We start from the raw sequence: 576,716 nt of genomic DNA, 5'->3' as shown, positions 1-576,716 counted from the left end.
ACTTAGAAGAGGTGTTCAAGGCCTGAAGTTATTTATTTATACCTATTCATCTTTTTATCATCCATTATCTATCTATCTACATATCTGTCTGTCTATCATCATCATATCTATCTATCTATCCATCATCATATATTATCTACATATCATCTATGTACTCATGTATTTATCTATGTGTCTACCAATATATCTATGTCTGTCTATCTATCTATCTATCTATCTATCTATCTATCTATCTATCTATCTATCTATCTATCTATCTGTTATCTGTCTATCATCTACCTATCTGTCTGCCATCTATGTATGTATGTATGTATCATCTATTTGTCTATTCATATACGTATGTGTATATGTATCTATCTATCTATCTATCTATCTATCTATCTATCTATCATCTATCTATGTATATATTTTGTATGTATGTATGTATTATGTAGGTATGTTGGCATGCATATATCTGTCTATATGTTTGTCTATCATCTATCTATCTTTAGTGGGGAGAGACTTCATTTTAGCTCACAATTTCAGGTTGTAGCCCATTATTGCAAGGAAGTCCAGGTGTCAGGAACAAGAAACACTAGATGCGCCAGAATGACAGTTAAGAACAGAGGGAAGTGAATGCGAACTCTCTCTCTCTCTCTACTCTTTCACAACGCAGTATAAGGAATGAAAATACCTTTTTTAGCCTGGATAGGTCAAGGCATGAATTTTGATCTCCTTAAAATCTCCTATGATCTTTGCTGTTGTGAGAATTCCCAGTACTTAGATGATTCAGACATTTATTTCACTTGAAGATTTGAGTCTGCATGGTGAATATAAAATAGCCTTCCACGTCCTTGGTCCTGAATGTGCAAATGCAACCACACAAAAAAGTGTCACCTGCCTCCCAACCTATGATGTTTAGCTATAAGGATGGGTCTACTAAACATGTATAGATCCCCCCTTATCATTGTTCCCTAAACAGTGTGGCATAACAACCACCATTTTCACAGCAGGAAGACTGTACTAGTTATTACAAATAGCACTCATATGCTTAAGGAGGCTATTTATAGAATATGTACAGATACTATTTGACTTCATTTAGGGACATGAACACACTTGGAACTTGGAATCCAAAGGTGGTCCTAGCACCTCCACAGCTTCTGAGGCACCATTGTCAGGACACTTTCCCATACTAAATGCCATTTGTGCCCATGGCTGACTGCCATGTGCAGAGAATAAGAAATCCCAGTGCCTTGGTAGTCTCCATAGTATGGAAAGACAACTGACCAATGCTTGCCTTTCTTGTTGCTTAGAAGGAAAAACCACACCACACTGTAAATGAGAAAAATTGAGGATTGAAGTACACCTTTTACCTGGCTCAGGGATGTGAAGATCTCTTGCTAGACCTGGATTAGGGAAAGTACAGCATCCAAGTAGGATATACCAGCTGTCCCCCGCCCCCGCAACCAAGGTCAGATGACGGAGAGGCGGGGGCTGAGCAGAACTTTCTAGCATTGCCGCTTTTCAAGCAAGAGCTGTATCAGTTGCTTCTTTGATTGCTGGCACCTCTGATTTAACATTCTTTGGAATTCCACAACTCCCCCTGCATTAAAATTTTTAGCCAGCCTATGATTGGAAGTGTAAAAGGTTATTTCCTAAAGTGAGTTTTTTTTTCTGGTTATTCAATTGTGAATATCCTATCTTACTATCATATTTTTATTCCAGTGAAAGACCAAGAGTGGCACCAATGAGCTTGGACTAAAGCATGTCGTTTGCCAGGTTGGAAAAACAAAATCATGTACAAGTTAGTTTTAAGACATTCAACTGTAATAAAGATATGACCATGATGCTGTGTGAAGATGTCACAACTGAGATGCCAGCTTGTAGGACAATGCTAATTATTTTTATTTTTTCTGTTAACACAATTTTTCTTGTAGGGAACAGTTTTCCTAAGTACAGGGTGGGAAAAGCCAATAATTTGTGTCCAATTGAGCTTTAAAAACCATCTTTCATTGTCTAATCAATAAATAATTAGTCAATTAACATACTTATGTACAAGCATGTATAACACATACTCCCCCCACCCCAGCTCTGCTGACAGAACAAATGCCATATTTATAAAGAGGTTCATAGAAACTCACAGACCTGTGACTGGGCAAGGGCTAATGCAGTGGCCTCTGTCAATGCCAATACTCCCATTTTTTGCCTATGAATCCAGCCTGCCAATCTAGCTTTAATAATATCCTTACATGGGAAGCTATTACCTTTAGCATATAACTTAAGCTTAATTTCCACTGGTTTATCAATTTTTCTCAGTGAGGTTTTTACTATATCTAGATACAAGTTGTATTGATAAATATTGTAGCAGTTGTTAGGATTATCTTAATAAGACAGATAAATACTAGATTAATACAAGCATTTTTAGAAACAACTCAATAAGTTCCAGAAAGATGTTGATATATATATATTTGCAACACAGATACAGGAAACTACACAGTAATCCTAAGAATTAGGTGGTGGAGAAAGTAAGTACTGACATTTCAACACAAATGTCAGTCATGAGCTCTGCTCCTATTGGCTGTTTGAACACACTTAAAAAAAATGGATAATCTTCTGAAGTAATAGAACTAGCCTTTATTTTTGCCATTCATTTCAAGACATACAAAATCAATATGTATTCTAAAGTGCTCTGTCAACAAATAATACATATACACATACTTATACATACCACATACACACACACACACACACGCGCGCATACATACAAAGAACAAGGAGCTCTTTGGCTTTTTTTCTACCCTGCTTTGAATGGAAGCTTTCACATCTTTCACAGAAGAACACCATCTTGCACTTGTGTGGCACTCCCCAAAGTCCCCTGCCCTTAGATCCCTAGAAATAGGTAAATTTTTACCCATTGTTTCCTTTGGAGAACACCCTAGTAGAAGATCATTATGGTCATGTCGACTTCTGGGTCCTGAAGATTGGGTAGACGCCAGGTACCCAAGACTCACATTAACAGCTGATCTCCTCACTACCTCCCCAGTGCCTAGGAAGAGCTACTGTTTACTGGTCATGCTCCTGCTGTGAAGGGGACAATTGGACTCGCACTCTACCTCTCCCTTCTACCTTTTCACACCCCTCTACCCTCTGTATGCTTCAAGCTAAGCCACTGTCTCATGTGGGTGATGCCAGGCCAGGCAGGCAGTACTGGCTTCTCTATTCTTGACTGGGTTCAGATACTCAGAGGCAGATCAGAGGGCAGATTGACTTTGGGTCTTATTCCAGGAGATGATACCATTTGCCACTGTTGTCCTTCGGGGATTGGGATGAAGGAGTCACTGATTTAGGCATTCTCGGAGACTTTACACTGTCCAAGGATCATCACAGTTTCTCAGGTTCTTTACCTTCAGTTTCTTGTAATGGAGTTGGGAGCTCTGCACTTTCAACTCCATGACTGGTTGAAGGTCTCCTAAGTGGGGACCTAGGAAGAAAAAGTGGCGAACAAAGCTATAAATCCAACATCAGTGTTTCTCCATGCTAGAAAGATAATAAGGCAGGCAGGGCTAGAGTTGTGTACAGTTTCGATTGTTGTCTTCTTTTAGATGGGTAGGAAAAGCTTAAGACACACTTGATATTGGTGCCTAGCTGATTGACTCCTATGTTGAGATCGTATTGGGCTGCATCACTTTCAGTGAGGTAAGTTAAACGCATTGCCTAAACAAGATACATTTGTCTTAAATGGAACTTCTCTCATGCCGTATACATTTATATCCCCAGGAACTTAAAAAAAAAGAGAAAGGAAAAAATTAAGGCTATGCTTATATGAGAAGTACAACACAGTCATACCGTTTAACCAAGATGCATCTTCCCATGATATGATAGCACAGTGTCAAAGGCCAATGCAGAGCACAGCAGAAGCACCCGGAGCTCAGGCACTCACAGCGTATGGTACTGCTCAGTGATGGAGTGCTTCCAAGAACAGTTTTGACATACTTTGCACATTTGCACACACTGTTGCTGGCCCAGTTGAAGCTTTTGTGCAAATTAGGAAAACATGCTCCTTGCCTAGTTATGACCCAGGCTCATGCTTAGTCACAGGGCTTGCTCAGCTAAGGGGAGCTGTGTTTCAGGTTCCCCTGGGCGGGATTTGGTATCTGCTACTGTAAAAACAGTCTTCAGCCATCAATGACAATAATTGGAGCAGTAATAATAATAATTCCTCACAGTAGCTGCAGAAATTCTACCTAATTAATTTGTAAGAGCATCATGAGGGGGAATAGGACCATGATTTTGATCCTTATTTCAAAGTCCTAAGGAAAGAGCACAAACCCAGTGACTTCTCTAAGGCCACACCAATCCCAGGTGATAAGATAAAAGCCTCCCGATCCTTGGGTTCATTCTTAGTAATTCAGTGAGCATCATCTAGACCAAAGATGTGTATCCATCCATTCATTTCGTTGCGAGTTATTCCCAATTGCGTGTTTTCAAGGGGCAGGAATTTGCTCCCTCCCCCGCATCCTACAAACCTATCGTAGCGTTTGACATACACTAAGTGTGCAATGAATGTTTGTCACACAGGAGGCAGCAAGCATTGACTGTTCTGCTCCTGTCATTACAAACGTGTTCTGCTAATACATTTGGCTGCAAATGATGACTATTCGGCTTTGCCATCCCTTTTCTGCTGCCAAAACCATGGGCGTGGCTGGCCTCATACAGCTTCATTGGTTGTGCCACGAAAGACAGTAGATCCTGGTTCCACTGGCCAAGGTTCCCTGGAAAAGGCAGGTGAAAAGCCACCCAGGTAAATGGATGGAGGTCTGAGAGCCTGCTTGGAAGGTGATGAATCTACCATCCTGCCGCCTTTGGAAGGCTGGTGTTATTGAAGGCGTGAAATGTTAGAGGCAGGTATCTGAGAAAGTGGGCTCCACTTATGGAAGATGAATGATCATTGAGGTTTGCTGTAGCATTTCCTTCCACTCATTGCCTGAGAGTTTACCCATCATATCTGTCAGGTTTTGCTAAAAACAGAAAAATCATCCTGGAGGATTTAGAAGAGTAAAAGCGCCTCCCCCCACCCCCTGCCATTTACTGGTTTATTAATGACATTCACTTGGAATTCCTGTAGTCTCAAAGAGGAGACAGCTTCACTGAGCTCCAAGTGTCCTCAGAAATGTGACTTCCTCTAAGATGATGGGTAAAGCATCAGAACTCATTAGCCAATGGGAGCAGTCGATCCTCCTAAAAAAAAACTGAGGGTTTTTCTTTTTCTTTTTCTTTTTTTTGTGAATAACTCTCAGTCAGAAGAATGAAAATTGTCCTGGGTTTATCTTCCATAGGTCTAAAAATATGGGGAGTCAGTGAGTTACACTTATGTGGCTCATAATAATGTCCTAATTGAACGATCTATGAACGGCATTATGCAGGGGAATTCGGAGCAAGCACAGCTGAATGTTCTTCTCCTGGGATCTTTTCTTTCTCACAATTCAATGTCATTACGAGGGATTCTCCTCTATTTTATACGTAATCAGGACTTGTAAAGTCTCAATATAAACAACATTTTTATTTGATCAGAGTTCATTATGAGAAGCAAGTACTGTATAGAAAAATGTCTGAAATTACTCTGTGGACCAGAAGTCGGAATTTCTTCAGTGGAAGGGAAAAATGGCTGCCATGCCAAGCATGCATACCTTTGCAATCTGGCCCATTTCCTTATGTGGCCTTGCACGGGCTTATAAACCACAGGAATCAATTTCTTTTAAAAACACGTTTTTCAGAAACTTATTACGCACTTTAGAGATATATTATATACCTTCAGCAGCAAAAGAAGAAAAATTACAGGTGCAAAAGCAGCCCATTTTTCTAGCGGCTGAAAATGATGCTGTGTACTAGTCACAGGGGAACAGTAAAAATTACACTCCGACAGCAACAGGGCAGAAGCCCACAAAGGCACAGCCGAGCGAGTGGCATGGCCAGGGAGTGTGCTAATAAATCAAGATAATTCTCTGCCTGCCTTGAACTTAGACCCGGCTACAATTCACTGGTACAGCAGCAAAAAAGAAAAAAAAAAGTCTGTTAGTGGAATTCAGCTTCACTGGGGGGACGTGATTAGTCACTGGACAGATTGAGCCTCGATTGCATCTAAATGGTCCACTTTATGAACCATTTATCTTCTGCTCAGACCATTTTCATTACACCAAAAACTGATGCTGAGCCACCAGCTGTAAGATACAGCCTGGTGAAAATTAATAACCTTTTTTCCCCCCTTCTGCAGGACTCCTGCATATGTGAGCAGGAGCATTTATCCCTGTTTTGTTGCTATTTGCATCCCAGCATCCCTGGCAGTCTTTCAATTTTCTCAAGTCTCTTAGCCTTTGCCCCCTGTTTCGCTTTTGCAACACAAACAATCCATCCTGTGCATTTAAAATTCTCTTAGCGCCCTGACATCACGATATAGCCTTAGAGCAGGGAGCAGTTTACACAGAAAGGGCTCTTATTAATTCCTCTGTCCTGCCTTCCTGCTAAAATATAGGGATCTTGAGATTACTGCTGGGTCCCTTAAAGACCATTTAGAGCTGTGCAATTTAAAAAAGGAGACCTTTATTAATACCTGCTTAGGCTACTGACTGCGGGGAGGGCAAAGGAGGTCTGGCTGTGATGGAAGATAGTCTCTTAGTGAAACAGAGTCATGTGACCAATAATTCAAGGCAGCCTATTGAGCCTCTCATAGCCACTGAGATATATGCTGATATGATTACAATAACATACAATGAAATTATGGAGTATTAATGGTGCTTAACCACTGTCAGGCATTAAGCAGAATTAACATGAGTCTTTTTTTTCTGGGCAGACATAGTTTTGATAGGGCTGATTAAGGATTTGGCTATCTAAGGAAACTCATTATAGTATTAATTAGGACACAATGAGCCCAAACTGTGTTGTTTTGGCGTATTTTGCATGGGGCCACGTGTTTGGTGGGATGCTTGGAGCTCCTTGCATCAGCCCTGGAGTTCTTGGACGCCATACAAGTTTTGTTTTCCCTAACAGATTCTGTAGCATCTTCCCTCTTCCCTCTTCCTCTTTTGGAGCATGCCAAAACTGATTTTGGTAAGTAGTTTTATTGATCCCTAATGAAGGCTAGCTTGTTGCTAGAAATGCTAATAAGTTTTCAGAAAAAACGTTTCATGTCCGTGGGTGCATCTTGTGACATTTGAAAAATTCTTCAGTTTTTTTTTTTAGAAAAAAATTGTAAAGTTTAGGCATTTGATGGAACTGCTGCCTCATTTCCGTGTGTAATTGTGACTATATTGGGTTTTTTAGGGTCTCCCTTTGACATAACTTATGGGAAGGCAGTTGGGGGGGAAATAATCACTACTTCTATTAAAAAAAAAGACACTCTTTTCCCATTACAGTTAGCATTTAATAAGGAGAGAGATGGTTCTGGAACCATGAATTGATGTTCTCTGCCAGAGAGGCTGCTCAACAAGGTAATTTTAGGAAGTATCTTTTGAGATGTGGCTTGCTTGGTGGCAGAGACCACCAAGATAACAACAGTTACAGGACAGACTATCTCTGGGCTCAGCATGGGTTCAGAGAGCCCTTCTTGGGCAGTTAGAGTCCTTCACCTATGATCTTCATGTTCACACACTGCAGTTGTAATGAGCCCTGGCTAAGCTATGAGTTCTGTGATGGCCAAATGGAACTGGTGGGCTGTGTCCATCCGTTCTTCTGCTTTAGACCTGACTACTGTGGCCATCTGGGTGTGCATGACCTGTTTTCCTGACAGCTACTCAATGAACCATATGTACTCAAGGCACACTGTAGGCTTTGGATGCTCAATGACACTGACCACGACTAGAACCATGCATGTAGTAACCATTCTTAGCTGTCTCCCTTCACAAACTTCCGATCAAAAAGGCTTCATGGCCAAACAAGCCCAGCCGGAAGAATGCTGAGTCTTAACATCTCAGAAACTGAAGGAGAGCTGGACCATTGTAATAAAATGCACCAGGTTGCTTGCCCCAGATGCCTCTCTTGTGCCTGAATTCAACTCTTTGTTCAGAAGTCAACAGGGCAAAGACAGCTGCTTATCTCCTTCCCACAATATGCTAGCTGAACCTGTCTCCAGTGAGCCAATGCAAATGGCTCTCCTGGAGAAGAGTAAAGTTAGAGCATTGAACTTGGAGATGTGAACTAGGCATGGTCACTGACCTTGCTTTGTTGTGCTGGTAATTTTCCTTAAAGAAAGGTGATGAAACATGGGATGATTCTGAAGAACATACAGCAGCGAGTAATCTTGCCATCTGGGGGAAAGTTTCATTGCATGTTTGCATCTGTGTTGTGACAGTTCGTAGTCATGATGTGTATATGTAAACCCACAATGTGGGCACCCTGGAGGTGTCAGGGAATTGTACTTCCCCTGTCATTTTCTTTGCTCCTCTGACCAGCAGAGGATCAGCCTATGCTAGAAGCAGTTGAATGAAGGTAAGTGATAGCCAGAACCTTCATAGTTAGACGTAGAAAAGGCACTGAGAAAAGGGCCAAAGCAGCTACAATACAGGAAACCCTCAATTTCACAGAGTCCCCATTAAGGTGATATTGGCTTTAAGGTGATGTGAAAGTGATATTCATTCAGCAGAGATTAAATTTGACTGACTCTGTATTTGAGTCTTTTCCTGGAATAATACACATGGTCAGATTTCCCTTGGCAGTGCTCAGTAGTGGTAGGCAGTCCCAATTTCCATTCTGCCACTCAACCACGAGGGAGGGGGCATCCAATACTCTGCAGTGTTGCCAAGCTTAGATGCCCAGTGTGTAGGTACAGTGAATTCATTCTCTAATTAGAGCATGTTCAACTAACGATGATTTTGTTGGGATGTAATCATTGTACATTAAAGAGCATCTTTATAAGCAAATTAAAGTAAAGCACAAGGCGTGGGTTGTCTGGCATGGAGTGGATAGAGAGCAAATGAAGATGTAAGGAGCATCCTCCTCCTTCTAGATGCATCAAGGTGTTCCCTCTGTCTGTCTGCAGAAGGATATGTTGGCAGTAGAGTCCAGTGACCACAGTCTGCAAGGACTGGGCTGTCTGGTGTAGACTGTTACTCAGCATCCTGCTGCAGGCATGGCTGGATCAACACAGAAGCTTCAAGAAAAAAAATTATTTGCTGGGAAACTGCTGGGGATTGCGAAAAGCACTTAAAAGAGACATTTCCTTCGCTTCTGGAAGGGTGTAATTTTACATCCTTCATATAAGGATAGGTTAAGGGCCTCTAACAAACTGTTATTTATATAAATCAATTTGAGAAGGCGATGGCTGAAGCCATTCTTGGAAATTGTGCATGAGTTAGTGGTGGCACTGGGAGATTACGATGGTCAGCAAATCACAGCTTGCCTGTAACAGGAATCGGCCAAGAAGCTCAGTAGACAAACGCCACTCTGCTCCATGCTTATTGAGGCTTTTACATCTGGGAACAGGGCACTGGGATGGAGATATGCAAGGTGGAAAACAACCAATCAGGTATAGTTAGGCACCTCAAAGGGATGAGTACACCCAGAGCATCACGGATCACTATGCAACTTCAAAAGACCTATGATTTAAGTGGAGGGGCCAGGGCAGAGCAGAAACGAATGGATACTCAACAAGCAGGGCCATGGTGGGATTTCAGAAGCCATGCCTGGGATGAGGAAGCATCCGTTACAATAACCAAGGAGAGAACACCACAGGCAAAAGATCGGTCTATGGCTTCAGAATGGCTGGCCTGGGACTGAGTCACGAGTGTAGCTGGGCATTCAGGCTGGAGATGGAAGGAAGGCTTGAAGAACATGTTTGAGAGGGTGCTAGCGGCCGTGACGAGTTCTAACATGTAGAAAGGGATGGACAGACTGGTGTGTCAGGAAGCCCCTGGGAGATGAGTATGGTGTGGGTGGCAACAGGGAAGAAGCGTGGCTGTATTCTGTAACTCCTTGATGCTTCCAGGTCTTTAATTTTAGATGCTTGAGAAGTATCTTTCAAAGTTGTCCCATCAGCTCATTTGCCTCCGTAACCTCTTTCCTCATCCACTGAAGATTTCAATGCTACTCACAGCCTCCTTTCAATCCTTATATCTCCTATGGTTCTGGGGACCTCAGTAGTTATGACATTTAATGTCTTTCATCAATGCAAGCTCAACACATCTTGATCTTCAATCCTCTGTAGGCAGCAGGGCACTCTGACTGCCCTCAGAACCGGCTCTGCCTCTGACAACCTAAACCTTCATTGACGCTTACTGGGCAACCCCTGCTCTGCCCCTTCTTATCCCTTCTCACTGTCTTTCACTTGCTCTTTGAACATTGCCCCGTGTTTCCACCCATGGCCTCCCATGGCCTCCTAGGGCTTCATTTCCTGTTCAATTCAGCCAGACTTCATGGTTCATTACTCTGACCTCCTCTGTGTCACCCCCCCCCCCATTTTCTCGCTTCCTCTCCCAGCTCTGCATCCCAGGCAGCTCTTGATGAATTCCTTGACTTTCTGTTCCTCCTGAGTGGCAGACCATTTCTGCGGCAAGCAGCACAAGTTTACTTTGTTGGGCACCTGGCTTCCGTTCTTTCAGTGGTCCCCTTCATAAAACGGTCACACTTTCAGGAATTTTCTTCTACTTTACTAGCAGAATTTGAGGCTTAGCTAAGTGGACCAACTTCTTTTCCATAGTGATCTTCACTACTCAGGTACACACTTCTTCCTTTGTCTTCCCTTTTTATTCTTTCTGTCTCTACCTTTTACTAGCATTGAGTTCCCCAGGTACTAAAGGTGTCAGATCATTGAATTCCCTAGAAGCTATAATTTCTTTTTTATCTCCAATCTGTCTTCCAGAGGCTTCGTTCCCTTGCTGGCTTCCCTGATGGTATTCTCTACTCCAGCTCTTTGAGGTCCTCAAGTACTCCTTGGTCTCCTCTGCTACTTCTATTTTACCATCACTTTGCAAGCCTAGATGAGTCTCCCGTCTTTCCTTTACTTGTTTTCTCTCCTTGCTTTTCCAGGGGCATCTCAGCTCTTCTTCAGGATGTCTACCCAAGTAGCAGTAGCTTTCATACTTAAAAACAATAGCTTTCATATTTAAAAGTGTGACTCTTGAGCTCCAGGGAGGTGTATTAAATTATCCCACTGATTTTCAGCCTTCTAGTTGGAACCCCATGAGAAGCTCTGAGATCCATAGTCTGGTTTATGAGTCTTTGGAAGGAGGGATGGATCTGTGTTTTTCATGGTTCTTTAGGTGGTAATGGACACAATGACGTGTGAAAGACCCGATTGTGAGATGAACTTTTTCCAGTGACGTCTAGTTCTTTCCCCATGGATACAATTTAGTATTTTGTATCTTGTTTAATGTTCCTCTTTCTACTGGGTCACCTCCAATGAGAAAACTGACCCTAAGTTTAGATTACTTCTTACCAAATCTGCCAATGAGTTCTAATTCTTAAATATCTATTATTTTTCCTTTTCTCTCCATATCAATACCACCCACTAAGTACTAACACTTCCCTGAGTAGTCACAGTGGACTCCATATTGAATCATTATCCACTTTGCCTGCACCATGCCACATCTATGTTGCTAAGGGGATGGCTATAACCTCTGCTCTACAAATCTTCCTCCCCAAACCTTCTAGTGGCTCTACAGTGCTGACAGAATGGCATTGGCAAATATTAAATTTCAGCATTAGGCCCAGGGGTTTGCCTCTATCTCTATCACCTGCCTTCTGCCTTCCCTCTGCAGGAGTCAGATGCCAGCTGACATGGTCTAATGGGCAAGAATTAGTGATGCAGACAGGCCATTGTCTGGAAATAAGACACCTGCGGTCATAGTCTAATTTTAGCCAAAATGTTCGTGGACCCAAATTATCCTTATCAAAATATTAGATACTCAAAGCTAGGAAATAGAGACTCGAAAGATGACAAGGGAGTGTGGACAAGGAGTACAAGCAAGCAAGGAAGTGATTAAACATTGCTGCTAAAATGCAAATATCCAGTGAGTGGATACTTGAATTAACGAGAGGGGGAAGTTCATCTAGGAGCTAGTTAGCAGCCGAATAAAGCAAGAGTAAAAACTCGAATTTTCATCGCCAGCAAAGTGATACTAACATAGATATTATTTAGGGAATTTTCTTGAGAGTTGGTCTGTGCATGACTGAATCTCTTGGAATTTTTATTTGTCAGTAAGGATATTGGACTTTAAAGGACGATGCTGTCCAAGGTTAATATGGGCGTGGGGTCAACTGAAAAGTGTGCCCCTTGATAAAGCACATACTAGCATAGTCTCCACAGGCTCTCATTGACCCACAGCCCACAGAGATCTCTAGGGATAATGACAAGTTTGAGGTGAACCCATGGTGCCCAAGAAAGGGAGGACTTGAATTTCTTTTCTTTCCTTTTTTTTTTTTTAAACTTAAGCATCGTGTCTGGAAGACCATAGATCACATACTTGATCTGCAGTTCTAGAGTAGAGCAGTGTCTACTTAGGAGGTAATTGAAAAGCCAACAGTGAAGGAAAGGGAAAAATAATAAATCGTATTTGAGCATCCTGACTGTCTAGGTGGGAAAAGCGATTTTGCTTTCTAAAATGGGGGGAATCCTAGGAGGACCTGCTGACCAGCGGCCATTTCTCACATCCATTTACCTTCGGCATCAACCAACTTGGCACCGGGCATCTGTACACATCCTGAAATTCTTTTAACCTTTCAAACGCTTGAGAAATTAAGATTTATATAAAAGTTCAGAAAATTATATATTATTTAGCATGCGGGTAGCTTTCAGTGTATGATGACACCCACTGTATTTAGTATGCCTGCAACTTAATCTGGAAAACTGAAAGCTTTAAGTTTGATCATCAGTATCAAGAAAATAAAGACACCTGTGGCAATTCACTTTTAAACATCGAAGTGCTAAGCGTTTGGAGGATGCTGGCTAGAAAGACAAGGGATAAACCCAGGAGGAAAAACCTATGCTTTCCCCTCTCAAAATGGGACAGTGAGCGTGGGAGAGTGATTGACATTAAAACATAGGCTACAGGTCAGAGTTTAACAAAGAGAGTAGTGCATGTTTGCTTATTACACTGTGTCTCCTTTAGGTTTGTAAACCGCAACAGCTTTTCCTTGGAGATCGCGGCAGCATTTATTTCGAATCAATGTTGGAAATTAAATGGTAACCCTCAAGGGGAGGGCGGCGCCTGCCGAACTATGGCTCCCTATTAGACATCTCCTTCCATGTTTCTGCTCAGTACTCCATCCAGGGTTGGAAATTAATTAAAAGATATCCTTTCTCTAATCTTTAGATAATTAGCTTCAAAGACTTTCTTCAAAATGTTGTAATAACTTTATCTTTTATGTGTGAATTCAGAGCCGTTCCTATCCAGACACTAATAATCCAGCAGTAGTTTGCAGTTAAAGGGCAAGAGGGTGTTGTCTGTCATTTGAGTGCCTGCGTTTCAACTGGAAAGGAGAGGTGTTTATTGAAAAGTGTTCGTAGACTCACAGGCAGGATGAAAGCATGGGCAGAGCCCCACATAGATTCCTAAAACTGGGATGTGGACAGGATCACATTAGTTCTGTTTGCAGCTAAGGAAGAGAAAGCCAGATCCAAGATGAGATGCGAATGTCTGGAATTATAAAAACTACAGATACCAGACCAAACTTTTCAATTTGTTTTCTGACTGAGTTCAAAGAGACAAAATCAGGAAAATGGCTTCCACGATAAGAAGAAGTTCACATAGGTATAGGATCAGAGTTTGCAAGACAGACTTTTTTTTTTTATGTTTAAATCTTCAGCCCCCTCCCCCCCAAAAAACTTTTAAGAAAGTTATTTCTTTTGTTTTTTGAGGTTAAATTAAAATTATATTTTTTCCTACTTTTCCTCTCTCCAAACCCTTCCACTTATCCCTCCTTGTTATCTTTCAAATAGATAGCCTTTTTTTCACTTACTGTTGCTATGTACAAATATGTGTGTCTATGTGTATATATATGAACACACACACTTCCTAACTATATAAGACACTTCCTAACTATATAAGTCCATACTCTGTCTGTATAATGATGCTTGTATGTATATATGTAGGTTTTCGGGGATAGCCATTTGGTACTGTACAATCATTTGGAGAAGTTCCTCCTCCCTGGGGATGACTATTTCTACAGATCTCAGCATTCCTTAGTTGTCTGTAGTTCTTTGTTACTGTTTTTCAGAGACCCTAGCAGAAATGGCCCCAAATTCTTAGGTATTCTTCCCCTGAGAGTCAGGAACTCATTTTCTTCCTTTCAAATCCATGTGGGTTTGATTGACAATTTAAAGGGAGCATAAATGATACCTTAGGGTGCTCCAGGCCAAGTTCTGAGGGGATGTAGAACTTCTGCCAGTCTCTAAGCATGCTTATTTCTTATTATGTCTGGAATGTGAGGTTATCCTGATGTCCCTGTGCTGTGACAAGCCCATGTTGGTATGGAGCTTGGCAGGAGAGGCTTCTAGATTGTCCTTCTTCAGCTTTGTCGAACCCTGGGGGACCCCACCTCGCTGATCTTGCCTACTCCAAGCTGTGAGAGGCAGTAACTCCGTGGTGGCGCATGCTTCTAAGTTCTATGGGTGTTTGTAACTTAAACAGAAGGCACTTTGAAAACTTTGAAAAGTTTGTCTTGGGAGGAGCAGTGTGAAGTGTCTGTATCTGGAAAGTAAGGCTATGAGGACCAATGTTGGGTTGATTGGAACAGCTAGTAAATCACTGGTCAAAACACCCAGGGTTCTTGGATGAGATGCTGGCAACTCAAGGCTCGTCTGTGCTTTGCTCCAACAGCACTTGATTTGTCCTCTCAAATCTCAGGCCATTATTCTTCTTGGTTTATTTTCATTTCCCTAAAAACCAATTTGCAATTAAATCCTATAGAACCAGTCCTAGTAAGTGAAAAACAGTCTTCTTCTTCTTCTTCTTCTTCTTCTTCTTCTTCTTCTTCTTCTTCTTCTTCTTCTTCTTCTTCTTCTTCTTCTTCTTCTTCTTCTTCTTCTTCCTCTTCCTCCTGCTCCTCCTCCTCCTTCTTCTTCTCTTCCTCCTCCTCCTGCTCCTCCTCCTCCTTCTTCTTCTTCTCTTCCTCCTCCTCCTTCTCCTCCTCCTCCTTTTCATCCTTCTTGTTATTAGTTTTACATCTACTGAATAAGAAGCAAATCTCTTCTTACTAACATGATACTCACCTGGATATTGCTATGGGGAGGCAGAAGCATGCAATGAGGAGGGCTTCTTCCAGACTTAGAGAGACTTACAGAATAGGAGGGACAGAGTTAATGAAGGAAGCAAATCGATTGTGCCCAGGTCAAAGCCCGAATCCAGAGAAATACATATATAGCTATGTAAGTTTTGGTACTTGGTTTGTTTATACCAGGGGTTTCATTTTAGAATTGAATATCTTTTCCAAAATCATCACATCACCTTTCCTATAATTGCCTCTGTGGAAGAAGACCATGGGTCCTTTTTAGTTTCCTTCCCAAACTGCTATCTAAGGATGCACTTCTAAAAGTCACTTTCAGAATTCTCAAGTCCAGAAGAGCTGATAAGGGTCGATCAGTTCTTCCTCCTTACATAGTCTACCTGCTTATTCATTGATTGATTGATTGATTCAGCTTGCTCAGTTGTATGTGTGTGGTGTATGCATTTTTACATTTTGCTATGCTGTCTTTCCCACATTTTTTTGTGGTAGCGCTTTCAGTGAAATTGGAGCCCACTGATTGGCTAGGTTCCCTGGTTAGTGAGCTGTGGCATCTCTTTGCCTCTTTCCGGACTCAGCCCACACTCCTGCTCCCCGTCCCTTCCTCACCCCAATGCTGGCGTTACCGGCTGGTATTGCTGTGTCTGGCTTTTGCATCAGTGTCGAGAATCTGAACTCAGACCACCATCCTTGCACTAGTACTTTACCCACTAAGCCCTCTTCCCAGCCTCTGTGTGATGCCTTTGACTTTAAAGCCAATCATCATTTCTTCCCAGAAATCTTTGCAAGTTCCTGCAAGCCAAGCACCATGGTGGATCCAGAAAAAGAAGAAAATTAGAAAGCTCAGAAACTAATGGGAGGTGAGGAGAATAAACAAATAATTACAATTCCAGATAGTAAATGCTTTGGTGAAATTAGAGACAACTGCTAAGGTTACAGAGCTCATGAAGAACTACAGTAGACTCTGCAGGCATTAAAGTGACATTTACACATACAGATTTGATTGATGACAAAGATGGCATCCCAAGTCAAGCAGAAAAGAATTAATAGAAGATATCCAGACAATTAAATACCTTTTGGGAGAAAAATAATATTGGTGCCTCAACTCGGCTTGAATTAATGAATAAATTCTAGAAGACTAAAAGCAGTAAAATTGGGAAAACTTACAGTGAACTTTGAATAGCAGAGGAAGAGCTTAAAATATGAATAGGATCACTTCATAGTTGAATAAGATTCCATTGTGTGCATGCACCAAATTCCATTATCCATTCATCTCTCTAGGCAGACTTCCCTTCTTTGCTACTGTGAACAGTGCAGCAATAAACAGAGATGTGCAGGTATCTCTCTGTAGAGTATGGAGACCTTAGGGTGTATGCCAGGAGTGGTACAATGGGTCATATGGTAGTTATCTTTTTAAGTTTTGAATAAGCATTCAAACTGATATTTCTTATGGCTTTACTACTAATTTACACTACCACCAGCAATGAATAATAAATGTATTAATCAGGATTTTCTAAAGGAAAGTGTAGAATTATTTCACACACATATACATAATTTATTTGAGTTACAGGTTATGGCCCCAGCAGTCCAACAAAGGCTATCTCATGATAGAGAGGCCACGAGCTGTGTAGTTGTTCAGTCCATGAGGCTGGATGTCTTAGCAGTTCCCATCTGGCACTGGAGTCCTGGAGATTACTTGGGAGCTGTTGGTCTCCAGTCTACATTAGCATTCTGAAGATGCTGGTTCTGCTACTACCTTAGCAAGAATGTATAAAGATGAACTTGCCAGCAAGACTAAAAACAGTTTCTTTCCTAATATGTTCTTTCATGCAGAGTGTCACCATAAAATGTGGCCAAAAATTAGGATGGATCTTCCTTCTTCAAATAACCCAGTTAATGATATCCCTCACAGGAGTGGCCAGCAGTTTTGGATTTTGCTGATTCCAGATGTAGTTGAGTTGACAGCCGGGATTAGCCATGACACTAAGGAAAAGATTAATGAATTTAGTTACTTGATGATGGGAAAAAATATCGCAAAATATATGTCAAGAAAAGACAGCCTGATGGACAATACTTTTAACAAATGTAAAGAGTAAATTTTAATGTTTCTATATATGAAGAGCTCATTTGAATCAATAAAAATGATGAAGACATCAGTAGATAATTGGTGAAGGAAATGGAAAGACAGAGGATGTCTGTAAACAATGAAAACGGCTCCATTTTCATCAGCAGTTTTGAGACTACACTGGCAATGACTAAATAACTTTCAAGGTAAGTTTATTTTACTTCTAACAATCATATATGTAACAGTTGCCATTTTAATCACTTTTTGGTGGGCATATTCCAATAGAGTTGAATAGTTTACTTTATTGGGAGATAGGCTTACAGTGTTTCTTCACCATGCAAAACTCATATTCCATACCCACTGACAGCTCCCTATCCTTCCTCTCAAGCCTGTAGCCGCCATTATTCTACCTGGTGTTTTACCTTGTTGAGACAGAATCTCATAACGTCCGAACTCCTGATGCAGCCAATGAGGAACTGAATTATGGGTACTTCTGCTTCCCCCTTCCAGGTGGAATATCTCTTAGCATAATATTACCAGGGTCTGTCCGTGTAAGAGCTAATGAGAAGATTTTCTTCTCCTTGAAGTCTGAATGATTCTCCACTCACTTTTCCTACTACTCTTCTTATCCAGTCTTCAGAATGGGCCATTTGTGTTGTTCTGTTTCCTGTCTAATGAAATATGTGTTGCTAGAGACATGAATGTGCAAATATGTCTTCAGGGTCTTATCTTCAATTCTTCAGTTCCTTCAGAAGCAAAACTGAAAGTTGGATTGTTAGATCATAAAAAGACTCATTCTTCAGTTTCATTTTTGGCCTTGTTGTCTCAGAGCCTCATCTTCCATGCGTTCTGTGGGTGAGTCTGGAGAAATTCAGATATATGTGCAAAATGATGCAGATGGTGGTACTAAGCAGCTCTGTAGAAATAACACAAATAAACACAATTGATCAAAAATAGTAGTTTCCATGGTGGAACATTGTGCTGCTTATTGGAAAAGAAAAACATTTAGATGTATTTTCAATGTTATAGAAATGATGTTGATATATTCAGCAAAACTCAATAAACATGATACCACTTATCTAAATATTTATAGAAAGTATGCCTAAAACTTTGCCATTCTTATTAATTCATGAACGTGTTAGTGAGTTTTGTTTCTTCACATTAATATGTGACATACTTTCAAAATTTCCAAATTATTTACAATACTTTAATTGTTATAAAAATACAAAGTTAAGACATCATATTCTCAAGTAGCTTTTATGGGTGCTGAACAAGCTTAGGGCAATCATTTACTTAGCAAACATTCATTTACTTCTAGTCTATATGGAGCGCTGTTCCAAGTGCTTACAGGGTGTTGTAAAGCAAATGAGACCCCTGCCAATTGGGGCTTGCACTTGGCAGAGGGAGACAAGTCAATTAAATAATATGTTACATGATGATGGATGCTATGGCTAAAGTCAAAGCAAAGCAGGATTTGAAGAAACAAAAATAAGAAAGGGCAGGGGTAGGGGTGACACGAGGTGAGGGGAGTGGAGAGGTTTACTGAAGTCACGTGGGTGCATCGGCATCATTAGGACCGTGATGAATGAGCAGAGATTAGTCATGAAGAAATCTGGGGTGTATCGGGGAGGGGGGATTACTCTACGCAGAATCTGCCAGAGAAAATACTCTGGGGCAGGTGATGCCCGGGAGCACGAGAAGAAAGGCTCTCAGGAGCAGTGCAGAATGAGTGATGGAAAGGGTGGTAGACAGTGTCCAAGGGATTGTCTGGTGAGGCATAGGTGACTGGGCAGACTCTCAGGATTGTTGGCAGTCATTCTGATGCACTCAGCTGACAATGGCTAATCTTGACATGTTTTGACTTAACCACATGGTGAAAGCATGTCCTGCCCTACTGGTATTCCACACTTTCACTTGCAATACAATTTTCAATAAACCCCAGAGTCACTCGTGTCTATTTTAAAATAAGCTAGGCATTAGGAGGTTTTGTCTAACTATAGGTGAATGTATGACTTCTAAGCACATTTAAAGCGGACCAGGCCAAACTAGAATGTTTGGTAGCTTGGTTTTAATGTTTTCAAAGTGAAAGTGTTTTTAGCTTGCAATGGATTTATGAGCACATGGCCCCATAGAAATGAAGGCAGGAGGCAAAAATTTGCTCTTCACTTTGAGTAAAGGAGGAGGTATGCAAAGGTTTGGCTCAATTTAAGCTCCAAAAGTCTTCTTGAAGTAGACATGAATGCAGCATCCTGGTACCCATCTTATTGTGTGGCCAATATAGTGATGGAAAAGAATGTGGTGGTTCTGCCCATGGCGGGAGTGAGTCAGCCTTAGGAAGCCATGTCTGGTTTTAGAGATAGGGCTTGAAAACATACCCAGGCTGGCCTCAAACATGTCATCCCACTGCCTCTGCTTCTGAATGTTGGGATTACAACACACACTACTACATGTGGAACAAATTCTAAATACATCTTGACAGTGAGACTAGCAGAATTCCAAGTGGCTTGGAAGTCAGCACGAGAGGAAATGAAATGTCAGTGGAGACTATTTTTGCCATGCTGAGGGCAGTCGATGACAACAGTGACAAACAAGGGTAGGGATAGGTAAGGCAAATGCTTCTAAGAATGATCAAGGGGTGAGTGTGGAAGGGAATAGAGAAAGGACTGAGAAGAACTGGGAATTGAAAATACCAGTGTGGTGTTCTAGAATCAGAGAGGCATGTTAAATTTTTTTATCTTTATTTTTAATTATGTGTATTGTGTATTCAAGTATGTGTTTGTTCATGCGAGTACCATCCCTGGAGAGGCCAGAAGAGGGTGCCAGATTTCCTAGAGTTGTGGGTTGCCCAATGTGGGTGCTGGAAACCAAATTCAGGTCCTATGCTAGAGCAGTATGTGCTCTCAACCCCTGAACCAACTATCTCTCTAACTTTTCTTTTGGTCTTTTTCTTTTTTGAGAAAGGATCTCACTGTATAGTCCTGGTTGGCCCAGAACTTACTCATGTAGACCAGGCTGTCCTCACACTCAAGAGATCTGCCAAATGCTGGAATTTTAAGCACATATCCCACTACCCCTGGACCCAGGGAGACATCTTCATCCAGAAGGAACATGTGATCCTGTTAGGTATAGAACAGTCCACCCACCATTTGGATCTAAAGGTCTACAAAGGAGCTGTGCTGGGGGTTAATTGAGCCTTCTGATCACTCTGGCTTTCTCTTTATATTGGAGGTAGTCATAGCTGGGATCATAGCAATGGCAGCCACAGAGACAGACATCCTAGTTACCGCACTGAGAAATGTATCAACACGTCTTTATAATGAAAGGGGTATTTCTTTGGTTTCAAATAGATTTTGAAAACAAACAAAGAAACCAGAGAGCAAGTACAATAGCAAGGTAAAAGGCTAGTTTCCACGCTTCAACCTATAGCTGCCAGGAGAGGCATGTGCCACCACCCTCTGAATGATACCAAACGTCCCCCAGAAGATGGGATACGGCTCATGTTTTCATTGCTAGGAAATGGAGCATGGCATAGGCCACAGGTATCTCCTTCATCACTAATTGACACACAAGGATGAAGGATGCCAACCACTCAGCCTAAGAAAAGCCAGGAGTTTCTCATACTTAATAAAAACGATAAGATCTTTATTGCTTATTGGTTTAAAACAAATTTGCTAATCTGATGTGATAAGAACTATGGAGAGACGAATATAATGTATCAATGTCTCCGATATAATTGATGACTAGAATTTGCACATCATGTCAGCGTGACTGACGGTCTTTATGTAGTTTTCTGTAGTCATGACATCAGCAGCACATGGGCACGAATCATGGTCCCTTTTGTCTTACACAGACAGTTTTGGGTCTTATGACACTACTTTAACATATTGATGGCCATGTTTTGTTTCCTAAATTGAAGGGGCCACTTCTTTTCCAACTGTGAAGTTTATGTCTAACTGAGTGGTACAAAACATTTGTCGATCACTCTGGCTGAACTTACGGACTTTGAATTATTTTGGACACCTAGGACACTGATGTGGCTGTGAGGTACTTGCAGATAGATGTAAGATAGAAAGACCATTTAAGGTCTTCAGAACAAGAAGTTGACTGAGTAGCACATAGTGATACGTGTTACATTTAGTGTGTTAAAATCTTGCACTGATTCCTTTGACTGCCGTAGTCTGGGGAGGTGGATGGAAGGGAATTGCGTGCTGGTAGAACACATGCTTACAGAGAGGCCATTCCTCAGAACAGAAGACAAGTTCCAAAGAGGCAGCTGTATTGCCTTTCAGACCAATTTCCCACGAGTATTTAAATCAGAAATCACAATGGAAGTACAGGCAAAAATCTATTTGTCTCTGCATTTTATTTTACAGTTGTGGCATATGCTGCGATATGGCTTAAGAAGGATACTCAGCTCCCTCTTACTTCTTCAATAGCTTCCATTTTCTCCCCCAAGAAGGCGCATGAGACTTTCAAACACGTGAAAGCTAAAAGGGTGCTGTGCATGTAAGCGAAGCCGTCCTGCAGCTTCCTCGGCAGCTGATGAGAAAGCTGGACCAAAAGCAAGGTACTGACTTTGCGTCCTTCCCACAGGCAGGTGTCTTGCTTTCTTTAACATCTTTAGGTTCCAGTATGAATGAGTGATGGGTGATTGGGCTCCAGTAATTTTTGGTGTTTCCCTGGCACAGCCAACCCCTTTTGGGCAGATTATAATTTGATAATGCATCTTTAGAGCTAGCTACCTCCCCCCTGTATTCTATGACTCAGATGGGCACCCTGTGTTATCCACGGGTTCAGCATCACCTGCTGAGAGAGCTACGTGTTTCTGGCTTGTATTCACCTACTTTGACTCTGGAAAAGAATAAGGATTCTGAAATATAACCAAAATTCATGTTTCCTTGCATTTTCAAACTACATTTCAGCGATTTAGTGAAGGAAAATGTTCTGCTTTGTAAAACAAAAGTTAATGATTTCAGGAACGTGCAAGTTGAGAGGGGAATTTGGTCTGCACGAAGTTCTGGTGCTGCTGTCCATTTTAATGAAGGATTTGACAGATTTTTAAATCACTGTAAGCATCCCTTGCTGTCTCCCATGTAGTACTTTGACCTCAGCAATAAGGAATTAGATTCTAAGAAGCTTCAAATGATTTCGTTGAGATTATAAAGTCATTAAATACCAAAATACAGGGCTCTAGATCAACAAGTTTTCTTCCTTGAATGTGTAATATACACCATAGAAATGTGTATATCCACGTGGTTACATTTTCTATTATTAAAGAGGCAGACTGTAAGCAAATATCTCTTCATTCCCTCATGCGGTCTCACCCTAGTAAGTATTGGCCTGTCCCTTGTCTCATTCAAGATGCAAGTGTTGGTGCTGTGCTTGAATCTGAAATGTCTCCTGTATGACAGTGTGACTGTTGAGAAAGGTTGAGGAACCCGGAGGAGCTAAGCCTTACTGGAGGAAGTGGGCCATTGTGGGCAGCCCTTGATGACTCAGTCAACCTGGCTTCTTGACCACTCTTTTCCTGACTGACCATGTGGTGTGCCCAGATTAGCCTGCAGTTCCTGCAACCATGCCTTTCCCGCTATGATAGACAGTATCTTCTCCAGCCTTAAGCCAGAATAAATTAATCCATCATTAAATTATTTTTTCAGCTATTTTGTCACAAGAAAAGCAGAAAAACTGGTAGCCCAAGGAGGAATTGTTGCTGTGAGAGCCCCAGCTGTGTGGTTCTTAGGCCTTCGGAACTAGTTTATAGGTAGAGTATGGAAAATTTTGAAACGTTGGGCTAGAAAAATTGCCAAAAGCCACAAGCAGAACTTAAGAGGCTGTTATTGTGGGAGTGTGGAAGACCAGAAGGCTGGAAGACATGATAATGTGGGAGCTAAACTCATGGGGTTTCAGAGGGGAACAAGGGCTTCATTGGTTACTAGGTTGTAAGTCATTCATAGGATATTCTGGCAAAGAGTCTGGCTGTATTCTGACCATGTACCGAGAACTTGAGGCTGAACTGATGAGTCATGGACTAATGGGCTCGGCAAAGGAAATTCCAAGGCGAGCCAGGACTCAAGGTGGTGTGGGGCTCAGCACCCTTTCCTGGTCTACAGTGAAAACAGCAACACGTGGGGGCAGAAAGAGGTAAAGGAATTTGTTAACCGATAAGAGAGCTCAAGCATTTCCAAATTGCAGCCCCAGTGTGTGTTGAAAAGAGGCTCTCACTGTTAAAAGAGAAGTTTCCTCAGTTCCAGGACAATAGGTCCTCTTCGGGTAAGAGCTTCCTTCCATCAGAGGCTCAATGTATAAAAATGAACATTCTTTTAAGAAGACAGACAGAGTCTCAATTCAGAACGCTGGGAGAAAGAAAATGTCTGGGGAAGTGTTTTCCCAGGGTTAACACACTGAAGCTGCAGGAGCTGTAACCCACTGGAGCCAATATCCACCCCAAACCGGGAGCAGCACTTGACAGCCTTGTCTATGCGGTGCCGATTTTGTAGGCATGAAAGATGCAAGGCTGAAAGGGTTATGGGATCTTGCTCTTTGCATCCTGAGTCGGTCATGAGCTTATGGTGCTGGAAGTAGAATGTGGTTTGAATGAGAATTAAGCCCACCTGTGCTCATGTGCCTGCATACTTGCCGCTCAGCTGATGGCAATGTTTGGGATGGTTGTAGAACCTGCACTGGGTGGAGCTTTTGCTAGAAACAGTGGCTCAGAGGGTATGGGTAGACCTTGATGTTTTATAGCCTGGCTCTGCCTCTTGGTTACTGCTTATTCCTGAAGACTGCCAGTGAAGTGTAATCAGCCTGCCTTCTAGTCCTTCCATGTCCCCTCAGATCGTAAGCCAGAGTAAATTCTTCCTTAAATTGTTTCATGTCAGGCATTTTTTTCTCTTATAGAGCCACAACCACTTCCCTTCATTCTCATGCACTTTTCAATTTCTGCATGCTACTTTCCGCTTTTCTAGTTCTACTTATGCCTTAGTTACATCTCTCTTGCTATGATAAACACCATCACCAAAGAAACTTATGGAAGAGTTTATTGTGGCTTGTAGTTTCAGAGGGTTGGAGTCTAGGACCATCATAGCAAAGAACAGAGAAGGAATTAGGCAAGCTTGGCCCTGGACCAGTAGCTGAGAGCTCACATTATTATCCATAAGCAGGAGGCAGAAAGCACTAGCTGTAAATGGTTTGGATATATATATATGATATGGTTTTATGATATATATATGATATGGATAAATGGTTTTATATATATGATAAAACTGTTGGAAATGGCACACTATTTTAATACCGTTAGCTGCTTGCACTTTCTTCCTCTCTCATCTACAGAGCCAGGGGACAGCCTGACCCCGGGAAAGGAATTTCAGAGGATGATTGATACAATCATTTCAGTCTGAAGTTGGGGTCACCTTCCCAGTGAGCTCAGACAGCAAATGACAGTTTGCCAAGTTAATTTATATTGTACAAAGCAATCAGGAGAAAAGTGAGTTGGAATCCATTGCATGCATGTAAATGCTTGTGGGTGTGGCAGCTCACCTGTAATTTCAGAACATCCCCAGAATCTAAACGTTAGATAGACTAGTCATGTTGACGAGCCTTGTGTTCAATTACAAACCTTGTCTCAATGAATAAGATGGAAAGCAATCAAGGCAGATTACTGACATTTGTCTCAGGCCTCTACATAGAAATACTCACTTCTGTGCACTCTGGAGCACACACGTATGAACATGCATAACACATACACAGTCAAGACATTACAAGATTGCACTTTGAAAACCAAGGTAAAGCAAGACATAGATTCTCTCCAACAGCCTCCTTTGAAAATCCTTCTCCACTGAGCTGAGCTATTTTCCCTTTAGCCCAGCAAAACTGATTAAGGATTTGGTCTCTAGACCCATAAGAGAATGAACTTATATTGTTTTAAGTCTCTGAAGTTGAGATAATATGTTACAGCCTCAATAGGAGCTGTTTAGTTCTGGTCTTGCTCTTCCAATTGGCAATCCCCCCCCCCCCTTTAAAAGATATGTTAGTGCTTATGCCAATCATTAATTTTTCTTGTTTTTTTTATTTTTCTATTTGCCTGACTGCCACTTGTATGTATCTGTTGTGTCTTTGTAGCACTGGTTGTACATGTTCTAGTTGTCATACAGGCTCTAGGACTCAGCCGCTTAGGCTGGAGAAGTGATCAAAATCTCCTTTCTGTCCCCATCTACCCCACATTTGAACAACACCTCCACATTCAGATAGAATCAAAATCAAACAGTATGATGTTTTCTCTTGCTTTCAAAAGTTATTCGGAAAATGCAAAGAGAAGGAAAACCTACAAATTTCCCATAGTTTTGTTTTACTGTATTTTTGTTCCCAATACTCCAAGAGTCTTTATTTTTTCTCTTTATTTTATTTTAAGGACCTTTCTTCAGTCACCGTTCCTTGAGAATTTGGCTAATAAAGTTTTCTTCACTCAAAATTATCTGAGGTTAGCTGTGATATTGCGTGAATGTAGTTTCACCTGCTTGAGTGAATCTTTTGGACCCACACATTTGATCCCATCTGGGAACAACATAATGAGATGTAACAACAACAACAACAACAAAAAACCCAAAGTTTTGATTTCTCTTTTGTTTCTCGAGGATGTTTTTGGTGGTTGGAATGAGATGTCCCCCATAAGTCTTTGGCATTTGAATACCTGGTTCCTGCTTGGTGCCTGGGGAGGATTAGGAGGTTTGGTCTTGCTGAAGGAAGTGTGACACTGTATGGTAGGAACTGAGGTTCCAAAAGGCTTGGTGCCATTTCAAGTTAGTTCTCTCCGATTGCTTGAAGTTCAAGATGTAAGTTCTCCATGGCTGCCCAGCTACCTCCACTCTGCCATTATAGACTCTAAATTTCTGAAACCGTAAGACCAAAGTAAAGTATTTCTTCTATAAGTTGCCTTAGTCATAGTGTTGTATAATAGCAATAGAAAAATAATTAAGACATATTTTTTCCTAGGTATAGAATTCTGAGTTAACCGATCTTTCAGGATTTGAAATCACTCATAACACTTCTTTCTGGTTTACTGAAAAGTTTGATGCATCCACAGTGGTTTTTTCTCTTAATGTTAGCATACTATTTCTCCCTTATGGTTCATTTTAATTTATTTAATCCTTACAAATTTAATTATGACTTGTTCTGATATGCAATAATTTGGGTTTGTCCTGTGTCTTAGACAGTGTTCTACTGCTGTAAAGAGACACCATGACCCCAGCAAGTCTTATAAAGGGAAACGTTTAACTACTAGGGCATGTTTATAGTTTTAGAGGTTTAGTCTACTATTGTGCGCTCTCTCCACATCACGGTGGGAGACTCTGCGTAGAAGTTCAGTGAATTAACATCCACTGAGACAGACCTGAATCAACAACGGGATGGAGCAGTAGTTGTGTTTGTCACCAACTTCTTCACCCTGCTGCTTTGGGACAACTCTGAGACAAATGATTTTGTAGAATTTTCCTCCTGAATGAAGTTTCACTTGTTCACAGTGATAGGAGGCTGGGATGCACATGTTACGGATTCATTCCCCTTGTCTGTTTCATTTTCTCATTCCTCAGCTATGCTTTTTATACCCCCAAAACACGTGTCCTGTGTCTTCTTACCTCAGCATCTGCTGTGCCTCCTTGACTGCATGCAGCTAGCCTTCAGGTAAGGTTCTTGTTGAGCTCTGAGCAGATCACAACCTGGGTGGCTTTATATCTTTGTTGGAACCATGCCTAGCCTTTCAACCATGTGATATCGCAGTTCCAAGTTAAAGTTAGAAGTGTCTGGATCATGGCTGTTTTGCTAGTGTGCTGTGTGGCTGTGGGACCTACCCATGGCCATTCCGACTCTCCACATGCTCATTTTCCAAATGAATGTAGTAATGCCCACCTCTTAGTCTGAGAGGCTTAATGAGATAATGAATTTAAAGTGCCTCTAGTAATTGCTCAATTTCTGCACATATTAGCCAAAGCTGCCACCATCACTTGGGCCACATCTACCTTTGCTTTAACTCCACAAATGCCCATCTTTCTCAGCCTCCACCAGCCTTGCTCCCTCTGGCTCTCCCCCTCGGCCTTCCTTTCCGCTCTCCTCACTGTCCTTGTTTGATCACACAGCCTCTATTTCTCCTGCATTCAGCTCTGAGAGTTCCCTTCCTCCAGGCTTTCTTATCTCTTTGGTCTTGAAACCTATATTTTCATCTCACACTGTGATTCTTAATGCTATGTGTACAAATAGGGCCTTGCTATGCCCACAACCCAAACATATTTTTCTGTTTTTCTGTTCCTACTTTTATTAAAGGCAGAAGCAAGTATATGAACGTCAAAATTAGAAATTCTGAGACCGATTTTTAATTTCTTCTTTTTAAATATATAGTCCCTATTTACTAAGTTACCAGATTTTGTAATTTCTATTTTACATGTCAGTGTTGTCTATCTGAAGCGTCCAGCCTATTAATGAACTCTTTTCAGTATGAAGGCTTTACTGAATGCTGGTGAGGTGAGTTTTTCTTGTGCCACCTTGCCATAGCTCCCTTTCCTCACAGGCTGGTTATGGGATGTCTTGTCTGGGTTAGTGCTTAAAAGAGAACCTCCCCCGCCACCAACACACACACTGTGGAGAAGGCTAACATAGACTATCTGTGTTGATATTTAGAAGCATGATAAATAAAAATAAATACCATTTGTTTAAAGATGATATAGTATGAAATTAATAAATATATGCATAATAGTTACTTCTAGATTGCTTGTATGCATGCATTTGCAGTACATCTTTATACATAACTTATACCCATCCACTAATGCAGAAAACTAGTATTGTTATGGTTTAACTATGAAATATCCTTTACAAGTTCATGTGTTGAAGGTTTTTGAAGGTAGGTTCCAGTGATGAAGTGTTGCGTCCGCCTCGGCCAGCAAGGAAGACGCAACACCGGAGTTCTTGCTAAGCAGTTTATTCAGGATCTTATTCACAGCTTCTCTCTCTCTCTCTCTCTCTCTCTCTCTCTCTCTCTCTCTCTCTCTCTCTCTCTCTCTCCCAGCCTTTAATTAGGCCTGGGCCGCCAACCCCAGATTGCCAGATGGGCACTGCCCATAGGTCCACGCATATGCAAGCAGCTGACGATCATTGCGTGATAATAGCATAAGTCAGGCCTAGTTGATATTAGGAGTTGATTATCACAGAGAGCACTTGCTTTCGGGATCGCGGAGGGCAGGAGCCAGCACCATCAGGTGCGACTCCACGCAGCTCTCTACACATCGTCATCGGGTGCCACTCCACGCGGCTCTCTACAGTGAAGACATTTGGCAGCAGGACTTACCTTGAAGAAGCATCACTTGGGACCTTTGAAATTCATACCTGCTCTCTCCTTTTTCTTCCCTCTCTGCTTCTCGGTTACCATGAGACGGGTGGTCTTTGCCACATGCTTGCACTGCCATCAGGTTCTGCCTTAACAGGGGCCCAGAATCAACTGAACCAACCACTATGGACCAGAGGCTCCAAAATCACAAGTCAAAATAAATTCGTCCTCGCTTAGGTGTCTCATCAGGAGTGACAAAAGTTTTGTGTATGCTGTGCGTGTTAGGGTTGGGTCCCTACTTAGTTGCACGGAGCTTTAAACACCTCTGCACTCTCCTGGGTGATAAGCATGTATGTATGCTAATGAAACAAGCCCTGTTGGCAAGTCTCTACTTCCCCTATAGCTTGCAGATGAGGGCTAGTCACTAGAAAGGCCAGGGCTGGATTTGAGCATGAGGCTTCCAGTTTTGCATTCCAACTTCAGAGAGGTGAAGGAGGATGAAGACAGGGCTCAGTCACCAGTGACAAGGACATGCCAATCACGTCTGCATTTTCACCCCAGTTAGGAAGTTGAGGGAGCTCCTGTGTGTTGGAATTTCCTACATGGAGGGTATGAAATCCTTCCCTTTCCTCTTCCCCAGTTCCCTGACCTATGTCTGTCTTCTTGTTTCTTCCTGCTCCTTGTTCTCTCTAACAATCCCTATTGGTAAATGAAGAGTTCTCTGTGAGTTGTTCTAGAACATTAATGAATCTGGAGAGAGGTTATGTGGTCACAAGTAAGTGACAGTGGTCCTAGGGCTTATTACTGCACCCTGTAGTAGAGCAGGCTTATGGGTTTGGGCTTTCAGCTGAGGCACACAGATAGACTGTCTGGGTAGACAGTATCAGGATTGAGTTTCAAAATATCAGTTGGTGTCATTGAATTCCTGTGGAAAAATGGCAAGTTCTTGTTTTCTGGAAATTGCTATACACTTGGCACCAGAAGAAAGATTTTACAGTTGGTTAATGAGTTTTGTTAGAAAGAGATGATAAACTTTAAATAAAAAAGCTAAGTAAAGCAAGCGACAGCTACTTAAATAGACGGATTTGGGGAGAAAAGGAAGAATACTGCTACAAACAGAGAAAGCATCAATTATTTAAAGTCTCTATGAACGAGGAAACAAAAGAGAGATGATAAGACAGCATTGATATACAATCTGAGATAAAGAAGATAACACATACAAAGCTATTCAGGAAAATATTCCACCGTAGCAGAATGCAGAGGAGTTAAGAAGAAGGTGCTGTTGGAGAAGAGTTGTTAGTCTTCTGATGAATGAACTTGAGAAAGTGTCTCAGAGAACAGAGGTGAGGGACATGCCCAGGGAAAGGGTATCATGCCCAGAGAGGCAAGGCCACAGTGAGCTGATTCAGGCAGCAGAACTGAAAAAGACAGAATGACTAGAAGACTGTGGTAGAATCACGATTCCACTGGAAGATGAAGGAAATGTCTTTGTCACTCAGAAGAGATAAATGCACACTCCTTCTGCAACAAATCAAATGATTGAAAACAGATATGTGATAGTAAGGTCATAGAAACTAGAGAAAAATACACGTGAGGAAATTCAAATTGCAGAAATCAACAAAATGCAAATTGAAATAAATAACAGGATACAACTTACCACAGACTTAAAAGAATGGAAAAAACTCAGCATTTTCCATATGTAGAAAATATATGTTCCTTCCTAACTCTACATGGTACTTATGAGTTGGTATATTTAAGGGAATAAAATACTCATAAGTGGGTAAGTATGTATATACACCTAAACTCAATACTCTTAAAGTACACTTTTCAATTCAGAAACTTAAATTTTACATCTTTCTTTTCCCAAGGAAAAGCTTTGTATAATCCAGTTTATTTATAAATACCATTATCCCCTTACTCTTCTTAGAAATCATTTTCAGTGTTTGGCTTTTTTTCCTTTTTAAAGTTTTAGTTCTAGAGTGGAGGAGAATTTACTTCTGCATTCTGAGGGTTCAGGTTCAGTAGTTGAGTCTATTGTGCAAAGCTCTCAGTAGGGAGGGAAGCTGGATAAACTTACACTTGCTTCCTGCATTGGAGCCTCACATGAAAGAAGAGTGCCCAACCCTGTGAGACCTAGAAGCACCCCTCCTCATAGGGCAGATGGGAGAGAAGTGTTCAGGCGATTGCAGAAGGTGAATTCTAGAAAATATGAAAGGAACCTCAGAACCCAGGTAACAGCTGTGACCAGACTAGTATGCTGAGTGTAGGGTGGACCCCCATCACCACCTTCTTCCAAGGGCAGCTCAACAAAGCCCCAGTGTCCCCGATCCCTGGTTCCCACTCTTTCAGTTCAAAACATCAGTAACAAGTGTGCCAGCAGGTTTTGGGGTGTCATTTCCTGAACACTCTTAACACTGATGCAATTCTGGATGCCATTTTCCCCTCCATTATCGTTTCAAAGTTGAAAATTCTCCTCCCTACAGCTCAGTGATTCATAATTTCCAAATAGTACATGATGTTCATTGGACCGAGAAAACAAATTTAGATACAGTATTTAAAAGCAATATGGAAACCTACTATTTTGTAACCAAATATAAAGATATAAAAGACTTTGAAGGAAGAGATCTCGCATGGAATTAGCTGCTCTCAGAAGCCCACCTCTTAAACAAAAACACTAGGGATGATAAACTTCTCTAGAACAACTTTATGACACATTACTCAGAGAGGGTCCAAAGGTTTTCCAACCAATGTAGGCTCTGGGGATTCCTCCTGTTTGCCCACTATAACTAAATAATAAAGCCCTATTGCTGAAGATGTCATATACCTAGGATGAATGATAGAGCATAAATGAACTGTAACTGAGCTAGAAACGTCCTCTCTACTGACTAGTTCCCGTAGTCCCGGAGGATGCTATGCAGGCTGCTGGAGGAGCAAAGGTATCAACAGTCTTGGCTGGTTGTGCAGCCTATGTTTAATGAGTCCAACCTGCCCATCAAGATGTGCCCACTTGTGCAATAATGGCCCAACAGCTATAGGTGTATACAACTGTTCTTTTATTGATCTTCAAGGAGGAAAACCATGACTGGTACTGTAATTCTTGTCAAACACACATGGCAGGGGAGATCACAGGCCATAGTGGAGGAATTAAATACCGTTGTTTAACCAACTTGAAATACTGTCACGTTGCCTTCTAAATACCTATTTTTGTGCCCATAGATGGGCACCGCTTGATGCCGTATTCAGAAAGCCTCTCTTTCTCAGTGAATGACAGAGACTGTAGAATCTCATCATCACGAAAGGTGTGAGGATAGGGGACAAATGGGTTCTCAGCCCTACATTGACATTTATACTATCCCTCCTAAGGCTCAGGGACCTCTGGGAAAGGAGTGGAAAGAATGTAAGAGCCTAAAGAGAGAGCTGGGAAATGTCCCTGCAATCAGGGACTCTCAGGAGCTGCGGCTGCCTGCGCTGATGGTTTCAGGGAGTCAGGTATTCATTGCCTCTGGTTATGTACCCACCAGTGACTCCACTGGGCTCCGACGAAGACTGCCAATTCAGTGGTTATACAGATGGGCTTGCTTCAACTAAAGGAACCATAAAACAAAACTAAAAGCCATGAGCTTGGAAAAGCGGTAGGTAGGAAAGAGTGGGAGAGTGGAGTTAATAGGGATGGAAGGAAAAAAGAGATCACCTGGGGAGAGAAGAATTAATTGTATGAAGTTATCAAATAACAGGATTGTTTTATCAGTGAAAATAGAAGGAAGCACACACAGAGAAGCACACAGACATACCCAGACACACACACAGACATGCATGCACACACACATATTATACCAGAAAAAAACCAAAACTCTTCTGAAATATAAACTCTGTTTGAACAAAAAAGGACATCAGGAAGTGACCTTGGTTTTAATTTGATTTAAAAAAAAACAAAATGAATTAAATTGAGTTCAATGATAAACCATGCTTTGCAACTTAATTGGACATTACAGGACCAGAGAGTGCCTAGATTAGGAAAGTGAGCGTGACGTCTTCTCTCAGCTCCTTGATGCTACATGGGTACACTCTCAGGAAGGTCTTCCACCCAGAGGAAAATGCAGGGGAAAGTGAGCCTGGTAACCTTAGGCACCTGGAACCGCAAGATTTTGTGGGACACTAATAATCTTGGGAGTGAACAGCGGAGATGTGCTTTGTGGCATGTTCCAGGCACAAACGCTGCAGCGTGCAGGGGTGCTAGGTCCCTGACAGTGTCATATTAATTTATGGCAAGTAAACAGCCATTACCAGGATTCATAAAAGGGATAATTAATGGTATTGTTAGCTTTTAAAAAATAGAAAATAAATGGCCACTTACTAGTGGTTTTGAAATGCTAATGAATTACTATGGGATCACTTCCAGTGAGTCACGTTGATCCCCTGAAGCCCGTTCTGCAAATGCAGTATAGAATTCTCCTGGCTGTTGCTCCTAAGTTGACCTTTCTAGCATTTTCTAAAGGGAAATGGGAAGCTGTCCATTGAAGCCCTTGGTGGTTGTCTCAGGTGGGGGATCTTCCTGGCAGGGCAAGATGAGCAGAAATTCCTGTTAGGGCATGACTTGCTAGTATTTCTAATTAAAAAACTAAATAATAAAAATAACAATAGTAATTATTATTTTGTGTGTGTAGGTGTGCATCAACCACATTTTGAGTGTGGAGTTCAGGGAAGCACTTATAGGAGCTGGCTTCTCACCTTGCACTGGGGGTTCAGGGCATGGAACACAGAGGCTCAGGTTTGTGAGGCAGGGACTTTTACCTCTGGTCCATCTCAATGGCCTGATGAGCTGGCATTTTTGAAAAGGTATATTTCATATTGAAGAACAGGGAAGAGACTGGTCTACAAATTGGGTGTGGCATGGGAATTAAGAAACAAGACGATAGTGGGCTGTGGAGATAGCTCAGTTGGGAAAGTGCTCGTCTTGAAGGCATGGACGCCTGATTTCTCCAGAATCTATGTACAACAACAACAACAACAGCAAAAATAACAAAAACCTGTGGTGCAAGCACACATCATTCCAGCATTGGAGAAGCCGTTTGATTTTGAGGCAAACTCCCAAGACTCATGTTCTAGTGTGAGACCCTGTCTCAAAACAGTATGTTATGTGTGAGTCCTGCAGAAGGATACCAAGGTTGACCTCTGACTTCCACATAGACATGGACGTGTATGTGGACACCACCTCCACTAAATGTAATAAAACAAAATAGTGGACAACAAGAAATCAGCCTTCGTAAACTACATGTCAGAGTCAGGACATCACCTTCCCCACCACTGCTAAGTAAATCCTTTTGCTTCTGCTTAGGACACTTTGCGAAAGGCCACATGAGGAACTTTTGTTCCATGGGGTCCAAAGCTCTGTTATCTTCCAAATTCCTCATCCCTAAGCAGTCTTGAACATTTTGTCTTTTGGTTCCAATTCTCCTATATTCACTATGCATATCCATACTTCAAAAAAGAGAAAGATCCCTCTGCTCTTCCCTCCCCCTCCTCAGCTGCCCTCCAGGGCAGAGACAAACGGAGAACTCTGTCCCTGTTCCTCCAGGAGCTAAGACCAGCGATGAGCATACGGGCTCACCATGCCACCCAGTCACTCAGTCTTGCAGCCTTGCCCTGGTCAATGGTGATGAGGACAGCTCTTGGGGACTCGGTAGAGACAGCAGCTCCCTGTATCACATCTTGGTGACTAGGAAACAGTGCAGCCCAGTTTAGCCCTGTGGTTAGAGACTTCTCAAAAATTGGCTCAAATGCTCCCCGCATGCCTGTCTCTTTCCCTGTGTGGAAATATTTGCCCTCAATTCACAGATTTTAAGAATTAGAGCTGTTATGTAACCCTTTCTGCTAATGTCAAAGACTCACTCTTTAGCACTGAGGAAATCCCAGGTAAAAAGCCTTGTCTCCAACCTCCTCCAGTCCAGGAAAACCATTACAAAAAAGCATAAAGTGCTCCATGCAAAACAAACAGATGAATGAAAGAACTGCCAGCCAGCCAGCCAACCAATCAACCAACCAACCAACCATCCAAACAACCAGTCAAACAACCAGCAGCCAACCAACCAACCAACCAACCAACCAACCAACCAACCAACCAACCAACCAAACAGCTCAGCCCAGGGAACAGCCACATTTGGGGAAATATGATTAAAGCATTTTGTTTACTAAGGCCCAGTAGTGTAGAGGTCCCCGCACTACCTGACTCCCCAACCCCCTTCTAAATTAGTGGCGGCTCTCTGCCTGGGAGCACAGAGGGTACCAGGAACCCCTGGGACACTTCTCCTACTTCCACAGCTAATGGAAACGCTGCTCTAATTGTACTTGAGTCTTTAGAGGAAGACCCTCAGCAATCCATGCTTTTGAGGATTTATAGGCGGCGCTCACCAACAGCACGATTATACATTTGAAATGTGAACAGTTCAGTGGCAATTGGCTTCATTTTTCACTCTGGCTTTAGAACTCATCCCTCTCCTGACTTTGAAGTGCAGAGAACTCTCTCAGTCACCAGCCATTCTGGAAGGCAAAATGTTAATCAGGAGAATTTATTTTCTGTGCTAATGAATGTTTTCCTTAGAGATTTTTTTTTAAAAAATACATTTTAGACAGAACTTTAAACAAAGGTATAAATCAAGTCAGATAGAGGAGAAATTTCCTCAGAGAACAATGTCTTCATCTATAAGATGCTTCGGGTCTCTGAGATGCTCCAAGAGGGTGCAGCTTCTACAGACAGGAGAGATGGCCACTGAGACAAGAAGTCAAAGATCCTCTTCCTCTAAAGGGATTTATTCCAGTGATGGGAAGGACAAGCAGTAGGGGCTGGCTGTGTGGCTGAGGGACTGAGTACTCACCTAGCATGCAAGGCCCTGGGTTCCATCCCCAGCAATGAAGATGAAAAAATAAGGGCAATTAACAATAACAAGGTAAAGAATTAACAAGACAATCGTGGCACCTTTCAAAAGGTTTCCGACCAGCATTCTGCCATTGCATATGAATAAGCGAGAGCCGTTTCTCCGGGGCTCTGATCAGCAGATTTGATATATGGATTGCGATCAATTTTTTCTTATGGCAAATCTATATGTTATTCTCTGTCTTCATTTGGTGCTATTTGCTGAGTGGCTGTTACTCGGGGGCAGAGGTCGCTCTCTGCCAGTGGAGGCAGCTGGGTAATCTTTTAGTCTTCATAAGAAGAGTGCGAGATATTAAATCACACTTGACGTACCTGAGGCCCAGCAACTTCATCCATATTTTATCTGCTGTAAATTTAATACCACAGCACTTTTTAGGGTGATGTATTTATTAACTGGCTGGGGATGAGCAGTACAGAAATTCAGTTTGTTCAGGAAAATAAAATGAAGACAGTCTGACAAGTTTGAGAAGTAAGCACAATGGCTATTTATTACTTTTTAAACACACGGTGTGGTGAAATGTCTTTAGCAGTGTTTGTTCAATAAATGCAGAATGCTTTCTAAATCATCTCAGCTTGATTTTTTTCCTTTGAATTTTAATAAAATCTTCTTCTCTTAAGGCAGTTTGCTTCCCCCCACCCCCTGCCTCCAGAGACTTGGTTTCCAGCTCACTTAGTGCTCTTGGGAAGAACCAAAGCTTTGTTCTGTGTGAGCTGCCATGCACAACTAGGAGAAACTGAGTCACAACCAGCCTTGAGGGATATAAAAACGGGAAACATTTTTATGGTTAGAATCATTACGAGAACTGCCCTCAGTTTCTTTGAAGCATAGGTATAGACAAGATATTTAAGAAGGCAGTTTGACAGCATGATCATTTAGCACAACAGTAGTAGGACCCAGCAAGGCATAGGCCATTGTCAGCTGTGAGCTTTTGCCCAGGTTTATAGTGGCAGACATGAATCCCCACGTGTGAACTCAGCCCTAAATAGGATACCTTGTCAGTTCCCTCCCCTCAAGTCTCAGGGATCTATGTGAAAACAGACATCAGAGGTGGTGGATGACACCCAGGGAATTTACCTTCTGGACACAACAGGGCCGATGCCCATCTGAACCCCCAGAGACTGTGACAGTGTGCCCAAGAGGGACACAAGTTCAAGCCAGAAAAAGTCCCAGCACCAAGAAAGAAAAGTGGGCACTATTACTCATTGTTAACTCAGAAGCTTTTTGCAGTTGGTACCTGTCAGGAGAGGGACAATCAGTTTTCTTCAGTGTAAGACACTGGGTATAGTAACTATACTCAGGGACTGGCTCCATGCTCAAGAATAGCTGGCCAACACAAAATGGATTTTTGTATACTTCTTTTATTTGCTTGCTTTTTTCCTTTTTGTTTGGTTGTATTTTGATTTTCGTAGGGGATTGAGACAGAGAAAGAACATGGAATTTGGCGAGCATGTTGGGAGAATATAGGAGGAGATGAGGGATTGGAAAGAATAGGATAAAATATATTGCATAAAAATATTTTTAAAGTCAATAAAATAAAAACAAATCTATTAGCTATGTATGAGCAAACATTCTGGAGGCAGGGGCAGGAGGATCTTTGTGAGTCTGAGGTCATGATGGCTTTATATAGTGAGTTCTAGGCCAGCCAGAGCTGTATAGTGAGACCCTGTCTCAAAAACAAAGAAGTCCAACAAACTAAAGTGAGGCGTGGACACAAGGTATGACTCAGAGAATGCTTGCTCTTGAGGCTCTAGGCTGTCCTTGCATTTCAAAAATCAAGAAGACAGAAAACCAAAAAAAAAAAAAAAAATCAAATCAAAGCTTTCTTTGGGATGTGGTGGCACATACCTTTAAAATTCTGGGACTTTGTAGCTTGTGGTAGTAAGACCAGGAGTTCAAGTCCATCCAGAACTACAGTGCCAGATTTTTCTCTCAAAAACTAAGCAATAAATAGGGGTTAATGGAGACTTAGCAGGTAGAAGTGCTTGTAGGCAAGCCTCTGGTCCTGAGTTCAATCACCAGAGCCTACATAAGGTCCAGAGGAGAAAATTATCTGACTGCTACATGTGGACTGTGGTATGGACTTGTGTACACACACACACACACACACACATACACACACACACACACACACACGTAATTAATAGAAATTTAAAAGCTGGCTTCAAAATTCAAAAAGGAGAGAGAACCTCTTTGTTTCTTTGTCTTTCTCCCCTTTGATAATCCTTGTATTTCACAGCATTTATCCTGAAAAATTTGCATTTCCTCAACAAATGCCAGGCTGCTGATGAGATGCCCACACCAGCCCTCTTCCTTTTTGACTGCCTGGTGACTTAAGATCTCAGCTGTGTGTGGAGGAAGGAGATGGGTCCTCCTGCATTTATTTACGTTGTCTTCTCAAGAAATTTTCTCTTCCTTCCTTTTCTGGAAATTCCAGGGTTGCGAACCTTGACTGAGTTTAGGGTTCTGTATGTTTTTGCCAAGTGGGGACAGCATTTTTCTGGCCATCACAGGTCTCTTCTTATATTCACTAGCTCTGCTCTTGGACACACAAGCTGATCAACACCAGAACTGACATTTCTAATGACATCATAAGGCCCTGCTCCTTCTCTGCCCAGAAGGTTCAAGGGTCTGTATTATACGCAGTGGGACTAGAGAATACTTCTCAAAGTGTGTAGCTTACAACAGCAGCCCCTGGGCATTGTTGGCATCATGCTCTCATCTCCACCCAGGGCGTGGAATCAGCTCTGTGGTAGACTTAGCACCCCTTGTTTCTACAAATGCTCCTGGTACTCCAGCTGCCTGCTCAAGTTTGGGAATTGCTGGATTCCAGTCCCCATGAACTGCAAACAGATGCTGCATCTGTGATCTCTGCCTGCTCAGTCGGGCCCCGCTGACACAGAGCAGACTTCTGGAAGGATCTACCACATCACAATCCTCTGGGAGCAAATCCATATTTGATTGACTTTAGAAATACCACTCTGGTCAAACAAATGCTTTCCGATGCCAAGTTCAAATTCTGTTTCATATTACTCAGTATTTTTGAAATCATCTCTTCAAGTGACTTTTTGGAAGTTAACTCTTGCTTTCCTTAGAATGAGTCAGTCAAGGAAATGAGCATGCATTTTGGGAAAGCAAATGGGTATCAGGAATTCCCCATCCCTACCCTGTTAGGTGTATGGGTGTTTTGCTGGCATGCATACATGGCATGTATGTATGTACATACAAGTGTGTATGTATCTAGTACCATTGGAGGACAGAAGAAAGTGTCAGAGCCCCCAGGATTGGGGAAAATGGCTGTGAGCTTCCATGTGGGTGCTACAAATTGAATCCCAGTCCTTTGGATGAGCTGCAGTTCTCTTAATCAATGGATGAGCCATCTAGGTAGGTCTCAAGAGGTCTTTTTAACAGTTGACTTTGACAACTTTGAAATTCTGTGGTGGCATGCTGGCTTCTCTTTCTTTAGTATTCATAAGACATTCTTCTTCTAAATAAGATCTGTATTTCGGGAAATGGTGTTGGGATCCAACTGGGTGTTCACTGTTTTCTTTTGCCACGGAATCTTCAAAACTGAACATAATGTACAAGTGAGGGAATGCTTCAAACATTTCTTTTAGACAGAAATATTCACCCATCTTTCCCTCCCAAGTATCGTCTTCTAATGTACTTTAGTTCACGCCCTGGTATTTTTCTTTTTCATGGTGTAGGGGAAAATGTGATGGTTTCTGTACCTAAAGAGACAGACAGACTAAGCAGAGAAACCACATTTGAGAGTGAGCAACAGAGCAAATACTTATGAGCTATTATTTATAGACAATTTACACTAATATAGATTCTTGTATATTGATACAAATTCAAGGTATATTTTTATATTGAATATGCTCATATTTCTGTTTACAATATTTTACACCTATGCAAAATAATTTTGTCATATTGTATGCAAGCATATTTCTACCTTTGCTTAAGATATTTTGAATATTGATGCAATTTTAGGATATATTTATCATATGGCATTATGCATTTCTGCCTCTGATCAAGACTTATACAATGTTTACATTTTGAGGGCATTGTCCTCATTTGTTGCTACCCTTATGAATTGTAATGTAACTGTTTTTTGGAGATAGAAGTTGGTCCAAATGGCTGTGACCCACAGGTTGAGAACCACTGATATAAACCCAGCCTAACAAGAGAAACCACAGCACATTTGATGGTTGTCTTTATGTGACCAGAGAGTCTTTAGACCCATATACCCAGACTGAATCACCTTTTAATGCTTAGGCTAAGAAAGAATGGGCCACCCATGTGGAAATGTGGTACCCATGGGCTACCCTGTGGAAATGTGATGCTTAGATTCTTTCTGGCTCCTCTCTATTTCTTCCCTGAGTGTGGGGCAGAACACCCGATGACTCCTGTGCTAGAGAGCATCTTCAGGGCAACTGTGAGACAGTTGATGTTGGTGCTCCCCAAATACCAATTATCTTCTGGTGGCTGCCTGGATAGCCTCTCATCCTTCGATAGAAATAGGAGCCGCAGACAGCAGCACAGACTCTGACTGTAGCAGGGCCATGGGCCCAGACATGGCTCATGCCTACAGTTTGGGATTAGAGGACACCATGGCCCCAGGGGCAGTGCAGGCCACTCAGTTCTGTATGTCTCTGTGGCAGCTTGACCCTCTAAGACCAATGTGATTTCAGGTATTGGCCTGGACTCTGGGCCTCTGCACAGTCCTCTGAGGCAAAAGGAGCCATGGATGTCAACTTGGAGCCCAGGTACAGCGAAGCCATGGATCTAGACATGGCCTGAACCAGATAGCACCGTGGTCCTGGGTGGTGGCACAGGAATCCCTGTGGAGGCACACCCTTGGACAACAACTTAGTCCCAGGTGGTGGTGCAGACTGTGGGCATCCACAGGTGGTAACGAGCAATGGACAGCAGCACAAACTCACACAGCTGCATCAGGACCATGGACTAAGTAATGGCCCTTGGTAGCAGCCCAGGCCCAGGTACCACCATGAGCTTTGTTGGCAAGCAGGTCATCGATCTCAACCTGTTCCTCATTGGTCTTGCTTCTTCTGATATGCCTCTTTCCCCAGCAATGAAACATGAATCAATCTCTCTCTCTCTCTCTCTCTCTCTCTCTCTCTCTCTCTCTCTCTCTCTCTCTCTCTGTGTGTGTGTGTGTGTCTTTTTGTCTCTCTCCCATTTTGCCACCATGTACTAATGAGCTCTTGTTACTAAGGTGGTGTCCCATGTATTTTGATGGGACTGAACAAGTGCTAAGTATGTTTCCACTGGGGTCTATTATTCTTTTTAGCAGCCTTTGCTGCTGTTTTTTATTCTGAAAGCTTTCATTGTGTAGCAGTAGTAGTAGTTTGTTGTTGTTGTTGTTGTTGTTGTTGGTGGTGGTGGTGTGTGTGTGTGTGTGTGTGTGTGTGTATGTATGTGTGCATATGAGGAGGCCAAAGGACAACTTTGGTGAGACAGTTCTCTCTTCTACCTGTAGGTCTTGGGAAATCGAACTCAGGTTATCAAACTTATAAACAAGATCCATTACCCATGGCGGCATCTAGCCAGTTCCCTGGACCTTTAAATGTACATGTATTAGCCCATCTTCATAAATACTTACTATGTATTTATGTACATACAAAAATATTCATACTCATGCGATAATTAAATGTAAATAGTTTATATGCCATACATGTGATCCATGAGCTACACACAGAGAGACACACAATGTAGTCAGAACTGTAATAGAATATAACAAAAGCCAACATTAAATCGATTCCATTACTCGGCTGGTTAATATTTTTGTCAATTTGACACAAGCAAGGGTCATCTGGAAAGAGGAAACCTCAAACGAGAAAATGCCTCTAGCTGGTTAGTCTGTAGGAAAGTCTGTGGGGGTATTGTCTTGATGATTGATGTGGGAGAGCCCAGTCCATTGTGAGCGGTGTCACTCCTAGGCAGGTTGTCTTGTGGTGCACAAGAAAGTAGATTGAGTAGGCCCTGTAGAACAAGCCAGTAAGCTGTATTCTTCTATGGTCTCTGCTTCAGCTCCTGCCTCAGGTTCCTGCTGGACTTCTTTGTTACCTGGGATATGCAAGCCAAGTTGAAACCTTTCCTCCCCCAGTAGCTTTTTAATCACTGTCTTTTTCATAGCACTAGAAACCCTAAGACAGATACAGAGTGAGATTAGATACTATTTGGAAAACATTGTTTGACTATACCTGTGAATACTCCAATCTGATACACAAACACTGTTATAAAGAGTTGAATATTTACAACTGGTGGCTTTTTATTAGTGAGGCTTTCTTGGCAGCCCTTTGATTTTAATAGAATAAATCTCTGAGATAAATATAATACGTTATTAAGTATTTAACATATATACAATTTCAAAATGAGAACTTAGTACATGGCTAGGCAGTGTTTGTGCTTAAAGCTTGGAGAATGTTCAGATGCCACATCTTCTCATCCATTTTTGTATTAATTAGCCTTCAGGAAATTAATACAAATCCCTCTTTTATTTTATCTCAAAAATGACACCAATTAAAAGACATATCTATTAAAGTATTAGAAAAATTAAATGAGTTACTATGGTATAAACACCAAAGGCTAAAGGAAACCTTACTTTTATATATTAATATAATTGCATTTAATGCATGTCTATTCATTATAATGTGTAGTGCTTTGGTTGTAGAGGAATCTAAAATAAGTTTTATGTATTTTTTTTCTGTGTTTCTGTTTTAAGGAAAAGGTCACTGGCTTATGCTGATATATATTATATTTAGGGATGAGTTCATGGAAAGGGATGCCATCTGGGCTTGCTCCAAGTATTTATTGTCTGTGTCCTGAGAGGAGGGACGTAAAAGGAAAAGTCAAAAGACTGTTAACTCAGGGTTTTAGAAGGGTAGGGAAGCATCCAGAACCTAACCCTTTCCAAACTCAGGGACCTTCATCAAGTTTCCTCACTTTGCAAAATAGTCCATCATGAACTGACTCCCTAGGTCCTTTCTGCTACAGCCTGCTCTGTCTCTCACATACTGCTGAGTTGGAAGTTGTTGGGAGCAGTGAGACCCCAGATCCTGAATTTCTTGTAATCCCCTGATCTGAGTGCCCACAGCTGCTCTGAGCACGAGACCTTCAGGAGTTCCTGACGGCAGGAGAGTGGTTTCTGGTGGGTTTGGCTGGGGCGTGGCTATCTCTATATAATCTGTCCCTGAACACAATAATGGGGGCATTCTTGGGGAATTCAAGGATGACCGTGTAGCTGTCTCTCTGTCTGTGTGTGTCTGTTAACCTCCAGCCCCTTGCCCGAAGCTCGCAAACTGGGTGCCAGCGCACTGAGCGCAGACACGGGGTGGGGTGGGGTGGGGGGCGTGGTGCGCGGCAGGAAGTGCTCTTTATGTGTGACTGAACTGGGAGGTTGTACTTTTAGGAGAAAATTTAGGTGAAATGAGGCAAAAAGAGTGGGACCTTAATATCGTAGGCCTGGTGTCCTTATGGGACAAGGAAGAGAGATTGGGCCCAGAAAGGAAAGTCTAAGTGAGGACTCAGATGAGGCCAGGCATAAGCTAGGCAGAACGACCCCACCAGAAATGGATCATGTGGATTCCCGACTTCGTCATTCCAAACTGTGAGAAAACATGTTTCTGATGTTTAGGCTCTGTAGCCTGTGGTATTTTGTTACAGTAGCTGGAGCAAAGAAACCTAGGTATGGAATTTTGAGGTGGTTGCAAGGGAACAGAAAGCAGAGATCTCACAACTTCCCTCTTCTATTTCCCTGATGGTCACAGCTCCATGACACGAGAAGCTTTCAGGGAGGAGGGAACTGGTCCAGAAACAGGTCTGGAACCACCTTCTGGGGAAAATGGCTGCCGTGTTGAATAGGGACTCAGCAGCCTTTGTCCTAACGTCATCCTCTGGCCCACGACTAGCATCAAGGCTTTAGGGAAAGGAAATTGCCTTTCCTTCCTGAAACCTGACACACGTGAATTTTCCCCCTTACAGCTCTTAGAGTAGCCACTTGTGCTGGGTCCACAGGAATCTATGGATATGATCTTTGGAAATGGGGACTTTGCACTTGCAATCTAGCTAAGTCATATGAGGGTATTTCTTGATCCAACAGACCCAGTATTTCTATGAGAATAGGGAAATTTAGGCATGGCTTCACAGGACACTGCTCTTTGAAGGTGGGGACAGAAACTGGGATGCCACACTTGGTGACCGAGGAACACTAAGCATTGCTGGGAACCACAGGAAGCTGAGGAAAGCCAGATTGGGCTCTGCCTCAGGTCCCAGAGGGAACAGGATCTTGGCCACTGATTTAATTTCAGACCCCAGACCCATGGGGGAGTAAGGTGCTGCTGATTTTAAAACAGTGATAATTTGACCCCAGGGAATTAGTATAATACCTCAGATTTAAATAAACTACAAATGGAAATAACATAGATAGGGGATGATGGACACAATTTGATATCAATCAAACATTGCAATAATCCCCGCAAAATACACAATGACCTGTAATTTAGAAAGGTATCAGTGAAATGAGAAAATATGTATGTAGTTACTCTTTTTATATATGACCCCACAGCTGCTACAGGGCTGCTCACCACTTGGCAGGCAATGATGTGAACATGGAAGTTGTGCGTTTCAGGCATCGTAAGAGGCGTGTCTGTAACGCTCCTAAGGTGTGGGATAGCTGGAGTTCTCTCCATCGGTCGAACTCGAGGAGTCCAGTTCCTGTGTGTGACTAACTGGTGTAGCTGGTGTGCATACACCACACACACACACACACACACACACACACACACCTATGCTTCACTTTTCTGTGAATGCTGGGAATTTGAACTTAGGTCCTCCTGCTTCCACAGCAGATGCCTTTTAACTACTGGGGTGTCTAATTAGTCCCTTCCCCAACAAAAGAATTTTAATAATACAATCAAAATGTCAAGATCTCCCAAGCTCTCTGAAACTCAACACAACGACAGGTAATGTGGTATAAGCTAGAGCTACAGGGGAGGGGAGGGAAAAGAAAGGGACACAGCTCCTGCATGGAGCAGAAGCAGAAGTGACTAGGAGACAGGAGGAGGGCAGAATGGCCCTGGGAACTGAAGTGATTTCATGAGTACCCAGACCAACCAGGAGTGGCCAGGAACTAAAAAAGGATTGACACACAGACACAAATCTAGAAAAGCTGTTGTCAGATGATGTGTGCACACACGGATGCCATGTACCTACATCCACCTGAGTCCTCCGTGTATTTATCATGCACACAAAGGGGGTCCTGGAGGAGGAGGAAGCTGCAGTTAGTTTTGTTTGTTTGTTTTTGTTTTTTTGTACATACTGACCAATCGTCTATAAACACTCCTCCTTGGACCACAGAAAGGAGGCTTTGCCAATTTTCACCTTACCCATATAGGAAAAGGCTTTGCCAATTTCCCGTGGGTAGGAGGCCTTGGTTCTTGCCATGGCTATGCCTATGTCAACAATACATTTTCACTCAGGGCTTTGCTCGCTCAACACATCTTCCACTCCCTCCCTACACTTGAGAATGAGAAGCAAAGTTCACATGTATTCATCCTATTTCAGAGAGATGTCTCTTGCCAACATTAGATAAGAATGATATTAAAGGGGCCGGGAGGTGGTGGCACACGCTTTTAATCCCAGCACTCAGGAGGTAGAGGAAGGTGGAGCTCTGTGAGTTTGAGGCCAGCCTGGTCTATAAGAGCTAGTTCCAGAAAAGGCATCAAACCTACACAGAGGAACCCTTCCTCAAAAAACCAAAAATAAAGAGATAGATAAATAAATAAACAAACAAACAAACAAATAAATAAATAATATTAAAGGTAGGAGAGGCTTCAAGGAAATTCTACCTTGGGTACTTTTTCTGAGAACTTCCAGAGGGTTTTCAATTTTGCATTTGATGGGATGCTTTTCAAATACTAAAGCATTTGCATATGCATAACGAGATACTTGGTTGATGTGAGCCAAATTTTAACATGAAATTTATTGGTGAGTCATACCCTTGTTATACACACAGCCTAAAGGCAATTCCTGTGATATTTTTGATAACTTTGTTCATGAAGTTTTTATGATTACTGTTCCTACTTGTGATATTATAGCAGGGATCTCAATAATCTTCAGATCTGCCAATTTCAAGTGCTATAGTTTGAATTAGGAAAGTTCAAGGTTGTCAAAATTCCCCAAGTCCCAGGAGCAGCATTCCATGGAAAATGTTGGTGTGAAGGCAAGAATGAGAGTTTTAATTTCTTTAGAAACCATACTCAGCAGAAGCAGTGGGCTGGCTTTGGAGAATGCATGAGGAATAGACAGTTTTATATCTGTCTGGCTGGGGACGGGTCTTTTTCTACTTTCAACGGTGTTCTCATCTAAAGAAGCGATCATGATGGTGATGCTCATGGTACACGTCAAGGAACAGAGAGCAGAGCTGGTAGCTGAGGTCTGAAGGAGAAATGCAGACTCCATGAGTCCCTTGGTCATCTTCACTGTGCACTATGTTATGGACCACCTGATACCCAACCCTTTATTTTCTGTGTCTGTGAGCAACTGGGTACCACCTTGTTACTGAATACAGTCTGTCAGTCAGAGGACTGGAGATCTGTATTTCTACAAGCTGTCCAACTCCCCTTCCTCTGGTGTCCTCTCCCTCTCCCTCTCCTACCCCCTCTCCTTATTGGCAGAAGTTTGAGAATCCATGAGCTACTCTCACTCTCTCGTGCATGGGATAGAGGGGCCCCGGAGCCTACCTTTGGGTGCTCCCTGGATTGGATCCGTGTCTCGTCTCATGAAACGGCAGGTGTCAGACATCTGTTGAAGTCATTCTGGTTTTCATACAGGAGGATTTGCGTAGGGGAACCGGGAGGTGAGAGGGAAGCAGGACCAAAGAGAGCGGCGAAGAGGAGAGACATCTAAGATGAGAGAGGCAGATGAAGCAGAGCAGGACATGAATGCACACTTGAAGCTGCAGGAGAGGAAGGGTCCAGGGCGGGATACAAAAAAGAGGGAGGAGATCAAAGGCGCCAGCCCCGTGGCTCCCCCTGTGTTCTTGTGATCGCCCACCATCCTGACACTGTCTAGCTCCTTTACTTAATCGAGCATTGTGAGGGTGCAGAAAAGTTCGCACGCCAAAGTCAAGGTGGAGGGGGCAACAGTCATGCATAAGTGATTTATACTCTTTTACTTTGAAAAATGGCTTGAAAAAAATCCTTCCCCCCTTGACTCAAATAGCAAAGGAGAAACGCAGTTCCGACTGGCAGCCTTTTAATTCCTTTTATAATTCAACTTGAATTTGTGAATCAGAGTCTCTTGTCCATGTTGAAAAACCTCCTCAGGTGATTTTGATGTGCACCCCCACTTAATAATCCCCAGCTAGAGCGTCTCAAGGGTCCTTTTAAACTCTGACAATCGATTTTTTTTTTACCTAGTTTTCACAGAACAAATGTCACAGGTGCGTGGGGAGGAATTTCATCTTGCTTTGGATCTGAAATAGAAGGTTCCGAGCCTTTCTTAACATGTAGGCTGCAGATTCCTTCCCACGGTGCCTGAGATGCAGTTTACCCTGCATGTGGCCTATTTCCAGGTTTCGAGTGGGTTCGGGAATGTCTCTAGAGGAAACGCTGTGCATTTGAAACAGGACAGGGTGGGCATACTGGTACTAGTTCTGCGGACACTAAGACTTGAGTGCCCAGTTCCCCACGGAGCCTGGTGTCCAGAGGAACTGAGAATTACTGCACAGGTTATAATAGGCCCCAGACAGGGAGAACAGTAGAAAAGTCAGCACCAGCGAAGCCTGAACCTCGTAGCTTTTGATCAGTGGGCTGAACTGACACACTCCAGGCCAGGCGCATGTAGGGCAGCCCTGCCTGGCTGAGAGGACCACACAGGAAAGAACACAAAGCCAAAGCTGGGCTTGGAGCAGTGGCTGGAGAGGGAGGGACTGCTGGAGAGTTTGTGGTGAAGCTGCACCGAGGGAGTGCCCTGGGTCTCAGCAGCCCCATGCTCCTCCTGCTAAGGACCTAGAGGAGGTGGCTTTCTGTTTTCCTTTGGGACTACAATTAGTGGCTCCTTATCAGTCTTTTTCAGCTCAGCCCACGTTTGTATTTCCTAGTAATCTTTGCAGTTTTCTTTTTTCCTTCAGATTTTGAACTGACACGATTTATGGCATTTTCACATGTTCATAAAATAATGATCAGGTCAGGGTAACTGGCACATCTGTCTACTTCTTGGGGACATAAGTTTGCCCTGACAGCTTCTTTGAGATACACAGTCGAGCTCTGTCATACGTGTGTCACACGAGGGATGTGTGGTGATGTGTGTGGATGTTGTGTGAGAAGTGTGTGAGTTTATGAGTGTGTGCACTGTGTAAGGAGCATACCTACTCACGTGTGTGTTCTGGGTTTGTGTGTGTGTGTGTCATGTGAGGTGTGGGAAAGAGGTTACAAGGGGGGATATGAGTTTATGTGTTATGTGAAGTATAATGGGTATTATACTGGGGTACTTTATGTGTGTCCTGTGAGGTGTGAGGAGGTTGTATGTGTGTCATGCCAGGTGTATGTATGTGTGTGTGTTATATGAGATGTTTGTGTGTACATGTGTGCCATGCGTGGTATTGTGTGTGTCATGTAAGGTGGATGTTGGAGTTTGAGTGTGTGTTCTGTGTGGGGAGTCTGTGCGGGTTTATATGTGCTTCATGAGATGTGTGTATGTTTGTGTGTTTCATGTGAGGTGTGTGTTCTCTGTGTGGGTCTATGTGTGTGATGTGAGGTGTCTATGTGGGGTTGTGTGTGAGTGTGTGTGTATGTCATGCATAATGTGTGTGGTTCTGTGTGTGTGTCAGGTGTGGGGAGTATTATGTGCATGTCCTGTGAGGTGTGTGTTCTCTGTGTGGGTCTATGTGTGTGATGTGAGGTTGTGAGAGAGAGAGAGAGAGACACGAGGGGGACTTCTAGGGATGCAGAAGGTTTACAGCAGGAAATATAAACATTAAAGACAGAAATCAGAGGTGTAAACTGCAGCGTGTTCTTCATCTACTTACGTCTGCCCCGTGTGCTCTTTGAATCAAAACAACCTCCTCTTCTTAGGTGTACAGTGGTGTCCGGCTCCTTCTAGATGCTAGGGAGGGGTGAGGATGGGCAGAGGCATCCTCACAAATGAGTACCATGGGTAATTGAAAGACCTTATTACATCATTGCTTTTGACCCCTTGCTCATCAAAGCTTCAATGGAAGCTACCAACATGTGGCAAAATGGACTTACTTGAGCCTATAATCTATTTTTCTTGCTTTTCCTTTTGTGGAGGAACTAATGAGGGCCAAATTGCCCCAATGGTAGGCAAAGACATCGTTTGAAAGAATGTAAGAGCCTGTACTACTGTGAGCTCCTGAATGACCAGGACGCATGCTAAGATTTGTTATTTTCAAGAAATGGTCACAGTGAGTGATGTATGGGGCATGGCTTATATTGCCCATTCTGACACTGTGTGCATGCATTGGATGATGTTTTACTGTTGGTGCTGTAGAGACATCATGATCCAAGACAGCCCTCAAGACTGATGTCCACTGACATCGACAAATTCATACTGACGTGTTAACTAACTGTGGAACTTCTGCCTACGGTGTGCCATGAAAGGCTTCTTTGCCCCAGGGTTCAATAATGTTTCAACCCAGGCTTTTTCCAAACCAGTATCCTCACCTACCTCAGGGCTTCTCTTGATTTCTGGGCCTGTGCAATTTTCTCTGACTCACATTAGCTCTGTGATGTTTATTTTCCCATACCAGAAGCTTGGCAGTTTCCCCTGATTCTTAGGGTGATGTAGAAGAAGATGAAGAATTAGAAGGAGCTAGAATGATAGGGGCTAGAAAGGTGGCGCAGTGTTTAGGGGTGTTCATTGCTCTTTCAGAGGACACAAGTTGGTTCCCAGCACTCGTATTAAGCAGCTAACAACTGCCTGTAACTTCACACAGGTGGGTCTTATGCCTCTCACCTCTGCAGGAATTGCTCTCATATTAACATACCCTGCTTCCAATACATATAGTTAAAAATAAAACAATTCTTTACAAAGTGTGTCTCATCACACCAGCCCCTTGGCAGGCACTGGAACTTTCCCATGAGCTCCCTCACATTTTACAGATTTTTTTTTCTTGATTTTCTTTTTTTCTTCTTCTCCTTTTTTTTTTTTTTTTTTTTTTTTTTAGAACTAGAAAACATAAGCCTCAAATTAGTTTAAAATGAAGTGGCTATGTACATTGTTTCCTCTTTTTTCCTTCTGTAAGACATTTCTAGGAGAAAAAAAAAGCTGATGGTAAATCAATTAGCTTCTTGAAGATGGTAACATTTAAGGGATTCAACCAGTTCTAGGGCACCTTTTGTGTAAGATCTTAGCCGAGCCCATCAGGGACATCCAATAGGAGACAATAAGGGGTATCAAAGTTTTGACATAGGCATTTTCATAAACAAGTGGTAATCTAGCAGGATCTATAGCTGGAAGGTAAATAAACACCTGATGCTGGGGTCCAAGAGAAACAGGAAGGATGAGCTGGGGAAGGAGCAGCAGAAGCGCACTCAAGAGCGCCATCTGTGTCGGGAAGTAGAGCCCCAAGGCTGCCTTCCAGCATTAGCTGTCTATCTTGCAGACATGTCAGTTGAGGTTTGTGACACTGAATAGTGCCTGGAAGTGCCCGCAAAGAACAGGACCCATCTGTCCAGAGGAGACTGGTGAAGGGATTGGGGTTGCTTCTCAGCTGATTTGCTAGGACCCCTGTGCCAGGAGCAGTGCCATAAGCCAGACATGAAGGCCAGAAGAAGCGTGTTAATCTTTAGATGCACAGTCCTCTCTACAGACAAGAGCCTCTCTCCTTTTGGCAGGTCCACCTGAGAAGCTGAGCATGTAAACACACTGGCTATTTTTGTTAAGCAGAGCTTAACTCTTTCTGAAACAGTCATTTATTTGTGAAGACGATTTTATGTTAATTTAATTATAAGAAAATTGAAAAGTGTAATACATTGTTAAGCCCTTAAGGCCGGTTAATCTATTTGGATTGTAACAAATATAATTTTTATTAGCTCAGCCTATTTGGATGGTAACGAGTCTAACCTTTCCGTAGACATTACAGACCCTGAGTTATGGTCCATTTTTATGTAAAACCAGCCTTGAGTGGAATAAGAGAATGTTCTTTTATCTGTCACTGTGTTATAGAATCATTATATTAATGAGAGGAGAATCGAGCCATTCCTATTATCTTAGAAGCCTGTGTCTTCTCTAGGTGTGATTGAAAAAAGGCACGCAGGTAGTTATTAGAAAAATGATCAGCCTTACACAGAGGTAGGATATTTTGAAACCTCCCTTGGGTAAAATATGTTGATTATTAAAGGGAAGATTAATAATTTTCCAGCCAATCAGGTGATCTATCCAGAACCCACTAATCTTGGGCATAGTTGAGTCCTGGACCTGAGAGGGTAAGGAAGGTCTCCTCGGTCTCCTTCTTTCCCTCCTCCTCCTCTTCTTTCCCTCTCTCCCTCCTTCTCTTTCTCTCCCTCCCCTTTCTTTATTCTCTTTCCCTTCCTCTTCTTCCTCTTCCTCTTTTCCTTTTTCTTCCTTCCTGACTCTAGTTTACCTGAATCCATGGTCCTCGACAAGTTAAAAAAAGCTCTTCTCTTGTCTTGTGCTCTAATTTCTTTAGGGTAGGCTGTCTGTAGAGCAGGTTAATCTTAAACATGCAATTCTTCTGCCTTAGTGTCTCTGGTCCTGGTATTATTATAGATGTTGTTACTGAATGTGGGTTAATAAACATTTTAACTGATGCATCAAGAATCATGGTATTACCATTACTCTTCCAAGTCTCCATACAACTCTGTATCTTTGGGCCAATTTAAAGGAAGAAGAAACTGAGACATGTAGGCCGCTCAATGAGGCTGAGCCACAATCCTGTGGAGTATGTTAATAGTCCATTACTGTAACAAGATAATAAGGCAATCAAGTTAAAAAGAAGAAAATTTTAACATGGGCTCATAACTTGGGTGATTTCAGCTCATGGTTCAATGGTCCTGCCGCTTCTGGACCTGTGTTGAGGTTGCGCATTGTGATGAAGTGTGAGGTGGAGGAGGCTGCTTACCTGCTGTCATCCTCAGAGTGGAAAACAGCAATAGCAAACGCTAGATTTCTATGACCCTCTTCAAAGTCATGACCCAGTGACCTAAGAATTCCCATTAAACTTCAGTCCTTAATAGTTCCACTCCCTGACACTAGCTGAAACCAAGGAAAGGGTCAGCCTGTAAATACATGGAACTCGGGAAGGTATCCGAGATCTTTCAAAGTTTGAAACTATAAAGTACCCGCTTTGAGCAGCTCTCAGGACTCAGCAACCACACTAGTGCCCATCTTCCATTGTTATCATCCAAATGAAGTGGGCATCATGATTTGGGGAAAAGGAAACATTTCACATGCTCCAGTGCCCGTATGGCACCCGTTGCATCTTCTAGACTTCCTTTCAATATCAAATTTTCAGACTCTGCTAAAAATAGTTTTAACATGTAAACAACTTTAATAATTAGTACAAATTTGGGGTAAAATGCCAGTCCACGAATCCAGGACGTTTCATAGAGTGCTCACCGAGCGTCAGGTTGAAGTTCAGTGTTTGAAACATTAGACGAGGAGACGGCAGTTCCAGAAGTTGAGAAACATTTAACATGAAAGTGAGCTTCTGTAAAATCACTCCTTGGGTCACCAGGACATGCTATCATGCTGAACTTTTGCCACAACTTCCGAAGACAGATGGGCCATTCTGTGCCTATTGACGCAAAGTCAAATGCGACACCCAATGCAATGCTCACATATGTTAGATGCAGAATCAAATATGCTTGGATTTCTTGTGACTCTGGTTACTAGAATAAGTTATAGAATGATGGTCCCAATGACCGGAGTTTATTTCTTGAAGTTCACAGGCTGGCCACTTTAGTTCTTGGTAAGAGGATCTACTTCCTAACTGATCCACAGCTGAATGGGCCATGACCCCACAGGCTCATGTGTTTGGGACCAGCCTATGGCTTTTAGACAAATGTGAGAGCTTGAGGTTTTGACTTGATGAAAGGATGAATCCTCTGATGGAATCATAATATAATAGCTTTATTGGGAAGTGATGGAAGAAGGATGTGTACAGATTTGGAAGAAATGGATCAATATAGCCATGTCCTTGAAGACTGTATCTTACTCTGGTACCTTCCTCCATTTTATTACTGGCTTTCTGGCTGCTATGAGGTGAGTGGCTTCTACTATATGCTCTTGGCACCATGATGTTCTCCTTTGCCACAGGACTGGAAGACACAGAGCCAACGACTATGGTCTAAAATATCTGCACATGGGAGCTAAAATGAACAACTCCTCTCACTAATATTTAAGCAGGCATATTGTCACAAGGGACTTTCGAGAGCTCCACTCTGAACACTGTGTAGGCAGCCAATGGGAAGTCAGAGTCTCAAAGCAGATGGTCAGTGGGTACAAATTTACTACGTGGTTGCATGAAGTCTGAAAGGAACACTAACTGACCAAAAGATTCCTACAAACACAAGGGGGACTATCTTGCTTCAGGTGGGCTGTGAGGGACTTGGATAAGGCTTTGGGCAAACAGCTATTGACAATGGAAATTCTGATCAATCCAATTTTGCCCCCCTCATTTTTTGGGGTAACCCCAAGTATGAGAAATGGCAAAAAGTTTTAGCTATCCAGTTTTCCCACCACCACTGGATGATCAGACCTTATCTCTGAGACATATACAGTGATGACAAGGTGTGTAATTCAGCATGTCAAGATCATGGCAGGTGAGAAGTGTCCCCTCTCTCTGTGTTTTATTTCCATGTCAAGGCTTCCTATTCTTCTATAGCTATTTAGGGACACAGCACGGTGGATTGCTGCAGCCTACAGCCATCGGCTGCACTGTAAGAGCAGGACAAACATGTTCTCTTGCTGTGTGTCCAAAGTCTTTCCTTTTTTCTCTGTCTCTCTGTCCCAGTCCCTGGTGACTTTGATTCCCCTTTGCTCTTCTATGAAACAAACTGATTAGTTTCATAAATGAATGGGACTATATGGTCCTTGTATTTTTGTGCTTGACTTATTTTATTTAACATCATGTAGTTAAGTCTAGGTGTTGGTGTTTCATTCTTTTCAAAGCTAAGCCACATTTTAGGGTGTATATGTACCACATTGCCTGTCCACTCATGCACTGATGGGCATCGGGATGACCCTATTTCTCAGCCCTATTTAGAGAGCTATGATAAGCGCTGGAGTCTAAAAGCCTCTTCACTGTCCATGCTTCTATCTCTGTAGGATTGCTGGAGCATATGACTGCACTATTTCCAGTTTATTAATGGACACACAGGTTTTTATTTGTGGTTTGTTTCACTTCTATTCTGTGTTCAACAATTTTATCATCATAAACCTCTAGGCAGGTGTGTGTGTGTGTGTATTAGTCCCATTCAAACACAGGAAGCAGAAGTACCTGGCCTCAGTGGCTTCTTCAAGCTATGGATGGCGGACTAAACTGAGGTTTTACACTATTTCCCAATCATCAAGCTTTTAGGTCACTTTGCTTCTAGAATCTTCTCTAGAAATATTCAGATTTATCCTGGAGAATATAATTTTTCCTCTTTATTGTTCTGGATAACGAAGCAATACAAAGATCATTCTCATCATCTATCTGGTGCTCTTTATCATCAGGTTCTATATCCATGTATTTAGTCAAGCTTGGGTGGGAAATAAAACAACATAAGTCATTTCTGAGGTGCACTGTATATAATTAGACCTACAGTGGGTGCTTTTATATTGAACAGGTGCAGATTTTAGTCTTCCCATTATTCCCTAAGTAAAACAGCACAATAATTATTTATGTAGCTCTTAACATTCGTGCTAGGTGTTAGAAGTCATCTAGAGAAGGTTTAAAATATGGTAAAGTCTGTGGGTTAGTTATATGCACAAACCTTGCTATTTTATGGAAGGGATTTGAATATCCATGTATTTTTATGAGGCAGAGGTGTCTGAGAAGTGTTCTCCCGCAGACGGGTAATTACAGCCATCCTGTTTAAGGTAGAGAGACATAAATACTTCACAAAATAAATGTTTTGATTTTTCAACCACTGATTTATGGTTATACGATTCCTTTACTGAATCTCCAAGACGTCTGTACACAGAGTAATGAACCTGTCCATGAACATGGGCAACCTCAGGAGGCTGGAGTCTTCCCATGAACACGGCACACGCAGGGGCAAAACATGTTCGCGAACACGGGCAATATGAGAGCACTATCTGTACGTTGGTGGTGTCTGGGAGAGACCTGTTGAGTCCAGAGCATTAACACTTTGGTTTTACAAGTGACGTGATATCTGGCCCACCCAGTGAGCCCCGCAGTGCCTGGGTTGTGTTCTGTTTTCCACTGTATCATCTCTTAGTCATTTCTTTTTCAAATCAAGCTGCACTTGAGGAAGTGTTTCAGCCTGGACCCAATTCCATAATTTTTTTATTTTATTTTATATTAATTAATTTATTTAATTATTAAAGACTTCTGCCTCTTCCCCGCCACCACCTCCCATTCCCTCCCCCTCCCCCAATCAAGTCTTCCTCCCTCCTCAGCCCAAAGAGCAAGCAGGTTTCTCTGCCCTGTGGGAGGTCCAAGGACCACCCACCTCTATCCAGGTCTATTAAGGTGAGCATCCAAACTACCTGGGCTCCCACAAAGCCATTACGTACAACTCTGGGTGCTTATAGAAGTGAATTAAGAAAAGCAACATGTTCTGCACCCTCATAAATCTAAGAATTTTCAAAACATATTTCATAAGACCTTTTGCAGTTTTAGATAAAAATGAGCAACTGTCTTAATAATCTGGGGTTTGCAACGATGCCTTAGAAGTGCCATGTCTCACACAGACCAGCTATGAATGACAACGAGAGCCACAGAAAGGACGGTTGTGATTCCCTTGCAGGTTTGTCTAAAGACTGAGAAGACTATGGCAGTGTGATTCTTTTCAATTTGCATAAAGTATAAGGATGGAGACATCTCTAATTAATGAATTGTTTTCTACTAGTCACATATTTTGAAGTAATTTTGACAATGACACTCTCTTAAAAGCAGATAGTGACTGTGAAATATTCAACAAAAACAGCAGTTGAATCGTTTATATGCATGGGCTATTTCCAGGCTAGCTCCAATGGATGCCCCAGCTGGATATGTTGCAAAGATTTCCCTATATGCTCTATTATCACTGCCACACAGCAGCATGCTTGATCTGTCCTTCCAGGAAATATACTTAATCCCTATTTTCTATCACTGAGTCTTGCATTTTGGGGCCATTATCAAGTTAAATAAGAATTGTTTAGCATAAACATCGGGGTACAGGAAAACTGCTGGGTAACTAAGGGCAGAGAGTGCACACACTGCAGATATAGTAGACATGCTAAACACAGGCACAACTCTCATCCCCATCGGGAAGGAAGGAGCCATGACAGAAGCTTACCATGCTCCTCATCACAGTACTCAATTGAAGATTTTTAATTGGTTCATTTCCAGCATCTTCTATTCAATATTTTTAGGCAATGATTGCTTTCAGGTAACTGGAAACATACAATGTGAAACGGCAAACAGGGACTCTCAGGTTCACATCCATCCATTCTCTTCCATGTAATAATGACAGCAACATATTAGGAAGCATTCCTAAGACTAGTTAGTACTCCATAGCGCACAGCTTGAGAGTGTCCGTGACAAAGATTGATCTGTCACCATGCCTAGGTAGGCCTCTCAGATATTTGGATATTTATGGGCAAGTGCCTTTCTTGAATGAGATTAGCACTTAAGTTGGTGGACTCTGGGTGAAGCTAATTGCTCTGGGTGAAACTTACCTAGTCAAGGGAACAAAACTGTCATCTCTAAAAAGAGTCTGGCCCACAGATGCTGGGCACCTCCTTGCTGGGTCTGTAGAGCTGGGTGTTTCCATGCGTCTGTGATGGTGGAAACAGATACGTGAAGTAAATCTCTTTCTGCGCCTTCTAGTCATGTGTTTAAGGGCAGATAAGCCAAAAGTAAATTAGGAAGAACCCAAGGAGAGGGTTGAAAGGCAAAGCAAATATGTAGGAAGTCAGTTTTCCCGGGGCCAAGGAGTCCTTATATTCACATTTCTTTTTGATAATAATAGAATTATATTTGGCTACTGTGAAACAACTCTGTAACTCGTCTGCTGCTGAAATTGTCTACTGTCTGCCTCATAATGAACAGAAAGGGTTGTCAGTCTGTGTGTGTGTGTGTGCATGTATGTGTGTGCGCATTCATGTGTGCAGGTCTGTTATGTGTGTGTGGAGAGAGAGAAAGTGCAAGAGAGGATATAGAGATAAAGTTTTAAAATAAACACAGAAGGGAAGCAGTGGGGAAGAGGGAAATGAGGAAAAGTATTAAGTTTCATATTTCCAACTTGAAAATTGTTAAGGGAAGTATCAGCATTCTTCAAAGGAGAAAGAACACAAACTTGAAAGGGGTAGGATATGAAAAAGAGGGGCCAAGGGCCAGGAGCAGAGCAGGAAGCCAGCAGATGCAAGCCCTGGGGATGGAGGATAAACAGTGCAGCAGGGCCCAGGCAGGGAAAGTGTCACCGCTTCTGTGCTCCTGAGGACCAGGCAACCCTCAGTGGGTTCCCAGACTCTTGAGAGCTGCCTGTGGGAAGCAAGATAAGCAAGGAGGCACTTTCTAGGGCATCCACAAAGAGCACCGATTTGAGGGAAGCTTGAGGGAGAGACGGAATAAAGACATTAAGAATTTGGATGAAAAGGGGCACACGGCACTGACAATCAATCAGCGTCTTGAGTAACTGCATGAGCAACCTAAGCGCAGTCAGACAACTACCCTGGTAGGATATTTGGGGATAAGACCAAGTCTGCAAAAAGACTTTGCTTAAAGGGCGTGTTTTTTGGAATTGTGGCTAGAATCAGAGGAGAAAATCCTGCTTAAGCTGGAGGTGATAGACAGGAGGCATTGGATATGAGGATGCAGAGGCCTTTCCAGTAGTCCTGCCTGCGACAGAGGGCATGTCCAGGCTCACTGGCAGTCGCAGGACCAGCGATTAGTATTCCTGTGTATAGGAAAGGCAAACACGTGGAGTGCAGGCATGAATTTCAAAAGGCTAAACGCTGTCTCAAGGGTGGCTTAACATTGGAAGGAGGAATATGCTAGCCTCTTCTACACTTACTGATATGTAAACATTTTAAAATACCCTTTCTTTGTACATTTTTAAAAAAAAAATTAAAAGAGGGAGGGAGGGAGGAGCAGGGAAGAGGAAAGAGGGAGAAGAAATGAAGAGAAAGAAAGAAAGAGGTGAGAATAGTTTGGAGAGAAGAAAGACAGGGGAGGAGAAGAAAAAGAGGGGGGAAAGACAGAGGTAGAGAGGGGGAACCAGAGTGAGAGACAGGGAGACTCTCTTCACAGGGTGGGTCCTATGGTAATGGTAATTTTTCTCAGTGAGAACGGTGGGGATGCAGGTGAGCAGCAGTGTGCACATATCGCCCCTGGAGACTTTTTTCCTTCTCATTAAAGGTCTTGTGAAGGGACTTGGTTCAGTGTGTGCTGTGTGTTTGCTTCAGGGGCTGGTGAAGGGAGAGGTTTCCTGCCTGCTTCAGACCCACCGGGCCACTCTCCAGGCTTGTAGAGTGCTTCGATTTTAATTAAAGCGTTTAAATGCTGGCAGGTCAGTATTGTTAGGATGGGCGCCTGATTAATTGGTTGCTCCTTTGTTCCAGCTGTAAATGGGATGTCATGAGGGTACCGGCTAGAATCCAAACAATCGCCCCGTAGATTGCGGACTCGAGGACCGTCAGCCTCAGTCACTGGAAATGCGAGGTAGCCTAGAAACCAAGCTTTGCCCTGGCCATCAGTGACCTCATCGAAAGGTGATCCGGGTCAAAGCTGCTGCCCAGTGATGGATGAGAGACCAGTATCATTCCACGGGCAAGCCCCACAGCCTTATGTATAGGAATGCTTCTCCAGGTAAGGGATTCCGCTCGCAGCCAGCCAAATTAATAAATGCGCAAATTAAAAAGGACGTCAGAGCACTAAAGAAACATCTGCTAACCAAAGTCAAAAAGTGATGCTGATGATGACAAATTGGGGCAGACAAAAGAGATTTCTGCTTGAGGCAAATTTCCACCCAGCTGTGTCCTTCCTGGAGGAGCAGTCAGTCACTTGGGAGATCCCTCTACTGCAGGGACATTCAAGACGATAGGTTTTAGTGTCCAGGTGACTGGCTATTTCGGCCGCCGGCCCATAGGAAATGTGCTAGCAGGGCCTGGAAGCTGTCCCATTCTCGTAGTTCAGGGTACCCCAGCTTGGAATCCCTAACATGGGGTCGGATGAAGTCTGGCTGAGAGCTGTGCTGCCAATCCACCTGCTTTCTACTCACTGAATCTACATCCTCCCCTCACTCACCTGTCCTTACAGAATAAAATGTCTCTGAATACTTCCACATATGTCTTGGGGACAGAATTGATTCTTCCTGGGCTTTCTGCCCGACTCTGGCTTGCTGAACAATAGCATCCTTCTTGGGAGGCATAGGATGCTGGACTAACAGTGCTCCTTGCAGGGCAGTAGGGAAATGTGTCTTGGAGGATTTATCTGTACTGTCTCCCATGGTGATCTATCAGGGTTTAACTGCACCCAGGGAGCCATATATCACACAGAACAGTAGTGATGGACAAACCCTCTAGGAAAAGTCAAAATATACACTTTGGAGAAGAACCAGGGGCTTCTGATAACACATACACACTGTTTTCTGTTTGCCAGCTTTCCTCTTTGTTCCCTTGTGCAACAATTTTGAAAGCTGACTATGGGATGCATAGGTGCTGTGGGATATTTGTACCCTGTGCAAAGCTGAGTTGCTGTGATTGGTGTAATAGAAAACTAAATGGCCAGTAGCTAGGCAGGAGTTGTGAGACTTCTGGAAACAGAAAGGACTCTGGGAAGAAAGGAGGAGTTACCAGGCAGACATGGACAGGAGACAGGAGCTGCAAGATAGAAGAGAGGTGATGCCAGCCATGCTAGAACATAGATTAAGAAATATAGGTTAATTTAAGTTATAAGAGCTAGTTGAGACAAGCCTAAGCTAAAGACCAATCTTGCATAATTAATAATAAGTCTCCAGGTATTATTTGAGGTCTGATGGTCCAAAGATAGTCTGACAAGAAAGCTTCCTATACATAGGTTTGCTTTTATGGAGCAACCCATAAAGAACCCTTCAATTTTAAGCAGTAGCAAGGCATTTTAGTAGCAGAGCTGCTTGTAGTTAAGCACTTCAGTTAAACACTTTGTGAAGTAACCCACAAAGAACTCTTCAACTTTAAACAGAGCAAGGCATCGCAGTAGCAGGGCATCTTGTAGTTAAGCATGTCTGCCCCCCAAGGTCTTCCCCAGGAAAGACCTATTGAGAAACAACTTACTAATGAGCAAGTGCAACCATGCCTTAACTCCCTACATCCAGCTGGCTGTGATGCTCTGCTGTTTAAGAAGCAGGTGAGGCTAGTACTGATCTTCAAATTCACACCTCTCACCTGGGAACATAAAGGCAATGAGGTCACTGTGATGCAGTTATACCTGGATGTTTATTCCTTAGAAGATGAATTTTGCTTTTTCTATTTTGTTTTTTTCTGAAACAGGGTCTACAGACAAATTTGATCTCACTCAGACTTCTACGCAGTTGAGGGTGACCTCGAACTTCTGACCCTCGTTTCATCACTTCCTGAATTCAAATGTTAGGATTACAAGCATGAACTACCATGCCCAGCTTTGTGAGGCCAGGGATTAAACCCAGGGTCTCATGTATGCAAGGCAAGTACTCTGACAATGGAGCTGAAACCCCAACTCCCAAGATGAGCCCTGTTCATCCCCTTTCTAATAACTGCTCTCTAGTGATGGGATTACTACTTATGAAGCAAGAAGAGGGCAAATGAGACAGAGTGGTGATTAAATACTTGTGATTTTGTCTTTGTTGGATTTCTCATTGCCAAAGAAAGTCACTGCCAAATGGGTCACCGTCTCTGTAAAAAAGAACAAAATATGAAATTAAATTAGCCTGAAATAAAAGCATGAAACTTCTGTAACTGTACTACAGGCATCTCCTACAGTAGCCTGCATCTTCAGTTCATTAAAACACACATTAATAAGGATATCGGCCTGTTATTGGAGAAGTGGAGCTGCTGCCTACATAGAGCTTTCACCCTGATGTTCTAGCATCTTTGGTGTAGGAAGGTACTCTGCACACTACCAAAAGATAAATAGAAATGTTAACTCAGCCACAAACTCTTTGATATATAATGGTGTCTTGTCATCCCTACAAGATATGCTAGGGCAACTGTGGTGCAAAGCTTGTGGGAGCTACCAACCAATATCTGTTTTGACTTAAGGCCCAGTCCACGAGAGAGAACCCATACCCAACATTGCTTGGGTGACCAAGAATCAGAGCCTAGATAGCTAAGGTCCGGGGGTAATTTTATTTTATATACACACCACCACACACACATTCTCTCTCTCTCTCTCTCTCTCTCTCTCTCTCTCTCGAATTCTTTGTCCTCTGTTTGTTTGTCTTGTTCAATTCCAATGTGATAGTTGGTTCTATAATATATCCTATTTTATTATAGTACTGGGTGGTTTTGTGTGCCAACATTACACAACTAGACTCATCAGAAAAGAAGGAGCCTCAGCTGAGGAAATGCTTCCTTGAAATCCAGCTGTAAGGCATTTTATCATTTAGTGATCAATGGGAGAGGACCCAGCCCTTGGTGAGTGGTGCCATCCCGGGGGCTGCTGGTGCTGGGTTCGGTAAGAAAGCAGATTGAGCAAGCCATGGGAAGCAAGCCAGTAAGCAGCTCCCTTCCTTGGCCTCTGCATCAGTTCCTGCCTCCGGGATCCTGCCCTGTTTGTCTTCCTGTCCTGGCTTTCTCCAGTGATGAACAGCAATGAGGATGTGTAAGCTATGGTGTTTCATTACATCAATAGAAACCCTAACTAAGACAATTCTTTATCCCTTGGAAGCCTGCTCATTTTCTAATGAGAGAAAGAGAGTAATTGGATCTGGATGGGAGGAGAAATTGAAGTAGAGGGAGGGGAAGTACAATCAAGATATATTATGTGAGAAAAGAATCTTCTTTCAATTAAAAAATGTTATCAACATGTTAAAAACACAACCACTTAGAGCTGTCCTCCAATCTAGCTGTCCAATGGACCCAGCCCCCTAAGATCACGTGGACACACAGCAGTACTTGCTGGTAGGAACAACATGGTAGAACTTCCTAAGACTTTAGAAGATATCAGCTCTCCACTCAAATATTTCCTTCTGTAGACAGTCCTAGTCTCCATAACATTATATAGTTGGAGAAAAATACTTTTCCTGCCTTTATAAATACACACCATGGATATTTTCAGGGCATTTGAGAAATAAATCCATTAAATATATGACATTTAGGGAGCCGCTGTACTGATGTGCTTCATTTGAAACCAATGTGATCAATTTTATCCCATTGTTTACCCCACCTATTTTGGGCATGTGTCCCCTAACATTTCCTATTCCCGATCACCTTAAGTCTTCTTCTGATTTGAGAGGAGAAAACAGGACATGCAAAGGCCTGTCAAGATTCCTCACAGGTCCAGAAAATTAACTCCTTCCAAACCAGCGCACAGAAATTTGCCAAGGCTCGAATGAGCAGCCAGACTTTCAGATGCTTGTGAAAGGCCGCCTTGCAGTCTTTCAAAATCCCCTCCACCCCAGCCTTACCATAATGCAGGCAATTCTTCCATCTCAGATGACAGAGCAGCGAAAGGCGCCAGCATTTTCAGTAGGAAACGTCAGAGTGGCCTTTATATAGTGTGGGCCATACTGAAACTGTATTTGATTTTTAAAATACACTGTGCATAAGTAACGTTGAGTATTCATCCATGTGTAGAAATTAATTCAGGGGCTCACTGGCTCAGTTCTACCTGCTAAATCACAGCAACCTCTGTGGGAGCACGAGCTGCTCAATTCCCGGCGTTCCTTGTAGGGATGTAGAGGACCATGTCACAGAGGATTTATCTGTGCTGTCTCTCTGGGTGAGCAATCAGGGTTGAACTGCACCCAGGGAGCCTTGTACTGCACAGAATACTTGTGATTGACAACCTACTAGAAAATACAAAATATACATCTTCGACTTGTTCCTTTTGTGGAGAATATCAAAATATCACAGAACTGACAAGCAGTCATGGCTGGTCCATCTCGTCACATCTGTCTCCCATTTCACAGAGCTCTTGCCTCCATTTTCAGGGAGGATCCGTGGAGAGATTCTGAGTGGTTTCTTGATCACCTCTGTCACATCGGATGATTTGCTTCTGTCTTGCTCTAGAAACTTCCCTAGGACTCCTAGGGAAACTTCCTCTTGCAAAAATGCTGAAAAGTAGTGGGCCTTGCATGGCTACTGCTAAGTGATATTTATTGTAAGGTGACTATCCCATCAAAAGGCATTTGTGCTGATTGGCTCTGGGCCATTGCTGGCCAGTCAGAAAACCAGGTTTTGGATGGCTCCGAGAACAGTTGCTCAGATGTGGGTCGGTAACTGTATAACCTTCCATCATACCGATTGGTTTCGAAATCCATTTTGTCCACTGTAAATTAAATGATTATGTAAGGTTAAAAGGAAGGGATGATGTTCAATAAATGAATCCCACGTTGGATAAATGCCTTAGGAGAGCTGAGCTACACACCAACTACGGTGTCTAATGCAAACCACGGACTCTTTTTAGGAGGGAAAAGTGCACAGTATTCCACAAATAAAAGGCTCATAGTTCATAACTGAGGAACGAAAGGGAACAGAGAGCGCAAAATTATCAGATGGGAGATAGTAGGAAGGTATGATTGAAAGACCAGAAGATTAGGGAATGTGGAGAAATGTCATGATTACTTCCGGGCACGTGAAAAGTCTTTACTAGGGTTGCATACTTTCATACTTTTGCCAGAAGTAGTATATTGGTCACCTTTTGGTTACTAGATAAAAATAGCTGAGGGTGTATACATTATGAAGACAAGAAGTTCATTTAGCTCACAGCTAAGGAGGCTGGAAGTCTAAGCAGATTAGGGCTATCTCTACTGGGTCTTTTAGTATATTACAAGGTGATGGAGGTCACCTCAATTGAGACTTTGTGGATGTGGGAGAGGTCACAGATCAGGGAGGAAGCCAGAGAGCCACACTCGTCCCCTGAGAACTGTGTTAATTCTTTCCATGGGCTCTTGATGTCCAAAGATCTAACAACCTCCCATTAACCCCCACCTCTTAGAGACCAATTTGTGACACATGGACCTCAGCCATGTGATGAGCCTTGGGGTGTGATACAGGGACTCATGTGGCTCTGAGAAGGCCCTGGGGGCACGTGAATCCTTCCTCAATGTGCCAACCAGCCCCTTTCTGTCCTTGTCTTCTCTCTGGGCTTGGCTAGCTGGAATGATGAGGCCATTGTCAGAATCAGCTACAAACAGTTTCTGTATCCAAACCCTGTCTGAGGAAATCAGGGCCTCTGTGGTGAGCCACCATCTAATTTTTAGATATTCCCGTGCAGGAATGTGTCCTCACCCATGTCTCCAGGCGCTGGGAGTAATGGTGATTTATTAGTCCAGGAGAATTCCACTAATGGGCGCTAATGGTGGATTGTAGAAGTTTGCAAATTAGGGAGTACATGGGTAAACAATTAGAATCAGGGGTCCTGCTCTGGAAAATGTCCCCATTCTACTTATTTTGACAGGAAGGTATTTAATGTTGTTTATAATTGTTCATGATAATTCTTCATCAACTGTGGCTGGCATTGAACTTCTTTAGAAGGGGAATTTGTGAGGATTCTTGGTATAATGCTGAGAGATCATTTGGGCAGCAGAGTGAGATATCAGGTGGGGAAGTACCTTGTGAAGCCGTGGGCTGGAGGAAGGAGACTGGCAGAAGGCAGGCCGATAGGGGATTGCGATAGTGAGCTTCCTTAAGAACAACTGATTCTTCAATATGAAATGCTTAAAACAACAGAACTCTGATTTCCATTGAGGATTTCAGAGAATTGAATGCTTTATGCATGCTGTTGTGAATGATTTAAGGTATCAGGTAAGGTGATAATCTGCTTTTCTATTGCTGTGTGAAAATATCATGACCAAGGGAACTTATAGAAGAAAGGCCTTATGGTTCTAGCGAGGAAAGAGTACATGGTAGCAGAGCAGAAGCATGGTAGTTGGAACAAGAAGCCAGGAGTTCACACTAACAATCTTTGAAAAACCTGAATGGAAAGCTTATATTGTAGGTGATTCCCCAAATGTCTATGTACACACATTTAAAAGGAGTTTAGATGGAGCAACCCTCTAATAGGAGACAATGCTTCATCAGATATGATGGGTCATCAAACAAAAATCCCAGAGCTAGGTGTGGGTTATCACCATTCTAATTGTTGGTCAATGGGATCCAATAGATACCCCAAACAACACAGTTTATAGTCATTACTCTTGATTATGCTGCAGAACTTAGTAGTAAGACCTTATTGTCAAAGACACCATATTCCTCCGTCATAAAACACAAAGAAACCAAGCTAGTATTGACCTGAAAGCTTGGGCCCTACTGGCTAGCTTTCATAATGCTAGAGGTTTCTATACTTGCTACTTGGGAAGAAAAGTCATTAGCCATCTTACACAGCTGTGAACCCAATAAGCTATCATAACTAGCCAGATAATACATGCCCATAGGTGCAATAGTGGCACAGGTGTTTTGAGAGTAACCAATGGCTTTCTGGTTGCATTTAATGTCCACTCCACAAACAGAATTCATGCTTGATACTGTTAACTGGACCAAGAACCTGTGGCTGGGTAGGTCCTAGGTCCTAGGGGAGAACATACTGCTGTTATTCTGATAAGAGGACATCTATTAAATTATTTATTAAGTAACCATCTTTATATCCATAGACTAGTTCAGTTTTCAATGCTCATCAGAGAAGTTTCTCTTTGTAATAGGTGGTGATTAATATAAAGACTCTCAAAGACCAATACGAGGAGAACAAGGTACCAAAGAGTGATCATCCCTAAATGGGACTCTTGAGACTCAGGGTTCACTGAAGAAGAGGAATAGAAAGTTTGTAATGGGCAGAGGTAGTGAGGACCACTATGGACAGTGTTTTCTGGACAACACAGGGCCATTGCACAGATGAACTCCCAGTGACTGTGTCTACATACATACACACAGCTTGTACATGATCAAGACAGTCAAAATTACACGGTGGATGGAGGAGAGGCACACAGAGTTTCACACTTGACTGAAAAGCTATTAACAATTGGTGACTCCTGGGGACAAAAGAGTCAGTTTTCTTTTGATGTGGTCCCTAATAATAGACTGCCCATACTCCAGTGGGGAGCCTTACACCCATAAATGTGCTAACAGTGCTAAGTGAGCTCAGTGGGTTTAAAAAAGGAACACAAGAAATTCAAAGGTAAATGGTGTGGATAGGCAGGGGTGGGGCAAGAAGAACTAGATGGTAGGGAATAGGGATAAATTTGATCAAGACAAACTATATTTATGCATAAAATTACTCAAAAAATTTAAAAATTTAAATCTTGAAATTGTGGGAATGTGATAATCTTTAAAATATGCCTTAAGTATTACAGAGTGTTTCTATGTGCCCCCCCCCTTTTTAGTAAGAATTTAAGTAAGGCATTAATGTTCACTATTTTGTCTTCTTACTACTCTTAGCTTCTCACAGATTAAAGATTTGGAGCAAGTTATACCTGCCAAAAGTTCTGTTACCTTCTTAGGTGCATGAATCTTTGGGTAGTCCTTTCCACCAATCCCAGGGCAGGGCGTGCTGGAAAACATCTGTTCTGTCTTGTGATCTTCAAGGAAATCTGGGTTGAGATTTCTCACCACTCTCTTCATGCATCTTTGTAAACTTCCATATATAGACCTCAAAGATGCTATTTCAGCTACTTTGTAGTGTCTAAGAAATTTTAAGGTTGCCCTCTTTACCTTTGGGGAGGTGTTCCAAGACCCGAGTAGACACTCAAGGCAATAGAGAGTCTTGGAGTCTCTACTGTTGCCATGCTCTTTCCTAAACAGACACGCTATGTTCTTTAATCTATAAATTAGACACACTATGAGATTAATGATAACTTATAACAAATAGAAAAGTTACAGCAATATGATTAAAATGTTTAAAACTAATTATTTCTAAAATTGATGTTTATTATTTTCAGACTAGTTCAGAGTATGGGTACATGAATCTCTGAAATGCAATTTCCATATGTAAGAGACTGTCATGTTCTTATCTGCTTATGATCCCTACTTAAGTAGAACTTCACTTAGGCACACTCATGTGTTATTAAAAATTGTACCATTTTGGGGGGCTGGAGGTATAGCGTGTTTGAAAGAATGTTTGTATAGTGCAAATGAAGCCCTGTGTTTGGTCCCCAGCACTGCGTAAACCATCGCATGAAAATATATGCTTACATACACACACACAAACACATACATTGTGCCATTGTCACCTAAGATGTGGTCTTGGTTGGGTTTATTAGATTTTCAGTGATTTAAAAAGCATAATTTAGTGAAACTCAATGATTTCATTTTTTAATGAATTCCACACATATAATATATAGTCATACATATATAATACATTACATATATAAATGTATAATAAATATAATAAAATAATACAATATAGATTTATATTTCTTTTCTATGTATTCACATACATATGTCACCTGAAATTGAAATTCCTTCATCTGTAGCATCAGGACTCACAGCCAATATGTTCTAACCATAGAAATCAAGTCATAGAGACTGTGAGAGTCCAGGCTTCTTCTGCTTGCCTGATCCCTTCCAGTTTTGTAGGGCAGGGTTCAACTTTTTTCTGTTTCTTTTTAAAATTTCAGCAGTTTTCTTTGATATATTTTTAGAAATGTTTTAAATTGAAAAAGAGTTATACCACTTCCCCATCCCTTTACTTCTTCCAGCCCCTCCTTTTTACCCTCTTCAAACCTCTCCTATGCCCCCTCCACTCTCAAATTAATGGGCTATTTTCTCTGATTATAGTATATATATACATATGTATACATACACATATTGTTTATATATATATACACACACATATATATATAATGCACAAATGTATATAAATAGAATATGATGAGCCTTTGTATTGTTTCAAGGCTGACCATTCTTTGTTGGATAGCCAATAAGGGGATTTGTCCCTGGGAGAGGTTTATTCTCCTTCCAGGAGTCAATAATTGCATGTAGTTCTTTGTCTAGGACTGGGACCACTTGAAAATTTCCTTTTTTTAATGTTAACACATCCACTGATATTGCTATTGTTCTGGTCTTGTTTATGCAACCTTTTGGGGAGAAACCATTTCACAGCACACTTCCCAGTGTTTTGGCTCTTACCATCTTTCTACTCCCTCTCCCACAATGTTCTCTGAGCCACAGATGCAGGAGCTATGATCCAGATGTATTTGTTGGGGCTAAGCTCCCCACAATCTAGCTGTTTTAATTATCTTTACACACCAAAGAGATTAATTAAATCTTAGAGACTTCCCATGGCCACAGGGCATGTTGCTGGGTGAAAGTTTAAGGCTTCCGAACACAGACAGCTGCAAGACCCACAGTCTTCTTCGTGAGCTCCCAGAGCTCCACTTGCAAAAAAAAAAAAAAAAAAAAAAATTCTTTCTAGCAAATGTATTTTCTGGATTTATGGACATTTCCCACTCTGTAAGGTGCTGGTGTAATACTAGTTTTCTGCAGCAGGGCTTCTTCACAGCTTCAGCTATCTCTGAGATTTCCCACACTCCCTGGCAGCCAGTGTCTCCTTAGGATTTCTGAGGCATCAGGGATCAGGGCCTCTAGAAATTTTATTTCTGACAAAATCCAACATGATTTCATGATAAAAGTTCTAGACAGAAGAGAGCTATAGTGAAGACGCTTCAACATAATAAAGGTTACATAGGACAAACCTACAACCAACATCATCCTAAGTGGTAAAAATCTCGAAATAGTTTCATTAAAATCAAGAACCAGATGAGGCTGTCCACTATGCCGACAATTTTTCAGTATAGTGCTTGAATCTCTAGCTAGACCAGAGAAGAAAATAAAGGGATACAAATAGAAAGTAAGAGTCAGATGATCCCTATTTGCAGATCACATGCTATTATACAAAAGAGATACCAAAAATTCTGCTGGAAAATTTCTGGAAATGGTTGCTTTCAGCACATACAAGTATACAAGATCAACTTATAAACATCAATACTTTTTCTATACATCAACAACTAAAACATGGAAAAATAAATCATGGAAACACTTCTATTCTGAATAACCTCAAAAAAAAAAAAGTCTAGGAGTAAACATAACCAAGGAGGTGAAAGTTCTTATCATGAAAACTTGAAATCTCTGAAGACATAACTTGAGAAGATTCTAGAAGACAGAAAGACCTCATGTACTCATGGGTTGGTAAAGCTAACATTTTGAAAATGGCCATTTTACTGATTCAATGTAATCCCAATCAAAGTTCCTATAACTTTTTTTCACATAAACAGGAAAATATACTAACATCCATGAGTATGGAATGAAGAAGTGCGAGTTATTAGATGGATGACGGGCGGCAGTGACAGGAATGGGAGATACAGGACATCAGTGTGCCTGTGATCTTCGGAAGTTGGCTGTTACTGGCATATTTGGGGTTGGGGAGCTAGTGGTAGGTAGGATGTGGGTAACTGATTCATTGTTGCTTTGGGCATTTTCCATTCAGAAGCCATAGTTCAAAGCAGAATTGTGCCTGTATAAATGTGTTCTAGGCCACACTTCTGTGATATTGAACATTATTTCGAGATAAAAATAATTTACTGGTTTTAATTTGCTGTCCACTTAAAGGTCAGGCATCACCAAAGAACTCAGTTTTCTAAGTAACCTCTTTTGGATTTTCACAGCTCTTACCATGGATCACAGAAGTTGTACCAGACCTATGAAGACATTGCTGCATCTTGCCATCTTCTAATGTGTTCTCAAGGTCCATTTCTTTTTATTAAAAGTCATCTACTTCTCAGAAGGAAAACTTCTTCCTCATCTCCCTCTATTTCAATGGCATCTAAGCCCTGGCTTCTAATCACCTCCAGTTGCAGTTTTCGGTGAGTTCTCATGTGCACACTGATGAAAACCTCTTTTGCTCAGCTACTGTTTGTTGCTTTAATTTTGCAGATCTCATGTACTGAATCTTAGAAGGGAAGGGAAAGTATTTCCCCCCTAATTACATCATTACCTAAGAAGAAAGTGAACGCCAAGACTAGAACCTTCTCCAGAGATGTTTGGATAAACTCAGAGAAAAGGGATTCTACAGGGAGGAGACTTAGGATGGAGTGGAGCATGAAGGATTTTAGAATGCAGGCGAAGAAGACAGAAACAAATCACAGTGCATTTGGAAACATTAACTACATTTTCTGCTTGTTGCAGGATGCCAACCTTGTAAACCACCATCTCATTTAACCCTGGCATCAAGAGGCAACCAATGTGTGTCCTTACAGTGCAAGCTGAGCTACTGAGAGATGGCAGTGGAGGTGATTTAGCCTCGCGAGAAGGAGCTAAGGTCATCTCCTTGTCATAGCCCCACCTCTGCATGCAGTGTGTCCTGTCATCCAATCCAGAATGGTCTGAAAGCTGAACACTTACTTTCTATGAGATCTGCTATATTCTGAATCAGGAATCTTCAAAGCAGATGATGGGACAAACTTAGTCCACCTCTTGCCTTTGTAAATAAAGTTTTATTAGCACATATTCATATTCATTCACTTTTTGTATTGTTCCACTCCCAATATAAGGAAGTGGAAAAGGTGTTGGGAAGAAACACAAGCCTGGTAATTTTCCCTTGGCCCTTTGCTGAAAGAGAGTGCTTACTCTATCTTGAACAATGAGGGTGTAGACAAATACAGCAGGTTAGGAATTCTAACTCAGTCTCACGTAAAATTCTTGTTTTACAATGAAAGGTAGACCTCCAGAGAAGCTGAGGTGCAGCTCGTCCATGATTCCCATCTTCGGGGAGGTATCACAGCTATTCCATATGGCTCTTACCTGGACCTATTTTTCACCCTCATTCTTTTCAGTGGTTTGGAAGAAAGGGAAGATGGCTAAGGAGAATTTGGAGATACTCAGGGAGCAGCTCACACAGACTCTGTGGAGAGTAGAGTCTGCTAAAACCTTTGCACCTGTCAAGAACGCAGGGAATGTGATTAGGCTGTGGGTACAGAGTCAGAAAAGATGACTGGGCATTGTGACTGGAAGACAACAGACTGTCTCTAAGGACTAGGGATTCAGCACCCCACGAACACCAGATAATTTGTCCCCCATCCATTAGCCAGGACCCCGGGGGCCCCAAGGAAGGACATCTGTTTCTATCCTTTTTGTCATGTCTGGCAGAGGCATAGGGGCATCCCTTGGGCTGGCAGCCTCCCTGGTGTTGGTAGCTCAGCGGGTGTTTGAGGTGGCAGTCCTGCTGGGGCACATCTGTCCCTCTCTGACACTCCTACTGCTAATTCCTCCCTCTTGTGATAAATGCAAATTGAGCTGCTGCGTCCAGACACGTCGGCCTCATTAGCAGGTGCACTGCGATTGGCCCAGTCGATACTTCTGTTCTAACCTCCTTCACCCAGGGGTCGCTCCTTCTTCAGCCCAGCTTCGGCGGAAGTAGAGTCATGGAGCTCAACAAAGACAGGTCTTCCTAGCAAAAGAAAGGCCAATGTTTCCCAAGGTCATCCTCTTTCTAGCAGGCCAGCGCCTTCTGGCCCCATACGGAGCAAAGCCTGACCAGAAAGGACCCCTGTCCTGAGGGAAACTTATGGCCCTTTCTGTGCCTTCCCAGGGCAGAGCAGTTCCCTGCTTGTCAGCCCTGTAGACAGAAAACAAGGAACTGTGCATTTTTAATATGCTTAAATGCATGGAAGTTATTTAGAAGCTTAGTTTGAGGAATGGTATCATCAAATTATCATATTTTTTGTTTTTTGTTTTTTTCCTTCAGTCAAATGAATCTATACCCCCGAGTAACTTTCTCTCTTGGACTGGAAATTTAACAGCACAAAATGAGTCTGAATTTTCTCAAATAGTTGACGAGGACATTGGGACATGGAAAGTCAGGAACCCAGTTAAAGATGGTGTTCTTGTAAGCAGAAAATCCCCCACAGTCCCAGGACACTGGAGGTTTGGGTGTTCTAGCTGCACTAAAGCCCTTTAAAGATGGTAATACCAACAATGTGCTCATTTCATGAACAGAGATTGGCTTTAAATATATGATGCCAAGGGGTTAAACAAATTATTATTTGATACCAATATGTGATTTCTACTCTGTATTGTTTTTCTTTGTAAAAAATTATTTTACTTGTTTTGTGTATGTTTTCTTGAGGAAGGACAATTTTGAATTTTTGTCTTAAAATTCTGCTTTTCAGGAAAAAGATTGAATTTAACTAACCTTCCAGAACTTCTGTGCATTCTGCTTTGGTTTTGTCCAACTTCTACAACATAACCAATGAGAAAATTAATTTAGCAACGAAGCACACAATTTTCCTATGGTTAGCTTTGTGCTCTTGGCCTCTAACTTTATTTTTCTTTTCAGTGGGATCTCTCTGTTCCTAAGCTTGTCTGGAGCGAGTAGAAGCTAGCAATCCTCCTGTCTCATTTTTTGCATAGCTGGAACTGCAGGTATCATTTCAACACCCAGTCTACTTTGTGCTTATTCTCATTCTATCCAATGACAAAAAAAAATTGATATAGTGTTTGATTGATGTAGTGATATACCAGGGGTGCAGGGGTGCAGGTGTTTGCCCCAGGACTGTGTGGGTCTCTTGCTCATGACCCTAGAAATTATAATGTAAAACAGTCACTCTGGTTTTGGTAATGGCTTCTTTTTATGGATAAGATTAAATATTCTTCATCTTTTAATTGTAGTGCAAGCCTAATAGGGTTATTGTTTATATTTTTCCTGAGCGGTTGCTTGTTCCTTGAAAATCAGGCCACTGTGTAGTTTTCTTCTAAAAGGTTCCACAGTACCTGCTACCTGCTTGTCCTGGGAGACCAGAGCTAAGTGGGAAGATAGAGCAGTCTGGAAGAGACCGGAGCGAGGCGTAGAGCACCATGGTCAGGGAGCCACAGACAGCCAAAAGATTGACAACTGTCTGGCGCAGTTCACCCGGCCACATGGGTTGTGCAGTCCTCTAGCCATCGGCTCTGTCTTTGCTAACAGTTCCCCAAACAAAAGAATCCATCACTTCTTCCTTTTTTAAAATAATGTATTCTTCTTAGCATGGGGCTGGGAGCCTGGCTGGCCTTCATGTACATGTGAGGCAAGCATTCTACCTGAGGACACTTCACCACCTTTTTGTCCTTAAAAGCCCTTGACATCGTGGGGTGGTGGTTGGGGTGGCAGCACCTGCCCTCCCTGGTGAGGGCTCTCTCTAGTTGTCTGCTCAGCCCTCTATCCCCTCTGGTTATGCCAGGACTCATCGTATGCCTTGGAAATTGGCTATAGCTTTTTCCTCCTACCGTTCATTCTCTCTCTATGTTATGAATTAAGTCATAAACCTCTAGGACTTCGAAGCATTTGGGGTTCGCTGGGGCAGGTCTCTGCTTTGGACTAGTCAAAGCACAAAAATGAAAAGCTATCCACCAGGATTCTTCGGGTATAGGGGTAGGTCTCTAATCCTCTTTCCTGCAGCCCAATGTCTACTTGGAGTGCCACCACTTCAGGGTAGTCCCTGCAGATGACAGAAAATGGTACGGGGGCGGCCTGGGACTGAGGGCCTGGCCAGAGATCTGGGGTGGAGATGTGGAGCCTTTCAGCTGTGGCTCGCATGCTCTGGAAGACCACTTTCTCTCCCAGGTGAGAAGAGTTCATTTCCTTTCTCCAAGGGAAAGATGTGGGGGTGGGGACTGTGTCCCAAGAAGTCACTCGCTTCCCTCTGCTTGCACAGCTGGCTCGTACGAAGATCCTACAGCAGTGCGGAAAGCCATGTTCACCAAGAATGCCACAGATTCAACTCATCAGACCAAATGGAACACTCTTACCACCCCTTCTCACCACCGGCACCCGCCACAGAATGCTGGGCCCAGAGCCCAGGCCAAGTTTTAGCCCAGTTTTCTCCCTTGAGGTCGAAGGACTGACTACCTTTTCTTAAACCCTTAATTTTATATAACCCAGTTTCTTGGACGTCTTTCAGAGGAGCTGGGCTGAGGTACATGCTCTTGGAAAGAGAGCCGTGTTGGGTGGATTAGCACAGGGAGGGGAGTGTGTGCTGTTAAGTTATTTCAGGTGCTCCGCTCACAGTTCAGCGAGTCCTTCAGCATGTGAGAGCGGCGCATGGATCTTGGTACAGACTCTGGAAACAGCCTGTCACTTGAGGTTAGTCTGCTAACGTGTGGGCTCTGGCAGGATTCAACCCTTGCCGAGACCGCAAACTTGAAGCTCTGTGAGGAGGTAATGCAGGTGTGAAGGGGCAGGGTATGTGATCACAGGTGACGGTGGTCACAAGGGGATTGTGTGTTGCGAGCCCTGCAGCACCAGGCTTTTGGATGAAGTCTGCTCTGTCATGGAGAGGAAGGGTTGCAGGAGTCCCTCAGTCCAACCTACTCATTTATAGGGCAAGCAATGGAGCCTCTGGGTCCCAGCAGGACCTTTTCAGCATCTGCTTGCTTGGCCATCACACAGAACATCGGATCCTGAGCCTCAGGCTTCAGCTAGGATCCTTTCTGTTTCTGCTGCAGGGTTCTTCAGGGGCAGACACCACTGTGCATCCTTTTAGATGTACATCACTCTTCCTTTCTTCTCATGTTCAAACCTACTCAAGGTCCTACTCTTACAAGTGTGACTAGAACATTTTCTATTCCCATGGTTGGTACAGAGATGAAAGGTGTTAACATGGGTTCAGCAAACAAAACAGACTGATGATTGGAACCAGCAGAGACTACTGTGTCCACGCCACCTATTCCTCATGTAGGGCTTGCAACACAACAATGGTAAGGGGATGTCTCCTACAGGGGCCTTGTCAGCCACAGGCATCTACATTTCCAAAGCCATCTTAGTTTTTTATTCCCACCTCCTTTTTGACACTATGTAGCCCTACATGACCTGGAATTCACTTTATTGTCTAGGCTGGCCTCAAACTCGCAGAGATCCACCGAACTCTAGAGACAATACAAGATGGTTGCGGGTTCCTGTCCTAAAACAAAAACAAACAAATGAAAAACATATGTATTGTCTCTACATCCCCTCACCATTTTGTCTCATTTCTAAAAAATTCTCATTCTTAGTCAAAATATTATTCCTCTTACTAAAAGAAAAGCTGAAAATTTCATGAAAGTATCTAAAATAGGAAGAACAATTTACATCATTATGTGGTCAGTGTCACTTGTCTGTGCTTCCAAGCAGAAGCATGTAGTTCTCCAGGTCTTTAAGTCTTTGGAAGAAACCGTCATTGCCTTCGTCAATTTAACATGGTAACATTGAGGTGCCAGAAGAAGAATGTTTGGGGCAGGTGCACTCACCATTGCCCACCTAGGAGCACTGGCACGTGGATAAACTAATTGTTATAGCTTTCCTAATTCCACAGGATTTGTGTTTCTGACAAGTTACTGGGTCTACTGTTCTGCCTGCTTCTCCTATAGCAGTCTGTCTTAGGTTGTTCTGGGTGCTTAAACAAAAAGTAGCTTTGTGGGTTACTGACAACCACTTGTACATCTGCCTGTTCTAGAGCAAGGATCTAGCTGGGAAGGAAATAGTCACAGACGACCCCAAGTCCTAGAGTCCTCAGAGTGGAGAGGATAGCAAAAGTTCCCTGGGGCTCATACAAAGGCACCCTCCTCATTGAAAGAGGCTCAGCCACTATGACCCAATTGCCTCTGCAGGGTCCCACATTCAAATGTTAACACTTTGAGGTCCCAGCTTGGGACAGGTAATTGACTGTTGATTGTTGGTCCAATAGAGGGAGGTGTCCTTTTCATTGCCATCTACCTTCTGACACGAGACAGCGTCAGATGGTGTGTGCTCAAATAGCGTCCATTGCTGATGTTGAGTGTGATCTTGTTCTGGGTTCAATATGCAGTGATCATCAGGGAAGAAACCATATTTTAATGATTTTTCTTACAGGAAATGGTACGCATTAATGCCAAGAACCGTTTTAAAGTGGTCTTGTAGTCATAGTACCAAACTGACCCATCATGACTCTTTAGACATCTCTCTTGCCTCTGTAGTTTTCATTTTTCCTTTCCCAGATGGACGTCTCTTCCTTCCTTCCTTCCTTCCTTCCTTCCTTCCTTCCTTCCTTCCTTCCTTCCTTCCTTCCTTCCTTCCTTCCTTCTCCTTCTCCTCCTCCTCCTCCTCCTCCTCCTCCTCCTCCTCCCTCCCTCCCTCCCTTCCTTTCTTCCTTCCTTCTTTCTGCTTCACCTCTTTCATAATTGAAAGGGAAGCCCTGAGTAGCTGAGGGACAAAAAGTCCCTAGTTCATTGTTCCTTCCTGGCTGTGAGGTATGTGAACAATTCTTTATTTAGCTGCATTTACAATAGTAGAGAAGATTGTAGAGTCAGTTTGAGAGAGTGCCATGATAGCTGGAGAGAAAGGTAAATCAGTGCTGTGGAAATTTTATTCACAAAAATAGACATATTTCAAATTTTAATGAGGAAATACATTTGTATTCCTAAGTTCAAAGCTAAATAGAGGGTAGAAGTAACAATATTTGCGGGTTTTATATTTATTAAAGTCAGGATAGACAGGGGTAATAGCATAACTCAATATTTATGATTCAGTTGCTTCCACATAAATATGAAAATGAGACAGTTATCATCAGAACTATTTGTTGTTCATATTTGCTTTCAAATTTTAATGAACACAAATGCTACTTACGTGGTAAAGTTCAATACTCAAAAATATGGCTCATTTGTCCATTAATGAATCTAACTGTGAAACTGTCATGGAAAAAATAAGTTTTTAAAATCTAAATAATGATTTAGGAAGATAGGAGACTCTAGAGATGATGGAACACACATGTAATCGCAGCACTTGGGGGGTGGAGGAAGGGGAATCAGGAGTTCAAAGCAATCCTCAGCAACTTGAAGACAATCTGGGTTACATAAAACTGTAGCTCTAGACACCAATACACCCCTCCCCCAAGCAGAGGGGAAGGACTTGTTCCTAGAATTATGGAGTAGATAGATACACATCTCCTGGTTCTTCATATAAATACACCTAAAAACTAGGGACATCATATTCTAAAAACAAGATACAAGTACTCAGCAAGGTGGAGAGAGAATCAGACTGGTTCAGGCCTGTGGGAATGGAGAAATGACACACTGGTGAGAATCTTAGGATTTCTGTGGCTTCATATTTTTTTAAATGATATTATGGAGTTTAGTAACTTGGGGACTTCCCTTTTATAGGCTCAGGAAAAGACAAAGGACCAGCAAAACCTAGTCTAGCTCCATAGAAAACTTCTGGATAATAAATATTAATATTAAAAACACACATTCAGGCAAACTGTGGTTGTACATCTCCTGTTGGCAGTGATGGCTGTATTACAGGGTATGACAAGGTTCCCACTCATCATACAGGTTTGGTTGCAGTGGACAAGATCCAGGACCCTGGTGATAATGAATAACCCCACACCCCAGGTGGTGATGCCCCACTCTTGGTGAGTCTTGACTTTCTATATCCTGAACCTCGCAGTGAGGAAGCACTTTCACCCACTTCTAGAGGGTACTCCGATTGGCTAGCGGAGTATCAGGACTTTGACCCCATTCAGCAATGTGCCTTCTCCAGCCCTAGCGCTGTTACCAGCACTATAAGAAGTAGGCAATAGCCATCTCTCTCTTCCTAGCAGATGGTGGCAAGGCAGTTTAGTGGCAGATCTCCCAGCAATGAAATGATCTCATTGGAGATTTCAAGGAGGAGGAGAGCAGTGAGTGTTGACTCATACATACCAGCAACAATGGGGTCAGGTTCCCCTTTGCTCACCAGAACAGTGCCAGAGGAAGTCTGCAGAAACACAAGCTTTGAATCAGAGAGTCTTATTAACATATTATTCAAAAAATTTAGCTGAAGATTAGTTATTGCACATATCAGAAAAACTGAAAGAGAAAAGAAAATCATCATTCAAGAAGATGATACATATGGAAGAATTACAGGACAAAGGTGTGAAAGCCATCAGATAAAAATGCTTTGACAGAGAGCCACAAACATGCTAGAAATAAAGGGGAAAATATCATAATGTAAAATATGTATACAATGTATATAATAAGTATATATTGTATAAAAGAATGAAGATACAGGTAAGAACTAAACATTGTTTTAGAACTAGCAATTATAATAACCAGTAAAAAAAACTCCAAGAGGTTTTAAAAATAGCATGGTGAGATTCTTACCTAGTAAGCACAGTGCTCTTGACCTAACAGAACCATGTGCACACACAAAGCTAAATAAGACAATGAAAGAAGTGTCCCGCTACAATGCATACAAAACAACAGCAAACAAATAGGAAGCCTGTAACTTAATGAGTAGAACCAGTAGGTGATAAGGAAGATAGAGGAGTAATAACACTCATCTGTTCACCAATAGATGTAATTTAAACTGATGAACAGAGAGAAAAAATGGTGATCAGTGAGTAGGAAGTGAGGGTCAGGCTGAGGATATAAAAAGTGTTAGTTTTGGAATCTAATAAAGAGTACTCTCGTGCCTTTGAAGTAGCCAGAACATGGGACACTATTTTGATTAATTATAAATGTAAATATTTAAAACTTTTTAGATTAACCATGGATGTAATGATATCTAAAGGAACCAGTGAAAATTATTCAAAGATATTTATTCAAAATACTGGTTGATTAAAATGGAACTTCAAAGAATTGTTATTGTCACCCTAGGAAAATAGGCAAATAGAAAAATAAAGAAGCAGGGGAAAAACAAAACATACCATAGCGATTAGAGATTTACTGAGTAAAGAGTATATTAAATGTAAGTGACCTGAATGTGAAATTAAGAAAACAAAGTTTGGCATACTGAATCAAATATAACCTAGTTATGTTTTTTTTTTTTTCCATGACATGGCACCATTACTTGGTATGATGGGGAGAGATGAACTAAAAGGGTGTGGGAGATATATTATGCAAATTTTATTCAATAGAAAGAAGAGCTAGATAGCTGTCTTAATTTTCAGTTGCTGTGACAAAGCACCATGACCAAGGAAACTTGAAAAAGAAATCATTAAATTTGGGGTTCATGGTTCTAGGGTTAGAGTCCATAGCCATCCTGGTGGCAAGCATGGCAGCCAGCAGACAGGTATGGAGCTGCAGCAGGAGCTGAGAGCTCACATCTTAATCCATAAGACCAAGGTAGAGAGAGATAACTGGAAATGGTTTGGGCTTTGGAAACTTCAAAGCCCATCCTGAGCAACACAACTCCTCCAATGAGGTTATACTTTCAAATCTTTCCCAAATAGTTATACCATTTGGGAACCAAACAGTTGAATACATAAGCCTATAGAAGGCATTCTCATTCAAACCACCACAATATCAAAATAACATGATAAATATATTTCTATGCTTTTACCAGGGTGTGTGGAGGAATACTTTACAATGATTAAAATGATTCAGTATTACTTTACCAATTCCAAGTTGTATCAAATACTTATATATAAAAACCTGTGAAACACACATACTAAATAATTTATGGAGACCTCACAACCTGCTCTGGACAACTGATATAACTAGGGGGAACAAAACCACAAAGAAAAGCAAAATGCTAATGATGTCATCAATCGCATGATTCAGTGGATAGATGTTGAAATATATGTGACTTTTTTTAGGAATACAAGAAGAAACTCTACTCACCCCAGAGAGGGCACCAATGACAGAACAAAGAAACTGTTCCACTAAAGTCCAGTATGGTGAAGCAATGAGTTTATCATAGTTACTTCATGGACTATGGGTTTAGAGGTTGCTTACAGGATCAAGGATTAAAACTTCCACGTTCACATGGGTGATGATTCACAACTGCACACCTGGGACTCCCTTTATAAGCAGATCAACAGGTCAGAGAGTCTCTTCTCCCTGATAGATCTTACTCTTTCTATAACCTTGGGGTAGGGGGCTTAGGGTGTTGTATGTTTCAGGACCATCCTGAGCCTTATAAGTTTTCTTTGGCTCCCAAGATTTAAGAATTCCCTTTCCAAGTTGGAATGTTTAAATCCAGAGAAAATTGTAGGAGACAGTACACAGGACACAGCTTATACCCATTTTTCAAGTGTTTCTGACATATAGATCAAGAATACCAGACCATGAAACAAACCTCAAAATTAGGAAATAATTGAAAACCATAAAGATTATGGTTTTTTTCCTCAAATCAAATTCCAAACCAATAACAGAAAAAAAACCTCAAAAGTCTAGAAACTAGATGGAGTTTAATTTCCAAGTAATCTCTGGACCAGAAAAGGATTCTCTACATAAAAATCATCAGAGAGAGAGAGAGAGAGAGAGAGAGAGAGAGAGAGAGAGAGAGAGAGAGAGAGAATAAACTACAACTTGTATGATCCAGTTAAAGTAGTACAGGGGTTAAATCTATAGGTGTACCAGAATAAATAACAAGAGAAAATGTGTCAGGTCTAGAGATGACATCACCAAGTGGTATTTTTTTTTTTAAAGGAGTAGCACAAACCCAAAACAAGCAATAAAGAAATTATAAAAATGTGTGCTGAAAGGGAAAATAGAAGAGGAGTGTGTGAAACTTGAAAGATCAATGCTGGTTCTTTTAAGGACCTGAGCAAGTTGCAGTACAAGAAGGTCCCTTATGAGCTTTCTGAAAAATCCAGCTTGAAAGACTCTAAGAAAATGTAAAACTTTAAGAAAAATCTAAAGTCATTTCTGATGACTCTCAGTACTTCCCCACCTCCCCTTAAAACCAAGGACATAACAGCTATGTATGCACGTACTGAGATGTTGGAAACTTTCCATCTCCCTGAATAGGGGCATGATAACCCTTAGGTTATGACTCAGTTACTGATGTTTTGACTTAGTCCCTGGGAAGGGGCAAAGTGATCTTCAGAAGTTTCCCTTTACCTCATCTGATCTGGCAATCACTCTCCAGCTAATTATTGGTAATAGCCTTTTTGAATAAGCCAATCCAATAAGTTGAAAAACAACCTACAGGTTCCCCCCTCCCTTGTCTCTGTGGCTTTTTGCTTTAAAAGATGGGCTGTAACAGCTGTGGATGTCCTTCATATCCCGAACCTGAAGGACCCTGTCATGACAGAATAAAAATCCTCTTGCTTTTGCATCAATTTGTGGTTATGTGAGTGGTGTCTGGAGCAACTCTTCCCTGATGTTTGGGCATCTAGTCCAACAAGCTCACTCTAGAAGAGTTCATCAACACCCCCTGAGCTATTTCATATTGAGTACCTTGTCCTCTGCAAATGGGGGCATTTTCCTTCCTTTCAGATCTGTGTGAGTCTCCTCCACCATGTTCCTGCTCTGTGTTGTAGAGCAGCAGTGAGACGAGGCTTTCCCTTCTCATCTCTAACCTTCCAGGAGGGCAACTGACCTTCTATGCCTGAGTAATTTGTTAAGTGTGGATCTTTTACAGGTAAGAAGTCACTATCCCTGTCTCCTCAGGGTTTGTCATACACATGATGGTAGATGTGCCAATTGTTCTGTTCTGCTTGGAGTGCATACCTTGTCTTTCGGGTACTAAATGACCCATGAATCCCTGGAATAAAACAGCTGTGGAGTTTGTGCTGTTAAAATTCAGTATTAAAAAAAAAATACCCAAGGGCTAGAGAAATGGCTCAGAGGTTAAGAGCATTGGCTGCTCTTCCAGAGGTCCTGAGTTCTATTCCTAGCAACCACATGGTGGCTCACAACCATCTGTAATGAGATCTGGCGCCCTCTTCTGGTCTGCAGGGATACGTGCAGACAGAATATTGTATACATAATAAATAAATAAATATTTAAAAAAAAATACCCAAGTCACCAGAGGGTACGATAAAGTATGAGGAGTCATTTGACCAAAGAGAACAAAAATTGGCAAATAAACACGTGAAAACATGGCCAGTCAAACAACTTGTTGGAGAAACATAAACCATGATTCCAGAGATCTTGTCACACACAGAGAACAACTGAAACACAAATCATGAACATAGCAAATGCTCCTCAGATGAAAATGAGCTCAAGGGCTGTGCATTTCGGTTTCACAGAAGTACAGCTACCAAACCCTTGTCTTGAATGGTGCTTGTCCGATTGTGATCCATGACAGTCAGCTCAAACACCAGAGAAAATCAACTTAACAGGAGGAAATAGTTGTTTGGGCTTTTGGTTTGAGAGGTTCCAGTCTATGGTTACTTGACTGTACTGCTTTTGGACCTGACGCGGGAAAGAAGTACCATGGGGTCAAGCACTCACTTCATCAGGGCAAGGAAGCAGAAGGAGACACATAGTAAGGGTGGGAGCTTCAGAAACCCTTTCAACATTGTTCCATGACCTAGTCTCCTTCCTTCAGGCCCCACTACCTGAAGACACCATCCATAGAGCTGTAGACTGGGCACCAAGCCTTTAGCAGGCAGCATTGGTGAACAGTTTCTGATAGTATCCATATATATGTCAATTGTCTGAGATTAGGGCCATTTCCCTATCAAAAAAAAAAAAAAAAAAAAAGAAGGGTTTTCCTAGAACATCACGTGTTCACATCCATGCCACACCTTTGCCGATCCAAATGGGACTTGGGCTGTATGCCCAATTTATCAATGTTTGAAACCGTCAATAGATTTTCCTCCCTGATCAAATAAAATTAGCACCCAAGGCTGCTGTTACAGAAAGCAAGTAAGGGGGCCAGAAGGATGACACAGCACTCAGTGTAACTAACCACAGTTAGAAAAATCTCTATTGACAAAAGGGACCACCAGGCTGCCAGTGATGCCTACAGCTTCTGGGAGGGAAGTTAACCCTGTACGCTCTCGCCTGTGCAAACTTAAAAAAAAATTATTGCGTTATCAAGGTCATGTCATTCTTGGGAAGCTATCTGTGCCACCGAGAGAGATATGGCATCTTTAAATTACGCGCAATGTAGATAAAGAGCTGGGGCTCTGCCAAGGTAAAAGTTGTAAAACCGGATTGATTTTTGCAGCCCCTCTCTAAGGGCTCCCCAGAGCCAGGATGCAATGTTGAAGTATAATAATTGATAGCCTGAAAAAAAATATTTCTGAGAATTGTGTAGAGGTAGTGTAGAGCCCTGCCTGAGATTAAGCGAGCCTCTGCTTCAGTGAACCCCAGGACCAAAGTGACCCAGAGCCCGGGGCAGCTTCTGATGTGAGCCCCTGGCTGCTCTCCTCCTTGCTTCCCCTACCTCCTCCATCCTGCTCTGCCATCTCCGCCTTCACTGCCAAGGCAGAGAAAATGCTCTTTGCCTTCAAATAGGGGCATTTGTTAAAAGCTGTTGTGGAGAAGTAATTATCCGACAATCAGACCTGGATGTATGGGGAAAATCGTACTGGTTAATATCACCTTGGCCATCCCAGGGGGCAGAGGGGTCCATGCTAATCTGACCCCTTCTCAGCCTTGACTTGGTGGGCTGACCACCCCAAGCTGTGAGTGTGTGTCGAAATTGCTTAGGATTCAATTGAACACATTAAAATTTAAAAAGGATTTAACTGAAATTTTTCAATAGCTTCTGCGAAGGGGGATAATTTATTAGCTCAGAGTAAATTAAAATCTCAAGCAGGGGTAAAGACTTCAGAGATTGCTTTAATACATTTTATATGCTTTCAAAAGAAATGTTCTTTTAAATGGTCCAAAAATCAGCTAATTTTGTCCTATTTAGCAAATTACCTCCTAAGGCCACAATGTTGAAAAACTTAACAATTATTTTTTTTTCTTAAAGCGAAAAATAGACGAGGGGGTTAAAAAAAATCATGCAACTTCCACAGGAAACAACCATACCTAAATTGCTGAGCCTTTTATGTGACACAGTCAGGATACGTATTTTTTTCTTTTTTAATTCAAAAATCAGTGAAACCTTGGCGCTCCCTTCTGCCAGGCCACATGGAGACCCTTTCTCTGCTCGGTGATTGCCGGTGAGGAGGGTGGGAGGTTAATGGGGAGGCGCTGAGGTGAAATCCCAGGGCAGCCGGATAATTTATACCTTTACTTCAGGCGGTGTTCACTTGTGGAGCGCAGAGGCCAGCGAGCTGAGTCGGACCTGTTGCCCCGCTCGGCTCACAGGCTGTCCTCAGCCCTCCAGAAGATTGCTAGCTTTGAATCAGCTGTGTGATGAAAGCCATCTTCCCAGCTCCAGGTGACAGGCAAGGCTGAAGAGGACTGGTTCTTTTCTCTCTTACTTCACTCTGCTATTTTTTTTTAAAGACATCTCTTTTCTGGGGGGGCACATCCACTGTGGAACTCAGGATGGAAAACACAGGTAATCTTGGGGGGGTATATTTGATATGGTGTGGTTATGATCCTTTCTAAGCCCAATTAGAAACAATCTATGTATTATAAAAACAACGATACATCCATGAGCTTAAGGACGAGGAAATAGACAACGAAAGAAAGAAAAAAAGATTAAGCATGAACTGGCCAGCCTGAGAAGCTTGCTTGATCTTTTCATTTCCATCCATCTATCTATCTATCTATCTATCTATCTATCTATCTATCTATCTATCTATCTATCTATCTATCATCTATCTATCTATCATCTATCTATCTATCATCTATCTATCTATCTATCTATCTATCTATCTATCTATCTATCTATCATCTATCTATCTATCTATCCATCCACCCACCCAAGCATCCATCCATCCATCCATCCATCCATCCATCCATCCATCCATCCACCCATCAGTTAATTAGTTAATGTGGTAGTGGTGGTAAATGGTATGAGAACCTGTGCACTTAAGTAGTATTCATGTGTGCATAGGCCAAATTGACTTGGGATGTCATTCTTCAATCCCTCTCTATTTATCAGTCTCTCCTCAGTGAACCTGAAGCTTGTTTATTTACCTAGGTTATCAATTAGCTTTGTGGCTTCTCTCATTCATTTTTACCCCTCTAGTCCTGAGGTTACAGGTGTCTGTCGTCATGATAACCTTTTTACAAGGCTTCTGAGGATGGCAACTGAGGTCTTCTTAATTGTGTAGCAAACGTCTTACCCACTGAGCTATCTACCCAGCTCAAAACTTGTTCTTCTGTGATGTGGGAGGTCCTTCTGTATATGTGTTGCATTTATTGGCTAATGAATAACTCTGAATTGGCCTATGGCAGGGCAGAATACACACTCACACACACACACATATATGGAGAGAGAGAGAGAGGGAAAGAGAGAGAGAGAGAGAGAGAGAGAGAGAGAGAGAGAGAGAGAGAGAGAGAGAGAGAGAAGGCAGAGTCAAAGAGACACCATGTAGCTGCAGAAGAAGAAGGACCTGGACCCTTACCTGTAAGCCACAGCCACAAAGTGATACACAGATTAATAGAAATGGGTTAAATTAAGATGTAAGAGCTATCTAGAAATATAGAGTCAGTGTTATAATTCATATAGTTCCTGTGTGATTATTACAGTCTGGGTGGCCAGGAAATGAATGAGCAGTCTCTGTTTACACTTCTGTTTTTTGTTTTCAAATCAAGAATGAATTTTGATGGCTAAGTCTCTATTCAGATTTAGATTCCATGTGAAAATCAGCCTCATGGAGTAGGTCATGACAACATCCTCCAGACGGATAGAACATTCATAGCCCTACCATGCCATTCTAAAGGGTCCTGGTTCATCTCAGGGTATATCAGAAAGGTAAGGGGGTGACTCAGATCACAGAATTGCTAACCAACATGGTGTCTTTTGTTCCAGTGAGAGCCAGTACAAATGATTCTTAAGATTTTCGTATTTGGTTAACTTGAATAGTGTTTGAAACTTTGAACTTTTCCTGGAGAGGAATGTAAATGACGAATATCTCAAACAGAATAAACTCCTGTTAATAGTTTGACACTTAGAGTGCTAGAAGTCTTGTTCCTGAAGACTATTCAATTCTCTACTTTCAAAGTCAGAGCTTGCTTAAAACACTGGCAGTAACCTTGGTGTGTGTGTGTGTATGCACACACATGCATATGTGTGAGTGTGCATGTATATGTGTGCAAGTTTGTGTAGGCTAGAAGCCAACCTTGGAAGTTATTTCTCAGGTACTGACCACCTTTATGTTGAGAAAAGGTCTTTCCATGGCTGTGAACTCTCCAAATAAGCTAAACCAAAAATCCTCCTGCCGCCCTGTCACTGCCCCTGGAATTAGAAGCCAGAGCCACCACATCTTCTGTTTTCCCATTGTCTGGGAACTGAGTTCAGCTCCCCACGTTTGCTTGGCGAGCATTTATAGACTGAGCCATCTCCCCAAGCAGTCTTGATACATTCTTACTCTTATTTTTCTAGTTTATGAAAATCTATTATCTTTAAAGTATGTTTCTTTCTTTTAGATTTATTCTTTTTAACTTATTAAATTGAATACTTAGAGCAATAACTTTTTATAATTACTGATTTATTTTGACAATTTTAGACTTTTTGCTGTTTTCTTTTGCTTATTTTCTCCTTTCTTTGATTTTTCTAGTTTGGTGACATTTCTCTGTTTCATACCTTTCCTTTTTAGACTGGAATGAAATTTAAGCATTTTCATTTTGATTTTTATAAAGGTTACACTCCAGGTGGGTTTACTATGGGAAACTCAGAAAGAGTAAACTTCTAGCCTCTCCATGCATGGCCCCCCTCCAACCTTCACACCTAGCTCAGTTATTTAGTGAGATGTGAACATTTTAAGGTGATTTCATTTTTCCTTAAAGAGGAAATAATACATGTTCTATAAATCGTATAAGCTTCATATCCCAGAAAACCTGACCTTGTAATTCTGTTAAATGTTAACAAGCACATTGAATATGGTAGAGTTTAAATTCACTTAGAGTGACACTTTTCTACTCTTGACCAGAAGAATAGAATCATTTAGCTTCTACTGTTTTCTGCCTTCTTCCTATTAACAGGCATTTTGAATTTTTACTTTAACTTCTACAACATAGCTCTTTATCTTTAATAATGCAGTTTAGATTCATTTTATTTACTTATATAAATGCCTTTTTTATTCCTTGAAAATTCTATGCCATTTATACAACATATTTGATCATATTTATTCATTACATTTACTTCTAACTCCTATTCTGTCTCTCTCCCAACTTCATGACTTCTTTCTTTCTTTCTTTCTTTCTTTCTTTCTTTCTTTCTTTCTTTCTTTCTTTCTTTCTTTCTTTCTTTCTTTCTTAATAGTAGCCCTGAGTTCTATTAGTGCTGCCCATATGTGTGTGGGTGTGGAACCATACATGAGGCATGGGCAGTACTACCAGTGGCCCTGTCTGGTGCAAAGGAAGATGGATTTCTTTCCCCCAGTAGACATAAACTCTCCACACCCTCTCTACTTTTTCTGTGAATTAGATATCTGGGGCCCTTCTTCCATCAATCCTAGAATTTTGACTCTGCTTCTCAAAGACATGGGTTATTAATGAGGTATTTTAAAATCATTGATTCTTCTTGTTATTAACATTTTCCATTTGAATTCATTTGAATGTATTCTTTAGTGTTTATTTATTGCATGACCGACTTAGTCTATAGTAATCTCTAAATATTGACCAGAAAATATTCTCATTTTGCTCCCATGTACAGGTGGTAGTTCAGAGGGGCATAGACTGACTCTTTAGTCTACTTTCTTTTGGCTCCTTTAGACTAGACTAGAACCCCACAGTTGGTATCTTTGTGTTTCCCTTGCTTCTCTCTCTCTCTTTCTCTCCCTCCCTCCCTCCCTCCCTCCCTCCCTCCCTCCCTCCCTCCCTCCCTCCCTCTCTCTCTCTTTCTTTCTTTCTTTCTTTCTTTCTTTCTTTCTTTCTATTTTAAGACATTCTGCTTTGAAGCTTCTTAACTTTAATCTTGTGGGCGTTGGTGTGGAATTATTTTTATTTGTTTTATTTAGAAGCATCTTGCTTTATTCAGTTTTGGAAAACTATCAATGAATTTATGTTCAAACATTCTTTTTATTCTTGATTTTGTTAATTTGATGGAACCTTCACTAGAGGGTTAGGGGACATTATTTTACTTTAACTATTTTGAATGTTTTATCTCTTTGTATATGTGTGTTATATTCTGAGTGATTTACTCAAGTTATTTTCTCAATTCACCAATTCTTTCCTTGACCATTCTGAAGCTCACTAAGTAGATCAGGCTGTCTTTTAACTCATAGAAATCCATCAGTCTCTACCTCCCAAGTACTGTGATTAAAGGTATGCCCTCAATGAGTGGTACAATCCAATATTTTGCACATATTGAAGTCTATAGTTTTCCTAAGTCAATGCCTAGAGTTGGGCAAGAAATTTGTTATTCTGCAAAGCTTTCCTTCTTCCTTCACAAAGTTGGGGATAATGGATGTGGTTGATGGAGAGCTGCCATGGGGTTCAAAAGAGATGACTGACATAGGTGACTGCTTTTATCAAAGACATGAAACACACATGTGCAGCATGATTAATAAAAACCAAGAGACAAAAATTGAGGTTCAACCTGAAGGTCAGAAAATCAAAACAGCCAGCCACTGACTCTTACCTCTACCTCAGTCTAAAATCCTGCCTCCAGGAATCTCAGAATGAGACTGTGTCTGAGAGTTGTTTTGTCCCTTCTCTCTAGTTCTGGGATTAAAGGTGTGCACCACCACTGCCTGGTTTCTATGGCAAAGCAGTTTGACTACTGAGATCAAGGATGTGTGTCACCACTGCCTGGTCTGTAAGGCTGATCAGCTGTTTTACTCTCTGAACTTCAGGCAAGCTTTATTTATTAAAATACAAATAAAGTATCTCTACATACATGTTTTCATATGGATATCAAACATTAAAATATTACAAGTGTTTTCTTGAGCACTTCATGGCAACATCTAAGTTAATGCCAACCAAGTTCTAGGATAGAGTGGTCTCGGTACACAAGTAAGCCTTTTTGTTCATGGAGAGCCCCAGAGAGAGGGAAGGAAATTTGCTCAGATTAACTTGAGTAGTATGGTTACAGAAGGACTAAGATAATTTACCTACCAAGTCCATTCTGTAAGTAGAGAGAGATGATGATGACAAGCAATGTTTTGCATGTATTAAGCAAGTAACATGCCCCAGGTAATTCTCTAAAGACTTCTCTAAATTAGCTAGCTTTATCATCCTCAAAAGCCCAGGAGTCAGCTTGTGCTTCTATACTGAATTTGACAGTCAAAGAATGGAAACCGAGGCAGGGGTTACAATCCACACAGCAGGTGTATGTGGTTTGGATTTCAAACCTTTGCACCAGGTTTTGTAACTCACTCCCATCTCATAAATTGTCCTTAGTGTTGGAGAAGGATGCAAGTCGATTGAGCTGTGTGCACTGCTGGTCCATTTTGGACAGAGCTGGGTTTGAGCTGAAATCATGCTGATGGGAGTAGGAGAGATGCAACAACATCAATCAAGAAGAACAATTTTGTATGTAAATCACATTTTGTTTTAACTAAGAGGCTAGGAAGAATTTCCCTTAGTCCTACTATAATTTTGTTTACTTTTAACCAAATATTTTCCAGTTTAGTATTTCTTACCCTTGTTTGTGTCAGAGGCAGGGTTTTGCCTCATTCTCTTGAGGGCAGATATTATAGGTATGTGCCACTGCACTCTACATTGGTTAAAAAATTCACAAAGACATGCAGTGGTTGTTCTCTGTTTAGTGAGAAGCAAGCAGTGCGGAGCCTTGCACCACTGCTCTGTCTGGCACCATCTCATCTTGTGACACATTTTTCAAAGATGTAAAATGAGGGGACAGTTGCACAAGGTGGTCATGGGAGTGAGTGTTTTGAATGCTGCCCTGCTCCTCATTAGCCACCAGGGGCTCCCGGAAGGGTGGATTTCCAGACATGACTGATTTGCAGAGATCCAGCCAAATTCTTTATACATCCTACCTCCCCTCCCAGAGATACATTTTGTGGACAGGTGGCTCATAGTGGGAATAGTCTGTGGACATGAATGAGACAAATACTAAGTGGCCCACATGGGCACTGAACCCCTAACCTTCGCCTCATTACCATGGAGCTCCGACCATCTGAGCTTCCCCACCACCAACTAACGATGCATTCCATGGAGGCCTGACCACATCAATCACACTTCCCAAAGCAAAACTCCCCACTCTGGAGGAGAGAAGAACCATCAGCACAGAGTGCATCGCGAGGGAACACGATTCACGTTGATGGACAGCTGACATGATGCTCTTTCCTACGGGCCATTCATTCTTTAGCAGCAGATTTTCAGAGAACTGGAAGTTGCTTAGGAGTTTGCATAGTTCCCTCACATTATTTATCTTTTATTCTGGGAGATGGGAGGTAGACACTCCATAGCACGCATGTGGAGCTCGGGGAAAATGTGCGTTGGTTTTCCTCTTTACCATGTGGGTCCTGAGTCAGGTGCCTTACACACTGAAATACCTTTCCATCCCTTAAGTCACAATTTTAAGAAAGTGTTTGTTTCTTATTCTGTGCTCTTACCAGCATAGCAGCAACTTGCGATATCAATAACTCAAGCCCTGAGCTTCACTGAGGGAGCTTAGATGTCACCTTCCTCCTCCTCATTTTGTTCCTCCTTATTCTTTGTAAATAGTTTTAATTTTCTTTAATTTTTTTTTTTTGCACATATGCAGTGCATTACATCTATCTACCTGCCCGGTTTAGTTTGATGTCAACTTGGCACAAGTTAGAGTCATTAGAGAGGAAGGAGCCTCAATTGAGAAAATGCCACTAGAAAGTCCAGCTATAAGGCATTTTCTTATTTAGATATCAATAAAGAGGGCCCAGTGTATTGTGGGCGGTGCCGTCCCTAGGCTGGTGGTCCTGGGTTCTTATAAGAAAGCAGGCTGAACAAGCCATGGGAAGCAAGCCAGTAAGTAGCACCCCTGCATGGCCTCTGCATCAGCTCCTGCCTTCAGGTTCTTCCTTTGTTTGAGTTCATATCAATAGTTACCCTGCTTTGCTTAGAAAAGCCAAAACTAACTCCTCCTCTGCCCCTTACTGAATTTCCTTTCTCACTTTCTTCCCTTTCTTTTCCCAGTATTTAGGGACCATTATTCTTCTAGTTTCTTAGCAAATCTGACTCATTTTGAAGGATTAATTACATCTCAGAAACCAATGGAAACAGGAGCAGAAATACCACCATGGAAACCCTGGGAGAGGTCAGACATAAACATCAAACTCTGAAACCTGTGAACAAAGAAAATTTATAACATTTCACAGGAAGTGACTTTTAATGACAGTGAAATATGAGGGGGATAAGTTAAAATTTCTAGAATCATCCTTAAGACATATTATAGAGACTGAATCCCTTTGGTGGTCACTGTTGTGAAAAGGTGTATGAAATATTTTTTTAAAAAATGAATCTATGCAGTTATGAAAGTCTGGGACTCTGAACATGTAGCATGTTCTTTCAGATATGGCAGTAAGCATAGAATTCTCTAGCAGAGAATATTGGAATGGAAACACAGTTCTTTTTAAAATGGAGGGTGGATGGGGCTTCTGAGACGATCTTAGATGAGTCAGCAGTTACTGTGTGTACCGATTATGGCCATTCACAACCATCTGTAACTCCACTTTCCAGGGATCCAATGCTCTCTGCTGGCCCTCCTCTCCCAGGTACCAGGCACACATGTGGTGTCTATACATACACATAGACAACCAGTCATGCACATAAAATAAAAGGAAAGAAATACTAAAATTAAAATGGAGGTTGGAGGAAATCTCCGCGGGAGGGAACCATTCGTAAGGCTTCTTGAGCAGCAGTGTGCACCAGCCATGCTGTGAGAAAGCCTAACTAGCTGCAGTGAGGGAGGAAAATGCTTTGGGTGGCTTGGGGATTCTGCAAGGGAGAAGGAAGGCCAGAAATTCTTCAGTTGTATTTCCTGCAACTGAATGAGACATCTTGAGGCAGAAACCCAGACTGTGGGTCATACATGTGACCTTCCCTAGTTCCCGACGCACAGGAACTGAGACAAGTTACAGTTTTGAGTGGATGGTACATAGCCTGAGATAGCCAGAACATTAGTTTAAATTCAGCACTATTTTATATACTGAATCCGGTGGTTGGAAGACAGAACCATCCCTGTTTTTATGACGTTTCCCAAATCAGCTGCAAACCATGAACGTGAAGAGAGTTTGTACAAACGCCCACCAAGAACACAGAAGGAATGACCAGGAATGCTCATAGGAAGAAATACCAAGGGTCAGATAGGTCTGAACTTTCCTTGATACTTTGAAGTTGAAAGAAAGAGGAAAGTATTTTCTATGCCAGCTCAGCTTTGTGCCTTTTGTATTTTCTTGTTGCCAGATCGGGGGTGAACTGAGGAAGGGGAAGGCATTAGGAAGGTGAAACAAGGAAGCATAAATGAGAATTCCTGGAAAGAAACAAAAGACTGACTCACTGATCGGAGCAGCAGTGATGTGGAGAGGCTGGAATCCTGCAGGTTCAGATCATAATACTTTATCTTATTCTAATTTTAGTTCCCTAAATAGCCATTCCTCAGTGCCAGTCAACACATCCTGTGATTAGCAGAAATCCACCCATTGGAATCTATTAACTTACCAGACAAGTCGCTTCCATTAACCCCAAAGCTAAAGAGAGTGTCTGAGGGTTACAGAAGAGAATCCCCCATCTTGTTGTAACCACTTCTCTGATGTATCGTCATTGTCTTTTAAAGTTGCCTTAATTTATGACTTTCTTTGCCCTGCTTTTAAACTCCATGAAGCAGTTTCTAAGTAGCAATTTAGAACCTGGGATAACGTAGCTCCATGATTCCCCAGCCATGGTAACACACTTGGCTCCAGAATAAACTATCTTTTATTCCCTTTGAAGTGAGAGCCACTGGTTTTTGGTGTGCGTGTGTTTGTCCACAGAAGAAGGAAACTTCAATGCTTCCAGGAATCAAAGATGGTTAGACACAAGCGATCTCCTAGAGGTGAGTTGGACTGAGTTGTAAGAACCTGCCTTTGGGGGGTTTCTCAGAGGTCATGCTTCCTTCCCAGTGTGTATTGTCAATCAGTGGGCAGAACCATCCCTCCTGAAGGGACTCTGGCTTGAACAAAGGGTGAAATAAGTGTCCAACTCTCCCAACTCGCCACATGTGATTGTCTGTAGTGTTTTAATACTGCTGCTGTGCCTGCTTAGAAACTCCTTGTGGAATTAGGTAATGATACAGGCTTACAGACAGTTTCAATTTAGCATTTCTTTTCTCAGCTTTGCAAGGAGAAATGTCGCACGCCTCGCTGTGGAGAGAGCATCCTGATCTGAATGTGGCTGAGAGAGAAAACTTACCGAGCTGCAGACCACTAATCCTTAAGCAGGCTCCCAGAACCCCAGCACCCATTACAGAATGCTAGGGGTTTCAGAGTAGAAGGAACGAGCAAATTGCACCAAACACATGATACGCTGGGCCATGAAATGCACCTCCATTTCTCTAGACTCCTGCCATGCGAAGGGAATGAGTTTTACAGGATAAACACAACGAATGCAAAGGAAGAAAGGGTGTAAACTTAAATTGAGTCTGTACTCCAGAAGTGGACAGTAAGCATAGTGACCAGTCCCACTGGAGACGCGTGCCGCTGTGGTAAGCTCAGGAATGGTATGGGCAGATCTCTGACACTAGTGAATATCTATTAGTAAACTGGGATAATTCTGAATATTCAAGGTTCTTCTGAATGGAATGACCCAATCACAATGCCAGCAGACCCACTGTGACGCAAAATAATCTGTGTGTGGGAATGAGAGACAGAACCAGCAGAGCTTTGCATCCCAGTCTGGTGTGGCAGATAGATCTGATTTGGATCTGCTAGCTCCTCTCTGGAGGGGTTTCTTTCTCAGAGTAGGAGTGAGGCTGACAGACAGTGAGAGGCGCCTCACCCACAGGTGAAATATCCCGCTCCTCCTGGCAAGTTAGAGCAGCTCATCATGTCTTACAGCAAATCCATTTCAGAGCATTTGTTCATCGGCATGGAGCAACCCCATAGGTCACCGTTTCAAATTCGGCTTTGTAATAAGTGAAGAGCATTATCGCACCTGGGAGAGACTTCAGGTGACCCTGCGTGGCCTCATATAAAATGAGGCTTCAGTCTCAGCTTGTTTCTTCATACCGAAATGTCTGCCTTGCTCAGAGGAAGCCCACAGTGAGCAGAAGGTAATGGGAGATGCTCACACCAGGTCCAGCCTTGTCCTCATGAAGATGATCGGAATATGTCTTGCCTGGTCACAGGGATGGAAAGCCACAGGCATTGAAGTAATCACCAGAGCCCCCCTCACCAGCATAAAATTCAAACTGGAGAGAGAGAGAGAGAGAGAGAGAGAGAGAGAGAGAGAGAGAGAGAGAGAGAGAGAGAGGCGTGAGTGAGTGAGTGAGTGAGTGAGTGAGTGAGTGAGAGATTCAAATTAGTAACCAAACATGGCTCTGTTTCCTAATGCTCATTCAGACAGAGGTTTGTTGGCTGGAAATTATTGAAATGAGGCAGATGTCAGGGGATGCTGCAAACACAGCTCCTTCCAGCAGCAGTGGCTGTGTGCCTGTGGTTGCAGTATCCCCGTTAGACACTCCTGCTACGGTGGAGGGGCCTGAGGTACCTGCTGGGGAAATTGTATTCTTTGTGCCCGAGATGAGCAAATCTCAGTACTTAGTTTTCAACTGTTGTCTTCAAGAAAGTCTAGGCTCTTGTTAGCCACTCCAGGCAGGAGGAGGGAGGGAGGGAGGGAGGGAGGGAGACAGACAGACAGAGAGAGAGAGAGAGAGAGAGAGAGAGAGAGAGAGAGAGAGAGAGAGATCTGCCTCTTCAAGTAAGAGCAGGGATCTCCACCTCCACTATATGGATTGCAAGGAGCATCCAAGTATTAACTGGGGCTGGTTTTATTCTCAGTCCTGCACATACAGGCATTCATGAGGTGAGGAACATACATGCCCATAGGTGAGGTTCTGGGGGTTTTGTGTTGGGAATGTGGGTCCCAACCCCAGGGTTCCAGATTCTGAAAGAGACTGGAAGAGGGGTGGGAGATAAACAGAGGTCTTTCTTCAAATCCGGATGCATGAAACTGCTTTGCAAGATTTTGTTGGCTCCAAGGACTGCAGCATAAGCTGGTAAAGGACTCAGCAGCAGCAGGATTGAGGCAGGAGGATAAGAGTGCCTCATCTGGAGGTGACCGAAGTAGACAGGAACTGTGAGCATAGGACCTAGCCACTAAACCACCACAGAGGACCTAAGACGGGTGTTGAAACCAGAGGTTTCTTGAGCAGAAAAATCCCATTATGTTTCACCAAGATATCTGACCACACACAGCTAAGAGCTTCATAGGACATCATTGCCTTCTAAGGTGCTCTGGACAGAATTAGCGCACCTTCCCATTGCGGCACTGTCACCCAATAGGAGATGATATATCTCTTGTAGAGTGTGAGCCAAAGTGAATGAGACCAGGATAGGATGGAGAAGCAGGAAGACTTTGCAAACCCTGTCCTTAAGACTTAATGTTTTACCCTAGTTATTAAATCCCAGTTCCCTATGGTAACATACAGAAGAGAAACCACTTATCCAGCGTAGCACCTGATTTACTCTCCTCTCACATACTCTGCAGAGAGTGCTAGTTAAAAGTCCCGTGTTCTGCCGGGCGGTGGTGGCGCACGCCTTTAATCCCAGCACTCCGGAGGCAGAGGCAGGCGGATCTCTGTGAGTTCGAGGCCAGCCTGGTCTACAAAGGGAGTTCCAGGACAGGCTCCAAAGCTACAGAGAAACCCTGTCTCGAAAAAAAAAAAAAAGTCCTGTGTTCTCTTCCTGCCCTCGTCAGCAAAGGAAAAAGAAACAACGTCACACATAATTTCATATATGTTTTTAAGACATCAGTTATTCAGTGTAAAATGTTTAAGTACAATATAAGAAATACAAAAGCATATATATTTATGCTTTTGAATTTGCAGAACAATGCTTAATCACTTTTCAGGATCCATTATGAGGAAAGAGCACCTTCACAGCTCTGGTTTGTTACTCATCTTAAGAGTTTGCTGTTTATCACTCTGTTCTCATTCCTTTTGATTTACTCCCAGCTCTCTCAGATGTAAAGAACATACTTGAAGTTCAACGCACAAGGACTTTTGTTATCAGTTATGGTAAACGGGCAGAATTTACCAATAGACCTGTTCAGTAACTTCTCCAGACAGATTTACGAAGCTAGGTCGGAAGGTTCCAGTGGCAGCCATGGGGCCATCCACAAGTCATTTGCAAGAATCCTGCCGCTGGAAAATGGCTACATTCATTTTACTTTCTTAGAGAAGTATGCACAGGATTTTTTTAAAAACGTAATTGGGTAAGAGTTAAGCACGTAAAGTGTTTTATCTAGCCACTACCCTAAATTGCCTATATGTTGGAAATTTTATTTAATTGTGAATGATCTCTAAACAATGCATAGGATATCCACTTAGTGTGCCTAGAAGCTTGCACTTCACAAAAATGCCTGAATTAGCAACATGCCAGAAGAACTTCATACCATGTACTATGTTTATAAATTCACGCACCGTCTTAATTCTCTGGCCTGGTTCTATGAGTTTTCTATCTATCAGCACTAAGGCCAGGTGCTCAGACAGCACTTCGTTACAAAACAGATTAGAATTTGGGGTTCAGTCATCAAAGTTGTGATAAACAACGCTGGGCATTAATGCGGAAAGCAGATTGAGCTTTTTAATGGGACATCAAATAAGAGTTTATTAGCATCTATTAGGTTCAACCCGAATCTGAGGAAGTCGCATTAATGAGCATCATATATCAGTCTGTCTGTTATTAGATACCAGTATCCCTTAAAACCAGCAAGCCATACAGTACTTCATACTTTTTACCTTTATCTTCAGAATTAGCTGACATTCTATCCTGTTACACTGGCCTTACTATTAGTAATAGTGAACCAATTTATAAACCCATTAGTGACACTTTTTCCAGAAGATAAAAACAGTCAAAATTATCTGGCAGCAATTAATCTTAATGGCTGTATGCAGTAAACAGCAATGGGCTAATTCCAGTTCTGTCAGCCCCATCAAACAATCCCGCATTAGGCAGCTTTTCAGTGATCCATTAAGCATATTCAGAACAACAACAAATTCAATGCTGAAGGCATATGCACTAAACATTACAACAGTGATCTTCTGAAGCCATCATTATCTCTTAAATAGTACTTCCCCCATGTATTATCATTATGCTGTACATTAGAAATACTTTGATTAAACTCCCTTAATTCATAACAGACAGCTGCAGACCATTTATGCAGTTAATCTCAACACAACAGCTATTGAGGAAATATAACAAATGAAGGCTGTAAACTGGAAGTCATTACTATGAAAGATGCGGGTTTTCTAGGCCTCCTAGAGCAGAGTGCAGCAACATGGTCTTTGGGCCTCCAATAATGGGGATGAGGCCATTAATGACCTTCTACTCTCCTGGACCATATGCCCCAGGAAACTGGTGCTGGAGGTTGGGCATGTGATTCCATTAGGCTGTGCCATGTTCCCTGCATATTGACCGGTTCGAGGATCTTCATGGAGGAGAACCAAAGCCATGCTTAACTTGAGTTTCTCAGCTTCTCCATACAAAGTCAAGGTTTTGGTTGAGTACAATCAATCTCATTGATTTTACTGAGTCCTTACTCTAAGGCCCATAGGAGCGCCACTGTGTGTCACTGGCAATAGCTTGGGGTTTCTCTTCCAACAGGCAGTGCCTCTGTGCACTTCATCCTGTGCACTTGAGATCACAGAGTTCACAGAAAAAAAGAAAGGGGGAAAAACTCTACTAAATTTCCTTTAGAAACCTTCTTGTCAATGTGCTATTTTTATACCAATTCAGAATTTATTTTATTTCTCTGCATAGTAGCAATATTCTCCTTCAAATTCACATGGCCATTTCCAGTTTTACATTTTGCAAAATCAAATGTACTTGGGCAGAATCTGATGAACAAGAAATCGGTATCAATTTCCCTGCTACTACATCTCCTCGGCCCTTTCCTTTACAGGTAGAGACCACAAACATGCCATGAATAGGCTCTATGTGCTGAAAGCCTTGCCTCCTTCAGCGATCATTTCAAAGCCCTCACCACAGACACCGTGTCTACCTTCTGATGAACTGGCCAAGTAATTAAAACATAAATTTAAAGCCCCCTCGGCCAACTCTGACAGTACTTGGTGCTTTCAGGGTTAGTTTAAATGAATTAAATATGGCCTCAAAATGGAAGGCCACATCATTGTGGAGCGATAAGGCCCAGCATTCAGAGGGAAAGACCAAATTCTGGGGTGGTTTAAATGGACCATCTGAAGAATTTGCCACATGGTCATGTATCCATGAACACCCAATTATTCCTGTGTATGGCTCTCCGTTTTCTTCAGTGACCTCTGGTGCAACATGGACCCTCCTTTCCCTTTTCCCCATCCTCAGAATGCAATGTCTTTTAGCAGGGACAGCCTTGGAGAGCTTTTCTTATTTTTTTTCCATTTTTTCTCCTAAGTCTGTTTGAAAAGCACAGAGGCAGTGATTGTGTGTAGCGTCCCTCATTTTTGAAGCATTGCACAGGGACATGGCTGGTCATTTCCATACCCCTGAGTCCTGGTGTCGCCTTTGAATACCGGTACAGTTTTGTAATAGGCAGGATTTTCACCCATTTTTGATAGCTCTTACCATGTCAAACTCAGCAATTGAGTTAAAGAGCCCCGTGCTTTGGAGGCACACAGAGTTTGAGTGTGCATGGCCCCCGTTAGACATTCAAGCATCTGTGCACATAGCGAATGCTCTGAGGAGCTGGTGGGAAAGGAAACCTGTTCAACTGTGATCAGCTCAGCATGCCCAAACGTAGCTGGCTCTGTCTCAGCTTCCTTTTTTACTAGAATAAATGTTGTTTCATATAAGGGCAGCGTGGATTTTTTTCTCCACTCCAGAGCATATTTTAGGGAATGTTTTTCTAAATTCCTGTTTGTGATATTTTGGCCTCAAGATTAATGTGTGGCAGCGGAGAACAGTTTGCAAATTATTATTACCTTTTTTTTTAAATTTTGGTTAGTAAGCATTGGTTTAGCTTGAAGATATGACGGACCTGTGGCTGATGGCGAATGTGGTGAGGTTTGGTATCCACAAGCTTGTTTGACCTGGATTCCTGATGCTCCGTCCAAGAACCCAGGTTAACAGACTCCCTATGGAAAGGTTCATGAGGGGACAGAGAAGGTTTGCCTCATCTTAGTAATTATAGCTTTGCACCTGATGCTAAACATGTAGCAAATTGAAAAAAAAATGTGATAATTACCTTGTCTCTGCAGGGGTATCTTTAGTTCCACCACAATTCCAGCTTTTGAGCTCTACCTACATACGTTGACATAGGCCTGTACCTGTCCTCAGTCCGGGAACTCCAGACAGCAAGCCTGTCAGATGGCAAATGTTGTGTGCTAATCTGAAGTAATCGGAAGCATGTTTTGAAATGCTTCTTTGGGAGCTCAGTATATCTTGCCCCAAAGGGCCACATTACACAAATGTGTATCCATGATTAATATGAATGCAGATCACATTCTCGACCTGTCCTGTACAGCCCTCTTCACCCCACTGCAGCTCTGGGAACAGAATGCTATGGACGCTACAAAAAGTAGACAAATGATCAGTATGACTGACAGGTTGGTGAGCCACATCAACCGAGGGGTAAAAGCTGATAAGATTGATTTAGAAATCCTTGGAAAGGCTTGATCTAAAACATTGATGCTCAAGGAAATACACACAGCTTAATTGAGGCTGTAGAGCAAGACTTCTGTGCCTGCCTGCAGGCACATGCCTATGAGTTGCTACTCATGGAGCCTTCTCCTTACATAACAGTCAACAACCTGCCAAATTCCTCTCCTCCCCGTCACAGCCTGCATCAGAAAGAAGGACTCCTGGAAGAGAAAGGAAAGACCCCCCCCACACACACACACACCATGGAAAGTCTGCTCTCCCTTGGTGGATTCCATTGCATCAACCTTTAACATAGAGAATTTGCAGAGGGAAAATGAAAATCAGATAAGAGGAGAAAGAAAGAGATAACTTCCTGTGAATTCTTGGTGGGAAATGACAACAATAAGATCAAAGACAATTTTAGTGTATATATGTGAGGGAGACAGACAGAGGGGGGAACGGAGGGAGAAAGGGAAACGGGCAAGACAAGGTGAGGAGAAGGAAGAGGTAAGAGGATGAGGGGCAGGAAGAGGAGGTGGCAGGCCTTTGGCTGGTATTAGGGCATCTGAGTTCTAAAATACAGGAAAACCTCGGGGACCTCACACCTGTACCATAGCCTTCTGAAGCCAAATGGTTAAAAGAAGGTGTCTATCTTGGTGACCCAGTTATCTTGAGTTGTACACAGACCCATTAGTCCCCAGTGTCTTGTACCATGGCTCCTGAGACTAGGTTTCTAGTCACTGGGATGCGTTCTCTGACTCTCCAGTGATCTGAAGCATGGGCAATGGAACACCAAATCATTTAATTCTTCTCAGGCTAGCTCATGTCCCTTGTACCACATACTGCTTGTACCCCTGGGGCTATGTTCCCCACCTTTCCCCTTGCTCCTTTTCTTTCCTACAAGACTGTCAGTGCTCAATGAGCCTCTCTCTGTTCTGTGTTTCTAAGGAGCCTGTAAATCTCACTACCATCCACTCAGTGTTACCCATCAACCCTGGTCACTGTGCTCAGGAACCTTAAGAAAAGCCAGCACAGTCTCCATGGAACTCTCTGGAGTTCCACACCTGAGCAAGCTGACTATTCCTGGTATGGTCCATCCTCAGCTGAAGTCTCTTCTTCATCCTCCCTCACTGCCTCGCTCCAGATCTGCTCACCTCCTGGCTGTGTCTTAAACTGTGTGATCCCCTCCCTGCTTTCCTAGCACAGCCTCATGCTGGTCTGTATACTAAGTGTTTGTATCACCTGTGGTCTGTCACATATCAAGCAAAGAATTGGTACTCAGCAATTCTAATTCAGCCTCAGTGAATGGCTCGGAGCACATTTCTATGGAATGAGTGAACAGAAGATGATATAGACCTGCTTAGCAGAGCAGCTGATGGGAAACCTTGTTAACCAATTATCTTTAAGAGGTGGATCCAAGTTAAGGCCTGGCTTTCTGGTCCGGGAGTAAAATGGGTACATGGCCCAGGTGCGTTCTCTCTCTGTGATTCCCGTGGGGCACAGCTGAGCTTGTACTTCTCGTTCCTGTTTTGTGAGTTTTCCCCTTATAATAAATAAAAATAAAATTGTTTTATCCTTTAGCTAGCCTGGTTATTTCCCGAATTGAGCTAACTTTTACAGTTGGCGCCCAACAATATATAGATCTGGCTTTGGAGTTGGCCAATTGCTCTGTACTTCTCTAAATCCAAACGTGTTTTTAAAAAGAACATTCAAAGTTTCTGTCTCATATCGGGAGCCATCTGGTATGGGACAGAAGGAAGACTCTAGGTAAAATTTTACTTTCTCCATGTCTATTTTGTCTGTATCGTACTCTTTATTGATTGTATGTCTATATAAATAATGTTTAAGTTTCCCACAATAAACAATAGAATATTTTTACAGATCCTTTTCCTGCAATAATCTTCGAAGTTTCCAGGAAGAAAATATGGGGCCCCATAGCAACAACTCCACCTGGTTGAGATGATATCATAATACTGATAGTGCCGCTATAAGACTTTTTTTTTTGGGGGGGGGTGGGGAGTACCAGCTGTTGAAATGGTGTACCTTCTCATGACATTCTGGCCAGAACTGCAAATTAGAACTTTGGGAAAAACCTCATTGACTGCTCAAAAGTCATTTGCAACTATACTAGACAGTAATCTTGAAACTTAGCCATCACTTTACTTTTTCAGGATCCCCTAAAGACAACATCACCCCATGATAGCAGGAAACAATTCTAGAGGACAACATTTCCTCTCCCAAAAAGTTTTCCTCAGGGTTGGGAACACCATTTAGCAGTAGTTGATTATTATTTGTATAAGGTAGAGGGTTTAGTGTAACAACTATGTAGGTTCAAAAAGAAAAAAAGGATAATAATAGTGGGTAATAGAGTGAATACTTGTGAGCTATTATTATTAGATAATTTACATTGGTATAGTTTTTGTATATTGATACAAGTTGAAATTATATTTGTTATTTCTGATACAATATTTGTACACCTATGCAAAGTTTTTCTGTCAGATTGTATATATTCATGTTTCTACCTCTGTTTAGGACATTTTGTATATCAATACAATGTTTAAAATATATTTTCATATTGCATTATATATTATTCTTACCTCTGGTCAAGATACTTATACATTGTTTACATTTTGAGGTCATTGTCCTCATTTGCTGCACATTGTTTACAGGTTATTAAATATTCTGACTTGAACTCTTACTCCTTAAGTTATACAGGTATTAAATATTGTAGGTCAATAGTTGTTCATGTTTCTTATATATATAGTCAGATTAATTAGGTTCTTTACATACATAGAGATTGTATTCTTCCTAAACAGGTAATCATCAACCACTTCAAAGATCTCTAGAACATGGCATTTAAATGACTTAGAATTCTGTTGACATGAGACATAATTGCTTTTGACAGCACCAATCCTGAGAGAATGTTGAGCACCTAAGACACTCCACTTGGCGTTTGTTTTCTTCTTGGCATAATTGGCCTTTGGGCAAGGAACTGCCCATGCCTTGACCAGTAAAAAAAGTACATGGTATCTGGACTGCATAAGCAGGACACAAGGAAAAGGACTGCCAAACCTTGTCAGGACAGGGTAAGACACTTTTGAAAAATTTCCTGCCTCTGAAAATGGTCTGTCAGTTATGCTTGGCCTTAGCCGAAGTTGGGTGCTTCAATGTTGCAAATGAGACTTTGGGTGATTGCTTGGGTAACCAATTGTCTCCATCATATACTGCTGGCTTTGGAAGCTGCTTGATTGCACTTCCTGCCTAGTCAAGTAATATTGTCTCCCTTCTCAGGCCTTCGATGAGGTTGAAGATTAAGTAGTTGTAGTTACCTTCCTCTCATGATTTAGCCAAGTTTATTTTCAATGCAAGATTTAAGCTCTTTGAAATAGAATGCTTATTAAAACATTTATCATGTGTTCCTTGCTTAATATTGCTTATGTTGTTTGTAATTTTATACTTGATATCTGTTCCTTTTGTATATAGTTTTGTATTGGGTTTGGATCACTGTTTTTTAGACAAAAGGGGGAGGTGATGGGGAAACCTTGTTAGCCAATTATCTTTAAGCTAAGGTGTTGCTTTCTGGGACTAGGAGTAAAATGGGTGAATGACCCAGGTGCTTTCTCTGTGTGTGATTCTCAGGGGGCACAGCTGAGCTTGGACTTCTCATTCCTGTTTCATGAGTTTTCCCCTCATAATAAATAGAAATATAATAGTTTTACTTTTTGGCTAGCATGGTTATTTCCCAAGTCAAGCTAATTTCTACAAGCACACACTCTTGTTCTGGCCTAGTGGGGGAATTGCAGAGTTCATGTTCACAGACACTCACTACAAAATCCTGGTGTGCTAATACAAGTCTGTATAATACAAGCTTGTAATCCCAGCATTTGGGAGACTGTGGTAGAAGCTGTGAAAATCTGAGGTTAGCCTGTATACACACACACACACACACACACACACACACACACACACACACGAGAGTCAGGGGAAGGAGAGGGAATGTATAGTGAAATATGAGATGGTGTTATCTTTCATGTTCACAAATGTGCATAGATTTTAGAGTGAGCACTTACAGGACATTCATCTTTTAAAAACATGGACTATCTTCCTGCCACTGGTCCCAGCTTTACAGTGTGTCTGCACGTGTTAAGTGACTGCTGCTCTGCTTCCTACTCTTCTCTCCATTTCTTACCCTTGGTTGCTTTCCCCTCATGCTCTGGTCTGGACCTGATGCCATTTGGTTTGTGTTTGAATGCATGATGGACTCTCCCTATTGGGCATTCCAGGGTAGCTGTTCATCTCTGCTAAGCTGGAATCCTGTCACTGAAACTCTGCATCCTCATTGCCAGAATGTCCTAAAGTTGGGGCAACTGGGTGTGGGGTGTCCAAGAGTGCTGAAGGATTTAGTTTACTAAGGGCTCCATGGGAAGGATTTATTCTAAAAGAGGGGGGTAATCATTCCCCCATGGCAAGGCACATTACCAATTTCTCCTAAGGAGGTAGAGTGGCTGGTTCACCAAAGGAAAATAAAGGAACTCAGCCAAGCTCCCCACACACCTCCCTCCCAAGGCCAAGTGCCTCCTGAGCCTTCCTCTGGGTCATTAAGACAGTGGCTCAGCCCATGGCAGGCCCAGCACAGAGTCCACCCTATAAATGCTGTTGACCAGCTTACTCCTCAACTCCTCTCAATGGGCCTTTCATTCCTGGGAAAGCTAGCAAATTCTCTTAAATAGCAATGTAATGTTGAATGTTTTTTCAAAGTCTTTGCCTGAAAACTTAGTGAGGAAAATTGGTGCACTAGTCTCAGACTATTAAAAATGATTTTTCTTAAAAAAAAATTGTAATGACTTTGGGAACACACGAGCTTTCTACATTCATGCGGCATCAGGTACCCATAGCCTCTGCCTCCAACTGGGATTTATTGATGGGCTGAGTCAAACGAGTTCAACAAATATTTAGTAAGTGCACGAGACATTTAAGGTACAGTACTAGGAGTTTAGGAAATGAATGAGGATGGAGCATGGGCCTTGTTTTCAAGGAATTCAGAGTAGGGTGCCGAGCAATGGGATGTGATAGGAATTGTGGATTGTGAGTTTTAAGATAGAAATTTTCATTTCTTCTTATTAGATGCTTTTCTTTCAGCTGAGATGAATTCTCATTCTTTCATTCAAATGTCAATCCTGTGGCTTTTAAGCAAGCTACACTTTGTCTGTTGGTGCAGTACAAACTTAAATCTTGGTCTACTCTTTCCTCAATAAATATTCACTTAATGGCTAATTGCTATGTGCCAGGAATTGGATCCAAGACTTACTGAGATGCTAGAGAACAGAAGTTCAGTACATACATACATCTTAATACGCACACATACATATATGTGTGGGCTGTAATTGCATAGAAACACATAACTATGTGTAGTTGGCTCTTGGAATCTGTGGGTCTTTAAAAGTAAATTTAAAAAACTGCAGAACAAAAATATTTTTTAAAAACTTGCATCTGTGGTGCCTACATAAAGGCCTTCCCCCTTCATTATTCCCTAATTAAAATGGTATAATCATTATTTATATAATTTTTGGATATTATAAATAGTATAGAGATTGTTTAAAAGATATAGCAAGGATATGAATCAACTCCTTATTATTATGTGTGAGTGTGTGTATCTGAATATTCATGTATACACATATATTTTACATATGTGACCATGCATGTATATATGTATATGTATACTTGAATTTATTTCTATATATGTATATATACATGTATATATGTATATGTATATATAAATGTGCTGTGGGATAATAGTCTTCTACCCTGTAAAGATTTATCAATTGTATTGCATTAATAAAATGATGATTGGCCAGTAGCCAGGCAGGAAGTACAGGTGGGGCAACCAGAACAGGAGAATTCTGGGAAGAGGAAAGGTTGAGTTTGCAGTTGTCACCCAGACACAGAGGAAGCAAGATGAGAAGGCCTCACGTGGCTAACACAGACAGGAATTATGGGTTAATGTAAGTTATAAGAATTAATAAGAAGCCTGAGCTAATAGGCCAACCAGTTTAGAATTAATGTAAACCTTTGCGTGTTTCTTTGGGACTGAAAGGCTGCAGGACCTGGCAGGACAGACACCTCTGTCAACATAAATGCATCCAAGCATTTGTAAAGAATGCAGTCATACAGCTTCTCCTTGTTAGGAACTGATAAGAGCTGTGGGGAGAAATCAGGCAGGTCAGAGGCTGCAAGAAGGAGGCCTTTCCTGACATGGGGTGTGTTTTTCAGGCAGCTTGTTGAGGGGAACCTTAACAGTGTCTGGGGGCAAAAACACCTAGTGCACAATGTCTGGCAGGTACAGATGCCCAAAGCAGGATGAAGTAGGTGCAGCAGAAGAGCAGCCAAAAGGCCCACATGTCTGAGGCAACATGGCTGAAGGGGTGAGTGATCGATAGGAGGTAAAGTCTAAAGATGAGAGGGGTTTATCCGCCAATGCTAGTAAACTTGTCCACATACAAACTGGGGAGATTTTTGAGCAGAGAAGCAACCTAATTTGACCTTCATGTACAAAGGCCACTTTGAGTCTGGAGAGATGGCTCAGTGGTTAAGAGTGTAGACACAGCTGTTGTAGAAGACTCCAGTTCAATACCCAAAACTCATATCAAGATAGCAACTGCTTGTAACTCAAGTTCCAAGGGGCATTTGATGAGATTGGCTTCTTTATCTACCTGCACTCACCTGAACACACACACCCCAAAATATATAAATAAAAGCAGCCTTTAACTTTTAAAATTACCTCTACGGCCACTCTGAAGAAAATGTTTTATGTTCCTCATTGAGAAAATGAATACATGTCTTAAATGTCTGCTCCATTATTTCAGTTGTAGACCAGAACGGAATTATACAAACACACTCTCCCTTTGCTATTTTCAAGTGGACTTCCAATAATTTGTCATTCCTATCAAAGGGAGATTCCTACCTAGAAGACTAAACTCAGTAGAAGTACAAACCCCTGAGGGCCTCTCCCCCAACTCGTGGTATTGCTGTGTTGTTGACTCTGGATTCATTTACTCTCCCATGTTCTAGATTTAAGGTAAGACACGGCATGTGATGGGCAAGATGTTGAGTCCTCACATTCCTTTAGACCCTCAGACTCCCTTCCAGTTATCAGTGGCACAGTGGCGGCTGACAAGCTATCTGTTACCCTTCCTTGACATTGCCCTTGATTGAGAGAGCTTCTTACCTCCACCACACCTTTCCTGAGGGCACCCCACATCAATTCCTGGGTGATGCAGGGAGATCTGGTTTAATACCAACTTAATGCCACTTCAAAGAAAGGCCCATTCCAACTTCAGGGCTCTCAGGGTTAGTTGAGACTGAGTTGAGATGCCCAGCAGCCTGGCTTCTCCCTGTGTCTTGGCTTGTTCTACTGCCCTCCTCCCCTCTGCACTAGATGTCTCCACAGATCTTTCCTTCAACCTCCTGCTCCGTAACTGTCTCTGTCTGTTTCCTGGGAACACGGTTTGAGACCACTATTGTGTAAGAAAATAAAGCACCTTTGATGTCCTACATGAACCCAGGGCTCTTGCCTGTGTATTGAAGAGGCTCATTTTCCTATAAAACCCAGGGGAACTGCAGGCCAGCAGCGTCTCTACAGATGTTCCCATTGCAGCCTCCATTTAGGTTTATTTGAAGAGAAATGTCCTTTTGGATGCCCCCAAAAGTATAAGGGGAAAGTGGGCCATCTAGCAGTGTTGTTGGGAAGCACAAACTAGTGCTCTGGGAGAGGCTCCTTTAGAGATGGAAAGCAAAACTAACACATTCTCAATGAGCAACCCTGCAATTCTTAATGCCACAGCAATGTTCTATGTGCTGGGCGTTTTATCATAACATGTTACGTCTTTTCTTGAAGTGCTCTGAGAGCAGTTTTTTTTCTTTGTGAGTATTTTACATATGAATCAGCTTTGCTAACATCCAAAATTTGGGGAATGAATTTGTCCCAGTAAACACGTGTGCTTGGAGGCCATTAGACTGAGGTGTCTGGTATTTTAATGGGAAGGTAGGAGAAAAGCTCCTAATATTAGTCGGGCATCTGTGTATATACCATGATATGTCCACAGTACATCTGAACGCCTTATTTTAGAGCAGTCAATGTAGGCATTCACAATAGGTGGGAAGCTGTCTTGGTTCTATTCACAGCTCCCTGGGAGCTGCTTAGGCAGAAGCTAACAGATGCGGGCTTGGGAGACCCAAAGCGACCCAGATCTTCATCTTCCCTTCCTCAGCTTGGTAGTCTCCAGCCAGTCACTTGGCTTTGAGAGACTCAGATGACTCTGACTTAGGGATGGAGATCATAGAACCCAATTTCCAGGGTTGTTCTGAGACATTCACATGGATCAGAGGCTGGAAATAGCAGCCTGCTCATGACCAACTGTATACAAATGTTGTTAAAGTGGATATCCCCCAGAAATCAAGGCACACGTGACATATTTCGAGGTTCTTTCTTCCTCAAACACCAGGTTCAAGTCCTGTGGACTTTGTTCCTCCCAAGTGATAGTGTTACTTGGATGACTGTGAACCAAACAAAGGGGGAAGCCTTTTGAATATGGGCTTCTGTCCAGTAGTGGTATACTTGGATGTTTCAGCTGTTTCTAGATATTGTAGCTTTGGGGAACACTGTATGCTGCACATTTTTTTCCTCGTGCCCGTAAAATGGACACAGAATAGTGAACTACTCATGTCTGTGCAAGCTGTTCCCTGTGACAGGTAGATTGCATGGTGTCCAGAGACCTCCCATCTGAGGGTGAAAAGGATTATGGGAGGGAGGAGTAGCTATAGCTGCCCTCACGTAGTGCTCCTTCCCAGGGGACTGTGTTCTCTAGGCTTCAGTGTTGACTGATCTGTCTCTCCAGTTGAGCCTTCCTGATGTATCCTATAAATAGGTCTTGATTTGCAGATAGACAAAGCAGGGGAATAATGCTCTTTGTCTCCCCAGACTGGTATGGCTGGGAAGGAGATATCAACTCTGCAATCCTCATGGTTGGAACCAGGGTCTGACACAGAGACCTGGTGTTATTTCTCATAGTGAGGGTGGAGTAGGGTGGAGTAGGGACACAGACCAGCAGAGCCAGGCTCCTGGCTCACTGCAGATACTCACGTTGTGTTACTGGCGGTGATAAGGCATTGGTAGAACAGGACGGAGGACACTTCTGAGGTGTCTGTCCACAGGAGCCATCCAGCACAGACTTCCCTCTGGGCCAAGAGTCTCTCTAAAACAGGTTTCTCCGGTTGCGTTAGAGTCTTCCTTCCATTTGTGTAACAAACATAAAAAAATAAGGAATTTGTTTGACTTCTTATAGCAAATCACATATTGAGTAAAATATATTGAGTAAAGCTTTAGAAGAGTTTCTGATTCCAGACAGCCTACAGCTTTGTTCTCTGAAGTGGGTAAAAAAAAAAAGTTCATCAAATTGTTATCCTTTAGTACAAAGTATTCTTCCAATATGTGAGTGGTTCATTACATTTTGTCCATTTTATTTAAATCTTATTATTAAAATTTATTAACATCAAGAAATGAGTGACCTTTTGGAGATCTAGGACGCATGCCTACAAGAAGATTCTATTGCAGACTGTGGAGAAAACGATCTTTACAACCACAGCTGAAGAGACAAAAAACAGTTACAGGTAAGGAGTATTTGCCCTTAATTGCTTTCAGCTTACATCACTATGAAAAGTTTTCCTGTAAGTTAGGTAGCAGCCAGGTGAATCCCAGCACACGTACGACTGTCACCATTAGCCTGTCTTCGTTGTTCCTGAACTAAGTTCACTGCTGTGATGCTCACAGTGTGTGAGGAAACCTAATGCATGGCCATATTATTTTCTGTTTCTATCCAAGATTCAAACCAAATACTAAATTATACTTTCTTCCATCTTCAAAATGAAAAAAAAAAATCTTTAAACAACCCCTCCCACCCCACCCCCATGCCACCTCTCTCTTGATTTCCCAGAAATCAGGATGAATCCATGCAACAAATAGGGGACCTTCTGGAAAGTTGTGTTCTGAAAGCAAAGTCTCTCTCTCTCAAGACAAATCCATTCCTGTGTTTTGTTTTATTTCAAGCTACAGAGCTTGCTTCAACCCTGTTTACATTCCGATGAAGTATTTTAGCAATTCATAGCTAATTTATCAATGACCGTGCAGCTGCAGACTGTGCAGCTTAAAAAAAAAATCTACCTCACCCTTCATGTTTACACAGGCTCTGAAAGCCTGGTGTAGCGCAGGATGCGAGCCCCCAGAGTCATTAGGAAGGTCCACCAGAGCGCCAGCCTGCGATGGTGGAGGGATGTTTGCATTATAGCCCAACACATCATTAAGAACACAATTGTTATTTAATGTGGCACAATCATCTTTCTACCCTTCGCGAAACCCACTTAAGTAATTACCTTCTTAGCTCATTGGGTTTGGGAACTGCCTGCTTAGAAAGGGTTATATCTAAGGAAATATTAAAAACCTGCCTCACACAATTGCCCCTTTTAAGGTGGGTTGTATTTATTAACATATTCAAGACGAAGATTTTTTTTTTTCGCCTGCCCTGAAACAGTGAAAGAACTCCAAGTAAACCAATGCTCTGGACATGGTAACCAAAGGCTCCATTGCTTCAGCCATCCTATGAATGAATGAATGAATGAATGAATGAATGAATGATTGAATGAATGAATGAATGATTGAATAGAAAGCCAATACCTGCACGATGCTGAGGCTGTAGCTTCAACTGGACATCTGTTGAGGCCAATTAATTTCTTTTATTAAGAACAAAATGCTACTTTAAAATTTGTTCGGGTGCTGCGCGGTGGTGGCGCACGCCTTTAATCCCAGCACTTGGGAGGCAGAGGCAGGCGGATTTCTGTGAGTTCGAGGCCAGCCTGGTCTACAAGAGCTAGTTCCAGGACAGGAACCAAAAAAGCTACGGAGAAACCCTGTCTCGAAAATCAAAAAAAAAAAAAAAAAAATTTGCTCCGGCTTTCTCTTTTCAAGACAAGAACAACTCTGTGACAAAAAAAAAATTGCACTTTTATAAAACTCAGATAACCCACGGAGCTGCCGTGGGCCCACTAACTAGTACAGTTCTGAGCACCCACGTTGATTTGTTCAAATATTAACGTGGAAGAGTTAAAGTAGGCACAGAACTTGTTTACAGAGAGCATTTAAATCTCTCTCTCTCTCTCTCTCTCTCTCTCTCTCTCTCTCTCTCTCTCTCTCTCTCTGACGTGTCCAGGATGAGACTGCAGAGATTTTGAATCACTGAAGGAGAGCAGCGCTCAGGCATAGAATTGAAAATCACTCGAAAACGCACATCTGCGCTTTAAACTTTAGGCTTCCTCTCCAAACACACCGTGCAATTGTGTTTACTATAAATACAGCGAGGTAAGTCTGAAACACCTTTATCTTATTTGGCCGCTCTGTGTCTGAGCCTCTTTGTTTGAACAGAAATGTCAGCTGTATTTTACTTTATTATATAAAAAAGTTTCGGAATTTAATTAGGGGTCAAGTACCAGCAGTAGATAAATGCAACAGCTAAAGCGTATTTCTGATCACTCTGAAGTCTGCAATCATGAAAATTATTATCATTGAGTAAAACTGGTCTCAATGATGGTGACTGGGAGATGGATTCTGTGTTACTCAGCCGTCATTTACATAATAATGGGTTCCAGTTCTCATCAGCACCTTTTGTTTGTACAGTGCTTACTGCTACAGTAAATTGTCAAAATGTCATTCCTCTCCAATCAGCCAGAAAATATCAACAGTAAACAAGGCACAGGAAGAAATTCTCTGATTTGAAGTGCAGCCTCAGAAGAGGGGCGCTGAAGTTTCCTTGATCGCTCGAAACGTGTTATTGTGGTGTTCCCCATAATACAGCCACCCAGTGACTGAAAATCACTTCTCTCCCCTGTCACCTCCACCCAACCCCTTTAATGAGGAAATATCACTCTGCCACTGAGGTCGCTGGAACCCTCAGGACCTTCTCTGGCCACGAATAGATTTAGGCATGTCTCTGTCATTGCCACACGGTTCCCTCTTCCTGAGATCAGCCTTTCCCAGTTTTAGCAGGGCATGACAGATTCAAGGGAGCCCGGGGCCTTCTGCAGTCTTCCTGTCCATGTCTAGGTTTGACCCTTGGCAAGAGTCTTTGCAGAAAATGAGGAGCTGTGTGTGAATTTGGCCCAGGACCTGGCTGTCATCGAATGGGGGCAGACACAGAAAGGCTCCCATCAATAGGCCAAGAGAAACCTCTCTCGTCTCAGCTGTAGAGCAAGGTCGAGAGCTGGACACTTGTCTCGGGTGGCAGCAATATCATCCACCCTCTGTCTTTCTAGTTGGTTGCTAGTGAATTCAGAGGCCAAGGACCAAAACCCAGAGCCACAAATTTGGGGTGTTGGGTCCCTGTGTCTGACTTCAGAATTATTATTATTTTTTCTTAACTTATTTTTCTGTCCCTAAATGCAGCCTCTGCAGGATCAGGAGAGGATGAGGGTGAATTACTGTAGCAAACACCGCCTAACCGTTATAGTTACCAAGTATGTTAAAATTAAAGACTTCACATTGTGTTTGAAATAAAAATGAATATAGTGGCACCCTGCCAAGAGTCCCAGAAACCACTCTTGTGTGGAATTGAAACATTTGGCTCATATAATACTTACTTTATTTTTATGAAATGACACGTTATATAAATGTATGTTTAAAATAGGCACAACATTTTTTTCCCAGTAAATTTCTTTGTATTCTGGCTTATACAGCTACACATAGTTATGACATAGCTAAACAGAACCAAAAAAATAAGTTTTTCTAATTTTTTTAAAGCAATACATCCTCTCAAATATTTCAAAATATAGCAGCCATATAGTGAGGCTACATGAAGCAAAGCTCTCGGGGTGTGTGTGGGGGAATAAAAAATAAATAAAAAACCAGGGGTTTTAGTTAGAATCTATTGAAATGAAGTGTTGACATCAGGAATATTCTGTGGTCCTTTCCTTTTCTTCCCATGCGCTTTTTTTTGCTTGGCTACTTTTAATTTTCCACCCCTCCCTCACTGTGCTTTGCAAATCCAACATTGTCCAAACCCTTTCGATTAAGAAGCTCGGCTGAGCGGAAGTGCTGCAATGTTGCGGTGACGCTCTGTAAACGGGGGGGGGGGGGGGGGGCAAGAAGCCCGGCAGTGCAGAGAAATAGGGCTGATCAGAGGTAATTGCCCTGACACCTCATGCAGTACACAGAATTAACTCCTAGGACTTTGGACCGAATGAAGAAGTTGATGTCTCTCGTCGTGAATGCATCAGTGGCTGAACCCATTACCAGTTTAAACGGAGATGGGAATTTCCCATACACATTTTTCCCCCTCTGGGTTGGCAATGTAGAGTGGTGTGTAGGAAATGAGAAAGTAATTCCGGATGCCGCCGCGACAGCGATGTGTGTTTTTATTAAGAGTTTTACTTTCTGATTCTATAGTCTTTCTGTGATATGTAAGTAAAAGTGGAGGGCCCTGGCAACCATTGTCTGGAAAATCAGGAGTTCCTCGTCTTAAAGAGGGGGGTTAGTGTGTCACCCCAAGTGATGAGAGTATTCGATGGCCGATGTCTAGCGAGGAAAGTACTGGAAAACACAGAGCAGAGGGGGGAGCGCTGCTCAAAAGGCAACTAGTTAGCAGCTGCCACCATGACCTTTAACTGCCTCCATGGTAACTGGGCTAAAGATGGAGTTCCATCTTATTATTCTCACACCCACAATGTTAAGCTTGTGAATCCCATTGCAATTTAATGACTGAAATCAGAAGGGAGATCTGTGTTCATTGGACCAGTGCCCATACCCTCTTAGCTAATGAGCGCAATAAACATTTTCATGCCAGGAAGCCAGTGCGTGTGGAAATATCATGACATACAGAAATGTATACCCAAACACAAAGAAATGGTCAGGAAAGTCAGCCTTTTACATGTATTTGCATATTCCAGCGTTCAAAGCCAAGCATCTTTTAAGAAAAGGAATAAAAATAATAATAATAAAAGGCTGCTAGACGATTAAAACCTGGGGCATACCACAAAGCTGATTGTGGATGAGCGTTCTGAAGAGGTATGAACCTCGAGCCAATGACTGTGGCCGCTTCTTCTATTGTTTTTCTTAATGAATCTTTTTATGTATTACTGTACGCATCCTTTGCTACGGCTCTCATGTGCTGGCGCCTTTCCCCTACCTACACGCACTGCATCCGCTGTGGTACTTCCAGCGGAGTGAAACACTGTGCGCAAGCAGGACCCACTTACTGGGTACCAATGAAGACGCTTTATTGTCCGTTTGCCTTCAGTGCTGTTTGGCTTACAGTTTCTCAACAATGAATGGCGATAGTCTTCCGTCATTGCCATGGCAGCTGGACCTCACGGGGTTTTGTAGAATGTGTATGTTTTTAAGGTCTCAGGAGAGAAAGATGATGCTGAGCCAACGAGTACTGACCATTGCGTCTGGTGCACACGGCCATTTGGAATGAAGGTTGGAGACAGTCTAAACGAAGACACGCAGATTTAAGTTTAGAATGAAAAGCAGGGAATTTCAGAGATTTAAGCACCATCACCATGTCACAGGAAGTTTTAATTGTAATGTTTTGGTCCTCACACTCCCAATAGTTCTTCTCGCGAGACTTTTTCTAGCCATGTTAAGCTCACGGGTGTCAATGGGCAGCTTGCATCAGAAGATGGGCAGGTATCCTTGAAGTCCATCAGATTTGGTCTAAGGCTCAAACTCAGACAGGTACTCTGCAAACCTCCACAGAATGTACTCTGCAAAAAAGTTCCAGTCTTTCCTTTGCTTTATCTCCATAGTTCTAAAACACCCACTGACATTATTTTGGTTCAGTTGTTTTCTGAGATCAGACGAGGGCCTAATATATTTCCTCATTATGAGCAATATGTGCGTCCCTTATGGAAATGCTCTATCTAACTGGTTTGCCAGCAGAAGCTGCCTGTCCTTAAAGCTACAAAGGTCAGAGAGAAAGCAATTTGGGTGCTTCTTATCTTTAAAACAATGTCACCCTTCTATTATTACCAGAGAGTTTGGGGAGGGTTCAAAGAAAGGGAAAAAAAAAAAGACAAAAGAATTGAGAACTCTGAGAATTGAATAATCACACCTGTTTATTTGACTTCTGAAAGGGCAGGATGTGCCGCCATCGCTTAATAAAAGATATTCCGTCAATTTAGACAATTATACCAGAGATTAAGAATGTCAGGAAGCTGTTGAGATCTCCTAGGTGACATTAAAAAAAAATAATACGCTGTAGATCACATCATACATTAAATGACAACTGCCAATTTTTAAAAAAGAGTACTCAGAAATCTTTCCTGAATGGCAGTTTTGAAGTTGAAACACTTTGTTCTTCACAGTCAAGTTCATTGACGTGAAACCACTGCTCCTTGACTCGGGGAAGAAGACTAATAAGAGCTGTTCTGTTTATTGGCGTGAAAGTGGATTGTAAGATCCAGTGTTTACAGCCGGCCCACATCTTTGCTTAATTAAAGCACACATAGAAAATGTTTTGCTAGCACATTGCTTGCTTTGAAATAGCTAAATATGACTTACATTTAAATATTTACCATCCCCTTGCCTTGGCTTTCTTGAATAGGTTCAGAACAATTGGATGTTCTATCTTTAGTCTAGGAAAAACTTATCACAGACTGTGTCATTTAGGGTGTAACCATAGCCCCCACCTGGAAGATAATTAGGGCTGCTGGTAACCTGGCCAGTCCCAGCACTGTGGAGAGCCAGAGGGAGTAGGTAAGTGCCCCTTTCATTCATAACTCCATTTCCTTAGCACGCACCAGCAGTGTCTGCTCGTCTCATCCATACAAGCATCTACAGCCTCAGAGTGGTGTCATAGGAGTCACCACAGAGCCAGGGAAATGGGAAGTCACCTAATCACCTTTGTACAAACTAGCTGTACCTGTCAGACCTGGCTAGACTGATGCTGCATGGTCTCCCAGGGGAACCTCATCTCAATGAAGGTCCCTTGTTAGTTTGTTGGTCTACCTGGAAAGTCCTCGTGACCCAGTGATGACACAGGAAGCGGGTTAGCCTACAACCCAGGCACTAGTGATGAGATCTGGAGATCCAGAAAGCAAATGAGATGTCATCAACCAGAGTCTGCAGACTCTGTCATTTCTAGGGAATCTTGCTTTGGTCACTCGCCCCTGATTTACATCATGTCCCTGCTATGGCTTGATGTGTCCTATTAAAGTCCATTCACTGAAATCTAATTTCCATAGTTGTGTATCAATTGTATTGGAAGCTGGAGACTTTCAGAGACAACTGGGATTTCATAAAGGTGGAATCTACATGGCGACACCAACGTCTTTGTAAGTACAGGGGGAAGACCTGAGGTGGTGAGCTCGTTTGGGCTTTCCGTACAAATCACCTCTGCCATACTAGGACATTGCAAGAGAAGCCCTCACCAGATGTCAAGCAGATACTGTCATCATGTTCTTGAGCTTTCCAGCTTCGAAAACCACAAGACAGAAATACTTCTGTACTTTATAAAGTACCCAGTTAGATGTATTTTGCTTTGACAACAGAACCCCGACAAAGACAGCTTCCCAAGCCCGCCTTCTGCTCCAACCCTCTGTGGCACCATCTAGTTCTTGTCCTAGCTTCTTGATTTGACCCTCTGTTCTGTCAGAGGCCACAGCCACAAACACTTCTGGATTATTTGCCACAGCGTGCGAAAGGATGTCTGACACTCTCTACTTTTCAAGATCTGGCACCTTCCACAATGCCCCTTCCCTTATGTAGAAGAAATGAAATGCCCACCATTGTCTTCAGCAACATACTATTCTTTGATCAACAAGAACCATAGGGATTTTTATAGCTTTTCCCTGGGCAGCTCCTAAGTTGTCTCATTTAGCTCATATAACAATCATATGTGGAAAGCAATCCCAGGAGGTTAAATAAGTTGCCAGAGATAAGAAGTAAGAAGTCATGTAGGTCAGAAAGACCAACAATGGCGGCAGAAGGATTGCCCTTGGTGGCAGTTCTGTGGTATGGATGTCATGGTTTAAGGACTCATAACTCATTCTGCAGTGTTTGGAGATGGTGGGTAAGAGGTTATTTCTGATGTTCTATTAAAGATCCCAGATTTGGCCTTGTCCTGTGGTCAGATTGAGGACTATCTTAAATGTTACCATAGAGCCTTCATCAACTGATGGAAACAGAGGCAGAGACCCACAGTGAAACACCGTGCTGAGCTCCCAAAGTCCAGTTGAAGAGTGGGAGGAATGAGAATATGATCAGAGCTCAAGACCATGATGGGTACACCCACTGAAACAGCTTACTTGAGCTAATACGAGCTCACCAACTCCAGCCAGACAGGGAAGGAACCAGCATAGGACCAAGAAAGACCCTCTGAATGTGGGTGACAGTTGAATTGTTGGTGCAGGCTGCAGGGCCATTGGCAGTGATGCAGGATTTATTCTTACTGCTTGTACTGTCTTTTTGGGAACCTATTCTCTTTGGATGGACACTTTGCTTCATCTGGATATAGTGGAGAAGACCTTGGTCCTTCCTCGAAGCAATGTGCCTTGCCCTCTCTGAAAGTGAATGGGGGGTGGGGTGGGAGGGAAAATGGAGGGAATGGGAGGAGGGGAGGGAGTGGGAACTGGGATTGGTAGGTAAAATGGAAAATGATAGATTTTTTTTCTAAAAAAATAAAATAAAAGTGAGAAAAAAAATAAACATCCTGGATCTTCATGAGTTTGGCTATTGAGGGGCGTGAGATGGAACATGCAGAGTAGTGACCAACCTCCTTGGAGAATGTCTTCACACACCTACTGCTCCATATGAGGATCCTTCAACGCTCATGACAAAGCATCGGCAACAGGTCTGTGAATGGAGTCTCCTTGTGCGTGCCCACCTTGGTATGTACCTGTGAGGGACACTTTGTACTGCTCACCTAACACGCATCTCCATGCCCCCATCCCCCACTGCAGAGACAATCAAAAGTGAATCCACCTACTCAGCTGACACATTTTAGAGACAAACCATGTTGCGAGATGTCATCAACAGAAAGAGAATCTATATCAGCAAAGGACAGACAGGTTTTTTTTTATGTGCGAGAATTTCTATTTATACACCCCCATATCCCTTTCTGTCTTCTCAGAGGGCACCTGAGACAAAACACCAAAACACAGTTTTGTTCTTGAGATCAGCTCAAAAACAGCACATAATTTTATTTTTTATAAAACTAAAAACAATAAAGTACTAAAGTAAAAAATATTAAAGTAGTTGGTTATTCCTATCATTTTATTTGTGTGGTGTGTTTTGAGGGTACATGGGTCATTACACACCTGTAGAGGGCAGAAGGTGCCTTTGTAGAGTCTGGTTTTTCCTGACACCTTTATCTGTCATCCAAAGATTGAACTTGGGTCCCTGGGGTTGTACCATAGGCATTTTGCTGACCCACATTTGACTCCGCCCACCTCTATTTTTGAGCACTTAAAAATTAATTTATGTGTATGTATGTGTTCCTGCTTGTCAGTAGGTGTGCAAAATGCATACAAGTATTCTCAGGAGACAGAGGGGTGTTGGATCTCAAAGTAGGTGCTAGGAACAGAATAGAGGTTCTCTGTAAGAGCTGCAAGTGTTCTTAATCACTTAGCCATCTATATCAATGTATTTCAAAACCACTATAGAGGCTCAGTTTATATGGGACTTCATTGTGCCTGTCTGGGTTATGTGAGGATTAAGACCAATCCCAGATACAGCCAGGCCTCTTTCTCAAAAACACAAAACTTTCCAGAAGTTATTGTTTCAGTTCTGGTTCCCTGAAGATCTCCCCATTTATTCTGGCCTTGCAGAATGCTTGGGGGAGGAAGGCTGATAAACAGAGAAAAGCAATTTCTAAAACATATCAGTTCTCAGACTCTGATGAAGAAATGAGAGCTCCATGTTTGAGATGTGGCACATGACAAGCTAACAGGGCCGATCCGGGGGAGCACAAAGACGAATGAGAAGAAACAAAAGAGATCCGAAAAGTCACGGAATCGTTTTATGGGGATAAGTCAATAATGCCCAGGAACTGAGCAAACACACAAACCATAGGACCCTGTTCTTGGGGTAATAAATAAGGCAATTTGCATGCACTGGTGGTTCAAAATGGAATTGTATGGAAAGCAAACCAAACAATAATTCAAAATGAAAAATCATCCCATCCTCAAATAAAAACACAACTCTCCTTATCAAGTAGCAGAGAGCACCAGCAGTTCCTGGCAGCAGAAGGATGCCACTATAGCAGACGTTCAATTTAAGATACAAAAGGATTCATACATGAAGAGCAAGAGATTTGCTTCTGTAGCCAAGAGCACATCCCAGAATGCTACGTCAAGCATCAGGCACATTTGGTACTCCTGACATCATCCCTACTAGTTCCATGATAGAAGGCCAAAAGGCAAAGTAAGACAGAGAAAGCAAAGTATTACAGACTAGACTATTGATGGCAGTCTCAGGAATCACAACACTGCCTATTGCTATTTGAAACAGGTTTCATACAATGAAATTTGAAGTTGTGTTTCGTTCTCCTCTCTGACATATTTGGAACTGTGATGACTCAGGGATTCTCTCAGTGTATACTGCTAATGAATGCTTTTATTTGTTTTTGCCTTAGCATGCGGAGTAACCAGATCAGTCAGGTAAGTCTGATTATTCCATTCTGCATAGAAACAGAAACATACAGACAGGGAGGAAAAACACATCAGATTAGCTGCACTCTAGAACCAGATGATGGCAGACAGTTTGTGCTGACACCTTAATTAGGACAAGCTTTCAGCTGGCCACTCTTTTCGAAGATGGCAATTGTTTGGGCTCAGAGATGCTCTGCCGTCCTTCCGCTGTTTTCCCTGTGATTCCAAAGGTAGTTTAAGATGGAAAGAATTTGGTGTGGTCCACAGAAAAGGCAGTTTAGATTTATTTTGTGTGACTGAAATATAAATAATAAGAACTAGAGTTTGATTTCTACTTTCTCTCTCCTTGTTGTGTGTGTGTGTGTGTGTGTGTGAGAGAGAGAGAGAGAGAGAGAGAGAGAGAGAGAGAGAGAGAGAGCTGGAGCTCATTGATTAGGTAGGATGTCTGGCCAGTGAACCTCCAGCTCCTGTTGTCTCCACCTCTAACACTAGAGTGATAAGCATACACCATCTTTTCTGAGTTCAGACATCGGTACTAGAGATCAGCTCAGGTCGTCATGATTGCAAAACCAGCACTTAACCTAGCTATCTCCCCAGCTAATCAATGAGTTCTACATTTCTATTGTTTCCCCAAATACATTCTGGTAGGGTTTTGCACTTGCATATGGGTTGTTGGAATTCAACTATATGAGTTCTGCAAATTTCAAGGGAAAATAGTTTGAGGTGAGTCACCCCTGTGTAACTTGGTGCATAATGGAGTACCAAGGAATGACGAGTGTATTCCAATGACTTCCCTCAGGCCCTGTCACTCCAGAGTCTGCACAGCTCTCCTCACAGGGGAATCTATTACCAAGATATAGGAAATACAGCTACTGGGCTTAGACTTTAACTCTAAGTGGATATTGACTCAGAAACCACACCAGTTCTGGAGGAATTTCTTTGGAATTGGTACCATTCTTTACTCTGTATAAAGTAAAGGGTAAAAAATGCTTTCTGTTTTCTTGCTATTCTTTTGAGCTGAAATGCTACCCGCTATGCGTGATGTGACTACACCTTATATACATGCCCACCATGCCAATAAGTTTGTTCATGACTTGGGTTCATGTCATTGCACCCCTTCCATGAGGGGGTGTTCAATCTATTAACAAATCCATGTTATCATGTTGCATTTTTCATCACTGTTTTTATTCCTAAAATTATAATGGTCATGTAAGTGTTTGTGTGTGTGTATGCGTACGTGTGTGTATGTGTTTAAAGATGATTAAATGCTGTTATGATATCATGAAGTCTCTGAACTATCTACTTTCTTGATTTATAAAATACATTAATGTTGATTAACTTGTCAAGAATGATGTTAACTGTTTTAATCTCTCCGTTTTCAGTTGCCTTTCCCTGTGCTATGGAGCATACTGGGCCTGAGTTATACGTTAAAACCAAATACTTGTAAATTAAATATAATGAAGATTTTAGTTCTTAGCACCAATCTTATTGCAAGTGCACAAAAGTTACACGTGGCTCGTAGGTACCAATATGAGAGAACTAAGAGAAAGCTCCACAGCTTTGCTTCTTTCCAAGAAGTTCTGTGTTTGCGATTTGAAATGCAGGCCAATTTCCCAATACAATTGCATCATGAAGTTGATTTCCCCTTCACGATGAAGTTGATTTATTGCTATGAGATAGGGCTTAGGCATTGCTGTAGCAACAGAATATCTGAGAACAGATGATTTGTAAAGAAAAGAAGTTCTCTAGTTTATGGTTCTGAAAGTCCCAAAGCAAGGAATCAGAGTAACTACAGCTTCTGCCGTGGACCACGCATGGGTCAGCTCACAAGGAGACAAGGAAGTGGCTACATGTAGGCAGGACTGGGCAGTCAAGGTTGCCCCCTGCTAGGACCACCTAAATCAGTGTAGTCTCAGAGAGAGAGAGCGTGCTTTCCGGGAAGGCAACCCCTCTTATTATCTAAGGTAACCCCTCTTATGATCTCATCACCTTTGAAGGCCTCACCTGATCCCGCCTCCCACTGCTGCATCATTGAGAGTAAATTTCAACATGAGTTCTGGCTGGAGCACTCAAATGGCTGCACGTTAATCAAGAAAATGGCCACAGATGTGCCAATAGGCCAGTCTGATGGAGGCAGTTCTCAGTTGAGGGTCTCTCTTCCTAGGGGATGCCAGTTTGTATCAAGTTGACCAAAGCTAACCAACACAGTTGTTCATGTGCTGGACCATAAAGACATTTCAAATTTCAAAATCTGTCCTTTAATACAACATGCTCTTCGAAAATAGCAAGAGAATAAATTTTCTGAGAATGAGGTTTTGTATTTTTGAAGGATATGCTAGACTATTTAGAAAGTGTTAGCTAAACTATCTTCAGTGTCTCTGTGGAAATTCCGTAACAGCGAAAACCTGGGAATACAGCACAGGAGCCTTTAAAATTTCTACAACACAATCATAAAACATCCAGTTAAATTAACATTCCTCTCCTACAAAATACTTCCTTTTTATGGATTCTGGATAACCAATACATGGATATTAGATAACCGATTAGGGAGATCATCCCTGAGAGAGACCAGTGCTCCCTCTCTTGCAGTAGTCTGGGCTATAGTTCTTTGTCTAGGAGTGGGTTGCCATGAGATTTCTCCCGTTCTGCATTGGCATTTCTATTGGCATTGTCATCGTTCAGGACTTGTTTATGCAATCATTTCAAAGAGACACGGTCTCGTATAAGACTTCCTGCTCTTCTGACCCTTCAAATCTTTCCATCCCTTCCTCTGTGATGTTCCCTGAACCCTAAGTACAGTAGCGGTGTTGGACACGTATCCACTGGTCCCAGGCTCCCCATGATCCATTCAAGTTTGCATTGTGTCCAGTTGTAGGTTTCTACAGTGGTTTTCATTTACTGTGAAGAGAAACTTCTTTGATAGTGTGGGAGGGTTACCTTCATCTATGAGCCACAAGGATTAGAATTCTTACTACATTAGAATGTAGTAAGGATTTATACTGGTGTAGTAAATGCTGCAAAACACTTAAAGGGAAATTCATTATGATTCTCCATCAGTTTTACACAAGTTTGAAGAGGAATGAACACTTTCAAGTTCATTTTATGAGGCCAGTATTACCCCATTAACAAGGCTAGGCAAGAACTGCAGAAGCTACAGACCAGTTTCCCCGGTGAACCCAGGTGTAATTGTCCCCAATAAAATACTAGCAAAACAAACTCAATACTGCTCTAAAAGCCTTGCTCATCATCACCAACTGGGATTTATTCCTGGAAGATAACAATGAAGCACTATTTTCAACAAATAAATATATCACAAAGCATTGACATATAGGATCATCTTATAAGAGGCGAAAAAGCATTTATTAAAATTCAACATCCCGTTTTGATTTAAATAAACTCTGCAATTAAATATAGAAGGAATACACTTTGACACAATAAAAGGCATGGCAGTAAGCCCACAGCTAGCATTGTATTTGGTGACGAAAAATTGAGCTTTCTCTAATATTTGGAGCAAGAAGTGTGTTGGACGGATGACTTTGGGAGAGAGATTGTTACTGGATGGGATGTTAATGTGAGCCAGGCCATTGCTTTTTCGAGAATAGGGAAGCCATTAATCTCCTCAGAAATAGTTAGCATTCTCAGGTAATTAAAAAAACTAATATGAAAATGTTATGAAAAACAAATGGGAATTGTGGTTAGAAGTAAATGAAGAGAGGATGCTCACCATTAGCAAAGCTAACTTCCAACATGCCAACGCCTGTGATGAATGCCACGGGGAAACCCATCCACTGCATGGAGGGTTAGCATTGGAAGAGTGAGCATATAATAAACAAATCTTCTGCTTATGAGAAACAAATCCAATCAGACATATTAAAAAACAAAGTAGGAATAAATCTAGTGAGTTCCAAGCGCTAGCACAGAAATATTTAATGTTGGGTAAATGGTTAATATGCTTAAAATAGCATTTCTGAGGCAATGTCATTGTGGCTAGGAAGGGGAACAATGTAATTTTAATGATAGAAAATACTATACAGGTGAGCATGCATATTTATTTATTTGCTTAGTATTGGAGATGGAACCTGGTGATCTGTAAGTACCAGAAAAGTGGTCTGCCCTTAAGTCAAATGCCCCATCCACATACATGTAATTTTAGAAGGGAGAATAACCTTGAAGGATAGAGAGGGATAGATATAACCCCCACCACCTCCCCACAGTTTTATCCTGGACATTAGAAATTTTATAAACATTTTCTTCTTGCAATCCGGATAATTTGAGGTTATATTTCTGAGTCAAGAGAAGTGAATTTCTTTCCAACCACATTTTTTTATTGTTGTTATAGTTTGTCTATTCTGGCTTCTAGACAAAGTGGAGAAATTTAGAAAAACATACCCCCAAAGCAATTAAAAATGAGACAAATGCATAAACTAGGGAAAGAGCAGGGCATTAATGTCCAGGGCATTGATGTCAGATCACAATTGGCCAGCGTATATGCTGTTCCTTTGCTTGGTGAAGGTCTACCACCCAACCTTGGAGACCTCGGGTATTCTAAAATTGTCAGTAGGCACCTATTTCCTCAAAGCACATACACATCTCAAAGAGGAATACTTTTTTTTTTTCATATTCCTGCAATGGAAAAGAAATTCAAGTACAGGGCTGAAAGTATATCCGCTCAAAGACCTGGGATGTTAGCTCAATTTTTATTGGAAAAGGTGTCTGAAAAATGTTCACCCATCTCAAGAAAAATTGGAGCTGTAGTCTTGTCTGGGACTTCAGAGAATTCTGGCTGTGGAACAAAGGAGAGATTTGTTGAAAAGTATTAGATCTACATATAAAGATACCTGGGTGTGACTTAAAAAAATACATTCAAATATAAGTAGTTGTCACTTCCAACCAAGAGTACTACAGAAAATATGCCAAACATAAATAGAAGTTGGATACATGTTCATCATAGTTTAAAGGTAAATATGCAATTTTTTTTTAGTCAGAGACCCATGTGGCCTTTTTTCAAACAGGGGTTTGTCTTAGGTTTTTTTTTTTTTTTTTTTTTTTTTTATGGGCTTCTCTAGTAGAATATATGAGACTGAGTGATATGTAAGAATAGAGATTTAGAAAAAATAGAGATTTATGTCTACAGTTATGGATGCTCAAGAGCAAGGAGCACATATCTGGAGAAAACCATGTATGAAGGAGGATATTTGACTGTGGCATCTCATGGTAGAAGGCGAGATGGCCAAGCACACATGAAAGCATGCCATCTAAACCACAATGTCAAGCCTACCTGGTGTGTGTGTGTGTGTGTGCAGGTATGCATTCATATGTAAGCATGTAGATGCAAAGACTAGAGGTTGATGTTTGTAGTCTTTTCTGTTGATCCCTCTTACTGGGTTTCTCAGTGAACCTGGAGTTTGGCAATTCAGCCAGACTGGCTGGCCAGGAAGCCCGTAGATATGCTTATTTCTTCCACTCAGTGTAGGGGTTCCAAAGATGCACCACCATGATTGCCTTTGTTTTTAAGTGGATGTTAGATCCTAACTCAGATTCTTGTTTGCCCGACAATTTAGCTATCTCCCTAGGCCCACAGTGGTTTTGTAATCAGGGCACTAATCACCTGGATCTAAGGGCTGTAGTTTTTCCCTCCAACACTGTTTCACCGGAGTTGTTTTCAGCACATGCTGTCCTTAGCTGGGGACACAGGTGAAGCTTAGACTTGTTCCGTGTATTTTATCCTGTCTGGTACTGGAATTTACAAAGCGGCTTGCAGTGGAATTTTTCTAGTTCTCCGGTGAATCTTGATTAAATAAAAGGATGGTAGCTGGCTAGTGGAAGTCTCGTCTCTGCATTCCTACACTTGTTTTCACACCCACGTCTTAAATATTTGCTGCGGATTCCTATCCCGTTCTGTCTTGAGCTGCTTTTCCCTTCCCTAAGCTCCCCTCTAGATACTCCCAGAAGGACCCCAGCTACCACTGGTGAGACTGGCGGTGCTCAGGGCCAATGCAGACACCATTCATCCATCGGCAGGCACCGCAGCGGCCGGTGCCAGACCACTACTTCCCAGTCCCAGGTAAAAATATTTTCTTTACCATGACAACCCTAGACGAAGAGTAGAAAACCCAAACACAGTTAGCTTTCCACACAGCTATTTCATTTGAAATATATTAATATGAAGCACAAAGGTGTTTTTGATGGTGTCATTTTCAATTACAGCGCGTTTCATATAGAAAAACACAGGCTTTAGCATAGCCCGCTGCACCTCTAGAATTCTTGAAAGATATGTCTTTATGATTCCTTATGGCTAATGACATGTTTGGCTAACAACAATTAATGCCATTTATTGGAGCATCTCATTTATGTAGTCCTTTTGGGGGGTACGGGGAGAAGAGAAAGAAATTTACATTTGCTTGGAACAAACGAAGCAGTGAAAATATTTGATGTAAAATATACATGTGTGCGATTCAGATGCTTTGGGTTTAGGATTACTGGGAAATTACTATATTTTTAAAAATCTTGAACTCAATAAAAGACTTTGTGGGATACTGTAGGAAGCACACGTACATTTGCATTTTGACCTTGTGGTCTATTCCCACACTTTACTGGCTATTTGAATGTTTGTGTTTTTTTCAAGGTAGCCTCCTGGGACTAACCTTTTTTTATTATTATTATTTTTAATTAAAAAAAAAAAAACCTGCAGCATCTACAAATAGCTTTGTGGTGCTACATAAGGCGAAAAAGGAAGTGCTTCTCCACAGCACACAGTGGAGAATTTTGAACTTTGAATATAAAGGGCTTTAAAATCGCATTTTGCTTTCAATAGTAAAATTAAAAGGAAGACACAAACCACAGAAGAAACAAGCAGATGTTGCTCCGACAGCGGAATTCCTTAGGGAATCCACTACAGTTCTCATGAAGGCAAGGAGTAACTGGGCTGCAGAAGTAGCGAGATTTGGCTGCTATCTACGGAGTCCTTAGGAAGGGCAGGAAGTATCCAAGACACACTGTACCCAGTGTGCGCCGCCATTGGTTTTCGCCGAAATCCCCGCTGCAGATCATTCTGTATAACTTAATTAGCGAAGTTAAAATGAAGATGAGACTCCAGTGTGTTTAGACGAAACAATTTCTGCGAGAGGACTCTTCATTAGAACATTTAATAATGCAGCAACTCCTGCTTATCAAACAGCTCACAGAAGAAAAAAAAAACACACATTTTTTTTTCCAATTAATAAAACGATTCAATCTAAAATATTTATCCTGTTCTGGAAAATCCCAGGTACCCCTGCTACGGCTGCCTGCTCAGGCCAGCTCTGGCTGCGTCCTGATTTGCACTGCTGTTTGCAGTCTCTACAGTGCTGGGCTAGGGTTAGTGACCACAACGCTTATTGAGCTCCTACTGTGTGCCAAGCACTATTGTAAGCACTTGGAAAACTTGGAAAGGGACAAAGGAGCCATGTCACCGTGAGGCTCCTCATTTTCGTCAGATAATAAATAAAGATGTAATTGATTTACTTCAGCCATCACCACAATCAAGTCTAAAACTCCATTTACCCGGGGAAGAAACTCTTCAAGTCCTTTATCACCTCAGTCTTATTGTCCCCCTGGTCCTAGACAGCCATTAATCTATTCTCTACCTTTATAGATTTATCTGTATTAGACATGTCGTTAGAATACAATGTACAATATATGGCTTTGGTAACAGCCTTTTCATGTTAACATGTTTTAAATATTCATCTACACCATACCATATGCCAATACTTCCTTCTTTCGAGTGATGAAAGATAATCTGTTGTGTGAATTTTATTTACCTATCATCAAGTGATGCCCATTTTTGTTGCTACCCTCTTATCTTATTAAGATTGCTCTGAACAGTAATGTATGAATATTTGAGTGAATATATGTTTTAATTTTTATTAGCATATAGTACTTACGTATAGTGGGTTTCATTGTGATGTTTTTATATGTATGCATTTGTTTGTATTTTACCTCTGTTATGCTTCCCTGTCTCTCATCTCCCTTCCTTTCCCTAACCAGTCTCCTCTGTCCTCTTATGTTTTATTTCTTAAGTGACTGAACGAACTTCATTAGTGTTGCTTATAGTGTATAAATGGGGAATCGTTTACAGGAACTGGGGACCTTACTTGTAGCTATCTCACCAAAGAAAATCTCCCTGTAAAAGCACAACAGCTTATGAATCTTCAGGAAGAGCAGAGACTCACAAACCCCTAACCCATCTTTTACTAGATTCTGACAGGCAGAATCTCGTGCATGTAATTACAACTGCTACACACTCAAGAGTGCATGACTGGAAATCAGTGTTCTGTGTCATCCTTTAATTTTCCTCCTGAACTTACATTCCTTCTGTCTCTTAGTTTATGATCTTCCCTCAGTCTTGAAGCAAGCGGCTTGATGTTCCACTTATGCCTGAGCATTCAATTGTAAGTTATTCTCAGCGTTTGGCCTGTTATGAGTCTCTGCAGTCAGTTGCCACTGACCACTGCCAAAAGAAGCTTCTCTGACCAAACCTAACAGCAACACTACTCTATGGCCATAGTTATTCAGAAAGTTGTATCATTATACCAATTTAGCAAAGTAACAGCCATAGCTACCCTGATAGGACCTTAGACATTCCCAGCCATAGGATTTTAACCAAATTTGTAGTACAAGACATAAATTTCCTCCTGCGGCATGTGCATCAAAACCAAATGGAAAATGGTTGGTTTCTTCTATGATAGATGTGCCACTATTACATCAGTAGATGTATCCTCCCTTGTTTGTTCGTAGTACTGCACTCAGGGTCCATAGCTGAGTATGACTGTTAATAACAGCTCTTCCCCAGCCTACGTAGAATGCTCAAGGACTATGACAGCTATTCTCCAGGAAGGAAAATTCTAGGCCAGTTCTGGCTTGATTTCTTTATGTCCTGTGACTAGATCATGGGGTGTCTTCAGCAATTACATCTTACCAGATCTTTATGGTGGCCAATGTATAATAGAAGCAATTGCCTATATCATTTTGGGGGCCTTAGAGTTTTCTCTGTCTAACAACTTTAGAGGTATCCAGTCCTGATGCTGGATTTTCATTTAATATGATCCATAGCTGCTTAGATCATTTTTATCTGCCCATGCAAGCTATCCCCATTCAAACTTCCTTTAATTGTTTAAAATTAACATACCAACTATCTGATTTTTAAAATGACTTTTCACATAGGACTTGCTGATGTATATAGTAACTTGGCTTCCTCTTCTAAGGAACTGCCAAGTTATTTTGCAGAGTTGTTGAGTCCATGCACACTCTTCTAGCAGTGTATGACACATCCAGCCTCTCCATGTTCTTTGAGCAGCAGCCACTTATTTCCCTATTCATTGTAACCACGGTAATGGGTGTGACTGTGTCTCCCTGTGGTGACAGGGACATTTATCCCCTAGTGACAGCTGGTGCAGAGCACCCTTTCTGGACCTGTTTCCACCTGTGTTTCCTTCCTTTTGCCTACTTTTAGGTGTGCTATTTATGTTTTTATTATCCACTTCTAAGAGTTCTTTATTTCCTATATATTCTGGATATGCCTCTTATCAGATAAATGATTTATGAATGTTTCTTATGCTTTCTTTCTCTTTTTATGATGAAATCCTTTGAAACAGTTTTTGAAGAATCTATCTATCTATCTATCTATCTATCTATCTATCTATCTATCTATCTATTTTTAGTTGCTGTCTTAGGAGTGTTACATTGCAGAACCTACCATCAAATCAAAGGTCACAAAGGTTTACGTCTGCATTTTCTTTTTTTAAAAGTCTTTTGATTTAAACTGCCCAACTTTGTGTTTGACCCAGTTTGAGTTAATTTATGTTTATAGTGTGAAGTAGAGGTCATGTGTTACATCGAGTAGGGAATTCATTCCCCCAAGGAGAGATACATTTCCTTTTTAGTAAAAGTGTTTTCTGAAAAACAATGTTCATTTGTCAAAAATTAGTTATGTTGTACTGGGCATATTTTCTCTGAGTCAAATAACAACTTTTAGCTTTTAAGGAGGCTTATTTGCCTAATAATAGGTGAAAACAATTAGTATAACAGACTTGAGTCACTTATGAACTGCAGGGGAGTGCTTTATTAAGATGTCAGGATAGACTTCTTAGTTAAATGCCTGGAAAAAGGTACAAAGGACCCAGCACTATGGTGGAGGATGGCAGGTTCCAGGTATATCAATGCCAGGGCTCCTAGGTGGGTGAGCCAAGAGGATGCCAGTATAACTGGAAGAAGAAGAATCTTGCTTTGAGAACAGAGAGGCCCTGGGGAGTTGTCACTTAGAATGGTCTAGTTTTCACTAGATGAGCTGGCATGAGGTTGGAAGATTGGGGAGTGGTGAGCAGAGGCACCCAGTGATTCAGCTTAGGCTTTAAGAGGTCACATGGGTAAAGAGTGGAGGACAGTCAGATAAAAGGCAGTAATTCAAGCCATCGAAGAAGGAGATTGGATTCAAAGTCATAGTAATGAGGATGGTCACAGACTGAGTGTATTGGAAGTTATAATCAGTAAGCATGAGGCATGAGCAAAAAAGGGAAATCCAGGACCGTAGCTAATGGTGTGTGCTGTCATTGACTAAGATGAGGAGAACCTGAGAGTGTTTATCCTGGGAAAGTGGGAGTTCTCCAAGGGATTATGCAGATTCCTACTAGATGTGGGAGTGGCAATGTTAACCAGGTAAAGTGGTAGCTCAGTGTAATTTGTGAAGGAAAAGGTTAGCTATCTCAGGGTGGGGACAGACAGCATGGAGTAGTGTTGGCAGCATCGGGACTGGGTGAGGTCAGCAAGGCCAAAGTGGGCACAGGAAAGGCAGCAGGTATAGAAAGTGTTTTTGGGTTTTAAGAGAAAAAAAAAAGACAGGTTGGTTAGGGACTCAGTGAGCTATGAGAATGCAGACACAGTGGCACAGTGATTGCAGAGGAATAAAGAGTTGTGGAGACAGAAAGAAAGGTGACATGTGTCACAAAGACTTGACAACAACCACTCAGGGACCAGGAGTTGTTTTAGAGATACAGCCCTGAAGAAAAGAGGCCTGAATCAAACCTTTGCAGGATGACAATCTCAAGGAAGAGGTAGCCCACACCATAACTGAAGGACATTATCAGCTTTGAAGGTAGGCTGGGGACTAAGGGGTCTTTGGACAGCAGGCAGACTGCAGTTAGTGGGATCAAAAAGAAAGCTACCAAGGTGGCACTTTAGCAATGTGAGGAAGGAAGGGAGGGCCTTCTGATCTCTAGGAAAACAATATGCTGCACGGGTAGCCCCATGTTTGGTCTCCATGGTCACATTTGTGGAAAACAGGAAGTGGACTCACGCCCAAGCAGCCTGAGTGATGAGAATATATTAGTAGGAAGAGGTGAGATTAAGCTACAACAAGATATTCACCCTGAGGACTTGGTGTTTTTCCTCTGGATTTGGGAGGGAGCCATCCCAGTGGAAGGTATGGACTACACACCCTGTTATCTTGCTGGGCAGTGGGTGGGTCATGATGTGGACGTAATTTGAAGATGAAGCGTTATAGGATGTGAAGTGCTGACTGCTTTTTCATGGTTCCTGGCTCAGAGCTGGCTTTTCTCTTATTGTGTCAAAATGAATTCTGAATAATAAAGATGAAACACAGTTTTTAAATATTGAGGTGTTTGTGGCTCCAGAAACAAAACAGACTTCAGAAATCCCTCTCCCTCCCTCTCCTTCTCTCTGCATTTTCCTTCCCCTCTTCCTCCGTCCTTCTCTTTCTCCCTCTCTCCCCCTATCCATTTCATTGCTCCCCACTCACTCATCCTCATTTCCACACTCCCCAAGGCAGAATTATTAGAATCTATGAATCTATCTATCTATCTATCTATCTATCTATCTATCTATCTATCTATCTATCTATCTATCTATCTTTGTTTTTTCAAGACAGGGTTTTTCTGAATAGCTTTGGTGCTCTGGAATTAGCTCTTTATAGACCAAGCTGGCCTTGAACTCACAGAGATCCACCTGCATATGCCTCCCAAGTGCTAGGATTGAAGAGCTGCACCATCACCACCTGGCACTCGAATTTCTCTTTAAGAGCAAGTCATGGAAACTGATTTTCCTCTAATTGCCTGCCTTGGAGCTGGTGCCGAGATTCTCTGATTTATCTGGTCTGATAGCAGATCATAAAAATCTTTGCTCAGGATAGCTAGTAAAGGAGGCAAGGCATTTTTCTTGGGGTGTGGCCTTTGCTAGGTTGCCCATGTTCCAGTGGATGTCCTTACATCCCCAAATATACAGCTGGAACTCAGAGGCATATGGGAGGGTTTGGAGAGAGGAAAGAGAAGGGATAAAATTATGCAATTTCTCAATTACACAATACTCTCAAAAATTAAAAGAAATCATTTTTTAAAAGGGGAACAAAAACTTGGGAAGGAGACTTGGAGGTAGGACTCCCCAGGAGTTGGAAGGAGGGAGTGGAAGCAAGGTATGACCAGGGTGGAAGAGATCTGACTTTATTCTTCTCCAGGTGGTCGTCCAGTTTCCCCTGCATCATTTTTTGATGGTACTGTGTTTTCTCCATTGGGACTTTGTAATCTTTATCAAATGGCTATAGTTGTATATGCTCATTAATCTACATATATGTTTTTGTATATTACGTTGTTTTATCATGATAGCCTTGTTTGTGTTGTTTATAATTGTTTTCAGTTTTTAAATTAAAATGTAAGTATATCACTTCCCCCTTTCCTTTCCTGCATCCAACCCCTCCTATACACAACCCTTTCTCTTTCTCAAGGTCATGACTTTTTAAATTATTGATATACACACATAATATATACATACATGTATAAAAATACAATATAAAATATGTAACTGCAATCCTATCAGTCCACATAGTGTTACATATAAGACTTTTTAAATATACTTTTCCTAACACTGTTAGAAGACACAATGTCATAGAAGACCTCTGTTCTTCTAGAGTTTACAGTCTTTTCAATTCCCTTCTGTAATGATCTCTGAGCCTTAGATGAAGGAGTTGTAGTCTAGATGTGTCAATTGAGACTGGGCACCATTCTCTGCATGTTTTGGTGGCTGTGGTTTTCCATCCGTTGAAAAAAAGTTTTCTGTCTGTTGAGACATGAGAGCTGCAGTTCAGAATGTAGTTACAATTACACGGGTTTAGTAGGTTCTCCTCCAAGATTCATGGCCTACTAGCTAGGTTTCCAGTACAAGTGTGAGTCACCTCTTGTTGAGTGAGTCTTATGCCCCATTAGTAATCTGTCTGTTACCACCAAGCTATGTGTCCCTCTATTGCATCTTAAGGTTCATTGTGTCCTGCTGACTATAACTGGTAGGACTTTTAGCTGTTGCTCTCCTTTGAACATTTTCAGGAAATCTTTTGGTATCATAAAACTCAGGGAGAGGGTTTTAGGTCAGAAGGAGTCCAGATTCTCTGAGTCCTATGTTTAAAGGACATAGTGTCTTCAGCAATAGGGACTTTCCTTCAAACTCTGGGATAGGAGACAACTAAGGGTAACAGCAATAGCCTATGATGCTTTATAAGTCTGTTGGATTCCCCTGACCAACAACTCAAAATGGTGTTTCTCATACCTGATACTGGAGTTTTTGTTGGATAGTATATGACTTTTGGAGACAGCATTGTCTGCCCAGGTAGGGAAATTTCATTTAAACTGTTTATGTATATGTTTACACAATTTTAGACAAATAGATATTAGTATCTGGTAAGACATTCCTGTTATTTAACATCCTCCCTTTCTCCTGTGTTACTTCTCTCCCACTCCTTAGTTAAGCTCCCTCCCATGTATACCTTAGAATCATTTCTACTTAGCTGTTTGCTCTCCAATGCTTACCCATCCCCAACACTCCCATGGTCCCTTTGACTTTCCTTGTTTCTGCTGTTACTCCAAGTTACATACTCACATCTGAAGATTTGGAGTGTGGAGCACGGGTGGGAGAAAGCATGCAATATCTGTCTTTCTGGATCTCAGTTAACTCACTCAATATAGTCTTTTCTAATTCGACCTGTTTACCTACAACCTTCAGGATTTGGGTTTTGATGACCGAGTAGTACTCTATAGTGTCTATGCAACATAATTGCATCCATTGAAGGACATTTAGGTTGTTTCCATTTCCTAGCAATGGAGAATAGAGCAACAGGAACATGGCTGAGCAAGTGTCTGTCGAGTGGGATGTCAAGCCCTTGGTATAGGTATAGAGAGTGGTATAGGGTTCATATGGGAGATTTAGTTTCAGCTTCTGGAAGATTCTCCACACCGACTTCCTAAGAGGCTGTACTATTTGCAACGCCACCGGCAGTGAATGAATGGTCACGTTCTCCATCGCTTTCCGGCTTTTTTTTTTTTTCTGATCTCTGCCTTTTTGCCTGGGGTAAGATGAAATCTTAAAATTGTTTTAAATTGTATTTCCCTAACTGCTAGGGGGGATGAAAATTCTTTAAAATATCTCTTAACCATTTCTATTTCTTCTTTTGAGCATCTCTGCCCAACCTCATAGCTAGTTTCGAATGCATAATTTAATGTTTTTTGATTCTTTGCTCTTTGAGTTCTTTGTGCATTCTGGATATTAAACTTCTACCAGATGTATAGCTAACAAAGATTCTCATTTATGGGCTTCCTCTTCACCTAATTAATTGTTTTCTTAACCTGTGAAGAAGCATATTAGCTTCATGAAGCCCCACTTACTGTACTTCATTCTTTGGCAGATGGAGTCCTATTCGTAAAGTCCTTACTTACACCTATATCATACGGAGTGTTCCCTGCTTTTTTCTAGTAGTTTCAGTTTCCAGATCTTGTCTTTGGTCCACTCGTGTTTAATTTTTGTGCAAGGTGATAAGTACAGGTATATTTCCATTCTTCTGCATGTGAACATCTAATTTCTCCAGCACTATTTCTTGCATCATTGTCAAATATTAATGGCTGCAGTTATTTGTACTTATGTTTGGGTCTTATATTGTCTTACATCTAAAACAATGGAAATACCAGTACTATGCTGTTGGTTTGTGTGTGTTTTCATTATCGTATTGCTTTTATTACCATGGCTTTTTAATGTATCTTGAAACCTGGAATGGCAATCTCTCAAGCATTATTCTTTTAGTTCAGGATTGTTTTGGCTACTTGGGATCGTTTTTGTGTCCCACATAAATTTTAGGATAGTTATTTTCTATGTTTTGAATATGGAGTATTGACTGGGATTATACTGAACCTGTAAGTGGCTTTTGGTTAAATGGCCATTTTTGCAATATTAATTCTACTAAGCCGAAAATATGTATTTTCCATTTTTTCATGTCTTTATGTCTTTCTTCAAAGATTTTAAGTTTCCACTGTAGAGATCCTTTATCTTTTAGGCAAAGTTTGTCCCTTGATACTTTATTTCCCTTGAGGCTATTGTGAGCGAGGGTGTCCATGATCTTTCTCTGAATATTTGATATTAGTGCACAGAAAAGTTACATATTTGTACAAGTTGCTTCTGTGTCCTGCCACTTTGTGGAAGTTTTTGGTCATTTCTAAAGGGTTTCAGGTAGGATTTTGAGGGCCTCTTATGTATAATATTACATCATCTGCGAATAGGGAAACTTTGACTTCCTCTTTCCTTACTTGTATAACTTTAATGTCCTTCTGACTTTTGCTCCAGATATTTCTTTGAGCACACTATTAAAAAGGAGTGAAGATAGTGGGCATACCTGTCTTGCTCCTATTTTCTGTGTGGTTGCCTCAAAGTTTTTCCACCATTTAGAATGATGTTGGTTGTGGATTTTTCATAGATAGTCTTTGTTGGCTTGAGGTATATTCCCTATAGTCCTATTATCTTGAAAATGTGTTGGATTTTGTCAAATGTGTTTTCTGCATCTTTTTAAAAAATGATCATGGTATTGTTCTTTTTCTCTTCACTCATGTGATTTATTTTATTTATTGACTTGTGATTGTGACCTATCCCCTGCATCTCTGGGATAAGACAAACTTGGTTATGGTAGATAATCTGTTTGATATACATGTCTATATTTGGTTTGTAAGTGTTTTATTGAGGATATTTGATTCCATGTTGATTAAGGATATTGGCCTGTAGTTTTCTTTTGTTGTGTTTTTTACTTGGTTTTGGTATCAGAGTAATACTGGCTTGAAAGAAGGACTTTGTAAGTGTTCCCTTTTATTTTAAGAAGTTTCCTTTTGAAAAATAAGGAGGATGGACTGTAAATTTCCTTTGAAAGTCAGGAAAAATTCTCCTGTGAACCCATCTGGGCCTGGACTTTTTAGAATTTGAAGATGTTTTATTAATCTTTTTTCTTTGTGTTTGTTATGAATATGTATGTGTTGATAACTTCTTGGATTGATATTTTTATAGTTTATATTAATCTAAAAATAATTTATTTCTTTTTGACATTTTAATTTAATGGCATGTAGGCATCCTCTTATGATATTTTGAATCTCTTTGGTGTTTGTTGTGAGGTTTCCATGCTTATTTCTGATTCAGTTAATTAGGGTCATCTTTTTCTTTCTTTTGGCCAAGTCTTGTCAATCCTATCTTCTCAAAGAACCAGCCCTCAAACTAGTTTGCTTTGTTTATATTTCATTGTTTGCTTTGTTTATATTTCATTAATTCCTGCCCTGACTATTTATTGGCATTTACTAGATTTCTTTTTAGTTTGTTGTTGTTTTTCCAAATGTGTGAGGTGCACCATTAAGTCATTTACTTGTCTTCATTCTAATCTTTTAACATAGGCATTCAGAGTTGGAAAATTTCATGGCAGAACTGCCTTTTATGTATCCTAGAAGTTCTTCTGTGTTGTGTTTTCATATTCATTTAATTCAAGGTAAGTTTTATTTCTTTATTGATTTCTTCTTTGACTCATCATTCAGAAATAAATAATTTAATCTCCATGAGTTTGCATAATTACTATATTTGTTATTTTCAATTTCCAGTTTTATTGTATTAAAGTCAGAGAGGACATGTATAGTTATTTTTATCTTTGAGTTTGTTAAGAGTTGTTTTGTTTCCAAGGACGTGATCTATTCTAGAAAGTCTTCTATGTACTACTGACTAGCATTTTTTTGGAGTTTGGATGGAATGTTTTGGAGATATTTGTTAAGCCCATTTGAACATTATATAATGTGCTTTAATTTTGATGTTTCTTGCTTAGTTTTTGTCCTGATGACATCTATGATGAAGAAAGTTGGATAATAAAATCACCTACTACTGATGGGTTGATGTTAATTTGTATCTTTAATTCCAGGAGTACACTTTTTATGAAATTGGGTCTTCCAAAAGTTTGGCACACATGGTTAGGATTGTGTTGTCTTGGATGTTTCTTTGATTAGAATAAAATGTCCCTTTTTATTTTTTTCTGATTAGATTTAGTTTGAGGATTTTGATTGTTTTTGTTTTTAGGTATCAGAAAACAATGCCTGACTGCTTTCTGGTTCCATTTCATTGGAATATTTGTTCAGTCTTTCACTCTAAGTGGTGTCTATCTTTAAAGCTGAGTTTCCTGTAGACAGAAGATAGATGGATATTGTTTTGTGGCCCATTTAGCCAGCCTGTATCTTTTAATTGGAGGATTGAAACCAGGGGTTTTAAAGCTATTATTAAAAGTTGTATGTTGATGGCAATCATTGTATTGTTGCTTTTATATCAGTAGCACGTTGTGCTTCAGTTATAACTATGACTTTTTGTTTTCTTTCTACAGTTTCTTTCCTATATCATTTATTCTTCTCTTCAGCCTAAAGTTTTCCTTCCTGTATTTTGTTCAGACTTGATCTTCTGGATAGACATTTTTAAAAAGACTGTTTCTATTGTGGGAGCTTTTATTTTTCTTCAACTGTAGCAAATCATTTTATTTGGTACCTTAGTCAAGCTTGGCAATTGTGGTCTTTTAGAACTTGAAATACATTGTTTGAGTCTCTCAAAATTTCTACTCATAAATCAGTTCGTTCATAATATTTTTCCTTTGTATGTGACTTTTGTGTTTCTCTTGCATCTTTCAATATCCTTTCTTTGTTCTCTATACTCAGCGTTTTAACAATGGTGTACTGTGAGGAATTTCTTACCTGGTCTTGTCTGTTTAGTGTTCTGTGTGTTTTTTCTATATGGATGATTGTTCCTTTCTTTAGTTTTCTTCAATGATCTGGTCTATGACATTGATCAGGGTTTCTTCTTCTTTTTATGCCTATAATTTAAAAGTTTGGTCTTTTCTAGCTTTCCATATTTCCTGCATGTCCCCCTCTTTCATCTATATTTTACATTCATATTGTTTGCCTGCTTGGTCTGTTTACTCTTCTTCACATCCATGTCCTGATACTCTGTCTTCTGCCTGATTCATTGTATTTGTTTTCAAAGATTCCCCTTGATTTTTCTAGTTGGGTTTTTTGAGTTTTACAATCCCACCTTTATTTCAGCTTGAGTGCCCTTCAATGTTCCTAACTCTTTAACAAACTCAGTTTTTAAATCCTTTCTCCCAGCATTCAGTTCTGTCTTCCCCGCCTACCTAAGTTGCTTTATCAACTAGGCCAAAGGTAATTTCTTTATTCATTAACCAATGAAAGTAACACATGAACAGAAGGACCTCCTACACCAATTCTCCTTTAGTAAAACAGTAGCCTTTAGTTTTCCTGTAGTACCACAGCTTGTCTAGTCTCAGGTTCTTGACCACTTGGTTAGTGTCAGTCATGGGCTTTAATCCCATTCAGTTAGTGGCTGACTTCTTCCACAACTCTTCTGCCGCTATTGTACCAGTGTGTCATGCAGGCCAATCTCTGCTGTAGACCACAGTGTTGGTAGCTGGTCTGGTGTCTACCTTTCTCTTCTGGGTGTGTGCAGAGTCTCATCCAGCAAACAAACACTTTTCAGCAGGGGCGGGGTGCAGGCTCTAGGTAGTCACCACCTTGACTTCTCCATGTTCAGCGAGTGATACTTGTTGTTCTTGCAAAGGACCAGAGTACAGTTCCCAACTCTATCACATGGTTCACAATTGCCTGCAACTCCAGCTCCAGGCATTCTGCTGTTCCCTTCTGGCTTCCCCAGGCACAAACAGTTACGCATACCCACATAGAGACTTACAAACACAACACATAATTGCTGGATGCTCTTGGAGTAGATGACCCAGATCTGGCTTTTGCATGCCTCCCAGCAATCTTTACCTTTGTAATTTGTGGAAGACATTGAATAGCTGTTGAATGAATGAATATATCCATGAGCAGATGAAATCATAACTGCCTGTACACTCTCAGCACTCAGAAATGCTGTCTTTGAACTGAACTTTTTGGCATTTTTAACAGCCACCACAAGATACAACTTCTCCCCATGTTTCATTGAAGTAGATGCCATGACTGCTGGCTCATTTGGCATTTTCCCCCATCACTTGTCAAGAAGCCATAGAAACTGGAAAGAGGGCACAAGGCTGTACCCCAGGAGCCCTGGTAAGGTATTGGATGAACAAAAGAGTCCCTTCTCTGAATATTTTAAAATATACTGAGACAGGGTCTTATTGTCTAACTCAAGCTGGCCTCGATTGGTGGGGATCCTCTCACTCACTCTGAGGCTGAGTTTGAGATGACAGACCTGTGCCCCTACATACCCTGCTGTGGTCTTTCACTCTTGTTTCAAGCATTAAACTTTTTTTTTTTTTGCAGAGTTCAGCTTAGAACTGATAGAAAAGCCACAGGCTTAATTTTCAGATGGTGTGCTTTCCCTCCCATTCACAATGTCAGTTATTTGAGGCAAATATAGCCTAAAACTATTAAGTGGAAAATTCAGATATAAAGAATTTGCAAGCATTCAAATATATTGACAGGATGGTGTTATCTCCCTGTGTCCTACTCAGGAAGTATACCTTTGTTCAGCACAGCTATAATGGATAGCTTCTGCTCACTGGTTACTTGGTAGCTGTTAAGTAGCTATCCGTAAAATGGTAGGGTGTTGATGTGCTTGTGTGCATGTAATCTTTAAATCACTCCACAAAAGCACAATGTAGCAATGCTCAAAATTCAGGCATGCTACAGAGAGCTGTGATGTATTCGATAGAAGTGAAAAATCTGAAGTTAATACAGGTTTGTGTGTGTGGAAACTATCATAGTGTATATGGGAATACATACTGCCCATTGCTTCAGATATCCACCCAGGTCCTCAGAGTCCATTCCAGTGGATTAGATAGGGGTTTTTAATACAACCTCATCAAGTTCCTTTAGGACCATTCAAGCACAGATCTCTTCCCTTATAATGTGGGTAGTGAACTAAAGCTAGGATCCTGTGGTAAAGGACAGAGTTTGGGACAGACTGCCCTCATAGATGGCCTCTTGTCTTTGATGTCACATCCTGTTTCCAATGCCACACCACTAACATCTTATGGCATAAGAAAATGTGGCTATCTAAGTCTTTGCCAGGACTACCAGGTCAATGAAACATCCTTGTGTTCTAGGGTGTCTCCACCACCTTGCCTGAACCAGGGCATCCTCCAGCAACTGCAGCTCAGGGTCACTTTAGCAATTGGAAACAGTGACCAAGCAGCAAATTGTTGGCAGGGGACATCCAGACAGAAGGTAGCTTAAATTGATGGCTCTGTGGAGGCCAAGGGAATTTGAAAGAGAATTGGCCTGAGTTTTTGTTTGGCCAAATCACCTTTATAAAGAATTGAGATGCCCAAAGAAGGTCCAAATTCTAGACCACACTTAAAAATCTGTAATCAGGGATTCTAAAGGAAACCTGGGCTCCCTGGAGGGGAAAAATTAGTGTACTTATATGAAAGTCTTCCTCAGTTTAGGATTCTTGAGTCTCCATAAGCAGCACTATTTTCTGACAGTCCAAGGAACTCATTACCGGGCCTTTGCTCAAGTGTTAGACAGAGTCAAAGATCTCATGTATAATTTACATAGCTTTAGACTGTGTTTGATTTTCTGCCCCTTAGCAGGATGACGTTCTGTCCTGATAAACCCACTGTCAAAGGTAAAGATTAGTGGAAAGTGTAACGCTCCTGACCTACCAAGCTCCATAGACACACACCATAGCTCACTGGAGGGTGACTTGTTTCCCCCTCAGGATGGCAAGGCTGAATGAGAGCCAAGGCTCACTGCCGCTGCTCAGTATTGCGAAAAGGGATCAACTCCGCTTAGCAAAGCTTCCAAATTCAAAATTGGAATGCAGCGTCTTGGTTTGCTTTCTGTTGCCGTGGTAAACACCACAGGGAGGGGATTGTTATTTGGTTTACTTGTCCTACTCACAATCCATCACAGAAGGAGGCCAAGGTAGGAACTTGGAGGCAGGAACTGAAGCAGAGACCATGGAGGAGTGCATTTTCCTGACTGCTCTTTATGCCTTGCTCACTTTGCCTTCTTATGCACCCCAGGGCCACCTACCTAGGAATGGAATGACATTGCCCACAGTGGGGTGAGCCACCCCTCACCCCACATTAATTATGAGTCAAGAAAAGGAATACCTCACAGATTTGCTTATGGCCACTTTGATGGAGGTCATTCCTAAACTGATGTTCTTCCTTTCCAGATGAGTCTAACTTGTATCAAGTTGACAATAAAAAGCAACATCAACAACAAAACAACCAGCACACATGGAATCTACTGAGTGCTTATGAACTCTACAATATGTAACAATGAAGGGTAAATCAAACTATCTTAAGATAGCAGCCTTGGGAAGTATTGTGTGTGACCTCATTGGTTGTTATGTCCACCCGAGGTACAGTTGTTTGTTTCCCAGATATCCAGATGACAGGATATAATTGTCACTATCACCATCCCCCGTTGCTCTTGCTTCCAGTTCACCTTTATCACAGTCTACATAATTTCAGGTTTCTCACATTGCCTGTGGGATGAAGGCAACTTCCTTGGACTGGGTCCTTGCTTACTTTCTCCTCTTTTGGTCCTGTTTCCTTAATTACCCTGAAGCTGTCCTTGGCTCTGGCTCTACTGAACTGCTGCTAGTCATGCATACTGTTGACTGAGGTTTCTGTCCTACCAGGTTCCCGTAGTCGTTAAATCCCAAAGAAATCACACAGAAGTCTATATTAATTATAAACTGATTGGCCTATTATCTCAGGCTTCTTATTAACTCTTATAACTTATATTAGCTCATAATACTTGTCTGTGTTAGTTACGTGGCTTGGTGCCTTTTTTGGTGAGGCAGTCACATATTGCTTGCTCTGTGCCTGGCTTGCTCTCTATCTGGGTGACAACTGCAGGCTGAAGCTTCCCTCTACCCAGAATTCTCATTGCCCCACCTCTACTTCCTGCTTGGTAACCCCACCTATACTTCCTGCCTGGCTACTGGCCAATCAGAATTTATTTAAAATATAAGTGACAGGGTACAGACCATTTTTCCACAGCACCCCCCATTGTTTTAAACAAGAACTCTGAATCAAATTTCCTTTGTTTAGCTTTTCTACTGACAATTATCTGTAACAACTTGTTACCAACATTCTAAACAAAGGTAAACATCCATAATCCATTTTTTTGGGGGGGAATGTGGGTGTAGTTTTCCAGGCTACTTCCTGCTGATTGGGGGCACTGATAATCTTATGGGGATCTAAAGAAAATTTAGGATTATGGTTAGATCCTGACTGAAGTATCCTGTGATGTTTGATCATCTCAGGCAGCAATCTTTGAACTGTTCTGGATGTAGAACTCAGATATCTGGGCCATTCCTCCTTAATATTAGAGATTTCTCAGGGGGTCTTTCTTGGTCACAACTGATTTTTCTTAATGCAGAATGAATCCACAGTCCCTCATTTCCTGTGGAAACAAAAGCAAAACTTCTTTCCCAAAGTAATGTATCTTTTGACTTGAAAATATATATATTGATTAAGCTAGCAGCATTTATAACCAAATGTCTTTTAGCAGCTTTTGCTCCTTCACCAATCATCAAACAATTTAAAGACAAAACAATAACATACAGTATCCAGACTCTCTGTGTATTTTTCATCTTTACGAGGCTTTATTTTAACCTCTATTTCTTTTAGTTTTATTTTTAATTTTTCTGAGACAGGGTTTCTCTGTGTATCTTTGACTGTCCTGGAATTCACTCTTGTAGACCAGATTGTCCTTGAACTCACAGAGATCTGCCTACTTCTGCCTCCCAAGTGTTGGGATTAAAGGAGTGTGCCACCACACCTTGAAATCTCAGAGATCTGCCTACCTCTGCCTCCCAAGTGTTGGGATTAAATGTGTGTGCCATCACACCCCAATACTCTCTTTTTTTCTTTTAAGGACTTTATCCCTTTTTTTTCTACATACATTTTTAAACACACTGTAAACTGTTTAGAGACTTTTTTGTCTGAAACTATCTTTACTGTGTATCTCTTTTTCTGACCACATGAATCTTTAATTTGCTAAATAATACAGCTAGGATTAAAGCTGTGGCTTTCACGGCTGGATCCAGCCTATTCCTAGCTTTCTGAGATTCTAGCCTCATGGCAGAGGTACTGGCTGGAGCCATGTTTATTGCCATAACTCTATGGTGTTTCAAGGTCCCTGCCACCACCAAGAAACATGCTTTCAGCAATTCATAAACACCATTTAAGTGTTTTGTGGCAGGGCCTCTCAAAAGAGCTGCAAAATTTTTGCAGTAAAAGCTGAAGTCAGGAGGCCTCTCTTAAATGAGACACATTTGCCTCTAACAAACAGAGCCCACCTGAGAAAATGCTGCTATCAATAAGCCGTGCTTAACTCTATTCTTTTCTGTCTAGAATAGCTCTTTCAGGCTTTAGGTGGATGCAGTGGTCCACAAATTGGGTACCATTTGTTGACTGAGGTTTCTGTCCCACCCGGTCCTGGAGCCATTAATTCCCAAATATAAATTATAAGAGTTAATAAGAAGCCTGAGCTAATAGGCCAATTAGTTTATAATTAATGTAGACATCTGTGTGATTTCTTTACTTAACAACTTCCTGAACCAGGCAGGACAAAAACCTTAGTTAACAGTGTACATCTCAGAAGCTGCTTCTTTCATCATAGTGGTACCCTCTATTCTCATGTTGCCCATTCTCCCCAAATCCTCATCTCTGCTTCTGGCTAAATGCTGCTGATGCTTCCCTCTGCCAGGATCCCTCTCATCAGCATCAGCATCCTTCCACAAACCCATCACTGCCCCGAAATGCTTCTCTGGCCATAGGCTGTTCTTAACCACCTCACCCTTTGTATTGTCTGCTGTCCTGCTATCGTCATGTCAGTCCACATGTTCCCAGGACCTAGCTTATTGCAGAGGTGCGCAACATATATACTAATGATAGTGATGATGATAAATAAAACACCAGTAACTTCGGCTCCCATAAGACTTGCAAAGTATCTCTGCTTTGCTATAAACATTTAAGAATGAACCCCATTCTGCATTAGAAAAGTATGAACCAGCCCTAGTATTGCCATTAATTCTTCAGGAAATCATCTCTATTCCTGGAGATTCACTTAATCTATTTATAAAATAAGAACTGTGATGTCCAGTGAGATAGCTAATTGCTCATTACCAAATGTCCTGACTTGAGGACTCCACACAGTGGATGAAGAAAATTGACTTCCACAAGTTCTCTGACTTCACATATGCACCACAGTACAAGTGTACACACACACACACACACACACACAAATGTGACTTGAAATAAGAACAGTAACATTTTATCACAAGGTAGCTGTGATTTCTCAAGGCTCACCATCCTCCCATGCATATTACCGTGGAGCTCACAGAACACTCTTAGGGATAATATTGCATGGCATTCCATGTGTCATTCCATGCATTGCACTGCACACCTGAAGTGCATGGGCCAAGTCATCTCTTCTACATACAGCCTGCTCACACCTCTGTTTGCTCGCCCATCAGTCTACTCCCAGCTGGATCTGTGTAGACACTGGTGGGAAGCAACGCGGACGTCTTGTACACCAACCATTACTTCAGAAATTTCCAGGTAAAGTGAGGATAGAGTGTGGTCTGTTGCTTTCTTAGGCTACATTGCTAACTGAAATCAAAGGCCTGTGAAGACAGTGAGGGAAGGAGTGAAGGAGGAGAAGGGAGGGCAGAAGTGTGAAAGTTTTGCTTGCACAAGAGCCTGCACAGTAGGTTTGCTTACTTAGGAACCCACACAGTGGGTCTACTTGTTCAAGGAGCTTTGTCTGTGCTTGCAGTTTTTCTCCCAGGACTTCTGCCAAAGAACTGGCAGGCGTTTCTTATAAACGGAGTATCATTTCCAGATTGGCAGGGAGACTATTTCATTTTGTTTAGAAATAAACACCTTAGAATCTGAACATACTAGTAATTTTCATATTCCACCACGGTTTCAACAGCCAGGCATACAATGAAGGGAAAAAAGTCGGGAGGCACTCGGTAAGCATGTTGCTTGTACTTATTAGTTTCCATTTTATGTCTTCGCCTGGAGAGAAGGAACTTTTCCTTCGCTTTTCCAGTGTAGGAAAAATAAAGGAGAAACATTTCCACCTTCCTTCTGGGTTGGACAGGCGTGATGTATGTGGGCAGAGTTTGGGAAATGGCCCTGAGAACGACGGTAGCGGGCGATGCCTGTGTGGGATTCAGACTGGGAAGGACCAGGTGTGGACAGGAGGTAAACCAGATTCTTAAATCATCAGCTTAGAAGTGACGCTGCAGCTGGCTCTTTTCATTTGCATTTCGGTCTCTCCCTGAGTTTTTTTTTTTCTTTAATAGCTGCCAAGGCAGGAGGGGAAAGTGGGGTTTTTCATGGCCACCCTAAACCGCCAGACCAAAATACGAGTCAGAAAATCAAATACTGAAAAAGTGACTTCGCACTAGCAACACATTCAATGAGGCCCAAAAGTGGCCAGAGTGCTGGCTAAGAACTCTGAGAACCAGTCTGGAATAGCAGATGTGGGTCTTCAGAATGATTGTTTCTTAAATATTCTTTAGCTTCACTCTGAGCTGTCCTCCAAAGTCCTGTGGGTTAGAAGGTAGGGTCCCTAGATCCTTGATGCTAGAGGGTTTCAGATCTGTGAAGGCACACCTTTCAAGATGATTTCTCATTTTTTTGGTTTCTGGCTCTACCATCTGCTGCCCTCCTGTGATGTGTTACGCCCACCAAAATAGCAGGGTTAACCCACCATGGACTAGAACCTGAAAATAATCTTTTCTTTTCTATTAAAGGTGATTGTCTCAAGCATTTTATCATAGCGACAGGAAGCTGATTGATGCATTCCTCTTTTGAAGACAGGAAACGTGGTTAGTCTGAGGAACATAGGGATTTTCCAAATCTTCACTTATGGATTTTAGAAGTGCTTGGAGACCTTTGCCATGGCCCTGGGTGAGGACAGCCATGCCTGGGCTAGTCTACAAGCTTAGTCTGGCCCAGGCAGAGGAAAATGCGAGTTCCTTTCAGGACGGTATGTTTTATTATTAGACAAGCTCTGCCTTTTTCTTTCTGAGGTGAGAGCTGGCCAGGTGGTGGAAGGCAGCTGTTCGCTGCTCTTAGATATTCTGCCAGGACAGGAGGCTAGCTGGGGAGTCCTGCCAGGCATTCTTCCTTCTCAATCGGTTGTGGGGGACAGGGGGGACAATGAGAAAGCTCCCTTCCAGCCCACGTCTCCTGCTTCTTCCCAAGTATTGCCTTCCCTTGTATAACAATAAAATCTCTCACTCCTTCAAACCAGAATTTGCAAGCTACCTGTGTGGAATAAAAATATTCAGGGCGCCTAAGGCTAAAGGATGCACAAATATGAGTGAGACATAAATTTTATTCAGATATTCTTTCTCTCCTCAGTAACTGGCCTATTGCCAACCACACCCATGTCTTTCAGTAACAGTTACCTGTTATGTGTAAGTGACACACGGAGAAATATAGTCATGTGGGAGGTAGCCACAAAAGTGTATCCAGTCATTTTAGAGTTCACAACACACACGCCATTTCACAAAACTTCACTGTTATATTGATAACTGGAGTAACCTCTCTATTGGTATGAACACAATGTTTTTTTTTTAAGAATTCATATTTTGAAGGTTACTTTCAAATCTATTTCTAATAGCATTTCATTTGTATTTTAATAAATAAAGTTTGCCTAAGGATCAGAAAAGTAAAGGGGCCACACTGGCCAGCCTTACAGACCGGGCAGCAATGACACACACCTTTAATCCCAGTAGCCACACTAATTTGGCATAGAAACCAGATGGTAGTGGTGCACGCTCTTAATCCTATAATTAGAGCGGATTAGAAAACAGGAGGAGACAGCTCTCACTCACAGTCTCATTCTGAGATTCCTGGAGGCAGGATCACCATTTAGTACTGAGGTAGAGGTAGGAGCCAGTGGCTGGCTGCTTTGCTTTTCTGACCTTCAGGTTGAACCCCAATTTCTGTCTCTGAGATTTTACTAATCATGCTTCACTGGTGTTCCCAAACATGGAAACCAGACCATTCTCCTCAGCCTTCTCTCTGAGTTTCAAGGTCCGCCTGGACGAGATCACAGGAGCCCAGTGTTCCATGAGTCAACTAGGAAGAGTGTCCAGGCGATAAAACAGTGGGTGGTCCCTGAGACTATAAAAGGAAGGTCACGTTGCGTTTGAGATCACAAAGAAAATTCCTTGGGAAATAAACTTTTCTGAGTGATATGAGAGCTACCAGCCAGAGGAGTCAAAGAGATAGCCCTGTCACCCCAGCATCAATGGGAAATTCAACGCCATTGACACTGCCATTGGCAGTGCTCCTGGTGATTGACATACCTTGCTATCTCAGAAGAACCGCGCAGAAATGTCATTTCCAAAGTTAAATAGCTGGAATCTTTATGGCCAAGGGATGGTGGCAGGTGGCGGACCACACACAGCAGGGGCTGCCTTGGCATTTAGCTCAGTTACACCAACACACTGAACAGAGATACATGAAAAGAAAGAGAAAGAAAGAAACGTGCGAGCGATTTCTTTGCTCCGAGAACTGAAACCACACTGCACGCAAGGCAGCCACCAGAAGGAAAAGGCCTTTTTACATCTCACCCGAATTTGCAGCCTATCTTTAAAGACGGGAGGAGGCGAGTTTTCTGGAGATTCACTGATGTGAGGAGAAGGCAGATGAGGAGCCACCTTCCTTTTCTCAGTGACCGAGGAATAATGACTACCCGGGCTTGTAACACTTTCCAGTGAGGAGAGTAGAGGAGCATGGAGAAAGAACTCTCTAATGAGTCACATCGCAGCACAGGCTGGCCCATTTCCCTGCTTGTTTTGTGAGATATTAGGAGACTCAGACCAGAGCAGTGTTCAGAGGCAACCAAGAGCCAGCATTCTCAGGATCTGGAGAAGAGATTTGTTCTTTGAACTTTGCATTCTGTTAGCTGAAGAATTTATCAGCAAAAAAAAGGGGGTGTTTTTAAAGATTGATTTTTGGTTTTCAACATGTGCATATCATATATAATATACAGATCAATATTTTGGACTAATAAAATACTGTATGTTTTTGAGGAATAAGAACCATTGCACCCAGGTGCCAATGTGAGATACATGGAAACAAGCTTTAGAAAAGGATGTGTGTATGTATGATATTGGGGTTAGTACTATTTTTAAAAAGAAAAGTTACATTAAAGAGTGTGTGTGGGGACCAAGGGAGTACATAGCTCAGAGGCAAGCATAGCCTGTCTGAGGCTGCAGGTCTGATCCCCAGCACTACAAGAAGAAAATAAGAATAGATACTTTGGTGTGTTGTAGTTTCCTTGAGACATTAGCTTGGCTTCGAGATTGGAGTCTCTTCACAGATATCAAGGGGAGTCAGACATTCCCAAGAGGCTGTGACTATTTCCTCGTCTCTCCCTTGTGGTGTGTCCTGCTAGAGAAAGTTATGCTGGGTAGCCAGGAATTGCTTGGATCCTAATTGTAACACTGCTTTATCTTACGTACATTGACACTCTTCAACCGCTAGGTAAAATTCAAAGTTATTTATGGCTGCCCAGAATATTTCTCCCCAACTCGGCCCTTGAAAACATTCATTTTATGATGCGTGCAGATTCTGTGGTGGGGAGCTCAGAGGGATACAAGGGCTGCCTGTCTGTTCTGTGTAGTCAGAGGCTGTGGCTGGGTGGGCTTGGAACTCTTTATATTTTTGGTTATAACTCTCGGTAATTTAAAAGGCGATTTCACATTTTATTTTTGCATAAAAGGAGCGTAAGGAGTCTGCATGTGTGTGTGTGCATACAAATATTGTTTGTAAGCTCCAAACTGCAACTACTAATCGTAAAATTAAGAGCCATGGTTGACTGTAGAGACTTCACCATTTTCTGAGGCTGTGGAATAGAATTGTTGAACCCTGAAATGAGTCAATACAGAGTTCCATCTGGAATGGTTGATGGAGGAAGGGTAGAAAGACTCGGGGCTCTGCATTTTTATCTTGACTTCATTTAAATGTTGCCCCTTTTGAACATTGCTCCACTGCTGTTGGGAATACAAACTGGAACAGCCATTTTGGAAATCAGAATGGCAGTTTCTCAGAAAGTTGGGAATCAATCTACCTCAAGACCTAGCAATACCACTTTGGGGCATCTATCCAAAGGATGCTCAATCATACCACAAGGATGTATGCTCAACTATGTTCATAGCAGCATTGTTTGTAATAGCCAGAACCTGGAACAACCTAGATGTCCCTCACCCAAAGAACTGATAAAGAAAATGTGGTACATTTATACAGTGGAGTATTACTCAGTGGTAAAAATTAATAACATTTTGAAATTTGCAGGCAAATGGAACTAGAAAAATAACATCCTGAGTGCAATGAGCCAGACCCAAAAAGACAAACACAATATGTACTCACTCATAAGTGGATATTAGATGTAATGAAAAGGATAACCAGGCTTCACTCCAGAAGCCCTGAGAAGCTAGGTAACAAGAAGGACCCTAAAAGAGATATGTATGGATGCCCCAGGGAAGAGGAAATAGAGAAGATCTCCTGAATGAATTGGGAATGGGGACAGGAGGAAGGGGTGAAGGGGAGCAGGGAGGAGAATATGAGGGAAGGAGGTGGCTGAGTTGGGGTAGGGACAGAGAGGGAGATCAAGGAAAAAGATATTTTGGTAGAATGAGTTATTATAGGGTTAGGGAGAAATCTGGTGCTAGGGAAATTCCCAGGAACCCACAAGGATGACCCCAGCTAAAACTTCTAGCAATAGTGGAGAGGTACATGAACTGGCCTTCTCCTGTAATCAGATTGATGACTACCCTAATTGTCATCATAGAACCTTGAGCCAGTAATTGGGAAGCAGATGCAGAGATCCACAGCCAAGCACTGGGCTGAGTTCTCCGAGTCAAGTTTAAGAGAGGGAGGAGTGATTATATCAGCAAAAGGGTCAAGATCATGATGGGAAAACCCACAGAGAAAGCTGACCTGAGCTAGTGGGAGCTCACTGAATCTAGACTGATAGTTGGGGAGCCTGCATAGGACCAAACTAGGCCTTCTTAATGTGGGTGACCGTTCTGTGACTTGGGCAGTGTGTGAACCCACTGGCAGTGGGACCAGAATTTATCCCTAGTGCATGAACTGTCTTTTTTGGAGCCAAATTCCTGTGGAGAGATACCTTGCTCAGCCCTGATACAGGAGGAAGAAGATTGGTTCTGTCTCAACTTGATATGTCAGACTTTTGTTGATTTCCAATGGGAGGGCTTATGCTTTCTGAGGAGTGGATACAGGGTTGGGTGGGGGGAAGTTAAGGAGAAGGAAGAGAAGGGGAGGGAGGAGGAATTGTGGTTAATATGTTAAATAAAAAAAACTTTTAAATAAATAAAAAATTAAAAAAAAACAACAAAAGATGAATTATCACCCTTTCTGAATACTGAGAATATCACTGAGAACAAGTTATTTCTTCTTTATTTTTAATATTTTTATTTTTATTTATTCTTTGAGAATTTCACAGCTATATGTCCTATATTTTGATCAAAATCCCCAGGCATCCTGCCTTCAGCTCTTCCTAGAGCCTTTCCCAATCCATCTCCTTTCCTCATTCCCAACTCCACCTCTTTACCCTACAGAGTCTCATTAGAGCCCAACATGTGCGCATGCGTGTGGGGCCATCCATTGCAAGATGGGCCCCTACCAACAGGCATGTCCCCATAGACAGTTTGGTCTTCTTTCCCCAGCAGCCATCAATTGGCAACAGCTCTTCTGCTAGGGTTGGGGGGTCTCATGAGTCCCCCTCCTATCCACAGTGGAATGCTGACTGCTTGCAGTTGAGTGGGTCACAACCTCAAAGGCCACATTGTGCTCAGAAAATACTGATCCTCAGCAGGCCCTTTCTTCTCTTTGCACAAAAACAATTTATAAAAGAGTAACAATTTTTTATCATAAATTTTAGAGAAAAATCATACCTCATCGTTTTATAATTATTTTCATCCCTCCCCCCTTTTTAGCTACATCTGTGATTGTTAGATATACTTAACACATGCTTTTCTGGGTATTGCCATTTTTCTTTGACAGATGGCAAAGAGAATCCATTATGTAGAGCACAGGCTTCAACACTTTGTAAAGTTCATTTAAATCATGACTTATGAGACACAAACACCTTTTGTACTCAATTTGCACAAAGCTTCAGTTCAGAGACGGGAAGCTTCTGGCAGTGTGGAAAGCAACAATGACGACCGTCTATTTCAGGAGATGGGCAGCAGGGCTGAAGGTGGGAATCCACGGGCAGTGCTCAGGAAGCGCTTGGAGAACGATGCCTCTCATCATCATTATCGTCCTCATGTTTCATCTGTTTCTTCATCTGTCACTAAAATGTTTGTATTTTTCTCTTGCCACCTTGAAAGACCAGGAACCAAAGGTTTATACATTCAAAGAGGTGAATAGCAGCACACTACAGTCTTCTTCCAAAAGCACTCCCAGGCTCTGAAATCCAACAACTCTGTCCTGGGTCTGCTCTGTGGGACTCACTACTAGTGATATTTGTCAATTCACATTATGTATTACATCTTGAAGATTCAAGGTTTCACCCTGCACAATGGCCCTTTAGCATTTATGCCAATAATTATGATAAAGGCTTGAATATCCTTTTCCAACCCATTGAGCTATTAGCATGTAATGGCTGTGGAGAGAGGAATAGCCGGGTTTCCTTAGAAGTGCAGTCTCCGGTGTAGACCACTCTCCAGCAAAAGCCACACACCCAAGACTATATGGACAGCAGAAACTGTACTTGTTGTGAAGAAGAAAAAAAAAAGACACCAAGTTGGGTAGCAAAGGGGAATCTAGGAGATCTAGAAGGAAGTCAGAAAGGGGTAAATATGATCCAAAGGCATTGTGGGACATTCTCAAAGGACTAATAAAAATGAGATGTGTGTGCGTGTGTATGTGTGTGTGTGAGGGGGGGCAGAGAGAGAGAGAGAGAGAGAGAGAGAGAGAGAGAGAGAGAGAGAAAGAGAGAGAGAGAGAGAGAGAATGACATCCGGGGAGGGTTAGTCTGTCCAGAGGGAAAAATATAACCAAGACCAACTCCAGTATGATCCAGGCACTAGATGTTTCTGGAAATGATATTAACTTATTCATGTTTGAGAACCAAAAAACTCATCCCCATAAATGACTACATAATTCATAATCCCTAACGTATGAAGTTCAGGAAGAGCAGAAACCATGATGATAGGAAAGTGATTAGTGGCTACTTGGGGTAATTGGAAGAAGGATTTGGTGACACCAAAGGATGTTCAGCCCAATTGAGCCATGTACATGTTCTCACATGTTTGTCAAAAGTCACACAATCAGAAGTACCAAGAGCAGTATTTAACACAAACTTGGGGCACTGGCTTCCATCTTTGTGGGGGTGGTGGTGGTTGTGTATACATACGTGTCTGCACAGGCATGCATGCATATGTGTGCAAGTGTGTACACAGCAGGCATGGGAAATCCTTGTGCCTTTTGCTCAATTTTGCTGTGAGCTCAAAGCAATCGTTAAAAATGAAAACTAGACACTAAAGAAAGGTACACCAAGTGAGTTTCTTTAGCCTCTAATATGGAAACTGAAGCTTACCACTCAGCACAAGAGTTTTGTTTGAAGAAGCCTGGTAAGAAACCAAGGGTTCAGCTCGTGGAATGATTCCAGAAAGGACAACCCTGCTGAGAGGGCTGGGAGGGCCGCACAGAGAAAGGCAATTAATCTCCCTCTCCAGGTGATGCTTGCAGTTTAGGATGCAATAAAATGCTAGTCTAGGAGAAGATAGCCAAGAAAAACCGAACTGCCCTGGCTATGCTATGCTAAGAGGCACTCATGAATAGACCTTGCTTGGTAACCCCGTTTGACTTGATGCGGACATACCTTGTCTGGATCCTGGGTTTGGGGCATCCCGCCTTTCACAGAAAGAGCTACCTTATGAGGGGGAACTTTTCATAAAAGGTTGAGAAAATGTTTAGAGAACTGGACACATCCAAACCTCAGAAAAGAAACCCAGAGGGACACATAATATCTATTTTACTCATGTAAAGAGGTTTTATAAAGAGGAAAGGGGCAATTATTCTCCCAAGTCAGTGGGGATAAAACAAGAAGTAGTGGGGTTAGATTACTAAGGCAGATCTAGGTTAAATGTTAGGAAGAATTTAACACCAGCAGATGATGGAGATGACTAGGGGCAAAGCATGGGATTGAGAAGGCACCTTCTCTAGAGATGGCTGATGTTGGATTTAATGCCTTGATTAAGTGGGGTATAAATCAAGTCTTCTCTGATGACTGCAGCCTGATGTGTCACTTGATTTTTTTTTTCTCTCCACGTTCCTTGCTTTGGGGATCCGTGTGGATGAAAATAGATCTATATGGCTGAGAGTTTCCTATTGTACATCTTTACATCGTAATGTCAAGAGGAGAAATGCATCTTAAGCACATGTCAAAATACATTTATTACATCTGTTATTAGAGAGTTCAGTGTACTGCGTCATGACTCGTGGCACGCACAGCTTCCATCAGACTCTGAAGTGTTTTGCAGAAACATAACGCTTGGTAGTGTCTAAACAAGCACATGACAAGAACATGGAAACATGCTCTCTAGGAAAGCATGGTGATTCTCTCTCTCCCTCCCTCTCTCTCTCTCTCTCTCTCTCTCTCTCTCTCTCTATCTCTATCTCTCTCTCTTTCCTTCCCTCCCTTCTCCCTTACCCCCTCTTTCTCTTCCTATTTCAGTTAGGCTGTAGAAAACCCTTCACACCTGGAACTAGCCAAGATCCAATCCCAAACACTTACCCCCTACTGAAGCTTATTAGAATTTTATCTACCTAAAGATTGGACAAACTCACCTCATTATTTCTCTACTCTCTCATTGGCCACCACTTTTGTAGCCCTTGATACATCCTTCCATCGAGCCATTAGTCGAAGCTGCAGTAATGGCAGTTTCATAATGACTCATTTAGCTCTCTTCACTGGAGGCACCCTGCATATCACCTCAGCAGCACCCCAAATCCATCTAGAAACCCACAGACCTGACTGGTGCCATTCCAGAAAGAACTCATTTCGGAATCTCGGGTGGTGTGTCACAATCTTCTAACTTCCTGTGATCGTGATTCACATAAATCAACCCTCTAACGTGAAAGCAGCAAAATGATCTGAAAAGCTCCTGTAATGCTGCTATCTATTTGTATTTTCCACGATGTTTCAGCCTGGTCATTAACTAAGGTTAGTGAGAGTAAGTCATTAGAGAGGCAAGGACGTTCCTGCTATACAGATCATAGTAGGATAGCTTTTTGAAAAATAGCCTATTTTAAAACCATCCTGAAATTCCAGACAGGTAGTACGAAGGCAAACTTGTGTCCACAGCTCTGGGCTTCCTGCTTCCATTCCCTCGCACTCAGATGCAGACACAGTCTTGTCTCTTTAGGGGACTTCGACCTGTTTTCTACTCCCCAAACAGATTCCCTACACTCAAAGGATTTCAGAGGAAAAGACTGGACTTACAGAAATTTAGCTGAGGGCCACAGGCCAGAAGTAGGATAGTTTTATATTTAAAGGAACACACACACTGAGAGATGCTCTTGCAATGTCATGTGAACCACAGTGATCACAAGCACAAAAGAAGACAGAAGCTTATTTCCAGGTGTCAAAGTGGGGCTTCAACTCTTTTGGAAGATTACTGTGGGCCAAGCTTAGAAAGAGAACATCTCGGGTCATAGGGAGGGAAATGTGCATGTATCTTTCTACTGATCATTTCTTTCAAGGGTTTTAGTGTACATAATTAATTTTTATATATGTTACCATATTACTTAATTTGCATAATTAATTTTTTGTTGAATTTCATTATGAATTTTTTCTATTGAAAAACTGCATAAGTGTGGTGGGGAAGTGTGACATGAAACTATTGCTTAAATATTTTTTGTCCCTAACAAAACTTATGCTGAGGCTTGGTCCTCTATGTCATCGTGGGGCCTTTAGGAGGTTTGAGTTAGGAGTCCGTTCTCACAAAAGAATGAATACTGTCCCCACAAGGATGCCTGGGTTGTCTTGAGCACAGGTTTTGGGAAACTGCTTAGTCTGCTCAGTCCTCTTCATTCTTCCGGGAGTACCTCCTGCCCTCTCATGTGCTTCTATGAGTCAGAGCAGCTTGAGGTCCTTGACAGAACCCAGGAAGATGCAGACACCATGCCTTTGGATTTCCCAGTCTGCTGAACTGTGAGACAAACTGTCTAGTCTTGACTAGTCTGCTCTGTAGTAGAGAAAGGACTGGGGCTCCTATCATGAAGAGCCCCGTGAAAGGAGCTTGGAGAACTGGGCCTTTGTATTGGCTAGACCAGGAGTTTTGCAATTTCATATGAAAATAAAAAGTCTGGTTGTTCTAGTCCTGTTTGTACCATGCCACCCCTGGGGGCCTCTGTCTCTGTGTCGGAATGTTGCTATTTTTATACGGTTTGGGTAATTTTTCCTAGCTCTGGTTATTTTTCTTTCGATAACAAAGCATCTTCCTTGGATTATTTTTTGTTTGTTTATTGTTCATTCATCTTTTTGCTTCCTACCTGTGTTTGTAAAGTCATGAGCCTCATTGACGCCTCTAATTGTAGGTAAACGTCTGAATCACCGTGCAAGCTTCAGGCTGTTATTATTCAGGTAGTGCATGAACCTCAATATGTGGGAGGCTTCCAGAGAATCCTGGGGCACAGACTTGTGAGGAGTAGCGGGGGCATTCTCGGGGCACTGGATACTGAGGTCTGATCAAGGAGGGTCCCAGCTCAGAGCTCTTTCTGGCCCCTCTGAGTTTGCTGTGTGACATTTAGGAAGAATAAAGTGTGAGTTGAAGGTTTAGGTGCAGAAACAAGGGTACCTGTGGTCCTGGTGTGTGCATTAGCCAGCCTTAAAGCAGACAAAGACTATTGTGTAGTTATGGCTTATTTTCTGCTAGGCGAAAAACTTAGTAAGCATTTTTGACACATGGATGAAGTATGCCTGTATAGCAGCTGGAATGACACAATAGACCCTAATAGCTGTGGCAGGTTTTTTAGACTCTTCTGCACAATGCAGTCCTCCCTCATTCTCCATAAGATTTGCTTACGAACCATCACTGTGGGTGATGTTCCCATTTGGCTACTTTAGTAAGGAAAATACAAGGGCCGAGCAACTTCTAAGGCTCCAGCCCTTAAAGGATGCACTTTGTTCTTCCCACATGTCTGTGTCTCTCAAGATCCAAATGCCAGACACACAAGAGAGATTTCTCCCTAGTTCATGTGAGAAAATTATTTAGGGGACAAAAATATCAGACCTCTGAATTCTGCGCGCCAACTTCAATCGGCGCCCCTCTGTGGACAGGAAAGGTGCTGAGGCACGGAAAAGGCCGTGCACAGCTGCATGTAAATATGAATTAACACCGTGGCGTTTTGACGCTCGGAGAGGCACATTTCCCTGCTGTGTATCTATCTGGCTTGTACATTTGTAAAGGTGCTCGAGGAAGCGCCAGCACATCCCCTAGATTCTTGCGTATTTGCTGTTCTCCTAGCCCGGGTTTTTTGGGTCCAGGGATATGAAAGTTAGATAGGCACATGTGCGTAAGATGTTGATTGTTTGTAAATAAAGTGAAAATTGAACGTGCCATTTCTCTGTCAGCCCTGACGGAGATGCTTGATGTCAGGGTGTGTTTCTCTGCAAGGGACCGTCTTTGTGTTTCCCTCACAGCATCTTTTTGCTTTTAGTGCTGCTGGGGAGGTGGGGGGAGAGGAAGAGGCAAGAGGGAATGCCTGGTGTGAAACTGGAGAACTGCAGCATCCCGATGGCAACTTTCTTCTCCAGCACAATTTAGTCACAAGCCACAGGAACATTACTTTAAATGGATCCATAACTGAGTTATAAGAGAAAAAAAATAGCTTTTTTTTTGTTCTTCCATGGCAAAAATCACAACTTCAGCTTGGATTTCAGGATGGATATTTTCACTGTCAGTCCCGGGGACTTAAAAGTAAAGTGGAAATCAATCTCAGATGGATTATCTGTGTGATATAAACATGTGGGTATAAAATGTATAGAGACTACATATGGCAGGCCCATCTGACATAAACAAGCAGGGCTGAGAAATATACATACATGCCATGATTGATTTGTTAGCTTCATGTGTGAATAGAGCGGAAAGCTCGGGCTGAAGCATGACCTGCGATAAGCAAATGCACATAAATACACAATAAACCCAGATCGCACGAGAATAACATCAATTAGAACAATCACGACAACTTCTAGTCATCACGAGGTATTGTTTCAGATTCCTCTTCAAACAGGAAAAGCTTTCAATCGTTCTTAACTCCACTGCTCACTGATTTTACATTTGCGGGTGCCGCAACACAGCAAAGCCTTTGTCCCTCATTGGTATTCCACTGAGGACGTAGCCTTGCAAAGCCAGGAAGGAAAGTTTTCCCTTCTGTGGCTTTCTGCTGGAAGAGACAGGTTGAGCAGTGCCTATCCGGATGAGCCTTCTTCTCTTTCATTATTGAAAATTCATAGTTTTGTAATCCCATCTCCACGAACTCCAGAGCACAAAGTCTAAATAGTATCACTTTTAAACAATTATCATGATGTCTACCAGCTGAAGAATGAATGCATACCCACCGTTCGTATCTTAGTAAATCAATTTCCACACCTTGGCAGTCTACCTAAACTGAACAGAAATTCCTATGGTCATTTTCAAATGCACCAGGGTAAAGGGTGACCGGAAATCCACTTTCCTGAGCTGTGGGATTGTGTCGTTCGCCAGTGTTCTTCACACTTGGAACATGAAGAAAATGGTTTTCTGGTCCTGTGTCCAGGGAACCTGGTTCTTGTGGCACCTTTCTCCTGACTTTTCCTTCCTCACTGTGGCTACAGAGGTGGGGACCTCTGCTCTACTAGCCATGTTGCCGCATACAGGGACACTGCTGGCTTCTGTCCTATCTTTACTTTTCTGGGGTGCTTCCCACTGGACCTCGTTAGGCCTGAGGTATAAATGAGGAAGTTCCTGCATCTGCCTCCCTCCCAAGGCTGCTGGCTTGGCTACAGAAGTGTACTGACGGGGTCTTCTCTGTCACACATCTTTGCCTCAGGATGCTAAGTATAAAAACAGAGACTGCATGGTTGAAACCATTCCAGACTGTTCTAGTCTTTGCTTCCACCCCAAAGTCCAGGCATGTGACAAATACTGGGAGCCGTGGTCATAGGGGATGTGTCACCACACGGAAGTTATAACTGGTCATTAGATCATAGACAAATCCAGTAAACATGTGGCCTCTTATTACTGAAAGTAAATATGGATGCCCTCTTGTTTCTCAGTACTCCTGGCTCCACGGCACCTCCAGCCATACCATCAGCCATTACATCCCAGGGTCACTGTCCACTCATTGTTATTTTCTCTCTACAATTTGCTTTTAAATCTTACCCAGTTTGGTTTCCTGTGATTTTTCTTTGACTAATCTGTACACTCTGATTGAATGTTGATGTGCATGTAACTTTTGGTGGGGGCTAAATCCTCATATACCTTACCCCCATGTTTGAAGCTCGAGAGCTGATATTTAAACTAAGCTTTTATAAAAGATGTGGTTAAATAATTTCTTATGGTACTATAGGCATAACAACACAACTAAACAGGGTTGTATTCCGACTTGTGACTCAGAATTAGCTGATTATCTGTCCTAAGCTCGGAGTGACAGTGCTAATGATTCCACACATCAGCCACAGATGTGTCCTTTCTTATTCTCATTGGGCCCCTTCCACATGTTCTCAGCCCATGCCACAGCAAGACAAGAGGCTTCCCTAGGGATTGTACAATTCCCACATCTAGTTTGCTCATCTATCAGGCAAGGAAGGAGCTGGATTCGGTTATGAAGCATAAGCTCCCCTCTGACTTCAGCCATCTGACTGTGGCCAGTCAGGGTTACCATGTGCATTGTATAGAGCAGAGGATTTGCGTGAGTAGAATTCTATCCAAGTGACTGATTTCATTCTAGAGGGAAACACTGGGGGGTCTATTTCTTGACCAAAGATGTTAACATTAAAAGGCAACAGCCACCCAGAGCTCATCAGCTCTTGCTGAACGGACTGAGAAGTTTGAAGTGAGATGTAAGCACCTCACATCCAGTAGGAGAACATTGCTCTGGGTCCAGTACTCAAAGTGGAGGATGTGGGTTTCCAGTGGGTTTATAGGGAAAGACCAAATTAATCTCTGTCATAACTGTGGTCAGATTTGCCAGAAAGAAATTTCTTGCAGTGAGGTGAGGTCATGGAAAACATAGATAATTATGGAAAGATGGGTAGATTGCATACAAAACAAGGAAGATGGAAGATGAAACTAGGTACCCAAATACAGACAGGGCTCTGGGACAGCATCATTCAGCCATGGATGGAGACACTGTGTTGTCACAGAGTCTGGGGAACTGCAAGGGACAATCATGGGTCAGGACCACTGAACTATGGAAAGCCATAAGGTGGATGGGCTCCTACCTTTCCTGTTGGAACAATAGCATGAGCTTCTTGGTACCTGCCTCTTGCAGGGGCTATGGAAGAGGAAGTGGTAGCCTGGGGTAAATGTCAAAGAGGAATGGATACTAACTTTGTACATCTCTAGTGATAATGGGAATAATGAAATTATACCGAGAATCAATAAGGAATCTTAGCTAAAAATTTTATTTTGCAAAGTCATAAAGAGAAAATATGTAATCATTTCGTTGCAACGATTACACAAATAAGCCTTTTAGTCTGTAGAATTTACAAGCCAAAGTTCTCCACAAACTATTCATTTGCAGTACTGGGAATCTTCTCTGATGACCTACTGAGGGAGAAATAAGAATGAAATCAGCTGTCTGTAATGCTTTCCAGCATAACCAGGTTTTCAGTGCCTGGGTTGGCTACAGAGGTATCTCTAGATGGGGTTCTTGGGAAACAGATGGGAACCTGCGTGCATATAATACATAGTGAGGGCTTCCTAAGTGAATGGGAGACAGACCTGGGAAAAAGAGGAGAGATGAATCCTTGTTGGATTATGAGGTTGAATTCATGTGTATTTTACTCACCATGGTGTTCATATATAATAAATAGATAATACATGTCAGCAAAAAAGGAGTATTGAATTTCATATACTTAAATAGTCATCATCAACTAAGCTATAATCAGAAATCACGCAAGTAGCATGAATTCAAGAAATTTATCCCACTACTTGAGGGAAAACAACCAATAAGGCTTTTGAATGCAGATACCTCAGCTCACTTCCACTTTCTGCCTTCATCCTATTTTGGTTTTAAAACATAAATGCTACAAACATTGTGATTCTTTGCTTACACAAATCACTGGTGTTCTATGGGACCTGGTTCCTCATCTGAGAATAAAGGAGTTTGGCAAATGCTATCTAAATCTCCTTGGAAATTTTACTATGATTGCATTATTTGGTGCATGCCATTATAGAATGATTTTACTATGATTGCATTATTTGGTGCATGACATTGTAGAATGATTTAATGATAGAAAATACATTTTCAGTTATAACAAGGGTTTTTCAAACTCCTACTTTTTAGTTCAAAACCCTAGAATAAATTAAGCTTCAGTTACAAGCATGAAAAGAAGACCATGGACTATTTTATTTAGGTGATGTTTACAGAAAGTTATTTTAAATGACTCAAATAAGTATAGTCATTTCTAAAAAAAAAATTTTTTTTCCAAGGGAACCCTTGTCTGCCCCATTTTGACCCGAATTCATAAGAATATCAGAATAAAAAAAGCACTTTTGATACAGCTACTATTTTGAAAGTTAATTATACCAGTCTATCCAAGTCCTAGATACCTTAACTTTGTAAACTGTACAGGTCATAAGTCAGTAATATTCTTAACATGCATTTACACCCCCTGAAAGACCTTGAAAATCATAGAAAATGGAATCAATGAAATGATTCTGGAGAAATTGAAATATATAAAATCACATCAACAGTTGTAGTTGGGATGGTTCACACTACTATGGGATTTATTCACCTTTAGGGTACAGCATTCTGTGTTTATAAAAGCTTTTTCCTGAAGAAGCTGAGCAAATAAATACTTCCTAAATATTAATTTAACACATGAAGATTAATAAGTCAGGTCTACATTCAGGATATAAAATCCATTTTCTTAGGTTGTTCTTTTTTTTCTTTTCTTTTTGTTTTTGTTTTTTTGGGGGGGCAGGGGGAACACAGTTTCTCTGTAGCTTTGGAGTCTGTCCTGGAACTAACTCTGTAGACCAGGTTAATCTTGAACTCACAGAGATCTGCCTGTCTCTGCCTCCTGAGTGCTGGGATGAAAGACGTGCACCACCACTGCCTGATTTCTTAGGTTGTTCTTATATTCAGTTCATATACATTAAGATACATGTTATTTAAGTGTCATAGTTTGAGAAATTGATGTTTTTAAGTAAATGCTCAAGATATAGTTTGCCAGTTTAGAAGCTACCTTATAGTTTCCTTTCCACGCTGTATGTTATATCAAATCTCAAGAATTAGTGCCTGCTGGGAAAAGAGCAACCTTGACCTCAGACGCTAATTAAGATGAGCAAAAGACAGAAACAACAGCAATGAAAACAAACAAGCAGAATACCAAGAAGTAAGGTGCAGACAGTTATTGTTCTGGAAATTAAAATTGCATTAGACAACTCTTCAACAACTCAAGTCATGTGGGATTCCCCTCTGTATGCTGTAAATATGTTTTATTACCATTGGTTAATAAAGAAACTGCTTTGGTTTTGGCAGGGCAGAACATAGAAGGGTGGGAAATCCAAAGGAAGATAGAAAAGGAAAGAAGAAAGAGTTAGAGAGACGCCATGTACGTGCTGAAGAAAGATGTCAGAACCTTTCTGGTAAGCCACAGCCTCATGCAGATACACAGATTAATAGAAATGGGTTAATTTAAGATATAAGATCTAGGTAGGAATACACCTAAGCCGTTGGACAAGCAGTGTTGTAATTAATATAGTTTCTGTGTGATTATCTGGGTCTGGGCGACTAGGAAGCACAGGTGAGATCTCTTTAAACTCAGGTTAAGTGTTTGCTGCTGAGCAGCCTAAAAAAGACATGAGTAAGACACTCTCACACTCTGTTCCACGGGGAGACCTATGCTTCAGAGGAAGGCAGATAGAAAACTTGAAGTTCATTGTCCCAATTCTGAGGCGCTAGAGCAGGTTACAAACCCAGAATCTGTTTTTCCTTCAGATGTAAAACATCATTTAAATTCCTTGGGCTGAAGATCAGAGACCGAGACCTCAGCCATTGGAGCCCAGGGTGGGACAAACATTCTGGGTATGAGAATGCGTTGGTAGAAATACATTACGCCAAGGTCACGTGTGACTTAATGGAATCTCATAGGTGTAACTAGCTGTATAGCTCAGTGGTAGAGTGTTTCCCTGGCATATAGTAAAAAAAACCTAAGTTCAATCTCCAGTAGTGAAAAAGAGAGAGGGGAAGTGGGAGGGGGAATAGTAGCACAGTTAAAACAAGATCATCACACCTGAAATTATGAAAACTTAACCAAGTGAATTATTGTTCACTTTATCCAAAGAGAAGGAAACAAATGGAAACCATAAATAAAAATCAAATGTCATAGTGGCAAAAATGGACCAAATACATCACTCAGGGAATGAAAAGGACAAAGGTTTGTGTTTCTTGATACTGTCAGGAAGTGTGCATTTGAATAGGTAAAATGGCAAATAACAAAATTGAGAGGTACTTTAAAATATTACTGACCTGTTGTAATATGAGCGGCAGGGCTGTGTCCCCGGCACCCAGCCACCCGCATGGCTAGCTTATGCCCCGAAATAATTACATGGAAACTATTTTTTTAATCACTGTCTGGCCCATTAATTTCAGCCTCTTATTGGCTAGCTCTTACATATTGATCTAACCCATTTCTAATATTCTGTGTAGTACCACGAGCTGGCTTACCAGAAAAGATCTTAACCTGCGTCTGTCTGGAGTGGGAGAATCATGGCGACTCCTGACTCGGCTTCTTTCTCCCAGCATTTTGTTCTGTCTACTCCGCCTACCTAATTTTCTGTCCTATTAAAGGGGCCAAGGCAGTTTCTTTATTACTTAACCAATGAAACAACAGATAGAAAGATGACCCACCTCCATCACTGACCTATTTGCCAGAGAACATAATGCTTTTGAAAGTTTATCCTAGAATTACGGGCTACATATCACATGACTGGAGAGCTTTGGAGACTCAGGGAACAGTTGAATAAGAATTCACAGAAGGGAGAGCAGTAGACATATCTTTATGTCTTTAGCAGGTCAGATCAGACAGATTTAATGATAATGAAAATGTCCGAATCACCCAGTGGTGTGTAATAGAAATTATATTACATATTCCTCATGCCTGGTGAGAATGTAACATGGTTGGCTATCGATGCCAATCCAAAAATAAAAATAGGCACTGTAATTTTTTAAAAAATATTTCCAACATTATACTATCTGCAAGAAACTCACTTCAGACACAAAAGCATATATATGCAAGGGTAAAGTGACTGAGTTGTGAAAGATAGTAATTTGAATAATATGAAAAAACGATTTTGACTACAATAATGAAAGGTAAAATAGACTTCAGGGCAAAGAGAAAATTGCCTGATAATTATTGTGGGATTCCCCTCTGTATTCTGTAAATGTTTTATTACCATTGGTTAATAAAGATACTTTGGCCTATATCAGGGCCTAATAAAGCTAGGAGTGTTCAACTAAATTGAATGCAGGGAGAAAAGAAGCAGAGTCAGTGAGGTGCCACATAGCTCCTGAAGGAGAAAGACACTGGAATCTTGCCGATAGGCAACAGCCTTGTGGTGCTGCATAGACTAATAGAAATGAGGTCATTTAAGATATAAGAACTAGCTAGGAATACGCCTAAGTTATTGGCCATTGTAATTAATATAGTTTTTGTATGATTATTCAGGTCTAGGTGGCCAGAAAATGAAAAAACAGTCTCCGTTCACAGATAATAAAAGGATCCAGGGCCGGGCGGTGGTGGCGCACGCCTTTAATCCCAGCACTCGGGAGGCAGAGGCAGGCGGATCTCTGGGAGTTCGAGGCCAGCCTGGTCTACAAGAGCTAGTTCCGGGACGGGCACCAAAGCTACAGAGAAACCCTGTCTCGAAAAACCAAAAAAAAAAAAAAAAAAAGGATCCAGGATCTGGAGAAATGGCTCAGTGGTTTAGAGTGCTTGTGGAGGTTGAGGATTGTAATTCAGATCCAAGCACCTGGGTAACAAGCCAGATGGGGTCCTGTACATGCCTATATATAACCCTAGCACTGAGGGAGTGGAGCCAGACTCCTGGGGCTTACTGGCTGCCACCATTATTGAAAAGCTAGACGTTCCAGATTCAGAGGGAGACCCTGAATGAAGGGAATAAGGTTGGAGAATAATAAGACCGTATGTGAAACATAGATCTGATCTCCACACTCAAGCACAATTACCCGCAGCATACCTTCACAGACATATGCACAAATACTGCACACATATATAAATCACTCACATGCATACACATGCACATATACAAAAAAATTGAAAGGATCCATGCACAAATAAGATATAACACCAGACACATACGCACCAGTTACATGCAAGTTCACTCACAAGTCAGAACTGACAGGGTTACAAAAAGAAGATAAATAATACATAACTGTAATTTCAGACTTCAAAAGCTCTCTCAATCATCAAAAAGTATTCCTGGATACAGAAAAAATTAATTAACAGTATAAACTGGAAAGAACCCAAAGACTTTTTCAAGAGATCAGTCAGGTTCTGGGTCACAAACAAGTCTATTGTTTTGAAAATGAAATTATGCAGCTATGTTCTCTGACCTATAATTCTCCACCATCCTGGAGATTACCCAGCATATCTGTTCATGAATATAGTTTTAAAAGAAATGAAATTAAAGCTTCATTAAAGAAATTAAAAAATTAAAGCTTTCAAAATTTGCGAGGCATCAGTAAATAGTATTGGAAGAAATATACACAACACTAAATTCTTGCATTAGAAAAGAAAAAAAACAGATTAGTAGAATAATCAGGAAAAAAGAAGACATGTAGGAAACCTCAGGAGAGAAGGGAATAAGATCACGAAGCAAAAGCAAATGAAATTAGCACAGAAAGTGAGAAGAAAAATGAACTAAGAAACTACGTACTGGAAACCCAACAAAAATAAGGCACAGACATCACTGATACCAGGAGGTAAACGAGTGACGCTGAGAAAGAATCTGTAGTCACCAAGAAGGAAGGAAGGGGTCTGAGGTACAGTATAGTTCAATGGTAGAGGTCTTGCCTAGCATGGGCAGTCCCCAAGTTCAGTCCCTGGCATTAAAAACAGAAACAAAAAGAGAAAAAAGAAAGAGATAGAAAAACGAGAAAGAAGAAACATAAAGACACAGACTGTAATATGTTATTCTGATGATGTCAATGGTGAAAAAAAGTACTAACTCCTCAAAACTACAAATGAAAATCAACAAAAATAAAGTAGTCATAAAGTTCTAAATGTTTTGCATTGGTAGATTAAAAATCTCTCAGTAAAGAAGTCTACGGTACCACACGATTTTGCTGGGAACCCAACAAAGTATTCAGAACAAAAGGAATACCAATTGACTGTCTTTTTCAGAAGTCAAGTAGGAGTTCCACAGTACAATCTCTTCTTTAAGTTGGTATCAGCACTTAATATCAGGTACAGAGGATCAAAAGTTAACAGACCACATCTCTCAGGAACTCAGTCATTTAGAGCCACAACAAAACATTAATGACTGGAACTCAGAAATGCATTCAAAGAATTATGTACCATGACCAAACGGCATTCCTTCCAGATGTACAAAGCTGATTCGACATACAGTAAGCAATCAATGCAATCCACCACATCAATAAGTTGAAAGAAAAAGAATGATATGGTTATATTGGTTAATGCAGGCAATCACTTGACAAATACCAGTATTAGTCATGATGAAAACTCAGAAAATGGGCAAGAAGGGCAGCTTCAATTTTGTAAGGATGGACTCTGAAATAACTGATAGCTGTCCTTATGCAGAATGCAAAAGTTTGAATTTTTCCTCCCAGGGTCAGAAATAAGGAGAGTTGACTTGCATCAGTGCTAATGCACATGATGCTGAAAGTCCTAGCCAGGCAATAAAGAATATAAATGCATCTAAGTGGAACAAGACTCCCTCTTTCTAGCTGACATAATTCTCTAAATAACAAAAATAATTTCAGCAGAATTTTCAGGAATAGCAAACAGGCTCAGAAAGTTTCTAGCATACAAAGTCAACATAGAAAAGCCAGTCATATTCTTATGAAATAGTAACAAATGAGTAGAATCCTTAAAATTACAATATGTAATTATTATAAAGAAAATGAAGTGGCTATGGGTCTAACATAGCATATATAAAGTTTCAAAGCTGAAGATTATTCATTGCTGGTGAACTAAATCAAAGTCCTAACTAAATGAAGACATACGCAGTATTTCATGGAACGGAAGACCTGACCTGTTAGATATTAATTCTTTGCAATTTGTTCGGTTGGCTTAAAGTAATCCATATCGAACTCTGGCAGTGGTTTCTACAAACATAGATGATTTTAATTTATATGGAAACTCAAGGCCCTAAACTAAAGGAAATTCTTTAGAAGAACAAAATGGGAGAATATTGCTAAAGTAATTGCAGCCAATAAGGTATCAATCAATACAGAGAAAGACACATAACAAAATAAAGAAGCCATAGAAAGCTCAATGCATGTATACCTGAAAGAATTTTTATTGTTATTGTTTTTACTTCAGAATTTTTTTCAAACAATACATTTGGATCATTTTCTCCCCCCTCCCAACTTTTCCCAGATTTCCCCCACTTTCCTCCCCACCCAACTTCATATGCTCTCTCTCGCTCTCTGTCTCAAACATAAAACAAATCAAACATGAAAATTAAAACAAAAAAATCCAAGAAGACAGAAAACTCTAAAACTAAACAAAATGAAACAAAAAGCTCTCCCGCTCCCGACATGTACACAAAGCATAAAACATGAAATTTGTTTTTGATTGGCCAGCTACCTGGGACTTGTTCTGGTTTATTGTTGATATATCCTGTGATAATCCATGGCGGAGGCAGGGAATGGATGGTGGGATGGAGGAATGATTTCCCTTTTGCTAGTAACTGTTTTGCAAAGATGTAGGAAAATAGTTCGGGGGAAAGATTGACGTTTTATAAAATGCTGGTGACATGGTGTGCAAAATGATAGGACATTCACCCACGTTTTTGACCTTACATGAAAATCAAGTCAAAAAGAGCCATGAGCCTAAACAAGGTACAAGGAAAACCTTCCACATCTGAGACTCAGAAGAGTTCTTGGACACCACGTCAGAGCCACAATGTAAATTCGAATGCCTCAGAAACAAAACTCACAGTGGGCAAAGAAACACCATTGGGAAGACACGAGGATGAGCCACAGATTGGGCTGTAATATTTGCAGACAATGTAATTGGGAAATTGTTAAAGTAAGTAAGTAAATAAATAAATGGAAATAAAAGAAGAAACAGTTCAGTGAAGAGGATGCAGACGGGAGATAAGCTGGAGGAGTTGCTTGGTATCGCCAGTCATTCGGGAGACCCAGATGTAAACCATGAGGAGGTAATTCCACACACCTGGAGGAATGTCTCAAATCAAAACCAGCAGTATCACCAAATACCAGGGAAGGCACAGAAGAAATAGATCCATCCTGTGCTGGTGTGATCATGAATGAAAGGAAGGTGTCTGCCCATCGTAAGCGTAAGCCTAACCATGTAGAGTTATATGATCCGGCTTGTGTGTTTAGACATTTGAACACCAAAAAAAAAAAAAATTAATGTGTTTACAGAAAACAAAAAAATCAAAACACAAAAACTTGCGTCTAAAATGCTGCAGCAGTTTTAATCATTGTAGCTGCAAACTGGAGACAACCTGTCTATCCTTTGACAGGGGTGTGGCTTAATGAATTGTGGTACATCCATCCTAGAAAATTCCATTTGGTAACAAAAAAGAACAAGCTTTTGTTACCTGCAGCAATGTGAATGGATTTGAATGGGGAAAAAAATTCCAATCTCAGAAGGGTTAGCTAATTTATGATTCCGTTTGTAGAACATTTTTTGAAAATGAAATGGCAAAAACCATTGCATCAGGGAACAGAATACTGGTGTGGCTGGCAAAGTTGCCCCAGCGACCTTCAAGGTGAGCTGTTCTCTCCTTGAGTGGCCACAGCATGTGACTCTACACTTGTAGTTAAATTATGTAAAACAACCGCAAATGAGTGTTCACCATCTTAAAAAAAATCTGAAAAAGCTTGACCAGTTGTTTCAATTTATGGTTCCTGCATGTCTTAGACCAGTGGTTCTCAACCTTCCTAATGCTAGGGACCTTTAGTCCAGTTTCTAATGTTGTGGTGACCTACAACCATAAAATAATTTTATTGCTACTTCATAACTGTAATTTTACTACTATTGCCAATTGTAATGTAACATCTGATATGTAGGCTATCTGATATGTGACCTCTGTGGAAGGGTCATTTGACCTACAAATGGGTCACAACCCACAAGCTGACAACTGCTCTGTACTACTGATCTGAAAGGCTACATTGAGAAAAACTGGGTGAATATTTTTGCTACTGTCTTGTGTAATTTCTCATAATTTGGCCTGAATCTACAGTGTTCGCCAGGTTTTCAAAGGTTAAAATGCAGTTTTGGAAATGTTTTGTAGTAATTTGTGGGTGTTCTCTATTGACATGTTATTAGTTGATGTCCCATAATGGGATATCTGTTACGTTCTAGATGCATCAAAGCAATGAAACATTTATAAAATAGTGTTGGAACAATTAGATATCTTAGCTACAACAATGAACTTAGAGTTCATCAAAATTAAAAAACTCCTGCTCCTTAAAGACATACTGAGTAGGGATAAACTCTCAGAATTGGCAGAAAATATCTCTGAAGTATGTGAAAATATTTCTGAAGTATGTATTATAAAAAAGGCTTGTATCCCAAAATAGTTTTTATAATATTAATTTTCATTTATACTTAGAAACTCAAGCACTTTAAAATGTGTTTCTCACAGACCCTTTCATGCAAAGACCTTCATTCAAGAGCCAGCTACCAAGAAGCAGGATCTCTGTTTTCATGAAGGTGGTTGCAGTTAAACAACCCATGAAGATGCCAGCTAGGACTCCCATTTGGCTGACAGAAAGGTGACCTCACACAATTACTCCGGGGATCATTGTCAGCTTTCTTCAAAGAGGCAAGCAGCATTTGTTTTCTGATACAGACTTACTGGTTGGAATTTATGTATAAAAGAACAGTAGAAACATATGCACACACAAAAGCTTTTACATCGAAATCCATTCAGGTTTATCCCTGGTAGCCCCAAACTGGAAACAGCCTGAATATTCACGCACTGCTTCCACGAATAAATTGTTGTCTGATCATGCAATGAGACACTACCTGGGAGTAAGAAGTAATGGACTCTCAGACCATGCGATGCTAGGGATGATTCTCACGCAGTTCTGTGCATCGTCAATGTCTTGTTATATCAAGTCATGCCTAGAGCCAATATGCTGACAACATCTTTTTTACATTCAAATTCTTGCTCTACTGATGAGAGTCAGGCTTGTCTTTTCTAGTCTGAAAATGCTCTCTTCTGAACAAATTCTTTTCTCTAACACTGCCCAGTTCCTCTAAACTGGATTTTTCTCTCTCCTCAACACATAAACCCCCGAAAACATCCTTGCTCATGGACGTTGGTTGTACTTTCATTGTTAGCAAAACAAACATATTGGTTCATTACCCTTCAAAAATATCCATGCTAGCTTTCTGATGAGGAATAGCTTTGCTTGCATTAATGTGTGTGTACGCGTGCACTTTTTTTTTCATGATCTTTGGTTGATTTGTGCTGTGGTATTGCTGTTGATTTAACCTTTTCTTTAACAAACATTAAAATAATCTATGTCCCAGTAACTGTTCTGAATTGTTGGGGCAGCAAGTGGTCCTGGGGTGAAAAGAAAAAGGGCATCCTCCTTCTCCTTATCCTCTTCCTCCTCCTCGTTAGCAGGAGCAGCAGCAGCAGGACCCTGTGAGGGTAGTCTGTGTGGGTGGTCTAGCGCAGGACAGAGGGATACACGGTTCTCCAATGTTCTACTTTGTAACCTCGCAGTGGTGGGTACCATCAGCTGATACCAGAGACAAAATATCTAGAAAATGGTAAGTAAATTTTTATATACATACCAAGAAAACCCACCCCAAATATATCTTTGTATATAGAAGTAGAATTCAAAGACAGAAGGGTACCTTGGACTTTGACGTTTGTGTCATGTCCTCTGAAATAAGACTCTGGTTGGGGCCTGCCTGGATGCTGGGAATCCTGGTTCCCGTATCAAAGACACTAACAGGACTGACTACCTTGCCTAGATAGAGGAAGGCACTGGTGAAATTTCTTGAATATTTTAAAGTTTTTAAAAAATTAATTTTTATTTATACATTTGTGTATTTGAATGAGTTTATGTATTCCCCATGCATGCAGGAGCCTGTGGAGTAGAAGACATCAGATTTTCCAGAACTGGAGTGAGAGGGGTTTGTGAGTCACTGTGTGATTGCTGGGAACCCAACCCCAGTCCTCTCCAACAGCAGCAAGTCCTCTTAAGTACTGTGCCCTCTCTCTCACCCTTCTTGAAACTCTTTCCAAACATGCAGCAGAACTATAGTGTGGAAATTCTTCTTGTGCCCCAAAATAAAGAGGCCAATTGAATAATATGTTAATAGGCTGGGCGGACATAGTTAAACCACCAGTAATTACATTCCAATATAGGTAGTCACCAGCCACTAGAACTGTAATTCTGAGGACGATATTCTGAATGTCTATCTCTGAGCAGTATCACCGAAGAACAGTTGCCCCAATAAAGTTACCAGGCAGACAAAACTAACAAGTGCAGGGAAGCATAAGGAAAAGAGGAAGACAGACAGACAAACTTTGACAAAAGAGACATGAAAGATCATCATGGTGCCACAGAAGGCTGAGCCAAGACACTGGGTGGCCAAGAAAGAGAATTGGTGTTTCTTTTAATGGAGAAGGTGCCTCGGTGCTGTCTTTTCTGTGGTCAGCTCTCAAGAAACTCTTAGAAGCTCTTGGTGGAGCTACACTCTCTTCTTAAGTGTCTGCTGTGATTTTCATATTTGAGACACTTCTGTCTGCCGGATATTCTTGCGACATTATGAGGTAGAGATCTAATTTTAACTTTTGATACCTTTTGATATCTATTCTTCCTAGGTGTTCATTGACAAGTCTATCGTTTCTTTCCTTATTTGGTTTCTCAGCTCAGACAGAGCTGCTTTAAATGGAGCTCATGGGCTTGTGCGTGTGTATGTGTGCGTTGCGTGCATGTGTGACTGCAAATACTCATTTGTGTGTATGTACATAGATGCTCATCTCTCACTAGTTAATATCACCAATATGTGATGAATATCTTCAAGTAGCAAATATAAGCTATGTGCAGGAAAGAAAATTCACTACCGCATCTAAAGAAAGGTGTTGCCCTCTGTGGGAAGAACGTGCCTTTAGGTTCAGGTGGACTGAGATTATCACCATGTTAAGTGTGAGAAACCAAATCTGCTTTATTAGACTAATACAGAAAGCGGAGCAGACATCATCAGATCACTGTGAGAATAGCTGTCATTATACTGATATAGGCGTGTGTGTGTGTATTTCCACTCAACAAACATGTCCACAGTGCTTCTCATTGTACTATGAACTTGAGTCTCGTCGTTGCTGCCTAGTTTTGAGACCTTAGCTTCAGGGATTCTGAGCTTACCCTCACTCATACAACAAGAAGGCAGTGGTTGCCAAGCCAAAGTGCTGTCCTGGACCACAGCCTCTGCAGCGCAGACACTATCAGCTACATGACATGCTTATGGATACATCACCACTGTTAACCTGAGGTTTTGCTTCTTTTACTTTTGGTTCCTAGGGAACAACCACATTCTAAAATAGTAAATGGGAAACTCCTGAACTAATGTATACATTTTTAACTGTGTGCCATTTCAAGAAGCAGAGCAAAATCTAGCACCACCCAATCGCATCCAGGACATAAACCATCCTTTTGAACTGTGTACCCACAGAGTATACCTCATCAACCCACTATTTGCTTAGTACCTATGTGTCATCATATCTGAATCACAGTGTTTGTGTATTTTTGCTGTGTAATCATTTTTTTCAGTTAATAGTGACACCAAACAACAAACGAGTCATGGAAGCCCTTATTAACTTCTTATTGTGTCTAACTGGAAATACTGGATATTATAGATGTATAAGCATAGAAAAAACTCACAAAGTGTAAGGTTTGACTCCAACCATACTTTGATCCATTTACTGGAGATTTGGGGACACATTTTTCATGAATAAGGTATAACTGTGTATATATGTAAAAAAAAATATATAATATATATATATATAATTGAAATTGAGTGGGGCAAAATCTAGCACCACCCAATCCAATCCAGGAAATAAAGCATTTCTTTGTTCTGTGTATCCACAAGGTGTACTTCATCAACCCATTATATATATATATATATATATATATATATATGTGTGTGTGTGTGTGTGTGTGTGTATACATATGTACATATATATTGTGTATATTGTCATGATTGACACAACTCATAAATTAAATATGAATTTAAAAAAATATTAGACTCATCCTTTGAAAATTTTCTCTCTCTCTCTCTCTCTCTCTCTCTCTCTCTCTGTCTCTCTCTCCCTCTCTCAGCCACTGATGCCAAGGCGCAGGGAAGGCAGACTAAAGCCCTGCTTCTTTGGAGCTGGTTTTGTGAGCCACACTAATTATCTTGCCACATCGCGATGAGAGCATCCCCTGTGCCGACCACTGACCACTGTATCCATTTGGCAGTTTGGGGCCTTCTTTTTTGCCTACAATGACAATCAAGAAATGAATGAGAGTCTGCAGTTTGCCACCCTCCTGTCGCCCAGGAGTGAGCAAGTGGGGGTCTAGTAAGAAGTGGTTTGTAGGGACACGAGTTTGAGTTGGAACACCCTAGGTTTGCATTCCCTTTTATCCATTAGCGTCTGCCTAGTGCAGAGCCCGGCTTCAGTTTTCCCATCTACAGAACAAGGATGGGAGTAGGCACCTCAAAGCACTGTGGAGAGCATTCACTGACATGCAAGATCGGACATGGGGCGAGGACACAGTAATGATGGGTACTACAGGCACCAGGAAGTTTCCGTCCGACTACACTGAGAAAGATCCTCTTTCCTCGCTTAATGCTGTATTCTGTAGTCTGGTTTCATGTGTTTGCATGAAACAACAACGTCCTGGGTTAAAATATCGTCTTGCACTGGGCTATCAAAGCCCGAAAACATACTGTTTTGAACCTTTAAATATGGTGATTTTAAAGGGTTTATTTTCTACGGAACTCCACTAGCAACGCAACACAGAACAAGTTTAATCCATGGAACGACAATACTAGTTTTCAATTTCAGTATTTGACCACTAATTTGTGTTTTTTTTTTTTTTGAGCAAATCGTAACTAATGCATTCCAGCCCCCACCCCCACCCCAATCTCATAAAGAGCAGGGTTTATTTTTAGAAAGTCCGTAAGAAAAGAAACAATAGACTTATAAAAGGACTGGACTAAATCTCCTGCTGGATAAGCCTAGTGCAGTGCTTGGAGGGAATCCATTGTTCAAGGGTTAATTTACAGAACAAAGTTTGAATTTCCCCACATAACCACCCATGGGAACCGCTGTGGTATTTTTTTTTCCCTCCCTAAAATAATCACACAGCAAAAGGAAGTCAAAAAGGGACAGGGAAAGGTGAAGTCGATGCTCAACTAACGTTTTTGTTTCAAAAGTAGAACGAGCAGAGATTTCCGCCTGCAGCTTGTTTGAAAAGCTCAAACTTTGAGCCGGCTGCCAAGGCTCGCAGCCGAAACTGTCAAGCCTGATGTCTCCCCTGCGTTCCCTGCTCCCAGTTTCCATGAAAATCCAGGAGACGCTGGGTAAGGGAAGACTGTGGAACCTTCAAATAATCACTCTTTCAATTTGCCCCGTGTTGATTTCCACAGGAAACAAAAGTGGGAACTGTAGCCGGCAGCGAGCAACTGTCTCGTTAGAACCCTCCCTTGTCGGTCTAGCTGGGGCTGGGGCTGAAAGCGGTGAGGGTTTTTTTTTTTTCTTTTTTTCTTTTCCTTTTTTTTCTTTCTTTTTTACTTTTTTTTTTTTTCAAAGTTTCTTTGGCTTCTGAGGTTCATTCTGGAAAGCAATAAAAAAAACGAATGGAAAGAAAGTGAAAAATTACTTCTAACGTCAAGTGCTTTACACACCTTCGGATTTAGTTTTTCATGCAAAAGACTTCTCATTTCTCTACCTAGTGGTTTATGCATGAGGACGGAAGCCCATTTTATAAAGGGGGAAAGATGGATCAAACACAGAAGAAACTGCATTCACCAGAGCTGCCTTGGAAATGAATCTCCTGTACAGCCCCTTCCTCTGTAACCAGAGGGAGCAGCAGCTCAGCTTCCTGGCCTGCACCCTTCCTAGCTTGCCTATTCCAGGTTACAAAAGCTGGAGCGATTTCCACAGGGGCAGTATAGGGGCGACTGCGGGGACACACAGCCTGCTGGGTGACTTAAATAGTTTGTAAACCTGTCACTTGAGGAAGAATCGTATTTAAAACCTTACCGTCGGACAGGACGTCTAGCACGACATACTTGTTTAATATAAAGAAGCCTGGGAATCTGGGTGGATTCGGGAAGGGAAGGTTTTTGTTAAGGTGAGTTAAATGATATTAATTCCAGCGAAATGGTATAGGAGTCTCACCTTACACGAAAAAATTATCAGAGTAGGGTAACTGACAATCAACACACAGAAGTGGCCCTCACTGACAGCATCACGTTCCTTTTGTCAAAAGAGCTCTACTGCATTTAAGAGGAGAGAAAACATCCCGCTTCACAATATGAAAGGGGAGCACATTAGAAAGGGACCCATGGAAGAGAGGATTGGCTGTGCCTAGTTTGACACCGGTTAAGCGCAGAGCAATGCATCAGATACAGGCTCACACCAGAGTAGCTCGTCATATGTCCGGTCCCAGCCCGTTATCAGGCCATCTGCAGAGCTCACAGTTTCGCTTTCCTTTCTGTTTCCACCTGCAGCAGCGGCAGCAGACTGGACCTCAGCAGACTGGACCTCAGCAGAGGGACCTGGGGTTTCTTCCCAACTCGACCATAAAAGCACATTATAATTTTTGCATTTAATTTCCCTTTTAACAACTTTGGCATTTTTATGCCTAAAAACAGGACTCTTCAACTTTATTCCCTTTTCCTATCACCTGGGTGCATTGGCGTTCAGATATCTTGCTTTAAAAAAAATAAATAAAAATAAAAATAAAGAAGAGGCCAGTTTTTCCATAAATGCAGATTGGTCTCTCTGTGAGATCTAAAACTTTGAGAGATGTCGAGGCTTGAGGTTGGAGCAAAACTGAATATTACTATTGAAATGTGAGAAAAACTCTGCAGAGCAGAAACTCGAGACTTGAAGGAGCGAGCACAGAATGATCGTAAAGGACAATGACTGCTTATGTGTCTGAAGCCCGATGCACCTTTCAGTGTCTGCTAAACAATTTGTGCCTAAGTAGAGCCACAGCAATGCAAACAGGGCTCTGCCCACCTCCTCCTCCCCTCATCACTCATTAGTGCTGTGCCATGAGTTCTTTATGGGGCATCCATGAGGAGGGTACTCCGCTAACAGCTTAATCCCACTCCACCCAGCCCCTTTCACTAGGATCTGCCTCTCTCCTTTTCCCTACTTGGGATAATGTCTAATAATAATAATGAAAAAAAGAGTGTGCTAACAGACAGGACTAAAAAGACAACAAACCTCTCCCTGCCCAACTTCAAAAAATTACAGACAGAAATGGTGAGGCACCAGAATGGCCATAGAGAGGACGGAATGATGGACGAGGGAGGACTGCCCATCGCCCACCCCCTGCCATTAGCAACACAACGCCTGATGACCCAAGAGAGGCTGCCTGGGAGAGAAAAACTACACAAACACCCAATATTTTATTAAACAGCCCATTTTAGAACTTAAATCATTAAACCGCATCTCCACGGACTCTTCAGCAGGACTGTCTGAGAACAATAATGGATTGTCTGCAAACTTTCATCTTGGCTACTTTCTGCCTCCAGAGTTGGGCTGTTTAATTATTAAAGTGTGGTATTAATGAATCATGCAATCCTGGAAAGAAAACTAGTTTTATCATCGCACATGAAAGGCAAAATTTTACATACGGGGTATACTTGTATACATAGTACAGAAGTACTTGCCTCCATCTTCTAAGCAGCTAGCAGCCCCAGCTTCCCTGCTTCCCTCATTTACAGCTGCTCGCTCTGCAAGAATGCACAGAAGTAAATTTATCTGAAATGGCCACTATTGTTCTTGATTCTGATTTGATTCCAAAAAAGCCAAATAATAGAAAGCACTTTGAACGTCTATTTTGTGCACCTGTTGTGCACATGATGAAGCCGCGATGATTTCCATTGACGTCAGATCCCTTGACATGCCTTTCATGGACCACGGGGGTTGCTTGGCTTGACAAAAATCCAGGATGCTAGAAACCGCTGCTTTCCTTACTTTATTGACAAAATGGCAATGGCAAATGCTATTGAATGATAGGATGACTCTGCGTGGAGACAGGGGCACACAAACCTAACTGCCAGGGCCATTTAGCTCCCGTGACTATATTTTGAATAGCTTGAAGGCACTCGATAACAACATAAGATGTTGGTATTTGTTAATAATGCCTCTTCCGCAGCAAGCCCTAAGATATCTGTATGTTCACCTTATCTCTTGCTGCTTTTGGCCTTAGAATCTTGGAGGTCTGAACTGTTTCTCAGCTCAACTGTGTGTAGGGGGTATTGCTTTGTTTTGTTTTTCTTTTGCTGATCCAGAAGGCCTGGGATAATGCACCTGCCACTTATAACCTGAGTACCATCACCCGAATTTGCATTTCACAGTATGGCCCTGACAGATTCTTCTTCCTACTTGTTTCCTAACAGATTGCTTCACCTGGGTCTCCTTGTCCAATGACGTCATAGCTCCAAGAGGATGCACTTGCAAAGAGATGTCGTCATGTTCTTTTGGTGACGTTACTTCTATCTACACCTGAACAGTAGCAGGGACATGTGGGATCTGTGATTAGAGAAGGTTCAAGTCCCCTTAGCTGCCTTTGGGATTTATTAATGAAAATCATGCGATGATTGAAGCCCAATAACTGTCCCTCATACCAAGTGTAAATGATAAATGTCCAAATGTGAAAGCATTACAGACTTTGGGTAATTCTTTAAGATAAAATATTCTGGTCTCCAATAGCAGCATAAATGAAAGATGCCGCTTTCAAAGTCAATTCCCCAAGGCTTGGACTAGGGAGGAAATTTTCAGAATAACTCAGGCTCTGTCCTGATGAGTGTACCCATGCACCCTTCTCTGTCCTTAACAGAAAATCTGTCAGTTTCTGGCTTAACTTCTATGGAAGACCCGGACCCTGCTAAGAAATGAGTCTGCTCTCTATGACTAGCTCTGGAGGCTAGGATTCCTATGTATTCTGTTGAAATCGGGTGACTGAAGCAGAACCAGGCAATGTATAAGAAAAACAATGCCAGCTAAGGCCACTTTCTGACCTGGGGCCTATGCACTGACAGACCCATGCTTGGCTTAATACCCTGCTGTCAGGTCTTAAGCTCTTTCTTCTTTGTGGAACAAAGTGACCTAGTTTGGTTTCTACTGCTTCGATAAAACACACCAAGCAAAAGTAGCGTAGAGGGGAGTTTATTTCATCTTTCAACTCCCAGATCATATTGAGGGAAGTCAAGGCAGGGACTCAAGGCAGGAAGTTGGTGTGAGGGACTGAAGAAGACATGGACCACTGCTTTCTGACTTGCTCCTCATGACTGGCTCACCTGGCTTTCTTTCACAATTCAGGTCCACCTGTTCAGGGGTGGTACCACTCCCAGTGGGCTGGACCCTCGGCATGAATGATCAGTCAAGAAAGTGCCCTACAGACTTGCTGGGATGAGACACCATGACCAAAAAGCAAGTTGGGGAGGAAAGGGTTTATTTGACTTATGCTTCCAAGCCACTGTTCATCACTGAAGGAAGTCAGGATAGGAATTTAAATAAGGCAGGAACCTGGAAACAGGAACTGATGCAGAGGCCATGGAGGAGAGCTGCTTACTGGCTTTCTGAACCTACCTTTTTATAGAACCCAGGGTAAGCAGCCCAGGCATGGCATCGCCCACCATGGGCTGGGCCCTTCCCTATTGATCACTAATTGATAAAATGCCTCACATCTGGATCTCATGGGGGCTCTTCCTCAGCTAAGGCTCCCTCCTCTCTGATGACTCTAGCTTGTGTCAAGTCAACACCCCAAGCCAGCCAGTACCCTTGTCTACAGGTTCAACTAATGGAGTAATTTTATCAACTGAGGTTCACTCTTTCCACATGATCCCAGCTTTGAGTCAAGTTGAAAAATAACAATAACCTAAAAAGCAAAAAGTAAACCGTCAACTAACGAGTCCACCAGGGATCCAAAGATTTTATTTCAAACTGGGCTTAGACTTCGCTGCTGATCCTAACTGAAGGTATGCTTAAAAGTTGGGGGACTGATTTATAAATATAAAAAATAAAAACTTCCTCATTTTTTATGGGGGATGTCATCAAAGTATACAATCTTTTTGGGTTTCATTTGCGGACTGGATTTTCTAGACTTCCCACGTGTTTTCTTTCTTCCTTCGGCCCTCTTTTTTTTTTTTTTTTTTTTTTTTTTTCCTTCATCTGGTCAGGAAAGAATAGGGAAACAATATGAAACGTGAGTAAGGGAGAGTCTCTGGCCTTCAACATTCCTCAGCTTCTCGACCCTTTGGCTTTGAAATATTATTTCAAATTCAGCCTCATTAATCAGAAGTGGAGGGTGGATTGTAACTAAGTTAGCCAGTCAAAGCTTGACACCAGCTTGAAGTTACTTTGTTTCACTCCCATGCCTGCATCTTAGTGGCTCAGGACCTTTGGAAATGACAGTCACCTTTTCCTTTCTGCATCTGCAAAACAGTGGTGCCCACACCTGGTCTGAGCATGGGGAACTAGGCACACATGAGAACACTCTGGAGTCAACCCTGGGACTTTGCAGAGTTTTCATGCAGGCTCCCAAGGCTCCAACCTGGAGCAGAGTTCTGTCCCCACACTCAGTACCTAAGAACACAGAAGTAGGTACCCTACCTTTGTCATTGTAAAGACCTTGGGCTCATCCTTCATGAACGGCTGTTTTCTGGGCACTGTATACCACTTCATAGTCACCAATGAAGAGCAAAGAAAGATCCTGGAACCTTTAGAGACCTCTTCATCTGCACCTGAACTTACACTTTCATCTTTTAAAGCTTTATCAGTTAACTTTGGGCACACGGTCCCAGAACAAGTTCAAACTTACACCAGCTACAGCCAGGAGGATTTGTGGAAGGCATCAGGGGATCAATGGAAGAAGTTAGAATGCGAGGACCCTCTGCCTCATCAATCATGTCCTCCAAAACAGATACCAGGCATGGCTCCAGGTACCAAAACAGAATTGCAGGGGAAGGATATCTAAACTCTGATTTCAAGGATGCTGTCATAATTTTTTTATGGAATATGAACATTTTACTTCCATTTGAAAGCCCACTTTTACATATGACAGAAATAATGTTAAATGGCCATAGTTGCCAAAGGTCTCTTATTATGATAAAGGCTATTGTGTGAATTTTATTGTTTCATAGCTTCAACTATTAGTTAATGAAACTAAGCTATCATGGAATTGACTTGTCTTTTGGTAATGCAAAATTAAGTGTTTCTTAAATGATCAAATACATGAAGGTATTTAAAATTATATTTACATAGAATGTAAATAATTATCATTATCACTGTAGACATAAGTTTCAATGTTCAGGTTTAAGGTGAGAATTATCCCCTTAATCTAAATGTAAGAAGCAAAAATTGCCAGAATTTTTTTTTGCCATGTTTTTCTGAGTAAATCTGAATGAAAGTCCTCCGAGGCACTGCTCATTCAGCAGAGAAACCTTTGGCTTGTATTTCAGATGAACAGCAAGCAGTCAGTGCCCAATATCTGGAATGTGACTTTGGGGTTCTCTGACTGGTGGCTGGAGGGTTTCTCAGACTGTGAACAAGCACCTAGAAGAGCAGATTCTTGATCAAATGCGTTCATATTCAGGAAGGCAGCTCCCTGACATCCTTGCGGAGACAGTGCAACTCATTGGAGAGCTGCCCTTTCTGCCCAGCCTGGTCCCTTTGATTTTCTCCCGGGCCTGTGAGGTAGAAAATGTGTTGCCTGTCTGGATGCATTCTGGATATGGCCAAGTCAGATCTTTGGGTGTTGGGGACAGCCAAAGTCAGGACACTGCTCACCACCAACCAGTTCAGTTCCCAGCGGAGGTGGCAGTTTCCCTCACAATACCTTCTCCAAGCAACAGCATGTGAACAGTCTCTCAGTCAGTAAGTTCTGAGACTAGGTTGCACGAACGTTGGCTTGGGGCTGTAGCTCATTAGGAGTACAACCTGCCTGACATGTGCAAGGCCTTGGATTTAATCCGAGGCAACAGGAAAGGGGGAAGGGCAAAGGATAGCCGCACATAGTCTGGCATTAAAATCCACACATCCTTGTGTTCTTGAAGAATTGTTCATCACATAAGGAGAGAAAACAGTCAGACTTTAATAGAAATTATTAATTTCATGTGTGGAATTTGTTTGGGAGGAATATTTTTACTGCCTTCGTCAGAATACAGAAATGTGGTATTATGAAGAATGTTAAACTCAGACACACAAAGTGTTCCTCAAAGAAAAAAAATGAGAGGGAACTGAGAACAGCACATGAAAATATAAGATGCCCAAAACACAGTGTTCTAATCTCTTTTAGCTACACAAACACACATGCACACGTTCAGAGAGGCATGCTTGGATATACATACACATATTCAGATTTAGACACACATTTAGACACACACATATATATACACACACACATACTTAGAGACACACAGATAAGCTTACACAAACTCAGAGACACACAGATACATATACACACTCAGGCATACACACAGAAATTTATACAAACATATATATATATATGTATATATATATATACCCACATGCTCAAAGAGAAGCACACACAGTCAGCTATACACATGCACTCATAGACACACACACGTATGTATATATAAATACACATACACGCATACACACTCAGAGTCAGAGACACATCCACAAAATAGATAGGCACACACTCAAAGACATATACACAGATAGATATACACACATATATACATGTATACACACAGGCACACATATTCAGACACAAACAGATTCACACATATTCATATACACACACAGTGAGATACACTCAGATCTACATACACACATTCAAAGGCATATGCAAATGTAAGTACACAAAGAGACTTACATACACACAGACACACACACACACACAAATTTTCAGAACAGAGACTGAGCACTGCATAGTACCGAATCCTTTTGCCTCTAATTCCTGTCTCTGAAGGCCGGGATGATGGCTATAGCCCCCAACCATGAGAAAGGTAGAAATATACAGGGACAAAGAAGAGTACCTGATGTCATCGTCATAGTGGAGACATGACCTGCTCATTACAGATGTTCAGAACAGGACCTCTGCTGCACCCACACATGCTTCAGACTCTCCTGCGTTACTTCCATAAACGAGTACCCTAGAAGCTGAATGTCTAATTATCACCCATCACTGGCCCTCACTCTCCCCTCCATCCAGCAAGTAGCCTAGAGCTGAATCTTTGCCCACTGTCCAAATTCTTTTGTTCTAAGAGAAAAGCTAAGATGGTAATTTGCATAGAAAGGCTTACTGATTTCTTGTCTGGAGGATGGGAAGTCCAAGAGTATGGTAGTGACCAGGGCCTTTGCTGCTTCAGTGCATGAAGGGAATTGGAGGGAGGACAAATAGGTGTGCAGGAAAGACAATGCAGTAACATGTGGGAACACAGAGGCTCACCCAGTCTCGTGAGGACAGGAACTCAGTCTCGCTCATAGACCCAATCACCTCTCGAAGGTCCCACTGCCAGCACAGTGACACCTAAATTTCAACAATGATTCTGAATAGAGACACATTATCACAAGGTGTGTGTTATGTCACACTGTATGTCTTTGGGTTTTCATTAATCTAGGTATGTTTATTTAACCCAGAACATTCCAAAAAGAGACCAATATCACCTTCATATAATACGTGTTTTTATTTTGTGGTGAGTGGCAGAATCCCTATGGTTAAAATCAGCAGATAAAACCAACTTCACACTGACATGCTAACTTACATAGACATTAAGTAAAAGACCTTTTTCTCTGAAATCCTCCCTTAGGTGACAAGATGAGATCCCACAGACAAAGAGAAATGACCATATTTCACATTTTTACGAATGTCTACTTTGTTTGGCTGCTGGCACATGGCAGAATGCTTATCACTTGCTGATCAAATCTGTTCCCCTTCTCCTTCTAGCTTTCTTTCTTATCGTCCATTCTTTCCATCTGTTTGCCTTTTAGGAAAGAGAGACTATGCACACCCACCATGCCCCAATAACCATGTTATTAAAATGTCACTTGCCTGGTTGCTTTAATTTTTACTGTACTGGAAAGCAGAGTGCTGCCTGACACAAGATATTGGTTTCTACGAATCTCAGAAAAATGTCGGCATCCAGGTGGAAAACATATATCTTGGGAAGGTGTTTCTTGCCAACAAAACTGTCTCTTTGGAGCTTTCATCAAAGTGTTCAGAGTCTGCCCCAGATGAGAAGCAGAAGAAATATTTCCAGATGATCCCATGATCATCTGGGCAAATCCTGAGCTATGTGGAGCAGACCCGAATGCCTTTTCTTTTTCCCTCTTCTATCCCCAGGTCGAATGGAAGTTTGAGCCTATAAAGGCAACCAAGGTGAACTCACTCATTCACACAACAGGGTAGATGGCTCGCCACGGGGTGCCCTTGATGGTGCTCTGTCCACTCTAATTTTAAACATCCAAGCAATGGGAGTCCCACCACTTCCCTCGCAAGATTACCCTACAGTCTAATAGACCTCGGCATTAAGAAGATTTTCAATTGGTAATTGGTAATCAACCTAAATTTCCCTTTTCTTAATTTCATGCCATTACTCCAAAGCCTATCCCCTTGTTCCACCTAGTTCCTCACCCTCATTAGTGTTTATCCTCTCCAAATACTAATAGATAGCTGGCAAAAACAGCTCTCTCAATCATCTTGTAGCTAGACCACAGATAGATTTTTTTTTAAAAAAATTTTAAGTCAGTTCTCACATACACACTGTTTTTTGAAAACTCTTCCTTAATATTAAAAGATTTAAGTATTTTTCTCAATACACAAAACCAAAAAGAAGTCTAGAAATGGTGATCACAGCAGTTTGTAATGGGCTAGAGGGGAAGCAATGCATCCTTAATGTGGGCAAGTGATAATGGAATAGTTAGAGTCACCTTCTGCTGCCCTTCAGACACGAACAAACCCTTGAACAGTTTGGGTAAGTTTTTGTCAAATATAGTCTATTTTATATTCATTCTTCTACTACACAGATATATGTAGTGCTATATCATATTAAATACCATATACATAATAGTTGTATTATACTATACAGTATATGCAGTATTACTAAAACTTATATTGTCTCATGGTTATACAAAACATTGCAAGGTGGTCTTCTCATTGACATAAGCCTCAGTTTAGGTTTTATTTATAACATAAATAGTTCTTTTAAAAGTTTAGACCATTTCATGAACTTAGTTTATTGGTAGAGTCAGAAATATCAGCAGTTTAGTTGAAAACCTTCACAAGGTTTTGTTTCAGAAATTAATATGTTCATTCAGCTGCCTTCAATAGTCCCAAGCTTTCTGTTTTGTGGCCATTATGGCCTTCGTGTTGATAAATTTAGATTCTTTTAGTAGTGGATTGAGTCTGTCTGGATCCTTTAGTGATGTGACATTTGGTTCTTTTGCCTGTTGTCATGAGTTTTAAGTCAGTTTTCTTGACTTAAGAGTCATGAGTTTAAGTCAGGTTAGACCTCCATCTAACCTGATGCATGCTTTGTAAGACTAACCAAGTCAGAGGAGCAAGGCAGCCTTGGGCATCTGGAACATTTCATTCTATAACAGTGGTTCTCAACCTTTCTAATGCTGTGACCCTTTAATACAGTTCCTCAAAAAGTGGTGACCCCCATCTATTACATTATTTCATTGCTACTTCATAACTGTAATTCTGCCACTGTTATGAATTTTAATGTAAACACCTGATATGTAGGAGTCTGATATGCAACCCCTGTCAACGTGCTGTAACATGGCAGCCTTTGGCTCCAAGGTAGTGGCATTCTGGTATTTATTTCATCTTCTAGAAATTTCTGATGGAAATCTTGAAAATTTGCAACCATTATCAGATTCAACGACCCTTCAGTCTTAGTGCATAAGCAAAGCCTAAGTGAGCATTCATTCTTCCTATCTTTATTTTCTTTCCTTAGCCCAAGTGGTAGAAGGTCTAGAATGTTACAGCAATTTCTAGGAATTTCTTGTTCACATGTTTTTGGCATCGCAACACCCTTTTACGTAGAAAACAAGTGAAATAAACTTTCGCCAACTTTAGCATAAGGGAGGGAATTGGCTGAGATATGTATTGGCATTTCAATGAACATAACATGAGTTGACCAAACAGGTCTATGGAAGGAGAAGAAAGCTGGCCGGCTTCTAGCTTCCTGGACCAAATGTAAAATGCCTGCGTCTTCTGCAATGTCACTATTCATTTTACATTTACCCTCTGTTCCAACAGTTCCAGCAAGGCAGCTTCTATGTTTATGCTATAAATTCTCAAGAGAGAGACGTTGGCTCTATTTGGGCTCCATTGAGCCTGGTGCAGAAGTTAGGCCATGGATTTAGAGGGCAGACATTGGCGATAGTTGGGCCCACTTTTGTGTGCTAACTATTCCTTTCAGAGAAGGGGAACCCACTGAGAGAAATCTGTACAGCAGACACATCTGATTCTCTGGATTTAAAGTATATTACAGGGAGCTATTGAGAAGTTTAACTTGTCTTATACTATCAATTTTTATTCAATGTGCCTTTTCCAATTGTTTGTGTCTGAGATTGACATATACAGTCTGTAACATTTTTTTTTTTTTTTTGAGTCATTGAGCAAAGACATGGAGGTGAAAACCTGGGATCTTTCAGATGTAGCTGACCTTCAAAATCTCAGTAACAATAGTACTTGTGCAGAAGATGAAATATAATTGACTGTATGTGTTTTGGTTGCAGCCCATCTCGGCTTCTTCCCAAGCTCTCAATCAGTCATGAGTGCAGATAGGGGAGAGAAATTAATTAAATGTCCAATCAAGTTTTGATCTGTCATGCCTGATAATTTCAACCGTCTTTCTCAGTTGGTGTTCATCCTTCCATTTGGATAAAATGCCCAAGCTCATGTTTTCTTCCTACATTCTTTTCATTCGTTAGGATAATGTGTGTGGGGAAAGGTATGTGCAGCTATGGATCCTAGTGACTATGCGAACAAATGGGGATTCCTCTATTTACATAGTGTCCTTGTGCCATTTTCAAATCTTGTCACTCAATCTTCTTTCTTAAAAAAAACAAAAAAGGTTTAAAAGATAATTTTACTTTATGTATGTGGGTGTTTTGCCCACATGCACATCTGTGCACCACATTCATTCTTGGTGTCTGAGGAGGCCGGAAGAGGGCATTGGATCCCCTGGAACCAGAATTATGAAAAGACTGTGAGCCATCATGTGAGTGCTGGAGACTGAACCCAAGTCCTCTGGGAGAGGAGCCAGTGTATCTAGGTAAGCTCAATGGTCACTCATGAAATTACTCAAAATGAAGGCCATTGTTCAAAAGTGGTGTGTGGGGGTGGGGGTGGTGGGGGAGGAGGCATTCCAAACCCTGTCCTTATTACACCAACTAGCAACTCCCTGGAGCAGCTGCTTGGAAAGACTCCGCCCCCTGAGAAAGCCTGCCCTGCCATTGGCAGCTCCTCCCACCGAGATGCCAGGGCAACGCCTACCAGCTGTTTAAGACCTGCTCCAAAGATGCATTTGCTTTGGTGTTCTGTCTCCTGTTTTCCTGAGAGTCCCCTGGGGTGCTCTGCTTTGCATTGCCCTGTTTATTACAACTGGATTTTTTTTTTTTTCAATTCGGTTGGATTCGGCTTATTGCATCAGTGGCAGAGGAACCCAGCCACGGGGAATCAAACATCTAACAGTAAGAATCTGACCTTTTATTTGGGCTTGGACACACTGACAATGGAAAACCAGGCTACTAATCCTACACACCTAGTGCCCCCTCCCCTCAGTCACCCAAACTGTGGGAAGTTGCTGAGGTCGCCTAATTGTAAGAAAGTATCTGGATGCTTCTTCATAGACCAAATGGATATAGGATGTTGCCTCTTATTATTAAATACTTCTACATATTGTAGTTCTTTTTCAGAATAAAATCGTTATGGTGGTCATAATAAATGATCCCTTTATTGAATATAATTACTTGTTAAGATAGTGTGGATTGCTTCATTCTAAAACCCAGTGATACTTTGAGGAATATGGCTAAAGAGTTTGATTTTTTTCCAGTGGTACCTCACCAGAGCCCAGGACCTCAATTCTAGTTGTCATTGTTTTTAGTCTTTGACTTTTAGTGGCTTCACCTATGGAAATACAAAATGAATTCTATGTAACTATTATAGGTTTTTTAAAAAAAATCAGTTTATCTTTAGTTTCCATGATGGGCTGTTTTCTTTGTCACCGGGCAGTAGTCACAACATATAAGTCAACTGAACATCTATTGTGATTGTCATGGTGATTCCTCCAGAGAATGTTGTAATTCTCCTTCTCCACCTAGGACTTTTCTTTGGCTACACCTGGACTCAGAACGCACAGGTTCTTATGATTTCGATGTCCTCTTTAGGTAGTTTGAGCATACTATGGCAAGCAATTTCCTCGGGGAGCACACAGCTCTGTGGACAAGTCTAGGTGGTCTCTGGAGCTCACAGAGGAGGATCTGAGACTTTTAAAGCCCCCCCCCCCCCCACACACACAAATGTTGACCCTCAGGTGGTATGAAGAGAGGAACTGGGGAGTGCATGCCCTTTCTCTCCTCTCATTTAGATCGTTCTGCATTGTTGATTCACTTGTTTCTTCACCGAACTTGACTATCGCTGTCTCCAAGATGGACAGTGCATTCGAGGGATTCTCTTAAATTCTCTGCCTTTGGCCAGAGTGTATGTGAAACTCTTGTTAGTTGTCCTTCCCTTGCATTGAAACAGACCCAGATAATAAGATGTGCAAGGCTAGATGATACTCATCGTAAAACAAATAGGCACCAAATTTACCTACCACCAGGGACTCCATTACGGTTGGTGTCAACATTGCTTTCAGTGAGTGTGTTTAGTGCTTGCGGACATACAGAAGTACCATGTTTACGGAGCATGCGAACTCAGGCGGTGACATGCTTCAGGCATGGCAGATACCAAAAGGAAGAATTCATCATCCCATCCCAGGAGAACACACTGCTTCTTTACTGAGTTCTCTCATGCCCCCCAAAACTCAAGGTTGCCCAAATCATACTGTAATAATTTTTTCTTGCAGATGGAGTCCAAATGAGCACATAATTAATAATATTCTGTTGCTTAGTACTAACTGTTGGTGTATATTACATATTCACTGAACCAGAGTTTAGATTGTACACTAGATACAGTTAGCAACTTTTATCCTCACTATAATCTTGTCGACTCTAACTATATGAACAATTCAGTCTCTATATTCATATGTACATCATTTTAAAATATTTATACACTTATGTATAATCAATATATATATAATAGAGTATACTCAAAACTTTTGATTCCATATCTTACATTTATATTTTTATATTTTCAATATTCATATTTAAATTCTGATTTTTAAGAAGGCATTCTTACTTAATAGTTGTTAATTTAAAGAAAATGTATTTAGCACTTAACATATCTTACTTCTTCAAGCGTCCACTTGGTACCAAAAATCCCTAAAATTCTAATAAGTGGCCCTTAGAAACACATGAGTTGAACAAAAATCAAATTTGTATTACATTGTCATTAGCATCTATAAAATAACCATGTCGCTCCCAGAGTCAGGCTACAGCAAAAAGACACTCGTTACAGATAGGTACCACCCATTTTTTGAGCTAAACATTCAGGTCAGGCCTAGCAGTACCATGTTCTTCATACATGGTGACACCTACACCAAGGGACATCTGCCTTCACAGTCACATGGCAGTCTCTCCAACATGCTCAGCGTCTACTTTGTTCTTCAATTTGTTTTACATGAGAACATAGTAGGGAGCCTGGGAACACATGACTGAGCTGTTGGGGTGTCTCCTCCCCACCCCAGGCTCCTGATAAGTGGAGGTAGAACTCAAACCTGGAGGGGCTACAGCACGAACACCATGTGCTGCAAGAGCAAAGAGCTCACCCTTGAATGTCAGCAACACATCAGAAAGTGCCCTTGGGCAGAAGGCTGCAATATTTGGATTTCTAAAAGTTAATTTGTGACCCTGTATGAAGCTATGTGATGGGATCTATTGTGCTCGCTTTGGGGAAGGGAGCAAAGTCCCTGTGAGGCCATTTAGTATTTCTACCCATTCATCCTTCTCCTAGGTGGAGTTACTTATGCAGAACTCCTGAGTCTGAATGAAGTTACTCCCCGCTCTCCTCTTAGGCAATTTATTTTTCATTTACTCTATATCCATCTTAACCAGTTTGCTATAATCTAATTTAGATTAATGATATGCCAATATGTAAACCAGAGAGAAACACATCTTTCCCTAAAGGCGCCTTATGAATTGGTCAAGGGCAGTGACAGTTCCAAGGAGACCTTCGGACCTGAAAACTGAGTTCCCTGGGCTGCCATCCCCCTGGCACTGTGCCATTGTGTCGCAGGCCTCTGAGAACATCACAGCAGGTTGTCCCTTGATCGCCAATCCATGCTTCCAAAGGTGGGACAAGTTTGAGAGGAACTTTGACACCAGCGGCCTCTCCTGAGATGTCTCCAAGTGAAGGTCATTGTTCAAAAGAGAGCCACATTGAGCAGCAACGCAGGAGAGCACCGCAATGCATGAGGGGGGGGGGATCCAAAATGGTAAACAACCCAGTCCCCTCGGAAGACAGTCTTTATTTTATATTCTCCCTCTTTCTCTAAGATGGGCGATTGCTTTTCTGCCAAGGCGACTCAGAAGGGCCATGAAAGCTAAAAAGTCCTTCAAAGATGTTCAACGCATCTTCACATTTACAATAAAATCCAGCATGACAATTTTTTTTTTCCCAGGGAAATCTCTGGAGCGTCAGAGCAGCTCTTAAACAATTTCCCTTTCAGCCGGTATTTTAGTATTCAACACCCTGAGAAACATGGAGAGCCAACGTGGCGAGAAAAACAAAATAAAACAAAAAACAAAATAGAGACAGAGGACTAAAAAAAATAAAAAAACAAACCCCCCAAAACAAAGCCTAATAACAACAAAGACAGTGGGGGGTGGGGTGGGGGGCGCAAACAGCCACAGGAGCAATTAAACATATGCCAAAGTCAACAATTGGTGCGGGTTAGCCACCGCTTCTGCCCTGCAGGTAGAAGGCACACAGCACTCAGCTTGAGAGCAAATGGAGAGAGAGAGAGAGAGAGAGAGAGAGAGAGAGAGAGAGAGAAGCAGGAAGTGGGAGAGCCAGGAGCACAGGCGATCCTGAGCCTCCAGACACACCACCAGCCATGCAAAGCGCCACATACCTTTCTGGCTTGCTGGTTCTGTCGACTGAGACAAAGCAGTCCCATTCGCAGCGGGAGGCCAAATCAAAATGAAATTTTATTTAGTCTGCACTGTCCCCAGATTGGGTTTCAGAATGACTGCTTTAGGAGATAGCATGGATGTGGCTGATGCATGCTTTGCATATGAAACTGCAGTAGGAAAAGAAATCTACATAATCAAAAAAATCTGTGCTCTCTGTGTGTGTGTGACAAAAAGCCTGGACTCCAGTGATTTCGCTGCTGTGCAGTCTTCAGGCAGGTCCTTTCAAGGTGAAATACACTTTTAGAGATCCTTAAGTGATATTATCGATACATATTAATAAATCTATATGCCTTTAGTTTATGAGAATATGTTGCTTCCTGGATACAATTGCGGCACCTTGAAATAATTGATTTCTGTATATTTGTGAGCGTATCAAAATTTGTATGAGAAAAAGAAATTGAATTTTCCAACATGTGCAGATTTTTTTTGAGGGGGGATGGAGGGCTTGTTCTGACAATTACTGTACCCTCTGAGCCTTGATAAAATAAATTAAAAGCTTAGTTTTAGCAGCAGTGAAACGGGTACTAAGAGCCTCTTTGATTTTTCCCTGGAAAGACACTTAAATAATTCATATTCAGAGACTATTTGTAAATAAGGGGAGAAAGTCTTTTTTAAAGAGCTTTAGATGTTAGCAATAATATTTTTAAATGAAGTAAGAAGATCTGAACTGGGCAGAGAACACCCATTGTGGAACCCGTGGGTATCTGTTCATCATACACAGACCGTTTCCAGGAACGGGAAAAGATACAGAGGTCCTGTGAAATAGGAGGGCAGAATGGGACTTATTATTAAATATGCATCGTTATTAAAAATACTTATTAGACTTTCATTTCTGTAGATCAGCTCCTGAAGGGTGAGAGCTGTCAATTGTTTTCTTGAAAGATAAAACGAAAATAAATTTGAAAGAAAGAAGATCTGTCTTACAAAATGGAAGTAAATAAAATATTGAAAACTCAAGACAGCCTTTCCCCCTGTACAGTGCTCTGAAACGCGTGGACAGTCACTGTTCTGTGTTTTAATAGTCCTGGTGACCTGAGAAGTATGTCATCTGCCCTCCAGCTCTGAGGGAGTCTCCAAGTCATGACCCACAGCTGCACAGAAACTTATCTCCACAGTGAGATCCAAATGCCTTAAACAATATGCTCTCCCCCCATCCTGGCAGCACTAGCAGCCACTAGCAGAAGAAATGGGGAGACTCACACCCTTTAGTGAAACAGCCCAGATTCATCTCTCCTATTTGGGTTTGCATGTAATTTTCTTCGAAAAGCTTTCCCCTGTGCCAGCGTAGATTGGCAACCAGTCAATAATAATGTTTACCAATGTAAAGGTCTCCTTCAATTGATCATTTTGCATTAGGTACCATGGCATCCTGTGTTTTGGCTGAGCATGCCACCAGCGTAATTAAAGCCTAAAATGCAGCAGGGAGCAAGTGGGATTTGTTCCCTTTATGCCCCTGAACTATTGCATGCAGGTCTCTCTATAACTAGGGCAGTACGTTGGCTTCCTTGAGGCTTGGGAGCTAGACTGACCCTCTTTGGCTCGCCTTGCTGCTATAACCACTAAGATGTTCATTAAGCGAGAGTTTTTGCCTGAGTATTGTTTTTACTGTCAGGGCACCGCGTTTCTGAGGAAGAGAAAGATGTGACTCCTTAGCAGATCTCCTCTCCCCCAAATTCAGTGCACCTGGCACTCGCTGTCTACCTAATAAGCATCCGTGAATATGCAAATGTTCGGTATCTCAGTAACCTCATTAATTTATTCCTCAGGCAATCATTGAATGCGAACCAGTCCTGTGCCACTAGTCCTGGAACTGGTGCGATCAGGGCTCCTAGAAGCAGCTAAAGGCTCTGGCTGCATATTGAAATACTGTTTCATCTTTATTCTGTCCTTTGGCACTCCAATTCAGACAAAGAATCTTACCTTCCTCTACTAGCTGACAGCCAAAAGCAGAAGTGAAAAAAGAAAGAAAGAAAGAAAGAAAGAAAGAAAGAAAGAAAGAAAGAAAGAAAGAAAGAAAGAAAAAAGAGGGGGTAACAGAATAAGAAGAAAAAAGGAAGCCTAGGGTTAATAATAAAGATCTTGCCTTTACCGCCAAATACTAACCAGAGGTGATTCATGGCTTGAACAGAACCTCCACTGCAAACCAGCCTCCGACAGCCCAAGTTGTCTCATTTTGTTATTTATTGGGAGCTGGGTGGGGGGTGGGACTGAGGGCGACCTGCTTTCCATGCACTGAACAATCTTCCACTTTGCCCACATTAAAAGCCCTGAATAATGTTTATAAAATGTTAGGGAATCCCGGTAGGTTTCCTATTTAACAAGCCATGTATGACAAATCACAGTGTAATGTACTACGTTCTTAATCTTTAATTAGAATGTGAATATCTGCTAGAAACGCTGTTAACTTTGACACGTTAAATCTTCTGGTTAAAGTGTCTTACAGGAAGAGAAAAGATGAAACACTGTAACAATCTCCCCTTCTCTCCATTCACCCAGACGGTTGGGGAAAGATGATAACATCTTGTAATACCTGCTCTGTAGTAATTAATCGCTGTGGTATTTAGGACCATTCAAGTAGACAAATATGACAGAGACAGGGACAATTAGAAACCTCGTTCAAGCTACATTAACTTTTCCAGCTATTACAGCAGAGCAGCTCAAGTTTGCTTGTAAAAGCTGCAGAGGGATTGCTATGCATTAGCCGTGCGATTATTAATGAAAGAAAAGGAGAATTGTGTTTATTGTAGTTTGAAAATTGCAAATAAATTTCAATTATCTGCTATGTCATTTTGTTAAACATGCACTCTGGAAATGCCTTTGTATTCTAAATCATGAGCTACTTAGAACAAACTAATACCAGAACCCCTCGAGGTGGGGGGGCAGGAAGGCAGTATTTTTGCAACAGTCGACTTTCTTTAAAAGGGAAATTGGAGATGGGCGAAACGACTTGAATGGGTTATTCAGGTGGGAAGGTCTGTAGTGTCTTGGCGTGGATTCGGCCACCGTGGAGCAACAGAGTTTGAGTCAGGTGTCACTAGCAGACATCAGGGCAATCAGAACTGTGGTGCTAAAAGAAACCTAAGAAGTCCTCCCTCCTTCAGGAGCCACCTCAAAACATTTATAAGAAATCAGTTATGATAAATAAATAACGCACACTACCTCTCTTCATTCTAGTGGCAAAGCCAGTCTTGGGGAAAAAATGAAAATCTACCAGAGGTTCTATTCAATGTAGAGGGGACAGGAAGTCAATATTTCTGGTGGATGGCTCATACCTACTGCCTTTCTTGAGGATGGCTGCCAGTCACTTCGAAAGACAAACTTGATATTGAAACACGCACAGGCACACTCACACACAGGAAGCAGAAATAAGCACGCCTGTATTTCTGTTGCCTTTCACAGAGCCGGCGGACTCATGCGGTAGTCACCCACCCCTGGGTCCCCCACCAATACTATATCATACAGTGCCTTGCCAAGGACTGGTGAGTTATCCCATGGCCCAACAAATGTCCCTTGTCTAAACTTTGAAGCCACCCTGCCACATCTCCACCTTCGCTGAGCTCATGTGCCACATGTACCCAGTTTATTATTCGATATGACTGGCCATCAGGAGCTGAACATGAAAAAATAATTCTGGTGTTCCCTGGAGCTGGGAATCTGATCCAATTGTCTTCTGTAAATCAAAGAAAGACCAGCTTAGCATGGCACAAATCTGCATCCCCACCCCAGAATCTGTTGTCACACACACAAAAAAAAACCCGCTCAGTGCCCAGGAACAATCTCTCCTCTCAGCCGCGCCGCGATGATGTCAGCTTTCTGATTACAAACTGCTTATTTATGCTTCAACAGCTGCCAAGAGCAGCGAATAAGTGGCTAAAAGAGTGTCTAGACCAGGCTTTCAGGCCGCTATTGTCTGGAGGTTGTTACCTGGTTGACAGCGATGGGTCCAGCTGCCTGGTGTGAAAGGCAGCAGAGATGGCGAGACTGTGATTGACAGCTGGGCCCTCTGGGTCAGCCCAATGGCCCCGTGTCTTTTTATTCCTGGCTCCAAAGGGAAAGCCAGAGTCCTGCCTGGAGGTTGGAGGTGAAAAGAAATGTTGAAGGGTAATGAAAAATCTTTTGGCCAAATTTGTGATCATGAACACTTACCCTGGGGAATCAAAGCCAGTCCAAGTAGTCATGGGGTAAACCCGGAATGGGCACCTGGAGCCCAGGGAGGGCTTCATGGCTGATGATGCCCCCAGGCCTTGTCGTGATGGGGGAGGGTACCTAGGCGCACACAAGCTCACTTTCTTGCCTTTTTTGTTGTTGTTGTTGTTGTTGCTTTAGACTTTTTCTTTTCCCCCCTCATTTGTTCTCGGGTGAGGGATAGAGCACCCCTAATCTCGTCTCCGGTTACCTTTTAAACTCTCCATCCGGGTAGTCAGATGAGAGTTCAAAAGCCCTCTTTTTCAGTGTTCTTGGTAAAAGGTTGACAGACTATGAAACAGCCCAACATTTGGGGAAAACCAAGAAGCTTTGCGGTCTGATGTAAATGCTTAATTAGAATTCCCCACCTTTGGATATTTTTCCCCCGGCTTATTTCCAGACGTAACCTCCATAGGAGATTCTAAGTGCAGCTTTAAATGTTCCAAAAGGCTGCCTTGTACCCTGCATCTCTATATCCACAGTCCTTGATTTACACCGATCATCATGGCCTCGATCTTGCTCCTCTCCTTGCCCCCATTTCATGGTTTAGGGTTCCTGGGACAGGAAGCAGGCTGTTTCATGTGATCACAGATGGGTGCGCCCTTGAATACAGAAGTCAGCATGAAGTGGCGAGTTCTGGGCCTCCTCTTGGCCAGCCCTTGTTCCATTACTTACTCCTTGTGAGGAGCTGCAACATAGATTGTTTTTTTTTTTTTTTTTTTTGTTCCGAGAGGAACAATTAAAAAGTCTAGCGGCCAGCGAAGAAGCAAGCCACGCTCATGTTTTCTCATTCTTCTTTTTATTTGCTTTCCTGAAGTATTAAAAACGTGGCTCTCTGATATGGATCATGATAGCAGTGATCTAGGATGCAAACAGGGTAAATACAATTGTTCTCTACTCTTAAAAAAATGGCTGCACTTAAAAAAAAATAACAATACCAAAGATGGGGAATGAGTCTTCCTCTGCGTGAAAAATACCATCGACTTGAAATTATGGCACCCATCCTGAGCCAGCACACTTGAATGAGATGCGGGGAACACCTGAGGAATCAAAGCTTAATTTGTGTATACAGTTGGCTTTCTCTGTAATATCTGATTCAGACTCCGTAACGAAAATGAAATCATGTTAAATTAACTGTAAAAAATAAGTTGATTTAATTAAGCCCAGAAAGACTTAATAGATATAATAAAATGTTAAAAAGTCAAATGATGTGGTTACATTTCAGTTAACACTGCTCAACAAATGTACTAAATTTATTCCTTTCAATAATGATGTGTTTTGAACGTTTAATTAGATAAATAATGTCTAATCACTTCAGCAGATCTGAACTGGAAGGGTTTCTTGTCATCAAAGGTGATTCATACTTCATATGCCTTCCTTCTGAGGGAAAGCACAGCCCATGAACTTCGGCTCTTCTCAAAGAGATGGGCAGAAAGTAAGGTAAAGGCTCCCTTTCACGGTTCATTAAAATGCAGGGTTTACTAAACAAACCTCTATTTACAATAACAGGAGTGTTATTCGGAATAGACTTCTACTTGTTTGCCCTTTTTCGAGCATCACAGACTCTAAGTAGCTGATAAGAAAAGGTATTCAATGTGAGATGTCCTATAATTCATCATAATACCGTTTCCTTTAATAACTACTTTGCTCAAGTGATTGGCATGATTACAAGAAAATTACTTCAAATTATTCATCTCTTATCTTTCCTGTAAGATGTCCTAAGTTGGATGATAGTTAGCATAATGGGCCCTATTAATTGCTAATGTGGAAAGTCCTTCAAATTTGGGTAGAGTTTGTAGCCCAAATAAAGAAAATACTAAATACTGTCGGATTCAAAGCTCCACCACGCGCTGCTTAAGATGGTGCCACCCACTGTCTACTAGATGGAATGTCAAGGACATTTAATTCTTCATTTGGAGTTTGCTAAGATGAACCTAGCCTGTACAGGAAAAGCAGACATGCAAAGAGAATTTATGTGTATACATACACACGTGAGTGCACACACACACATGCACACAGACAAATGCACATACGCACATACATTTAAGAGCACACACTCAATACCCCAAAGTATTGATGCCTTTTGAAATGTAGAAATGATTAACATAAAATTATCACTTCAAGCTTATGGTGTTAATTCATCCATACCATTCTGGAAAGAAAGAATTCTTGGTAGATAATCTTTCCATTACTAATACTGCCTTCAGCAACATATTCGGGGACATGTATGTATGCAACTATTTCCTTTTGAGCCATTATAGTGCATAAAATTATGCTAAACCTTGGCAGTTTTGAATTTATATATAGTTTAGTGCTCTAAAAACATGTGTTATGTCTTCTCTTAAATTGGGGGAGAAGAAGTACATAGCAAAACCCCAATTATAATTTTCTTTTGTATGAATCTGTGCATTTGTTCCAATTTGGTTACATTCATTTCTATACAAAAAGTATTTGCCTTTTCATGCTGCTTAATTTCTATTTCAAAAAGTATATATAAATATTTATAATACATATAAATATATATTTGTATATAATTATATATTTAATATATATAATTTAGGTTATTGTTGTGAACCAACACTGAGAATGCAAAATCACATATATTGAGTCATAACAATGTTAGCATTGGAAAGGGCAGTCCCTTTGTGGGTGAATAGTAACGTTCAGTGGGAGCGATTAAAAAATCCTTGAAACTTTGTATCTTTTCTCTCCATGTGTAAACATTCTAAGCTGTTTTCAGTTGGATTTGTAGCAGATATACAAACATACCCCCATGCATGTAAAGTTCAGCATAAAAATAGAAAAATGCCATGTGACCCATATACTCAAAAATCTTGAAAGCAACAGTACTGGAGAGCCGCTTCTCTGCTGGTAAGAGCCTCCCTGCACACTCTCCATGCCTGGCTCGTTAGGAGACTGTCCATCTAGCTAACTTCCAGTCCTGCTCACAACCTGCCGATGGAGTGCTTTCCATGCAGAGCCTGCAAACATTCCTTTATGCTGGGGACTCTTTTCTTTCGTCTTGTTTTTCTGCTCACCTGGCTAAGCCTGTAGTTTTAGGATCTGTCTTTTTTCCATCCATTAACTTATCTCTGTGTGTATCTGCCTTCCGTCTGTCCCTCGGATTTGAATTGTTAACATCACTTCTTTCGAACTCTTTAGGTGAGTTCGTTGCTCATCTTTCTCTTGGCAAGGTGCTTTGGGACAATAGCCTTTTATCCTGTCATTTGTATTATTTTTAATAAAATGCTGATTGTCCAGTAGCCAGGCAGGAAGTAGAGGCGGGGCAATAAGAATCCTGGGAAGAGAGAAGCACAGTCTGTAGCGATGACCCAGTCTCAGAAGAAGCAAGATGTGACTGCCTAGCTGAAAAATGTACCAAGTCACGTGGCTAACATAGACAAGAAATATGGGCTAATATAAGCTATAAGAATTAGTTAATAAGAAGAGCCTGAGATACTGGGCCAATCACTTTATGATTAATGTAGTCCTCTGTGTGATTTCTTTGGGACTGAATGGCTCATGGCTGTGGGACCAGGCAGAACAGAAACCTTGGTCAACAGCAAGGGACAACCTAGAATTTAAAATATAACCCAGCTATCACTTCCCACTCCAATGCACAGTGCATCTACATAGCAAACTCACTCCCTGGAATTGGTGTGTTCGGACCTGTGGTATTTAGGAAATTTATTCCTGGGACTCATAGATGAGTCTGGATTACTTCTATTTTAAAATATGTGACTGAAGTTAAAGTGTACAAACTTTCGAAAGGAAACTAACTACTTGTGTCTCAAGATAGTTTCACTAAGTATTGGTGACAATGACTAGGAAATGTATAGAAAAGGGAGAAATGACTTCATCTTGCACTTTGTACAAAGCATCAGGCAATGTAACTTTAAGATTATTGAAAAGTGAGCTTTTCTTTCTTTTTTCTTTTCCTTTTCTTTTCCCTTCTTTTTCTGTTTATCTTCTTTTTGAGCCTATTCTGAAGGATCTTATGTAGTGAAACTTGGAATTTTGTGCTTACTTGCAAGCAGTTGAAACCTTCTATTTAAAATTCAGGAAAGTGATCTTGTTTGGGTGGCTTTCTCATGTGCGAGTTGCATAGTCTGGAACTTGGCCCTTCTCCGGAATAAATTAAACTCCAAAGGCCATGCAAGCCTTGCTTAGTCATGAGTGTCCCTGGAAAACTGCTTAGTCACTCTCTACCTCCGTTACTTCTTTTGCAAACGATGTTTCTGATCCAAACTATTTTTAAAACTTCCACTTACATGCTTCGGAGAAAAGACAGAGCATGTTACTAAATCTAACTGCTTTAGAATGCAGGGGCCTGAAGAAAAACCGACTAGAAGGAAAGACGGGGACTTTGTTCTTTGAAGGTCACTTTCAATTATTTCCTTGGAAATTTTTGTTCATGTTTTTTATCAATTAAAATACTCATGGATATAATATGAGATGGTTTAAGGTCAAAGTAGTGGCTGAGACCAAGGCTCTGAGAGCTCCACTCGGAGGTGGGGTTGGAGTCGCCCTCCCCTCTGAGGAATCTCTTCACTCGGCATCGCATCCTTCACCCATGACTTCTGCTTCTGGAAGGGTCACGAGGATTTTAAATGGAAAACAAGGTATACATTAACAAAGAAATGTGAAGCTGTAGAATCATTTTGATTTTTTTAAAGAACGAAATTCTTTTTGATTCCATTGACCAATAGTAATTAGACATGCCCTGCATCTGTGGCACTGACCCATCTAGAAAGATTGATTTAATATTTGAAGGGATAGGTGTTTGTAATGTGAAAAGTCCCCCTTTTCTCCTTATGTCTGCAATTGTATGGCATCATTTTATCATAGAGTTATTTGATATGTAAGTTTTATTGTTACATAAATATAAAGCATGGTTTTAGATATAAAGAAGAACAAAACTGGGGGTGGGGCAGAAGAATAGATTAATGGGTATAGGCTCTTGTCACCAGGTAAAGGAAGCCCCCAAATCCAAATTCAGTTCCTGGAGCAGAGAGCTGACTGCCCAAAGGTGTCCTCTGACCTCTACACATGTACTATGATGCATGCCCATGTATGTGCAACAAACATACACAAAAATAATAAACAATTTAAGTATGAATTTAGATGCCTCCTTAGTGCAGTATCATGTCTGTCTCATCATAAAAAGAGTGAATATTATTTTCTTATTGCACTAAAAACACGCAGAAATTATGTTTAAAAAGACATGTGTAACTTCTGGACGTTGCTTTGGCACAAGCCTTTAATCCCAGGACTGGGGAGGCAGAGGCAGGCAGATCTCTGAGTTTGAAGCCAGTTTGGTCTACAGAGTGAGTTCTAGACTTCCATGGCTACAAAGAGAAACCCTGTGTCAAAAGAAAAAAAAAGACTGTGGTTAAAATATTTTTGCTGCTCAGATGAAGAATATGGTCTGTAGAATATGAACAAAACAGTTGTCTTTCTTTTAGAATTATCCGAAGGCTTCTTTAAAATAACCTTTGAAAATGTATGTGTGTGTGTTTGTGTGTGTGTGTGTGTGTCTGTGTGTCTGTATGGGAGTTGGGGAAAAGAGAGAGGCACATGTGCTGTACCTTGCCTGGGGAAAGCAGAGGATAAGCAGTGTTGTGGGCGATTAGTCTTTGCACTATACCTATTTTGGTCCTCATTTGCTACTACAGATGGCAGTTTAGCTAGTCTGTGAGCATCAAGGGATTCTCCTGTATCCTCTTCCCATCTCCCTGCAGGAGACCAGGTTGACCAGGGGGCCGAGGATCTGAATTCAGGCCCTTAAGGTTTCATGTCAAGCCCTTTACCACCTGAGCCATCTTCCAAGTTGTTCTGAAATAATCTTTGGAAGGTCTCTGGCATGAAGAACAAAGGACAATGTTGATTCTACATCCGAACATCTCCAACCATCTCAGCTGGGATATCTTTAACATAGTTGCTTTCTAATGTCTGTCAAGCTACTGCTATCTGCCTGTGGGGAGAAGAGCATCCAGTGAAGAAGCATTTAACCCTTGAAAAAACCACCATGTCCTGATCAACAGCTTGCAGCATCATTCTCTCTTGCGAAGCATACCATTAATATTGCAAAGAACATGACTAGAAGACAAAGAAAAGCGAGGAATTATAAAAAGCAGACAGAGCTATGAAATAGCATGATCTCCCATGGCAGTCTTATTTCTTCAACCATGATAATAAACTTCTTTCTACTTGAAGAAGTCATATTGAAAACAATTACTCTTGCACACATGCACACACGCATGCATGCATGCACACACACATACACGCAGACAAGTGAAAGCTTTTACAGTAGTAGGATACAGATACATAATATGAATTAAAATAGAGTTTCAATATAATGGGGTTAATTAGACACTTTACGAGGTACCCTTATAAGACCTTACTAGACCTCACTAGACATCCTTACTAGATACTTACTAACTAGACCTTTACTAAACACCAGAGATCTAGCAAATTAAAAGGCAAGTGCCAGGAATGAACACTTCTTTCAGAATTGGCCATTGAGGGTCCATAGATTCCCAAACAGTACAGTCTATTGTCGGTGCTCCTGGTTACCCACCAGAACTCGACAAGACCTTATTGTTGAAGATACTACATTCTCGAGTCATAGAACACGGAGAAATCAAGTTGAAACTAACCTAGATCCTCATCCCTATTGGCTTGCTTTTATAGTGCTGGAGAAAAGTCATCATCAATCTTACCCAGTTGTGAGACTACAAGCAACAGTAATGAGTGGTCAAGAAACACACACCTACACTGGTGCAATAGTGGCATGAGCATCATGGGAGAAAGCAACCACTCTCTGAGTAGACTTAAAGCATCTCCACAAGATGAAACCAGTACCTGGCATCATTATCGGACCAAGAACCTGTGGCTAGGCAAGTCAGATCATATGCTGTAGGTTAGAATATTCTATTATTTTGCTAAATATTCACAGACTTATATCAACTCTTAATGATTTATCATCACACTCATAGATGAATGCATCTCTTCACCATCATCAGTGAAGTTTCACTTAAAGTAAATGGCAACTAACTCAGAGACCCAGAACTGGCTAAAATGCAAAAGAATAAGCAACTACAGAATAATCAGCCACGAATGGAAGACATAGGCTAGAGCCATTCTTTCCAAGGGTCAGGCAGGGGTTTCTCAGAAGAAGAAGAAGAGAGCAGGAGCCAGAGGGTGGTGCATGACATTAAGGAAACAGTGGTTTTTGGATCAGCGCAGCTGCATCTATGAACTCACAGCAGTGGTGACAGCAGGCTTAAGACCTGTGGGAGCTCAAGCCAAGCCAAGTTCCGTAGTGGAGAAGGGGCTTGGATAACCCTGAAGCGCCAGTCAGTTGTTTTCTGGGAAAGAGAGCGTCATTTTTCTCTAGGAATGTGTGTATAGCCTCTGGTAAGTGAGACACACTTCAGTGGATAACTGCACCATGGAGAGTATTTGGACAGTGCAGAGTGGCCTTGATGGCTCAAAAACCATGAAACCAAGTTGCATGAATGAGGAAGGGAGGTGGTAGATCTGGGAAGAGTTGGGGAATAGAGAGAATATGATCAAAACATTGCATGAAACTCTCAAAAATTAATAATTTTAATAAAGAAAAAGGCTTCCCCAAAGAACTCAGTATTTTATACGTGAATAGGAGTCTCTTTTCAAACAGCAAGAAAAATCTATGCAAATAATTTCTCTTCATCAGTTTCCAGTGATTTTATTATCAAGTTTCCATCTTTCATTAATTTATCAGTTAACTCTTTCAGATCAACTGTCTTGTAAGTATACTAAACACCTAATAGACTTTCCTTGTGATTTCCTTCACTGTGATGTGACATGGTCCTTCACTATGCAGCAATTCAGTTAAATGCAAGGTGTTTAAAGTGACCAAATTTGGAAGTCATATCTATATCCAATTTAATGAATAGTCTTCAAATAAACCAAAATGATAAATCAAGTGTAAATCAATATTTGTGCTGTTAATTGATTAGATAAGGAGGGAGGGATATGAACTTGCCACATGAAATCTGTAAATCACGCAGTGTTGTTTTCCACCACTCATGCAGTCAATAAGCCAACATATATTTAATTCCAATAATTGGCACCCATACCTTGATTTCCAGAGCTAGTAGAAGCACTTCCGCTTTTCCCCCCATTTTCATGTGGCATGTGACTTGTGAAAGAGATTATAACTTCAAAGAGTTTTTATAATAGAATGCAATAAGAATAAAAACCGAGCTATGTCTTTGGAGCTATGGAAACACAGAAGAGGGAGCCTTCTGAGCATTCCTGGAAGGTCTTTAGCTTCAACGTCACAAGAGCGCCGTCATCTCGGTGGAGACCTCCAATTGTCGCACACCGCACCCCGTGTTTGCGCTCTGTGCGCTATCACCCAGTTCGCGAGCTTCGGGCAAGGGGGCTGGAGGTTAAAATACACAAACGCACACAGACAGAGAGACAGCGGACACGGGTCATCCTTGAATTCCCAAGAATGCCCCCTTTATTGTGTTCAGGGGCAGATTATATAGAGATAGCCACGCCCTAGCCAAACCCACCAGAAACTACTCTCCTGCCATCAGGAACTCCTGAAGGTCTCGTGCTCAGAGCAGCTGTAGGCACTCAGATCAGGGGAAAACAAGTTGTTTACAAGAAATTCAGGATCTGGGGTCTCATTGCTCCCAACACAAGAGCAAGTCTCCTGGCAGACATACGGAAGGTGCGAGTACCAGTTTTCAGTTATGTTCAGAGAGACTGGCCTAAGAGTGCCATCTGCAAGTGGCCCCTGGCTGCAAATGATCATTTTGATTAAGAAAATCATACCCAGCATCTTGTGCTCTGTCAAAGACCAAAGGATCAAAGAACAGAAATCCACACAAGAGTGTCAAAGGCATCAGGGAGTTAATATCCAGGTTACAAAGACTAGGCAGTGGCTGGAGAGATATGGGTGAGGGGTACCTCATAGTGAGCTCAGGGGTGGTGTCTACACTCTCAGAGCACTGTTTCTTTCCCCATGGAGGCTCCAAAGGGACTATTTGGTGGAAGATCTGCCTCTAAGGTGCTGTAGGAGTCTGATCTAGAACATTGCACTGGTGGTTCAACTGGGTGTTTCTTCCATGTAGATAGAACCTCACCCATTGATGTTGTTTGTTGCTGCTGACTCATCCCCTACTCTGTTGTAAGTGGGGCAGTTGTGTGGAGACTGTGGGCTATGGGAGCCTGCATAATGGGCAACCTACATGTACAGTGGGATGATTCAAGCCTCTGCATCCCCCTGTGGCATTAAACTCTGCTCCCCTGCCCACTTGTATCTCTCTGGATGGATCTCTGGATCCACCTGGTCCTTACAGAACCTTCTTCCATTTTTCTTTCTAAAAATTTGTATAGGAAGCTGGGAAGAGAAGCAGATGCTTGGAAAACCAATGGATTTCGACACTAACCGTAAGAAACAGGAAGGAAGTTGGGAGAGGCCCCTGGAGGACGCTGGTTGTAGGTAGAGAAAAGACCACAGATATGAGAAAGCCCTGACTCCTCAGATGCTACCCTTAGCTATCTCTGATCTAGCTAAGTGTAGTATGTCGTCAGATACTCAGAGCTGCTTTTGGACCATGGTAATATGGCCCAGGATTGAAGTAGCCTGAGGTTTGGAAGCAGAGATTCTGCTTTTGCAGGTACCACTAAATCTTAATGGTCTCAGAGATTGGAGAACCGGGTGGAAAAGACACCATCAATAGTACACTGTAAGGTAATGCGAAACACAGTAGATGAAGAAGATACTAAGCAATTGTATGACGTCACATGTCCGTATCTTCTTGGTAGTTTGATTGGTTAAAGTTCTTGTCCCTTTTGTGTAAATCATGTGCATTAAGTGATACATCAGGTTTTTGGATTCTTAAAACATAATCTTTATCCAGGCAGTGGTGGTGCAAGCCTGTAATCTTAGCACTTTGGAGGCACAAATAGGCAGATCTCTATGTGTTTGAGGCCAACCTGGTTTACAAAGTGAATTCCAGGAGAATCAGAGCAGTTACACAGAGAAACTCTGTCTTGAAAAACAAAAACAAAACAACAAGAATAACTATGTAAGTCTCTCTCTCTCTCTCTCTCTCTCTCTCTCTCTATATATATATATATATATATATATGTATGTATGTATGTATTTAGTTTAGCTGTCAATTTGGCCATATCATGTCATCAAAAGGGTATGGCATATATGAAAATTATTTATAAACATTTCAATTTAATTATTTGGTAAAGTTATAAAACGCTTTGAGATCATTATTTATCAAAATGTCCATTATTTTTTGAAGAGCAATACCCACTGTCTTGAAAAATAGCCATTAACAATAAAACAAGTAGACTAAAGAGATATGGAAGTACACCATAGACTTACAAGCTATTTTAGAATGAAATGCTTTTCTTCCTGTTTAAATTCAAATTTTTACACATACTAAAAATGGCCTTTATCCTCTGTATGAGTGTGGTGTGTGTGTGTATCTGTGTGTCTGTTTGTATATATCAGTGCATGTTCACATGAGTACAGGTACCCTAAGATGAGAGAAACATTGGACCCTCTGGAGTTGGAGTTACAGGGGTTTGTGAGCCACTTGCCACAGGTCATGGGAACAGAACTCAGGTCCTCTCAAAGACCAGTATGTACTCTTTAATAGCTGAACCATCTTTCAACTCCATTTCCATTCAGTTCCTCACGATCTAAAAACCAGTAAACTTGCTTTGCTCAGCTTCCTTCCTCCCCACACTTGCATGGAAGGTTTCCTCTGCTCTGTGTAGGTGCGGACTGAAAATGCTCTACATGGCTCATGCTATACTCTTGGAGGTCTTGTGCAGTGTCTCCTGATATGACCGCCTACTTTCCCCCAGGCTTCTGTGCTGCCCACGTTTCAGTACAGGGTTCTGCAAAAGCCTGTCGCTGAGCAGAAGTAGGAGTTGAAACTCTCCCCTATTCTGCTCCAAGACTCGTTAGACTCTGGGAGACCCAAGAGGGAAGTCCTGGTGCTTTGCTGGTTCATAGGAGCCTCCATGTGGGCTCCTACTGCTTTGCATCCATGAGTTTCAGACTTCAGCCAGTATCTATGGAGGAATGGAAAGTTGAAGTCTGTAGAGCTGAAAATCGTAGTTTGTTTCACAGGTAACACGCTGTGCTGTTTTGGAAGAGTGCTGTGTGAGTGATTTGGGCCAGGTGTGTCCTGTTATACTATATAAGACTCCTTTATGCAGGTCATGGTCAAAAAAGCCATCAGCTCTGTTTTGTCAGTCATTAGCAGATTGTTGATAATGAGCAGTGGAAACAATATATTGACACTGTATGTTCTAGCATAGCTCATGGTATCTGCGTGTTGATGCTTGCAGTCCTTAGTGCCTTAAGGAGTTGACTGAGATTATTACCTTTACTTGACAGCAGCATGTGAAAACTAAGTCACGTGAGTGCAGTGATTTGATAGAAAGTCCCCTTCCAGTTCTAGCAAGTCGCTAAGAAAGGTGATTGCAACCGTCCACTGTGTTGGGTTTGTGAGCAGTCAGAGATGGCTGTGGAAACTTTACAGGGAAGTATCTACTTAGTTGACCTCTGTTTAGATGATTAGGTGGTTCCCTCCCTAAGGGGATGCAACCAGCTCTTGAGGTGTATCAGAGTCAGGGAAGATGCTGGGTTTGCCCGTTCACACCCAGAAATGGGAACTGATAGCGGTCATGAACCAGAGAAGGGAATAGACAAGAGATGGTTTGGAAGAGGAAATTTCTGCCTAAAACTAACTGGAGTAAACCAGAATGGAAATTGAAAGTGTTTCTGAATTTATAGGCTGAGATTGCTTGGCCTCTTTGAACTCTGTGGGCCTGATGCTTCTGTGGGAGTTTTATAAGTAATTCTGCAGCCCCCTAAAAAGGATGGAAGGGTCTAGAACACAAGGGATGATGGAATATGATTATTATAAGCTAGCTGTTGTCTATATGTAACAGAATTATGGTTGGCTCATATATGCTTAGGCGGGTTCCTTAAGATGAGACAACATTCTGTACATGTTTAACATAGGAGGAAATTGAGGCCCTCAAGGACAAAGGCTCAAAGTCACACATCTGTGAGAAGTCACTGCTACCTCGGTACACCTGGATTCCTCTTTCCTAGCACAATGCCCCCAGTATTAGAAGAAACTGAAAATCTATAGCTTTTCTCAAAGCCTAACATTGTTGGAAAGATAATCTGTGACACAGTGTGCAACGTTTCAAACTAAATCAGAACAAGGATGCGGGTTAGCACTGTTAGCGGCTCCACAGTCCCCCTCCCTGGGACACCTCGGGGTGGCCAGTCCCGGTCTGCTCAGCATACATTCTGGTGAAAAGAGAGAGGGTAGCCATGAAACTCCTCAAATCCTGGATACACAAACCACAACCCAAACTATAGAATTTAGGGAAAAAATGCCCCTTATCAAAGATAACTGTACCCAAAGAGTCCAGTGATGGTAGAACGTCCAGATTGGCTGTGCTGCTTCCTCTGTGTGTTTACCCTAGATTAGAACTTATTTTATTTTATTTTTTATTCTCACCATGTTTTTTATTTTCTTTATTTATTAGTTTTTTTTTAAATACCAATCCAAATTCCCACTCCCTCCCCTCCTTCCATTCCCTCCACACACCCTTCCATCCTGCTCCTCCAATCCTAAGAGAGGGTAAAGCACTTTGCTTTGTGGAAGGTCAAAGGCCCTCCTTACTACATCTAGACTGAGCAAAGAATACATTCTGCTCTCCCAGCCCCCACCTATTGGTAAGATAAAAGTCTGTGGCCCACACACATATATATACACACACATACATATTATTCTTGAAATTAAATTTAAGGTTAAAAAACAAAATTTAAAGACAGTATCGTATTTCAATTTGCCAAAAGTAAAGCTGTAAAATTTATCAAAAGGTTTCAGAAGAACACTTACCAAGATCTAACTTGTTATTTTATAACATGTTACAAACATTTACAAAACATTGCATCAATTTTTTTGGTGATAATTAAGACATGGTTCTGTACTATGTTACCTGGTAACAGATCTACTTTCAGATGAGGGGAAATTTTCTCTGTCATTAAAATGGTCATTTATTTTCATTGCTAAAAATCTTTTATTTTACTGACCTCACAAATAACAAACGTCACTTGCTAGATGAAGGTGGTCACTCAAACCCATTGACTTGTGAAAAAGGTCTCCCACCCACACTCCTGTCCTTGTTCACTGAGGATAATTAACTTTGTCCAAAGGAAAAGAAAAGAAATAAGTCAAGAAAAGTGAAAAAAGACTCAGCAGCCATGGAATGTCTGTTTACTTCTAAGGGGTTGAGGCTTCTGGCCTTCTCTGATGGCATGAACATGGTCTGAGCTGTCAGCTCTGGGGGTGCTCACGATCAGATGTCCTTAGAGTGCTGCACTGGAACTCAGGTCGCTTTGGATGCAGCATTGCCACATTCTGGGAATACTGGACACCAGAGACCAACAAGTAATTTTAAAAATTAATAAATGATTTATTTTAGTTGTATGTGTGTGTCTGAGTGTGTGTGTGTGTGTGTGTGAGAGAGAGAGAGAGAGAGAGAGAGAGAGAGAGAGAGAGAGAGTTTTCTTTTATGCTTCACATAGTGATCCCTCTCTGCTCTCCCAGCCCCCACCTATTGGTAAGATAAAAGTCTGTGGCCCACACAGCCTTCATGGCGGGAGAGCTGGCTGCGGATGTGGAAGGCAGCCTGGAGCCTTCACCACGGATGATAAGCCTGCGTGAATTTTACGAGTCTCAGTATCAAGGTTGCCCTCACCCAAGGGATTTACGAAGAAGGGGGAAAAAGAAGAGAAGGCGGATGTATGAATAACCGGCATTGTAAATCTTCACCGTGGCAACCCAGAGCTAGGGAAAGTCTGTGACGGGTTCACGACTTGAGAAGAAAGCGACGCAGCAGAGTGGGAATGGATTTTCTTCAGATTCTTAATGCACTGCTTAGAGCCGCTTAGGACGGGGAATGGTGGTGGTGCACAACAGTGTGTGCCTGGAGAAGTGTGTGTGTGTGTGTGCGTGTGTGTGGAGTGTGTGTGCATGTGTGTGAAAAGGAGGGCGGGTGTGTAAGAGGAGGGACTCTGGGAAATTGTTAGAGGGAATTACTGGTGTTATACAGCTTGCCAGCCATAGGGGCAAAAAGAAGGCCATTTAGCCTCTGAATATAAATGACTGGATTTTGCTTGGGGTAGAAAAAAAAAGAGAGATGTGGGGGAGGGGCGTGGGATTATGCAAGCCAGTAACAATGAGCACGTTGGACCTTGGGCTCCACAGCACAAGGTCACTGCGAAAGTCAGTGTGCTAGCTGGTAGAGGTGGCAGATAGAAGAAAATGACTTGCAGTAGATTGCTTCCTGCTTTGCAAAACATAGCAGTTACTGAAAATAAGATGCATTTGAGTGGTCTATGTGAATACCTGATTTCCTTCTCTCTCTCCTGTTCACACACACACACACACACACACACACACGCGCGCGCGCGCGCGCGCGCGCATGCATGCATGCACATGCAGGGCCTGCTGATGTATGAAAGCGAAACCTTGGCTCTAATTGTGCAATTATAAAACGGAAATGATGCGGGTTTGGTAACACAGGGAAAGAAGGCAGCTCAATAACATTGTTTAATGACAAGCAAATAAAGCTCAGAGGGGAAAGAGGTGACTCTTTCTGCTTTAGACTCATTAAGGAGCCTGAAACATATTGTAAAAGAGTGATATTTAATTATGGGCTGGACTGATAACAGAGAGCAGGGCCTCACTGGGAGAAAGAGACCCCGCGCTCCTAGGAGCTCACAGCTCCAAACATCAATTACCATGATTATCTACCCAGCACTTGCAAAATGCACCGGCTCCATGTTCCATCAGCGACCCGTAAACAGGCATTGCATAGGCAAATTTATGGGCACAGGCAGCCAGGACCAGGTGGGAAAGCCAGCCTCCCATTGGCACTCCCCGGCAAAGGAGGGAAGATGCCTAGGAAGGAAAACTCTGCCTTGCGCTCTGTGGAAAGAACAATTTATTACTGAGTATTTGCAGAAGACAGCACTTGCTGCCTGCTGCTAATTTTTTTCTCTCTCTTCTTTTGCTTCTGATGCCTGTCTGAGTAAGGTATGGAAGTGTATTTACCAACCCCCGCTTACAGGGGGTCACTTGGCACAGTCTCCAGAAACCTTGGGGTCCTCTGGAGGCCCCGAGTTCTAGAGCGAGGAGGGAGCAATGCCTCTCTCTCCCTAGCAACTTCCTTTCCGGAAAGGGCTAGGGCACGGTGTCTGGTTGTGAGAAATTAGACTTCAGGAGGAACGAAGCTGCAAGAGGAGAGTTGCATAATTTGACTGCAGTAGGAAGTCCTTGTGCCATGGTGTGTATTTCTCAGGGTGATTTGTGGAGTTCCTGGATTTAAAGAACGCGCGGAATGCCTGGCATATGATCCTGTAATCCGAACGTTGTGGAGGCTGATGCAGGACGATTATAAATTTGAGGGCAGACGGGGCTAAATAGTGAATTCAAGACTAACTTGTAAGCTATAAGACTTTTTTTCCGCTCTCCAAACAAAACCAATGTAATAAAAATAAATTCTTGGAGATTGTTGACTGTCAAATCTCTCTGTAAGAAAGCACCGAAATAGCCTACATCTACCTAAACACCATGAGTTCAACTCCAAATTTAGTTTCTTCACGAACAGTCATTCCAACTACAGCCTGAGATGCTGAGAACGCCGTTCAGTTCTTTTCTTGCTGTGTTTACATTTGCATTCCCAGATAGACAGCGACTCCATCAACCTGTATAGCAAACTCATTTTTGAGGAAGCTGTTGCCTCTAGGCAAGTGGTCGAAGAAACACTACCTCAACTGGGTCTTCCTCTTTTGTAGCCATTTTCAAGAACAAGATTGCCCATCATGAATTTATACTGAACAGTGAACACTTGACCATGGACAGAGATCTCAGGGGTGGATACCCAGGGCCAGGTGCTGGGTTGGCTCCACTCCCAGCACCCACCTCAGGCTTCAGCATCACTGTGGCTCGGAGTGGGAAGCAGAGAGGAATACTCCTGACTGCTAATGTTCTTGTCAGTCCCATTCTTAAGAACAAAGGAAATTTGGGCTACTTTTTAATTCTGCCCTCTCAGCTCATCAACACTTGGTTCGCATTAAAATGTAAGAACATTACACTCCACACTCTGCTAATAATCAAAAAGTACCGCTTTGAAGTCTCCCTGTTTCTCAGCTACTACCCATGACAGATGTTTGCCAGAGAAAAACTCAGGGGGCATTTTCTCGCGAGCATTTTGGCTGAGAGCGGTAACCACTGCACCATTTAAAAGCTCAGCAATCTCTGGAGCAGTGGCCCCCTATTTATCTCACATCTTCCTCCTTGCCAGCTCCCTACCACCACAGACCCGACCTCTGAAGACACACATTCATTTCACCTCAGTCTCTCTATAGCATCAATTAATAAAAACTGACGACGTTTCCCACAAACGCACATGTCCTGATAAATGAGGGGCCTGACTTAATTGCTCTGTAAATTAAGAGCTTACCATAGTGACAATGGAGAAGAGTTTTAATATTTAAAAACTCATTAAATTTGTGTACTTTGTGAATAATTAAAGTCACAAGACCACTTTAAGAAGCTAATTTAAGTTTCATTCTGAAATGTATATCGCAGATGAGGACAATTTATCCACCAAAAAAAAAAAGTTGGCTAATTTCTCAAATTACTAAATTTTGTGAGTTTTTGTTCCAATTAGTAATGGAACAAATTTCTTTTAGGCTTCTCTCTCTCTCTCTCTCTCTCTCTCTCTCTCTCTCTCTCTTTCTCTCTCTCTCTCTCCCTCTCCAATGACAGAGACCGAGAAGGTCTGGGTTTTAGAGATCAGCTATCTGTTTACCCAAAGGGAAAGATCTAAAGGCAGAAGAGGTTGACTTTCCCTTGTTACTTTTATATAAAGCAATCTTATCCATTTTCATGCAATTGGTCTTATTGGAAATACATCCTAACTTTTAGCTCTAAATTTTTTTCTTCAGAAAAAAAAAAGATTCTGGTATTTTTGCTTATGACTCACAGCTGTGTATAGACCTAAACACTTAAGTCTCTGTGATGATGCCTGAGTCAACCACAAATCACCATGATTAGACAAGGAGACCCTCCCCAAAGAACCCACATGGAAACTCCGAACAACCACCAAAGTGCTTGGAGTGGCTCTCTTCTCTTTTAGATCAGAAGACCGACTTTCAGAATGATGATTGCTCTAAGAATAATCTCTGCTTTCCCAGCCTCATGTTCACAGCCTGGAAGGAATCTAGTCCAGAGTGGGTGAGCGTTCTCCATCATCCTTGTTCTCGTTACATGGCTTGCTTCTCCAACCTCCGTGTGGATGCTGGTATTGTCATCGGTGCTTGATGGAGGATTAAGCTACTCAGTGTTCATGGTGGAGTAGACTACTCTCAGAGAGCACTGAGCATTTTCAAGTGTGAACTCTGTAAAAGGCAAACATAAGGAATCCAGTCTGGTATTTGTTCCAAAAAAAAAAAAGTATGTACCATTTTCTGAAAGAATCTTTTTTTTTTTTCCTGTGAACTTGGTACTTCTGAAGAGAGGGAGAGAGAAAGAGAGACAGAGAGAGAGAGAGCTGGAGTAGAGATGGGGGTGCTTTGATTAAAAGATAACATTGATCTGTCTGCAAATCACACTTTGGAGGGAAAAGAGATGGGCACAGAAAAGACCAGCACATGCTGGATGTTCAAAGAGCATCCTCCTCACACAGACTGGAGGAAGTGAGCTGGTTTGTCTAGAGCCGGAAATGGGAAGTAGGCTCTTGAATATTCTTTAGAAGCATACAATTCCAGCTCCTGTCTAACAGGAGTAGATGGATGTGGTGACAGCTCCAAACCTGGCTTTCTCTGGTCTTCTCGCAGAGGAAATTACATGTACAAATGCAGAGTAAAGAAGGTAAAAATGCTCACAGCAACTAAAGATTTTACCTCCGGAAATCAACTTTTATCCCAGAACATTAAAAGAGGTAGACCATATTATCGTGTGTGTGTGTGTGTGCACACACACACATGTATGCTGTCAGTTCATTATCTCCACTCTGCTGAAGGGCCTTCTAGCTTAGACTAGGGGCTATTCTGCCAGAGTTCTTCTTAACTATAAGAAAACTATGATATTAAAATGCTCCTGCAATGAATCCCATGGGACCTGGGGAAGCTCTGCTGCAAATGGGATTTTGCACCGTGTGAATTGCCAATCCCCAAAGATTGTGAGATCCTGTGGCTAGGCCCAGGTTCTACAATATGTGCATTTGTGAAAAGGGACTGTCATCACTGCATAGTATTTTTACCTTTGGCAAGAACTTTATAAAATTTCTGAGCATCTCACACTCAGAAATACTTCTCTCGGGGTGGAGAGAAAGGGGAAGTGTCTGTTGATGCCAGGCTATGGAAGATTTATTAATTTTTTTTCTCAAATTGTTTTCTATCATTGGACCTGGGAAGTAAATGTGCCTGTCTTCCCAGCTGCTTTTCCTGTAAATCCAACAACCCATTGGACGCATAGGGCAAGAAACGCTTCCGTGGACTTCAGAGAAGGGAAGAGAATGTTATCTGGGATATTGACTGCCAGGGAAAAAAATTCAGGGAGCTGCAAACCGGGGACGTATGTGTCTTTTCTCTTTTTTAGCTTCTGTTTGAGGGTTGAGCAGGTGAGACAGGAGAAGGCACTAATATGGAAAGAAACACTGAAGAGAAAGCAGCCAAGATAAGAATGTCTCTAAAGAAGTGCCCCAACAGAGAGGACAGGGAGCCCTGAGCTGTCCATATTCCACCATTATGTTGTAGAAAAGAAATTGGTTGGATCTGGACACAGCATAGTTTGTCTTGGCCAGAAACCAGCATCGGAAGACCCAGTGAAGTCGCCATCGTGCATTTAAGGCTTGTGGAAACCTGTCACTATCCACCAGGGGGCAGAAAGGATCCCTTTGACTGGCCAGGGATGTCTAGGTTTCAACTACAATTTTGAATAATAATTTGTGTAGCCTTTGCAACCTCAGTATTATCTCTTCTGCCATTAGGGACTTATCTCTAAGGAGTTCATAAAAGAAATTCCAAAATTTGGTGTTAAACTCTGAACTTCACTGTAGCCTGGGCCTCTTTAATCAGACACCGGTAGGAGGCCTGCTTTGCCATTTGGTGATCTTTGCACGTCTATGGGTTCGCCTTTTGAGATGTGAGATGTGTTTCCTGAGTCCAGAAGATTTACTGGAGTGTAGGCTCCATCTCCTTCTGGAAAAAAGCAGAAGGTTTTCCATCATTTTAACGCTTACTATCCGATGTGCATATTCTCATAGAAAAAGCTCCCTCTTTACCCCCTCTGTCCTCACCATGGGGTGTGTTTGCTGTTGGTGGTATCTTCTGTGTGTTTCCATTTGATGGATGGCTTCCTGAAAAAAGGAGGTCCCTCAATGTCACAACAGAATCTAAAGTCACCTTGGGAAGTCCCTATCCTAGCCTGTTGGGTTCAGGAGTCACACCTTTGTTAGTGGAAGATAGCAGGCAGCTATTTCAGAAGAAACATGGTGGAAATAATTCAAATAGCTTCAACTGATACAGACCCAGGGGAGCTGTAAAACAGAGCTTTCCACGCTGTTGCCAAATATGTAACTCAACTGAAATCTAATCCTGAGACATCCGAACAAGGAGGAAAACCCAAGTAAGGGTTGGTCACTGGAGCTGGTTGTTCCCATTCCTGAACAATACATCTGTGGACCAGCCCCAAATCCTATTTAACACGAGCATTCTGATGAGCCAGCACAGTTGGACTGATAGATGTAAAGTGGATTGAGTTTAATTAGCACATCTTTACTAGTCCATGTTGAGGGTTTGTCATTTCGGGAACACTAGAGCAATATTCGGTAGCGCAAACACTGTGGGAAATGGAAATTTGAAAAGAAATCATAATAAGAAACATGAGGCCTGTTGAACTCCATTAAGAAGCCCAGCCACATGGAAGGAGCTAGCCAAACAAGCCAGGCCCTGAGAATGCAGCCTCACAACCTGACAGAGGAGCCATGCCTTGCCGGTTGCATCGCAGCTGATACCACTGGGGCCTTGCCAGAGAAAAGAGAAAAATAAACTGAACCCAGGTGGGTTCCCAGCCATCCTTCTTCCAAAGCATGGTGATGACGAAGAATATGCATGAGAATGGGGGTGACATTCTCTGGTAGGCGGAGATGGTCCTGCCCTGACAGTCTGGTAATGGGTCCCACCGAGCAGCGAGCAGCGTTCACATTCCTCTTGTGGCCCATCATCTGTGCTTTGGATGCTGCTCTGGCTGGGTTATGTAATGATGCTGTGGGATATGTATGGGACCGGTTAGAAGCAAACTGCCTTACTTGAGCATTGCCCATGGTGTTAAACTGGTAAAATCCACCGACAACGCCTGCTGTAAAATTCATAATAAATGAATCTTCCAAAAATGTATATGCAAGAAAGATGCTAGTAGCTCCATGTATCTTGGGGTGTATATTCTGGGGCACGCGGGAGATGGTAACTCCAAGAAGGACTCTCCTAATAATATTCCACTTATTCCCTCTTTTAATGTCACGAATACTGTTCTGTTCCTTCCTTGCTCTTAAAGCTGCTCAGCTCTGTGATTTTTCATGATCATTCTTATTATTTTCAAAGGACAAGAGAGGAAGCTGGGTGAAAACGAGGCTGTGGACTCCAGGATATGTGCTTTGAGGTGTTTTCCAGAATGACTCATGCTGATCTTTTTTGCTTTTCTCCTGTCTGGTCTTTCCTACATCCATTCAACTATTTCTTTTATGATTATATATATTATATCGTCACTAACAAGCCAGGTTTGCCATGAGTATTTATGAGTTGGACCTAAACAATCTAGTTTGCTAACTTAAATCTCAAGTCCACCCATGGGAGCCATACACATCTTCCCCAAATATCAAAGTCTTGCTAAGGACTTTATCAGATACTACAGTGTTATAAAGCATATTTTAAAAATGATATTGTTACAAATTCATCTTTCACGTTCTTTTTAAAGATACTTTTTCTCTTTGGAAGAACAAATTGGGCATGTCAAACCAATTCTATGCACAGCTGTCTAATTGCTTGCACATTTGAGGCCACTAGGAACCAACTGTCACTTTGAAAATGACAGACATAAATCTGGCCTTTGGTATGCTGTGGCGACAAGCAAACCATTGCTGTGTTGGGGACTAACCTGCTCGGCTCTGTAGACCTGTGCCTTCATATGCCATCTTGGATGACTGCTGGTTTTTTGGCACCCACATTGTGCCAAATGAGACACAAGTGAAAAACCTCAAAGGAAACGTCTCACTGATTTAAACACAAAGCCAGCTTGAACCAGTGCCAGAGGACAGGGCTATCACGGAAGTAAAGGTGACGTACTGATGACGGATACCTCCCATTCAGATGCTGCTGACACCGGGGTAAGAAGAGACACTTTCTGGATTGCTGAGTAAGCTAAGAATAAACAGCTCAAAGTTCTATTTTAAGGGGCAAAAGATCATCAGGAACTCAGTGCAAGGGCCTTGAGTGTTGGCTAAGCAGTTAAGAACACCTGTTACAAGCCAAGCTGTGGGGGGCTGAGGCAGGCAGATCTCTGTAAGTTCAAGGCCAGCCTGGTCTACAGAGCGAGTGCCAGGACAGTCTTCAAAACTACATAGTGAAACTCTGTCTTGGAAAACAAAAACAAAACAACAACGACAGCAAAAACCAACAGGACCAACAAAAAACACTCGCTCTTACAGAGGATTGGGGTTCAGTTCTCGGCAGCCACATGGTGACTTACATGCATCTGTAGCTCCAGTTCCAGAGTATCTAACACCCTCTGATGACCTCCTCAGGTACCAGGCTCGTATGTGGCACAGATACAGATATGCAGGCACAACACTCATACACACAAAATAACATAAATAAATCTAAAAAGAAAAAAAAAGAACTCAGCAAATGAATAATTTGATTATTATGCAATCAGTAATATGAATCATGCCATTAGGTAGTCTTAGTCTCTACACGAACTTACCAGCAAGGGTAGTTTTCTAAATGGGCAATTAGACTCCAAAGGAATCTTGGGATTTGTCTTAGAATATGACATAACCTCACTTGCTTCTTCTGACCCTCTGGTGTGCCCAGGAACCTGCTCAGTTTGCCTCTCACCTGATCATGTTCCCTTGACCCCAGGAGAGCAGTTACAATAGTACCCAAGCGGAGAAGCTCAATAAGGATTCTAAAATTCTGCAATTTAACCTCAATTATGTCTAAAATTTAATCTCTACTTTCTCCCTTTGTCTTGTGAATTCTGATGTCTCTCTTTCTGACATGAAATTCCTCATGCAAACAGTTTGTTGCTTATCATCTGTAACTAACTTAAATTTGATGATTTGACTATTCTCCTTTAATTTCTTTTGGTGACGTGATCAGTGAATTCATTGGTAATCGATATATTTTCTAAGTGCGTGTGTGCGTGTCGGCTGTCACACACAGCATTCTGGACAACATATCTTGTTACTCATGGAGCGTTTCCAAATCCTGATTATTTAAACAAAAGCAGATTTTTACCTCTGTAAGTCTTTGCAAAGATTAAAAAAGAGAGAGACAAATGGTTATTTGGTTTCAATCTGGCCTTAATAATTTTCCTCCGCCTATTTTCCATTAAGAAGGAGGTGGTTATACAATCCAGTACAGAATACGGATTTTTTTTTTCCAAATCCGAACCTTTGATATGGTATTTATTAGTTCTGACCATTTTGCCTCCACGGTGATACAAATTGCTGTGCGGCTTTGTTTAATTGTGGCTCAGAGCCTTGGTCAGTGGTTAGCCTTCAGTGTTGAGGGGTCTCCTTTCCTGCAGGAACCCCTGTTAAGATGCACTGATAAATCGTTGATTGCTTAGAGAACAAAGTTGCAACATTCCTCACTTTGGGAGCACCATGACAAATTACAGAGCATTGTTGCTTAAATTAAATGTTAAAGTAGGTTAGTCCAGACATTTATAATGGGGCATGTAATTAGCCCAAACACAGATGAAATATCAACAAATTAACTGTTTTTGAAGAAAAAAAAAGTAATACTGGAAATACACTAGTGTGAGCACTGGGGCCTTTAAACAAATGATGTCACACGGTCTGGGGAGCTTTGTCATGTTCAGTAAATTAGCATGGCCTAACCACAGCAGAAAATTTCCTTGAGCTGCAATAAAGACTAAATGCTTTCAGACTCCCACGGTCCTTTGTAGTCATCCTTTTAAAGCAGTGCCTGAGCGAGCTGCACCTGTAAAGTTTTCTTTTGAGCGGCTGTGAGTTGATTAGATCTATTTCAGCCTAGTAGTGGTAATAGGCTCCTCTCTGCGAAACTGCTTACCCTCTGCTCCCCTGGCAGCTGGAGAGACTGGAATTAATCAGGTCTGCTGGGGACTTCCTCAGCGGCTCTGCAGGCCAGCGACTCTGGAATCATTTACCACAGAACCTGACTGTCAACTCTTTGTCATTTAGGCTTTTGATTATGCTTGCTTTCTCTCTCTCTCTCATTTTCCTCCCCCCCCCTTTTTTATCAGAAAATAAAAGTGAAGATGGATGATGGATTAGTCCAATATTCTATTTTACTACTGGCTTACAGATATATGTTATTACCTTGGATCTACAAAACATAGGTGTATAACTAAGATGGTGAGGGCCTGCTATTGAAATTAAAATTGACTCTTTTTTTTTTTTTTTCTGATGAAGGCAGCTCCAGCTAGAAGCCATGCACTTCCCTAAGTACAATGTCTTTCAGGCTGAAGGAAGACATGTTTGAAGAGCTGCAGTATTGGAGGGCTTTCGGATTCTGCCAACAGCATCCAGCAAAGAGCATCTTTGTCCGTGTCTCCAGCTCAGCTCCTGATTCAATATGAGCTCAAGACACAAAACGCATCAGCATTCAGAGCAAAACCCTTCTGAGCATCCCAGAAATTACAAAAACACAGACCGGAGTCCACATAAACCACCAAATCTAATTTCAGTATTTGATTTTCTCAGATGCAAATATCTTGATAATTGAGTTTGTATGATTTTTATGCTAAAAATTAAAAAATATCCCCATAATGTTCTAAAAAATAAACCACCCAAATCAAAGTACAATTTTACACTAAGGATTTTTATCTTGGGGCAACTTCCCCCCCCTTCCAATTTAACAACCAAGAATATTTTGTCTTATTTCAGCTTTCTAATTGTTTGATGGGGTTCTCTTTGGGAGAGAAACAAACTCAACAGATAGGGTAGAAAGTTTAAATATCTTCTCTAGGGTATAACCATAATAATTATATGGAAATGTTGGGACTTAATGTTTCTAAAATTGTGATACATAATATTCTTGGATAAATGTAATCCCCCTAAAAGTATTTTTGCAAACAATATTTTCTTTCACCTAATTGGTATGAAGGCTGTAATGAGTCAAACAGAGAAACAGTGTATATTGTAAACGCCAAAATGTAACGAATACATCAGTATCATGTAGCCCACACCAATAAATGTGTTCCTGAAACAGACAAGAGACTGGATGTGTTTACCTTACGATGTGAATGTCCTGCTTTCTGTATGTTCTCAGGACCCTGCAATAAGTCTCAACCAAGGCTCTGTGAATTGTGCCGGGGCTGCGTCCAGTGCTCTGTACAGAGCCCACCTCTTCCCATTTGTTCTCTCCTGACACTGTTTATGTCTGGCTGGGCCACAAATAGACATAAATATAGCATAGATCCCAGGGCTCCTGTAGGGAGCGTGTGGGGTGACTGGAGGCTGGGTACCTATACCTTCCTAGAAGAAGATGGGACCGGGCCGCATGCCCTGGAAGAAAGAGTGATGAAGATAAAGAACCAAATTATATCACACTGAGCCTTTGGGCTTATACAGTCTTAAGAATTGCATTACATTTTAAAAAAGACTAGGATTTGAGCCTTGCTTAAGAATATTCAGACCTAGCTGGGCGGGGAGAATATATACGATAGGCTGAATGTCCATTGTGATTACTGCCCCCCCGCCCCCCCCAGCTCTCCTGGTCTGCCTCTCTCCTGGTCCCTGGGCTCTGGTGATTGTTCTCATCCAGCACTGTCTTCTGTTTGCATGGGCAGGATGCCCAAGTGCCTCTCAAGGGTCCTCACCTACATTCCTCATTAGCTACAGTTGGGGCGGGGTGTCCTGAGTCAGTGTACTCCGTGGCCTGTGGTCTGAGACAGGGCCTGGGGACAGTGACTTCTTTGCTGCTTTTCAGGTGTCCCAGTCATCAGGGCTATAAAGGGATGTTGCTAGGCTAATTTGGCACTGCCTCTTCCCAACAATGCAGTAGTGCAGTATGCACTTGGCAAAATTCAATGAGAGAGAGAGAGAGAGAGAGAGAGAGAGAGAGAGAGAGAGAGAGAGAGACTAATTGAGCTATTTACCAGCCTGCAGAGCCACCTGGAAAGCAGCCAGTCATGCTCAGTGTCTTTACAGTATAGACTTTAGAGTCATTCAGGGAAGAACCTTCTCATATTTGTTTGTTTGATTGATTTATTTTCATTTGTCTTTGGTGTAGTATGGGAAGATGAGAGTGTGTTCTATGAGAGCATAGAAAGGAGGAAGGATAGAAAAAGAGGACAAACTATAGAGCATATAGAAGCCCAGAAACAGAACTAGGAAAAAAAACTAACTGCATTCTACGAGGGGCAAGAAAATAATTTACACTGGTTAAAAAATAATTACATTGAAAGGGTTGGAACTGGCGTTGAAGTCTGCTCATTATTACAAAGTTTTCTTTTTCTTTCCTTAGAATAGGTCACCTTCTACTGTACTGGTGCATTTCTTTGGCCACTTGTCAAAGCCATGTTGTGATGGAGGCTGGCTTGTCTCGCGCTTTGCCTGCACGGAGGGCGGGCGTCCGGCTGGAGCTGTGCACACACTCGCGCGCGACGCCTCGCCTTGGGAACCGCCTTGGACAGGGAGCGTTTGTTGATTGGCAAGATGGCTGGGTGCAAAGGCTTTGCCAACCCATACCCCTCTTTTCTTTCCAAACTTGGCTCGCAATTTCTTTTTTCCTGGAAGCTTCTGAGCCTGCTCCCTCTCAATTTTCTCCGTTTGGTCCTTTGTGTACACATCTTACACCCGGCGGTTCACACTGCATGTGCTTCAGGCACCAAGTCCTTTTCCACTTCGGCTTCAGCAACTTGACCATCTCCTAAGTCTCTACACTGCCACTGCGGGAGCTGTGTTTTCAGAGTCTCCTCTTGCTGCAATATGGAGAGTGTTGTTAAGCATTTCTTCAGGGTTATTCATCAAACGTCTGCGGTGAACGGTCACTGTGAGATGGAACTTTTCTTTTCAAATCTTGGCTAAGTCATTAGACCCTCTGTGCTTCATTTTATCAATATTAAGAGCAACCACAATGAAGCATTTTCAAGTGTTCTATGAAAATTAATGGATAATTAATGGCGACAGTGCAAGATAGTGATTAAGAGGGCTTGCTTTGGAGGCAGGCTGCCTGTTTTGAATCCTGGATCGGCTCTGACGAACTGTTCAGTAATTATAACGCTTGAAATGTGCCGCTTCGTTTGGGGCTTCACAGTTACCAAATGTGTACTCAGAGCCGGCCACCGTGACAGTCTAGTCTTCATCACCAGGACACCCGTAGGAGATAGATGCGGTTCCTGTTTCCATTTGCTCGTGGGCGGTAGTTGATGTGGGTAGTCAGTCAATAACGACAAAGCTAAAGCCATTCGATGATTTCAAAGTTTTACTTAACAGCCGGAATTAGAAGACATGGCTGCGTTGTCTGGTTTTTTGCAACCTCCCTCCACTTGCCCTGCATCTTCTGCTCCGTGGAGCGACGCAAACCTGGCAGCCACGGTTCCGCCATGAGCACAGTTTACAGTGAGTGCAGAGATAAACAGAGTGAAGCCTGCCTGGCGTCCTCGCCAACCCTGCTTTCCCTGTGCGCCACATTCCTGTTACAACGTCGCAGCCAAGGGCCCATGAAAGGGTTTACCACTGAGATTGGCTGCCCCTCAAACTGTCAGAACTACTGCCAAGTGTTGCTGTCAAATAGTGGCGCATCTTTTCCCTCTCAGAATTCTGAGAGATTCTCTACGGCTTAAAAAAAAAAAAAAAAAAAGAGTCCATTTGTATGTGTGTGTGATTTGGGTTTCTGTCTGTGTGTTAGCAGGCAGTAGAGGTGACTCGTGTTTTGGTCTAATTTATCAGTGCTGATATCAGAGAACAAGCTTGTCTGAACACATTCAGGAGTCTAGACTGAAACATGCAGCTACAGAATCTCACAAACGCCAGCTCTGTCTTTTTCATAGTTCAGGAGTTTTGATGCACCTCTTTTGTAAGTATTACACTTTTTCTGGTTGAAATTTAAGTAGCGCATCTTATGTTCACTACTGAAAATAGTCACAAGAATATCCCTTATCATTCCCAGGTCACTTAACTTATTCTCTAAAATGTTTAACACGCCTAAAAATCGTTAGGGCCTAAGGTAACTTGAGAACTTCACTTACTAATTCTTTATAAATATTTTCAGTTGACATTTCCAGACAGCTACAGGGGAGCCTATAGCACTTAAACCAAACGCCATGCACAGAGTAGAGCCACAATAATAGACCCTGATTATTTTCTATATTATAACAAGAATATTTTCTGGGATAAATAATTGCATCCTTCAATCATAAAACACTTATCATTTCATTTGATCTTGATAAAAGCTGCGTGAATAGCTGGCATACTATTGTAGAGAGTATGACAATGAAACTGAAAGAAATGACCCCACCTGGCTGGACCACATGTGAGCAATTGCTTGTGTATGTGTGTGTGTGGTGTATGTCCATATGTATGTATGTATACATATGTATATGTTTGTGTGCATATTTATATGCATACAAGTATGTCCTTTGTATGCTTATATGCTTATGTGTATATGAATGTGTGTATGTGTGTGTTGTGTGTGGTATGTTTGTGTGTGTGCATACATGTGCATCTGTGACTACCAGTGCAGAGGCTGGAGGAGAAGATGTGTACCCTCCCTCTGCATATTTCCTTAAGAAAAGGTCACTTACTGGTCTTGCTAGGCAGGCTACCCAACAAGTTCCAGTGATTGTCTCGTGTTCCATTCCTTAGCACTTTGATTATAGGTTTGCATAGCTATGTCTAGCTTTTTACATGGGTGTTAGGAACCAGAACTTAAGCCCTCATACTTGAGTGGCAAACATTCTTGCCATGAAGGCATCTCGCTAGCACTTATTTCCTTTTGCCATTTTCCCTTGAGGATTTGGTTGCAGGACACAAAAGTATCATCAAAGCTGAGGCTGCCCAAGGCCCTCCTGTGAATTGCAGAAGTATTTACATCTAAACTGAGCCAGCCTTTCTTAAACCATCTGCAAATGACAATGTGGCTGCTATGGTAACAGTACACAAAAATATCAATTAAAAATAGCAAAGTATTAGACATCTGTACATGTTCAGTACAGACACGGTTTAAATGGTGCTGTGGTCTGTGGCTGGAATCTCCAGATGTGGGACCTATGAAGAAGGTGTGCCGCTTATGTTCAGGAAGAGGCAGAGCTGGTTTCATCCTTGGTCTTTGCCTCTGGTCTGACCTGTGAGACTGCTATGAGCTCTTGTCATTTGAGCCTCACAATGGATCATAGGAAAACCATATTTTGTGTACATGATAGTGTATGGTCAGATTATAGCTTATAGACAAAATTTACACCATATACACAGCTTGGTTAAATTTAAATTTTGTGAATAGTGTACCCTGTAGCAAGTTGTGTGGGCTGTATTTACACTAACACTCTTCATTGTTTGTCTGAAATTTACCTGTACCTGGGTATGTGTTGCTTGTTTTTGCTAAATCAAGCAACTCTAATTTGAATGTTTACAGAAAGCACAAGCCACCCTAGTCTTGCTCAATGTGTTTACATGTTCTGCTGGCTGATGTTAGCCACCTATTATTATTGTTCAAGGATCTTGTCCTTGGGTGGAGGTCACTGGCATCTATCAGGATGCACAAGGGTATGAGTTGGACCTGAGTTCAATCTAACCACTTTTCTCAGCGCAGTGACATAGGGCAAGCTCCACACCTCAGTTTTTAAATGTTCCCCCAAAAGCCTACAGTTAAAGGGGTGATCCCCAATAAACTGCCATGAGGAAGTATGGGACGATTAAGAAGCAGGGCCTTCTGGGTCACCTTTGAGTCACTTTGGTATGTATTGACAGAAGAGTCGTTTGACCCCATCCCTTCTTTTCTGTAGCTTCCTGGCCATGTAGCAAGCAGGTTTATCCCAGAACTTACTTCTGCCATAATGTATCACCACCTGCCCACAGCGAAGAGGACAATAGACCATGAAACTGGGAGCTGAAATGAAGTTTTGGTCCAAAGATTCATAATAGGAGCAGAAAGCTGATGCCTACTATGCCTCATTGTGAAAGGGGCCCCTTATGATCCCAGTGAGAAGGAGAAAAACCTGCAGAACTCTAGCTACTCCTGCTACCACAGGGCAGGGGAAATGACTCTAGTTCTGGCATGAATTCTGACACTGGTAGTTCGTCACCACAGACACGGAGGTGACTGTGTGATGACCAAGATCTCTGCACCATAGGCAGTAGCTAGCTTCCATACTTAGCTGGCACTTGCAGAATTTCTTGCAGAGTATACAGAGTGAACCCTGGAATTTGAATTATTAGTGTTAAAATTAGAATTTAAATGGCAAGCTAAATTGCACATATTTTAAAATTTTACTCACTTATTTTTGAAGTTAATTTTATTTGTTCCTTTTGAATGTGATTATTAGAAATAAAGATTGCATGTGGCTCATACTTGTGGCCTGTTTTGTATCCCCATATGAGTAGGTGTGTGTGTGTGTGTGTGTGTAAAATTTCATATTAAACATAGGTATGACCTGGCTCAGACAGGTGCTCTGCCATTGAGTTATACCCTCAGTCTTATTTTTATGTTTTGTGTCTTTTATACAAGATCTGGCTAATTTGCCAGGTTGGTCTTGAGTTCTCTTTGTGATGCAGACAGGCCTTGTGATCTTCTGCCTCTGACTCTTGAGCAACTAGGAAGATGGACCTGTGTGATTAGGCTTGGCTTCTTGACCTTTGTATCTATTGGAGGGCATTGCCCTAGAGAACTCAGGGCACAAGCCAAAACTAAAATGTATTCTATAAACGTTTTGTTTTTCATTTTTCCTGTCTTTTAAAGAAATCTGTCTTGATTCCACACACATACACACACATACACACACACGCATGCACACATGGAGTACACATACATGTGCCAAATCATAAGCATAAGCGTACACGTACAGAGAGACACATGTGCATACACAACAAACACAAAATATGTTTTACTTACTGAACATAAGAATGAATATCTAGCAAGAGTGCTTATAGGAGCTAGGAGACAAAAGGAACAATAATAACAGAATTAATGGGCATATTTCAATGGTACTGTGAACATCTTAAAGCCTTAACCTGGCCAAAAGTTCACATCTGGACCCATTTCCCATCTGGACACAGCAAGATGTCTTCAATGAAAAAAAAAAAAAACACAGCAAATTGTGCAGAATCCTGAATGGGCTGCCAGCACCTGGACATTGGCTGAAATCTTTGGAGAGTTTCAGCATTGGCTTTGCTACTGAATTTTCTGAAAAAAAAAATCTAATATGGCATATGTATGATTGTATGTTTCCCAAAGAAAATATTCAAGGTCTGCAACTGAGAGCCAAGATCAGATATCTTCTCCAAATTTTATAGACACTTAGGGGAAACCTGGAAATGCCTGATACACATTGCGTGGCGAGAATAAGTGCTATGGCGAGCTCTGTTACTGGGTGGGTGGCATTCTGGAGAAGCATCCGTTTTATTAAATAGGAGCGCTCCTATTTAATAAATAAACCGTTCTGCTCCTGCTCTACCTCTGTGCTCTATACAACGCAGTTGAACTTGCCCCTTTAGAGATTCATCAAAGTCTGCGCTTACAATCAGCTTGAGAATGCCACTGTAACTTTTAGCTCATGCGGTGTGATAGGAATTAATTCAACTGAGACAAAATTTAACTACATGTACAGTAACGAGATATGGATGGGCATTTTCGGGACGTGGCTGGCACTGAGAACCTGGAGCAGGGTGTGTGGTTGGTACTGAGTATTCGCCAAAGTGTTTGATGCTCTCAGGTTTGTTTGTGTGTTTCCTTTTAAATCTCCAGACAGGGAGCTGGAGAGATGGCCTAGAGGTTAATAGAGAGAACTGGCTGTTCTTCCAGAGGTCCTGAGTTCAAGTCCCAGAAACCACATGGTGACTCTACAACGTGTTCCAGTGCCCTCTTCTGGCATGTAGGCATACATGCAGGTAGAACACTGTATACATAATAAATAAATAAAGCCTTACCTCTCCTGGCAAACAGAAGGCAGTTGTAGCATTGATCATTTTCTCTGGATCATTTTCTTATGTCTAGTTCCAAGACATAAGCCCCATTGCTGCCATATTTCTCTATCTGCATTCATTCTCTGGGCAGGCCTAGGTGCTCTGAGGGTGGGTCAAGGTCAAAGTCCAGATCAGGACAGGAATGTCATAGAAAATCTTGTCTGTGTGGTTGTCTCTTGGCACTGGGAACATGACTCCGGTGTTTTTGCTGTGAGTCATCTTTCTATGCACGGTCCTCTGTATTCAGTGTGAAAATTTCTTTAGGAATCTGAAAGCTTGCTTCAAGGGAAGCAGTTGCCTGGGACCCTTTCTACCATTTCCCTACTCCTTCTGTAGCCTTAGTCATTGCTAAATTCTTCCTTGCTTGACTCTAAAAACCTGGGGAATGAGGCAAGGTATATTACAAACCTATTCTGCATTTCTTGCATCAGAAGCTGCCAGACCTGTGGCCATCTAGTCTCCATCTCTGACCTTACCCCTCTCCTTTGTCTTCCCATGCCACTTTTCCTAGCAAACGTTGACATTTTCTGCTCTTTAGCAGTGACCCCATATAAACATACATCTGAAAAATCTCACAGTTCCAGATGGCAAATTAAGGCAATAATGTTTTTGTTGAGATTCCTAACAAAACATTGATTCTTATTGGGATCCATTTAGTGGACTTTGGAGAAGAGAGGGACACAATCTCCTCCCTCCTTTTTTTCTTTTTCATTACTTCTTCTGTTTTTTTTTTTTTTTCACCTCCACTGACCTCCTCCAGCCCCTCCTATCCTTTTATACTGTGAGTCTTCTAATGTAGATGGGGGGGAGGCAGTGCTTATTTGGGAGGTCATGATCAACACGGAGGAAGCAAGACTATTTTGCTTCCTCTTAGTGAACTGAGGGTTGTGTCTTATCCCATTGGTTCCATTCATCACCTTCCCGTGGGTACCACTCTCTAGAAACAGAACAATAGAGAGCAGGCTTGCCACCTAATCAATACGGGCCGTTTAAAAGGGACATCATTTTGAGCAAAAACTAACCTATTATAACATAGTGATCCAACAAGCGATGGCCACATGGAAATAAATCTGGGGAATCTCAGGTTTCAAACTGCTACTTAAGTGCCTCTGGGCTAAAAGTTACCAAATTGAATGGGCAAGTAAGTATGGTCATTAAAATCTAAGTAGATGAAAATTGGATAATTGCATGCTGCTTCTTATCCCGCCACACATTGTATTAAAAGTTACTGTGTAGAACCATCTTCCCCGGGAATAAATAGACCAGACAGTTAAACAAGCGGCGGTTTCCACACCCTCTGTGAGAAGAGTGCCCTTGAGTGGCAGGTCTTTATTGCTCCTCTGATGTCCAGCTCCGGGCCTTCCACCAAACAGCCACTCAATAAAGATTTTCTGAGTCTATAAAACGTGAATGCAAACAAAATTTCTATCTTTCCATTACAATTAAAGAGAATACTGTGTGTGGGGGGATTATGTTAGAAAGTAATATAGAATCAAACATAATTCATTTGTACTTGGCTTTTAATTAGTAAGAAGAGGACATTGTTATTAATTTTCAAATATGTTTAATGATCGTAAGATAGGGTATGTGTAGTATAAATTAATGTAAAAGAAAAGCCATCCACCATTGCATTAATATGTTTGTGGCCCTTTACACATGGCGCTCGTAATATCATTTTAGAGGTCCTAAGGGGCACTATGGAGCTATGAAACTTCAATTGCGATCTCCTCTTTAGCTTCAAGCTAAAACAAGCCATTCACTACTGAATATACAGCCACTCAAATGTTTGCGAGCCAGGATTGCTGGAGATTGTTTATGTCATGTGTGATGTTTTATACTCAATAAATGCTTTCTGACTGGGAGGTGGACCAGAAAAATAAGTCAGATGTGCAGCCATTCATTTGTGACTGTTGGGTGACTGTGAATGGTCAAGGCATGCAGAATGTGCACACTGCTAAGTGGGCTTCCACACACTGTGGCTGCTCAGGGCATGCAAAAACCTCACACTGCTAAAAGGGCTTCCACACAGGGCTACATATGTGCTTTTAGAATTTGGAGACTTGTATAAAAAATGTTGGGTGACAATGGCTCAAAAACTTGAATTTCCAACATAATGACATAGTTTTTTAAAAAAATTGTTTTCAAAACTCTCTAGGGTGATCAAAAAATTCAACTTAAAATCACAGGTGACTCCTCTGCGACTAGAGGATATCCTATCCCCCTTTAGGGTTCAGGCATGCTAATGTGCACAGATATTTTCTAGTTATTTCATCAAGAAGCGTGCCATTATTCAGTCCTTGATACAATAATAATTGGAGATAAAAGGAGGGGTGGTGTTTCTACTTAGCATTGAAAGACCCCAGCTTAGCTGCTGTAATGCCATTTTGCAAGGCTTTCACACAAACAAATGTAAGTTCAAGATAAAGTCGGTACTCCTAGGCTGCCAAACAGGATACATCAGGTCTAGGAGGGGAACAAAAAGTTCTGGGAAAAACTACATGTGCCCTAGATAGGTCCAAGTCAGCTATTATCAGATCTACATGTCCCCGAGGAGCTTGTCCCCAAGTGAACCCATCGCCTCATTCGAACTGACCAATGGGATCCCTGTAACCATCCATCTGCCTCTATATGCCTGCCTCTGCTGCCCTTTTCCTATAAAAAGACCTTCTCCCAGACTGCAGGGCGCGCAAGTCCTCTGAAAGACTTTGCCGCCCGCAGGTACCTGTGTACACCCAATAAAGCTCTTGCTATTTACAGCCAGTGGTCTCAGACTGTTCCTTGGGTTCAGGGGTCTCCTCCTGAGGGAAGGTCCTCCCCGAAGGTCTTTCAGCATCACAGAGACCCTAGGACAGCTGGGGTCAAATCTTTGCTGTGAGGCTGCCCTACTTTCTGATGGGCTTCGAGGTCACTGTGCTGATGGGGTGTAGGTAACACAGTGATTTGAAGTGCATAATGGTGTGATTGATACAGCAAAGGCACAGGGTTAGCACCTAGCTGTGCTGGTCAACCTAGTACTGTCCAGTAACCACTTAAGACTGGAGACTTAGCATTACCACCAGCTTGCTTTCTCTTTCTCTTGAGGTACTAGAGCTGGTGGAGAACAAACACACTCTTCCTTCCTCAAAAGTGAACTTCAAAGTTCTGCCACGGTTAGATCCTTATCATGACGACAAGAGAACAGAGAAAGTCGAGTTGTCAGGGAAAGCATTTAGCTAATTCATACCTTCATACTATGTATTGCCCCTAATGCTAAACTTCAGAATTTCGTGAGGTGTTTGTGATCTTGTGTTTTTGTGATATAGGGATCCCAGATCATGAGTGACTGCCCACTCCGTTCCTCCTGTAAAATATTGTCTCTTTACCCTTATTTCCACACATATTTAAAAGATGTATTTCATTATTTTTAACACACACACACACGTGCACACACAAACATTCACACACATAGACATTTATGGTGTATGACACAATATTTTGAAATATCTGAGTCATTCAAAATAACATAGAAGCTTACATAATTTTTTACTTACAATTTTAAGAATAGGCATTGTCATTTATGACAGACATCCATACTATGTAACAGGTCATATGATTTTATTTCTCCTTTGCTCTTTAAATCCTCAACCTTGACCAGTCTTTCTGTAGCCCTCTCTACTCCCACCCTTTATGAACATTGCTCCATTTTCTCTTTTTTTTTTCTTTTTTAAGATTTAGTTTATGTATATGGTGCATTTTGCCAGAAGAGGGCATCGGATCTCAGTATAGATGGCTGTGAGCCATTCTGTGGTTGCTGGGAATTGAACTCTGGACCTCTGGAAGTGCAGTCAGTGCTCATAACCTTTGAGCCATCTCTCCAGTCGCTTACTGTTCCATTGTTATCCTCTATGACTTAGCATTCATGACTTAAAATCCAGAGTAAGTCAGGGCATTCTATGCCTGATATACTTTGTTTAGCACAGTGCTATTGTGGAATATTAGTTGAAGATGTGTTACATTTGTTTATGCTGTGGAATATTTGTTTAATGATGAAAAGATGTGTTGCATTCTTTTAGGTTACATTTGTTTAACTCTGTGAAGCTGTGCTACTTTTCTTGCCTAAAACACCTGATTGGGCTAATAAGAAGCTGTATGGTCAATAGGTAGGCAGAAGAGGAATAGGCAGGACTCCACTCAGAAAGAATAGATGGAAAGAGAAAAGGCAAAGAGGAGGAGAGAGAAAAAGAGGAAAGGAGGATGCCCGGGGGGTCAGTCACACAGCCACATAGCCAGATACAGAATAAGAAGGAAAGAAAAGATGAACACAAATGGAGAAAGGTAAAAGCCCAGAGACAAAGAATAAATGGAATAATTTAAGAAAATTCAGCTTGGCTACAAACAAACCAAGCTAAGGCTGGGCGTTCATAAGGAAATATAAGTCTCTGTGTATTTATTTGGGAGCTGGGTGGTAGGTCCCCAAAGACCAAAAGAGTGAAAAAAAAATTAACAAACCCAAACATCACAACAACACAGTGCCCTCCAGCCTTGTTAGAAAGGCTGGACAGGGTCCATTTTTTTTTATTGTTTATATTTTTAGTTTCCTCATTTTATTTTTTTATTTTTTTAATTAATTAATTTATTTCTTAAAGATTTCTGCCTCTTCCCCGCCACCACCTTCCATATCCCTCCCCCTCCCCCAATCAAGTCTTCCTCTCTCATCAGCCCAAAGAGCAATCAGGGTTCCCTGCCCTGTGGGAGGTCCAAGGACCACCCACCTCCATCCAGGTCTAGTAAGGTGAGCATCCAAACTACCTAGGCTCCCACAAAGCCAGTACGTGCAATAGGATCAAAAACCCATTTCCATTGTTCATGAGTTCTCAGTAGTCCTCATTGTCCGCTGTGTTCAGCGAGTCCGGTTTTGTCCCATGCTTTTTCAGACCCCAGCCAGCTGGCCTTGGTGAATTCCCGATAGAACATCCCCATTGTCTCAGTGTGTGGGTGCACCCTTCGCGGCATTGTTTGTAATAGCCAGAACCTGGAAACAACCTAGATGCCCTTCAATGGAAGAATGGATAAAGAAAGTATGGAATATATACATATTAGAGTACTACTCAGCAGTAAAAAACAATGACTTCTTGAACTTTGCATACAAATGGACGGAAATTAAAAACACTATCCTGAGTGAGTTAAGCCAGACCCAAAAAGAGGAACATGGGATGTATTCACTCATATTTGGTTTCTAGCCATAAATAAAGGACATTGAGACTATAATTCGTGATCCTAGAGAAGCTAAATAAGAAGGTGAACCCAAAGAAAAACATATAAGCATCCTCCTGAATATTAACCTTCATCAGGCGATGAAAGAAGACAGAGACAGAGACCCACATTGGAGCACCGGACTGAAGTCTCACGATCCAAAGGAGGAGCAGAAGGAGAGAGAGCACGAGACAGGGTCCATTTTGAAGGCGAGGACGAGCATGTCCCTGTGGCTGTCTCCTCCCACTGCACTGCCCCATTCACTCAGTGCTGCACCAAGGCTGCTTCCACATCTTAACAACCGAGAAGAGTGCTGTGGGGGAGTCCTCTGCCACATGCTGACTTCACTTCCCCTGATCTATACGCTCATCAGTAGCTAGTTTGATATGTGATGGCTATATTTGGACTTTGTGAGGAAGCTGCTGTTTCCATAATGGCTGCATTAGTTTATATTTCCCCAATGTTAGGGTCCTCTGGGCCCCGCCTACGAGCCAGCATGTGTCACCTCTTCTCTCTTGGGTAATCGCTGGTCTTACTGTAGTGAAGTGATATCTCTTCGTAGTTTCGATTTGAATTTCACAGACAGTTAGCAACATTTATTGTTTTTCCACACCCATTGCTCAACAAGAGGGAAATCATGCCTGGGACTGGCAATTTAGCAAACAACCCAGGGCTAATGAAATCTTGGATCTAAAAGGAGAACCGATAGCTGGCATTTTACTAATCCAGTATAGTTCCTAGCTACATTTTGATTATTTATCCTTATTCCCACAGGTAAGTATAGGTCTCATCTTTTATTGTTGACTCAGATGAAGATCTTTTTTTCAAAATTATTTATTTATTATACAATATTCTTTCTGCATGTATGCCTGAAGGCCAGAAGAGGGCACCAGACCTCATTACAGGTGGCTGTGAGCCACTATGTGGTTGCTGGGAATTGAGCTCAGGACCTTTGGAAGAACAGGCAATGCTCTTAACCGCTGAGCCATCTCTCCAGCCCCCTCAGATGAAGATCTTTACAGAAAAGCGCAGCCATTCAAAATACAAAGACTAAGTGAACATGTGGTGCTCAGCTCAAACTAATCCACATCCAACACAACTCCTGTACCTAAGGCTCAGGCACCTTCATGGACGAAGGAGCAGAAAAACAGAAAGATTCCTGAGAGACTGTATCTCCTAGAAATGTCAGAGAAGTTACATCCCTGAAATTTCACTAACATGGCTACTACATATGACCTAAAGAAGTGTGACACTATAGACATGCTAACATGGAGGGGGAAAAGCTCATGAGTCCTCAACCCTAGATGAAGAGCTAAAGTCACTGAAGGAATGCTGTCAGTGGGAGAGATATTCTTCCTTGGGGAAGAGGACAGCATGAGGGATTATCTACCACAGGAAAGAGTGCACAAATTGGTTATGCCATACCAAATGGTTAGCCTTAAAATCATACACACAAATAGCACTAGATTGTCTGAGTAGTAGGTTACATGTACACATTTCAGAATTTGAAAATATATATTACACACACACACACACACACACACACACAAACAATTGAAGGCTTAGAAGCCACAGATTTGAGGGTGGGAGGGGGAGATTAGAAGGAAGAAAGGGAGAGATGATGTAATTCTATTTTAATTTAAAAAAATACATAAAAAGACAAAAAGAATCAATGCTTATTCAGATGTTTGGGCCAGAACTGGGATGTTTTCTGCCGTTTGAATTGTTTAAATTCCTCATGTATTTTGGATATTAATCCCTTCTCAGATTTCGTTTTCAAATATTTCCCCCTCCTTTGTTGTTTCTTCACTGGGCTGACTGTTGCTTTGATGAGCAGAAGCTCTTTGGTCTGATGGTCTGGTTCTGCTTTGCTGCATATTTTGAGCGTTGGTTTTAGATGCACACTAGGATCTCATTTTATCTGGGTTGGTGAGAGGACATGAGCAGGCTTTAGTGTAGCCGTTCCCCTTGCTCATTACTGAGTTGTTTTTCTTCATCTGCCCAAATTTTACCCCCTTGTTTCTCCAACCATCCGGTTTCATCTCCAGAGGCAAAGTCGATGTCTAGCCCAACCCGGAAGCTCTGAAAATTAGCAGGATTCCATGGCCAACTCCATCCAGCCTACCCTCAGGTCTCAGCTCTACATCTTCCTTGCTGTCCCTAGGCTGTTGTCGTCCAGGCTGTGTGGAAAGTTGCCCTTCAGTGTGGCCATGTGGGGAGGTGGTGGAACTTCAAAGAAGTAGGGCCTAGCAGGATGTGATCACCTTTGAATGGGATTCTGGTTAGTTCCTGCAGGGGCTGTCTGTGAAAAGTGATCTTGGCTCCCAAATCATTTTGGCTTCTCGTGCCATAATACGAACGACCTCTTTTTCTAGGTGATTCTGTCACAGCGCTAGCGTGATGTTCTTTGTAAAAGGCTCATATAAGATCCCAGTCGAATGAGACTGGCTGTTTTCAGAATTAATTAGATTTTTCGCCATTGCGAGCTGAACAAAACTCTTGTCTATGAAGCCTGCGGATGTGGATATTTTGTCACAACAACCAGCAACTGAACAAGTCATCCTCATGATGGAATCTTCTTTAGTCCCGTATATAAACTAAGTGGGGACTCACAATTTAATCATATAAAAACATCTTTTGCTTCTCACAGCTTGACTGTGGATGTGTTGGTGGAAATGTGTTTAAAAAAGTGATTTCTTCATTTCTCCTAGGAGCTGTAGGTCTATGAGTGATAAAATTGTTATATTCACTATGGACTGACAGTCCCCGGAACATTGTTGGAGTGAAACACACGTGTGTGAGAAGCTAGCTTCATAAGAGACGTTTGAACAGCTCCCTGAGGTGGGCACAAGCTAGCTGAGACCTGAGGTACCAGACTCAGAAGGCAGTCATGAGAAGGTTTCCATAAATGTGAGGTGTGGGGTGACTGCAGGTCAAGAAGGTGTGAAAACAGCAGGGGATCTGGAGACAGAGCAGGGAGGGAAGCTGAGTGAAGATTGTCTAGTTAGAGCATAAGGATGGGAATGGCCCTGGGGGTCTACAGGGCACATGAACCCCCAACCTGTGCTTTGTACAAAACGTACCCAGGTGAAGGAAAGTGAAGAAAGGAGGGGTGGTTAGGAGAGGGAAGGGGAAGGGAAGGGGAGGGAAGGGAAGGGAAATGGACAGAGGGAGAATGGAGGCGAAGGAAAAGAGGATGTAGCTGTGGGAGACACTGGGTTAATCTCCATGAGAGAAGACTCCATCAGTACTGGATTTGGATTTTGCAGTGTGCTAAATTAGATTTGGACTGTCCCTCAAAGGCCCACCTAGCAAAAGCTCAGTCTTAGGTAGTGCTGGAGGGAAGACTATGGGAGAGTTGTAGGCAATCTGGGAAGAGCCCTTGAAGGAGATTCTGGGACCTTACGATCTTGTATCTTTTCTTTTCTGACCCATGGTCATAGTGTAAGTGGTTTTCTTCTGCCCTGTGCTTACACCACGATGTGATGTTGGCCACAGGCTTGAAGCAATAAGAGTGTTTACTTCAGGGGCTGACTTTAGCTAAGCACTTACTCTGGAGGAAGTGGTTGCTCATAAGGACCCTGCATTGATTACCTCCATTTAACAGATGTGCACACTGAGGCAAGAGAGGGAGGAAAAGGCTGAAAGTCAGGCAATTAATTGAGCCAGTGGGCTTCTATTCACAGTGTTTGGTATCTTTTAAACTGGAAACATGGGGGTGAAGCAAGGGGACGATCATACAGGTGTTTGTGTTAAAGCCGGGGCAGCAGGTGAGCTATTTGAGGGAGGTTATGGACTGAGGAGACCATGAAGACCAGGGTGAGTTCTGAGGAATGGGCACTAGAAGAGGGGTCACAAGGTAATCAGATAAAGACTCTCCAGAGAACAGGAGGAAGCACAGGGGAGGAAGATCAGTGGAAGCCAAAAGAAAGGGAAAGGTCCCAGATGGGCCGTCCCAAGGGCCTTGACAGATGACGACCTGGGAGTGTCTGTCAGCTTCATGGGCAGGAAAGCCAGCGATGGCCTCCTGTCTGTGGTTTCTAGAAATACATCATCTGGAGAAAGCTGTTGCCTCAGTTTAGAATGTCCACGCGCACTGACTTGGATGTGGCTAATTACTTAGCGTACACTGGTTTTCTCTGTCTCCATCTCATTGTGCAGCACACGTCTAAGCCAACATGTACTTATGCACTTAAATAAGATTTCCCTTCGACTAAATTGTCAATCTCCTGAGAAAAATCTGATAAACTAAATTTTAATTAATCTCTGTTATACTCATCTCATTTTTCCTTGAATGAATTAATTTTTTCCCATAGTAACTTAATACCTCCTTCATTTAGACACTCCATTTTACTTTAGATGCCTTACTTACGTTTTACATTTTCTATGCATTTTTTTAAAGGAGCATGACTTCAAACATAGGCACTGCTTTTCTGAAATCCAGGTAATAAACTATACGTTCTCGCTTTTCCAGAATCTGATAAAAGAATAAAACCTTTCTTTTTTTTTTTTTGGTTATAATATTTTTTTTATTCTTTTTTAATTAAAATTTCCACCTGCTCCCCGTTTCCCATTTCCCTCCCCTCCTCCCAAATATTGCCCCTCCCCCCACTTCCCTCCCCCTATCCCCACTCCTCTTCTCCTCCCCCCACTCCATTCCCCCTCCCTCTCGATACTGAAGAGCAGTCCAAATTCCCTGCCCTGCGGGAAGACCAAGGTCCTTCTATCTACGTCCAGAAAGGTGAGCGTCCAAACAGGCTAAGCTCCCACAAAGCCAGTTCATGTATTAGGATCGAAACCTAGTGCCATTGTCCTTGGCTTCTCATCAGTCTTCATTGACCGCCATGCTCAGAGAGTCCGGAATCAACCCATGCTTATTCAGTCCCAGACCAGCTGGCCTTGGTGGGCTCCCAATAAGAGAGAATAAAACCTTTCTTAAGTACTTTTCGTGTGCTGGGTTTCAGTGTACTGAGAACCTAAACATCATCCCTGCCATTCCATCTGTCCACCAAACAACACAAGAAGAAAACACTGACCTAACATTGACCCTGCTGTTCCTTCTGTTAACCAAACAATGCAAGAAGTACCTAAGAGGGTAGCTGTCAAGACTCTCTAGGAAGGGAATGGTAGATTTTTGGTAGTTCTTGGTTCCACCAATGAGACTGGTGGCACTTCATTGGTGAAATGCCCCTTTACCCTGTCTTGAGGGCAAGCTCCATGGAAGCAGGTCCCTTTCTCTTCTTGACAAAGTCTACCCTTCATGGCAATACCCATTGGTCTTCTTGACAAAGTCTACCCTCATGGCAATACCCATTGGTCTTCTTGACAAAGTCTACCCTTCATGGCAATACCCATTGGTCTTCTTGACAAAGTCTACCCTCATGGCAATACCCATTGGTCTTCTTGACAAAGTCTACCCTTAGGCAATACCCATTGGTCTCTTACTCTCCTTAGCCATTATGCAGCCCCTTTAATCTCTCAAACTCCAAGGACCAATCAGCTAGAGATAATGCCAATCCCAGGAGACTGAGGAAATGAACTTGTCCCTTGATACCTATATGAAAGGATTGGCTCCTGGACCCTGTGCATGTAGCCAAATCCAAGGATATCCATGTCTGTGATGTACCACAGTGCACGTTGTCTCATCTGCCTTTACTATCTATGCATCACTTATAATACCCAAGACCGCATTAATGTTCTGTGGATCATTCTGACATTTTTTTTTTTTTTTGATTTTTGAGACAGGATTTCTCCGTAGCTTTTGGTTCCTGTCCTGGAACTAGCTCTTGTAGACCAGGCTGGCCTCAAACTCACAGAGATCCGCCTGCCTCTGCCTCCCAAGTGCTGGGATTAAAGGCGTGCGCCACCACCGCCCGGCATAAGTAACAAAGTTCTTAATGTCATCTATTGAAAAGTGCAATGTCCCACTATCCAAGTAGACTTTGTTTTACATAAGATACTGAACTGAAACATACTTAAGTATTAGGACAGTGGTGAGGAGTAGGGGAATGGAGAAAACCTCACAGGCAAGGGGAAGACTCTGAATGAGGTTGTGGTAGGCTGCCAATGTGGTGATGAAATGGGAAGGCACACAGGGGCATCACCAGGGCTTGAAAGTATTGGGGAATATTTATGCCATGAGGGGATGGGATAAAACAACCAATTAGGACTTGTGACTTCTAAAAGGCAGGAGGAGAAGTAGAAACCTGGGTGAGGTCTAAGGGAAACCACAGGTCTCTGATGTGGTACAGTGTCAAGTGCAGGGTGTGGCACAGAAAGGTCACTGTAAGGAGGTGTCAACAGAACTCAGCAGTGAAGAAGTGGTCTTAAGAAGAGAAGTGTGGTAGCCACTGAGTGATGGTTTGACGTATACTATGGAGGGTGAAGGACCAGGGTCAGTGAGAGGACAGTGGTCTGATGATGACTTTCAGTATCTAGGGGAAGAGAATGGTCAACTCTTTGCTAGGACTTCCAGGGTCAAGAGCATGCACAAGCATAGTTTCTCTTCTTTTTCCTTTGTTTCATTTTATGTGAAAGAATTGGGAATGGTTACTGAAGGAAGGTTGTAGTGTTTGAGAAGAGCCTCTTTGGTATAACCATTGTTGCAAAAAATAATGAGGGCGAAAGTGGAGAAAATGATTCAGAAAAAGGACTTCCTATTTGGGGCAATGGATACTGCCGTGTGTGTGTGTGTGTGTGTGTGTGTGTGTGTGTGTGCTGTATGCATGAGTAGCTATGTATCTGTGCAAATGGATGAACTAGCAATCACTATTTGGAAACTCCGTATTTGTGAATTGTTTTATTTGCTAAAATTGATTTGTAACTCTGAAGTCAATACCATTTGAGCATCGGTGGCCACTTATTGGATATACACAGACTGGTGCAAATTTTGAACTACTCAAACAGCTGAGGCTGGGCTGAGCTGAGGCTGGGCACGCTTCTTGTTTCAACTTTCAGGCTGTAGACAAGTGCCCTTCCCATAGTCTGTTCAGCGACAACTTTTTCTAATTTGGTAGAATTTACTTGATGATGTCACCATTTCCAACACTCTTCAAGAGCTGGATTAAAGCACTGGCTGGTGTCCCTAGGCACAAGATGTGGTAAATGCATACCTAATGTGTAGCCCATGCTGGTCTCTCCTGCATCAGCTCAGCTTCCTTAGTTCTGGCATTCTAACTATATGCTACCATACTCAACATAAGTAGTCTACAACTTACAAAATGGTTCTGCTGTAGGGAAGCCAAGGCTACAGAAACCGGTCAGACACAAATATTTTATCTTGTAAATTTCTATGTGACTTCTATTATATTTACTTTCTCTCTTTCAATCATTCTAAATGAGTGGTATGTATTGAAATCCAAGATACTGTCTACACCTGAAAAAGGCAAGGTGTGTTAGTAAAGAGCCTTGTCTTTACAAGTGGAAATAACTGAGTGAATGGGTGCAATATAATTCCTTTTCAAGTGTAGCCTTCCATACAACAGTTCAGTACTAACAGTAATGATAGTCCTTATTTTATGGTCCAGTAGGGCATATGTGTTTGAATGTGCTACCAACTTAAGTCTGGAACCATTTCCATTATTTTCTATTGATAATTTTTAGTAATTGAAGACATTTTGGTACCCTACAGGATGGTGACCAGTGGTGCTGGTCACAGAGCAGGGGTGATTAGTATAGGTGAGAGCTTTCAATTCTATGCTGGGCACTGCACATTGAGAGAGACAGAGTTAACATGGAGAAAAAATGAAACCATTTAGCTTTTGGGTAAAGGTCTGTGAGCTGTTTAATGTCATAATTGCCTGCTGTCTCAATCATCAAACTGAGTGAACCTCTAAGTTGAAATGTCATAAACACTCAGCACAAAGATTTATATAAGCCAGGTATCCGACCTACCACTAAGGCCTGCCCGTGGCAGGAAGTGTTTGTTATGTCTTACTCAACCTTTTGGGAAAAAAATCCGGAAATGTGCTTGTTCTGGCAATGATCAAACATTAAAAAGCAATTCTGTTATCTGGATGGGATGTTCAGGACCTGTGATAAACAAACCTATTTCATATAAAAATAACTTAAGTTCAAATTCCTTCAGCTGAAAATGGTTACTGTCAGTCAAGTCTGTTTCTGCTGTGTATTTTACCAAAATGGGAGAGAAACACTTCTTATTAAATTGAATTCCTTTTTATGAGTTTGTGTTATTCTGTGTTCTTTGCACTTTGATCCTCCTTAAAGAACAAACCCATATGTTTATCAAATGCATATTATAAATGTGTACTACATGCAAATGATATTTTGATCAGTTATTATTTGAAACTTCTATATGATATAGGAAAATCAATTCCTCATATAACCCAAAATAGTGATTTATTTTCTTATTGAAAAGAGAGTAAAATCCATTTTCAGAGAGCAATGTGCCCAGAGTTTTTTTTAAAGTCAACTCACCATATATCAGTAACTGTCTCATCAAATTATCCAAATTAAATGCTAATTAAACTATTATAAATCAATGATAATTTAAAATGAAAATAGACAAAAGATTTGAATAAACTCTCAACCAATCAGGTTACATAGTTGTTGATGATATGTGAAGGATATTTAACACGTTTCCAGAAACGTGCAGGTCAAAACCATGCACTTTAAATGGTAAATAAAAGGCAACATTCATACAGTAAAATTTAAAATGTCTGAAAACACTGGGAGTATGACAAGAATGCAGAATGCTTATGGCATACTTATTTCATGGTGAGAGAAGGTATTGAGTATCTGATTTATTGGGAGCCCTGTATTAGACACTGATACGGGTGAAAAGCATTAGAGGGAGGATATTCCTGTTTGTGAGAGGCTGGTGTGCTGGTGAAGTCAGTGAGATGAGTAATGTTGACAGATTACATGTCTGTATAAAGTAGAGGGTACCCAGCAGGTACCAAGAAATCAGACAAAGCAAAGGACAGAAGATAGCAGGACAGATTTCACAAGGCTTGTCTGCTGAATCTGAGAAGATTGAAAGGAATGAATTGAGAGAAAGAGAAGAGAGGAGATTATGAGACACAAATGCAAAATGATAGCACATGAGATAGTGCTGTAGATTCAGGGAGGGGAAAGCAGCCAGAAAGAATCACAGTAGGTCCAAATTCAGGCAATAGACTATGGAGATGAAGAGAGGGACACTTGGGACTCACATACCAGGTATGATGTCATACTAAAATGTTGACAGAGGTTTCTGTCTTGCCCAGTCTCGCAGCTGTTTAGTCCCAAAGAAACACACAGAGGTCCACATTAATTATAAACTGGTTGGCCTATTATCTCAGGCTTTCTTATTAAGTAACTCTTACATCATACATTCACCCATTATTCTTGTCTATGTTAGCTACTTGGCTTGGTACATTTTATCAGTGAGGCATTCTCATCTTGCTGCTTCTGTGCCTGGATGACAGCTGCAGACTGAGTCTTTCCTCTTCCCAGAATTCTCCTGTTCTGATTTCCCTGTCCATACTCCCTGCCTGGCTACTGGCCAACCAACATTTTATTAAACCAGTACAACTTACAAAACTTTACAGGGTATAAGAACATTGTCTTACATCACTAAAATATTTAGTCTTTATCCCGAGAGCAATCCAAATCCAATAAGGATTTTAAAATTGGGTAATGGTAAAATTTAGGTTTATAGAAATCAAGTCTGAGGTGAACTGAAAATTAATTGGATTTAGGTAAAATTGAACACCAATCAACAAACTATTTGTAAGGAATGTATGATCCATAAACAATAACCAACACAGACATGCTTTTATCAGAGATCTGGATTTTGATATCTAGGAATTCCATAGGCCCACTGTCTTTTTGAATGTTTGTGGCTTTCCTGGAAGCTGTGTGGGACATGACAAAACATAAGCCTGCCCTCACCAACCCTCATGGGAAACATGGCATGATCAGCAGATGGCATTGTTTTGTCAAAAGAAGATCAGATCCAACATTGTATTTTGTCACAAAGAAAATTCTTTCAGAAGAGGCTCTCACCAGTCAAGACCTAGGAAAGTTGCTTAAATTGGGCTCCTGCTCAACCCTGCTTGGTAGCACACCTCAAGAGAACTTTGGCAAAAAGACCATCAAGCAGAGAGGCTGAAAAGTGAAGCTGATTTTAAGGTTTAGCCTACTTAGAGTACAGACAGCTTCTAAGAAGCTTGTAGCAAAACTGGTGACCCTCAAAGTGCCAACAAGGGCATTAGATGACTGTCTATTGCCATGACTATATATAGAAAGTCTGACTGTTTCAGCAGAGGTAGGCAGGAAAGGAGCTCCCATCCTCATGATTTATCAGTTCAATACAAGGGCATGTCACAGAGAATTATATATTGAAGTGACCCACATATTAACTGAAACTGTCCAGAATCTGGAGGGGGAGTAAAGGGATATATGCATATTAGGTCTCCAGAGCAGGAGTCTTTGAGGAAAGTCTACTCTGTTGAAATAAGATTCCAACAAACAAGCAAACAGACAAACAACCCGAGAGTCATCAATGTGAAAACACAACCTGGTGTAAATTATATTGTTTCTCCCCTTTTCTACTTCCTTAAACCAACCACCAGTGCTGACATTGGCTGAACCCAGCAGAAAGCAAGGGGCAAGGAACTCTGGGAAGTGTGACTTAAGATGTCAGTCCACATTCTACAGAGATGAGCAAGACTTCTTGAGGGAAGTATAGGAGTACAAAGAAAAGACCTATCTTATTACTGGTCTTGGCTTCTATTTCGTCAGGTTAATATAGAGCTCCCAAGGCTGCTTGTTCATCTGCTTCCAAAGAGAAAAAAACATGACATTGCATAGAGGAATCATGAGGATCCAAGATTTCCTGAGTGCCTAATATCATGATACAAATTTATAAATACTGCTCAAAAAATACTGCATAGTTTATTCAATAGGAATGACATTTCTGTTTTCTCATGCAAAGTAGGTGGACAATGGAGTTTTTCTGGGGAAGAAAAGTTTCTTTAGTTGCTTACTTAAATTAATTCGTAAACTGCTCTTGCTGCTCCAAGAGTTGGCCTCATCACTGGGGAAAGATTAAATATTGAAGGAGGGGGTACTTAGGAGGGATTTCAAGGAAGTAGAAATCAAAGGATATCTACAAGGAGGTGCCGTCATCTTTGAGTTATGAGCATTTATGCACAGTGGGACCTTCAGAGAGACAGTATGACTCAAACAAAGGAGAGCAGCAAACAAAACGAAGGGAAGCACATGGCTGTCTCACTGTAGCTCATGCCTTAGTCTATCACCTCTGGCCATCGGCCTTTCAAGCTCATATCTACTTCCTGACCCCCCAGCTCTTCCCCAGTCTCCTTCCTCCCTGACTGGTCTCTGGCTCTCTCCACCTTGTATGATTCTTTCCCTTCATGTTTGTTTATGTTCTTTGCTCTTTGGTTGAGAATCTGTAGGTATCTTAGCTTTCTGATTTAGTGTTAAACTATGCTATGAAATTGTTTTTTGAGTTTAATACTATGCCAAGTGAATGGAGAAAACAAAAATTCCAAATAATCTCCAAATGTCTTCACCTTCATGGAGTTGCTCGATCTTGATATCTTCCTAAACTTTTCTAATCATTTGCCCATTTAATAAGCCTTTATTGATGTGTTGAGTGTATGAAACAACATATTTAAGTACTTGCTGTACATAAGACAGTATTTTTATTTTGCTTAATGTTACTTTCAATTATGTGTATGTGTGTGCTTTTGTCTGGAAGTATGTGCAGATGAGTTCAGGCACCCACAGACACTTAGAGGTGCTGGATTCCCTTGACCTGAAGGTATACGCACTTGTGGACTATCTAATATTGTTGGTGCTGTGAATTGAACTTGGGTCTTTTGCAACAATAGTTTGCACTCTAAAACATTTTGAGCCATCCTACAGTCTATATTTGGCACTACTAAAGATGTGACACTACTGTTCTCCACTTTTCTTTTCACCATTGCTGCTAGAGTAGCCATATTATTGTTATTATTTATACAATAGAAACAAAGGTCAATTGGTTAATAGTCGTGAATGGAAATACTCCCAAAGAGTAGATACCACCTTGACCTCCATTCTCTCTTCCCTCCTCTCTCCTTTCCTCTCCTCTCCTCTCTTCTCCTTTTCTATCTTCTCATCTCTTTTCCTCTACTATCCTCCTTTCTCCTCTACTCTCCCCCTCTTCTTCTCTTCTCTCTTTCCTTCTATTTCTCTTTGTCTTGTCTCTCTGTGTTTGTAACTATTTTTTCGTGCTTTCTCTCTTTTCATCCTTCTTCCCCTCTTTATTCCTTCTTTTCTCCTTTCTTCCTTTTTCTTCCCTCCCTCCTTCCCTCCTTTCCCCTTTCTTCCTTCCTGTATTTCTCCTTTCTTTCTTTCTTTCTTTCTTTCTTTCTTTCTTTCTTTCTTTCTTTCTTTCTTTCTTTCTTTCTTCTCACTATGCCATCAAGACTGATCCCAAAGTCACCATTCTCTGACCCTAGCCTCTCATATCTGGGTTAACAGGTATACATACTTATGTGTCATTCTTAGAACTCCCAGAAACTGTGCAGGGCAAGTTAAAACCCCAATAAATAAATGGATTGTATAATAATTGGAGTCCTAATTCCATCCCTTAAGGATCAGTATGTTACTCTTTAGTCCAGCATTCTTACTTAATCCAGAGTGAGAAACCCAGAGTGGAATTCATTTGAGGACACTCAGCTGACATGCAACATAGGCATGCACAGACAAGATTTTACTGGCTCTGAGTAGCTTCCTGAATTTTGGGTATGTGGCTTGACAGAAAACCCAGGTTTCTGCTGCTTTTGACTCCCATCTGTGATGAATAAAACTGATTTGGTTGCTTTGCTATGAGAATATTCAGTCTTGTTTGACTCATGGAAATGCTAGAAGCTTCCTCCTGAGAATGAAGTGGGTTAAAGCCTTTGAACTCCTTTTCTAGTTGGGCAGATATAAGACTTGTACCAAAAATAAGAGCAGTGAGCACAGTCAGATGCACTTCTGGAACTTTAGAAGTTCCAGTCTAGATTTTGAGATTGTATCCAAATATATTATACATTGCTATATGAGGCAAGTAGATGGCAAAATCATCTAACGTGTAATAAAGGATCCTAAAGATTTGACTACCCAGGCCATAGAAGGTGTATGCTGTAGGTGAGTTACCAAGCTTTGCATACTAGCAGGTGGTGGAGCGCAACAGGAAGGAGGGCATCAGGAAAGCATTAGCTGTTTAGGAATACAGCTATGTGTTAGGGCCTCAACACAGAAAGAGAAGGAAGAGAGAAAGAAGGAAGGAAGGATAGAAGAAAAAAACTCTAAAAAGAAAGAAAGAGAGAGAAATGGGAAAAGGGAAGGAGATAAAGAGGAAGGATGGAAAAAGGAAGGGGAAAAGGGAAGGAGGCAGAAAGTAAGAGAGGGAAAGAGAGGGAGGGCAAAGGAGGAAGAGAACAGGGAGAGAGTAAGGAAAAGAAGACAGGAAGATGGAAGAAGGAAAGAAAAGGAGGGGAGGGAGGGAGGGAGAAAGTGAGGAAGGAAGGAGTGTCACAGAGAGAAGGTGGGACAGCAGGGAGCTTCAGGAGCACATGTGACTCAGCACATGCAATGCTGAGTAGGAGCACAGGTGAGCATGCTGGGTCTTTTCCATCTCGGTGAGAAGCAGACTTTACTGTGACACAAAAGAGTGGTGTAGGAACCTGGAGCAATAGGAGCATGGGAGGGCAAGCTCATTGTGACAGAGAAGAATATCTCTCTATTGGACCGATGATGATGGGAATGAACATCAGTCTATTGGAGCTCCTGCTGAAGTGGAAACGACAACATGGATTTTGTTTGTTTGCTTGCTTTTGTTTTTAATCTAACTGGATCTGAGAACCCAGAAACAGAGCTAAAATACAAAACTAAATTTTGAACTTGAGGCACCAGATAAATTTTAGCACTATCCATTAATGTAAGAAGATAGTAGCATGGCCCTTGGAGGAGGGCTCTTTTACTTTTTGTCCTGCATTTTCTCCCTTTGCTACTTTCCCCTCCCCCATTCTTTTCGGTTCATCTCTCCCATTTTCTCACATCCCTCAGAATCAGACGTGGGAGATGATAGTGGTTTGTGTTACATAACTGCGATGGTGAGAATCTCCATCCAAATGTAGTTGGTACTGGACTCCAGGGAAGCAAATATTCTCTGTTTCGCAGACACTGAGTTTTCTTTTTAGGATATTAAAAGTAGTTCAAACGTAGAATTTGAGGGCTTGGGGCAGATGCATGTGGGAGTAATCTTTGATGCAATCATAGATTACTGGCATAGACATCTGAATGATATTAATTAGTTTTGACTCTTTAGGAAAAAAATAGTGAATTATTTTCATATACTTTGAGGTGTCTCTGATACTTTTTTGTGGCAGTTCCTACTAGGTTAATAGATACTGGGTTCTTCTGCAGAGGAGTAAAGTAGAATTATGGGTAATATCAGAAGATGGACAGCCTCTGTCACATCTGGAAAATTATGGACAACAAAAACAGAAGCTATCAAAAGCAAAGCCTTACAGGGAGCAACATTTACCATCAGGCAGAAGAATAGATTTGGAAACAGAAAAGACTGGGAAAGAAGAGCAAGGTAACTGAAGAATTAAAAAACAAAACAAAAGCAAAAGAAGCCAACCACTTAATGGGAGTGAAAAAAAAAAAAACCACTAGCCATTTAATAGGTGTGAACTGAGAGCAGAGGGAAGAAGTAGCCAACTCATAGGCTGTGACGGTGTTGAAGATTGCTTTTGTCTAGGAGGGACCACTGGGGGTTTAGATACATAAAATTTAGTGGAATGGCAGGGATGCAAATTAATTGAACATCGGTAGCAAGGAAATTCATGAAGATTGTGTATTTGGGCGATGCATCTGGAATAATTTTCTTAGAAATCAGAGCAAGGGCCAGGGAAAGTCCACTCTAGTTGAGCAAAGACAGCCGGGACTTTTAGTGATGAGCAGGTAGACGTGCCCTGTATGCTGGCTGTGGAATTTATGCAGTGAAGCTAAGGGCTAAGGATGTGGCAACCACATCAAAGCTGAGATAGGGAACTTCATTATAAATAATTCCATCCACCACCCCATCAGGATCCTAAAGTATTTCAGGCTGTCCAAAGAGTTCCGTACCCAAACCACAAAATAGCCCAGGGAAGTCATGGCCATCTGAGGCTGTATACAAATGAGATTATCCCTTGTGCCACTCCATTCACTGACCCCAGGTCTCTCCAGTAACATCAAATCCCTTTAATATCAGCGGAGAGGCTTCCATCTGGGAGTGGTTAGACGTTTTAGCGATAGCCTTAGGCTGAGATAGATGGTAATATCTCCCAAAATGAGACTCACTGTCACAGGAAATTCCAAGGGCTGTGCTTTCCTGGGCCCCTGGTCATCAAACTGGTTCAAGTATGTGATAACTATGTGAACAAATTAGGCACACCACACAGATAATGGCTAGATAGTCAAGATCATGTTGGCTGCTGTCTAACTGGAATCTCCGCTTTCAGGAACGCTTCTGGGGAAGACCCTCCAGTGAATCACAGTTCATGGGCTGCCGATCTGCTATTAATATAATTTCTGTTGCCCTTTGAGCTTTTAGCCCCACATGTGTAATTCTTCCAGCCTATTCAGCATGTTATCTGCAAGGTCTCTCAACGCCACTGCCTCAACGCAAACCAGACTCCACTCAGACGAACAAAGGGAATTTAACTTTCGTAAGTTGGTTTTAAAAATGCATTTACTTTGACTGCACTGAGAGAATCTAAGAAAAGATGAAAAGCATCTTTAGCATGCCAAAAACATCTGGTTTCATATTTTCAGACCAAAAGGAAATTGCATGAGGACTAAAATCTTATGTTTTGATTTATATTATTATTGGAGGGCTGAGAAGCTGCCACTCACCAAGTAGGATTTTATGATGATAAATAAATAAGGAAAACAATCTGACAAAACATGTCATAGAACAAAGCTGCATTTCAAGTTTAATTAACTGATAACAATACTTATGATGGAAGGACTGTGCCACCAATTATACAGTTAGTAAATGTATGCTCCCAATGAGAAGATGAGCCCATAGAACTCTAAAGGCCTCCTCCTCAGCATAGGATGGCTTCATATACAAAGGAAATTTTGCTTTATACAATAAACCATGCATCTATTAAGACCCTCTCTACCAGTGTAGGTGTATGTGTGCACACGCATGTGTGTTTATGCATGCAGGCATGTGTGTGTGTGTGTGCATGTGTGTTGCTCTCTAGGCAGAAGTATCTCTCAGTAGCATGTTACAAATGGATTTCTTGTGATGTTTTTCTAATAAGTTGGTGATGGTAATTTCTGAAATTGTTGGGCACTGGGATGATGGAGACACAGCAGTCAGTGGAAGACAGGAAAATTTAGCAAGGAGGAGAAGGAGACTGCTTTCATTTCCTCAGCATCACCTTTTGCCATTCCGCAAAACTCCAGACAAAAGCTCCGCCAGTGCTTCAGCTTTCATAGTCCTTGGTGACCAACGGGGCTATGAGTAGAAGGTTCCTTTCACTCTACATGGGAGGAGTCTTTGCTATCATCTTGTATTCAAAAGCATTGCATGCTCAGGTGTGGCGATTCAGAAACAATAAGCTCACAGCTATTGCTTGTGGGGGTGCAAATTGCATGCTTTCCTTCTGCTACTGAGACCATCTCCGGCCATGTTTTAGCATCAATTGTGTTTTTAGAGGGACACTTTTCATAGCAGATCTTATAAGTTGATTTACTTCAGACTACGGGAGGAGATAAACCGAGGCAGATTTTATGTTCAATCTTCCTCAGGCTTTGGAGTGCTGACTGAGGTAATATTTAACTCCCTTGTCTCCAGGAGCGTCAGCCATTCTCCTCACACGCCACAGAATGCTTTCAGGAACAATAACTGTCACTCTGCTTTTGGTCTCTCTGACAGGGAGCCACACACCCAAATAAGATCAGTTAGCACATTAAGCAATACATTCCAAATATTAGGTAGTTTCCCAATGGAGGCCTGATGGAATTTAAAATACATATATATCTGATATTAAGGAGTAGAGTATTCAATCAAATGCTTTGGTTGGTAACACTCAATATCCACCCTCAGCCAGGAAGCCTAGAGAATGCAGAACAGTTGTGGAAATTTTCTGGGATTTTGAGCTTAGATACAACTGCCATCAAAAACATTCTAAGACACATTGCTGATTTAAGAGGAAGCTCACAGAGTAGTTGGAACTTTTATTTTCCTAGATCTACTCAGATTTGCGCATGGCAATTCGTGTGTGTGTGTGTGTGTGTGTGTGTGTGTGTTAACCTTGTTGCATCTGCTTGTATTTGTTCAGGAATTAATTTCAGGCCATTGCTGTCTTTTTTTTTTTTTTTTTTTTGGTTTTTCGAGACAGGGTTTCTCTGTGGCTTTGGAGCCTGTCCTGGAACTAGCTCTGTAGACCAGGCTGGTCTCGAACTCACAGAGATCCGCCTGCCTCTGCCTCCCGAGTGCTGGGATTAAAGGCGTGCGCCACCATCGCCCGGCTTTTTTTCGGCCATTGCTGTCTTTAAATAAAATTATTAGCCATCCATTCCATTCGCTGGTTCAACTAACTTTCTACGAGTCTTTGTTAGACACAGGTGATAATTGTCCCTTGCTTTAGCCATCAGAACTTTGCTTCCTGAAAGGAGGCAAAGCCGGCTCACTTCCTGTCTTCCCATATGCATGCATGTGCATGGAAAAGATACATCCCGTCTTCAGTGCTGTTGGGAATTACTACTGGCATGTTTTGACTCATTATCTTGAATCTTAATCAGCTGGTGAAAAAAAATTAGTTTCATCAGCTGATGAAGGCTCAGGGTAATGAGTCAAAACATTCTGAAAGGCTTCTCAGCAGCCAGACATGGGAGTGGAGCGCTTCACCTGACGTGTCTCTCCTGCTGTCCAACAAATGGTTACCTGGTCTCTATATTTTCCACCACAGAGCAACCACGCCATCACATAGGAAGGGAAGGGTTTGGTAGCTCACAAATACTATCTTTTTGAAAGATGTGTAGCATGTCTATTCTTATAACTTTTCATGATATGAAAATACGTGCAATGTGAAATCACAATTGCAGCCATACTGAAGTTTATCCTTTGAAGCATTTGTTCATGCTCATGGCTGGCAGTGCTTTCCACCAATCTATTTCTAGAACCCTTTCATCTTGTAAAACTTAAACGCTGTTAAACACCAGCTCCCCCTTCCTCCTGCCCCATTAACAATCTATCTTCTGTTTCTATAAACTGATTTTTCCCAGTGCCTCGTATAAGTGGAATCACTCAATGGTTGTTCTTTCTGGCTGGTTGGTTTATTTCAGTTAACACAATGTCCTCAAATTTCTTGCATGTTGTAGCTCATGTCAAGTTTTCCTGACTAAGATGCCAAAAGCATTGCACTGTATGGGTGTCTATCCAAATTACAGTAAACTTCTGACTCTTGTTAATTATTGATAGGTCTGCTGTTGACATGGATATAGGCACAACTCACAAAAACTTTGTCTTCAAATCCTATGATTTCAGGTTCACAAATGGAATTCTCAATGTTATTTAGTTTTTCAACCACGGCTGTTTTACGTTAGTCACTGGGCAGGCGGTGCCTCTAATACTTTTTATGCTAGAGGTGATGTTTTTGGTAAACAGGAGGGATTCTTGCTTGCCGAGTTCCTTTTTGAAAAAGTGTGTGTGTGTGTGTGTGTGTGTGTGTGTGTGTTAATTACAGAAGATCCTTTTTCATGGTCTAGCTTGTTGAGCCTGTCTGGTCCTTGTAGTTGGTTGTCTTTGACTCTTAGCTCTTTTGCTCTTCCTTCTCTTTGCTCTTTGGGGATCCAGCAACTTGCTCCCAAATGCCCAGCCTTAACTTGGCTTATTTTTAGCCAACTTTTCTTAAATTATCCAGCCCACCTTTTGCCTCTGGGCTTTTATCCTTCTCTATTTCTGTCTACCTGTCTTTACTTCTTACTCTACGACTTTCTCTGTAGCTTGGTGGCTAGCTCCTGCAGCCTCCTCCTCTTGCTCCTAGATCCTCTCTCTTTTTCTCCTTCCATTTATTTTCTTCTGTGTGCCAAACTTGCCTAGCCTTTCTCCTCCCTTGCTATTGACCATTAAGCTTTTTTCTTACACCAATCAGATGCTTTAGACAGGCAAAGTAACACAGCTTCACAGAGTTAAACAAATGCAACATAAAAGAATGCAACACATCTTTGCATCATTAAACTAAATGTTTCACAGTATAAACAAATATAACACATCTTAAAATAATATTCTACAACAGATATTCCCCTCCTTAAACTCCCAGATCTAGGACGAGTCCCACATCCAGTGCTCTAGGCTAGTTTCCCAACTATTCCCTGTGCCAGAACCAACCTCTAGGCTTTCACTAAGGCCCACTCTGCCTGTCTCTGACCCACGGGCCCCTCCCACAGCACTTCCCATCTCTCTCATCCAAGTCAAACCCTTCACATCATTCTCTGGGTCTAGCCTGATCCTTCCTTCTACTCATTCTTCTCAGCACTCAAATCTACTCCCATGCTCCAGGCTCACACAAGAATTAGCATCCTGTACACACAGCCCAGTGACCCATGTTCACGTAAGCCATTTCCAACTTCTAGGACTAATCTGCACACTCATCTTTTTCTGCCTGAACCTGCTTTCTCCCTATCAAACACAGAACTAACAGAAGAAGTTCCTGTGCTTAGCTCTCATCAAAAAATTGCTAACAATATGAAAGATGAAACCAGTATCTTTTCTCTAAAACATGCCACTTCTGTATAATTGTGTGCCAATGATAAGTATCTATATGAATCCCAGAACACAGATTTTTTTTTAAAAAAAATACTCACAAACTTTATCAAAAAATTCAAGGAATTTAAAGAAGCACAAAGAAGCATCTCAATAAAAATAAGGAGAAAGAATTTAAGGACAATAAATATCTAAGTGATGTCCAATAATGTAGAAACATAAGACTGATATAAATGATGAGGACAACCCAGTACTTGAAAGTGAAATTTAATAAGGATATAAAAGAAAATGCAAATTGAAATGAAGATGGAATTGAAATATCCAATAACCCATCTAGACAATTCAAAGGAAAGCCTTGCAAGTAGGATCAATGAGGCAGAAGATGGGACAGTATATTCTACCTTGAAGATATAGTAGAAGATCTAGAGTGAATAAGCAAGGAATATGTCAAAACAACAACAACACACATGGGAAAGAAACACATAGGTCATGTAGGAACAGGATGAAATGGCCAAATCTTCAAAGTACAGGCATAGATGAGGGAAAGAAATACCAAATCAATAAAATGGACCAGATTTACACCAGTATTATAAAAGAAACCTTCTCCAAACTAAAGAAAGACATATTCATACAGACTCAGAAACACAAAGAACAACAAACAGACAAGACAGAAAACTGTTAGGTCATATCATAGTTAAAACATTCAGTACAGAATAAAGAATGCTTATGAAAGCTGCAAGAGACATAACAAGAATCACATCTAAAGGAAAAGTTAGAAATAGCAAAAATAAATGATTTCATAACACAACTAAACAACTTGAAAATAAAAAAAAAAACAAGAAAAACCAAATCTAAAACCACTTGAGAGTAATAAGTAATAAAACTCTGAGCAGAAATTATTGAAATGGAAACAAAGAATACAAAGAATTAACAAACCGAAGAGCTGGTATACTGAGAAGTTGGGGACCCTTGACTTAACTAACCAAAAGAAAGAAAGAAAAAAAGGACTCAAATTAACAGAATCAGAATTGAACAGGAAAACACTACAACATACACAAAATGAAACAGAATATTATAAGGGAATATTTAAAAATCCTGTACTACATCAATCTGACAAAACAAAATAAATGGATAAGCTTCTAGGTTCAATTTAGATTGAAAAGGAGTGAGGCTAGTGACAGATTCCAAACCCCCAAAATTATACCAAGAAGGTAAAACCAGACCCTAGCAAATGGTAAGACTCAAGTAGTAATGGAAAGTCTTCCAGCTAAGAAAAGTCCAGTACCAGATGTATTAGCAGCAAGAATCTACCAGACTTTTAAAGACTATCTATAGACAATTCTTCATATACTATTCTAGAAAAAGAACAAAGAAAGGAAAGAAACAGAAAGAGCACCAGGAGTCACTGTCAGTCTAACACCCGAAAAAGTTAAAGACACAACAACATCATAAAACCCTGGGCCAATCGCCATAAAAACACAGATCCAATAATGCTCAGTAAAATTCTTGCAAACAGAATACAGACATACATAAAAAATATTAACCACCATGACCAAGTTAGATTTACCACAGAGATGTAGGACTGGTTCAAACTTCACGCATCAGTAAATGTAATAAACACTATAAATGTACTTGAAGACAAAAAACACATGATCATCTCAATAGATGCAAGAATTCCTTTGATAAAATCCAATTTGCCTGGAAGGCAAAAGTTGTAGAGAAAGTAGGACTATAGAGAACATATCTCAACATAGAAAACATCTATAGATGAGAAACCTACAGCTAACATTTTGCTAAATGTAACAAAAACTTGAAGTAATCTCATTGATGTCAGGATTGAAGCAAGACATCTATTATTCCCACTTCTTTTAAATAATATTCTCAAAGCACTACCCGAAGTCAAGAAAAAGAAATGAAAGGGAAACACATAGGAAGAGAAGTCAAACTGCCCTATTTGTAAATGACGTGATATTATACATTAGATAATATTCTACCAGAAATTCTGGCAAAATTCCACAAATTGTACTGGAAAAATTAGAAATAATCAACAAATTTTAGAACACAACTGAATACAAAATCATCAACATGTATAATCAATAATTTTCTCAATACCACCAAGAAACCTATAGGGACATGGACACAATGTCATTTACAATAGCCTCAAAGAGAATAAAATATCTTGGAATAAACCTAACCAAGGAGTTGAAGATCTTCAAATGAAAATTTTCAAACTCTGAAGAAAGAGATAAAGACACTGGGAAGTTGAAAGACGCTCTGTGTTCATGGGTATATAGAATTAATATTGTAGAAATGACCATTTTACCAAGAACTATCTACAGATGCTGTGAAATCCCAATCAAAAGTCCATCTCATTCTTCACAGAAGCAGAAAAGTACTCTATAATTTTTATGAAGCCACAAAAGACACCAGATGGCCAAAACAAACTTGAGCAAAAAGAACAGTACTGGAGGGACTACCATGCCAGACTTGAGGATGTATTAAAGACCCACAATAATAAGTACAATTTGGTACAGGCATAAAAACAGACATGTAGACCAATGTAATAAAACACAAGACCCAAACAGGAGTTCTAACAATGACAACCATTTAATATTTGACAACGATGCCAAAAGCATACACTGGAGGAAAGATGGCATTTTTTAATAAATGGTGATGAGAAAACTGAATATCCACATATGGAAAAATAAAAATGGACCCTTGTCTATCATCTTGCATTAGTGGACCTCAAGTGAGGCAGAGACCTAAATGTAAAACCTGAAACACTAAAACTGCTGGGAGCAAACGTAGGCAACACTCTACATGATGTGGATGTAGGAAAGGACTTTTTGAATAAGATTCCATTTGCCAAGAATAAGGCCCCAAACTTACAGCTGGGGTTCAGGAAACTAAAAAAACTTTTACCTTGCTAATGGAACAGTCAATCAACTGAAGAGGAAGCCCCCAGAATAGGAGATCTAGAATATCTATATCTATATTTCTATCCCTATCCCTCCCTATCCATATCCATATCTATATCTCATCTATCTATCTATCTATCTATCTATCTATCTATCTATCTATCTATCTATCTATCTATGCAAAGAATGAATCTCAAATATTCATAAACAAACAAACAAAGAAAATCAAACAACCCATTCAAAAAATGGGTCTGGCCCCTGAAGAGAGAAGTAAAAAAATATATGACTAAGGTATACATATATAAAATATCGATTGTCTCTAGCAATCAGGGAAGTACAAATCAAAACAACTTTCCGAATGACAATTATAAAAAAAACTAGTGAGAACAACTGTTGCAGGGTATGTGGCCAAAAATTATCTATCCCCTTTTCACTATTGCTGGAAATGCAAACTGCTGCAGCTACTCTGGAAATCAGCGTGGAGAATTCTTTAAAAGCTAAAAATAAATCAGTCACACGACCCAGCTATATTACCCAACTACATAACCAGCTGGTGTATAGCTATATGAGCTATGCCAGTATATACCCAAATGACTCTACAGATACCTGATCAGCCATGGTTATTGCCGCTCTATTTATAATAATAAGGAAAGACAATCTAAATGTCTTTCGATTGACAAATGGATAGTAAAGATGGAATACTATTCAACTGCAAAGAAAAATGAAATCACAAACTTTGCAGATAGATTGTTGGAACTAGAAACAGTCATATTGATTGTGGTATTTCATTGCATTTATACATGCAATTCTCAAAGAGTTATAAAAATTAAATCCACTCAAAAGCAGGATGCAAGAATGGATTCTATAAGAGCACAGAGGACCTTCTGTACACAGCCAGGGATACCCACAAAAGCACTGTAGTAAGTTCCAGCTGTGGCCAATGTGAAGTAGTATGAAAATGGACCACCAGTTCTCAGAAAGTGTAAAAGAGCAGAGTGCAAGGAGGTGATTGGAGTAATGACGGTGTGTCATTTTAAAACTGTACGACATGTGTTGTCAGAGACAGGGCCACTAGAGAATGTGGGTGCCTACAGGACTTCCTCAAACTCCAGACCTCATGGTGAGCCGCGGGGAAACCAGAGGTTGTTTGGTCCCACAGTTGCTAGGGGTAGGACTGGATGTCAGGAGAAATGGGTGTGGCTGAGGAGGTTCCACTGAAGAACAAACTGATGGCCTTTATTGATAAGGAATGGAGATAGGTTCTGTAAGTTTACCTTGTGCAGTGTTCTTTAGGGTGTAGCCATAGTACATCCCATACAAACTTGCACTTTCCGCAGCTTTCTTCGTCCCTTCCTTCTCTGTAGAATGCCGTCTTAGCCTTCCTGAATTCTAAGTGTAGGAGACAGTCCGCATCACTGGCCTTGTGGAATTCTCCATTCACAGTCCCGATTGACTCCAGGTCCCTGACTTGCTGTTTGAAAATTTTGCATTAATATCCCATTCAAATTATTCAATCCTTTCTCTTTCCCTTTTATTGGTCAGGGTTTGAAACTCATTTACATTTATAACTCCCAGCAGGCACAGTAGCTACTCAGAGGCCAGTTGATTAATTGAATTAATATATTGTAAAGAAGTAGCCTCCTAAAACATTGTAGGGAACTCCAGAGGCCGAGACAGGGAGGATAGCAAGCCCTAGGCTAACTCAGGGTAGTAGCAAGAGCTTGTGTCAAAACGAACCACAAACAAGGCAGTGGGAAAATCCTGTGTATTTATCTATCGTTTCCATCTTTAATGTTGCATGAAAAATGCAAAAAAAATTCCCAGACATTCTTTCACTGAATCACTGAATTTTATGAAGAAAAGTTCATTTTTTTTAAGTTATACAATGTATTTGTTCCTAATGTCATTTGTTTTGGTCTTTGAAGCAGAGTCATATTTACTCCCTGGCTGGCCTGAATCTCCCTCTTTATCAGAGAGTGGCCTTGAACTCTTGGCCCTGGGCTTCTCTACCTTTTGGGGACAGGGGTTAGAGACACCCACCCTAGCTGCCTGCCTTGTCCCTGAGCCTTTTATGTCCTTTGCTTTCTCTGTTCATAAGACAGTATCCCTTTCCTTCTAGAATGTAGTTAATTTTACAGCCTCTTTTAGCTTTAAATGAGACCTTGAAAAAAACAAATCCGTCCTCCTATGAGGAAACACTGCACCCTTACCCGTGGAGTTCCCTCCACCCATCCTTACGTCATCCCTTTTCCTTGTTTCTCCTCTTCTTCACTCTCTCATTTTCAACTCTCGTCTATTTTCTTTATTCTTGTGCACCCCTTTCCTTGACCTTTTCTTCTTCATCTTTCCTCTCCTCTCCTAACCACCCTGTTTCCTCTTCTCTCCTCTTTCCCCCTCCACGTGCTTTGCCATTGCTTAGAACCCTGGCATCCAACTTCAGTTCTTTCTTCCCATGCACATTGCCCTCTACCAGCTATGTCCAACTTTTTGATACTGTAATACAATGTTATGGTCGTCTACACTGCTTACTCCTGAGAACCACGAAATAAAGTTAAAAGGAGTATCTCAGAATGTTGTAAATAAATGTACAGTTTATGTTGGGCCATAATTCACAGCAGTCCTTGGTTTCGGGCAACCTGTGGGTCACAAGTTAGACCTGCGCACAACTCTGTACACCTCTCCTTTTGCAGTATAAATTTTATTTTATTAAAAACTTATATTTATTTTATTTTCTAGGGTGCACGTATGAAAACTAGAGTGCATTTCCCAGGAGTCCTTGCATCATGAGGTTCGTGGGAGGCATGTCTCATGCTTGGTGTCAGGCATCTTTATCCACAGAGGCAACTCGGCACCCCTTATTTATTATTTTTGCTTTCTATTCTAAAGAACACAATGAATAAGGAAATAAAGAACCCCCTCTCCATTTTGCCTTTGCCACACACTCTGTCACAGGCATCTAGAGAGTTCGGAAACACATAGAGTGGGTGTCCTTCAGTTCTTCCTTATTCCCTTCAAATCCACCCAAACAGTGACTGTAGCTGGTTTTTTTTACCTAAACTCTTCAGACTGGATCTCCTGTCCACTCTTCAAGCATCTCGACTCTTGGACTAATAAAGCCATCTTCAATACCCGATCTCAACATTCATTTCACAAAATGTTTCCATGCCAAAGAAACTCACTTTCGCAATGCAAATTAGACCAAGTTTGTGCCTTTTCCCGAGTTCATACATTTGGGTTGCTTTTGAAGTCAAACTGAAATTGCTTTCTTGTGCCTTGGGTCTCCCTAGCTTCACAGTTCTCTAATCTGCTGGAGTTGTCTCTCCGTTTTTCCAGTTTATTCATAAGCTTTCTCATCCCTAGGCAACCCCTTCTCTGCTCACATTTATAATTTCTATCCTATCTCAACTTCCTTTCTTACCAGCCAAGCTTCATCCTGACTTCCAAAGTGTCACCTTGTAGTGGAAAAACAAATCAGTTGGTAATGAACGAATTGGGTCCATTTTAACCATTTCACTGATTAGTTATCTGTGCTGAGCCGTCATTCAGGACAAAGGCACAGAGAGCATAGAGGTGACACATCCTACTCTGGGTGCTAGGAATGTAATGGAGAGGGGAAATAAGGTCACTGCCAAGTCGAAATGATAAGGGAATCCAGTTACTTATTCAGCTGATACTTGGAGCATGCTGTGTAAGTATCCCGTGGACTCTGTGCCTGCTACGATGATTGGATAAAGGAGTCAGACTTTGATAAACCTTGGTGCTTTCATGTCTATTAGTTACTCTTCTTGCCTTTTGCACCTTCAATTCAGCTTCACCTTATGATAATAGATACATATATAAATTTTGTATGCACAGAACACTTCCCTATTTTTATATAAACAGAAACTCAAGACTGTATCCTGGTTCACATAACAGCTCTGCATTTTTTTTCCTCTATATTACCACGTTCCTAAGCAGAGTACAACCAAGGTTGTGAGAAGCATACATAATTAGCCAGTCCTGGGCACTGGGATTTCTACCTAAACAAATGTATTAAGCAACTGGGTTTTATAACTAGAGTCAGTTAACGCGTTGTACATGACATTTTTTCAGGAACAATACAAGGACACTGTCATAAACATCATGTTATTACCCATCAAGCTGTGCCAACAAAATTGCAAGTCTCATGGCCAACTCTAACTATTTCGATGCCTTGAAATTTAGAAGTCTGAAATTTAAAACATGATAACACTCTGGGCAAGGTATAGTATGTGAAACTGCATCCTTCTCTTCCATGGTTCAGCAAGGGACATTCGCAATTCCTTCACTGTCTTGTGGGCTCTCACAGATTTAACTGTGTGTTTGTGTGTGTGTGTGTGCTTGAACACTGGTGCAAAAGACTCTGACTCACTTCTGTGACTTAGTAAGTAATTTTTTGAGATATAGAACAGAAAATGGTTTTTTTTTTTTTTTTTAGTTGGACAATTCCAAGTAATATTTGCTTGGGGGCTAAAGGTGCATGTCAACGAAGGAAGAACATCATAAACAAATGGCCACATGCCAACCCAACCAGCAATTACAGATAGTGCTCTTTTCATTGGCACAGGAACAATCAGAGTTCTGAAATTTGTATCAAATTTTATAGTTCTTAGTTGGGTTGTTCATCGCTCAATTTTTTTACTCTATTTTTTTTTTTTTTTTTTTTTTTTTTTTGGTTTTTTGAGACAGGGTTTCTCTGTGGCTTTGGAGCCTGTCCTGGAACTAGCTCTGTAGACCAGGCTGGTCTCGAACTCACAGAGATCCGCCTGCCTCTGCCTCCCGAGTGCTGGGATTAAAGGCGTGCGCCACCATCGCCCGGCTCTCTATTTTTTAAAGTAATCTTAAGCTTTGTTTTTTTTTTTGTTGAATTGATTTTCCAAAATACATATATCACAATTTAGCAATTATTCCATGGTGTTTGTAATGGTCTTTTCATCTTTTACTCTTTTCTTAAAACATCCCAATAGAAGAAATATTCATATTATCTAGTGACCATAATACAGCTTTGTATTGAACTCTTTTCTTCTAAGAGGGCCATTTCAACTTTAAAAGTCCCAGAGATTACTATTTATGAGCCCAGGCATTATATTTTTGATTTATGAGTCCAGGTATTATATACATATATTTTTAAAAATGCTACTTTTAAAATGATTTTCCTGACTTGATTATTCTTGTTGGACGATAAACAAAGGTGTACTGTTTTCTCATTTTGCATGGGAAGAGAAAAGGGAAAAGAAACCAAAAAGCCTGTCCACAGAGTGTGGAATAGTTAGGATGCATTGCAATCTGCTATGTTAATTAAATTAATAAGGCTAATGACTCCTAATGATGGGCTGCCTGCTGTGGTGTGTGCAGAAACAGAGAGCAACACTCCTTTCCTTCAAAACATTCGCCATTGCCTCCCCTGCACACACACACATGTGATAGCCCAACCAATCAGGAACAGAGAGTGTTTGAATGTGCTTCTGCTTTGTGAGATACTGCTACTGCTCAATGCAAAGGCTGTGCTGAAAGCAACGGATACTGCTAAGTCACCCATGAGGTTTGAAAGTAACCCCATTGGTCCTTGGTATGGAAGTTGTGGGGGGTGGGACTCTTTAAGGGATTGGGCATAGTGGGAAATCCTTAAGTGAATGAATGAAATGTCTTCAGAGGTAGGCTTTGAACTCTTGGGAAAGTGTGTGTGTGTGTGCACGCACACACACATACACACAAATATTTTCAAGTGTGGAGGACAGAGGTTAACATAAAACAGAAGATGCATTCTCTACAGTAAATTTTGAGAGAGACACTCTGATATCATCTGCAACTCATTCATTCTGTGAGGCTTATTGGTCAGTGAGGCCCAGGGATCTGACTCCCCAATTACGTCCCATCATGCCCTGCTTTTTATGTGGATGCTGTAGATTTGATATAAGGTCTTCATGCTTGTGTGGCAAACAAACAACTGAGACTTCTATCCAGCCTGATGAAAGGGTCACTAAGAGAGACAGCTTGGTCCTTCAGTCACTCTGACTGTGCTGGTGTGAGATCTCCCTCCTGAGTGTTCTCTTGCTGTTATGACACCATCATATATCATGAGATCCTCACCAGAGCTGAACTGAAGCCAGTATTGTGCCCCTGAATTTCCTGAATTAGGTATTAAAATTTTTTGTTTATAAAATTAACCTGCCTTGGGTATTTTATCACAGTAACGAAAAATGGGCATGAACTGATGTTGTAGTACTTTGTGTTTATCACTTATTAGAACCTATGAATTTTCTATTCAATCTATATTAACAAACACCTGGCCACAATATTATTACTACTAACCTTGGTTGTCAGTGGCTAAGGTGCTGCCCAAGACACTGACAGTTACATCTTCAGCATTCTATAACTTGAGTTATTCTTTAATTAAAGTAGTCCTTGATAGTTATTTAGGTGTATCAGACAGGCTATGACACAAGTTGAATCCATTCATAACGTCCTGGGTTTTAAAATTGCTGGACTTTTACATTTTTGTAGGAAATTGATGGAGAACTTACACATACTTTTTTGTTCTTCAATTTTAGCACAGAGATTTTTGGCAACAGACAAACCTTCCCATCTACCGAGACAAAATGTGCTCACTAACGCTTCTAAATAATACATTCTGTCTTCTATGAAATGAAATATCTCAACTCTTAATTTAAAGAAAAGTCTACCTATCTGAACTTAGCTTGATCTAACAGATATAAATTTGTCAGTTATAATTCCATTGGAAAAATAACACCAGTTCCCGAATGTTTTTTTCAAGTATGTTTTACTTCAAATGCGTTCTGAAAACTTTCTGAACTGTTTTCTAATTGGAACGTCCTCATGCTGTAGGGAGCCCTTCCCCTAGGTGTGGTTCTGTTGGACAAATGGTTTACATCGAGCTAGCTCTTGGCGCCTTTATAACACTGCAAACCAATCTCCAAAGGTCAAAGTCAGATATTCTTTGAAACATTAGGCTTGTCCTAATTACTGTTTTGCCTCAAAGTTTAATTTCCCAGACTTTTGAAGGAAATTGATGAGTATTATCACAATCTCAGTCACATACGAACCCTTGGCTTGTAGGTGCTTCCTTCTCTAGTTATAATAAGATAGTTTATGGTTTTCACATTGCTTTGATTAGCACCAAACGTTGATTCACCTTTTGAACCACTTGTGACACTGATCAGCTGCAGGGAAGGACAGGGTTGTGTGCACCACATTGGGAAGAATTCTGGAAGCATCACAGAAATAAACGTGTGTAAACAAGGTAAACTCTAAATTAGTCTGGTGGTGAGGTGAGGCCCTAGGGTTACACACTTGATTTTTCCTAAGTTCTCTGTATGAGTCAGGGTTCTCTAGAGTAACAGAACTTACAGAATGAATCTATCCTTATATATAGAAAGTGATTTTATTACAGTGACTTGTTGACTGTGGTCCAACTAATCCAACAATGGCTACCTATGAATGGAAGGTCCAAGAATCCAGTAGTTGTTCAGTCCATGAGGATGGATGTCTCATCTGGTCATCAGTATACTAGAATCCCAGAGAAGAAGGATCTAATGTCAGTGAAGGAATGGACTTGCTAGTGAAGGAAGAATAAGCAGGTAAAGAGAAAAAGCTTTCTATATGCATGTCCTTAAAGAGGATTCTGGAAGAACATTGAACAAATGGATCTTTTCACCTCAAAAGATCTGGATTAAAGGTTTATCTTTTCACCTCAGAGATCTAGATTAGTGTGGAACTTCCAAGTTCAAGTTAGAAAAATTCCCTCACAGGTATGCTCTATCATTTTGGAATTTTAGTTATTTACAGATGTAGTCAGATTGACAATAATAGTCATCGTGCACTTATATTTCTCCTTTTTTTTTTACATTGTATTTTATGAAAAAATATGCTTCTCTTAGAATTGTAAAATTCCTAAGAATTCAGTCTTCACCTTTTTTATTGTCTAGTTATTTCTTCTTATCCCTTGGGGGAGCTGGCAGATGTCATGTTCCTTGATGACAGGGTCATGGCCATATAAGTGTTCTTAACCATGAAGCAAAGTATGTGTCCATCAAAGTGACATTTCTGGCATCTGGGATTTTATGCCTTCATTTCCCTGGATTCCCAGATGTGCCAAGGAATGACTATTGCCTTTTCAGGCAAATTCAGGTGGACTACATACTCAGAAGACGTAGAAAAAAGAGAGGGGTGGCTCCCATCTCTGCTTTGTGCTCCTAGAACTTTAAGCCTAGACTTTTGCTTTGTTTAGTTTTCTCAAGACAGGGTTTCTCTGTAGCTTTGAAGCCTGTCCTGGAACTAGCTCTTTTACACCAGGCTAGCCTCAAACTCACAGAGATCTTCCTGCCTCTGCCTCCTGAGTGCTGGGATTAAAAGCATGCACCACCACTGCCCGGCTAAGCCTAGACTGTTAAAGACATGAGAAAAGAATGCTCTGAACTCCATGGCATGTTTATTCAGTCTCTAGAGCTGTGCTAGATTCGAGAAGAGTCTGATATCTAAAGAAAAGCAAGTTATAGAAAAAGAAGGCTCAAGCTTGGGAGAATACTCCTGAAGCAGTTGACAATCACACAATCATTTATTGTTTCTGACCCAATGAGTTGAGACTCTGAAAGAACCAAAATACATTCTGCATGTTTCTGCCAAGTATGCTTGGGGCTGAGTCTGCTGTGTACTTAGGGGAAACCACAGGATGCTAACTAGATTCTGTGTGGTGAGCTTAGGTTAAAGTAGTAACACTTAGAGGCAACTGGTGGCTTTTAGCCCTGGAATCTGTGATTCTCAACACTTGAGGCAATTGGTAGAGTTAAGATGCATTGCCTCTCTCTGCATAATACTGATTGTTTCAGCTGATGAGATTATATGGTGTTGCAGGAGAGAGGCTTGTTGGTTCCTGGCTTCCTGGCCAGCTTAGCCCCAAAATAATCACACAGAAACTGTATTAATTAAATCACTGTTTGGCCCATTAGCTCTAGCTTCTTATTGGCTAACTCTTACATCTTAATTTAACTCATTTCTATTAATCTGTATATTACCACGAGGTTGTGGCCTATGAGCAAAGTTTCAGCACGTCTATCTTTGGCGGCAGATACATTGCATCCCTGGCTCTGCCTTCTTTCTCCCAGCATTCAATTCTGTCTTCCCCACCTACCGAAGCTTTGCCCTATCAACAGGCCAAGGCAGTTTCTTTATTCATTAATGGTAATCACAGTACACAGAGGCCACTCCCACATCAATATAGGAATATAGGAAGAGCAAAAAACCCATGATAGATTCTATAATTATACCAGAGGGTGTAAAGTTGAGGTGAAGAGTGAGCAATTTTGAGATTTGATTTATTGGTCTTTTCCTAATGAAAATGAATAAAAATGACTTGATTTCCAGTTCCCTTTGACATCTCTCTGAAGCTTTGATATGATGAGAGTTTATTAGAATAGTCAGTTTTTCTAAGATGAAAGAAATCAGAGTTCTTCTTTTCAAAGAGCAGAGTAACTCCTTGTTGAACTTGGGCTACCTGGTGGTTCACAAATCAGCACTACATTTTAGACTTCATTTTCTCATATTTTCTTTACAACAATAGTTGGAGTTAGAAAAAAATGTATTGAGTGAAAGGCAGGAGGGAAATGGTGTAGAGGGGTCTTCTTTCTATGTGTTGCTTTCATTGGTCAAATAAAGAAACTGCCTTGGCCTTTCATAGGGCAGTTCTTAGATGGGTGGAGAAGACAGAACAGAATTCTGGGAGGAAGAAGGCAGCATGGCAGATGCCATGGCTGTCCTCTCTGAGACAAATGCTGGTTAGATCATGCTGGTAAGCCACAGTCAAGTGGCAATACAGATTATTAGAAATGGGTTAGATCAATATGTGAGAGTTAGCCAATAAGGGGCTGGAAATAATGGGCCAGGCAGCAATTTAATTAATACAGATCTCTGTGTGATTATTTCATGTGTAAGCTAGCTGGGCAGGATGGGACGTGGCCCACTCCTCATTACAAAAATTGAGGGGGTGTTGAGATTGCTAAGTGGGTAAAAGCAGATATTTCTATGTGTTTAGAAAACTCAAGATGGATTCCCAGAACCCACACCAGTAAGCCCACCACTACCTATAACTATGGCTCCAGGGGTTCCTGTGTCTCTACCTCGGTGGGCATCTGTACACATGTGCATATACCCACAAAGAACCTTCCTCACATGCACACAATTAAATTAAAAAAAAAAACTTTAGAGGATAAAGAAAGCAAGGCTTAAGTTTGATACCAAGTTTCCAATGAACTTATTGCACTGAATTTTGGTCTATAGATTAGGTCCCAAAGCTTCAGGCTAGTCTGAATCTACACTCCTACAAATATATACCTCAGATACCCTCCCACCCTAGGATCAGATTCCTCACCATTAATATCCTGCCACTCTCCCACTAATCTTGTTCACACCAATGTCCAGGGAGAGAGGAACAGCATCAGAAACCTTAATTTTCAGCACAGGCTTGTGCCATGGTGATTCTTACAATCAGGACCTGAGAGAATGACCTATTTTTGGGTGAACATTTGTACTTAACTGTAATTATTTTCCATTAAAAACCCTATTATCTCAGTTACTCGTTTTGGTTGACTAGCTCTTCTGTATTTATCTCCTCCTACTTCACCCAAAGAATAATTTCCACATAAGAAAAGAAACATTGTATTTTGGGTATGATAATTGGTAATTATATGGTTCTTTTCTCCTGGTTCCCTGTGTGCTTTCAACATAGCACTGGGGACTAAGCAATGAGCTCAGAGCCCCACTCAGCACGGTTTGTTGATCAATAGACTTCCAAGAACATCCTCTTTCAGTTGACAGCACTACTTTCTCCTCACAGCGGGACTCCAGTCCTGTTCCAGGGCTGAAATGCAGGAAGAATACTCCCTCCCTGACTCAAAGCTCATGACCTGGCTTTAGTTTTAAACGATTCATCCTCCAATGGGAGGAAACAAGATAAAAGTGGCTCAAGTCCCAGGGATAGGTGTTGGAAACTCTCAGCTGCTGTTCGTGGTCTCAGAAGACGTAGACAACTGTAACTCTGATCAGGGACAGCAGGAGGTGTGGGCAAACTGTGGTGTGGCCAGCAGAATTGTGCCTTCTTTCAACACACGGGACACAGTATACAGAACAAGCTGCTTGGTCGTTGTCCTACCCATATCTTAGTCATAATGCATGCCGCTAAATTCCTTTCCAAGATGGAATTCCCTTTCTCCTTCTTCATCTTTCTGCCTTCGGTTAGGATCTGTCCTTGTATCATGCCAAATCCAGAGCCATATGTGTAGGGTAAGCCATGATAAGCTCAATAGAGGACTGAGTCTCAATAGTTTACGCTGCGGCAGTACCTGGTTGGACGAAAGACCACAAACTGAGATTACCTAGATACCACCCAGGAACAGACCATCCAAGGGAAATTCCTAACATTCCCACTGTTGTAGATAGAATTACCTGCCAGCACACATTTGCCAGGACACCCCTAGATAAATGTCAGCCAATCAGGGGTCCTGAATCTTAGAAATCCCTCACCCCCAGCTTTGCTACTATAAAAACCCAACTCTAACTGAACTCGGGGCTCTCCGATCACTCCAATACATTGGACACACGGAGAGACCAAGTTTGTAAACTTGTGTAAGAATAAAGGCTATTTGCTTTTACATACAGGACTCAGCATCCTAGTTGGATTTGGGGGGACTCCGTGATCTGGGCGTAACAATATGCAGCATCCACTCAAGTACAAAATGATTTCTACTTCCCTGTAAAGGGTCTAGCTGCTCCAAGATAGTCTATTGCTCAGGAAAGATCCTCTTACCTTAGAAAGGATATAAATACTAAGTTCATCAAGAACTATGTCTCATATGACCATGAGCTATGACCAGAGAATTTCTGGGGCTGGGGATAGGAATACACATGTCTAGGAAATACTTCAGCAATTCTGACTTTCAAATAGGATAGAAGGAGTGTGGACGTAAGAGCAGTCTTGGGAGTAACTCCTAAGAAACAAGAATAGGTGGGTGATATGAAAATTTTGAAGCAATATGTCTGGGGAAAGGAACTTCAGGTGGGCAGCAGTTCCTGGGGCAGAGACAGGTCCATGAGAAAGCTGGTTTGTGGTTAGACTAATGCTGTCCACGGCTATGCCAGCAAGGTCTAGTAGTCACAGGCTAACCACTTCTTTCTGAAAAGAAATCTGTGCATGTTTCTATTACCCCTAATGTGTCTGAAGGCTTAAAATGGTAGACCATGTATAGGTAGAACTTCAAGCAGATGTGTTTGTGCTGATTTTTCATGGAAACCCAGTGATCTCTCAAGGCTTAAAATGCCTCCTTCCTATACTATGGACAATCCTGACAGGTCTGTCCAACTGTTCTCCCTGAGCTGGGGAGAGGACTAAGGAAGACAAAGGGGAAGACTGGATGTGTTAATGTACAAGGCTGCAGGAAAACTTCACTCAGGTCAGGCTACAGGAGAGGTGACTCAGCAGTAAAGGGGTTTACTGGTCTTGCAGAGGACCCAGGTTCTATTCTCAGAACCTACATCAGATGATCCATAAGCACCTCCCTCTACTTCTAGTTCCAAGGTATACCATACTTACTGGCCTCCTCAACCTCCTGAGCATACAGAGAATGTACAAACTCATGCAAGCACACACACACACACACACACACACACACACAACTAAAAGTAATTAAATAAAATATTAAAAAAACCCACTCAGCCACATTTTTGAAGACTGTGTTCTAGAATCTATGTTTGTACAAGATTAAAAGGCAGAAAGGACTGCAGAGTTGGCTTATCTGTTAAAGCGATTGCCTCACAGTTTGGGGGCCTGAGCTTGAATTCCCCAAATGAATGTAAAAATTAATGTGGTAGTGAGTACCCATAATCCCAGGACTGAGGAAGCAGGGACCAGTATCAATAGATCCCTGGGCTCACTGACCAGCCAACCAAGCTGAATTGGTGAGTTCTAGGCCAATGAGAAAGTATGGCCCATAAGAGGTAGACTGTATTTCAGAGTAAAACCCAAAGTCGTCCTCTGTCCTCCATTTGTATGTGCACACATGTGCTATTGTGTGCTTGCATGCACACACACACACACACAGACACATACACATATGTTGTGGAATATTAGTGAAAAATGTATTACATTCTTTTATGCTGTGGAACATTTGTTTAATGATGCACAGATGTGTTGCGTTCTTTCATGCTGCATTTATTTAACTCTGGGAAGTTGTGTCACTTTGCGTGCCTAAAGCACCTGATTGGTCTAATAAGGAGTTGAATTGCAAAAAGGTCAGCAAGAGAAAGGATCAGCAAGGCTCACAGGAAGAGAGAATAAATTGGAGAAGAAATCTAGGGAAGAAGAATGTGGAGTAAGAAAAGAGGTGAGGAGGACGCCAGGGGCCAGCTACACAGCCACACAGCCACACAGCCAACCAAGGAGTCAGAAGGAAAGAAAGATACATAGAATAAAGAAAGGTAAAAAGCCCAGAGGCAAAATGTAATTAAAGAGAAGCAGGGTAATTTAAGTAGAAAAAGCTGGCCAGAAGCAAGGCAGACTAATGCTGAGTATGCATAAGTAACAATAAATCCCCGTGTATTTATTTGGGAGTTGGGTAGCAGGTCCCCAAAGAGTAAAACTAAACAACTAAACAACTACAAACACACACACACATACACGCACACCACATACACACACATGCGCATGCACCAAATTAATAAAAAGTCCAGCTCAAGTTCAGACCAAACAAGTGCTCAGTCATTAAGCTTCATCTCAGGGCCTGACATGGGAGTTCATGAACGCATGGTGGAGACTAGTGACACACAAAAGAAAAAAGAGAAAGAAAGAAGAGGCCCGACCTATTTACCTCTTACTTCTATTAGCTTTTATTTTGTTTAATTTATGAATTAAACTAGACATTAAAGATGATAAATGACATTGAAGTAGTCTTTCTAAAAATGTTGCTATTTATTACTATTTGAGGAGAAAACTGGAGAATTCTGGAACACCTGTTAGCTCTTTTGTAACCAAAGCCTCAAATTCTCTGCTGGTCACATTCTGGACTTTGAGAAGCTCTTGGTATTGTGGGAAAGAAGAGCAAGCACAGACGAGTCTTGCCAAGGGATGGAAATGAGTTTTACATCAGAGCTTTCTGTTTACGATGGCGTTTCTTTCAAGTCACAGGCAGCTGTAACCTTTACCCAACAGACCAACTAATGCATTAATGTAGGCTAAAAATAAACCTGCCATCATTTTAGGTATGGAAACTTTACTGTATTGAAAAATATTTTGTCTTAAAAATATCATATGTATGCCGGGTGGTGGTGACTCCTGCCTTTAATCCCAGCACTTCAGAGGCAGAACCAGGCAGATCTCAGTGAGCTCAAGGCCAGCTTGCTCTACTAAGTGAGTTTCACGACAACCAGGACTGTCCCACAGAGAAACTCTGTCTCAAAAACCAATATACATATATATGTGTGTATGTATCTTATATATTTAAAGATTTTTTTCCTGTAAGCTTGTTTTTTCCAGAAGCAGTACTAATACTTTGCAACATACATTCACTACTTCAGAATAGAACTCCGCTCAAACTGAAGTTTTGCCGATGCTGAAGCAGCTGGATTCATGTTCGCAAGGCTAAATTAGGGTTTCAGTGAAATCAGTGTAAACAAAACTCTAAATTCACATACCTAGGAGGAATTCGGTTGACAAACAATTGAAATGTGTGTCTCGTTTTGGTAAACACGAGTTGATTCCCATGTTCTCTTAAATTATGATAATTATAGGTACTTTCCTCCAAAGACTGTGTTTTCATGGTTGCTATCTCATCTGTTACTGTAATGTTGCTGTGAGGGACAGGTGTAACAGCCTCCAATTTACGGATGAAGGAAGCGAGGCGCAGATGGCCACCTTTGCCTACAGAGAAGGTGGGCTACCATGCTGGCGTCTATGATGCTGATGTTGAAGGATTTGCTTGAGTGGGAATGCGAAAGTATATAATACTTGGCTAATGGTCATTGTCCCTTGGCTTGCTTGACTGAGAGCTTTCCCCCTTGCTTCAGAAATGTATAGAATTGGTCAGCTTTTACCCGGTCAGCCATCCTAAGGAAGCAAAGCTTCTGCACCTGCCTCCTACCTTTTAGTGTAATCGGAACAGATGAAGGGACCAGCAGCAGCAGCCACCATTATTCCCCAAAGAGAGTTTTCCTCAGAAAACTAAGATTGAAGTGGTTATCTCCATTTGCCCCAGCAGATCACTAAAGGAATCACCTTAGTAGTCTCTGCATTCATTTATCTGCTGACTTTTATTATCGGCAGGGGCTGGCCTGGTCCAGGTGGGCAAAAGGACCCAAGATGATGGGGAGCAATGCTACAGTGTCCTTAGGCATACTCAGTGACACATGGGGGAGAGCAACAGGTGGGAAAAACTGCACAAGGTATGTGTGTTATCTACACAGACAGCTCTAAACCTCCCAGCTCCAAGCACAGCTACCTATTTGTTGTGGTTCTGTATTTTAAATCGAGTTTAGCTGGGCAGCTTCCCCCTTGGCTTAGGGATTCCTTGATCAATTGATTTCAACCGGTGTCTTGCCTGAGGCTATATGATTTAAGAGGGCCTCCACTCCGTGAGCCTGGAAGTTAACCAAGGCTGTCTGCAGGAGCTTTTTGCTCTCCTCTTGTGCCCTCTTCAGCCAAATAGCCTGGTCCTTAGTTTTAAGTACATCAGTATCTCACAAACGTATCCCAAAAGCACTTGCAGGTCTTTGCTGGGATCAAATTAGCAAGACACATCTTGACACGGAGCCAGCGTGGGAGGGGGTTACACTGAGGCACTGGAAGACTGAGCTATCGGTTCCTTTCAGTAATAATTCACACAGCAAGCAACGCAGTAGCTCTTGCTGCTCTACTTCAGGGATGATGAGATGGACAGGCTTACAAAGCTGGCTTCTGCCTGCCTCTCACATAAACTAGATGCATCCTTGTACCTGCAGCTTTCATTTCCTCCTAGGGAAAAGGCTATATCACCACCTCCTTGCTTGAGTTTGCAGGGTTAATGTCCACAGAGTATCTTAGAAAGCCTGTGTGAAGATATTGTGTACTATTTTATATAGAGTACAAAATGCAGATGCCACACTCTGGGATTTTCAAATCTTATGGTTTACTGGGGAAGATGGGCAGATACAGAAAACAGTATCGATGACAGCAAAACTTACAGTCCTTCTGGGGATTTCATAAATGGTTGACGGACGGACGAGGTATGTCATAGGGCGTCACAGGAAAAATCCCTTTCTTTGGGAAAACCAGGGCACATTTATGAACATCACAGAAGAGAGTAGTGAGCAGCGATGGTTCATTCTCTCCTAGAAAACTTAAAGAACATTTCTTAGACATTAATTTCATTGCTTTCCACTAATACCAATAACTTAACTGTATATCTATGAATATTTAGCTTATTTATTATTCTATCTTAAGCCATGCGCCAGCAAAAATTTCCATATGTAACTCATTGCTAATGATTCCTTTTTAGTGGCCTCCCAAAGATGAAGTAATTAAATGGAAGAGCACAGGGATCCTTATTTAAAACCATTTAACACAATCTGGTAACACAAAATAGCACAATACTTTTAATATTTTACTCTTTACAATGATTTTTTTTTCAAATAACATATTTTGTGTTTCTCCATAGTTTTTTTTTTTTGTGGTTTCCACCCTGATGCTGTACATCAACTATTCTCCTAAAATGTATTATCAAAATTCACATGTATTTACTTCAGGATTTAAAAATGTTTTTCTATTCCCTTAGGGTTTGCTTTGATGTGTGGAGTATCTGAAAGTCTCACCACCTATGTGTGTTTGGGTGTACACACATGTCTCTGCCTACATATGCACACAGTTGATATCATCCATAACATTTATTGACTACTTTGGTAAGTGAATTGAATATGTTCAGAGAGTCAATATAGATCACATGGTCATAGGCCGTCTAAGAACACACATTCAGCCAACTTCTTTCTAGCATAAATTTAGGTTCAGCTCACACAAAATGTCTATTCTTACAAGCAGAATTAGAAAATTGGTTGGTAAAAGTGATATGATGGTCAAAGTTCACAAATGATAGATGAAGGACAAGATAAGCAGGGCAGGTGTAAGTCAAAGGCTGTCCTTCTCTAGAGTGCAGCATGTTGCAAAGGGTTCAACATCAGTACCGTGCTGGCACGCCAAGTGCTTTGAAATGCTGATGTTAAGGGCAACTTGTGACTTTGTACCTCTTTATAATAGCCCATGGTCTCAGAAATATCATCACTTCCATGCCCACTTCATAACTTCCAAAGCTGAAAAGCAGGGACCTCTGAGTGCTGAACTCTCTGTGAGTCTGGAGTGTTACTGCAGTGACTTTGGAAAAGCAAAAAACAAAGCAGCAATTAGGAAGGGGTGAGCATGAGAACAGGGAGATCCATTAGCGAGGGGTGTGAGGTGGGTGATGATGTGTTAACAAGATGCACAGGAGCTAAGGTCTCATTCAGAGCTAGAATAAACAGGACTCGGGGGATAAATGTGGATGAGGGGACAGGAATGAGCCTGTACAATGACAAGTTTCTGGGTGTGGCTCAGCAAGAACTTTAAGAATTTAAACATACCACCATGAGGGATGAGGTGTCAAATGAAGAATTGCTTATAGATCCTGACTCTGAGCAGGTATGAGTTGGAGAGGAAGCAAAAATTGTTCTTCTTAAACTTGAACTGAGATATGAGTTTTGTGTTGGCCACAAAGCCACAAGGTATTAACATCAAGATTAGTAGAAATTTTAGTTCTCTCTCTCTTAGTGCTTTTCTCATCATGAAATAAAGACTTGCATGGCATTCTCCTAGGTACAGAAGAGGTTCAAAAGAAAGATGACATGATATTGTTTCCCCAGTAGGTGCACATTCCAGAATTCTTCACAGAATGCATCTTCTGTATTGGATTTTCATTCACCTGCTTAAATGGTCCTTAGTTTTAGCTGTCTCTCTTGTATTCTCTCCTTCACCCCCCTCTCTCCTTTCCTTCTGCATTTGATCCTCCCATTCTAGCCCCCATCAACCCATAACTATCTATTCTATCCCTAGGGTGATCAACTCCCCACCAGCCCCTCACTATGTTTATATCCTCTGTGTTTATATGGATATAGCCTGATTATTGAAGATTTAACAACTAACATTCACATGTAAGTGAATGCATACTTTGTCTTCCTAGATTTCGGTTTCCTCCTTGGGATGATTTTTTTTCTATTTATTTAAAAATTTCATTTCTATGCAAATGAACAATATTTAATTATGTAAATGCACATTTTTCTTTATCAATTCATTCATTAATGAGTATCTAGCCTGTTTCTACTATCAGGCTATTATAAACAGCAGCATTGTCTCTGTAGTAGGATCTAGAGTCTTTGCGTATATGACAAATAATGATATATCTATAGCTCAGTCTTGGACTAGTTTTATTCCCTGATTCTTAGGGACCGTCATTTTAATTTTCATAGTGACCGTACTAGTTTGCAGTGCCACCAGTAATGGAAGAATGTTCTCTTTACCTACATCCTCACTAGCATGAGCTGTCATTTTTTTTTCTATTATCTTGGCCATTCTGATTCATATAAGATGGGATTTCAGAGTGGTTTTTATATGTGTTTCCCTGATGACTAAAGATGTTGAGCTTTTGTTGAAGTGTTTTTTACCATTTGTATTTCCTCTTTAGAGAATTCTCTTTTTAGATCTTTACCCTAATTTTAAATTGGGTGTTTATTTACTTGGTATCTAGTTTCTTGAGTTCTTTGTATACTTTAGACATTAGCCCTCTGTTAGGTGTGTTTTTGCTTAAATATTTTTCTCATTCTGTAAGCTGCTTCTTTGTTTGAATGATGCAGAATTTATAAGTTCTAATTTGCTAATCATTATTTTTAGTTCCTGTGCTAATGGTATTCTGTTCAGAAAGTTTTTTCCCGTGCCAGTGAGTTCAATACTATACCCTATTTTTTCTTCTATGAGATTCAGTGTGCCTGGTTTACATTGAGGTATTTGATAAATTTTGAATTGAGTTTTATGCAGGGTGATAAGTATGAATCTATTTGGATTTTTTTTTAACATGTAGTTATCCAATTTGACCAGCACCATTTGTAGAAAATGTTGTTTTTACTTATTTGTTTCTTTCCAGTGAGTATTTCTAGTGTCTTTATCAAAAACTAAATGTTCATAGATGTGTTGATTTATGTTTGGGTCTTCAATTCAATTCCATTGACTAATGTGTCTATTTCATGCCAAAATATGATGTTTTTTATTAATAGTGCTCTGTAGTATAACTTGAGGTTGGGAATGGTGATATCTCCAGCATTTTTTCAATTATCCAATTATTAATGAGTCCAGGTATTTTTTTTTGATTCTGTGGATTTCCTCGGTATCTATTTTTATGTCTCTTTTTATCTCTAATTTTGTTAATTTGGATATTTTCTCACTAACTTTAGTTAATTTGGTAAGGGTTTACTAATCTCATTCATTTTTTCAAAGAACAAACTTTTTGTTTCATTGATTCTTGTATTGTTCGTTTATATTTTATTGATTACAGCCCCGAGTTTCATTATGTCTTACTGTCTACTCTTTTGGGGCATTATTTCTTCTTTTTTTTTTTCTAGTGATTTCAGGTGAACCATGGCATTACTAATATGAGATTGTTCCATAATTCTTTTTTATTTTTTAATGTAAGTTCTTAGTGCTATGAACTTGGCTTTTAGAACCATGTGCATTGTGTTCTATAAGTTGAGTGTGTTATTTTCCTGTTCATTCAACTTTAAAAAGGTTTTAATTTCTTTCCTAACCCATTTTTCATTCTGTAGTGACTCATTCAGCTTCCACGAATTTGTAAGCTTTTTGTTGTTTCTGTTCTTGTTGATATCCAGTTTTGATTCATAGTGGTAAAATAGGATATAGGGTGTTATCTCAATTTTCTTGTGTCTGTTGAGACTTGCCTTATGTCAGAGTATGTAGTCAGTCTGGGAGAAAGTTTAATGAAATGCTGAGAAGGTATATTCTTTTGTGTTCAGGTGAAATGTTCTAGAAATATCAGTTAGGTCCATTTGTTTTATGACATTGTTAAGCCCCGGCATTTCTCTGCTTACTTTTGTCTGGGTGATCTGTTTATTGGCAAGAGTGGGCTATGGAAGTCACCCACTATCACTGTGTGAGGGTCATATGTGATTTTGTCTGTAGTAGTGTTTGTTTTATGAACTTAGGTGCCCTGTGTTTAGTGCACAGATGTTTAGAATTGAAGTAGGTATTTTAGACCCGACTCCATCAGGGCCTGGAAGATTTCATGTAAATCGAGAAGGAATGTATACCTTCAAGAAACAGGATGTCTGTCCTAGATTGTTTTTCTATTGCTATGATAAAATAGTGTGATTAGAAGCCACTTACTGAAGAGAAAGCTTATTTGGCTTATAGTTCCTAAGAGATGGAGTCCATTATGGAGTGAAAGGCATGGCATGGTGTCAGGAACAGAAGGCCGACTGATAACTTTTCATCTGCAGGAAGAAAGCAAAGAGAGAGACCAAGAAGGAGGGAGGGAGGGAGAAAGGAAGGAGCAAAGGAAGGAAAAGGGGGAGAAAGTTATGGAGGGAGGGAGAGAGGGAAGGAAGAAGGGAAGAAGGGAGGAAGAAGGAGGGAGGGAGAGAGAAAGTCTTTCTTTTGCAAGGCTCTGCTTCCTTAACATTCCACGACCTCAGAGGCTACCAGTTCCTCCTCCACACTTCTTAAGGGAAGAAACAGTATTTACTGTGTTTAATCTCAAACACTCAAACTCCTAATGTAGCTAAAAACTTAGCAAAATTTGCATGATGAAGACAGGATCATAGCCTGTCTGTGTTGAAATAGAAGGTCTATAAAACGCGAATGCGTACACAGTTAAATTTGGGTTTGGCTTTGTTTTTTTGTACATAGTCTGTTTCTTGACTCTAGAGAAATTGTATGCTGCCTTTCTTTTATAACAGGTTAGTTGTTATTGTCATATTATGGGCCTGCATATCATCTCCTATGGCTATTGGTAAAAGAGGGTTTCAGTGTGATGCACTAGGATTCCAAGACATCATCTGTACAGTTTACTGTGTTTTAATGTTCTTCACAACCATTATTTCCCTAAATGCCAACATTTGCTTCCCCAAGTTCCTATGCCTGTAACTCAGCAGGGCACTTCATTCTTGGAGCAGGGGGTCTAGAAGGCTAGCTAGGATTTCTGCATTTTAAATGTAAAAATTGAAGTGCAAGAGCTTACTGAAAGCTATGGCTCTTCGCTTCCTTGTTAATAAACCCACAGTGGGATTTTCAGTACCAACGAGATGAGTCTGAGGGAGTACTCAGAAATCTGTTCAAAACAGTTGAGCCCCAAGTCCCAGATCTCTAGACTTCAATTTTCAATAAACTCAGATTATTCTGATGCTAAATATTTCATTTTCCCCAACTTGATTAGCCCCGCTTGCTATTTCATATCAATTTGCAGCTTTGCCTTTCTCTGGGGGGATCTTTACGAATCCTCTAATTAACTCTTCGGCATCTCTGAGAAGGAAGTAAATATTTTGTTTCTCTTTAAAATATGGGGAAAGAACAGGAGAAAATTTTTAATGTAACAGCAAGATAAAATAGGACACCTCCCTAAATTCCTTTAAGCAGCATAGACCCCTAAATACAGATAGACCCAAATCCTACTCCTTGTATCTATTTAACCAAAAATGCCAATTCTGCCAACCACAGTATTCTATAAGTTTCTTCCATCTTATCTTTGTTGTTTGAGACAGGGTTTTTCTGTGTATCTTTGGCTATCCTGGAACTCACAGAGATTCTTCTGTCTCTGTCTCTTGAGTTCTGGGATTAAAAATGTGTGCCACCACAGCCTGAATCTCCCATCTTCTTTTTTCTGAGTACTTCACTAAATATTAAAGGACACAGGTATAAGGTAGACACAACGGAGCTTGCACTACTGACATGAAAGAGAGTGTCGGCCTTTGAGTATAAGGAAAACAAAGTGAGTTTTAAGCAGTAAATAGTTTAAATATTGGGAAAGGAAGTAAAAAAAGGGCAGTTTCAGCTGAGAGTAAAATATGCACCAAGGTTTGAAGTTGTGAAAATGCATTTCATAATTAATTCAAATAAAGAGTGAAGTAAGTACACAGGATGATTGGTTACATAGTTTAGTATCAAAAGCCAAGGTATTGAATGGGGTTGGTCTGAAACCCGAAGAAAGAGATCAGTAGTGGTGATTACTGTAGGGAAGTCCATGTACTATGATAAACGAAGGCATATGAGCATGCTTCCTGCGGAATCAGTATGCTCATGAATGTGATAGTTCTATTCCTGGATGGCAGCACCTGTTTCTTGTCCCTTTATATACCTTGGGTTTGTTATGTAAATAGAAGGGCTGTATTCCTCCCAGGCATACCAGCTGCAGAAAGATAAACAAAACAAAACAAAATAGGAGCAACGAAAACAGATTGTGATAAATTCTAGGGACTCTGACAGACTAAAACACAAAGCCAACTCTACATGAAATAATAGATTCCATTGCCAAATCAGGACATCTGGGGAGAGAGCATTAGCATGGAACATCTAAGATTTATAGATAGTCACGGTATTCTAGCCACTATGGAAGACAAGTTCTACACTCAGGAAATGGTGTGGGATCCTCAGATCACAATGGCATTCTTGCCCTATGCCTCCTGTTATTCTGTTGACACAATGACAATTTAAAGGGCCATCTCTGCCCTTTACCCATAGCAAGTCTACAGCTCTCTTGGTAGAAGAATTGAAATTGTCCAAGGTGATCACGAACATGGTTCCATGGTTCTGTTGATAAAATGTTTGCCAAACAAGCACGAGGATCCGAGTCTTATCCCTAATACACATACAAGATGAAAAATCTGGCTATGTGATGCGTATTGGTAACCCCAGTTAGTCATGGTGAGAGAGACATATGGATCCCTGTGACTTATTGGCTATTTAATAAGCTCTAAGAGCAGCGAGAGGCCCTGCCTTAAAAAAATAGAGAATTATTTTAAGAAGATACACAATGTTAACTCTTGTCTACACACACACACACACACACACACACACACACTCACAAATAGAAACAGTCAAATATTTACCAGCAGCCTGCCCTTTAGTGCTTGGTTATGAACTTCTGAGGCTTTATCAGCTCATTTCTTCCCCAGTGACATCATTAGAGGACAATGTGGGAATCCGGTCCCTGATGCACACTGGGTTCATGATGGACTCAGTGCTTTTTCCTTTGCTTAAGAAGCATTTCACTGACCTACCAGCTCATTTGAGGCTCTGGAGTGCCTTGGCTGATTCTTCTGAACTATGCCATGATATGAAGTACCTCTTTTGAGAAAATGACAAAAGTTATCTTATTATTGATGACTAGAATACTGTGATGTTACTTATATCTTGTTTGTAAGTGTGGGTTCAGACCGACAGGTGGCTTTAAGAAACCAACAGTCATAGGGTTCTCTGACATAAAAAAATGTGTTTACTTACTGTACATCTTAGGAACCTTCACAAGTCTATAGCTGAGAATATATTGCTTTAAGATCTGATTATCTTTCTGGAAACCACTGATGTTCCTTTCTCCCCATTTCTTGCCTCCCTTTCTTCCTTCATTCATTGTATATGGCCCACAGTGGCCTGGAATTCACTAGGTAGCCCAGGCTGATCTTAATGTTGTGGCTCTTCTGTCTTGGCCTACTTCCTGAGTATGGGATGATAGGTATGCACCTAGCTAGAGTTACCACTGTTTACAGGTTATTTTGGAGTTGGAGACTTTGTGGTCTGCATGAAAATAGTGACATGGTATTTAAATAGCACTTTATCAGTATGCTTTTAAACTTTCTCACTTTGGGTCTTTTGCTCAGCTAATATAAAAGGTCTTTTTATGGACACTGTAGATGAGTCCTAAAATACATACATTTTTAATCATCAGGGAAATGATTATTTATACTGCCTTTATATTACTATAATCATAATGACCAATATTTTAAAAAGTGATAGAAGATGGTTTTATCTGGGGAAAAGGGAACACTGGTGTACTCCTGCTGATGGTGGCACAAACTGGAACTACCATTCTGGAAATCAGTGTAGGGGTCCTCAAAAGATGAAAACAGATCTACCAGATTATTAAGCTATACTACTGTTGGGCAAAGAGTAAAAACATTTGCTATCCTACCACAGAGATATTTGCTCATTCTTGTTCATTGCTGTTGTATTCATAATAGGCAGGACTTGGAAACAACCTAGATGCCCATCCAATGATCCACTGACAAATGGATCATGAGATCATGGGACATCAACACAAGGAAATAGTACTCAGCTCTCAAGAAAAATGAAAATTTTAAATTCGTAGTAAATGGATGGAGCCAGAAATGATTGTTCTGGCTACCTCCTTCCTTCTACTGCTCCTTGGAGGTGACAATATTGAGGTTTCAACTGAAGCAAGACCTAAGCTTCTTATTCACCACCTCACTTGTCTGTTGGCATTTTGAAGAGTCAGTTTTCAGACAGCTTAATTTTTTAAAACAAATAAGTATTAAAACACACACACACATACACACACACGCACGCACAAGTATATGTAGGGAGAATATCCTGAATGAAGTTTCTTAAATTTCTTGAATCAATTTTTCAAAGTGGTAATTCACTGAATGTAATAAAATTATGTTCAAGACACACTAGTGATATCAAGTAAGTGGAAACTACAGTCTTGCTCTTAAGATCAAGCTCTGCTGGAAAGAGGTTTAAAAACACAGCGAAAAATAGTAGATAATACAGGACACCACACAATTAAAGGCCAATGACTGGGTAGAAGAGAGAGCGTCTTCTTGAGTTGTTAAGGTGACTTTGGAATGTTGTAGTCTTATAATAGTTGTGGTTGTACTAGATTGGAGGTGAACATTGTGAAGAAAGAGTTAAAATGGACCCATGATATGCACAGGACAGGTTACCAGCTAGTTTAGTTGGTTGAGTAGACTTGTTAAAGCCGAGAGTTTGGTGGAAGCCAGGTTTCTAGAAGATACAAATGTCGAGAAGAAAAGATCATTATTCTCTGAGACCATGGGACTTTGCAGAGTTTTGAACAGATCTCTAAGAGGAGGCAGTTTATCAGCCTCAATTTGCAGAGGGATGTTAGATATCTGGGTAATGTCAGAACTAGATAATGACAGTGGGGTGTGTGTATGTGCATGTGTGTGTTAGGGTTTCTATTGTTTTCATAAAACACCCTGACCAAAAGCAGCAAATACTTTTACATTACAGCCCAGCATTAAAGGAAGATAGGGCAGAAACTCAAGGCAGGAACCTGGAAGGAGAAACTGCGGTAGAAACTAGGGAGGAACACTTTTTCCTGGATTTCTCCTTATAATTTGTTCAAGGTGGTTTTCTTTTCTTTTTTCATATGCGCAGGACCACCTGGTCAGGGATGGCCCTGCCTCTCTGTGGACTGAGTCTATTCACACCAATTATTAATCAAGAAGATGCTCTATAGATTTGCTTACAGGCAATCTGATGGATGTCTTTTATCAATCGAGGTTCATCTTCCCAGATAAAGCTATCTTGTCTCAAAATGACAAAACAAACATACAAACAAAAACTAACTAGCAAAGTATGAGTGATGTTGTGTGTGTGTATGCGTGCATGCATGCCCACATGTATTATGGTAGGCAGTCATTCATAGAAACCAGTGTGAAATTCTGGATAACAAATTTCCAAGGGATAATTATTCTGTACAAATATAACACAATGTTAAAAGTTAAAGATGAAGATGTCTCCAAAGGCCAAAAATATAACTATCATATAACTCAGGCAAAGATTCCCGGGCCTGATCTAAAGAAGTCTGTATCTTGCTACAAAGATGCCTGCTCATCCATGTTCATTGCTGCTCTGTTCACAATGACCAGGAAATGCAATCAACCTAGATGTCCAACAACTAAAAAAAAATAGATAATGAAACTGATTCATCAGCATGCAGAATTCTGTTTGGCGCTAAAGGAAAAGGAAGTCATGAAATTCGCAGGAAAATGGATGGAATTAGAAAACATTATGCTGAATAAGGTAACCCTGTTTCAGAAAGACAATGTTCTTCCACACTTTTGGATCATGTATTGGAATTTTGGATTTACTGTGTTTAAGCTGGTGTCTGTAGAGAAGAGTAAACAATACAGGACCCATGAGAAAGAATTGAGGGAAAAGGAAGAAGTCTGAAGGAGGAGGGAGGATTGTATACATGTGTAATATGAAATTAGTAAGGGGATACTAAGAATAGAAAGTTTCAAATAGGGGTGGAATAGGGAGATGGCAAAATACAAAGGATAGGGAGACTTAACCAGAACCCTTATAGGAACCTTTTTATAATCTAGTTAAATGTATGATATAAAAAAATTGCTTAAACAAAGGCCATGTCTTGGATTGATGATGCTGCTCTCCAAAGTTACATAGGTTTTTAGAGACAAATTCCAGTACCACATGTGGAATACTTTCCTGTGAGTTTTTAGTAAGTCTCTCAGATGCTCCTCCAAATAGAGGATATTGATACTGTTCTTAACAAAACTAGATGGTAAGAGTCTATTGCTCATGACATCATCTTGAAAGTGAGCTGTAAGCTTCCTCCTTGGTGTTCATAATGTTTGTGATACAGAGATGAATCTAATGCCTATGGTAGTAATTGTACAAATTCATAAATTTTAACTTCAAATATTTTGTATTTATATTCTTAAAAGCAATGTGTATAATACTTAAATATTATTATAAATAATATGTGTTATAGATCAATGACCATAGATTGAATCCATTAGCCTGAAGGATTACTAGGTACATCCTGGCATGATGAGAGAAAAAAAAAGATAAGTAATAAATTGTGAGACAACTGAAACCAGTATTTACAAGTTACCAGTGTGCTACTAAATAGACTGAAGTGTTTACCACCTTCCTGTGGTTTTTAAGTAACAGCAGGCACCGTCTTGTTGCAAGCAAATAAGTTATGACTGAAGACTGACCTAAAAGATTAGCGTATTAGATTCTGGCAGAAACTTAAATAATAAGATACACTATAACTTATTAATCACATCCTTTATTCATTGTGCCATTGTTCTAGTGGTAATTTTCAATCCAAGAATATAAAATCACTTTTTTTTTATTACAAAATCATCCATGATGACACTGATATAAAACAGGAAATGTTGTACTGATGAGTCTCTCATGAATGGAAATAGATAAATGAATTAACAACTAACATATGCTGGTTTCTTTCAGAGAACCTGGCACAGGAAAAAGAAAGTAAAGTGCAGTGGTTGATTCATGGAAGTGGCCAAGAAAAGTGAACACTTTTTAGTCTAAACTTACAAAATGTCATCCCATCAAATTTCCATTTTCTTTGAATTAATCTTTTCTTCCATTTTGTAGTTGACATGAGAAAAGAAAAGCTGAAGCTGTGAACATAAAATGAGAAATTCCACCTTCTGGAAAATGAGTCTGTATCTCATATAAACACACCAAGACCTTATTCAATGCATTAGATAAAGATTAGTATGATGTTGGATAGTGGTGGTGCATATCTTTAAAACCAGTACTCTGAAGGCAGAGACGGGCAGATCTCTGTGAGTTTGAGGCCAGTTTCTGAAAGTAACATATAAGCCGGCCATGGTGACTGCTGTGTGATCTTTGCAGTGGACAATTTGATATGCCACCACACAGCTGTCTGTCAAGAAAGAACTTGTCTGTTTAAGGGAAGAATTTTAACAAGAAAGGGACATATTGATGATCTCCTCTGCACTAACTTCTGATTTAAAAAAATGGAGGATGGGACAGAGGTGTTGACATGACATTTCTTAGAGCTGGCACAATGCAATTGAAAGAGAATACAAATTAGATTTCTACTAAAGAACTACTTTTGATCCGAAATTTCAGAAGGTTTAAGAGGAATTGGACAGTTTCTTGTAATGCCAATAATGTTATAAATTTACTGTGCTAGATTTGAATGGAATAATTTCTTTGGTCTGTCATGGTGCCCTCATTCAGGTAAATAGTTATTTGTTCAAATCTCTAAGCAAAAATTTTTTCAGCACATTGAGATGCCTAGGAAAATCCATGGCAATAAGAATTGTAACCAATGAAGAAAATTCGTGGCTTCCTTTCCCTGAATTCCAACAAAAGTATCTTCGGTCCCCAGAAAGAATGGGGTTACTTGACTGATAGAAAAAGAATGGAGTGACTTGAGCCGGGCGGTGGTGGCACACGCCTTTAATCCCAGCACTCGGGAGGCAGAGGCAGGTGGATCTCTGTGAGTTCGAGGACAGCCTGGTCTACAAGAGCTAGTTCCAGGACAGGAACCAAAAGCTACAGAGAAACCCTGTCTCAAAAAATCCAAAAAAAAAAAAAAAAAAAAAAAAGAATGGAGTGACTTCATAGATAAAATTGGGCTGTACAAAAATTACTCTGTTTATTAGAATTTGTAAACATGTCATCTTCCATGGGATATGAGATTATAGGCATTGTTGAGCTAGGGACTCTGAGAAAGGTTAGTTAGCTTGGCTTATCCTAGTGGACCTATTTTAATTACAAGTTTTTTAGATATGAAGGAAGGGAAGTCAAAGTAAAAGAAATTCTCAATTGCTCTGTGACATTGATATCATTTAATATAGCTAATTATATAATGAATTGTAGAGTTTAATTGCTTCTTTATAATTCCTAGAGTTCCGAGATTTAATTCACAGAATTTTCTCTTGGTACTTCTACATTTGTAAACCTGAATAATATGTCATGGTATAGCTAAATAGCATTTTCAAGAACATGAATAAACCTGGAGCCTAAGTTTGATGAATAAAATAAACTAGATATAGGACAAAAAATATGTGATACTTTTTACATGATGAATCTAGAATAGTAAAACTATCCACAAGTAGGATAGTAGTTGCCAGGGGATGAAAAAATTTAATATGCAGAGATGACCAAGTGGTATAAAATTTTGCTTACAGGAGATGAATAAATTCTAGAGCTCTACTATATAATTCATGTTTATGTTTACTATGCTGTGTCACATGTTTAAATCACTGCTAAGAATATAGGTCTTGTATTAGTGTTCTCTTTACAAAAACTATGATAACAAATAATAAGGCAAAGTAAGCTTGTAGAGGTAGTGGATTAATTTATGATGTATTACATTTATAAATAGTTATCTTTGTGTTCACAGATGATTGGTTCTAGGATCCACCATTGATAGCAAAATCCAAAAACACTCAGGCTTTTTATATAAAATTTCATGTTATTTTCTTGTTATCCACAAATGTTGTCCTGTGTAACTTAAGTCACCTTTCAGTTACTTGATAGCACCCAATATAATATATGTATTTGTACCGTTCAGACAGAAAGGCACGTCATGTCAAGACTATTGAGTATAGTTCTTTAAGAACAGTTATTCCTTCCCAATGTCACACAAACAATGGGCAGGGTATTTATTCATGAAGTTACCATAGGAAACAAACATCTAAAACAGTTTATGGAAGACATGACTGCCAACCTTTGCAGTATTTCTCATCTTTTCGTATTTCTCATATTCTCTACTCCTGACTGTCCATCATGAGGGCTAGAAATGAAAGAATGAGAAAAAACTTATCCAGGTTTTTACCTTTAAGAAATTTATTGGCTAGAGGGAAAGATAGATATCAATTAAAGAAATAGAGACAGACAGTAGTTCAACAGTGATTAAGGAGATGTGCATGAGGATCTATAAAAGCAAACTGAACCCAAAGATATTAGAAAAGGTCTTCTTGCTCCTGTGGTAATTGACTAAGTAGCAGGTATCAGAGAGAGGAATTTTAGATAATTAACAACTGGAGAATGATCCTGGAGCAAGAGGAACATGAAAGAAAAATAGATATGGAACCACAGAGGAGGAGGTGGGGCTGTCTATCACGAAACAGCAATCCTTGAAGCATTTACATTAAAGAGAAACAGGCAAAGGTGTTTGAACTAACCTATATAGAAGATGGGTCAGGAGAGAGCCTGGTGTAAGTAGTTAAGTTTGGAGAACTTCATATAGCTTAGACTCAGTGTGTAGATGGAACATATTTTTCTACCTTAACACACACTGAAACTTAATTCTACACCACTTTCTAACATCTATTTTTTTTAAATATTTATTTATTTATTTATTTATTATGTATACAATATTCTGTCTGTGTGTATGTCTGCAGGCCAGAAGAGGGCACCAGACCTCATTACAGATGGTTGTGACCCACCATGTGGTTGCTGGGAATTGAACTCAGGACCTTTGGAAGAGCAAGCAATGCTCTTAACCACTGAGCCATCTCTCCAGCCCCTCTAACATCTATTTTTATGGCTTCAAGAGTCATCATTAAATGCCTTTGCTTATCTGGTTATGTAACATTTTGTTTTTCCACTCAAACTTTGTTTCAAAGCCTTCAAGTTTGAAAGCCATATTTGGAAATACAGATATATAAATTCTGTTGAATAATAACACAGGTAGAAGAATGAATTAAAGAACAAATAGATGCATTTAATTTGAAGACATTTTGATAAAATAATCATTTAAATTCTATTTTCAAAATATCAACAGTATCATCAAAATTATAAAGTAGGAATCTGTTGTACAATCTGTAGTTTGGGATGCTCTCAGAAGTGGTTGCTATAACTCTTCAAAATCAATGTAAAAAGTGCACAAAAACAATCACTTGAACCTTGGATTTCAAAGAAAATGTTAGTTTCCTATAACTTCTATGGTAACCAACTATTGCATTGGCTTTGAAGCAATCAATCCTGGTCAACCACTCAATCTGAGCTCCAGCCAATTCAAGGATTGTAGCAAGGAAGGAGCCTTAAAAATCCCATAGCCTAGAGTCTGGATCTACCAGATTTCTGGAGGTCATCCTAGAGTGAGTGGGCATTGACCATCTGTTACACAGAGATACTCTCAGAGCTTTGCCCAGCACCTGGCCTGCATGAGGTCATCTCTGCATTTGTCTAGATTCTAAGACAGGTAGTACTGTTTGACCACCCATCATGGCCACTGGGAGAAAAACCCAGTAGTTAAAGACCAAAGTTCTTCTTGGAAGTGTTGAAATTAACAAATAGAATTCTAGCTGCTCTGGAGCACCAACAAATCTTGTGAAATCTTGAAAATCAAGCATTATTCCTCAACATTATGGATGATCTTGAAGAGAGTAACCTTGGATGAGTAAGATTTTAGTCAGAGGCATCCTGTTGGACTCAGCAAATAAAAAGGGATTTGATTAATTCTCTTAATGACCTAGAGATACAAGCAAGATAACCAACCATTTAGCGCTTACCTGAAGAACAAGTTAAGAAGGGTGTTCAACAGTGGGGTGACAGATGGCAGGAACCCAGAATTCAACTGTGTCCCTGTGAGATTCAAATGGCTAAGCCTTATATGCAGAGGTGGAATATGGAGAGTTGTTTGCTAAACATATTCCCCAAACACCAGAAGCCTCATGGCACACCCAAGAGTCAACACAGAGTCCTTAGATCTTCAACTATAGACACTGATAGCCATAGTCAAGAATTAGATTCAGATGTAACTCGATAAAATGAACCCTTTCCTGTCCCGGCAACACAGCCCTGGACTGTTCAATTTGGAACTCAATGGCTTCCAATACCCTCATGGTGAGGGGAAAAATTGAAACCCGCAGCAGACAAATTAGTAAATTACACTTGCTCCAGAATTGATGTCTAGAGGGATCACCTGACCAAAATTAAATGACCTTCAACTGTACTCACCAATGTAAATATATATATATATATATATATATATATATATATATATATATATTCTCCATTGCTTCCCAGTTGATTCCAGAGTTAGGCACAGGAATTAATATGGCCAAATACAGTGTTACAACTTGGTTTTTTTTCTGCCACAAGCTTAAGCATCTGGAGATTTAACCTGCAGTGACCCTCTGAGTTAACACTACTCTGTGGATACTATGAGTGACTGCAGTTGTGAAGGCGTTCTTTGCTCTATAGTGCCCATGGATTCCTAAGTCATTAGAAGAGGATTCAAAGATTGAAAGCCATGCTACCTACAAGACTGGAGATGCTAGCCTGCATCACTCTCTTCTCTAGATAACATGTATTTCCAGGTTTGTTCTTACAAGCACCTATCAACTGTGTGTTAGAACCCGCCACATATCCATTTGCAACCATATCTTGTATGCTCTGTTACTATGTCCATAAGCTGACCCTTTGATCTTAAAAATGCCAAAATTGATCTTAAAAATGTCAGGGTACAAGGGTATTTTGTTTTTAAACTTTCATTGGGTTTGAATCATAGTCAGTGGTATTAAAAAGTTAGCTGGTAAAGCAAAAACACATGAAGTTGGAAAGGAAATGAGCCTGGGGCATGCTTTGAGAGGTATAATCAGAATAGCATTGCTGGAAGAGCCATGACTATGACATAGTAACCTTGCCAGGCACCATGTGTCAAAATCCTGTCTGTCCACAGAAGCATGTTTGATTTGAAATGACGAGGAGGTAGCCAGGAGCAGAGAATGAAACCGAAAGAGCTTTAAGTTAGTTTCAGATTATAAAGGAACTTACAAATTGTTTGAAAAGGCAAGGGCTGTGTACAAAACACAGTTAAAGTGTAATGTGGAAATTCCAGTCCAGAGTTAGAGAGAACATGAATGGACTACAGGAGTCAGAGCTGTTTGGTCTATGTTAAAAAGAAAGAACGCTCCAGTATTCCTCCAGTGTGAGGGGTATACCGGCCAGCATGACATTGAAGCCTGTTATCAAACTATTACAGATTTCCACGTACACTATTAAACAGATATTGACTTTCATGAGGTTATATCAAGATTTATTGGCCCAAGAGGTAAATATTGACTGATAAGATGTTGAGGTCAATAATTACCTCCAGGGACAATAAATCTTTATATTCACAGACACACAAATCCAATAGTCAGTGTGGTTTGTTAGATTAAACACAAATTCCAAGTCATTATATGTATCTGGAAACCCCTGTTCATAACCATGAATTCTGACAGTTTATAATTCATCTTCAAACAGCATATTTTCAGTCAGAACTGAAACAACTCTACGAGAGAAAGTTGATTTTATTTTTAATAATAGACTTCTGTAAAAATAGTTTTATATATTTCTTCAGAATGGCTATTTCCCTCCTGGCAGCTTGGCCTGTAACTGCCACTTGGTAGGTGCTTATTATACATTTTTAAATGAAATTAATCTCACAGAATTTGGACTTAAATTCTTAATTAACAATAAATGCCGATTAAAATATGTTATATAAAATTGTCAAGTTTTTATATTGACGTCATTATTCAGCATACAAATATTTATTGAGAACTTAATATCAGTGTAAAGAATATATCAAGGATAATATTACTAGTGAATTTAAAGAAATGGGTTGTTTGTTTTTTTCCTCAAATTTACTCATTTTATTTAAATCAGACATTATGCTTTCAGTACATTCAAATTGGAGATAATTGAGAAATTGTTTATAAAACGTTAAACCGCATTATATTGCAATAGAAGGCACACATTTGTATTGGGGCGGTAGATTATTTTGAGAGCATGTACCTAAATGCCGACTGTGTCGAAGTTAAGACATCATTGCCTGGTGTCAGGTTAAAGGCTCAATGTTTGAGTCCGATACAGAGGACTTTGTGCAAGCACAAAAGGAACTGGTATACAAACTGGTTCCCTGTTTCATATGTGGCGGTCTTTATCTGTGGATGGTTAATCTGGGTTGTCCTTTGCCTGGCCTGACCTCGACCACCCACATTAGCCATTTACTGCCTCTGCAGCCACTTCATAAGCCACAGCTCTCAGTTCATAGAGAATAGCCCTGCAGACAGCCATGTGCAACTGCCATACACAGACACCAGACACTGTCATGGAAAAGGTGTCTCCGAACCTAGAAGGAAATGTGAAGCTCTACATATATACCATGCTAGCCTTCCTTGCTTAATCACGGCTACTTTCTTGCTAACCTTCTGCTTTCGGATACACGGTTTGGATAATATAGTTTCATTGAATGCCCATTAACTCCAATATGAAAGGTAACTATCCTTACACATCTGTTGTCTCTTCTAGTTTATTTAAAGTACACACACATGCGCGCGCGCACACACACACATGCGCGCACACACACACAGAGGCATTTACAAATTGCTTAAATGTCTCATATGTATTTTTTTATCTTTGTGTTTCAATACTTACTGAGTAAATCTATAAATAACTGGAATTAGACTGAATCCCTTAAGGGACTTGGGGAGTAATGGGAGAAAAATCATATTAAATTATGAGCCTTTAGACCAGCATTTATTTTTCTCTTTTCCTTTTTACTTGTTCTGTGTGTGTGTAATGCTATGTGCATGTGTATACGCATGACTCTATGTGTGAGCGTGCACATGTGTGCAGAGACTGATGTTGGATGACATCCTCAATCACCCAATACTTTATTTATTGAGTCAGAATCTCTCACTGAATCTGGCCAATAACAGCTAGTCTAGCTAGCCAGATTGGGTCAGGGATCCTTTCTCTGCCCGGCAAATGCTGGGGTTACAGACTGGGGTTACAACTTCCATGCCTGCCTAGCTCCTACAAAAGTTCTTAATTATATCTTAATTCAGTTCCTCACGTTTATGCTTAGGCAAATGCTTTCTCTTCTGAACTACCACTCCAATTTCTTTAATGGAGATCCATGTTTAGGGACCTTATTCTATTTTGCGAGTGTGATTATAAATGTAAGTTTATATTAAAGTGTGTTATCTCTTGAAAGACACTCCACATTTTCCACTAAGTTCTCAAAGGTATCCATAACTCACTTTTGGAATCCCTTTTGAGGAGCACTACCTGATTTCAGCACAACAAATTAGGGAGTTGGTCCATGAACAAGTCCCTGATGAAATTTATGCTAGATACAGAGTTTTAGAAATCAGGGCTAGAGATTCACTTAATTGCATCTAGATATTTTATAAGCCAAATGCAAACCACAAATCCACAAATTGTCATAATTAAATCAATACATATATCACTAATATTAGAAATAGATGATAATACTAAGCATCTACCATAATGGGTTCAATGATCAAAGAGAATACCTCTTGATTATTACTTCAACAGATAAAGTCTAACCCTTTCATTTCAAAGATGGAAGAAACTGATGCTTAGCAAGGTAAAGAGACATCTACATACCCATTCATCTTAGAATTATAATTAGTGAAGCACTGTGAAGAATTTTAAAGGAAATATTTGATGGTCCAAGGAATTGTAGTCATTCTTTTACATTTGTATATGATTTGGATGTGAGCTAGAAAGAAAAAAAAAAAAAACAAGTTCTTTCTTGTTAGGTTCTAGAACTAGGTGGTTAAGGAAAATTCAAATCTTTGAATGAAGAAAAGTGATTCAGAAGAGAATTTTAAACATTGATATCTTGCCCTGAAGATACGGCTCAGAGGTTAAGATCACTAGCTCCTTTTCCCAGAGTCCCTGGTTCAGTTCCAGGCACCCACAGGCCACCTCACAGTGTCTGTAACTCCAGTTATAATGAATCTGATACCCTCTTCTGGCTTCTAAAGGCACTGCACACACATGGTGCACAGACATTCACTCAAACAAAGCACTCAGTCACACACAAATAATCTTTTTAAAGAGTTACAAACATTGACATCTTGATTGGTTCCATTTTTCTGACCACACGTGCACATGCAGACACTGAGCCGGTGTCCTGGAAGTCTTGGAGGAGCACACAGATGGGGCTGTCCTCACTGAGCCATTAGGTGACATCAGTCCATAAGCAGTCAGGCGTAGAAGGGTATTGACCTTGAATCTTCATTTCTTAATCACTGAAAAGGAGCTGGGGAGACAAGAGACAGGGTGGAGGGCGGGTAGATGTCTCACTGGGATAAATCACTCAGCTACTTTGGGCAGAATTATTTTAGAGCAGAAAGTACAGAAGATGAAAATTTCATAATGAAGCCTGTTACTTTGTGTGCTAAACCTAGAAAATTAATTTTCAAAAGGCTGAGAAGAAAGTCCAGCCAGCAATTTTGTCTTGTCATTTTACTTCTTCAAAATGGATTGAAAAGGTCCTAGAAGATGTGGCCAGAACTAGGGCTTGGTTATGCTAAACTCTTACTTCTTACTTCTCCAGCTTCTCAGGTCTGCAGGTCTCGCTGACAGTGGGTAGCTTAGACCCACGGTGGCACTGAGCTGTGCGCTTATGTGAGAGTTGGAAGAGGTGTCCCTGAAGTTAAGACATGTCTGTGCAGAAAGGACTTGAAGCTGATACCCCAACTTTAGGCTATCAGAAGGCTCAAATCGTGGTCATTTCTCGGACAGTTGTGCCTTAGACAGTACTTGTGACTAGGCATAAAGTTGCTTCAGTCTTCAAACTTGAGCATGAATGAAACCAGGGCAACCAGTGTCTCTGATTTTCCCTGGGCTTTTCTGCAGCCATCGTCCTCCCACTTGGTTTGATTTTACTTTCTTGTCTTTATTTTGAACAACTTGTTCTCTTAATGATTTATTTTATTTTTATTATGTGGTGTGTGTGTATATATCTATGTGTAGGTATGTGCAGGTGAGTGAAAGTTCCTACAGAAGTCAGAGCTGCATAATCCTCTGAAGCTAGAGTTAGAGGCAGCAGTGAGCCACCTAAGGTGGGTGCTGGAAAGCAAACTTAAATCCTCTGCAAGAGCAGTATGTGCTCTTAACTGCTGAGCTATTTTTCCAGCCCAAAACACATTGAAAAAAAATGTAGAAAAGTTTTAATGTGGGTTGTGCTCTATGGTTCCATACACCCCACCCTCACGTTTTCCTGTTGCTAACATTTGGTGAGGTTTGGATGAGTTGTAATAAAAATTGTTCATTTGTTAGGAGATTAGCGCCCAGTGTGATGATATTAAAAAGTTACAAATGTGAAGGGACCAGTCCTGCAGACCTAGAGCTGCAGGATCTCTGTGACACAGGGCAACAGAAAGATAACCAAGAGGAGTCCCAATGAAGACCCAGCATCAATAGTGTAGCAGAAACCAGAGGCCTTGCACCGACCAGTGACTTTTTGCAATGAACACTTGCAAATAAAGATATATGGAAAAGAGGGTTTACTGTGTGTCTCACTGTATCACACTACAGCTTCCATGATGAGATTGATTTGTCTTTTTATTTTTATTTTCCTTTTAAGTCTTATTTTATCATATTTTGGGACAGGAGGTTGCAAGGAAAGAAGGCAGATACGAAGGGATGGGAAAATTAACAAGATGCTTGATGTGAAAAGACACAAAGAATAAATTAAAAAGAAAGTTTAAAAAATGAGTTAGGGGACCTAAAGAATGTGTTGCATAATGGGAAGTCCCTGGGATGCTGCCCTTGGAAGGGATGACATAATTCTCATGAGGCAAGTGAGGTGTTCAAAGAAGAAACATTTATTCCTCCCTGTTGTCTGGCTTCCTCTCATGCCCTATGCGTTAGGTTTTAGACAAACACTCCTGTCATGGTGCTTCTTGCCATGATGTGATGTGGTTGGGGGAAGAGGCCTTCATTGGAATCACTGCCATGATATTGGGACTTTTAGTATTCAAAACTATGGGCCAAATAAACCTATTTTTCTTCTTCTGGCACTCATAGTTCTTTTCCATATGCCACATTCCACTAAGTCTTAACGTTTCTTTGGGCTCATGAGTTTTTTATTTATGATCAGAGTGGAGATTGGTTTTGAAGAGGAAGCATGTAGAAGCATAGTTTCATTGTCAATGGATCTTCTCAAGGACACGACCTACCACTACCTCCCATCAATGTTAATATTGACCTTGAATTCCAGCTGAAGTCTTTGTCAGGTTCTTTTACTGTAGAGGATACTGGGTGCCATGCCTTCCTTCCTGCCCTTGGCATACTGTTCTTTGGAAAGAAGTTGCCATGTGTAGGTGCTTAGGCTCCACTTGTTTAAGGGTGGAGACTTCACATAAGTTCTCTGGGCTTGACGACACACTTATAACCCAGCACTTAGGAGATGGAGGGAGGAAGAGTTCCATCTTAACATCACATGGGCTATGTAGCAAGACTTTCAAAAAAATTTTTTCTACAAAGGAGATTTCTGCCCTCTTTTTATTTATTTAATTTTCTATAGTCTAGGCACCTCTGGAGACTGGTGCTTTGGGCATCACTTTATTTTATTACCTCATGATTCATCTTTGATCACTGAATGCTGTTTCATTTGACCCTGTATTACCTAGTACTCCCCCACTCTTGAGGTTTTTTTTTTTTCCCTTTTTCTGGAATAGTTCTTTTCTGGTGGAACACATTGCTCCAGACTATCATCTATATTTCTTGATCCACTTTGAGACTACTGACTCTCTTCCCATATTTATTATAATTTCTAGAATGCAAACTTGTGCAACCACTTTGGAAAGCAGTGTGGCGGTTTCTCAGGAAAGTCGGGTTCAAACTACCTCTCGACCCAGCAATACCACTATTGGGAATATACCCAAGAGATGCCCAAACATACAACAAAAGTATATGCTCAACTATGTTCATAGCAGCATTGTTTGTAATAGCCAGAACCTGGAAACAACCTAGATGTCCTTCAATGGAAGAATGGATGAAGAAAGTATGGAATATATACATACTAGAGTACTACTCAGCAGTAAAAAACAATGATTTCTTGAATTTTGCATACAAATGGACAGAAATAGAAAACACTATCCTGAGTGAGGTAAGCCAGACCCAAAAAGAGGAACATGGGATGTACTCACTCATATTTGGTTTCTAGCCATAAATAAAGGACATTGAGACTATAATTCGTGATTCTAGAGAAGCTAAATAAGAAGGTGAGCCCAAAGAAAAACATATAAGCATCCCCCTGAATATTAACCTTCATCAGGCGATGAAAGAAGACAGTGACAGAGACCAACATTGGAGCACTGGACTGAAGTCTCACGATCCAAAGGAGGAGCAGAAGGAGAGTGAGCACGAACAAGGAACTCAGGACTGCGAGGGGTGCACCCACACACTGAGGCAATGGGGATGTTCTATCGGGAACTCACCAAGGCCAGCTGGCCGGGGTCTGAAAAAGCATGGGACAAAACCGGTCTCATTAAACATAATGGACAATGAGGACTACTGAGAACTGAAGAACAATGGCAATGGGTTCTTGATCCTATTGCACGTAATGGCTTTGTGGGAGCCCAGGTAGTTTGGATGCTCACCTTAATAGACCTGGATGGAGGTGGGTGGTCCTTGGACCTCCCACAGGGCAGAGAAACCTGCTTGCTCTTTGGGCTGAGGAGGAAGGAAGACTTGATTGGGGGAGGGGGAGGGAATGGGAGGTGGTGGCGGGGAAGAGGCAGAAATCTTTAATAATTAAATAAATAAATTAATTAATAATAAAAAAAATAATTTCTTTTACAGTGTGACATTGTGTGTGTGTGTGTGTGCACATGCACACATTTAAAAGCACTGGCTTCATGATTTCTCGTTGTACTCATGGGGTCTCTTTCTTCTCTACATGCTCTGTATCAAGGTATGACTGACCCATCTGGATTAAAAGAGAGTCTGATTATGCAGTGCTCAGACATGGTAGGGAGCCCACTGATGGACCTTGTGCTGAGTTCCTCTGCTTGTCTCTGCAGTGGGAGTAGCCTGGACTTACTTTATCTTTTTAGAAAAACTTGGTTCTCATTAGTCTGTCTACATCATGGTGTCTGTCCCTGAGACCCATGTCTTTCTTCCCATGTTCTTGCTTTGACTTATCCGAAGATATAATTAAGAAGTGTTCCTATTGCTGCCAAAGATGCAGCAGTCTGTAGCTCACCCTGTCTTTCTATAGCACAGATATTTCCTTTAATGTTTTTTAAACTTTAAAGATTTACTGATTTGAACATGCAATTAATTATGTAACATTCCTTTATATAATATTTGTTGTAGAATAAGGCAAAGAGAGTATTCATGGTTAAAAATATAGAAGCAGGAAAAAAGAAGAGAGAGAGAGAGCAAGAGAGAGAGAGCGAACGAGAGAGAGAGAGAGAGAGAGAGAGAGAAAGGTTATAAATGGACCAAAGAAAGACAAAGTATATAAACATTGCTGTGGTTTGAAACTGAATTGTCCCCAAGACTCCTGTTTTAACTGTTTGTTCCCCAGCTGGTTGTGCTATTCTGGGGTGCTGAGGAAACTTTAAGAGGTGGTTCTGGATATTGGAAGAAGGTCTCCGGAAGGTTTCACAATGTGACCCCAGTCCCTACTTTGTAGTTCTCTGTGATGTGAACAGTCTCTACCACACATTCCTTCTGCCTCCAGCTGAGCTGCTTTGTCACATTTCTGTTTCCTTGCCTTGATGGACTAATACACTCGGGAACCACAAAGCAAAATAAATCTCTCTTCCCTCTAGTACTTTTTGTCGGGAACTGTGGCCACAGTGACATGAAAACAATGGACACAAATCTTTTTGGGGGATAACCTGAAGGGGGACTCTTAAGAACAATGGCACAGAGCTTATAGCCAGTCCATTCCTCACATGCTGTACAATTTGAAGTCAATGTGCAGAGGGGGCATTTTGATTTAAAATTTAACTTCGTAGCTAATCATTTTTAAATGTGCAGTTGTTAATAACTCTAATGGTATCCTGACAATGTGTGAGACACAGGATTCACAAGTAGATTAAGAGCAATCATTTCTTAGTACCACAAAACAACCGTGGCAGCCTGACATCTCTACATTTCTGGTATGTCGAGTTGTCATCAGCATTGTCTTGGATATATTCTTAATGAAGGGAGAATTATTATTCTATACATTCCTTTAGTGTATGTAGTAAGTGTGGCTTTCGGTTGAAAAGTTATTCAGCATGATTTCATTGCATTATAGTGTTACTGAAAAGTGTGGAGCTGGAAACACAGGTTGCCACCAACAGCAAGATCTTGATACATCTTTATCACCTACTGACTTAGTAAACGATGATCTAATAGATACTGAATAGAAATTGAGAGTTTCAAACACGAGTAACTAGATACTGATTGACTAAGCAACTTTCCAAATACTGAATAGAAATTGAGAGTTTCAAACACGAGTAACTAGATACTGATTGACTAAGCAACTTTCCAAAATCGTACAGGCAAAATGTGTGATGCAGAAACCATGCCACGGGCAATAAAATCTGGATTTTCTTTGCCATGCACTTTTAATTAAGCATTTTATTTATGCCGCTGGTTAATATTAACAGTTATTCCATAGAGGCCAAAGAATTCAGGCATTCTCAATATGCAGGAATTTGAAAACGAATTTCTGTGAGGGCTTCAATGTGCAGTAGGCAATGAAAACACTGTAGCTTTTGTTGTTGCTTTGTTCTGTTTAAGGATTTTGAAAATTTTTTTTATTTTATTTTATCTGTACAACTGTTCAGTCTGCATGCCTATTTGTACGCCATTGTGTGCCTGGTGCTTGTGGAAATCTGAAAACAACATCAGATTCCCTGGAACTAGAGTTATAGATGATTGCACACCTCCACGTTGGTGCTAGGAAATTAATCTCAGTTCTGCGCAAAAGCAGCAAATGCCTGTAACCACTGAACCATTCCTCCCGGCCCAATGCTTTTTTTTTTAATTGAGCTGACTTTCCCTCTTCCTGGAAGGCTCGAGTATGACAGTGTGGTGAAGCCTCACCATTCTTTTGACTGCCCATTCAGTGCCAAAGCATTTGATTTCTTTTCTTCCCCCAAAGAAACAAAGGTAAAAACTGATTTTTTGAGTAACAAAAGCTAAAATTATCTTTTTTTCTCTCTTCTTGATATTTAGAAAATCAGTATGTAGAGTCCAACTATGTAGATACCTAGTATGTAGATTCCCAGTAATTAGATTCCCCGTATGTAGATTCCCAGGATATAGATTCCCAGTATGTAGATACCCTGGATGCAGATTCCTAGTATGAACATTTACTTGGGTTTATTAAAATCAGATGGACAGAGCTCATCTTGGATAGTCACTTCTTCAAACTGAACAACTGAATTTTTGTTCTGGTGAATTTTTGGTGAGGGACCTGATTGGATTGAACTCAAAGCTTCACGTCTACAAGGCAAGTTCTCGACTTCTGAGTTACAAGCCCAGCCTCAAATGTAGCTCTCTATTGCTTTCTTTCATTCAACAGGGGATCTCTGAGGTTTTCAGATCTTTGGTGTCCTGTAAGGGTTGGCAGAAGTAGAGATATCCATGGTATATGTCAGTACAATCTTCCCTTATTAATGACATGGCATTATGATATGTGAGCACACTGAAATGAAAATCCAAATGCCCCAGGGCATACCCATAAATATACAGACTTTCAACAGAAGTTTTGAGTCATTTCTTGAAACCCAGAGGAACAGGCTCAAAGGTGCAGTGAAACCTGCCACTGTCATTGCATCTTCCAGAGCCTGGGCACTGGGAGCAAAAGGGTCATTTTCTGAAAGACACAAAACCAAAGCAAGGATGGCACCTCAGAGAGGACACTAGACCTGTCTTCGTGGGTATCCTCCACTTCCCAACTTCCTGGAGAACACTTTCCATATGTTTCTCTTTATTCTATCTAGATGCTGGGGAATTTACTTGAACAATATAATTATCCTTTGGCCAGCTCAATGAATTAACATGAATTAGGCATGTCCTCTGCATGTGCAGGACAGAATGGTTTTCACATGGTGGTTCTTCAGTACCATTAAGCACTAAACATTTTACTAAAAGGGAGCGACTATGTAACTCTAGTATGAAGCATCGGAGATACTGCAGTGAGCAAATTTCTATGGAGAAGAAAAGGGAATTATGAGAACGATTAGCATTTTCTGAGTTTGTTATAGATACAGTTCATAGAATTATGAACTGGAGATCCTTAGGGCCAGGCCTTTTTACATATGAGGAGGGTGTTCTGGAGCTTAGAATCTACTATTATGAACAGAGAGGAGGGAATTTACAAATTTGTGAAGAATAAATAGTATGACCATATTCTGTGTCGTCTTACATGAACATTTCCCAAGTATTCTACATTGCTAACTGATCAGTCTTTAGGTGGACATCAGGGGAAGATAGAGTAGAAGAGGGGACCAGAAATCATAGGTTAAAGGTCCTCTCCCTGAATAATGAGAAACCTGCCAAGGTGTGTGACACAGGGTGGAGCCCCTAGTCACAAGCCTGCATTCTTCCCCAACGGGAAGCAAATAGTGGCTGTTTTATATTCCTCAGTCCCTTCACCTTATTGGGTGTTCAGTTTCTACAGTTGGGAAAAATTACTCAAGCCTCCGATTTGGATTTATGCCTCGCCATCCTGTATTTGCCCAATGAATGCGAGCCTCTATATTTCTTTTCCTTTGCGGGTCTATGAACGTCATCATCAGACTTCATATGTGGTTCGAATTTATTTTTAAACGCCTAACTTGCCATAATTAAAGATACCTATTTGGATTAAGCCACTTCTTCTCCCGTATTTGTAACCAACCAGCGCTGAATACACACAGGGCACAGAGACATCTCAGGCAGTGCACTCTATGTCCTCCTCCGTGGCCTGCTGTGGAGTGTGCGCCTTACCACTTCTGGCTTGGCCTTCTTCCCCTGTGTTTTCTTCTGTATCGTGTTTGCGGCTGCTCCATTTCTCTTTAATATTTTCTTATTTTTGTTGAAATCCCCAGTGCCGAAACCCACAAAACCAAACAAATACGAACAGAAAACTCAGAGCAGGTCCAATGTCCTTGGAGACAGTCTTTTTTATTTTTTTACTTTTTATTTGTGTGTGCGTATGTGTCACCATCTGTCATCCCCTGCTCAGGGACATCAACAGTTTTTAGAAGGCCGATCAATATTCTTTTAACCCAGACATTGTGCGGAAGCCTCCCTGCCTCTCACCTTGGCTCCCTCCTCCCCTCCAGAAGTTGCCCTCTCTCCTATGGGCCCCCTTCCCGGTAATAATTTTGTCTGAGCAAGATGGCAATTTTTCATCTTTTGGTCAAAACTGGTGACAAAAGAGGGAATAATGGTTGCTGACATATGAAATGATAGATTTGACACATGGTGGGCTGAGCAGGGAGCTTTCACGTAGTGCCAAGGGAGAGAGAGAGAGCTAAGTGCTGATTGGACAAGAGGCTCGCCACTGCCTCCAACTCTACAGGCCTGCCAGGTGCATATTCTCTCTCTCTCTCTCTCTCTCTCTCTCTCTCTCTCTCTCTCTCTCCTTTCTTTTTTCTCCCTTTCCTCTCCATTTCCCCCTCCCCCTCCCTCCCTCCCTCCCTCCCTCCCTCCCTCCCTCCCTCTCTCTCTCCCTCTCTCCCTCCCTCCCTTCATCCTTCCTTCCTTCCTTCCCTCCTTTTTGGTTGAAAAACTGTTTGTGACTACATAGAAAGGCAGCGCTTTCTCTGTTATCCTGCCTCAAATAAACATATCTCCATCCCGCAAAAATGATCAATCTATGTCCCTTTTCCGTGGCATCGTGGGGGCAATCCAGCCTGCTGCTTGAGGAAATATTAACAAATATAGCCAGGGAGAGGGAAACAGATGGGACGAAGAAATTGAAGCAGCAGATTTCTGGATGGCGTTCAATGCGAGGAGTTTTATAACATGGAGAGAGAACTGCTCTTCCCTGTGTGTGAGCATCAGTGGTCAAGGAATAGCTCACCCAGCCTCTTGGACTCCTTACTAAAGACCTCTATAGAGGGTGTACAAAAAGGTCTCTTTCTTGATCACTCTGGCAAGAGTCAATCTGGGCAAACAAAAGCTCATGCATGCCAGTCTGGAAGAGGAAGGTAGTAGGAAAGAGTTGGCTCCTTGGGCATATGGGGTGACTTGCCTGTCACAGAGGATCTCCTTTAAGTCTTCAAACAAAAAGGCTTCTTTCAGAATTTTTACTCACCAAGCAGGAGCGCTTCCTATTTGTTCTTGGACTCCTTGGGTTGGGACATGTGTTCGCATTTAAAGCCCTGCCCCCTATGTCGCTTGCCTACACTCTGCTTTATTTGTATTCTTGATATTTGCAAGGGCAACTGTCACCATGACTTTCCAGGGTCACCGGTCGCCTGAATATCCCCTTTGTTTCCTTCAACTCCAAATCCACTCTTCTTTCCTTAACCAGCTACATTATTTGAGAGAAGATACTGTTTTTATTTCCTGTTGTGATATCATCACCAGCAGTTAAATAATCCCCCTCCACCTACCCTGTCTGATACAACCATTAAGGATTCTAAGGTGAATGTTATTTACAAAGTCACAACAATGGCCACTTTCCTCCTTTGCTTAAAGAATGGGTTTTTAAAACTTCTCAAACCCATATTGCTCTCCTTAGGAACTTATCTGCTTTGTGCATAAGGAAAAGATTATAGACACCATGGAAGGCATGTTTTAAACTTGCTACCATCCTTCCATCTTTTTTCTTTGTGTATGGGTGTGTGTTGACAACCTTTCTCTCTTCTAGTGACACACTATCGGGCACATTTGTGGTATTTTCTCTGCAGCTTCTGCATGTTTGACATTTCAACTAATCCTGTTGGGATGATGAACCAAACTGGAGAGATGCCATATTTTCTCTCAATAATGGAAATTAATAAGAAAGTTTTTGAATACAGAGCACTAAAATTTTGGAAGATCACTTCTTAAATAAATGTTGAGAATCCCAAGATTTAGCAGTAGTAGTTGCTGAGTGACAATTAAGTACTCTCTTAGGCATGCTTGTGATGTAGGCACTATGACTTCAAAAGAGTTAGGGAAGTTGCATTTCAAAATAAAAACTGGTAGAAATCAGTTTTCTACCATGAGAAATATTGTCTAGGAAACAGTTCTGGATTAAACATATTCTTTTTCTCCCCCCACATGTCCTAGGTTTGACAACAAAATTACCTGAAGTCTTAGATTATTGTTGTTTGTTTTCAATTAATCCTGAGGTTGTGACTTCAGGTGCATTTCTGAGGAGGAGAGGTCCCCGAGTGAAAACTGAGAGTCTTTTTGGCATTTTATTTTAATAGCAGTTCCAAGCATGGGATCACTGAAATGTAGAATCACTGTTGAACACACACCCTGAGGCCATAGGACTATGAAGAGCCTCTCACTGGAGTCGATAAAATAAAAATAAACCCCATCCTACCATTCTTTGGAAAAGCAATAACACTGTTCATCGTGGCCTTGACTTTCACCCTGACTTGCTTTCTATTGGTGAATTGGAACTTCAATTCCAATTGAATTGGAGGGACTTTTCAATCTAAAAGGTGCCTTTGTCTCATCTGCAGACTTTTTGTCTGTAGAGTTGGGTCTCCTGTCAGAACATTTACAGGCCCCTTTTATAAAGAAGCATTTATGCTACTGTTCCATCTGTAAAGAATGCTATCTATGGGCAATCCCATAAAGACAGACAGGATCTCTCCTGTAGGCTACAAAGAGTTAAGATGCTGCGTCTTGTAGAATTAATCAGATTCATCTTAGCAGGAGTAAATGTCATGTTGGCACCTTTTTCCTTCTCACACATTACAGCTTCAAGTCTTTGCTATGAGGAAATAATGAAGTCAAGATATGCGGTGCCATAGACCAAGCGTCTATTTGTCAGTCTGCATAAGAAATGAATTGTATCTGCTACTACCAGGGTCAGCGGAGCAGCAAGAGAAGCACACTGCTTCAAGAAATGACATGTCAAGGGAAACAAAAACTTATTTTTTAAAGGAATCTCTAGGTGGAATCCCTTTTGGGGAATGAAATATGATAAGGTTATGTTACATTTCATCGGTATTGACCCAAGGGTGTTGGGAGTCTCACAGCTCGGTTATTAAGCGCACCCAGAAATCAACATTGAGCACCACCTGGAGAGGGCATCTCATTGTGTGTCTTCTGACCTCTTCGGGGACCCAGTGGAAGAATAGCCACAAACCCTACCATCTAGGGTGAACTGCTCCATATAGCCAAAAGCATGATTTTTCTTGAATGAGTTTTTCAACCTCGTGAACCACATTCATTTCAAAGTGGGGCTGATAATGGTATGTCTCTGGCATGATTCTGACAAAATTAAGGAAGCTCTATAAAGGGTGTCATAGAGGCTGCCTTTTACTGAGCATGGACTGAATGCCTCCATGAATATTACTGGCTAACAGAGATTCTTTGTTTGTTTAATTCGCAGATGTGAGAAGCAATGACAGAGGGGCTCGATGCATATTCAAGTCTTTCTTTCTCTCTGCACCCCAACTTAGAAAACATTGCATTACCTTGTTAGTCACTGGAACATTCTTGACTTTCCAAGAAGCACCCTAGTGCTTTATATAGTCTCACCAATAGCTCTTCCAGCAACAGAGTGTACACTCTTAGATACAAACGTCCTTTGCTATCATTCATCAGTATTAGATCATGTGGGAGTTTGGACAAAGCAGAGACAACTGTGGAGATTAAAAGTTTATATAAAATGTACAATTCTGCCAGGTGCCTAGGCAGTGGTCTTGGAGTTCACTGAGGAGGGGCCACACCACCACAGTTGACTTTGATACCTACTTTCTATTTCCTTGGTAACCTTAGAGATAGAAACATTATAGTTTCCCCCTTAAGATTTACAACAGTAATACAAAAACATGGAGATTTCAGGGCTTTGTTGAGGTCTTTAAGGAAAAGCTGCTTCTCACTGGGTCAGAAGGAAAGAATCTGAGTTTTACTTATGGTCCTGGGTAGAGACATAACATTTTGATCTGCCTCAAAGATTATATTATTGCATGTTATCATTCCCTTCCTTAAGACTTAATCCAGCTGGACCTGTCAGTTACCTGACCAAGAGACCATTCATGGGAGATCTGGTTCACTTACAACCATGCTAAGGCAGTGGGAGGAATAATTATCCCCTGAATGAGGTAATGCACTCATCTTCCCAGAAGTCTCAACCTTGATAAAGTCACCTGTAGAGTATCCATAGCTCATTTCTAAGCCCCCCCCCTTTTTTTAGATTTCTAATTCAAAATGTGTTACACTTTCTTTTTCTTTCTAGGTCTTTCTTTTGGATACTCCTCCTAAAGCCTAATCCTCTTGGCTCTGACACTCTGGATATTCTCATTCTTTCTTAGAAACTGCCCTCTCCTTTCACAACACAATAGTTCTTTCCTTTCAATTGCTGTGTACCATTTTATTCCACAGTGTTCCCTGAATTGTCTTGTCACCATGACGTGAAATTTTGGCTTATTTCAATGTGTTGTCATTAGATGCAAGCTGTATTCTTATAATGGGTATTTATTTTATTTGGGAGGGGTACCTGGGTAAAGAGTACCAGGCCCTGTAGCAGCTATGTGTGTGATTTTTAAGCAACTAGCTCCTTTTAAAGTGGCAGACCTCTTTATATTCCCACCAGCAAGGAATGAAGATGCTGCATCTGGTCCACAGACTCAACTCTCTGGAGCAAGCACAGGTAAAGATGGTGGATCAGGCCCACAGATTTAATGCTGTGCAGCAAGGCCAGCTGCTTTCTTTCAGAAAAACATTCAAGTTTGTCTCTAGAGTTGCCAAGAGGTTTTTTTTTTTTTTTTTTTTTTTTTTTTTCCACTTCTTATTTCCATCCACCAGTGGTGGCTCTGGGTTTTCCCCAGAGATCCACTGCAATGGCTCGTGACATAGATGCCATGTGGTTCTGTCTGGATATCTAGCATCCTGGCCCCTGGTTCTTGGGATGATTGTCCTAGAAATCAGTCATTTAATTATCTGGCAACATGTGTGCTAATGCCACAGAGGGCTCACCTGCCACCCTTCACCCTCTGCTCATTGACTGCCCCTGTCTCACAATGGCAAAGCCCTCATCATGTTTGGGCTCATGAAGCAAATTTAGAGGATGTCATTGGGTTTAGAACCTAAACGAAATTTTATTCCAAGGGTACTCATCTATGTGAATTGTCTAGAACCATAGGATGCTACATGATAGGCTTTTGAAACTGACTTAGTAGAGCCAATACAGAATACTCATTCCTCCAGGAAGTATTAGATGCCACTTCACTTCAGATTTTTGAGTCCGTATAATGGGCTGAGTGCTTATGTAACTTGTTGTCTGTGCCCTGAATTATCTTTTTTTTTTTTTTTTTTTTTTTTTTTTGGTTTTTCGAGAGAGGGTTTCTCTGTGGTTTTGGAGCCTGTCCTGGAACTAGCTCTTGTAGACCAGGCTGGTCTCGAACTCACAGAAATCCGCCTGCCTCTGCCTCCCGAGTGCTGGGATTAAAGGCGTGCACCACCACCGCCCGGCTCTGAATTATCTTTTGAGGTAGCTGTTATTCCAAGTTTGCTAATATGAAAACTAAAATTGAGAAGGAAGAGACTACTTCAGTTTAAATAGTCTAAAATTGAGAGAATCTGTAAGATTAGCAAGCAGGTCTTTTTGAACCAACAGGCAGTGTTTATCAGCATGTAGCCCAGTCTGACCTGGAACATATATTCTTCCTGCTCCAGCCACCGGAGTGCATCTAGTACTACATTTGGATGGAGAATGGGTTTTAACTCCTCCCTTTGAAATAAACTTTAGAGTTCAGCAAAAGTTGAAAAAATAGCAGACTTTCCCTATAGCTTCCTCTCATCCCCACCTCCATCCTTACATCATGTTTCTTGTAAAGGTGACATTTTGCTTTATCTTATTACAATGACTAAAACCAGGAAATTGACATTGTAGACATACTCTTAAAGAAGGCTCTTGGGGTGCTGAGATGGCTCAGCAGATAAGGGTCTTTGCAACCAAGTCTTAGGACTGAGTTCAGTCCCCACAAGCACGTGATGGAAAGGGAGATGTTTCTAGCCTTCTTCTGGCCTCCCTCCACATGTGGCACCCATCCCCTGAACACTCATGCACGTAGAGAAGATCAAATGAGTAAATGTAATAATAGTTAAGACTTCACTGGAACAGCCTGATACTTTCACTGACTGCACCTCTTCTGTTCCCTTACTTGGTCTTAGAGTATAATTAGGGAACACTTGATCATTTGATAGGTGTAGAATGTCCTTCAGATCAGGTTCATCTAGTGCTCTCCGCCCCCCCCCCCATCAGACAGATGCCCTGAACCTTTGCCAGGAGTCCATCGTACTGCGTTGCTCTCTGCAGGGTGCACCATGCCTACATCCAGGGATCCCACAGCTGAATTTCTGAGTGCTGCTGAGACTGACTTTGTGTAGTTGACAAAGAGAAAGGCTGTGCAGTCTCTCCAACCAGAATGCAGTAAGCTCTGTTGCAAAGAAAAATCTTGGGATAGATATGAAGACTATGCAAATCCTGATTTCCCTCAACTGTGAGGCAATTTATAAAAATTGATCATTTGCCAGACAACAAAGTACCAAAACTGTATGAATTAGAAGTTATAATTATCGTATTCTTTGAGAAAAAACCCCAATAATATAATCATAGTCACTTCACATTGAAATTTATAGGAATAACACTCTAATTATTGTAGGGCAAACAAGTAATCATCTTATAATTCCAGATTATTTTTAAAATAATAGGATTGCATATGATACATCTCCAAAATTAATTATGGAAATTGCCAAACTTAGAGGGAAATTCATGTCTTTAAAATTCCATTAATTAATTCAAGGAAGATTATTTTTTTTCTTTGCTACCATATTCTCATTTCTACATTAAGAGTGACTAAAACACATGGGATCCCTGCTATACTGATAATAAAGAAAACAAGTTAATCTTTTATTTCAAGCTTCCGGGGAAACCATTAAGTCAATCTGGGAGAGAAAGGACAAACCAAGTGAAACAAGTAACCAAGATGGGAAACAGAGCATAGTGGAGGCCACAAGACACCACGGGCATTGAGTTCTAGCGAGTTGGAAATACAGAAAGTCAAATGTCAGCGTGAGTCAGGAAGTCTCCGACAACACCCAGATTCACATGCCCCATGGAGAAAGGGATGGACAAGGCAAACCTAGCTATCAAGGATGCACACAGGAAATTCCTAAACGAATGTGTAAGAATGACTAGCAAGCAGGTTGCATTTCGTTAGTAGTTAATGAGATATAAAGGCAGTGGGATGTTTTCCCCATAGGACTTTTGGAGGATTGGAGATACTCAGGATGCCTGGGTGTGGGGAGGACACATCCACGTATGTAGATGCTGTCAATATTTTTGAAGGAATTTATTTTAACTGCTAGACAAAATATCTTCTAAGATACAGATCGGAACCATGTATAAGTAATCCAAGATTTTACATAAGGATATAATCACTCATGGGTTTATGTGATAGAATCCATCAGACAATACCTCATAACAGTGGAAAAAATAGAAATAAGCTAACTATCCAATAATCAGGAAATCGTATAAGCTTTGTATATATGAAACTTATCACAGAAGAATATGAGTGATGTTATAGATTAAAAACTCCAAGTATTTTAGGTTATTAGAAGTATTACTCCAGGTAAGGTACAACATTCAGTATAGTTTTTATTATAGTCATTCAAATACCGATATACATATCTGGAAATGTGAAGCAGAATGATGGATGAGTTTTACTCCAAGTCTCTCGTCTACTCCTGTTGAGATCCATTCAAACAGGCATGTGTGTTTACATACGTGTGTATTTTACTCTTCTGATCAGGCTGTATCAAGCTGGCTGTGCTCCTAAATTTCAGTGATAAGTTAATTTCCCTCTATACTTTAAATGATGTCACCTCATCTTCCTATTGATGTTTTTATTTCCCGCATGAGAAAAGAAAGGTGCCTTCAAAGACTCATTTTAAAACTTTAAATGCAGATTTTGAAAACATGGCTTATTTGTTAATATTTGTTATACTTCTGCTCCCTCTACTGCTGCTTTTTCTGGTTTTGCCTTTTCAGTGATTAACTATGAAGTAGGACCCCCCATAGATTGGGTGGGTTCCCATCCTTTACTACAAACTGGCACGGAGGTCCAGAATCTCTCCCTCTTTGCTTCCAGTAGTTTGGGAAGGGCATGGTTCCTATGAGTGAAGCCCAGTGAATCTGGATGGTCACCTGGTCATTAGAAATCAACTTAGGGAAGTTTGATTCCATTCAGGTGTTATCACATGCATATCCGAGTCATTTGTTTTCCTGGTTATCTAGCTATTGACAGGTATACTTTGACTACTTTCGTTCTTGACTACCATGTCTGTAGCTACTAACTACACCCCACTCACTAATAACGTTAGAGGAAGACACAGTTCCCATTTTAAAGAATGTTTGGTTGTTTTCTGTATGTACAATATGTTGATGGCCATGTATCAGTACTTGGTTCTTTCTCTACCATTTGGGTCCTGAAGATGGAACTCCAGGAGTCAGGCTTTGTGGCAAGCACTACACACTGAACCAACACATTAGCTCTCCTTTTAAAGATTTTTCTTATTCATTGTTTCCTGTTAAGGCCTGAATGATGGATTCTCGGGATTGTCCTGTCATCCCTGAATGCAGCCAGACTCGGGGAGGTCCCCTCCATGCTGCTCACAAAACAAACAAACAAACAAACAAACAAAAACCACCTCCAATCCAGACAGCGGTGCTGGGAAATATTTCCCGAAATTTTCAGGATGCTGAAGAGTTGACAGCACAGGTAGAGGACATAAAAGTCTTTTCTAATAGGTTTCTGTGTGAACTGTTGCTGAGAAATAAAGAGGTACCGTGTCCCAAAGCAACCAGGATAAAACTCAGAGCAAAGCAACAGGTGGAGTGGCCCCAGAGGCCCTGCAGCTGAAGCCCATAGGGAGGTAAGATCTAAATGGCAGCTCCACTTAGGGGGCAGCTGAGTCTGTCCTTATTTCCCTAATTGGTTTGTCCATTTAAGTAGAGACTTGAAGGAGAAAAACTCAGCCTAGAGGCAACTTTCCCCTGCCTTTCTTTTTAGATGGAGGAAACCAGGAGGAGTGGAGGGGAGGGAGGTTGAGATGTGTTATATGAGTGAAGAATAAATTTAAAAAAATAATTAAAAAGGAAATTGTTGTAAATGGCATTGGAATACTCAGAGATGGGTACTCCAGAACTGTGAATTTAGGAGAATTCTGCGTGGCCCAGAATCCCCCTGACAAAGATAGCTAGATCAATTTCTTAATGAAGGAAGCAGCACCTGGATTGAGTGGCTCTTTGTTTCAATTAAATTTCAGAGAATTGAAACATCAGGGACTTTAAGCTCCTGTTACATCTTGTTAACTATTTTATTATGCTTTAAAATTTTTATTCATTTTTAATTAAAATAGAGTTATATAACTTTTCCCCTTCCTTTTTCTACCTCTAGCTCCTCCCAGGTATCCTCCCTCCATCCTCTTCTGTATTCCTCTGAGTATCAATTAAATGGTCTCCTTTTCTTTATTATTGTTTTATATATACACATACACACACAACACGATGAGTTTTTTTTTGTTGTTGTTGTTGTTGTTCGTGTTTATATGGTTGCAGGGATGATCACATTGTAATGGATAACCATTGGAGAGGCTAATCCCCCCTCTCCCCAAACTCTGTTGTATGTAGTTCTCTGTCTAGAGGAGTAGGACCAAATGAAAATATGCCAATTCTGCATTTACATGTCTATTGATAGGACCATTGTTCTGGTCTTATTTATGCTGTCATTTCTAGGCAAGACTATTTCTGGCTCTTAGCTTCATGGCTTTAGGAACAGATGGGATCCTTAATCGTCAGAGATTAGGGATAGTTCTCCTGGGACCCTGGTTAGTTATCTAGAGAGGGCTATTATGAAAGCACAGGTCTAACCACTCTCCCATCTCACTGCTTTGCATGTGACTTCTCCTTCTTGCATGTGGTCCCTTCTGGAGGCCATTGGCTGTGACAAACTCAGCCAAAGGGCCCTCACCAGAGCTGGTGCCATACTTTTTGACTTGTGCTCTAAAAATGTGAGCTGGACAGCCTGTTTTCCTTATACATTCCTAGCCTCAGATGCTGCGATGGAAGCAGACTAGATTGAATCCTCTCTAAAAGTTTAATGATAGGAAGAGAATTCAGACTTAATCTCACGGAAGTTAAAGATGTGTTTCTTGCCAGGCAGTGGTGGCGCACGCCTTTAATCCCAGCACTCGGGAGGCAGAGGCAGGTGGATCTCTGTGAGTTCGAGACCAGCCTGGTCTACAAGAGCTAGTTCCAGGACAGGCTCCAAAACCACAGAGAAACCCTGTCTCAAAAAAGAAAAACAAACAAACAAACAAACAAAAAAAACTCACTTAACAATTCATAAATAAATAAATAAATAAATACACATATACATCTATGAATGTAAATTCACATGCACACGTGCGCGCGCACACACACACACAAAACCCGCCCATCATTTCATCTATCAAACCCTGACTAACACAACGTCATATCCATGACATCACAGATCTCTGCTGTACGGCTCTGGATATGCACAAATATACAAATACATCCAAATGTATACAAATACAAGTAGATGATCTTGAGCCATAAGGTGCTCAACATCTAAAGGGGCAATGGGCTCACGGGCACTTAACGGATGCATGAGCACATTCACTGTTTTGGAATGAAAGAGTGGTTGGTGGGCAAGCTGTCCTGTGACGCTGGAAGGAAAATTGCCTAGAAGGAACGAAACTCTCCTTTGGAGTTTGCACGAAGTCAGATAGCTCTGCCAAATAATAAACCAGGTCAGACTGACCCACAACTAGTCATTATGCTATCCTTACTCCATTCATGCCTCCTACTCCCATATGCCAGCTCCTCCAGGGCCCAACTGTCTTTATACTCATTGTGGAATAGATGTTTGTGACTGGACAAAACTCAAATGTTGAAATCTAACACCTAAAATCATGATGATGAGAGTGAGGCCCTCTGGAAGTAATGAGGTTATGAGGATGGACAACTAGTAAATTCCATTTGTGCTTTTGCAAATGATTCCTGATAGGGAGCTCTCATGCTTCCCATCCCAGTGAGGAGATGGGTACAAATCCCTACAAAGCACACATCTACCTTGATCATCTGCCTCAGTTTCCAGAATTGTGAGACATGAGTGCCTACTGTCTGGAAGCTGCCTGATAGACTAAGACGGTGATCTGGAATCCTGGGGTTTCTTTCCCATAAATCAGGCCTGCTTCTATATCATCTTAGGCAGAGCAATGGAAAACTCCCTTTCACAGAATCTCCTTTACATAGAGTCAAATCCCCCTAGCCTCTGCATCCACTCAAATGTGCATGATTACATTTGTAAACTGGGAGATGGAAAAATGGAAGGTTTTTCCCTCTTCCAATTTTCTAGGGGGAAAAAATGTTTTTCTTTAATCAGGGATGACATGAAAAATATTTAACAGTCATTAGAGCCAGGCCACCAACTATTAGGAATGAGATCAGACACTGAGCTCATACCAGGCTCCGAGGAAGCGGCTTGACTAGCTTGTGTGGGGACATAGCTAGGATTCTGGAGGCCTTGGGGCTTTAGAGACATGCTCTTCCAAACCTGCATTTTGATATTTACTATTAGCATGGCTGCACTGGTTTATGCCAGTTGAGCATCAGAAACATCTTTGTGGTGAATACAGAATTTGACATCTTTGTTTGATTAGAGTACAGAGCAGACAATGTTACTCAGTAATGGGAGATTCAGGAAAGTTAGCCAGGGAGAAGGAAGTATGGAGGCTGCCGAAGGACACCCTTCACATCTGATGGCTTCCTCATGTCTCTCTCCACTCGGTCCCTCAGCACAAACAATACAGAGAGTAGCATCAACTTCAGCTCTATGGGAAAGACTCTGATTTATGGGTTCAGTTCATAGTGTTTCTCAGTTGCTTTCACAGTGTCTCTCAGTGATTTTGTTGGAGTAGGTGATGCCTTTGCTGTAGGAAGTATGTCTGGGGCGTGGACTTTGAGATCGCCAAACTCAAGCCAATTTACTTCCTGTTGCCCTGGATCCAGATCTAGAACTCTCAGTTCCTCTCCAGCACTATGTCTGTCTGCATGCTGCCATGCTTCCCACCAGGATGACAACTGACTAAACCTCTGAATTGTAAGCCAACCCCAATTAAAGGTTTCCTTTTATAAGGGTGGCCGTGGTCATCATGCCTTTTCATAGCACTAAAGCCCTAACTAATATAAGTGACTTAGCATAAATGAAGCAGTCTAACCCAGAAGGCTTTCTGTATGCTCTCAGCATGTACTGTGTACTTTGGCATGTTTTGTGTGCTGGGGACCTCTGAGGGAATGGAAGGTGGAATTAATGGTAGAACAAATGGAAGACAGGTGTTATCTTAGAAGGCTTGCAATGGCGTGGTTTCATCTCTTACAAATTTTTAAAAAGGAATTTCAGACACAATGAAAAAAAGATTAAAACACCTTTCCCATTTGATTTGAGAAAGCTGTGATTTTTTTTCCTCTTTTGTCTTAGTATAGACTTTTCATCTATAATGTTAGATTGCCTCCAGCAAATCATGTCTATACGATGTTTTCCAAACTGAACTGTTCTATAGGGATTGTAAGATGTCTCTATCCAAACAGCATATCTATGCTAGATTGCTTCAGAAGATTCAGACAGACATAAAAGCAATAAAAATTCTCAAGACATATTAAGTAAAAGGCCCTTGGTTGTGGTGGGTGCAGAAATTAAAGAAAAGCTACTCAAGTGAGTCCTTTCTGTCTTACTGAAAATATGTTTACCTGGGAAAATAAATACTGCTAAGAAGACCAAATTAACAGGCAGCACTCAAAAGGTTGACCCACATATCCACATTTCCAAAAGTTTTGTATAGCTTTTCAAATACACAGTGAAATAATTCCTTTAATCAAGTAAAAACCAGATCTATAGCTCCCATTACCTTATGATAAGGAGAAAAATCACAAACATCTGGAAATCTTGCTGTTTTTTTATAGATATCACAATGTAATCAACAGTTATCAGACACTATCTGGTTTTATTAAGAGTAAAGTATATGAATTAGTCCCGTTTACTGTCTATTCATGGAAGGTCCCCTAGAGTAGGAATATATGTATGACAAACATCTTCTGGAAGGTCCCCTAGAGTAGGGATATATGTATGACAAACATCTTCTAGAGATGAAATATTTTGGAGGTGATTATTGTCATCACCTCTTAGCAGCTCTGCATTTGTCCTAAATTGATGACTTTTGTAAAATTTGACTTTTGATAACTGGATAGCACAATATTAGCCTCGGTGCACATAGAACTGTTTTATTTTTCTTTTCTTCAATTCCATGTTTATGTTCAACCGATAGTAGGTATTTCAAGATAATCACATTACAATAATGGTCATTCTAGGCCATTTCAAACAGTGTCGATTAGTTTCTATCAAATGCAGGAATGTATAATAATCTGTAATCCCTCATAAAACAAAAACAACTTCCCCAAATAAATTCTGGAATGGGCTTAGAACACTCGAATGTGGGGCGGCTTCCCTTGGTGACATATGGAAAACTCATAACCATAAAGGTAACTAAGTTCAAGTGTGTTCTGGCCACTGAAGTGAGTTGAACATGATGATTTGTACCCTAGATGTGCAGATGAGCTGTTTGTTTGGTTTTTTGAAGTATGAAGATGAGGATTTTACCTACCAGAACAGTTTAAAGGAACTGATGCTCTTTCTGTATTTGAGAGGAGAGGAAGTTTAGGCAGGGACCAAAATCCAGAATATCTGGAAGTTCTCCAAGCAATGACTTTTTCCAGAGGGAAACAATTCCCATCATCTGAAGATAGCTGTCACTCCAAAAACCTGTTTAAACAACAACAAAAAAAATGCCATTTATTAAGCACTCTATATCTTGTTATAGTCTTCTTTCATTTACGCTAAGATGTCTTTTGCTTTTCATTTGGTCAGTTTGAGAACTCACCTTTCCTGTTTAATTCCAAGATATAAATGCCACATTTCATAATACAATCAAACTATTTGTGAAAAGGAATTTGGACAAGGCAAGTTGTGTTACTAGAAATCAAAAAGGCTCAATAGTCTTCTGGGTGTGAAAAATCAACATCTCACTTTTTTCCCTTCCTGACAATGAATAAACTCCTAGTAATTTAATGTATCTTCACACTCCACAGTCCAAAGGCCCATTAGTTAATGTTTACTGAGAGCAGATCTCCTGTTTCCCTTAGGGAAAGCTAAGCGAAAGCTTAATTTCTTTACTCCGGTAACCAACATTATTCCCACAGCCGTTTCAAACACTGAAAATATTTTCAAAATTAAGCAAAATAATAAGAAAGTTAATTGCTTATTTTCAATTGCCTGTATTATTTAAACCTTGTGGGTTAGACTCACCTACACTTTGGCAACTGATGTTTTAATAGTGTTCTCAACACATGCTTGTAAATTGCATGTTTATAGCTCAAAATGTGTTTCTCTGGATTTATTTTCTCCAGATTGTTGATGTTTATTTTATCCTGTGCTTTGGAGTGTGGGGTGGACCTGGATGGATCAATAGGTTTATGGTCCCTTGTACACAAATGGCATGGAGCAAAAGTGATGCTCATTTCTTACCACTGGTCCTTGAAACCCTTTGAGGAGGATGGCTTTGTCTCCCTTTTATAAATGAGATGATTTCTTCTATAGAAACTGAAAAGAAAAAGCATTTAACAGGCAAATTTGCCCCAGGTCTGTTCAAGTCCAATGGATGCCCTAACCATAGGTCTTGTATTCCCCTGCCTGCACAAACCCAAACAAATGTGAGCAATTCAGAGGAGTCACACGAGGTTATTGCATGAAAATGAAACTTCTCAATAGATACATCACTCTGGAAATGAGCAGGGGTTTGATTCCTAAGGCAAAGTGTAGGATTCTCTAGGGTGAAATTGGAAGCCCTTTGCAAAGAAACCTCCACTTAACATCCTGGTCAGAGATCCAAACAACTGGTCATGGATACTCTACTGAAAGACAATACAATTATTTAGTGAACCAGGAGACAGAAAACTAAGGGGAGACATATGCGCGTGTGCGCACACACACAAACACACCCACGCACACGCACACACACACACATGGAGGGGGGGAGCTCAGAAAGGCACAGGGCTGGTAAGAAAGGAGGACAATACGCTCCCGAATCGTTCCTCTTCTTAATTCTCTCCATAGCCCACTTGAATATCACACACCAATAAAAAAACAAACACATTGTATTTTGAAAGTCAAACATGTTACTAAATGTTCATCTTATCAATGTATTATCCTACAGAATATAGTTGGAAGAAGATTATTAACATAAATGAAATCAATTTTGGGCATGTAAATCTCTATGATATTAGAAATATCAAGGTATAACATCACAGTGTGACCAACTTTCATGAGTGGATTTTAGAAACAAAGACTCTGAAGTGAAATTATGAGTAATATATGCCCTGCAACTTTACAATTAATATAGAAAACATAAATTATACCTTTGGTAATGTTGAAACTCAAAAACCCCAATTAAATTAAACAGCAGGACAACAGAGCACATGAGAAGTTCTGTTATTACAATTATTATTATTGCTCATCTTTAGAAGTTTATCTCCACCATGGGCTAATCACATTACAAGGTTCTTATAAAGAACTTGACTTGACTCTTATAAGCCAGTATTTATTCATACATGAAGAACAGGCTCATAGTACATGCAAGGCCCAGGGACAACTGGTGGTGGAGTAGGAGTCAGACAACACTTTTCCAAATTATTGCTTGTCTCCTTTTACCATATTGTGATTTAATGGAAAGACAAGACTTCGATGATGGGGGTGGGAGGCATGCTACAACAAAAATTCCTCAGCAACAGGTGACTCATGGCTGAATAAATTTCTGCTGTGGTGTTTTGTGTTTAGAAACTTTTTTGAGATAAATTTGCTTCTTCCACTGATCAAATTCTATTGCTGAACATCTAATAAGGAAAATGTGTATCAGATAAATCGAGTTTAAATGGGGCGATCTATACATTGAATGCAATATTCCATGTACTAAGCTTAAATAACCCAGAGAAACCAGACTATGACCATATATGGCACTCCTCTCACTTTGTTCATTGAGTCCAAGAGAGATCAACATGATCATGAGGGACCCTTGGACCTGTCTGATTGTGTGACCATGGAGTGACTTCAACAGATGGCACTAAAGTGAAGGCTTAAAAGACACGTGGGCACTGACAACAGGATGGGATTTTAGTACGAAGGACTGAAAAGCAGCAGGGAAAGGAGATGGTCAGGCCCTCTGGTTTGATTTAGTAGCACACAGAACAAGGTAGTAAAGAACTGGTCATGTTGTTGAAGGATAGACTGATCTTTCTGAAGACTAAAATGCTGAAGATGCAGACAGATGAACTAATAACTGATTTGGTAGCAAAGAGGTAGTCACAGATGTTGATTCATCAGACAAACACACACTTATTCAATCATTCTAAGTATTTATTTATGGCTTATCATATTTCTATGTGGCACTAGTCAGAGCTTGTCATGGATACTCATTCATTTGGCCTGTGGAAGACATTCATAAAATAAGTACAACTACTAGCCAAAAATTGCTATGGGAAAAAGCAATGTACTGAAAGGTTAAGTAACCATACAGCTGGTTAAAATTGAAGCTGGAGTTCAAACCCAGGCCCATGGCATGAAGCCCATTCTTACAGCTTCTGCTTGGTGTTTCTTTGAGAGCACTGGCGGTCCCAAGTGCAGCTGATCAACTTCACAAGGTCACACAAATACCCTTGGTCTGCCAAGGGATTGACAGGAGAATTTATCATAGTCAGTTTTATAGTGACGGAATATTGGCTGTTTTCGCACTATGGAATGTGTGTTTTGCTTTCCTCATGCCTTTGGCTTACCCAGTGGTTCCTGACTGGAATGCCTTGTGTTTTTCTAATATGTTTTCACACCATGAATAGGACCTGCATAATTTTATTTATCTGCCCACTAATTGATTAATTCATTTGTTGTGCAGGGGACTGAATTCAGTAATTTTACTTTTGATATGGGTTTTATGACATGGTTTGTAAGGTTCTTTGCTTTTTCTGTTGATGACTTTATTCCTTCCATCTATGCTAACTTATTGGATTGGGAACACATTTGTCCCTTGTTTAACTGATGCTGTCTTCATTCTTTGCAATGGATCCTTTGCTGTTTGGCTTTGATGCTATGAAATATCTGTATGTGTGTTTTGTGTATGCTTCTTCTTGCAAACTGATAGAGGCTTTGAAACAAAAGCTACAACAAGAAACTGTGAATTCCGGTAACTCTTTTGACTAGTGCCACCGAGAAAAGGAAAAAGCAGAGGAGAAAAGAGGAATTTTGAGCATGAATGGTAGTTAGAGTGATGTTAAATGGACCACAGCATGAGCAATTGTAGGAAAAGAGACTTCCTTTGCAGATGTTTTAGTGTGTCATATAATACAGTACAAGATAACATAACATGACAAGAATATCACTACTTGGTTGTTGGATGGGAGAGCTGCTTGTTCGTCCCTGCCACCCAAAACCAAAATAACCACATAAAAGTGTACTAATTAAATCACTACTTGGCCTGTTAGCTCTAGCTTCTTATTGGCTAACTCTTAGATCTTAATTTAATCCATTTCTATTCATCTGTGTATCACCACGTGGCAGTGTCTTACCTGGTAATATTTCCAGCCCATGGCGTATCTCTCTGCCTCTTCTTCTCAGCATTCTGTTTAGTTTTCCCCACTTAGCTCTTTTCTCCTATAGCTCTGGTATAGGCCCAAAGAAGTTACTTTATTAACCAGTGAAAGCAACACATAGACAGAAGGACCTCCTACACCATTTGGTGTATTGTTTCTCTAAAAAGACTGATGGCAAAAAGGTCAGGTCAGAACTCATTAGAAGAGTAAGATCAGGCAGAGTGCAGTAGTTATAACGGTGATCCTCCATACATATTCCACTGGGGCCCATTTCTACTACTGGGACGGCACAGGCTAGGAAAATGGACTGATCACTCTGAGCTCAGAGCTTTTCTTATTTTAAAAATAAAATGACATCATCTATGATCTCCGTAAGGGTGAACTGAAGTGAAAATGAAATCAGTGCTCGTGCTCAAGTACTGAGCCTGTCTCAGAATATGTTCCCAGTAAATACCTATGTATGATGATGTATGTGCTTATGTGTTGATACATATACACATATACACACATGCACATAACAATGTTATGATCATCGGAAACTCTATCCAAGCAGACAAGACTCTGAGGGAGTGAGGAAAAAGTTGAAGCATTTTGGGGGAATGGAAAAGCCAAAATCTGGGGCAGAGTAAGAGACATAAAAATGGAGAGGCTCACTCAAAGCATTGAGAAGTAGACTCAACATGAGGTAAGCCATGGTGTTGGAAGGCTTATGAAGATGCAGATGGCTATGACCTGAAACATCCCTCTGCAGTGAGTAATGCTGGGTCATGGCCAAGTGTCACAAGTCTTAGAGAGCTGTTGCCATGGGGAGAGAAAGGAATGGTGTGCTCACCAGTGGTGGCACAGTGGAAGAAGGTAGAGATTATCCTTTGGATCACCTTTTGGTCACAAAGCTTTGAAGATGACTTCAATGAGAAATTTGGTAGCAAAAGGAAAGGCACTGGACTGACCATCAGGAGTGCAGTAAGGAACTTTCCAAGGAGGACACTGGACATCTGAAGGAAAGTCACGGGATGGGCTCTGCCCTCTTGCCCACATCCACCGTGAGGTGCTCAATCAACCTCAGCAAGATGAATGGTACAACAAATTGCCTGCACGAGAAACTGACCTGGAAGCTGGTGCAGGAGCTCCCGAAAAGTAGACAATTGATTTATTTAAACACCAACTAATTTATCTTCAAGTCGACAGACTTTCATTTGCCATTGGGGAACTTTTTTTTTTCTTTTTAAAGAAAGTACAATTATCAAACTAATAGCCTGATCTTACATAAAGTTTAAATGGCGTGCCTGTTTGTAAACTCTTGTAATTTCTACCACACTCCTGTAATTAAAATAATCTCTGTATACTTCCTTCTAGCCCCTTTTTCATATGCTGTGAAATTTTTACATAATTGCAGCCACAATATACAGATGATTTACATCCTGCTTTTTAATTTAGTTCAAGGAAAGTGCAGCTAGTTATTTGAGAGGAAAGTAATAATAAATATTTGGTATAAATATTCAATTGTGAGTAGACGAAGGCCTGGCTCATCAATCCTCACACGCAGAAGGGGACACAGATGCCGAGTACTAGCATTTCCCAGTGTTGCTGGTAGAGCCTGAAACTTCCAGCCTATAGGACTAAATAAATATTAGAGCTAGAGGCCCCCATAGAATTGTAGTATTTTTCTAAGCATTGCTTGATGCTACATCTGAATGCTTTCTGTTAAATCACGTTTAATGCATTACTGTAAATACCTGCTTTGGAGAACAGCATTCTTCTTATTATTAATTCATGTTTATTACACGGCCATATGTAAAAATCTTTACCACCATTTGAAGACCTCTCATTTGATGCTTGCCTTGGGGACAAAATATACATTAGATGAATAGCCTGCAAGACAACCATGCTGCCTTTCCCGAGACTGTGTGGGTTTCAGGCCAGAGTGGCTCAGCAAAGCCACCCTGTCGGTGTGATGTCTGAAAACCACGGCGGTTTCTACTCTGAATAAATTTTGCCTATGATTCATGAGTCTTGTGAAGTTTATAACTTCTTTCCCCGAGGCTTCCCTTCACAAGTTTCGCCATTTCCATAATGCCCCTAAATTTTAAAAGCGCAGGACCGGCAGCTAGAGGCAGCTGCAGATGATGAAAAACGCAGACAGACTCACTTTCTGCTCCCCAGTCAGTTTTTTTTTCCTATTAACTCGTCTGAAAAAAAAAAAACATTCCCTTGCAAGTGTTCCGCGAGAGGTAGTCCAAATGAGGAGAAAGTGGGCATTCATTTAGTGGATTTATTTTTACTTTATTTTTGACTTTCAAAAGCAATATTCAAAACTATAAAATTATTTTTAAAATAAACTTTAGTAATTCAACAGTAGTGATAACGTTGGCTTTTGGGAAGTTAAGATGGATGGATGGCAGAAAGTCGTGTGGCCAGATGCAAAAAATAAATCCGCCCTGCGGATCAAAGACGGTATGGCTCACTCACTGGTAAATATGCATCTGATCCACAGCCACGTTTTCTGTCTAGTCAACTACATAGCATCTGTACTGAGTCAGGCACATAACAGGAGTGTCCAGAAGCCCAGAACTCCACAGTATCTTAGCTAGACAAATTCTCATTTCCCTCAGGCAGGTGTCTCCATGCACATTGGTTTGTCTGTTTTCTGTAGTCCTTCAAAGGATGGAAGTATCCACTGAATAAGACTTCATTTAAAGTTTGTTACTAAAATACCTTTGTGAATTTTAGGAGCCCAAGTTTCTTGGTACAGGTTATAGAATCTTTATGTTTTTAGCAAAAGAAGAGATCATTGGTCAATAATAATAAAGATAATAATAATAGCAAAAATGTAAACAAATCCTATGTACCAGTCACTATAATGAAAACATTGCAAAGGCCTTTCAATTTATGCTTAAAATTGATGCTGATTTTTGATGGTCAATGGTTGTTGCTATTATTAATCTTTTTAAAGTATAAATGATAAACTGGGAATCTAAACAGCTAGTCGATGAAAATGCTGACAATTCAACCCCCAAAACTCAGTCTCTGTGTATCAAGGCAAAGTAATATTCCTCGGCTATTTCAAGAACTAAATGTATACTAACCAGAGTGGATAAAAGGTAACTTTAGCTCAGTTCTGTTTCCTCCCATAATAAAATAGTTCTTCAACAAAGACTTTCCTAGGAAAAACTATAAACTAAAGCTCAATGAACTCCAGAAGAAGGGAATCACAGATCATGGCTGTGTGAATTATAGGCCTCTGACAATCTGTTCACCTGCCTGCCTAACATGAAAGGAAATATTTAGTTTTATTCACTGGGAAGACTCAAGGGCAAAGTTAGTCAAAAAAAAAAAAAAAAAAAAAAAAAAACAGTAGCTGGGAAGTAAAGGAATGGAGGAATTAGAGAAAGAAAGGAGAAAAAGAGCCTCAGATTCTGAGTATAATAAATCTTCCTCACACCTTTTACTGAGCCTTTGCCTTCAGGAGCAGAGGGAAGACTGGAAACAATGCAGCCAAGGGTGACAAACATCCTTCAACTCTCACCTACTGCTGGTTTTAAGGTTAAAGTTAACTGCCTGCTAGGTGTTTAGTAGTTTCTGGAAAAACACAGGAGACCCTAGAATCTGTAGAACTTCACGCTCAAAATTTTCTGGTTATAATCCCCACATTATTCATTTTTCAAGTGACCAGGAAGACACGGCATGAGAAAAAGGAAGCTGTTAATGAATACAGACCTGGGATATGGAAGATTTTGAGTTTGTCAGATATTTTCAGTATTTACAGTTATTGAGTCATATGTACAATTGTCTGGCAAGTAGAAAATTTGAAGACTTAAAAAGGTTATATGGAGATCTGAACAGTTTAGTATACAAAATATAAAATTTTGAACTTTTACTGACTGTGGTCAACGGAAGATTGAAATATAACTGGAAATGTTCCGAGGATAGATGAATACAAGAGATAAGTCAAAGACAAGAAAAAGCCATAGCCAATCAAGAACAGAAGCTCGGGACCTGGAAAACCGTATCAAAGTAACTAATAGATTCAGAATTCTAGAATGGAAAGATAGAGAAAAGAAAGAAGAAAAATATTCAAATATAGAGTTTCCAAATGCCATCTGAATTTACTGGCACTTGCAACTACAAAGACTGAAAATAAATTCATCTAAGTCCACAAAGGATAAGTGCAAAAAAGGAAATATTGAAAGACTCACAATAAAAACCCAAATTGGATACAGGAGAAGTTTATATAGACAAAGACAGATATCTTATCACAAACAGTGGAATATAGAAGAGTGTGACAGATAACTTCAGAGTGCTAGGATAGAAAATTATCCACCAACCTGGAATTCTATACCAGCGAAGACATCCTTCAAGGAAAAAAAAGAATGTGAGAAGAGACACATACTCATATGTAAAACTTAAATGTGTTTTTATTTAGTTCAGAAGACAATATCTAAAGGAAATCTTCCTGGGAGTTATTCAGGCAAAAGATATTAAATGGAATCTGAGATTTGGAAAACAGATAATTCCATACATACAAAATTTCTACTCCTAGAAAATACATAAATATTAGAGGCAAATATTTTATTCAGTATTATAAAATGTACACAAAACTTATAACATGTACAGTTTATGATATATATATTTGACAAAAATAGGCTGGAGAGAACAAAAGCTAAGATATGTATAGTTTTGTGCTTTCTTCTTTTGATGTGGGATGCTATAACACTGGGAACTTCTAGAAGACTGAAGGCATTAACCAGAAGGTCAACTCTGTGATGAGTACAAAGTAAAGTCTGTAAATTTAAGTGTTACCTATAATGGTGGTCCCTAAAATGAAGCTAAAAGTTATAGTTAAAAGGCACTGACCAATTGAAATAAAATAGTGTTCTAGGAATTCATTTAGTCAATAGCCTTTTGGGTACCTGCCCATTAGGGCATGGTCTGAGGTACTATAAGCACAGACAGGAAGCATGCTCACTCTCTCTTGGTTGATGGTCTGAGATCTGGTCAGAGAGTAGAGGATCAGGTGACTCTCTACATTGCTTTTCATGAGTGTTCCCCAATAAATATTTGATACCCCCTCTAGCTTTGGCTCTTGTAGATTCACTTACAAGTATCAATAAAATAACTTCTTAAAAGTTTAGTGGAAACAAGAAACAATGGGACAAAAAAGAAAAGACCGAGATGGTACTCAAAGAGAAATTAAAATGGCACATCTATATCCAGTTAGTTATATTAGACTATAATACATGTTAATGGTTTATATTTTGTATTTAGAAGGTAAGGACTATCAGTATGAACTTACAAAATCAGAGTCAATTATACCCCATTTAAAGACCTTCAAGACTGCAAGTATCAAATGCTTTAGGTATTAAAACACAAATTAGATAAACTTGATAGAGCATCAAACTATTCAAATAATAACCTGATGAATAAACCTCAGTATTGCATCAAATAGATATCTAGACAAATGACATTGCATTGTTCATTATAGCTGAAAGTTGGTAAAACGTAGGTGTCATCTCTAAATAAGCTAATTAAAAAGTTCTTTCATATTTTTTGTACAATTTAACATTTTTATATTATGCTACAAGATAATTTTTATCTAAAGCTATCTAAAAAGTTACAACATTGAAAAACAATAAATATTTTAAAAGGCAAAAAAGCATAACAGGACAGGCAACAAAAAATGTATGAAAGGGATAAACTGATATACATAATCTTGTATTCAGGTTCAGTTATCGCCAGTACCCTTTCTACGCTGAGCATGCCCTTTGACTGTTTAACTTTCCTATGAATCAATTTCTATGCTTATTAAATGATGCTCTGGTTCTATATCTAAAGGCTCTCTGGTAAGTTCTCATAAATATAACAAGGTATTCCAGCTTTGTAAAAGGAGAAGAAGTCTCTTCATGGTCTCTTTCCAGAATAAAACGGAGCAACTAACTACTGTGGGTAGGAGACTTTGACCATGTCAGCAGCAGAAAGATGCCATTCTTGGACCTCTGAGCTGCCTGCAAGATGTGCAGAGGACCTGGGGGTCTCAGCTTTCCTCAATAAATGAACTTGTGGAGGAGTGGGCTTTTCATTAGAGCAGTTGCTTTTGAATTATCCCTTCTACTTGTAAGTAACCTTTCAACCTTACCCTTGACAGTGAATACAGAAAACTCACTGGCTCACCAACTTGAACTTCTGTGCAATCATTACTTCATTTTGTTGTGGATCCCCTTTCTAAAAGAGTAGGTATGTGTGTGTGTGTGTGTGTGTGTGTGTGTGTTTTATTTCCCCAGCAAAGGTTTGCCACAAAATGGAAAGATATTGGTGAAGCTGAAATTCTGAATTTATAAAAATTGTACATACATACATAGTCATTTCCATTAATTTATTTAGTGGAAAATTCAAAAGCATAATATATAATGTAAATATTAGCTAAAAATTCTGATAATGCATAACAAAAGCAAATGATAAACAATTAGATTTTAATGCTTTCAACAATTTAAGATCTAGAAGATAATGGGAAACTGAGCTATGCTTACCCATATAAAACACATGTGTAATATATGTATAAAAACATAGAAGGGTCTAAGAAACACATGCACACTTCCTTAGCAGAGCTATAGGGTCCTGGAAATCAGACTCACCCTTAGGACTGTTATCCCCAAGCCTGTGTCTGCTTGTAGAGATCCTGGTTGGCAGTCTGAGTGCTGGTCCTGGGAAATTTAAAGGTACTCAGGGATTTCCATATGCAGCCAGGTTGTGTAATACAGCACCACCGGATTGTTTGTTCCTCCTGTTCCTCTCTTTCTTTACCCTGCTCTCCTTCCTCCTTCTGTTAAAATTAAATTGTAGTCATTTTTGCTGTACTTAGTTTTGATGAGACAGTGAGAGGGAATGGGAGGTGAAGGGATAATCATGGCAGACATACATTTTCTTTGCTTTTTACCATACTCTCTACAGTTCGAGTTCATCTCACTCGCTAAAAGATGGTACATTAATGATGGTTAAATCTTGATGTTGAAAATTGTATTGGGCCCTTTTGAATGAGTCTAGCAACCATTTCCCTGGCCCATGTTAAGGAGAGGAATGCATGTCCATGTCCTACGCAGTTACCTGCCTGCTTAGGCAGTTTGTCCTTCAGCGGCCACCTGACCTGAGATGAGGACGGTTCCGCCCTATTAAAGCCATTCGGTTGAGTAAGTATTTACAAGAAAACAAAACCACAAACAAACAAACAAACAAACAAAAAACCCAAATCAAGACTTATCCCAGCTATTGGTTTATTTCAAAGTTTTACATCTTCTGATTGCCCCTATTTTGTATTTTTGCTGTGGGATGTTTCAACAACTGCTAGAAAAAATGTCATGCACCACTAGTAAGTACGGTTCTATTTATTTCTCCCTTTTCATTTTTCGGTTAGTGCCTCTTTAGGCAGCCCAAACTGACCTCAGACTCAGTTCTTCTGGCTTCTCAAAATCTAAGGATTACAGAGATGATTCCCCAAGCCTAATCATGGTCTTTGAGTCATATTTGAATTGGTTTCTTTTTGTTCTTTCACTATCCCTCCTTCCTTTCTTTCATCCTCTCTCTCTCTCTCTCTCTCTCTCTCTCTCTCTCTCTCTCTCTCTCTCTCTCTCTCTCTCTTTCTCTCTCTTTCTCCGTATGTGTATGTGTGTTGCCTGAATTGGATCCCTTGGAACGGGAGTTGAAAGCCACCAAGTGTGTGCTGGGAATCAAAACCAGGGCCTGTGGAAGGGTAGTTAATGCTCTTAAATGCCGAGTCATCTCTCGGGGCCCTTTTTTCTTTTTCTGAGACATCTTTTGATTCTGTAGTTCAGGCCAGCCTCTGACCTCAGCCTCCTGAGGACTGAGATTTCAGCCGTGTATCACCATGTCCACAGCTGAATGTTTCCTCTCAAGCATCTTTCTACCTTCCTCTCACGCCTTTCCATGAACCATGTGGATTTATTCTCTAGGCAGAATGAGTTCTAATTTGTACACAGGATTTTGTTTGAAAAAATGGTCATCAACTGGATGCATGGGAGTCTTCTTATCAGGGGTGGGAAACCCTTAGATTCCTACGAGTGGTCAGCAACAATATCCTTTTCTCTACTGTCATGAACAACACCCTTGTCTCTACCTTTCAGGCATGAGTCAGCAGAAAAGAGACGAGCCCTCTAGAAAAGGTTTTTTATCTGCCTTTCACAAGTGTTCTTCGAGACAGCATGTCTAGTCCAAGAAAGTTTTCTTTAACATAAAGAATTACATGCAAAAATATGATTTACATATATTTTAATTCCTAACAATAAAAAAACTGAATGGATACAATGGGCCTACTTATGTGTCAAAAAAAAAAGACAAGCACAATTCACAAGGGTGAACTGTAAGATGTGCAGCTGAGAACATCAAAGCAGGTATTTGTGTCAGAATGCAAACGCTATCTAACGTTCACTCGAAAGAATGGTGTCTTTCAAACTGAAAGACGTAATAACCTATTTTCAAAAGTGCTGACCCTTCTATGTTTGCTTTCCTGAACCTGCTCTGGCCTCCTCAGCCTTTCCCTGTGAACTGATTTGGAACAGGTCTCTTACCCTTGGATGTAAAACTGACGTTGGTCCTAAGTAGTCCTAGGTTGAAAGGAGGAGAGGTCAACAGCGATGCCTGGTATCTCTGAGTGAGCAGTGGGCTGGCCGAAATCTGGATCAGGACTGTAGCTGCTGCTAGCAGCTCTGTCTCTGCAGCACCTCACCGGTCCCAGTAACTCTTCTTCCTACCACATGCCCTGGTGAAGGGGTGGTAACAGCTTGGATGCTTCTACGCATTCTCCGTGCTTCCTTATTGAAACACTCTTGCAACAGCCCTTCCAAGAGGGCTTCCAACTCTGAGCAACTGTGGCGGATGAGACCTTTTAGATGAGTCACAATTATTTCCTGTTGAGCATGCACGGCGTCGGGGACTGTTCAAGATCCTGGGGGATGTGAATGTGCGTGTGCATGTGTGCATGTGTGCATGCATGCGTGTGTGTAAATATTTATTTCCTAGACTTTGGTACGTTATCATTTGTGAAGGTGAACTCATCCTCATTGCAGCAATTCCCCCTCTGGGTGGGAATTCTGAGCTTTGGGTTCAGACAGAGTAGAAACCTGAGGCTTAGCTAAGGTCATTGTTTTCTCAGTTTATCTTTCTTTTGCTGTGATAAAATGCCCTGACTAGAGCAGCTCTAGTAAAAAGGTGTTTTTGTTTGTTTGTTTCTTTCTTTGTTTTTTTTTTTAAATTCACATTTCCAGGTGCATTCCATCAAGTGGGGTGTTACAGAGATAAAAGAAGCTGGTCTCATTGCACCCCCCATTTAGGAATCAGAGCGATGAAAGCAAGCTAGTCTTCCGTTTACTTTATCATGTTTGTCCATCTAGGAAACCCTGCCAGGGAGTGGTACCATTATAATCAAGATGGTTCTTCCCATGTGAATTAATGTCATCGAGATAACTGCCCCCCTAGGAATTCCCAGAGGCTGAGCTCCCAGCTAACTATTGAAAGTCTGTCAAATTGACAATTCACATTGACTCCTTTCTTCTTTTTTTTTTCTTGAGTTTTTATGCATGGTCCCCACTGTCTTTTCTGGAAACAGACAAAGGCAGCTCAACTCTTGGCCTGTGAATTCTGACCCTGGGGAGTGAGGGGATCTCCTCTGATTCCTGTGTTAGTGATTCCAGTGAGGTTCTTCACTGGGTCCCACGTCCACCTCATAGCTAAATCACAGTTGTCTCTTATTGTCTAGTTTTGGGTCTCACAAACACTCTGCCAGGAAAAGGAAAAAGGAAGGAGAAGGCGAATGAAATGGGGTGCTTGGCAGCAACCAATGCTAGAGCTAACTAGGGGTTACAGAAAGTCCTTGCGTGTGGAAACCCTATGTGCACTGACTGCAAAGTCGGTTAAAGGTCAAGCTCCACTCGCAGGGAGTCTCTTCGTGGCTGTTTCAATGACAAGCCAACAAACCTACATATGGAACTCTTCACAGACCAACTAAAAGGCATACAGTGTAAATGGAACTGCCCAGCTTCTGCTGCCAAAACTCAGGAGGGCAACTGAATGGCAGGTCAGATGTCCTCACGTGACTGCTGTGTTACAATTGTCCTCTTATTAACAGGGAAGGCTCTGGCTGCTCCCTTGCAACCAATCCATGGCCCCTTCACTCTCTTGATTAAGATCAACTTAGCCGAAAAGAGAGGTGCTGACACCATTTAGATCTCAGGAAGGGGCAGGCCATTCTCATGATCCTTTTAATCCTATGGTTCCAAGCCCATGAGCACAATGGTCCAAATTCTTCCTTATATTAAAAACACAACAATAATACAGGAACCTTAATCTACATAGTCCAGTCACAGTGAACTTGAGGTAAAATGCTTACTTGTCTCATATTTATTAAACTGAGGCACCTTACATAAGAAAGTACCTTATGGGGGAAAAAAAGGCATAATGACGCATTTGGAAGCATCTTTTTATTGCGAAGTGACCCCTAACAAATTTACTATCTCATCTTTATAATGAACCCACTTAGAAAATATTAATACAAAAATATTAATTACCATATGCTGGGCTGTGTGCCAAGGATATAAAACTAAGCGGTGACCCAAAAGGAAAGGGTCTGTTCCTTCATGGGGCGGTATTTTAGTGTAGGAAGTAAACAGTGTGCAAATAGAGCAACAAATAATTAACATAATTATAGATTATGGGAAGGACCAAGGTGACTGTAAACAGCTCGCTGAGATGAAGGAAGATAAGCCCCGGAGTGTAGCCTCTCTTAGAGAAAACATGCAAAAGCTCGCAGAGGAAAGGGTTTTTATAGCGAAGTCTGGGGTTTAGAAAGTGGGAGGGAGCTTGGGAAAGGGCAAGCAGAGAGAATTCTGGGAAGAGATTAGTAATGGAAACATATGCACAGATTGAAGAAGGGACCAGTGTATCTGCGGACTATGAAAAAGCCATCGCAAAGGGAGAGAAAGTGCAAGACAGAGACCCCTGAACGGGAAATAAAGGGGCGCCATAATGCAGACCGCTGTATGGAGCCTAGTTGCAAGTTCTATTTAAGTAAAATTTCCCTTGCAGATAATAAGATACAACTTGCACAATTTTCAAATATGAACCAAGAATTGTCCCCGAGACTGAAACCTTCAAGCGGCATTACCACTGAGGTTATGCGTGTAACATGGAATGAGGACACAACAGAGCTTCTGCACCCTTTAGAAATGATTGGACCCAAATCATCCAGAGTTCTTGAAATTGTCAATTTCTTTCATGTTTGTATGTATCTATTTTTTTTATGGGTAGGACCCAAGTCTATGTGTGAGTGTCATGTATTTTCCCATATACCCGACACAGACAGCTGGTAAGTGGTGTTAGATGGTGCTATTAGTGCATAGATGTGACTTGTCATGAGGTTGTATGCATAATTTTCCACTTTAATACATTATAGTGCTCATGAATAAAGTTTACATTTTACAGGATTTGGGATATTTCTGGATTAAGGATATATGTGACACCAGACCTTCAAATCTCAAACGACTGCTTAAAAACTCATTTCTTACCTTTATTAAGAGTATTATTGTGGTAGATTTTATGATTCTCTGCAAGAGTTTCTGTCCCATCTTGTGGGAGGATTGTACCTGCCCTCTCACTGAAGCCATCCGTGGCCCTGGAGGTTGTCTCAGTCAATAAAATGTTTTGCGTTACCATAGGCACTATCCCCAAGCAGAAGCTGTAAAGACAGTGGAATGTGCTTGGCTGCACTCAGAAAGCTCAGATAGGAAAATGAGTTCAAAGTAAGGAAAGGAGAGAAAAGGGGAGAGGCTGAGAAGAGGGGAGAGGAGGAGCGAGGAGGTAAGGAGAGAGAGAGACAGGATAAAAGAGAGAAAAGAAGAAATGGAGGGAGGAAAAGGCTTGGTAAGGATGGAAGTAACAGAGAGGAAGAAAGAAAAGACCCCCCCACACCATAAAAGAGAGGAGCAGGTGATGATGATGTAGCTGTTCAGCTGGAGTCTGCAGCTCCTCCCTCTCCAGACCCCACCCCCTCAGAAAGACCGTCAAATGTCCAGGCTCCCACCCACCCAACCAAGCTAAAGACAGCACCTACAGGATATTTAAGCGTCCCCTCCTTTACATAGGCAGTGTGATTCTTTCTGCTCTCTTCCCCTGGTTCACCTCGGGGGCTTAAAGTTGCTTCAGGGGCTCTTGATCCAATAAATATGGTCTTTTAAATTCGGTTTGATCTAGCTTACTACGTAGGCAGAGAAACCTAATATTGGGGTACAGAAACCTATCTGTAGCTGCTCTTCTCCTTCTGGACTGAAAGCCACATCCAGAACAAGAGACATCTCTGCATCTTCAACCACACAGCTCATTTGTAGTGTGAAGGAGAAATGGACCACTCTTAGGAACATGGGGCTGGGGGCTGGTTGATGATGACCACAGTCTAACCTAACCTTGTTTAGTAAATAAACAAACTGGTAACTAAAGGCAGGTTGAGAAGATTTCTGGTTGATTTAGACTCTTGTGGTTTTTTTTGTTTTGTTTTGTTTTGTTTTTTGTGGGAGCAAAGTGGGTACTGAAGAGAAAAGGCAGGAAGGAGCTAGTTGGTCCAGTAAGGCAGAGGATTTGATATTTGAGTAGGACCTGCATGTATCTAAGTAGTAAATGTGTTTTCCTGCCTGGACTAGAAAAATCCATAGAGACACAGAAAAGGATAACAATTACTTAAAGACTCAATTAGATAACTCATCTCAATAGATACAAATGGGCTTATGCAAATATTCAAAAAGAATTTTCAATATATTACATTCTTCTATTGTTAAGTACTGTGTATACAAACCCAAAAGGGAACACCACATTTAATGAGATCTTGGGAATACGAGACAAAGAAAAAACTGTGAATACTTATGCTTATCCACTAACTCAGAAATATTAGACAACCGAAGGGGAGAGAAATCACAGATAATGTTTGTGCTGTCAAATTACAGTCTAGAAAATCTAAAAATAAGATTGAAGCCTACTAGGCCCAATTAGAGATTTTAAAAAGATAGTTTAGTAGTTATTAGTGGATACATATGAAGCACTTTCCCAAATGTTAGAATTAGCGACTACAGGCTGAGATGTAGCTTAGGCATAAGAGTGCTTGCATGGCAGAACTCACAAGATCAGACCCTGAGTTCAATTGCCAACACTACAGAAATACTATGTATCAGAACTGGTCATAACCATGTGGAAGCAGGAGGAACAAAAATCCTGCCACGATTGACACATGAGTGTGATTTCAAACGAAGTTTTTAAAAGCCAAAAACAAACAAACAAACAAAAAAAAACATTGAAATGAAAATTGATGATAAACATGGGAATTCACAAAGAAAAAAAAATTCTTTAGCTTCCTGCCAGCTGATGGGGTGAGGAAACCCACAGTGAAAGAGAGTGAACCATTGTAACAATTTGAGGGCCGGGTCTTCCCAATATCAAGCAAAAGACTGGGAGACAGCATGCATGTTGACTGTGGGGGTTTGTTACGATTAGTTGTTTTTTGGCAAGTACTAGAAGAAGTCCTGATGAGGAGGTGCAAATGAGCAGGAGCACAGAGACAGAGGCCTGGAGAGGTGGGGCCTCGCGATGTTGGGAGAATGAACTGCTCCAACACCTCATAGAGTAAGGAGTACTACTAGATATATTTTACTTTGTAACATTTGCATAAAGGCTTCTTATACTCTAGCCTTCCAACAAAACTCAGGGATAAGTTTGCATAGATTCAGAATATCTTTCAGTAATTACAGAAAGAGATTTCTTTGCCAGAAAGCAAACAAATGATTCAGAAGTGTCCTGCCCTGAGAAGCCTGGCACATAAAAATGTGTGGGGTGGAGTTGATAGGAGCATTTTGGATTTGATGACATCAAACACTATGCAGCATGTTCAAAACATTCTCACACTCCTTGCACTCAAGATCTCTGCCTAAGGCAAACTTGTGAACTTAGTTTTTTTCTGTTGCCAAATTTCTTTGATCACCTTTGTTAATGATCCATGTAAATCTTTAAGGGGGGGGGGTGGTTTTGGCCAAATCTTCTAATTCAAGAGTATTGGATACCTTTGTTTCATGAAAACACACCTGTTGCTTCCTCAACAACATTCTTCCATGGAAGAGAGCTCAGGGAATGTTAGCAGAAAGTAACAAAGAAGTAATTACAAATGACGAAAAATGCCAAGTTTTACCCTAAAAGAGAGTGATCAGAAATTGGTAGACCACATATCAGAGAAGCCATGGTTTCTGAGACTGGTATCTCAACCACCAGGCTTCTTGAGACAGTACTCTAGTCTCATACCTTTCTGATACAAATGTCTTGGGGCACATGGTCATTCCCCATTCTATCCTTAAACGAAGCTCCACACCTTCTAAAGGGTTGAATTCATACAAGGACTCCTCTCTGACCACAGCAGGACTGATGTTGAGATCAGTTATTAGCAGATATCTAAAGAAACCTGAAATGTATGGAAGCTGGAGAAACAGAAAATATTTTAGAATGAAAATAAAAATATGTTTCTCTTTTTTAGTTTTCTAAGACTCTTCTGAATGAGATCTACCATTGAAGTCTCTAATACAGTATAGAAAAGGATATTTGAATATTTCCTATCCAGAGAACCAGGAAAGTTGGAAGTTCCTCTTGTTGTTTTATTTTTACTTTTTGCTTTTTACTTGTTACCCAGCTCCCAAATAAATATATACAGAGGCCTTGGCTTGGCTTGTTTCTAGCCAGCTTTCCTTAAATGGTCCCATCTACCTTTTGCTCTGGGCTTTTTCCTTTTCTTTGCTTCTCTAATCTTCCTTTCACACTTACACCTTGGCTGGTTGTGTGGCTTGGTGACTGGCCCCTAGTGTCCTCCTCTCCTTGTTCTTTTGCTCCTTTTCTCTTTCCTTTCCTCTACCAGATTTCTTCTCCAATGTTTTCTCTCTGCCTGCCAGCCCCGCCTCTCCTTTCTTCTACCTTGTTATTGGCCCTTCCACTCTTTTATAAACCAATCAGCTGCTTTAGACAGGCAATGTAACACAGCTTCACAGAGTTAAAGAAATGCAACGTATCTTCGTATCATTAAAACAAATGTTCCACAGCATAAACAAATACAACACGTCTTAAAATAATATTCCACAACGCTATCAAACTACATGCCCTGATCACTGTAGAAAGTTGAAAAAGGAGAAACACTTATTAAACTAAGGAAAATATTTGAACACACACTTCGCAGAAGATACACAAATGATCTTCAAGCACATGAATGATTCTCAATATCACTAGTTATCAGCAATTGCAAACACAATGAACCATAATGACACACTTGCCAAAAATAGTTGGTGTTAAAATGTCTGAGTATGTGGTATAGGCAAGCATACAGTAGTACCAAAACTTCTGAGCTTCACTAAAAATAGACTACAAAAATGATACAAATTCTCTTGAAAACAGAGTTAAAATGATTTTAATGAACTCTATGCCAGGTATCTAGCTAAGAATCTTTAAAATAGGTATTTAAATGGGCTGGGCAATCATTCATATCAGTGTTATTTGTATAACATAATGCCAACATGATCCAGAATAGACATAAGCAAATTGTGGCATACCTGTGCCCTGAAACACTAGTTGGCAATAACAAAATAAATTACACTCCAATTGGTGTGTTAGATACAAATGCAAACCAAACAGAAGAAAGTCAATAACAACAAAGCTATCTTAAGAGGGGTTCCATTTCTGAGGGTTGATAATGTAGATGAGTGGTTCTCTGGGTGTCTCACCGAAAGAAACTTTCTAAGTTCATTAGAGGTCTGAGTCTTGACTGTGATTGTTTCTAGGCACAAAGAAATGGCGGTTTCTCTCCAACAGACCTCTGTGACTTTTTCAATGTTTTTTTTTTTCTTTTTCTTTCTTTTTATTTTTCCATGTAGAATTCCCCATGGATGAAGCCAGTGCAATTGGCCTTCAGTTCTAGTCTCGTCTGATTCACTCAAAGCTACAGGGGCTTCATGTATCTTTTTTGTGACCCTTTGAATCAAGCTATCTGGGCTCAACTTATATTTTGTCTCTCTTAATAAAGAATTGCTTTTTAAGCTACTGGGCCATGTTTCAGTTTTGAACCTTTGGAAGCATTTAGCTAAAGTCAACACAAATAACTAAGAAATACACTTATTTTATGTACCTTTTCATGATTGTCTTTAGAAAATGTTTTATTAGTGTGTGTGTGTGTGTGTGTGTGTGTGCGACGCGCACACGGGCAGTTGTTGGTATAAGGCAGAAAAGGGTGTGGATCCTCTGGTGCTTGTGTTAACCTATACTCTTCCCCCATTTTGAGCAAGCAGATTTTTCAACATGTCTTTTTTAATGGATCATTCAGTGATGAAATAAATATTTTCTTTCTTCCTGGACATAAATATTTTCCCGCGAATCCTGAGACACTTTTCTGTTAAACGACTCTAATCTTCTGTAGGCTGATCTGTAATTGATGTAGGAATTATTTTGTTATTTACATTTCTTCAGACCTTTGTCCAGCACTTTGAGGGCTATAGAGGACCACTCCAAGTTGTCACTTTCATCAAGGTCAAGGTTATTCCAGTTTTCTTTAACTTCCTCATCCTCTTCTCAGTGCCTTTATTTTCCTTCTTCCTGGGCTTTCTCTGTCTCCATGCATCAGTCGGCATGCATGCGTGAATGGCCAATAACTCACATTAGCGGCTGTTGATGTGGTAGACTAATTATGCATACAGTTTTATTACTGTATCCCAATAATCTTCCGAGCTTCCTTAATAACCACATTATTTCTATGAAATCCTCAGTAGGAGAGTTCCTTGTTAATGATGATTAGACTGGCATCATGTAGGGCATATTTTACAGAAGCTTCATAGGTTAAGGGAAACCAGACGCTCCTTTGAGATTACGGCTAATTTAGAGATCGTGTGACCAGAGAGACTCCTCTTCAGTCTTCTCTGGAAGCTTTGTTAAGAGGGAAATCTATCCCCATTATCCAGGTATCAACTTGTAAAAAAAAAAAATCTTATTTGGTAGTTAAAGCACTAGAAGTATAGAGTGCTTCACGAAAACCTGTAACTTTCTTCAGCCAAGAAGTCATTTATATGGCAAGATTTCAATATGGGTTTGGGCAATTTAAAATTTAATGGGTTTCCTGAGACATAGGATGCATCTCTATAGCAATCTTTAAAGAAAAAGCCTAAAAGATTAAAAGATACTTTAATTAGATATGTGCATGTGTGCCTATGTGGTAATATGTGCACATAAATGCCAGAAAAGGACATCAGATCCTCTGGAACTGGAGTTACAGGTGGCTGGGACTCACCCAATGTGTTTGCTGGGAACAGAACGTAGGTCCTCAAGAAGACCAGTGCCTGCTCTTCACCACTGAGCTATCTCTCCACCTTCAAGATCTTTTTATTTTTAATTTTTTTAAAAAATATGTTTGCTGTTTAAAGTGTTTTCTTTCCAAATAAACACAAAAATACAGAGTCCTGTTATGGGAAAATGCCATGTGTCCATCAGATTTACCATTTATCTGCTATTAATGTCACTCTGTCTGTTGCTTGTTATCGCTTTAGCTGGCTCTCATGTGTCAAGCCTTTTCACTCCTCTATACTGCTGCTGAACTTATAAAAGCAACCCTTGCTGCCACCACAACATTGATTCTCTGCACCTGAGGATGTCACAGGCTTTGGATTAGAGAAGAGGTTCTCAACCTGTGGATCCTTACCCCTTTGGAGGTTGAATGACCATTTCACAGGGGTTGGCTATGAGCATGGGAAAACACAGATATTTACATTTGGATTCATAACAGCAGCAAAATTGCAGTTATGAGGTAGCAAGGACAATATTTGTATGGTTGGAGGTCACCACAGCATGAGGAACTATGTTAAAGGGTCTCAGTGTCAGGAAGGTTGAGAAGAAAATCTCTAGAGTATTTTCAAAATACTGAAATGTGTTCAAGTCAGAATTGAGAGTCCCCAAACTCTGCTTGCTGAGGAATGGACTTGTGTTTTCCTTTCTTTTTAGTAATTCAGCTTGCACCACTGTTCTTTTGTTCCAGGTTTTCTGTGTTAAGAGGAAACGCTAACTATCTCTACAGCTTAACTTTCCTTTCCAGAAAAACCATGCTAAGTGGCTTTCCTATGCTTCTCATAGATGTTGCCTTATCTCCCAACACGCTGATCTTTCCGTTTGCCATGGCAGTGTTTCCTGGGGTCTGCGTCTTCACTCTACACTCATTATTTATCCTTCAAGTCACCACCCAGCCACTAGCTGCTGTACATTGTGGCTTCTCTCTACTGTGACTCCCCGGCCACCCCCCACCCCCCGCGGGAGGTACCATCTTCCTGCAAAGAAAACTTGAGATTAACACAAACTTCTGAACGCACAGAACCTGAAAGGATTCTATACTCCTTTGCTGATAATTTTAAACCCACAAATAATGCTTCAACCCAGGCGTTGGGTAGAAACGCTGGTGATTTCATGGTAGTAAAGCCCAGATCCCTGTGATCCCTGCTTCTCAAGGCGACTTTGTTGATTCACCTTGTCCCAGTGTCTTGCCAGCTGCTTGCACAGGATGCTTGTTGCAGGGGGTGGTGCCCCTCAGTCACCGGTAGAGTCCTGATTGCCTGATCCACAAGCTCTGCAGCACTTTTAGGGAACAGTAAAGGTCAGCTGCCAAGATTAAAGCTGTCTCTTAGGGCTCTCCTACACAGAACTGCTCTGCATGAGAAAGTAGGTAAGTTCGGCCCTGCAGAAGTCCAGTCAAAAGAGCAAGTGCCTCGGAATTTTCTATTTGCACACCTTGGGGTTGCTGAAGGTGACCCAGAAGCCAGTAAACAGAACAATGGCACTAAAATTGTGAAAGCCACAGATTTACTTTTGGAGGTGGCTTGTGAAAGAGATTGTCCCTGAGTGATGTATAGAAATCAACTACTCTTAAATACAACTACTCTCTGAAATGTTCATTTGAGAGTCTGATAAAACCGAAAAGCAGTTCTAGACTAAGGCTGAATTTTAACAGATGTGCTGAATCGCCTTATTAATTGTATATATGCATGTGTATGTGTTTATTTAAAATGTTTTATTGTGTATCACTCTCTTAAAATTGTTAGTGATTCAGACAGAGAGAAACTATCTCGAGAGTGCTTTCTAAAAAAAAAAATACAAGTATTCTAAAACACTGAATGATTGAACGATGGTTTAAACAATTCAGTGTAGGTGGGTGGTCTTTGGACTCGGTCTTAGTCACACATCACACTGGTGGTATTGATTTTATTAACCGGCCAAGTCTACCTTTACAATATAGTATTAGATAGATATTCTGTGGAGTGGGTAGGCAATAAAGGAACCAAGAAAGGACCCAGAATGAGTAGATTTTAAACAAAACAACCCCAGAAAGTGCTCAGAGTGTTTAGTCTATGAATTCCAAAGAGAATTCTACCAGGCTTCTCATTGTTCTCTGGCTTCCCATGAAAAGAGGTGATATGGTCTTTTTCTTCAAAAAAAGTAGCCATTGTTTTTCGTGGTAGAAAATCCTAGTTTGTTGGGGGGGGTGGTTTTGAAGGCGCCTTTAGAAGAAGATGAAGGTATAAAAAGGCTTTTCAGGGGACTGTGGGAAGGCTGGACTTGCCTGGAGATGGAATTTAGAACACAATGGTTCCCTGAGCAAACTGTCAGTCAGTTTTCTAGGTGGAATTTAAATAACTCCATTGTTTTCTAAGAATTCCTACTTTGTCCATTCTGTTGTCAGAATTACCACTCCATTGATGCCCTTCTAAAGCGTTTACTTTTAAGATTTTTCATTGGGTATTATATTGGTCTATAGGAGAATTCACTTGTTTATTGGAATAATGAGACCTAGAAGTAAGTATTCGGGGTCAAGGAATTTAGTTCTACTTTCCAGAGGGCAAACTCCAAACTATAAATCCATTTCAAAAAATAAATAAGACATCTTGCCAACGCAAAATAAAAGTCCCATAAAATAAAAATTAGACTTAAAAAGTAGGTACTACGATACACAGATAAATAAAATAATGACTTTGCTTATCATTAGCATTTCAGACATATTTAATAGCCTGGAAAGAAAGACACATCAGGCATTATTAAAATAGTACTATATCTCTAGGACAAAACACCTAAGACCAATTCACTAATAAATTTGAGACTTTAAGGAGAAGTCAGGAAAAGGTGCAAGCTTAGAGTGGAGCAGGAGAGAGAGAGAGAGAGAGAGAGAGAGAGAGAGAGAGAGAGAGAGAGAGAGGAGATCATCTTTGAATTCCATATTATTGTCTACTTTATACATAATTTATGTCATTTAATTTAATGCTCTAACATCCTGTGAAATGTGTAGTATGCTTATCCTTATTTTAAAGGTAAAAATATGTTTATGAATGTGAAATATTTTCCCCAAGCCCGTTCTTTCAGTAAACAGCATGACCAAATAATTTACATTGTAGAGAGAGCAGAGGTTACATATCTGGTAGGATTGAATGCCTTGGCTTAGTTTCCCAATTTTTATTTTGCCCCTTGATATTGTCTTGTTTCCCTGGCAGTTTTTGTCATCCCTCTATCCCTGTGAAGGTGTTGGTGGATTTCAAAGACACAGTTTCTTCCTCCAGATCTTATGGCTTGGTTCTGGAGAGTCATTTACAATAGCTCCAGGTCCAGGAAGAGAGTGCCTCACTGGCTGGGGACATTTAGAGTCCATGGCACAGCACATGTTGGAGGTAAGACTTACGGTACTCTCCAGTATCCTCCAATGAAATAGGAAGGCAGAAGTGGGAACCAGAGTTGGTACTAGGTGCTTACTCAGCTACAAGATGGCTATAGGCACATGCATGGTGGCATACACCCGCTGCAGGCTTTTGTATAATCCTATCAGGTATAGAAGTGTTAGCTCGGAGGGCAGCATCCAGCTATTGGTGATCCAGTGACAGGGATAGGACTGACTATATGAGATGGCAAATGACGGACAAAGATAGCCATGCTTGCTTATAGTGTTTCAGGAATAAGTTTCAGGTATAACAATGGGTATATGGTTACCTCTAAAGGCAGGATCTTAGGTAGTATTGGAGAGGGTGGTGGTTTGCAGTGGTGACTTAGTTACCCTGAGACTACAAATGTGTGTATTGACTAGTCTTTTTGGTGGTGAAAGCAACAAGGAGTTCTTTGTGAATTTGCTGACTGTTCATTTCTCCAGCAGCTGAAGCTGTTAGCATCCTGAGTGCAGTCAGCCACTGGGTCCATGACTAGGAAGGTCATGGTGTGAAAGGCACATGGTGGGAAAACTTGATGCAGATACAGAGTTTCTTAGATCCCAGGTGGAGCGATCTATTGTAGATTTGGGCAGAATGGGTCATCATTATACTTTTATATTTTTTCTTTATGATTTACTTATTTTCAGCACGCTGGACACTGCAGTGAGTGCTGTCACCACTGATAGAATTCCCCTCTCTGCTTTCTTCCCACTGGTTGTCACCCTGCCTCAGCTGTACTGTTCTTTTTGTTGATCTGTGTGGACTGACTCTGGGGTTCATCACTTGGGCAGTTCCCCAAAAGCTCTAGAAAGCAATATGCTCATCCTATTCACCTTGATCTTTTAAGAGAATCCTGATGAGACAGTATTGGCCAATGGCATGATGGCACATACAAAATGAAGTTGTTTTTCTTTCTCAGTGACCACAATTAGTTTTGTGTTTACTCTTCCAGTAACACTTCTGATTCTATCCAGAGTGATTTTCCTTCACTGTTCTTTGAGGTGGAGGAAAGGATAAGGTTTTCTACTTGGTCATCTTGTTGACATCACATCTCAACAGGCTTCTAAAGTCTGATTTTCATCACAGTAGAAGGTAGGCACTTTACCTTAATAGTACACTCATGCCCCCCACATAGTCTCGCCTCTGAATCTCATATGCAGGGATGTTGGGTGAGTGACCTGCATCGATTCAGTTCATGTCACTTCGTACCTTTCCTCACATATATATATATATATATATATATATATATATATATATATATATATACTTATATATATATATACTTATAATCAAAGATAAGATTTGTCTCTTTTTATTTTTTTTATTGATTTAATTGAGGTAAATATTTTTCTCTTCTTCTCTCCCTTCTTTTCTCCTCCCCCTACCCTCTCCCATGGTCCCCATGGAGACCTAGCTATATCAAAATATTTAACAGAAGATACCACGTTCCCAAAAACTTGTGCAATCCACAATCCTTCCTATCTCCTGTTAGTAAGATTTGAAATTGGTTTTGTACAATTCTCGGGGTTTTAACATGTGTGCTGTGCCATCCGCTCATGGCACATTTTCTTTGCCCTCACAATCTCCTGTGAGCCAATGATTCATGTTGCCTTCCCATGGAACTCTGCCTATCCACCATGTCTTAATGGCTGTATAGGCCTCCTTTTCCAGAATCTTGGGATTTAAGTACCATATAACCCTTTATTTTTTCAGGCTTATGACTTTTACTGAATAGTACAGTGTCAGTCTCTTCAATTTACTTCATGACTTACTTTTAACATGGAAAGAATCATATTGCCTTATTTGCACATACTATACTTTCTACATTGATGTTCTCAGGGGCCACCTTGATGATTTCCAACTTCCAGCAATGATGAAGAAAACTTGATGTGAAGCTTCTATGTGGACTTAAGTTTTTACCTATTTGGATAAATACCAAGGAAAGAGATTGCTAGATTACTCGGTAAGAATATGTTTGGTAAGAAATTTCCAAAGTGGTTATAGTATTTTGCATTCCCGGATGAGTGGGAACCCCTGCTACTCCTTCTTCACTAGCTCACTGTAGTGTCTATCTCAATAAGTTCTTTTCTTTTTTTTTTTACTTTCTATGGATGAGTTGCATTTTTTTATGTCTTCCTTGATACACATTTAAGTTTTTTTGATTACTGAGAGGTTCTGAGTGTGATGGTTCTAAGAGCCTGATGATGCTGGAGAATCAGCATGTGTCCTTGAATCAGTTTCAATATTCATTTTCTTGGGAAAATAGTTGAGTTCAGCAACTGCTTCATTAATGTAACATGTCAAGTACTGTTCTTACAAACCTCGACTCAGTGTTTTAACAGGAGTCTTAGTGTTAGTCAGTGTTCTTCTATGAAACACGCAAATCCTTCAACTGCTCTGCCATGATCATATGACTGCCTCTCAATTACTAAAGGTCTTTGAATATGAATCACCTATGCCATGATTTGCCAATTCACTTGAGTGACTTCCAAACAACCTTTCTGTCCATATGTCTGCCAGTGCCCAGTTCCTGTTAATACTTCAGGGTGGAAAAATGTGGCCACTGTGTTACCTTGGCCTCTGAGAAAGAAGAAATATAAACTCAGAGGAGGGAACACCAGCACAGCCAATCTATAGCCTTGGTTTCCCAGGATGCTGCATTTGATGTTGAGTTGATGAAATGAGATTGTGACTTGAAGTATTAAACGTTAATTTGGACATCTTGGCTGCCTGGTGCGAGTGTGACACATTTGAGTCGAGTTCTTGAGAAACGAACTCATTTTATTTTCCTGAGATCTGAAGAATGAGGTTAAATTGTTCTGGCAGAGTTGAAATTCTGACTCAGTCTCAGAGCAAGCCAACCAAGGTCACTTTCTGCCTTGTGATTCTTTTAAAGTGACTTGCATATTTGAATGTCACTCCTGCTCACTGTGTTTAAATGCAATTAATAGCTTCTTCACTATCTTAAGGATTATTCAAAAGTACTAGGATAAACAAGGATACTGCAGGATTGCTGAAGAGTGCCTTCAGCCCTTGAAACACCTGACAGCTTATCCTTGTGGTATACAAAAAACACCTGAAGTAGTTCTGACTGACTGTTCATTAAAAAGCAGCAGAAGAAGGAGGAGGAGGAGGAGAAAGAGGAGGAGAAGGAGGAAAAGGAGGAGGAGGAGGAGGAGGAGGAGGAGGAGGAGGAGGAGGAGAAGGAGAAGGAGAAGAAGAAGAAGAAGAAGAAGAAGAAGAAGAAGAAGAAGAAGAAGAAGAAGAAGAAGAAGAAGAAGAAGAAGAAGACGCTTGATAAGAACTACCCCCAGTATAGAAAACACAGAGCACTTTCTGCAGAAATGTTTACAAACCAGCCAATCATGGTAGATGATTTAATATATGAGATTATGCCAAATGCTGCATTTTTCTTGAATGGGAGGTGAAAAAAATGAATCAGCTATCAGCAGATAAAAAGGAGCTTTCCCTTTTATGACAATTATTTTCCTTTCTATGGAGATAATTAAATTAAATGTAGCTTAAGAGACAGTGCGATTCAGAGGAAGAGACGGTGATTTCATAGGCCAGAAGTTACTGAGCTGCATCTGCTGATGCCACACTCTCAACACAGTGCTAATTTACCCTCTGCTATGACTGCTCAGAGGACCTAGAAATGACATGGCTTTGCAAACAGACCGGCCTCTGTTAGGGCTGAGGCCACCTCCTGAGTTCTTTCAGTAAATGAAAGTTGATTGGAGCAATTGTGTAGTTTTAGCTAGCTTCTCCTTCAAACCCCTTTTATTTTCACCTTTTAATAATGAAAAGGATCATCTCCATTGCTTTTTTTAGAGATGACGGTAGATGAAAATGGCCAGAATAGCACAAATTTCATAGAGTAAGAACTGTTACTAGTTTCAAATATATGTGTTTAACATTTTTACCATGTGAAAGGCGACTAAATATTTTACAAATCATGGACAGACTTATTTTCAAATAGCTCACAAATAAATAAGAAGGTTCTTGCACCCAAGCTTATGAATAAACACACACACACACACACACACACACAAACATGCATACACAGAAGAAAAAAAATAAGCCAGGAAATTCTTTCCTATAGCTGGCTTCATGAGTACAACCACCCTCCTGTCCTAGTAGCTCCCTCTGGCCAAGGAAAACATCAGGGTCCACGAGGAAACGGCTAGCTAAACAGAAAGCGCAAGGAGCCTGAGCTTTAGAGCCAAGTCCCCTGTGTCGAAATTGTTGTCCAGAACTTCTTGTTGTTTTGGATGGTCTCGGGACCTTTTTTATATAACTGACAAATGCCTAGAGAAAACGTTGACATAAGTAAGATACACAGACCTGAATGCAGTTCCTAAGATCTAAAGAAACGTGTGTGTTCTGCAGGGAACTGGGGAAATCACATGTTTTAAGTACTGTGAATTTACGTTAATGGGACCTGAAACTAGGTTGTGTGTGTGTGTGTGTGGGGTGGGATAGAACCCAGAAATCTGGGATAAAATTATTTTCCTTATTCTCAAGAAGACTAGAATTTTGTTTTCTCTTGACCTACAAACCAAGGACTGAGAAGTGTGTGACTGCTTACAACATCAAACAGTTTAATAGGTATTTTTTATGATTGCTAATAGAAAGTACTACTAGTCATGAAGAAAAATTCATTAATGGATATTTATATTTTTTCCAAAAACCGATCATGCTTCTTTTCATAAAGATTTCAAACATGTTAAGATACCATCTTCGATAACAGTTAAGAATCCTAAACACATACAGACGATGTGTGCAGACCTGAGTTGTATGTAGTTACTACCCATATCAAATGTACGTTAATATAAAATGAACACTGCCTTTCTTAAAGGGTTGGAGTACAAATTACAACAAAATAAAACTTCAACAAAGTTTCCATTGTTCTTTTATAGTCTAGTCTGTAGTCCAGAAAAGAGGATAAAATTAAAATCATAGACACTTTTCAAAGAGAATGATATTTAACCACAAAAGAATAAATTTCCACAACCCTTAAAATAGTAGGAACTGTAGGCAGGGTGTGGAAAACCCCTATTGGGGTTTGTTTCAGTTAAAAACCTTGGCATGAAGGGAAGAGATTTTCTTAGCTTCCTGATCTGTTTTGCAAATGGAAATGTCAGAGTTCTTCCTCTATCACACCTCAGAAGGAACTTCTTTTGTATTTCTTGTTTTAATTGAATGAACTCAAACACAAACCACATGAAGATGTCAGGATTTGAACTTGGCATGGAGAAACTCAGCATGTTCCTGATTTACCATTCTTTTCTTCTTGGAAATATCTTTCACGTCACAAGTTCCTATGTCATTTCTTTGGTTTTCTCTTTTTTCAGGACTGAATCCAAGGCCCCCACCTCTGAATGCTGACTTCAAGGATATGTGATATTCTTCCCTGTTCTATACCATCTGTAAACTACAGCATAATGTGTCTTTTTTTTTTTTTTTTTTTTTTTTTTTTTTTTTTTTTTTTTTTTTTTTTTTTTGGTTTTTCGAGACAGGGTTTCTCTGTGGCTTTGGAGCCTGTCCTGTCCTGGAACTAGCTCTTGTAGACCAGGCTAGTCTCGAACTCACAGAGATTCACCTGCCACTGCCTTCCAAGTGCTTGGATTAAAGGCGTGATCCACCACCACCCAGCAGCATAATGTTTTTAAATTGCCGCTTTTTGATTACTGATATCTGCATCATCTGCATATGTCTTGGTCATGTTGCACTGTGGATGATTTAAAGTTTTTCCCGATAGAAATTCCAAGCCACAAAACCAATAGAAAGGAAGAACAGGGCTGGTTCCATGGAAAGGGCTTTAGTAGGAGAATGTGGGCATCATGTCAGTCTGATCACGAGACTAGTACCCTCTTCAAGCTCATCTGGGAAAGAAGACAGGCGTTTGATGCTTGTCTTCCAAAAGACAACAATCACTTATTTATTCTTGCATCTACTCAATGAAAATAATCATTGGGAACTGAAGACCAAGTTGCATCTCCCAGGGGAGTTCCGCTAACCAGGGATAAATGAATTAAGTGGCAAGAGCCCTTTAAGAAAACAATTCCAGTCACCAGCAAGCTAGTCACAGGAAACTGTCACTGCCCTGCTCTGTCTGCAGTCTTCACACACAGTTGATTCCCCCACAGCCTCTCTGTCTTTCAGACTGGCTTTTGCCTCTCAGCTGAAAAGTCTTCCAACTTGCTTTCTAATTATCCAAATCCTTCATAATCCCACTACCAAAATTAGGTCACACTTTCTCCACGAAAACCTCCTATTTACTTCTTTGTTATCTAAATTCCTTTAGGACAGAGAGTGTTCTTCATCCAGCTTAGCAGTGAGGACCCAGTGTCTGCAATCCTCTCTGAGTATCTGGTGACTTAGCTTTCTCCTCCCAAGGCCAGAGTCTTTCTCCCTCTACCTTTCTGTGTCCCTGTCCCTTCCCCTCCTTGACCTTCCTGCCCTTCCTCACAGAAAGATCTGTGGACTGATGAGCCTTTCAAAATAGGAGCCAGAAGACTGAAGCTGTCTATGGATAGCACATCTACAAGTATGAAAAAGAACGAAAAGAAAAAGAAAAAAGAAAAACACCCAGAAACCCATATGAATCTTCCAGTCATTTACAATGCAGACTCTATTGTCAATTTCTCCTAACAATGTTTAACCGAACCATTATTCCTGTTTATTTTCAATATTCTGCTCCCTGATCTTCAGTTGCTAATATTTGCTTCCAAGTATTTAATATGACAATGAAACAACCAGATAAATTATTTCTTTCTGGAACTGGGAATGAAGCTCAGGGTCTTATTCTTGCTACAAAGCACTCGACTACTGAGTCAAATCCCCTGCCCCATAAACAGATCTTTATCAAAGAGTCCTGTGTGTATTAGCTTCTGTAGTATATAAGATAAAATGTTGAGATGACCTCAAGGGCAGGGAGTAATTTCTGAAACTCCTGATTTACTAAGCAAAAAAAAAAAAAAAAAAAAAATCAGGTGATACCTTGAATTAGGATGAGCCTTTCATTTTTCTTCACTCACATCCACACATCTCCACACAGGCCTCACATTCTTCCCTTCTGAATTCAACCCCACCTTGTGAATCGAATCCCGTTTCCTTGTGTCCTTATGATGTTTGTCTGCTTTTATGATCTTGTACCCTCTCCGAATCCCTTAATGGTACCATCATCCTCTTTTGGATGTATGTGTATGTGCTGAGGCTTACTTTGTGTCACTTGACACAAGCTAGAGTCATCTGGGAAAAGAGAACCTTAATGTTGAATTACTTGCATATAATTGCCTACAGACAAGTTTATAAGGCGTTTTTCTTGAATAACAATTGAGGTGGGAGTGTACCAAGCTTTTTCTTTTGGGTGCCCCCAACTAGCTCCCAAATCATCTTTGAATGCTCAACCTAACCTAGCTTAGATATGTTTCTGGCTAGCTCTTTTCATTTAAATTAGCCTGTTTCTCTCTACTTACCTTTTGTCTTATGGCTTATTTTGTTTCTTACTTGTGTGTATCTTATTTTCACTGCTTCTCCATGTCTGGCTGGCTGGCACCTACCTGACTTCTTGCTCTGGGCATGTCCCTCATTGCCTCTTCCTTGTCGTGTTCTTCTTTCTTTTCTCAAGCCTTGATTTCTCTTCTTCTTATTTATTCTCTCTGTCCACTAGCCCTTCCTGTTCCTGCATAACTGTTGGCCATTCAGCTTTTTATCAGACCAATCAGGTGCCTCAGGCAGGCAAGGTGCAACAGATACAACACATCTCTACATATATTGCAACCTCTTTAAACAAATGAAACATAAGAAAAAGTAGCATTCCTTTACACAGTTAAAGTAGCATTCTGGAGCACAGACAAATTTAACATGTCTTTGCCTAGTTAAAATAATATTCCAGAACATGGGGGTGGGCCTCAGTCACCTCTGGGCAGCAGGTCCTAGGTTGTATAAGAAAGTAGATGAACAAGCCACAGGGAGCAAGCCAATAAGCAGCATTCCTTCATGATCTCTGTTTCAGTTCCTGCCTTGACTTCTTCCTTGATCCCATTTCAGTTTTCCGTGATACAGACTATGATGTGGATGGGTTAGACAAAATAAACCCCTTCTTGGTCCCCAAGTTGAATTTGGTCACTGTTTTGTGACAAGACTCTACAGCAAACTAGGACAGGAAGTTTGTGTCCAGTTTGAATTAGCAAAACAAGCCCTTCAGTGTTCAGAGCTGCAACTCCGCAGGAGCAGCACTTCGGAAGGCAGAGATTCTTTTGTGAACCAATGTATGCATGGGAAAGTTAAGAATCATGCTACCTGCTGCTTACCCAGGTTCAGATATGAGCAGATATGTAAGGTAGCTACTCTAGTGCCTCTTCAAGTTGTGATGTATGTAATGAATTATTTGAGTGATAGAATGATATTTTTTTTTTATTGAAGGCCCTAAACATGAGGACTTTTGAGGCACTTGAGCCTCCTTGCTCTATGTGAAAAGGTGTGAGGCTCGGTATGAACAACTATTAAACAATCTGTAGAGCTGCACCAGAGGATCTGTTGGGATTATAACAGCATCAGCCTTTACCAAGAGCTCCTGAATGATGACAGTAAGCCCAGTGTGCGGTCTTAGATAATTAAAAAGAGTCAGTATTAGGATAAAGTGGAGAGAAGGAAGCTTGAACAAAGGAGACACTCGAAGCGCATTTCATAATTTGGGAGCAAACTCAAAATATGTAATGTCACAGATCTGAGATGTAACTTGCTGTCTCTAGGGTCACCTTGTTCAAAGAATGGCAGAAGAAACACAAGAGAAAAGTAAAGTATCAAAGAGGCTTTATTTATGAGCAAATCAAAAGTACCCAGGGAGTTGTAAGATCTGATGGAGAATGCAACATGGCTCTTGTTTGGGGCATCCTTTTATCTGGTTTAAGAGAAGGAGCTACTTGCTACAGGTGAGGCTTGGGTGAGTCTCTATTTTGATTGACAGATTTGGGTTATTTAAACTTTTCCCTACTACAAGGGTCTTTTCTCAGGTTGTGTATAGTGTTATTCATATGTATGTCTAATTAAGCATGACAGATGATGTTAACTAGGAAATTTGCCCCTCAAAGTTCGTTTAGAGAAGATGGTTTGCCTTTAAATACCATTCAGGTCACATTATCTCTCCGTGTCACAGTCCCATGTCTATCTATGAGCATAACTGAATAGAAAGGGAGAATTATTGAGAGGTTACTAAGGACGGTGACACTTTCAATGTTTGAAGCAGGTAGACATACAGGCTGATGTAAAGAGTGGTCCTGCAATGCCAACAGTTTTTTAGCTGTATTGTTAGAAAAATTTGTGTTTATAGTCCACACCAAGGGGAGTCCCGTGTTTCTACGTTTACCTCACTCAAAGGAAAATAAAGACACCATGAGGGAGTGAAGTGACATGAACGCAAGCTCAGGGCAGAGGAAGTTCACTACAATTGAGAGAGAGAGAGAGAGAGAGAGAGAGAGAGAGAGAGAGAGAGAGAGAGAGAGGGAGAGACAGAGAGAGAGAGAGAGAGAGAGAGAGGGAGAGAGAGAGAGAGGGAGAGAGAGAGAGAGCGATCTGCATATTTGTCTTCTAAAATTCTAGTAACTTCATAAATACACACCAAACTCACTAACTATGCAACTGGAGGGAAACCATAATTTGTTTTATTTCTTTGTATTGCAATTACAAAACTATCCACAATCCGAGAGTTGACTCTATTAAGTCACATCGCTCAAACTGACTTCTTTACTTGAAGGAGATTAATAATGGGTTTGTATCTATTAATGCACAGCTTCTTCAATTTCCTGTGGGGGTAGTTTGTCACACTATACATTGCTACAGAAGGTCATGAAGAATACTGAAGCCATTTGCTATGGATGGGTGAGCATGGTGGACCTCTGGTGCTCTCCTTCCTGGTAACACAATATCCCACAGAGCACTAGGTAGAAGTCTAGGTAGAACCTGTAGATGTCGTCAAGAAGTGTACTTTCCCGTGTGAAAGATGCAGTTGGTTTCAGCCTAGATAATTTTGACCTTTAATATGATTTTGCAAATTCTGCCCATGTCCATGGTTATTCCTTTCCCCTCTTCATCCCTTCACCATCTAGTCTATCCTGCCTTCTGCAATAACAGTTGGCACATCTAGTCTTGCTTCTGTAGTTCTCTTACCTTTTGTGCTTATTTTATGCAGAGGGAACATCTTCCAGGAGCCTGGAAGAGCCAGTGGGTAGCCTTGAGTATTTTCTTCCTCACCTTCCCTTGGCAGGGCTGTGTGGGGGCTGGTCTTTATCTTTCTGGGGTCAGGAATTCTCTTGTCAAATTTTTATAACTTCTGCTCACACGAGGCTGCCTCTTGCTAGGTCGTAATAAAGTCCACCTCCCCCCACACACTTATTTTGTTTGACCTTCTCAGGTGTCAATAAATAGTATTCATTACCATGCTTCAGTCTCTTCCTTTGTGTGAACTGTCTAATTCCGGCTGGGACCCTGATTGAAGATAGTGTTTATCCCACTAGTTTGCCCATGAAGACATAACTTAAAGCTATCTTCAGGCCACCATTTTGCTCTGTACAGTGAATTTATTTTAAGTCACTTAAGCTTCATTATCAGAAGAGCCACGTAAAATAATGGCTCTCTTGCAAGTCACACTCTCTCAATTTCATTTAATTAAGATACAGATAAGATGGTGAGTTTTTAGACTGATTGATCTGCTCTGCTTCGATTGAGTTCTTGGATTCTCCTGGTTATCTTCATCTCAGCTTGACTTCATTGCTCATGAAGTTCCAAGCAATTTAGATAAATAGGAATTTAAATAACACCTCTTTAAAAACCCTTTTTTAAAATTTAAATCTTAATTTGCACACACACACACGTGTTTGTGTGTGTGTGTATGGTGTTTCTGCGTATATATGTGTGTGTATGATGTTTCTGTGGGGGGGTGTTTTTGTGTATATATGTGTGTGTATGTTTGTGTGTGTGTTTGTGTGTGTGTGTGTGTGTGTAGATGCCCCAGTGTAGACACGGAGGTCAAAAGACACTCAAGTGTCAATCCACCTTGTTTGAGTGAGGGTCTCATTTGGTTGCTTGTTACTGTATAGACCAGGTTAATTGGCTTGCGGGCTTTAGGGGTTCCCCTGTCTCCACCTTTTACTTCACTGTAGGAGCACTAGAAGGTGGTATTACAGACATGAGTGACTGTGTTCAGTTTCATATAGGTTCTAAGGATTCAAACTCAGGAGTTGTCATGCTTGTTAGGCAAGTCCTTTACTCACTAGGAAATCATCATAGCCCTGAATTTTTAATTCTTAGTATTTATAAGTTAGACCTCACACCCTGTAACCGATGGTTTCTACCTTTATGTATTTTACCTAAATAAATATTAAGTGCATTGTAAGCAAATTACAAAACTCTAGAACTGGCAGAGACATCCCACTACCTGGACAGTCAACAAACATTTTTTTGTAACATTGGGGATATTCAACCATGCCAGAAGGACATGTGCTCAACTATGTTCATAACAGCATTGTTTGTCATAACCAGAACCTGGAAACAACCTAAATGTCCCTCAACCAAAGAATGGATAAGGAAAATATGGTACATTTACACAATGGAATACTATACAGCAGAAAAATACAATAGTGTTTACATCTTAAATTAACCCATTTCCATTATTTCATATTTTACCACAAGGCTTGTGGTTCACTGGTACCAGCATGTAGTCATCTTTCTCCTCCAGAGACTACATGATGTCTTTCTGATTCCACCTACTTTCTCTCTATATCTCTGTTTGGAATTCCTGCCTTGCTCTATTCTGTCCTATCTATAGACCCAAAGCAGCTTCTTTATGAACCAATGGTAATAAAACATATTCACAGCATACAGAGGGGAATCCCACATCACACATTCCTTACATTTCTGAGACTGTAAGAGTGTTGTAGGTCTAAATAAATAATTGGGGGACCTTTCCCTTTTATCTAATTGCCTATGCCCAGAGTGAGACTAGGTTCTTCCTGACCCAGGGTGCTAGATATGTTCATGTCAACTTGAAATAAGCTAGAGTTATCTGTAAGTGGGGAACTCAATTGAGAAAATGCCTTCATAAAATCAGGCTCCAGCATATTTTCTTAGTTAATGATTAATGAAGGAGGCCCCAGCCCATTGTGGCTAGTGGTCCTGATTTCTATAAGAAGAGAGAGTGAGCAAGCAATGGGGAGCAAGCAGTAAGCTGCACCTCTCCATGGCCTCCACATCAGCTCCTGCCTCCAGGTACCTGCCCTGCTTGAGTTCCTATCCTGATTTCCTTTGATGTGGAAGCACAAGCAGAATAAATCCCTCCCTCTCCAGGTACCTTTGGTCATGGTATTTACTCATAGCAATAGAAATCCTGTCTAAGACCCCAGTGAGGACCGATGGGGAAGTGTACATTCAATGGCAAAGATTCCCACACTCTCTAGTTCATTCTAGCCCTTTCGGGTGTACCTTGTAATGTCTCTCCAAGATCCCACCGTGAGTTGTAGTCAATAGAGCTTCTGGTTCATAATTTTTCTAGTGATCCATAGTTTTTACACCATTGAGCACTCACTGAATGAGGACATGACTGTGAACTCTTCAGTGTTTAGCACTGAAGAGATTTCAGTTATAAAATCTCTTAGCTGTTAGACTTGGTATTAATCACACCTCTCAGCTCAAAATCCAAAAGCTAAATTTCTTCAAGCACAATGGGCTTCCTGTAGTGAGAGTCTGGAATTTCCACTCAGAGTCCCAACTCACCTCTGGGCATAGCAGAAGAGGTAGCCAGCGGTAATGTTCCCCACATTCACGCAGGTGAACGCATGAAGAGCCCCTCAGTCTCTGGGGCCATTAAATCCGGCATTTGCACCAGCTCTAAATTACCTAAAATAATAAGCAAATATTTTTCAGTCTATTTATACTTTGCACCCAGACATGAAGCACCTCACTAGCTAGCAAAGAATGTGTAAATACTGTTGAGGACCCTCCTCCACTGCAGCCTAGTAAATGAGACTCTTTGTAGCTTGTTCAGTTTGATGTGGATGTCTTGGCTATGCCAGCCTTGAAATTCACAGTGAAAAGCTTTTTCCAGGTAGGCCCACCTGCTTGGCTTCTTGGGGGCCAGGCTTTGCTTCAACACTGAGTTGACAATGAAGTCGAGTCACAAACAATGTCCTGGCTTAGAATAACTTTGAGTCATAGTTCTCCCACAGACTTCAGACAAGTTCCTCTAGTGTGTGTAGCTGCCTGGGTGCTGACTTCATCTGCACCTGGGGGGACTGCTTGCAGGGGAATACAATCTTTTGCTTTAAGGCTTGCCCATCGTTAGGGAGATGAAGCTGTGTAAGGATAAGTCATTGTCGATGTCAACAATCCCATGGCAACAGAGGATCTCGCAGGGGCTGTGACTGGTGGAAGGTTCTCAGTTGTAGTTTCCCACCTGTGAAGGAGTAGGCCCCAATACCTTAATGAAAGCAGACGGAGTTTTCAGCACTATACCTGGCTTGGGAACAGTTCACAATAACTACTTCCTTGCATCTCCTTTTCTCTCCATTTCCCCCTACCACTCTTATAGAAATATTAATCCTAAACATATGGACTAAAGACGCATCACCAGACCAGATGTCGATGTGTGATTCTGGCTGTAGTATTACTGTACATCATTTCCTCCAGAACTTTAAAAATAAACACTGCTGTTTAATACAAGCTGCATGCTTATGGATCAATGACCAGCAAATGAGAGTCCATGAACTAAATTCATTCCTTAGCCTGATTTTTAATGTAAGCCTTTATTAAAACACGGCCGTTGTGAATTATGTTCTTCACATTCTTGTTTGAAATATTGACCTTTTAGCACTAGAGCCTTTATGGAGGTTACAAAAGTGGGGCGAAGTCATAAGGGTGGGACCCAAGAAGGTAGCCATTGCAACCTGAGATGAGATGCCTCGAAGGACACTTTGAAGTTGGACTCTGACCTCCATAACTGTAAGAGAATACTGTTGAAGCTGTTCAGTCAAAGGTATTTGATGCCCCAGCCCTGGAAGAACAAAATAACCCTCTCCCCCTTCATTTGTTTATTATCTGTGGTTTTTTGATGTCCCTCATAGCCTAAATTATTTCCTCTCTGGCTTATTATTGAGACAGTTTGAAAACTACTATTTAGAAGGACTTGCAAGGTCTCATTTTCATGGTAACATAACGTCTGCTGATGAGCTTCTAGGTGAATCTTGACAGATCGCTACCATGACACACATTTTAGAGATGTGATTGCTTTCTTTAGCTCAGTTATTTTTTTTTTCTTAGAATAAGTTCCAAGTTGTGGTCTGGCTTGCACAAAAGCCATGAGCTATTCTAACTTTGTAGTTACTCTTTATCACTCGGAAAGTGCTCTATACTGGCTCTCCAACATGAGCCTCCCCAGTTTCCCAGCTCTGACAACACACATGGATTTGTTTTCAGCTCTGATTGCATATTAGTGTCCTTGTCTGAATGAATGACAACCTGTATGCCTACAACTCCGTGACCTCAGATGCCTTAGAGTTCAGTACCTTAATTTGTTATCAACATTTGTACTAAAGTGTGTGTGTGTGTGTGTGTGTGTGTGTGTGTGTGTGTGGGTGGGTGTGTTTGCTTTTAAGATTTGGTCTCATTACGTAGTTTAGGCTGACCTTGAACTCGTGATCCTCCCTCAGTCTCTAGAACATGGTAAACATCCCACTTAAATTCAGTTTGTTCCTTTGTTGATTCTTTCAGGTGCCAACTTCCCTTCCTTTGGTATTGGTATCTTTTCTCTGATTATGGACTTGATGGAGTATTCCATAGCTATCCTTTACTTTAACTAAGGTCCAGTAGGCCATATAACTTTCACATATCTAGATTTCAATGACATAACCTCATGAAGCCATACTCTCTATTCCTTCATTAAATCCATACTCCTGGGGTCTTATACAGGCTCTTTTCAATGGCTCCGTTGGAGAAGCTGAGTCTACTTTGAAACTATGACTGTAGACTATCAAGCCTTTTCTAGAACTCTCCAGGCACTGTGTTATTATTGATTAGTAATAAGTTCTGCCACACTTCTTGCTTACAAGACACATTAGTTATTTCAGTCTTTTGACAGAATGATTTTATTCTAGAAATGTCTTAATTTATCCATAGGTTATTCTTCATTTCTTTTTCCAGCTAGTCTTGAGCTAGCTGGGGAAAGCACTCGATTCACTTTCGACAAATATTTATGTGTTTACATCATATGCCAGGAATCCTTTCAGACTGTAAGTATATGCAACAAACTTTAAAAAGCTAACAAAACAAACAAACAAACAAACAAAACATTTGGAAGAATAGACAAGAAATAAGATAAACCAATAAACTATAAGAATGCAAAGGTATATGAATGCTTCATGGCAGGGCAAAGGGAGCAAAGCAAGCAAGAAAGACTGAGCATGTGAAGGTGAAAGGGCAGCTGCATTCTCAAATTCAATAGCAAGTTTAGAAAAGCATGACAAAAAAGACATCAGATAATCACAGACTTAGAGGGGCAAGCTAAATGGGGGCAATGTGGGGAGGAACATGGAGGGAATAAGATAATGATTTAATCCGTTATAGGTTTGAGAAAAGATGAGGAACAAGAAAAACGATTAAAACAAACATTTGAAACAAATACCCAGTAGACAGTGAGTGGGGAAAGGATGAAAAATATCATCCTTTGGAAGCCAAGAGAAGTTCATACTTCTGGGAGAGTTACCAACCACTTTGGTCTCTCTTAGTAAGTCCTGCACTGTGGAGTCTGAAGAACTACATTGTTTTTTATGCTGATGGCCCTGATATTTTCAGAAATTTGGCATCAAAGGTAGAATGGAGAACTGACAAAATGATATGTGTAGCTAGCTGTTAGCAGTGCACACATACTGATGGAACTGACAGAGCTCTGTGTACACCAAGTACCATGCCCTTTAACTCCTGGGCACAGATATAACATTTTCTGGCTTCCTAAGAGTGGCTGAATTCCAGTTCATGGAATGTGGATAGAAATTCTGTAGTCTATTGCTGGACCTAAACTGAAAAAAAAAAAAAAAAAAAAGACTTCCCTCCCAATACCCAACTATTTCTCTCTTCTTGACTTTGAAATGACCATAGTCAATCTGGAGGACAACCGGTGGCCTTCCAAATTTTGGGCACTTATTTGAAGTAAGACACAGAACCTGATTCCCACCTACTTTGTCCTTTTTTATGTTAAGTATATGATAAGTAATGCATTTCATAGCTATTAATTTAACAGGACCAGTCAATCTTGACTTGAACTCTCAATGCAAGGGCATCATAAGGCATTACCAAGTGATGAGATCTTCTAATATATTTAGCATTTGGGTAATATTTCAATATTACTCAAGAATTCTTCAAATTTACTCTAATTGAAATTGACTAATGAGTTAAGCGGTGTAGTAATTTAAAATTTGCCAGTCTTTGAGATGTCCTTAACGTCTGATAGCTTTTGTCAATGTGGCTAAGTTTCCTAAAGAAAACATCCATAGGAGCCTTTATCGTCTGTCTCCTAAAGTCTATACTTTTAAAGCAATATTCATGGCTTCACCATCTATGCTTAGATATTTAATTTATTATTTTGCATTTCAAGATGCTATCACCGCCCCCAAATACTATTAAAAGCCGTAGGTAATATCACAAAATGATGAGCACCTATCTTCTTAAATCAAGCTATAAACTATGAATCTACCAGTCAAAAGAAAAAACTTTTATTCTTTTCATAACCCTTCATAAACCTTTGTTAAGATTTTCATTGATTTAAATTACTATAATAACCCGGTACTTCAGGTAGTCTGGCTTTGAAAGGAAGCATTTTACATAATATACATCAATTACTTGAAAAGACAGTTCTGTGTGAAGATCAGAGACAATCCGGAACTTTCAAATGCAGATTTTACAATGTCCATTGCAACCTGGAGAAGCCACATGGAGGATTTCAGCAGGAAATGGGCACATAATAATGAAAGGCCTCATTTTTAGGGAGCGCCTTTATATCTGCGATTGTCATGTCGTGTATACCATGCTTCTGTAATTTAAGAGGCTGGGAATTGAAATACACAACTTTTTTTTTTCTTTCCTAATGGAAGAAAGAAACATTATTCCCTTTATTGGAATGCTCCAATTCAAGAAGCGTCCCGATATTTCAAACCTTTGTAAGCAGGAGAGAAAATTGGCCATCATCTCAAGGCCCAAGTCTACACAATAGTGTGTGTACAAATCTGAGATTCAGGCATTACCCATCCAGGGTCATCCACACCTCGAGAGGAGCTGAGCTGAGAGACCTAGTAACTGGTCCCTTTCTGAATCATTTATTATCTTTTCTCCTTCACTTTCTTCTTCAAATCTTAGATCCTGCCTGGCAAATTTAAATCTAACAATACCCCCAAATATATTTGAGTCCAGTGAGTGAATTTTTTTTCAAACAAGGAAAAAAACCCCAAACCTGTAATTTGCTCCATTGATAATTTTCTGAATCTTCTGTACCCAATTCATACATGTAGTGATTTTGAGCCAAGCAGTTAGAGCTTGCTTGTTTCTGAAGATAGTGTTAACACTTTGTCAAGCTTTTGAATCCCTTCCAGCATATTGTACTGTTATCCTCTGTCCACAAACATCCCTTCATTATTGCCTAATTACATGCAAATTTCTAAAATGAATGAGTTTTAAGGACTTGTCAATCTGTCATCCTAGGAACCACTGAAACATTTTGACTGCTAGATAAATAATCAGCAATAATCACACTATGCAAATTTGATATTTTCTGTACAATTATCTGAAACCGTAAATAACTGGACACAAAGACATTTGGCATTCTCTCCATGAGACTTGACCTACGGGGCTTTTTCCTCTTTTTCTCTTCTAACAAATATGCAAGTGGCGAATTTGCTTTTTCAGTTTTTTCCCCTCTAATTCCAACTGTGCAAATGGACCCGGTGGAAAAAGCTGAGTGAGTGAACGCAAAGGGAATTTCATTTCTTTTTATCTGGAGCTGATTTCCCCTTAGCAAATAGATCTTGTTCCCCCTTTACTTTTGATTTTTGTAATTTTTCATCTCTGCTCTCAGGTACCCAACCCCCCACAAATGCAGGGAATAAAGGTGGGGTATTTGGTGTGAGTTCATTTGTTTTGTTCAAATTCCTTTTTCCCCTATGTCTTACCTATTCCTGAAATCCTGTATAATTAATTCTAGAGTGTGTAGAACAGATCAGGCACCTGAGAACATCCACTATTGAAAGACTAATTATCAGTTCTGCTGGGAAATGTAACCTATTCCAATGAATTCACACAGGCTTACAACAGCCACTCCCTTCTGCGATCATGGTCATGTGTCTGTGATGGTTCCAGAATCGCCTTGCTCTCTGTTTCTGTGAGAGGAAGTCAAAAAGTTTTGAGTAAGTTCAGTAACAGTCTTCAGCAAGGCATTGATTTGAAAGGACCTGGATATTTTGTTCTCAAATGTCAACGTGTACAAGTCAGGCATTCCAATTTTTAAATTTTTTTTTTCAGTATTTAAAGGCCAATAAAACTGAGAACAATTACTTACGAAATGTTTTGACTGATCTGTTGATTTTAGGAAGGGAATCTGTTGAGACATTACCTGGTGGCAGCAACAGAAAGAGCTGAGAGAACTTCATTCCGATGGTGTGTTAATGGCTGTGCTACTTGGAAGAAGCAAATTCAACACTGATTTTTATGAAATAGAGAAGAATCGTCTGGTGCCAATACTAGATTTTTTAAATTTCATGAAATTTAGGCCAATAAGGTATATTGATTTTACTTGGAAGGACAGTGAAAGGATGCCATCCACGAAGCTGAAACATGGAAAGGTTTCATAAAGGGCTCTGTGCCTCAACCACACATTTTCTTCTGTGAGGGAAGCCACACATCCATAGACTGGCAACCAGACTCACTGATACTACAATTATTTCTAAGCCTCTGCTGACCGTGGATGCAAGCATTACAACTTGTTTCCTACTCATGAAAGGCAGATATGTAAGTAACTTTTGATGCTAAAAGCAGAAATAATAGCAGTCTTGGTTATACTACACCCCATATCAATGCAGCCAGGTCATGGGGATGTAAAGTTCTGACCTCTGAGTGCACAACTGTAACTTGAACATGCCCTTAAACAGCCACACACATTTTTAATACTTTTAAATATTTTTTAAAAAGGAATATCCATGGATTTTAAGGTATGCAATTAATAATAGCTATAAGTTTCTTTGAAAATCATAAGAAAATTTTCATTTTCCATGGTGAATATGATATACAACCAGGTAGTATGGAGAGGTATGGCTATCAGTGCATGCTGTGTCCCTGTCACAGGGAGCACTCTTCAGAAGGCTCATCCATGACCTGCCCGTGTCTCCTCTCCTTAGTGAAAGTATATGACCATGTTGAATTTGCAACAATTATCTTAATCTGTGTTTTGTTGATATATTGAGGAGTAAATGACTCAACTCAATGCACATTAAAGGTCTCAATAGTTCCATTGCTCTACAGAATGCAAGGCTTCGCCAAGCCATCTGCTCCACCAAACTGGACTTGAATCTTGGTGGATAGTATCTTATTTAACCAAGAGGTGATATACCCTCAGCTAACACTATTTGCCACAGAAGCGTTTATAAATATCGAATCACTTGCTGAAGTACTAGGAATTATAGTTATCTGGCCTTGCTGATAGTATTTAAGAGGGATATTGGCACAATCATTATAAACCCTGAGGCCAAAGATCAGGATAGTTGACAGCTGCAGTGTAGAACATTAAGTGAACAGATATTTTCAGGTATCTAAAACATTCAGGTAAATCTAAACATTACCATGGCAGAATGCTTCACTGGTGTCCAGAACCATGAGCAGCTGTTCAAATTTCATAACGCATTCATTGAAATTTGCTGTAAGATTTCAGATTATAGTTGGGCAGTGGTGTTTCATGCTTTTAGTGCCAGAAGTTGGGAAGCAGAGGCAGGCGGATCTCTGTGAGTTTGAGGCCAGCCTGGTCTACAAGGCTAGTTCCAAGACAACTAGGACTATTGCACAAAGAATCTCTGTCTCAAAAAAAATAAAAAAGAGAGAAAAAATTTAGATTGCTTGCAGTTAAAGGAATTACAGCTATTTCTAAAGTGATCATGTTTATGGAAGCAAGAATATTGAAGTCTTTGTGAAATATAAATTTAAATATTTCTTGGAGTTGCTGTCTACATATTGGGGGAAGTCTCAGGGCATTTCTAAGCATGAAACATAATCTGTTAATAGGGGACTAATACCTGTCTGTGTCTTTTGTATTAAATTAGCAAATCATTTTAACACTGTCTAAAGAGTAATATACTTAAAATCAAATGGATTTCGTTCTAGCTTGTTTGCAGTTGCTAAAAGACATGCTGATTAAAAGCAATTCAGGGAGGAAAAGGTCTATTTCCTTTTTTTTTTTTTTTATAGGTTTGTTTCCCAGGGTCTGGGAAGCAGAACAGTTCTAAAGCTGGGGCTTCATCACTACGCTCAGCTGCAAAATCCCACTACAAATGTCATCATTGCCCCTTTTGCAAACTGTAGACACAAACAGTTGGCATTCACATGTCTGCTTCAGGAGAGCAGTACTCCAAATTCACCAAGTACCTAAAGCATCAGGGAGCTTTCTGCAACCTATTGGGTTCACATTCTAGAGTCTAATTAAGCAGACTCTCTAGTGGAGAATTTCACAAATGCCCCCAGGTGATTTCAGTGCCCATCCAAACTTACAAATTAGGTCCTTGAAGTTTACTATACATCAGGCCTTGTTCCAGGTACTGGGCAGGAAGCCATGAGGCTCTCTGTTTAAAGAGCTATCAATCCATTCAGATGTCCAATGCTTGGAATGTACTACAGGTGTTGACCATTACAACCCCCAAGGTCAGCCCGCAGGGATCTTCTGCCATAGACAAACCAGGAGGTTCAAAGTGAGTACTGATGGAGTAGGAGGGCATATCACTTAAGTGTGAGCTAAAGGCTATTTCCCAAACAGAGTTATTGAAAGCATTTGACCTGTGAGTCCAATGAAAGCATTCACTTGCATATGCAGCGTGGAAGATCCAATCTAGGAAGCTGTTTATGAAGCCGTTTGAGAGACGCTGAAACATTTCTCTCTCTTTTTTTTTTTTTTTTGGTTTTTCAAGACAGAGTTTCTCTGTGGTTTTGGAGCCTGTCCTGGAACTAGCTCTTGTAGACCAGGCTGGTCTCGAACTCACAGAGATCCGCCTGCCTCTGCCTCCCAAGTGCTGGGATTAAAGGAGTGCGCCACCACCGCCCGGCTGAAACATTTCTCTTGAGTCTAGTCTCTTTCCCCTAAAGTGTCAAATTTATTATTCACTGTCAGTTAATTCAAGGCTGCATCACCTGAGTCTGATGTTATTGCAATAATTATGCGTCATTTTATTTGAAGGAAGTCTTGAATGAAGCTAGGAACTTTAAGAGATCTTTATAAATCTAAAGTGCCACAAATGTGCAAGTTACTGTTTTTTTTTTTTTCCACACTTGGTATTCACAGTGGCCAAGATTAAGTCATGGACTGTTAATTGAGAGACTTTGGGAAAGGGGAGGGAGAAGCTTGAAGTCCTTTTGGAGACTGCATGCTTTAATTGTCTGTTATCCTCAAGAATCTTTAAAAATTTTTATTTATTTTTACATGTGTGTGTTTCTGCCTGAATGGTTTTATGTGTGCCTCCTGTGTGCCTGATGCCTGCAGAGGCTTCAAAAGGGCATCAGATACCCCTGGAGTTTCGGATGGTTCTGAGCCATCATGTGGGTGCTTGGAACTGAACACCTGTCTCTGCAAGAGTAGCCAGTGCTCCTAATGATAGAGTTGGAAAGATGCTTCTCGGCTTAACTGTCTAAGAGTCCCTCTCTTCCATGATATTTATGTCCTTGGATCTCAAGTTTCACTGAGAACCATGTGGTTCAGAAGCACAGAATCCTGAGTTGCATTCAAACATACTCAGGGAGTATTTGCGAAACCTGGGCAATACACATTTTTTCACAAGCTCTCAGCTATATCTAATGCAGGTTAGTGTCGGAGGGATACTGACATAAGGGGTGTTATGGATGCCTGGCTTTTAAAGATCTAGACTATTTTCAATACTTCATAGATCAATATGTTATGAAACATTAAAAATGTCCTAATTGATATATGTATGTGTATATTATATCCAACTTAGTCTTGTCTTTATTAGGCCATTCTATTTGTGAATAGTTCTGTTGAAAGAGGCCGCTTATTGGTTCCCAGCTGCTCAACTCTGAAATAATCACATAGAAACTTTCTTATTTAAATCACAGATTGGTCCATTAGCTCTAGCTTCTTACTGGCTAACTCTTACATATTAATTAACCCATCTCCATTAATCCGTGTATCACCACATGGCAGTGACTTACCGGCAAAGTTTTGACATATCTGGCTCCATGGCTTCTGTGTGAATCTGCCCTTCTTTCTCCCAGCATTCACTTTAGTTTTCCCTGCCTAGTTCTGTTCAACCCTAACAGGCAAAGCCAGTTTCTTTATTAACCAGTGGTATTCACAGCATACAGAGGGGAATCCCACAATATAGTTCATCATGGTTATAGTTACAGGAAAGTTCCTTAGTGAGCTTGTACACCACATTTACATCTAGTAAAACTACAGGTGGAAATGGCATCCATGCTCTTGAAGGAAGCTGTTGCTATGCCAGGGAAGTGGGCAAAGAGGGAAGAACAAGCATTAGCTTTCTATTATGAAGTGTACTTGGGGATTTTTCCTTCCAGAATAGGTTTCTCCTTTGAAATACTAATAGAAAATTCAGTAAATTTGGATTTAGTGAAGTAGAGATTATTCTGGATAAAATGCTCTATGCATTAGCAGTTAACATAATATAGTGATGTTCTTACTGAGTTCTAAGAATGAGTCATCCAAACCATCTGGGACCCAGAACACTATAACCAGTGTTTTCTGTGTGAGGAAATTTTGGAACCCAATTCATGGTGTCTCATCCCATTTCATTAGAAATTAGGCCAAAGTTCAAGGCAGTTGGGGAATTATTTGAAGCTCTGTTGGCTTCCAGAAGATATTGCAGCCCTCCCTGGGGCTGGTAACAAAGCCTGACTTTTTCAGTTGGCCTCTGGACTTCCTCACTGCACTGTCCCTGAGTTCCAAGGGATGCAGGTCCCGAGAGGGAATGCAGCTTAGAAGCACACTTTCCTAAGTTAACCTCTGAAGTCTCATTATATTACTCTGTTGTAGTGCATTAACAGAAAAATGAGTCATTATAATTGGCCATGACCAAGAAGGGATAACTCTGGCTTTACTTTTTGATGAAAAAACTGTTAACGAATTCAATGGGGTGTTTCCAGACTACTGTACTGCCACCCACTTTGAGACAGAGTTTCTCTGTATAGCTCTGATGGTCCTGGAACTCTCTGTGCACCAGGCTGGCCTCGAACCTGGAGATCTGCCTGCCTCCGCCTCCCAAGTGCTGAGATGAAAGGTGTGTGACACCACTGCCTAGCACAGGGTTGTATTCTTGAAGTAATTTTGTCATACAGCCTCTGGGGAGGTGAATTTAAAATGTTTTCCTCATTTTTTTCTATGACAAAATGATTCATGCCTATAAAAGTCATGCTGAGCATTTAAATATATGCTCTGTTTGAGACCAATGAGCATGTGTCTGCTTTCTCAGAGAAGCCAATGGGTTCATGTGGAAATTTACTACTCGTATTACCATAGAATCATCAGTTTTATGTGCATTTACACAACCCAAGGCCACTGTGCCCTACTGTGTTCTTTGAATCCAAAGGAATGTTTTCCTTTCTCTGGGTCTTCTGAGAGAAAAGTGGTTATTTCAAGGACTTAAATTTGTTGTTTTGAGATGCTGGGCTTGTTTTTCCTCAGAATTTAGGGGTAGAAATACTAGAGTCATTTTCTGGGTCCTCAAACAATCGCAAGGGTGGTTCAGATCATGCTTACACTTCGTTTTGTAATCCTGGATTTTGTTTGACCTTGATTAAATGTTAGAATTTCACAAAATCCATGTACATAAATAATATATATTATATACATATATACACACACGCACACACACACACTATCACATAGAACATCAAAATTCACTCTGTCAAATGTCTGTTGAGATATGGTAGGGCTATAAATTAATAAATAAGTGGCTAAATCAATATACAAGTCAAAGCACCTATGTATTCCTGGGAAGGGACAACAGTTCTCATATTTGAAGCTTCTAGAGAAGAAAAGAAGCAAGATATAGCTAAACTGCTCTTTCCAAGATACACCCAAGAGTCCCCTGAGTTTTGTCATGACTAGATTTTGAACCTGCATCTCATTTCTGGGTGGTTGGCATTAGGTTAGTAAACTACAAGTAGAAATAGTGCTACTTTAATGCCAGAAATAGCTTGCCTGGCAAGAGTTTACTTATCTCCTCCCTGGATGCTTAATCTTCTACAAGTTAATGTGAATGGGGCTGCCATCCTGTAAGGAGGGACAGCATGAGGTTAGTCAACAGTGAGCATCCATTGAGATGACATTTGTACCCTGGAGCCAGCCTTGATCACTCAGCCTATCCGTGCTTCTTCCAGGGTTCCAAATCTCTCTATTTCTTTATCTCTGAAAAGCTATCTGATAAACCAGTTGTATGTAAATTAAATTCTTACTAAGAGTTGTAGAAAGTTATCATTTCTTATCTTTTACCTGAGTGATTGCCAGTTTTTTTTTTTTTCTAGTATTTCCATTGAAATCTTATTCTAACTCTCTGCTGATTACCACTAAGTCATATTCCAGAGAATAATGGTTTTTATTATCCAGTTCACGTAGGAAAGGAAATTCTACTCTCATATAATTCTTTGATGTTAGATTTATAATTTAATACAACAGTGAGGATCAATAAATCAATACATGTAAAGTGACTACAATCCCAGAATTCCGCTGGTCATTTCATCTTTTTTTTTCCCCACAAAGGAATGCCTTTCTAAGTTATGAGAGAAGTGTGCCTCTGTGTGTGTGTGTGTGTGTGTGTGTGTGTGTGTGAGGAGTGATATGTTTCTGTCAGTAGACAATACAAAGAGGGATTCGGTCACTGTCCCCTGTTCTATAGGCGATCCCTCTTCTACCACTCTGTTTCAGACACCACTTTTGTGTTAATTTAATTAGACACTGTCCTGTCTCACCTCCTTGAATGAGAATTTGAGTCATGTATTTTTAGATTTAAAAAAAAAAATGCTGCCAATGCCAGACCCTCGTGAGATCCCCCAGGTACATCTGCTCCTTCCATAGAAATCTCATCACTGTTTCCCATCCTGAAACCTGGGCAGCCTTGTGATGAAATTTCAGAGCTGTGAGTCATCAAGAAAGGTATTTTTAATTGTGTCTCAGCTCTGCTGATGTTTGACATTAAATGACCCAAACTGGGTCACCGTGACTCCGAAGTCGCTAGAGTTTCCTATCTTTTCAAATGGTGATTGTATTTTTGCTAGGGGTTAAGGGGTGGTGACATAAAGGAGCAAAGCATAATTTTCTTCTAAAACTTTCTCTCCTCTCTCCTCTGGATTTAAGTTCACTACCTCTTTCTTTCTGTTGTGGCCATCAAGTTGCCCAGTTTTGGCTTGAAGCCCTTTACCCCAGGACATCACATTCCTGCTGCCATTAATCTCTGCATTTCATTAGTTTCTTGTGCATATGCAATTAAGGTCATCCTATTTTGTTTGCATAGATCATTCTGGAGGAAGAGAAGATCTAGAGCTGTGCTGATTTGAGCTCTCATGGACAAGAGAATCTGCTGGGCAATGATGACCCTTCAAGTACATCTCTAGAGCGCATAGCTTCCTCTTTGAATTGGTCAGTGTTTCAGACTGCTTAATTAGTGCACTCACACAGGTGACTGCTGAACACACTGAAAGCCGTTAGGAGGACTCTTCTGTTGTCTAATTCCATAGTGGAAATGTTCCACGCTACAGAGGAATTCCGTTCCAGATGCACATTTTAAAATGCCCTTCGAATCAAGTGCCTAGCAGGTTGATAATACACTGTTTTCTTTTATCTAACATGCCCGAGTTTCCAAATTGTATTAAAACCGACACAGTCAACACTTAGAATCTTTGGAATACTTCCATAGTCTTAAACTCAATATTAATATTATGTAACTCTAGATTACACTCAGTGTAATATGAAGAGATATGTTACTGATGAGAATAAAACAATGATTATATAATCCTGCTTCTTAGCTAGACACTACAGACAAGAACAATTGTCAAGAGAGTGAAAGTATTTGCGGACAGCTTTTTTTTTCTTTCAGCTCTCTATGGTCCATTCATTTCAAGAGGAGCAAGCTGTGGACCAGCATCTCATCAACCAGATGCTCAGACCAAAGAAACAGCGCTACAGGAATTGTCCGGTTACTCAGAGGCACTGAGTTCTGAAATGAATTCACTTCAACATCTAGTCTAAATTTCTCTTCCTTAGCACTCTGGGAAGATTTATATAGATCCTCCCTGTTACAGACTCTCCCTTTCTCTCAGGACAGTTATTCAACCACATCCCTTCCCCAGCAGCCATCTGTTCTCCAGGACACATTGTCCCAACACATTTCATCTTTTATATTTCCCACATTTGCACTCACATTTTCCTTTTATTTTCATAGCCTTAAATAAATTATGTTTTTCTCTCCAAACGTGTAGGCCTGACTATGAGAATAACACAGGTAGAGATGCCATGGGCTACCGACACTTGGTGCAGAGGTTTCCCCTATCGAATTAAAAGTGAGATCATCAATATGCTATTAAGAAAAGTCAGAGATGGCCCTGATGTCACACCTCAGTCCTCTAGGGTTCTCCAGTATTTGTGACATTAATTATACTTAGACAAACGGGCTACTACACATCCTACAAATGCTTTTTCTTGCCTCATAAATTTCAAAAATTTGAATTTAAGTAAATATGAGGTACCAGAAAGTGGAATGCTCTGGCAAATGATGCCACATTGCTGACTTGACAGCCTGGAGAATCACTGGCCATTTCCTGAGAATACTGCTCAGGTAGGTGAGCGGATTAGTGAGAGGAGAAAGAACTTGAATCTGATGTCTTTGTGGCACCTCTAGGTGGAACCAGAAAGGAAGTCTTCAAACTCAAACTCAGTCTCAAACTCAGAGTGGGCTCTGTATACGACACTCTACATTTGGGTATTAGCAGTCCATACATGGAAGTTGAAACTCTGAATGTAGATGAGACAATTCAGGGGCAAGACAGATAGACAGACAGAGGTAAATTAGGGCCAGAGGTGAGATCCATTGTCAACATCAAAGAATGTTTGAAGTCAGGAACTGTGGGCTCGTAAAATGCATAGGATCTCATAGGATCAGCCTGGAATGTTTAGTAATGTAGTGATGAAATAAGACCCAAAAGATGTTTTTACTGGTCCCATGCAAAATTCTCCTTCTACAGTTTTTGTTTTTTAGGTTTTTTTTTTTTTTTCTCATTTCAACACTAAAATCTGGGGCATCAGCAAATATGGTTTAAATAAAGAAAGCAATGGAGAAAGGGTTTCTAATATGAAGTCTCCAGAATTTCATTTTGATTAGAGATCAATAGTCTGAAAATTAAAGCAAATGAATGATTACAAAGTACCACAGTATTGTGCCAGATACTCACCAAACACTTTGAACACAATTCATTGAAAGAAACATTCATTTGATCTTCCCAATAGAAAATGTATTTAAGGAGCTAACAATTAAAAGCCATTAAGCAATAGAACTTGGACTTAAGCAGAGTGAATCTGGCTCCATGACACAGAACCACCCCTTACCAACAAAAATGCTGTCACTGGGATTGCTTTTTAGCTTCAAAGATAATGCCGAGCTTCAGATCAACATGAGAAATCTTCCCCTCCATGGCCACTATAAACCTAACCTCTATTATTTAGTTAATTATTTGTTTCAGATGGAATAGTCAGATGTTTGTGCTAAATAGCAGATTTTCAAATGACACAATAAAAGTAATGAAAACAGGGGGCTGGAGAGCTGGTTCAGTGTTTAGGAGTACTTGTGAATCTTCCCGCTGACCTAAGTTCAATTCCCAGCACCAGCATTAACCACTCATAAGTTTATGTAGTTCCATCCCTAGGGGCTTCCAATGCCCTCTTCTCACTCCTGAAGGTGTGTGCACTGTGTCGTATATAATCACATGCATGTACACACACCTGAATGAAAACAAAATTTAAAATCAATGAAAATAGTTTGGTACTTCTCCTGCTCTAAATCTCTCTCTCTCTCTCTCTCTCTCTCTCTCTCTCTCTCTCTCTCTCTCTCTCTCTCTCTCTGTGTGTGTGTGTGTGCATTTGTAAACTTAACAGCAACCCTTAGGAGCACACTTATGACTATTCCCATCTTTCAGATAGGAAACCGAAATGACAAGTGACAAATCCCTCACCTGAGCAGTGGTAAAGAATCCTGTACCAGAAATCAAGGAAGTGAATGCCAGGGATCCCAAAAGACTCAGATCCATGCTGGAGAGTGTGAGATCTTCCTAAAGTGGCTTAGATCAGACCATATATACAATTACCCATTAACTAATATATTATGTGTAGGTACATGGCTATATTTAACATTAGTTTGGGGTGAATAAAATCTTTTCATTTGAACTCTATTTGAATTTAAGGAGAAAATAAAGACCATGGTAATTTATCTCAGAGTGTGAACCCACAGAACTTTATAAAGGCAAAATTGTTAAATCTCTGTTGTTGAATAGGTCTATGTCGTGGGCAGGTGTGTTGCCTTAGATGGGTTGCTTTCTCATCTGTGACTTCAATAATTGTCTTCCCAAGGGGATGTCAGATTTCTCGCAGTTGTACATTTGTCGTAGAACATATATGGACATTGGGACATAATATTGGTCTTATGGAACTGAGGATTTACAGATTAAACATAATTAAGTTGTAAATATATGTCTCAGGCCATTTACTGTTTCAATAGTACAGGTGTAGGCTATGGAATACAACATCATGATAATTATCTCTAACAATTATAAATATCACAGATATTAGAAATATTGGCACCCCACATTCTACTCCCCAAAGAACCATGGAATGTCTAAGCTGTACAAATCTATGAACATGAAATCTCAGGAATAACCAGTTAAACTGAAGCTTGTCTGTTCCATGGATTGGATCCTAAGGGAACAGATCAACAAAGTCTAGTCAGGTAAGTGACCAGTGTGTGTAAAAGGAGAGTAACCTTCCATGTCACAAACTGAACAATGAAAAATATTTGTTCTTAATAGAAAAGAAAATAGCTCCAAGAGGAACAACGTTTCCTGACTGAAGCTGAGATTCATCAAATTAATGCTACAGGTGAAATAAGGGCAAGGACAAGGGACTTTTGCACATTTAAAAAATGGGTTAAGTTTCCATGCTGTACTCAGTCCATTCATTCCAATTATCAGTTGAGGAAGGGCGGCTTCTCCAGACGGGTGGGGATCACCATACAGAGCAATCCACAGTGGCTGCCGCTGCTGCCAACACATCTGTAGTTTGGCATTTCTTGTACAAGTTTATTTTTTTGTGTGTAATATATTGTAACAGCCTTTGCGGAATGTAAATATTATTTTGCCACATTAAATTACAGATGCACCATATATAAGTGTAGTTTTTAAAAGATCTACTCTACAAAAATGTCGCCATTTAAGAGTGCTGAGCTTTACTCCAAAAGAAATGCTTATTGAAGTCATTTGTATTACTAATCAGTCACTTTTCCTCCTCATTTTCTTCTTTGAATGTAATAATACAGTGAAAAATCAAGGAGTGGGCCCTAACTTATAGGTTGTTATTTTAGCAGTAATCCATAGGTATACTTTTTCTTCACCTCGAAACCGTTATTTTTTCACAGACTTTGAAAATACATCATGCAAATACTATGGATTTATTATTCAATGTTAGTTCCTGCCTTCTTTATAAAAATAGAAACAGAAAAAAACAATAGAAATACTTAAACTTCTGTGATGGCATAGTGGATAAATATAAATAATGTATTTTTGTTCCACAGACACACCAGGCCCTGAAAGTTTACACTAATTACCTATAGTTCCATTAATGTTATGAGCTGCCCTTCATCTCTCCTACCCAGACAACCACTCGGGTTCCTCAGCAGATATCTGCAACAGCTTCTGTTCACACCTGACATCAATTTCCTTTGATGTTCACAGCCTAAATGAGAATGCTACAGAAAGCTGCATTTGCCAAGTATCCAGGATGCCTTTAAAATGATGGCAGGTATTTTCCTCATTAAAGCAGCCATAACAGATAGTTAGATATGATGCTGTCCCTCACCTTCCTCCTAATTAATGACTATGATTGCAACCCAAATAAGATCAGGCAATTAAATGTGATAACATTTCAGAAGCAAAGAAAATATACAACAATCACGGAATAGCTCTTAACCGATAAATAAAGTTGATCTTTGGAAAATTACCATATAAATGTACTATTCTATCAAAAAAATCACGCAAATGAAGGAACGTAATAATTTTACTTTTAATTGAAACATGAGTTACATATCCCATTAAATTAAAATGTTATGAGTTGCCTTATAAGAAGCTATTGTAAACAAGCTATGCCGCTTTCTGCAGCAGGGCAGAGCAGTTCGAGCTCTGCTTGCTCGAGTGTGTTCTAGAAAGCACTTTTGGGAATATGTTCAGTGCATCTTAGCAAAGTATCTAAGGGTATCATTATTTCAGCAGCAGATCTGTGACCAAGTCTAGTCAGAAATAAAAACCTATGGAGGAAAAAAATGGTAAAAGGAGTTCTTGACCCTACCATAGTTCAGAAATATGGTGCCTCTAATATTTAAGAACTTCTGTTGGGTGGGGAAGAAGGCTAAGAGCACTGGCTGCTTTTCCAAAGGACTCAGGTTCAGTTCCTATCATGTGATGTTCACGGTCATCTCTCACTCCACTTCCAAGGGATCCAGCACCTTCTTCTGGCCTCTGTGAGCACTGCATGCTTGTGGTATGCAGGCATACATGCAATGAAAACACCTATATGCATGAAATAAAAACAAAGGCTAAACATTTTAAGAAAAAAAGGTGTTCTGGAAAAGCTAGAACTTTCAGAAGCAAAATTGAGCATACTGTTAGGGAACCAGAAAGTCAAAAAAAAGAGTTAGCTACACAGTATTACCAAATTTCTACTAATATAAGTCTAGATATGCAAAATACACACATGGAGATGATATGGGATTCCCCTCTGTATGCTGTGAATACCATTGGTTAATAAAGGACTGCTTTGAGCCTATAGCAGAGCAAGGCAGAAAGAGCTAGGCTGGGAAAACTAAAGTGAATGCTGGGAAAAAGAAGGGCAGAGACAAGAGAGTAGTCATGTAGCCCTGCTGGTGCCAGATGGAACTTTAGCTGGTAAGTCACAGCCACGTGGTTCTACACAGATTAACAGAAATGGGTTAAATTAATATGTAAGACTTAGCCAATAAGAAGCTAGAGCTAATGGGCCAAACAGTGATTTAAATAACACAGTTTCTGTCTGATTATTTCGGGGTTAAGTGGCTGGGAACCAACAAGTAGCCTGCTACTTCATGGAGAAGGGACATAGCTGCCAGTGCAGACAGCCAAAGTTCCACTGCCCAGCTAATGATCTGAGGCAAGGAAGATTCAGTCTTCAGCATTTTGCTCAACTCTCTCTTGAAATCTGGTTAGGATTGACTCTAATGCCAGCATTAAGGAAAACACTTTATTTTATTGTTTAGTCAATACAGGCTCCAGTGTAGGTTTTAAAATGCTATAAAGACCTGTACATTGTAATAACAAGAATACCAATTAAAATAATCTGCCTACAGCACTCGGTAGGAAAAGATGCAGGAAATGGCTTAAAGGAAGCATCGTCTCACGAAAGCCTTGCAGGGGTATGTGAAGTCCAAATCACTTCTAAGACTGAACAAACGTTGGTCGCTGTTTTAACTGGTGCCCAGGGCATGATGGCTGTGGCTGTGGCTGTGGCTGGAGCTTTGTCTAAGAACAGGGGGGGAAAGGGTTGTGCTAAGAAGTATGCTGAAATACAACCAAATAGATACGAAGTTATATTCATGCATAGCACACATGTTTGTTCACATGTAGTCATATGTGCATCTAGTAAGGATGTGTGCTCTATAAAGGCAAGATTTCATGTCTGCCCCATCCTCATCCCTCAATACAGCACAGAGCAGTGCTTTGAGATTTGACAAAACTCACTTATGTCCTTAGGAACACACACTTGCCCACAGGCTTGCTGGCTGTCATTAAGGCTGCGTTCCCTAGAAGCAGTGTCTTCTTTATCTTACAAGTGACTCTCTCAAACCTTATGATGCCTTTGTCAGTGCCTACCTCTCTTCTGGTTTTGTCCCAAGGCTGTATTCTCTGCACTTCTTTCTATTCCTTTCTCCTGATGGAGTAGCTGGGGGCATTTTGCTCTCAGATATGTGCCAAGCTTGCAGCTGATCTTGGCTTTGTATTAAAATAGCATGTTCCTGTGGTCTTTTGGATTTGAGAATTCAGGCACATAGGATCATATTCTCAAAGGATATTAGCATGTCAAGCTGTAAATGAAACTCAAATAGAGTTACATATTTCTGAAGAAGGAACATACTAGCTTTTACTGTATACTTTTAATTTTGTGAACTGCACAACTGTTGGTCAATAAGCAGTAGTTACTTACATTGCCAAGGCTGGATTAGCTTTCTAATTGATCAAATGGATTTCAGAAGAACTGATTAATTAACCTTTTCTAACATATTCATGCTGTGTTTCCCAATAAAATATGATGTTTTGAGCTCAACAAACTCTGGTTTCTACAAAGGAATCAAGAATCTTATTACACAAATTCAGGGTTTGGTGGATACCAAATGAGAAGAGAAAGGGCTAAAGTGTACAGAAGTCTGTTTCCTCTGTGAGGTTTCATTTTAAGAATGAATAAAGTGATTCTAAAGATTTACTATTGCTGTCTGGTAGAGAAGTAAAATTTGGAGGGGAAATAGAGCGATTTTGAAAACTGACCTCAGCGATTTAAGATGTTTCTATATGGCTGGGTGGTGAAGGACACCTTTAATCTCAGCATTAGAGAGGCAGAGGCAGGTGAGTCTCTGTGAGTTCCAGGCCAGCCTGGTCTACAATGTGAGTTCCAGGAGAGCCAGAGCTATTACACGGAGAAACCCTGTTTTAAAAAAACAAAAACAAACAAAGGATTTTTATAAAAATGATTATTCCTCATGTCAAATGACAGAAAAATGGAGTTCATGACGCAAAATTATGATTACAAATGAATGAGAAGTGAGATTTTGAACAGTTATTAGTATGGACAGGAAGTAAAGCTAAGAGCAGGAGATTGAAATGCAGTGTGCTTGAATTCCAGCTCCGAATCATTCTTTGGTGAATGGTTTGGATTTAGAGCAACCCTTAATCTCTATAACTTTCATCTTCTTCATCTTTCAGGCATGAAAATTAAAATATCAATAAATACTAAACTTGCTAATATAGGTAAATAGCTTAGCATAATGCCAAAGACAATTAGTTTTCAATATGCAATATTTTAGTTCACTCCTTAGGGTTGCCAAAGACTACAGTTCAAAGATAATGACATAGCTGGGCCCGTCAGGAAGGTCAGAGACCATGACTGTGTTGTTCAAGTCAGAGGCTGAGTATGCATTCACTATTTTAGAATGAGTGGATAAATAAATACTTGCATTGAATTGGAAGTCAAAATGACTCCCATGTTAAGGGAGCTGAGTCAGATTCAGTGAGTGTGTCTAGGAAAAGGAAGAAGTGGTACTGAAAACTGGAAGTCCACTACTGTGTATCACCCTGAAAATAGTCTGCAAGAACACAGCACACTGTTCCTGGATGTGCACTTGAGAGGGAAAACCAGTTGGATTTTGGAAATATAGCAATCATTTCCTTTAGTGGCCAAGAATGTATTAAAAACATTTTTAGTTTAAGAAAACATCTTCAAAGATGGAAGGTCAAGAGCCTTTTTCCAATTACCATTGTTTTTAAAGATTTGGCAAGCAAAGATGTTCAGATACAATTTTGAGTCAAAGACATAATTGTCTATGAGAATTTCCTTAATTCTTTGGGTAGCAATTAATCAAAATTATTTCAGAAACATATGTACGTTAACACTGCACAAAAGAAAGCAAAAGGTTTCCAGACTTGATTGTATTGCTTTTGTATTTTTTTCTATCTAAGTAGCTCTGCGTTTCCATTGCTGAATCATCACGGTTAACACATTTCTATGCATACACAATACTAATAGCAGATCTTTACAGAGTCAAGACTGACAAAAAGTCATAACTGTTAAAAAGTTCTTCTATAAAATGCTGTGAGATTATTTAGGTTAGTAAAAAGAAAAAAAAAACTAGCAAGGATTGTTAAAAACTCCAGAAGGATCTAATCAAAGTGTGAGACTGTGCGCCGTAATGACAGATGGAACGTAATGTAGATAAGAAAAAGGTAATGCATTTGGGGAGAAATCATTGAAACTTTTCATATACATTGGTAGGATGTGAATTAGCTGAACTTCTCGGGGAAAAAATAAGGGGTAATTATGGATGGAAGTATTCATTGAAGACATCTGCTCAGTCTTCAGAGGCAGTTAAAGCTAATAGACTGATGGTTATATTAATAAGGCAAGAGAAAATAGTACGGAAAATATTATGACATTATGCTATATAACCACTGATTGAATTTCACTTTGAACACTGTGTTAGCGTTCAGATTCTTAGCATTTTAAAAGATGTGGTGTTTACAAATTAAAAGTTAAAACTAAAAAGAAAAAGGAGGAAATGGGACCAGAGCAAATGTAAGCCTTCAAATGAGGTGAGGGAGGCTGTAGCCTTGGGAACAGCAGGCTGCAGATACCCACCTTCGGCTCATACCGTTTTCTTGAATGTGTAGCTTCAGCTTTCTCCCAGATGTCATCCCCAGAAGCTTATGTACCCGTGGGTTGGGAGGAGCATGTTGATTGGCTATAGGGCCCTACTGCAGGGCCTCACCCTGTTTGCCTCGTCTGTGGTTGGCAGTAACCATGCTGGAAAGTACCATGGATGCGAACGTGTGCAAGTGTGAATTGAACTGTTCACCCTCTACCACTTAGATCATAAAACAGTGCCTGTCTGTATAATATTCCATCCATTCTGTGTCACCTATTCTGCCGTTTCCAAGCTTTCAGAGAGTCTCCCAATGGTAGCATATTAAGAAAAGACCCTGGAGAAAAGGGTGTACAAATTAATAGCAAGGTGCAGGCAGTTACATATCGTCCTTCTTTTTCTTAACACAACTAATATTTTTCCACTGAAAATGCTTTGAAACCCAAGTTGCAGTCATTACTTAGGCCTGGTGGCAGACTGAGGGGTGAGCATTAGTGTGTAACAACCTGGACACAGCATGGGCATGCCACTTTTCAGATGTGACCCTGGGAAGTCCCTTTACCCACTGATTCTTTGTAGTGAGGAGCAGCGGTCATGACAATGAGACACGTCTGCTCCTGGCAGCGCCAATCTACTTCAAGAGGAAGATGGGCATCGATGAGGCTCCTTATGGAGTTTGATAGCCATTTGGGCAAGAAACTGCTCTTGCCTGGGCTGTTGCATGAACTGGACACAGAGAACCCACAGAGAGAGGACTGCTGAATTTGCCTAAAGGTGAGATGGTTTTTCGGAGTTTCTGACTCATGAAAGAGTCTGTGAGACATTCTGCAGAACATAGCAGAAAGTGACTGAACTGCCTTTGAAATTTCCTGCTTCATGGAAATGTCTGCTGAATACTATGGCCTGTAGGCTGAAGATGGATGCCTCAACGGTACAAAAGAACTTTGGGTGACTGTCCAGGCAGCGAGATGTCTCTGTCACTTCTAGAGTTTTGGAAGTTCTTGCTTGCTTACTTAGGTAATATTATATATTTCTGGAGTCTTTGATGGAGTTGAAGAATGCCTATTTAACTGAAATATATCTCTACATATCTAGAAAATCTAACTAACATGACTACAAGCTTGACTACTAGTTATGATTATCCATCAACAACCTATATTTCCTAATTATACATTACATTTTTAAATGAACTACACAATCACAATACCTTAATCAAGAGCAGAAATACATATACATATAACAAAATTGACCTTAAAATCCATACCAATGCAAATTATTCATATCTATATCAATTCTTCATTTCTCCTCTTTAAAATGGCAATAGTAATATATTGAGGACAAAGGACCAGCTATATTGTTTTTCACAGTGGCTATGCCAATTTTTATTTCCAAGATTAGCTAATGAGAGCATTGCATTCTCTACATCCTCATCTGCATGTGTTGTTTTGATGAGGACCATTCTAACTTCCATGTTTATTTTAGCCCTATTTGTAATGTTTCAGACATGGAATCAACCAACGTGCTCTTTGACGGATGAATCAAGAAAGAACACAGGCTCCTAGCATATAATAGACTATTATATGGCCTTTAAAAAAGAAGGACATCCTGTCATTTGATGCAATGTGGCTGGAACTGGAGAGGATAATACTGAATTAAATAAGCCGAGATAAGAATATACTCAGTCAGGTACAGAAGGACAGGTAGCACATTCCTCATGCATGGAATCTAAAAAGGCTCTTAACTCATAGACTTAGGAGTCAGAATAGTGGTTATTAGAGGCTGGGGAAGTTTGAACATAGAGTGCTTAGGAAAATTCACAGTTAGTGGGAGGAAGAGTACTGCAGGAAAAGTAACAGTCAACAATATTATCTCTGCCTATTGCTTAATAAAAATAAGCACAAGAGAAGGGTGATTCTTAAATGCTCTCATCACAAATAAAAGACAGTTTCTTTAGATGAAAGAGAGTCTAAGCATCTTGACTGGATGACACACTACGCAATTGTATGCAAGGGTCACACTGTCATCACAAATTTATCCAAATATTATTGTTAGTTATTTTCAAATACTAACGTCGTCTAACTCACAATTACTTTAAGAATGGAATAGAGTAACGTGAATAGAATTTTGCATACGATAATTGTTCTGTGTTAGATATTGTTACATAGTACCAGATAAGTGGGCAATTCAAAACAGGAAGGAAATTATATCACCTAATCACAATAGAATGTTCTCTTGATGGGCAGCTTAGGTTTCCATATGCTCAGTGACAAGAGGCTATCCTCAATTGTAGTTTTCCTGTGCTCTAAACTCCCCACTCCCCATTATAGACACTTCACACTAACCCCTAATTCCATTCCGTACTGTAAACCAGCGCTAATGTGGCTTTCTCAATAATGTTCTCACTTGGACCTAAGCAGGACTGATAGGAGTCACAACTCTTCTCCCCAATACCTCACTTTAATGTCATCTCAGGCTAGAAAAGAATATGCAGCCACCATGTCTTTCCAGCTAGAAGCCTGACCCATTTCTTCAGTAGCACCTCATGTGTACTTCTGTTCTCTCTATACCCACAGTACCTGGTTATTCATTTACCTAATTCATCACTCCCTAACTCATTCTTGTGTGCCTAGCCTCATCCACTGTGGCACAAAAGGACACTCCAAGTGAATTAAAACGACAAAGTTCTAGATCTGCCTCATATAAAGAACTCAGCTATAAGGAAGAGTCAAAAGCACAGCTACGCCTCATATATACAATTAAAGTAAAACTAGAGCTAATGTCCTCTTTTCCTGACGTTGGCTTCCTGAAGAGTGATTATTAAAGTAGAGAGGATGTATAACTTTCTGGAAATATGAAGCAGGTTGGCACCAGAAGGGTCTATATCCCCATTTCTGTTCTAGGACAAGATGTTATTAAAGTATTTCTACAAAGGAGGAATACAAGAGGTGAAAGATGCTAAGTTTTGCTCCCAAAAGTTTATGGGGAAAAAGGGATGGATGATATTGTGAGTCACTAGCTTATGTCTCTGCCTGTTTTGTTTTGTGTAACAATCTCCTTTTCTCTGGGTTAAGACATATTTTACAACATGTCATAACTTGCCTTTTGATAAGTAGCCGTGAAACTTCACAGCTTCATACAGGAATGAAGGAAGGGAATACCTTAAATAATCATTTCATTGAATTTTCTTGTTCTTTGGCACGAATTCCACATTTTCCTGGACAAGGAAGATTCTGCTAGTCTTTGGTGAGTGTTAGATGAGATAAAAGGGAGGAGATGAGATGGGTGCTTTTACAGCTGCTCGCCATAGCCCCTTTTTTGAAAATCACATTGAAGCTTCCCCATCTTCACTGGAGGGGCAATGATTTAAAAGATGCAGCTGCCACTTCTGTAACAGAAATGGCACCTGGTTTCCAACTGGGCTTGGCTATGAGCAGCTTGAGAATGAGATCAGAACAGACAGAGCTGAGGTGGGGGTAGAAGTCCTTCTGCCATTGAAGTCAATGTCACCATCAAAGTCTGCGTGAGGTACTGGGCTTCAAGGTATCACACTTGGAGATTCAAAGGAATTTGTGGGGGGAAAGATGTGCACTATTATATTGAACTATCTTTTTGAGTTAAAAAATGTTTTACTGAATTAATGTTAGATGATTGAGAGGGATTTTTTTAAATCATGCAAATGAAAGAGGTATTTTTCTCAGGGCAAGGAAATTCACATCCAGAGACGCATTGCTGATCATTAGCATGAGGGAGGCATACTTCTGCCTAATCAAATGTCCATTAATACTGAGACTGTCTGTTCTTTCCATTGATTGCAGTTTGAAAAGGAACACATGAAAAGGTGGTCACAGAAGATAGAGATGCCTTCATTAGTCAACATGAATGGCATACTCTTCTTTTTAATGTTCCTTCCTTCTCCTTCTCCTTGGAGCACAGTGAAAAGTGGCATGTGTAAACTCTCTCCATAAAATGTAATTAGTAAGTTAGGAATAAATCAATCACATTTTCCGCTTAAGAGGCCCTGCTTTCCTGCATCTTCCCTACATCCTTGACAGCGTTCCTGGGCGTGGAGACAGATGAGACTTCCATTTGTTTGTGCTATTGTGCTACCCATGACCTAGGAGGATGAAGTGAAGAAAATGGGGTGGCCTTCAGGGTCAGGATGAGTGCCGGGAAATGGTAATTTGAAAATATCAGCAGTGGTGTGGCATTCATGAGACTGACTTCAATTCGGGGTTTATTTGAGTTCTCTTTTCCTGTTTGGTAACTGGCTAACTGTGATAGTTTGAGTGTCAACACTCCCCACAGGCTCTCATTTGAATCTTTGGTCTTCAGTCAGTGGCACTGTTTAGGATTGTTGGGGAGAGTGGAGAATTATGGGGTGTGGCCTTGCTGGAGGAATTGTGTTACTTGGGGTTGGACCTTGAAACTTTCAAATCTTGCAGCCTTCATAGTTCACTCTTTCTACTTCCTGTGGCTTATACGCTAGCCTTAAGTGACGTGAAGTATTTATTCCCTCTAAGAAACATTTATGGAAGCTCTGTGTTCGGCTAGGCACAGTTCCATGCCCTGGAATTATTGATGTCAGCAAAAGACCTTGCTGCTTGCACAAACATTAGATGACTCATGTTTAATAATCTGTTTTCTAATGAAATCTGTCAGGTAGTGCTATGACCCTTATTTTACACACATATGAAATTGAGCACAGAGATTGAGCAGCATTTCCATGAGAAGGCAAAAGTAAGTAGCATTTAAATAGTTCCTACATGTTCTTTACTATAAATGTTTTTATTCTAGCATGACATAGGAAACTCCATTAGTTTCTCAAGTTTGAAAGAAAATCTGATTGTTCTGGATTGTCTTACTTCAATGACATTCTCAGTGGACATGGGACATAAAAGACAAATCAGTTGATCTCTCCTTTTCTCATTTAGCACAATGTTAGTAAAGGATGGAAGATTTTATAATAGGGTGAATTCTTATTTAAGGAAGCATTGCATGGCATACTCCAATTATTTGTGTGTTCTTGTTACTGTGTTATATTTGTGTTCTCTCATTCCATGATTCTATAACACTTTTGTGAGGTGATGACTACCTTTTAAGACTCAACTCTGTATTTCCTAGAGAAATAATACTGGGATAAAAAGTTGACAAGAACCCTGCCCTCATGAACACTCCAATAATTGATTATCTCAAAAATGAATAGAGAATATACTGTGAGATTCTAGAAGGCATGCTGCAATGAAAACTCAGACATGAGTGTTTGCTAACCACTGGTAACATGAGGAAAGGAAAGGTCAATGCCAAAGTAGAATTTAACCCCGAGTTTTAAAAGGTTATGAATACAGTGAGGGGGAAGTTGCTCACTCTAGGCAACTGGTCAACCCTGTTATAGGTAAGTGTCTCACGTGCATGGGTTTCACAGGTGGTCTTTCAGAACTGAGCATTTGAAAGAAAAAAATAGTTGCACTGCAAACTGAAAAGTCAACGAGATGTTTCAATCTGTTTCAATGATGATCTTGAACACAAAACACGGTTTGTTCAAATTACGTGATGCTAAAGGTAAGATATATTTATTGGAAATACAGTACAAAGGGCATATATAGAAAAAAAGTAAAAACCTGCAGTGTTAGAATGAACACACTGATTTGAAAGACTCATTGAGGCCATATCCATAGCCAACAATATGAATAATAATTGGTCGAATCAAAATCACTCATGCATTAAATGAGAACATTTGTATCTCAGTGCTTGAAGCAAAATATGCTTTTTATGTTAGATATCTGAAAGGCACAATTCATGACAGAGCCATTAGCTGGGTTCAGCCTATTCTGGGGCAAGCACATTCTTTCTTAGTCAGGCTAGGTGGGAGAACCAGATGGCATATTTTGAAAGATTGTGGTGATTTTCTTACATGTAAAGGTTGTCTGTCTCACTTTCAGTAAAGGCTATATGGTGTTTACCATGCCGACTATTGCTGCATCTCATCAATATTTTCTCTTGAATTCTCAAGAATTCAAACCAACTGGTAAGTTAAGGAATTGACTTAGGGTATCCAGTGACTAGTAATGGACAGGCCATTGACAAATGTCCCACAGCAGGTTTATCATAAGATGTTACTACAAGCTATAGCCCAAGGATAACAGCACGTCTCTGTGGAGGTTATAGAACCTGTAACTCCTGTAGTAGAATGCAATTTCTTTAGATTATGAGTTTGAATAGGAGATCTCCCCCTCAGTCATTATCATCATATGAAAATATGTAAAGGTTATTCTTTCCTATGTGTCACAGATTTCCTTAAGGAAGGATCAATAAACATGGCAGGAATTTGGAACACTTGAAAATGCCAATTGAACCCACTCAAGAAGATTTTCCTTCTGAGGAAGCATATCTGATAGAATATTAAGAAAATATGTGGCTATGTTGATGTGCATATGTTATTCAAGAATAAAAGCAGAAACTGGAATAAAGCAGTATGGGAACATCTACCCAAGAACCCTAAACTATCTGGAAGAAGTCTCCTGTTTTCCCTAGGAAGGAGACTTTCCTTCTACAGGCATTTTATTTGTTCAGCTGTATGTGCTAAGCATACAGAATCCTGATGATCTTGATTGATTGATATGGTTCTAAGAGATGTCAATGTAGGAGATAATAAATTTGCAGTAATGCAAGACCCTGCTTTGAAGGAATTTATCATTGGCACTGTAATTTATACTCTTCAATATCAGAAAGTTGATATAGGTTGTAGATTCGTTAGAGCAACTTTTAACAAATAAATAAGAAGTTAAACTATGAAGTGAAGCTGTATGTTGGTATGAACTCTCAGTTTCAAATATTACAGCAGAGTGTCACGTGGTTTCTAGTCTGGGAAATCTTTGGTCCTCTTTGGAGCACTCACGATGTTCTCCAGGAAATATTACTCAGCAATCATTGACTAGCACATCTGTTCACATTGTAGTACATGAAGCAAGTGTCAGGAAACACAGGAACATTGAAATCATATTCTGTGTAATAATCATGGATCAAGGCTGGATATCAGAACAGTAAAAAGGCAGAAAGAACGCAGTTTTATGGAGATAAATGATGCACTATTCATCCAAAATTAGGTGAAAGAAAAAAATCAAGAAGGGAATTAAAAAATTCTAGTATTGAATGAGGGAAAAATCATGATATATCAAAATCTAGGGAAAAATGAAAGTAACCATAAAAAGAAAGTTTATTATTGGACTATGGACTAACATAAAATAATTTGAGAGATTTCAAATTAGTAACTTGATAATGTAAATGAAAGCTTTAGAAAAACAAGGACACCTCAAAATGGATAAAGAAAGAGACTGTCAAAATCAAGCTAAAATTAATTAAAAAAAAACAAAATAATCAAATTAACAAAGAGTTAGTACTTTAAAAAAGACAGCAAGATTGATAAACTGCTAGCTATAACAGTCAAAAGAAAGAATGAAGATACAAATCAATACAATTAGAGATGACAAGAGAGATATTACAACACATACTGAGGCAATTAAGAAAATCATTAATAACATATTTTAAAAATCTATATTCTACCCTAATGAAAAGCAAAAGAAATGAGTTAATTTATAGTTGTACATCTTACCAAAGTAAGATGATTTGAATAATTTAAATGGACTGTATTTTATCTGATGAGATAGAAGAAGTGATTTAAATGTCCCAAACACATTCCATGTAGATTTCTACCAGAACTTTGAAGAACTAATACCAATACTCCTCAAATTATTCTGAAAAATATAAAATGCAGGAATGTTTGAAAATTTACTTTATGAAGACAAAACCCTTAGCGAAAAATAAAACCTTAGGGCAACATAGTTGGTGATATTAGATGAAAAAAGCTGCATAAAATATTTGAAAACCATTGCAAGTACACATAAAAACAATTGTCCATCATGGTCAAGCAGATTTATGTGAGAGGTTCTGTCGTGATTCAGCATATGTAAATCAATAAATACAATCCACCATGTAAATAAACATGAAGACACAAAGCACAGGATCATCTCATTAGATATAGAAAAGGCTTTTTGACAGAATCCAATATCCCATCCATGATAAAAGTCCTGGAGAGAGTAGGGATAGAGTGGACATATCTAAAAACAATAAAGGTAACATAAAAGAATGCCACAACTTACATCCTCCTAAATGGAGAAAAACTGAAAGCATTTCCACTAAAATGAGGAACAGGACAAGGATGTAAATTCTCCTCACTCCTAGTCAACATCATACTTAAAGTCTTAGCTAGAACAGTAAGACAAGGAAAGGAGTTAATGATACAACTAGGAAAAGATGGGGTTAAAGCGTTGCAGATGATGTCATTGTATACATAAGACTCCAACAGGAAACTCTTACATCTGATAAATATACCAAGCAAAGTAGCAGGATTTAAAATTAACACACAAAAATCAGTATCTTCCTCTATACAAATAACAAACACTCCATAAAGAAATAAAAAAAAAAAAATACTACTCACTGTCACCTCAAAAATTACCTTGGGATAAATATCACCAAAGCAGTGAAAGACTGTACAAAGAAAACTTAAAACATTGAAAAATTTAAGACACCATAAGATGAAAAGATTTCCTATGTTTAAGGATTAGCAGCATTAATATTATGAAAATGACTATCCTACTAAAAACAATGTAACCTCCATTAAATTTACAATGATATTCTTCCCAGAAATTGAAAAAAATGTTTAAATTTCATATAGAAATATAAATAACCCAGGGTACTCAAAATAGTTCCACACTGCAATAACAAAACTAGTGGAGGTATGACAACCCCAAATTTCTAGTTATACTGTAGAGTTATTGTTACAGAAGCACGGGCCCTTTGTTCAGTACCACCCGGCTAGCTTACACCTGAATTAATCACACAGGAATTGTATTAATTAAATCACTGCCTGGCCCATTATGTCTAGCCATTTATTGGCCAACTCTCACATCCTGATATAACCCATTTCTACCAATCTGTGTGTAACATCACAAGGTCGTGGCTTACCGGGAAAGATTCTAACCAGCATCAGTCTCAGGCAGGAGCTTTGTAGCAGCTGCCACACTACGCTTCTTCCCAGCATTCTGTTCTGTCTACTCTCACCTAAGTGCTGCCCTATCAAAAGGCTTAGGCAGTTTCTTTATTCAACCAATGAAACCAACACATAGACAGAAGAACCTCCTACATCAAGTTATTGTAATAAAAGCAGCATGATACTTGCACAATAACATTCTCATTGGTCAGTGGAATAGAATGGAGGACCTGCATACACACTCCACTTCTACAGCTGTTTGGTTTTCATAAAGAAGTCAACACTACCCATTGGAAAAAATACAGCAATTAAAAAAAATAGCTTTGATCAAACTAGATGGCTCCAATATAGAAGATTATTCTGCTAAAAGGACATATTGAACCCAGCCTTAATGAGTCTTTGGTATATCCATAAATCAAAGCATCTCTCAATCCTCTTCTGAGAAGATTCTATCTTCAGAGGATGGTGATTAACATAGAGGTCCTCAGCTGGCCCCAGTACAGAGACTAAATCACAGCAGAATGTTCTGTCCCAACGGGAACATATATACTGCATATCCTCTTCTAAATCTCAGGAATCGCTCATTGTTCTGCAAATTTTCATAAGTTCATTAGTTCCCCTTCACAGAATTGTACGTTGGTTTGTCATTGGGACCTTAGTAGGAAGGGTAGATGTTGTATCTTCTTCAAGAGACAGAATTTTAACAACACCAGTATTGAGTGAGGCTTGTCTACTTAACACAAACCTGTATATATCTGGGAAGAGGGAAACTTAATTGAGAAAAAAACTGGTGAGGAGAAAAGCCCGTAGGACATTTTCTTAATTAGTAATTAATGTAGAAAGGCACATCCCATTCTATGTGGTGTCACCCCTGGACAGGTGTCTTGATTTGTATAAGAATGCAGTCTGAACAAGCCAAAAGGAGCAAGTCGGTCCACCAGGTTCTAGCTGCCTCTACTCCAGCTCCTATCTCTTAGTTCCTGACTCGAATTCCTTCATTGATGGAACAGGACCTGAGAGTTGTAAGTGGAAAGAAACCCCTTTTCCCCAATCTACTTTTGGTCTTTGTATTTTATCCCAGTTGTCGTGACCCTAAGTGATACAACCAACCATGGCTTAAGAGTTTTGCATCCGCATATTTCCAGATGAGAGTTAGAAACAAAAGTCTCAAATATTCTTGATCTCTACATTTCCCCTTCAATTTTATGGAAAATGAACAAAGAACACCATTATTGTGTAAAGACCTCACAGGTCAGATTATACTATGCAATGTGCTTTGGGCAGTAAAGAATACCTGCACAAAAGCATTGTGGCTCCGGGAGAGAAAGCAGCAGTGTGTTCAGAGACAGGGACATGGGGATTCTTGCCAGTGTTTCCTGCTCAAAAACCATGACGCCTTTGTTTATTCCGATCTCTAGAAAAACTGCCCACTTGAGAGCAATGTCCACAAAGTACAGCTCAAATGATATGATTTCGGATCAGATCTTGGTTGTAAAACAAATTCAATGAAAAGGAAAGCCTCTTGGGACTGGAGAGATTGCTGAGCAGGTAAGAACACTGACCGCCCTTGTAGAGGACCTGGGAACAATTTTCGACACCCCTGTGGTAACTCACAATGGTCTGTAACTTCAGTCGCAGGGGATCCAATGATCTCTTCTGGATTCCTAGGATATTGCACACATATAGGGCAAGGACATACATTTAGGCAAACACCCACACCCATAAAATAATACTTACAAAATTTATAAACATTGTTTTCAAGATTACTTATCCAAATTTTAGAATGAAATGATGAAACTGTCTCATTTCTCCTTCAGTTTTGGTTATGGATGATTTTATAATAGTTTGGGTCTGGTGGTACTAGTAGTGTGTGTGTGTTGTGCGCACATGTGTGTATGTGTGTTGGATGGAAGTATGTTCACCAATGTGCAAACACGTGGAAGTAGAGGTCAGTTTCAGTTATCTTCCTTAATCATTCTTCTTATCTTTAGAGACAGGGTCTCAGGTTCTTTCATTGATCCTGAAGATCATTGTGATACCTAGACTCTCTGACCACTGAGATCTGGATCCACCTGTCTCTGCCTTCTTAGTCCTGTGGTTAAAGATGCCCGCTGCCATGGGGTGCTGGGGATCTGAACGCAGCCCCTCATTCTACCACAGTAAGGGACTTTACTCACTGGGCAGTACCTCCATCTCTGTACTCGTTTCTATTAACTATTTTTGCTTACTTCTTACACTATTATTAAGATGAACACATCTTTGACAGGCAGAAATTATTATTATTATTATTATTAAAAAATTTAAAATAAAATTACTGTTGAAATTACGTTTTTCTTTTAATGTATAAATTCATATAAATATTTACAGTGGTAGTTCAAACATGCATAAGAAATAAAGTTTATTAAAAACAAAAATAAGAGAAGGTGGGGAAATCTTGTTGGAAATTGAAATCTTACCTGTTTGCATGCATGCCGAGAGAGAGAGAGAGAGAGAGAGAGAGAGAGAGAGAGAGAGAGAGAGAGAGCGAGCAGATTCCTGGTTTGAAGGTGGGTCTGCAGAACTAAGAGGTTGTAAAAGTCTGGCACAATTCTACTTGCATTTTTTTTTTTTTTTTTTTTTTTTTTTTTTTTTTTTTTTTTTTGGTTTTTCGAGACAGGGTTTCTCTGTAGCTTTGGAGCCTGTCCTGGAACTCCCTTTGTAGACCAGGCTGGTCTCGTCTACTTGCATTTTTATGTTCATTTGCTCTCATTGAATTTAATAGGTGCTTCAAAAAACCCATAAAATATTTTCATTATACCTTAACAGGTTAATGCTAACTTTCCTATCACAGATGAGTCACTGGTTTAGTATGTTTAAGAATACATTATACTACATAAAGAGAAGAAGTTATTTGAGAACATGAGTACTGAAACACATAATTGACAGTATTTGCTTCTACTTCCATGATTTTCCACATTTGAGTAACTTTTCACGTATTAAAATTATTTTGTACATACAATTATGTTAAGCTAAACACTGGCCTGGTGGGGTAAAGGGAAATGAAGACAAGATTCAAAAATGCCCAAAATATGCAAAATAAAAGTATTCCCAAGGGACTGAAACAGGCACTGTCTATAATGTGAAGCTCTTCCTACTCTTCCACACTGTTCTGGTGACTTACATTGTTCATTTGTGAAAACCCTGATTGGGAAACCAGGAGGAACTAGCGAGTACAGCTACTGTTAATATTGGCATATAACAAATATTCTCTTTCATTTCATTGCTGTAAGCCTCTCGAGTTTGAATGAGATTGGCTCCCATACACTCCTGCTTAAATGCTTAGTCCTCAGTTGATGAACTGTCTGAGAAGTGTTAGGAGGTGTGACATTGTTGGTGTAGGTGTGGCCTTGTTAGAGGAGTGTGGTCTTTTTGGAGGAGTTAGGGGGTTAGGCTTGTAGCTGATGCCAAACCCAGTTACTGTCTTGCTCTGCATGCTGTCTACAGATCAGGCTACAAAGATCTCAGCTGTTTCTCAATCACCATACTTGTCTGCCTCCCTGATGATCGTAGATCAACTTTCAATCTGTAAGCAGGCCCCCAATAAATATTCTTCTTTGGTAAGAGTTGCTTTGTCCATGGTGTCTCTTCCTATAAGAGAGCTTCATTGTCAGTCATAGTCAGGAATCCCCTCTAATGATTGTCACTACACAGAATGTCCTCCACAAACAAGAAGGCTTTTAAGTAAACTATTTTTAAGGAGCTCCATGAAAGCATGTAAGAATTGAATAATAAAGTGAAATAATACATTTTTATGAAGGAAATAAACTAATTAGACATGTGTGGAGAATATGGGTAAGTAAGTATGTGGTAGCCTGTGGGTAGAGAGTAGGATGTGTTTAGGGATTAGGAGGATGCGGGCAGGGAATAGGGTGTAGGTGGAAATGTGTGGCCAAAACAAACCCAAGAAGAACATGCCCAGTTATAATAAAAGGCAGGAAATATGGTAAGGACCAGGGGTGAAGTGTCCCATGGATGATATTTATAAGGGCTTGTCTATTCTCCTCTGAGTAGGTGAGATTTGTCCAATTATTATTATAAATAATCTAATAACACATCTATGTACATAGAAAGGCAGTAGCCATCAGCAAGTTCAACCACAGTGAATGTGAATGTATGTGGAATCAACTTTTCATTTCTACAAGATCTTCAAATGAAGAATCTTTTAAGGAAAAAAAAAAAGAATTCATTTTGACTCAAGGCTTCCAAGGGTTAACATACAGTTATTTGGTCTTGTTGCTTTTGAGACTTCTAGTACAGAAAATCACAAGACCGTGTTGACCACCTAGAAGCCATCTGCAAAGCCAACACCATGATAGTGATAGGACCTGCTGTGATTTTAGACAATTCCAGCTACCAAAGGCTGCCTCTTGCCATGCAGATTTTGTCAGGTCATCAAAGATACATCTGGTACCAATGAAACTCATTCTCAAGCAACTTAGAGAATCTTCTCTTTTCTGGATAAAACCTTAATCATTCCATTCATTCTCTGTGTATGGTGTACTCATGTATGTTCATACACATATGGAGACCAGAGGAGAATGTTGAGAGACTTCTCCTATTCCCTTAAACCTGGAGCTTGTCATATTTAAGCCAGGCTGCCTGGCCAGAGAGATCCCAGGATCTGTTTGATTTTGCCCCATTTACCTCTGGGTAATAGGCTCACAGAGGCAAGCTTCCATTACACATGGGACTGGGGATCTAAACACAGGCCCTCATATTTCACAGTAAGCATATTTACCCTTTGTGCCACCTGCCACGCCTTCATTTGTTCTTGAAACACACTAGAGATGTTGAGAGTCTGTTATAATTGCCTAAGTAACAAACCCATCTCTTCATTTGTTTCGAAGCAAAGCCCCTCCCACTCCTCCGTAGTCGATATCTATTTGACTTTGAGGATGTCCTTTGAACTTCAAAATAGAGGTCATGTTTGACAGGATTGTTTTCATAGCATGGTTTCGTAGCAGAAGAGAACTAAGGAAAGGACACACTAGCACACTACAGAGAAACCGCAGCATCTTCCTTCTGACCTTTCCCTCCCTCTTCCTTCTTGTCCTTCCTTTCTTTAATGTTCTCCTCTTCTAATGTTTTCTTTTTGTGCCCAAAGAGAACAGACTGCTTAAGAGATAACTCATAGACTCTTCAACATTTCAGAATTGTACATCCCTCAGAAAACATAAAAACTATTGTATTTCTGCCAAGAAAAGTGTATATATACACAATACTTTATAAATAGCATTGAGAGAATTCACAGTCCATTTATAATCCTTACATTAAATCTGAAGCTTTCTGTTTATAGGCAGTTAAGAATCTCTGCTGGTGAACCTTAGGAACAGCACAGTGTTTGGATGGGTGTGTGGACATACGCAGTTTGATAGGGGACAGGCAGCAATAGGATTAGAGCATCTGTGTCAAGAGGGATTATTCAATTGAAAAGGAAAAAAATATTCTTCTTTGGATTTAGGGAGAATTTTACATACTAATTTGACTAAGTTATAGAAAGTTTATATTTAATCTTTACTGAATTTCAAATCAGTGTATATTTATTTTATTTTATATGCTAATTTTAATAACCCATTTCTTATAAAGAAAAGAAGTTCTTTCCCACTTCTCTACTTTATATGTAACAATGTATGACTGGGTGTTGGCTGCGTGGACTGGACACACTCCTGGATTTAATTAGCAGCTGTTAAATACTTCCCTAGAGCCAGGTGTTGGCAGTATCATAGACTCCAGAGAAGGGTGAATGGGAATGAATGACACCCAACATAAAGAGAGGACAGGCAAAGCATCAGGAATGATGCAACTGAGGTGCCGTATGCCAGGTCATGTGCATGGTGTGCCCCATGCAGAGGGCAGCTGCCTCTTACCTTTTGTGTGGCAACAATAGAGATTTAATATTAAAACTTTACAGTAACAATTTACTTAATAGTCTAAACTTGCTTCATTTCTTCTATCTACATTCAGTTCCCAAGAGTTAGGATTGTGAGTTCCTGCTAAATCAGACCTGGGTTCAAGTCTGGGAAGTGGATAGTGACAGCTGCCTAACAGTTCCTTGGGTGCTGAATTTGGTTTTTCTTAGAGACATTGGTTTACAATGCACAGTGGATAAACCAAGTGGCTTAAAATTTACCCAGCAAAGGACCTGACCTAAAACCATCAAAAACATTTATAATTGTTTGTTACTATTGCCATTTTTATAAGTGGTTTTAAACTTTTGAACGTTTAGTTTGATTGGAAGCTCTTGAAAACATTCTCTGAGTCCTTATATTGAACAACAACAAAAATAAAGCAAAAGACAAAGTCTTAATCAATAAAATTGTTGTTAGATAGTTAAGATTCGGCATTATTTCAGAAGAGATAATTGTTTGTAATGTAAGTCAAGCTCAGGATAACAGTTACAAAACTACCAGCAGAAAATTTGCAAATATAAAACACAAGAAAGATTAGGCAATTATTTAAAAGATCGACATATGGGTTTCTGTTTTCAGATTAATTGAGTTTCAGAGATCAACTCTTGGAACTGAAGAAACAGGATTTAACGCATTGGAAAATGCATTTTCACACAGTGGACATCACATTCCAGAGGATAACCATTCTTAAGGGAAAGAACTGAGATGAGCAAATGTGAATTCTGCATTCCCTGCTTCCTGGAGAACACTTTTAGGCTGCAACGCCAAGAGGAGAGACATACGCAGAATGTAAGAGGCTCCCTAAATGAATAAGGCAAAGCTGGGAGTTCAGGAAAGTGAAGGCAGCTTGAGTTCACAGGGCCTAGTAACAGAGATGAGAAAGTTTTAGAGAAGGTAGAAAAACAAGATTGAGAGATAGATAGACAGACAGAAAGACAGATAGATAGATGATTGGATAGATAGATGATTAGATAGAGAGATAGAGAGAGAAATAGATAGATGATACATAGATGATAGATAGATAGATACATGATAGATAGACAGATAGATAGATAGATAGATAGATAGATAGATAGATAGATAGATAGAGACACACACAGAGAGAGTCTGCAGAAGTTAGAAGTTCCTGGCAAATCTATGCTATTTCTTATTACTATGCAATGTGAAGATTTGAATTAAAAGTACCTGAAACTATGAGAGCAACTGTTCCCAGGATTCATGTGTCTAGGAATAGGAATATTGTAGTGACATTATTAGTAAGAATCAAAGGATAGAACTTTAAAACTTTTGCAATAGAGTATGTTGAACTATAAACTAAAGAGCTATCTCCACGTAAATCAAAACGGAAAAGCAAACCCTGAAAGATTCAAGCAGTTCCCAATAACTCACTGAAAACAAAAACAAAGACAAACACTACTACAGTCATACAAAAACTTTCTGTATCCAATAAAGTAAATTTACCAATGTTAGTTACTCAACTTAAAAAAAAAAGTCAAATGGTTGATTGAGAATGACCTACAAATTGAGTAAAAGAATCAATAAGAATACACCCAGGAAATGCTTCAGTGACAGAATTAGAAGAAAATACATAAAATTATTATCATTAAACTCTTTATATAATATCTTAGAGAAATGGAAGATGTAATTGATACTTTCTCATTGCTTTTGCGAAATGCCTGACAATATTACCTTCAGGAAACTTTGCATTGGTTCATGTTTGCCAGCATGTCTATCACAGCAGGAACACATAGGGGTGAGAGCAGGAGGTGGCTACTCACTTTGAATCTGTAGGGAGAAAGAGGAACACTGGTATCTGCTATCTTTTCCTTTCTTCAGTCTGGGACCCTAACTCATGGAATGGCTTTCTTTATAATGAGGGTAGATATTTGCTCCTCTCCTAAATCTCTCTGACAACCTCCTAGATATACCTAGAGGGGTGTCTCCTGGGTGATTCGAAATCGAGACTCAAGTTCACAGTGAAGACTAAGAACCCTTGAATACTTAGAAAAGATTGAAAATAAATTTTTAGAGATAAAAAAATAATGTCTGCTATTAGAAGTAAAATATTTACATGATTCATTTTATGGGTAAGATTTACAGCACACACTGGACTCTCCCTTACTACTAAATATAGATAATTGCGAATGGAAAATATGAAAGAGTTTGAGGACTGTGGTAAGTTCCAATGTGAGTCTTTGGCACGTGATGACCTCCATCTATTGGTAGTGTGTCTTTGCGTATGCCACAGCTCAAGAATGCATCCAATATATGCAATAATATTGCATGCCATTGTTTCCCCCAAACACACTTCAGAGCTGCAGGTGTAGGACTTAACTCTGATTAGCACAACAAGAACTTGGCAACAAAATCTAAAGCTACAATTTAGGTTCTAAAAAGGCCATTGGGAAGCAATCACAGAGACAGACCTAAGAAACACTGTTTGAATTTTGTAACGAACTGGGCAGTGTTAACTAAGAAGATGGTTTGAAAGGTGCACATTGCAGTTCACTAAGTTCATGAACTGCTCCAAGAAGCAAAAAGTCAACATTTATCATTTGCCAAAGATTTAAAGAAGACAGAGTTTCATAATGTTATATTTGAAATGTCTAGGTATAATTCAGTATTATATGACATATGGGAATATATGCTCCAAAAATATTTATGGTGATATATGCTCTTATTGTAACTATGTATGCTGAAATAAGTCTTGACTCTAAGGACAATGAAAAGCACCAAGGACAGAGAAAAATAAAAAGAAACAAGCAAAACACATGAAGTTAGAAGGGAAACAGGTTGGGGAAATGTAATGGGGTGGAGGAAGCAAAATGGAGGCTATAAATATGATCAAATTTTAATGTGTTGTACATGTATATTTTTTAAAAATTAAAATATTATGAAATGAATAAACATAAGTTTTAACATTAAAATACTTGAATCAATCACTACAAAAATAAAAAACAAGATGTAAACCAACATATCAGTTGAAATGGCATGGTGAAAACTATCACGTTGGACCAGGACTTTAACTCAGTGGCAGATTGCCTAGCATCTTCAAGATCCTTAGTTCAATCAGCAGTACTTCGAACAAAACAAAGTAAACAACACAACAAAAGCACAAATGAATACATTCATCATACATTATATTTATACTCCAAAAGAAGGAAAGAGAGAAATGGAAGAATGAAAATTGGATAAAATAGTACACAATTTTAAAAGTAAATCTTAACATTGAGTGTGTAGATGGCATGACCCATAATTGTAGATCTTTAAACATTAAGTGACAGAGACTGAGAACATGGTCTGTGTTTGTTAGTGTTGCCAATAAAAACTAATAGAAATCAATAATTAATTAATCAATGGAACTGACTCATATGATTATGAAGGTTGACATCTGCCGATATGTGTAGGTAACAATGCCAGTCAACTGAATAATCAAGCATTTTACAATTTAAATTACAAAGGGCTGAAAACTGGGAAATCAGATGATGTCGTCTAGTGCAAAAGCAAGAAGGCTTGAACAGGGAGGCATCACAAACACATGCAATCCCAGACCTTGGGAGGCATAGACAGGAGGATTTTCTTTAGCACCTCAAAACAAACCAACAAGCAAGCAAAGAAAAACCATCCAGCAGTCTTGAGGGCAAGCGAAATTCAACACTTTATTTCAAATGCAATGTTGCAAGTTAAGTCCAAAATCTGAATAAAAATTTCAGTTGGGAAGGCACTTGGGCCTCCCACTGAATGTCGGTGGCCCACTTGCAATCAGCAATGGCCCAACATAGGCATGGCAATGCTAAATTGCCATGTTGCTAACCCCATTACAATAAATATAAAGTATTTTAATACTTCCCTTTATTTTATACATGTATTATCCAGAGAGGAGAATCAGCAAGGAGATGATGGATCACTTCATCTCAGGTCAAGAAGGTTTGACAGGTATGCACAGAAGATGGCAGCTCTCACAGCAGCAGGGCAAAGTGTTCTCATGTGCACACAGAAGCTTCCTCAGTGTGAAAGTCACTAGCCTACAAAGCAAGCCACAGCAAGTATACTATAAATCCTGCTAAGTATCACTTCTGTCCAAAATGGTGTGAAACTGTGAATCAATAATCCGAAGAATTTCAGGAAATTCAGAAATGCATGGGAATTAAGCGGCACTCCCCTAGATAACTGATGAGCTAAGAAGTTAAAGGAGAGATGTTAAAATAGCATGTCAAATTAAAATAGTTTTATAGCACACTAAAATATGTTGGTTACAGCAAAAGCAAGCCTAAGAGGACCATTTATAGCAAGAAACATCCACATTAGGAATAATGAAAGAGCCCAGGTCATTGGAAAATAAGGGCAAATGTTAGGTGAAAATTGTCACAAATACCTAACACCAATAGTTTAACCAATAGAAAATCAATATAAAAAAACAAGTGGAGGCTTGTTTTTAAATGATAAACAAAATCCTCACACCACTACCTGAATTAACACAAAGAGAGCCAACCAAATAAAGAACAAAAGAAGATACATTATCACTAAGTCTAGAAATTACAAGAGAAAATTATTTTATTCCAAAGGATTGGAGAGCCCCGTGAAATGGGTATGTTACTAGACTCAGAGAATAATGAGGAAACTGAGTCTTAGCAAGCCAGTGACAAGGAAAGACACTAAATCTTGAATCAATCCCTTTTAACCTATCAAAAGAATTTCTGATCCCTCTGTAGGCTTATGGGGCTGTCTCTCAAACAGAAACATAGTCCAAGGAGACAGAATGTGGAGTCCAAAAGTAAGTGTTCACATAAATAGTGAAGTGACCCTGAAAAAGTTAGGAACATAGAATTAAGAAAGGACAGTCCATTTTATAATTTGTTGATGATTTCAACAAATTTGGGGAAATGACTATTCACTGGCCAAAGAATGAATTTGGTCATTTCTTAGTCACTGTATAAAAATGAACTCAAAATGAATTCAAGACATTAGACTATTAAAAATACAAAAGAACATATCCTGCCAGTGTTGTTTTTGATGAAGCATGTTTTGATTGATCCCTGAGACACGTGAAAAATGGCAGAAATTGGTGTGTGGCATGTGTCAAATCCAAAGCAAAGAGATAGTTTACAGAATGGGAGAGAATTCCCACATATCTGCCGAGGAAACAAAATGACTTAATAGTGGAAAACAGGTGAACTGAATTAAAAGCCAAAAGTCCACAGTAGGCATTTATTCTAGTTTTTGACACACAAGACATATAAATTCATTCATATACAAAAATCTGGCATGTTGGGGTCAGGATAGAAGGCTCAGCATGCGCTGCTTTTGGAGAGGTCCCAAGGTCAGTCAGTTGCTAGCACTTTTGATGAACTGATCATAACCACCTGTAACTCCAGCTCCTGATGATTCTAGACTCCACTGGCACCTGTACTCAAGTGCACATACCCTCATAAGACACACTTGTTCACATAATTAAAATAATTAAAATGAATTTTTAAAGTGACACAAGTAATTGTAAGATTTTTATTTGTGAAGGAAACTGGAAAGCACCAATGTTCTGCAACTGCCAATGGGATAAACAAACAAGCCATTAGTTCTTGAGAGTGGATGGTGTCCATCTAAAGAGGCCAGACTCAAAAGGGCAAACTCTTCATGGCATTGTAGAAAAATAAAGTATTAAAACCTGGGATGGAATGTGTCGCCGTATCTTTGTTCCCAGTTATATCTCATCCCTGATCTTCTGCTTTACTAGAGACAGCAGCAATTCACATCTCATTAAATTTAATGTGAGCCTCTTTTTTTAGACAATTTCTGTTACATTATTTGTTTATATCTTGTATTTGTGTGCGTGTGTATGTGCGTGTGTGCGCACTTGTGTATATGTGCTGTGCTCATGCCACAGTGCACACATACAGGTCAGAGAACAACTTGGAGGTGCCAGTTCTCTCCTCGAGCATCACCATGATGGTGCTTGGGATCAACCTCAGGCCATCAGGTGTGTCAGCAGTGTCTTTATTCACTGAGCAGTTCTTCAGCCTGACCCTATTGACACATCTTCTCTTATGAACTGTATGTGGAACTTGCTTTTCTCAACTGCTCCCCAGCTTATGATAAATGTTTAACAGTGGTGTGTACAATTCTAATTTGGCCCACCCTTGGGAGTGTTCTAGGAGGATGAATATCTTGTCTGAACATTTTACTTCACATAGATATAATCATATTCTGAAGACAGATTTTATTGGTATTCCAGACAGGTGGAGCAATGAATGAATTCCCTAACCAGTGTTTAAACACAGGATCCAACATGATCCCAAGACCTTGAATACCTGCCTGAGAGTTACAGACAGGTTAACTTCTTAAATGAGCAAGAAGAGGCATCTGCAATGTTTCCTGCAATTCACATGTCACGGGGATAACCGACTCATCCTCACTTATGAAAGATCATTTCTTCCATATTTTATGCTTATTAATGTGGTCTTATTTGTTGAGTGCAACTACGGACAGGCTAGAGGAATCTTGTAGTAGCCACCACTGATGCTGGCTTCTGTACACAATGCTTCAAAAGGTAGCCACATATGGTTTGTATGTGACCCAGTAGTGAACATTGAAAAGATAGTGCATTTCGTCCCTAGGGCATTGGCTCAGTCATTTCCAAATATGTCCATTGGAATAATTTAGAATTGTTTTTTTTATTTAAAAGCCCAGACCATATTTGAGACTAAATTAGAATCTTTAAACTTGGAACTGAGGCAAGATTATTTTTGAAGGTTTTAATTTTCTTGGTTGAGTCTAGCAAGTTTGGAACCTCCTAGTACAGATTCAAAGATAATATATTACTATTAAATATGAATTATTTATAGGAAATGATAGGCACTCTGAGAAAAAATGAAAGGAAAACTGAAATGGAAATTCTAATCCAAAATACAGGATAACCTACAGGCACGTGGGATACAATCACGCTCTTTAGGATCAGAGAGAAAAACTTTAAAATAAACATTTTTTATTTATTCTTTTACAATTCTAAAGAGACATACACAAAAACAAACCAAAATGAGCTTGGTCATATGCTCTTGTTATTCTCTCTTCCTGCCTTTCTCCCTTCTTCATCTCTGCAAACATTGCTTCTACTGTCCTCTCTCTCTTTCTCTCTCTTCCTCTCTCTGTGGTTCACATATCCTATGTAATTCTATTTAGCTATAAAGAAAAGTGAAATTCTGAAATTTGCAGGTAATGGGGTAGTCTTAGAAACTACTATACTGAGTAACAAAAGCCAGACCTACAAAGGAAAACACTACTTGGTCTCTCTTACATGTGAATCCTTGCTCCACACCTTCAGATGTGAGAGAATAATCTGAAGTAACTACAAATACCAGGAAAGGTAAAGGGTTATGTAGGGGTGGTAGAAGGGGCTCTACGGAGGGGGTACTAAGACACTGTGCTAAAAACAGAACACAGGGTGGAGGTTTTAACCTGGAATGGGGATCAAGGATGTCATAGATCGAGATATTGAGGAGAAATATCATTAAGAGTGTCTGAAAAAGCTACAGGAAAACAATGATATGTTACTTAAATACTTACAAAATTTATGTATATATATATATATATTGAAGTTATGCCACTTGGGTGATAATGTTTCCTCCAAGAACAACATACTGTTTAGCAAAAACCCAGAGTAGGCTTGGGGATGTGCCCTTTGAGGTGCTGGTTGGCAGAGTCCAACATCCCAAACAATATTTCTCAATTTAAATCTCTTTTTTTGGTGTGTATCATGTGATCTTTCTCATCTCTGTTCTGTGTGATCTTGGTTATATTCACAATCATCACACTCTTATCTTGAATTTGTACAAAATATTATAATTTATGACACTTTCTCATTGTAGCATATAATGAGTTTAATGGAAGATATTTTTTAAAGTATTAAGCATTATTTAAATATAATTTTAAGTTTGTGCAGCCTAGACCTACGTTTTATGAGTTACTCTGTGTTATAGTGTGTATATACAATTTTATTTTTGAAGTCCTTTGAAAATAGATTCAACAATACTTTTAGTATTTTATTATATATTTTAAAATAGTAGACAGGATTTTGAATATTCCTGAAATGAAGATAATAAATGTTAAGTAATCATTGTTCCAACTACCTTTCTTTAACACAACCACCATACATGAACTTAAATATCACAGCATATCCCAAATATATATATGCATATATATATAGTATTTTAACATAAAAGTTAAAGATTTATTTCACAATAAATTTGAAGAACAATTATGGCAAGAGTCAATTCTTCATGTTTTATTACTTAACTCTCTAAATCTCATGCTTTATAGTATTGAATAAGAGATCTGGGTACCAATTCTTACTTTAAATAGAGCAATGTTTAGATTCTATATTAGAAGAAAATCTTATTTTAATACAATGAATGTGATACTTTTCCAACTTGTTATTTTTTGTAGCCTTCTAGAAAAATTCTAACTGCAATAATGTGTTTGAAAAAGGATGTTTCTCCCAAGGTCCAAATGAAGAGCAGAAGGAGGGAGAAGATGAGCAAGGAAGTCAGGACCTCGAGGGGTGCATCCACCCACTGAGACAATATGACTGATCTAATGGGACCTCATCAAGGCGCCAGCTGGACTGGGACTGGATGAGCATGTGATCAAACCGGACTCTCTGAATGTGGCTAACAGTGGAGGCTGACTGAGAAGCCAATGATAATGGCACTGGGATTTGATTCTACTGCATGTACTGGCTTTTTGGGAGCCTGGTCTTTCTGGATGCACACCTTCCTAGACCTAGATGGAGGAGTGAGGGCCTTGAACTTCCCACAGGGCAGGGTAACCTGACTTCTCTTAGGACTGGAGAGGGAGAGGGGAGGGAAAGTGGGAGAAAAATGGGAGGAGGTGGAAATTTTTAATAAATAAATAAAAAGCCCAAAAGTTAAAAAAAGAGAAACCATCACAGATTCCCGCTCTGAAAAACCATCTTTTCTTAGTTGAAAGACCCCATACCTTGGATCTTGCATGGGGAATGATCCTCAGCCCCTCCCTGCACTCCTGTGTTGTGCTAAAGTGTCAGCAAACTTGACAGTAATCGGAATGTGTCAGAACTAAATATAAATCAGAGATTGAATGGAGCGCCTGGACACACAGCATAGTACTCTGCATCATCTCCTCTTCCTTTCTGTGTATTTTTAGTAGGGAGGAGATGGTTTTGTTCAGTGCTTGACAGCTGCTCACAAGGCAGATCAGACAGAGGGATGAGATGGAATACGGGTCAACATTGCAGAGTGGGTACCAGGAGTACTAGACTTTACATTTTGTTCACCTTAAGTGACCTTAAGGATTTAATCTCTTTGTGCCTTCCCAACTCTTTTCAGGCTCCACGTCTATGGGAAAAAAAAAAACTTGTTCAAATTAACTCTCAGCAGCTGCGACCAGACTCTAGACTTGTAGGATTGTTGAGGTACCATGTTTGCTTTAAGATCATCTGCCACAAACAATGTCCATCACTGTCACTTAGATGCCACCCTGTAAAAGATGAAGGCATGCACTCAATAGAAGAACTGACTTGTTGAGGAAATCCAAGTTAAGTAGACCTGACTTAGTGAATGCGTATCCTGGGTAGGGTTGGAACCATTTCGTCACAGTTAGACAGATTTCCTGTAATGACTTTGCCCTTAAGTGACTTTCAATTTAACCTTATTTACAGCATCCATACAGGAGCTACATCATCAACCATGTACATCATAGAAATGTGCTCCATGGAAACATTTCCTAACTACGGTCACCCAGCATCCAGGACAGCCTTCATCTCGCCACTGGCTCATACTTAGCATTATGATCTCCGTGTTCAGCCTTGGACTTTCTGAAAGCTGCAAGGATTTCCCTTGCTGATGTCCATGTCACTTAGTTAATAGCTGCACTTATCAAAATGAGTCATTTCCAGTGTCATGGTCTTAAACTATACTGGGTCTTCAACACATGTGACTTCTTTCCTGGGTTGGTATGTTGTTGTAGTATAAGATAATAATGAGAAAACTGCTTCCTTCAAAGAGATTATTTTATGTTCCAGTAAGAGAGGAATTTGTAGTTCCCTGTACTTGAACAGTGATGACTCTAGTATTTCAATTCTGCATGAGTCTCCTTTGGAATGATGTAATACTGATGGTGTTGCCTTACTTTCTGGTAGAGATGTGTAATTTGATTTTAGTGGGTTTTTTTTTAACTTAAAATTTCTGAAAGAGCTTTGCCCTCTTCCACATGCTGCTGCTCTTAACATTAACCCAAGGAAATGACGTAGTAGACAATGGTCTGTTAGTGGGAGTGTAAGACAGAGACAGTATGGTGCCCTTGACTAGACTCCATTACTGTTAGTCATCTGAGAGTCTGAAAGGAGGCTGAGTAACCCCTTGTGTAGCCTGTGAAAACTGGGGAAGGCAGAGGCAGAACCACCATCATGTTTCATTTCGCAAATAAGCAGCGTACAGTCAGTATATCCAACTCATCCAGTCTGACATTGACAAAGGCTGATTTCTGATACTCAAGTCCAGAGAGAAGAAAAAGCTTTAAAACCGTGAGATAGTCTGAATTTATTACCATCAGATAGGAAACTAAGATCTGGACTGACTTATTGCACCAGCATTAGAGAACTGATGCAATGCTAGTCCCTTGTTAAATCTTAAGGAGGCTGGTTTGTCCAGGCACATCTCCTATAATTCCTTTAAAAGAGTGCTTTACATTGATTTATTTATGACATTTATTTTGTACATGTTTGTAGGTGCATGTGCATACCACAATATATGAGAACAGTTTGTGGGAATTGGTTCTCTGCTTTCACCATGTGGGTCTTGGGGACAGTCTCTGGTTTGCAGGTTTGATAGAAAGTACCTTTGTCAACTGAGCCATCTCACCAGGTCTCCCAAAATGATAGACTTCAGATTCTGCATGTACAGATGTGCAGGGCCTGGGCTCATCTTTTCTGTATCAGTCCACCCTTAGTTTATGTGCTGCTAAAAGAGCCCTTGTCACAAAAATACCTTGAGTTATTGCCAAATACCCTTGAGAAAAAGACCCTTGAAGAACTTTCTTTGGCAATTCAGATCCAAATACTGGATCATCCACCAATGGGTTAGTGAAGGTCTCCTGTGGGACAGTGTGATCTCATGTCCAACCTGTATCTTTACATGCTGGGAACCAGTCACCAGGAGGGATATAAACTCATAACTAGATCCTAGACCATCTGCCAATCATTTCATATCCAAAGCTTTCGTATTCATATCGTTGCCTGTGTCTCAAACCTCCAAGCTCTGTCTTTTTCCAGTTATATTCAATAAAGCCAACTCTACTTATTTACTGACCTCAAATTGCTTTTAAAATTGTGTTTGTAGCATCATTTGAGTCCCCTATTCCTCTACATAGCCATTTACATGCTCTTTCATCTGATGTAAGACTCATCTTTCATTTAATTTGTCTGTTCTAAGTCTGTGGTCGCATGTCACTGAAAATGTCACTTCTTCAGTGAATCCCTCCAACTCGTTAGCCCCTCTGTACCTGCCGTTTCTTTCTAGCAATTATAAACACATTTACTCAAAGTCTAAACTTAATGGTTTCCATGTCATCAATAATTTTTCTCCATTAATGAGGGTTCTATATTCAAGTCTCATTATTCGGTGTGACTTATTCCTAGGTCTTTGCCTGTAGGAGCTTCTTACAACATTTGTTCATTTTAAAAAATGGCTAAATGAACAAAACAGGGACTAAAACAGATTGTTCTTTATGCTAATGAAGCCTGCAAGTATCCCTTCATGAGTTCCAGAATTTCTATGTATTTTTGTGCAGATCTGTACCAGGCTTCTAATTCAGGAAATGGACTTCCAGTTTTGGGTGTAAGTTTCACTTTTCTTAGAGACAAAACATGATTGATCAAGAGTTCCTAAAACTGTTATAAGAGTTAACGAACCATCCAGGGAACCTGCATTTAGTAGGAATGCTAATTTGTAAATGGAGGGAAATCTTGTCTTTGTAAGTGTCAAAATACTTCAGTTTTATTGGCACAAATGAAGATGCCTTTCCCCCAGTAATAATCATAAAAAACAGCAGGTATATTTGAGTGTACTGAAAATGTTCTATGTGACTTCATAGCGGCATGACAATTAAACATAAGAAAACTGACAAGAACACTTAAAAAAAAGTGTTCCTGTCACTACTTTGAAGTAACTCTTAGATCCTAGTAAGAAATGAGAGAGGGAAGATTATTTGCTAGAAATCAGAAAATCATCTACAAAATAGAAGTCAAACATTAGCAGTTTTGACTACAAAAACAACTAAAATAGTACATCACAAATTTAAAACAGTAAAATATCAGGGAAATCTTATATATTCTGCACTAATTAATTAACCAAGAAATGTATCTCTATAAAGGTCTGTTGGGAAAAGCATGTAGTCACCTGGAATATTTATTCACTGACATAAATGTATGTATGTGTTTGTAAACACATTCCCACACGTGGATATTGCAAAACATCTGTATTAATGTATGTAGTGCACATGTTCATGGACGTTGGTTTGGATAGCATGTTAGTGTGGTCCTCATGGTGACCCATCAAGTTTAAATTATAGAATTCATTTGAGAAACCTGTGGGTAAGTAGGGATGTGTGTGTGTGTGTGTGCGTGCGCATACGCATGTGAGTGTGCATGCGATATTCCTGGATATTTCCTGCTTCTGCTTTCCAACTTGTAGTGTAAGAGCACCAGAATTATAGCTTCACCCTACTGTGAATTATTTTACATGGGCTAAGAGGATCTGAACTCAGTTCATCTCGCTTGCACGCCAAACAATTTCTCCACCTTACTCACCAAGCATCTTCCCGTTTGCTTTTTTAATTATTGGTTGCTGAGGTTTGTTATTGACCTAGAAATAGATCCATATCTATTTCTTTTACTACTTTTAGAAAAAACTAGATTTAGCCTGGAAAAATAAGTTCAAGATCAGACGTGTGGGCTTCAGTGAGTTAGGGTCTTTCTGTCAAGCTTGATAATAACCTGATTTAAGTCCTGAGTTCCTATATGGTGAAGGGAGAGAGCTGACTTCTGTCCTCTGATCTCCACTGATCAACAATGACAGATATATGCACATGCACACACATGTACACATACATACATGTCCACACAAACATGCACACATGTCTTCAGAAACACACATAAAGATAATAAAATGTAATACATTAAAATATCTTTATTTTCCAATAAAAGAAAATATTAAGTATTTCCATCGAGATTCTGTCTGATGGAAATACTTCTTGAATAATTCAAACACTGTTATCCTATACTTTCCCCATCTTTCTTCCATAAACTCCTCCAAACTCCCATCTTAACTTTTAATAATATAATTTTACATCCTTCATACAACTATCAAAGTTAGTACTTTAAACTTTCCTCAAACTCATCCATCACATTAGTAGGGAAAATTGGAGTATGCCTTCCCATCCTCAAAGTAAATTAAAGCCATCTGCTAATTCTGTACTGTACCTCACCTAAATGTTTTACAAAAATCATGTAACTTGAGTAAAGTCAAGAAAGGAGGCAAGCTGAGACCAACCCTTCTTTAATCTTTCACTGAGGCCCACGTGCTGGAGCCCACGTCATCAACAGAGGAATGTATTTTGCATGGGTGGAAGGGGGGCGCTCCTTAAAAAAATTGTCTCGTTTGTCCCTGAATTTTATTTCATTTTTATAATGGTTAGCTAATGAGTCGGGCTGCTTTGGTGGGTCAGAGGAAGACTGTCAAATCACCGTTTTATCTTTCCTTTGCCACAAATTTTCTACAGACCCCTAAGGGGCAAATTTAGGAATGCAGATAAACCAGATGTGCTCATGAAAATTGAATGCATACCTGTGCTGCTTGCCAAAAGCTCCCTGAAGATCCTCCCCTTGTATAGCATGCTGATTCCCTGTGTTGCATGCAGTGGTCTCTTTAGGCAACATTCTCCCCATCACTGCAGAGGTTGAGAGTCAGCTTCAGCTCTGGGAAAGTTGGTGATGAAGCCTGTTACATTATGTCAGCTTCAAACTAATTTGTAACACAGGAAAAAAAAGCACTCATAAGTTGATAGAAATTGTAGACCATCGAGTGAGATATAGAAATTTTATCTCATGTATATACTCTTCTCTCCCTCTCTATAAACATATGTTTGCACGTGCTGTGTATTGATAGATTAACATACACAGTTACGACATTGTGTCTGTGACACTGTAGTTAAGATTGTCTTCATACTTTGTTTTTGTTTCAGGTGTTTTATATCTGAACCATGAACACACTCTGTGGACTGGAACTTAGCATATAACACAAGATAAATGAGTGTTCATCGTTCTCCCCAACACTGGGGATTTTTCAGACAATCCTGGAATTGTCACAGGCATTCTCAGGTTAACATATTAAACATCAGTTTTACAGTTTCAATACAAAAGTTGATCAGGTGGTCAGGAAGCCCAGGTTTCTTTCTTTATCCTCATGGTTCATGGCACCAGAGAGGATGGAGTGTGTGGTGGCTAATGGGAGGATAATTTAAAAGGAATTATGACAGTCTGACTAGAGACAAGTTCATTAGTCGCCTTACAAGTTAAACAAGTTTTAAAAGTCCAGGAACAATTTCATGAAATAATGCAATATTGCACATGACTTATGTAACCAAAGTTGCTTTTGACATAGTGCTGACATGCAATTATTTAACATAACTAAGGTAATTATGAGAACGGTGAAAGTATTCATCAAAATAAAGCGTGTTAAATATTTTTGGAAGGAATGAATTAGTTGGGTTTATCAAAGATGTTGACACTGGGTTGTGGTCAAAAGAATTCACTATTCTGCACTGAAGTAACCCTTTCAAAAATGTATAATCTCCAGACAAAAATAAAATTTAGTAGCACGTATTGTATGCATTGGAAGGATTCCTGAACATTGCTGAAATGCTCATTGTTCTCTTAGTACTTTGGATACAGGTTATTCTAGCCAAGCAGTTTGCATAGACCCTTCTTTCATTTATTAGAAAAACATTTTTTTAAAAATTAAATATCAACACAATGATAATGGATTAAATACAAGATACACACTTTTAACCGTATGATATTTAATAACTCATGTGTATCTTTAGTCACTTTGCAGTCAATGGCAAACAATGTTTTTAACTTTTCAATTTTGCAGTTGAGAGGATGGAGATTCTGTGCACTGTGGGAGGGGTGCAGATTCTCAGTTCACTGTGAGGTATGTGGAATTCTTCACTCTTAAAAGGCACAAACTTAGACCTTCACATTTAGAAGTGTCTGGCTGAGAGCCTTTGGAAACTTGCACCCTGAATTTCAGCAATTCGTTGTGATGCTTAGTGATTGCAATATATAACTATAGGTATGTACCTGCACTTTTATCAGAGCCTGGAGACCAAAAGAAAGAACAAATTTTTTCCAGTTCTGGATACCATACCTCATGGTTTATCCTTCCAACCTTGTCTATCAAAGTCATTTTCCTTTTCTCCTAACTTCTGGGACTGCGGAATGTAGGATTTGGGAAGTGACTCTGTCTCCAAGGCCTGCAGCCTGCATGTCTGTGAATGGAGCTCCACCCTTCACCACGAGAGCCCTGATTCGCTACCCACTGTGTTAAACATTTGGATCAGTCCCACTTTACTGCCCAGGAGTGAAAACTTCACGTTGTCATTTTTCATAGAGTGAGAAAGTTAAAGAGTGTGTGTGCCAGGATAAACAGCACAGCAACAGAGGGCAGAAAGTCTGTGTAACTCAAAATTGCAGAGCAAAACTTATTTTCTATTCTATAAAATATATATACAGCAATTCTACCATTTCCTTAAAACATACCACGTTTCTATTTTCTCTATCTCCAGGTAGGACTTTAGGGATACAAATAACTTTAAAATTGGAATGTTCATGTCTGGAAGGTATGTGTAGGAAAATAATTTTTTTGGAATATTTAACTCAATATATATAGTAAGTAATCAGTTTTCACAAGCAAGGATTTCTTTAACAAAAATAATATGCCCTGAACTATGGAAAACTCAAGACATTTATTCTTTTTCTTCTACCTGTACTTCCATACTTTATGAAAGAGAGTTCTTAAAGATAATGGTTAGATCTGGAAATAACATTTTATGCATATATCTTCTGGTTGATTGGGAACTTAATGTTTGAGAGGATCCTTAGCCCGGAGCCCACAGCCCACTGCTCAATAAAAATAAGTACTGGGTTCTGATCTTGGAGACAGACAGCCTTCCACACTGCTGATCTGGAAACAGTTTTAAAGTACAGTCCTTTGGGAAGACTGCAAACCTCAAAATGTGAGAGTTTTCTGCCTGTCAACTTTGGGACACATGTTTGTCCCTCTCTAGTGAGGGGAACATGTCTTCTTTAGGTGGTGCATCCATTTTCTGTCCTCAGACATGGCAGTTTCTAGTTCTTGGATGTTTGGCCTCTGAAAATGGCATTAGCAGTCATCCTACCTTCCAAGTCTCTGGAAGCTGACCAATTTTTGTTTCTGTCTTTCTGTTTGTGTACCTTATATATCATAGGACTTCTCAGCTTCCATAATCACATGACATAGTCCCATAACAAATTTCCAATTGTAGCTGTGTTTTTATTGGACATCTCTCTCCCTCCCCCCTCTGTGTGTGTGTTTATTTAATCTATCATCACCTATCAATCAACAACCTATTGTTCATCTATCTGTCTATCTATCTATCTATCTATCTATCTATCTATCTATCTATCTATCTATCATCTATCTATCTATCTATCTATCTATCTATCTATCATCTATCTATCTATATTTATCATCGATCTATCTATTACCTATCTATCTTCTATCTATCTATCTATCTATCTATCATCTATCTATCTATCATCTATCTATCTATCTATCTATCTATCTATCTATCTATCTATCTATCTATCATCTATCTATCTACCTGCCCCTCTCATTCTATCAATCAACAATCTATTCATCTTGTTATGATATATCATCTCTCTACTGAATTTATCACTTGTCTACCTGTTTCCAGGTTATCAATCAGGAATCTATCATTCAGTAAACTATCTGTGTTTCTCTTATCTCCTATAGATTGTTACTCTGGAGATATGGACTGGTATAGTCCCTGTGTGGATTACCAGAACACAGAGAACTGTATCCATAGTTTCCTTAGCTGGATGTTGAGTACAGATAAATCCAGTGAACATAATGTGGTAAATTCCGATGTTTTATGAATATAATTTGAGAGCCACCGTGTGTGGTGGTGCTGTGAGATCATTGCTATAAAATCCCTGTTCTATTACTCAGTGATTATAAAACAGCATTCTCCTCACTAAGGGAAACCCTTTTGGCAAATATTCTATTACTTTTATAAAGTCTCCTGTCTTTAGGTCCATCATCGGTATCTTGTAGGTAGAGATGCTGAAGTTAGTGGTGCTGAGACGCAGCCACTGAGGCACATCTTGATGCACAGCAACCTATCCCCTTCTTTTTCTCTACTGAGTTTGTGGTCACTATATGAAGCAACACTCATGGCTTTTCTTCCTCTCCCTAGCTTCCAGTTATTGAGGATATTGCAACAGATTCAGATTCTTAAAGTGCTAAAATACTTAATATTGCAACTGAATTTGTTACAGGAATGTTCATATGTGTTGCATGCTTTGTGTGTATTTAAATATATATATACTATTTAATATATTAAGTATAATTATGTATTTAAAACTAAATTTTGCTTACACATATGAAACCATGCAATTACCAGAGTTCAGAAAAGACACGACTGACATTGTTAGCTGAGTCTTTATATGTGGCCACAAACTCCTGTCCCAGGCTCCTCTCCATCTTTCCTGTGCAGGAGTCTTATATTGCCAGCTAGTGAGTCTACTCATGTTCCATATCTTAAGTTTACAAATGAATTTTCTAAGATTAATGAAAGTCTCCTGTTCTTAGCCCAATTTCAATCACACGTAAAAGTGGCTTTTTATTTCTCCAATTAAGGAAAGTCAATGACACTATACTGCAAGAACAAGAACAAAAGATGATTGGAATTCAATTTAATATATTCCACAATTCAGTCTAGTAGGCAACCCGAGATGGACCAAGACCTGAATAATAGTACAGCTCAAAGGAAATTAGAGGAAGACACTGAAGAAGGAAGCCATGAGGAAAAGCGACCCGGCTTCATCTTTGAGAACACCACCTTCCCAGCTCCAGGGAAGTGGCTATTCGCCAGTACAGATGCCCTCCACAACCTAGTAGAGGAAGACTGTGATTTTTCAAGGAACTTTAGATGCCATATAATAAATCTGGATGTCTTTAAAAAAATCCCCGAGGAGTTTGAAAAAGTCTGCATGTGTTTTCTCAAATAACTATTTAAAGCATATTAGAGTTTTTTAATTGCACTGGGGACTTTTCAAAGCATATCAGGACAAAACAGTAGAGTTAGGCCCCAATATGCTAATTAATAGCTAGCTAGACCCCTGAAATCAACCTGCAACACTCCATTAATCAGGCAGTAATTGAATTGGCACAGTGCTTTTTGTGCAAACTACATGATAATTGAAAAACCAAACCTGGAAACACGGAGGGTAGGGTTCTTCACAACATCTAACAGGGTATCTTAGTTGCCTTTGGCAGTGGGCAGTTGGCCCTTCTGTCAGGAGGCTTTGCACAGAGAAAAAGCCAGCTACACTCTATGTTGAGTGTTACTTTGTGTCCTGCTCGGAGGGTCTTTTAGGTCTGTGATATCTAGTGACCAGGAGCATAACCCCACGGAAACAGAAGTAATGCCTGATATGCTCTTCTCTGTTACCTAAAGACATCTGCCAATTAATGTGATTATAAAATAATAGCGAGGAACAGGTGCTTCATTTGCTAATTTTACATCCGACTGTTTGAAAGCTAACTACCCGGGGATCTAACTGGCAAACACAACTTTGCTTACGAGAAAACAATAAAATAAAAAGAAGAAGAAACAACGCAGGCATTTTCACACACAGCCAGTGCAGCAGCATCCTGGATTTCAGTTGCCGACAATAATGTACTAAGTAAGAGAAGACTGATGTCTTCAAAATGAAAAGAAGGGAAATAGCATTTGAAAGCTTTCATTCTCTGCACACAAAGCTTAGTGCTTTACTGAAAAGGCGGTTGCAAGAAGAGTTATGCCTGTCAGACTGCAATGATAGAATTGAGGGGGCACATGTTCCAGGTGTCGCTAACGTAAGGTTGCACACCAGTTCCTCCACTGAACTTCAGACCCTCTAAGTTTCAAATACTCAAAGTCCTTTCCTCCATTTTCCAGCTTCTTACATACTCAAGTGAAGGGTAAGAAACATATAATGAGGAGAAAAGTGCTTTTTTTCTCATGGTTGGGAGGACTCCAACAGAAACCTCTTCGGTAGTATAGAAAACAAACAAGAAGCAGTTGAAACATCCTGACTCTTGCCCATTTATTCCCAGCTCCATAGGTAGTGAGCAAGCACAGAGAGAAATATGCCTGAGCAAGTGCTGGGCTCTAAAGTGAGTGAGATTGTTCCTCTTGTGGTGAGCATGCCATTTCCCGTTGCTCTGCCTCTGCTGAAAGGTTAGAGCTGAGGATGTGAGCAACTTGGTTGGCTGTTAAATAAGCAATCAATATGACCCTTCAGCATGACAAAGAAAGGTTTGGGTACTAAATGTCCCCCATACTATGCTTGCAATTTGAGGCAAATCTCCAAGTCACTTTTCTGCCTAGAGAGGTATGGTTTGCACTTAAACTCTGCCTCCCTCTCAGGGACGCTAAGCTTTGTTTTCTTGTCTTTTAAAAAATTCAAGCTTCCACTGCTACAATCCCCACTTAGGGTCCTCCTTGTTAGCTAGCTTCTCTGGGGCTGTGGATTGTAGCCTGGTTGTCCTTTGCTTTATATCTAACATCCTCTTATGAAGGGGTACATACAATGACTGTCTTTCTGGGTCTGGGTTACCTCACTCAGGATGATATCCTTTTTCCTAGTCCCATCCATTAGCCTGCCAATTTCATGATGTCATTTTATTTTAAACCACTGTTTGTAGAACCCCTAGCAGTGGGATCAGGACCTGTCCCTGGCACATGAGCAAGCTTTTTGGAATCTGTTCCCCATTCTGGGACATCTTAGCCAGCCTTGATGCGGGGGGAGGGGGGAGGCTTGGTCCTGCCTCAACTTGATATTCTATGCTTTGTTGACTCCCATGGGAGGCCTGCCCTTTCCTAATGGAGGAGTAGTGAGTGGTGTGGTAGATGGAAAGATTAGGGGAGGGAACAGGAAGAAAGTAGGAAAGGGAAAATGGATGATATCTAAAATACATAAAAATAATAAAAAAATAAAAAATCAAGCTCTCCTCTCTCTCTATATATATATAAATATATATACATATATGCATATCATCTATCTCTATATATACCATCTATCATAATCTATCACACCTTAAAGAAATCCTAAGTCAGAAACAAAAATTGATTTATTATCAAATCTCAACTCCTCCCAAGCTTCAGAAAAGATGAAAAACACACTTAAGTCCTTGTAGAGATTAGATGCCTGTCTAGCCATATTTTGTGTGCAAGTCCAGACCACCCTGTGGGTTTCAACATTTGAAATGGGGTTTCCACTGGGCTAGATTGTGTAGTTGTCCTTATAATCTTTCACGGGATATTTGAAATTTGTTTTTGGTAGATGTATTTAAAAATTTGTTCAATTGTCCATATAGTGCGAACCAAATATTGGCAGATGTCCACTGATCATTGCGAAAGACGATGTCAATACTTATATACATCTACTCTGTATAAGAAAACACAAGACATAGAGTTGGTGGTTGCCTTTCTAATTTGTGGTACTCTGTACCTTCAACATTCTTCAGTATGAGCTACTTAAACATCACCAGAGCTAACTTTTCTCACCCCTAGGTTAATTTTCATCTCAATTTATGGACTTTCAATAGGCTTGGGATCATTTTCAAAGCACAGAACTCTTCTTAATTTTTCTTTTTATAACTCACATTCAAGATTTCCAGTTTCATCTCCAAAACAGAACTCATACTTTCCTGCTTTTTACCATCTGCTGGGACCAGGCATCTGCCATTTCCCGCCTACTTCTTGTCTACCCCTGGTAGTCTGTGATTACACACTTCCAACTAGAGTATTGGTGCAGAGAGACGTGGCACCCAGATGGCTCTTTTGAACATGTTCTTACCCACCACTGCCCCCACCTACTTCCTATTGTGTTCAGAAAAAAATTCAGACTCCTGATGATGACGTAAGGACATTGACTCCTGTCTATATACATTTATTTCCCCTGTCTCGATTTCTACTCATTCTTCCCAATTCCCTCTGCTTTGCATCCACCCCCTTGCTCCGTTGTGGAGACCACACAGTAGCACTGAATGGCAGATGTCATATTTCCTTTGGTTTTATCAGGTCACGTTTCTTGGGTTTTGTGCATGGTTACTTCCCTTTGTCCATCAACTTCCGGGGCAAGAATTGTTTCCTCAGAGTCTTAACCTTCCTTTAAGCCCCACCTCCCAACTGAACCACTCTCTACTCACCCTGCTTTTTCACACAGCACCTTCCATAATCTAAATTTATTTGACTTACCAATTTACTCCATTAAAGCTTGCCCCTTACTCCAAGTGTACACCCTCTGCAATGACAGGGCCCAATCCTTTCCTCTGCTGCTCTCCCGATGTCTCGGACATAGCTTAACAAATACTTGTGAAAGGGGTTAAAAAAATGTTTCCACCAAGAGCATATGCTTGCAGTCTGTGCAACTGTTGAGGAGATCCCAGCCCAGTGGTAGACACAAACGAAAAATCTGGTTCTTTTCCAAGTGTTTTCAGAAACAGAGAAAATCAATAACCATCAAAAATTGCTATTCCTTTTTCTAAAAAAATGTCTCAATGTTTAACACATGTTAATGTTAATACAGCTTGCCTCCATGGGAACCTATATGTAGGAAAATAAACATCTTTCAAGCTAGAGGAAAGGAAAAGTAAAGAGACTTCTAGTTCAGTGGCTGCCAAAATTTTCCATAAAGGGCCAGAAAAAATAGTAAATATTTAAGGCTTTGCAAGCTATACAGTCTCCAATGCAGACATTTGCCTTGATTGTCACTGAATGAGTGTACACAGAGATAAAGTCACACTCCAGGTGCAGCTGCGCTCCGTTACAACCTCACCTATCGACACTACAATATGAATTCCATAAATCTCAACCTAATTCAAAACATTAATCTCATTTTTCTAATTTTAACCAATTATTTAAAATATGAAAACATCATTGTCTTACAGATCACATAAAATCCAGTGGCAAGCAGATATGAGCTAATGCCGGTCATGTGCGCTCCCTTCCTAGGCTGATTTAAGTTTACCCAACTCTACAACTTTCACATGAAGAGATTTGATAGTTGCTTCAAGTTAGAGTTTGAGGAATCTTCCCCAGAAATAATTCCCAAAATCTTCATTTGTGGAACAATGAAAGGAGTTCTTTATGGTCTAGCTTTCTATTTGGATAACACGTGTTTTCTAAAAATTATTTTAATAAATTAATATTAGCCTGCACAAACTCCGTACACTTTACTCTGTGTTAATCTATTTTATCTTACTCTGGCCCTTCCATTCTTCCTCTTCTCTCAACTGGAGACCATGCTTTGGAAAAATCAATGAGTGATAAACAAAAATATACTATATGTTACATACACTATGATTCTAAAGAAAACATTATCTATCATCATTTAAAATAAATAAGGAACATTAACAATAGTTACTTCCTACTCATGTTTCTTTTTTAAACACACAACATTGACTTATTCTTTTACCCCTAGTCCTAATAAATAGTGTTCCACATTGCTATGGTTTAAGTCTTCTTTTAAGTCAATGGGTTCGAAGCTATGTATCCAGCCTGGATTGTTACTGAGAGAAAATGGAACCCTGAGCAGATGATGTCAAGTGGAAAGACCATCTGGGCCTTGTGATGTGTCTCTAAAGGAGATGCTAGGATCACTACCCTTCTTTTTTATCTCTGTTTCCTGACCGTTGAAAGCTTGACATGATCAATTTTTCTCTGCTACACATTCTCACTGTGGCTTACTGTTCCATCCCAGTCCCAAAGCAAGAGAGAGAGAGAGAGAGAGAGAGAGAGAGAGAGAGAGAGAGAGAGAGCACATAGACTGTTCTGGAACTTCAGGCCCAGATAAGCTCTCTTCCTTCTCAAATTGAGTGTTTTGTCATAGCAATGGGAAGCGGCCTGACAGTGTTCTGACTTCCATTCCATCCCCACTTTGCCTCTGTCTTTCACTGCCTGAACAATACATCAGATCGCTCTTGTCTGCTCAGTCTTTTGTTTAAAGTTTTTCTTAAAAACTAAGCTAAGACTCCTGAATCTTCACAAACCTGTACATCCTCTCCTCTTATCTATTCTGACTTACAGAACAGCATCCACATACAGTGACCACCTTTTCCAGATATTGTCTTAAAGCACTGTGAGTTACTCCTTTGGTTAACGAATTTGTGATGTGGTGAAGCTGGGTAGAAATGCCTCCATTTTCTCCCATGAAGCATCTTCTAAAGTGGCCAGAATTGCTAAAGGACCTTTTGAAATCAAGAACTCATTCAGGCTTGAAATATCACCACACACAATTTTATAGATTCCCTGGGCTGAGGGCAGAATGACCGGGTGGCAAGAATAAACATTTAGTCAGAATTATTGTTTTCTTAGGGGCAACAGAGCTCAAATGCTGTTATACCTGATATGAAGTACACCAAACACACTGGGAGCCAGTCTTGGGATTCTTTAAGGAGTAAAATAGCAGTGATCGAGATGTCTGCAACTATGGACTCTTTTCTGTGTTTCCACCACTCTCTGTTGTTGTCTTGAACCTCATTTCCTACAATATTCTTAAATCCTGTGACAGGATGGATGCTCTTTTCTCTATATACTCTTTGAGTCCTTAGCTTCTTTCCTCTTTTGCTAAACTCATCGTTCTTTTCTTATGTTCACATCTTAGATATAAAGGTTCTCTTGGCGTGGATTTCCTCTCTCCTTCTTTCTTCAGTTGAATCACATGGCAACTGTTGGGGGCTAAACACCAATGGCCTCTGAATTATGTTTTAAATCACTCTTGTCATCCTAGGTTTCAGAAACCATTTCCTGTCTCATGCATGGCACATAAAAATTTCACATGGTTGCATTCTGGCCATGTTAAATGCTATCTCTTCGAGATGCCAGATGCTCTGTTCCACATAAGCAGTGCCTTTGCTCACCTGAACTCCCATCATTCATCAAATCCTGGAACACCCACTTCCGCTCTGTAAACTGCCATACACCAGAAGACTGACTGCACTGAGTGAGTACCCATAATGCTTTGCTCTTTAAATGGGTGTGCAAAACATTTTTTTTTGAGGACAAGCTCAGTTTCTGTCATAGACTGGTGGCTCAGACATTGAGAGTGATGAATAATTAAATATAGCAAAACAGTATGTCATACATTTGTAGGAAAACCTACGCAAAAATTTGAGGAGCCAACACTGACATTGCCTTAGATGGGGGCAACTAAAAGTATAAAGTATTATGGTTCTGTTTGGTAGTTTGTGAGTCGAGGGAGCCTTTGGAAAGAATAGTAAAGTGTTCTTCCCTCAAGAATAATGTGCTCTGTGATTGTCAACTGTGGAGACCAAAATAATTTCAACGTCAAAAACAACTGTTCTTCTGTTTGGCTTTAAATGATTTTTGAGAAATCTGTAAGGCATTGAATAGCCACTTCACATCTTAAATCCCTTAAAATAGTAAATCTGACAACTCTCTGGAATTCAGTATCCTCTGCTAGGATCCTAGTTTGGTGTGGTCAGCTCCAATGAATTAATTTTAATTTAACATGTTGGAGACTATGAAGAAATACCACCACCAGAATGATGTTAGGCTTCACAGAGACAACGAGGAAAGGAGCAGGTTCTTATAAATGTATACTATAGCAAGAGAAAGCACAATTCTTTGACTCAAAAGAAAAAGAGGCCTACCTAGTATTTTGTTTTTGCAACTGATACTCTAACCCCATTAGACATATACAGACTTCCTCTAGTACAATAAAATACTATACTTGTGTAGAGTTGGCCTACTCCACAAATTTTTACTACCACATTGGGAAGCATTCTCTTGACCTATCATCTTGTTTCTTCTAATCATCATCCCCCACCCCTTCATTGGAGAGTTTGTTATTATTTAGCAACATATGGCTGAAACATTTTTTTTCAGTAATCATGTCTGAACAAAGCAATCATTCTCTCATTAGCCAATTCCTCCTCAGACTCTCACAGAATGGGCAGGTTTGCTAGAGCCAGTTGCTTTTACACAGCCCATGCAATCAGACCCCACAGAGGCCTCATTTAAAGTGCCCTAATTCAGAGATCACAGTAGAGATAACAGAAAATGGTCTCATTTTCTTTTTCTACCAGCAACGAACTCATCAGCTCAAGAGAGCCAGCTGGAAATGGAGGGAGAAGTAGGTTTCTAGAAGGGAGAAATGATAAAGGGATGGGTCTGCTTATCTCAGGAATCCTGTCTGTCTAGGTCCCCCAAGCTCCTCTCCTCTCCTGTGTCATGGTACCCATTTTACATAGTTCTATTTTCTAGAACCTGGTAGGTTAACAGCATTTCAAGGAGATGAGTGTCAGTCCTTTGCCCCCCACATTCCTGTGATTTCAACATGACTTCTTCACATCGGTTGGGGAAGGCAACTCTCTTGCTAATGGCTCATCTCGCTCTGGATATTATGATCTGATGTTTCACCACCAAGAGGAATTGTTTCTCACAACTTCCATAGCAAGAAACTTCAGAAGAAGGGTATATTCAATTTGTCCAGTGAGGATCCATGGTTGGGTTTATATATGACCAACTCTTGACTGGTTCCTCATCTTATAGATGGGTGTGCTTATCATTTAAATGTTGAATATGAAGTTGAGTTGTTATATTCTGGTGGAGTGCTTTCACCTTTAGGAGTTTGTACACTATGCCAGGTGTTACAGATCATATTTGTCCTGACAGCTCCCAAATAATGACATAGAGACTTCTTATTATGTATAAAAGCTTGGCAATAGCATAGGCTTGCTCCTGACTAGTTCTTAAAACTTAAAACTAATCCAATTATATTAATTTATGTTTTGTGGGTGACTCGGTACCTCTCCTTAGTACCATATATCCCACATCTTCTGTGTATGGCCCTCAAATTCCCCACATCTCAGATTCCTTCCCGAAGTTCCTATCTCTATCTAGAAATCCCGCCTATCCTCTCTTGCCTAGCTATTGGCCATTCAGCTCTTTACTGAACCAATCAGAAGGTGCCTTAGGCAGAGTAGGTTAAACAGAGCCATCTTCACAGTTTACAAAAGGATTATTCCACAACAGCCAAGGGCTTTGTTCTCTGGGAGAACACCCTGAAACAAACTGAGGGACTCTTTGCAACCCATTTTCTGCATCTTGCCTGCAAATGTGAAAATTGTCTCCATCATATTTTCCACCATTGCTAACTACTTTCCTCATCAGAGCTCTAACCACTGCCGCTGCCTAATTTTGAATCTGAATCTCCCAAATGAAAGCTAAATAAATCTCTCCCCTTTATAAATTAATTGCCTCAGGTATTTCTGCATGGTGAGGCAAAGGTGATTATGAGAGAGAGAGAGAGAGAGAGAGAGAGAGAGAGAGAGAGAGAGAGCGCTCTGGGGCCTCTTTTATAAAGATGCCAATATTCTTCATGAAGACTTTATCTCTGAGAACTAGTTGTGATGGAGGAGTTACTTTCATTTAATAAAAAAACTGCCTTGGCCCATTTATAGGCCAGCCCTTAGGTGGGTGGAGTAAACAGACAAAATGCTGGGAGAAAGAAGCCGAGTGAGGAGTCGCCATGATTCGCCCACCAGACACAGACGCAGGTTAAGATCTCCCTGGTAAGCCAACTCGTTGTGCTACACAGAATATTAAAAATGGGTTAGATCAATATGTAAGAGCTAGCCAATAAGAGGCTAGAACTAATGGGCCAGGCAGTGTTTAAAAGAATACAATTTTCTGTGTAATTATTTCGGGGCATAAGCTAGCCATGCGGGCGGCTGGGTGCCGGGAATACAGCCCTGCCCGCTCCTATTACAACAGAGTGGCGCCCAACGTGCTAATGAACTCCACGTAAAACCTGAGAGGGCTTAAAAAGGAGAGAGAGAGAATTTAAGAAAGCTTTTTGCTGTTTGTGGGTTGCGTGCCGCAAAGACTTTATCTCTGAGAACTAGTTGCCTTTCAGTGGTCCTTCTTTTGAGTACCATGGCTTCTAATGTTTGGATTTGGGCATAGAAATTTGGGGGAAGCAAACATTTAGATCACAGCAGTCAATGACCCCCTTGAGTTATGAATGATTTCTCCAATCATTGAAAGAATGAGAAAGCATTTTGAGGAAGCTATTGGGTGAGGAAACTCAATGTTATTTGATTTTTTTCCTTAATGATATTTTGCTGGTCTATTACTCTGTGGGATATTGCTTTAACTTTTTTTGCTTTGTTTTGTTTGATCTTATAGCATTCTAATGTTGCTCACTTTGAAACAAAAGGGAGCTTCTCCTAATTGCTGTTTCATGTTTCTTTGTGACTGATTTTTATGAGAATCCATTTGGAGATTTAGTTTTGTAGTCTCTGAACTATGGGCTTCCCAAATGAGAGGACATGCCTTCAAAATTTAGTTTTCTGTTTTAATTCAAGGGAAGTGTTTTGTAGGTAAAATTCCAGAATAGCATAAATCATAGTAGGAAAATCTGTGGACAAAACTATTAAGACCATGGCACAGTTACCTAAGCAATATTTGAGTCATTTATTACCAAGGAAAAACTGGATGTTCAAGTTCTAGCCCCTCTTCCACAAATTGGCTGTGGAAATAGAAGTTCAAAATTTACTTTCACTGTGAGCTTCAGCTCTCCTTTCATCTAAAATATGTTCTTATGCATTGCATTTCCAAGTGTCTTATTCGTCATAGTGCTTCTTTGCACATTTTATAAAACAGCAAGTAAGGGCAAATCTGCCAGTTACAAAGAAACAATACCAAAGTGAGTGTCCTTTCAGTTTAAAGACTGCCTACTCATAACTTGTCAAGACACACAAGAGTCACACAATACTATCAATCTGCAAAATATTGCCTAATTATTTAAATGACCTCAAATCCCTAGGCTGTTTTTTTCCATTATCAGCATGGTGGTTTCTTTTCTTACTTCTAATAACTTTTTAAAAGTTTCACATTCATGCCATTAAACACCACAACCTAATCTCACATTTAAGACATTAATGACTGTCACTACAGCTTTGCACTGGGTAGATTGGGGATGACAGCTGTCACTGCAGCAGGATGCATTTTTTTTTATAATAGTTTTATGATTCGCCCTTTGAGATGAAGAGTTGGACACCTGATACCAGCCTGTGATTTTCTCCCTGTAATTTCCAGAATGGGGAGAACCAAATAACAGCCTCCTGGTCTCACAAGTCGTGTGCCAAGTGCTTCAGAAGTGACATCGGTGGGAATTGAAAACCATATGCATTTTTTTCCCAGCATATGCTGATCACTTTCATTCAGTTGATGGCGGGGGTGGCTGAGGCTGGCTCTGCTTTAAAAATAAAGCAGGGCTCTACTCTGTTCTTACTTCACCCAGTATTGTTTCTGAGGCATTGACCAGTGCTATGTCAGTCTTGTCTTGAGAATTTTCATTGACAAATATTGTGATGTGCCAAAAACAAGAGAAGGAAATGTATTCAGCACTGTACTAATGATGCAGTGTTCTCTTTAAAGCTCCCAGTATTGGCTGGCAGATGGCTCAGTGGATAAAATTCTTGCCACATAAGCATGAAGACAGGAGTTGAGATCCCTAGCACCCATGTAGAACTCAATAGGTCATGGTGACTGCTGTGAGGCAGGGTTTTCTTTCCTAGGGAGAGGCAATATACACATGTCCACACATTTAAGACAAGAGGCAAATGACACACTGAAGGACAGATACACCCTATATCCAACTCAGTGAACCAATGAGTTTTCTTGGGGTTACTTACAGGCATTTTGGTGAGGGGTCACTAACAGCAGCAGACATGACTCAGTGTGACAGCTGCATCACCAAAGACCCCTCCCAGCAAGGGTGATAGAGACTGGGAACCTGGAGCACACTGCACAGCTTGTAGTAAGTTCAATGCGTTGGAGAATGTCCTTTCATTGAATCAGTTGATACAAATTTCCCAGCAGCTCAACTAGTTTTTGTTTCTTCTTGACAGCTTGACTGGTCTTCTTCTCCCAGGCTTTTGCGCATGTCTGAGAGTCCTCTTTGCAGCTTGGTTTGTCTGCAAATGACTCTTGGTCATCTTCAGTGTTTATATATTCTTGGGCAGGGAAGACGAGTTAATCTGGCTAGTTTCAGGAACTTCCTGAAGCTATTTTGAGTTGTTTATTGCCTGTCTTAAGGATCTTCCCTGTATTATTTCAACACCACTTAGAGCATGGTGCTGTTCCACTTCCCAGAGTATGTCATGTCTTAAGAAGTTTGACTCTAAGATGGAGAAGTCTTTAATTTCAGAGGAAACTGCTACTCCAAGGGTTCAGGAACTGGAGACAGAGGGCATATAGGACAAGCTGACTAGCTGAATTAGAGGAACCCTGGATCACTGGATTGATGAAAAGACCCTACCTCAGTAAAGAAACATTAAGAGCAATGGAAGAATAAATTAACTTCAACCACTGTCCTCCATATGCACGTACATGTGAAAACACACATGTGAGCCCATATATACAAGAATATCCATTAATATATGCAGATTTTTACTTACAGATAATTTAAATGCTAGGAGAGAAAAATTCAAAAGGTTGAATTTAAATGCACATATGTATGAATGTATTTATTAAATTTTAACAATGTACAAACTGACTCCCTATATCCATAACAGCAAAATGGAGATTTCCTGACTGTTTTTTTGTGGGGGATACAGTGTTACTATATTGAGCACATGAATTTATAGTCCTCTTGTTTCCGCCTTCCAGATGTTGAGATTAGAGGCAAGCAGAGTCATGTCTGTCTTCTGCCCTTGATTTTGTGTCAGTCCTATCTGTGGCTTTGATAGACACATTTGGTAGAGATTGTGACAAATGTCTCTGTTCTCAGCACAAATTTAAGTGTTTTCTCTCTCCCAGTCTGAAACTTTTACACAATATGTACATGTCTTGCTTTCCCTTCAATGCCCAAAACATTCCTGGCACATCTTACACTGGCACCATCATTTCTGTTCTGACAGAGAAACACAAGGGATAATCAGTGAGGTTTCAAGATTTTGCTGCTTTGCAAATCAAGGGTGGATTTACATGAAGGCTACCATTGTATCATGTATGGCGCTATGTTTTGTTTGTTTTTTATTATGTATGATAGTCCTATATATCATGTATGTTTGTAAGTCCTATAAAGAGTGGATGCAATGATCAGTAATCTCTTAAACTTCCCTGGACCCTATGTGTGGAAATGAATTTTCCTGTTAGCAAGAGCTACACTAAGTAATATCAGAAGCTATACTTGTAATGTCTCACCAGCATGACTGTCTAAATATGAGCTAGACAAGCACAACACCAATACACATGCCAAAGTGAGTGGGGGAAGGCCCCCAAAACCTCAACCCTATAAAAAGAAATTCAGGTTAGTAAGAAATGCTTGGAGCAGGAGAAATAGTCTTCCTTAGGGAAGAGCAAACCAATTGGGTTTCCATTACCAAATGGTCAAACTTGAAAACATACATAGATGTAACAGTATACAAAGTGAGCAGGTTATATTTAGGAATATATATGTGTGTGTGTGTGTGTGTGTGTGTGTGTATGCTGTTAAAGGTTACTATTGCTGTGATGAAACAACATGGCAAATAGAAAACTGGGGAAGAAAGGGTTTATTTGGCTTACCCTTCCATATCATTCTCCGTCACTGAAGGAAGTCAGGGCAGGATCTCAAACAGGGCAGGAACCTGAGAGCAGAAACTGATGCAGAGGCCATGGAAGAGTTTTGCTTACTGTCTTGATCTCAGAGGTGGGCTCAGTCTGCTTTCTTTTTTATTTTATTTAAATAACATTATTTTCATTTATTTTTACATACCAACCAGCTTCCCCTCTATTCTGTCCTCCTGTTCCCTCCCCTTGCTGATCCACCACCTCCCCATCCACTCCTTCTCCATCTCTATTCAGAAAAAAGCCGGCTTCCCACAGGCTTGCACAAAACAGGACACAGCTCCTCCCCTTATAAGGAGGTGGGGCCACATAATCCAAGATGGGACATAGGTTACCAAAAGACAGCTAAGCCATTGGGAGAGGTCCTGTTCTCACTGTTAAAATCTTCACTGAAAGATCATATTGGAGGAGGGCCCACTTGTTCATCCTGGCTGCCTAACTAGCTTAGACCCAAAATAACCACACAGGAACTGTATTAATTAAATCACTGCTTGGCCCATTAGCTCTAGCTTCTTATTTGTTAACTCTTACATCTTAATTTAACCCATTTCTATTAATTTGTATATCACCAAGAGGTCGTGGCCTACCAGCAAAGTTTCAGCACGTCTACCTCCAGTGGCAGATCCATGGCATCTCCTGACTCCACCCTTCTTTCTCCCAGCATTCAGTCCAGTCCTCACCACCTACCTAAGTTCTGCCCTATCAACAGGCCAAGGCAGTTTCTTTATTCATTAATGGCAATCATAGCACACAAGAACAAGCTACACCATGGTCACACACTTTCAGAGGGCCTATGCCAGACCCATGCATACTCCCTCCCTAACTGCTGATTCAGTATCCATGAACTCCCGTGAGCTCAAGTCAGCTGCCTCTGTGGGTTCCTGCATCATGTCCTCCTCCCCATTCAGCTCACACATTCCCTCCTCATTTTCTTCTGCCAGACTCTCAGAGCTCATCACAGTTCCTTTCTGTAGCTCTTTGCATCTGCTTCTATCAGTTACTAGATAGAGTCTCTCATGGCAATTAAGGTAGTTAATGCCAGATTCCCCTCTGTATGCTGTGATTATCACTGATTAATAAAGAACTGTTTTGAAACTATAGCAGGGCAGAACAGAACTAGGCAGGGAAATCTATGCTGAATGCTGGGAGAAAGAAAGTAGAATCAGGGAGAAGCCATGTAGCCCCACTGGAGACAGATGCTTGAACTTTTCTTGGTAAGCCACAGCCTCACAGTGATACACAGATTAATGAAGATGGGTTAATTTAAGATATGAGTTAGCCAGAAATATCTTAAGCTATTGGCCAAACAGTATTGTAAATAATACGGTTTCTGTGTGATTATTTCAGGGTTGAGCATCCAGGAACAAACAGGCAGGCTCTTACAACAAATTGGTGCCAACATGTCCAAGTAAATCATGTAAAACCTGGGAAATCTTGGAAAGGAATTCTAGACACAGAAAAACAAAGTTTAGCCACTTTTTTTTTTGTTTTTTGTTTTTTTTTTTTTTTGTTTTTGGTTGTAGGCATGCATCTCCCTTAAGAGAAGTTTTCCTAAGCCGGGCGGTGGTGGCGCACGCCTTTAATCCCAGCACTCGGGAGGCAGAGGCAGGCGGATCTCTGTGAGTTCGAGACCAGCCTGGTCTACAAGAGCTAGTTCCAGGACAGGCTCCAAAACCACAGAGAAACCCTGTCTCGAAAAACCAAAAAAACAACAACAACAACAAAAAAAAAAAAAGAGAGAGAAGTTTTCCTGATTCAGAGAGGTAGCAGAAAAGAAGCCACATGATTTTGGAATGGTGGCTTTCTGGGCTGTGCTGCCAGTGCAAACTCTGGCTCTTTCAGGAGGCTGAGCATTTAAATGGTGTTTGTGGGCAGTGTGCTGCAAGTTACTTGGTGGCAGCATGGGCCAACTGGTTAACAGAGTTGATGTGGTGAGGACATATCGGCTCCCACCCAGCAATTTCACAGGCAGTGAACAGCCCTCCACCATGTCGGACTGGGCAGAGAAAGCAGACAGCAATATTTGCCTTAGCAATGCCATCACTTAGGTTTTGAAGAAATGCTTAGCATTTTAAGATGCATTCCTGGTCAGAAAAGAATTACAGATACACAATAAAGACAAATTCAGATGGGAAAGATCTCTTAATGGGTAACAGTGTTGGATAAATGTATTTAGGCTTGGAAGAGAAAAGAAAAATCATATAGAGAGTTATAAAAAGAAATGAATTTTTTTTAGAAAAAGGTAGTTTTTAAAGTGACAGAGTACAGACAGTCATAGATTAAAAGGACCAAAACATAAGCTATGTAAAGATGGAATATACACAGAGAGTCTGGATTATGTATACTATTGTGCTTTCTTTGAATTTTTTCGACTGTGGAGAGACATTTGAATCTGGGGACTGCTAAGCTAAGCCAACACATATACTTTATTATTTTTTTCATTATTTAGAGAACACTCTATTAGTTTTTGTAATCAAACTCACATAGATAAGATCTTATATATTTAATATAGTGCATTACCCCTGCACAATTGGAAAAAACTAAGTTCAACATTTCTAGACCAATATGGCAGTTAATTTCTGTACAATGTCCACTCAACCTGGTAAACTGGGATAATTTTTTCCAAAGTTGACAGCACAGCTAAAGTTTCCAAAAGATACATATATACATATACATATATACCAATAATAGCAGTAGGTTATGCATCAATAGCAGAAACAGATTTTCCAGGTTCTGCAGTCATTTGAACTAAATTGTAAAGACAACCAACATACTCCATTATTTTTTAAATGTAAAAAACAAGATCCCAGAAAATGGCACAGTTCTGAAGCTTTGAAGCATTACTTGGCATCTCCTTCTTTCCTTGGCGGTCTCACCTTTCAAGCATAACACATTTGATAGTGTTGGTAAGGTGAGGTTTTGTTTGTCTCCACTAGGTTATCCTCATATGAATCCAGTGGTTATAGGGTTTTGTTTTAGGGGTATTCTTTCTTTTTTCTTTAAATAATGTTTTTAGCTGATGTTCATGGAAAGAATAAATCATTACAGCTGTGCCAATAGTGAGAGGAAATTGTATCTAAGTGTGTGTTTCTTTACAGAGCTGTGTCATACCATCCTTTGGGCCCTCTGCTGGAGAAGTAGAATCAAGTCTCAAATCCTGCCCTTTCAATTGTATCCTCTAGTATTGTAGATGTAGAACAGTGCCATATCATACCTCTGTGAATGTAAAATAGCTTGTCCCTGATTTATGATACATAATAGTGACTGTGCTTTATCAGAGCTGTTTTTAATGATGTTGCTCAGAATGCTTTCTTTCCAGATGCTGAGTGAGAAGCTAATTTAAAAAAATATTGTGTCAGGTACTACAAGAGTAACAACATATATACTTTAAAGTTATCGTGATTTCAAAATATGGGTCTTTGGAAAAGAGGTAATTCTTTTGTTTTCACAGAGGATGAGAGCCTGTGGAATCCTCCTAGACTAATGTGGTTTGATGGTTCAAGACTCCCTGAATGGTTGCCATGAATACCCCCCAAAATACTTTGTCCAACAAACAGCAGGTAGTTGTTTGGAGAGTACTATACCCACATTACCAAATATTGTTTGTGGATGTTATTTACATTTAAAGGGGGATGTGCTATAGAGATTTGCATTGGTATGGATCTTGGTCTACTGATCCAAATTTAAGGTCAATTTTGTTATACTGTGTATATGTATTTATGATTTGATTAAGGTATTGTGCTTGTGCAGCTCATTTTAAAATGCAATATATAATTAAGAAATATAGTTTAATAATAATCATCTATAAAAGTCAAGCTTGCAGTAACTTTACCCAGTAAGCGGTAGCCTCATGGTGATACACAGATTAATGGAGATGGGTTAATTTAAGATATGAGTTAGCCAGAAATATGCTTAAGCCGTTGGCCAGACAGTATTACAAAAAATATGTTTTCTATGTGATTATTTTGCGGCTGAGTAGCTCGGAACGTACAAGTGGGCTCTTACCACAGGTAGTCTAAAATCTGATTACAGTAGATGGACAGTTCAGGCACTCTCTCCACTATTTCTAGGAGTCGTAGTTAGGGTCATCCTTGTGAGTTCAACCTGCTTTCCTATAGAACCCAGGTCCACCAGTTCAGAATGACACTACACACAATGGGCTGGGCCCTCTCCCATCAACCACTAATTAAGAAAATACTCTACAAGTGAATCTCATGAAGGAATTTGCTGAAGAGAAGTTCCCTCCCTTTAAATGCCTCTAAAACTAGCCACACACACACACACACACACACACACACACACACACATAACAACTAATCAAAAAAGTAGTTATGGATTAGTTTCTTTTTTACTTTTGAGAAAAAAATCAAATTATCTTTTTTTCTTTTATTATTTTAAAAAAAGAAAACAAACTATCATTTTTTTTCATTTTACATATCAACCCCAGTTCTCACTTCCTCCCCTTTTCCAGTTTCTTCCACCTTCCCCTTCACTTCCAGCCCCTCCTCAGAGTTTAAGGCACATTGCTTTGAGAAAGGACCGAGACCCTCCTTATTATTCATCCAAAGAGAATGGATTCCAAAAGCCAGTACAAGCAGTAGGGATAAATACTGTTGCCACTGTCAGTGGCCCCACTGTCTGCCCCAGCAACACAACTGTCACCCTCATTCAGAGGGTCTAGTTTGGTCCTATGCTGGTTCCTTCCCTGTCTGGCTGGATTTGGTCAGCTCCGGTTAGCTCAGGTAAACTGTAGACCCCATTATGGTCTATACCTTTTTGTTGATATTCTCACTCCTCTTATTCTTCAACTGTATTTTGGGAGCTCAGCTCAGTGCTCCACTGTGGGTCCTTGCCTCTGTTTCCATCAGTTGCTGGATAAAAGTTCTATGGTGACATTTAAGATAGTCAACAATCTGACTACAGGGGAAGGCCAGTTTGAGCACCCCCTCCACTATTGCCTAGGGACTTATCTGGGGTCATCCTTGTGGATTCCTGGGAATTTCTCTATTGCCGGGTTTCTTGCTAGCTCCATAATGGCTCCCTCAATCAAAATATCTCCTTCCCTACTTTCCATTTCTGTCCTTCCCCCTGGAAACAATGCAACTTTTGATCTATGATATAAAGTCTCAAGACACAGGGAGACATTGACCATGGGACTCCGTAAAGTTGTATACAATATATAAATTCAGAATACCGAATTTCAACTAGAGTGAGATCCATTAATGTTATAAATTTATCCTCCATACAAATGCAATGCGCTATATCCCAAAGAACATGAGACAGTGCCAAATATGCACACTCAAGCTGCACTGGCTATGAAACCTTAGATATGGCACTGACTCCCTCAAAGTCAGTCATCTAATCTGTAAGTATAAGAAAGGATTATACCTCCTATGAAGCTATTAGCACGATTAAATCCTACAACATTTGCAAATGGCTTCTTGATGCATCATTTGGAGGGCTATTGCCTTTTCAAGGAATGCTACTCCTCATTAGATGGAGAGAGTGGGGGAGAAAGGACAAGACAATTGTTCATGCAATCTTTGGACTTAGCTGCTCTTATTTCTTCCTTTGCAAATGGCCCTTTCTGACTCTCTTATAGATTCAGAAATCTGTGCCAGATACCTAAGAAGTGTGTCAGTGCTTCATGGGGTTATCTTGGCTGCTCCTGCAGCTATGTGAAAGTAAAAACTCTGTCTCTCACCCTGCCCTGCTCCTTCTGCTAGCTGGCGGTCCCAATAGCTCTTGATTAGACTACTTTGGAAATGGCTCAGGTTTCATTGCCATTATGATGGGTCAGCTCTGGAGCTGCAGGGACTATGAAACATCATCGCTCCGTTGCTCCTTTGCTCGTGTTTGTCTGTACAACAGCTCATCTACCCTGCCCAGACAGGCACAGGATGTGCTAACAAGCTCACCACACCTCCTGCTGGATCTGCAAATGGGAAGGAAGGGCTGCATCTCTCCCTCTTGCCCGTGTCCTGGATCTTGATGAGGGACTGTCTTAGTTCATGGGGACTCTTCCCACCATAGACACCATGCCTGCACAGGCCCATGACTCTAATCCATCAGCAAAGGCTATAGCTGGCTGCTCGGTGAGGATGCCTTGGCAAGGGTGTATGATTCCTCACCTCCTGGGAAGCCTCAAGAAAACATTGCTGGAAAGTAACTGACTTTCCTCAGAGTTCCCGCTTCTGAGCTGTGTCGTCCACCCATTCCTGCATACTGTCCTCCTGTTCCATTAGCACCTGGAGACTTGTCTCTTCAGCTGAGGTTTTTGCCTTTTATCATGCTTTATAACATTGTTGTTAGAAAGTCTAATAGTTTGGTATATAAGGAAATAGAACAAATGGGCTGTTATTGCAGGTTTCATGTATATCTGACTAGGATTTAGGCTCTTCTGGACATGTTATAGATGTTATGTAAGAGGCTGAGACTCCCTCTGATGTGTTTATTTTCACTCTCTCTGTTGTGGTGTTCTCCAGTGAATCCTCAAACGAGGTCAAGCCTGGCAGTTCTTTCAGGTTTATCTGCTATGGTTTCTACAGGAGCCCTACCGTTAGATTGTGCAATGGGGGTTTTAAAGTGTTCTTTGACCCTTAATTACTTGTCCAGGACCTCTGTGTTAAGGAATCCTGCATGATTCCTTAAGAGAGCTAAAGGGGACTGCAGTCGGGTATTATTATTATTTTTATTTCTCCCAGATCAAAAGGAAGATGTGACTCGGTTGGGTAGAGAATGTCTGGTACCAACTTTGGAAACTACGTATTGATTTGCTTTTGGTGAAATGTTTTTGTTTTGTTTGTTGGTTTTCCCAAAGGGAGGCCTATGTTCCGAAGGGAAAGCTCTGGTTGATGTTGGGTACTTTCTCTCCCCTCCAGTAGATTTCTCCTTCACAATGGGAGAGGATTTTCTCAGGAACACAGGCTGGAACATTGCAGCACTGTGCTCAGTATCTGCTAGTTGGTTTCCTGCAAGTGTTCTCATCAGCCTCTGGCTGCCTTGCTTTTTACTGCCCCTGAGATGAGAAGCAGTTCATCCAGCAGACTGTCAGCCTCCAGAACATGTATCTCTCCTGCAAACTCAACTCTCTCGTGGACCTAAGAGCTCATTTTCACTTGGTTAGGTATTTGTTGTTCTTGTGAGGACAGCAGTGACAATTTCCAAGCACTTAACTGTGAGACCCCAAAGAGGAATTCCTGCCTTACTCCAAGCTGTGGATCTCAGGCCAATATGTTTATGTACATATTCATATAAGCACCTGCATAATGGTATGGTGCACAAGAAAATTGCCTTGGTATATGGTAGCTGCTGCCTCTTCTTCTTCTTCTTCTTCTTCTTCTTCTTCTTCTTCTTCTTCTTCTTCTTCTTCTTCTTCTTCTTCTTCTCCTTCTCCTTCTCCTTCTCCTTCTCCTTCTCCTTCTCCTTCTCCTTCTCCTTCTCCTTCTCCTTCTCCTTCTCTTTCTCCTCCTCCTTAATTCTGAAGTTGGGGATGGAAGTGGGGGGTAATATGAACACATAATCACACATAATCATGAATACAGATAAATGTTAAAAAGTTAAATAAACCGAAATTACCATAATTCAGCCAAACTCACATGCCAGAACGAAAATAACCCCAGGCTATTACCATGGATATCCCATAGTTTAGAACTTTGATTCTGATTTTGAACACAAGTAAGTGTAATTCATCATTTTATCCCATAGTTTTATACCATTTGTCCAAGTACTAACTTAAAGAACATGAGAGAAGGCAAATCTCTTTATTAACTCTCTTCTGGCAGTCAAGAGTTGGCTTGTGAACACTGACTCTCTTCTCAGTTCATAAGTCAGAAGATCTATGGGGCTCCTTCTCCCCTATTTAAGAATCAGTGAGGCAGGGCAAAGGGCATTAGGATTTGAGCATACAGCTCAGTCTAGACTTGTTTCAATCTGATGCCTGTGTTATTTGTTGTATAAGTGGCATTAGGAGGATTTACTTAAGAATGGAACATGAAGTAGTGAGACACTCAACATAATGTATTAATTTATGGGAATCCTTTTTGTTTCCTGGTGGTCCAGCAATGGCTAAAGAAATCATCTTGAAAATGTAATGGTACCAGAAGAAATGAGCTCTTTCTTTTCCATTTACTTTTGGATATTAAATTGCCATTCAATAGGAAGAGTATATCCATCAGTGTTTCAAACTTCTAGATTGATGGTCTCCACTGATACTTTATTGGTCCACTGTAAACTTAAAGCAGGTTGGTGAAAGCCATGTTTTTGTTTATTTCCTTTCATGTAAAAATTTTTTATTTCATTTTTCTGAACTATGTTTCATGGTTTAATCATTGGTCCTATGGATAAGTCCTTGCTTCAGCTCATCTTGTCAACAAATCTCTCTTAATTCCAGAAGAAAGATGTCCATAAATCCTCTTGTGTTTTGTTCCACGGAGTCTATGAAGGCTTACTTGCAAGTTCCTAGATACTTCAGTTCTTTCCTGGTTTCTCTCATCCCTCTCCCACTCCAGAGGCTTGTGGACTCTCCCAGTATACAGAGAGAAGTCAGAATTTGCCACAGAACTCACTAACTTTTAATGATAAGACTCTTCTGTCTTCTACAGTTCTAGAACTAAGTACTGATCAATTGACAGTTATGTTCCTTTTTATTCTCAGAAGTTATATAGGTTACAAGATAGATATGAACATTTAAGAACACCTTTTTCCTAATAATTATGGTTACAAACAAATAACTCCCTTCCTTTAGTCATTTGCTAATCAATGTTTTTGGTTTTGTTTTGTTTTACAAGTTTCAAGTTATTTGTCTAAATGTGAAAATTGGACTGTATGTTTGGATGTGTCTTATGAAAGATAATTAAAGAACTTTACTAAAAATAATTAAAGCTCTTTTCATATAAAAAGTTGTTTTTAGCATGCAAACAATTTGAGTTGAAGGGACCCACCTTAGAACTTTGGGTTCTTTAAGATTCATGGCCTTTCCAAGTCTCTTTTATGACACTGTGGCATTATAAATATTTAAACACTCCAGTGATGCTAGATCCCATGAACTTCTGCCACGTTAATACTTTTATTAGATACAATAAAAGAACCATTTCTCAACAAATAAGCCAATGATGTCTATGCCCTTGCGTCCCAACAGCATCCTCCAGCATGGCACTAATTAGGGACTGTGAACAGGAGATCAACAGTGACAGTCCATGGGAGTTTTCTAAATATAAACATATGAGCATAAGAAAGCGAAGGTCTGCAATTCAATTTAATTAATTTTGAAACTTTCTTTATGCATTCATGCATGAATCCTCTATTGGCTTTAGTCTCAGCGATCTCACGAGTGGGAAACTTGGGATTATGGCAGACACACACAGCCTTTCCCAAATACCTTCTAGGCTAATTGAACAGAGAAAAGAAGGGCTTTAAATATATGACAAGATTGTTCATTGTGGTCAAGTGGAGAGTTCAAGCTAACTGAGGTCATGTACTTTAAACTCCACATATAGATTGTTTTCCCTTTTCTGTGTGTATATAAGTATATACACATACATATTAGTATCTGCATATATGTGTGCATATTTTATGTAAATATATGCATTCATATCTGTATATATATACAGGACAGTATGTATATATCTAAGATGAAACTATGTGTATGTCTAATATATACTTATACAAAAATATATATGCAGACAAACCCTATATATATATTTGTGTGTATGTATATGTGTATATGTATATGATCAACCAAAGTACATAAATTTAAACATAAGTAACATAATTCGAAAATAATCAAAGGTTGGGTGGGGCATGGTAGTTTATAAGTAGTCATAGTCCTGGGGAATTTCAAGCAGGAAAATCATTGGTTCACTGCTAGCCTGGCTATATATGAAGTCTATTTTTTTTGACACCATAGAAATTTATAAGATAACTAGATATTATTATACATGACAATTCAACAAAAAAAAATTGATGGCCTAAAGTAGATGGGCAAATCCTTCAAAACACATATCTTGCCAAAATCAAATTATGAAAAAATAAAAAGTCAAGTAGAATAACAAACGTTAAGATTGAAACAGTGGTGAAAGCTATGTCGTAAATGAAAAGTTTATAATTTGACAGTTTCATTCATGATTACTACCAAATATTTAACAAAGAACCAATTTTTAAAAAAGGTAATGGGAAGTGAGTTTCTCACAACAGAATTTTATGCTCTCACTAAAACCTACTGATTGACTAATTACTTTTTTTTTTTTTTTTTTGGTTTTTTGAGACAGGGTTTTTCTGTGATTTTGGAGCCTGTCCTGGAACTAGCTCTTGTAGACCAGGCTGGTCTTGAACTCACAGAGATCCGTCTGCCTCTGCCTCCCGAGTGCTGGGATTAAAGGCGTGCGCCACCACCGACCGGCTCTGATTGACTAATTATTTGTACGTGTGAGAGCAATCCTTTGCCAATGTGTGGGTATGTATCACTTTACGCCTGGTACTTACAAGGTCAGTAGAGGTACTCTGATCCTCTGAAACTGGAATTACAGGAACTTGAGAGCTGCCACATTGATGCTGGGCATGGAATCTGGATCTTCTGAAAAAAACAGCAAGTGCTCTTAACCACTGAGCCATCTCTGCAGCCCCACTAATGTCCTTTCAGTTAAAGAAATCACGATTGAGAAATTTCTCTTTCCTATTCCCTCACACCTTCATCACCAATACAGGTGGATCTATAGCATTTCATTAAAGAATGGCTGAATCCTTCTGGGTCCACCTTGTCCTTTCTCCTCTTCCATAAAAGATAAATGAAAGAATACATTTATTTCTTAAGAGCGCTGCACTTGGTCAATAAATTACCAATCTCTACCTTTCAACATGTTGCTGTCTCCTTGCTGACCCCTTGTCCCTTAGTTCTTTCAAAAATGTTTTGATGTTTACCAAAGCTTCTCTTCAATCTCCCTTCATTTTTCACCTTTTCTCTAGGTATATGTATTTTTACAGTTGAATTCCTTCTGTAATCTCTTCTGTTGCTGTATATGTAGTGTTTCATATTTCACATATTCCTCTCTCATGCCCTGATTACTTTCTGCACCTCCTTATTTATCCATGTTAACCTTTATCCACTCTGAGTGTAGTTATTGGGATGTGACATTCTTAACCTTTTGGGTATACATTAATTTGTCACTGAATATTTTCCATTTCCCCTCTCTGGCCTTTGTAGGATCCCATTATTATATCCCACAGAGCCTCCCCCAACTCTTATCACAATTTCGCAAAGAATGTCCCCTCCTAAAATGTAGCCTTTCTCATTATGCAGCATTTGCAGCCACACCAGGATCATTTATCTGGTCAGACTGAAAAACCACACTGCATTTTCAGTGGGGAACAGAACTTGGCATGGAGTGCCTCCCCCTCCCCCCTTTTTTTTGTTTCGGTGAATTTTCCTCAGACAGAAATTTGGATTATGCCATTTAAACAAGTTTAGTTTCACCTGCCCAGAGAGGAGATGTGCTGAGCAGGCTCATCACCCTGTGTAATAGGACATGCTTTTGATTTGGCCCCTGCACTGGAGCAGCAATCCATCACCTCTTTCCCGGAAGACCTGCTTCCCCACTGTGACTTTCTCCTCATCCTCAGCTGCACCTCTTCATGACTACATCCTCCACATTAGTTTGCATCTCTGAACATTTGTACATCATGAAAATCATTTAAAAGCAGTTGACATGAAAATCTGAGAGTAGTTAAAAATACTTGTAACCTCTTTCGGACTTTACTTAAAAATAGAAATTGGATTATCATGTGGGGTACTTTAAAAAAACAGTAAAATTACCCAAGCCATTGTTTGTATAGCCCCTCCTTTTTGTTCCCTGTCAAACCCGAGAATGCTATTTTCTACTTCCTCTGCTAAAATTTATTTCCTTATATTCTTAGCAAAGGAAACACAAAATACAGCTTTTGTCAAGGACTCCTCACTATAATGTGAGTAGTGAGTGCTTAGGAGTTGATGGCTCAACTCTGGATGCATACCTGCATCCCAATAGAAGGGACCAATGCTGTTATATGTGTCTGATGAGAAGAGAGAGAGAGAGAGAGAGAGAGAGAGAGAGAGAGAGAGAGAGAGAGAGAGAGAGAGAGCCATCTGATCAAGCAGTGTTTAGAAGCTTGATGGTTTAGATTAAAACTATAGAAGCCCGGCTTACTGTCCTGTGATTTTGCTTTCTTTATTGTCATCAAATAAGTTCCTGTGACTGGGAACAGCACTATGTTTGGAGTGGGGCAGTCTGTTTTAACTTGAGTCTGAAAACTCACAGGAATCTCCAGGTCATGTGTCTCACTTCTCAGAACCCACAGACCCACATGAGGAGATAAGTCTGCAGCATGTACAACTTCCCTAAGGAAATGGCCTAGCATGTGATTCAATATCAAGACTATAGAATTAATATTTATTACAGGAAGAAGCATGATTGTGCTGATAGCAATGAAATGTGTGTTCACTGAAAATCTCCCCACAAGCTATATGACTAAAGAAATTCAATGAATTGAACAACAAAGAATTGTACTTTTGATGTTTCATTATTAGAAGACCCTTCGAAGACACGTCAGCAAGTGTGTGTTCTTAACTAATATATATATGTATATAAATATAGATATATGTATATGTAGCTATATGTATTATATAGATATATGCAACTGTATATATAACTAATATGTATATTGCTTATATGTAGTATTTAGTTATATATGATACACATATATGCATACATAAATGTATACATTGACACATAGCAGCATCTCTATCTATCGATCAATCGATCTATCGATCTATCTATCTATATCCAAAAACAAAGCACAAAAACCTGGGTCTCCTTAGTCCAGGTTGGTTCTCAACTCACAGAAAATTTCCTTGAACTTCCAATCCTCCTGCCTCTACCTTCCAAGTTATGAAATTACAGCTGTGTGCCACTGAGACTAGCCTGTTTAAATTGTTTAGTTAAAGATATTGAGCTTTGGGGACAGCTTATTTTTCTGTTTCAGTTGGCATTAATTTGTTTCTTTTGTCTAGTTTTTCTGTAGGTTTAAATATCACAACAAAAACCCTTGGATATCATCACTGCATAATATACTTCTTGTGATACTTCCATTGTCCTCCTTAGTTTCATATTTCATATTTGGATAACTGTTTTTAAGAATCTCAGCCATTAGGAAATATATAGAAGATGGCAGAGGTAGGTTATCTAAGATAGGATTTGGAGCATAACAGTCATTCCAGGTTTCATGCCTCCTTCCCCTGCTGCATGCGAACCAGCTGCTTCAGGCTTCTACTCCCTTTAAAGGAGCTATTAATGCCTCCATGCTGTCTCTCCATGGTGAATTAAGTTTCTTAAAGCTTAAGAAGAAACTTTTGCTCTCCTCAGTGGTTACTATTAGGTGTTGTCACAATAATGCAAAACTAGTTAATGTACTCAGTTGCCTGAGTCCTTGCCTAGTCTGTACTTTTCCTTTCCAACCTCTGAAGACTGTTCATTTATATTTTGTACTTACACTATTCAGAGTTTTACTTAATTGGGGAAAGTGAAATAAGTATTTGTTCAAACATTTTCCCAAGCCAGTATTTTTTCAGGATCTGGTTGGTCTTTCAGAGAGTTCTGTAGTGATGGTATATTTAACTGACATTTAAAAATGATGCATGCTTGTAGGGTATCCTGTGGTGTTTCAATGTATACAAACATTGTGCAGCACTGATATCAGGCTAAGCATGTCTACCTCCTCCAACAATGATCATTTCTTTGTAATGGCATTTTTCATAAAAGTTTGAAGAAAGAACTGGGGTTTTAGCTCAGTGGTTAAATGCCTGTCTAGCCACAGGAGTCATGTTTGGTTTCCAGCAAAATGCACACACACACACACACACACACCACCACCACCACCACCACCACACAAATATGCATGCACACATGCACACATGCATGTGCACATGCACACACAAATGCAAGCTGCCTGTCATGCATGCAGGCATGCACACATGCATGCACTCACTCACACATACATATACACTGTGACAAGAAATGATTTTGAATTTAAACTTGTTTATTAATAGCATCCAGTAGTTTATGATTCTTTGCTTAATAAAAATAGAGTTACAAATGTAGTAGTCAGATGTAGGAAGTCCTTCTGTATATGTGTTACTTTCATTGGTTAATGAATAAAGAAGCTGCTTTGGCCTATGATAGGGCAGTGTAGAGCTAGGTGGGAAACATAGCTCTGAGTGCTGGGAGAAAGAAGGCAGAGTTAGTGAGAAGTGAGATGCCATGTAGCTGCAAGAAGAGAAAGACATGAGCCACTAGCTAGAATCTTGCTGGTAGGCCACAAACCTCATGTTAAAATATAAAATGATAGAAATGGGCCCCCCCTGCAATCTGTAGAAGGCTTCCTCTCAGTCAAGGGGGAACATTACATAAAAGTTATTTCAGCTTCAGTATGTATGACCTTGAATTCATTGAAAATACTAAGTTATGGATATTGACTGGAGTTCAGCAGTTCTCAATCTGTGGGTCGTTACCCCATGGGCGGTCACATATCAAATATTTGGTATAACATATATTTACATTACAACTCATACCAGTAGCAAAATTACAGTTAAGAAGTAGCAACCAAGTAATTTTATAGTTGGGCTCATCACAACATATAAAATTGCAAGGGTCTCTCTCAGTATTAAGAAGTTTGAGAACCACTGGATAGTTACTTTCAGTTTTGGATTACATTTTAGCATACATATTTTAGTGAATGTTAGGATTCGGTAAGATTTATTTTCCAGGTAATAGGAAAAAATTCATTTGGAAGACACCAAATCATATCTAATATCCACATCTTTCTATGACTTCTATTTAATTCCATTCTAGAATATCTTCCTTCTGATAGTCCATTCTCTGAATGCATTTTCTTTGGTCAGAGTTTACATTTTGGCCTCAGTGGTTTGAGTCATGTCGTGAATGGGAGACGTGTGACAACTGTTTGTCTAATATCCCTTCTTCCTGTCTTCCATTTATCTGGGAGAGGTTTTTGTGACGATGCAGGACATAAACAGCTTCTTAAGAGGAGCATGCACTGTTAGGTGCTGACTGCCAATGGCATTGGGACGAGCTAAGAACCTGGCTGGTGTGATGCACCTGCTTTCTTGTTAGAGCCTTTGTCACCTAACAAGAGAGTCTTGACTTCTCTTTCTCCTTTCCACATTTTGCAAAAGTATGTTTCCAATAGTCAGATTTTTTAAAAGAATTTAAATGTTAAGAATTTAAAATAATTAAAAAATATTTTTTAAAGCAAATAATTCTCATGGTGTTATATATGTTTGAAACTATTAATTTTTATTTTAAAAAGGCTTTGCTATATAGGTACACTCGTGTCTAAAACGTTTCTGTGATTTTAGGAGGGTCCCATGAATTCTAGGAAAGTGTTCTACCCAGATCTATTGTCCATGGTTATTATTTTGTATGTCTTTCTATCTTCTGTGTATCTAACTGTCCTTCCACCCTTCCATCTAGCTACATCCTATTTTCATTATAAGTCTGATCTTCATTGGAAACATATTTCCCCCTTTATCTCATAGCAGAGTACGCTAGAAATGAGGTAATAAATGTTTTTGATGGGTTTGGAGGGCAAGGAATAGTTCTTTGATGACAGCAATGTAATAATATCTTCAAGATGTCTTTTGGTAAATTTGCCCAAATAGAAAATATGTGTAATTACAGTGATATTTAGACTAATTGGAGGGAAACAATGTAATAAATGTCTGTTCAAGGATATGTACATGTATGTATTCATATGCCTGCGAATTAATAGAAAATACTGCATGGGTGCATTGTGTTTCTCACAGTTAATTCCTAGATTAAATTCTCACACTTGGGATAAATTGTAACTCACAGCTGTTAATTAGGTCCCCTACACTACCCTGCTCTTGAAATAGACTGACTCTTTATTCATCTGGATGACTTCTCCTGCTTGCTTGGTGCTTTGGAATGTTACATGTTGTCTCGGGTGATGAAGAATTGTTAGTCGATGATTGCTCGGAAGCAGTAACGATGCATAGGAAACAGAGAGGACAAGAGAGCAGCTGGCCCTTAATGGCTTCAAGGGAGAAATAGGAGAATTAGCACAAAGAGACCTCTGCCTATGAACTCTCCTGTCTGTCTGGTCAGGTGTACTGCCCAGGACATTTCCCTTGGGGTGGGACAATTGAAAACGACAACAACAAAAACACAGACCCTGCATGACATACCTGAAGCCATTTACCTGGGGAATGTCTTTCAGCTGCTGCTGAGAGTGAGGGAGAGAGCATTTTGGAGGAGGGAGAAAATAGTAATAAAAAGGTGATAGCGCCCCAGGGTGTGTGTGGAGGAGGCAAAGGCAGATTTGAAGCACTGTGGGGGCTCTTCAGGCTGGCTGTGCCCATGAGCCGCACCCCTACTGGCTGCACATATCTGCAGGCTAAATCCTGGGCTCAGCCTTCGTGTGGCCAATGAAAATTGACATTTCCCACATCCCAAGGTTAGCTTAACAGTAATTAAAGCATCACATTGCGCACGATTCTTTCCATTATAATTTAAGTGGATTTTATGCTATTTTAGAAACCATTCCGGTTCCCACTGTGAATAACGAATACAAATAAAGTTGAATGTCAGACCTGGAATACAAATCAAATAAGAAAACCTGTAAGCAACCCAAACATCTGCCCTCTCAGTCCCCAGTCTCCTGGGCTTCCTTTCTGGCTCTGCACCCTCAGGAATTTACCCTGGTTTGCTTTTTGATGTCAAGTCACCTCTACGAGCCATAGCTGTGCAATTAAAAATGTTGAGGTTCCTCTCTCCAAGGTATCTTCCTGGTTTCCATGTGTTTTGATAATCCATTCATCTTTTTTAAGCATCTCTATTAGTGCCAGGTGAATTTCCGAAAAGGAGGAAGAACAGCTACACCTACTCTGAAATCAGAGGGTCGTTCTGACATGACTGATACTCCTCCCAGTGCGAGAATGAGGATCATGCTGGACTCATTCGGAGGCTCCCCATCTCCCCAGTGCGCTTCTAAATGCCCCTGCCTCACTGGATTTCTGGACAGGGGCTCTCAGCAGGCATGTTGTCCTTCAATTGTAGATGTGATATGGCTGTGCTCTGACTTCAGTAACACAACAGAAGGTTTCTATCTGCGCGTTGCACTCATCTTGCTGTTCCATAGAAATAGAAGAGGGAGTGGAGACAGAATTTTGCACTGTCTAGCTTGAAAATAGCACAAGAAAAGGTTGAAATCTCGGGATCCCAGTTCTAAGTGGGTTGAGAGAGGGAAAAGGCAAGAGTTTGCTGCCTTTTCACCATGGGTACCCAGAAACAGAAGAAGCACACAGGCTGACACCGGAATGCACAAAAACAGCAGGACTGGGTGTTTTGACTTTTTATTGTTATTAGGCTGAAAAACATTAATATTGTCATACAGATGGTCACCTATGTGGGAAGCTTATGGGAAAAAAAAAAAAAAACCTCTAAATTGTGGAAAGACTTTTCTAAATTTAGGAAAGCATCAACTCCCAAAGCTAAAGGTGGAGCCGTGCTGCTAAACATATTAGTATTTCTTAATTCAAACACCTGTTCTGCCCGCACGGCACACAAAAACGCTCTTATTTATTGCTAGCTCCTCCATTTCAGAATCAATCTCACTATAAATTCATCTCATGTTAATTTATGTGCAAACAAAGACACACACATTTTAAATATCCAAAATGCTGGAAATAAACTTATTTTTAATTTTGTGCTTGTTTTCCATTTGTCAACCAGCAAATGAAAGGACTGAATAAATCACGTACTAATTGCCAGCGGTGCTAAATTTAGTGTGAGATCTGGAATCCTTTTGATCAAAACCGCTGAATATGAAATCATCCTCAGCTCTCTAGGCAACTTTATCCGCCTTTCTATTCTCCATCTGTCAGTCACCTGGGAATTTGTGAACTATTCCATATGTCAGGCTTGTCAATCACAATGGGATGTGGGAACTATCTGCCTACTGCATAGGAATTCTTGCTAAAAAATTAATCTGCATTTAACTAGTAGTTCTATATTTTGAATACCACATTGTTTTGAAAAATGTTCTCTGTATAAGGTGAGTGGGAAAAAATTGTATTAAAACAATATAGATCAAAAGTCATGGTTTAAAATACATTTACAAATGGGTAACGGTTAGAAATACGGTATGGGGACAGTGATACTGTGCACCATCAATGCATTTGAAGTACAATGCCCTTTCTTGGTAACAGCAAACTTGGCAGAACTCTGTCTTACCTACTGATGTTTGAAGTACATGCAAATTAAAAAGTTATAAGTGCATGGACATCTCAACATTTCGTGACGCCAAACTTTACCAGGTTGGCTCCGAGAGATGGATGCCTCAGCTCAGGATGCTTCATTTTAAGCCAAAAAGTCCCTAAAATATTTAATTGTTTCAGTAAAATGAATATAGATATGGGATTGTATTTGCCACCCAATTGACTCTCTACATTTTTACGCCAAACAAGATAGAAAAAAATCCAAAACTGAAAAATCATGTGTCATGCAGGAAGTTTTAAATATCTGTCTAGTTTAACATGGAAATGTTTGGTTCTACAGATTTAAGAGGATATCTTGCAAAAACTATTAAAGATGAGAAAAGGCCAAATTAGTGTGAACGAAAAAAGTGCTAGTAGTGCCAAAAACCCAACTTAGTGGTGGATGTTACACCTGTGGGACATTAGACGTTCTCAGATTTCTTCAGTTCCTGTGATCTGAAGATCTGAGAGATGTTAACCATTAAGAAGGGTGGAAATATTAAATTATATATGTAAAGCGCCTAAGAAAATGCTGGCCGATAGAAACTACTGGATACATGTTCTCGAATATCACAGTGGGGTCCATAGCCATTGCAAAAGGCCAACAAAGAGAATTCCGCACAAGGAAATGACAGTAGGTATGTAGGAGCTTGGAAACCCTAAATGCTTTTGGCGTATAACAACCACCTTGCAATCATTTGTCTCCCCTTTTTGTTCAATGCAGCCTGAGCTTCCAATTCTTCTGAGAAGGGAAATAAATATCAAGGTTGAGAAGACCTAAGACGCACAAGGTCTTCTTCACTCTTCAAAATCATGCCTGAACTCTTCTCCCTTTGCTTATCCTCCAGCACTGTGCTTCTGGCCCGGGTCTTTACCCATGCTGAGCCGTTTGTTAATAACCCTTGCCTTACATATTCCTTAGGCTCTAGCTCAAACACAATTTCATAGACCTCCCTTTCAATCTGTACCAGATACTGCAACTATACAGTTAACTACAATATCACACATGAGTTTGTCTTGTGTCTTTAGTTGTGCCTTTTACCCCAGAAATATTGATTCATGGTTGTATCTCCCAGTAGAGAGTGAATGTTGTCAGGTCAAACAACCCAGTTTGATTTGCTTCGTGTTGAACCAAATAGTGGCCCATAGTAAATGATCACTATGTTTTGGTAAATTTAAGACCTATATTCATGAATGAATAAGTACACAGATGAACAGTAAAGAAATGATTATCTGGGAATGTAAGTGCCCAAGCCAAGAAATGAAAGAATGTTCTTAATCACTAAGATTAAAATTAGAAATCAACATAACTGTATACACAGGGACTTAGTAAGAAGAAGTATACCTGGCAGAATAAATGTCCAGGACACCACGCAGCCATTTCTGTTTTCCATAGCCATTGCTAGCATCATCTTCCCAAGTCTTTTTCTATGTGTATGTAGTAGTCACTACCTTATCAACAATCTCTGTGTGACTTCCTTGGAAATCTGCAGTTGCCTTGCCTGTCTGAACTGACTTTTCTCTCATTTCCCTATGACCTAGCATAGCAGCATAGACTCTTGGCATTGGATTTTGTTTAACAAAATTATTTGCTGTGTTCTAAACAAAGTTGCCTTTCTGCTGTGCTTAGCTTAGATGCTTGTAGACCGCTCCCGTTCCTTTGATCTCTGTATGTCAGTTAACACGGACTACAAACCCATGGGCATGCATTCCACCACAACAGGAACTGGAGGTCAGAGGTTAGGACTAGGTTAGACCAGTGCAAGGCAATACTTTGTTATCCTTGAAAACAAATAAAAGAAGGAACAAGCGATAAGTAGTAAGAAAGAGCAAGAGATGGGAGGAAGAAGAGGAAGGTAAGAAGGCAGGGCATGAAGGCAGAACGATCTCTGCTTCTCAACAGCTTCTCTTTTGAAGACTCCTTTAACAAACATAAAACTGATAATCATTTTGTGGGAAAACAACACTGGAGATGCAGCAGAAATTATATTTACTGATGTCTAAACCAGCTCTACCAGCTCATGTCGAAGCACTCAGAAAGTTAGCCTGGATTGTGCTAAAGTAGAAATAGAGGAAGAAATTAAATCATAGGAAATAAGCAGGAAAAATGATAAATTAGACCTTTAGATTCATTGTTGTAGGATTCTTTTTCTCATATATGGTTAATGTGTCCTATAATCAAGGTTGACACTCAACCTTGTGATTAAATAAAGTAAGTATATAGATTATATATAATATATATCAATATATAATTGGATGCTAGAAAAACAGAAAAAATTAATTAATGAGTCTGTTAAATACAAGACAAAAAGAAAATTTTATAATATCAGTAGATTTTTACATACCATTTGGTAAAACTTTACTTGGTAAAAGTAAACATTTAGAATTTCAATAAACAATTATTATATGTCTGCATCAATTTTATATTTATAGATAAAAGTAGTTTAAAATGAATAAATATAAGTATCACCAATAATGTTTGGTGCTGTAGATAATGTCCTGCACAATGCATTATAAGGAGAAGAGAGAAATCCCATTATGAAAGATCTCAGTGTAGGAGATTCACTGTTTGGGGCTATGCTAAAGGTACTTAGAAACTCTAAAGGCACAAATCAAAACCATATGGAAATAAAAGAGACCCAGCACGAGGTCCCTATGGAACGTAACCTTGAAATTTTAATTGCTTCAGGATTAACTAAGTAGGAAATGTGTGTAAGGTCTAATTTTTAGGCACATAAGAAACTACAGAATCTGGACACATATGCTTGTCAAGTTACTCTCAAAAGAAACAGTATAATCTACACATTATCATAACTAATTTCACAAAGGCATGTGTTTGCTACAGAAACGAAAGATGTAGTATTGTTGAAGTTTAATTTCTGAAGATCTTTTTTTACATTCAGTAAATTTTAATAAAATACCAAATTCCAAAACCGGGCTCAGAAGACAGCTTAGTCTATAAAGTAACTTGTCTTGCAAGCATGAGGACCTGAATTCAATCCATGTATCCATGTAAAAAGTTGGGTATGGTAACACACATCCATAATCCCAGCACTGTGGAGACAGAGATAGGTAGGTTCTTGGGACTCACTGCCCTTCTGGAAAGCCCCTGATCAGAGACAGACTCTATCACAATAGCCAATGTAGACAACTCCTGAGGTAAATATGCACAATAACAATAGCTCTGTGTCAAACACACACACACACACACACACACACACACTTCCAGTAGAAATGCTTTATTATATTGACAACTTTTTACCTACAGGTAGAGAAGTAAAGTTGTTTAAATATAAGAATAGCATTAAACAAGTTAAATTATATATAATAAAGCTAGAGTGATTAAATTGCCAGAATATTTCATTAGGAATAAATGAATATGACCACTAAACAGTGTAGATAGTATTAAAACTGATTCCTAGATGGTCATTTGGGGGCAGGGAACAATATTCTTACTAAGTTTTAGTGTTCTTATTCTAGTGAACTCGAATTTTTACAAGTTGGAAGTTTTTATGGGTGGAGCCTTGTCCTAAAATCACCTTCCCAAGAGTGAACTGTATTCTTCTTGACACCAATCTCTTTAGCAATGACACCCACTTAGTCTACTCCCAGCCAATCTGTAGATGTAGCCATGTTGCTGGTTTTTTTTTCTTTATCTTTTTAACAAAAATGCTAAAATTTCCTGTTATCCTTCCCAATTGGGAATTATCTTCCCAATCACAAGGTTGAGAAGACTATTGATACACCATTTGTCAAATAAGAAAATATTTGGCAATAAATTTCCAAGGTCCATCCAGCTTCACAGTTAAATTTAATGGAACATTGAAGGAAAGTTAAAACAAATGTTACACAAACCCCTTTAAAAAGAAACTTGAGGGAGTATTTTTCAACTTGTCTATGAAGCTAACATTTTTATATAACAAAGTCTAACAAGGAAAACGCAACTGCAGATCAATACTCCTACTGATGTGAAGAAAATGCACCCTAACATAGCAGCAAATAGAATACGCCAACATATTAAAATAATCATTCAGCATGAAAAATTGTTCATTCCAAGAATGCAAGGATAGTTCATAATATGAAAATCAATTAATAATAAAATATACCTTCTTTTGATATAGAGAACTGAGACAGATGGCTGTCATAGTTTATACGGGAAATGGCTCTGACAAAACCAATGCTTTTTGCTCAGAAAAAACTATATATAAGAAAAAATTAAATTTCAAACATGATAAAGATCACATAACAGTATGTAGTTACTATTATAGAAAACAGTGAAAAATATAACATTCTCATTGAAATAATAAAGAATGGGAAAGACTACTTGAAAGTCAACTTCAGTTTGACATTCTGGAAGTTCTGGCCTAAAGAATTAGACAAAAAAATAAACAAAAGACTTCCAAATTTAGAAAGGAAGAGGTGAAATTACTTTTTCCTTAGAAGCTATAACATTATGTATAGTGAATTACAAGAGTCTAAATAATATGTTTAGAACTATTAAATAAACTCCAGTAAGTGGCAGGAAAAAATATCAATACCAAGAAAAAAATTAGTTGCTTATTATACAACTTCGAAATTGATGGGTTTATAGCCATCACCAGGCTTACCCTACCCATTGCTTTTATGTAACAACAATGACAACTATTTTATGGTATGAAGAAATCAGTCTTATGTATATATCATAAAGAGAAAAAAGATAATTAGATGTTAGTTTTGCTAAGGATGCAAAATACTTTTAAGCCCCAAACTACAAAATGATTTTAGTACATAAAGAGATTTAAAATGAATGAAAAGTCACACACACACACACACACACACACACACACACATTTATATATCAGAATTACCCAGTCATTTTCCGATCTCAAAGCACAACAGTATATTTATTAAAATGGAAAAACACATTCTTTGGATCAGATTGTCCATAGTGGATAAAGGCACTCACTTATTGACAAGACTGATGATAAGAATTTAAACCCCAAATCAGGAGATAGAAGCAGAGAACTGACTGCTGCAAAATGTCCATTGTCTGTCATACTTGCAGAGGCCATGCATAGACACACACCCAAACTAAATAAAGAAGATATTATAAAAAAACTTGATAAACACACAATCAGGATTTAAAAATATATACATACGTGTGATATTAAATCAGAAATGAGACAATTTGGGAGAAGGGAGGGTACAGTAAAAGGGGGAAGGAAGGAAGGTAGTAGGTTAGAGAATAACTCTGAGCAATGAATAATGATATGAAAATCATTCATGAAAATGATGCAATTAAACAATGGTTTTACATACCAATTTAAAAGTTAGCAAAAGACTAAATTAAAAAGAAATATAGAGAAATCCCACTACAAAATTCCCCTGGACTATTACCAGGCTATAGATAGTCCAAACAATCTCAAAAGTGAATGATTAACACACTCCTAATGTCAATCTGTGTCAAAGGCCACAGTAATCAATATGGTATGGAGCTGGCATAAGCAAATGCATAAAGCAAGGGAACAGAAAAAAAAAGTTTACACTACAGGCTGTTAATGGATGGCGGGGAGGTGGTCCTTTTCTTCAGTCGTGTGCCCACTGCAGAGCCGAATCAGGCTCCAAACCCACAGTCACACAAATAATCTGGGCAGCATTCAGTGGGTCTCAGAACATAAACAAAAAATATAGAAAAAACTGTCAAAAGGAAGTGGAATTGTAAAAAATTGTGAAGGGAGAAGATGAGAGTGGGTGAGGTTATAGTAATCAGAGTGTACATGTATAAAACTGTCAAAGAACATACACAATAAGAATTATTAAAAATTTATCTATGTTTTCAGCTGTTATTTGGCAAGAGTGGTCAGATTACTTGAGCATGAAAAGATTCATGTTCAACACATACTGATGGTGAAAGATTAACATAACATCAAAGAAATTCAAAATGTGTTAAAGTATAACATCTAAGAGTAAAATTCACAGAAATCCAAATGGACGTCTTTGACTGCAGGTTTGACCTGAACTTAGATAGAACACAGATAAACTAACTGACCTTTATAAAAACTAAAGATGCTTGTTTGTCCAAACAAAATATGGATTAAAAAAGTAACCAAAAAATTCAAAAATAGCTATTGAAGCAGCAATCATGAAAGCAAAATGTATTCTTGCAACAACAACAAAAAAAGTAAACAATCTGACTGACCTAGATGCTCTGTATGTGGATGACATTTGTGTAGTTGGAGCTGTTTGTGGGGCCCCTAGCAGCGGGACCAGGATATGCTCCTGACATATGAATTGTTTTTTGTTTGTTTGTTTGTTTGTGTGTTTTTTGTTTTTTTTTTTTGTTTTTGTTTTTTGTTTTTTTTGGAACCCATTCCCTATGATGGGATGCCTTGCTCAGCCTTGGTGCAAGGGGGAAAATTTTAGTTCTGCCTCAACTTGATATGCTAGTCTTTGTTGATCCTCCTTCCAGGAGAAGACTTACCCTTTCTGAAGAGTGGATGGGGCCATAGAAAGGGAATGGGAGAGGGAACAGGAGGTGAGGAGGGAGATGAAACTGTGGTTGGTATGCAAAATAAATTTTAAAAATTAAAATAAAAGCCCAATCAGCATAGTAGGAATATATGCAAACCATCTATCTGAAAAGTGATTGTCATCTGGAATACAGAAAGAACTATTAAAACTCAACAAATTAAAAAAGATTAAATATGGATAAAAAACATTACTAGACATGTTCTCCAGCAGGAGGTTACTAGAGTTGGCAAGTTCACATAGACAGAAAATAGGGATTACCATTGGGGTAGAGAGAGAAAAATGTTTCATGAGTACAGAGCTTCTGTGGTAGATGAAGAGAAAGTTCTAGAAATATTAATGCTGACTTACCAACACTGTGAATATACTTAGTGCTAATCTATTTACACGTTTTATAGTTAAAGTGGCTTAGTTCATGAAGACATGTATTTAAACATTAAGATTGAAAGAAACTAAAAATAATAGATAAATAGAAGTCAAGCAAATTCATGCATTATTAGTACAAATGCTAATGATTCTGATGACTTAAAATACAGCAGATGCTGAGCCAATTACAAGAAAGAAAATGAAGGTGATCAGAAATGCAGATGCACTGATCAGCATAAAATCATTTATATTTTATGCATATGCACACTTTTTTCCTGGAATGGATATACATCTGTGTAATGGATACCTACTGGTATACGAACCTACATAACAGTCCATCTAAAACACACATGCACAGACATATCTATAGTCTAAGACTGATACATAGACACAGAATTTTTCTAATCCAATGAGGAATGTATATTCCAAGATCTCTCTAATGCCTGTCTGAGGTAGTAAGAGATATTGCATTCTGTATATGATGTGTTTTCTTATATACATCCTAGACTAAGTTTAACTTATACACTAAACACAGTGAACGGTTAGTGTCAATAACCAATACAGTTGAACCACTATTACACTATACTGCAATAAAACTTGTGTGAACGTGACCTCTCTCTAGACATTGTGTTGCGCTGCACTCACGCTTGCTTTGATGATGTGAGATGATGTTATTGTGTTGTGTAACTCTTCCTGGGACTTCATGAAAAGACTGTATAAGAATCATTATCATATTTTAGTGGCTGCTTTTTTTTACAAATATACATGCAATCAATATTTATTATATAACCACAGCATAAGCAATAGAGAGAAAAGAAAATTTATATTGCAAGATAGTTATTTAATTCAAACTAACAAATTGTCAGTATTAACCTGAAGTGAATTTTGAGAGTAAAAGGGATATTATAATCCTAAAATTGGCCATTAAGAAACAACAATTTAAAATTTAAAAATAGTTAGAAAATTTAAAATTGCATTCAAATATTTCTTAAACATGAAATGGTGCTAAAAGAGAAACAGAAGAGTACCCATTTGCATACTCAAGGGGTGACAAAATAGAGAAATGAGAAATGAGGAGTGAGGGGGGGGGGGGGAGAGAGAGAGAGAGAGAGAGAGAGAGAGAGAGAGAGAGAGAGAGAGGAAACAAACAGCAAAAAGGCTATGATCAAGCACATACATTATCGTAAAGGTAAGCAAGATAACACTGATCAAAAGGCAAGCTTTCACAAACCACATGGAGAAGCAGGAACATATGTTGTACAGAAGAGGCAGATTAGCATCATATAAACATGATGTGGCATTCTCTAGGGAACTTTTCCCCCACAACACCATGGTTTCTGAATTATTTGCCACCCGCTCCTTTTGCTATGGATAGCCTGTATATAGGATTTTTTTTATCCTATATACAAATATCATTATCCTAGTGAAAAAGATTGATTCGAATTTCTTGTCCTCCGTTAGTATGCTCACATAGTCCTCCAGTGAGACATGTGGGAAGGGGACACCCACTTACACTCACTTATTTCCAACCATGTAAAACTATTTTCTTTATAATTAGGAATGTATTAAGGTAGTTGCTTGATTGTCAAATGTCCCCTATGGGCTCATGGATATGAACACTTAGTCCCCAGTTTGCGATGTTTGGGAAATAATGGGGATGTAGAGCCTTGCGAGTGTAAGTGTGTCACAGAGGGTGGGGCTTTAAGAGTTCATAGCTGGCCCTTCTTCTCTTTTGTTCCTGTGTGTAGGAAACTTCCTGTTATTGTTACCATGCTATTTCCCCTTTTTATTATGCACTCTACAACAGCTCTAGGGAATCATAAGCCAAAACAAACACGTTCTTCCTTAGCTTGCTTCTATCATGGTATTGCATCATAGAAACAGAGATTTAACTAATACAATGACTTTTATAAAAGATAGATTTTTACCAACTTTTTAAAAATAATGTATCTCCTTATCAATATTTTATATGTCCTATATGTCTGTTATATTTTATAAGGTAATCTTTGTTTCCATTTTTTCATTGTGGTTATATTCTTACCAATTTCCTTACCTATATTCTATTCTTTTGAATACCATCTAGATGTTTGAATGCACAGTTTACTTTTGAAATAGAAATTCTTATTGTATTACTCTCATGATTTACTATTTATAATTTATTAAGATTCTTTGTATGTGCATGTCCTGTTACAGAGATGCCTAAGCATCTTTTAAAACTTTCACTAAGAGCAGTTGAATTTTTCTTAAGACCTCAAATGTTGACTCAATGTTGGTCTGTGTTTGTTCTGTCCTCTTAAGCTTTGGTTTTTCACTTTTCAAAAGGAAAGTTTATTGTATAATAATTTAAATTTGTAGAGAAAGCTCTCCAATGCTGTACATTAAAGTAACATCATACAATAGTATGGCGCATTTTTCATAATTAACGAAGTAATGTTTATTCATGAAAACTCACACAATTCAAAATTTTTCAGTGCCTAGCTAAAGTCATTTTTCTGTTTTAGGACCATCTTTATGTTACCATATCACAGTCAGCTGTCAAGAACACTGTACACATCTTGATAATGACAACTTCCTAGACTTTCCTTGTTTTCTATGATAGGAATTGTATTAATGTGTGAGAGTACACAGAATAGAGAATTCATACTTTTTATACCCTAATTAGTACAATATCGAAGAAAATCAAGCATATTCGCAGGACTGCAGCCATCAGCGTTGTTGCTTTCACAGACTAAAACATTTTATCTATGGAGCAAGAGTCCCCCTCAGTCAAACTCCAAAGTGACCACTTCACTTTCCGAATTAATGAGGTTTCGGTTGCTGTGATAAAATACCATTACCAAAAGCAACTTAAAGGAGAGTGATTGGGAATTATGGTTCCAGAAGGTAAGGTGGTTATAATATCAGGAAATGGGTGATGGCAGAATCAGGAAGCTGAGAGAACACATCTCAGTCACACAAGAAGGAGAAGGAGCATAAGGAATGTGGAGGACAGTTATAAACCCTCAGACTCATCCCAGGGATGTTCCTCCTCCAGCAAGACTCCATGTCCTAAAGGCTCCAGAATCTCCACAAATGGTGTCACCAGCTGGGGTCCTAGTGACATGTCTTGGGTCCTATGGAGGCATGTCTTTCTCATCTTGACCACAGCAATTTTTGTCTGTGACTTTGTTAGATACTTCGTCAAGGCTGTAGTATAATGCAGTAGCCCTTTAACACAATTCTTCATTTGCTGTTTCATAATAGTGGTGTTGATTATCTTTTTATTAGTTTAAAGGTAATTCACATACCTTGTTTGAATAAAAGATTATTTGAGCTTTTCAGTCATTTCCAAAAACATTAAAGAGATTTATTAACTTACACAATTGTTTAATGTAACAAAATAGCTACTGAATTAGCAAGGCTATGTCTAAAGAGTTAATAATATTTTTAAACAGATGGAGAAAATTCTGACCCCTTAAAAGTAGATGCCAATGTATAAAAAGTGGAATGCCATATTTGTAATACATTGATAAAGGGCCACAGTATCTGTTCATAGATATTTAATAGAAACACACATAACAAGGATCCAGATTAGAGCCTTTGGTAAGGCAAAAGGCTTGTGAGAGCAGTTAGCTACTAAAAGACGTGAAAGTGATGAAAGAAGAGATGATTAGCACTCTCTTCCTAAGAGGCTGCTCTCCTGGGTCAGCTTCCTGAACTTTGGGATTGTTCAGGTTGTCCTTGTGCCTCCAACCCCAGAGCAGCGTGGGCTGCAGTGTGTCCTCCTGGGTTCATCACTCTTGGAACGGCACTGCCTCTCCTGAGAAATGTGTGGTGACATGAAAAAGCCCTTCTTACAGCACTAGAAATGGCCCTACAAGGTCTAGGGTATGTAGCATCATAGATATGTTGTCTTTGTTTCTCTAATATCCAACCAGTGCTCTGTAGTAAGTTGGCGATTAGCAAATGTTAATTGAATAAATACATATAGTCTTAAAATTTATTGAACAGGTAAGCTAATAAGTTATCACACAAAATATAGAACTTTTAGTTAGCAACTTGTGGTTTAGGTTGTGTTTATTTTCATATTATCTTGCATAAATATGTTGAAAGTCATTATGGGACAGGTTTGTATATAAATGCTTGCATATTGAAGTATAACTATATTTATAATATATTCAAAGTGTTTTCCTATTTACCTCCTATATATAAACATATAAAGACACAAAAGCAGACATAGGGAGTACCATTTTAAAATGAGGAAGCATCTTCTATAGGTACATAGCATCTCAGAGTAGAAATAGATTGCAAAATCTCCATTTCCAGGAACCTATTGTAGAAAAAAACTCAAAGACTCTAAAAGTACATAACATTTTTGCCCCAATTTTTCCACTAAGTTGTTAGACTGGTAAGTTTTAACACTGGACACAATTCATCTGATTTCACCTAATTTAAGTATAAATAGGGACAATTGATTGCAAGATGCATAATGTTGATTGCTATTTTGTTTGTTTGTTTGTTCATTTCATTTTGTCTTTCAAAAATCCACAATGCAATTGTAAAAAAAATGAATAGAAGTGTTTTAATTAGTATAACGTCTTTATTATCGAGTCCCAGTGAATGACACAAGTCATGTATGATATCACGCCCAAATGTTCACACATACATTCACACACCTTATAATAATGCCAGTATGCTCATCTTCACATTTTCCCATCATGCACGCCTCTCACAGTCCAGGCTGCAGCAGGAGGCAGCAGTTGTGTGTTCCTCAGGCTGCAGTGTGGCTCACCAGAGGCCCTGGGACAGCACCTCCTGCTCCTGTCTTCTTGCCATCCTCCCATATATCCTGAACATCTCCCTATTTTCACTTCAACTATCAAGTCCAAAGATCCAATTTCACACACAGTGTATAAAAAACAAAAAAAAAATGATAATGAGAACTCATAACAAAACCAAGTTTACATCGCAACAATCCAAATTTATGTTTATCCGCTTACAGGAGACAGCCTATAATTATTTATTTTCAAAACAATGTTGTTGTTGCTTTTTCTTGAAGCAGATTTCAGTGTTATTTCTGCTTTGCTTAATCTTCAGGAACTTCACGTTTATAGCAGTCTACTAAAGATATTCTAGGACGCTCCTCCCCCTCCCACATGCAAAGGATGTGGCGGACCGTGGCCAGCCCCAGCCCCAGTACGTGCCAGTCTTCCCTTTGTGCAAAGAAATATCTGATAGAATTTAATCTAGAAGTTAGGCACAGCAAGAGATTAACCACAATAACCAATAACAATTAGTTATAATGAGTAATAATTATAACGATCAGTTAATTATTAGTTAGTTAATAGTAATTAACTGATAATGATTAGTTAATAATTGGAGAAGTGCTTTCCGTGGTAGCAGTTTCTCTTTAATCAAGTTCTTCAACTCATTAGGAGTGAGACAGCAGCTTTCATTGGCAGACTCGTCTCCTCTATTAATGTTTTATATTTTTTTCATCCAAATTTTCCCTGAATTTGTGAGGCATTTCCTTTCCCATAGTGGAAATGGCTTGGTGTCACTGGTTGGGGAAATCCTGCCTTGGCAGTCTTCATGTTGGTTCAGTGTTTGCTGCCATCATCAGTGGCTGTTTCCAGTGCGTCTTCCATCCTTGACTGCAGTGCTTTCCCGTCTCTCCTAGGCACTTACTGTGCGCTGTGGCCCTCTGTTTTACAGGTTGAGGGATGACAAGGAAGCAGGTGATGCTTCTTCTTCTCCCTTGTCATTTTATGGCTGAAACTTTCATCCTTACCTGGATCTGAATAAATCTCACTGTGTGATTTTTTTATATTTAGTGGAGAAATTCCACTATTTCCCACGAAGGAAGGCATTTGTGACCTCTCTGAGGTATAGCTGAATCACCAGTCTCTTTGCTGTTGCCCTTTGGTAAATGAGGGTCATGTGAACTATGGCTTCTGTAGCAGTGACTCTGGAGCAGCGATGGCTGCTAATGCCCAGTGACTTGGACAGCATAGTTAGCATAGGCAGGTTGGACCAAGGATTATCTGTGTGCAGTGGGACTGGACAACATGGGCAGTCACACTGTTCACATGGCGGGCAATTTAAAATACAAATTATTCAGGAGTGGGGGCTTTTCATTTACTGTTCGGACCACAAATGACCTAACTGGAATGCAGAAGGTCAAAGAGAAATGTAGCAACTTTTGTCAGGGAGAGCGATTGCATGAGGATATTAGATGGAACTGGTACTGAGTTTCGTGTTTTTCCACAGGTGATTGTGTCTTTCCTGCAATTGGTATGAACACTGTGCTTTGAGTGAATGGCAGTTTGTTAGCATCAAAAGTTGCTTACGCTTTTTCCTGGTGCTGAGGAGAATGCATAGATGATACAGGGCAACCTGAGTTAAGACGCCTGTCTTCCAGGATTATGCATGCCGTGTAAGTGACAAACAGCAGGGCCTACAGCCTTGCCTTCTTATCACAGAGCCTAGATAGTTTAAGGTACATGAGATGGAGAACTAATCCACCTGCTAGTCATTCTGAACTTTTGTCTTTGTCCAGGCAGTAGTCTGCATAATGTCTGGAGTCTAGAGCTTTTTGTCATTAACTTGAGTCAGAGGTACTTAGACAACAACCAGAGATTTATAATGGACAGATTAAAAAACAAAATAAAAAAGTTAGAAGGCTTAAGCTTATTATTTTACTGCATTTCTCCTTGCTTTGACACTGTCCAGTGACTGTTTAAGCACCTTGCTTTAATATTGGATATAGTGAAAGATACATGGGTTACCAACTCAGAAAACAAATGAAAAAAATTTAAGAACCCTCAAGCATATGCTACAGTAGACAACAACAAAACTTTAGGTTAGCTGTAGGTCTGAAAGCAGATTCTTCCTTCCTTCCTTTTCTTCTCACTCCTCAATTTTCTTTCAACTCAAGCTCACACAAACCCCACATAAATTATGTAACTTCTCTTCTTAGTCCCTTGTGGGTTGCCAAAAGTTAACTACTTCCTGTCTGTGTACCTCAAGATGAGGTCCTGCATATAAATCCGCATGCCTTCTTGTTGTTTTCATGTGTCAAAACATAAAAACACATATGTTTATGTGGGCAGGAACTGTCATCAACCCAAGTTCATGATATCTGTACCTCATAAACTTGTTAAAATGTGTGTGGAAGATATTCGATGTCCCATCTTAAAAGGTGGACAGAAAAGCCAAACATAGCAGCAGTGCAATATTTGGGAATAAGAAGAAATGTGTAGATAATGCAAAAGAGGAAATAAAGAAGTCAGATTGAATAAAGTTAACTTTCAGTGGAAATGAAGCATTTTTAAAACTTCAATATCTTTTTTAATATCTGAAAACCAGATATATCAGCTCAATTCTGGCCATGGCAGAAACACAAATCTTTTAGTAAAATAAATACTAATTAGCAAGCCGGAGAGGAGTAAGGCATTTATTTGCCTTGGACACAAAAATTTAGGGAGTCATTACTAATCCCTCAGTCATCAAGATAAATGTTATTTTAATGCAGTACTAAAATATAAAACTAATGCAAAAATTCACGATTGCCAAAATATCCAAATTTTAAATAAAGAAAGAATTGGCAGCAGTGTCTCCCTGTGCCATTCTGGAACCTTGGATGGGAGCAAAGAAAAGGGGATTCGATCTTTATCTAAAACGGTGACTTTTCTATGGCTCTCCCTTGCCTTATTTTAGGTCTAGTCTGCAGGAGAGCAAGCAAATGTTGTTTCTGTTGATGGTGTAAATAGCATACCTCTTTTCCTTTCATTATTAATTTGGGGATGGAAAAACGGATTGTTATTTTCAAGCCCAGCTAGCACCACTAGATATCAATCACACATAATTTCAGCCTTGCTTCAGTTATTGTTTCAATTAGAAAGTGTTTCCAAATCCAAAAACTTGCCTTTGGGATCAGTTGAGTATGAAGATGTTCTGTTAATAAACATGCATCACCCTGGACTTCCTCCAAGCTAGTGTTGGTTAAAGCTACCTGTGCCTTTTTGGGGGGGTTCCCCTTCAGTCAAGACTCCTTTGTTCACTCAGGTTCTTCCTGGTTGGCTCTAGAGGAAAGCTTGAAAAGCAATGGAATCCCGGGGATGATCCTGGGCATGTAGTGGTTCTTTGGGCTCCTCTGAATTCAGATGAGGGGTCAGGGCCGACTGAAGTATCCTGTAGAACATTCTCCAGAACATGTTTCTCTTGATGGGGTGGATTCCCGACTTTCACCACTGTGTCTTCCTTTCTGAGAAGGGCTGAGAGACTCACCCAAGTTCTACTTGTCTCTATGTCTGGGAAAGCAGCAGTACCTCCTGGAGATGAGGAATAAAGAAGCAGAAGTTTGGGCTCGGCCCTGACTACACAAGGAAGGAACTTTGGAATGGAATGATGAGATCTCTTGGCATTTCCTAGGTGTCTGGGTAACTCGGAGGAGACAGAAAGTGGTTACATGATTTATGGAAGGCAATAAAAAGCAGTTCACTGTGCACCCTTCTGCTTCTATCTTACAAGTGAAGCGAGTGTTGCCTTTAAAGACACTTTGATCATATTTTCTACTCAAGTTTGTTCGCGTATGGGTTTCATGAAGCTTTTCCTAAGTGGTCTATGATTCTATGGTATCCGGCTTTTCCCTGCGGGAAAAAGGGATATGCCAGGGTGTTTATCATATTCCTAAGAGGTACATCCATCACAACTTATATAAGGGCCACCAGTGGCTCAGATGAAATGCAAAAGCTAATAGCAAGGTGTGTTTTAAGGAATGCTGATCGAAGTTCTTGAATGTGTACCTGCTGAAACAAGGAAGGGGAATTAAAATAATTCATGATTTGTAATGGGAATGTGGAAGGTTTGTTCCAGCAAATTTAATAATGAACATTTATTAGAGTAAAATAAAAACCCTAAGGAAAGAATGAACCAGTTCATGATTTGCTTAGCAGTGTATTTTTCTTATAGATACATTAAATAACTATTTAATAATCATTCACATCTATTATCTAAAGGGACAGCATATTAAAAAAAGAATGAAGAAGACAGGAGGAATGCGGGGAAATGGAGATCATTCTAGAAAAGGCATCAGAAGAGCTTGTGGTAATATTTGAATGGAGATGTATAGGAAGTAAAGAAGGAAGCCACAGATGTCTAGCAGAAAATTCTTGGAATAGATACAGGGCTTGAGAAGATCCCAAGACCAGACCTGGCTCAATGCATGTCATGAAGATTAAGGTCAGGAAGGTACGGGTGCTGAGGTCTCATATTTTGAGAAGCAGTCAGCTTCTACTTGATGTTGCAGGGCATGCATTATACCTAAAAACATACTGTGAGTAAAAAAGGGAATTTGTGGATAAGAATAACGTACTGTGACTCATGCACAAGAATATCATCCTGGATCACTCATATTAGGTATCTGACTATGCAAATGTCACAGAAATTGAGTTCAGTGAGGGCAGGGTGGTGAGGGTGGGGAAGACTAAGTACTAAGTAAGACTTGGATAGGAGCAAGAATCTAAGTGCTGTTGTAAAGCAGCATAAATGTTAGTGTAGATGAAAGAATTCTGAATATTCTTATCACAAATAAATGATAAATGTTTGATGAGAAAGATATGTTAACCAGATTAAATACTATTAAATGTTAAGCATATATCAAAATATCACATTAGTACAATGACATGAACAATTTTCATGGTTTTATGTACCAACTAAATTTTAATTAAGAATTAGAATTATTTTTGAAAATATATGATCAAAGGATAGAGTATAAGACAATAGATAATATTATGTTTGAGCTTAGACAGGAGCAGTAAAAGTGGATAAATGTGAATATATTTAGACAGTAAGGTTAAGTATATTTGCTAATAAATAGATATAAGGAAGAAGAGGAAGCAACCCTGAATAAATCCCAGCTTGATCACAAGAACCGCTGCTTGAATAGACAGACATCTGCTAAGATGAAAAAAACCTGGGGTGACAGGGGAAAAGCTGAGACTTGAGAGTCAAGTGTGTTGTGTTAAAGTATCATACTGTTCATGCACACTTATCACCACCTAATGGAAGACTTAAAATTCAAGCCTCAACGAAGAAAACCTGTCCTGATCTGGATATACCTGTGATTAACTATCCAAGGATCAGTGACAAATTGAAAGCTGAAAGCAAAATATCCAAAAGTGTAATCAGTTGTAGAGACTTCTGTAAGAAAGTGTCCTGAATTAGGCCCCAGCAATCTATATCTCTTCTGCAAGAGAGACCCATGTGCTTTCCTAGCATAGACAAACATCTGCTCATTGGGTATTCTGTTTGTGTCAGGACACATCTGTTCTTAGGACTCATTTCTCTTCTTTCCTTACCTCCAAGGCTAACAACTCTATGGGTTCATTTCCTGCAGGGCCCAGCTCTAATCCAGTGCTCTGAATTCACAATTGGACAGACTTAGATTGTTGTGTAAAAGAGATTCACAAAGAAAGTTACACGTTTGAAATGTTCTTTAATTTTATCTATCGATCTGTATGTGTTGAGCTGTTGTGCCTATGTTTCTCTGTGCACCACATGCCTGTCTGGTGCCTATGGAGGCCAAAAGGGGGCAATGGATTCCCTGAGACTAGAGTTACAGACAATTGTGAGCTGGCATGTGGATGCTGGAATTTGAACCCTGGTCTGTCGCGGCCCCCCCTCGTCCAGCAAGGATGACGCGACCACACCGGAGCTCTTCTCACTGCAGTTTTATTCAGGACCTTGTTAACAATTGTAAAATTTCTCTCTCCCTCTCTCCCTCTTCTTCTCTCTCTCTCTCTCTCTCTCTCTCTCTCTCTCTCTCTCTCTCTCTCTCTCTCTCTCTCTCTCTCCTCTCTCTCCTCCTCTCTCCCTGGGCAAACCTCTCCCAGCCCTTAAGTAGGCCTGGGCTACCAATCCTGGATTGCTAGGTGGGCACTGCTCATAGGTCCACGCATATGCAAGCAGCTGATAATCATTGCGTGATAATAGCATAAGTCAGGCCTAGTTGATATTAGTTATCACAGAGAGCACTCGCTTTCGGGATCGGAGGGCGGGAGCCAGCACCATCAGGTGCGACTCCACGCAGCTCTCTACATTGCCATCAGATGTGGCTTCACACAGCTCGCTACACTGGTCCTCTGGAAGAATATCAGTATTCATAACTACCAATACATCTATACAGTACTAGGAATTTTTTTAAATATGTTCATCTTCTTCTTATTGACTACTCAGAAGGAAATACTGGAGAGTAAGCCACTTGTCATAGTTTGAATGAACAGCATCAAGTAACAGAACCCAGCATGATCAATATTGAGTTGTGCAATAGACAAGTAGGGTATTCATCAAGCCAGGGCTCCTCCTAAGGAAAACGAGTAAAATATGATCAAAGACAGTAGGGAAATCAGTATGTCATTTTATTATTGGCAACGATACCCATGTTACAAAAGTGACTAGCAGAAATTCTTTCATATATATGGTATATGAAGAACACCAGGGTGAAATTCACAATTACAAATTTCTTTGGTTTCCATTTGCTGGAAATGAGGACTTGTGTTTCTGGTTAAAAAACATCCCGCGAATCAGCAATTCTTACAATCCCTTGGAGAAAGGATGGATAGAAATGTGAAATCGTTTTCATCCTTTTGGGTCCCCTGATCAGGTGACTTTTACACAAATGTTAGTTGGGGGATTACAAAAAAAAAAAAAACAAAAACAAAAGTCCTGTATTCAAATGGATTCCACAATATTAAAAACAGAAAGCGACTCGAACCAGGGACTCTACTCCTGCTATTTATTTGAAGTCTCGCGCTGCCCTCATAAATCAAAAACTCACTGACATGATACTTTCAGTGTGTGCAAATGGGGATGTGAGTAGAGCTGACAGATGATGCAACAGCTTTTCTCAGAGACCACCATCAGCCCTGATGCTTGCTCATGTTCGACACATCGATGCTGTGGAATCACATTGAAGGTCTAGTACATCAATTTCAAGGGAATCAACCTTAGTCAAAGTTCTCTGTTCCGCTTAATCTATTTAATAGGAACTACTAAAATATCTGTTATTTTCTGGAAAATATGACTGTTTGGGGGGCAAAATTTTAAGGAGGTTATTAAGTCTCGAGATCGAAAAGACTGATGTGGTTTAATTTGCTAAGTGTGGTGATGATGGACGGGCATTGATCATATTGTCCTCAGTTCCTTGGACTGGAAGAGGCTCTGGAATGATTTATAATAAGAAAAATATGTGCTGGCAGTTTAACCAGTCAAACAAATGCGCACACATAGACAAACTTTTTACATGTGTGTGTTTGTGTGTGTGTATGTCTCTTTGTCTCTCTCTCTATGTGTGTGTGTTAAGATAACAACTTTTGAGAGTCAGATATCTTCACTATATGCATTCTGGGGATGAAACATGTCTCTAGGCTTAGAAGCAAGTGTCTTTACCTACTGAGCACCTCTAGCCCAACTGATTTGAACTTATCATATTAACTCTTCAATTTGCCATATAGGACAGTGTGACACCCACACCCAGAAGGAGCTTTGAAATTCGAACTATTTAAAGAAAAAGGGAGAAGCAACAGTTCTACTATACAGCAGCACGGAGTCTTTGACGTTACTTAAGGGTGTTTAGGATGCTTCTTTTTCTCCTGTTGTAACTGATCAATCAGAGAACAACAGCAGCCTATATGTTGGTATTCTGGAACAATGCAATATGAGTCTCTGTGGAAACAGCTGAACAAATGTACAGAAAGTATTGGTAAATTTGACAAATTCAAAATGTCCCTTCTAAGGAAATTAATCACAGGCATGTAACAGGATAGAGAATTTATATTTATAATGTCCCAAATGTGATTAAGAATAAGAAGGTCACAGGCTTTGAATATGGCCCAGTGACATTCTCCTTTGGCAAGTACCATGATAAATTTGTAGATAAGCCTCATATCAATGGTAATTGCAGAAGCCAGCAGACTCTCGGTGTGGGTATTAGGATGCAGCTGAGGTCACTTAAACAATGACACCCAGAACATTGACAGAACTTGGGCTTCAGTAGAACCCACTGCCAAAGCCAAAATTGTCCTGAAAGAAAAGCCCCATCTCTAGGAATATTCCATTTTTTTAAAAAAAAATCGGTAACAATTATTCACAATCTCAGCATTCCAAGCCTTAACTTTAGCACAGAGATAGAAGACAGCAGGGCAAGAAGAAAATATGTTGGTGGGCTACACAAGAAGAATAAATTAGCAGCTCAAAAATCGCCCCAAAGAAAAGATAAGGTTCATTGATTAGAGAGAAATGTGAGTCCTTCTCTAGGCTTTTGTCAAAAGGAGGCAGCGGCAGCAGATGGTTGTACAGGGAAAGAGAAACAATTCCTTTTTGATGATTCAATCATGTTTTGTTTTCCAATGCTTCCGTGGTTGGTCCCACACCTGTACACATATGGTTAGTACTAACTGGACTTAATGGGTTATCAAAAGGAAGAAAAGTGAGGAGAAGAAAGAGGAGGAAGAGGAGAAAGAGGAGGAAGAACATGACAATATGAAGTTGGGAGGAGGGCATGTTGAGAGGGAGTAAGTAAACTTTTATGGAGAGTAGAGTGGCTATATTTCATTGTGTAAACATATATATATATATATACACACATACATACATGTATACATATGTACTCACACACAAACACATACACATACAAACACACACACACACATATATATACTAACAGAATAAATAAAAAAATAAAATTTGAAGGAAACACTCCTCAGCTCAGTCTTTGAAGCCATGATAACCTTCAAACCCAAACCAGGTGTAGGTATTAGAGAAGAGAATAAAGAAACTAAATTAAAAGTTGAGCAGTGGGGGCATATGCCTTTAATCCCACCACTCAGGCAGCTGAGGCAGGTGGAGCTCTGTGAGTTCAAGGCCAGCTTGGTCTTCAAGAGATAGTTCCAGGACAGGCTCCAAAGCTACAGAGATACCTTGTCTCAAAAAACAAAACTAAACTAAACTAAATTAAGATCTATATTGTTCGTCCATATCAGTTATAGCTGTCAAGAAAAATGATAGAAGTTTGCATCTACCAACATTACAATAAATAATAGATGAAAAAGAAAGGAGATAGGATTGCCAAGACTTAATCATTCTCATAGAATTTTATTTATATAAAAAAATAACACTCTTTGAAATGGGTGAAGAGGCAAGCACAGATAGGGAGAGTAAATGTGTAAAGCAGAAAGCTAGTAGGGGACTTAAATCTGGTAGAAAAAGAGTGACAAACAAGAGATACTTTCTCAGAGAAGACACACAACAGACAAATGTCAAAAAGGGTTCTCAGTCATCTGGGAAATAGAACCTACCACCCTAGGGAAGCTTTACGTCTGCTGTATTACTGAAACATCAACAAATAAACAGTGTCCATCAAAAGGTGGATTAGAAGAACGGTAGAATGTGGGTGAGAAACTGGATACTTTGCATATTGCTTATGATGATTTAACAGGGAAAACCGTGTAATAATATTTTATTTGTATTTAACAAATAAAGCTTGCCTGAAGGTGAGACAGTATAACAGCCCCACTGGTCAGACATATAGGCCAGGCAGTGGCGGCACACACCTTTAATCCCAGTAGCCACACTAGTTAGCCATGGACACCAGGTGGTAGTGGTGCACACCTTTAATCCCAGCATTGGAGAGTAATGGAAGATGGGAGAAGACAGGTCTCAGCTAAGTCTTATTCTGAGGTTTCGTGGAGGCATTATCTCCATTTCGGTCCATGGTAGAGGTAAAAGCCAGGGGCTGGATGCTTTGCTTTTCTGATCTTCAGGTTGAAACCCAATATCTGTCTCTGTTTTTTTTTTTGTTTGTTTGTTTGTTTTTATTATTATTCATTCTCCAAAACTGTCTAAGAAAACATTTCAGAAGTTAAAAAATGTAAAGGAACTATCTTTTGAGCCATCTTTCAGTTATTCAATTCCATTCTTTTACATTTATCCCTGAGAAATAAAATATATGTCCATATAAAACCCCAAACATGAAGGCTATCACATTCCTAAGCAAGTAAATAGTATATTTTTAAAAGCAAATAAATGAACTACAAAATCTCACTGTAGATTGCTAGCCCATAAGGAAAATGACCAACGGTCTAATGACAAACAATGCACAATGAACCAAATGAATCCCCCCAAATTACATTGATTCAGAAGTCACATCCTAAATGATGTATACAACAGGAATTCATTAATATAGCGCCCTTAGAAAGCAACTCATAAATGTCCCACACAAATTAGTGGTGGCTACATCTGTGAGGTAAGATTGGCTTAGGAACTAATTTAAAAGTTGTGTGCGAAACAGACTAGATTTCAATTCCACATCAGGGAGTTGAAAATATGGCTTACTGGTTAAAAGCCTATATTGCTCTTCCAGAGGACTTAGTTCCATTCCTAGCCCTCAAAGCAGATGACTCACAACTGCCTGTAACTCCAGATCCAAGGGGAAATCTTCTATTTTCCATTGGCACTGGCACGCACGTACTCATTCATTCACATGTATAATTTAAAGTCCTTCTAGAAATTAAAAACAAAACAAAACAAAACAGAAGACTCCCATCATGATGGAGCTCTTTAGAATGTTTATGAGTTAATAATGATATTTTCTTATTACTATTATAGACTATATTTGTAGGAAATAACTATTGACTTGGGATATGGTATATGCAGGTTACAATATTGTTTTATACATTCCACATAAAATTTTTAATTAAAAATTATTCACCACAACCCAGTAGACTTTCTTGTAAGAATACAAAGTTTAAAATATGAAAACCATTTGCTGAGTGTCATCAAGTAAAGTCAGCTGACTGAGTCACAACCTCGAGAAAAAAAATCAGTGTCCAAATCTGTCGAACCTGTGTGAGTAAATTTATGTGGCAAGTGGTGTGGGGAAGGCTAGGTTGTACATGGGATGGTGAAGTTTGCTAATCCGATGACTGAAATGAAGATTCCTTAAAATCTACATGATTATGGTCAATAGTCAGGCCAACTAGACTTTGAATAAGGGGTAAATTCCATCAGAGTGAAAATAGCAATAACCCCTATAATCGTTTCAAACAGTGGTGTTGGGGCAACCACATGTCCATTTGCCTAAAAATCAAGTAAGCTGTAAAAACTAGTTTCTTTGAGATGTGTTTTTAAGTTCATTTAGTTTCTTTTTCTGGTTCTGTGTATGGAACCCAGGACCCTGCTCATTCTAGGCAAGTTCTGTCCCACTGAGCTATACCCCAACACTGTACTGGATGTGCATAAAAGTCTAGATACTATATGAATGACAAAAATTCATCTTTCGAAAACTCTCTTGCTCTTATGGGATCTCTTGGCATCTTTTTGCTGAATTCATTTTTTTTCACACATATAAGCAGATGTTAAACTCTTTCAAATGAAAAAATGGGGAAATTTCAAGATAATAAAAAGGCAATGACTCTATCACCAAATAATTCTTTTAAAATATAACTAGTGAAACTTCAATCAAATATTTACAACAAAAGTACCTTTCATAAGTTGGCCAAATTATATCTAGTTTGGACCAGTTCTTTGAATTTTAAACAGCTACATAAAAGTCAATTCACTTCTGCTATTCATGTTGTTTTTTAATCCCTTGAATGTAACATTTGTGTTACATATGCGTTAGAAAGCCAAGAATATAATTCAAAACCTTAAACAGGATATTAAATAAATAAAATTACCCAGAATTTAGATGTCTAACTTATAAATATATAGAAATTACTCCAAATGGATTGCCATCCTAAATATAAGATATAACATTGAAAATCCTAAAATGCTGTAAGTGTAAAGCAGTCATAGCTTTGGGTTACAGAGCTTCAGGAAGAATGACACCAAAATCAAGGACTTTGATGAAAGACATGTTAATCATATAAATCCATTATCATTTGTAACTGTGTGCTTTTTTTAAGAGGAAAAGATAGGGGGTAACATGGGAAAAAGGAATTTTGAACTCTCAAGAGTGAATGAAGTATACAAGATCTTACACAACCTGGGGATAAAGAAGATGATGCAGTTTAATTGGAACAAAATATTTAACCTGAAAGTTCTCCAAAGAAGGTATAAAAGGACAATAAATACACAAAGTCAACACAATACCACTGACCCTTTTATGAATGCAGATCAAAACCACATAGAGGTTACACTTACTGGATGGATAGATTCTAAATATTGGACCCCACAAGGTCAGGGGAAGATGCGGAAACAGTAAGCATTACTTGTTGAGAGTGCCCAGTATGGCTGAAATATCTTGACATTTATGCAATACACAAAACACAAGATTAGCCTATGGCCAGGCAAGTTCACTCATAGAAGTAAAAGCCTATCTTTATACAAAAAGTTGTATAAAGGTACTTTAAAAAGTGTTGCACATGATAATGATACCAAACATCATCCTTCTCTTTCTAGATTTCTTTCAACCTTCCATGTGTGTGTGTGTGTGTGTATGTTTGTGCTTAATTAAATGAAATTTTATTTGTTTTTTTATTTTTTACGTAAAAAATACCTGTGATTCAATTTTGGACCCATCTAAATGATCCAAAATAATCCAAAACTTCCAGGGTGCCATCTTCCATTTTATCTGTAAAGCTTTCTACACTTCCCTTATATCCAACATTCAGAGGTTAGAAGGACTAGGACTGTTTCCCTTTTTCAGAAGCTGTCTAAATTTTACACTGGAAGTTTAAAGAAGAAACACCAAAAACATTAGCAAGTATTTGAAGGAAGGGAGGCTTTTGTTTCCATTGGAGACAGAGCTGTTGTCACTGTTGCTAAATCAGCTAGGCCTTCTGTATACAGGAGGAAGTCCCTGAACCTAGAGGACTTTTATCTGATTCCAAATGTTGCTGCAATGTTATTGGTGCTATAACAACATGTTATTAGCATATATCGATGGATTAGGTAAGTAAATTCTAGACTGACGAGAAGCAAATTGGCAGCATGTACCTATCAATTTAAAATGATATATTGAGCAACCAGAATTGAGCTCATTTGTTCTTCTAAACATACATTAAGAAAAGAAAAATCAAAATCAACAAGGTAGGGAAAGTATTTATGTATTTTATATGTATATAACTATATATAGTTATATATAATACATATAATAAAATTTGTATTTAGAATTTCTTAGAAACTCCTATAATTAAATAATGAAAAACAAATCAGTCAAAATTGACTAAAATCATGGACATTTTATCACATATACACAAATAGTTAAAAACAATGCACTTTAGAAGTTGTTCAAAAGCTTCATTTGTTAGGTAGGGAAGCAGGAATTCAAACCTCAGTGAGGTGTCGTATCCCACCCCAAGACCAAAGCCAACATGGAGGTGGAGTACCAGATACAATGACTGGTTGCTCATAAGAATATAGTCTTCAAAATAAGAGATACAAATGGCTAGTACACTTTAAGATATGTCAAATATTCTTTGTCTACTAGGAAACTGAAGGTTAAAACCACTATAAGATTACATTTCACCCCAGTGAAATTGCTATTATCGGAAATAATAAATAACAGTCAACAATATTGGTTTGGTGTTGGGAAAGGGACACCTTTAGACGATGTTGTTTTGGTATACACACCAAGGACTATTATTTGATAATAAAAATAAAATTGTAATCATGAAATGTTCAGGTAAATGGATGGAACTGGAAAAAAATTATATTGAATGAAGATACCCAAGTTTAGAAAGACAAACAAACAAGCTTTCTCACATGTGGATCCTAGTATTGACATTTTGGTTTTATGTTTAAGTGGAGTGCATATGGAAAGGTGCTAATTAGAAATAGGGCATGGAGTGGATGCATCGAGGATGGGAAGATAGTAAATACAGGCAAAATGAAAATTGGGAGGAGAACATCAGAACAGAAAGATTCAAACATGGGTGCGAGTGATGGAGAACAGGGAGTGCAGGAAGGCTTAACCAAAAGGAAGGGCGTGTTAAAAAGCAGCACGGAAACCTATGATCTTGAAACCCAAAGGAAAAATATATTCAGAGAAGACATTAGTATACAGGTGACATGAAAGACTAGAGTTAAATTGAGAAGTGGGATTGGGGTGTAGGGAGACAGGGAAGAGCAGAAGCAAGGGTTATATGAAGAAAACTCTTCTAAACACTTAGTTACTATCTATTGATTTGTGTCTCCACAACTTACGTCAGAGAAGCTTCTTTATGCAGTGGGTTGTGATTAACGCAGAGACACAAAACTGGTCAAAGCAGTGAGTATAAATAATTCTGAGTGCTTACTTGCAGATGGCTCATCTGTATCAATTGTTCACCTTTCCAGCTTAGGAAATGTCATGAAAGAGGAGTATATAAAGAGAATAAGAGTTCAGGTGGACAGGAAGGAAAACTATGAATTGATGACTTTTGGAAACTATGTGGCTGCTGTATACAATTGTTCACAGCATGAGAACTGCTCAAGATGAAGCCAATCAAAACTCCAACCTAAAAATAGGAATGGCCCCACCCTTTGTGGAGGGTTACTGAAAATGGGTGGCTGCTTAGGAAGTGAGAGATACTGTTTTTTAAGGGCATGGCTTCTTATAATCCACCTCCCAATTGGTAATCCAATATCCATGTGACTTTGGTGGCACGAATGGGACTCTGGGATTTATTAACAGCAACAAAAGTGGAGATATGAGCTGAGAGGGAAGTGGAGTAGGAGGTGCTGGAGGGCTTTTGCGGCTTCTGGGAATTGAAAGTGGCTTCCTCTAAAGAAGCAGCAAGTGTGCTTAACTAGTAAGCTATTGCTGTGGCTCAAATTAATAAACTTTTGTAAAGAGAGCTAGGGATGCTGCTCATCAGTAGAACTATGACATTGCATATGCAAGGCCCTTATTGGATTCCCAGGAGTTAAAAGAAAAAAAAAATAGACGTGTTCTCTTGCAAAATACTAGCCTTGAGAGAAATTTCATTTTTCAGAGTGGAAACTGAGGTCAATAGCAGAGAGAAAACTAGGAAGTTTCCCAATACATGAAAAATCACACTTCCAAATAAGACGTGGTCATGGAAGAAATCTCAGGACAGATCTAGTGAAAATAAAGAGACAACTTAGTAAAATGTGTTAGACACAGCAAAAGCAGTGCTTAGAGGAGAATTTATAGCATTGAATAAATACATTAGAAATGAAGAACGATTTGAAATCAATAATTTAAGCTCCCACCTCCAGAAGCCAGAAAAAAATTAAGTTCAAAGTTAGAAAAGGAAAACTAATAATAAAAATGTACAATAAGGTCCACTGAAATTAAAAACATGAAGTTCAATAATTAATCAAAACACACAAAAAAATAAAATCAAAAGTCTGGTTCTTAGTAAAGATCAGTGTAACTGTCAGCCCCTAGCTCAGTAAAGTAAGAAAAAGAGTGAGCTTCTATGTGTTACTCATAAATACAACAGTCAGATCAATAAGAAAGCAGTGTTCTAGAGACTTTCATGACCACCAATCCAAAATCAAGATTCAACGGATCAAGCGTTCCCAAGACACATTCTTATAAACCTTCACTTGAGAAGAAGCAGAGAAAATGACTGGGCCTATTAGCCATTTCAGCAACTGAATCAATAATTAATTACCTAGAAAGTGCCAGGCTTAGATATTTTCCCTGACAAATCTTTGACAATATTTAAGAATAAAAACCAATGGAGGTATTCTACACTCTCAGAAAATTAAAAATGGAGCAGATTTCACATCTTATTCTAGGAGACAAGTATTAATGCCAAACCCAAACCAGGCTATGACAACATTATTCTCTAGATCAGCATAGGTCTAAATTTCCTGTTTCCCAGGACTCCTTAATGTATTAATACACTATAAGCCAATGGCATTATCATTTTAAAATGGCAAATAACGAAAGAAATTATCTTTAGTTAAAGATGATGTGATGTTTTATGGGAAAATACCACCCCTTAAAATCAATAAAATATCCCTGGAACCAACAGATACTTTCAGAAAATTTGGGAGTTGCATGCTTTAAAAATGTTATTTTCTGTATTGTTTTAAACATATTTGCCCATTCCACTTACCCCCTTTCCACACTCCCTCCTCTTCCTACCTAACTTAGAGACTATTTCTTTTTTCTTCTTCCCTTGCCATGTCAACTTTGTCTTGTCCAGTTGTTCTTGTGGACAGGCCTGCTCTGCACTGTGATCAGCCTACTAGAGGTCCAATTCTTAAAGAAAACTGATTCTCCCTCTCCCAGTAGCTATCAAATGCCAACAACTACCAGGTAAGGGGGCTTTCATGTGCACCTTCCTTCCTTATGTTTCTGCCTGAAGCTTGTGCTTCTTATGTATACTGTCATAGGCACTGTGAGTTTATTTTAGCAATTGCCCTATTATGTCTGAAAAACACTGTTCTTTTGGTATTACTGACCACTTCAGATGCTTAGAATCTTTAACCCCCTCTTCCATGAATATCCCTGAGGAGTGTGTGTGTATGTGTGTGTGTGTGTGTGATGTGAATGCTCCTTTTAAAACTGAGCACTCTAAAGTTGTTTGTTCTCTGCAGGTTGAACAGTTAGGGGGTTTTGCATTAATTGCCAGCCAGTGCAAGATGGAATTTCTCTGATGAATGTCAAAAGATGCACTGATCTATAAGTATAACATAACTTATGAGGAGTAAATTTAATGATATGTCCATTTAGAAGAATGAGAGTATTGCTTTCTCCCTCTGTGTCTATGACCTATCTGGCCATAGGTACACAGCCCCTTAACCACTGTCAGATATAGGTTCCATCTGATGAGGGGGACCTTAGATCCAAATAGGAAGTTCCTTTTTATGCACGTAATATTTGTGCCACTATTGCAATAGTAGATATATCTTGTCAGAGAAATTTTGTTGCTGCTTTCATGGTTCACAGCTGGGTGAGAGGGAGGATTCTTATTCTCTCACAGTAGCATGTATAGAACCTTCCCAATTCATGAGTCCTAGTCTGCAGGGATAAAGTTTTGAGGAGAGTATCACCTTGTTTTCTCCATGTTCTATGGCTTAAAACCTTACTGCTTAAATTGATGCTATAGAACATAGCACCATTTATTTTTACCAGAATTCAAAATTAAATGGGTACATAAGATGACATAGCATCTAAAGTATGTAAATGGGCAGTCAATACTATACATAAATGATGCAATACTGCCCACCACTTCAAAGAGGTTTTTTAGTCATAAAGAACCCTAGAAGAATTACAAAAACATACCATTAATTAAAGAGGCCAATCTGGAAATGTTTCATGTTGTGAGGCCTTCCATCTAGAAGAGGCAGAAGCAAGAAGATTTAAAACACCAGAAGGTTAGGTGGAAGATAGGGATGGGTAGGAAAGCAGAGGATGCTTAAGTCAGTGAGTGAAGCTGTTCTTAATGATCCCTCCATAAAATGGAAGAAACATCAGTATTAGTAGTAAAATGAAGAATACAGAGGACCAAGACCAAGCATAAACCATGGACTTCAGTTTTTTATGATATGCACAGGCTAAGAGGCCATGATACCCATTAAACTTCTGGGTAGGTAATATGACCAATGTGGGTATCACCATCTGTGGAGATGGACCATGATGCAATTTTCCTCTCTTCCCTTTCAGAATTTTTGCTCTGAATCTAAAACCACCTCTAAAAGGTAATTATTGCTAATTTGAACAAAATGTGTTCAAAATTTAAACAGAAAATAAAGCAAATCAGTCTGTAAACTGTCAACTAATTTTAATAGCCTTTCAAAACACAACTCTTTTATTATTTTTGCTTTTTACATAATATTAGAAACTATAAATGCTTTCTAACTTGGAGGCAATTCACTGATTTCACACACTGCAGTATCACTTTTTATTTCCCTAAGAATCTCACTAAACGTGGAGAAGTCAAGCCAGTGCCTAACTAGAGGCTTTATCCATGCTAACTAGCATTAAAGGAACTGAAAACCACTCTGCCTGCTGCCTCTCAAGAAAGGTCCCATCAAACCAGTTGCATTCCCTGTGCCCTACCGTGGTTACCAGTCTTTAAGATATACCAGTGCAATAGTGGCATGTATGTTGTTGGAGTAACCAACAACTTTTCTGGTTAGATTATGGCTCATTTCATGAGCTGGAACCCTTGCCTGACCCTGCTTGTGTGGCCTACAACTTGAGCTAGTATAGGCTGTGGGACTAAGGAAAACTAAATTTTACTAATATTTTGCTAAAGAAATGATAAAATGACTGGTAACGACATTCTGTTATTTCCATAGGTTGTGTCTCATTCTTCCATAACCAGAGAAGCTTCTTTTACAGTACATAGGAACTAACACAGAGATCCACAACTATACAGTGTCCACAGAGTGAGAGATTTTGCAATACTCACTCATAAATGGGATTACTTCACCATTCCCCTTTCCTCACTATCAGGAAACTATGTGGAAGAGGAGAAAGAAAAACTGCAAGAGTCAGAGGGAATAGATGACTCCAAGGAAACGGTGTTTTTCAGGCACTACAGGATTTATGGACATAGGAACTGACAGAGCCTGTGGCAGCATGCAAAGGACTCCATAGGCTCAAACCAACTACAGCCATGCTACTGAGAGGGGGAACTGGACTTGGAATCTCACATCAACCAAGAAATTATCTAAAATTGATATCTGCTTGCAAAGGAAAATTTAAGTTTCTCCAATGAAGTATCACTAGCTGTATTAACCATGCTTCCAAGTAAAGTTTTTGTCTGATACTGCTTTGTTTGTGAATTTTTTAAATTGATCTTTTGCTTGTAAAATATTGTTTTCTATATGGTTGGTTTTTGTTTGTTTTGTTTGTGTGTGTTTTGGTTTGTATGACTATTTGCTTTTTAAAAAGAGAGAAAAAGAAAGGCATAGAGTTGTGTGTGAAGAAATGTAGGGAAGAATCTTGTAGGAGTCGGGGGGGGGAACCATGATTGCAACATATTGTAAGGAAAATGTTTCCAATAAAAGTTGGGATTATCATTATTAAAAAATAATGCTTTAACAAAATTGAATTGGCTGTCTCTCTAATAACTTCTCCTATCCTTCCTTTACTCATTTCTCTCTTCTTTCTCCATTTCATTTCTTTTTCTTCATCTACTTCTTCTTCATTATTATTATTATTATTAGATATGGTCCTGCTATGTCTCCCAATATAGGTCTTAAGCAGAAATACTCCTGCTTCAGCATACAGACATTGAGTTTATAAATTTTTACTAGTACATTCAGTTTTTCATTGGCTTTTAAAATTAATATTTCAATTACTGGGGAAGGCTAAACCTTCTATAACTCCAGCATGTAAGAGACACAGGTACAGGATTGGTACTAAATAGCTAGTCTGATCTACATGGCAAGGGTGAAGTCATCCTGGGATACACAGCAAGGTGCTAATCTCTTCAAAAGAAAATTACAAAACACAACAACAAAAACAAGTACCAGATAGGATTGAGGAGACGGCACAGTGGTAAAAGTACCTAAAGATCTCATGTAATGGTCAGATTTTGTACCCCCAAAACCCAGTAAATATTGGGCGAGCATGCCAATCCACTGTAATTCCAGCCTTCAAAGGGGAGACCCTGATTCCTCAGAGTAAGAGCAGTGAAACCTGGGTTTCACTGAGAGAAACATCACATCGGTGAATGATGTGGAAAGAAATCTAGGAATATTTTACCATCAACAGTCAGCTTCTGGAAAAGCACAAACATGTAGCACACCTGCTTCCACACACCTGAAATTATGGATACATACACAATGCATACAAACACATAAAAAACAGAAAACAAACAAACAAGCAATGGAGTGTGTAGCATTCTGTCACCAATTCAGAAAACTAATGAGCTAAACACAGTAATTGAGTTTTACAGGAAGAAAATTAAAAGAAAATTAAAAAGAAAAAGGAAAAGATATCACTTGTCCTCACTTTGCTTTCAATAGCTGTGATAAACACCATGAAAAAAGAAAGTTAGGAAAGGAAGGATTTATTTGGCTTATGCATTCCAATTTCATTCCACCATAACAGAAAATCAAGACAGGAGCTCAACATGGGAGCCTGGAGGCAGGAGCTAAAGCAGAAATCATAAAAGAATGCTTCTTACTGGCTTAATCCCCAAGGATTGCTCAGCCCACGTTTACATATACTCAGGACCATTTGCCCAGGGGTACCACCATCCACAGTGAGCTGGGCCCTCCCACACCAATAATTAACTTTGAGAAATGATCTACAGATGTGCTCACAGGCTAATTTGATAGAGAGATAGTCTCAGTTGTGGTTCTTTTTCCCCAGATGATTCTGGCTTTTGTTAAATTCACCAAAAATTACACAGTACAACATATTCTTTGTCAGCTTCACACATAAATAATTGCTACTAAATCATAACCTCTCCTTTCCTGTTTATTGCCAAGAACGCATTGTCAATATATTGCAATATAAAACAAAGTAGAAATTTAAGAGCCCCACACTCTTTTAAAAATTCAAACACTTTAAGAAGTTAAATGTCTTTAAAATACCATTTGGTGATTTCAAGAAAGATCAGGTCTTGTGAGTCAAGAAGTTACGTTGCACTTTGAATAACCATTTAGCGCTTACTGTCTTTCTTTTGGAATCAATTAGGTTTTACCATTGACTCAGAAGTTATTTAATCTTTTTTTTTCTAGCATGTTTATTGTTGTGATACTTTAAAGATCATTTATTCCATTATTCTTGCTACATATTATAATAAGGGTTAAAAAAAGCTGAGTCTCAGAAAAATGCATTTCAATGTAAGCTCAGGAAGCAGACATTTTCTTTTGCTGAGATAATAATGCATAAAAATTAATCCAGTTTATGATTTTTATTTTATTTTCATTTATTTGTTGCCTCATCGGAGAAAGTCAATGATGTAGATGGAATGTCTCAGTTTGTACTAATATTTCTAAATTTGTTTCCACTGATTTGTCATACATATTAGCACCCCTTATTCTGTTCTCATGAACATCAATACCTAGAATTTCATAATTTGGGGCCATAAAATTGAAATTGTATGAAACAATATTTCAATTTTCTTTTTAAAGCTGTACTGATTTTTGTAATGATTCTATGAATTTTGTTACATGTATTCTCAAGATTATTGGCTCACTAAAGAACAATTTGGGTAAATAATTTCAAAAGCACTACAGACAGTTCATATCCTAACACTGAATTCTTTCCCATCTCATGTTGCAGAAGTAGTATTTGAGATGACAAGCTCTCATTTGAAGTAGGAACTTCTGAGTTTATAAGATAAAGTACTATTCTCTTTGTACTTATAATTTAAAGCATGGATCCCATTCCATTTGTCCTGCTACTTATCATTTGTGGAATTCTTTGAGTCTGGGAATTTTAACTCAGAAAGTGTTCCTTCATTATTTTAGAATTTCTACCATTTTAAATCTTTTTTCTTACACTGAATCATTTATAGTAAATTTCTTTCTACTTGCATTTCATTTTTATTTCATACTCTTCACCCCAGTGCTAATATCTTCCTTATTCTCGGATAACAAGCAGTTCTTCTGTTGCCCATAAGTAATTCAAAAGAGAAAATTTTTTTTTATGAAAAATTAGCTTTGTATTTTGTGTTCTTTTAAAAAAATGTATTTTACTGTACATGTTTATGACCCTCCTTTGTTTCATTAAATAATGTATATTAAACTATGACTATGTCCCAAGATACATTTAATGGTTATATACTGTTAAATTAAGTAAATTTGCATATTATATTAATTGATTCTGTTGTGGTATATATCCAAATTATGTCCAATACTTGATAGTACAAGCAATTCTGCCAAATGGTCTTATGTAAATGACTTTTATGAAAGTCAGTATGTGTGTAGGATAAATTCCTAAAAATAATTTAAAGATTTCAGAATATTCGCTTTTCTTATTTTTAAATCTTTGGGGTTTTATAGAATGCTGCCAATGTGTTCCTCACAGTCTGGTAGTTAGTTTTCTTAAATCTTCTTGTCTGGTTTAGTCTTAACTCAGATTGAATCTCTTCCCATTTCTAGACTTAATATTGACTGGCTAGTTTAATATTTTATTCCATTTTCAATATTGATGTACAACTAAGGGAACCTTTGTATCTCTGTATTCATTCAAAGTCATTATCCCCAACTCCAGTCTGGTTTTATGTCTTGCCTGAGTGTTTTCATAAACGATAATAGAGCCAAGGCTAGACCCTGATGGGGATACTTATGTATTTGCATGTAGGAATTATAGTACAGAATAATGTATGCATGATAATATAGAATTAATACATATGAATGTATAGTATGCAATGAATTAATATTCCCAGTTTGATTTTTAGCGTCCACCAGTCATTCTTAGGAAGTGTTTCACTCTCATGCTATCAAGTCAAGCAACATTCAAAGGACGATTTTGAAAACCTTAATGCTGGCACCGCATTTTTTTGAGTCCCTTCCTTTTCAACCCTGATATCTCTGGGCCATGCCTCTCATGGCATAATCCTTCCCAATGTATAATTTTTCTGTTGTTTCTCTTGGGCATTGAAGTTGTCTTTTGTGACGGAAAATCGATTGAGAAAGTAAATGTAGCAGGGGAGACTTGGAAGGACAGGCCAGCTCTTAAAATCTAAGGACTTCCTGCGGATTCTATGGCATCTTGAATCCATAGGGAGCAGAGAACATCCATGTATCTTCTTCAGATTCCCTTTTTAGTATCTTGAGCACAACTATAGCCATCCTTGTCTCAGTTATGAAACTTGGGATCTCCCGATTGTCCACAGAAGCTGAGGATGAAACTTGGCTTTACTGCTTTGTCTTTTTTCCTTTGGTCCCATTGATGTTCTATAGGCGAGTTTGAAGGGTCTATACCAACACTGACAAATAATACTTTTTAAGTTAGTTTGCCCAAGTTAACTTAGGACTCCAATCATTGCATTCTCTTATGAGCTTCACATTCCTTTCAAAAAGACTCAAGTACAATCCATATCTAATTAAAATTGAAGTTCAAGGAAAAACTACAAACCATGATTATCAATATATCTATAATTTGTATTTTATATAAATTTATTTTCACACAAAATGATATTGTGTTATAGCTTATATTATGTAGTATCTTGAAAATGTCCATTTGATATTTAGTGAACATTCTGATATTCAGTTACTTCCCCAATGGCTCTTAATCTATTGACCCTTCACTGTTAGTCTCTTCCTGCTCTGATATTCATTCTACTTAGTTGTGTTTTCTTCATTGAACTTCCTTAAACCCTCCCTGTTTTAATATCATAGACATTTTCTTGAGGATTTGCAAGGAAATTATCATCTTTGCTGAACATCCTTTAAAAGTGAAAAGTAAGCTTCTAAACCAGCACAATCAAATCAAGCTAAAATATTAGTATGTTTAATATGTCTGAACACTAAGAGCAGAGTCAATGCTCTCCCATCCTCCACAGCCATCACAAATTTCCTAAGATAAAAAGGCCTCATTTAACTATAACATTTAGCAACACAGAAGCTTTTCTTTTTATATTTTAGAAATCAAAAATATTAAATAAACAGTGGGAAGATCTATAATCACATATAGCATGAGGAATGGAGGGGAGTTTAGACTACAATTTGAACTATCGACAAATTACATGATTTATGATATTTAAGTACCATAATATAATAAATGACAAGAATCTAGTAGACACTAACTATAATATTTTTAATGTACCAACCTACGAAATAAGCATTTGTTTCCTTTTCCTCATTTTTGTATCAGTATAAGATCAGCAATGAATCATCTGTTATCAGAAAAAAACACACACACATTTTATGTAAAGCTGACATCAAATACATGTTTTGAATGCCTTCTGCTATTTAAAGAGAGAAAAATAATATCAATTAATTTAAAATTTCTTAATTTAAAAGTAAGGAAAAAAAACTTTTCTCTCACCCCAGCTTTCCAATTATTTTAAATACTTGATTTTTTTTTCTCCCTTTAGGGCCAAGGGTAATGAGGACACAATGAATCGCTCAGTTACTCTATCCAATGATCCAACTTTGGCTTCAGGTTGCTATAGCAATTAAATGGAAAAACTGGCAACAAAGCCTAATAAAACTTCATTTAATCCATTATATATGGTTACAGCAAACCAAAGAGCTTCCTCCAGACTCTGAAACGGATGCGTCACCTCTGTGGATAATGAAGTGTTTTGGTGGGAATTTGTTCAGGAAACCCGAAGTACAATTATACAAATATGTTCACATATCATGTTGCACCAGAGTCTGTGTGAGCCTACATGCTCGTCAATGCGCCCTGTTCCTAAATGCCTTTATGCCTGATTAATTGTCAATATCAGGCAGGAGCTTGCTCATTAGCTCCTTGTAGAGCCCATTTGAGATCGCAATGAGCTTCATTTCCAGATGATATCCTAACTGTTAATAAACTGAATTGCATTTTTTTCTAGTTTGACTATGTCCAGATGGAAAAAAAATCTGTGAAAATTTTCCAAGGGAACTAAATAAAGTCAGATTAAACTCTGCTACAGAATTATACATCTAGCATTCATGGGTGTTATGGTAAATATTAACCTGTTCTTGTTTTTTTATTTTGTCTATTGTGTTTTCAATCTGTCTTGTGTGTTCCACAGATATATGGATGCATTCAAATAACTTCACAACTATATAAAACAAACCAGCCTTTTTGTATCTGATTAACTTCTTAGGTAGCAATTGTAAACATATACATACATTCGTTATTAAATAGAATATATTCATATATATTAAACAATTAACTAAAAGCTGCACAAAGCAGTTACTTGCTACTTTTTCAAGGAAAAATTATCAGAAGCACAAATAGGACCCCTACTATTTTATAAATATTTATGTATGTCTATATATGTATATTTTCTTCCCTTATATTTTTGCATTAAGACTGAAGAAGAAATTTACCATTTGTAATTTATAAAAATGGAAACCAATATTTTAAGGTATCTTAAAATAAAGGACAACATTTTAAGGTAACCACAGCAACTTCAGCAGCCATTTGATTGAGCTCAATCCTGTACAGTACAGAAGAGGCCAAGTAAGCTCTCCAGCCAGATAACTGCAGCTGGTGTTCTGTGAACTAAGAAATGGAAAATGTTTGAGGACTGCAACAAAATGAATTTAGTTACCAGTTTTCCAAAAGGGAGACCATGGATGTGACAGTGCATGGGGTTTTGTTTCAGAAACAGTTGCGAATACAGTAATCGAAGCATTGGCATTAGAAAAACTTTGCAGATATTTAAGGATGCATCAACCTATAGCCAAAAGTCACTTCTCCTCATAATCTAAAACTAACGGCAATCACAAAACACGATTCACTCTTTTTGATAATGGGATATATGGTTTTTAAAAGTTAAAGGGAATTCTAAAGCTTCAGGTGTCAAACGGAGAGATGTGTTAAGCAAACCTGGAGAAGCCCTTAAGGGACAACCCATGATCTCATACTTTTATCATCCATGCCCACAAAGGGAAAGTAGATAGATAGATAGATAGATAGATAGATAGATAGATAGATAGATAGATAGATAGATAGATAGATAGATAGATACATAGATACATAGATACATAGATACATAGATAGATACATAGATAGATACATAGATAGATACATAGATAGATACATAGATAGATAGATATAGATATAGATATTGATATAGATTGAGATATCACCTGTTTAGAAAGACAGTTTTGGGTCATTCTTTCCAATGTTACATCTTCAATTTTTTTATGTTGTTCACAATTTTAATTTCATATTAAATACAATTGCTGAGACCTGAGTGCTGCTTTATCCTAACTCTGCAGGGAACATATCCAGTCTTTAAGCTTTGAGGGTGACACCACCCATAAGTCTTATAAAGACCCCTCTTAGCAGTTCAAGGATGATTCCTTCTGTTAGTTTTTGTCTGTGTGAGTTTCCATTATTAACATTATTATTATTAATATTGGGTGTCAACTTTAGAGGACTGAAATTAATTTAAAAAACATCTCTGGGAAGATGTGTGAAGGTGTTTCCAGAAAGGATTAATTGTGGGAAATCCTAGCCCTGAGTGAGTTCTACTTTCTACCAGTGACCCATATGTAAAGAGGCAAAAAAAAAATAAAACAAAAAACAAAAAAACAAACAAAACCAATTTTGTTTGCCTGACTAATTTTACTTCTTACAGGTAAGTGCATCAGTTCCTCTCTGCTGCTATTCTTCTCTCACATTGAAAGCCAATATTTTGAACTTCCAGCATGGACTGAATGACCAGAGATGATGTTAGAATCTTCCAGATAATTGCAGCCGATTGAAACTGCTGATGAACCTAACACTGTGAAGTGAGCAGGTATGAGATTCTCAATCACTGCATTCTGAACCTAGCCATGTTTAAAAACTGATTAGCACATATATATAAACAATTCCAGTGAATCTCATATATAAATATATTTGGTTTTGCTCCTAATGGAATCCTGCCTATTACAGTTGGGTGCTGAATTCCTGTGTTTAGGAATCTATTACATAATCATAATCTTTGTCATTATCTTTATATGCTAAAATCAACTTTGAATAACAAATAATTAATTGAATAGTTTTTATCTAATATTTAGAACAATTTGATTCATTGACTCTACTGCACATAAGTAACTATTTCTTTATCGATCATGGTTACTTGGGTTCAAGGAAAGGCAGAATTTTAATTACTAACTTGAGAAGAACTTCAATTTTGGAAACATTTTCTTCTTGTATAATATGATATCAGTAAAAAAATCAGAAAATCTTCATTAGCTTTTAAAATTTGATATATAATGATAAATACTTTCCTACCAATTTTACATGTGCACTCATGTATGAATGTTTAGGTCAGAGATCAACTTAGGAGCTAACCAATTTTTGTAAGACAACCCTCAGTGTACCCCAGAACAAAAAGATTAGTTCAGGCTAGGAGGCCAGGGAGTGAAAGGGAGCTGCCCAACTCAACCAATATACTCCCAGAGATACAGACTTGTGCCTCTATGCCCTGCCTTTTTGTTACATGGTTGCTGGGGATGGTATTTGGATCCTCATGCTTCTGCGGAAGGCACTTTATTGACTATAGCTTCTTCCCTTCCCCCTTAAGCCAATCTTAAGCAACAGTTCTATGACATCAGGAACATTGATGTCTTGTGCAAATGCACAGTTTTACATTCCAGAACAGGTTTGTCATTCCAAAGGGAAATTCTGCACACATTAAATATAACTCCCTCTCATCTGCCAGCTACCATCCAGGTAGCAGCTATTCTTTCTGCCTGTGCTAGATGCTTTTCCTGTATCTTCTAGGAGAAGTCATTGTATCATTTCCTTTTGTGTGTTGTGTATTTCACATAAGATAATATTTTAAAGTTTGATCCATCTTATGACAGGTGTCCAAGGAATTTTATTCTTTTGAAAGCGGAGTAATAGTCTATTTTAATATATGTACCATATTTTGGATATCAATTCATCTGTCAGGGGATATTTGAGCTGTTTCAATATTTTGATTATATTATTAATACAGTGATGAATATTAATGGACAAGCTTCTTTGAGGCCTATATACAAATCTTATTTTTTTTAATTTTACACATTTGAATGTTTTGTTTGTATGTGTATCTATATATCACTTGAGTCCTTGGGGCCAGGGAGGACAGAAGAGGGCTTCTGCTCCTCTGGAACTGGAGGTAAATATGTTTGTGGGCCACCATATGTTTTCAAGGGATCAAGTCTTGGTCTTGAATGTGAGCAGACAGTGCTCTTAACCAACAAGCCATTTTTCTAGCCTTTGGAGACCCTACTTCCACAGTGTGTGAATATGAAATGTCCCCTAAAGTCACATATATTGCAGGCAAATGGTGGTACTATTCTATACTCCAACCATCATTGCTCATAGTGTCCACGGTTGCTTCTCACATTCTCCAACTGAGCTTCATTTGCTGTTTGAGTGTTATTCACCCTAACAGGCGTATACAATAAACATTGCTGGTTTATTGTATACGTTATCAACGACTGATATTATCAACCAAATTTTGTGTGCGTAGTGGTAGTGGTGGTGTGGAGAGAGGGACCATGCTGCATGTACTTGTAGAAGCTAGAGAACAACTTGCTGGAGTGGGCTCTCTCCCGCCACCATCCAAGTGCCCAGCATCCAATCCAACAACTCTGGTTGCACAGCTTGGCAGCTCTCACTAAGCCATCTGGATGGCCTCTTGAGTCATTTCTTTTCTTTTTGAAAAATTAAAAATAGATTCTTTTCATACAGTATATTCTGATCACAACTTCCCCTGCTTCAAATTTTCCCAGATCCTCCCCACATCCCCGCCCACCCAAATCCACACCATTCCCTTTTATTCTCTTATTAGAAAAAAAAAAAAAAAGACGGGCAACAACAACCAAAAACATAGAACAAAAACAAACAAACAAACAGAAAATATTCCAAAGTTAAATCTTTGACTCTGGTTTTATATTTGAATTTGCATGTAATGCCCATATGATGCTGAGGACCTGACCAACTCTTCCTAGCATAGCATATGATTCTAATATGAAATTGGCCTGATTGATACCATTTTCACCTGCTTTCCATTAATTATTTCTCTCGTTCCTCCTGGTTTGAAGTTACAACATGGACTATTTTCTTAGTTTGCATGGATTCACAGATGAAAATGTTTCCCTTTTTGAGAGAGACTCTTTTTGTGTATCCCCGCCTAACCTGGAGCTCTCATTGTGTTCACCAGGGTGGCTTGGCTAAAACTTGTGACACTAAATACCACACTGTTTTAAACTCCTGGTTTTTCACTGCAGCAACTCATAATGCTGAAATGTTGTATTTAACTTTATTTCAATATGATGAAATTTCCATTATTCTTCCTTAAATCATTTGTAATTTCGGGGTGTTTTCTTTAATTTCTCCACAGCTGTAGATTTTCCTTATGCTTGTACAGGCATCCAGCTCTGTTCCATTTACTGCCATTGGAGGACATACCCCATATAATTTTAATCATTTGAAGACTTGTTTGTGGCCAAACTTGTGTTCTATATGGATATGGTCCCTGGATAGGTGAGAAGAATATGTATCGTGGTATTGAGTATTATGATCTACTTGGATCTGTTAGATATAGCAGATTTGATGTAGAATTCAACTTCCCTATATCAATATAGGACTTTTGTTTTACTGTTCTAACCACTACTGCTGTCTTTGTGACTATATTGGTGTGTCATTCTCACTGGACCTGTGCTCACAATGCATTTTGGATACTGGTGATCTGGAATGAAGTGTATCATATTTCTGTTATTGTTATATTATCCATGGAAGTTAATATTCTTTATCAATACATGATGTCCATTTGCAAATTTTGGAAGGTTTTAATTAAAGACTAATTTATCTTTTAGTGTAGCTATCCATTTCCTTTTTTAAGACATATATGTTGTATAATTTTATACCCTTTGTCATTCAAATTATTTGTTTCTCAAATTTAAATGAGTTTCTTTAAGACAATAGATAGCTGAACCGTATTTTCAACTGTTCTGGCAATCTGTAATTTTTAAAATATGTACTATTTTTAGTATTATTTATGTGTATGTATCCAAGTGCAATTGTGTGTGTGTGTGTGTGTATCTGTATGTGACACAAGTGTGTGGATTACTCAGAAACCAGAAGAGGGTGTCAGATGTCCAGGACCTGTAGTTACAGGCTATTTTGAGTTACCTAGCTGAAGCATTTATTTAATAATTCTTTATCAATAAAAACTTGGGAATCAGATATTTTGGGTAAGAACTCAATGATCAGAAAAGCAGCAGAGAAGTGACCAGTGACCCCTGTCTCTCTCCTTAGTGCCAAAAGTCCAAGAATCTTTCTAAGCCCCACCCTACTACTTCCTGTTTCTCTCTATATTTCCTCAGTCCTCTAAAACCTCTATGGCTAATTTTAGTCAGTTGGTAGCTAGTTCTGCCATCTGACTCAAAGAACACTTTATTGTCAGTCTTGAATGTGGCAGAATGCAATCAAAATATCCCACAGAAATTTGCTCTTTTTTTTTTCTAAATAAAAATGGGAGGTTTTTAGTCTAACACCATAAAATTATGTACAATAAGAACAATTATCAGGTAGGAGTTACATTCACAATATCCAATCCATTTGCATTTGGAAAATTCAAATAAAATACTCCATTATATATCATATCTTAGTGAGTTCAAAGTTTTGTACCTAATTCACTTTTTATCCTAACTTGTATTACCAACCCAAAACTATTCTTTTAATCTTCAAAACACTTTCTTAGATAAACAATTTAAGCTTTTAGGTTTCTCTACCTTATACACTTTTGAAAGTTTCTTTTCTGAATTTGTTAGCAACGAAAACTGCAACTATAACTATTTAGTCTGCAATTACAACAGAGACCTGAGAAGGACAGAACATTACCTGAGTAAACAGAAGTACAGAGTAAACAACTTCTGAAACTATCGAAATGACAGAGACATTTGGCTGCCTAGACAGTCACCCAAGTTTCCTCTGCAACATTGTGACATACGTCTTTGACCTACAGGCCTAGAATAACTGACAGACTTTTCTGTGAAGAAGAAATTTTGAAGGACTCTCCTATTGTCTTGATAAAGCTTGGCAGTTGCCTCCTTTAGTGGACCTACTTGCCCAGTATGGACAGTGTATTGTCAGTAGTCAAGGCAGAGGCAGTTTCTTGCCCAGTGGCTAACTTTGTGACAATGAAAGCAACTCAATATGAAGGTTCTTCAATGCCCATCTTTTTTTTTTTGTAGTAAATTGGTGCTGACAGGAGCAGATGTGTCTCACTGTTATAAAAAAAAGCTTCATGTTATAAAGCATCTTAAATGCCACATCTTGTAGGTCTCTGAAGGGTTTTAAGGCCTTCTGTCTATCTAAAATATATCTCTGTTTAATCTTGAAAGCACACTAACATGGCCAAAAACTTGTTTGTTATGTGTGATTGCTAACTTATATTTCTTAATTATCTTAGACAGTTTGTAATAATAGCCTTTAGGGACTATTTAACTTTATGTTAAATTTTAAAATGAGCTGCATACATAAAATACTTTAAACAAGCATAGAAACATGAATAAAGTATAATAAAAATAACCTTAAATTTGCTGCAATATGCAAAAATCCATACCAATGAAAAATAATTAAGTTTAGTAGTTTTTTGTTTAAAAGTAGAATGACTAGTCTATACTTTTATGCTAGCATTCCTATATGTCCCTTTTTCTTTTCAGAAGGAGATCCCTGAATCTAATATCTTTTGCTTAGTATTCTCTCTGAGTGTGATCGATAGCAACTAGAAAACAATGCCCCCAAAAGATGTAAATATCCATAATCCACAGCCAAAAAACATTCACCCCACCTCCTGGGTATGTGAAAGTTGTGTTCTTAAAATTACTTTCTGAAGTCTGGGGGCAATGGCATCTTTAAGAGATTCTGAAAAAATGGACCAAGTCCTGGGAGAGCTGGCTACTTTTCAGTCTTCTTGTGATGGGAAAGTGCAGGCTTAGTCTATGAGGCTGGACCATCTCAGCTAACCACCTTGAAATTTCCTGAGCTGTTTGAGGCCCAAAGCTGATCTCTGGGTGGTGTTTGCCAGCTTAATGTTATTAAAGCAATCCCAGGGGAATCATTACTGAGTGCCTCTATCATTCTTTTGGAAACTTTAAAGATCACTGTTAGGAATGATCATGGTTCACTTTATAATATTTAAACATTTTAAATTTCATATGCAGCAGATCCCGGCTTTAATTCTGAGCACACAATATCATTAAAGTATATAGGCTGATTTAATATTGCAGTTTTTTTGTTTTGTTTGTTTGTTTTTTTTTTTTAATATCCAGTGTCTCTCTGTACCTGTTGTTCCATTCTCATTATCATTTAAAAGTTTAAAGTTAATAAAGCATTGTATGATCTTTGTCTGGGGGTGGGTCTTTATTACCACTTTTTATTAAGTCTATTATTTAAAGTATTATTAGATCTTCCTATAAAAGCTTGTCCTGTAGGAATCTGTAGTATACCTGTAATGTGTTTTATGTTGTAATATCAAAAAAACTGATTCATTTTACTAGAGACATATGCTGGAGCATTGTCAGTCTTAATTTATACAGGTATTACCATGTTGCATGGAGAGCCAGGCCACTTTTTTTGTTCCAGCCATTCGGCTAGCTTAGTCCAGAAACAACCACACAGAAACTGTATTAATTAAATCACTGCTTGGCCCATTAGCTCTAGTTTCTTATTTGATAATTCTTACATCTTAATTTAACCCATTTCTATTAATCTGTGTATCGCCATGTATCAGAGGCTTACCGGGTAAAATTCTGAGCGTCTGTCTCTGGTGGATCCATGCCGTATCTCTGACTCTGCTTTCTTCCTCCCAGAATTCAGTTCTGTCTTCTCCGCCTACCTAAGTTCTGCCCTATCAGGCCAAGGCAGCTTCTTTATTTATTAACCAATACAAGCAACACACAGAGAAGACTCCCTCATCACCTCCTTTTTTCTGTTTACTTAAAAAGGAAGGTTTTAACTTTAACATCAAGCAAGAATTACAGTTACAATATTTCTATCTACTTTATCTTTTATCATAACTAATAAAAACTATAACTGTAACTATCTATCTATTTTTCAGCTCCATCAAAGACTCCAGAAATATCCAAAACTCTAGAAATGACAGAGACATCTTGCTGCCAAAGTTCTTCTGTACTATTGGGGCATCCATCTTCTGCCTACAGGGACGTAGTATCCAGCAGACTTTTCCATGAAGCAGGAATCCCAAAGGATCTTCTCACCTTTAGGCAAGTTCAGCAGTCATTTCTCTACCTGTTGGGCACCAAATGGGGCCGGACGCTTAAAAGAAATCCCACACTAGCTCAAAATTGAGAAACTGATGGTTATTTATTTAGGAGTAGACTCACAAATCAGAATCCTCTGTTTGAATGAAGATCAGAAAATGAATCTCGCAACTCGAACAGAGAGCCGGGAAAAGAGAACAGACACATGCTCTACATTGGCTTATATAGTATTAGAGGTCACGCCCCAATGGGTGGGTAACCACTGGCTGTAAGACTTCCTACAGCATTGCTGTAATTTCCATAACTTCTAATGAATGTGTGATTATAGAATTAGCCTTTACAGAACTTAAAGCAGTTGCCCATTGAAATGCTGAATATGCATCTATGGTATGGTGTACACATCTTAATTTTTCAAAGTCAATGAAATGAAACACTTCCATTTGTCAAATTTATTTTTGAGTACCTTTTGGGTTACATTTTTCAGGTAATGGAATTTGGTTATACAAAGAACAAGTAGGAAATCTTTTATTTTCTTGGATTGTTGCCAAGTGACAGAAAAACCTTTCTTCAAATCTTTGCTATAAAATAGTTTCTTATGAAATTTTGAGGCTTTTAGCACATTTTCTACCAATTGTTGATCAATTTCTTCATTGTGTTGTGCTAAATGACCTGATAGACCCATATAGAGTCTGATATATGTTATGCTCAGGCGATTATTTTTATTTTTGATAATATCTTTTAGCTGAATAAATAACAGAGTTAATTCTGAATCATTTAGAGTAAGATTAGCAGTTTTAATGTGTAAAGCAACTTTTCCTGAATATTGCGAGTCGGTAACTACTACTACTACGTTAAGAGGATCTACAAAATCTAATAATGTCATGAGAAAAGCAAGTAAGTTTGACTTTTGAGCAAAATCATAACAGGGCTTTGAGGTACTTTAAATAAATTTCTGAACTACAGCCTGCCTTTCCTGATTTCTTTGCATCACTATAGAATGTAGGGCCTCTAATTGATGTGTCTTGTATAATGTGAGGAAGACTCATTAGTGGGACTTTTTGTTTGTTTGTTTGTTTGTTTGTTTATAAACTCAAGTTTCTTGATCTTTGGATATTTGCTGTTAATCTCTCACAAGAAATTACTGTAAGGTTTGTTAATTTTTTTTTTTTCCTTTAATGTGGCAACTTCAGCCTTAGTAAAAAGTACTACAGTTTCTGTTGGGTCAATTCATGATAATTGATAAAGTCTCAGTTTTTGTTTCAGTATCAATTTACAAACGTTTTTTACATAAGTCTTTAATTTTTCCCTCTGCTTGTTTGGTAAAAATATTTATTCTAGGATATTATCTTCTCTCTGCATAAGAATTCTTGTAGGAGAATGTATAGAATGTTCTATGACCAGTACACATCCAAGCTCTGGCTTCAAGCAATCTACATGTGCATCCTGTAATTTCTCTTCTATCAAAGTCAATTTTCTTCAAGACTCAGCTGATACTTTTTATACTACTTGAGATCTTATCACTTTGTAAGGTTTGAAATAAATTACTTAGTTTTTGATATTTCAATCCAATATATTGCAGCAATTTTTGAAAATCATTAAGAGTATTTAAGGGGACTGCTCAGTGGTTAATAGCACTGATTGCTCTTCTCGATCACTCAGAATTCAATTCCCAGAATCCACAAGACAGCTCAGAACTGTCTGTAACTCCAGTATCAGGGGCCCTGATACACATGGCAAAACACCAATGAACATAAAATGAAAATAAATAAGTAAATAAATAAAAGAGTTTGCAACTGAGCTCTCCTGATGTGCCTTTCTGTGGTTGAAATTTTTATAAACTGATCTTGTAATCTGGGTAATTAATAGAATATCATCTTTGTTTTTTTAAGGAGCAATTTGTAGTCCCCAACAAGGCAAAATTTCTTTGCCTCATCAAGCATTTTTTAAGGCATCTAAATCTGATTCAGCTAATAAGATATTATCCATATAATGATAAACTATAGATTGAGGAAACTACAAATTATTTCCAGTGCCTGTTGTACAAAATATTGATCCAAGTTCAGACGGTTTAATAGCACTTGGGGAAAATTTTTCCACTGATACATTTTAGCAGGTTGGGAAATATTACAAGTAGGTACTATAAAAGAAAATTTTTATTTATTCATTTTTTTGTAAAGTATAGTAAAAAAAAGCACTCTTTTAAATCAATCACTATAATAGATCATTCTTTTAATAGTAAAGAAGGCAAGGGAATTTTAGGCTGTAAAGAGCCTGTCAGTTGGATCACCTTATTAATAGCTCTTAAATCTGTTACCATTCTCCATTTTCCAGATTTCTTTTTAAGGACAAATATAGGAGAATTCCAAAAAATGGTTGATTCTTCAAAATGTTGAACTTTTAGCTGTTCCTTTATCAGCTGTTTCAATTTTTAATTATGCCTCTACCTTTTCTGATGTCAAAGGCTGTTATTCCACCCAGAATGGTTTGTCAATTAATCATTTTAGAGGTAGGGTTGCTGGTATCTTTTAAAGGTCAGAAGCTGTTGTGCCCTGCTTACATATGACCTGAACATTTGGTGACTGTTCTTGATAATACTTTTCAATATTTTTCTCAGAAGCATATCTTAGTTTGTGGTGTGTTTCTAGATTGGTAAAATGTTAATCTTGGTTCTCTATTGTGTAACAAATCATATCCCCATAAATTTATTGCTATTTAGACACATATGACTTTAATCTTCCTTTGTATCTTTTTGGCCCTATACACTTGATCCATCTTGGACTTTGTTTTGCCTAAGATAAAGTTCCAATCCCTAGAAGCTGAATATTTACCTCCTGAAGAGTCCAATCTGGATGCCTAGATTTTGGTGAAATTATTCCTACATCCACGTGTCTGGTAAACCTTCAATCACAATGTCATTTATATTTACTTTTAGCTTTGGTTTTGATTACTTATAGGGGTTTGTAAAAATAGTCATTTTATGGTCCCCTTTTCAAAATTTAATTTTATTTACTATAGCTGTTCTGTTATCCCGAGCAGTATTGTTGTTTACAACAGGCATTGAGTCTTTCAATTGCTCTGTGTATGAGTCGCCCCATCATGATAGGGAATGATAAAACCAAATTTGACATGAGGTCCTGCAAAAAGTCCCTTAAATTACCAGTTGAAAAAAGATTACTTTGCAAGATCCATGATGATAATTAGTTCAATGTTGACCTTTGCCAAACCTACATTTTTTGGATCATCTCTAGAAAAAAAGTATTTGTAGAAATTCTTTTCCTACAATCCCTTTTCAGATGATATGGTTACCACAATTAGAACATATAATCTTTTGATTTTTCTTAAAGTTTTTAGAAATCACTTCTCCCATCCAACTGTCATCTTAAGTGAGAAGTCTAATACCAGCTGTACTTCTAATCCATTCATCTTTTGGTGCTGATCTTGCCTTTAAAGGCCTAATCACCTCCTTAGCATTCTGAATTAGCATTTTCAAAGCCAAAGATTCAATTAACATTTGTCTAACTTCTGGACCTGAATCATTCTATTTACAGCTGAAGTCAATCTTTGTAAAGAAAAAAAAGGTGAAGGCTTCTTTGGGACCTTATATAATATTAGTAAATTACTCGGTCCTCTTTCTTGATTCTTCAATCCTGTTGCAAGCATACAAAGCTGCTATATGGCATAAAGTCAAAGTATAATCAACAAATGTAATCTGTCTTTGCAAACCAGCATACTGGCCTTCACTGAGAAGCTGGTCTTGGGAAATTTCAATACTTCTACTCTTACATTATTATGCTATGACTCTTTCTTTCTTTCTCCACCATGTTTCCATTGTAACTGAGGATCAGCTTCCAATATTGTTGCAGCTAATTCTTCCTAGTTTGTGAACTATTTCTATTCTGAATTGCCTAAGAATTTAACATTCGCTTCACAATGGGTGAGTGTATACCAAATGAAACTGATGCTTTCTTAAATCTCCTCGAATCTAACATTAACAGGATCCAAGTTACCTTCTGAATAGCCTTAGGGGTGCATGTCATATGTTGTTCATTCTTGAATACTAACTGAATAAATTAAGATTGGTTTTCTGATAACCTCAGACCACTCCTCTTCAGTTTTATAATGCAATGGTGTGGTAGGTTCTGCTCTAAGCTCTGTCTGTGTAAGAGAATATTTTTCTTAGTTTCTTTAGTATGTATTTAAAGGATTGTGTCTTATTAGGCAATTTTTTCATATTTGGTACTGATATCAAACCACTCTTTTTTTTTTGAATTTTCGAGACAGGGTTTCTCCATAGCTTTTTTGGTTCCTGTGCTGGAACTAGCTCTTCTAGACCAGGCTGGCCTCAAACTCAGAGAGATCTGCCTGTCTCTGCCTCCTGAGTGCTGGGATTAAAGGCATGGGCCACCACTGCCCAGCTTCAAACCACTCTTTTAAGAATAAAACATGAATTGCTAAACTGATAATGCATATAATTGACATTATGTTGATCTTAGCTAAGTTGATTTTTTTTTTCATTTAATTTCTTAAATTTCAAACCATCTATTTTGGAACCATACAGAGACCTGACTCCCTGAATCATAACATTGTTCCCCATTCTTAATGTGCTTAAAAACTTCTTTTTTGAAAGAGAAAATAAAAAACTTAAATCAGCCCATAAGAATTCCTAGGTGCCTTACTAGATTTGCTGACAATAACAGCCAAGGGTGAAGCTGCCTGTTGATTTGCCATGCAGCTGGACAGAGCAGGATTATGCAGAGAACGTGGGCAGTGCATGGCTTGGCCGATGGCAGTTGCGCCTGTTGCATGTAGCTGGGGGCTGAGTGCGTGTGGTAGTGCTAACAGCTGCAAAAGCCTGACCAGCCATTGAGGCCGCCATCCTGGTGTGGCTGCAGCCTGGTGAAGGGCTTTAGGAGAAGCCCACAACCCACTGGGAGAGGAATCAAACTGCCTGAAAACTGGACAGCAGGGGACACGTGGAGGAAGCCTGTCTGATGGGAAGTGAGGGTATAAGGCCACCTGAATGACAGAGCTGATCAGCAGAAGGGGGCAGAATCCAGTGGTGTTTGGGGCCCAGCCACCTGTGACATTTGGGGCCCAGGTAGATGGGGGAGTGGCTACTGGAGGCTGCAACAGGAAAAAACCCAGTCTTATGTTGAAGGCCTGGGGGAAGGGAGGGAATGCCAGACATGGTGGTGACTCCAGTGACTGCTTTGCAATCTCATGTCCCAAGTTGTACAGCAAATGAAGCATTTATCTAATTACTCTTCATCAATAAAAATTCAGGAGTCAGATATCAGGGTAAGTACACCAATGATCAGAGAAGCTGCAGAAAAGTGGCCAGTGATCTCCTCTGTCTGTCTTCCATCCAAAAAGGCCAAGAATCTTTCTAAGTCCCGCTCTCCTACTTCTTGTGTCTCTCTATATGTCACTGGTCTTCCTGAACCTGTATTTTAGTCAGCTAGCAGCTAGTTCCGCCCTCATATTTAAAGAAAACTTTATTGGCAGTCTTGGGTGTGTAAGAGTGTAACAATATCATCTCTCAACACTTAACTCGGATTCTGGGAGCTGAATTCTTGACCTCTGGAAGAACAGCAAATGTTTTTAACCACCCAGGCATTTTCCACCACCCAAACTATGACTTTTGATTGATCAACTTAAACCACTTATATCAAAAAGAACTGTTGATAAAGACTTGTATGATTTTCTGTTTTTTTCCTAATTGTATTTTAATCCTTGTGTCCACAATTTCTTACATAGCAACCTTCTTTTGTGTTCAGTGGGCTTTTCTAATGTTTTTTTCCAAGTAAAAAGACAGCAACTAAAAGGATATTCATAGGCGCTCAAGATATGGTCAGTTAAGATGAAGACTCGTAGGACAGAGTTTATATAACTCAGCTCATGTAAGTGTCTCGGTCACACACAACGTATTTATACACTGAATGAATAATACATAGGTTTAAATATTTTATATTTTTGGCCTAAAATCTTGTAGATGATGAATATTAGAATTACAAAAATATAATAATAGTGGCTTTTGTATTGGCCTGTGTATGTATTTTTATAGGGAAACTTTAGTAATTCATACAGTTTCACAACACTACATAATGTATTTATATTCAGCCTGAAGAACTTACCTGTAAGGCAAGCCTGGTTATGATGAATTCTTTTAACTTAGATTTATCTGGAAATATGCATTCTCTCTCACATTGAAGACAACCTTGACAAATGCATACTTACAAACTGATGGTATATTTTTTTTCTTTTTGCCCTTTAAATATGTCATCCTTCTGATTTCCTGGCTCTGGGTTTCTGATGAGAAATTGGCTGATAATAAATTTTGAAATCTCTTCATGCAAATCAAGTCACTTCTCTGGCTGCTTCAAAGAGTGTACAATTGTCTTTGGCTCCTAATACTTCAGTTATACTTATCTCTGACTATACAATCTGTATCATGGTAAATACATTTTATCTATAGAATCATGTTTTCATTCACATTTGTAGAGTTTCTACAATTATTACCTTGATTCCTCTTTCTCATTTTTATAAATAAATTGATTTTACTTTATGTCTATGGACATTTGCCTGCATGTATGTATGCGTGCCAATTGTTTGCCTGGTACTTGCAGGAACAAGAAGAATGTTTTGGATCCTCTAGAGCTTCAGGTGGTTGTGGGCCACCATGTGGGTGTTGGGAACTGAACTCAGGCCCGCTGTAAGAACAAATGCTCTTAACTGAGCCTTTCCAAGTTCTAGGACTATAGGAGTGTCTAGTAGTCAGCCTCATGTTTTTCTATGTGCACATATATTATAGGCACTGCTTTGAACTATCTACTGCTCAAGTGATATGGCACCAGGGATGTCTATGATTTTGTCAGACTCTGCTTCCTCTCCACCTCCAATCTGCTGTTTTTGCCTTGGAAATTCGATTCCTGATATTATTCCTATAATAATTTTAATAGGATGGTGCTAAGATACCTTACAGGCTCTTATGTTCCCTTTGGTGTTTGAGAGCATCACCTCTCTGGAGTGACTTCTGTAGCTCCCCAAGGCTGGTGCATTTAAGTCAGTAGCTGGGCCTTTCATTAACTGTATTCATTGTTTGGGGGATGATCCTAGATTCTCATTGTGAGGCATGCACACACAGGCGTTGTCTTTCATTCTAACTTTTAAAGTTAAATCGTGGGTACCAGATACAAAGCATTCCATGTCAGAATATAAAAATAGTTATTTCACATTGTGTGTGAAATAAGAAAAGAAACAAACTCTTGCCCCCTTGCCTGCATGTGGCATACCCATAATCCTTCAGTTTCTCATAGAAAACCTTTCTATATGATATGTTTTATTTATTTATTTAAAGAAAGAAAATAAAACAATCCAAGTTCCCAAGCATTTATGTTCTTCTGGAAGATAATAACCTTCATGTTTTCTTTGCCTTTTAATGAGAGGGAAGAACTTATAGAGCATTTATTTTACACCAGGTACCTTATGTGCAGTTCTTTGCTTCTTTTTTTAAATCAAATTCTTTCTTTTCTCAAGTTTCTGTCTTTACTTTCAACAGTTCAAGGACATTCCTCATGGAAAGGACTTTTGCTTCATGGATGAATTAATTATATCTCACAGAAAGTATATAAGATTGATATACGCTACAGACAAACTTCAGTAATCCAAAAATAGAATAGTCAGAAAATATTCCCTTGGTGAGATTTCATTCAATCCTGATGCATAAATATGAGTCACTTAAAAATGTATCAGATATAGCAATTATTTATAGTCATGTTTTTCTCTTGTATAGATAAGTATTAGTAAAATATATAAAATATGATATTTGGTATTTCTAAGAGATGATTAAATTTATTGGCCCCACTCTTCCTGGAGATGTCTAGAAATGATTAAAGACAAAAATACCTTTTAAGGAAGTTTCTAATTTTTCCTCACCACTTTCTCTCTGAAAGTGGTGACAATATGCTTCCTTGTATTTGTAACTCTTTTCTACTTATTTCATTAACTGAAACTATTTGAAAGCTTATTACAATGCTTTCCATCTTGTGATATCATCTAATATTTCATCTTCATTTCAAGCATTAGCATATGTATTGCTCTGTTTCTTCTTGCAGAGATAACGATGAAGACATTGCACTTCAGATTTAAGTTTCAATATACTACACTGAATACTCATTCTTCTACAGGGAGAGGAGGGTGGTATTTGATGACTATTAATATTTCAATTAAATATAGATTTAAAAGATGAGGGAGTGGTCCAGTTGAGGAAGGAGGACCGTGAGTGTAAGACAAACTTAGACTATATTATAACATCCAAAATAAATAAATAGGTAGATTAAGGCAAAATAGATAGATAGACAGACAGTCGACAGACAGATAGATAGATTAGATAGACAGATAGATGTGGAAGAGCTTATGGAAATCCCTGAAAATATTCCGGGCTTTGGTTCATAAAACCCACAACTTTCTCCCCTTTCTGATTCTATTTCAAGATGGCTCCATCGCAGAAAATAGTCTAAGTTTATTCATCTGAACTCTAGCTTCCCTGTGTAAATGGATCCACCACTTTGTTAACGTTTGTGCCCCCTAAACTCTTAAGTAAGAGTGTATTAAGAAATAGTATTTAAATTTGCTGTTTTTAGGTAGAACGTGATACTCCCAAGCTGGACTCCTCTCCCTTACTCGTGTTCATAGTATAAATTATTTCTGGATTAAGTGAATTCTTTCAGAAAGCTAGGATAAGCAATTGCAGTGTCCAGTAATTGCTCACGAAAGTTTGTGGAGGACTTTTAGCTAAGGGCATGCTTTTACCCATTCTCATAGTAGTGAGAGACTGACATGGAGTTATGTGCAGGAGAATATTTTGCTTTGTCCCAGAGGTGGGGCAATGGCAGGGTTATCCCACAACCATACCTTCCTTCTCAGGCTGGATGTATTTTCTATTCTTAGTTTTTGACATATTATGTATATCATAGTCACATAACCCATTGCTCAGGCTCAGCTCATAAGCACACCCTATCATGTACTCTCGCCTATCATATATAATTAAGCATGACTTATTGGTGTGGACAAGCATGGGGGGATTTCATGTCACGGTTGCTGATGCAGAGTACCACTTGGGACTCCAGTCCCTTCTTTCTCACCTTTCTCCCACCTCAGTCCCTGTAGCCACCAACTCTGCCAAGAAACTTGACAGGCTTTAAGGTTTTAATACATAAGACCAGTTTTGAATCTGAGCTGCTATCCTTACGTCCCCGAATGTGCTCCGTGCAAGTCTCTAGGCTGCAGGGGAGTTCTGGTGCACCCGTGCTGATTCAGGTTAACTTTTAGCTTATGCCTCCTCTCCTGAGTTTCAAGCAGGATTTTGGTATTAACCACCAATGTTTGAGGATATTTTACTCTTATTTCTATGGATAATAGACTTCGAACTGAGGGGGTCTGTTTGTTTGTTTTTTTATTTTCATTGTATCAGTACTTTAGTTTGAACCCAATGTCCATGTTGTCCAATACATAGGATCTAAATGTGTAGAACACCAAAGTAGTTTTCCTTCCAAAGAGTTCTTCATATAAACTGCAGCTTTCTGGCTTTGGATCTATCAGGGACAATAGCCTTTGCAGTCCTCAGGGAATGATGAGTTGGTCTGGTTCTTCCAGTTGGGCAATATATGAAACCCACCTGGGAATCCTGGGAAAGTCTGGCCAACATTCCTATTCTGCTTCCTTTTCTCCTCTCACGAAAACCACAGAAACTTTGATCTTTGTATTTTCCCACCTGTAAGAAAATACACAAACGTAATTCAATTGCTCGTCCACATGAGGTTTAGAACCAACAAGGCGGACAATGAAGGCTGATGAGAAGCCAAGGACAATGGCACTAGGTTTCGATCCTAATACATGAACTGGCTTTGTGGGAGTGTAGCCTGTTTGGATGCTCACCTTCCTGGACCTAGATAGAAGTGGGAGGACCTGGTCTTCATGTAGAGCAGGGAATTTGGACTGCTCCTCAGTATTGAGAGGGAGGGGGAGTGGACTAGGGGGAGGAGAAGTGGAGTGGGGATAGGGGGAGGGGAGCGGGGGGAGGGGGCAATATGTGGGAGGAGGGGGAGGGAAATGGGAAACGGGGAGCAGTTGGAAATTTTAAGTAAAAAAGAAAAAAAAAAAAGAATCCTGGTAAACAGTCTCATAAAGGCTCATCACTGAACCACAAATCTGGTGCCAGTAGGTATTCTCTCTCTCTCTCTGTCTCTCTCTCTCTGTCTGTCTCTCTCTCTCTCTCTGTGTCTCTCTCTCTGTGTCTCTCTCTCTCTGTGTCTCTCTCTCTGTCTCTCTGTCTCTCTCTCTCTCTCTCATAAATGCTATCCCATGCTATGCTGTTAAATGTAAATTGTGAAAGAAAACCTTCAATAGCATGCACCTGATGGTGATTGTTCTGTGCCCATTTTATACTCTCATGTTCAAAGCAGTAACTTTTGTAACCTCCATTACATGGCTAGTCTCTCTCATTCTTGGTCCTAGCTACACACAAATTGAGCCCTCTCTTGTCCAGAGAGAACTCCACACAATTATTCTGAGGGGTTATTTATTTATTTATTTATTTGCCAACATTGCTTTTTATAATTTTTAAGGAGTTTTGGAATTCAGATATCCAGACTGGTGTCAGCCTTCTGGTCACTTAGGCTCTTAGTAGTGTATGGCTTCCAGAGTGGTTTCTTGAGAATCATTAACTTTTTCAGAGACAAAGCCTTCCTTCTGCCATTAATGAACTGCATAACAGTTTAATGCGATGTTACTTTTAATTATCACAGCCCCGTCTTTTAAATATCAAATTCCCCTCTCTGAACTGTCCTGCTCTCTCTTCAGAGGCTCATCTGTCACTGTAAATGCCATCACTTTATTTCTTCTCCAGCTGCAGTGACAGGCTCACTCTTATCCTGAGCCTTATCTCTATTTCCGTCCCCTATTGTACCACAAAGATCCCTTTCGCAGAGCTTACAGCTGTATCCGCTTTCCACACGTGGCACATGATTGCCTCGGTAAAGGTATTTTCTGTTTCAATCTTGCATTTTCCCAAGGGGGAACAAAGGGGACAAGCTTTCTGGAGTTGGTTTCACTGGGAAAATTGTTTAGAATTGCCTCATTCCTCAGCAGATTAACGGATGCATACAATCCCAGCTTAAGTGCTCTTGTATAGCACAATTTCTTCATTATACTTTGTCCTTTCCATTTAGAAAACCCCTCACCAATTAAAGTAATACAGCCTTCCAATACCTGCTCCCAATTAAATCTGAGCTGTACTACCTGCCCCGATGCAGCTGGTCACAGATTCTTACCACTTATCCGCATTCATTAGGCCTGTTCATTATCATGGGATAGTGGCAGGAATTCAAGGCACTGCCTTCCTTTTAGGGCAATGCCAAAATTATCAGCTTTCCACCCAAGGTCCAAATAAGGACAGGATTAAGTATAAGGGGAAGGGATTCAGACAGTAGCAAACCACCATTGTCCCTGGCCTCTCAGGTCCCCTCTATCTAAACGCATCAAAAGGATACAGTGCAGGTACAAAAGAATTCCCCTCTTAATTAAAGGATCACTTTCCCCTCCCTTTCTATCCCAGAATACACCCAGCTTACTGCCCTCCAGTCCTTTCTTGAGAGCACATAGAAAGGAGAAAGTGACCAGGAAGCCCACTCCCTGGGAGCTATGTCATTTAAGACCTGGGCTTTCCAGCTTCAGGCCAGGCTTCAGTTTTTGAGAAATGTTCTTTTTCTATCCACAGCTTACAAAGTCCCTGAGAAAGGAGTGGGGTGTGGATAGGTGGACCCCAAACTGTGACTTCAGTACTAATGAGGCCCAGTGACATCCCTGGGTGTTCCCAGATAGATTTCAATCTGCCGACAATGACTCACAAGTGTGTGGCCACTGTTTTCCTGTACTTCTGAAAAAGAAACACAGTTATCATTCCTGGGAAACATCTTACTAGTTTCTCTCATGATTCTTGATCAGAATAAGAAAAACACAAGGAAAGAAAGCAAGGAAGGAAAGAAGGGAGAAAGGGAGGAAGAGGGAGAAAGGGAAGGGGAGAAAGGGAGAGAGTGAGAGACGGAAGGGGAGAGAGGGAGGGAAAGAGAGAGAGGGAGGGAGGGAGGGAGGGAGGGAGGGAGGGAGGGAGGAAGGAAGGAAGGAAGGAAGGAAGGAAGGAAGGAAGGAAGGAAGGAAGGAAGGAAGGAAGGAGTAGGCAAAGGTGAGGGCAGTGGGGCATGCTGCAGACTGGAAAAGAGGCATCCTCATGAGCAGCCCAGAGAAAATTCAGGAGAGAAGAAGGCACAGAGAGCATGCAGGATTAGCCTCAGTCAGACAATAAGCAAAACAGAAACTCTGGAGTTCTGCTCAAGCAGGGCTATGCGAGCCAGGAGGCAGAATCTGAGAACTCTTGTCCGCCTCTACACATTCTGAGGATGGCCGAGCATCCCCAGGCTCTTCCTGAGTCCTTTTTTTAGAATCCTAAGAGCCTTCTACCTGTGCCTACCAAGGAGCAGAGCTGAGATCTTACGCTAAAAAGTCCTCTACAGAACAGTAGATTAAAAGGTAGAGCTGGAATTGTACAGTCGAGAATGTCTGAATATTCGCTTACCTTTGGGCAGTGAAATTTTAAAAGCACCCCCCCATGCTTGCCCATCCCCCCCTCCCAAGACATTGTGTCTGGAAATTCTTGGCTGTGGAGAAGCCACAGAAATGCTCTCAAGAGAAGAGAGATGAATGGCACTGGATAATGGATGCTGGGTGAACACTGACTCTCAGCAACTATACTGGGTTCTTATTGTATACATACGAATCTTATCAATGAACGCACCATATGCATATACAAGGCTTTTTTTTCCTTGGGGGGGTTGTATATTAGTGTTTTCCTCTCAATTAACTTCTAGGCAATTTTCCCAGCTAAATGCATAACATCGTTGGCAAGACGCCAAACAAAACCTTAAGACCCAACACTAAATTCTGCACTTATACAGGCAGCTTAGATTTTCATGTGGTGAACTGGAAGCATGCCAGCTCCTTCCACTGTAAACCCAGCAGTGGGAAAGCTATATATTTTTTTTTATCTAGAAACTCTACTTTAGATTTCCAAGACCACTTGAAAATTGTACAATTTTAATGTGCCTTTTAGACAAAATAAAAGAAAGATTTAACCTGCTATTAAATTAACCCAATTAGCTATTTATTCCATGTAACCTTACACTTTGGAGGCTGTTAAATCAAATAAACTGGCAGTGAATGAATTTTTTGTGAATTATGGAAATTGTGAGATGCATTCTAGACAATACGTTCTTATGACTTTTCCTAACCCTTTTCACTGTGGCAAGATTATCAGAATACTTACTTAAAATATTTTATTTTTGTTATTTTTTGCATACAAAATGAAATTACCTAAGATACAGGGAGAAGTGGCTGGGAAATAAACCAGTACAGGAAAGCTAAGAAAACAGAACTTTCCACACTAGCCATCCCGTGGAGGTCTTGCCTACAACCTCTCAATCTTTGCTCTCTGCCCGACTTTCTTATGAACACTCTATGCAACACTTGCTCTTGTTAAAGGTGGTGCTTTTCAGAGTCCTAACTGTAGTGGGCAGTTTTGGGTCCCAATCAAGCTTTGTCAATTTTAGCTTTAGAACCAAACTCTAGGGTTTTGAGTTCCTGTCAACTGGGATCTTCGAGAAGAGAAAAAAAAAAATGCTTTCAGGAACTTGCATAGAGTTCAACAAACCTGCCTTAGCTCAAATGAAAGGTTTTGGCAAATAGCTTTTAGATAATGTGAGAGTCTGTGAACCAGAAACATGTGGGTTAAATTTCCATGGAAATCTCCATGAAGATTGCATGGCAAAACACATTTGGCCCAACCAAAAAGAAAAACTGCTAGACAAAAAAAAAAAAAAAAAAAAAAAAAGCTGTTTGTCAAACTAACAGGACCTATTCTCCATATTAACCAGTATTATCATTTTTTAAAAAAAATTGTTTGATAGATCCATTTTCCTTTTACTGATTTTTCTGCACTTTTATTCATCTGTATTTAAACTTTGCTTTTCATTGTGTTCTTCAAATATAGGACTTACATATACATGGTACTGAATTGACCTTTGTCCAGACAGAGTGAAGACAAACGTGACAGATGTACAGTAGGACAGTAGACCTTAGACATTACTCCATGGTTTTTAGGGGACTTTATAATATCAATTATTATACTTTTATTAGTACTTTAAAACTTTAAGTCTTTGAAGAAAGAAATTGAGGAGAATACCAGAAAATGGAAGGATCTCCCTTGCTCTTGGATTGGGAGGATCAACATAGTAAAAATGGCAATTCTACCAAGGGCAATTTATAGATTCAATGCAATCCCCATTAAAATCCCATCAAAATTCTTCACAGATCTTGAGAGGACAATAATCAACTTTATATGGAAAAAAAAACCAAAAAACAAAAAACCCAGGATAGCCAAAACAATCTTATACAATAAAGGAACTTCTGGAGGCATTACCATCCCTGACTTCAAACTCTATTACAGAGCTTCAGTATTGAAAACAGCTTGGTATTGGCATAAAAACAGAGAAGTCGATCAATGGAATCCAGTATAAGACCCGGATTTTAATCCACAAACCTATGAACACCTGATTTTTGATAAAGGAGCTAAAAGTATACAATGGAAGAAAGAGAGCCTCTTCAACAAATGGTGCTGGCAGAACTGGTTGTCAACCTGTAGAAGAATGAAAATAGATCCATATCTATCACCATGCACAAAACTCAAGTCCAAATGGATTAAAGACCTCAGTATCAGGCTGAACACACTGAAGATGATAGAAGAGAAAGTGGAAAGTACTCTACAACACATGGGCACAGGAGATCACTTCCTACGTATATCCCCAGCAGCACAGACATTAAGGACAACATTGAATAAATGGGACCTCCTGAAACCTAGAAGCTTCTGTAAAGCAAAGGACACTCACTGTCACTAAGACAAAAAGGCAACCCACTGACTGAGAGAAGATCTTCATTAACCCTGCAACAGACAAAGGTCTGATCTCCAAAATATATAAAGAACTCAAGAAACTAGACTTTAAAATGCTAATTAACCCAATTAAAAACTGGGGCACTGAACTGAACAGAGAATTCTCAACAGAAGAAATTCAAATGGCCAAAAGACACTTAAGGTCATGCTCAACCTCCTTAGCGATCAGGGAAATGCAAATTAAAACAACTTTGAGATACCATCTTACACCTGTCAGAATGGCTAAAATAAAAAAACACCAATGATAGCCTTTGCTGGAGAGGTTGTGGAGTAAGGGGTACACTCATCTATTGCTGGTGGAAATGTAAACTTGGGCAATCACTTTGGAAGTCAGTGTGGCGATTTCTCAGGAAATTTGGGATCAATCTACCCCAAGACCCAGTAATACCACTCTTGGGAATATACCCAAGAGATGCCCTATCATATGAGAAAAGCATTTGTTCAACTATGTTCATAGCAGCATTATTTGTAATAGCCAGAACCTGGAAACAACCAAGATGCCCTTCAATGGAAGAACGGATGAAGAAAGTGTGGAATATATACATATTAGAGTACTACTCAACTGTAAAAATTTTACTAAATTTCAGTTCTGTGTAGTAAACATGTTAACTGTTGTGTTTTTTTATTTTTCCTACATATCTAGATGTTTAAGGAAACAAGATCAAAACAGAAGGATTTTATAACTCTCAATATAAATAAAAGCACAAACATGCAACTCTCTATGTTTGTCTACATGAATTTAGAGCTTGCCCTGTGGGGTAACCCACTTGTGCCCTTGGAAAGGTGTACCATGTTTCCTGTCAGGAAAAGTCTTTTCCCCCCTTTTTTCTTTTCTTTTCTTTTTTTTTATTGAGCTCTACGTTTTTCTCTACTCCCATCCCTCCCCCTCCCCTTTAACCCTCCCCCAAGGTCCCCATGCTCCTAATTTACTCAGGAGAACTTGTCTTTTTCTACTTCCCATGTAGATTAGCTCTATGTATGTCTCTCTTAGGGTACTCATTGTTGTCTAGGTTCTCTGGGGCTGTGATTTTTGGGCTTGTTTTTTTTTGCTTTATGTTTAAAAACCACCTATGAGTGAGTACATGTGATATTTGTCTTTCTGTATCTGTGTTACCTCACTCAAATTGATGCTTTCTAGCTCCATCCATTTGCCTGCAAAATTCAAGATGTTGTTAGGTAAAGTCTTTTATAAGTCAGGATACTGGCTAAAGGACAAATGGAAGGACAAATTTTCTACTTACATAAGTGGTTAAGTCTTCAGAATTACCATACAGATGACAGATAGTTAAAACCCAGCTCATACCAGAAGACTATGAGAAATGATGTCCAAGAACACCACAGTGTTCAGAAGCTGAAAACATTGATTGCAGAAAAATTGTTGATGTATGCCTTGGTTTCCAACAACTTTTAAGAATAGAACTGATTTTCTTTGTCAAAAATCAGAAAAAAAAAAAAAAGACTAGAACTGATGGCTCCTTCAGCCTGGTCAACCCTCTGAGTTTTGCCAGCAACTTCAACCTCTGAAAAATAACAAGAAACAAGAAAAGGTAAAACAACCATCTCTAGCATCTTCCACACTGTCCAACTGTACATCTGTCACCTTTGTCTTCACTCTGTCTGGACAAAGGTCAATTCAGTACCACGTATATATAAGTCCTATATTTGAAGAATACAATGAAAAGCAAAATCTAAATACAGATGAATAAAAGTGCAGAAAATCAGTAAAAGAAAAATGGACAAAGAAGATAAGGATGTACAAAATGAGAGAATGAAGGAAGGAAAAAAGAGAAGGAGGAGTGTGGGGATGATATTCTGCACAGGGCACTGAGGAAATGGAGACAGGAATGTTTAAAAAACACTTGCTATAAGTTTTACTGTACACATGCCATTTTCCCCTTATGTTACGGCTAAACTACTATTATAAGCTGAAACAATCATGATTATACACGGTGTGGTGGGCATAGACATGGTAACAATTGTGATACAGCGTTAGGTCAGCATTCAGAAACTTTCTAAGGGATAGAGGTTACAATTGGAAATAAAAGAGTTTACTCTGAAAAGCCCGCTAAATATTTCAGAAAAGCCTATAGGAGTTATTTGATATTTAGAAAACACAACAGTTAACATGTTTACTATACAGAATTGAAATTTATTAAAATTTTAAAGTACTAATAAAAGTATAATATTAGATATTATCAAGTCCCCTAAAAACCATGGAGTAATGTCTAAAGTGAAGTAAGCTGTCTATGGTTGATTTTACAAATATTTTAAGAATATATTGTGTTCACAGAATACATTTATACAATATATATTATATAACAGCTGTGCATTATATTGCAAAATGTAATTTATTAAGAATGTAATAATATTAATATCTAAGATACAGTCTAAAAGTACATGATTTTGTAGAGTTGATATGTAATGCATACCGTTTTGAAGTAAGGTGATTTTTGTGAATGGATAAATCTCATCATTATGGATTAATACATCAACAAGCAATTTAAAAATAATTTAAAAATATCCCTTTCTCTCTCTTCAGTAGAAATACTTTTTCTTCTTTAAGAGCAGTCTAGATAAAAATGGGACTGATTCATACTGCATATTATTACTTCCCTGAACTTGTGTCGATTTACATAAAATTAACATAATTTGACCAAACTTTTATTACAGTGTTAGAGTAATTTTAACCATCTCACAGGACATACAGCAGCAAGCTCTTAGGAAGGTTATTCTGTTGGGAAGGTGTAGACTATACTTGTGTTGATTTCTAGCATGTAGGATGCAAAATTGCAGGGACAGAAACTAAAAGAAAGATAAAATGGCATTTAGTCAAAATCCCTGCTTTTTTGTAAAAAAAAAAAAAAATACAAAGAATAGAGAATAAAATTTGCTTTTAGGAAGACTTACTTTGACTTACATTGCATTTTTCAAAGACCCACACTAAGTTTCCTTGGCAGTCTAAGTGGGTCTGCTTGCCCAGTGACAGACAGGCTGTCCTTGAGAGCCAAACCCACCAATTTCCACCTAGCCTGGCTGCGTATTAAAGTTGCATGCAGCAGATCCCTGAAGCATGCATGCCTCTGTCCGGGCTGTGAATTGTGCGAAACCCAGGATTGTGGCTATTAGGAATAAAAACGGATGTACAAGACCAAAATAAATAGGTATGTAAACAAAATGTGTAAGCTTCTCAAGTATAGAATTAGTGCCAGAATCCCATGTGGGCAGGTATGTCTGACAGCCCAAATCAGAATTTACACTGGAGGCAAATGAAAGCTGACAGCTGGTCTCCAACTCCAGTCACAATCAGCAGCGCGAGAGGAGGGGTTGCCTAAACTTGAATCAGAATCCAAAATTAGGGTCAAGCACACATGGAGGGGTAAGCCAGGGAGTCCACGGTGGGCAAGGCCTGAGGACAGGAGAAAGGCCAGGTTTGGCAGGTTCCCACTGGGGTTTTTAGAGGGCTCTGCAGATAAAAGGAAGCAGGAAATCAGGGGTGGGGGCAGGGTCAGCAGGGAACTGTGCCCTCATCCATCCAGGGCCACACCTGGCAGCCAGGCCCACACCCTGGAGGGATGAAGACACTGTAAGTGAAGGGAAAGCTTAGCAAATGGTAGCCCTCACAGGCAGACCAGCTCAATGCTATTTGTTTATATAGAAATAGTACCTACTGAAACCCTAGTCACTTCAAGGAGGCTGTTACTCAGTCTCTTTAGACATTTAGTTGTGTACAACAAACTATAATTTCAAAGAAAGAAAGAAAGGAGGGAGGGAGAGAAGGAGGGAGGAAAGAAAGAGAAAGAAAGAAAGAAAGAAAGAAAGAAAGAAAGAAAGAAAGAAAGAAGAAAGAAAAAAAGATCTCATGGACTCATGCAGATGAGATGTTAGAAAATGTGTATTATTTCAAAACACTATTCTTCTATCTTTCCACTCAGTTTTTATTTATATCTCATGGTCCAAACTTAGTTTGCCATTTCCCACAGAGCTCAAAGCACAGGAGAAGCTTTCTCTTCAGCTTATGGTATTTCCAGCTGATTGGTCATCTGCTTCTGCTGCTCTTTGTGATTTGGGCTCCATCACCCTTTGCAGCTCTCCATACACCCCACACAATTCTACCTGCAACCATTTTTAAGAATAGGCTGTATTTCTAGGCTGATGTTTCTTCCCTCTGTCTGCAGGTCTCAGACCAATAGGTGTGAAGCCTCAGAAACTGGGTTAAAGTGCTGTAGGGATTAGGAGAAGGAAGAGGTGTCCTCTGGAGCTTCCTGTGACTGAGATCAATCACATCTTCCCAATCAAGACTCAATTCCATTTTTATATGGGAACCCTCCTCTATTATACCATTTGCATCATTTGCATATATTTAAGCACAGTAATAACATATCTATTTCTCTACTCTTTTTACGTCTGTCTATTTTTCTATTTCTATCTCTATCTATCCATCTTTTTCTGTCTTCATTTATCTACCTACCTATCATCTATTTATCCATCCATCTATCTATCTATCTATCTATCTATCTATCTATCTATCTATCTATCTATCTATTTATATATCGATATTTAGCAGAGTATCTTTAATTAACTAATTAACCTACATATCTTTCAACTAGAAAATACTCTGTACCCATCTTTCCTTGGTACTGGTTTTACATGTTGCAATTATTCATTTGTAGCAGCTGTCTGTTAGTGGGTGCTTCCTGATTAGATGGATGGACAGATAGAGGAATCGGTGGACGGATGGATGACTAGGTAGAATATAATGTTGAACATCATATATTGTTTATTTCTTGAATTCACAGCACATTGCCCATTTGTGTGGAAGACAATGGGTCTGTTGCCTTTTTGTCTCACTTAGAAGTAAGGACTTTTTGATTTAAGTTGCACTATTTAGAAAACAGTCAATATATTTCCTGCTTTTTTTTTTTTTTATAGAGCTACCTGCAGTAAAATGAATCCAGTATGTAATAGTTTTAACCAAACTTTCACATCTAGTATTGGTGTATAATTGTCACTTCTACAATTCATAATCAACAGAGTTGTCATTGCCAGAGGAGGGGCAGCACTGTGGCATGACATGTTTTATATGAACAAAGGAAAAATGTTTATATAAAAAGGCCAAATAAGCATCGATTTGTAAGGATATCGTAATTATTATTGTATACAATCTGAGATGTTTCCAGGATGTCTGACTACAAAATTATTCATTATTAGTTCACATATCTTTAACCTTATTTTAGAGTATGACTATCTTTACATATTTAAAATCTTATACATAGTTGATATTCATACTTTAGTAGATCCTATGTAGAAACTGAACGTTTGCTCTATCATGTTTTGACAGTTTAAAAAAAATTCATGCCTTCATCCAAAAAAATCCTTGATACAGTAGACTGGTTCTGGCATAGGTATCATAATTCAGAAATGTGTCAAAAAATGCTCAGAGAGAGCCATAGCTAATATCAGCGTCCTCACGCATCGGATATAGAGCACCGCGGAGCTCATTGTAGCAGACCCTACACTATAATTACATTACACACGTTTTAAATTATCATGATAATTTAAGACTGCAGCTTTGTTTGGGGCTTAGATTTTTCCATATTCGTTCTCACATGTGAATCATTTAAATGGTTGAAATAGAATCTTTTGAGCTGTTTTGAATTATATGAATGAAAGAAAATACACTTTCTCTACAAAGCAAATTAAGACATTAAGAGATTCAAGTGAGACTGAATTTATAAGCTTGAAGTTTAGGGAGTAAATACGAACTTAAAAATATTTCCTGATTTCCTTTGAATCTGATTTACACTTACAAATGGATTAATTCTTCACTACAAGCCTAATGAAATGATCATTGGATTCAATGATCTTCATTTTGCTCTAAGGCAAATAGTGTAGTTTAAGGGAACATCATAAAATACTTAGCAATCTGATATGTATTCAGTTGTCTATGCTCTGCATGCACCTCATACCAGGGGTGTGCAGGTACATGACTCTTCCTTTGAACATGATTGTTCCATTTATGTCTGAAGTATAATCACATAAACTGCACAAGCTAAAAACATTAATCACCCAGAGTGGAAGTTCTATTTGTTGTTGGCAGTTGGGGTTTTAACTTGAGACTTAAATATGAGAAATTTTATTTATTTTTTCCTTCAGTAGGCTGACCCAAAGACCACTATGTGGCTCAGACTGGCTAGACAGTTGAGGTAATCCTCCTGCCTTAACATTCTATGTATCTAGATCACAGGCACCATTGGTTATTTATGCTGTCTCTCTATTTGTGCTTGGTAAGGATGCTTGGCATTAGAACAAAATGTTAAGGAAAGGAGAATTCTAGCATCTTTTCTATAATTGAAAATCAGCTTTTAAGTACCACAAAAGCCAGTTAGTTCATACCCATCCGATTTTCATTCATGATGTACAAACTCCCCTGGCCTTGCTACCCCTTTACACATTTACCCCTGGATTCAGCAGGACCCAGAATGATTACGTGGAACGATCACTCAGTGATGTAAGTGCCTCAGATCATCATGAAACTCCCCGTATTAAAGCTGGTTCTCCTGACACTCATGAAACAGTGGCAGCAAAACAAGCAAACAAACAACAAACAGAAAACAACTCTGGGTGTCAATCCCAGAGGACTCAGAGCAGTGACCAAGCCTCTCATGTCTTTAGCACAGCATGTGATTTAGACTATGACCAACAGATGTGCCTTAAAAGGGTTTTTCAGACACTGGCTAGAGCTTGCACACTGCATAGGGCTGCAGCCGTGGTCATCCACAGGAATGGGCTGAGCTGTGAAGCCAGGGTAGAAGACTACCCTCTCCCAGGTGGCAGTCACAATGCTGCTTCGTCTTCTCCTTTGTGTGTGCCTAGATACTTCATTAAAATGTTTGGTAGCCAACATGACATTTCTCTTTCCAAAACCCTTCCAGCACAAGGCCCACAGTTTTTCTCATTGCTAAAGAGGTGTGCTAAAGGGTGTGCTAAAAGGTGCATCTAGTCACACACCTTCTAATTCAAGCAGAAGCACAATTGACAGGTTTTGTAGGCCGGTGTTACCTGTGCAATGCTGATATTAAAAAAAAAGTGAATGCACAGGGCAGTGGATTTGTCTATAAATATATAATTCTGAAGGTGCAGGGACAGAGAAGCTACATACACAGTCATCTCCCTGGCAGTGCACATAACATGTTGAACCACAGTTTATTTGAATAACCTTCTCAGTTTCTTCACACGGAGATGTCCTCTCATATAGCTGCCCACTGCGTGGAAGTGACATTATCTGTAAGATTGTTCCTTCCTCTGTGTTGAAACATCTGTAGACTCTGCTGCAGACTTCTGAGATTTAAATTAATTTGTGTAGGATATAGAAAAGAAATAACATTTGGGAAGTAACTCATAAGTTGGTCTGTGAATTCTTATTTCTGGATACTATAATTCAACATGCATTCCCCATTTTATGTTTTTGTTGTATGTGTGGCATCAGACACTTAATACTTATCAGGGAGCCATATTTCCCTGGGACCTCTCTCCAGGGCTTCTTACGGGTGTATTCTCCTCCTTGGTGACTTCCAACTCCAGTTGATTGTATCTGCAGTTTTTCATCTCCGGCAATTGTTTTTGTGTTGAATTGGATTGGGTCACTTAGATTTAGACAATGAAAGTATTTCCTATTACCTGAGATGACACGTATCAGCAATCACCAATAAGGGGCATAACTAGTAAGTTTAGAACTGAAGCTATCACATATCATTAATATTATTTTATTAAACTAGTTTTGGATTTTTGGGGACAGGGTCTTCCTGTAGAGCCCTATCTGGCCTACAGGTTGCTTTGTAGGCCAATATGGTCATGAACCTGAGTTTATCTTCCTCCCTCTATTGCCTATGTGCTAGGACTGCAGGCCCTGTAACATGGGGCACAGAGTTCATCATATTTTCTGTTTTGATTTTTTTAGTGTTGGGAATCAAATTCAGGGACGCACATATGAGAGACACCTTATCATTGAACTATCTCCCCAGCTCAAGTTACCTAAAATTACAGAAACCCAATCATTTCTTTTTTCTAGTACTTATTAAGAGATAATAATGTAGGGAAGCATCATTCAAATAGGGGTACCTGAGACTGTGGAGATGGTTGACCTCGTAGCATCGATTTTCCTGCCACTATCCACAGTAAGTTTGAGTGTGCAGCCATGCCCAGTTATTTTTTAATTTTAATTACTCTCTGGAAATTTGAATAATGACTGATCTAGAGTCAATCAACATGCATTTGGACCTCCTTCCATATCTCAGTGTGTGGTTTGGGGAAGTTGATTCTAAGACACTGCTCTTCCATTTGTGAGACATGGATGGACATTACCTGCCTCATGGGGTTAGGTAGGGTATGATAAGTTGCCAAAGCTAAAAGTAGTTAGTGCCCAGCACAGGTCAATTGCTCAGTCTAAGTCAGCTCTTATGATCATATTTTGATTCCTCATTTCACACAAGGCAACCTAGTTGAGCTGTGCTTTTCTTAGATTGGCAGCTAAAATAAACAGAATGTAATAGTGACTGAGTCAGCAAATTGGCTCGCATTCAACTCTTGCTTGCAGCAGAAGTGAAGGTAGATGGAGAACTGCATCTTTCTCTAACATGGGGATATGAATGACGGACTTCTTCTTAGGTGAAATAACAGTGGTATATTTTGAATTCAATATCTCTATGGCCTTTTTAAAGCCTGTTTTTAATTGACGAGGCAAATTCTGGAAGTTAATTTGTAAAAACATTCATAAAATACAGAAAATTTTATTTTGTGTATATTCAGAACATAATCTGTTTTCCTATTCACTGTGCTTCTAATGGTTCTCGGTCTATTTAAATTAAAATAGATAAAACTTTTAGAGTAAACTGTCTATTCAGATTATTGGAAAATGAAGCACCAATATTAACAAATCTATAAATAATATGAAGTTTTGCTTTTACCCATGAATAGAGTGTCTCTAATTAGCATCTCCCTTGATCAAAATTAACTTGAGCTTTTTAATAGATGGAGTTACAGAGAAACAGCTTCTGAAAGCAGGAAGGGAAATGGATCAAACCATGCAAGTCATCTTCTGTCTCATGTCATCTTATGTTTGAGTGTTACGATGTTAAATTATTTCAAAGTAGAATCATGTGAGATAAGAAATCGCCTAAAATGAGTGCTTCATGGAAAGGCTGATCTGGAGTTGCGACAAGAATATTTAGAAGCACTAAAGCTAGAATCTGTTCGTGGCGTGTTCAGAAGGGAACAGGCTTCAGCCTGTTAGGTGTTGCCTCCGTCAGCCTGGTCTATTACAAAATGCTTTCAGAACTGTGTTCAAAGTGGGCTGTGTGAATTCACCCCTTCTAAAATGATATTTTTTTCTTCCTACTGAATTTAGGTTGTTTGAAAATGAGTATATAAAAAAAGCAATGTCAAGGGAGGCTGATATCAGCTACCGTCATCAACAAATATTTGCTGAGTTCTGCGTATCTAGATATGCACAGTGTGATCGGACTTTCAAAGCAGGTGGGAATGGGATTCGTTTTCCTTTAATGTTAAATTCTTCAGTTTGATCAATGGAAGCCTGTGCGCCCTGTCCGGGCAGCCCTGAGATTATATGCAAACACACTGTGGGAATGAGAATACAGTCACTTTTATGTGGGATAGGGATCCAAGAAAATGGCTGCTGCACTACTATTTCTGGGTGATCCACAAGTTACTTGTGACGGAAGAATGCTAACCACTGCTATGCTTTTGCCCCATCTAAAGGAAAGCCGAGAAAATTCCAACCCCAAACTTGTTCTTCAGTGGGACGCTACTCTGCTGATTAGAGGCTATTGGTATGGCTGAGAGAAGGTCTGGTGCACAGCCCGGCGCAGCGGGATCAGTGGAACCCTCCCACAATACTGCTGGTGGTTATTAAGGGCAAATACGGCTTATGTCCTGCAAGGTTAATAACGACCCAGCTTCTTGCAAGGTCGGACCTATCTCTGTCAGACAACATGGAGACACTAGATTTGTCCTGAAGGTTGAATTCTAGGTATGTTAGCATTTCCCGCATTTCTACCTGCCTGCAACAAGTACAAACTAAATATTTCCTTTTAAGCCTGTTTAAAGAATGCCCTTTCTGGCTCGTAAACTGCTGCTCTTACTCCCGATGGCATATCCTTAGGGAGTTAAGCAGCAGTGGGGTTTGATTGAGATGGCCATCACTGAACACACCCACACAGGGTGCTCTTTCTCAGCTGCAGATGCTATACCATTCTGGATTTCTTTCCTTCTCCTTACAGAGCGGGTGTTTCCACTGCCATGTGCTTCTGTGCTTAGAGGTCTTTTATTGATCACTGGCTAATGCTCCCTTGCAATGAAATGAACACACAAATTGAAATGCTAAAAATAATATCCTGTAACCGTCATGATTTATGCGGATAATGTTTTTATTTTTTTGTTTTCTGTGTGGGGTTCTCACCATGACTGTATTTAGCACACTGAAATGGAGACATCGCAAATGTGGTGCAATTGACAGCAAAGGCATGGAGCTTGGAGATGCTCTGTGGCCAGGTGGTCTCCCTTATGGAATTTCGGGGGACTTGTGTGCTGAGCTATCTGTAGTACTCATCCATTGTGATACAGATTCTCTGACAGTATTACAGCGAATAACATTTTTAAAAAGAGTCGATATCACGCTTATGCCAGAATTGAGAGCATCTGGTATTATAAACTAAAAAATCCTCTCTTATTTTATCATAGTTTTTCCTTAGTGGGAGGCCACACAGGAGGCAGGCAAAACAGGGAGTTTGCATCACCATAATATTCTGCATATTTCCTTGATTATTTCAGCATATGATAGTGGATCCTTTAGGGAGAGGCTTAATTTAAAGGAGACTTTGTAGATATCTTAGAAGTTCTGGGAGCAATCGTCAGGTATAAGATTAGATTCCATTGGTATGTACCCACTGTGTCCTTCTATGGTGTGGTTCTCTGCTGACCTTTTCACTGATTTGAACAGGAGGAAGTCCCAGGACTGAACGACCTCCTGGGAGTTCAGGTATCTGGACTTCATGGGTTCTAGTCTAGTCATTCCCATAGCACTACACTGTACAGAAGTCTGCCGGAGGATGACAGTCCTGTGAGAAGAGCCAGGGACCTTCTATACAATCAACGCAAACCAATGTGGGAGGCCTAGACCTGGAGGGTAGGCGAATCACATTGCGACCATGGAGCTGAGGACAGACACATAGCTCTCATATTTTTTCTTTTCCTTTCTCTTTTTTTGTTGAAATTATGTGTTCATGTGGGTGTGTGTTGTGTGTGCATGTATGTGTGTATTTGCACATGTGTAAGGATGGCCCCAGAAGCTAGAAGAGAATATTGGATTTCTTGGAGTTGGTATATAAAGTGATTATGAGCTACCTGATATGAGAGCTAGAAACCAAACTCCAGTCCTCTGAGAAAGCAGCAAGTGTTCTTAGCTGTTGAGCCATCTTGTCAGCCCTGCTTTTTAAGTTATTCTCAATCTCAGGATTTGGGTTTTTTTTTTTTTTTTTTTTTTTTTTTTAACCTGTCAGGATGTAACTAATGTGTCCACTGGTTTTAAAGAAGCCTTCCACAATTTAAGGTAGTTATAAATGAATAGTCTGTCCAGAAAGCCAAATGGTTTATTTTTTACACAAGAAATAAAATGTTCCTTATTTTCTTTTAAAGAGAATTGTACTCTAGCTAAGTTATATAAAATCTCATTTGTTAAAAGAAGGCATCCAGGTTGAAATTAATATGAACATTTAGTGCTAATGTCTGAACTTAGTGGACACATGAATATGTCATATAAAATCAACAGGAATCAACCATGAATATAACACATAAAGTATTAAAGGCAGAATCTTCAGGAGTATAAAAGATCAGAATCTCATTCTAATATGCACACAATAATAGAACAGGTAGTGATCAGATGAGCCATTTTATTGCATGAATAGTACTGACCACTTCCAACAAAAAGATGCTGGCTTGGGAATATGGGACACAGTCACAACAGTTGGAAGGAAGTATACTTTTCCATCCTATACAGACACCACCATAAACCATTCCTGTTAGTCTAAGTCACAATTCCTTTCGAGGTTTAAAAGGTTGGTTTTATTTCGTATACCAAAAAGCCAAATTATTTGGGGAATTTTGAACTTACATACCAATATGAAGTGAAAATTTATTTACTTTATGTCAAAATCAAATTTTAAATACTTCATATTTCAATATTTTCCTTTCTGACACCATGGGATTAGGACTACAAATTCCCTAAGCACACAAGTCACACCATAGCACAGTGTGGACACAGAAGGCTACATTGATGTCTGCCCTTTACAGACTCGTATTGTGCTGGGGACTCTGGACCCCTAGACCCTGAATTTCCTGTGATTCCCCTTCCCGCCAGAGTAAACAGCTTGTTTTCTTATGCTTGCAGCTGCTCTGAGTAAACAACTTGTCTTGCAACTGCTCTGAGCATGAGACCCTCAGGAGTTCCTGATGTCCAGGGATTGGTTTTCTGGTGGCCTTGCAGCTGAAAGTTAGGGCATGGCCATTAGTCAAGGAGACCCTATATAAGCTGCCCTGGAATACAATTAAAAGGCATTCTGAGCATTCTTGGGGAATCCTTGGTGTTACCAGTGTCCCTGTGTCTCTCTCTGTGTGTCAATCTCCAGCTCCTTGTCTGACTCGCAAACCGCACCATAGCGTGTAGAGCAGGCTTGCACTACAGTATTGGAGATGGAGATGGAGCAGCCCACTGTAAGTAGAGAATGCCCTGGATATGACGGAAAGCTAGTGAGGGAGAGAGCATCCACAGCTTGTGACATGTCAGCTGAAAAGAACCACATGGGGTCAACTATAATTACAACAGACAGCCACCCAGAACTCAAGTGGAAATCTCTTGATTGTCACCTACAGGAGTTTGGTCTATGGGGTCTCAGTTGCTTGCTACAAACTGTGGTGAGAGACACTATGGAACTAAACGCTTCAGAGGCAGGCATTTCTTCCATACTCTCTCATTCCTGCAGTGAAGTAGTGACTAGTCCTAGAAATAAAGTTCAGTTAAAAACTCAAACATTTTTATTTATTTATTGTTATTATTATTATTATTATTATTATTATTATTATTATTATTATGGTTAGGTTCAGGTCAGATTTCGTTGCTCCATGGATTTGTTGCCAAGTTCATTGAGAAAACATAAACTGAACTGGCATTTTCCTTTGGAAGTTGGAATTCTCAACAAGTTATCCTGCCCCTAGGTATTTCTCATTCAGAGTATTTGATAGTTTATTTTGCCCTTGTTCTGGGACATAGGTCATGGTCCAGTATCTCTATTTTCTCCACTTTCTTCCAGTCTTGGCCTTTCTCTCTAGTCTCTTTCTCTCTCACATACTCTATAGTAATGTCAATGGTGGCGCAGGTGTCCTTTGTTTTCACTTAATGCATCCAGATTGTTCTACCGGGAAGAAAGGTGAGGCAGCTCTTAAGGATGCTCTAGCCTGCAACCTCCACACACAGGGAAAATGTTTCACCATCAGATGGTGGAAAATTTCTGCGAGGGAGACTGAGGCCTTTGGAGATGGGAAACAGCATGGAAATGACCTGCTCCAAGGCTAACCTCGTCCTGAGGATGAATCGAGGCCAAGATCTCACATGACTCATTGGTCACACATGATGATGCTTAATTAATTTATGTTTACTAGAAGTTCTGCAGGCCAGCCCTGCAGCATGTGACAATATGGTGCACATATGAGCCTGCTGAGTGACACTAGACATCGAGTGAAGGCTTGGGGAGGGGGAGGGATGCTAATTATTTCTTTAACACTACAGACTTTTAAAGTTCTCAGTTAATTATGCAAATGCCTTTTCGAGAGAGTTTTAAATTTCTAGTTGAGGAACTGATTATAAGAAATAACTTACACTATACAAATATTCCTTTTGGGAGTGGAGATATGGCTCAGCAGTTTAGAGCATGTATTGCTCTTGTGAAGGACCTGGCTTCAATTCCAAGCACACGCATGGAGTCCCACAACAGTTTGTGACTTCAGTTCCAAGCCAGCTAACCCCTTCTTCTGACCACGATGGGCACAAGGCATGCCCATGGTTCACACATAAACATATAAGCCGAGCTGGGTAGTGGTGGCAAATGCTTTTAATTCTAGCACTCGGGAGGCAGAGGTAGCAGGAGGATTACTGTGAGTTCGAGGCCAGCCTGGTCTATAAGAGCTAGTTCCAAGACAGGCTCCAAACTACAGAGAAACCATTTCTTAAAAAAACAGAAAAAAAAACCCCACCAAAACATGCAAGTCAGTATTCATAAGTATAATCTCTGACAAATCTAAAAGACTTCTAAAATATTCCTTTTATAAGAAAATTCCCCAGGCCATTTCATTGTCATTGGTTTCTGTGAGAGGCAGTGTATATCAGCTGGCCTGGTTAATTTTCCCTCTTCAAGTACATGGTAGATTTCATCTCTTCACAGTGTCAACACAGATATGGCTTAGACAACCAGCTCCGGTCAACCACATGCATGTGTCACAAACATTAGGGTCACCCTGAGATGCAGAATTTGAAAGCAGATTCCTGTATGGAAACGGTGCTGTCATAATCAGCCTGAGTTCCCTATAACTCCATGGGTCAGGGGACTTTTCTTCCTTTCAAGTTCCACCCATGTTTGAACCCAGGATGTAACGTTAGTTTGTTCCAGCTATTGCGATCCTGCAGGCTGTGAGGTATCTCGGTGCAATCCTAACCATCTGGTTGGAATGATACATTTTCTGATTAGTGGCCTATCGTCTGGGCCTCCCTCTGAGATTGGACTTTTTCTGGCAACTTTCAAAGACTTCTGAATCTGCATTCCAAATGCCAGCACTGAAGAGATTGCCTTGCTCCCAGTGAAAACATAAAATGTTGATATAATCCCCTCGAATGTTCTGATAAACTATAGCCCAACAACATTCATCCCATTCTTCTTGGGTCCTGGAAGATGGCCACCATGACATACCACTGGTATAGTCATAGATCCCCGACAGGGAGGGTTACAGCATATGTTTCCATTTCAGTTTTGTAAATCAGTTGGAGCAGTCAATTCAGTCACAGTGTTCTGTCCAAAACAGAGGACGATTCTGGACAGGCATGTGGGGTGAAGGATTATGGGGAAAAACCAAGCGTGATGGATTTAGAAGGAAGTGTATTGATAATGTGGGAGAACAAATTCAGCATATCTGATATTTAAAAATAGCACAAGTCTCCACATTAAATTCTATGAATCTCAGTTTAATCTATATATGATAAAATATTCAGAAGCTCAGAGGAATTAAATATTTTAGTAAGAGAAAGATATTTTAGCAAAAGTCTTTTGCAGTCTTTCTCTCTGAAATGAACTTGACCCAGGGTCTGAACGTGGAATAGTCGGAGCAGGTCAGAGCATGATCAAGCCCATGTGTGAAGTTCATTTTCAGTCTCTGTAATAGTCCTCCATCCTGGAGCTCATGGCTTCCAGTCATGCCCTTTTGAATTATTCCTTTGAGATCAGTCAGGTATCATGTATGGGCTGGATGGAAAATGAAATTGGAATACTGGAAACTAAAACCAGAACTGCCATATGGTCCAGTAATCCCATTTCTGGGTACATATCCAATGAATTAAAATCAGTATGTCAAGGAGACATCTGCACTCCCATGATCACTTCAGAATTATTCACAATAGCCAAGGCATGAAACCAATGTAAGTATCCCTCAAGAGATGAATAGATAAAGGAAACATGCATGTGATATATGAATGCTGTGGAATATTATACAGCCTTTAAAAGGAAGTAGAGTCTATCATTCATGACTACATGGATGGGAGAAGAAAATATGTACTATCAAATAAATCAGACACAAAATGTTTCATGTTACTATATTTTTATATGGAATCTTTAAAAAGTTGAACTCAGAGAAACTAAGTAGCTAGTTATCAGTGGCTGAAGGAAGAGGGAGACAGATGGATGAAGGTAATTAGGATCAAAATGAAAGTCATTTCAATTAAGACTATAAGCACAGACTTTAGTGATTTATTTGTATTGCCTGGTAAAAATAGTTAATAATACATTTCAAAATGAACAAACCATAGATTTTTTACATTCTTTTCATACACAAGAATATTCTTTGTTACCAGATGTGCTAAATACCCTGGCCAACTATTTGAACAATATGCACATAGACCAAATATCAAATTGTATCTAATAACTATACATAATTATTAGTAATCAATTAAACATTTTAATTACAAAAACTCAAGAAAAAATGTAGCAAAGTTGCATCACAGTTTAAGAGGGATGTGTGTACATATATGTGTGTATATACATGCATGTTTGTAGCAGTATTGTTTTTTAAATTTTAAATTGTTTTTTAATTAAGAGTTTTTAAATTGAATTCAACGTTAAATTCAGCTCTTGTCTTGCTTGATATTCTGAAATGGCATCTTTGAGAAGACAGCACATATAAAGAACCAGCTTGGATGTGGAAAGGAAAATTTCTGCTTACTCACCTTCCCACTTGTAAAAGATAATTGCTAACTCAATGGGAAATGAACATTTTGAACTCTAACAATGTACGTTTGAAATTTTTCTTGAGTATCACCTTGAGGATCAAAAAGAAACCTACTCCATTTAATTGCAACTTAAGGCCAAAAGAACTATAAACATGCTATTTCTTCCATTTGTAATACAGGTGTAGACATTTTATCTTGAACGTGGTTGACTATTCAAATATAATAAAACACATGGGAGTGTCCTGCATGTAAGGTTGGCTTTTAAACTTCTATTTTCCTCAGCTACAATTTTAACCTCAGTCAGTACAGGTCAATCTTTACTTCCTTGGTTGGGGTCCACTTCACACTAATGACAGACTCAGAACATATTAGTGTTTTTACTACCAGACAAACCAAGTGAACTTTCTCACTGGTGAAAGGAGAGTATTTTGTTCCAAATCATAAGCTAGATAATTTTCAAGGAGACATGGTTCTCAATCAGGAATCCATATTGATTGCATTTCACTCACACATGTATTTGAGTCATTTGAATATAATAAATGCAAATTAAATTATATGCATAATAATAATCACATTTTAAACATTGGAATTCTTCCATCATTGATGTTGCTATCACTTTCTAAGTTTCTACGTGTGAGTACCCTATGTATTAGCAATAGAAACTTGCGACATTGATATTTTCTCTGAGTAAACGGGACTATGTACATAAAAGATATGATCTTTGCACTCTGTAAATTGATTCTCGGATTCACACGCACGCATTCACACTTTCTCTATTAGAAAGCACTGCTAAGTGTGGCTAATAGCTATCTCATTTGTGTGCAGGACTTCAAACCTAGACCTTTATGAATCTGCACAAAATATTTCTCAAAGTCTCATTTGGCAGCCTCCATGGTATCTGACAAGCACACTCATCCCATATGCATTTGAGGTACTCCACTGGATGCCTTAACAAATCCTTTTGTTTGTTGGTTGGTTGGTTTGTTTGTTTCCTAAAGTAGTTGCTTTCTTGAAGCTCAGTTTGCTATTTCCTTAAATCCTATCTCCCCCTGCTGGTTGTGCAACATGGAGCTTGCGTAGACAGCATAAAAAGTAACCTGCAGAGGTTAGAAGCAATGAGTAAGAATAAGTAAATGTGTATAAGTGTGCTTATAAATGCACATGTGCACACATGCACACACAGCTAAACTAAATTGTTAGGTAAAGTAAACTGTATTTTAAATTAGAATTTTTTTAAGTCAGGGATTTATAAGCAAAATTGCATTTGAAAGAGTAATGCAATTTATCACGGAAGACTCAGAGTAGAGTGTATTCTTGTGCGTAAAATGTCAAGCATACTGTAGTCGTAGCTTGACCTGAATGTCACATAGACTTTTGCTAAGTGGCTTATAAGACTATAAAGGAGGCACATATTCCTAGATCTAAATATCTCGATGCAGTCATTGGTAGTCTAAAATAACAATCTAGCAGAGAGTTAGCTTGATGTATATTGCCTTTGTTGACTTCTCACAACATGAAGAGGTATATGGGCTGTGGGGATTTCCCACCTCTTTTGGAACTAAACTGGTCCTCCAACCAGGACATCTAATGTGTAATGTGGAAACATTTACGAAAACATACATGGAACCACAGGAAGCATCGTTTTCAGAACTGTGTCTACATGGTCTGCAATTTACATTAAATTGCTATGTTTTGGTTAAATGGCACCTTAGCTCCCAAGCAACTCTTTCAATAGTTGTTTCTTTAATTGTTATTTAATTTTGTGGTTATGACTGGTTTTCAGTTAAAGAGGGTACTACTGACAAATTCAATTAAATGAAAATAGAGGACTTAATGGTCCATGCTAATGCTTCATTTCATACATAATATTTTATCATTTTCTGTGCAAATTTGTAATGAGAGCTTGGTTTGTATTAATAAATGCTTACATTTGGGCCACATAAAATATAGTAATTAAAATACTTTGCTAATAATATTTACTTATAAGTGCTCTAAAAACAATTAACCCATTGATTCCAATTACTTTTTTACTAAATCAACTTTGAGGACTATAATTCTTTGGCATCAAAACTATTCTCTTGATTCTACTTTTAATAAAGTGCCCTGGGTGCTCTTTTATTGTATTTTAATAGGGCTCGTCATGCATCTGCTGCAACACAGATTGCATAGACTAATGGCAAACAAAAATTTTAAACAAAACTACCACTTTTTTGAATTAGGAACAAAGGACATGTGTTCCAGATCTGATTTCCAAATATTTAAACTGAGAACTGTAACTGTTTATTGTATTGAAATGAACAAGAGTGGGCTGTCTTTTCCTCTTTAAAGTAAATATTTCTCTATGTCTTTTTTTTCTTATAACCTATAACAGAAGTCATCTGTAGACAATTTACATTCCTCCTCATACCAAGAGAAGATACCCCACCTCTCCAAATGAATGAAGACCTTATTTACAAATACACCCCAAAACCCACTCTTCCCTACTCACGTCTTCAAGAGCAGAGCTTCAGACCAAAAGTGTTCAAAGTGATGTTTACAGGCAAAGCAGTATTCTGCAATTAGTAAAGTGGGAATTGATACATTTGCTTAGGGTTATTCTATTTTGGCATCAGATGTAGACAGGACACTCTTAGGATTTCTGAAATGTCTTCTTAAGAAATGTGATCAAGATCTCAGATGATCAAGGCTCCCCGTTCACATGAGAGAGCCAATAGGAAAACAAGATGGGTTGGTATGGATTTATTTTCCTCTTAGTACACTATGCCATTGGTGTAGAACTTAAGAAGAAGGAGACATAGAAGCCCAAATTCATGGGAAGTAGATTTTAAAATAAATGAAAATGAAAGAAAAATCTTGGAGGTAGTCTTTTCTTTAAAGGTTACCAACTGTGGAGATTAAAAGAAATAAAATGAGAACAAACCAAACTTTTCAAATTACAAAAGCTTGACATGCTAGTTCTTAAGAGGATGCAGTTAGGATTTATCAGGTCAACCTTGTGTTTTTAAGCATGTTAGAAATGACCTGTTGTCAGGGTGTGACCGAAGGGTCCTATTGTGGAACTTCCACAGGAGTCATCTACAAAGCTTGAAATCATATCTTCTTTGAAAAGGCAAGGCTGTCTAGTCTGAAAATAGAACTCTAATTTATTACTATTTATAAGCTGGGTAAACAAAGATGGCTTCTGGCCAGGGACTAATAATCAGAAGACTTCACATGTATTTCAGAGGTGCTTGGAGCCTTCAATGAATCCTTTCAACTCATCTTTCTCAGCATTACAGAATATCAGAATTATCAGAATCGGCAGTTACTCTGACCATGGACCACCTCGGGATCTGTCCAAGGCCCAGTGAACTCTGTGGTATTTTCCTGTGCACATGGCACCTGGGTTCCCATATGTGTCAGTCAATGACGGAACTCAGCACAGTGGGCTCCAGAGATTTCCTTTCAGGACAACTTGCTATTGAGGAAATTATCAGAATTTTGGTCAAGTTAGTTTGGGCAAAATAGTTCACCCCAAGAAAGCAATTCAACTAAACTTGATCTTTTTTTCTCAAACTCAGTGGGCCCTTTCTTTATTTTCCTAAATGTTTGCCTATATGTATTTCCTTTTATTGAGAAATGTAGGCAGGCATGTCTAAAGGTTGGTTGTAGTGTCAATCTCTGGACCATCAAATCTCAAATACTCGAAACTTTCTAATTAAAGCATGAGATTCATGAACCTAAATATTTTAATGATGTTGAATGCAGAGTTAACGTTCAAATATGCTTTCCCCTTTCTACTCTTTGAAAGTAGCTTTGAATCAGAAAATATTTTTTTCTAGCCCTTAAATGAATCTTCCTGTAGAGAAGGCTTCTGTCAAAGTATTAATGGCTGAATCATTTCTCCTTCTGAAGCTATGTTGGCCCAACAAAATCTGATTCTGCTTCTCATGTGGCAAAACATGCCAGAACATCAGGCGACTGGTGCTCCACACACACTTGGGTCTGCCTGCTCCTTTCATTACACGAGCATCGCAGGCTCTTCAGCCACTGTTGCTTCAGACACAGGAGATGTGAAATTTTTACATAGGGTTGCCTTTGGGGAAGCGGATAAATATGCCTGCTGGAGGTCAGGTCTCATCCTTGCAATCACAGAAAATAAAGACACTCCTGTTTCAGGAAAGGAGGAGATGATAGAATATTGCCCAGCAGGCAAAAGGGATAGCACTTTGCTACCTAATTGCTTATTTCACAAAGTGTCTGTTGTTTGGGAGTTGGTGAAATGGGGATTGGCATCATGGTAGCAATTCTTAAATAATACGGCATTGAACAAATGGAAGTCAGTCACGTGATCATACAGAAACCTAAGCCAGGCAAGCTAAGGAGTCTTCAACTTGCCTTTTGGATGACGCTTAAGACTGCTAAACGAAATAGGTGTGAGTAGCCTCGAATCTCAGTCTGCGGCAGTGTTCATTGGAAGGGACATTCCCCATACACATACATGTGTGGATTTCAATCACATGTCATCTTGATGAGCTCAGCTTCATCTGAGCCCACAGTTCTTCCTGTCTCCTTTACTCAACATCATGAAAATCTTACCCTATTTCTTTTCTAATTTTCCCCCTTATTCTCTTTAAAAGCATGTTTCCTTTACTGTGAGTTTTGGCATTCCACCGCCTTTTAATTGCATATGGCAACCATAGGGTTAGCCAATACTCTCCTATCCATGAGTGCTAATTCCTCTTTTACTGGACAGTCACAAAAGAACTGAAGCTGGCTATCAGCTCCTGTGGCCAACATTTAAATGTTGTATCCTCATTTAAAGGTTTAAGAACTCACTTGCTGGGGCTCCGACAGGTTTGGTTGTGTTGTGTTCTTTGCTCATGGTTGTCTGAATGATAAATCGCAAAGGAGAAAAGAGGTGCTCCCAGCTGCTGGTGTGACAGGAGGTGTACGTTGATCCTGGCCACGTGTGTGTTCTGCTTTATTCCCAGAATGCAAAAGGTTAAATCAGTGCTTCAGATGACTTAACTGAATTTTTTAAGGAAACCAATCTAGTCACAACAAAATATATCATTAAAGAAAACACACGGTCATCAGAATACTTGATGAGATATTTTGTACACTGAGAAATTAAATAGAAATAAAGTTAAACTTACAATTCTTTACAAGTCTCATAACCTAATAAAGACACTTATTTACTACTAAAGCAGTGGTTCTCAACTTGTGGGTCACAATCCCTTTGGGGATCTCATATTAGATATCCTGCATATCAGATATTTACATTAGGATTCATCATAGTAGCAAGAGTACAGTTATGAAGCAGCAATTCACATTTTTATGGCTGGGGGGGGAGGTCACCACAACATGAGGAACTACATTTAAGGGTCATGGCATTAGGAAGGTTGAGAACCACTGTTAATGAAAGTAACTGGGGACCTGTTTTAGTTTTGTTTAGCTTTGGTATAGATCAAGGTGGAGAGGTTGAGAAGAGATAAGGGAAGGAGAAATAACATTTTGTTCTCTGAAATGATGATACCCATGATTGAAGGGCCTGGATTTTGTCAAGTTGGGATTTTTCACCACCAGGTTGACACCGTCGACTGACACAGAAGCAATCAATCAGGAAGCACCCATAACAACCAGAATCTAGGGTAGTGAGAAGCTGTCTGAAGCAGGTCGTGGCTTTGGTGGGAAGATGTTCAGTTTCATCATCATGGTGGGAACTCAGAGAAAGCCGCCCCCTCTTTTTTTTTAATAAGAAAGCCCTTTAGTAAAAAATAAAGATGATAAAATAATGACAGACATACTCAATTCTTATTTCAGAAGCAATGGCGTGCAGAGCCAACCCTAAACAAGGCAGGTACATAATCAATCTTTGCAAGATGGTCTCAGAAAGAGAATGCTTCAGTGCAGACATGCAAGATGCTTTAGTAAGGTCTTATTGAAAAGAAGAAATGACACGCTCATTTCACCAACCAGTCAGAACTGATTAAAAGGCAAATAAAAAAATTTAAAACCTAAATGATGATACTGCTTACTAAAATTATTTCCTAATAGTGACATTATTTTGCCACTCAGTGAACTCAGTTGTGGTTGGTTTTCTTGCACAGGTGGTATGTGTTCTCAGTAGGACTTGCCCAGTATTGAAGCCATGGAGCATTTGGACTAAAATGGAGTTTGCCACGGACCTTCTACAATCCAATGCCAGTTGTCTACACTGGCTTTCCATGTTTGGAATCCATCCAGTGTATCATACCAGGGCAGTTGGAACATGTCTGTTCAGCAATGTCCATGTGCTAAAAATCCTCCCGAGAGTTCTACTGAGAGAGGATTAGAACTTGTCCCTGTGCCAAATGGCAGATCTTTGTTGGTCCTCTGCAGTGCACAGCGATGTGAGTGCTCATGTTACAGGTTAATTGCTTTCAGGGGCGGAGTAGCCCGAGTAGGGTTTGCTTTGGCTTAACAGAGTATTAATAAGGAAACTCAACACAACCTGACCACCAATACCAGGGGCAGAGTGAATCCTGGCAGACCAAGGCAGCTAAGGGCCTGTGGGAGAGCCTAACATGCTGGGCCCATCTGATATGCACAACACACAAGGAGTTTCCCCTGATGTGTTTCATTAATGTTAAGCAAGAAGGACCATTTCCTTTAGCAATTGTGAGATTTGAACAAAAGGTACACGAAACATTATGTTTCAAGTGCAAAATGAGAAGGAAAACAAATTCAAGGCTGCAGAAAGGCATGGGAGAGTTGAGATACTGCCCACTTGGTAGATTTCTTAGCTGAACACAGCTCTGATTACTTCGCTCTGCCTCAGATTTTCTTAAATAAAAAATAAGATTGCCCATGAGTGAGACTTGGATCCCAATTTTATCCACTGCGTTTTCTTTTCCTGGCCTGATTATAAACCCCTGAAAAATCAGCATTCTTTGTACAATGAGGAGAGTGCACATCTTTCTAGCAGCCCGAGCGATACTAATTACCCATTCTGTACTTAGAAAGTGGAAGGATGCGACGACACACACTCCCGGAGTCCGTGTATGCAGAGGTAGCTGGCCCGTCAGCGTTTCCATTCTGTGGGGAAAGCCTGAATAGATTTAAGAAACAGCAAAGCTGCCTCTTTTGCTTCAATCTACATTGCAATTTTAGCAAGCCAGCATTACTCTGAGCAGTATACAGTATGTCCTAGTGTACACAAAGTCCAATTTGAATCTGTGGGATGAATTAAAATACCATATACTAAAGAGCTGTTCAAAAATAGTAAACTACTGTAGCTACCAGCTGCAATCTCTTATTTTGCCTTATAACTCCTCTCCATTTAAATAGGACCAGTATATGGCTGATCCAAGCTATACCTCTTAATAACAGCATGGAAACGGCCTGCTTGGAACATTATACACCACTGCTTAAGTATTTACAATGGTTGAAAAAAAAAAAAAAAAAACTTCTGCCATGCTGTCTCCCTGCAGGAGAAGCAGCATGCAAAAGGCCAGGTTCACAGTAAAAACATGTATGTCTGATGTTTTCCCATTTTCATACCCCGTGCGAGCATCTCATCCTGCCTTTCTACTCCAGCGATTCTGTAGCAAGAAACATCCATGGTAAAAATGGTCAGACTCAGAGCTCCACGGCCGACCACCTAGAAAGAACTGGTCTGTGCCGTGAGTCTGGGCCCTGAGCGCAGCCCCCGAGCTTTCTGCTTGGCTAGTGCAGGACAATGTCCCACACTTAAGTGTCCAAATGTGCTGTCAGTCAGGGTTATGGCACCAGTGCGACCTCAAAGCATGAGTGCAGTCACCGTGCAGCCTTGGTCAGTGACTGGTGGCTGGGTGGGTGAGGTGGGGTGGAAGGACGCACTTCGGGGCACTGATGTTCGCCTTTCCCATGCTCTGACAAGCAGTCTATGGGAGTTTTGCTTTCTCCCACCTTCTCGGCCTGCACTTTCTGCCCCCGCCTTTCCTGGTTCTCCTCTCCCCCACCGTGCTGGGGCCTTTACTGAAAGAAAGAGGCCTAAGTACCACAAAAGGCCAAGGGTAGCTCAATTTCAGACCCCAGGGCAACATGTGTTCAGCGAACGAGAGTGTAAGAAACACTGCATATAGCAGTTAATGCTGTAGACATCAGAGATTCTGATAGAGCGTTCTTTGTAGCCATGCATATTTATTGACATTCAAAGAGGTTGTGCTGGCATACCAAACAACAGCTATTGAGAACACAGACAATCTTAAAATGATTAAGGCCCTGCAGTTTACTAAAGATATGGTATGCAAAGAATCAGGAGAAATCCATAGAATATTAAAAATATTAATAATGTCAGTTCTAATAATTCAATATGAGATTTATTGTAGCTCAATCCTGTTCCAAATGGCATACCCTGTCTTTTTTTTTTCTTGTGAGTGAACAAAGATCATGGAACAGATTGTAACCTGGGTAAATTGCATGTCTGTTTACAATTGTATTTCACATATTTTATATATCATTTGCAAACTATTCCCCAAAGAAATATGCATCAAACTTTTGAGAGGAAAAAAAAATTGAAGATTTGATGACAATCTGTTTTCCGTTCATTTGTTTCAGATGCTGCAGAGATCCTTTGTATTTCCATCGAGCTGGGTATCACTGGTGTCTTTTGTTCTTTTAGCCTTTACACGCATAAACTACATTTCTTGTAATGATATCACCACGATTAAGTCTAAAGAATGGAGGAAATAAAAACTCTTCTAGAAGGCTGCAGTTTGCACGTGCAGTGTAATCATAAACTTCTGATCAAACGTGTCAAGTGTGTTTCACTCTCACTTGGAACAGTCAAGTCCTCGTGCCTAAAGCGTGTTCCTGCAGGGACACGGGATTCGTGAGTTCCAAGGCTTGTCATCGCACAGGCGTTTTGGGTTATGAGTTGGGGAAAGGGCTTAAGTGTGTTTCAACATATTTATGAATATGTTTTCCTAGTCTGTGCTTTGGGAAATGGAAAATTAGTCCCTCGTCATTAATCGGTGCAATTTATTTAACTGTCAAAACTGAAGACTCATTTGAAGTAGCTGTTTCACCGTTAGAACACCCAGTGGTGCCCCACTCAGGAGCGTGACTCACAGAAAACACTGGCGAAGGGTAGGGATTTGAATCTGCTTGCTCAATGGCTTCATCCGGCTCAGGCTTGCCGTGACTCACACTGTATTAATTGAAGTTCTCTACTCCTAAGACAGCCTGGAGATCAGACAAAAAGCACCCTCTCATTAAGGAGAGACATTTCTATCCCACTACAAATAAGGACTCTTGTATCATGCTCAGGCTAAATACTATTGTACACTTGATATTTAATTACTGTTTGTACTTGAATTTAAAAGCATTAAAAATATACATTTTTTTAAAAAGGCCTTCAAAAATAATTATGAGAAATAAAATGTATCCACTGCTATCATATCAACTTGTGCATGGACATGTAATAAATATATGACTAGTCATTGTGAGAAAGGATAACGAAGCCTGGGAGGAAGGGTTGGCTTTGACTTAGAAACTAAAATCACACATTTCAGAGTAAATGATGAGGATCACCGGAGAGGCACGTTAAGGAGCTTGGGAAAGGGAGCAGTTACTCACTGAAAATGCTTTTGGCCACTCTTGACCTTTGAGTTCCCAACTTAAAGGACACATAAACAACACCAGTCTCCAGCACGTTGCCTTGATAACCTGCTGGAAACGGGACAGAATATCCTGCAGCCATTTGACATGCACAATTTAGCAATTATGTGGTCGGGGAGGAATGATTTTGTTAAGCCACTGGGGACTGCTAGTGTTTACAGCCTTTACAGATTTATAGAAAAATCCCAAGTCTAACCAGGCACAATCAACTTCCCAGAAGCACAGTGTGGAGTGGACAGTTTCAAGTTTATCAGTCAATCGAAACCCCAAAGAAGACCGTCAGGGTGAGGGTGAGATCCTGAGTTGAGACTATTCCTTCTTGCATCTAAAGGGCAGATGACTAAAAGTCACAGGAAAACATTTTAACTACAAATTTGAGAAATAGCTTTTCTCCAGGTGAAGAAATATTAAAGTTTATTTTATTTTCCAACTAAAAGAAGGTGTCGTTTTGCCTCTAGCTTTGAGGCCATTACAGTTTTTATTTATTTTTACTTTCCGGGACATAGCAGAAGTTACCGGCAAGTTGAATTGTGCCGTTGCTTTAAATATTTCAATCGGATTCATGATTCTTGATTTGTTTCCTCTGTGAATAATTTAAAAAACTCTTTTCTTTTGTTTAGTTTCCTTGATAGGAAAAATATGGTATTTACATTTTCCTTTTTAAAAGACAAATAGATTAAAAGTAGGGATTTTTTCCCTCATCATAAAGTAAAATCATGTTCAAATTTTTATATATATATATTTTTTTACATGCAAGCACAGCTTAGCACTCACTCTCAACACACACTTCAGTGGGGGTGGATTCCACACTCCTGTGCCCTCATCAATCAGATACAATTGCAGCAAGCATGACTGGGTCCCCTCACCCTAACCCACTCCCTGCTGCTTGGGCACTGCCTGCCAAATGTTGCAGGAAGTGACGGGAATATGTAGAGCACTCCAGCCGGACCCTCAGGGTGCCTAGGGGTCATTGCCATCCCCATGGAGAACCCAGAACAGCTGCTCTCTAAGCGAGGAGTCTGAAGCCCAGTCAGTTTGCAGAAGATCGTCTCTCACGGGGGTTTGTGGTCCTGCCAGCTACATACATCCAATGAAACCACAGAACCCGCCCCTCCCCTACCCGCACCCACATCTCCCTCCAGTGTCTGGATCAGGACATTGATGCTGGATTTGAAATGTACATTCTAGATTTTAGCTTGGTTTTATTAAACCAAGAGGCCAAGCAAGAAAAAAAATGCCTGAATTAGATAATGAGTTAATTATTTAAGGAAGGGAAAGTAGATGCGAAAAGAAAGGGCCACGGTAACAGAAACAAGAGACAAAGAAAGGAGAAAGATTGGTTAGCACAGAATTTGGCTGTTGATGTTCCAAGGACCTTAAAGTAGGCTCCCGATTCCAATGCAGTCTTAATGCAAGTGTGATTTTCAAGCAGATGGAATGCAGAACACAAGGACTCCCTAAACTAAGTCACACAAAATTGATATTCACCCGTCGGGACTTAGGAACTTTGGGGGATCTACCTGGCAAAGAAATGTATGTGAACATGCTCCACAATGCAAGAGTAATGCGCAAGGGCTCTTGGACCGCGCCTTACTGTGCTTGTCTCGAACAGATGTATATGGTGCCTTGCCGTCCCTGCATAGGAAGATTGGCTGCAGCTCCTGATTTAAAGGGACTAAGCATGATGACTTTCCACATGCTGAGCAGCTGAACAAGTATGTGCTCTGTGTATGATTACCCAATTCCTCCCTTGCAAGAAGCAACGGCAATGATGCCTTGGATGGTATTTCTTAAAGGAATTTTGGAAGGCAACTTGACTTGCTTCTTCTTGCTATTGAATAACAACATAGAAGTCTATTTTATTATTTTGTTTTCTTAACATGTTGGAGTGCCAGCTCCCTCTCCCAAGGAGTCCACCTGCGCAGGCCATATCATCTGATGATTTACTGGGTCCTGCCGCTGGCCAGTCATGACCATTACATTAACGCTGAAGCTTTTTACTTAGTATCCCGTATGGAATCCTCTGATGCCAACATGTCTGCACATTTTTGGACAATGAGCTCATCAGTGACCCTGTCTGGACTTGCCATAATCTCATGATGGGATAGAAGACATCTCAGACTCTATGGACATAAGAGAAGGCACATCAGAGGCTTCTCTTGATTCCTAGCATCAGGTGGTCTCCATGGTTTTCTTCTGTCTTTGCTAAGATTCCCAAGGGCTCATGGTCCCACCCCCAGCCCCGCAAGGAACATCCTGCTTCTTGCTTTCTGTTTGTCTGGAACCCTTTCTGTGACTGAAGAGACTCCCTCTTCTCCATCTCTTTTCTTCTATCTTTCACTGTCTAGCATTTGAGTTGACTAGGATGGAGTTTTGTTGTCTATTACTCTATCCACATTGATGGTACATTATAATCCACATTCTCTCTGCAACTCCTTAAATATGTATTGAGTGAGTGAATAAATAAATATACTGTAAATGAGTGAAAACAAGAAATTATTTCTAAATGCATGTTTGGCATCCTGGAAATTTACCTGGGGAGGTGTTCCTTTTTTAGTGTTTTTTTTTGGGGGGGATACTATTTTTTTAAACCTCTTGGGCCAAATAAAATATTTTTCTTCTTGCTACAGATATTTCAAAGTATTTTCTATGATGCTGCTAATGTCAATTGTAGCATGGGGGTGAGTGTTTTGGTCATATGGGTAAGGAAGCTTCTTATTGAAGTTGGCCAGGACAGTATGAGGGTCTCACTGTACTCTGTTTCTTGATGGAGGAAGGTCATTGGCTAATAAAGAAACTGCCTTGGCCCATCTGATAGGGCAGAATTTAGATAGGTGGAGTAAACAGAATAGAATGCTGGGAGGAAGAGGAAGTGAGCTCAGACTCGACAGCTCTGCTCTCTGGAGCAGAGGCCATGCTCCCCTCTCCCCGGCAGACGTGATAAAGCTCCGACCCAGGATGGACGTGGCTAGAATCTTCCCGGTAAGCGCTCCTTGGGGTGCTACACACATGAATAGAAATGGGCCAAGCAGTGTTTAAAAGAATACAGTTTGTGTGTCATTATTTTGGGGCATAAGCTAGCCAGGCAGCCATGAGCTGGGCTGTGGGAAGAGGCCCGCAGCTCCCTACTACAGTTTCTAGCTGATGGAATGCGCTGTGCTATGGGTCTCAGCAGTGTGGCTACAGACCTAGGCTGTGACAGCCCAAGGGACCAAGCACAGAAGTTGTATTTGAAAAGCTGCCTGTCATCTTGCACACTTAGGAAGTGTGCATTGGGGTTTTGATTTCCTTGTTTATCCACCTGCGGACGGATGCTCTCTGTCCTGGTCGTATAGCCACTCTTAGGAAATTCTGGCACTTTCCCTTCGCTCTGTAAACTCAAGAGTGGATCTGTCCATTCTACAGTGACAATTCACTACCATGCTGACTTGACTTTTTAGAAAACAGAGAAAATCAGTACTGGGAACCCAAATTGAGAACAGTGCAGCCCCCGGGGTGTACAGTTCCATGAATTCGCCCATATTTTTCACTTTACATTTTTTTCTTTTTTAGAAAAGCATCCACAGATTTATTAAATCAGGAAAAGGAGAAAAAAAGATGCCTAATCTTAAATGCATCCCTTAACGCCAACTCTTCTTACTCCAGATGAAAAGGTAAAACAAGCCTTACTGAAAGGCATCTGATTACAATGAAAGGAGGGAGGCAAATCCTCTGGGGAGGGCAGGTACACATGTTTAGAATTACCAGGATAGCTATTTGTCCTGCTCGTGCTAGGGAGGGGAGCTGGTGTCATCACTGAGCGCACTGCCTTGAGCAAGCACTGGGGTCTTTCATGAAATATCTCTGTCACTTCCTTTAAGTGGGAGTGTTAACACCTTTGCTGTTTCTCTAAAAATGGGATTTGCTTCTTTTTTTCTTTCTTTGAGTTAAAAGAACGATTGCTATAAAAGGCAGCATTCAGCATGTTAGCGGAGGAGACAATACTTCCTTAAAAGGGGTCCCTTCTGATTCCCTCCCTGACTGAATGGTATGACAGAATGCCTCGTGGAAAGGCTCACCGGAGAGACACTGAAACTCAATTACCTGTGCTAGTGAACCACCTACAGGTCTTTAAAAAGACTCTGTTCTCACGGGGACCAAGTATGAACCATGTGACTTTTTTATTTGTGTCTCTGGTGCCCTGTTAACATAATGAACTGCCATTTGACTTTTTTCACAGTAGAAAAATGGCCCAAACGGACCATAAAATAGCCCTTTCTAACTATGAGCTAGTGGACAGTACTTGTCATGCCCTTTTAGCTGCTCAGCATGCGTGGAATACCATGAAACAGGCCTGGGCAGTGTCTCTGTTTAGTTCCAAGGATTCAGACACCAATGTGTCATTTAATCTACACAAGAGTCTTTGGTCCTACTGATCTTCTGAAACACGTGAAATAAGATGACCAGATTTGTAATATTAGGAACCCTTTAAAGATTCAAGCCACATTTTTCTTTCTTTCTATCTATCTATCTATCTATCTATCTATCTATCTATCTATCTATCTATCTATCTATCTATCTGAAAGATCAACCTAGTAATGCTGTCTCTCTATCTGCATATTTCTTCATCTCTAATTTGTATCCTAGGTATTGGAAATGACTTTCAGAAGGAAGGAACCCATGAATGTAGAAGAGCATTCCTGAAGAGGCAACTACTCGAATTCCTGAAAAGCTACAAGCATCCTTTGCAGATATATTCTGACATAGCTTTGGCAAGCACGCTTACTTAACTGTTGGGTTCTTTTTTTTTAAAGTTTTATTATTGCTCACTAATTTGATTTGTCCCTGATCAACAATTACAAACAGCATAAATCTTCAGAGTAATGGATGGAAAAGCCTGTACTATGTCCAAACACAGTTTTGGCACACATTCTTCATATCTCTTGCCAATCTATATAGAATAGTATGATGCCAGGGTCCAGCAGCTCCCCTAGCCTCTTTCCAATTAATACATCACATCTTGTATGTGCTCTCTTTCAAGTACAGCTCTGGCCAACATTCTCCAATATTCTACACAACTTCCTTGCAGAATCAAGTTTGGATTCTTATAGCTCCATGGTTCTCTACCTTCATAATGCTTTCATCCTTTAATTCAGTTCTTAATGGTGACCTAGAACCATAAAATGATTTCATTGTTATCTCATAACCGTAATTTATTACTGTTGCAAATTGTATTGTAAATATCTAAAACGTGACCTCTGTGAAAGGCTTGTTAGAGCCCCAAAGGTGTCGCAACCCACAGATTGAGAATAGTTGCTAGGGCCTGTGTGGTGAACAACAACTTCATCTAACCTTCATCCCCTCAATCATTTTGTAGCCTTATATATCATTATCATTCTGCCCTAGCCATACTGTGCTCTTTCATGCTCCCGAGTATATTTGGTCATCTTCCCCCACAAAACCTTGTTGAAAAATACACGTTAGAAAAAGCTTCCTCTTCGCCATGCCTCTTCTCCATGAGCACGTTATCATTTCAGAGTTTGACCCTTATGTGTTTAATGCCCCTCCCCAGATAAATTGCTACCTCAGTGTCGGCAAGGTCAAGGTTTCATTTTTATAAATCTATTTTCATTTCTACCTCCCTTCAACCTACTTCATTTAATGAAGCCTTTGGAAGGAAACTTAAAACAATATGAAAAAAAATATCCTTCCAATTGACATATAAATAAATCATTAAAATTTTTGAATGTTTTCATTATTTACAAATTAATTTATCACAATGTTTATTCATAGACTTTCCTAATAAAATGCATTATTTATTATTCCATTTGACTTTTAAAGTACCTCTATTATACAAACGTCCTAAGTATGAGAAATAAACACACAAACAAATACACAAGTTAAATTGAATCCACAATGACAATGCTAAAACTTTTCCTAAAATAATTTAAGGTTTAATGACCCTTTACTTGATTGCCAAATAGACATATGATTACAAAATTGAACTTGAAAATTGTGTGTGTGTGTGTGTGTGTTGTATTGCTAGAGGAGTTGGAGATTGGGAGGCAAAGAGGATAAAAGGATGCTGTCTGAGATCTGTTGCCTGGAAAATCATGATATGGAGGGCAAGTCAATCTCACACAGTTTGCAGTATTAGGATGGTGTTGTATGCAGAGGGACACAGAAACTTAGTGAGGACATGGCTTTCGGGAGGTGAGAGTCTATAAGACAAGACAAAGCAACAGCAATAGAGTAGAAGTAGACATCTAGAAATACCAGTAAATGTTAAAAGATAATTTTGGTATAAATTAGCCTAAGGTAGCCAGATGACATATAGCATAAATTTCAAGTTGATCTGCATTATATTTTGGAGTATAAATAATGGAATAATAAATAGTTATATTAAAATACATCTCTTTTAGAAGGAAATTCATGTAACTCAATAAGACCAAAATAAAGTAAAATTAAAAGAAAGATCTGACATCCCTATTAGGTATCCCATGCAAGTAAGTTTTTATACGCTGTGATTTTTAATTCTTGAAATTAAAAATGTGTTATAGTTCATTTGTAGTATTGTATCTAGTTTGCAGATGAAAAAACTGAACCTTAGGTAGACACTCTGAATGGTAACATAGCTAGTCAATGTTACCTAGATATACAAATGCAGGGTTTGTATCTAAGCACAAGTATTTGGGTTGTGAATAAGGAAGATGCTTAGAATAAGAGAACAAGATATATTTGGGACCACTAGTATACTGGGTAGTAGACATGGGGATGACTTGCTTGCATGCAAAATTTCCTAAAATAAATCACTAGAAATAGAAAACAAAGAACGAGAAAAATAGGAATAATGAACATAAATATTATTGTCACCAGAGAAAGATAATGAAACCCCTTGAAAGATCAAATGATGAAATTAGTAATGTAATAAATGAACTTACTACCACTAGCACTTAGAATTCTACTGGCTCGTTAATTAAGTAAGATGGGATTTCATATGCTATTTCATGGAAATACGGAGAGGAAATTCATGGGGCAATGTAGAAATTGGAAGAAAAAACTCAAAACTTGAAAACACACACGTAGTCGGAGTCTCGGGAGAAAAGAGGGATAAATATGCCAAAATAACATTTAGGGGATGATTTGAGAAACTTTTCAACACCACTAGACACTTTCAAAATGGATTATAGAAGCATAAATATCTTTTTGAAAACACAAACAGAAGCATCTTAAAATAAGACTATAGAAATACAAACAATAATAAAACTGCAGAAACGCACTCGTGTGTGTGTACATGCGTATAGATATGAGATACAGTTAAAAGCATACAGCAAATTGAAATAAATGTTTTCTGTTGAGATTTCTTGGTCAACAGGATGACTCAGTGGATTAAGGTCATTACAGTCAACCTTTGCAATCTGAGTTTGTTCTCTAGAACAGACATGGGTAGAAGAGATAAAGAACTCTATAAAGTTCACTTTCCTCTACACACTGGCCGTGATATGTACAATACACACATGTAAATGTTTTTGAAAATGTCTTTTGTGATTTATTTTATATATATAAGTAAAGTTAGTTACCCCCAAAGGCACACACAAAAGTATAAAATAAATTGTTAATGTATTTAAAATCTTTTTATTTGTCTTAAAATTGGAAAAGAGTTATAATTTAAATTATGCTATAATAGTTTAAAGAGGTATATAGCATAAAAGTAACATAAACAGGGGTCTGTATTAATAGTTTATGGAGAACTGCACTCAGATCATATTTGAGGTTTGCTCTATAGGACAAGACAGATTTTCTTCAAAAAGTCATCTAAATATACCTAAATATTTGTGTTTATACCTTAGATATATGCTACTGCCAACCTTAATTAGAGAAACTTCAGTGAACAATAGTGAATGCAGAGATTCGTGACTGCTCAAGATGCTGAGGATAAATTATTAAGCAGCGTTCAGGCCTAAACAAGGCATTTATAGCATCTCCCCTAATGCTGAGAGAAATTTGGGGAAAAGACTGCAAAAATAATACAAGAATCAAAAGATATTGACAAGGGTTAGAAATTCTATCTTCAGGGCATAGCAGTCATTCCAACATGATCTCACATAAATTGAAGGTTCTTGACCAGTGCTTGCATAAGACTATGTCTGTTCACTTCGAATCCTGCATGACAGAGGGACTTACAGATCCCTCCTTCACATAATTACCAGCTAAAGTGGATTCTGGAGGAGGTACAGTTATGTCTTCAGTTGTTTACTCAGGGTGAGCCGATCAGGTTCAAATGAACAGAACTGATTAAAATTAGTAAGTTATAAAACAAAAAAGCACATGATTGTGGAGAGGGAAGATAAGCAGCATAGAGGAAAGATCAAAGAGGTAAGAGGTAAGAATAATCAGAACACATTATATTTATTTACAAAAATGTCATAGAATAGTTCTGAACAATAAAATAGTTATCGAAAAATAGAAAACGAATTAAATGATGATGAACCAAAAGCTAAAAGGCAAGGATTTTAAAAAGGAAGATAGGAGAAATGAGCCTAATATAAAACAGACTATGAGAGAAGACCAAACCTAATCTACATAAGCAATTAAATTAACTGTTGCTATAGAATTAGTATGAACTGTCGCTGTCAGAGGTAGACTTTAAATGATTGGCACCCAGTGAGTGGTGTTATTTCAGGAAGTTGTGAGACTTTAGGAGTCAGATATGGCTAGGAGAATTAGGATGCTGAGGATTTGTGTTGAGGGTTATAATTGGCTAATGAAGTGATTGAGGTCCTGAGCTGCTAACATGAGTCACCATATGTCATGTCCAAGCACGCTGGGCAAAGGACAATGGACTAAGCCTCTAAAACTATAACCCATAGTAAACCCTAACTCTGAGAGGGGTTTATAGAGAGTATTTTGTCAGAAATTAGCAAAAGTGAGATGTTGCAAATACACCAAGTGATTCAAACAAAATTAAATCTTGTCAGACTAATTTAAAAGCAATCTTAGTATCAGCACTTTAAAGGCAGAAAAAAGTGTATTTAAAACAAAAGTAAATTTTATGTGAGCCTATTTGGAATTACTGGCACAAAATTGATAAGACCTCACAGTAACAGTAAAACACAATGTAACTCACTTATAGACAGCAGATTTTCCCAGCTCAAGAATGTTCTGTACCAGGAGGGAGTAGGAGAAGGAATTTGGTTGGCTTGACCATGGACCTTCAAGGTGAAAAGCAGTTTCTGTCTGTTCTCTTCCTACAACCTGTACTTCAGCAGGTCCTTGTAAATGTCCACTTGGGCATCATCTGAGCACTCTTTAGATCCCTTTCTTTGCCATATTCATCATAACTCTAGGTTGCTTCTATTTAATTCCAAAAACAAGAAAATGATTTCTTGTTAAAGCCACAAAACCACTGCATTTCACAAATTTTAAAACTTTATATGGCAACAATCCCATTCTTATATTAGGCTATGCAAAAAAAAAACTTTGTCCTATATGAACATATCGAGGAGGGTCTTTGGCACAGGTGTACACTGATATATAGCACATCTAGCATTAGGCTTCTGACTTTTCCTAATTCTTTGAACGTCTGCATTACCACACAAAATCATGACAGCATTAATGCTTCTATGGGCACAGGATCTCTTTGTATAAACAGGCTGTCCTGGAACTCTCTCTATAGACAAGGCTGGAGTTGAACTCACAGAGATCCTCTTGCCTCCACCTCACAAGTGCTGGTATTGAAGGTGTGCACCACCATGACTGACTCAATTAATTAGTTCACTTTTATTTCTTTTATCTTCATCGAAAAAGCATCTGTACCTTTCCATTTTATCTATACCCTTACAGTATTCATTTCTGAAGTACTGTCTTTTCCAGTAACAATTGATAAAGAGAAATGCTAATGTTCCTAAGTGTTAGGTTATGATTTGCAATCCATGATTAAATTTTTCTTTCCTATGAGTCATATAAAGAAGTAATAATTCTTAAAACTTGAGAAAACTCAAGTAAGGAGCAAAAGAACACATTGTATAGTTGGCTTCAAAAAAGGTTAATGCATATGCATGCAAAACCACCACTAATAGACAGCTGCATGTCTAAACATCAGAGACAAACAGAACTAAGACAGAAAGGTATTTTTTTAAGGAAGAAGAAAGCATCAGTTCATGGCTTGGATATGAGAATAATGCAAGTTTATAATATAGGTCTAAGGAAATATGAGTCAGCTTGCAAACTATGATGAGGGCTTTTATCTATGAAAGATGATCTGCAGTTGTCAGTATAGATTCCTTGCTATACAATTTTTGATCGTGAAGACTCAGAAGACAGTAAACCCCAATTAGTGTGTGTACTGGCTAGTTTTGTGTCAACTTGACACAAGTTCCTGTCATTAGAGGAAGGAGCTGCAATTGAGAAAATGCCTACATGAGATCCAGCTGTAAGACTTTTTCTCAATTAGTGATCAATAGGGGAGGGCAAAACTCATGGTGGGTGGTGCCATCCCTGGGATTCTGGTCCTGGGTTCCATAAGAAGGTAGACTGAGAAATGCAGGGGAAACAAATAAGAACCCCCAAGGCCTCTGCATCAGTTCCTGTTTCCAGATTGAGTTCCTGTCCTGACTTCCTTTAGTGATAAATAACAATGCCAAAATGTAAGCCAAATAAACCCTTTCCTCCCCAACTTGCTTTTTAGTCATGGTGTTTCATCCCAGCAATGGAAGCCCTAACTAAGACAAACTGGTAACAGGAGTGGAGTATTGCTGTGACAGAGCTGACAATATTTTGGAGAGGATTGTAGAAGGACTTTAGAATTTTGAGCTAGAAGAACAATTGGGTTTTGAGACATCAGTGTCATGTTCTGTTGGAATGTGAAAGATAAGAATATTGAGAAAACTGTAGAAGATTGGGAGCCTGGCTTGCACAGATTCAAAGGGAAGTTCAAAGGCTCTATCAGCGCAATTTGTTATTTTGAATTAAGATCCTGTAGTTCTGGTTAGCTGGGGCTGAATAATCAGCTGTGATTAGCAAGATACTGAGAACAACTGAAGTGAAACCTTTGCATTACTGGGACAATTGATTCTGGTCAGTTGGAACCAAGAAATTAGCAGTGATTAAGAAGAGTCCAGCAGCCGGGCGGTGGTGGCACACGCCTTTAATCCCAGCACTTGGGAGGCAGAGGCAGGCTGATCTCTGTGAGTTCGAGACCAGCCTGGTCTACAAGAGCTAGTTCCAGGACAGGCTTCAAAAACCACAGAGAAACCCTGTCTCGAAAAACCAAAAGAAAAAAAAAAGAAGAAGAGCCCAGCATTCCCAGTGAAATCTTCTGGGAAGTGTTTCCTGAGAGCACAGAGAAGCTGTCTTCCAGAGGTGGCCAAGGTTGTACCTCGTGCTGGCAGCCAGATTGGTAATGTGTAAGAATCACCCAGGTGGTACTTGTTTTGAAAGCTTGAAGGGTCATAGAAAGCAACTGAGGACCGGCACTGTAAGAGGCCAGGAGAGGCCATGGGTGAAGATGCAGCCTCAGTGGCAATTGAAGGCCCAGGACTGAAGGGCTCATGCAAATAAATTGAGGTATTGGTATCACAAGGAAAAGACTGTGAGAGGCTATTGGTGAAATTGCAGTTCAACTGCAGCAGAAGTCTCCAGTTTTTGGAGATGGCAATACCATGGGATGACCAACAAGAATAGCAGTGGCAATGAAACCATTTGGAGCCCAGAAGACAAGCTGTGTGTGCTTCAGAGGGCAGAGCCAGAGAAGTGATCCAAGCCATTTAGAGTAGTCTAGATGACTGGATCCCAGCTATTGGACAGTTATAATTTTGTTTTCCTTTTATTTCATTGTGACTGTGCCCTGATTGTTCCCTCTTGAAGTAAGAAAGTATTTTATTGGAGCCCACAATTGAGAGATTTTGAATTTTAAAAGACTTTGGATTTTAAGGGATTGGATATATTAAAAGAACTAAAATTTTATTGTGTTTGACTGTAGGATTTTTAGTGTTATTTAAGATCTTGGGGATCAATAAGAAAAGAACAGTTGTGACTTAATAGTGTTTGTGTGTCAAGTTGAGAAGGTGTCAGTTGTTGTGGCTAGGTTTTATTTTCTGTGTGTGTGTGCATGTGTGTGTATCAACTTGACACAAGTTAGAGTCATCAGAGGAAGAAGCCTCGGCTGAGGAAATTGTTGCATGAGATCCAACTATAAGACATTTTCTCAATTAGTGAACAATGGGGGGAACGATCCAGCCCATGGTGGGTAGTGACATCCCTGGGCTGCTCATCCTGGGTTCTTTAAGAACAAGAGCAAGCCAGGGGAAGGCAGCCAGTAAGCCACACCCCCATGGCATCTGCATTAGCTCCTGTCTCCACTTTCCTGCTCTGTTTGTGTTCCTGTCCTGACTTCCTTCAGTGATTAACAACAATGCCAAAGTGAAAGTCAAATAAACCCTTTCCTCCCCAACTTGCTTTTCAGGCATGGTCTTTCTTTGCAGCTATATAAAGCCTAACTAAAACAGTGTGAATAGCCCAAGGTAGATTTCTGCTCTGGCTAAGGAAATAAGCAACAGTGGAGGTCTAAATGAGAGTCAAGTATTAGTAGCTAAAATAATGAAAAGAAGCAGCTTAATACATTATTCCAAATTTTACAAATTCCAAAATTTACAGCATAATACTTTATGTTTAAAAATTATAAGACTATGTGAGATCTTATTTAGTGATCATGTACATTATGAATATATAGATTAATGTAAATTAAATTGGTATGTAGTGGCAGAAGTATATTAGGGCACCAAGCTTAAAAGTAAATGCTCTCTCCTTAGTTAAAATAAAGTTTATCTTTATTAGAAATAGTGAGTTATCTTCAAATTGCAAATAAAAAGCTGTCTGGCATTCTAATCATAAAAAATTAGTAATTCCATTTTATGGTAGTGTTGTTCTAGTCTTCAGTCTTTGTTCTACTCAAACTTAATAAAACTACAACTTCTTGAAGGCCTAATAGGCTTCTTTTATTACCCATAAAGCTCAAGCTTGCCATCAGTGAGGTTGCTCTGTCTGCAGGACATGCTGAATACTGTGTGGATGAGACCCGAAACAAAACTCAAGAGTTGATTCCATGGTTTCACCACAAAAACAACGATATAAGAGTAGAAGCACCTATGTGCACTGTGAGCAAGTGATGAAACACATGTACTAAGAACATAGAAAAGAAAACATGTAAACATGAAGAGTACTGTTTTAGAAAGTCTTCCCTGAGCATACTAAAAACCCATGACGACAATATTTAACTGACTCCATAAAATTCAGTAGCTTTTTCTTAAGCTATTGAAAAAAAATTAATTAATTAAGAGTAATTAATATACTTTCACACTTAGAACTATACACATAAGAGTTAATCCTTGTAGTGGAAATTATTTGTTTTAAAATATGTTTATTTCAAATTTAAAATAGCATTAAACCTTTAAATATTAATTTATGAAGAACCCTGGCAGGTATTTGGATTTAAAGTTTTAAGAGTTATTTTACTGTATGCAGAGGAGTGCTTCAGTTGCATGTGTGTGTGTGCACTGAGAAATGCCTGGTGCCAGAGGAAGCTAAACGAATGTTGGTACTGGAGTTACAGGCAGTTGTAAGCTGTCACATGGGTACTGGGAGCTGAACTGATCATCTGCAAGAGCAGCAAGCAATCTTGCTGTTGAGTTGTCTCAAGACTGGATTTCGAAGACACAAAGACAATGGAAGGACACTGGGGTTTATAGTAATAGGGTAGATGGGTTTGGCCAGTGGAAAGTACTAAAAAGTAGAAGACCAGAAGCTCAGATACTTTCCCCTGGGGCACCCTGTCTTTGCTCAGTGTGGCTGGAAGCCATGGCAACTAACCTGTTTGCATACACCCCTCTTTCTCAGCCCAGCTTTCTCTGCTGCTGTTTCCCCTTGATCCATCAGACCGGAGCATAGCACAGGTCCTGTCTTTCTAGTTCCTAAGTTCCTACCGTTCTTTGTCCTCCCAACTCTACCTGTAGTGGGAGCTGCGGGCTGTGTTCCAGCCGCCCCAGCTCCTGGTCGCCTGGCTAGCTTATGCCCCGAAATAACAACACACAAATTGTATTCTTTTAAACACTGCTTGGCCCATTATATCTAGCCTCTTCTTGACTAATTCTCATCTATTAATTTAGCCCATTTCTAATAATCTGTCTAGCACCCCAAGGTGCGCTTACCGGGAAGATTCTAGCCTATGTCCATCCTGGGTCGGAGCTTCATCGCGTCTGCCCCAGAGAGGAGAGCTATCGAGTCTGAGCTCACTTCCTCTTCCTCCCAGCATTCTGTTCTGTTTACTCCACCCACCTATGTTCTAACCTATGAGGGTCAAGCAGTTTTATATTTTTTAACCAATGACCTTCCTCCATCATCTACCCACATTTTCCAAAGCCCTCTTTTTTTTTTTTTTTTTTTTTTTTTTTTTTTTTTTGGTTTTTCGAGACAAGGTTTCTCTGGTTTTGGAGCCTGTCCTGGAACTAGCTCTTGTAGACCAGGCTGGTCTCGAACTCACAGAGATCCACCTGCCTCTGCCTCCCGAGTGCTGGGATTAAAGGCGTGCGCCACCACTGCCCGGCTCCAAAGCCCTCTTTCGTCATCTTTGTGAGTATGTGCTAAGATGCCTCTGTCCTGCTCATGGCAAATGATTGGATGTGTCTGCTTCACTGTGAAGAGATAGCAAATACTTCTCAATATTTCTGCAACCCTGTTTCCAAATACGACTGGATTTTGAGTCAGTGGATTAACAAAGATCCACCTTCGTCTACTGTTTTGAACACCCATCCTCTCCTAATGTGGGAGAAGACTGAGATAGCAAAATCTAAAGCCAGAAGGAAAGTGAATTGATCTCTCTTCAGAAGCTGGAAATAACATCTTCTACTTAGGGTATGGTATCAGGACTTTGGGTTCTCTGGCATGATTGTGTATTACAGCATGACACTCTTCATAGTTTCAGGTCTTTAGTTCATATACAGCCATTACATGATTGGCTTTCCTAGTTCTCTTTCAAGATTTTGAGCTTGATCTTGGCATCCCAGTGACTTGAACTCAAAGTCTACCCTGGGACATCCCAGACTCCATAAATGGTTTCGGTAATGTCTGTCACTCAGTCTGTTCTATCAGTTTTGCATTTCTCATTATACCGGGCTAACCCACTTGGCAGGTTTGTTTAGTAAGGTTAATCTGTGATGGGCAGGTTTCATGAGGACCATGTGCATTTGACGACTAAGTCAGATAGGTCGATAATAAGGCAAACTATTTCCCCACTGTCTACTCTTTGGAGGCACCTCCTAAAAGGACCACATAGGAAGACATTCCCGTAGAAACATGTTGCTGCCTCCATTAAATTCCTGTCATAACTGGTTTATATTGGATACTTAGGCTTGACTACTGAATGCATTGTAATTTCACTCCTTCAACTCTGGAACGGAGGTCTATGAGTCTGGAAGCTCTTAAGAGATTTCAACTGCATCTAGTTTATCCTACCTATACTTCTAAGACAAAGTTTTTCATTCAAAAATCTCTGAAGCAGAATAGATAGCAGCTATTATTGTTTATTCATGTCAGACTTATTACTGATATTATAATATTCATTATTTTCTTAGGATGTTCAATAGATTTTGTAGTTACAAATAAATATGAATTCTACATGAACGAGCAATTACTGTGTCTATTTATAAGCATTTCCCACAGTGAACCTGACTGTTACTTCTTTCTGCACCATACTACAGTGAACAGAATGGATTTCACACAAGTCTCTATTTTTAAAATTTGATGAATGAGGTAGCTTCATCCTGGTACACTGACATTGCCTAGACATCACAAAGGCAGGCTGCAAAACGTGTAGTCTAAGAAAAGCACAGCCAATTAAGGCCATAAACAAATGTAAGCAGGGCAAAAAAGTCCTTCCCTAAGACATGAGAGAACTGGGTTCAACATAAAGGCCATGTCTCTCATGTATCAGGAGGCAGTTTAAATGCAAGCTGAAAATGCGGGTGATTCAGTCCCAAGTTAGCTAATAGGTATTTGAAAATCATCAAATTATTCTTTTGCAAATTCTTACTCCTAATAATGTGTTTTTAAAAAATAAGTTTGAGCTCTTGAATTTCAAGAATTTTTTGAAAGCTTTAAGAAGCTATTCTAGATTTCTAATGAGTTCTTTTAAAATTGAGTTTATTTTACACCTCTGACTCAGTCTCTCTCTCTCTCTCTCTCTCTCTCTCTCTCTCTCTCTCTCTCTCGGATGCTTACTCAACTCTTTAACTAATGAACCCTATGATAGGTTGTGTCTTCTTGGTCCTGCCATGATGTGATGACAAAGGCACGGTGTTTGAGAAAACTTCGTTTAACCCTGGGATATTCCCTATCATAGTGTCTTTAAACAAATAATAAAATAATAGATGATGAAAATGTGTTTTCAAGTGATGATAGGCTTTTAGGTAAGAGATGATCTCTGAATAGGATTGACTGTCTATGTTTAAATGTCTTCGTTCCTTAGTTAGCATGGACTGTGTTCTTAGCATTCCTATGAAGACTCTATCTACTAGAAAGTGCCAAGTTAGACTCTCTCAGTATGGATTTTTTTTTTTCATTTTTCTATCTTCAGTGTTCTCTTCAAATTATAATGTCTCCCTATTCCATAACTGTTAAATTTGGAGTTATCAGCATTACAACATGAAAAGGTTTCACCATATTGTCTATAATACACTTGTTCTCAGTCACCCCTCCCCAAGGATGAGAAAATCCTCATGCAAAGATAATACCCATCTTTTAAAGATACCTGAAGTTTTGTTGAAACCTACTAATGTTGAGCAAATTGACTTGCTGAATTTCATCCCCTTTTCCACCAGGAAAACACCCAAATAAAGGGATAAAAAATACCTATAAATATTTCCCGGTAGACACTTTGTCTATTTAATCTTATAATACTCCTGAGAAAAGGCACATGTTTCCATGTGGGGCCACAAGTAGGGGGCTCTGAACTGATGGTTGAGGGTTTTTACAGAGGTCACACACATTGCTTGGAGAGGCCTGGGAGTCAGCATTTCCAGATTGTTATTATTCTTTTCAAGTAATATCACACAGAGTGTGTAGTTTCAGGGGGAACTTGGGCTATGAACATTACGTATAGTACCACATCAAAGAGTTGTATGAATTCCAGTCTCTGAAAACTATCTACATATATTTTAGTGTGTGTGAGGGGAGAGTGTAAGTATACGCACTACAGTGCTCATGTAAAATAAGAGGACAGTTTGATGTGATGGGTCACTCATTCCATCATTGGAGGCCCGGGTCTCTCAAAATCAGGTTGAAAGATATGGAGGCAAGGTTGACCCATGTTAACTATTTGTAAACATAAACACTATACAGTTTGAAGAGGAAACATGTAGGTCTCACCATTAATTTATCAGAACTGCTTCTATATAACATACAATTCCCAGGATTCCATATTATTTTATTAATAGAGATGAAAAAGTCATAGTTTCTAAAAGTTAAAAATGTCATGCTTACACTGGGCCTTACCCAGAATTCTCATGTGATTTTGGTGCTGTAACCTTTATGAATTCCTAGATATTGACTTATTACTTTATGTTCTTTATATTATAAACCTCTTTATAATTCTCTAAACACATCAACAATCAATCCCCAGAAACTCTATTGTGAAGATGTATGTTATTCAGATAACTGACCATTTATTTTTTACTGAATATTCATATTTCCATTCTAGAATTCAGAATGAATATTCCAAACTTAGTGAATTTTTACTACTGTGTGAATTATGGGTGACAAAAATTAAAAAGTTATTATACTAGAGGAACAAATTAACATTTTCAAAATATACTATTACTGGCTTATCCCAAATTATTCAATTTCTACTTTGACCAGTTTTGAGACAATTGATTGAACTATAATTTTTCCAAAGAAATACATAATTTATCACTATTACTTATACTTTGGAGAAGACTTCTAGGCTTTTTTGTAAATCACAGAACTGAATTCCTTAAAAATGGGATTTTAATTAACCAAACAGAACATTGTACTTGTCTATTCTATGCTAGATAATATGGCAGCCGCTGGGTATAGAGAAATAAAGGCACCATCTTTGATATGGAGGCAAGAGAGGGTAAGGATCACCCAAAAACTGAAATCAAGGTAAAATATTAATAAATGTCTAAAGGTATAAGTGTAAAGTATTCAATTTATAGATTGGGAAAGGTTCCTATAGAAAGAATTAATTCATTTTCTATATCTATAGTCTCATTCTCTGCTCAGTTCAATGATAGTTTTAGAATAGTAGGTGGTGAATGTAATTGTTTGAGTGAAATTAGTTAAATAACATTTCCACATTCTGTAGCTCCTTGGCCTTGGAACGAATGCTTCATTGAGTAGTCGCGAAGGTCAAAAATCACTCTAAAATGAACTGATCAAGGAATAGTTTTAGAGTCTTACAAGTCAATCTTTTTGCTTTTGAGAATTTCAATTTTCAGCCCTATCTGGCCTGGAATTTCCTATGGAGATCACGGTCACCTCCAACTCACAGAGGTCCACTTGCTTCTGCCTCCTAAGTACTGGGCTCAGAAGTGTATGCTACCACTTCCAGTCCATGTCAAGGTATTTTAAGTGTCCACAAAATCAATCACAAGCATTAAATGCATATTTTTTTTACTTAGCAAATAATTGCTTAGTCATAAGGATGACCCTTTAGGCATAACATAGTTCATCTGCTGTGAAGATGGCAGATGGTTAATTTTATGTAGAAAAACAAATTCCCCAAAAGACGTTTTTGGTTTCCAAACTCTAATTGTGTGCTGTTATAATAATAATAATAATAATAATAATAATAATAATAATAAGCCGGAGAAATGACACATAAGTTCAATATTTAGTAAAGAAGAAAGAAGTTAAGTTTTGGGGCATGCATCTGAGGATGAAGACAAAAAGAGAACAAAGCCAAGAAATTCAGAAAGTATAAAATAGTGTGGATCATCAAGGGAAAGAAGGGACCAAAAAACTAACAGTGAGAAAGGACCTAGAACATGTGTCAAATGAAGATCTTGTGTTGGGGAGACCAGAGGCTGCTTGATGTGTTTGACATACTTGAGACTGCTGTGCTATATGTTATGTTATAATCACCTGTCTGCACACTTACAGGAAGAGTCTGACATATAGGAAATGGGCAGCTTCCTTACAAGAGAAATAGGAACTGAAGAGAGGGAAGACCTCAGGAGCAACCTAGGACAGGAGTTAAGAGAACTCGGAACAGAGATTTGCTTCATGGTCCAACTTAGAATTAGATGCGAACCACACAAATTTTATCAATACAAACCACTGCCAGGGTACAGAATGGCACCTGATTTCTCCCATGCACAGAATCCTGCATGAATATAGGAGACAGACAGATCAATAACATGAGTTTTACAGAGACAGGTGTTTTTAGGTAGAAAGAACAATCCTTGTCTTGATGATGGAGCACCGTTAAGGAAGAAAACTAGAGAACAGGAAGACTAAAGCAGAGAAAGGGGCTGCTCCTTTCCAACCAATGTCAGGAACCAGTGTCCCTAAAGCGCTAATGTTTGGCTGAAGAGGTAGTTTGGAATTTAGGGCATTGGGCTTTGAAATTGTGCAGATACTAAGTTAGATTTTCCCTCTGATACTGCTTAGCTTTCTGCCCCTGAACCATTTTTATTCACACGTTGTATTCAAAACCTCTGCAAAATGACAATTGACCCAGCAATTGGCAGATGATTCAATGATCATCCTCATTGAAGAAGTGACAGCAGAGCAGTGGGGAGCAGGATTAGAGTCTGGGGCTCTAGCACAGAAGCTTAGTTTTTAAAGGGTGTGCCCTGAGTGCTACCAGTGAGGACTTTACTGTGAATATGGGAAGAGCTACACCAAAGAGAGGCAAGGGTTGCTTTGTTACTACTTAAAAAGTAATAGCTCAAGCAAAATTTTGGAATACATTCGGAGTACTTAGAATCTCTCTAGCTTTTTATATAACTTTTTATATGTCCAAACACCATAGTTGTCACCCACCGATAGGCCCTTATCAGAGACGCACTGATGGGGCTGCCTGATTCTGAACTTTTCAGCTCCCAACCTTTTCCTTCTTAAAGGGCCTTGCTCGAACTAATTTGATCTAGCACCAGGAAACAGATTATGACACTTCTCTTAAAAATAACCCCAACGTTCTGGTGGCGTGTGATCCCTTCATTTATTTCCTTCCCATAATCCCTTTGGTGACATGATACAGTTGGAACTGGTCAGTATCAGAAAAGTGACATCGTATCGACATTTGTAGCAGTTTGGTTTCATCTCGGAAGGTTATAGTTCCTGAGTGTATCTCTCAATGTGAGTTCCAATTAATTCAATCCACTAGCAAGATGGGTCACATCCCAGGAAGAGGAGAAGAGGAGAAAGCTCCCAGCGAGTTGACCTCACTGGGACTCAGCCCACTGCCTGACACCTGTGCCCATGTTCACGGGCTGATTAATGAGCTGTCACTTTAGTTGTTGACTGGTGAATTATTTATACTTATAAACCACTAAATAATTTAAACCTGATATCTTAAATTACAGCTGAGCGTGACAAGAAGAAGGTGGCTGCAGACTCCAGGTGGAGATCAGTGGCCTCGTTCTCAGGCACCTTTGAGCACAGTCCTGCTGACTCGTCTCCAGGAGGAAAATGGCATTAAAGAATGTGTGTCAGTCTGGTACAGCACATTTAAGAGCATGAAATGCCTCAGCAATCAAGGGAAAAAAAAAAAAGCTGCTTTGGACAAAAATAAGCATGGGATTTCTCTGACAGACATTAAAATTTTATAGGAAGTGCAAATCATCAGCTTCAAAATGTGACCATCAAATCAAGATGGAGTCTGTAGTGCACTTTGCCTCACAAACATTTACCATGTTCTGTGACCATAGATGATGAGGGTGTGTCCATCCCATGGCTATAACGCTGGGGTTCATTCTTTCTCTCAGGATACAGCAAGCACAACTTAGAAATGAAATATTTATTAGTACGACACACGGTGGGATTGGGCTGCAAAACGGTCAGTTCAGGCACCATAGTTGCAGAAGAGTAGAGAGGGAGGGAGATTGAGAAGAAGAGTTGGAGTGAAGATGATTCTCTCAGCAGTTCACTGATGCCACAGAAAGGTTCCTGAGTCAGCTAGGAAATCAAGACACATTCTTTTTACAAGGGGAAACCTAAGCATAACAGTAAAGCTAAGGATGTGTTATACAACTAAGGGGTGCCTGCATTTTAAAACAGCATCACAATATTACAACTATGGAATTTTTACAACTATAGTATTTATTACAAATATGGATTCTCTCTCTCTCTCTCTCTCTCTCTCTCTCTCTCTCACTCTTTGTGTGCATGTGTGTGTGTTGAAAGTCTGAGCCTCAAGTAGAAAAGGAGTTATGACTGCTTCTCTACATCATTACATAATGTTCATATGGAATTTTTTTTACATGGAGGGGGGCTCTATGTTCTATAGGAAAAAACCAAGATAATATTAAATATTATTAATTATTTCTCAGTAACCAACTTCCCTTGTTACTGGACTAAAATAACTATGATTTTCCCGTCATTACTGAAAATCTTTACCTGTACTCAAACCAAGACAACCTGAGACATAAAAGATCGCCATCCAAATAAGTAAACAAGCCCTTAAGGAGCCGTAATTTGGTTCTTAGAGTAGATAGAATATAACTATAAGGAAGTGTCCAGGTTGACTTGGGCTGGCAGAGTCTTTTGCATACTCTGGGACCTCCTGGCGTTCTTTACCCCGTATAAGATCCTGCCCACTTTCTCCTTCACAGCGACCAACAATGGTTCATTTCATCTTCCTATTTCCAGATGGGGTTGCCTGCATGTTTTTGTCTCCTACTACAAAATGCTAACCCTGCAAGTCCACTCCCGATTTCTCATTTGTTTATCTCAGAATTTTGAACAGACATTGACATTTTTACTAAGGACAGGAGTAGAATTCTGGAGTGACAAACTACCAAGTTTATTTCCTCTCCCAGGACTGCATAGAATTGCGAATGACACAGTTACACGGAATTTCCCAAATTGGATACAAACATCTTGATTCTTGTAAAGGTTAATAAACACTTGAGAACAATAGCAAATGCTTGGCTTCTAAATTTGGCTTTTCAAGATATCAGATAATATGGCTTTGTGATTCTGTATTTGCCAAAACATTTAAATATTTGCTCTTTTTATGTTTTATTTCCTATATACACGTGCAACAGGATAAACAGTCTTACAGAGTGAAAGGACAAACTAAGGTGTTTGTGTCCATAGGACCAAGACTCAGCTCTTGTGTAGAGGCCTGCAGAAACCTGAAAATAGCACACAGAAGCCTGTGCTGGCCAGCACACTTCCCTAGTTTGCTTATGGATTTTTTTGACTCAAGTGAGAATCCCCAACCAGCAATCATCTGCATTGGAAAACACAGTTAGTATGCGGATTTCCAGGCTTGTTAAATGTCTTTGCCTAGGCTAGTGTATATCCCCCAATAGACACTCAACAGCTTAACATGGCAAGTTCTCCATCCCCTTTAGACTAGATGCACCACCACAAGGAAATAATAAGCAAAGGGCAACGCCATCAGGATGCCAGGAATTAAATTGACAACAAAGTGTGTTAGACACAACAGAATGATTGCCTGCTAAAATAAAAGATTTAAATAAGACTGAAAGGAGCTTAATAGACAAAATGTGCAAGATACGATTGACAATTGCTTGTCATCCTATGAAACAAGAAATCATAACTTACATTAGCAAAGGTCGTGATAGCAACTCTGAGGTGAGGTAAGGTTCAAAATATCAGACAAGTGTCTTCCGCCATCATAATCATGCCTGAACTAACTATTTAAAAATCTCTTGAAACTAATGAATTTTTTTTTAAAGAATGAAATTTCAGGAATAAAATTGAAGTTATAAAAAAATAAGAGTTGAAAAGAATTTCTAAAACTGCAAAGTAGTCAATCCTGTATCTATTGGTTCTATATATGCAAACTGGACAAAAACAAAGATCAAAATTATAACTTAGAAATATGTCTATACTAAAATATTTGTTTTTATTATCCACCAGTTAATATAAGGTAACATGGCATTATGTGCTTAAACTCACTTAGAAAAGGTTTGTTACTCCCATAACATTCATGCCACTAGTGCACTGGTAGACATATACTAAGGAATCCGTTATTGTAACTCACAGGATACACGTCTGGATGACACTGATGACTGCTTTTCTCCCTCTGCAGTGCATATAGTAACAATCAGCTCTGGGAAAGTTAGCTAACGAGATTTCTCTATGTTCTGTGAATCAAATATGTGGAGGATGCAGCAATATGGTCATGTGGTTAAATTCAGGAAGGTAACAAATAGCATTGGCAACTGTCTGGAGTGACACCCCACCCCCCCGACCACCAACTCAAAAAGATGCAACCTATTCTTTATTCTGGCAATTTTATTTGGTATATAGTGTTTGGTGAGGGATTTTTCCTCCTCGTTATAGCGTAATTTCTTTTAAATTATTTTTATAGGTGCATGTATATATATATATATATATATTTTACGAAGCATATACAATATTGTTTCCATAAGACTTTTAAAAAGGCCTTTAGTGCTTGTTTATCCCTTCTCATATTTCTTTCTCTACTCTACCCTTCCTTTCCCCATCTCCAAAATGTACAGCATTAAAAATTATAGAAGAAATAATTACCCAAGCATACCATTTTGGCTGAGTCAGTAATATCCCACCATCAAAAGAGCACACAGTGGTCAGCCTTACATAAAGGCTTATCATATAGCTAAACCATTAATTACCTTTATGCCTTAGCAATGTGTAAAATTAACTGTGAGATAAATCTCCCATCTTATATGAAAACAAACTTCAATGTAGATACAAAGCCATAAAAATTAAGAAAATGAATGAAAACAAAGCTTTAAGACTGGCAAAAGTTTTTTTTTTTAAATTTACATCATTAACATAATCCTCAAAATAACTGACTGATAAACTAAACCTCAAAGTTCAAAACTTCTGCAAAATGTAACCCAGCTTCCTAGTCTGTAATGAAGTATCTGAGGTAATCTAATTAAGAAATGAAATGTTTCTTCTGACTCAGACTGTCAGAGGCTGTAGCATATACTGGCTCAGACTGTCAGAGGCTGTAGCATATACTGGCCCTCTGTTTGAGACCTATGTTAGGGAAATACCTCAGTAGGAAAATGTGAAAAAAGACAATCATCACTTTGGAATGACTGTGGAATGGAAAGGAGAAGCAGAGTCAGATGGTGGCTCTAATGTTTTCTTCAGGGACAAAGTAAAGTTATACTTCTATTAGGCCCCACCTCCTAAAGATCCATCCGTTTGCTAAATGCACTATAAGTTGATGACCAAGCTTTAAACCTTCTCATGACTTCTTTGGAAGAAATCACTACTCAGAACTACCTACATGAACTCCAGGGCACAAAATATATAAGAATGATCATAAACTTTACCAAAGAACTCAAGAAAAAATTCTTGGAATTCAAGAGACTAACAATAAACAGCTGAGTGATGTTCAGAATATATATATGGCTGAACAAAGTGACAAAGACAATTTAGGATATGAAATCATAATTCAGTAAAGAGATAGAAACATTAAAAAGAACTTAAGCTGAAATAAAGATGAGACTGAAAAACTCAATAAGGTAACTAGACAGTTCCAGGTAAGCTTTACAAGGCCCCAAGTTCAATTCCTTGTACCCACATGGCAGCTCAAATGAGGCATTTTATTATACTAAGATTTTTAGAACAGAGCATGTGATCTCTTTATTATGCCAGGAAGCACCAACTAGACAATTGGAGTCTCTGTTGGGAAGGTGGCTCCTTACTTAGCTATACCCCAAATAAAATAGCCATGACAGGACTTTGACAGGACCTCTGTCCCCAGTTAGGTGTCTTTTTGACTTTTCAGTCATGCAGTATGCCTCCCCTACCTTGCAGAACAACATAATTTAACTTCCCCCCTTACTCCTATCAACGTGTTTCCTGATGATAATTACTCTGTTATTAACCTGAAGATGATGGTGAAGATCCTGGTCCATTATTTCTCTACTGTTGAGAGTAGGGGCTATATAAGCATCAGTTCCTTGAAAATTGGAATCTCTTCTGGTAAATCTTTAATCACTTTTTTTTTTCTGAGCATATTGTGATATGTTAAAAAAAAATTCCTGGGAATCCATGGCACTTCCCTCAAGAGCTAGGTGGAAATCAATTAGATTAGATAATGTGGGTATTATGACTTAATTATCTTGTTTCAGCATTAATTCAATAATATCCAGCTACGTATTCCCTCTCAACAGAGTGAAGAATGTTGAAGTAAAAATAGCAATAAGGAGCGCATGCATTTATAAGTTAATTTCCTGACAAAGTATTACAGAAAATACATACCTTATTTAAAATTATGCATATGTACTATAATATAAAATGTAAAGATATACAGGTTTGAAAATCCTTAAAGAAAAATTCAGCGAGTAATAGATGAACACGTGGATAGACCCACACAGTGTGAAGCTTTTGGTTTGCTATGGAATCTGAAATCGGGATGAAAGTGGACATTATGGGGCTGCTTTGTTAAATACACAGATGACTTTTCTATGTTTTGTTTAATCAATTTAACTGTTGGTTTTAGTGTGAATGGCAGGCAGTGTACAGAAGCCAAAGAAGGACATAGAGTCCCATCTTCTATCACTCCACCTCCCCTAATACGAGATCTCTCACAGAAGTGGCCTATTCCCACTTTCTAGCTGGTCCCAAGGATCTGCTTTGTCTCCATCTACCAACCTGGGCTTATATGCAGTCACAGCTCTATCTCACATTTACATAAGTGCTGAAGATTTGAAAACTCTTAGTAGACACCAAGTATTCATATCATCTGACTTGAGTCCCTTGTCCAAAGGACCACTGTCCACATAGAGTATTCCAGTCAGAGAAGCATAGCAGCTCCCTACTGACTGTGTGTGAGGTTCATTCTTAGAGTTCTGTATCCTAGTTGGTTTATTGTCAGCTTGACGTCAGCTAGAGTTACCTGGGAAAATAACCTCAATTGAGAAAAATTCACCATTCTGATTAACTGTAGTAAGCAAGGCCACAGGGTATTGCCTTGACTTATGATTGTTTTGGGGAAGTCTAAACCCCCAGTCTGTGTTGTAGGGTAGGGAAGTTGCCACCCCATAGCAGACAATCTTAGATTGAATAAGAAAGTAGGCTGAGCAAGCCTGTAAGTGGCACTCTTTCCTGGCCTCTGCTTCAGTTCCTCTACCGACTTCCCTTTCTGATAGCCTGTGGCTTGAAACTGTAAGATACAATAAACTCTTTTCTACCCAAGTTGCTTTTGGTCATAGTCTTTTTTCACAGCAGTAGAAACTCTAATTAAGTCACTATATGAAGACAAATATGGAAAGCAGGGCTTGGTGAGCTATTTCTGGAAAAGATCAGCTTACAAATTTTTCAGGCTTTGTGGACTCTACGGGCACTCAATGCCATTGCCTCAGTTCAAAAACAGTCACAGAAAGTAGACAAACAAATGCATCTCATAGTGTTTCAAAAGTCTTTATTTGTAAAAGACAGACGCTGGGTGGGCCAGATTTAGTTTAAGTCAGTAGTTGGGCATCTACTGTGTCTGTGGATTAATGTGTGGCTACTTCACTTAATCTGTTCACTGAAATTATCCACTTCTTTATATATCCAGAAAGTATGTTCAATATTATCATTTCCTTCATGACCCAATAATAACATTAGTTAGGCATGGAGTATAACCTAAGTTAACAAAATCATGCCTGCGGAGATTTCATCATTATTATATTCTTTCTTTTTATTTGTGTATGTGTTGAGCAGATGGTGGGAAATATATTTCTTTCTGTGGGCATGGACAGAGGTTAACATTTGAGAGTCTCTCTCCACCTTACTTTTAAAACCGTATACTTTCACTGAACCTGGAGCTCCATGACTGACTAGATTAGCTTGTGAACGATTCCCAGGACCCTTCTTTTGTGCGGCTACCATCAAAGAGTTAGAGCTGCAAACTGTTCTGCCTGGCTTTTACCTGCAGTCACTATCCGTGGAGCCATCGCTCTAGTTCCTGCCCCCATTTTCATATGATTACACCCATCAAGCTACAAAAATTAGATAAGAAGGTAAAGAGCAGTGGAGAAACCTGGGACTTGCAGCCTTCATTGCTAATCATGCTCTACTTGCTTTATATATTTTATTTAATTAAAATATAATTACATCATTTTTCTAACCCAGACCAATTCAATGTCCTCAACAAACTCTCCCTCAATTTCATGGCCTCTTCTTTAATTTTAGTTATATACATGATATTAATAGATATTTTATGGGCACATCCTATGTAGGAATTAGATTATGTAAGTATGGAAGCCAAGAAGTACTGCAGGCTTCCATGCACAAGCTGTTTTATAATTCACTCTAAATTGTATGTATGTCTATATGTAAATATAGACATATATATGCATATATACACAAATTTGTGTATATATAAATATATAAGTAAATATATAAATAGAACCTGATGAATTTCTTTAGTGTTGCTTATATAAATTTTTTTAGGCTAACCACTTGGTAACAAGTAACCATTTAATGGCTTGTAAGGTCAAGAATCTTAGATGAGAGCATACTTCTGCTACCTTCCTAAAACAATATTGTTGTGGGATATTTGTTCATACTAGCACTGACATTCTAGGACTTCTAGTTAAGTTAAACCTTAACCTAGTTAAGTTGAATGAGAGGGCTGTGTCAGCAACTGGCTGAATGGAATTAGCCATAAATATGTTGGAGGACCAAGGGAGTCAGATAGCAAGGTAGAGGAAGATATAAAGGAGATGCTTGTGGAGATTTCATGAACTTTTTGATCTGAGACACATGGAAAATAGAGTCAGCTGATCATTCCTTTGCTGTTCTTTGGATTTATCAGGTTTTTATCTCTATTTTTGACTCCTAAATGTTTATTAATACTAAAACAATTAAAGTAAATGCATCACAATATAATTCCTAAGTGAATTGTAAATATATATCCTTATACTCTGAGATAAGTGTTGATCTCATCCCTCATCAAAGAAGCTTCTTTTGGTAACAAACTGAAATTATTACAGATCCACAACTGGCTAAAACATAGAGAAAACTAACCATGGTGTCCTGGACCTCACTTCTTACATCTATAAGATCATCCCTATTCTCAGGGCTCAGGAAAGATCATCAATGGTTGTAAGCATCAGAAGATAGGGCTTCTGTTTAGAGATGGTGCTTTTCCTATAGAAAAGGGAAGCTACACCCATGAAACAGCAATATTATAGTTTTATAAACAAACACAATGATAATACCAGCTTACATGCCAATGCGGAAAAGGAAAAAATTTCACTTACAGGGCCCTACCAGGTGTTGAGAAGGCAACTGAGGACTACCAAGAGAGGAAGGCTTAATCTTCCCCAGGAATAAGCCCCTAAAGTGATTATCTGCTTGTTTTATTAACATGGGCAAGTGAAACATATTTATTTACTGCAATCTTCAAAAATGGATACAACCCCTGTGACAAGGCCCCGGATGACATGTTTACTTATGACATCATTGCACCACCACCAAAATATTTACATCACCAATATAACATTAAAAATTTACAGGTACTCTTTTATTCAGAGTTCTCCCTAGAAACAGAGAGTAGGATATTAATGGATATCTCATGAGGGGACTTTCCATGGCAGTGGTATTATATAACTATGGAGGGCAAATCTTCTGTCAGTAAACAGTGACTTAATTTACTCTAAATATGAAGTCCTGAGACTCATGAAAGATAACGGTGTAATTTCGACTGAAGTCGAAGGACAGAGAACCTGAAAAGTGCTTACACACATCCCAAATCTTAAAGCTTGCCCAAGAGACTAGCATCTGCAGGTAGTATATGGATGTCTGGCTCCAGGAAAAAGTGCGTCCAGCCTTCCTCCTTCCCTCTGTTATCTTTGGGTTTCAATGGATAAGGTGATATTTACCCACATGGGCAGGCTTTTCCTTCTTTAATGATTTGGTTACCTTCTGGAATGTCTTTAATAAGAAACATGAATTCTCTTACCGCAGAGAAGTTGAAACATAATACTGACTATCACAATTGTCTTAAATTGAAGGTGTTGTAAGGAGCCCGCTAGCTTTTTCCTGGCTGCTCAGCCCCCAAATAACCACACAGAAATTGTATTAATTAAATCACTGCTTGGCACATTAGCTCTAGCTTCTTTTTGGTTAACTCTTACATCTTAAATTTAACCCACTTCTATTGATATGTGTATCACTTAGCGACAAGGTTCTTTCTTCCAGCATTCAGTTTAGTTTTCCCTGCTTAGCTCTACACTGTTAAACCATTGGCCAAAAGAGATTTATTCACTAACCCATAAAAGCAAGACATAGACAGAAGGATGTCCCATACCATTTCTCCTTTTCTGTTTAAATAAAAAGGAAGGTTTTGACTTTAACATAGTAAAATTACATATAACAAAATAGGTATTAAGTAAGAATTATAGTTAAAATATTTATATCTACTTTGTCTTTTATCATAACTAAGGAAAGCTATAAATATAACTATTTATTTTTTAACTCCATCAAAGAATTTAGAGGGTATAATATTATCTAAGTAAACAGGAAGTGCGTTTTCAGCAACTTCCAAAACTCTAGAATTGACAGAGACATCTTGCTGCCTGGACACTAACCCAAAGTTCTTCTGCAACATTGTGTCATCCATCTTTAGCTTACAGGCCCATAGCATCTGGCAGACTTTTTCATGAAGCAGGAAATTTTAAAGACAGTTTTGCCTAGATGGGCAGATTGTCAGTCACTTTTTTCAGTGTCCTGTAGAATGTCTAACAAACTCTTTCATGAAGCAGGAAAGGATCATCTCATCTTTAGGCAAATTTAGCAGTCATTTCTTTGTGGATTCTGCATGTCCAGTTTATACAACATAACATTAAACAGTCCAGCCAAGAGCAGTTTCTTGCCCAAAATTGCTAACAAATACCATAAGAAGCCGCTTTGATGCCCATCTTCCTCTTTAAGTAATTGGTACTGTCAGGAGCAAATGTGTCTCATTATCATGAAAAGTCTAAGTTCTTAAAACATCTTAAATGTCATACACTGTAGTCTTTGAAAGGTTTGAAGAATGCTTATCTATCTGAAACACATTTCTGTACATCTAGAAAATCTAACTAACATGACTACAAGCTTGACTATTATAGATAACTATCTATTAACCTACATTTCTTAATTATATCTTTTATATTATTAAATGGGCTGGACAAACATTTAATCAGGTGCACAAATATACATATAACAGAATTGACCTAAAATTTATATCAATGAACCAAGATCCATACCAATGCAAATCTCTATAGCATAATCACATTTAAACATAAACAAACATTTATAAAAATACTTGTGAATATGTATATATATTTCTCTATAGTTATAGTTCTCTATAAACTGTTTTTTTTTTGGACAAAATAATTTTTGGGGGTGTTTATGGAGACCTTTTGGATGGTCTTCATCCATGAAACCACATTACTCTGGAAGGATTTTATAGGTTTTTATCCTTGTGGAAAAGAACCTCTTTTTTAAAACAATATATCTTTAGACTCAAATTTTGAAGTCAAAAAACCTTTAAAACATATATGTTGTTTTAACTTAGCAGTTCCCAGAATCAAATATCTGTAGTCAAAAAATTTAAAGAAAACACAATAATATACATAATTTAGACTCTGTGTATTTTTAATCTTTATATGGCTTGTTTTTTTATTTTTTGATCTATGACTGTCTGTACTCTATCTCATTAAAGACTTTGTTTTATTATTTTTTAAATGATTTACTTTTTAAAATATAACTCTTTATACTCTTTTTCTTCTCTCTCCCAAGTCAATGTGGATTTATCTAACACTGTAATCCATTTAGAGGTCTTTTTTTTCTGAATCTGTCTTTACTGTGTATCTGTAATTATTTTTTGACCAGAAGCATCCTTTTTTTAATGCTAAGTTGGCGTGACTAGGGCCAACACATATCTGACTGCTTGTTCTGCCCAGTCCAGCATGCTAGAGGCATGTTCACTGCCTCTGAGAACCTTGTACATTGCCCGATTTTTAGGCATAAATTGTGTCTATGTTCCTACTACACGAAGGAGTACTGTAATGAGTCTTGACTAATAGAATGTGTGACTAAAACCCAAAGTCTGCCATCTGTTGGCTTCTGAAAAGAAAGACAAAACTTTTTGTAGGACATTCAAGAAAGAATAGACACACGTTGCAAGTCAGAAAATACAATCCACTTCCTTATCTCAGAATATAGCAGGTATTTCTTAGAGATACTGTTTAAAAGTAGAAATGCATTTGAGAAATCTCAGAGGCAGTCATTGAAGTAGAGGGGAAAATTCACAATGACCAAGCTATTGAATCAGAGCAATGCCCATCTACTGATGAATGAAATGCATAACACACAATGGAATTTACTCAGCCATACAGAATGCAATTATGTCATTTGTGGGAAAATTGATGGGGCTGGAGATTATCATGTTAACTCAAATAAGCCAGACTCAGAAAAACAAATAATCATGGATTTTGGAAGTTAGATTTAAGTATATAGTATTTTAAATTAATAAAAAATATAAAGATGAATAGATGGGAAGAGGAAGAGAACATCTGGAAGAAGGGGTGATTAGAGGAGGAGGGTTGGGTAAATGTGCACAGCCTGTAAGCTATACTTATAGATTAAGGTGAAAATAAAGATGACTACCTTGTACAATTACTATATACTAACAATAAATAATAATATGAAATATTCACAGTCTTGTCTTCTCTACTCAGCTCATTCCTGATAAACATGCCTTTGTATAAGGGCTCACTTTCAATTAGCCTTCAGTGGTAATCTTAAACAGGGACTTTTGTGGATACAAGGAATGAGTGTGTTTTTACTCTCTCTATGTGCTTCATAAATCTTGCTAAATTTCAGCCTCCCACCACAGAAATTGCCTTATTTCTTGCCCACTCATTTTTAATTCTCTTCTTCTCCTATTGTGCAAACTACAGACACCATGGACCACTATTTATTTTGCATCTTTACCCATAGAATCTTGGCTTCAAATTTAGGTCCCTAAGCCATCTAAATTGTTCTGCTAACCAAGTTAAATCCCAGAGCTCAGAGCAGCTACAGGGAAGGCTTCCTACATCTCATCCCGGTGCTGTAATTGAAATTAAAGTAAATTATTCACACAGTGCACATTAATGTTGGCGCGGATCCTCTGTCTTCTTCCCAAATGACATTATGAGTTATGCCAAACTCCACTCATTTCCATTTTTGATATGTTTAACGAGTGGTAGATGAGGAGAATGCTATTGATGCAGTATAACTTAATTTTAGTGAGGTATTTAGGGAAAACAGTGACTCCGACTTTTCTTTTGGCCATGACAGGTAAGTATCAACTGCTGGATAGAAGGGTACCCAAATCAAAAAGGTCAGTATTTGAATATCTGCTCGATAAGAACCAGAAAGCAAGATTCTATTTCAATTTGTGTTCCTCAGTATTTCTCTTTTGACTAACCCTTGATCAATAGTGTTATCAACAGTGTCATAAAGTTTGCATTTATGTATTTTCGCTAGTTTGAATTTGAGATGAAGGAAGATTCTAGGAACAGGAGCTAAAACATGACAAAAGAAGGACATTTTGAAACCATATTACTGGTAATATTTGGCAGTGATTATAAATAAACGATAGCTTATATACATTAGGACTCAATATGAACAAAGGCGATACTATAATGACAGCAGCATACATCTGAAGATGGATACAATGACATACAACTGTTGTCTCTCTCCCCATCCCTCTTTCTCTCTCTCCTGTTCCCTTTGTCTATAATCCAGAGGAAAGAGGAGTGGATGGAAACAGATAGACTTTCATATCAAAGGTCATATCTGAGGGATAGAATTAGGCTACTTTCCTTTCTTTTTCATTTTAAATTTTCTTTTTAAAAAATCAGGGCAATAAGCAGTGTTACCTTACAGTGAGATACTTGTTCATTTATGATCAAATAGCTATTATAGGAATGATGAAAGATAAGCCTTGTGAGGATATGGAAAAGGACCAATTCACTGTTGAGGGTGAGTCAGCACAACCACTGTGGACAATCACATGGAGGCTCCTGGGAACTTTTTAAATAAAATTGTCCTCTACCCTCTAAATTAAACACTATATTCAAGGCATAGAGCATGCTCACTAAATGAGTATTCACAATCATTCGGTTATGTATAGATGCGACCTAAGCTCCAACAACATATTAATAGAACAGAGATAAGGCAATAACGTTGATTACAATGGACACTCATTCATCTGCAAAATATAAGGACCCCCCTATCATTTGTGATAATGGAGTTGAAACTAGAGAAGTTTGCAGTTCATGAAACAAGCCAGGTGCAGAAAGGCCAGTGTCATGTGATCTTATTCACATGTTGTGGGTGTCACTTGCATGTGGTGACTAACTGTAGTGGTGAGTAGAATGGTGGTTTGTGGGGACTGGAGTGGCTGAGAGGGTGACAGATGTCTCGGAAGATGTGGGATATTGCTCATAGGATGTCTCTTTAGAGCTGGAAAAAGTGTCAGGGAGAGCTATTGTTCAGGGTGATGCCACTGTCAATGATGACAAATTATGTCTTGAAAAATAAGAATAGTTAATATTTCTTACCAGGAAAATGGTACTTGAGAAAAACAATGCATTTTTTTTTTAAATTAGCCTCACTCAACTTCTCATTGGGTACATACATTTCAAGACAGTTTATACCAATGCAATTTTCTATGTTAATTTAAATACATGTTTATAAGAGACAAAAAGTAACATATCAATACAGTTTTAAAAAATGAGGCCTTGTCAAGATATCTCAGTAGTTAAGAGTGATTGCTATTCTTACAGAGGACCCGTGTTTGGTTCTAAGCACATACATGGTGGCTCACAAACACCTGTACTCCAGTTTCAAGGAATCTGATGTCATCTTCTGGCTTCTGGGAACACCACACATATAGGCAAAAGACCAATATACATAAAACTAAAATTAAAAATAAGAATATGAGCAGGGTTGAAGTAAAGTTCTTCATTGCAAATCCAGTGCCACATGTGTGGGACAGCAAGTTGTTCTCCATCCCCAAAAGAATCTTTACTTTTGCTGCTCTGAGCACAGGAACATCACCATTAAAGGACCAGAGCCTTAACAGCTCTAGTACCTAAATCACATGTCAAAGAATTGTAATATGTATCTTCCTTTCTTTCTAAGAATTTGGTTCCTGATACCTCTCAGAATCCCTTCTTCCTCGCAGGTGGGAATTTGTCCAGCTGTTCCAGGGCTCCTTTCTGCTGGAAACAAGGACATTGTATGTAAACAGGACTCAAATTGTGCCTGGAGCTGGGGCAGCCAGTGGTTCCCCAATCTCATTCATTGATCAAAATCCCAGCAGACAAGTGAGAGTAAGGTGTTCAGGTCTGAGACCTGTGAAATCAGAGTACCCCCTATGTTTCTAACATCTGCCTGTATGTCCTGAAGGCTCTGATCTTTGGTTTAGCATTAAGGTTAGTGACTCCTCCAAGTGTGTTTGGGTGCCCTGTGTCCTGATGGAAAGCTCTGTAGCATGTCTACTTCTTTCTTTGTATCTTTCTTTTCCTGGTAGTAAAACTTCACAACTTTCCCTTGAAACCAAGAGAATTGCTGAAAATAACATATAGGCTAGCAACTGGAAAAAAATCCTTTTTTTTAAAAAAAAAACTGTCCTTTTTGCAGAAAGAAAGCAGTCATAATATTGAATTCTACTATTTAATGAGATATTTAAATTACATATAATCAAGAGGAAACCTATTATTTTCAATGATTTAAAGGCTCCCATTTGAAGGATGAAATACAGGAGTCTCTGAAGATATGCTTGCAGCCCGCCTTCCCTGACTCTGAAAGAGCCTTAGAGAGATCAGTGAGCACCAGTTCTCTCTGCATCCCTTCTGCTGCCACGTGCAGACAATCATCTGTGTTCTTTTCTCATCAGAATTTCTTTCTGCAGGATGTTTCACCTGACTTCTCTGGAGGCAGACTCGAAGGATAGAAGGATGGTCACCTTCTGCAGGCAGGTAGACTGTAGCTCTTTGTGTCTACATCCATGACAGACTAGTCTAGATTGTGTGTTCAGTTTTACATGCGAATTTATAAAAAAAAATTACATTTTTATTAGGTATGAGAGTGTGTGTGAACACGTGTATTCATTTGCACACCTACCCCGATATGTGTGTGAAGGTTGGAGGACAACTTGGGGAGTCAGTTGTCTCCTCTCTGATGTGGGTTTCAGAGATGGAGCCAATGATTAAGATTGTTAAGCTTGGCAAAAGTGTTCTTACCCACAGAGGTATCACACTGACCGTTAATTTCTTCCTCTTTCTTCAGTTTCAGACAGATAATACTATGTCTTTGATGGTATTCTAACCATGAACAGACTGCCCTGGACATAGAACTGAGGAGAAAATCTGCTGAGACTGAGAGACATTACAAAAACACGCATCTCTTTGTTGGATGAGGTGTTGCCCAACATAGAAGTGGTGCAGTTCAGAGAAGAGATTCTTGACTTAGACAGAATAGCTGTTGACAATCAGATGAGGTGATGGTTGGGTTCGGTTGTCAACCTGACACTATCCACAATCATCTGGAGTGAAAGTTTCCATGAAGAGTTGTATAGCTATGGTTGGTCAGTGAGCATGTCTATATGAAAATGTCTTGGCTCTGTTCATTAATTAAAGTGAGAAGTTCTATCCATTGTAGGAGGCACCATTCCCTAAGTTTGAGTCCTGAATTGTGAAGGGTTTATAAAGTGAACTGAACAATGAGCCTGAATGCTTGTGTTCTATCTCTGTGTGCTTGACTATGGATGTGACTAGATGCCTCAAGTTTCCGGCTTGACTTCCCAAGGGATGATGGACTGCACTGGAGCTATAAGCTCAAACAAACCTTGTCTTTTCAAGGTTGTTTTATCACAGCAGCAGTAATGAAGCTAGGATAGATGATAGATATCAAGTTTTGAAGGATATGCTACCAAAGTTGAGAGCATCACTTAAAGAAATGCTTTTAACTCAGTGTGTGTGGACCTCATAAATAAAGCTTACCCTGTGTGGATAACCCGCTCTCACTGATGCCTGAATGCAATGGATCACATTAGCTCTTTTAGGATGTTAGCTAGGAGCCTCCTGATACCAGAAGTGTGAGGACCAAGTACATTCCTTTGATTAATTGTCCTTGTTAGCTACTTTGCAATCGTCACAATAAAGCACAATAGCCAAAAGTGATTTGTGGAAACAATGGCTTATTTCAAACTCAACACTTCTAGAAGGAAGACCCATAATAGCGGGAGAGGCATGGTGGCAGGCTCTGGGGAAACAGAGAGCAAATTCGATGTGGGGTTGGGTCACAAACCCTCAAAGGCCATTTCCAGTGACAATCTTCCTCCAAGTCCCCACCATACTCCACAACAGCACTACCAAGTGTTCACACACCTGACTGAGCCCATGGAGGACATTTCTAATTCAAAGTACTGTAATATGCTCAACCAGAAAATTGGGGAAAGTGAGGTGTTAAAGGGAAGCAATGCTATCTGTAAGGTCACCGAGAGATTTGGAGCGGAGAACTTAGGCCAGGGCTGCACCTTGTTTCACCCAGTCTCTAGCCTAGAGTATTGACTGTGGTTCTTTTAAATTCCGATTCAGCAGATCTGATAATGTCCCCAGAAAAAAAAAAAATAGAAAGTGAGGAAAAAGGAAATGTGGTCTGGTGAATCATGTGTACCTTCTTGTGGGGCTGTCTTCATCTGAGATGTGTTGCATTATTGATGAAAGGCATAAATATTTATTAACTGCAGAGCAAATTTTTTCTTCCAAAGAGGACAAAAAAAAAAAAAAGAAACAAAGAGAAATACCAAAATTGAATGCACAAAACTCTAAAATCTCTTTTTAACCTGCTACGTGGAAACTTCTCTGTGTACATTAATGGTAAGAAGGCACAGACATAGATGGGGGAGACCTCAGATAGGCTCATTCTTGTCCAGAAAAGTCTTTTCTGTTTCCAGTCCGTGTGCTCTCCACACATCCCATGTCTACCAAACCCAGGAAAATGTTCAGAATACTCCCAATGGGTAGATGGGCGAGTCAGAACTTAAACATCATAATCTCATCAATAAATCTGCTCATCACGCCCATCTCAGCAACACAGAAATGACAATTATTATTGTGATATATATCTTATTCAGGGAAAGAGTACATTTAAAATGCCCCTATTTGTTGAGCATTTATGCCACCATGTATTTGTGTTACAGAGTTATCCTAAAGTAGGTACTTTAAAATGCTTTTGAGAAAACATCATGATCTTTTACAAAATCTCTGTGAAATAGTCTAAATACTCTGTTGTTGACAAAACAATACTAACGCTTTTTTTGTTTTGAAGTCATTTCTTCTCCTGTTGTTGCCAGAGATTATGCTTAACTGCATGCTTTTTCCTATGTGCATGCGTGAAGATGTCACAATGAAACACATTGTGCTAATGCATACTAGTGAAAAGGGACAACATACCAAACAAATGAACGGGAATGTCCCAAATCACTATGAACAGAGACCTACGGACCACAGCAGCTCTTTCATTAATACTGATTTTTTAATTTATATTTTTCATACAGTGTATCCCTTCCTTCAACCCCTTCCATATTTTCCCCACCTTTCTAACCATTCAGTCTCTCTCTCTCTGTCCCCCCTGCACATAAATACACACACACACACACACACCAGCACACATACACTGAAAGAACTTTTCATAATTCCTTTTACAAAGCCGCCATTACCCTGAAACCAAAACTCCACACCGACACAATTTAAATAAAAAAAAAGAAAATTATAAATCAGTATTCATTACAGACAAAAATGAAAACTTCTCAGTAAAATACTTGCAAACTTAATTCAAGAACACATCAAGAAGATTATCCACCACAGCTAACCTGCCTTCATCCTAGAGATGCAGTAACCTTGCTTCTAATGGCACTGAACACTGCACTTAGGAAGATAAAAAAAAAAAAAAAAAAAAAAAAAAAAAAAAAAAAAAAAAAAAAAAAAAGAAAGAAAGAAAGAAAGAAAGAAAGAAAAGAAAAGCATCTAAAGAAGGATGGGGAACCTAAATGATAGGCAGTCCACAGATTTAAATGAGCTACAGAACAACATCAATCACTGGGTTTTGTTTGTTTGTTCGTTTGTACTATTTGCTTTTAATTTTCTTTTTTTGGTTTTTCGAGACAGGGTTTCTCTGTGGCTTTGGAGCCTGTCCTGGAACTAGCTCTGTAGACCAGGCTGGTCTCGAACTCACAGAGATCCGCCTGCCTCTGCCTCCCAAGTGCTGGGATTAAAGGGGACAACTTGGTCCTGCTTCAACTTGACTGCCATGTTTTGTTAAAGCCATGGGTGGCTTGTCCCTTTCTGAATGGAGATAGAAGGGGAGCAGATGGAGAGGTGGGGAAGGAAACTGGAGGAAAGGAGGGAGGAGAAATTGCAGTTGATATATTAAAACTGGAAAAAAATGTTATTTAAATAAAATAAAAAAATATATGTAATCATCTTAACCTTTAAATTATTTTTAAATCTATTTAAAAGCCTAGTTATGCTTTAATCTTTTGGCAGATACTCTTCTTGATTAATTATGGGGAGAATTATCCTACTCATTTTAAACTTGATGAAAAGAAGTTTCTGGGCTTCACAGGTGCCTACTTGCTAGGGATAGCGATTGATCTCATTGGCTACTCTAACTTGAAAAATCATATGAACTTGGCCATAATGGAAGATTTTGATCCTCGTGTATCCTAAATTTTCGGTTAAGGAGAAAAATATAAATTCTTTTGTCTTTGAAGACATAAAGGAAGTAGACAATAAATGTATAAAGACACACCACTGTTTTAATTGCCCTTGCCTAACTAACATTTTCTTTGCAATTCCACACTAGAATATATATTCTTCAGTAGTAGCTAATCTTCACAGAAATGCAAAAAACAGTACTTTTATTTTTCAAAGATACACTTGAGATTTGCATAGCCACCTTTGTGAAAGTAATTATCCTTGTAACTAACGATTTTCAGTAAGTATAGTAATATTAACGAAAAGGGCATTATTGGTATGTTGCAATCTATGCGCCAAAGTGGAAAAAATTATTTACATCAAGCTAAAATGTGATAAACCAATTTGATTCTACATGCTTTGAGTCTCTGGCTCTTTTTTTTTTTTATAGTGAAAGGATTTTTATTTTCACAATGAAAAAAATATTACAAGTGATTATTTTGCAAAAAAACTAGGAAATAAAATATATTCCTCACTCTCCCTGATCACAGAGCCTGTTTAACTCAGACCTGCCTTACAAATAGCCACCCACCTTTGGTCGGGGAAAAGTAATGATTTATGCCAAGCACGAGGCAGAAAATATACTTAATTTATTCATTGCACAACCTATGCACCACCTCAGGGTGGGGTGGGGGATGCTAGGAAAACACTGTGAGCTAATAAATTATTTCTCCTTGTTTGGAAGCCTGTCACTGTGGTGAACCACTAGTAAAGCTCACAAATGACTTTTATTCTAGAAATGTTGATTTAAAACACACACACACACACACACACACACACACACACAAAATGGACCTGATTAAGCATGCCTGTGTTTCCATATAAATTTCACTAATAAATAGATAATTAATTAGGTTCCACATAGAAAATCAAGACCAAAGAATAACTATAAACATCATCTAAAATTTCCACGATTTTTTTTTCCCTTTTTGTCACATGTGAGAAATTGTTTGCCTGATTTCTGGGCCCTCCTCATGTGAGTCTTCTCTGCAAATGTCAGCATTTGAATAAACTTCCAGGCCTGCTTCTTCACAGACTTCTAAACAGTTGATATAATCCAGATAATACATGTAAAAATACACAATTTAGAACAAATTTCTTTTTATTGCCTTTAGGAGACCCTTATTTCTTTTTTATTGACCCAAATTACCCCCCACATTAGCGCTCTCTAGAGCACCAATTCAAAAATAAATATTGACCCAACACTTTATTTTGCGTTGTGTTGACTTGGCAATGTACAGCCAATAACAGCTACTTTGAAGCCTCCGAACACTCAATTTAACCCTGAAAATTTGCATTTATAATTGATGGTTATGTTTAGCTGATTAACAGTATAGAGAAACACTCTGAAGATTATCAGTGAATTCCACTTATTTTGTAAAATAAACCCTAAGTAAGACACTGGTAGAATTTCGATCTCCCTGATATGAGCTGGATTAGTGGGACTCTACATGTGGCTCCTAAATTAATGTTTCTTAAATTGAATGAACATGAAGAAAGGCAACAATATTCAAGTAGCAAACTTAACAAAGTTAAAAAGAGGGGAAAGGCACCCAGTCTCTTGAGGATCTCAAAGGCAAATAACTTAAATCTATTTTATTTAAGTTAAAGGGGAGAAAAGAATGAATATATATGTAAAATGAAGGTTACAACAACGTAAGCTCAGTAGAAAAAAAAGGAGGGGCCCTAAAGAAAGGTTTCCTTTAATTTTTAAAATGTCCTAAAATTTTAAATAAGCCCTCCATCATTTAAAAGACTACCCAAAATAAGATTTGTAAAATCAACAATCACATATCTCTTAATTGTATTTGATTTACATTTTAGACAGGAAAAATTAATATCTTTTTTTTATTGCTACAGAAAGCCTCAAATGTTATCTTTAAAGTAAGATTAGAAGGAAAAGGCTCACTCAGTTTCTGCTTTTACAGAAGTGTGTCATTTGATCATAAGTGATGAATGGAGCCATTGTGCTGATCGTTTCTGGATTATCATAGATTTTGAAGGAAGAAATCAGTTAAAGTTTGCCTTTGGAGGAAGCCGCACGAATTTTGGAAACGACTGTCAATCACAGTCACTTCAGGGAGGCATGATGGAGAGCAGTGAGCCACGCCCAGCGCTTGTCAATTCCTCAGCATGCCCTTATTGAGCTTACAGTAAGTACTTATTCTGTTCAGGGCTCTCCATGCTAGGGATGAACTGAGGATAACCACAACTTTTATTTCTCTACAGCTTTCCTTTCTTCCAGGAAGTATTTTAGAAAGCACAGAGCTTTAAAATGCAGCAATTATGGAAAATTGTGTGAAGGCTCCTGAAAAAAAAAAGAATGTAAATAGGTTTATGGTGTTAACACTGCAATGCTGAGTTTACACACAAGGGAATGAAATTACCACCTAGTAATCAGCATTCCCGTGTTCCCCTGGCATGCTTCAAAATAGCCAAGATAGGGAATCAACCCAAGTACCATTTATCAGATGAATGAATGAGGTATGTAGTACAGACACTTGGTACAATATTATTCAGACTCAAAAAAGTAGCTAACCCTGCTATTTGCTGTAAAGTGCACAAACCTGGAGAACTTGGTACTATCTGAAACAATTTAGAGAAACAAAATGTATTGAGTGCTCTCACTTGTGTAGGAAATATAGTAACAATGAATAAATTTCTGCGTAACATTCACAGGAAGAGTGAAGCTGTGCTTACCGAGGGCAGGAGGAAATGGGGAGGTGTGGGTGAAATGATACGATGTTCCAGGTGGGCAGGATGAAGAAGCCTAAAGATTGACTGGATTGTGGTCCACAGGCAACATTATATACTCAGGAATGTTCTAAAGGCTTTACACAGATGCTCATGCCAGTGTTGATGGGCAGTCCAGGGAGATGAAAGGTATTTCTCACTAGAGTAGCCATCTTACCATGTCTGTGTATCTCCTAAAACTGTACCTTGCATCTTAAAGTAATACAGAGAATTATGCTTTAAAGAAAGATGTTTGCAATATTTTCTACATTTTTCTACTTTATCTACAGAGTATTCAAACACGGTTGTTTTTTGTTTCTTTGCTTTTTCGAACCTAAGGTTCAGAGAGTTGGACCCTGAGGGAGAACAAAACAGAGTCTTCATGGCTGACCTGCAGGTTCTGACTGTTGGAATCAGTCAGTGGAGATTCACCTGGGTCCTGGATGGAAGAGCAGAGGTGGCTGAATCAACCTGTCTTGACAAGGGCCCACAAGCCAGCTTCAGTGTTGTGACTCAGCTCTTCTGCACAGCCCAGGGTCTTTGCATCCCTCATGGGAGCTGAGCCAAGAGCTGTTGTGTCCACTCAGCTGCTCTGTCTTCCAGAGCCCTTGGTGCTCTCCCATAAGCCCAGAGCTGTAGATAGTCACAAAGCGACCCCATGATGCAAAGGGATTCAACCGAGGATTAACAGTGGATCATGTGATGGCCAGGAGGACGTTGACTTGGCCTGTGTGGTTGTGTTGTTAGGTTGGAGTTGGTGCTTTGGGTTCTTCCGTGAAAACAAGACCAAAATTCAGACAAAAAGACAAAATATGCCATTGAGTGTGAATCTGTGCTGCTACTTGGCCTGAAAGTCTAAAACTCTTTTCAAAAAGAGCAGGATGCAGCTCAGATAAAATACTGTTTTTCGTGGACTGCTTCATATATTCCAGTTTCTTATTGGTGGCTTTAACTTTTGCTTTGGGTGGTTTTTGTTTGTTTGTTTTGCAGGGGTGGGGTAGTTATTGCAATAGAACATGAAAAAGCAGAGGAAGAGCTCATCACATGCAGTGACTAGTTGGCATTTTATGATGAATAAGAAGGTGTATGGGTTGGGGCAAAGGGGCCCTGGATGTCTGGAATGGATTTACTAGGGTGAACACAAATGCGTCTCCAAGGTAAACTAAAGTTACCCCTCAGTAAGGTCATATTATTTCAAGAATGGTTTAAATCAATCTTTAGATGCACATGCATGTATGTGGGTCTCGCCTTTAAAACTGAATCCCCTTTCTCCAGGGGAAACACTTTAGCATAAATGTCCCCTAACTCTTCAGACACTGTCTCTGGCATACACTAATCCAGCCTCATTATCAGTATCTTAGCTCCCCTCCCTTCATCGGCCTCTGCCTTAGGGTTCTACACCTGTCCTCATGTGTCTTCCTGCAAGACAGATATTTTTTGCACAGATCCTACCGTAAGGCATTTCCCTAGTTCCCCTTTTATATTTCTGCGTTGTCCCATATTCCCACTGTATTTCTTTTGTCTACTTACAACTAATGCTGAATCACAATACAAGACTGAAGGTGATTAAAGCAGATTGCATGGCATCCTCTGGTCCTAGTTTCTGCCCATTAGCCCTGTCTTTGTCCGACTTCCCGAAGCTTAGCATATTTGTCAGCCTCTTGACTGGAGACTATGTGCCTATAGGACAGATGTAATGTACTGTTTGGTCATTCCTCAGGGCTCCGAGCATGCTGTCAGTGCTCACGGGACTGGGAAACACAGAATCCATAATAATAGCATGCAGTGCATTCAGAAAATGCTCATTAAATAACAGTTACACACTAGAAAGCTCGGTGTATCCGCAGGAGGAAGGGGGTATGGATGTGCTTACGTGTGTACATATCTGTGCCCCAACAGCCAAATACACCCACTGCATACACCGATCTACTGCAAATGCAAATCTCTACTTTGTTTCCATATGATTTTTAACTGAATACCAAGCTCCAGCCCTGCCTCATACAGCGCTCAGAACACTGCATTTTGGAGAGTGTGATAGCTCTGACTAGACATTATATGTAAATGTTGGGGAGAGCGACACCTCTGAATAGAATTAGCTTCAACAATATTTGTGCAAATAATTTGACTGTGATTTTTTTTAAACTTATCTGAATTTCACGGAAGAAAAAAATTAAGGGCATCCTTCTAGAAATCACTGGCCTATTGGTAAACAACTACGAGCTGCTTCCTGGCATTTAGTGTGTAGTTTCCATGCTAAGTTGCATCACGTGAAAGCGAACACATCTTGACATGGCTCTTTAAAGCTGTCTTACAGATAAGGATATAATCTCTGCCATTTAATTCTCTGATAGTATCCAATACGAAGGAATAAAACAAAGCCATTTTACTTTGCTTAAGATCCATTGACCAAGCCTTGAACTATTTTGGAAGAAAACTGTTTATGTGACATTTTTCCGTTGCCCTGGCTGGTATTCAGTGTCTAATTCAAGCGGTTAAACTCACAGCAGCCTTCCTGCCTCAGCCTCTTGGGTGTTGGGATTCTAGTCCACCGTGACTCCAGATGTGGATTTTCTAAATCTTCTAAGAAAGACAAGGTAAGGGCTTCCTTTGTCACCATCAAGATTGGAAACAACAGAGCGTTTTTGTTATCTCACTTTTTAATGCCTGGAAGGCAGCTGCTCTATTTCTACGGAGGTAGGATGACTCTTCAAGTGTGGGGGGGGAAGGTTGTTGCAAAATGAAGTTTCAGTTTTTCCAAAGGAAATCCTTTTGAATTGATCTGGTTATAGACTAATCCCAATTTAGCCTGAAAATGAAAATTAACTCCAGGCAAGATTGAAGGCAGAAATACAAAATAGGGGACCAGAGTTAGTTTAATTACTAGGAGAAAGAGCATGAGACATGAAGAATACAATGAGATGTACTTTGTGGTTGCATAAAACGTATACTAACATATTGCTATGTGGAAAGTGTTTTGAACAGCCTCATGATTCTTCTTTTAAAAAGCCATGGTAATCTTACAATCTGACCATCTTACAACACAGGTGGAGGAAGGACTCAGAGTTAAAGAGGAAGAAGTGTTCCACTTTTTTTCATCTAGGCCACGAAGTGGTGAAATAAACTCTCAGACACAGGCTTTATCCACACTCACCCATTTCCGTTGGGCAATATTCAATTGTCAATTATTTTAAAATCATTCATAGATGAATATTGTGGGCAAATTGATCTTTCATCTTCCTAAGTGAATGCTGGGGTTTTCCATGCCAGACATGTGACTCTTTTTTTTCCACTAAAATGGTGATTAGTAAATCTAGCTTAGGGTGAGGTAAGAAATTCCGTTTTACTTCCTTTTTATTTTCAGAAGATTAGTTGGAATGTTTTGAAATGACTGACTAAATTAAATGGTAGGAAGGATAGTGGGTCTGGTGATCTGCTTTTCATCACTGTAGATAATTATGTACTTATAGAAGAAGGGCGTGTGGGATTTTGTCTCGGCCTCTCTCACTGATGACCACTGTGTTCTGTTTGTTTGGCCTCATTTAGAGTCCATGGACAGCAAGCATTCTTGAAGGCTTTGTTTCATGACAACAGCAGCCGCAATTAGAAGGATATTATGAATCTAACACAGGGTGGCAACACCCTGGCTGGGTCATAGCTGGGCCCCAGATGGCAGCTTTTCTCCAGAAATTCATTTTTCCTCTCCCACCGTAAGGAAAAGCAAGCTAAAATACAATTTAGTTGTAGCTATAAAAAATAATGAACTTTGCCAAACTATGACTTGCTTCTGAAAATTAAAAAAAGCTTCCTCCACATTTACTACCCCACATCATCCAGAGATGTTCCATAGATCCTTGTTTGGCTTGCTATATTTTACATCATAGAGACTATTCCTGCAGGCATCAGATTCAAGAGTACATCCAAAACCACAAAAAGAACAAACAGATATAAGTGCACACGACCAGACACAACACAATGTGGAAACGAATTATATGAATGAGAGTTTTGCCACACAAGTGTTGTGTCTGCCTCTTTGTTTAATACATGCTGAGTCAGGTTTTATTGGACTAGGCTTCCTGTTGTCCCCTTGGCTCCTCTTGGAACAAGAACATCATGTCTTATGTGTCAGTATGGAAACTAGACGTGGTTTTCATTCCACGATGGGGAAGAGGGACAGGGTTCTAGGATGAAAGACTCCCCTCTCCTGTGATTGAAGGTCAAAGTAAAAGCCTCTCATGTGTGAGAACAAGGATGAAACAGAACTGAGAGACAGACCGGACAAACAGTACACATTTTTGCTGTTGTTGTTATTATGGGTACTTTGGCATTGCTTACATTCCTACTTATATTCTGTGCCTGAGGGGCTGTCCTTGTGCTTGAATGTAACTGTCTTTCCACAGCCCCAGCTTTATTGTGGATACTATGTGAGAATTAACTAATCACCCAGTGTACCACACCCTAAAAATACTACTAATCATTGAAATGCTTTTCTGCATCATAGTCACAATGAGAGACTGATCCATCCTTTAGTGGAAATGTTCTTCTAAAGGCCTCATATCTGAAAGTGTTCCCCCTTCTTAACACAATCATATGAATTAAGCCGCGTTGTAGATAAGGGGACTAAAATCTTTCCCAAAAAAATGGTCTATAAGAAAAAGGAGTTCATCAGTTCACATGGGTCCTCAAATGGCTGATAATTTCATGAAGTAGATGCAATGAAGTGTGGTACCCTTCCGAGCTGAAAAGACTTCCTAGTTCATGAATTTTAAATTAAAAATGAAGCTAATTTTTAAAGTGCAGCAACTAGAGAATGTATTTGAGAAAACTCACATCCCTTTATGAAAAACCCTGAGTAACAATGAATACAAGCAATCTATTCAGCTTAGGAAAGAGCATTTACCTGAATCATGCAGCATCACAATTAATAGTAAAACACTGGACATGGTGCTCTTGAGATCAACAGGAAACCAGTGATGCCATTTTCCTGCTGCTATTATTTAAGAGTTACCCAGACTTTTAGCTGGCTCACTAAGAGAGTCAAGGAAGAAAAATACAGAGTGGAATTGATAAATAAAATTGTGTTTATTCACCAATGTGTTAGCTGTCTCCATGGAAAATTCCCCAGGCTAGATTCAAAAATAAAAATGAGGGTCAGGAGACATGGTTCAGTGGTGAAGAGCTCTTATTGGTTCCCAGCACCCACATGCTATCTCAGAATTGCCCGTGAAGCCAATTTCATAGGATCCAGTGCCCTCTTTTGATTTCTCTAGACCAGGCAGGCAATTGCTGCACAAACATACATGGAGACAAAACACTCACACACATAAAATAAAATAAATAAATCTTGAAATTTCTTAAATTAAAACTACTTCGAAAACTAATAACTTTTAGGAAAGATGCAACGGTAGCCATTGCTTCCCTGAATATCAGCAATAAACAAAGTTGGCAACCAAGGAATAAAAACCTTTCATAGTAGAACCCAAAAGAGAGGAAAAACAAATACAGAAAATTTAATAAAATAATATGCACAAAAGAAATGTGAACATAGGTGCAAAAATCTGACAGAAGAGAAGAATTGAAAATCCCAGAAAGTCAAAATTAATAACATGGTTCACTTGCCAATTCCTCCTATCTTAGTCAGAAGACAGCATATTGCCTGAATCAATCCACACAGTACAAGTCAACATACTGATTGTAAAGTTAATGCTCAAAACTTAAGGCTTAGAACGAATACTACACTATTGAAGAACAGCATGATTAAAGGACTCAGAATACCCAAATCTATTTCCTAATACAAGATATCATAATAGAGACAGTATAGCATTTGTAAAACAATAGATGCACCGAAGAATAGGAGTTGAGGAACAGACCTACACAATGTAATCAACAGAATCATGGAAAAGTGAAAAATAATTTGTTTTTTTGTTTAACAAATATTGAAACTATTGGACAATCACATCTTAAAAAATAGACTTTTTGGTGAAAGATGAACTCTGTGTATAGTTTCCTTCTTACCACATACGTAAAAGATCATAAAATTTCTAGAAGAAAAAAACAGGAGAAAAATCAATGAGACTTTGAGTAAAATTCAAAAAGCCCAAGCCATGGAAGATATGACATCATTAAAATTGATACCCCAGTTTCAATGATGGACTCTAAGATTCAGAAGAATGTAAGTTCAATGGCTAAACTCTTTTAAAAATCTGATAAATTGTATTCCTAATATAAAGGAGTCTTAAAACTCAAACTTTTAAAAAAGATTCAAAAACTAAGATATGTCACTGAGAAAATAGTGAATATCCTTCTGGAAAATGCATAGTATCCATTTACATGGAAAATAGCAAATGGCACAGTGCTTTATTAAAGACACAAATTCTTTAACCAAAACTCTTAAATAGCCACAAGGCTGTAGCCAGTCCACTTTTTGCTGGGGAGATGCGCGGAGCAAAGACATTTTAGGACTTACTTTGGCAAATTCCTGACAAATGTAAACAATCCTCCTACAGGATCAGCAGGTGAATTCCTAGTTATTTACCCATAGCATTTGAAAACATGTCCACACATGAAATGTATAGCTTTTTCTTTCATATTCACTCTAAGCTATGGACAGACCAGACTTCTTCCATAAAAGAATAAACAGATCATGTTACATAATACGATGAAATATTTTTATTCTGTTGAAATCATTGAGCTTGCGAGTAGTAGAAAGAGGTGTATAAATCTTAAATACACACAAACCAGTAAAAGTTGCCAGTCTGAAACGTCATGTTCAAGTCCACTGATGACACCCGGGCATGAAAACACAACAGAAATAGTTAACTATCCAGGGCAACCAGGATGCTATGTGACTGTAACACCCAATGTCACTGAGGACACTGAAAATGGTGCCGATCTAAGTGGCTGTAGATATGAAGCGGTTTGGTGTGACTAAGGGTAAATGATGCCTTGGACGGCCACATTTCTGCAGTGGGTATATATTGGTATATATCCCAACCATGCGCATGGGTGAAACAGCCCACACATCATTGCATATTCTTACCAGAGTTGAAAGAGTGAGGAAATGGGCAGCCATGTGAATGAGTGATCTTCAAAACCTGATCTGCATGGAGTGTGATGATTCAGACAGCAAAGGAATTGATCCTGTCTGCCCACACTCCCACATAATGGAAAGCTGACCTTATAAATGCCTAAGATTTTTTTGTTGTTGTTTTCAAATTCCCCAATGGTAACTGCTGTAAACATTCAGTTTTTATCTACAGCAATCATTATTCCTATACAATGCAACTCTGAGATATAGTAGTTTAAAATAGCAACATTGTCTCCTCACTCAGAATATCATCTCATTTCTTAGCAATTGCCAAGGGCAAGAATTGTTCCAGTTCTCAAGACAACATGGTCATCCCCTGGTATATGCTGAGATTGGTTACAGGATATGCCATCAGCATCAAAACTCATGCTTTGGTACCTTATATAAAATAGCTTAATATTGCATAGAGCTCTTACCCACCCTGCATATCTTAAATAGTCTTTACATTAGTTTTATGCATGTTGCAAAACAGATATAGAGACAAGGAAAGGGCTGTGCCCATTTAGTATTTACAGGTTTGGAGGTACCGGGATTTGTATCTGGTTGACTCTACAGATGCAGACACACAATTGGTACCTGAGGTGTGACCACCATATGAAGCATCAGCTCAGACAAGGAGTCTGAGCATGTGGCACAGTTGATCCTTGATAGGTATTTTCAAAATCATGTCTAGTCTGTGTGGAGTCATCAGATGTGCAATTGTGAGTATATTTGTATCCTCTATAATCCAAGACAATCTGCAATTCAGTGAAGGAGACAATTCAAGGAGCCAATCCCACAGGTAATTGAAAGGACAGCATACAAAGGAAATTCACTGAGCTTGAGTCTGCATTAGTGAAGTGGAGAGAGCAGTCCCTCCAAGGAAGATACATGTCAATGAATGAACAAAGGATGTGATAGCACCAGAAATATCAATAGCAGAAGAGCTGAGTAAAGAATTTCCCAGGAGGGAGAAGAAGCTTTGCCAAAGTGCTAAGTCACAACCATGGTGTTCTAGAAGGGATGGGGCAAAGAAGAACAGGAACACCATCACACAGTGGTCAAGGACTTTACTGTTCTCATCCACAACATCACGCCGTGAGCCGACTTCTACTGAATATGGAAGGTATCCTCGCTAGCAATCAGCAGAAGTCAAAAAGAGCTCCAAGGGAGTCTAAATCAACAAGCAAACAAAAACAAACAAACAAACAAAAAAACAAACAAAAAATCCAATGGAAATGTTTCCCTGTCCAGTCTTACAAAAGACTTCCTTCCATGCTTGTGTGTGTGCGCGCGTGTATGTGTGTGTGCGCACACTCACATGCATGTGCACATGTGCATTTTTCTCTTAAACCACCCTGTATATGAATTTGAGTCAAATATTTGAGTTTTAAAACTTGTGTAAAAATTACCCATGTTATAAAATATTACACAATTGCAGTTTCAGTGGTTAATTGCAAGCCAACTTGAATGCATGCGAACTCTACTTTATGTAGCTGCACATCAGAAGCATATTCCCATTAATATGTGAATTCTGAATTTGTGGTTTGTTACATACTCTGGGTCCATAGCCCCATGGCACGGGAACAAATGACTCTGGTAGAAAACTCAATTCGATCATCTTTTCTTTGCCCATTAATTTAAAGTGTGGTGATGGTAAACATATGAATTAACCTTGTCTCTGAGCTTCCCTGACCCTTGCATTTTATTTTTTATTTTTATTTACCAAACTTCAGCAATGATGTTACAGCCCTAGATACTTTTTCAGCAGCTGCCGTTGGTGGACCCTTATCAAAAGTCATTGCCTTTAAGCTTTGTTTTCTGCTTTTCTGTATTTATTATTCCTGTTTTTCTGTATTTATTATTCCAAATCTAGCTTAGAGTTTTTTTCTTCATATTAAGGCAACCTGGTATTGTTTCTGTTTGTGTGGAAGGTTTAATGTGAATTAATTTGGAAACAAATGAAGGAGTGGATTAAGTCTTTCAGAACAGAAAGTACAGCACTGATACCCACTTTCAAATCAACCTGAAACCCTGACATTGATTTTGATGCTTCATGTGGAACGTATGTATTTCTCATAACAATTTGTCTCTATATAACTCTATCTTCTTCTTTAAAGCTGTAGAGTCAAACTACTCAATGTTACAAGTCATGATATGTATTTGGACGTCTAGTTCCATCTATACCTCAGTCAAGATATTTAGATGACTTTTACAGTTTCCATTAGATTTTGCAAGGAGGTATAGTAGACCATGCTATATTTAGGGAGAGGAAATAGGCTAGTTTCTCTTTTCATATGCAGAAATATTACGCTGACTGCAGTTTCTCACTGGTCTGGCTTACTCCAAAAGCCTAAGTAAGATTAGTAGGAAACAAGCAGCAAAGTTGATATTTCGGTATCTATGTCTTATCTGGCCCTTCTCCACGTGTCTATAAGTCTTAAAGCCATTGTCTATATTAGAAATCATTTTTGCTTTGTTTTCTAAATTAATAAGCCACCATAGAACTTTAATGAATTGTCCAGGGGCACACAGAGAGTTAGTGTAGGGCTCCAGCAGTCTGGTTGTAGATCATAAGGCCTTGGACGGGGCCCAGGGAGGACGATTGTGAAGACTAGGAAAGAATAATGTAAAAGTGAAGAAGAAAGAAAAGCTGTGTAATTTGTGTCCATGCATTCACAGCTGCCTTTCAGGCTTCCATTAGTCCTGGAGCGTCACTCTGCTGAAAAAGGAAATTATACATATAATTCAGTTTTGAGTAACATTTTCTTATACAATTCTACATAACAAGTTGAGTCTCATTTTACTACCCCAAGGAAATGGTATGTATGGGCTGAGTGTGTAGCTCAGAACTCACAGGCATCGGGTCTAGGACTAATCCCAGGGTACCCCCCATCCCCTCACACAAAGTATAAGATTTCAGTATGCTAAGTTGCAACTGTCAGAAGGACCATTTTGAGTCTGCATGGATCAGCTGGGGGTGAAATGCTGGCAGGGTTGCATATGGACTCTGAGATGGAAAGAAATCAAGGGGGCGGGGGAAGGTATGGGTCACCTCACCCTTTTTCCAAAACTAACAGACATTTTCATCACGTTTTCTTGCTCCCCACTTGGTGAGTCTCTGCCTTTCTGACAGAGCTCAATGGGAAGAACTGGATGAATAATTCTGATTGGTTATGCAAAGAGTCATTCCACCTTGTAGCTCCCTGGATCCCAAGCTGAAGGTCCATCTCAGTCGGGACATGGTATATTTGGATTACTCGGTCCATGTGATATACAGAGAAGATGCTTTCCATCAGATGAAGAGTAAGAAGTTAGGGTAGGCCAAATTATCAGAGAGGGAGAGAGAGAGAGAGAGAGAGAGAGAGAGAGAGACTCAAGGGAGAATAAATTTAAAAATTAATTTATTTTAAGATGGTTGAATATGTAAACCATCAGTATTAAGACGACCTAAACGCTTTACACTTTAATCTTACAAACTGGCAATAACTTATATGTAATTGAGAGATAGAGAGGGGAGTGTAAGAATAAGGGAGGGAGCAAGAGAGAGAAGGACAGAGTGGGGAGGGAGGGAAAAAAGATATTGAAATAACTCTGGAAAGAGTTGTAGAGAGAAGTGAGATAACCCCCCATTTGCTCGCGCTAACTACTGGGGGGAGAGCCTGCATACTAATCACCCCCTCTCTGTCAACTAATTGCAACATTCATCAGGCGCTCTGCTTGTAGTTTGTCTGGGGCTCTAAGGTAGCCAAACTTCTTTCTGCAAGTCTGGCATGGAGGATCTTTATAAATCTCACTCGCCGGCTTGTCCTTCACCACTTGTATTGCAATAGGCACACTGAAAAGCGTGGTGGCTCAATGCGATCTGTCCATTCAGTAATTCTTAGGGCTGTCATGGCCTTTGAGCCAGCTGTCCCCTCCCAGCTTGAGAATGGGGGCCTCTGGAAGAAGCAGGGAGGGAGACTGGCTTATTAGACAGAAATTGACAGTCATAGAATGAAGGGCATGGGGGGACCCCTCAGAAACTCATGTGGACCATTGTGGAAGGATTAGCAAGGGAGAACACACTTCAGGAGGCCGGTGGTATACCTCCCCAGAGAATACAAATGGGCAGGGAGTGGGAGGTGGGCGGAGAGACGTCCACCCTTTCAGTTATAGGTTTTATGAGGTCTAATTTGGCATTCGGCATCTTGTCTCAATTTTTTTTGTGTGTCCATCTCCTGGCAATTCTTTAATATTTATGCCATTCAGGGCATTCTGCACGCTCTGAGGAGCTGGCATGGGCAATGTTCAATCTGCAGTCTTCTGTACGCATTCAGATTGCGAGCTGCTCCCTAATTGGTTTTCGTCCGAGTAATCCCACGGAGAATAAGGTTACATACTGAAAAGGGCCGAGGTGAGCCTGGGTAAAAAGGGGACTGTGAACTCCATTCCTGGCCTTATTAGAATGCTCTGAGCATGTGCCTTAAGGAGAAAAAGATGTCCAGACTTCCTAGGTCCTCCTGAGCCATGAAGAAACTCACAGTGCACTCAGAGAACACCCAGCAATCCAGAACAATAAATAATTTGGGAGTGACCCCTACCCATATTTCTGTATGAGGCAATGGTTGGTACGACACATAAAGACTACTAGGTTCAAATGAGAATCCTGAGGAAAATCAATTGGAAATGCCATTTAAAATCGAGAAATCAAAACATTTGCAGAATTCTGAGAATTTGGAAGAAAAAATATTATTTATGTATTTACCAGAATTCTTATGTCTTTAAAACTGAAGACAACTGCAATTCATGCTTTATGTGTTTTATTTTTGTGTTTTAAATATTGTTTTCACGTCCCATCACGTTCTTTGGGGGAATTTTGGTTCAGTGTTAGTCCACACTGAGCATTGCTGTGGGGTGCAGAGTTCAGATATTCTCTGAGTACAGAGTGTCCTGTTGCGTTGTAAATGACAATGAAGTTTTGGATGCTTGGATTGTCAAAGGTAAAAACACTGAGACATTACCTTAAAGTTTAAAACATGGGACGGAAGTTCGTCTACATGAAACAATCTGACAATTCGGTCTGCAAAAATATTGTCATTGTCCATCTCTCTATTTACACCCTATTATCAGCAGTGTGGGTGCCTTGATTGGACAAAATCGTATCAAATGACCTCTGTTATATATACCAGAGTGTGTGGGCAGACTGGCTCTTCTGGAAGTTTCTCCAACAGGAGTGCTACACTCGGTCATCTTGCTTGACTTTTAGTAAGTATTTAACATTCCCCAAGACCAGTCTGCCTGGGAAAGTGAATTTGGAATTAGACTTTCTAAAATAAACAAAAGAAAGGAAGGAAGAAAAGGAGAAAGAAGTAAAACAAGAAGGATAGTATTGTAACTATTCTCCCTCATGGGAAATAGGCCTTTTCTTAATTTTTCAACTGCATAAAACAGCAGAAGACTTATACAGATAATTACAGCAACAATATGCTTTGCCAGCTAAGTAAAATATGCTGTATTTTTAGAATTACGAGAGCATGAAAACAACACGTTCAAAACTCCGACTCAGAACATACAGTGAAACCACCCCCAAACTCACAGTGGCAGCACGGACAAGACCCTGCAGTCTCATATTGAATGAATCTATCCTCTTGCTCGTATGGCGTGTCTCTTATTTTATGGGGGCTTATTAGAAGACCTCTCCCTATTCAAGAAGAAAGAGTATTTTTCTATCAAGGATCTTACAAGCTCAAAGGCCATTTAACTTAGCTTAGCCATCTGGTTTATTTTGCATTAAAGGAACTTCTCATTTAATTTACCAGTCTATAATAGGTAACTTTTTCAATATGGAGCTAAAGGTCACTATTATATGTAAGGAAAATTAAGCCGACGTTCTCAGTTGCCTTACAGTTCTCTTAGTTCAACTATGCCAATAAATGAACATGTACAACAAGCCGAAGGGCTTTTTATTACAAATTTAATTCATTTCTCTAGACAACTGTGAAATTTGCCATTGACATCAGTCATTACCCCAAGGCGAACTAAAAGATGATCTCAGTTAATAAATGGTCCTTAACAAGGAACGCTCGCATCTCCTGTGATATTGGCACAGGCACATTTTATTAATGCAGGGCTTGCTTCCTGCCAGAACACCAGCATTCACGACTATTTGGTGTGCATGTTTCCTCTTCCTGCTCCTGATATTAATAATTATACAACAGGATAATTAGCAACACAAAGAGACAGTACTATGAGCTTGAAGCTAGATTTTCAGCGCGTTAACCTTCTGGGAAATAAAGAACAGAAGCAAAGAGTCGAGCCAAATAACCAATGCAGGTTGATTTCACAGTGTGTAAAAGGCTAATTATCTGTGAAAAGTCTGACCTCAAGTAGCAGAATTACAGAAATGTGCATGCATTTTTATTTTAAATAAAACTCAGAGACACTGCTTCAGCATCCTAAAGATAGCTGCATAGCACGGGCATGAGGGGAGACATTGGAAACTTAAACAAAAATAAACTCTGAAGGATGTGATGGTGTCTAGAAGTAAATGCTACTGATAAATCCAGGCACCTGAGATCACAGGGTAAAAAAAAAAAATAAGAAAGTACTTGCATTCTTTTCCTACTCCTAGCACACAGCCACATGATGGGGAAAAAAAAAAAGGAAAAACTCAATATGCGACAGAAGTAGGTTAAGTGTATTTTGTTTACTGAAGACAGGCTACCATAAAAAAGAGAAAATATTACTACTTCTTTACAGGTACCATATGTAATTCATTCTGATATAGGAATATTTATCCACTAGCAGTAATAACAAACCACAATTTTTGTCATGAAAAAAATAAATTGTATTTGCAAAAAGCAAACACATTACAGAGTGTGTAAAAATGCAACATTCCCATTTTCTAGTCAGAGTTCCAATTTATTGAAGTAACAGAGCAGAAAATGCACTGACAGCTGTTACATTTTATTGCGAATTAGTATATAGGTTTTATATCCAGTGAGCAAACGCATGATACATTGTATTCCAGTAATTGCCAGTGGCTTTCAAAATGGAAACCGGATGATCTCAGTGAATTATGCTCAGGAGAGCACACAGAACAGTCCCCAGCTCCACACTGCAATACTTGAACAATACTAACATTAAGTATATTTTCCCTCTTAGTTTTCCAAAAATTAAAGATCAAAGAGGTCAAGCTGGATTCCAAAGCTTCAGAGGTAATTCTCAACTGCTGTCTGTGGCCTCCCACTCCCTCTGAATGCATTTCTTTGATTTAAATCCATGTAGCAGGATATTGCAGTTCAGGATTTCAGGAAGACCAAATGCCCTCCTCCCTCCTCCCACCTTCTCTCTCTGGCTACATTGTATCAATGTTTTACTTTCTGGGGTGTTTCCTCTACTTCCTCTGTTGGCCGCAGAATGTAAGGGGTTAAGAGATACGGGCAGATTTTTGTTTGTTTGGTTGGTTTGGTTTT

This window comes from Chionomys nivalis, chromosome 19 (genome assembly GCF_950005125.1).
Source record: "Chionomys nivalis chromosome 19, mChiNiv1.1, whole genome shotgun sequence".
In the NCBI taxonomy this organism is placed as follows: Eukaryota; Metazoa; Chordata; class Mammalia; order Rodentia; family Cricetidae; genus Chionomys; species Chionomys nivalis.
Note: the sequence above shows the minus strand (reverse complement) of the source record.